The sequence below is a fragment of the Apodemus sylvaticus genome, chromosome 9 (genome assembly GCF_947179515.1).
Source record: "Apodemus sylvaticus chromosome 9, mApoSyl1.1, whole genome shotgun sequence".
In the NCBI taxonomy this organism is placed as follows: Eukaryota; Metazoa; Chordata; class Mammalia; order Rodentia; family Muridae; genus Apodemus; species Apodemus sylvaticus.
The window spans coordinates 89,569,035-90,145,750 of record NC_067480.1 but is presented as its reverse complement, the minus strand read 5'-3'; the positions used below and the strand labels follow the sequence as shown (position 1 = coordinate 90,145,750).

Sequence of the window (576,716 nt, the reverse complement as noted above, 5' to 3'; positions counted from 1 at the left end):
TCCTTCTTTAGAAATTTGAAGAATTTATCATACAGGCTTTTCACTTGCTTGGTTAGAGTTACGCCAAGATACTTTGTATTATTTGTGGCTATTTTGTAGGGTGTTGTTACCATGATTTGTTTCTTAGCCCCTTTGTCATTTGGAAATAGCAGGGCTACTGATTTTTTTGAGCTAATCTTGTATCCTTCCCTTTGCTAAAGGTGTTGATCACCTGTAGGAATTACCTGGTAGAATTTTTGAGCTTGCATATTGTATCATCTTCTGTATCACCTGCGAATAGTGATACTTTGACTTTTTCTTTTCCAATTTCAAAGAAATCTCCTTTAGTTGATCTCATTTGATGTTGGCTATAGGCTTGCTGTAACTGTCTTAATTATCTTTGGGTATGTCCATTGTATCCCTGATCTCTGAAGACTTTCATCATAACTTCTGTTAAGGTTTATTTTCGGTTCTGCAAGTGCGTTTGCTTACACACATGTGAATGCAGATACTCCTGAAGCTGGAGTCACAAGCAATTGTGAGCCATTCAAAGCAGGTGCTGAGGTCCTCTTGAGAGCAGTAAGCATGCTTCAGGGCTGAGCAACCTTTTCAACCAACCTTTATTTTGCTCTTTTAAATTGTTTGATGGAATTCCCTTGTTGGAATATAATCAGATTCACTTACTTAAACACTTGTTGAGGAACATTTGGGTTGCTTGTAATTTTTTTTCATTGTTACTAAGTGTGTGTGTGTGTGTGTGTGTGTGTGCTGGGTAAAATATCTAGGAGAAGGTCCTCTGAGATTTGTAACTGTGCACTTAACTGATAGTTTCCAAAGTGACTCGTCTAAAGTAAAAATTGCCACAAATTAGTTAGGGCGTGTCTGTCTATCTGTCTGTCTCTCTGTTCCTTCTGTGTGTCTGTCTCTGTATCTCTCTGTCTCTGTGTGTGTCTGTGTATCTGCATCTGTCTGTCTCCCTCTCTGTGTATGTCTGTTTATGTCTGTGTGTCTGACTCTCTGTGGTGTGTGTATGGTATGTGTATGTCTGGGTGTGTCTGTGTGTCTGTGTGTCTGTGTGGTGGTATGGTATGTTTTAAGATAGGGTTTTCTCTATCTGGGCTGTGTCTGTCTCTCTGTGGTGTGTGTGTGTGTGGTATGTGTATGTCTGGGTGTGTCTGTGTGTCTGTGTGTCTGTGTGGTGGTATGGTATGTTTTAAGATAGGGTTTTCTCTATCTGGGCTGTGTCTGTCTCTCTGTGGTGTGTGTGTGTGGTATGTGTATGTCTGGGTGTGTCTGTGTGTCTGTGTGTCTGTGTGGTGGTATGGTATGTTTTAAGATAGGGTTTTCTCTATCTGGGCTGGCCTCTAACATTTCTTTTGCCTCAGTCTCTTGAGTGCTGAGTTACTGCAGCTATGCACCACCATGCCCTGGTGTTTTGTGAAGAGGTTGTCACAGATTTTGATCATGCTTTTCCCACACAACTTTATGTTCTCTCTATCTCCCTCTCTCAAAAAACAAAAACAAACAAAAAGCAAGAAACTAAAATAAAAAAACCCATAAAACTAAAACAAAATAAAAGAAATGATCAGACGCCTAATACAGAAAAAAAAATCCTCCACAAAAATGCCATTGAATTTGTTTTGTGCTGGCTAAATACTATTGGGCTAAGTACTATTTTGTGCTAAGTACTATTGGGCTAAGTACTATGTTGTGCTAAGTACTATTGGGCATGGAGCCTCCATGGAAAGCAATTCATATGCCCTGTGAGACTTTATTTATTATTCTCCCTTTGCCAGAAGGGAGAATAACTTCAGATAGCTTCTTGGTTAAGGGTAGACTCCCATGTCTACCCGCCCCTCCCCTGCCTCAGTTCTGGGACACCATCTGATTTGAATCTCTGCAGGTCACAGGCATGCTTCCACAGTCTCTGTGAGTTCATATAAGCACCCGTCCTGTTGTATCTGGAAGATGCTATTTCTTTGGAGACAACCATCGCCCCTGGCTCTTACAGCCTTTCCATCTCCTCTTCTACATAGATCTCTAAGCATGGGGGAGGGGTGGATACAGACACCCCGTTTAGGACGAAGTGCTCCAAAGCTTCTCAGTCTGGGCACACTGTCCAATTGTGGGTCTTTGAGTTAATTCCCATTTATTGAAAAACGAAGAAGCATCCTTGATGTGGGTTGAGTGAGGACTGATCTATGAGAGCAGAATGTGATTAGGAGCCATTTTACTGCTATGTTCCTTTAGTGGAATAACAATAGGTTTTCTCCTAGGCCTGTGATCTATTTAGTCTCTTGTCTACCCTAGCAGTGTCAGGCATGGGCTCCATCTCGTGGAGTGGGCCTTTAATCCAACTTAAAAAGTGATTGGTTACTCACATAACATTTGCGCCATTATTGCCTCAGCATGTCTTGCAGATAGGTTACTGTTGTAGGTCAAGGGTTTGTAACTAGGTACTATTAATACTTTTCTCTTCCAGTAGCATGCAGAGTACCTTTCAATCCTATGAGTGCTAGCAAATAGAGGTGAAACTTCTCCTTAGGCACCTGAAGTAGAAATTTCTGGTTTCTTTAGAAACTCAGTTGTGTCATTTTTCTGGAAGCTGCCTTGAGAGAGGATGTTTTGCTGAAGCAGATACATGAGAGGGTGTACAATGTTTTCCTGGAACAATGCTTGAGAGAGTGGAGCGCATGATGTTTATAAAGAATATAAATATAATCCTGCAAGCCTTTGCTATCGAGCTCCTTGTGGTATTCCAGCTGATTCTTGCCTCTTCTGCTGACTTGTGCTAATTTGGTGGAGCCTTGTGGTTTCTGCTGGATGGAGCCACTGCTACTGATACATGTTTGGTGTTTGCTATTGGACTGGATTACTAATATCCTGATGACATAGACTGGAAATGCCCTTTAGAACTACTTCTAAACAGGCCCGCAAATCCCTTTTCCCCATTAACCATCTTTCTCTTCTACCTCTGGTTGGTAGGCGAGAAGGGAAGTTGAAATATTTAAGAACCCTAATTACAGTAGGTTTTGAAAAACTACAAGCAGCAGCTCAGCTCCTGTGTTCAATGAGATTAGTAAGTGTTGTCTTCAGCAATAGGGCTTTATCAAGAGCTTGTGGAAAGCAGCTAATAATTCTTGGCAGCAGCCTTGATATTTGTGTAGTTTCACTCCCCCTTGGCCTGTGACTCAGCAATATGTCACCTATTCCTGGTACTAGAGGCTTTAATTGGTGACATACGATGCCTAGTTGGGACAATGTCTCTCCTATTATTTGGTGACCCTATTTGATTCATTTCATTTTTATATAGGAAGCTTCTATACTAGTATGTTTCCATATGGTTTTTCAAGTGGCAAGTATTTTCTTTCACCACCCTCCCCTTGTCTCTCCATGACACCATACATATTTCCTCTTCCTGGGGAAAGCCCTCTTCTCCCTTGAGTCCTTACTACAATTTATGGTTATTTGGATTGTAGTGCACTCGTTAAAGCTTAAAAGCCAAGATCCACATAGAAGAGGAAACAGAATTTAACAAAGAAATAGAATCAAGCAAACTTAAAACAAGCAAAAAAAAAAAAACCAAACTGATAAAGGCTGGATGACAGCGCCCGCGCTGCCATGGTACCGAGTATCAGGCGTAGGCCTGGGGGATTAACAAAAAACACAGACACGGGTCATTCTGCAAGGAGAATGCCAAAGCATTACTGAGAGACCAGCAATATGTATACTAGAGGCCAGGGAAGGGAACAGGAAAAAACAATTATAGTCATAGGTCAGGCACCTGGGAAGTCCGTACCACACCGGGCAGGAAGGTAGGAATCAAGCTAAGCCACGGAATGTTTTGCTCTCAAGAAACCTGTGCAAAAAGCTCAGCTGGGGGTGTTGAGCCAAGCTCTCTGGTTCCCAACAGTTGGAGATAAAAAAATGTAAGATGTCAAATAAAATTCTCAGAGGTAAGTCTTACCAACAGATTATAAGACATGGAAAAGAAAATTTTAAGTCTTGAAGACAATGTAAAAGAAATGGATAGCTCAGTAAAAACAAAACCAAACATTAATAAAGAAGCCAAAAACCAGGAAAACTGAAGCACCATGGAAAGGCAAAAATCCAAACATAACAGGTATAGAAGGAGAATAAACACATGTCAAAGGCACAGAAAATAATGTTTTTAACAAAGTAATAAAAACTTCCCCAATCTAAAAAAAAGAGATACTTATTAAGGTACAAGAAGCATACAGAAGAACAAATAGGCAGGACTAGACAAGAAAACTCCGATGACGCATACTAATAAAATACTAAAGTTATTGAACAATGAAAGAATATTAAAATCTGCAAGGGAAAATGATCAAGTCACAGACAAAGGCAGACCCACTAAGTAAAGCACAACTTTTCTATAATGAAAAGGCTGTAATTAGCATTTACATGGAATTCCATTTATCATGGAATCAGGCAACACTTCATTCTATAAAATGCAGTAAATGTTCTGAGGAACTGAACAGAAGAAATTGGCTTTGTGAAGGCTGGATAAAACAAATTAGATAAAAAAGTATTAGGGTTTTTTTTGTTTTGTTTTGTTTTTTGTTTTTCGAGGCAGGGTTTCTCTGTGTAGCCCTGGCTGTCCTGGAACTCACTTTGTAGACCACACTGGCCTCGAACTCAGAAATCCACCTGCCTCTGCCTCCCAAGTGCTGGGATTAAAGGTGTGCGCCACCACTGCCTGGCTAATGTATTAGTATTTTAAGGTGATGTTCCTTGGAATGTGAAAGCAGAAGGAATGGAAAAAAAATTCAGCTACTAGGAAAATCAGTATGAAGGTTCCTGAAAACATTTATGAAGATAACCTCTATATGATCTAACCAGACTATTCTGGGTATATTCACCAAACTAAAGTTTGTTTGATATAGAGATACTTTCATAGTATATTTATTGCCTCATTATTCATAATAGCCCAATTATGATGTTGGCCTGGGTACCCATTAATGGATGACTGGATAAAGGTTAACATGGTACATATGTACAGTGGAGCCTGACTCACATAAAAAGGAAGAATTAGGAACTCTGCTGTGAGATTGTGTCTCCTAGGAATGTCAGGAGCTCCACCCATGAAGTCTCAACAACACGACTGCCTAAGCATGAGCTGAACAGGGACAACAACAATAGACACACCACAGTGGATGATGGGGAAACCCACAAGCCTCAGTACCCTGCAGAGAACTACAGGCGACTAAGAAATTAGGAGGGTGGGAGAAACAGCCTTGCCAGGGGAAGAGCACATTAATTGGTTATCCAGTGACAAATGGTCATCCTTGCAAGCATATATGCAGCAGGTTATATTTGGGAATATAAATGTATGTGTATGTGTCTGTATGTGTGTGTGCATGCATGCATGTGTGTGTGTGTGTGTGTGTGCTGTGTGTGTTTGCACACGTGTACATGCTTGAGTGTGTGAGGGCCTCTGGTATAATTCTTCAGGTGATATGATGCACCTTTTCTTCCTCTTCTTTCCCCCACTTTGCTTCTTTGCCTTCCCCCTTCCCCCCAACACCCTTCCAGCCCCCACTGGCTTGGAACTCACCAGGTAGATTGAGCTAACTGGTCAGCAAGCACCAGGGATCCACCCACTTTTGCCTCCTCAGTTCTGAAATTAGAAACCATGTACTGGTTCTTGGCTTGTTACAGTGTGGGCTCCAGGGAAACACCGATTTTCCTGAATTTGGACAAAGGCTTTACAGATGGAGCCATTTCAACACTTAAGTGTACTTTTCCTTTGCATGCCACAGTGCATTGATCTGAGCACTGGTGCCACCAAAGAGCTCCGCTCAATCTAAGTGTCACTGGTCATACCTCTCTTCTTTGTAGCGGAGCTGCTTGGGAAAGAGGGTTTTTTTTTTTTTTTTTTGTTTTGTTTTTTTTTTTTTTTTTTTTTTTTTTTTACTCCGTCACTTCTTATCTGTCCACCAAGTTTGTCACCCTTTGTAATATAGTTTTAGCACCCATCACTGCAAAGAACACTTTGCCTATCAGAACAATAAATAATTGGCTTTGTCATGGCTGACTGCTGCTCTGTGGGTGACAATCTATTGGATATTTCTAGGCGCTTGATTCTGCTGCCCTTTTCCTCCCTTAAGGTCTCTATTCTGTTGTCATCACTCTCCGACATTTCTTTGTGTGCTTCACATTGTTTTCTTTTTCTTTTGATGTTGAGGCATTAAAATTTACTGAGGTCAGATGCTTCTGTCATATGACTTCACTATAGGGTGACTGGCAAATCCTGGCTCTGAACCGTGTTCATACGTCTACGCCATGCTTTAGATACCGTCTGGTTCTGCCCAGGGAACTGTATTCTCCAAAGATCTTTTGGTTTAGAACTTTGTGAGGCTTCAGGCTTATTTCCTGGTTTTCACACTAGACTATCCCACAGGCATTTCAAACCCAGCATACTCAAAGAAAGATCACCTTAGAAGCTGCCTTAGAATCTGCTACCTCTTTTATTCTATTCAAGAAGGTTGTGACTTACTCCAGTGGCCAGATCAGAAACAGCCATGCTTCCTTCTTCCCATCACAGACTGTTGGTTTTATTTTTAATATTTCTCAAACACATCCTTTCTAGCCATTTCTACCCTCTCCATTCTTTAAGAAAAATAGTCTCACTCAACTTGTCTTCCTACATATTTAACAGCTATGAGTTGTTGAAGGTGTAATCCCAATCCAGAGTGTATTGTGTTTGGGTGCTGGGTTTATTCTCTCTTGAATACTTTCTCTTAGTGTATTTCTACCCACTGTCTAGCTGTACATTAGATGTCTAAACCTTAATGCATCTTCCTCATTACTGATGCACTGCACACTGGAGTCTTGCTAACTCCACCATCATCCAGGCTGGATCTGAGTCAGGTATATCAATTAAGAGTATGTTAAATTAATTTAGTTTCTCTGGAGTATAAGAGGGATGCAGAATTCAGTAACGACTGGCGACTGTGTGTAAAGTCTCGGGTCCCATCTCTGCATGTCTCTGGAGCCAATGCACCACCCAATGCTCTATGCTGTTTCCTTCCTTGCTCAGCTTAGATGCATGGCCAGTTGCTGGGGTCACTCTTTTGCCTATGCTCTCTATCTTTGCTTGTTTTACATGATCAAACTCAACTGGCCAAGTCCTAACCACCATTGCTTTTGAGCCTCTTTTTTTTTACTTGAATTCTTACTGCTGATTGTGACTGGAGAAAAGTCTAGAAGGATCTAATTTTTGTTGACTGATTATTATTTAAATATATGACCTCTGACCTCAGGAGGATCCAGAAAACCATCTGAGTATCCATTTGCCCACCGCCTCTCTCATATGCCTATTGAATGCTTATTCCCCAGTCTGTAAGACAGTTACTAGAGTATTATCTTTCATTTGCAGATCGATCTTGATTTATATGCTCTCCAGTGTTCCACTCCCCTCCACCAGTTCTCAAGGTCAGTGGGAGACTTTGCTTCTTAGGCAGGAAAAAAAAAAGACACTGGAACTTTTGGAGTTACCTACCCGCACTCTTGCATCAGATTACTCCCCTGTGATGATCTGATTGCACCCCTAGATAAGGCCAACTCTTCCACCCTCCCACTGGCCCCCATCCCTTCCCTTATATTCCTGTTAGTAGCTCCAGAATCCTTTCTTACAAAAAAAGTGTCTGTGTTCTTACTTAATTCGCATTACCACAGAACTTGTTGAGTACAATTTAGCCAAATAACATACCTTTGCATGGTGCTATGTGGTCACTACTGCTGTATTCCCATGTCAGATATATGCATTTTTTTCAAATTAAACTATAAAGTATATGATGTCTTCTTTGATGCCTCATTGGATCTCCCTCAAGATGACACAATGAATTTATATACACTGGACATAATCTAAGATTTCAGTTGGACATCAAGAAGGAACTTTTGCTTTGGGGGACGATGATCGTGTGAGTTCTTTAGAAATGGACTTGATGGGCTGGAGAGATGGCTCAGCCATTAAAGGCTAGGTTCACAACCAGAAATATAAGAAATAGACTTTATCATGTTGTTTGGCTTGTTAATGATATGTTATCTTTAAAAATTGTTCTCTCTCTCTCTCTCTCTCTCTCTCTCTCTCTGTGTGTGTGTGTGTACACACGTGTGTGTACTATGGCATACATATAGAAATTAGAGGATGACTTTGTGGACTTGGTTCTCTTCTTCTTCCTTTTGTGTAGGTTCCAGGAATTAAGCTCAGGTTGCCAAGTTTGTGCACCAAGTGCTTTTACTGAGTGCGCCATATTGCCGGCATTCATACCAAGGTTCTCATCTCTTTTCTTGGTAGAGGGGTGGAGTGGAAGACCATTCAAAGTCTTCCCAGCACAGTGATTTCTTAACTGTCCTTATAATCATCCAGTAATAGTTAGGGTCCTACTTCTTCAGGAAAACATTAAACAAGTAAGATAGAATGAACCAGCTTTGCCAACTCTGTCTTTCCAGTAATAAACATTGGGCCTGCAACACGAGTGTCCTTAATTCATGTTAGTTTATGCCTGTTTCTTCCTGGCCAGCATTGCCTTTGATGGCAACACATTCATATCAGGCAGACATGCGGGCATGGGCAAAGTGCAGTGCATAGCTCTTTCCAGGAACTTCTGAAAGTAACCTACCTGTGGTAACTCAGCACGAGGTGAGGGACGAGCCCCCTTTGATCTGAGCTCTTTTAAGCCTCTTTGCTTTTAACCACAGACATGTCCACTTCCCCGACATCACTAAGAATGAGGTTTATGCTTTGAGAACCAGTCATGTCACCTGTGCCCTAAATTATTCATCTGATAAGAACTTGTACTGAGAGTGTGAGGCGGCTCACACAGGATAAACAGCCACCCTTGGAGCCTCAGGGTCTCTCTTGTCAGGGGAGAGCACGATTCTTCCCAGGTGTTCCTCTGGTGACAGGCTCTGTGCTTTTAAGTCTGGCTTATAAAGGTGGGTTTGCAGTTAAACAGGAAAACAAATGCTTCTCTCTGCCTCTATCCTTTCCCTCTGTCTCTCTCTCCTCCTTTCCTGTGTAGGGACATCTTCTTCTGAAAGTCTTTGATACTTGTAATCTGCAAGAAAAAAAAAAAAACCACCTCAGTTATTTAGCTGATGAGCTTTGTCAGGGCCTCAGTTCTTTCTTTAGATAATCATTTTAATTTTAATGATGTGTCGTCTGTGTCTGTGTCTGTGTGTTTGTGCATGTGAATGTAGGTGCCCTTAGAGGCCAGAATAGGGAATTGGATACCCTAGAGAAGAAGTTACAGGCAGTGGTGAGCTACTGGATCTGGGATCTGGGAACTTAACTCTGGTTCTCCATAAGACAAGCAAGTGTTCTTAACCACTGAGCTATTTCTTCAGAAGACCTGCAATTCTTTCTTTATAGTGATATTCTATCCTATGGAATGTGATTTGTTTGAAGACAGGTATACCATTACTTATCTTTGAATTTGACCCGTTTCTATCACAGTGCACCCATATTCTGTGAGCAAATGCTCTCATAGCCGTGAAAGGACATGAATTGTATTTGCGCATTTGGGTTTGCTTCAGTGGCGAATAACACAGTGGAGTTACACAGCTTCGTGAGGGCGACTCTTCAATGGCTTCTCATTAAATCTTGCTCTGTCATGGATACTCTGTGATAAGGGCATTAGCAACCACTCTTTGTTGTCTGGGTCCACCTATGAGATTCACTAATCACTCCCTGTCTCCACAGAGCATCCCAGGAAAGGTGCACAAAACATGGGCCCTAAGGATGTGAAACCCTCATGAATATGGAAGGAAGAGTTTTGTTGGAGGGCAAAGCAAGGAGCTTGAATGCGTGGGTAAGAACAAACAAAACCAGGCGCGATGGTGTTTTGGCCAGTGTTCTCTGAAGGGCGGCGTGCTGGGAGTTTGGTTCCCAGCCTTTAGTAAAAGCGGGGGAGGTGGAACCTTTAGCAGATGAGACCTAGTAAAAGGGCAGTAAGGCTTTTGTGGGCAGGCCCTTGAAGGGGCTGCGACCTCAGTCTCTTCCGTCTGCTCATTTTGTTTCCTTTGCTACAAGCTTGCATCACAAAACAGGACCAAGGTATTGCAGGAAGGAAAGGCTATGGGTAAGAGAAAGAGCTAGGAGGGCTGGAGGGCTGACAGCAGTGGCTCTGCTTTTCCAGAGGTCGCGATTTCAACTCCCAGCAACCACGTGGTGGTTCACAGTCATGTGTAATAGGATCTGCTGCCCTCTTATGGTGGGACTGAAGACAGCAACAGTGTACTCATTCATTAGATAGATAGATAGATAGATAGATAGATAGATAGATAGATAGAAAATAAATATGTAAAAAAGGAGCGGTTAAGCCATTCAGGCAGAGGTGCCCGACAGCACAGGCTGTGAACTCCACCACAGCCGAGTGCCTCCTACAAGCCACTCATCACCCTTGTCACTCTTAGAACATGTCTGTGCAGAAAGTGTAATGAGGTTCTCGTGGGACCACTCCGCCCACCTATGCAGAAAGCACAAAGTACCAGACCGTACTTTGTGACCTTTGACTTCGTGTGTGGGTAGCATCTGTAGGTGTATGGAAACCATCCAGAGCAGTGGTCGTCAGGATAGGAGGGATAAGACCGAGTTACCAGAAGAAGGACACCCTTTGGAAGGACTCTCAACTGAGGAAGTGTCTCAGTCGGATTGGCCTGTGGGCATGTTTGTGGGAGCATTTTCTTAAGTGGTAATTGATGGAGGGCCCATCCCTCTGTGGGTGGTGCCTTCCCTGGGCAAACAGTCCCGGGGTGTATAAGAAGAATAGATGATCTTGAACCAGGTAAGCAAGCCAGTAAGCATTGCTCCTTTGTGGCCTGTTTCCGTTCCCGCATTCAGGGTTCCTTCCTACCTTGGGTTCTTGTCTTGACTTCCCACTGGGATGGATTGTGACTTGGGTGGGGTGGGGTGGGGTGGGGTTTACAAAACGAGATTAACCCTTTCCTCCCTGAGTTGGTTCTGGCCAGTGTTTCTATCACAGCAACGAGGAGGTTGCTGGGAACTTTGTAGGGGTGAGAAGAAATGGGCCCGCAAAACTGATCAGAAGCGAAAAACAGTGAGTTCTGAGGGTACATAAATGTTAAAAGATGTGAGAGGGGAGAGGAGAAAGACGAGTTTTTATCAAAGCTCTCCAGACTGCTAGCTTAGATGGCTCTGGAAGGATTGAGATCGTTGGGAAGACAAAGCTAGAATGCAAGTGATATGTATCAGGGAATGAGACATGCGCGATTCCTACTGCGCGGGTGTGGTTTGGCTTCTTTACGGTGGTTCTGTGACATGGCCCCCGTAGGTGCTTGTTTTAGTGCCTAGCTTATAACCCTGTTTGGGGGAGGTTGTGGGGTCGGGCTGGAGGAGGTAGGTCTCTGGGATGGAGGCTTTGGGGTTATAACCAAGTCCTACTTCAGCCCGAGTTCTCTGCCTCCTGGTCCGTTGAATGTGAAGAGGCGGCCTCACACTTCGGCTGCTGTGAGCTGTACGTTTTCCTCACAGCCATGGGCTAAAGGCAAAACTGTACTCCAAAGCAAGAGTTTTCCTTCTTAAATGTTTCTGCCAGGAATTCTGTCAGTGTCAAGAAAAGGAATGGCCACCCGGCAGCTGACTCGGACGGATGCAGATACCTACAGCTAAGCAGCGGATGGAGCTCAGGGACTCTTATAGAAGAACAGGAGGAAGGATTGCAGCCTGAAGGGAATAGGACCTCCACAGGAAGACCAACAGTCAGCTAACATGGACCCTTGGAGGCTCTCAGGGACTGAACCACCAACAAAAGAGCATACACCGGCTGGACTTAGGCTTCCCTGCTCATATGTAGCCGATGTGCAGCTTGGTCTTCATGTGGGTCCTGAACAACTGGAATGGGAGCTGTCCCAAAAGCTGTTGCCTGTCTGTGGGATATGTGTGTTTAGCTGGGCTGCTTTGTCTGGCCTCAAGAGGAGAGGAAGCACCTAACCCCACAGAGACTTCAAGTCTTTGGAGGGTGGGGCCCTCCACCCTTCCAGAGGACAAGGAAAGTTGGGGAAGGGGGAATTGTGAGAGGGGTTGACTTGGAGGGGGCAGCGATTGGTATGTAAAATGAATAAATCAGGTAAAATCAAATTAACCCATTGGATTCCTAGAAAAAGAGGAAAAGCATCCAGTAAAGTCTCTAAATGTCCATTGCTGGCCTCTCGGTCCCTGTCGTGGTGGTTTTGAAGTGGTGAAATCTTTAAAAGGCTGGGCCCAGTGCAAGTAATTTAGTCATGGTAGGAACCATTGGGAAGATCCATTCTGTCATTAGACAGTAGATCAGGTCTCATGGAACTGTCCTGACGGAATGGGCTGTTCTAGAAGAGCCTGGTACCTCCTCTCTATCCCACTTTAGGACATGTTCCTTTGGATGCCATTTGCCATGAAGCCTTTACCAGAAGCCACACGGATGCAGGTGCCACGGCCTTCAACTCTAGAACTGCCAGTGAAATAAATCTCTTTTTCTTTTTAAGCCATGGAGCCTCAGGATTTTTGTTACAATTATAACAACACTAAACAAAGATAGAAGGCTTTTTCCTAGCTCCCAAATGGTAGTAAAACTCATTGAAATAACCACTCAGGACTACAGGTTCATGTGTGTTCTTCCTTAGTGATGCTCCTAAAGGTCCTATGCTGTGAAGCCCAAAGAAATGAGCAGCAGGATTTTAGTGATGAATTTTAGAGCATGAAGGTACCACCTGTCAATGCTCTCTCTCTCTCTCTCTCTCTCTCCAACCTCCTCCCAACCCATGTGTGTGTATGTGTGTGTGTCTTAGGATTTTACTGTTGTAAACAGACACCATGACCAAGGCAACTCTTGTAAGGACAACATTTATTTGGGACTGGCTTGCAGGTTCAGAGGTTCAGTCCATTGTCATCAAGGAGGGAGCATGGCATAGTGCTGGAGGAGTTGCAAGTTCTACATCTTCATCTGAAGGCCGCTAGAAGACTGGCTTCCAGGCGGCTGGGATGAGGGTCTTAAAGCTCACGCCCACAGTGACACACTTCCTCTAACAAGGCACCTACTCCAACAAGGCCACACCTCCTAGTGGTGCCACTCACTGGGCCAGGCATATTCAAACCACTATAGTCTCTCTCTCTCTCTCTCTCTCTCTCTCTCTCTCTCTCTCTCTCTCTCTCTGTGTGTGTGTGTGTGTGTGTGTGTGTGTATGTGTGTGTGTGATTGTGACAGGCACCAAGCTGAAAGAGCATAAGGTGCTAGTGACAAGAGGAACTGGAGAAGTCACCCACTGGCTTTGGGTTTAGACTGAAGGACATGGAGGCTGTAGACCTTGGGGTAGTTTTGGACCTGCTGGAGAGTAAAGAGTGAAGGCTAATGAGACAGCTCAGCAGGGAAGGGTGCCTACTTTCTCTTCCCAAATAAGTTAAATTTTTTTGGTAAGTTTTTTTTCTTTCTTTTTTTTTTATTGATATATTCTTTATTTACATTTCAAGTGATTTTCCCTTTCCTGGATCCCCACTCCCTGAAAGTCCCATAAGCCCTCTTCCTTCCCCCTATTCCCCAATCCACCCCCTCCCACTTCCCTGTCCTGGTATTGCCTACACTGCTGCACTGAGCCTTTCCAAGACCAGGGGCCACTCCTTCCTTCTTCTTGGGCATCATTTGATGTGTGAATTGTGTCTTGGGTATTCCAAGCTTCTAGGCTAATATCTGCTTATCAGTGAGTGCAAACCATGAGTGTTCTTTTGAGACTGGATTACCTCATTTAGGATGATATTCTCCAGCTCCATCCATTTGTCTAAGAATTTCATGAATTCATTGTTTTTAATAGCTGAGTAGTATTCCATTGTGCATATATGCCACATTTTCTGTATCCATTCCTCTGTTGAGGGACACCTGGGTTCTTTTCAGCTTCTGGCTATTATAAGTAGGGCTGCTATGAATATAGTGGAGTATGTGTCCTTATTGCATGCCGGGGAATCCTCTGGGTACCCAAATAAGTTAATTAAATAAAAAGTAGAGAGCCTGTGGGGATAGCTGGAGAATGTCCAGAGGGTCCCTGAACTGGGCATGGTGACAGCTGGGGCATGGGGACTGGGATGGCTGTGACTCCGAGCTTGAAACTGACCTATAGGCAACTATGACTCAGTTTTTACTTTGCTTGTGTTGAACAACTTTTATTCTTGAGGCTGGCTCTTTCCTGCCACTTCCCTTCTGGGTTCTTGGGTGCACTGGATGAGAGATAGAGGGCAGGGCAAAGCTCTGAGAGGAAATCCTGTTCCTTACTGATCTCCGGTGGGCCTTGGTCATCAAAGCAAGGACTCCTAGTTTGAAAACAGTTTCCTTGAAGAATTTCTTTTGTGTCAAATATCAGGTTATAGTTTTGGGAAGTTCCATTCCCCCTCACCCCCCATCTCTAACAGTGATCTGTCTTTTCCTAGGGCCACTGCTATTTTTACTTAATTTATGGCAGAATGCTTCTGCCCATAGCATTGCCTGGTAAGGGGAGAGCCTCATCTTCACTGTCTTAAAGGCAATGTGAAATTGGAAATGTAGAGTTGGGTGGTTTCAGGGTGTTGTTACTCTGAGGAATACTTTTCTTCTTTTCCCAACAGAGGAGAGTGGACAGGCTGAAGTTCAAAAGTCCTTCAGTGTGTTTGAGATGAGTAACAGGACAGTCCCTCCCCTGTATCAAAATCTGCAGATGCTTAACTCCTTGCATAAAATAGTGCCGTTTGCATGTAACCTACCTCCATCTTTCCAATGTGCTGAAACTCATCTCTAATACTTACCATATCTCATAGAATGTGAGCCCTGTGCAAACGTCTACACTACAACATTGTTTAGGGAAGACTGACGGGGAGAGGGTTGTATGTATCCTTCTGTACTGATACCTATCAGAGACCTAGCTACGTTCTTATTTTTTTTTTCACTCTCATGGTTTTCTATTTCATGGATGAGGAGGCAAGAGGAAATACCACTCAGGGAGCAGCGAGCAGGGAAAGCCAGGCTTGAAATTCAAATTTGTGCGATTGCAAATTTCTACCTTCATGTATAATTACCACGAACTTACAATGGTGGGAAAATATTTTACGTTTCTTTTTAATTGGAATTAATTTGTATTTATTTATTTTTAAACATTTATTATCTTTAATCTTTTTTTTTTTTTTTTACAGTCCAGTCATTATCCCCCTCCTGGTCCACCTGCTGACAGACAGTTCCCATTACATCCCCCCTTGCTCCTTCCTGTCTACAAGAGGATGTCTTCCCCCACCCCACCACACCACACCATGCCTCCCCACTCCCTGGGGTCTCAACATATTACATTTTTAAAAGTGCCTGTTTGATACAAATAGAATCATATCACTTTCCACTCCCCTTTCTCCCTCCAGACCTTCCCAGCTACTCTTCCTGGAGCCCCTTCCACACAGCCCCACTCTTCAATGATAGTCTTTTTCTTTATTATTGCTACATACATACATATGCATATATATGTTTGTGTGTGTGTGCACAGACACACACAGACACACACACACAGACACACACACACACACAGACACACACACACAGACACACACACACACAGACACACACACTACCTGCCGAGTTCATTTTTGTTGTTGGTGTGCATAAGGACCGGCTATTCTGCATCAAAGAATAAGGGGTTAGTCTTTGGTAGAGGCTAATTTTCCTTCTCCCAGTAGTCAATGGTTGCCTGTAGTCCTTCGTTTAGGGGCAGGACCTGATGAAATTCCCTCTTCCATGCTAACATATCCATTGGTATTGCCATTGTTCTTGGCTTGTTCCTGTAGACATTTCTAGGAGACTTTCCCAGCAGACTTCCTGGTGTTCTGGCTCTTACAATCTTTCTGCTCCTCTGCCAGGATGTTCCCCAAGCTACAGGTACAGAAGCTGTACTGTAGACTGCAGATGGGCTTCCCATGGTCTGTCGACCTCTACATTGTTTCCAGACTTAGTTTTCTGTGACAGTCTCCTTTTGTGGTAAAGAGAGACTTTCTTGATAAGGGGTAGTAGCTACATTCACCCAGGAAAGGCACCTTGCACAGGCTAGCTGCATTCTTGATCCTCAACTTTGACTACATCCAGAGATGTGGAACCTATACCCACAAGGGGCTGATTATACTTTTTAGGAAAGATTTATTACCCCCCTCTCTGTTTGTGTGTGTGTGTGTGTTTGTGTGTGTGTGTTTGTGTGTGTGTGTTTGTGTGTGTGCAAGCACGCACCTGTGTGCCTATACATACATGCAGAATCCAGAGGAGGGTATTATGTGTTTCCTCCATCACTTGCTCTTTTAATTCTTAGGGTGGGACTCCTCCCCAAACACAGGACTCAGGCCCCAGTGATCCTCCTGCCTCAGTCCTCCTTGGAGCTGGGGTGACTGTTTGTGATGTGAGTTCTGGTACCTGAACTCATGTTCTCATGACTGCATGATTGACTTAGAGCCTGCGATCCATCTCTCCATCCCCATACCTCCATTTTTTTTTATTTTTTTAAATTTATTGATATATTTATTTACATTTCAAATGATTTCCCCTTTTCTGGACCCCCACTCCCCGAAAGTATCCATCAGTCCCCTTCCCTCCCCCTGTTTTCCCACCCAACCCTTCCCACTTCCCTGTTCTGATTTTGCTCTATACTGCTTCACTGAGTCTTTTCAGAACAAGGGGCCACTCCTCCGTTCTTCTTGAAATCAGTCTGGCAGTTCCTCCGAAAACTGGGCACCTCACTTCCAGAAGATCCTGCCATACCACTCCTGGGCATATACCCAAAAGATTCCCCAGCATGTAATAAGGATACATGTTCCACTATGTTCATTGCAGCCCTATTTATAATTGCCAGAAGTTGGAAAGAACCCAGGTATCCCTCAACAGAAGAGTGGATGCAAAAAATGTGGTATATATACACAATGGAGTACTATTCAGCCATTAGAAACAATGAATTCATGAAATTCTTAGGCAAATGGATGGAGCTAGAGAACATCATACTAAGTGAGGTAACCCAGACTCAAAAGGTGAATCATGGTATGCACTCACTAATAAGTGGTTATTAACCTAGAAAACTGGAATACCCAAAACATAATCCACACATCAAATGAGTTACATACCTCCATTTTTAATAAGTACAAAGAAAGAAATTTTCTTCCAAAAATTTATTATTACAATGATATTGTTACAAGTTTTTTTTTTTTTTTTAACAGACAGGGAGCTGAGTTGCCCAATATTTTGACGCTTCAATAATTTAAAAAGCTATTAAATATAAAACTGCTTGAATTTCACCCCATTCAAAGGAGGGAACCTTAAATACACAAATAGAAAAGCTGAAATTTCAATTAACATTTAATCTTATTTAGGATTTCCCTAGGTAGATCTGATAATCATGCCCTCAATCCTTAAAAGACTTAAGAAAAATAAATAGATCCATAAATAGCTCATATAAATATAGGTATTTACCTTTTAAATAATAAAATTTCTGAGTCTTGAATTTTGTCTTCTTCAGAAAGAAACATAATAATAATGTAGATAATTCATTAAAATAAGTTATGTATCAAAGTTATCTCGGGATATCGTAAATACATAAATAATTTAAAGCCCACGGGAAAAACAAACAAGAAGCAGTTTGGGACCCCTTTACAACTTCTTTTCAGTGTGGAGGGAAGACAATTCTGACTCTGCCTCTGAATCCATATTACTTGCTGAGAATCAATCGCAGGAACTGGTTTAAAAATACAAGTAAGTTTGCAGAGAAACGCGGCCCGGGAGTGGGGGAGGGGGCTTCTTAGGGGCCAGCCTCAGGTCTCAGTCTAGGCCACATGGCGGACAATAGAGGAAACGCAGGTGCAGCCCACACCCACCAGCATCTTCTCCAGTCTGAAAGTGAAGGGGCAGCTCTCAGGTTCCCTCTTCAGGACCAGGATCTCTTGCTGGATGAGAACAGAATTCATGTGGTGGTCCAGCTTCCCCTCAGCGTTGACACAGCGCTGGTGGCGGCACTGTGCCTCCCAGATCACAGAGGGATATCTGTCAGGGTCCTCATTGCGGCTGCACGGGAGACAAAAGCCAGGAGGAAAGTGAGTTCCTGGGTAAGTGGAAGAGAAAGCAGGAACAGGTCGAGGGAGGAAGAATGTACTATAACACATATGTGCACTGCAAAACCTTTACATGCTAGCTGCTAACTCCGGCTTGTCCGAAATTTTGGATTCTTGCCTTTCCATCTTTTCCTCCCAGAGCCCTCATTCTCTCCCTCCTCCTCTTTGGCAGTGATAAGGATCAAAACCAGTGTGTCCCACATGACGGACACCCGTCCTATCACGGAACTGGACCTGCAGCTTTGCAAACTTGGATTTTAAAGTTTACCAAGTGTTTTAGAAGAATTTTTTTTTTTTTTGAAAAATAAACAGAATAAGCTAAAGACCACAGTGAGAACTGAAACTTAACATGAAATAGATAGCATTTAATATATATATTTAAGGGTGCATTTGATTGACAGGAAACGAAAAAGGGACAGCTGACCAAGGAGTAAGGTGGCTGTTCGTCTGACTTGGTGACATCGGTCTTTGAAAGAATCGAATATCAGAATTATATCTGAGAATGCTTCATGGGACTGAGCCCAGTAATTATATGAAAAGGTAGAAGCAATGACAAAAGGCCTTTATAATCTCTTCCTTGTCCCCCTTACAATATCTGAATAATAGTTCAATTCAATTCACTTGAATTGAGTGATTGAATTATCCTTAGTATTGGAAAAAGGAGAAATCCTATAGACAGGTGGATCCACAGGTTCCTTGCCACTGAAACCTATTCATAGAACTTCAAATGATCAAAGTACCAAGCCCTTTATGGGGTCTAAAGAGTATATGCCTGAGACATGCCGAGTATAAAGTATGGGGAAGGATGGAGGTCAAGTCTATCCAACTCACAAAGGAGAAGAAACATCCAGCAGGATACTTCTCTACCAGCCATTCAAGCTTTATTTTTTTTTTTAATGCCTTCTTCAGGACAGACCCAAAAATACGTAGTTAATTATTAATTATTTTCAGCAAATCTCTTTAATTGTAGGTCTGGCAGGAAAAAAAAAACAAACCCATAACTATCCAGATTTCCAAAAAGTCAGCAATTGACGTGAGCTCTCATAGATGCTACGATCATGGTTTTCATTAATTTGGGTTGATCCTTCTCATTCGTGACAACTCTAACAGGTTAGGAGGAAGCCTTCCCTGCTCTATCCAAGAAGTCTGTAGAGGAAACCTTGAGAACCGTTGCTTACTTAGCGCAATGGTCCTTCTAGGTCTCCGGGGATTCCAAGAGGGAAAATGTAAGGAGTCAGGCTCAGGGCATGTGTGGTGCATCCGAGAAGAGGGGCACAGATTTTGGTCTGGAGTTCTTACGCACCGGAGAGTCCAGGGCGAGGTGGAACGGTTGAGGTAGTCTGAGGGCCTTCGGGAGCTCACTTTCGGGCTGAGGGAGTTAATGACGTTCAGGTTGACCTTCACATCCTGGAGGAAGTTCTTGGCCTCGGTGTTTGGGCATGCTGAACTTTGGGGGACGAGTACCGCGGCCCTCACTGCAGCCTCCAGGCTCAGTAGCAGCAGCAACAGCAGAGACTTGAAGGGAAAAATAAGGTGATGAGGGATAGGATTAGTATCTGTTTTGTTTTGTTTTGTTTTGTTTTTCCTGACAAACTCATTATGAGTATATAGCTAACTGTAGGAAACATACGCCATTCTGGAAAGATCTTTCCTATCCTACCATGTAAGACTTTTTAACGTGGCCAAAATCATGCTAAAAATGTAGAGTTTATTTTATTTTGTTTTATTTATTTATTTATTTATTTGGATTTTTTTTTTTTTTTTTTTTTTTTTTTTTTTTTTTGAGACAGGGTTTCTCTGTATAGCCCCGGCTGTCCTGGAACTCACTCTGTAGACCAGGCTGGCCTCGAACTCCTCAGAAATCCGCCTGCCTCTGCCTCCCAGAGTGCTGGGCTTACAGGTGTGCACCATCACCGCCCGGCTTTTATTTTATTTTAACTGGCTTCCTACATTCTTTCTGTGGCTGAGGACAGACATACGATGGCTAGACAGCAGTGGTCTTGGTAAAAATGTCAGCTCATGTCCTCTCATCAGCCTGTTTGTTGGCTTATGAGTCAATGGGACGCCAAATGACCTCGATTTTCTTGTCCTCGTGCACTAGTGTTCTTAGTCACCCCTTCTGCAAACCTTGTGCACAGTCAAACGTGTACCCTGGAGGAGGGGGCTGCAGAAAACCTACCTGCTGTTAGCACTCATGTTAGAATTAGCAACAGCGTTCCTACACCAGCTGTCCGCCAGACAGACACTGGGCCTCCCTTATGTTTTCTTAGGTGTATTTTCTGTTTCTAAATTTAACATGCATTGATTTTATAATGAGAACCCGATTTCAGAACATACTTTTTTAAGTTAAGTAATTAAAAAAATATATAAAGCTTTATTCATAAGGAGACTTATACATGTATCTAATTAGAATCAAATGGTTTGGATGTCCTCAGACTTTGGTATAAAACAACGGAGCAAAAGTTGCTTCTATGGCTTTCAAATCTGCAAGAATAGCAACCCACTTCATTCTGGATTAAAGAAAACTGACATGAGAGAATTATGTCAAATCTTTTAACTCAAAAGAGTAGACTTTTGACAGGCAGTTTTTCTCATTGCATAGTGTCATGTGACACTCTTTATGTGGGTTAGTTTCATCACAGCAACCTTTCAGTTTTAGCCTTATCTGACTGATGCTTATCAGTTCTTGAAAATGCAGTACAATGATTTAGGCATCTACCAAAGGTTTCATTTCCAATTCTACATATACAGACTCATGGACCCCCAAGAGATGGAGCTGAGCATTTCAAACCATGAGCAGCAACACAACCTGGTCTCAAGCAACAAGCGCCTTGTACACTAGTGCAGGACTCACCACAGATGAAGAAGTTCTCCCGGGACTCATGGTTACTGGTCCTGATTAGCTGGTGCTGGATGAGCTTGTGCCTCGGGTGAGGTGGATGAAGTGTAGCGTTCCCTTCTCTCTTTTTATAGGGCTTTATTCCCTGTGTGGTCACTTACGTGGAGAGTGGGTTGGGGTGACACCATTTGAGTAAAGGTTCCATCCTCAAATGAGGTCAGAACAGAACCACCCCTTTATGACGGGTAACATCTGTCTCTGAAGGAAGATGGGAAGGGCAGAAGTTCACTATGCAAAGAAGCAATGACTTGTCGGGAGCTGAACAGAGATGCTTTGCTATCATTCAGTATCATGTGTATATGGACACATCTGGAGCTGCTGCAGAGATAAGCTCTCTTAATGATTTGCGAGTCTCTTGACAGTCTCCTAATGACACATGCTTTGAATTTTGACTTGATCTTTCTCCCTTTTCTACCAAATTACCTGGTTAGAGAGCACCCACCAAAAGAAACCCGCTCAATGTCTTCCATGTAAACAGACAAACAAAATAAATAATTTAATACTAATGGAACACATTCTATTTAATTGAGTATAGCAACTGTTTAGCTTGAATGTCCATTCTTTGCAAGAAACAACCACAAAGTCTAATTAGTTATTAAGAAGTAGCTAGAGGTTTGCTAGTGACGACATGACTATTGCATGTTATCAAGAAACGTGTTAATATTTGCTGTTTTGAGGTTCAGAGTCAAGTCTTTCTTTTAAGGAGGAAGGAAATGGAAGTGAAAGAATAAGGGACTGATGGACAAAGCAGAGAATGAATTAGAAATTAAGATGGAGGCTGAAAGACAATGGAGACACTGAGGCACTGCTGGTGGAGGTTACTAAGGAGAGGAGATGAGGGATGAGAAGGGAAGATGGGAACAGCTCTCTTATGTTCTCTCCTCTCAGTGAGATGACTGCCTGTAAGTCCTTGAGAAGACTTTCTCTTCAGGAATAGAGGATATGAGGACAAGATGATGAGTGTGGGGGTCATTACGTGATTAGATATAGAGGTCATCTGCCTATCATTATGGTGAATATGGGGGTCATTAGATCATTAGATATAGAGGTCATCTGCCTATCATTATGGTGAATATGGGGGTCATTAGGTCATTAGCTATAGAGGTCATCTGCCTATCATTATGGTGAATATGGGGGTCATTAGATCATTAGATATAGAGGTCATCTGCCTATCATTATGGTGAATATGGGGGTCATTAGGTCATTAGATATAGAGGTCATCTGCCTATCATTATGGTGAATATGGAGGTCATTAGGTCATTAGATATAGAGGTCATCTGCATGTCATTATTCTGAATATAGGGGACATTAGGTCATTGCACATAAAGATCATTTATATGTCCTTTCTCTTTGCCTCTACCTCTAATGAGGCAGATCATGTCTCACAGCTTCAGTCCTTTCTGACCTTCATCACAAAACCATGAGGTGAACTAGCAGCTCCTATTCAGTAGACAGCACATGCGGTAGGGTTGCTGGATTCTGTTTGTGATCACCTGGTTCTCAGAAGTGGCAGCACCTCACACTCCACTCCTCTTTCCAGGCCAGGCTGGCCAGCAACTCTGACTTTCACCTGTTTGGACTGTGTTTGCTTCTCTGACACTTCTAATACCCCCTGCAGTGATGCTCATGCACACTTCTGATTGCCTGTTCTTTTCCCAATTTCTAGCTCCCTGAATGAGAAACATGAACTTCATAGCTCTTGAATTAGTATTGCAGTTTGAACAAATGTCCCGTCTAGCCTTACTCCTAATTTGCTCCATGTTAGGGTTCCCCAGGGACTGGCTTTCTACGTGTCCTTCTTCTACAAATTAAATACCTTCTATTAAAATACAGCCTAGGCAATGTCCTCTTTTGACCTGTTATTAGCATGCTGCTTGTCTTGTAGGATTCTAGTCACATAGTTATTCCAGTGGGGAATAACATCACTGGAATAAACATACCACCGCATGGGATTTGAACTCAGGACCTCTGGACAAGCAGTCAGTGCTCCTAACCACTGAGCCATCTCTCCAACCTCACGGATTACTTTTGACTCATTTTTCTCTTTGATATGTGGCTGTCTGTTTCTGTTGAACTGTATATTGTTTGCTTACTGACTTCCTATCTATATTGTAAGTTTCTTGAATGCTGGTACCTATTTTGTTAATCTTTGCACCAATAGCATAGGGTTTGGTAAATAGCAGCTGAGCTTTTCTTTTATTATTATTATTGATTGGCAATATGAAACATTATATTAGAAATTCATGACCTTGTTTCTTTTTAGAACTTAGCTGAAGTCTAAGACACTCCTGGGCTGTCTTATCCCTTGGCTCTAAATCCTCATGCCTTTGAAAAGTGTATGACCATGTTGTTGCCTATGCTGAACTCTGAGGAGGAGTAGACACTCCTTGTTGCTATATGGAAAGGATGAGTGGGAGGGGAATCTGCCAGATTTGTCGATTGGTGATGAAGAGGAAGCTCTAATAATCCCTCTGTTCCAGTGTCCTGTGGTAGTGAAACTCAGCCTATGTCTGAGCCTTTGAGAGGTGACAATCTTTGTCTTAAAATAAAGGGAAGGGGGAGAGGCAAGATCGGTTTCACAAGAGTGTGGAGATGCTTATTTAGACATGGAGCAGGTTGTGCCTGGCCTTGAGAAGAACTGATTTCCCAGCCACAGACTCCGTCTGAAAGCCTTGCACTTGGAGGAGCAGTTGCGAACACTGGGGCTGTGCACAGAAGGTCAGGTTTCCTCTGTGCTCACAGTTCCCTCAGGCTTGTGTTGTAGCCTTCAGAGGCAGATGGAAGGCTGTAGTGAGAGCTGGTGCACCGAGGGCACCAGCACAATCCGCATCTTCACTTTCGTTGTGCCTTTGCCTTGCTAGACTTCCTCCATCTTTTTGTAGCTGCGCTGTTCTGCTTTATACAATGAGGTTTTTGTCTTACCTGCTGATTGTGGTTGACTTTTTGCAGTAAGAATGAATACATAAAAGCAGTAGATTAGGAATGACGATTTTTGCTCAAGTTTATCTGACTTGCTTCTCCACAGACTCAAAACTGCTACAATACTGGGCAGCTACCAGTTTCAGGACCAGGGCGGTGTGTGGGAGGGTATGCAACAGGAGGATGCCTGTGATCAAGTGATATTTTAAGGGTGGGCTTCTTGAAATTATTAGGCCATTATACAGAATTATTTTCTAGCTATTTCTAGAAAATAACACCAAGAATAAGGGAAATTCTTACTTTTGTAAATAGGATAGAATATCTTTTGTCTCAGAGCAATAGAAAATTAAGACATTACTAAAAATATAAAAATCAGTTTTTTGGCTTTTGCTCAGATGCCAGGGCTGCCATTGAAAACCTATTATTTCACTAATTTGTATTCTATGACCATTTTCAGGAAAAAAGCAATAACAACAATGGTCTGTATAAAGGAGGGATTTCACAGTTTTAAGTGGTTAACATACATCCTAATCTAAGGAAGACGATGCCTGTTTGAATGGGTAGATGCCGTTTAGTTCAGTGCAGTGTATAGTACTACATAAGGCTCTCTCTATTGTTTTTGCTTAGTAGAGAATGGTCCCAGAGATGATGTTCTTTGGTCCTAAATGCGGGGGCTGCTGTTATGAAGATGCTCAACCTGCACTGGGAACAATCCCAAATAGACACTTAAAGGAAAGATTTGTTGTTAAGATAGAAGAGTATTTGCAATAATGACCACATGGGTGGCCTTATGGGATCTTATTCAGATCTTATGCTAGGATCTTATTCAGATCTACATTTTAACTCAGTTTTAACTATTATTTGTGCTTCTGAGGACCACTCTGAGCAATTCTGGGATGGGAAGTTCCAGGAATAGGTACCAGGTTGTTCTGGAATTTGTGGTGGAAGAAAATTCTTTCCTCTTGTCATACATCAAATTGGGCTTGATCAGTAAAGTGACTACTTTAATTGGGTAGACTGGTGCTTGGGCTGAATGTTTGAATGCTAGCATGTGGATTCATTAGAAGCGTGTGTGTGTATGTGTGTGTGTGTGTGTGTGTGTGTGTGTGTGTGTGTGTAGAAGCCAGACATGAGCATTGAGAGCCTTCCTAGATAGCTTCCTAATTTTTATGTTGAGACTGAGGAACGGGTACTTAAAGATTAGCTAGATTGGCTGATCAGGGAGTTCCAGGGATCCCTCTGACTCCTGCCTCTGTTCCCTTACTTCTTATAGCTAGGGTGGTAAAGACTGAGTTTTATTCAGATGCTATAGCTCAAAACTCAGGTACAAATATTTGCATAGCAGGTACCTCTCCAGCCCCTGAATTCCTTTCTGATCTTCAATTCTGTAGCAATTCTTCTCTGATAGAGACCAGCTGTGAGAGGAGCTTCTGCACACATACTCTTATTGCTCCTATTGGTCTTTGATAGCCACCTCACTGAATTTCGATCTGATTATTTTTATTTAATCCAATCAGGTCATATGTGACTGTATACCTCTAAAAAACAAACCTTATCCATGTGGCTAAAGATCATTAACTATCCATTACATCGTCCGTGTGAAATCAGCTCCCAGGGCAAGTTCAAAAGAGTACCACCACTTTGGCAATTCGGGTGGCTTCTCTTAGCACAACCTTTTGGCCATCCCCAAAGCCCTGAGAATAATGCCTGGAAGCTGAGTAAGAGAAGGAAGATGTGTCGTGTGATGTCATCTCAAAATGACCACAATCTATCAGTGTTTTCCCAGTCTTTACCTGAAAATTGAATCAAGCAGCTCCTCGTAGCTTGTCAGTTTCTCCTCTGAGTAATGAGTACGAACCTCATGGAAACTAAGGCTACTTTCTAGGTAAGTTCCTCACTGGTCTTTTACTGAAACATTGATTTAAAGTGGGTCAGAAAACTTTCCATTTTTTTTTTCAACCAAGTGCATTTAGAATCAGATACCTATGTGTTAGGAGGCGCATGCAAATTGTTTGACTGATGGCCCCCACTTGGATAATGCTGACTTCATCTGACACCCTTAGAATCAAGGTCAGCAACTGACTGGGTTTCAAGTCTAAACGGATGTCACTGAAAAGTATCATCTAAAATTAAATAAGTAAACCAGACCGCATGCTGTGGTTGGGCTCTCTTTATTTTCTTTTCAGCAAAATTGCAGTTAGCATGGCTTAGACAACCACAGACTGCCTTTAAAAAAAGAAAAGATACAGCCCATGAACTTGGAAAATGTTGCTAATTGGTATTCTGCTCTTTAAATGACATCAAGGCTGCTGTGATGAAGGAACAGGTCCGAGAACTGGAAAGATGGTAACATCAAGACCTTGCTATTTTGTATTTCTGTGTTTCAAAATTTTTTGGAAGATTTAAAATGCCATGTTACAAAAAATTCAAGTGATAAAAATGTTGACTATGGAGACAGAATCAGAAGTTTCAATCTGGGAAGAAACCCAAGGACACAGTCTACAAGGGCAAAGTATCTATGTCTTTGAGCTTCCAGGGATCCAAAGAGAGGATAAATGTACTCAGTGATGCTAACAGAAAGGAAGACCTTAATAGAACCTTAAAAAACGGATCTGTTATTTTCCCTAGCAATGTTTTTGGAATACAAAATGTGTCTACTATGAAAGACCTTGGAGATCATAGAATCAGAGATGCAGAGGATACAACATCTGTTCTAACACCAGGACTTACTGGGACCTTGGGCGTAAACTCTGCAGCCAGTCCTACAATACCCAGAGGATGCTCCACTCCCAGGCACTTTTCCACACCCAGGATCTCAGATACACCCAGGATCTCAGGATCACAAGATTCTAGAATCACAGAATCATAGACACAGCTTGACTTTGAGGAGTTCTGACACAACCAGGATCACAGGGAGGACAGACTCCAGTCAGATATAGTGAGGACAGGTAGCACTAGAGATAACCAGATGGCAGGAGGCAAGCGTAAGAACATAAGCCACAGAAAACAAGGTTACTTGGCATCATCAGATCCCAATTCTTCCACCATAGCAAGTCACATATACACCATTACACCAGAAAAGCAAGATTCGGATCTAAAATCACTTCTCATAATAATGATAGAGGACTTTAAGAAGGACATAAATAACTCCCTTAAAGAAATATGGGAGAACACAGGTAAACAGCTAGAAGCCCTTAAAGAGGAAACACAAAAATCCCTTAAAGAATTACAGGAAAACACAAATAGGCGAAGGAAATGAACAAAACCATCCAGGATCTAAAACTGGAAATACAAACAATAAAGAAATCACAAAGGGAGACAATACTGGAGACAGAAAACCTAGGAAAGAGATCAGGGGTCATAGAAGCAAGCATCACCAACAGAATACAAGAGATAGAGGAGAGAATCTCAGGTGTAGAAGATACCATAGAAAACACTGACACAACAGTCAAAGAAAATGCAAAATGCAAAAAGTACCTAACCCAAAACATCCATGAAATCCAGGACATAATGAGAAGATCAAACCTAAGGATAATATGTATAGAAGAGTGAGGATCACCAACTTAAAGGCCAGTAAATATCTTCAACAAAATTATAGAAGTAAACTTCCCTAACCTAAAGAAAGAGATGTCTATGAACATACAAGAAGCCTGCAGAACTCCAGATAGACTGGACCAGAAACGAAATTCCTCCCATCACATAATAATCAAAACACCAAAATGCACTAAACAAAGAAAGAATACTAAAAGCTGTAAGGGAAAAAAGTCAAATAACATATAAAGGCAGGCCTATCAAAATTACACCAGATTTCTCACCAGAGACTATTAAAGCTAGAAGATCCTGGGCAGATCTCATACAGACCCTAAGAGAACACAAATGCCAGCCCAGGCTACTATACCCAGCAAAACTCTCAATTACTTTAGGTGGAGAAATCAAGATATTCCGTGATAAAACCAAGTTTATACAATATCTTTCCACAAATCTAGCCCTACAAAGGATAATAGATGGAAAACACCAACACAAGGAGAGAAACTACACCCTAGAAAAAGCAAGAAAATAATCTTTCAACAAACCCACACAAACATAATTCCACCTCTAACAACAAAAATAACAGGAAGTAGCAATCACTTTCCTTAATATCTCTTAATATAAAAATTAATATTACCAACATATCCTAACCTATTGAAATTCAAAAATATGAGGAATTAGAAGTTTGTTGACTGTCACCCAATGGTCTCTCTAATTTGGTAATTGGAAAAATATGTCCAATATTGTACAATCCATATACACTTTCTGCTTGTTTGTATGTGACAGTGTCTTGCTGTGTACCACATAATGGTCTTGAAATCATGCTTTCCCTATCTTAGCCTCTCTATAAGTAGAATTGTTTATTTGATGTTTTTACACTATACTATGGTTTTCAGAACAGCTTACATATTTCAAAATTATTTATACAGCCAAAAGAAATGTAGACAATTTAGGAGGTGACTTGTAAGAGAACAACAAAGAATGAGACTGAATGTTTTGCTTGATATTTATAATTATTGTATCAATTTTGTAGAAGAGGACCTTATAAGTTACTTTTTTCTGAGATGAATGCTTTTCAAAATCATCACAGCCAATGAACCAGAATCTTACCCTCACCTAACAACTGTGCCACCCTCCAAGCAGAACTGTTGTTCGTTGAAACAGTTGATGAATGACTTCAAGGATAGACCATCTTAATACACACACCATTTCTTAAGTCAATGTAACTTGTTCCCTGTGGGCTGAGAATGATGATAATCACTCAAGTCAAATAGCTTTGTCCATAGCAGGAAATCTGTATCCAAATAATCGTGCCTACAATTCATTCCTTGGCGCAGCAGAAATGTCAACTCTTAGCTTAGTCTCTATGGAGGTAAAATTCTTTGGTGATGTGAGGGACATTTGGTGATGTGAGGGCCTTATCACAATGAACGCCAATTGTTCTAATAATTGTTCTTATTTTGGGTTTGAACCACAGCAAGAGCCAAAATTTTAAGTTCCACTAAAGACAAAATGTACATACACACACACACACACACACACACACACACATACACACACGCACACACTTATTTCTAGTTGTTGCTGATGTTGAGGCACAGGTGCCTTTGAATGTTGGACATTTCTCTCAATTTTGATAATCTCTGCGGTTTTGATAACTTATCTGTATAGCTCTCCATATTCCCTGCCTATCCATCTCTCTTGCCTTGTCCATTTCTGCCTCTGTCCAGGCCGTCTCTGAGCTCATCACCATCTCTGCCTCTATCTTGGCGCCATGTGCACACAGGCAAGCTCTCTATGACTTGAGCTCCACCCCAGGCCCCATTCTAGTTTTTATACCTTCTGATGATTTGGCCTGGTTGTGTTAGTTAGGATGCCCAGAACACCATTTGGTGTGTACGACAGGAGCTTTGCTCGTGTTCATTATGACAAATGAAAACTTTCCCATTTCTCCACTGAGCTTTGCTTTTGAATTTTTTGGGAATGTTCTTGATCAATCCATGGCATCTCAGACTTTTCCAATAGCTGACATTGTGGCCATACTGTGTTTTCTCACAGGGCTTTTCAATATATATTGAGTTGATCAGATGGTTTTAATTCTTTGGATTGATTTACATGGTCACTCTCTTGGCTTTTATAATATGTTTGGTTTGCTTTTTTGACAAAACAAAAATTGATTTATGAAATACACAGGAGTGTCATTGTAACTTCAAGACCTAGACTTTCCATGTCACTAAATATTTTCTAATTGTTGCTGATGTTGAAACATGGGTGCTGTTGTATGCTGAATGCTTCTCTCAATGTTGAGAGATAATTACTATTAATTGTTACTATTAATTTTAAGGTTTTACTTGAAAATTCTGTGCTTACTGTTACTTTAATTAAACTACCACTGATTCTTTGAAAAAAATAGTTGGATTAAATATTTTAAAAGGAAAAGAAAAGCAAGTTGAGCAAGCCAGGGTGGAGCAAGTCAGTCAGCAGCATTCTTCCATGGCTTCTGCATCTACTCCTGCCTCCAAGTTCCTGACCTGCTTGAGTCCCAGTCCTGACTTCCTGTGGTGATCAATAGCACTGTGGAAGTGTAAGCTGAATATAAACCCTTTCCTTCCACCCACCCACCCCCCCCCCAAAAAAAAGAAAAAAAAAAGACTCTGGATATTGCCCCAGTTAAGGGCATGTGTTTGGCTTCAGACTCTCCTAAGGTCAGGTCCTGGTTCCTCCACCTTAGCAGCTACGAGCGGATAAGATTACCAGTTTGCTTCTAAGTCCGTTTCTCTACCTGTAAAGTGAAGTTGATGGTACAGCTCACACGATGGGCCCATAAATAAGCTCATCTCTGTGCTCTGGCATAGATGAAGTGCTCAACAGGTGTGAATAAGCTATTAATGTTTATAGATACATCATGCATTAAAAAATCCTGTCCAAGGACTCTTTGAGGAAGGACGATCCACAGGTCTGAGGAATACGAGGTGTTTGTCTGTTAGTATGAATGAGTTCCCCAGGGAATTTTAAGACTTCCATTTGGCCCGCATGAACTAGACTTCCACTAAATAATTGTTTGCTTGTTTTTTTAAAGAGGCTATTTCAGGTGAAGCATGGTACTCTGTTCTGGGGCTATAGCAGGCCATAGCGATAAGCCTAAGGCTGGCTTTGGAAGAGTAGATATTCAGGGTAATGTAGGCCCCGTATTCGAGTTTGTGCTCACTATTCTGCTTGCTGATCAACTAATTAAACAGACTTTGTGTAGATGACCTAGAAAACAAGGCTCTTTTTTTCTAGATAGAGAGCAGACATAAGCACTTCTATCGACGGACAGGGACAGTACCTGCTCAAAATGATGAAACTATTCTTTTGGCTTACATATTGTTGCACTGACAAAAAAATAGAGACCACAGTTTACTTGTGCTTAACTTAATCCAGAAGTCAGTTCTGCATGCCATCTATATTTTATCTGTCTGTCTGTCTATCTGTCTATCTATCTATCTATCTATCTATCTATCTATCTATCTATCTATCTATGTTTGTATGTGTGTATGTATGTATGTATGTATGCTATCTATCTATCTATCTATCTATCTATCTATCTATCTATCTATGTTTGTATGTGTGTATGTATGTATGTATGTATGCTATCTATCTATCTATCTATCTATCTATTTATCTATCTATCTATGTATCTATCTATGTATCTATGTTTGTATGTGTGTATGTATGTTGTATGTATGTATGCTATCTGTCTGTCTATCTATTTATCTATGTATGTATCTATGTATCTATGTATGTATCTATGTTTGTATGTGTGTATGTATGTATGTATGTATGCTATCTATCTATCTATCTATCTATCTATCTATCTATCTATCTAAAGACTGGCATGTTCAGGGAGCTCTGGCTATAGACTGCCTCCCTATCTGTGTCCCAGGGTTTATCTATGTCCCGTCCATACACCTGCCAACATATATTCACATTGATACAGTCTGCAAATGAAATGTCCCTAGTGAGCTCAAGTCATGTGCTCCAGCTGGTCGTGATAGTCTAGGAAGTACCAGAGACTTTAAGCGTTCTGGGGGTGGCTTTGGGGTGTCTCTCTTGCCCCAGGCCCCGCTCATCCTCTCACGCAGTCTACTTCCTGTTCATCATGCAGCAAGAAACTAATCTACCCCACTCTTCCACTGCCATGGTGTCTTCCCAGCATCCAAGAATCATCATAGGAACTCTATGAAGCTAGGAGACAAAAGAAGCCTCACTATGAGAGAGAGAGAGAGAGAGAGAGAGAGAGAGAGAGAATGGGGAGATTATAATTACTTGAAAAGAGCTTTTGGGGTATATCTCTTGTTGGAATCATTTTAAATATTAAGAACAGCATGAATTCTGTTTTTTCTTCTCACAGTATATTTTTTTCTTTTTTTTTATTATTATTCGATATCACAGTATATTTTAACATTTCCACCTAAAACACAATGTCTGTCTTCTCCCTTTCTTTGTGAGTCTGTGACTGTTTGTCCTTTTGTCTATCTCCCTAACATTTTGAGGAATGGATGGACAGTAGGTCAGTTAACCAATTTTTACTGATTAATACCTTTACCTTATGTCATCATCCCACAGCAGAAACAATATTAATATCTGGGAATAAAGTTGAATTATTGCTATTTTACCTCTGCATAGTTACTCAGTTTGGTTGCACAATACTGTTGTGAAGACTGAAACGTAAAGAAAGATAAGGGACATTCTTGGTTGCAGAAATAGAACAGATTTTGTAATTTTTAACACTGGAAAATTGTGACTAATTTAGGTCTCGGGAGATGGCTCAGTGGCTGAGGTGCTCGCTGTGAAAGTGCCAGCCCGCACCTAGAAGTCGAGTGTGGTATGGCGTATTTGTAACCCCAGCACAGAGGGTAGATGGTACGGCAGAAGACCTGGGAGCTTGCTGGCCAGCCATTCTAGCAAAATGCTAAGCTTCAAGTTTATTAGAGATCCTGTCTGAACATGTGAGGGGGACAACGACAACAACTGAGGAGTACACCTGGACTTAGTCTGTCTTCCTGAGCGCCTTCATGGGCCCTCAGTCCCAGACACACACACACACACACACACACACACACACACACACACACACACACACGAACACACACACACACATGTGCGCGCACACGCACACATATGAACACACACACACACACACACACATACACACGAACATACACACACACACACACAGATACAGACACGGAAACAACTTAGGATATAGAGTGAAACCTGGTTCCAAAAAATGAAAAACAAGCAAACCATATTAGGTATGTGCTTAGGTAGGCCTGGGCAGATCTCTTCAAATCAAATCCATGTGATTTGTATGCTTTCATTAGGTAAAATCTGCTATGTAAGCCTTTGTAACCAGATGTGGGTAGCTTCATCCTGAAGACTGCTACACCGGGGCCCCATCTTGGCTAAATGCAGCCTCTGCTGGAGATGATGAGTAGACAGCCACTGAGGAAGTGGTTGACAAGACACTTGCCACAGGTGGGAAACTCATCTCCAGCAGGAGAGGACCTCGGCCAGGTGCTTGGTGTATACACAGAGCTTATCAGACATTTTGGCTGGGGAGGGGAACCAGGATCTCTGCAGAAATGGTTGCTTGCTGGTTGTCCCATGCATGGGACTTATTTATCTTCCTTCTTGCCTTCCTTCCTTCCTTCCTTCCTTCCTTCCTTCCTTCCTTCCTTCCTTCCTTCCTTCCTTCCTCCCTTCTTTCCCTACCTCCATTTCTCCCTCTTTTCCTCCTTCCCTCTCTCCTCTCCACATTTCTACTTTTCTTTCTTTCTTTCTTTCTTTCTTTCTTTCTTTCTTTCTTTCTTTCTTTCTTTCTTTCTTTCTTTCTTTCTTTCTTTCTTTCTTTCTGTCTTTTCTTTCTTTCTTTCTTTCTTTCTTTCTTTCTTTCTTTCTTTCTTTCTTTCTTTCTTTCTTTCTTTCTTTCCTTCCTTCCTTCTTTCTTGCTTTCTTGCTTTCTTTCTTTTCTCTCTCCTTTCTTTCTTTCTTTCTTTCTTTCTTTCTTTCTTTCTTTCTTTCTTTCTTTCTTTCTTTCTTTTTTTCTTTCTTCTTGTATCTTCTGTCTGTCTGTCTATCTGTCTGTCTGTTCCTCTTCCCACCCATCCATCCATCTGCCCACTCATTGCTATAGTTGACTAATTTCCTCTATGTTCCTGGCCATGGCAGCGTGATTCTCGAATGAAAGACACACATACACAGTCTATATTTAGCAAAAGCTCCATGCAGTTAGCACACTCTCCCATTTGATACTTCCAAACCATTGCTTACTAAAACCTATATTCCATCCTGGCTGCCTCGGCCTGCAGCCTCCTTGGGCCACAGATCCCTGACTCCTACATGTTGGCTGTCTGTGTGTCCTGTACTACTCAGGCCTGATCCTTCTGCTTCTCCCACATGATGCTACTACCTCTTTCTCCCTCCTTCATTCCTTGCTGGGAATCCTAAAAGTCCCGCCTCTGTCTCCCTACCCAACCATTGACTGCCGGCAATTTTATTTACCAATCAAAGCCAATTGGGGGCAGGGACCCTCTGCATCTTACATGTAGCCTTGAGGATCCCTGTGTAAATTTTGGGGACCAAATTAACAATGCAAGCATCAAACCAAATCCACAACACCTACCCACTAGCTTTTCCATTTCCTTTGTTGGTCTGGCCAGTATAGACCACAGGACAGGGGCCTGGAGGTCATAGTTTGCAGGGTATATTTTCAGTCATCACAATAATGAGCATTGTCTCATACTGCAAATGGTCTTGTGAGGCTCTGGGAGCCTTTCTTGGGAAGCTGCTTTCTTGTCATCCCTAATTTTATGTAGATGCAGATAAGTGAAAAATCCGTTAGGGCTTAATGCTGAGGGACTTTCTGAACATGGAGATGGGGGCTGAGAAAAACAAACTCTGTTAGTGTTTGGTTTGAGGACTTGGGCCTAACCAAAGCACAGCAACCTCTACCTCTTGAGTTCTTTAAAGGAAATGACAAGCCCCCTACCAGGGCCTATTTATGACTCTGTAAAAGACTCGCTAGGTGCCTGGATTTCAGAAGAATGGCCGGTGCTATTTCCAAAGGAGTTTACAGGCCCATGCACCAGACTCAGAGACACAGAAGGTTATAGATGGTGGTAAATCCTCCACCAGTATCCCACACCAGTATAATGGGATACCTTAACTAAATATTTCCCCCTCTCTCACAAGTTAGGGACACACATTCCCCCCTCCCCTATCCCTGCAGAATACAGAACTGCCTTCTCCTTCACTGTTACCTGGAATTACAGACAACCCAGGCTGCCCATGAACTAAGTGTCATGAAACCTCCTTACTCTGAAACCTATCTGATTGGATTCTCTCTTGGCATGAGGGCCTGAAGTCTCCTCAGATCCCCTGCCACACTGCTGCTTATCTGTTTGACTGTTCATGCCATTAGTACCTTCTCCTACATGCTCTGGTCTGCTGAGACCAGTAGCCAAGTCAGCAAAGGCCCTGGGGTAGTGGCAAGTGTGAATGAAGAGCTCACCTCTCCTGGAACACGCCTCAGCAGCTGCCTCTTTCAAACCAGACTGTTCTTCTCTGGGGTATCTTTAAGAGATCCATTCCACATTTGGGATGGAGATATATTCATTCATTCAAGTAAAAGAGTATAACTGGAGTTGCTCAAACAGAATAGAATGCTTCTAGAAGCTTATAGATGTTCAAATACAAAGCCCAGTGCCAGGTGTGGGCACCATCACCAAGTTGGCATTCAGGTGTGTCCAAGAGACCCTTAAAACAATAGAGCTTATTCCCACTGCTTTTGGCCACCAATAACAAGATAATGCTGAAGACACTACATACTTCAGTCATAGGACATGGATAAATCACGTTGATCCTGACCAGGAAGACTTCTCTCTGCTGAATAGTTTTGTGGTATGGGAAGATGCTGTGTACACTGCTGGCGAGGAGGATTCATCAGTGGTCTTACTTAGTTGTGAACCCTGTGAACTACAATAGTGACCAGTATGGCAAGATATGCCCAAACATACAATATTGGCACGGATATTATGAGGATAATCAACTGCTTTCTGATTCAAGGCCCACTCTGCAGGAAGAAACACATCCCTGTTAATGTAAATGTGTCCAAGAATACATGAGTGGGAGGTTATAGGTCTCAGGCATGAACCTACTATTAATTCTACTAATAAATCACGCAATAAACATTGTATCAAACTGCCCTCTAAGTTTGTATTTACATTCCCATAGATTAATGCAGCGCTCAGACTATTTCTTTGTACAGAGGACAGAGGCTGTCAAGGAACTCACAACTGACCAAAGTTCAGAGATCAAGGGCCACAAATGGGACATCTATATCATATCCCGTACAACTAAGGTTCGTGGACCATCAAGGAAGAGGGTCAGAGGTTGGGAAGACCAGAGCGAAACAGTTTTCCAGATAGGATAGGACCACTTCACTCATGAACACACCTGTTCTACTAGCACAAGATCAAGCCAGGCAACATTTGGGCATGGAGCACGGGGGAGGCTCATGAGCCTCTACCAGCGAGTGAGGAGCTATGGACCATTGATGGCTTCTCTGGGAAGGAAAGTCAGTTGACTTTAAGAGCATGCCTCTGGCAAGATGAGCACACTTTAATGGATGCCTCCATGTCTGTGAATGTACAGTATACATTGGACTGGGTTGGTTACATTTAAATAAGAGAGTACACAAGGTTTGGACGGGGTAGGAAGATAGATGATGGATGGATCTGGGAGGCACAGATGGTGAATTTGATAAAAATATATGAAAGTCTTAAAGCACTAATAAAATATTTAAAAACACAAGAGGGACAAGGACAGTATCCATCACAAGATGGTCATAGGACAGAGAAGAGAGAGACCAGGTCCTTTTTTCTTAAACCCCAGGGTTGCAGGCTTTCCCTTGAAATGCATGTCCACCTGGAGTTCTGGGCTCCAGAACTTTAGTTGGTTACCCGTGCTTGATAGTATTTATTTGTATAGAGGAACTGCAAAGCAAATGCCATTTCTACATGCTTTTAAAACCAGAATCTCTAGAAAAATATTCTGAGGAAAAAAAAAACAGCATTGCTGTCAAGCTGATCACTGTTACGTTAACTTGACTCAAGCTATAGTCATCTGAGAGGAAGGAGCCTCAACTGAGAAAATGCCTCCATAAGATGAGTAGCTTGGTCTTCATTGTGGGTCTCTGCACTGAAGCACAGACTGTTTTTCCCTGACTTTGTTACCTGTCTGTGGATCCTGTTCCCCTGACTAGGCTGCCTTGTCTGGTCTCAGTGGAAGAGGATGTGCCTAGTCTTGCAGTGACTTGATGTACCAGAGTGGGGGTGATACTGGAGCGAGGGCGCTTCCCCTTCTCAGAAAAGAAGGGGAGGGGGAGGGGAGACTTCCAGGAGAGGGGACCTTCAACCAGGATGCAAAGTGAAAGAATAAAAAAATTAATGAAGGAAAACGATTGGGCTGCAGGCAGAATGTTTTCTTAATTAGTGATTGATGGGGGAGGAACAAGGCCACTGTTGGTGTGGCCACCCTGCAGTGGGTGGCTGAGCTCCCTGGGGAGCAAGTCAGTAAACAGCACTCCTTCATGGCCTCTGTGCCACATTTTTTGCCTCCTGCTTCCTGCCTAGTTTGAATTCCTGCCCTGACTTGCCTCAGTGATGGACTACAACGTAGAAATGTAAGCCAAAGAAGCCCCTCTCCTGGTCCTGGTGTCTTATCACAGCAATGGAAACCTTAACTAGGATAGCCATCAATAACAAGAGATACCTTTATAATGGGCACATTGGGTATTGGTCTAGCTCCTATAATTTACTTTTCTTTGGAGTGATATAGCTGGGAACTTTTCTCATGTTTATCTGTCCTTATATTTTCTTTTGTGGGTCGCCAGCTATTTCTTTTGGGATCTGTAAATGTATAGAAATGTTTCCAAGGCTCTTATTAAGAATCTGGGAGATTCTTAATATTAATAAGGAGGTGGACCCAGAGTTAGCATCTGTCTAAGCTCCACCCTACAGTTGCCTGGCAATAGCCAGGTAGGCATAACCCACTATAAAAGGGGGTGCCCTGCTCTTGTTCTCTTGTGTCTCTCTTGCTCTTTCTCTGCTTCCCTTCCCCCCTCCCATTCCCTTCCCCCCTCTCCCATTCTCTTTCCCCCTCTCCCATTCCCTTCCCCCATCTCTCCGCGTGTTCATGGCTGGCCTCTACTCCTCTACTCTCTCTGTCTCTCTCTGTCTGTCTGTCTCTGCCTCTCTGTCTCTCTGTCTCTGCCTTTCTCTGCCTTGACTACCTTCTTAACTCCCCTCCCCATGCCCTCAAGGGGAAGGGATGCCTTGGCATGGGCCCACTGAGGCACACCCTTCTCCCATACTTCACCATACCTCCATAGAACACATCCCCCCTTCTCTTTATCTTTTTATAAATAAACACCTAGTGTGTGTGTGTGAAATGGTTCTGGCCCTAAAGGTAATCTCATAGCTGTGAGTGGAGAAAGTCTAAGTCTGGCATTGTGGCATATATCTTGAATCAAACTGGGAAGCTGAGAAAGTGTATGTCTGGGTTTGGGGCGGGGAAGCTCAGGAGAGCTCAGGAAGTACAGAGTCTGCTGCAAGTGTGCAAGGCCGTCTTTTCCTGCAGGGCAGGCAGGAGTGCAATGATGAGTCCAGAAAGCATTCCGTTTATAGACTGCATGTACTGCATGGTTAGGAATTCTTTAAACACTATGGTGACGAGCAGAGGTGGATAAAACAAGTCATAATTCTAACCCGATACCATCTTGCAGGGCAGAATTGTGCAGCTGGAAGGGGGATTCTCCTGACCTTAAGGGTTATCTCTACTCTGCTATTAGGGGCCAGTTTTATGACCCTTGCTCTGCAACCCTTGATCACCTCTCTTCTGTAATTTAAATGTGGGGGCCTTTATCTTCTTAAGGAGGTTATTTTCTTTCTCTTGAGGTTGCAAGGCAAGGCGCCCTTGGCCACACCCGGGGAAGAGTTCTCTGTTTATCAGGGAAAGTGCCAGCCTTGGCAACGAAGAGGTGAGAGGGGCTGGCACTAGTTTTTTCGAGCTAGCATCTGTGGTTCCTTGAGGTGTCTTGTTGGGGGGGTGGGCTTTTATGGGTAGTGCTATTCTAACACCAGATCAAGTCCTCTTGGAGCGGCGGGGGTGGGGGTGGGGTTGGGGGTTAGGGGGTGGGGAGGAAGGGAGTCCTGTGCTAGCTGCAGGAAGACTCAGCACAGAAGCTAGCTGTCTATGTATTCCTCCTCAAGCTTTGTCACAGGCAGGAGCTCTGGTTGGGAGAAAGGGGGAAGGCGTAGAAACCAACTCTCTATACCTACACACTGAAGTCTCTTCGATGAAGCTTCCAAGAAACAGAACGTTTGACAGCAGAAAACTACCATCAGTAAATCAGGGGCTACAACCTACAACAAAAGGAAGAAATATGAGTTCAGGGTCAGCCTGGGTTACCCAGCTAAACACATTCCCAAAAGACAGCCAAACAAAAACAATATCAAAATTTAAAAATGGAGGGCAGTGCAGGTGAGCCAGTCCCAACTGCCAGGTGAGCACTGGCCCAGCCTCTTGCTGATTTTGCTTGGGAGAGTGAGCCTCATGCTTTGAATGGGTGTCACTATAGAGCTAGCTCTAGAGTCACGGATGCAGGGGGCGGGGTTGAGAGCAGGAGAGCTGACTCTGCATCCTGCCAGTGGTGGCGCTGGAGAGCTCACCCTGGTGGTATGGAGAAGAAAGAGCAGGCAGGCTGACCAGGCCCAGATCCAGGGCTTTGAGTTGGCCCATCCCCAAATCTGCATTGTGTGTGAACAGCTGGAGCAGATGAAAGGCTGATCTTGCTGATCCAAAGCTGCAGGATCTCCATGATCCAGTGCAACGACAAGATAACCGGGATGAGTCCCGGTGAGGATCCAGTATTGATGGTGTCATAGAAGCCAGAGACCTAGAACCAGTAACTCATTGCAAGGACCATTTGCAAGTGAAGAAGTGTGGATTTGAAGATGTGTGGATAGAGGGGTATGCTGTGGGACACACTGTGACACACTACTGTTGCAGTTGTCAATTATTCCCTACTCAAATCTTCCTGCTGTGGTGATGTGTGTTTCTTGCTACCTGCCCCAATGCTCTGGGTTCCCAAATGAAAGACACACACACACACACACACACACACACACACACACATTTTAATATGCTTTAAACATGTCAATGGCGGGCCACTCCCAAACCTCCACGGTGGATAACTCTCCTCCGATATTCCTGAGTTATTACTTACTAAAATCTGTATCCCATCTTTGATGTCCTAGACCCAGTCGGGGGCTCCTCAGGCCTGGTTTTTACCCTTTTCCCTGCATGATCGTTCTATCTCTTTCTTCCTCCCTTGGTCCCTTTGCCCAGGAATCCTAAAGTCCCACCTCTGTCTCCCTGCCCAGCCATTGGCTGCCAGCAACTTTATTTACCAATCAAAACCAAGTGGGGGGTGGCAGGGACCCTCAGCGTCTTACTGGATTCTCCTGCAATTTGGGGGACCTAATTAACATAATACAAGCATTAGACTAAATCCACAACACACGACAGCTTCCATGATGGGATGTTTTCTGTGCTTGGTTTTGTTCATTATTTTCGTTTGTCTTTTATTTTCTTTTCCAGGGAGGCTGCAAGGGCAGAGGGTGGATACGAGGGGGTGGGGGATAAGTGGACTGGGGTGCATAATGTGAAACTCACAAAGAATAACTACAAAGCTTTAAAAAAGAAAAATGAACTTAAAAAATGAAATAAAATCTCTAAAGTGAATCAGCTGAAAACCAATATCCCGGAGTGACCGTCCCAGTACATGGGACTCTTCACGAGGCTACTGCGTCTTAGCGAAGCAGTGTGGGCTGTTCTCCAGTCCTCCCCCCCCCCCCCCAATCTGTTACTGTTCTGTATTAACCGACTGACTTCCTGCCAACTACCTTGGACACGATTCTTTATTCTTCTACTGTCCCTATTTTCAGGTGAGAAAAAATGAAGGTTGTTTGCCTGATGTGCCCTATGTCACATTGCCTGCAGGCTCCAAAGTTGTTTATTGAACTTAACAGTTCGTACTTGAGGAGGGAATCTCACTTCACCACTAAGCTGCTCTACCTTCCCCCACAGAGATTTCATCAAAACAGCCCTCACTACACCGAATGTTTCTTCTGCAGACTTTGTACAAAGTTAAAGGGTACTCGAGTGTCTCTTCTCTGGTTGGCGTTTAAGTTCTTGGAGGGTTAGCGGTTTTCCCGGATTATTCGCGCAATGCCCCTGGCAATTATCATAGCCTGGTGGACATCATTATGAGTGCAGAAAGGCTGCTTGAGCGAATGAATGGTTTTTACCATCATCTTCCAGTAGAACTTTGCTTCAATACAGATTCACGCCTCTGGTTGCCCACATCATGGTATGCACCAAGTTGGGGAAGAAATATGTGAACCAACAGGTAGATGGCAGGGAATGAGTCCACAGAACTTGTGTTCTTTAGGGTAAAGGTCCTGTCCTGACCTTTCCACTTTTTACCCATATTCTTGCCCTCAGTCACGAAGGGCATCTCTGAGCATCATACTAAATACGTGAGCATGGGCTGGTTCTCTTCCAACCTGGAAATGAGCAGCTTCTGATAGTTTTTGATCATGCAACTATATATTATTGCATGTTAGGAAGCATCTAGACTGCTAGTAGGTGACAAAGCATGTGCCAAAGATTAAAGTTATTGGCCACGGTTAAGTAGCTTATGATTGACAAGTTTCTTGCTGTTGGACTCTTTCCTTAGTTGTTCTTTTCAATACAACACAAGAAATGTGGTCATTTGAGCTATGAAAATTTGAGCCACTCTTTGTGAGCCCCAGTACCTCAAATACCAAAAGCTCGAGTGTCAAAACGTGTATGCAAAAGTCCAAATCCCCTATGAGTCTTTGAATGTAACCTTGAGGGTTTTTCTAGATCAGACCTGGGCAGGAGATGAAATGTGAGCTGTGTATGCCATTTAACTTTTTTTTTTTAAGTGAAAAGAGACAGGTGAAATGAATTTACATGCAGAATTTGATATGAGCTCACACTGTAGCCCAGGCTGGCCTGGAACTTATAACAATACTGGTATCTCAGCTTCCCGAGTGCTAGGATTATTAGGGTAAGTTAAATAATCTATTATTTGGCTCAGTATGATCTAAAACACTATCAACGTCAAATATGTCAAATATCACAGTAAAAGATTAGAAATGATAGCTGGCCCTAATTCATCCACTATAATGCATCTTCTAGGAAAATGTATTACTGAAATGATACCTTGCATTTAGCAAAGAGATATTTTACAAAGGCTCCAGTTTAAAGTTAAGATTTCGCTAATTAATATTAATTAAATTAGAAATCCAGCTTCTCGGTGCTATTAGTCACTTTCACAGGCACACATAGCTAGCAGCTGTTGTGCTGGCCACTTGCTTTAGACATTTCTTTGACAGACTGGCAGACACTATTGAGGATATAGAGTTTAGATAAAATTTCTTTCTAGCAAATAGAGCTAAATGGAGTTAACACTAAGGAGATAAGGTAGAACGCTTGCCTCGGAATAATGCCAAAGAGAAGGAAAAAACATAATCTCCTAAATTCTTTACAACGCTGAAGAGATAAGTCCGTGTACTACTGGATATGAGACTGTGGGCATTTATGGAACCCCACCATGCCTCAGGTTCTAATTTTTGGAATCTATGAGTGATATAGTCAGTAGCTCATGAGTAGTATCATGAAGAGTGAATCATTTATACACTTAATACTTTCAACATTCACTCAGAAGTATCACTCTGTTCTTATAACACTAGCTATATCCACTTCTGATAGCCAAGGCACAGTGTGTAATTGTCTATGGGGAATATGGTCCATATGATGCCAGATAACCCTCGTTTAGGTTTCAGTGGTCCATGGGCAGCCTTTGCTTACTTCTCGAAATGCCTTGGGACCCTCTCCCACAACCTTTTGTCAACTCCGTATTCCTTCACTCATAATACATTTCGACCCTTGTCTGTATCTGAGGTCTCTGAGATGACATCTATCTCCACTCTGGTCTCTGCTGTGTCCCCAGAACCTGGCGCATTGGCGTAGTGCTAAAAGCACTGCTAGTGATCCCGACATGTCTGAGCACTCACTCACTGGTTAAAGTCCATCTTCATTCATGTTTCTCTCAAGAAAGTCGCTATTGCTTCTATCTCCACAGAGTAAGGCTTAAGAGAGGTTAAGAAAATCTAGGCTAAAAAGTGACAAGTGGCAGAGACAGAATTTGACCCTAGCCTTTCTTCTTCCCATCTCTTACTCTCAGTGAACACGTAGTGTGGGTGATCCACAGCCCTGCAGCAGATCTCAGACATACAAGGCTGGGATGTAAGAATTTAGGAGATTATGTTTTCTCCTTCTCCTTGGCAGTATTCTGAGGCAAGCATTCTACCTCTGTTTCCATGATCCCACAACGGCTGCACCCAGCCCCCCAGCAGCACCATTTCTTGGGGTCACCTCAGGCATATGTAATCCTCTGTTCCGTATGAACCCTGCTGTTTGATTTTTGGTGCATCTCTAAAGGCTTCAGCTGAGCACATCTCTGTGTTGGCAGGAGCACAGAAATGGGAAGCTGTTGTTTAATGAGGTGGAGTTTCAGTTTTGTAAGAGAAGAGTTAGTCAGAAGGTCTGCTATAGTGTTGGACTTACCTGTACTGATAAAAATGGTTAAGAAAGGAAATGTCATGCTGCGTGTTTTCATTTATTAACAACAGATACAAAATAAAATTAATTAAACATAAGCCCAAATCTTACAAGAGCATTCTCTGGATTTTTTTGGTATTTATTTTGCAGATGTGTGGAGTCCTATTTTGTGAAGTTGCCTCTTCTGATACATACATACATACATACATACATACATACATACATACAAACACACACACACACACACACACACACACACACACACACACACACACATATATATATAAGAATATATATTCTATGGTAAAAAATCAAGTTTTGGGCCAGTCCTATAATCCTAATCTTTCACTGGAAATATTACCTCAAAGTGCCTAGTAATAATACACATATTAATAGTGTGTTCTTCTGTGTTGAAATTCTCGCAGGCAGCTCACATCTCAAAGTGGGCATTACTGGGCCTCTGGCATGACTCTTTAAAGTAGGGCGCCCAGTGCTTTGAACTGAGGGAGATCAGGAAGGCTTAGGAGCAGGGTCTGCAGATTCTTCTCTCTACCCTTTCTCCTAATCTGCTTTTTTTTTTCTCAAAATGGATTGTAGAAGTCAGAATTTCCTTTCCGGTAGACCAGAACTCCTTGCCTCTGAAAGAAGACTGAAAAACCAGAGAGGTCTATGATTTCCTCTTTTCTCTAGGAGGTCCTTAGGTGTCCTGTTCTCACAGGAAGGACCATAGTACAAAGAAACAAACAGAACAAAGGGACCTTTCTGAGTAACTATTCCTTCCATAGGCTGGTTGTTGGGCTACGGTTGAAGTCTCTCATTGTCCGGATAGCCTTCCGAGCTTGTAACAAAATGGGGCATTCTCTTTACAAGCAGAGCTTCTTCTCTGACCTTGTCTGAGGAGCCCCCAACGCATATACCCTCTACCCGAGGAATGTCAGGTAACCTTGGTGAGATTACAGGTTCAGCTTCCCTTCTCCTGATAAGAACCTGTCCAGCAAGCACCTGAGACTCCTGGAACTCTCAATGCAAATGGGGCGTTCACAGAACTCTAGCTAATTATTTTCATTTATCCTGAAAATTCCTTCCCAATGTCCAAAGTGCATATATACTCCTGGTTCACCTCGAATAAAGGTATGTGTACAAGCCCACCCCAGTAAAGAAACATGCACTAGCTAAGTCTCAGGAGCTGTTTCATTGAAGTGAGGATTTTCCTCCCACTCTGGTATAAGTGAGGAAGGCTGATGTTACTCTCTTTCCACCAAGTTTGAGAGTAAAAACTAATTGATTGGCCAGACTCCTCAAAAGTCTTACACATGCTTCATGGATACTCTGAAAAGACACCCTTGATGAAGGAAGGATTCTCTCTTGGGTCTGAGATATCTTTCCTGTTGTCAACTGCTGTCATCTGGTGGCAAATTTGAGGAATAGCAGAAACCACCAGTACAGAGACTAATTTGTTCTTTGCATATTTGTGAACATGCCACTTCCAACACATGAGCATTAAGGAGTTCTTCACAAACCTGGACTTTGTTAGCACATCTCCTCTCAGCTGCCTTCCAGTTATAACACTAATAACTAGTATTTAGTAAACACGTACAGGATCGTTGTGAGTGCTTTACATGAATTGTCTTATTTAATATTTATGAGGCCCTGTACTGGCTAGTTTTATGTCAACTTGACACAAGCTATAGTCATCTGAGAGGAGGGAACTTCAGTTGAGAAAATGCCTCTATAAGATTGGGCTGTAAGCAGACAAGCCTGAAGAGCATTTTCTAATTAATGATTGATAAGGGGGTGGGCAGTCCGTTGTGGGTGGAGACATCCCTGGGATGGCGGTCCTGGGTTCTATTGAGCAAACGGTGGTGGTGGTGGTGATGATGGTGGTGGTGGTAGTGGTCATGGTAGTGGTGATGATGGTGGTGCTGGCGGTTTGAATGAGAATGGCGCCCACAGGTTTATCTATTTTAATGCTCAGCCACCTGGGAGTAGAATTGTTTGAAAGGATTAGAAGGATTAGATTAGGTGTGACCTTGCTGACTGAAATGTATCCTTGGGGGTGTGCTTCGAGGTTTCAAAAGTCCATGCCAGGTCTAGTGTTGGTCTCTTTACCTGTTGCCCGAGGATCAGGATACAAAACTCTCGACAGTTGTGTGTAGTTTTAATCTTCTGCCTTTGCAGAGGTGACTGCGCTATCAGCACAGACCCTTGGATCTGAGGATAAAACACACACACACACACAATTTACTACTTTACAACTTGCCTTCTAGGCACAGTTGCTGGATGTTACTCTCTCTGGTCTGGAAATGCTTGTTCTTATCAATTTATTATCTCTGTCTCTTCACTTGCTCTAAACTTCAATGGCTAGCCCACCTAGCCCCTGCCAGACATCCTTGGCCACCCTCCTATAGAGGAGGCCACAAGCTCCAGCTCCCCCTAACCTCCACCCCCGAGACCTCACATGGTTATTGTGTTGTTCTTCCTCCAAAGCATGACAGAAAAACTTCTCTGCTTCCCCACATCTGCCTTTTCCTCCTGGGACCTGGAAGTCCTACCTGTTCTTCCCACTCAGCAATTGGTCCCCGGTTTTCTTTACTGACAAATCAAGAACCATTTGAGGAATAAGACTTTAGCATTGGAACTGCCCTCTTCCCTCAACTACCTCAACATGTCTGCCTGCATGTCACCATGCTCCCTGCCAGGATGATAAAGGACTAAGCCTCTGAAACTATAAGCAAGCCTCCAACTAAATTCTTTCTTTTATAAGAATTCACTGGGTCATAGTGTCTTTTTGTAGCAATGGAACACTAATTAAAAAAAAAAAGCCAAAAGGAACAAACCAGTAAGCAGCACTCATCCAGGGCCTCTGCATCAGTTCCTGCCTCTATTCCTATGTGGAATTTTGAAACAGTTATACCTATGTGTTTTAGAATATATACTTAAAATACACTTAAAGGAGCGCAGAGATCTTTGACAATGGAAAACCATTGCTTTTCTATTTAGAATAGAATGGTTCAAATTTAAAGTAACATGTTTTCATAAGACCTTTAAACCGTCTCTCTCTCTCTCTCTCTCTCTCTCTCTCTCTCTCTCTCTCTCTCTCTCTCTCTTCTCTCATTTCTCTGTGGTCAGTCTAATAGAGACAATAAAGAAAAAAGACTCTGCATAATTAATTTTGAAGTTCACAGCCACACGTTTTGTCTGCCAAAAATGCATTGATAATTTTAGACATATTTATACTTTGTTGTTTTTACCATTTTATCTCAATGATGCTGTTAAATGTTTATATTACATAAAATATTTTGAGTTTTAGTCATGCTGGTAAGTTTATTCCAAACATTGAAAACTACTCATTTCTGTCACCTACTGTACAACAAATGTCCTATAACTGCCAAGGTAACCCAGAGGGCCTTCAAGGAGGAGCATGCTAGGGGAGGAGCTACATGTGTTATTTTTGGTCCTATTGTGTATTTACTTAAGTATAAAATTGTCTTTTCATTCACTGATTTGCCCAATTTTAGTGACAGAAAATCATGGCTGGTAACTTAAATGGCTTGGGTGTATTATATGCAGTTATCTGGGGACTCAGAAGCTCTGTTGTCCTAACATCTTTATTTCAGATCTCCAAAACTCAGCATTCCAACGGCCCAGTCTACAAGTGCTCTGTGCTTTTAATTGCTCAACTTTGGGCAACTCGCTTTCCTTCACTTTCCTGGTACATATGCTGCTGTCTCCCACTCCCACTTGCACCCATGAGATGGAGAGGCTGAGGGAGGTGGAAACCAAAGAGGGTCTGGGGTGGTCAGGTAGGTTTAGTCATAGAAAAGGTTCAGAGCTTGGAAAGATGGCTCAGCAGTCTTCTGGAGGACCCAGGTTCGATTCCTAGGACCCACATGGCGGCTCTCATCCATCTGAAATGCCAGTCCTAGAGGACATGACACCTCTGTTGGCCTCTGAGTACATGTGCATGAACACACACACACACACAAACACACACACACACACACACACACACACACACTGAATCACTTATCACATAAGGTAAAAATGTTGAAAGTTCTTTCAAAGTTCTTTAAAAAATTGTGTGTGTGTGTGCATGCATGTATGTGTATGTATGTGTTCATTTATGGGTATGCACACACATGAGTATACCTGTGGAGGCCAGTGGTTGCTTTTGAGTGTCTTTATTTATCACTGTCTTCCTTAATTTTTGAGATGGGCCCTCCCACCAGCTCACCATTTTGGCTGGACTGCATGGCCAGTACATCTCAGGGATCTGTCCTTGTCCCTGCCTTCACTTTCCTGCTTCATCTGGTGTCTCAGGTGTATGACACCAGGCCAGGCTGTCACGTGTGGTATGGTGGTTCAAACTCAGGTCTTTGGTTGGCCCATCAATTACTCTACCCACTGAGCCATCCCCCCTACCCGCAGCTCCAAGAGTCTTCATGAATCTCCCTTATTTTGGATTATAGGGTTGAGGCCCCTCCCTCTTAGGCTCTCTTCCTTTCCCATTGAACCCCCATTCCTCTTCTCATCTGCCATTGCACCCCAAGAATATGTTAAAAAGAACACAATGCATCTAGTTTTGCGTATATGACTTCTTGCAACTCAAAGGGTGCTGTGCTGTAGATCTCTCTATTTTTATTTACTTCCCCAGAATGATGCTGAAAGGGAAGCCAAGTTGCTGTGTACTTTGTGCTGTGTGCTTTGTGCACTGTGATCTTTGTGTTTTACACTGTAGTATTCACCTTTCAGATACCGTTATGTTCTTCTAGTGATGGATTTCAGGCCAGTGCCAACTCCAACACACAGCACAATAAATAACAACTCAATAAATAACTGTGTGCACTCTTACAGTCCAGTCTGATAATTTCTTGAACTTATCATGTACATAAGAGTGGAATCTTGACTTATATAGTTTGGTTCTATCTATCTGTCAACATATACCAAAAATATGTCTAGTTGACAGCTTGCTAAGTCAACCTGAAAACTGAAACTTTTCTTTACTTTCTGGTAAGACATTAAGGCACCAGAAAACTGTAGCCATCAGTTAGCTTGGTGTGCTGTGGATGCTAAATTATTGGAAAATTATTGGTGAACCTAGAGATATCCCTGAATACATAAGAAAGCTTAATATATGTTTTTCTTTGAAGAGTCCCATAGGTCAATGGAGAAACATGATGTAGATAAAGTTGCTTCTTATCCAAAAAATGAAGTCAGACTTCCATCTCCCATTAAATATAGAGGTAGGCTCCATGTAGACATTCGTATGTGAGAAAGACAGTTATGCAGTCTATAGAATAACAACTCAGAATTGGTGAGGAGCTCTGTAATAAATTTTGCAGGATTCTCCTCTCTCCCATTAATCACAGAAAGAGGAGAGGGAAAGGGAAAGAAAAAGGAAGAGGGAAGAAGGAGGGGAGAAGGGAAGTATGAAGGAAGTGAGGAAGGAAGAAGAAAGGGAGGGACAAAGGGAGGGAAGGAGAAGCAGAGGGAGGGAGGGGGGACACTTCCAGGAAATGCATTACCTTTAAGTCCCCTTTCTCTTAACAAATATAAAAACAGAAACTTTCCATTGACAAAAGGAAGGGATTCAGAGACCTCTCAAAGTACGGAAATGATAATTGCAAGTTTAAGCAATGCATTGATAATGTGCGCTAAATGCAAGCACTCAGCATAAAGGAAGAAATCCCCAGCCTTAAAGAGATTTTCAAACTTAGCTACAATCACAGGGATGCTCATGAAAACAGCAGAGAGACTAACTTGGTACACACCAATGTTCATTGTTGCATCTGGGAACTGCACATCCCCTCCCATATACCAATCCCAGATTTAAATGTTTAGTGTGTGTGTGTGTGTGTGTGTGTGTGTGTGTGTCTGTGTGTATGTGTGTGTCTGTGTGACTGTGTCTGTGTGTGTCTGCTTATGTGTATGTATGTATCTGTCTGTCTGTGTCTTTGTGTGTGTCTGTCTGTGTGTCTATGTGTCTGTCTGTGTCTATGTGTGTATGTGTATGTCTGTCTGTGTGACTATGTCTGTGTGTGTCTATAGGGAGTAAAGCTCATGGGACTGACAAGGGCCCCATGATGGAGGGATGATTACAGAGATATTAAAGAATGAGGGTAACAGGATATATGTGAGTGGGAGTGGGGAGCATTGCAGATAGGAGGGGTGCAAGTAGGGAGTGGAGAAGGGAGTGAGGACAAACGGTCAATAAAAACAAAGTATTTCATAAAATGCCACCACGGAATCCATTATCTAGTATGTGAATTACAAACAAAAGAAACAACAGACAAGCACAATTTGAAGCACAATCAGTTTTCTTCTGATAAATCCCTCATAGATACTGGCAAATTTCTTAGCATTCAGTCTCCTATGCTGCCGCTTCTTGTTTGCACGTCAGTCAGCAGGCCAGGAAGCAGAGTGGAATTATTGCTAAGGCAACAAAGTTGCTTAGATTTTTCCCCGATGCCTTTTCTCTACCTATTGAAACAATTTCTGATTTTACCTTTCAATTCTATTTAACTTTGTTTGGGGGAGGTGTTAGGGATCAGATATTGGACTTTGCATAATCTTTTACTCTTTATTAATGGGGCATATCACATTGACAGGCTACCATAGCATTGAGCCATCTTTACCATTTCCGGGGGTGGGGGTGGGTGGGGGTTATCCACTGGACCAAGGCTTAGACCGTTCTATTGCCTTTTGTATTTAGTTTAAAATATTTTACCTGGGATTATCACATTTCTGTTCACAAGTGGAAATAAAAATAGAGGGGTAGAGGAATGACTCAGTGGTTAAGAGTGTTTAAACTACCCTTCTAGAGGACTTGGGTTCAATTCCCAGCACCCACATGGTGTTTCCCAACTGTTAGTACCTATAGTTCCAGGAAGTCTAATGTCTTCTTCTGGTCTTTGTAGGCATACATGTGCTGCACACATAGCACCCATATACATAAAATAAGATGATAAAATACATTATAAAAATTTCATATAAAACAACACATTTCATCATGCATTTACAAAAATGATTTATTTATTTTCTATCTATGAGCAGTACACTTTAGTTGTCCTCAGACACACCAGAAGAGGGCATCAGATCTCATTATAGATGGTTGTGAGTCACCATGTGGTTGCTGGGAATTGAACTCAGGACCTCTGGAAGAGCAGTCAGTACTCTTAACTGAGCACTGACTAACTGACTAATTTAACTGAGCCATCTCTCTAGGCCCTTCATCATGCAGTTTTACATACATATGTGATAAGTGCTGTTCATCCTACTCTACCCCCTCTTGCCCTCTTCTTCTCTGCCATTGGTTATCCCTCTTCCAAAAATGGCTTGCTAAGATAGACTTTTCTTGTTCAGATGCGCTGTTGTAAACAGTTTAAGGATCAATGGGTTATACTCTTGTATAATCTGGGCAGTATTTGTTCTTTCTCTTTTTAGGACATTCATGAAAGTAGGAATTAATTCTTCTATCCTTCACCTGCAGAAGTGTCTTGGATGTGGGTGGATTTATGCAATCATTTACAGTCTTTTAATGCTTTCTTGCTTCTTTATTTATTCATCACAAATACCTTTATAAGATGTAGTGGTTTGAATATGCTTAGTCCAGGGAGCGTGTCACTGTCCAGGTGGACAATGAGGCCCTCCTCCTGGCTGCCTGAGGATGCTGAGTCTTCTTCTATTTGTCTTCGGTACAAGAAGGCAAGACACCTTTGGTACATCTTGGCTCCTCTATGCCTGCCTGGAGGCTGCCATGATTTCTGCCTTGATGATAGTAGACTGAGCCACAGAACCTGTAAGCCAGCTCCAACAAAATGTTGTCCTTTATAGGAGTTGCCTTGGTCATGGTGTTTTTTTTTCACAGCAATGAATTTCTAACCAAACTATGCAAAAAGTTATATTACTCTAGATATATGTGGCCATTTTTTTCATGCTGGAAACTATTGGCAGCCTGTTCCTTTTCTTGGACATTCATTCATGTAAATGTTCTTCTTCACAGTTGTCATCATAAAAACAATTCTAAACACCCTTTTTTGAGGGGTTTGAAATAGGTAGTTTTGCGGATTAGAACACATTTCCTCAGCAGTGCTAATACATCAGTAGTAGGTCCATGGTGAGAGTTGTTGCTGGGCTCCAGTGTAACTGCCTGTATGTAGTTACATCGAACGGGTTACCTGGAAGGGAAGCTGGGGATATATGGGAAGGTGGCAAAAAGAGATGGAGACCAAGACAACACCTGCTATTCAAGGTCTCAAAGTTTAATAGAGGACTCCAAATATATAGGCAGAAGAAAACCCTTCCTCCAAAGGCTGGAACCTTCTCCGAAGAACCAGTTCAGTTGCTCCGCAGTTGGCTAGTTTCTCAGGAAACTGCAGGTCCTTGAAGAACAATGGGCTTCACCTTGGTTTGAGTACTCCATCCTAGGTGGAGGGGATTACGGCTAACACAGGAGTTCTGGCTCAAAGGATGGGAGAGGAACTTCACATTGGTAGATGTCAAGTTCCTGCCAGGTGGTATTGGCACCTCAGTAAGGTCCTCTACACTCCAGTGAGATGGTAGATCTAATTCTGAGGTGCTGTCTCAGCATGTTTGCATCTAATAAACAACTATGGAGGAGACACTAAGTGGTAACATAGAGACAGGAACTAAGTGCTGGCTGACCAGGTTCAATTCCTGACTTCAATGCCCAGATTTTCCTCAAATTCTTAGTTATTTCTACAAGTATTGGAAGTGTATTCTGACCTCCCATATTTAAATGCCCAAACATTGTTGAGACCCCTGCATGAAGTACCTGATTCTAGTCTGGGACTTTTGAAGTTTTACTATCTTTCAAGTGGACATAAAGATTCTGCTGGATTGTTGAGAGGATTAAGATGAAGGATAAGATGAACATCTTTCAAGTGGAGGGGTGGATGCAGGAGAGCCTTGAGTGTCCACTCACCTCAGTTCTACTTAGTAGCCTCAAGGAAAATTCCAGAAAGATTATTGTAAGGGTCCATGATTCCCTGAAGAATGACACCCTGGACTGAAATGGTATGTAAACTCAAAGAGTGTTTTATTCTGAGAAGTCCAGCATGCTGGGGTCTCCCTACTACCAAGACGGAGAGACAACCAAGTGAGCTCGCAGGCCTGATTAGGTGACGCCTATGTTGGGTCCGTTTCTACGGACATTCCATTACGTGAGGGGGGCTGGAAACTTGCTGGGTAGGTCTGGAAACTGCTGCTGACCCCATTGTCCTTACCTCGGGCGGGTGGCAGGGCAGTTTCTGAGACCCCTGGACTTGTCAGGAATTGGCCTATTCTTGGAAACAGAGATTTAGGCCTAGTCTCCTTAACTGCCAATTTGGAGACTGTCACGGAATCAGCCTAGCCTTCTCACTATAAATGACTACATCCGGTGCTTTTGGAGTGACACACAGATTTTCAAAATTGCAATCCTTTGAGGAAGGAGAGGTGTATTCTTTAAGCCAGTAAAGTGTCCTACAATGAGGGGCTTAACGGAGGCACCAGCTAATACTCAGGTCATGAATCACTCCCAAGATGCTGTTAGTTTATGCCTTCACCTGTTTCTGCTCTTTTCCCTTGAAACTGGGGTAGATGGGAGATTTGTTGGCCCAGTCCCTTTGTCATTTCAGCCACTGCTGGAAGGACTCAGTGATATTCCTGGAAACCACAGAGGGACTTAAAGCTAGGTGGGAGTCATGGGCAGTGAAGAGAGTCAAGGCTTCTACCGAGGACGAAATAAATGCACAGAGTCAGCGCCATGTATGAGCCCTCGATGAGTTGATATTCATAGAACACAGGCTGGGGCCTCTGGGTGACCCCAGTGCTGGAAGCAGGGAGGGGGTATCAGCTTACAGAGAAGTCCACTAGGCTCATCCTAGGAACATAGCAACAGCCACCTAGCAACGCTTATATCGTCACCTGCTGCCAGGTGTTGTTTCTGGCTGGCTCTTCTTTCCCCTCTCTCCCTTCCACCTTCTCTTCTCTCTTTCTGTCCTTCTCTATCCCCCAGTCCCCGCATTCTCTGTCTCTACCCCTGTGCTTCCCCCACTTTACCCAATAATAAATCTTTATACTAGGTCTGTCACATGGTTCAATTCCCTACAGGACATCTTGGCAGGGCCTGCCAAAATGCCACTGTCCCTCAGCATTATATATAATATGTATCATCTCTATCCTATCTCTGTATCTATCTACCTCTATCTCTATATCTATAGATACTGCTGTTTTATAAAACACAACAGGGAAGAGTGAAGGCAGGAGAAGAAACTCAGTAAACAGAGAAATACTAGTCACACGTACAGGATTCTACAGTTTTACTCTGCAGAGTGAGTTTCCTGTTGTCAAAATTTGCCTCTTGCTAATTCTTCAGATCAAGTATCCTTCAGGAATCCTCTCTCACTGAAAGACACTTCTGTACTTCATTGTTGCAAACAGAGAACTGGTGTTTAAGAAGCAGTTGTCTCCTGTCTAGCAATTTCCCTGCCACTTATTTGGAAAATGCGCAGTTTCAAAATATAATATTTTCTTTCCCCATTTTAAAAAATTACTTTCTGAGGCTGGAGGTGCATCAGTGGTTAAGAGCACTGGCTGCTTTTGCAGAAGAACCAAGTTCCATTCTCAGCATCCACGTGGTGGTGGCTCCAAATCATCTATCGCTTCAGTTCCAGGGAATTGAATGTCCTCTCTTTGCCTCCCTGGACACTAGGCCTGTGCTACGCAGAAACACATGCAGGCAAAACAGCCACACGTATAAGACAGAAAAAAAGAAAGAAGAAAGAAAGGAAGGAAGGAAGGAAGGAAGGAAGGAAGGAAGGAAGGAGGAATGGAAGTTTTAAAAATTCACTTCCCCTTTCCTTTCTATCTTCTGTACCGTATCCCACATACCCAACTCTGCACATGTGTGCTGTGGTGAATAAAGTCCACTGATAAGAGAGAGGGACTGACGTTGAACATACCATTTGGAAAGGCTGGAAGCCAAAGGAGTATCTTTAATACCAGGAACTTTTACCCACCCACGCCTTCCCCTCTTCTTTGGACTTCATTTTTCTATCCAGGAGAAAATGTAGGGTCGACAGTGGGAGGCGAGGGAGGGAGCGCTTCTTCCTGCTGTAGAGTATGACTGCTTCTTGTCAGCACGTGCCCATGCTTCTGCACACATTCCAGTTTGACCGAGTGGACAGAACCACGGATCACTATGCTACTGTGTTCTGTTGGCTTGGGAGCTCAGGAAATGCCTGTGGACAGGTGGTGGTGCTTCTGACGCGGCATCTCCCCATTCTCCTAGGTGCTCATCACAGTTGCTGTTCTGGAAGAAGAGATGGAAAGATTGGAGGTGGGGGGAGGCTGTGAGCGTTGGCACATGTGTTGAGCAGCTGAGTCATGCAGTTACACGGACATTATTTTGAGCTGAGGCCACTGGATAGAATTTCTCTGACTATGGGCCTGGGCACAGAGCCTAAAGGAAGAAAGTATGCATAGTTCTCCAAATGATACCATCCGCTGGAATCTGCTCTCTAGGGGATGTCTACACACGAAGATCCTTCCTTCAGTAGTTCCTGGGGTTCTGAACCACAGCCCCAGATTTCATGAAGTCCATTTGAAGGGATCTTTAAATTTACATTTTGAACACATACACACACACACACACACACACACACACACACACACACACACACACTGCATTAAGCATTTTCACTCCCTACAGGCTCCCTTGCCACAGCTTACCACCAGAGGTGTTAGTTCCCATTGTAGTTCTAGACAGTTCCCAATCATGCACACTTAGGTGATTTTATGTCTATACACCACCATCTTGGATGCTCCAATGAGAGAAAACATATGATATTTGTCTTTCTCAGACTGGCTTACTGTGCTTGATATGATGATTTCCAGTTGTATTCATTGTCCTAAAACAATAGACTTTGTTCTTTATGGCTGGAAACATTTTCGTTATGTCTATATAATCACCATGTTTTCCTGCTCCCCCAGTGCTGGGTCTCTGGGTTGGCTCTGTCACTTAGCTATTGTGAATAATACTGTCATAAATATTGATGGGCAAGTCTCTCTGGGATGTTGTGACTTGGAGTCCTTTGGGTGGATACTCAGGAGTGGGACAACTTGGCTACGTGGTAGATACTTTTTTTTGTTGTTTTTGAGAAATCTCTATATTGACATCTATAGTGGCTAGATTCGTTAACATTCCCAACAGTATATCAAGGTTCACTCTAGTCCACATCCTTGCTAAATGGATCTCTTTATCAGTCTTCTTTCTAAGTATTCATATTTTATAGGTTAATGCTGCTCTCAGCCTTGGCCAGGGAGCTTCTGTAGTGTTAGCATTCTGTCTAAGCTCTGCCCCACAGTCACCTGGCACCAGTCAGGTGTGCCTGACTCAGTCTAAAAGCGGCTGCTTGCCCCCTCCTCTCTCTCTTGCTCTCTTGCCTTCTTGATCCTGCTCGGTCCTCTGCCCGCCCCCTCCACATGCTCATGGCCAGCCTCTATTCTTCTACTCCTCTACTCTCTGTCTTTCTCTTGTCTCTACTACCCTCTCAACTCCCCCTCCCCGTGCCCTGAATAACTCTATTCCATACTCTACCATTGTGTGGCTGATCCCCAGGGGGAAGAGATGCCTTGGCATGGACCCACAGAAGCACCCCATTCCCCACACCTGACTACACATCCACCAAACATATTCCTTTGCTCTTCATCTATTTATAAAATACAACAGTAAGTGGTTAGCAGTTAGTGAAGTGACCCATATTTGGTCTTAGTGCTCTTGTGAGTGCTCAGTCCTATGGAGTGTCTCAACCAAGGCTCAGGAGGAAGAGGAGACAGAGAGGCTGGAGGAACTGGAGGAGGTAAAGGGCTGCTGTGGACTCAACATGGCTGTCAGATTGCTGAATGCACGGCAGCTCCTGTGATCTGTACAAGATCAAACGAAAAAGCTTGGTAAGCATTTTGGCAAGCAGTACCAGACAGGACTCAGTGAATTACCAGAGAGGAGGAACAGGGGCAGGGAGAGAGAGAGGGAAAGGGACAGAGACAGAGACACAGGCAGAGACACACAGAGAGACACAGTAGGAGAAAGAGAGACAGAGAGAGACACAGAGACATACAGAGAGATAGAGAGGGACACTGAGACAGACGGGCAGACACACACACACACACACACACACACACACACACACACACACACAGGAAGCACATCCTTTGTCTCTCATAAATGATGATGGTTTATTTTGGCACAGTCCAGTGACAGTGGTGAGGACAATCTTTCCAATCCTGGGTTTCCTTCCAGATTTGTGAGCTGTAAGGAAATAAACCATCATGCTGAAGGCCTATGCCTCTTGAACCTGTTCATCCTCTTGGCAGAACTAACTGAAAGAAAAATGTATTATGATGGTTAGTTTTATATGTAAATTGGTCCAGGTCATGGGGTACCCAGGTGCTTGGCCAAACATTATTCTGGATATTTCTATAACACTGAAAGAGATGAACTTTTGTCATTAATAGTGTAAATAGGCTTTATCCAATCAAAGGCTTGAATGGACTAAGAAAGGCTAACCTTCCTGTGAGAAGAAACAGTTTCTGCTACATGACTAAAAGTGGATTATATCCTCTGTCAGTAGATCTTACTCATGCAGAAATACATAGACAGACAGACACATGTGCATACACACACAGAGCCACATAGACAGAGACATAGACAATCCCACAGAGGCACACTCAGACATAACCACCCCCCACACACAAGCAAACACAGACAGACAGATACATACACATACACATGCGCATGCACAGACACACCCACATACCCTATTGGTTTTATTTCTCTGAAGAAATAGTGAATAATTAAGTTTTTTCATTAAAGGAACCCTTTGGGTAAGGTCCTTTGAGTCAAGCTCTGGACTATCCGGTAGCTTGGGAGTGAGTCCCATGTGCTTCAGTATTTTGTTAAGTTTCATACATGCACCTCTCATTTCCTTTCTGTTAAGAAAACAAGTGTTCCTGGCATTTCAGTGGACAGCTCTGAGTGTATAAAGGCCTCTTGCTAGGTATCTATGAGAGAGAGAGTTGGGAATTATTTAGAGGTGAACACAATGCAGCTAATGTAAATGTTCCTCAGAAGAAACTTTTGAGGAAATGGGTAACACCAGGAGGGTTTCACAGGAAACAGACGAATACCTTTCTGTCATATATGGAGTCTCTGCTTAGAACTTGAGACGCTCAGGATAGGGTTCATGTTGGTCTTGGATGGAGTGGGCTATTTAGTGATGTAATCCATCTATTTTTAGAATCTGCCCTTAGAGTGACACAGGAGAATTGCATGCAGGGAAGTCAGTGCTAGATCTCAGCACTGCCTGGGAGGAGCATATAGCTTGAAGGAAGGTCATATGTAGGAAAGGTGTAGATCTGGTCCAATTGTCTCCGAACTGCATTTCCAGTGAGGCCCTTTTCTCATCTTATGTATTTTCTTTTATTGGTTTAGGATGTGAATGGCAATCAACCATGGAAAAAAATAAAACAAATTTACAAAAATCTCAGATTCAGGCCTGTGGCTTAGTCCTCTAATCCCAGCACCTGGAATGTGTAGGCAGGAGGATCAGGAGCTCAAGACCATCATCGATTATGTAGTAAGTTTAAGACTAGCCTAGGCTACTGGAGTCTATGCTTAAAAAAAAACAAAAAAAAAACAAAAACCAAAAACAACCCCCCCACACACACACAAAATAAAGGGAAAAAAATAAAGAAAATCTTGAATCCTGGTATGGTGATTTATGCCTATAATCTTGATACCTGGAAGACTGAAGTAGAAACTTTTTACCCACATTCTTGCCCTCAGTCACGAAGGGCATCTCTGAGCATCGTACTAAATACGTGAGCATGGGCTGGTTCTCTCCCGACCTGGAAATGAGAGGCTTCTGATAGTTTTTGATCATGCAACTATATATTACTGTGTGTTAAGGAGCATATAGACTGCTTGTAGGTGACAAAGCACGTGCCAAAGATTAAAGTTATTGGCCACAGTTAAGTAGCTTATGATTGACAAGTTTCTTGCTGTTGGACTCCTTCCTTGGTTGTTCTTTTCAATACAACACAAGAAGTAGAAACTGCCAATTTGAAGCCTGTCATGGAGTCAGCCTAGTCTTCTCACAAGTACCATAGTTGAACTGGGCAACAGTTGGACTCTGAATCTTCTTTTAAATTATTTATACTGCTGTTTTATTTCCCTCCCTTACTGAACCCCTCGGGGGAAGGGGGGATGGTGGTGGCGGGGAGGGAGATACTGGTAGTAGTCAGGGTCTTCCATGCCTTTCCATGGTCTGAGAAATATGTCCATTATTTCTAGACACTCGCCTGTTGGTTTCTGTACAAAATGTCCTGTCTGCTCGCCGCAGGAATGCGGTAAAGACGTGGGCTGCAATGAGATACACCAGGCCAAACAGCTCCACGTGGGACTTTATTTAAGATGGGGAAGGGGTAGCGGGCAGGAAGGAAAGAGAGAAAGAGAAAAGAAAAAAGAAAAAGAGGACGGGGGAGAAGCGCTGCCTGGTTCTATACGGGTCATATACAGGTTATATACAGGTAAAGGTGGGCTATGGAATTCTGGGTAAAAGGCAGCTGTTGCCTTGGCAACAGACCTATACATTGTCTTAGTTGTCGCTTGTATGAGTCACAAGCCTCGCAGGTCTCGTTACCTACATCGTCTATTTTTAGAGACCCCCCTCCCCCAAGCCTGAACCCTTTTTCAGGGAGTGTTTCTATCAGACAGTGCCAAGAAGCCATGGAGGATGCTTGTGGAAACCTGTTTGTGGAAGACTGAAGGGCGATTTCAATAACAGTGGGTACATTGAGTTGGGGCACAATGCTAACAGAAGAAGGACTCTGTTCAGGACAATAATGCTGGGTATTGAAGTGTGATATCCAGAGCACATGTGTGACTCAGCATCACACCTTGGCTGTTTGAGAGTTGCCTGTTGATCAGCAGGTTTATCAGCATTGGGAACTACCATGTCTTGGCAAGCTAGATAACTTGGATTTGGATTGCCAGAACCCACATAAAAAAATCTGTGCAGTAACACAGGCCTGTGATCCTTGACTACTATGGGAACATGTAAGGTGCAGACAAGAGAGTTCTCAGAAGTTCAATGGCCAGCTTGTGTGGCTCATACCATGGGAAACCACAAGCTACCTTTTCTCAGACATGATAGTTTATCCCCCAACCTTCATATATGCACAGTGGCATGCATGCACCCATATTCTTTGTCTTAGTCAGGGTTTCTATTTCTGAACAAGCATTGTACCAAGAAGCAAGTTAGGAAGGAAAGGGTTTATTCAGCTTACACTTCCACACTGCTGTTCATCACCAGAGGAAGTCAAGACTGGAACTCAAGCAGGTTAGGAAGCAGGAGCTGATGCAGAGGCCATGGATGGATGTTCCTTACTGGATTGCTTCTCCTGCCTTGCTCAGCTTGCTTTTCTTATAGAACCCCAGATTACCAGCCCAGGGATGTCACCACCTACAATGGGCCTCTTGATCACTAATTAAGAAAATCCTTACAGCTGGATCTCATTCATGGAGGCATTTCCTCACCTGAAGCTCTTTTCTCTGTGATAACTCCAACTTGTGTTCAGTTGCCACAAAACCAGCTAGTACACTCTTACACAAAAACATGTATCACATCATAAATACACAATACATGCACACACAATTTTAAAAAGGAAAACAGAATTTTCAGGTGTAGTGATCCATATCTCTAACCCAATACTTGGGAGGTAGAAACAGGGGACCATGAGTTTGGAGTCTGGGCTACAAGTAAGACCTTGTAAAATTTGTATATGTATATGTATATGTATATGTATATGTATATGTATATGTATATGTATATGTATATGTATATGTAGATGTAGATGTAGATGTAGATGTATATGTAGATGTAGATGTAGATGTAGATGTAGAATGTAGATGTATATTCATAGATGCAATCTTTGATGAAATATATGTAATGGAATTTTCCTTTTCCCATGACCATCTGCAGGATAGTTAGCCTCAAACTATTCTCATCAATTCCTCTTGGGCAAAAGTCCTTTCAGCATTTTTATGCAATTATTTTCACCATTCTAGAGCTAACTCTTGCCAGCCACGGGGTTTACCCAGAGTCTCTGTTCTGCCAGAGTGACACCATGCCCTGCCAGTCAGAAGCAGCATGGGGGTGCTGCCTATGCAGGAACACACAGGAAGGGACACACTCTGACAGTAAAACCACAAGCCCCACAGGGTGGCTTAACCTAGATTTCTGCCCTAAAAATGGGTTGTGGCAAGATCAATGGTAGCAGCTTGGGACAGGATGTCTAATTATTTGATGCTGCTGGATTTCTTATTGAGGGTAGAGTTTGGTTTTTGGAGGGTAGAGTTTGGTTTTTGCGGACTTGTTAGACAAACTTATCAGAAAACGTATGTTCTTAGAAGTCCCATCTGTCACTCTGGTGGTGAGTGGGAGTCAAATTCCATTTGCTCTGTTCCTAGTCCTGTGATGATTAAACAGGAACTTGATGCGGTGATGTAACAAGGGGCCAGTATGTTACAATGGCTTTGGAGTCAGGCTGTGACTGCAAATGGTCCCATCTTGCAGCCTTCAAAGGTGTTTTGACCAAAGGTAGGGGTGGGGGTGTTGAAGATGACGTTCAGTCCATTTTCTAATACTTCCAAGAAGTCTCTGACCTATGTATCCAAACTACCTGGTAAGTAGAGGCATGGCTCTCTTCTTCAACTCTAGCTGTGTGGGGCTTGCATTCTTTCTAACTTATTTAATCTTAGCCTTAGAAGGTCCTGTCTAGATGTATCAAGCACTTTGGCCATAAAAACCCACATTTGTACATGACCTTTTTTTGACTCTTCTGATGCCTATCTCAGTCAATGCCAGGAGCCAAACTGACCTTACTTTATGTTTAGAGTTCATTTTAAAGATAGGCTTAGGTTTTGACTTCTCCTCAGCTACAGACCTTGGAGAGATCGGGTGGTCAATGGTCACTGTGCACTCCCAGAAGAAGAAAACATCTTACAGCTGCCAGAGATTCACCGTGGCTGAATGCCCGGGCCATGTGAAGAATCCCACTTGCTCACTTCTTCCCCTGCCTGTATAAGTTCCCTGAGAAAATACAGTTTTAGAGGCCTTGAGCAGTTAATTAGTCTTGGCCTCGTTCTTCCTATCTCTGTTTCTCTGCCCTTCTCTTCTAGGGTCGAAGAGAAAACCCCTGCGGCCCGGGGCAAGTCAACACACACCTGATCTTTTTGTAAAACATTTGTAGATTATATATACTCATACATATTAATTATATATACTCATATGTATATTCATTATATGTACTCATATATACTCATATATATATGAGTATTTTGCACCTGTGTATATCTATGTACCACAATATTTTTTAAAAAACTATTTATTTTATGTATATGAGTATACTGTCTTCACACACCCCAGAAGGGGGCATCGGCTCCCATTACAGATGGTTGTGAGCCACTATATGGTTGCTGCGAATTGAACTCAGGATCTCTGGAAGAACAGCTAATGCTCTTAACTGTTGAGCCGTGTCTCTAGCCCACACATCTAATCTTCAGGTACCTGATTTCTTCCCTCCTGGATGTCCCCTTCTGTTCAGTTCACCTAACATGTGATCAAGCCATGTCTCGTTGTATGGGATTGAACATTTCTGTTTTCTCAGGTGCATTTCAGATTAGAGGAGCATGGCTACCTCCAGATCTTCTGGCTTCCACTGTTGATGGGTGGTAAATATGCCTAGCTATGGATAAAGTTCCATTATACTACAAAGTTGGGGAAGGAGAGAGAGGCCTGCCACCTATTTTCTTACCACTGGTTTGAGTAGGTACTGTGTATCTAAAGAGTTAACAGAAATCTTACAATTCTATGGTTTATGTTGAGAATAAATAAATGACAAATGCAAGTATTTATTAAAGAAAAGTTTATTGAATACCAATTTGGTTTTAAAAGCATTGTCAAAGAAAAAAACCTCATTGTGCACCCAGTTAGAGTTTCAGAACTTTGTACATTATTTTCACTCCCATAAATTCTTTTTAATATATATAATATTAATGTTTCTGTTCTTTCCTTGAGGAAACAGGTACAGAGCAGAGGGGCAGGCAGCCAGCTGCAGCCATGTTCATTCTCTGCCTTTAGAAAACACACTTCAAAGCCTTAAACACCCAGGAGGCTCTATGACTATAGAGCAAGCTCAACAGCTGTCAGACACCTCTTCCCAGGCAGTAGAATCTCATGTGTAATTTTTAGCAAACCTTACTCCATACTAACAGTACACAATAGGATGAATGTATGCTTCATGCTTGTAGAAATAATAGTGGGAATATAAATATACCAAAATAAATGTAAAATTTATTTTGGAAATCTTATCTTTTAAAATTTGTTCTTCCTCCTCAAGGGACCATGCCTCTGGGCATGACACCATCAGTGTCATAATAGCCAGATACACATTTCTGAATGCTTATAGTTGGTTATTTATAGACATTGTCTTTTCAAAATCTTGGAGCAATGATGTGTCACTCTATTTACTGGTGAAGAAGCAACTAATGTTTTTACAGAGGTAACTGAGGCTATTTGACTGAGCTCATATCATAGCTAATAGACAAAGATGGGCAGGATTCAAACAGGAAGCCAGGGTTTTACCTTAATTATTGATACCAGCTACTGGGAGTGCAGTAACCTCTTTCTGTGTACTTTAATTTCAGTGTACACAAAGTTCTGGGCTTCATGGAGAATGATGTAGAATGTCACAGGCAAATCCAGTGAACTATATATACTCATCCATATCCATACATATCCATATACATGTATACATATATATCCATATCCATATATATACATGCATACATATATACACACACATATATGAATTATATCTTGGATTAAGTATGTTCTGGCCTGCAATCCCATTGAGCTGTGCTGTGTTTCCATGGTCAGTGTCCTTACTTATGATTCCGTGTCCTTGTGAGCAGAAGACCTATCTCCTATGTATCGTATTCTGGTCTGGTCTGAGACTGACCCAAGCTCCATCCTTAGCATCATCAGTGGGTGTGCCCAAAAGGTGTGCGCATGGCTCTAAATGTGGATGCAAAGGCAGAGGATTCTGTGTGTTGAGCACGAGACCTATGAACTTTTGTGAACCTGGGCTTTCTCCTTTCTTCTTCCTTCCTGGGAACATGAGGCTACGATGACAAAACCAGAATTGCTTTGCATTAGCAAGGCTGTAGCAACTCATTTCTCTTCTCTTCTCTTTCTCCAAAGATTGGGCTTTGCCAGCCCTGCTGTAGCTGGTTGAAGGGGACCAAACCTCTCAGGAAGACGGACTTGGTTCCGTTTGACCAGCCAGAGCAGGGGGCCACTCCCTTCAGAGGTGACTGCAGCCAGTAGTGTGGGAAGTCCTTGGAGTGCTCGAGCATCACCTGTCCAAGCCTGTAACAGAGAGAATCACATTAGCATGAGTCAACCCCCAAAGAGTACATTACCCTGACTAACTTCCCACACGACTTGAAAGAAATCTCACAAAGTCTGTGTGCTTTCTAGTTTTTGTTTATTTACTTTCTTTAGCTCTTATTTTTCTTTCAAATTGGAACATTAGGCATGAAAATGGAATGCAGTTATAGAATATGGAAAAAACAATAGAAACTCTTTTATATTCTAAAGTAAACAACATTGTCAAGTATATTTGTATGCATATGTAAATGTGCATTATATAACTCTCTATGAATATATCATGTTTGCGTTAAAAATGAAATATAAGTAGTTGAAGATATTACACATTAACTACGATACTGAGTTTCTTGTTTTCTTGTAATTTAGATGTTTTTCTTTATAGCCTTTCTCATTCATGCATGTTCTGAATCAATATATTTCAATGTATCATATTATAAATATTTATCTGTGGCATGTTGATTTTACCTTACATGATATCTGTAAGGTTCATACATATGAATGTGGCAACCGCCATTCACTAATTTACATTGTTTGACAGCTTTTTATTATGTAAATATATTATCTTCATTCCTTCTCCCAATAACAGATATCACAGTCCTTTGGTTTGAAAGAATGGATGGAATTAACTTTGAGAGTTTACTAAGGGTGACGGAGGCATTTTTGGTTCTTGTAGATCATGAAGAAGCCTGGATTCCAGTATGTAAGAACTTACAAGTTGACCTTGTAAATGAAAAGTAGCTTTTCATTCACAGGTTGAGGCTCTAAAACTCATGACCTACCCTGCTTTTTTGGAGATTCTGAGGCATCTAAAATTTGAGAACCATTGAACTAGAAGGGGTATCCTCTGGTTTCGACTGGTTAGTAGTGAAGTGGGATCAAGTGTGGGTAAGGAGAGACTCCCCCAAACTGTGCCTTGGCTATCTTCACAAGGTATTGATGCAGGGGAGGAAAGACATAGGCAGAAAAGATAGTTTGGGTGCTTGCAGAAAACCAAGTTTCTCCCTTGGGGCTAGTTACTGGCTAACATTTTCTTTTCTTGATAAATAGATGTCATTGAGAAGAAAGTGTGACCAGGTAATGGTGGCACACACCTATAATTCCAGCACTTGGGAAACAGAGGCAGGTCGATCACTGAGCTTGAGGGCAGCCTGGTCTATAGAGTGAGTTCCTGGACAGCCAATGCTACACAGAAAAAGCCAGTCTCTAAAACAAAACAAAATAAAACAAACAAACAAAACTCCCTAACCACCTCCCCCCCCAAAAAAAAATAAAGAGAGAAGAAAATGTGTGATCTTGGACTTACTTTTATCTGGGTTCAAATTCCACTGACATTTTCTTGACTTACTTTATGTATTTATTTATTTGATATTGAGAATTTGATACTGAAAAATACCACATAATAACCTTTGGTATTGAGATGTCAAGTAGCATCTTGACAGGTTGGCATGTTTGTTTATATGGTGGAAACCATGCCTAGTTTGCCTCTTGTAAATTTTTTTATTTTAATTAGTTAGTTTATTTTTTTATACTCCATATTTTATCCCCACCCGCACCCTGTCCACCCTCTGAGTGTTCCATATCCCATAAGCCTCTTGTGAGTTTTAATAGTAATAAAGGTCATACTGAGTCCCTAGGGTACACAGAGGAGCCTAGCAAGGCTTGTAGGAGAGTCTGAGGGGCAATTATGCCCGCTTTTGAGGCCCAAACTTGACTTTCAACTCCATCTTTCCTCGTGAGTGTGCCCCATCATTCATCAACAAGGATTTGTACTTATCCATGAATGTGTTAAGAACTACCCGACACGTCTAGAAGCGAGGTAGCCAGGCGGGTCCGCTTCTTCCAGACAGACTCTAGTTTGAGAGGCTTGTCTAGAATCAGCAAGGTACCTCATACTTCAAAGCACCCCAACAGGGCACTGCAGAAAAGGCAACAGGATAAAACCACACGTATCATGTACAAATGTTGTGATGAGAGAAATAAACATCACAAAATACAGTGTGACTCTAGGATAATACTGAAGTCCCTTCGTGTCTGGGGCGACACCTCCTTGCTGTGAATCCTCCTGGCTTGGCAGTCACAATCTTATTTTTTCCACTGTCCTTTCTCTAAGGACAGGCGTCTTGCAGCAACTACCCTCTACCTTCTCTAGTGTCTATCTTGCCCACAGCTTATGTCAGGGAGCACGGAGGCCGGCCACTGCAGGGGCAGAGACAGCCTGGCTGTCTGAGTTTATTTCTGAAAAATGTACACGCAAGAATTCTGAACACCGCACCCCAACTCTTTCCTTTTCTTTGCCCATATTTTTTGGCCCAGCCCCAGCAACATAGCCATCTATATAATATATCCCTGATTTCAGGATAACGTGTAAGCAAACACCAGGGTAGAAAAAGAAAAATCCCTGGGTAGAGCAGGTAAGGTTAGGAAGAAAAGAAAAAGACAGGCTGTCAATGGAAAGAAGCCCAATCTGAGGCATCAGATATTTTTATATAAAACAGACTGCAGTCTAAAACAGAAAGGACAGAGATTTTTTCTTGGAAAATGCCAGTGTCGGACACTATGCTATCAAATACACGTTTTCTCCCTCTTCACACAGTGAGATTTTTGGACGGGGTACTTCTTTGCTGTGGAGATGATCTGTGCACTGTGCATGCTTTGCTTCAACCCTGTCTTCACGCCCTAGATTCCAGGAATACCACAGGTGTGACAACACAGTAAGTCTGCCCAAATTACCCCGTTCCTGGGCACTGACCCACAGTGGTAAGTTCCTGTGCTCAGTCCTGTAGCTAGACCAGCACGCCTGTGAGTAATTCCCCTGCCCTTCCACATTCCCACCCATCCCCAGAAGAATAGGGCGGCATGCTCGTGGGCGCAGGTTTCTGTAAGAGGGATGAAGTGGTCCCCAGTATGGCTGCCTCTCACTTGGGAACATGAGCTGCCCAGCATGTTCAGGATGCTGATGTTTTTGAGGACCCAGGAAATTAGACATATCCTTTCTCTCTCTTCCCTTTCTCCAGTCTTGGGCTTCTGCACATGCGTCTTCAAATGCCACGGTGCTTCATTTTGTTTTGCATAGGAGCTCAGGCTGCATGTTTAATGGAGTCCTAGCCTGCTTCTGTCTGGTCACTACAGCGCCCCTTCTCGGTTTCCCTCCAGAGTCTATCTTGGCCTGAACTTAGCTACTAGAGAGTCAGAACTGGGAACACAGTGCATTGGGTTGAGAACAAAGGAACTTAGGCCATTAAATGAACACATTGCCATTTTAGGATCCCTATCTTTCCTCAGACAGTGTGGCCCAGAAGCAACACACTGACAGGAGGGTCCTGAAGTAGAAAGAACAGCGCAGCAGGGCCAGGAGGTGTGGAGCCTTCTTCCAGGGTGGTATTCTTCAGAGCCCAGTAGTTGTATACTCTCTGTTTATAACCCAAGTCACACACACAGCAACTGCCACACATCCGGCACCATGAACTATCACGGAGCTTGCTTGGTAGAAACATCCATTGCAGAAGCGATATGAGCAGGGGAAGGAGCTAGAATCCTGGGAGCTGATTCTCAGAGAGTAGGCGTGAGGAATGGCGTCAGGGAGGTTGGTATAAAGGGGCTATGATGGGGAGCGTATTCGGTGGCCTGAAACCCAGTACTGCACGAGAAGTCTGTAGAGGTGGATTGCTGGCGAAGAAAGCACCTGCAGGTAGAAAAAATCGTGACCAAGGAACGAAGAGGTCAACAGCGCGTTCTCTGGGTGAAGCCATCGGCCGTGAAGAAGCACTTGCCCAAACCACACACTTCCTTACATTCCATAGCGTAGTGATACCTATGAGGATATAAAGAAGCATGTGGCCGGGGGAAGCGGTGTCCTCCGAGGCACTCGTCACACAGAAGGCAAAGCTGCTTTCTTCCTTGCCCAGGTGAGAAAGGCTAAGGATCCCTGGGACCTGACGTCATCCGTTCCAGAAACCACCCTGGAGTAAGTCGCCATCTTGGCCTAACAGGCAGAACTTGCTGGGAACAATTTTCCCCCTATTCACTAGAGATTTCAGCGCAGTTATGGCCTGCCCATTGAATTATCACTATTAGTAACCAGGGTGCAGGTTGCAGGGTGCATTTCAAAATGGTTCTTCTTCTTTTTAATAGTATGAAACCAATAGAACATTACGACAAGGGGTGACTCCGCGCATGCGGAGAGCTGGTCAGCCTCGAGGCTGGCCCGGGCGCTACTGTGCTTCCTACTTGGAATGTGCTGACAGGCTGCAGCTGCCAGCTGAGTATTCCAAAACAATTGTTCATTGTGGACAGGATCTCTTTTGTTCAGCCTTTCCTGCCCGTGCCCCATCACCTGCCTCACAATCTGTGAGGCCCGGGCTGCAGGAGAGAATGGACACCAGCAGCTGTTGAGTCCTTCGGGGTCTGGGCTGATCACCCTGACTGGGGAAAATTAAGGGGCTGAGCTTCTTGGCATAGAATTCTCTGTCAGGAAATAGAGAAGTAAGCTAAGAGGAGAAGTAGGGTCCAGAGCCAGCTCCTAGCTCTGTGAGGGCTGATTCATACAATCAAAGAACAATAATAGTTATAATAATAACTTTTTTCAGACAAGTTTTCTGTGGCAGGATCATTTTCAATGCCTTCCCTATGTTAGCCCTTTGAATCCTCATGTCTATGTGAAGCTGTTTTTCCCTCTTCTTTCTGGTTTTACACATAAAGATAAGGCTGTGGAAATGAATCAATTTACTTATATGCAAATGGAAATTATTTAAAAAAATGAAACCTAACCAGATTGGAAGAACAACGTTGGGTCAGTACAGGTTTTCTTCATGAGAGCTTGGGAGGTAAGAGATGTTGGGAAGGAAGGGAGGAAGGAAGAAAAGAAGGAAGGAAGGCCACAAGGATTTTATAGTGTATGTGTTCCTCCATTAGGTGTGTAGGAAAATGTCCCAGGTGTGCTGGTCAAAACCTTCTGGATGACATTGGGAATAATCCAGTAATTCATTTAATCTAATCTATTAGCTGTTTAAGGTTCTCTCTGCTCTGAAAAGATATCTTTCTTCTGGGGTCAAGCACAAGCTTTATGTAAGTGAGTCTATGGTCGAGCCTTCCTGAACATCTGGTGGAGTGGTTTATCCAAAGCACAGTGTCGGGGGCAGCTGTCTCTGGAGGGGGCTGCTCAGGTCAAAGGAGATGTTGTCATCTCTCAAAGACGACATTGAGAAAAGTACAAATGTCTCATCTGTTCAGAACAGATGCTCTGTTCTGAACATCAGTGCTCAAGAACAGGGCCAGTTTCCATCCTCACTTGTGACATTTGTCACCTCAGAGCCCTCCAAGATGGTTGGCACACGTATTGTCAGGAGTGAACGTCTGCGAAGCCAAGAAAGGCCACTGTGTTCTCTGTTCCTAAGAACTGTAAGGGCTGGTTCTATGAGATATAACTAATTGGAAGCCAGGACAATGATGGTGAGTTCATGTAGGAATACAAATAAACAAGGTTTTCAGGGAAAACATTTGAGATAACTAGGGAATGTAGCCACATAATCGCATTTACCATTTGGATGTGAATCGTTTGGTCTTTGTTAAGCACAAATTCATATGGTCAACATGTCACATAAAAGTTCTCTGTAAAATCTTCTGGAAAAACATGAAAAGGTGTTAATAACTAATAACTCTGCAGTTCATGAGTTCAGGAAGCTGACATTCTTATTCATTAGAATACTCAGAGAACTTTGAGAGTCAATAGAAAGATCAAGGGAGGACTCGAAAGGCTCATCTGAATTCTTGCTGCATTTTGTTGGACATCTAACCAAGCACACAAGGAAGGACATTCATAAAATGGATTTGAAAATGTTGTGAATGGCAGACTGGAAAGAACAAAAGAGACCGCAGCAATCTGAATACCTGATGGTCAAGAAAAATGGCGAGAAAGGTGATAAGATGGAGAACATGAAGACAAACTCTTCCCTGGGGTTGGCACAGGGCAAAGAACCTTGATAAGGATACTGTGTATTAAGTGTTTCCAGATCAGCTTGAATCTCATGCCTTTGATAGGTGGTGTTGAGGAGAACTGGGAGACAGGGCATGCCATCCAGACACTTGTACTTTGTGTTGTGTTGGCAAACACCTACCTTTTTCCTCATCTATGCCCTAGATCCCAGGATATTTATCTGAAATTATCGGTTCAGGAACTCTGTCTGCCCATCAAAAGGTGGTTTGTGATTAATGAGATGACACGTGAAGGTCTTGAGTCTTAAGAGAACAGGCTAATGACAATATAAGATGTCACTCAGCATGCTACTGGAAACAGGGTTTATTCTCCCCCACCCATCTCAATCGACACAATTGACTAATTCGTAGAAGCCTCCAAATCTAGGCTGCTCTTCCCTTCGTTTCTATGAAGCAGGTGTATCAAAAAGCATCAGGTCTTAAGCAACAGGGAAAGTGGTGCCAAGATCACAATCAACAACCGTGGTTCTTGTTTTTTTCTTGCCTTTTCTTTTTTTCCTGAGCTGAACATATGAATAGTAGAACACAAATAGTGTAAACACTCTGACTTACAGGGACACGGTGATGGTCTTTGGAACATTTCTAAGATTTGGGGAGAATTGGGAAGGGTTTGAGACAGGGAGAAGAGCAGATTACAGACCCACACAGTGCTGTAATCATCAAGGTTATTGGATGTAGCATGTATAAGGATGAAGACCTTATTTGGAAAGTGGGAATAATAATGCTTATGCAACAAGAAACTCCAATGAGAGACTTTTGGAAAATGTAAAGTACTGTGAGCAAGTGTTAATTTAAAAAATGGTTTTATGGTCAATAAGAGTAGTATTTAATATCTTACTTACTAATGTAGTAACTAGGTATACACATCATGTGGGTCTTTAGGCATGACCTACTTAAAAGCCTTTCATTAACATAAAATCATTTTTATATATGGATTTACTCATAAGTATTTAGGCAAGTATAACTATTACTAAAAGATGTTCTCTTAGGAATTCTAGTCTGCCTCAAAAAAGCCCTTTAACCATTTTGACATGTCTGTAAAGATGCTGAGAGGAAGGGTCTTCGTCAGCATCAGTTCTAACAAGAATCATTCCATTGTGCTGAGTTTCTGGGGGTTTCAGTTTCAGTTCCTGGATCTTTATGAGAGACGTAGTAAGGTGTTCAGACATTCCCTTTAGTTACTACAGGACTTTTTTTCTCTGATGACAGATCTGCATTTAGACTGTCAGCTCTTTACTGAAAGAGGAGAAAAGACCCGGACCATGTTGAATGCCACCGGCAGCTCCCTCTCTGTATCTCCAGTGAAGGTGTCTTTGTGTTCCTCCCCTGTTGCATCTCTGAGCCTAGTCAAGCTTTCTGTTTGTAGCAGTGTAAGCATGGGGAGGAGTGGCCTGGCAGAGAGGCCTCTCCCCAATGCTTGAGGACTTACATTCTGACATCTACTACTGGTGATCTTGGTGGTCGTTCATGAAACACAAGCCATTCTAGAGTTTAACAGCCCTCTGGGACTGTCATCAAGCTGACAGGGTAGGAAGCATGTCAGTTCCCCCTCTGTAAGGCAAGCAAAGGGTAGTCTCTGGTGATAGGATCCTCTTTTTCCTGGGGCTCAGCCAGGAAGTTTTGCTATTTTTAAAGCACTGACCAGTCCTGAGTGTTGATTGACTTGTGGGTATCAATCCTGGTTTAACTTCTCAGAGACAGCCGGGGCATCACCAGCTCCAAAATCCTAACTTCTCTCCCTCCAGGCATTCTGCCGCCCAGCTCAGAACAGGGGCGTGTTGGTGACATCACTCTAACTTGCTCTCCTTGCTCACATCTTACCCAGGTGACTCTGAGCTGGAACTTTAGGGAGGGACAGGACCAGGGATGAGAAGACGCCAACAACACTCTACAAAAGCTTTGGTTTGGAATCTTTACACTTGTACCAATCCTGTGAGGGCTATTTGAAAAAAAAATTTTTTTTCAAGTGGAGGGGGCCTGGACACAAAGCTGCACTCCTAACCAAGAAATTCATTGCCACTGATGCCTGCTGGGAAGGGACATTAGTTTTCTCAAAAGGAGTGACATTGGGTAGATCAACCTCAACCCAGGGCAGGGCCATGCTCAAAGCAGTTGGCTAACAAAAAACTGACTTGTGTATGAGTGAGTGTGTTTTCTTTGTTTTGCTAGAGAGAGAGAGAGAGAGAGAGAGAGAGAGAGAGAGAGAGAGAGAGAGAGAGAGAGGAGAGAGAGAGAGAGAGGGAGAGAGAGAGAACATGAAGTTGGGTAGTATGGGACTTGCGGGGAGTGGGAACCCAGAAAAGGGGAAATCATTTGCAATGTAAATAAAAAAATAAAGCCATTAAGGATTAAAAAAAAAAGAATACAATTGAAATACATTACATGAAAAATTTGTTTAAAAGCCAACAAATGAAATAAAACCCCTATCTCAAACAAGTTACTGAATTTTGGGGCAGAAAGTGGTTAAGAATCGTATTGAAATCACATGCAGGTACGTTGTAGCTATCGCTTGATTTTTTTTTCCTCTCTGATTAAAAGCACATATGCGTTCTTACACATATGCGTTCTTACACATATGCATTCCTACACGCCAGCATTTCCCAGTCTTACTGGTTGTCAGTGCCACGAGGAACTAAGGATCTAGGTCCTTACATGATGACAGAGCCACACAACCAGACCATCGTTGAAGGCCCTCTGACAGCCACACCCACTTTATTTTGTTGCAAGTTGTAGGACTTTGAAAAACCACTGGTCTGAGAGTGGATAGGATAAAGGAGAGACCGGATTGTAAAGTGATGAAATAGTTGCTATTGCGAGCTATGTACTCCACAACAATGTAAGGAAACTTCAGTCTGGATTAATGAAGAATTCCTGGACTCGCTATGATGCATGGTTAGAGTCTGAAACATGATTACTTTCTTTACAAGGAGTGGTTAACATACTGCTAATAGAAAGGCTACATGGAACCCTAGTGAGTTATCTTCCCAGTATTCCCAGTACTCAGTCTTTCCTGGGAATCTCACCCTCCCACCTCCCCTTTATGCTCATGGAGTCCCCTTTTATGAGACATGGGTATCCCATGCCACTCTGTAAGCCAATCTGGTCTTGAATTTCATGCTCTTCCAAATTAGCTTCCAAACTGCCTCATTCCATAAAATACTTTAACTACGTTTTCTTCTTCAGTAATGTTTGTAATTGGTCGTATGGTATATCCCACGTGACCTTGGTGACACTCCTTATGCACTTGAGAAGCATGCCTGTCTCTCCTCTTGATTGGCTGGCATCCTCACGGTTTAAGCTTTGTGAGTTATCAACCTATGTCTTTTAACGCCCACCACACAGAAAGAATGACTCCGATTAAACTCCCCTGACCCAGTGAAGCAATATGTGTGCACATACTCTTGTAAGCACTGTACCAGGTAACCTGTGGTAGAAATACTTCAGATGAAAGAAACAACCAACTGAAATGCAAAGAGTACTGTTTGTTGAAGACTCCTTTCATACAATTGGCCCTGAAGCCATCATACCTGTGAAGAAGTCCGAATATGGTGGATCCAGGAAACAGCACCTTTACAAAGCATGACTTTCTAATTCAGTCTCCTGGCTATCCCACTTAAAATGGACGGTAAGTCCCACTTTCAAAGTTCCGGATTTGTTAAGTCTGGGGTAGGACCTGGAAGTAGCAACTGCAGCATGTTTCCGGGGAATGTTGATATTGCTGGTCTGGGAACCACACTGATAACTACTAGGTCAATATTTCTTATGCTGTACAGGGCAAGGGCAAGGAACTGACACTACATTCTGGCCTCTTACAAATGAGGTGACAGACAGGAGGAAAAACTGTTAAGAGGCCAGGACATAGTGAACTGTCTCAAAGAAATGTCTCAAAGATGTGTTTAGACGCTAAGCCTTAGACGGTGAGGACACAGACACCATGCCAAAAAGAGAGAGGAATCCCATCTGGGAAAGTTGCCAAGGGTTTTGACTCCTGTGTGTTACTTGAAATAAACCCTTTGCTCCAGTGTTTATCAGTAAGGTGTTCACTGGGGTTTGATGAAGAGTCAGTTTGAAATGATATAACAGGTTTTCCTGAAATGATAGCTCAACACGGGGGCCACTGGCTCACATACCCTCATATGTAGCATTTACAGGGAGATTATGATGATAATGGGTAGCATAACAATGTAACAATACGATACAGAATAATAGCAAATGTCATTAGTTCCAAGTCAGCTGTGCCCCACCCCTGCACTCCCTCCCGCCCAGTACAGTCACTAAATTGAAGGAGGACTAAGAGTTACTTAAAGGCCAAGGGGCAAGCCAGGAACATTGAGCTCTGGTCCAAGTCTTCTAAAGAACTACATGGTTCAGGGATTGCTTCTCAGTTTTCAAAATGTTGTAACTTTTGTCTTAGTGGACACATCTGTGGGGTCATCAAAAACTCAGCCTTCTGGGGTGATTGTTTTATACATACATATATATGTACATATATATATTGAGATATATTGAGATCTATCTATTATACACACACACACATACACACACACACACACACACACACTAAGTTTCTGTGAATTCTTCGGAAAAAAATTCAATGAGCATTTAAGACATTTTTTAAGCCATTCCAAACGCATGCTGTAAGTTCAAGGTCACATGATGCAGAGTGCTTATACCTTACACCTAACACCCTAAAGCTTTAGCTCTTCCTGAGGTAATGTGCCAGTCCCTTGGATGATCTCTCCCCACAGCTGAATTCAGGAAACAGCACCTTTCACTGTCCCTGGGTGTCCCAGGGCCCATATCCTTCCATTTTGAACTTTGCTCCAAGCTCCTGCAGGCAGAAGCCACTTCACTACCAGCCAACAAGTCAGCCTCACACGCACCACCTCTGCAGGTGGGGGCCTCTTCTCCTAAACTTCCTGCTCCTGCTTGTTTGAGATGCAGAACCCGGAGCTGCTCCTGCTCCTGCTCTGCCTAGATCTGCCTTGCTGGCTTCACATAACAGAAGCGGATCACCCACAGGGCTCCCCAAAAATTCACAAAGAAAGAAAGACAGCTGGATAAAGCAGGAACAGCCAGGGGACAACTAGAGGAGAAAGCGGCATGCAGAATCAGCTCAGTGACATACCTGGGGAAAAGTTGCAGGCGGGTCCCTCCTCCTCTGTGGGCTTTCTTGCCCCGCAGGCTTCTGCCCCCATTGAGGAGTTTGGGCCTGGGTTGTTATTTATTTATTTCCAGAGCTGGCAGGGTTGGCTTGCATGTCTATGCCTTCCTGTCAGAATCCTCTCAAGGAAACAGCAGCTGGTGAGCTCAGAAATGTCAGTCAGAATCTTGGCCTAGTTTGGGGCCTTGAAGATTCTTACAGAAAGTTAAAAAGGTTTCTGGGCCAGTGTCTCCTCTGGGTTTTCCCTCGCCTGCTTCTCGCCTTGCCATCTATTTTTTCGTTCCTTTTCCTTTTCTCCCCCCCCCCCCCCAGTAGCTAGCTGCTTAAGTCGCCCACTCCTGTCTTTCTGATGGTCCCCTCTCAGGTAAAGCTGTGGCTCTTCCTGCAGCCCAGTGAACAGCCCAGTGATTTTCTGATTTTCTGACAGTTCAACCACTGTGCCTGCACTCGTTCCTTGTTTCCTTACAGATCCCCACCTCATTCTGTTCCACTTTTACCCCCACAATCTCTATCCTTCCAGCCACTCACAGAGAAACCAAGGTCTTTCTTTTCCTCATGTGATCTGTCCTTTTTGACAGTCTATCCCCGGCGCCCCCCCAACCCCGTGCCTGTTTCTCTCTGTCTGTCTCTCTGTCTCTCTGTCTCTGTCTGTCTCTCTCTTTGTTACGACTGTCATTTGTTCTAGCTTTACCTGTGTCTGACTTTGATCTGTCCAAATGTGCTCTGGGTTCAAGTTTGCCCTCCTCTCCTCTCCTCTCCTCTCCTCTCCTTTCCTTTCTTTTCCTCTCTCCTTCCCTCCTTTCCCCTTCCCTCCCCTCATCTCCTCTCTTCTTCTCTTCCTTCTTCCCCTTTGCTGTCTCTCCTGTCTCTTCGCCATCTCCCTTCCCTGTTCACCTTCCTACTCCTCTCTCTCTGGGGCTTCTCTCTCTCTCCAGGGCTTCTCTCTTTCTCCAGTGCTTCTCTCTCTTTCCTGGCTTCTCTCTCTCTCCAGGGCTTCTCTCTCTCTCCAGGGCTTCTCTCTCTCTCCAGAGCTTCTCTCTCCCTCCTGGCTTCTCTCTCTCTCCTGGCTTCTCTCTCTCTCCTGGCTTCTCTCTATCCAGTCAGTCTCACACCCTGCTTCGCCTTGTCTCTGCTTTTTCCAGGCAAGCCTCTTCCCTTTTGTACTTTCCAGCCCTCTGCCCACCCCCCATTGCCCTCTCCCACCTGTTTGTGTCTTTTAAGGACCGTGGTCATGTCCCTGCCTTCTGTCCACCTCAATCACTTCAGTGACGGGCTTCTGAAAGCTGTTAAATTACACCTCTTCAGCTGTCCCACTGCAAAGAGAAATGTCCTTTGCTAAATCCCCCTTTTAAATAGGCAAGTCCACATTAATGTTCCTATTTATAGAGTGTACCAAAGCGATGCATGAATTGTTTTAAAGAGTCGGAATATAATTTTTAAAAAGTGAGTGGATCCTCGTTTTTTTTTTTTTTGATTTGCATCAATGTATGCTACTTGAGATGTAGCTTCTTTTAGCTCATCTGAAACTCACTTTGCATATTTGTGGGATAGGGAGATACTTATTGTGGAAAATATGAGTAGCTTGGGCAGTAGACGCTCAACAGCATGTACTTGGTGAGTGCTTGCCAGTCTGCTGTGCACCTTATTAGACACCAGAGTTAGGAAGAACTATCCATACTCATGAGAGACATTCTGATTCTTTTGGAGCTAGGACCTGAATCTAGGGAAATATTTGTAACAGAGACCATGATTTTAGACTGATGCTCCAGAGTAAGTTCTACTGGCACCCAAAGATGGGTTTGAGAGCCAGTAGTGAGAGCTTCATGGATGAGGAGGGGCAGAGCAGGCTTCCACACATGCATAGAGCCACGAAGAGCTCTCAGATGGGGGAAAACCCCGGGCAAAGGCAAAGACAAAGTGCTGACAAAGTAGCCATTCTAGGAACATAGGCTTATGGGAGGAGACATCAAGATTTAAGAGTCCCTAGAGAGCAGGCGATTCTTGGGTTAACTTTGCCTGAAAATAACACTATAGGTTGGAATGGGTCGTACAACTTAAACGAATATGAATTTGGATTTTTTTGATCAGCATTGAATGGATTTACTTGGTCTGAAGCTGGTTTGTTTATGAATAATCAGAGAGAAGTAGATATGTCTCTCCAATTATCAAAACATTATAATTAATTATATAAAGATCTGCTGTTATAAATGTAGAAACTTCTAGTCATACCCATTTCTAGCCTATTAGGAGTTCCATTTCTTTCTTAGCATATACTATAGTCAATACAGCTTACCCATTACTGATAGTTCAGATTCTGACTTGGATGGATTATGTATTTGTTATGAGTCTGTCCATAAACACTTTAACATTCTATAATACTGCCTTAAAATTCAATATATATACATATCTATATACTGCCATATATTGCCATATATCTATATAAAATACTGCCTTAAAATTATATATACTATATATAGTATATGCAAAGTATACATATAATTTTGTGTATGGTGTATGATTCATGATATATTATATATGATACATGATAGAAATAATATATTATATATATATATATATATATATATATATGTAATTGGATTTTTGAGACAGGATTTCTCTGTGTGGCTTTGTTTATGTTGAAACTTGTTCTGTATACCAAACTGTTATCCCTCAAAGATCCACCTACCTCTGCCTTTCAAGTGCTGGGATAAAAGACATGCACCACCACCACCACCTAGCCATTTTATGTTTTTAAATACGTCTAGAATTCACAATACTGAGAATTCCTAAAGGCCAAATTCCTGCTGATTTTGATTGTTCTTTCCATTTTGTTTCTAGCATGGAGCATGGTACACATCAAGCTCTCAGTCAGTGCTTAAAGGTTAAGTGAGATCAAGCTACAGCTTTACGGCTACACAACCCCCATAGGACTAAAGACTCTTCAAACACATCCACCCACTAGACCTTCTGATCTTTAGTGAGAGCCAATACATGGAGCTGATATTAACTTGACAACATGTCTTTAGGAAGGGTTCCATTTAACGCTTGAACCTAAAAGTGAGCCTGCAGGCCTGTTGGAGGCTGATATGTCAGAGAGATGTGGGTATTGAAATAGAGATGTGGGTATTGAAATTTGGGAAATGAGACGTGAAAGCCACTTCAGCAACAAGAGACGTGATCAATGCACAGAACTTACTCTAGAGTAAAAGCAAGTCTTAGGCCTCCTGATCAACTGTTGACTTTTTTTTTTAAATTTTAAATTTTTAAATTTTTATTTTTATAAACCTCAATATATTTTAGGGCAGAGATCCTGACATTTCCAGATGAAAAGCCATCATACTGTCTTATATTAATCAGGTTTTTAATCTCTTAAATTTTTTTTAATGATGGAGGATCTGGAGTGAAGGTGTGAGGTGGTTGGGTCTAGGCTCTTCCTGAGATATTCCTAAGGAGAGCTCTTTCCCTAAGGAAAGCCAGGTAATAGGGTAAAAGTAGAGCCAGTCTTAAGGACATAAAGACATTACCACTCATAAAAGAGACATTATTTCTTCAGTGTGTGAGGAAACCATGGCCAGAAGGGACTTTCTCATGGCCACAGAGCCAGTGTCTCTTGATTCCTAACTCTTGTGATTGTTGAACAAAACTGCTTTGAAGGACATTCCCCTTCTAAGGTCACCACCAAGAAGCAGTGGCCATAAAGAGAACGCTGAGGAGGATATAGTCACCTCTTCAAGCTCTTCAGTAGTAAGTGGAAACTGAACTGGGAGAAGGATCGACAGCTGTTCGGAAACCCAGAGAGCAGACTGTCACACGTCCTGCAGTCGCTTGATGGTTTGTGGCAGGCTCAGCGTTGGAATTTCATAGGAGAGACAATAATAATACTAAATGAAATCATAGGATGTAATAATACATCCTTTGAGATGCTGCCAGACCTGAGCACTGCACACTTCAGATGCCAGAGAACAGCTGCTGGGCTAAATGCAGTTCCCAGTTGTCAAGGAGAGACCCACCCCGTTATCAGAGAAACAAATCAACAAGATATGCAGGACACATGCGGGGCAGAGCCACAGGGAGGTGAGGGAGCCAAGTTAGGTATCATCTCTGTCTTAGTGGAGTTAGCCATTGCAAATGTGTTCAGAGCTTCAAATTTGACACAGGTGTGTGCAACACCATGAGTTGGTTTCAGTGAATTAGGTCTCAAAGAAAATATAATGTGCCTGAGGAGATCATCCTGTTTCTAGCCAAGTTTTTGGCAGTTGTAGAACAGGACACCTGTATAAGTAATGGTTAGCAGTAAACTTGTGGGATTTTTTTCCCTCAAAACAATTTAGTTTCCACAAATCTAGAGCAAAGGATTTCTTTGGTATCTGTTTGTTATATCATTGCCAGAAATTGTTGATCTTTTTATTTTTTTAAAATCTTAAATCCTTCTTCTAAAACTGAAAATAATAAAATAATAACATAATAACATCCCCTAATAGGGACTTGAAGAATGATGTAACATTCAAGCTAAAATTTCAATATTTACAATATACCAGCAATGGTCATTTCAATATTCATAATTTAAAAGCCCCTCTATATAAATAATCAGTTTAAAAATCAATTTAAGTAGTACACAAGTAAGATATATTCTGCATTTCTGAAATTCTAAATTAATAATTAATATAATTACTATTCTAAAAAGATTAATCTGGATACACAAAAATGTAGCAGAATATGGAAATCAAGACATCTTCAAGAAGGGTTTTTCCTCAGTTCTGGAGCCATATACTGCCTGTGTGCCAAGCATCTACATCCATGCTTCCAGCCGGCTTTCCAAATCATCATCCCCAGACCTGAACTCCTAACCTTCAGTTCTAAGACCACTCCATCCCCCGCCTTCCTAATCTTGATGCTAACAACTCCATCACTATTCTTCCATCCAAAATCTCCTGGTCTTCATTTTCACCCCTAATCCAAGTCACTGTGAGGTCCTGTGGGCTCCCCTCCAAAACGAGTCCACCTCTCATTCTGTCCACTATCTCTCCCTTATCTTCATGCATGTTGCTGTGTGCTCTTCCAGCTATGTTTCTAGGGATTGGCTCAAGGGATCACTGGGAAACGTGTGAAAAATGATACTTGTACTCTGTGCCTTGCAATGTGGTCTTTATGCAAAAAGAAAAGTTACAGTCTTTTCGATGGCTCACATGGTCCTGCATGTTCTCCACCGTGCTCCTCTGTCTCCTGAGTATGCCCCTTTGTTTTATTTTATTTTAATTTTTTAGATTATGATAAAATTACAAAATTTCCCTCTCTGCTTTGTTCCCTCTAAACCCCCATATAACCCTCCATATAACCCTTCTTGTTCTCCTTAAAAAATACATGGCCTCTTCTTTCACTAATTTTATTATATGTACCCACACAAACACACACACATATGCACACACAAATATGCATACATATGCACACACACATGCACACATGCATGCACGCACGCACACAGGTATATCCTAAATATAACCTGTTCAGGCCATATAATGGTACTTGAATGCCTGTCTTTCTTCCTCTGCTTACATTCCTCAATACACTTGACTAGACTCCTTAGGTTTTGTTGTTTTCCTTGTTTCTGTTTGCTTTGTTTCTTTTTGCTTTTCCTGGCAGAGTTTTTTCCTCTTGGTTTTTCACTTACTGTTTCCTCTGCCTGAAATGTTTCCCATAGACACTCATATGCCAGACACCTTTACTTCCTTTCCAATTCATTCATTTGCCACTTCCATGAGATGCCGTCCGAGAATGCTATTAAAAATTGTCACAAATATTCACCGGCTTATCATTATAATCCGTCGGAACAACCTTAGAGTTAGTCCCTAGTGATCTTTACTCCACATTAATCAAAGCGTGTGTGATCCTTTTACTGCATCGGACTGGTTTCCAACTAACTGAACATAGTGAAGTTGCCACCTCTGTAAATGGGTTATATAAGAATTTAATGTGTCTTGCTAGTAGCCTCTTTTGACTTTTCAGCCTTTGTACTTTGATGAAACCAGTATCCACGTGAGGGGATCTATGTGACAAGGAACCAGGGGCCTTTGGCAACAACATGGTGGTAAACAAGTTTCCCTATTCTACCAAATTGCAAGAAACTGCATACTGTAAATAGTGGCTGAGAGAATTCCCTCATGAACTCTTCAGGAGTAACTTTTGGGTTAAGACCACTAACTCAGGATCAGCAAGTTGTAGTCCTGTGAAAAACCAAAGCAGCTGAGAAGAATCCAGTCAGGCTGTGCCTGAGTTATTGATTTGACTGAAACTGAATTTAAAAAACATGGGAAAATTTTGTTATTTGTAGGTAACCAATATCTCCTTTGTATCTTTAATTAAGAGATTATAAACTTTAAGGGGAGGGGAGGAGAAGTTCTTTTCTCATTACAACTATGTCCTGGTTATCTTGAGAAGTGCTGGGAACTTATATTTGCTGGGCGAGTGAACTGTGCACTTAAGGACTGATAACCTCTTTATCTAGCAGTATTGTAGCTATTAATACACAGTAACATGTTATAGTCCACTACAACAATATGCCAGTACATCTTTTTCTATAAAGAGCATTGGTGATTTTTACGTGATTGTCTAAAGGCAAGTGTGATAACTCCATAACGCTGTCCAGTTATCCACATTTGTGTCAGGTCCCTTCATGTTCATCAATAGACACTTAATAATTTACTTTCCAAATCAGATGTAGGAAAGTGAAAAACATTACAAGATGCTTTCCTATTAATATTTGTGTTTAATCTCCAGTGACTCAGCTTAGTAACGACACCTTATTTGATAACAGGGAACAAGAGAGTTGAGATCAATAATTAAAATTGCCCTTACTCCTTGACTTTCTATCCATCTTTATATCTAAATTCAGAACAGCTAGCTCTGGCCTAAAGTCCCAGCCGAGGGCCAGATTTTGCAGTAGCAGAAATCCCTCCAGGCTGGAGAGTCAGGGCACTCCCCTGTGGCTTCATGGAGTCTTCTATGAGGCAGGCGTGTGAGCTACAGAATTGAAGCTGCCCATTTGTTGGGCATCCAACACGGGGTTCTATCTTCATTGTTAATGGTGGTTGTGGTCTCTTCTCTTACATCAGGAAATACATTACTTAGACGAACTGGAAGGGATAGTAGATTTAAACGTATGCGTGTAGACGGGAAGACACAGAAATGCGAATGGAGAGGTAGAAAAGCTAGTGATTATGTGGAAGCAAGAGGTGAATTTAAGCTAAGTGATGGGAACCGGAGACATGAGGCGTGGTCGCCCCAAAGCTTTTTATATCCTCATGCCTCTTAGAACACATTCGCTTACTCCAGTCCCCAGATATCTAGCCTAAGCAACTGAAAGAAATCCTTGCTTGGGCTTAGGCTGGGCAGAGGACGCTTGAGGAATCCAAGGGCTATGTTGGTGATAACCTCGCTGACTTCCCTTGTATTAAAAACAAAGTAACATCTGACTTCAGAGCCTAGGCTCCATTACACATAGCTGTTGTTCCCATGCACATAGACCACGTTCCTTCTACTGAGAACAGCCCTGAGGCACAAAGGCAGCAGCCCAAGTAGAACCAAACTGTGTTGAGAATCTAGGGGCCAGGGGCCAGTTTGTTATATTATTCAACTAAAAACAAACTTTATTATATGTGGCATTAGATTAGATCCCAATAATTCTTCTTATTAGTAACTGAGTGAGGGTTTCTGGTATTACTAATCCCACCCAGGAATCTTATCGTGAAAGTATATATATATATATATATATATATATATATATATATATATATTGATTGATTGATTTGACCATAGAGTATGTTAGTTATATTGTACAGAAAGTAGTTTGGCAACCATTACCCACTCAGCAGAACCCATGTCAGTAGGATGTGTGAGATGCCATTGGCAGCTGGTGCGTTTATCTGTGACAATATGAAAGCCTTCCTCAGGGCTCCTTAGAAACATCTAGTTATGTAGGAGGCATTGTGGGGGAGCTAAAGTTCTGCTGACCGTGTAGTTAGGAGCAAGTGTTAGTGACACGGGGTACTAAGATCACATTTGCCACTGCATTCCAATGTCCTGGAGGCCCTGTAGAAACTCAGGTTACATATTAAAACCTTAGCTCTTTGTGAGCGACAACTGGTGGCATTCTTTCTTTTTTTCCTATCAGCTGCCACGAGGCTTACCCCTTAGCTTCCCCTCCACAGAAGTCATGAGCTAGGGTTTCTATGTTGGCCATGACTCTGGGTGAACCAAGTATTTTTTTTAAATTGAAAGTAGATTTTCCCCTTTCATATAATAATATCCTGATTATGACTTTTCCTCCCTCTACTTTTCCCTGTTCCTTCCCATCTCTCCTTGTATCTCTTTCTGCATCTAATTAGAAAAGAACAGGATTCTAAGAGATGATAATAAAACAGGACAGATAAAACAAAAACCATCACACCAAAGTTGGACAAGAGAAACCAACAGAAGGAAAAGAACGTAAGACAAGGCATAAGAATCAGAGACCCACTTGTTCACACAGTTGGGAATCCCATAAAAACAGGAAACTGGAAGCCACAATATACATTTAGAGAGCTCAGTGCAGACTGGTGCAGGCCGTGTGCATGCTGCCTCAGTGTCTGTAAGTTCCTATGAGCTCTGTTCATGTTGATTTAGAAGGCTTTGTTTTCTTGGGGTCCTCCATTTCCCCTGACTCTTCCACTCTTTCTGCCTCCTCTTCCTCTAGGGTGAACCAAGTACTCTTAATCTTTGATTTTCTTCCCCCTCCCAAAGCAACAATCAAGTCTGTCTATTCTTAAGACCATCTGGTGGAGTAGTTGAAACAGACCCCCAGTCTGCTTCAGGATAATCCAAAGGAGGGGAAGGCTGGTCTTCACAATCATGGTAGGAAAATGGCGACTGCAAGGCAGCCTAGCCCCCCACGCCCAGCAGCAAGTGGCTCTCCCTCCCACCTGTCTCCCCCGTTTGGTCCTGACCTTTAAAAGCAAGACTGGAAAACTTTCTAGTTAATGTTTAAGACAAAAACCTGTTCATGGAGAGAAATTTCCTGCAAAGCACAGAAGGCCTTTATGCTGTGATCTGTCCTGTGTTTCTTTTGGCAGAATATGTTAGATGGGTTATCTCAAACATCCCATTTCTCCCAGTGAGAGGGCAGTTCTACTTTCAGCTTCAGGAAACAATGCCATCAGCATTTATATTCTGAAAGAAAGGGTTCAGAGAAGAACTGGGTACTTAAAGCTAGGGAACCCAGACAGTGGTGTGGTACATAGGCTTTTTTATTTTATTTATTTATTTATTTATTTTTAAAAAAAACATGAACCAGCTACAAGGCTGGCCTTGAAGTGGATCCTCAGAACCTGTGGATGTTCACAATGGACTCCATCACTGTGGTTTTGGAGGCACACTCCCTGCCTGACCGTTTGTGATAAGGCAATCATTAACTAGTAGGAACCTCACTGTGGGAATGTTTTAGAATTTTGGTTAAGTGTGGGATTAACAAGAGCACCGAGAGAGCCAAGTGAACATTAATTTTCCTGCCTATGTTCTGGGGAAGAAGCAGCGAGGAGGGGTTGGGAAAGGAGGAAAATATGTAAGGGGTGCTCCCCCCCCCTCCCCGCCCCCGACTGTTTTTCTCAGCATAGAGCTGAGCCTTCTAGTACATCTTCCTTTTCCCAGTCTGCTAGGTGTCTGGAGGGAGTCTCTTGTAGGCTAATAAATAGCAGAGCATGACAAGGCTTTACCGTATAGGTGGACAAATGAATGGTTCTAGAGGATTGTTACCTATAGGTTATGTTCTTTTATAAACACTGGAGAGTAACTGCCTAGGATCTAATTGTGTCTCAAAGATGATGGAAAAAATAGACTATTTTTTATTACTAATGTAACCTACATGATTAGAGGAGTGATTGTTTAATTAATGACTCTGCTGTCATGACAGATGTCTAACACTGAGATGCCTGGGTGCTCTGGGCAGTGGTTACATAGCCAATAGACTTTAGATCTCTCTCTTCTTCAGTGACATTTAACTTTATAAAACAAAAGGATGTTGCCTTGGTATTCAAGCTGCAGTTTATCCTCATTCTCCATTGCTGCCTCTTATCCCTGTCTGTCTGTTCCTGTTATAACTGGAGAATTCACAGCAAAAAGACCTCAAGTAAATTTGAGAAGCTCCATTTCCAATCGATACCATTACTTCTTCCTGCCTTAGGGTAGCTTTTCCTGTTCCATACATACACCCCTCCAACATATGTCGCCTCCACAGTTCTAAATCAAGAAAATGAGATATTACTTTATCATGTATCTAAATATTTGTTACTAGACACATGAACGGCCCTGCCTGTGAAGTGTCCTATGTACCCCACATTCAACTTTGAGGCTTTAGGGAGCACAGATGCTACTTGTATGTGTTTTATGGGCTAAAAGATATGATAATGCTTCATTCCACAGGCAACAATACTTGGACCAGCTTGGATAGACTGATGTGTAAGTCTCAGGATGGTATAGCACTGAGGAACAGGGAAAAAACAAGAAAAGGCTGCTTTGTTATTTTCATTTGACACAAGTTCACTGGACACTGCCCACGTCTGGCCTAGGCTGTTGCTAGAAGTTGGAGATGCAGAAGTCACTCAATGACCAGATTTCCATCTTCTGGAAGCTCACAGTTTTCCAGAGAACTTAAGACAGGTCTGTCTCGTGCCAGTTGACACTGGAGAGGACTCGCACTAGCCAGAAGGTCCATGGCAACCTGTTAATTCATCCAAAAACATTTCTAAATAGAAAGCTGGGTGTGAAATTATCCGGGTGTAATCAAGATCCTGTAAACCACTATGGAGAATTGACCTGAGCCCAGGCAAAGAATTAAGAATGAAATTGCATGAAATTTCAACCCCAACACGATAATCAGAATGCATTTAAAAAAACTCACACTTAGTGTTCCGGCCTGTAAGTTAAATAAAGGAGGGGGAAAGTTCTTTTATATTGGAGGAAAACATAAGGAGTACCTTGACAGACAAAGTAAAAGTTGGGAGAAAAGTTTTATCTGAGTGCATGTTAACAAAGAGTACCTAAGGAACTATTGACAATTAAAATCTTCTGGGAGAGAAAGAGAGTCATTTTTTAAGGGTATGTCCCCTGTGGGTTGACCAGGCTCCAGTAGAAGGCTACATATCTAAAATTATATGGGCAGTAAAATTTGGACTCTATGTGTTAGGAGACAGGGGACACAGAGCTGAGTGAGTTATGAATAGAGGATAAATATGATAAAATACATTGTATGAAATTCTCAAAGAACTCATAAAAATCAACATTTAAAACAGCAAAAGTTTCTCAGGCTCATTCATAAAGAGAGAAACTTAATTTTTACAAACCAGATAGTATTGCTTCACCATGTACTGGTAAAGCTGGGAAAAATTTATATTAGTCATACAGAGAATGAGAAGTCGAAATTCTCAGACATTAGCGGTAGCATGAATGGAGTATTCCCTAGCATTTACCACCAACTCTCTAATTAATAAACGCTTTTGGAAAACCAAGTGTTCAACCCTATATAGGACATTTATATTAACCTCATCACAACCAAGGTCCAGTGGCCATCCAAGAAGCAGATGAGGAGGTAGAAAGGATTTAAGAAGAACTGGAAGGCTGGAGAGCGTTGCTTTGAAACAGTGTCTGGACATGGCATGGCTGTCTCAATCATGAACTTACAGTAGCCATGGTTATGTGAATAAGATCTGAACAAGAGCAGGTCAGCCAGAATCCTTGTATGGAAGGGATAGATGATGCTCAGGCCCCACCCCATCCTGAGGAGACATTTTGCAGTGAATAATTGCTAGTGGGAGGGAGCACTATTTTAAGGATGTGGCTCCTAGTAGGTTTTCCATGCTTAGTAGATGGTATCATCTATGTGGATATACTGGGTTTAGTGGGTTATTAAACAACAAAAATAACATGAAGTTGGGAGAGGGGTATACTGGGAGGAATATGGGAGGAGGAAATGGGATAGATATGATGCTATTTTATTGTATGAAATTCTCAAAAATAAGGAAAAATTAAAAGCATATTTTCCAAGAGGAGATGTAGCTCACAAGTATAGTGCTTGCCTAGCACAGACAAGCTATCTTTTCAAGCTTCAGTATTGAAGTAAAAATATTCTTTGGAGCCTGGTGTGGTAGCACATGACTGTAATTCTAGGGCTTGGGAGAAAGAGACAGGCAGATTTCTGTGATTTCAAGGCTAGCCTGGTCTACATAGCAGGTTCCAGGCTAGGATAACATGATACATCCTTTTCTTCTACACACACTGTGGTTTGAATAGTAATGGCCCTCATAGACTCATGTGTTTGAATGATTGGCCTAGGGAATAGCACTATTAGGAGTTGTGGCCTTATTGGAATAGGTGTGGCCTTGTTGGAAGAAGCGTGTTGCTGGGGAGGGGTGGGCCCTGAGATCTCATATTCTCAAGCTATGCCCAGTGTGACACACAGCCTCCTGTTGCTTGCAGATCAATATGTAGAAAGAACTCTTAGCTCTTTCTCCAGCACCATGCCTGCCTGCATACTACTGCGCTTCTTTTTATGATAATGGACTATACTTCTGAATCTGTAAATGAGTCTCAACTAAATGTTTTCCCTTTTAAGAGTTGCCATAGTCATGGTGTCTCTTTACAACAATAGAAACCCTAACACACACACACACACACACACACACACAGCACACTTTGATCCAGGAATGCAGCCTGTAGAAACTTTAAAGGTGGGGACACCAGGCACATTCACAGAATGCTATCGCCTTGGGCACAGATGTCCTTAGAGAAGCTAAAATTCAAGTTGGACTTTGAGAGATAATCAAGAATTACTGCAGAAAACATGGAGGAATAGGCACTTCAAATAAAGGAGACCTTATGAACAAATCCCCAAAGCAAGAAGCAAAGGCATACTGGGGAGAAATAAAAGCCAGCTTAGTCATGAATTACTTTTGTTGAGATAGATAAACAAGAAATAGATTTATTTACTCTACTGCCTAAAACAGCAGAAAAGCACAGAGAACAGGGCAAAATGTAGTTTCAGAGACATTGGACATCAGTCAATGGGTAGTGGTCCAGAAGAGACAAAATACAGGCAGGGTTCTCAGATATTTGTACCTTACTGCATTGATACAGTCTCCAGGATAGGTGTGTGATGGCAGGGCAGGGGGCAAATGGAGTCTACTGGACACCCTATGTTGCAGGGACAGACCTAAGAGTTTTGGGTGATTAAAATATTTTCCTTCAAATTATAAATTACAAGACACTGCTGAGAGAAACTACAGATTCGAGAGTGGAGGACTATACCCTGCTTGTGATTTGAAAGAGTTATAAGCTATTATACATGCTCCCTCACGTGTGTAAGCTCATACATATGTGTGCCCACACACAGACAACACAAAGTAAAATGTAACTTAAATAGAAAGATGAAGGAACAAAATAGAGAGTATAGAAATAAACCCACACAGAGACAAAATTACTCTTTAATTTAACAAAGGTGGAAAGCAGATTTTGTGAGCAAGGGATAGTTTTTCAGTAAGTGGTATCAGAATAATGGATAATCAGATCCCTTTGATCCCAAAACCTAACCATACAAATGTGTAAGCTTTTGTATATTTACATAATTGCTATCACGACGGTAGATTAATGTGTTTGGTGGGGACCTGTTGTGATGAGATTCAGGGGGCTGTAAGACAGGTACTTGATTAAGGTCAAGATTTGAGCATTGGTGACACCTGTTCTTTTCTGAAGGCTGGTTTTCCCTTCCAGTTTGTACCATGGAATTTGTACCATGGAATGAGGAAAAGATAAGGTTCTCAGTGACTTACGTTCATTTTACTAGCCTAATTTTGGCCACATTTGCAGGATGTCAGAATGAATACTATTTTGCTGTTTGGGTGGAATAGTGAGGACGGCAGTATCAGTGCCGTGACGTATCCACTATGATGACTGCTTGGACATGAGTTCAAACCAATAAGAAGCCTTTATTAGCCAGCTGGCAAATACAGTGTGTATTCAGGTCCAGAGTGTTTTTCAGAGTGGGATTTTAAGCACAAAAATCACAATCTGGATTGATGCACTTCAGTTAGCAAGAGCAGTTAGCCAGAAGCAGAAGTACAGAAGCTAACCAGGAAGGTTAGTACATTCAGTGACTTGCCCAGACTTCGTTCTAGTGTGCCAAGCATCATGGCATCAGTTATGCTAAGGTCTGAGGTCCTACTAAGGTCCCGGTGCTTGTTATACTGTCAGGACATCCTGTCTCAGAACATCCATTATCCCCATCATAGAAGTGGCTTGTAGCATACATACTAAGTGCTGATAAATTTAAAAGTACTTTGTAGAGCAGTCAGCCATCGCCTGGTGTGTCTAGCCTTGATGATGTCACCAACACATCCTCTCTGTGGTCAGCGTCAATAGCTGACTTTCTTACTTGCTCCATTGCATTTGAATTGACATAGCCACACTTTATTGTCTGGTATCCTTGTAACAGGATAATTTTTTTCATAGCTGGAGGCACAATCTTTGGCTTTAGATTACAGGACAGTCAACTGGAAGGCAGCTCTGGGCATTTGGAATTAATTGGTGTAAAGTCTAAACAAGGCACTGGGACTATGCTTCTACCCAAGAATTAATTTCCACTCTCTTGGAATTTTCCATTGCCATATAAAGATGGTCTGAGAGTGCCACTGAGATCATCACCTGCAATCCTCCCACCTCCGCCACCACCACCACCCTGCCATCTTCATCACCGCGCTGCCGTAGCAAAAAGTCTAGAAAAAAAATCGTCTGTTATTTCTGCAACTGCGTTCCCATCTTGTATTCTCTCTTCTCTCTTTGCATAGGAATTGCTCCTGCAGTGTCACTGGTGGCTTCCACAAAGCCGTGATCATGGTTGTTGCACTCAACAGCATGCAAGCCTCTTGCTCCATCTTCTTTGTTACACTTTCTTGGCCATTTCTCTCTTGTTTGTCCTGCAGACATTAAAGAGCACCAACACCTCTAGACTGTTGGCTAGTTATGATTTCCCTATATTGTTCTGAGTCTTCAGATGAAGATCACCCTACATTAATTCTCACCTATATTTACTCTTGATTTTTCAACTTCTTGATTGGCGGTTTTGTTTAGAAGTCTAAGAAGTAACCTCAATTAACCTGGCCAAACCAAAACTCTGATGACATTTCCAATCTCTGGTCCTGCCCATCCTCCACATTTCAGAAAGGGACATTCAGTGGCTCAGGACCCAAACCTAGGCTTGGTGTGTCTTGGACTTATCTTGTGGTAGTATTCCAATACAATCTTTTAGCAATTTGTTCAAATTACACCATGTGTATGTTCTTCCAATCTGAGCTACCAGTATTTCTAGTCTGATTTAACCTTGTTGTCTTTTGCTCAATCAATTTGTACCTAATTGACCATATATTATTAAAATCATAAATCATATTTTATTTTATGGCTTTGAATCTTTCCTTTAAATCTTCTAGTCAAATCATTTTACTTAAAATAAAATCTAAAAGTTTGCCATGACTCCCTCTGTAAGTTATGACAAGTTCCTCTCATGTCAACTCTTGCTGCTTCTCGTAGTGTTCGTCATCCAAAGTGACTTCTCTTGTTTCATACAAAGTGACTTCTCTTGTATTCCATAGAGGCTGCAGCTCCTATCTGCTGTAGCCCACAGATTTTTTCATACACCCATCTTCTACCTGATATTTTTGTCTCTAAACACATTACCATTTCAAAAATTGCTATTTCTGAACATCTAAATATGACTCCCAAAGTCCAACAATTTCTCTGCCTTTCAGGCTCTTCCTCTGACAAAGTCATTGACCTAGTTCCCCCCCCCCCCACTTTTTAAAGGTTAGGTGAAAAAATAATTGTGAACAAATATTGTGACCTATAAACAAAAAGGCCTACTCATGTGTAAGAGTTTAGCATTATTTGCCATGTTTATTGAGATGTTGTTAGTACAATCACAGAATGCACGATTGAAAGAAATAGAGAAGAACAGTGCCAGAAGGAAATCTTAATGACATATGCCACACCTAACAAAAGTAAGGAAATCAAACATTCTGAAGTTATTCTTTGTTTTATTAATTTTAATAAATTAATAAAAGCATGCATATGGTCTTGATAATTCACTTCTATGATCACTTGAAATGAAGTCTAGTGGTATCTGATTCACACACAGCCTACCATTCAGCTCCCTCAAAGTCCCCTTCTATCCCAGTGCCTCAGGATTCTCGTCTGTCTCTGTCTCTGTCTCTGTCTCTGTCTCTGTCTCTCTCTCTCTCTCTTTCTCTCTCTCTCAGGGGCTTTCTAATCCCCTGCACACACTTGACAGACATCAGTGCGGCTTCTGAAGAGCCACATAAGATTCCTGAAATGTGATCCCCAGATCGAGGTCCTGCTGTCGTCCCAGGCACAGTTGTTCATGATGGAAAAAATGTCCCTATGTTATTCAGCCTGATTGGCAGTATCTGCTGAGGAAAGGGGAAATCTGCAAGGGATTTGGTGGCTCCACCTGCCCCCTCTCCTCCCGAGGGGAGACAGCTGCCCGTCCTCAGTGCATGTCATCTCCTGCCCAAGCATTAAAAGATCTGACTGTACTCCCAGGTGCCCTTGAGTCAAAGCTGCCTGGAGAAGCCACACAGAAGACCCCAGCACAAGTGACATATTCATTCAGGCAAACAGCTGTTCCTCAGAAACCCGAGTGGGACCGAAATGAATCATACTAACTTGCTGAACCCAACAAATTTAAATTTAAAATAAAACTTAATCGGATAAGCAATCGAGCCAGTTTTAACAGAATAAAAAGTGGAGGAGAGGAAAGGAATAGTTACATTTTTCCCATATACATTTTTATATTGAAGTTTTATGATAAGTACACAGTTTTTAGTACAGCTTTAAATATAAAAGGATGAAAATAAGCACACACTCTCCTACAACTGATTCCCGATAAAGAAAATCTATCAAAGTGCTCTCGGACAATTTATGATCTTTGGAGAATTCCATCCTTCTGATGCCTTGAGTCACCCAGGCATGATCCCAGGCAGCAGAGAAGAACAGAGGTCTGAGTACATATATATGCAGAGCTCTCAAGAGAAACAAAATGCTCTCATCATAGGTTGGGTTGTGTGCCTGTCTCTGTCCCCTCATCCCTTCTTCACAGCCAGTTAGTTGGTTGATGGAGCAAACTCTGTGTTAATGTGGAAAGAAAACCTGAAAGCAGAACTGAATTTAAAGCCAGGACTGAAATTGTACTCATTCCTCAGGGTTCCTTATACAATATATCTCAGGAACCCCTGAGATTACGAAGGTCTTTATGCTTCATTAAGTCTTTTATATTGAATGATAGTGTTTTCATGGACCTATAAACATTCCCCAGAATACTTTAAATCATCTCCATATTATATGTAGATAGAGATAGAGATAAAGGGAGAGGAGAGGGAGAGATAGATGCATGTGTGTAAATGTCATATTAAATATGATCTATCATTTAGAGACTAATGTCAATTTAAAAAAAGATTTGTACATTTTTGGTAGAGACCCAACTTTCTCCAAATATTTTCTCTCCAGAGTCGACTGAATTTCTGTTCATGGATATGGTGAATATGGATCTATCATGCCCAGTGTCATGGGGGAGATTCACAGGTAGGACCCGGCAAGAAGCAGAGACTAGTGATGTGACATTCAATATAACAGACAAGCCCAGTCATCTGAGAGACAAACAGCCTCTCTGGAACCCCAAGAGTTTAATGAGTCCGGGTCTCACAAGTGCAACCTAATCCTGGTTTTTGTTTGTCATCCACTTCCATGGCTTCATGTACTATATATGTGCAGATGACTCAGATATTCTGAGCTCCTGACCTGAATGGCCAACTGCTAGCACAGTATTTCCACTCAGCTGGCTCTCAGACACCCAAAACTCAGCAAGCCCAAAGACTCTGAGCCCTTGATCTTCAGCCCGCAATCTCTTACTCCTTCAGTGTTCTCTGTCTCCAGGAATAGTTCAGTCATTCCCACGGGAGCCCATATTAGAAACCTTTGGTTCAGTCCTTGACAGTTGAGCTTTCTACTTCTAATCAGTCACTGAGGCCTACAGATTTAATCTCTTAACTCTTTCAGATCCATTGCCCTTTAACAACCCCAATATCACACCCTTTGGCAAGATTCATACCCCCAAATGCCCATGAGAACTTCCTAGCTTGTCATCTCATGTCCCCCCTCCCTCTTCCAAACTATTTGCCCAAGTCTCTAAATCTGTTTTCCAAATCAATCAAAAAGTCAATTCTTTTTTCCTTAAAATAGTTGGATGAGTTTCTAATAAAGAATTTGTAATGGCTCTGTCTAACATCTCGGTCATTCAACAAATATATATCAAAGACTACCATGTGCCCCAAGCACTGTTCAATTCTAAAATTCAACAAGGAATAGAATGAATGAGAATCACAACCTCCTAGAAACTTACAGGCTCATGGTAGAGACAGAAAGCAGACAAGAGAAGTAAAATTGTAACATTTTAGACTTTGATAAGGCAAAAAATATGGAGGGAAGGAAACAACGGGATAAACAGATCTCTGAGATAGAGGTAAGACAAAGATGGAGAAAAATGCTCATAGGTGCCTCAAGTGAGAAAAGGCTCAGGTTATTCATCCTGATTGGCAGAGGAAAGCACAGAGCCCCAAGAAGGACACTGCTCAACATGGTCAATATTTAGTGGGCAGATTGGTGTGACCAGCTTCGAAAGGGTGGGAAAGAGGAAGAGGTATGGGGTAGATGTTGCAGCTCATAGAGCTCATATTTAGCTCTGTTTTCCTTTCCAATCTATTTCAAGCACCATTTCCCTCTCTGCCACCCAACTGTGTGGATTGTTCAGATAATTCTTGTCTTCTGGGAGAGGATGCCCATTAAGGATGCTTGCTTGGTGGTGGTGGTGACGTTTCTCAGTGGACTCAATTTCTCCCATAGGATGAAGAGGAACATAAAATGGAATCAATTTTATACCTTTCAGTTGAAAGGGGCGTAACGCAGTTCTGTGACAAGCAGGATTCCTGTCTGTAGGAAACATCGGGATTACTGCTTCTGAGTGTTCCATGAAGTTCTTTCATTGGTTCTGCAGTGCACACATTTATGATACAACTCCTGTGCTGGTAGACCATCTCGTTAGGTGTTTTGGAGAATAGAGAACATATTTAAAGGACAAAGAACATGACTGGTACATCAGTTATTTTTGTTGTTGTTGCTGTTGTTGTGATAACATACCCAAGAAAGTACTTGAGGGGAGAAGGGTCTATTCTGGATTGCAGTTTCAAGGCACAGTCCATTCTGGCCTGGAAGCCATGGTAGCAGGAGTCTGAGGTGGCTGGTCATATTGCATCTGCCATGAGAAAGCAGAAAAAACCCAATCATGGGACTCAACACACTTTCTTCTGTTTCTTTCAGCCCAGGACTCCAGCCCATTTGTAAATATTGCCTTCCACTTTCCAGATGACTATTCTCTCTTCTCAATATTTTTTGAAACAGCTCTAGTAGACATATCAACATGCATGTCTCCAATGTGATTCTATATCTATTCAAGTTGATAATGAGGATTCACTATTCGTAACTGGGTAGCTAACTCTCCTAGAAGTGGTTTAACACTGATAAGCTACAATTTTCACTGAGTGGAGCCAGGGATGTAGTTAAGTGGTAGAGCACTTCTCTGTCACATGAATCAGAATCTCCTACGCAATGTACAAAATGTATTAATGAACAATGAAATTAACATTTGAGAAATACTTGTTTGAAATAGTTGATCTTTTTATGGGTTATCTTTCTGAATTATTAAGTTTTACTGTATGCTTTTGAAAGCACAGCAAATGAAAGGAGTTAGTGTAATGCTTCTGTGTAAAGTTAATTGACGTAAAGATGCTTTGGACAAGGTTGGGTACTGAGATTTTGTACTTGCATGTTTACCATTTCTGCATTACTATGTGCTTATAGGAGTCTGGTTTTGTGTTCAAGATTCAGTATGGAAACTTAAGTGAATTTTCTATGTCATGTACACTTGGGAAGTGATTTTGACAGTTTCTCCTAACATTTGCTTCTTAACACAATCACCAAAGATGATAATGCTGTTGCGATGATATCGCTTCAAACCCCTTGACGCACATAGCATGTGCTGATTTTTATAAGAATAAAGGCAAAGACAATGCAGAAAAGAAAACACCACATATTCTCACTCTGTAGTGATTGTTACTACTGTGATGTACTCTTGATCTGCGCATGCACAGAATTCATGTTTCTCTGCTTTCCATGCTGAAATTAAATTAGTCTTGACATTTTGGGGGTATGTTTAATTTTATCCCTAAGTCAACCTATTTCTCAAACATTTGTGGGTTTTCCTTTTGAAGGGTGAAGGAAAAGAGAACAGGCGAATGCTGAGGACGTAACTCAAGTCACATATCTGTTATTTTATTCCGCCAGGGCTTTCTATAGAAACATCTCCATTTCCTGAGACCACACCTGGTTATACGTGCTAAGCTGCCCTTCAACTTCTGATTTCCCATCTCTGCCTCCTGAAAGCTGTAATTACAGGCAAGCATCACCACAAATGGCACATGGGTAACTAACAGTAACTGACAGTAAATGACAGTCATTTCTGGTCCTGTGAGTCTTTCTTGACTGCTGCCGTCAACTACTGCAAAGTCAAGGGGTTAAAACAGCACAGATTCATTCCCACACATTTCTGAGTGTGTAAGTCTGATGCCTTTCTGTCCAGGCTATAATGAAAGTGTTGTAAAGTCTGATTCTCTCCAAAGGAGCTGAAGGGGATCTGTTTATTTGTTCTTTCTCCCTGCATTCCATATATGTGGGTCCTCTTCTACAACGTATCAAGTTCCAATTCCATTGTCTATTTTTCCCCTGGCACTGGTCTTCCTACATCTCTCTTAGGATGACCCTTGGAATACACTGGGCCTAAATGGACAGTCCAGGACCACATCCCCATCCTAACATCTTTAAGAAATTCCCCTTACTATATAAGGTCCCACAGTCACAGGCTCTGGGGATGTTGGAGACTTCGTGGGAGGGTAGTTGTTATTCAGGTTTCTATATTACCCTCATTTGTTTTATATAATTTTATTTTTTCTTTAATTGAAAATAGATTTTTCATGTAATATATCCTGGTTATGCTTTCTTCTCCCTCTATTTCTCTCAGTTCCTCCCTACTCCATCTCCCATTCAGATCCACCAGCTTTCTGTCTCTCACTAGAAAACAAATAGGCTTCTAAGCGATGATAACAAAATAATATAAAACAAAGGTTAGCACAGCAGAGCAGGGCAAGACAAACCAACAGAAGAAAAAAGATCCCAAGAGAAGTCACAAGAAACAGAGACCCTCTCATTCACACACTCAGTAATCCCATAAAAACTAAACTGGAAATCACAATCCACACATAAAGGACCTGTAGGGTATAAATAAATAAAAAATAAAAAAATATTTTAAAAAGTAAAAACCCTGACAGGACACTATGAGATAAGAAACCTCCAAAGATGTTGTTGAGTTCATTTTCTGTTGGCCATCTACTGTTGGGCATGTGGCCTACCTCTAAGAGTAGTTTGTGTCTTTGTTCAATTTTAGTTTATTTTTGGAAGAAGTTTAATCAAAGGCAGTCATTGGCATGTAAATGAATCTGAATGCATTTATAGTATTGAATTATCAATGGACATGCAATGAGACTTGTAAATAACTTAATTTTGAATTGATACCAAGTTTCTATGGATTTCAAAGCAAACTCTTAACTTAAGGCACTTTTATTTTGCCAACCAATCATAACAAACTTTAAGGGAAAATGATTCACTACAAAGTAATAAATGGCTAACACATTTGGAATTTTGAGTAAAAAGATTTTTCTCTTATTGTCAATGGCTAACTGCTTAGTGTTCATCTTCTACCAGTGTTAAAAATGACACACAATGGTGACAATAGGAAAGGTTGTTTGCAGTCCCTGTAAATCTCAATGTACAAATATTTTGTCATTGATTTATAATCATTTTGATAAAATGTACACAAAACAAAACAAAAAGAGTAGTTTGTGTGCCCAGTAAGATTCCCTTGGAGGAAACTAAAATTTCTTTTGAAAGTGGTTATTTATTGGAATTACTTCTGGGCTAGGTGGCAGGCATATGTCCATTTTGCCTGTCAGTTCCAGGACTCCATCTGGTGCAGACCAATGCAGTTCCTGTGCATGCTGCCTTAGACTGTATGAGCTCCTATGTGTGTTGAGCATGTTGATCTAGAACGCCTTGTTTCCTTGTTGTCCTCCATTCCTTCTGGCTCTTACACTATTTCTGTAACTCCTTTGGTGGGGTTTCCTGAACCCCAAGGAGAGGGACTTGATGGAGACAGCCTGTTTAAGACTGATTGTTCCAAGACCTTTCATTCTCTGTATAATGACTGGTCTTTGATTTTGTTCCTGTTATACGAGAAGGTTCTCGGGTAATGGCTGAGCAAGACACTGATCTTTGAGCACAGCAAAATGTTATCAGGAGTCACTGTATTGCTACATTTTTCTTTTTAACAGTAGTCTTTGGTTTTATCCTAGGGACCTGTGCTATCTAGTCTCAGGTCTTTGATTACCCAAGCAGCATGAGTTATGAGTTCCATCTCTTGGAGTGGTCCTTATGTTGAATCAGATACTGACTGGTCACTCCCACAAGCTTTGTGCCATCACTGCATGCCATCCAAGCAGGACACCATTGTAAATCAAAGGGTTTGTGGCTGTGTTGATGTTTACATTTGTCTTTTAGTAGCATGCCAGTGTACTTTCCTATACCAAAGGGGTGAAGGCTCTTTGTAGGCGTAAGTTCCACTTCTCCATTCAATGAGTTGTGTAGGTCTTATCTTCAGCAATGGGCTTTGACATCAGTTTTTGGAGAGCAACATGTAGTCTTCTCAATAGCTTGGGCTGTCTGGCAATTTCCATGGAACCCTTTAGCCAATAACTTAATTAGATAGATATAACCTAATTCCCAAGCTGTAAGATTCATTTGGTGACATGTGATGTCTAGTTGGGCCCTGACTCCCCTGTTATTTGGTTATTTCATTTAGATTGCCTTCATATATGTATACATTTTAGAAAACTACTATATTAGGTTTCCATACTACCCCTCAAATGACCCTAATTTTAGCTGCCTCTCCCCATATTCCTTAGTCCCCGTCTTCCCTTCCTCTATCCACTTGATCCTCTCATTCCACCCCTGACAACTATCGATTCTATTTCCCCTTCCTAATGAGATCTATCTGCCCCACCTCATTCATTGCTCTGAACTTACCTTCTGTGGTTCTATGGATTGTAGCTTGGTTATCATTGACTCAACAACTATATTCACATAGAAGTGAAGGCAAAGCATATTCTGACTTTGCGTTATCTCACTTAAGATAATTTTTTTTCCTAGTTCCATTTACCCCACAAATTTTATTCTTTTTAAAGAGCCAAGTAATAGTCCTTTGTGTAAGTGTACCACATTTTAAAAATCTATTCATCTGCTGAGGGACACTTAGGTTGTTTCCAATTTCTGGTGGTTATGAATTGAACGAATTAATATGGCTAAGCATGCATATCTGTGGGAGGATCACACACCTTTGGGTATATGCTCGAGTGTGGTAGAGCTGGAACTTGGGGTAGATTGATTCCCATCTCTGGTAGGAACTGCCACATGATTTCCATTATGGGTGTACAAGTTTGTACCCTGACTAGTGATGTATGCGTGTTCCCCTTGCTTGACATCCTTATTAGGATGAGTTTTTAAAATTGATCTTAGCCATTCAGATAATCTCAAAGTAGTGTTGATTTGCATTTCCTGTCTGGATGACTAAGGATGCTGAAGAATTCTCAGCCATTCCTGTTTCCCCTTTAGAAAATGTTTAGTTCCATATCCCCCCTTTTTAATTGGATTGCTTATTTTGTTGATAGTTTTTGAGTTCTTTATATATTTTGGATACTAGCCCTCTATCAGATGTAGAGTTGGACAACAAGACAAAACAACATCAACAAAACACCAAGCCTTTTCCTATTCTATAGGCTTCTTCTTTGTCTGAATGATGTCCTTTGCTGTGCAGAAATTTTTCAATTTCATGAGGTCCTATTTATTAATTGTTGATCTTAGTGCCTGTGCTAATGTTACCCTGTAAGAAAGTCCTTTCCAGTGCCATTGAACTCAAAGCTTTTCCTCACTTTATCTTCTATCAGATTCAGTGCATCTGGTTTCTCCTTAAGGCCTTTGATTCATTTGAATTTGACTTTTTCTGAGTGTGGTAAGTACGGATCTATTTGCATTCATTTACATGCAGACATCCAGTCTGACCAGCACCATTTGTTGGAGATTCTGCCTTTTTTCCACTGTGTGTTTCTGGCTTCTTCATCAAAAATCAAGGGTTTATATAATTATGTGGATTTATGTTTGGCTCTTCAATTCATGTCTACTGGCTAACATGTCTGTTTTTGTGTCAGTATCATGCAGTTTTTATTACTGTAGCTCTGTAGTACAACTTGGAAACAAAGATACCTGGTGATATACCCAGCAGTTTTATTATTTTTTTTACTTCTCAAGATTGTTTTTAGCTATCCTGTGGTTTTTTATTTGTTTCCATATGAAGAAAATTAAGCGTTCCTTTTCTGAAAGACAGTGTCTGATGGCCATGCATTTGTTTGGTAAATATGAGAATTTGTCTCACTGTGGCAGAAAGTCAAGTAAAGCCCATGGTGCCACCTGCCTTGGAAGACAGCTGCACTTCTAGGAGGGACATAAAGGGTTTTGATCATCTACCACACGATGGGGACAAGTGGACATTCTTGGCACGGTTTACAGTTGGGTCTTCAGAGCTGTTGTGTACTTTTCTGAATTGAGAATTTAGCAGTTCAAAGTGCTCCCTTCACATGTTGGCCTTGGGTATGTGGCCCCTTTGAAGTTCGGTAGCAGTTGCTGTCTATAAATAAGGCATGCCCAGTGCCATCAAAGTGCTGAGCCATGCCATCAAAGGGCATGACTCATTTACTTACGGGAATCCTGCAAGTGCTGGACCATGCTAGGGAGTGGTCTTGGTTTCATGTATCTTACACAGCCTGTTCTCTGCCCATCTCACCTTCCACTTGGTGCAAAACATACATGTGGTTCCAGAGAGAACAATCAAATCTGTCACTTGGAAGACTCTTTCTTGCATCCTTTTAATGAAGAAGAAGAAAAAGGAGGAGGAGGAGAAGAAGAAGAAAGAGACAGACAGACAGACAGATAGATAATTGATAGATAGATGAATGGATGGACAGATGGATAGACAGACAGAGAGAGTGTCTTGCTCAGAGCCCAGTAGCCTACATCAGTTTAGATTTTGCCTGAGCAGAGGAGAAGTACTCCTGGGAGCAGCATTAATGATGTCACTGATAGAGCCACTCTTGGCTTCTTATCCTAAGCTTCACCTTGTTGCCTTATCTTATGGATAGAACTGAAGAACAAGGATGTCTACTTTGCATACAAAAACTGGAGTTCCGGAGAGTTTTAACCAGTGTATCCCCTGCATGTTTTGGTTCTAGGCACACTCTGAATTGATAATGTATGTATGGATTTGATCACAGAGTTGCTCAAGATGAAGGTACCTGACCTTGGACTCTAGCTGCTTCAGGTGTCATCTAGAAACAGTGTTGAGAATGTCAAGACATGGGCACTCCTGGGACCCACCCATAGCTAAGTACCTTACCTGAGACTACAGGATGAGGAAGCTGTAGACATGAAACCTTACTTATCTGATACTTGATTCCACATTAAATAAGTACCACATTACATTCTAGTGTTTCTGAAAACAGTTCAAGCTGAAATGATTCATTGCCTCAAAGAAACATTTTCCTAGATATCTTGTTCCCTATTGTAGGTTGGTTTTCTGAGCCTTTAGACAGAGCTCTATGGCAGACATTGGGCAAGGTATTTATTGCAAAAGAGGACTCAGGAGATAATTGTAGAGTCTGAGCAGGAGTGGCAGGCTGACATCTAACCTCAACCTGATTTCAAGGAGCTTCAGAGAGTGAGGGGTGCTGGAGATACTCCTCTCTGATGAGAAGGACCTTGCCTTCCACATCCTGTGTCAGCTAGTGATAGAACCTGAGCATTTGAGGGAAGTATATATATTTTTTCAATTGACTTTTTTGAGACAGAGTTTCTCTATGTAGCTCTGGCTGTCCTGCAACTCACTCTGGAGATCAGGCTGGCCTCAAATTCAGATATCCACCTGCCTCCACCTCCCAAGTGCTTGGATTAAAGGTGTGTCCCAACTCCCCAGCAGAATTACGTAATCTTGTAGGCATTTTATGACAAGATGGCTCCTATGGCTCCCTCTCCAGAGGGCTCAGCTATAAAGGAAGCACAAGCAACGGATGGGTGCTCTAGCCTGGCAATGGGGTAGAAACTGGGTGCCAACACCACATCCCATGACTTCCCTCACCACTGCCATTTTATAACTGTCCAAACTAGGAACCACGTTCATGATTCCTGTACCATTAAGCTGAGTTATGGCACTAGTGATATTCATATAGAAATTGTTCTGTCTCCTTCGAACTCTGGCTGCTGTTTGAATTGGAGCGGCTATTAGTAGTATTAGAGTAGACACAGCCATTCCTGTTATATTTATTCTTCTTTCTTATAGGATAGTTAATGAAACTTCATTGTTTATTTTTATGTACATTTCTCCACTCTACCACTCTATAGCCTTCAGTTTTCTCTCAGTGCCTTTTAATATCATTGGATGGCGTAAAAATATGGACAGCCTTCCCAACTCTACATGGTAGAACACTGTTTCTGAGACATGGCCGAAATGCTATTCATGAGATGGATGGCCTAGGCTATCAAACTTCTAGTGCTTCTTCCAGCCACACAGAGATATTCACCTCTCTCAGATACCTACTGTGATGATTAACATGGATTGCCAACCTTACCAGATCTAGACTCACTGAGGGGCACAAAGCTCTGCATGTGCCTATGGTGGAGCTTCTAAATTCAATTCATTGAGGGGGGAAGACTTTCTTTCAAAGGTGGGTAGTACCATTTTACCAACTCAAGTCTTGGGCTGTCTAAAGAGAAGAAAGTGAGTTGAGGACCAGCATTCATCCCTGCTTTCTGATTGTGAATGTAATGTGAGCTCTTGCTACTGTGCGTTTCCCCACCATGATGGATGGAACCCTCAAAGCATGAGTCCAAATAAACATGATAGGACCTTTCTGATGTGTAAGTGAAATAATGAAAAAGTTAGCAGAGAACTCCATAAAGCTAGTGATTATTAACTATTTGCATCAGACGCTTGACATACTTGACATCTGTACGTTCAACAGATGTCTCCTGAGTATCTACTATGTTGAGCTTCTGTGAGCCACATGGATACTGCTTTAAGCTGCTACAGTCTTTTCAGTTCTACCCAACTAACCCTCAGAGGCATATGACCCAATTTGACAGTGGCAGGAGTGCAGACACCTCTTTGAAATGCTGAGTATCTAAAGCCCAGCTTAGCAGTACAGATCTGTAATCCATCAACTCAGGGAAGCCAAGGCAGGGGGATTTCAAGACCTGTCCAGACTACAAAAAGGAGTTCAAGGTCAGCTTCAACAACTTAGTAAGATTTTTGACCCAAAATAAAAATTCTAAAGAGGACTTGGGATGCTTAATACGTTTGAGACCTCAAGTTCAATCCATGGTACTGGGAAAAAATGTTGAGAATCTGATACATGCTTGTCTTTGGTTTTCAGTTCCAGTGGTCAAATGTGGGATTGTTGCTGCCTTCTGGTGTTAAGTGAGCAAGTTCAAAGATCTATTCAGATTTATAAGGTAAGGAATATAGTCTCTACATTTAAAGATACAATTGACAAGGAATTTGAGACCAGTTTCTAAAACACTGCCATGCTACTTAGCTTCTTAAATAAGATATCTGAATAGTTGTTGTGCTCCTGATAATTGACCCTTGAGTGATCTGATTCGTTACTTAATGCCTTCATTATTCTAGAGGATTTTTCTCATCTGTACCACTGATATGCTATAGGACACCATGCTATTTTAACGGTGCAACGTTTTACGGAAAGGGGACAACCATTTCTTCCATTTTGAAAATTATTTAAGATACAACAACTTGACAGTATTATAACATTTGGCCCCTCAGCAAGCATTCGATAGGGCTTCAGAAATGCGCAATTCACCATTTTAAAACTAAGTGTGGGAGACATTTCTGAAAGATCAGTTGGGCTTCTAGACCTCAGCAGCAAGGTATCAAATAGAAAAAAAAATTAATTGCTTTAGTGTTGTCGCTCCCTGCTGGCTTGGTTTATTTTAAATTCTGCTGAACATGGGGAGAAAGAAATGGCTCTAATTCAGAGTGACATGCAGTGATATGATGCTCTCTCCAAATTCAAAGAAGCGAATGTCTCTCCGATTTAGGAAACACTGACTATTGCCACATCTGTCTAGTGTGACATAGCAGGAACCAAACTGCGAGAGCAGCTAAAGTCTACCCAGTCCGAGTGTCAAGTTATAGAAAGTGTCAGCCTTTGTTTCTTGGAATGAGATGAGTCTAAAAATATCACACATCCCATATTCGTTTCTTCAAATCCCTTAACGTTTATTTTTACATTTTGTGATTTCAGGGTGTTAGTCATCTTGATTAATGTGGGACGCTCTTTGCTTCAGAACTGGAACTCTTATGCACTCAGAAAACTCCAAAGCATGACATCATGGTTTTCGGATGACTGTATCAGCAGTGTGAAGTGGCTTCCTGGAGTAGCACAGGGCAATGGTGTCCACAGGATGACCGAGATAGAGAGTATCCCATGGCCCCAGATATCACGCTGTGTAGAACAGCTGGACAGCTCAGTGCATCTTCAAGTCCACAGGCTACATATGCTAGTTCTACCTTTGATACCCCATGGTCTTAGCGGACTCTGTGATTCTCATTAGGAATCTTCTGGGCAAGTAGCAGTACTGTTATTAAAATAAGCCAAAGAGCCACAAGGACTTAGGATAGAAGCAATAAGGACAAGTTATCTCTGAGTAATTTTGTTTGATGGGAAAGTGCCAATAACCAGCTTTGGCACTGGTGGGGTGGGGAAACTGAGGCAGGCAGCTAATGGGGGTTAGTGCTTATAGCCACTGATGAAGATTACTCTGCCTATAGCAGCCAGTGATTAGAGAAATTACTCAGCAGACTTTCCTCTGAGGGACCAAAGCATAATTTACTGGGGTTCTGAACTCTTCTACTCCTTGGGGTAGGTTAGAAAGAGAAGAGAGAAAATTTATATACACATAGTGAGTGGATGAAACAAAAGATAGAGTCCAATGTCCAATAACTTCATACATACAAATATTTACATGCATGCATATCTATCTATCTATCTATCTATCTATCTATCTATCTATCTATTTACACATAGAATGGATGGAGCAAAGCTCCAATAAGCAGGCTCTAAGCATTTCACACATATACATATATGCATATACACACATATCTGTTAGGTGAATGGAACAAAGTTCTAACATACTCTCACACAACCCATATATGTATATGTATGTGTATGTGTATGTGTATATATACACACAATATATACACACTCATATATATGTATATGTACAATACATACATACACACACATATATATGTATATATACAATACATACATACATACACACACATATATATGTATATATACAATACATATATACATACACACATATATATGTATATATATACATATACATACTTGGAAGGTGGACAGAATGAAATTCCAACATATTCTCACACAAACTTTACATATATACATACATACTCATAATGGAAGGGTGGAAAGAATAATGTTCCAACAACTTTATTCTTTCTCCTATGGTCTATATGCCCCATCAAAATCTTTTAAGCCCTACAAAGTTACAATGTGACTTCATTCTAGTTTCTTCTAGTGAATGACTATGAGAAACCAGTATGTTCCCAATGCCTTTTCATTGGGAACATATGCAGTATGTTGGGAACATATGCATAACATTATGCAGTAGAGGTAAAGGAAACAAGTTATTCCCAAGAACCCACATACATTCATATCTAAGCAACTTGTTATAGATTAACGAAGTGTGAGCAAGCAAGATATTTCCCCACCAGTCTCTCTTACTGGCAGGCAGCAAGAAAGAATTAATTAGTTTACTATTTATCTTTAAAAGTAATCTTATAAGAATCTTAAATAAATCACAAATCTAAACTTTTATATAAAAAAATAAGTCATAGCTCCTTTAAATACTCAGACTGCACATCTTCACATTAGAAATCCTCTTTAAATCACATCAGGAAGCTAGGGGTAAAAATGGGTATAAGAAGTCAGTCACCGCCAGTCCCGCCTCAGTGAGAGTCCCGTCAGCCAGGGCTGCCTTGTTCTTGCTCCCTGACCATAAAGGGTCTCTGGCTTAACTGATGAGAGCGTGCATTTCTGAACTTCAAATTCTTCCCTAAGATTTTCTACATCAGAATCAGTAGTACAAACATCACTACCTCACTTCACTAACAAGTTTAATTTTTCAAATGCTTTCTGAGAGTGGTGGCCATTGCCCACCATCCACGTCTCTAAGTTCTTCTCTAGGGTGGCGACTGAATCATTAATCTGCTCCAGCAGCAAGGCCTGAAAGATCAAGCACCATTACTGTGAGTGCCAGAGATGCTGCCCAGTGAGGGGCTGGAAGACCCTTCGAGTTTTCATACAGCTCTAAGATTAGGAGGGACGAGAGGGTATCAAGCAGAGCAGATCTCCATTACAGCGTGAAGTCCTTGGGACACGTGGTCCTCAGGGTCATGTCTCAACCATGGCACACCCGTGTGGCTGTGCTAACTGGTGGGCGGCATTCCATGAGTTCTAAAGCCATCTGCCATTCTTCCTGCATGGCCCTTGGCAGGAAAGAAAGTTTGTTAATGAAAGTCTGACATTACTGTTTTACTCTAAGGTTAGGGCCTGGGTGAAGAGTCATGTCGCCTTAAAAGATGAGCCTATTATTCTGGTGTATGATGATGTATGATTCTGGTGTATGATGATGTATGATTCTTGTGTATGATGATGTATGATTCTTGGTATGATGATGTATGATTCTGGGTATGATGATGTATGATTCTGGTGTATGATGATGTATGATTCTGGGTATGATGATGTATGATTCTGGTTATGATGATGTATGATTCTGAGTATGATGATGTATGATTCTTGGTATGATGATGTATGATTCTGGTGTATGATGATGTATGATTCTGGTGTATGGTGATGGATGATTCTGGGTATGGTGATGGGAAGTCATACCCAGAGGGATAGGATTTCCTCTATTTTGTATCTTTATGAAGAAAAGAGGGTTGAAGAAAAGCAAGAAAGACAAGCTGGGCCAATCCCTGAGAGGAAAAAGGGGGCTTTTTCTCCAGGGAGGCTCTGACAGTGCAATGTGAGGCGAAGCACCTCAAGAGTTGCCCATGGAAGACAAGGCGAGCTTGCTCTGAGGTTCTAACTGCCTAACCAAGTTCTTCAGTGGAAAATGGTGCTAGTGCCCCGCTTGCCTGATGACCTGTCCTCCTCCTATCAGAAATATGGATGTAAGTTGAAGACAATACAATATTTTTTTTGAAGTGAAGAAAGGGGAAAAAGTCTGAACCAAAAATGGCCTCTAGCATTCTGAGTTTCAATATGTTGCTTTCATTGCCCATATCTACTTCGGAGTGGTTTTCTTCAACTATATCCGTAATATAATCCACTTTGTGGATGAGTCTCCCCGCTGTAAAGGGTTTATAGAAGAAAAAACATAGTGTTTCCCCCTAAACGATGTACACATAGTTTTGGGAATAGCTTACATAAGTCAGCGACACTACTGAGCAGCTCAACAGTGCTGAATAATTTAGCAAGTTGCACTCAAGTTTTGATGAGTGTGAACTGTATATTGCCAACGTGGCTACTTAGTTATTTCTTAAGAGTATATATAACCTTAGTAGGAAGTAGAAGGCATATTTGAGATGAAAATTATTAAGGGGATTATTTCTAGAAGGGTAGCCAAGATTTAGAAAAGACACCTGGGGATGCTATTAAAAACCCATGAGCTAGCAATAGTATGAGGGGTTAGTAGCCTTGGCCTGAAGATGCAAACAAAGGAAATAGATCTGAACCTGCAGAAAGAAAGAGCAAGCACAGACAGCAATAGTACTCCACGGAGGAAAAGATCTACTCTGGTGAGCTTTGAACCCCAGGCTGTGCCCTGTTTTTGAAAGCAGTAAGACATCAAGTGTAATGGACCACCACGGAAAGCCCAGAGCACAAGGCACAGGATCAGGCAGAGACCACCCTGAGCATGAAATCCTCCTCCGAAGATCCTGCTGGGGTCTCCGCTCACTGGCTGTCTTCCTGGCACCTCCTTTCAATCACTGAGTGATTGGCCACACTGGCTAGACTTTTTTTTTTTTTTATTTGTTTAATTCTTGTCTGAGACACATGCAGTAAAATGTCAGCAGCCCTTTCTTTGGCTCACGTTAATTATTAAACTTGCCCTGTGGTCATTTGTGAACTTTCACTCTGGTGGATGTTTAGCCAGAACAGAAACAAGTTAGGTGAGTTACAGTCCATCATGAAGTGAGCTACCTGCATGGTGTCTGTCTGGCTAGCTACAGGCTGGCCCTGTCACCGGATAACGCCGATAGATAAGGCAGCATCATTTAGAAGGGGACACCGTTTGAGGTACAAGGCAGACACAGCGTCAGGTACTGTTGGATTCAGATTAAGACTTCCTTTTCTAGTGCTGCATCTCCAGCTGTCATTGCAGTAAGAAAAGGAAGTGGGATTGGGAGGTCCTCCATAGGAGAAAGGAAGCCATCTTTCAGGCTCCAGAGGAGGGGAAGCTGAGAGACAGGGGTGGGGGAGGGGGCAGAAGAAAGGGAAGTCTGGCAGGAAGAGGACTTAACTGGATGTAGAGTGCACGTCTCCGTGGCTTAAACACTCTCCTTAAAAGAAATAGACACCGAGTTTATCCCCAGGAAGGATGAGCAGACTTGAACAAAGCCCCACCCAGAAAAGTGACATTTATGGTTGATATGACTGTGTTGTTTTGAAGAAAAAAAATAGGTATTTCTGAACTTCGAGTTTATTGGGACTCATTGTCGGGGTGCTTATTTCTGTTGTACTAAGCATGGGACCGACCGGGGATTAAGATGAAATATTATAAAATAATGTGTCCAAATTGGGCTGCATGCTGGGCAGAGCATGCAAGCTGGATCCTGTGCCCTTGGGCTAGGTAGCAAATCCTCTCTCCTGTCATGCTTTGGTAGGAGATACATTACTGGAAGCCAAGCAGGATGTTTGTGAATTGAATTCAGTTACAAATAGTCTGAAGAAGGTGGGAAAGTTTGCAATGTAAAAGGACACCTGGTATTGTCAACACTCCTTTCAAACATCAAATGACTTCACATCTCTGCTTGCTAGGGACCAAGGAGAAGCACAAAGACTTTATTTTCCAGCCTGCTTCCATCTATTGGGTATGTAATAAACCTTCCCAGTCCTGAACTAAATGGGCGTTATTATCTCTTTTGGGCCAGCCTAAACAGGGCACACCTGTATGATAAATACACTACATTTGGATGGTCAGGGGAGGGATGCCAGACATTCTTGTTGTGAAACTATTGGGGAGGGGGGGTTCTGAAATGGTTGTAACTACCACCACAGAGTGTTTTCGTAGAAATTTACGTTAATATATATCAAAGTTTTGAAAATTTCAGAGATCCTCAGAGGCAGGGTTTTAGGAATATTTGTCTATTTACTTCTGGCTGGGGTTAGAGAGGAACTCTCAGCCTTCATAGGGCCAGGCTGTGCGAATTCTGTTTTCTTCAGCATGGGGAAAAAGCCATTTATTCTAGATCTGTACAATCAGATGTGTGATATTTAAAAATGTATGAATGAATTAAGTCTTTGGGTACTCTCTCAGGCCCTTTGCAACCCTTATGGAAAATGGATAGCTGGTCCTCTATATCAGCTGTGTTCTCTAGAGGCAAGGCCATCATGGCAGCAAACAGACAGTATCTGGCTTTGGCTCTGAGGATATGAACTGGAAATCTGAGAGAGACTACTGAGGAAAGATTTACCAGAGAACGAGGCCAGTAGCTCGTAAAGCCAGGGAAGATTAATGGCTGAGGTAGAGGTCGGAAAATGGAAGCCTTGCTTGATTGCTAACAAGAAATACAGTGTGTCTATCACATAGGGTTCAAATCTGACCATCGTAGAAGGGGAAGCAGGGTGTGTGTGTGTGTGTGTGTGAGAGAGAGAGAGAGAAAGCAGCACGGAACCCTGGCTGGTTACTAGTGATCATATAACCAGATGCTGTTTCTGTGCCTCTTCTTTTGCATAATGATGAATTAATGAATGGTTTAAATGTGTATTAAATAGCTATTGAAACAAGATGAGGCGTGTGGTAATTTTCTATAATGTTTCTTGTATGCTGACTTTCTTCTGAGCCTAGGAAGATAGTAGGCACCTCTGGAGGAGATAGAACTGTATATACTTATATATATATAATAATATATATAATATATATATAATATATAATATTATATGCATATAACATTATATATATTATATATACTTACTTATATATTTATTTAATTGTTTTAAATGTAGTTACACCTCTCTTTTCCCCCTGTTCTCTTCAGCTCATCCCCTCCCCTTTAAACTCCCCGCTTCTTATTCATGAATTATTATTGTTATATATATGTGTGTGGATAAATCTAATTATTTATTATTAATTATTATTGTTATATATATGTGTGTGGATAAATCTGGAAATACAATATGATGGGCTCAGCAGCTTTCAATGGCCAGTAGCTCTTCATCTAGAACAGGGTCCCCATATGCTTTCCCCATCCACGTTGGCAAGCCGACTGGTTGACATTCATTGGTCAGACTTGTGGCAGCAGCCATATTGCTGAGATTTCATAGGCACAGTTTTCCCGTCATATCTAGAAGATGCTACTTCGTAGCCGACTTCCTGGTCCTCTGGCCCTCACATTCTTTCTGCCCGCTCTTTCTCCTTGTTCCCAGAGGCTTATGTGTAGGAGTTCCATTGAGATGTATTGCTTTGGACTAGGCATCCCGAGGCAGTTGTTCTCTACATTTTCACCATTTGTGGCTTTCTGTAATGGCCTCCATATGTTGTGTGTGTGTGTGTGTGTGTATGTGTATGTTTGTGTGTGTGTGTATTTGTCTTAGTTAGGGGTTCTATTCCTGCACAAATATCATGACCAAGAAAAATTGAGGGTAGAAAGGCTTTATTCAGCTTACACTTTCACATTGCTGTTCATCACCAAAGGAAGTCAGGACTGGAACTCAAGCAGGTCAGGAAGCAGGAGCTGATGCAGAGGCCATGGAGGGATGTTTCTTACTGGCTTGCTTCCCCTGGTTTGCTCAGCCTTCTCTCTTATAGAACCCAAGACTACCAGCCCAGGGATGGCACCACCCACAATGGGCCTTCCCCACTTGATCACTAATTGAGAAAATGCCCCACAGCTGGATCTCATGGAAGCACTTCCTCACCTAAAGCTCCTTTCTCTGTGATCACTCCAGCCTGTGTCAAGTTGACACACAAAACCAGCCAGGATAGTGTGTGAGTGTGTGTAGTCTTTTTCAATGAGTGAGAACCACACTTGTTGGGCTAGCACTACATTTAAATCATCTCTTTAATTTTCTGCTTCAGTATAACTCATTGATAGTATACAGGCAAAACAGAATTCTTTCCACTTTATGTTTTATAAGGCACAAAATCTACATCGCGCCAAACAAGCCTAAAAATGCTTCTAATATCTGAGAAATCGCAAGAGAGCTGAGTGAACTGGACATGACGCCTGCCTGGTTGATCTCTCTGCTGAGTGTGGAAATACTACTGTTAGCAAGTAAGTAGGAAGTGTATGAACAGAGTACAGACCAGACTACCAGGCTACCTTGAGAACTACTATTAGTAAAGGAAACATTACCTTGCTTTTATACTGTAGACATACCCACGTTTCACTTGCTCACTTAAAATGTGAGTGAAACCACCATTTTAGAAGGAAGTATTGAAGTATCTGTTCTGGGATCTAAAATAATAATTGTTTTTTTTTCCCTGATGAGCGTCTGAGGTTATTTGCTAAATTGTCATAAATAGATATGTCAACTTTTAATGGCCAGTAGGGGTTACTGTTACAATTCAAGTATTTTAATAATAACTTTTTCTATAATTCCTTTTTGGGGGGCTAGTAGATATAATTCTTATTAGGTTTCATTGTTATATCCCCCCTAAGGGGTTGTGTTGTGTTGACTAATGACTGTTGGTGGCACAATGACCCTTTTCCTCTAATCACGCTTCCAGTGTCTCTCTGAGTTTGGTAATCCTCTGTATTTTCTTATAATATTTTTTGTCTTTTTTGGATAAAGTATGTAGTCATCTCTGGGGTCTGAGGATGGTGTAATGTGGCTGATACATTGATGTGAATGGGTTTCTATCAGTCTTAGTGGTGTAGTGAGCTACCTACATGGGCTCTATACATAATTGCCCCAGGCTAGTCCACAGGCAATGCCTGGTTTACCCGTGCAGTTTCTTGACATGGAAATGAAGCAAGTTTCTGCTGATAACACATAACACTTTGTTTATTGTCATATGTAGGTGCTGAGTAATTTTTGCTAGCCTCCTTGAAGTGGTTTTACCTTGACCAAGATATATCTGGGAATATCTTCAAACTGTTAAACCGAATGCTGTTAAACCGAATGTAGTCTACTATTTAAAGTTCATATTCCCTTTGTCTCCTAAAGGAAGTTCTACAGTGTTCTCACTTTAGTCTGTCTGTGATCGTTCAAGGCAAAAATTGTGAATGGCTTGGATATATTTGGGGAGTTGTTCTAATTATGTGTTCAAAAGAGCTCAAAACAGAAAATAGAGGACAATAATAATAATAATAATAAAGGACTCAGGCATATTTTAAGTTTTTCCTTGGGCTGGAGAGGTGACTCAGTGGTTAAGAGCATTGACTGTTCTTCCAGAGGTCCTGAGTTCAATTCCCAGCAACCGCATGGTGGCTCACAACCGTCTAATGGGATCCAAAGCCCTCTTCTGGTGTGTCTGAAGACAGCGACAGCATAGTCAGATAAAATAAATAAATAAATAAATCTTTAAAAACAAAAGTTGTTTATCCTCTTCCCAAGAAGTAGGAATATATGATATAAGAAGTAACCTTTACATTTAAATGTGGCCATCTGAATAGAGTGTAAAAGAGAGGCATTGTGGGTTCAACAGAACCAAGCTTGTCTTTGAGATTATTTCTAAGAGAAGCAGAAATTCAGGGCTATCCTGATGAACATTGGGGTTCTGGATTGGTAAAACGGAGAGTGATCCATTTTCCTTAAAGTGGGACTCTGAAGGTGTGTTCTCTGGACCAATCATGCCTGAGCAGAAGTGGACTCTGAACCAGAAACTCTGGTAACAGGGCCCGGTGATCCATGCTTCATCTGGTCCCTGGATGGTATACACACTAAAGTCTGCTTTAAAACGCCGGAGGTGCCAGTAGATTGTGCCTCACCTTCACAACAAGCATTTTCTCTTATTGACAGACCCTTACTTGAGTTTCCAGTTTGAACCGGCAGAAGGTAGCCTTGCAGGGGGAACGTGGATCACAGTTGTTTTTGACGGTAGGTTTGGGCTTTTCCGAATTTGAGTACTGAATTTATTGATCTGCAATCCAAAGAACTATGAATCCTCACTTCTTTGTTTAGGAACAGCTCTAAAGAAGGGACTGAGCGGGATGAAAAGAGACCTAACTCTGTCTTTGCAGATGCTAAGTAGTCAGTGTCACAGCAGAGGCCACTGTAGCATCAGCATCCTCACGGTGGGATGCTTGGGAAGACGCTATGACATGGAAGTGAACAGCATAGGACTACTACTCACTCTCTTAGCGATTGCCCTTACGAATGATTCCATGTTAGTAACCCCTAAACTATGCCTTACCACACCCGTTTCACCATAGCACAAAGCAACTTGGAAGGTTGAAAATCTCTTTCCTAGGGAGTAGGAAGACGTGAAGAGAGATAGAGAAAAGATTTATAGCCTCATAGAGCTTTTGTAAGGCAGTATAATTGCCTTTGGAAATGAACGTTAATTTTATCCTCCGGCAACCGCAATGTCTTACATTGCCCTCTTGTGGCCAATATTTGCATTGCCCTGCATGGTCTTCACAGCCTGAGATTTCTCCTTGTGTTTAGGTTTGGATAGAAGCATTCTTTACCCCAACAATGGCTCTCAGCTGGAGATAGACCTGGTGAATGTGGCAATACCTGCCTTGAGGATCCCCTGTGATGTCTCTCCAGTCTTCCTGGATTTGCCTGTGGTGACATGCCAGACGAGGTACACTTGCCTGAAATATAAAACCTGGCAGGATGAACAGGCTTAGCTTTCCTCAGTAGTTTTTGGTGATATGTTAGACAAATCCTGCAGTGACTACAATTATCAGGCGTGACTGTAAAAACATTCTCCGTGAATGTGCTTCTATGCTTAAAAAAAATTCCTTTTCCTCTAATCTCTCTCAGAGGAGAAAACAGAAAATAAAGATCTGGCTACGGCAAAAGAAGACCATCTCTCCCACTCTTGGCTTTCTTCTGGTGCCTGGAGTTCTTTGGGTAGGGCTGAGAACTCCTGGGATTTCCCCACTTTGCTTTGGAGTGGTTATTGTCTTTGTTCAGATCACATTTGGGTAGTCATGAAACTTTATGGGTGAAATGTTATGGGTTCAGCTTCTGACATCACTAGGAGATGCTCTTACAATCTTTCTTTTCTTTTTCTTTTCTTTTCCTTTTTTTCTTTCTTTAAATTTAATGGTTATTTTATTTATTTACATTTTAAATGTTATACCCCTTCCCAGTTTCCCTCCACAACCCCCCTTCCCTCTCACTCCCCCCTGACTTTATGAGGGTATTCCCCCAGTCACCCACCCTCTCCCTCCTTACTTCCCTAGCATTCCCCTACGCTGGGGCATCGAGCCTTCAAAGGATCAAGGGACATCCTCTGCTACATATGTAGCTGGAGCCATGGGTCCCTCCATGTGTACTCTTTGGTTGGTGGTTTAGTTCCCGGGAGCTCTGGGGGTACTGGCTGGTTGATAGTGTTGTTCTTCCTATGGATTTGCAAACCCCTTCAGCTCCTTCAGTCCTTGCACTGACTCCTCCATTGTGGTCCCTAAGCTCAGTCGATAAAGACCTCAGCACGAGACAAATGAGCAGTCAGTAAATGGGCAGCATCATCACTTCCCTTGTCGCTGGGGAAACAATGTATACATTTTCACCTTTCCCTTTTGTATTTGTGGTGCTGTGCAGTCAGAAACTGAACCCGATCAAAAGGGGGATGGTTGTATATGGGAGGGTCAGGGAATAGAGTCGAATCAATCAAGAGAAAGGAGGGAAAGGGATCTATTCATAAATAAATAATTGATTATTAACTCCTCTGTGACTTTAAAAAAAGATTCTATTCATTTCTTGCCATTGATTCTTTTTGGGTGTCATTTTTCCCTTTGTCCTAGAACTTTCAGGTATGCTAGTAAGTTACTAACATGAGATCTCTCCGATATTTAAATGTAAGTTCCTAGTGTGCTACGAACTTACCTCTTAGAACCTCTTTAATTGTGCCCCATAGGTTTAGGTATGTTGTGTTTTAGTTCCCAGTCAATTTAAAAAAGTTTTTAATTTCCTTCTGGGTTTCTAGCTCAACCCATTTTTCAGTATCAGTGAGTGAGTTATTCAGTTTCTGTAAGTCTGTATACATTCTGTTGCATCTGTTGTTGCTGATACCCAGCTTTAATTCCTGGTGGTCATATAGGATGCAGGATGTCTGTGGGTGAGAGTTGGGTATTGGAGTCTCCAACTACCACTGTGATTTTAGCTGTCGGAGTATTTCTTTTATGAATATGGGTGCCATTGTGTTTGGCGCATTACTATTTAGAGTTACAATATCCTCTTGGTGAATTTTCCCTTTGACAGGTATGTACTAGTCTTCCTATGTCTTCTAACTAGCTTTAGTTGAAGCCTACTTTGTCAGATATTACAGTGGCCGTACCTGCTTGCTTCTTGAGTCTATTTGCTTAGATTATCTTCTTCTATCTTTTTACTCTGAGGTGATGTTTATCTTTCACAGTAAGGTACAGTGCTTGGATACAGCAGAAACGTGGATTCTATTTTTTTAATCCGGTACATTAGTCTTGTCTTTTATTGGGGACTTGAGACCATAAATACCAAGACTTATCAATGAGCACAATTTATTGATTCCTGTTATTGTGTTGTTACATTGTAAGTTTCTTCTCATTGTTTGAAATACTGCTCTGGGATTCCTTGTATTTTCTTGAGTGGAGTGAACCTCTTCAGACTGAAAGTTTCCTTCTAGTGACCTTGTAGGGCTAGATTGAAATTTTTGTTTTAGTTTTGTGTTTTTCTTCCTGTCTTTTGTGATTGATAGTTTTGCTGGGTATAGTAGTATGGACTGGCATCTGTCATCTCTAAGAGTATGTTGAACATATGTGCAGGCCCTTCTGGCTTTCAGAGTCTCCATTGGGAAGTCAGGTATTATTCTAATGTTTCTGCTTTTATTTGCAATAAGTCTTTTCCCCTTGTCACTGTTAATATCTTTTCTCTGTTGCATACATTTAGATATTATTTTCTGGTCCAGTCTATTCATTCTTGTTTTTTGTTCTGTATGTTTCTTGTACCTTGATATGTATCTCCTTCTTTAGTTTGGGGAAATTTGCTTCTATGATTATGTTTAAAATGTTTCTATGTCTTTGATTTATGATTCTTCTCTTTCCTCTGTTCTTATTATTTAGTATTTTTAAAAAATTATTTTATGTATATATTTACACATATACATATACTTAGAAATAGATACTTACTTTTAATAAATAAATATTTATTAGATAAGATTTAGTTTTGTTATGATGTCCTAGCTTTCCTGAATGTTTTTTTCTTTTTCCTCTCTCTCTCTTTCCTTCTTTCTTTCTTTCCTTCCTTCCTTCCTTCCTTCCTTCCTTCCTTCCTTCCTTCCTTCCTTCCTTCCTTCCTTCCTTTCTTCCTTCCTTTTTCTTTCCTCCTTTCTTCCTTTTCTTGTTTTTTTTTTTTTTTTTGATTTGACATTTTTTTTGACAGAGGTATCCATTTTTTCTATCTTGCCTTTAATGCCTGAAGTTATCTTTTCCATGTCTTGGACTCTATAGATGAGGTTTACCTGTAACATTTTTTGACGTAACTTTTTCATTTCCAGGTTTGTTTCAGTTTGGGTTTTCCTTAGGGATTCTATTTATACTTTTACAACTTGAACTGTTTTCATTACTTCATTCTAGAGCTTTTTGTGTTTTCATAGGCTTCCTTAAGAGATCTGCTTATATCTTCTTTAAAGTCCTTGATTGTTTTTTTGAAGTGCTTGTCTTAGTTTCAGCCAAGTCTAAGGGCCGATTGTTTTTTGTTTGTTTGGTTGGGTTTTTTTGTTTTGTTTTTTGGAGACAGGGTTTCTCTGTATAGCCCTGGCTGTCCTGGAGCTCACTCTGTAGACCAGGCTGGCATTGAACTCAGAAACCTGCCTGCCTCTGCCTCCCAGAGTGCTGGGATTAGAAGTGCTTGTCTTATGCTCTTCAAGTCCTGCAAGTCCATAATTCTGAGAAGTAGGACATTTAAATTAAGTTCAAAGGACGTACAAGAAGAAGGAGAGGAGATGAAGACAAATATGAAGATGAAAAAGACCAAAGAGTACACATGGAGGGATCCATGGCTCCTGCCACATATGTGACAGAGGATGACCTTGTTGGACATCAGTGGGGGAAGTGGCCCTTGCACATGAGGGAGTTCAGGTTCCCAGTATAGGGGAATGCCAGAGCCAGGAAGACAGGAGTGGATGGGTGGGTGGGGGAGCACCTTCATAGAGTCAGGAGGAGGGGGATGGGATAGGGGATTTCTGAAGGGGATACCTGGAAAGGGGAAAACATTTGAAATGTAAATAAAGAAAATATCCACCCAGGTGGTGGTGGGGCACGCCTGTAATCCCAGCACTCTGGGAGGCAGAGGCAGGCAGTTTTCTAAGTTCGAGGCCAGCCTGGTCTACAGAGTGAGTTCCAGGACAGCCAGGGCTACACAGAGAAACCCTGTCTTGAAAAAAACCAAAAAAAAAAAAAAAAAAAGAAAAGATCCAATTAAAAAAAAAGATAAAAATGAAGTCAAGGGGAAAAAGATGAAGATGATGAAGAAGAAGAGGTGGTAGAAGTGATAGCAGCAGCAGTATAGTCTCTCTTGGTGAGGACTCAGCTTTATAGTGTGAAGTGGTCAAGTGGGAACTCCTGGCTTTTCATTCATAAAGATTTCCATTCTCTGTCCCCAGGTCTCTTCCCTCAGAAGCCCAAGCAGGTCTATACTCCCTGGAAATACGCTCTGGGGAGCAAGTGCTAGGCAGCCCGTGTCCCGGACCACTAGACAGCTGTACTTTCAAGGTGGGTTCTCAGCATAGAGGGACATGTGTTTAACTGGTCAGATAGTATGCTGTGTTACGAATAGCAAGTTATGAGTCAACCCATGTCTTCTTTAATAGGGAGGAAGAATTAGGGACAGAATGCTGGGGTTTCCCTCTTACCTATGAAAGATAAACACTGAGCTTTTCTTTCTTTCTTTCTTTCTTTCTTTCTTTCTTTCTTTCTTTCTTTCTTTCTTTCTTTCTTCCCTCCTTCCTTCTATCCTTCCTTCCTTTCTTTCTTTCTTTCTTTCTTTCTTTCTTTCTTTCTTTCTTTCTTTTTTTTTTTTTTTTGATTTGACTTTTTTGACAGAGGTATCCATTTTTGGTATATCAGGCTTAGTGGAGTGCCTTATGTATATCATGGTGTATAATGCTCCCAAAGCCATCTAGTCTGCTTGCCACATTACCCAGGCAGTAAGTGGTGGAGTAAGGATTTGAACCCTCATGTGATTGTGTTGAAACCACAGGGAACCTGAAGCTCATAGACGACATCACTTTTGTGGATAAGTGTTGTGTTTTCAGTAGATTCTGATTGTTTGGATACTGAAGGCGCACACGGATTCCAGGTCCTTGGGAAGTGGGGCAGGGCAATCTCCCTGCCCCCTTGCTTCATGGCACCTGTCTTAGTCAGAGTTTCTATTCCTGCACAACATCCTGACCAAGAAGCAAGTTGGGGAGGAAAGGGTTTATTGAGCTTACACTTTCATGTTGCTGTTCATCACTAAAGGAAGTCAGGACTGGAACTCAAGCAGGTCAGGAAGCAGGAGCTGATGCAGACGACATGGAGGGATGTTACTTACTGGCTTGCTTCCCCTGGCGTGCGCAGCTTGCTTTCTTATAGAACCCAAGACTACCAGCCCAGGGAAGGCACCACCCACAATGCCCCCCCCCCATCACTAAATGAGAAAATACCTTATGGCTGGATCTTATGGAGGCACTTCCTCAAAGGAGCCTCCTTCCTCGTGGTAACTCCAGCTTGTGTCACATGACATACAAGACTAACCAGAGCAGCAACTTTTGCTGCCCTTTCTGATACTTGTCTGGAAGCATGTTTGTCGCTAGAATTCTCCTTTGAGGTCAGATAGATCAAGAAGGATAGATGTCAAGACTGAGAACAGTTTCCTTGAGGCCAATGTCTGATCTTATTTAATTTAGATCCTTAACACTTAGACTGGGCTTACTTTTATGTTTGGTTCAGCCTAGGATTCATTTAGCTTTATAGTAACATGAGCTGTAGAAGAGAAATCCCTCTTACCAAGCTCTCATGAAACGTGGTGCCCCCAGCCATGATCCTGGTGGAAAAGACCTCTGAGAGCTATAGAGCATAGACCTGAGTCATTAACTAAGGCTGCTTTAGAGTTAAGACACCACCGCCCTAAACTCAACTCGAATACTGTTACATAGGCACTGGCTTTCTGAAATTGGCAATTTGTTGTCTAATCACAAGTAACATTTTGATTCTCAGCCCAAGAGAATACCATTGCCTGAAATTCTGTTTCTGTACATAGGTAGCAAAAGGAAGCAACAATTTCTTTCTTGTTAAGAGCCATATTATAGCTCTACTCTGGCTCAGGGACCATCATAAATGGAAAGTGTCTGAGCACCCTTGAATCACCAAGCTCTCTTCACTCGAGGGAGTAAGTTCCCTACTTAGTATAAAGATCAGTAAGGACGGAGGATGGGGGGGCACTTTCTGCAGTTGCACATTAAAAGAAACAAGTCCATGAATTGCTCCACTAACTTGGTGAGTTGATGAACCGTCACCAGGGGAGGCAGTTAATGAGAGGCATTTGAGTGAAAGGGATGCAGCTTGTGCCTTTCTGCTCTGCGACTGGGACTGAGGGAACCGTGGGTATTAAAAATTAATTCCATCTTGCTGGCCCGCTCCAAAGAGCCTGCTGCGGGCACTGACAAGTCTGAAGAACTCACAGAAGGTTTATCAAGCAGCTGGCAGCTGTGACTTTATCATTCTAATCTGCTGTTTTGTGCCACCCCTCTCTGGCCCACCTACCTTCCCATCTTGCTAACCCCACGGGGGTCAAGGACCTGCATGTAGGAACCCCGCTTTGGAAGCTCATTAATTTCTCACTATTCTGTCTCCAGCCTGGTGGGTGACCAGAGGCCTGTTTCTCTTGGAAAGAAAGTATCATTTTATGTTATATGAATACTGAAAAAAAAATCACAAGTAAAGACTTTCATTGTGGTTTAACCCGGAGTATACCGCAGCACTCTTTGAGGGGTGTGTTCATGTGGGAAACAATAAATAAATCTATATATCCCCACTAGCTTCTCAAAGAGCGGCAGATGGCACAATAGAGCGCATATATTTCAAGTTGGAAACCTAGAGGTGTGCTTCATTATTTGCTTTGAAGTTGATTATTCCATCTGCCTCAGATTTTAATGAGTGCGCGAGAGGGCAACACTGCATCTCTAAGATTCCAATAGAAGCCACTTTGGTAGGAAGGGCCTCCCTGTGGGAGGTGAAAAGCCGATTACAGTCATGGGTTGGAGGCTAGAGCTAGGGCTAAATGTTTGGTATCGTGTGGAACTGCATTAATCTTTATCTTCTGTGGAGATCACAGCCAATTCTTAGTCTACGAAGCCACAGTAGTCGTTTCTGGACCCCCCACCAACTGTGCATATTTTCTGTGAACTAGTTTCTAACCCTTTCCTGGAGAGAACGAGGAAAATGGCCTTGATCACAGACAGTACTGCTGTGAGCGTCAATACTTAAACTCCACACCCAACAGGCTTGGCTAAAAAGCCCATTCATTCTCAATGCCTGATTAGGGCTGTTGATTAACCATGGTTATTTTCTGGTAATAGTCTCCCTGGGAATTTGGACTCCTGGGGAGCTGGATGTAGCTCAAATGAAACAGTTTGCTGTAGTTTGTTTTGGAAAAGGGAAGCAGCATCATAGATTGGTTAGAGATGAAGGCATCTAAGCACCTAGTGAGACCAGAACTGACTAAGTCTTCTCCTGGGTAAGACATTAACTCATGGGCCAAACCTTGGTCGATTCAATCCATTTTGTATGCATTTCCATTTCCTCACATAGCCTGATAATGACGTCCCAATGGAGTAACACTGTGCCCTTAGCCTAACTGAGATGCCTGTGGGTGAGATGGGCTTTCTGAATCATCTTGTTCTCCCTCCCCTTCTCATTAGTATAACAGTTGTCTTAGTTAGAGTTTTACTGCTGTGAACAGACACCATGATCAAGGCAACTCTTAAAAGGACAACATTTAATTGGGGCTGACTCACAGGTTCAGAGGTTCAGTCCATTATCATCAAGGTGGGCATATGGCAGCATCCAGGCAGCCATGGTACAGGAGGAGCTGAGAGTTCTACATCTTCATCTGCTAGCAGAATACTCACTTCCAGGCAACTAGAATGAGGGTATTGAAGACCATACCCACAGTGACACACCTACTCCAACAAGGCCACACCTCCAAATAGTGTCACTCGCTGGGTCGAGCATGACATCAGTTAACCAAGCATGGGTTATTAGCTGTATAGACAGGAATTCCAGTGTCTCCAACCTTTCAGGCTAGGCGGAGGAAAGCACGTGCACTGGCAGTAGGCAATGTTTCTTCTTTGCGAAGCCTGAAGCTAACTTGTGCTATGCTTTAAGAAGGCCATAGTGCTGCCCTCCTAGAGGCCAAACAAGCAGCTGACCAAGACAGACAAATACTTACACACATCATGTGCACAAGCGCGCGCGCGCACACACACACACACACACACACACATGCATAGCCTTGGTGAACATGTGGAGGTCAAAGGAGAATATTGAGTTTCTCTCCTTCTTTGGCTTCTGTCTCATTTGAGTCAGGGTCTCTTTGTTGTTTGTCTAGGAACTTTCAGAGATTCTCATGTCTACACCTCCCATCTCACCGTAGGAACACTGGGATGACAACAGATGCGTCTGACTTTATGTGGGTTGTGGGGATTCAAACTCAGATCCTCAGGCTTGCATGGCAAGTGCTTTACTTACTGAGCCATGGTCATAGCCATGACCTCCTTCTTGAAGAAGAGTATTCCTTCCTATTTTTTGGAAAGTTTTCCCACAAAGCAGGCACCTTCTGTTTTTTTATTTTTCCAGTTGTACTCTGTATATCCAATTTCTTTTTCTTTTTTTTCTCTATATTCTTTGTTTACATTCCAAATGATTTTCCCTTTCCCGGTTCTCCCCTCCCCATAAGTCCCATAAGCCCTCTTCCCTCTGCCCATTCTCCAATCAACCTCGTCCCACTCCTCTGTCCTGGTAATCCCCTACAATGCTGCATCAAGCCTTTCCAGGACCAGGGACCTCTCCTTCCTTCTTCTTGGGAATGATCTGATATGTTAGTTGTGTCTTGGGTATTCAGAGATTCTGGGCTAGTATCCACTTATCAATAACTGCATTTCATGTGTGTTCTTTTGTGAATGAGTTACCTCACTTAGCATGATATTTTCCAGTTCCAACCATATCAATTTCTTATTTTATATAGTTGCTAGCTGACAGTAATTTAAACTAAGCTCTTTCTAGCTTAAAAATATGAATTTATTTCTAGGTAAATGGGAAACTTTAAGATTCAAAGACATTAAATTTTAACAGTGGAATCATTGTTAAAATGTTTTAGATGGTGCCTTCTCTACTTTTGTTTCTGGTAAAATATGTTCCTTGGCATGGCAAACAGGTAGGAACAGCCTTGCAAGACTTGAACAATATGTTACAGAGAGCTGTGTGCCCTCTATCATGTCCCTTTAGTTCACCCACAGGGGAATACAATAATGCCTGTCCCTCCAATTTCATGGAAACAGGACAAGGATAGGAAGTAGTAGATGTCCAGTTTTTAGGGACACACCTCCTGCTTTCTACTAATGCTTTATGGGAATAGTTAATGGCTCTTGTGGTCATGTATAATCTGATGAAATGCTCACATGTGATAATACTTTCTAAACAGTTTTCCAAGGAGCAGACACCTCTTTTATATCAAGTTAACCCAGCAAGTGGAGTTCCAGGTAAGAAATCTATTAAACATGAGTAATTGTGGATCTATTTGCCAACCCCATTGCAGATTCTTCTACCTGTGCATGCTTTCTATAAGCAGTCCGACTTAACTTCTTATCTGATATTGATTTGAAAATAAGTTTCAGCTTCTGGTTTCTTTTTAAATTGGTTTCTTTTCCCCTTTAGGCACTTTTGTTCTTTGACTTTACTGGTAACAACAACAAAAAAATTAAAACATTGTAGTATGTTTTTTTTTTTTTTTACCTCCCTGTTTTAAGCTCTGGGTGTACAAGGCTACCAGCCACCACATGATTCCCTTAGACCTATGGATGGAACACACACACAGGTACACATAGCTCATTTTTAACCTGCCTTATGGCTAGGTGACTGGGCTCTTCTAAGCCCTCCATGGCTAGCATGTCCTTTGCCTTTACTACTTGCTCAATACCCTGCATCTTCCTTCAGCTTAGTTGCGCTTCTAATCTTCCACATGGGTAAGCGGCCAATGGCCACTCCATCTGAGATCTCACATGGCTGGTGACCCTCTCTCCCTCTGAAGCACAGCAGATTCCTTTTCCTCGTCCTGTGACTCCTAGCCTCTCTTCAGAAACCTGGAAGTCCTGCCTCTTCTGTTCAGCCATTAGCTGCTGGCATCCTTATTGATTGATCAAGAACCAATTGGGGGGCACCAGGGAGCTAGGAGACTCCACAGCCTTCTGTGCACAGCTCTCCAGGAAAGAGTGATCTCCCAGCAGCAATTTCACTTCTGAGCGTAGAGGTGAGATCTCTACCTTTTCTCTGGAGGGGACCCAGTTAGGAGCACACAGGGCCTAATATGAGTGGAGCAGCTGGGGCAGAAGTCTTTCCACCTGCAGCCATTTGCACTGGGGAGCTGGGAAACTCCACAGTCTTCTGTGCCTAGCCTGCCAGGAGAGAGATATCTCCTAGCAGTGCTTTCACTTCTGATCCCAGAGGTGAGATCTCCACCTTCTCTCTGGAGGGGAACAGCTAGGAGCACACAGGGCCTAAGATCAGTGGAGCAGATGGGACAGAAGTCTTCCGGCCACCATTGGCACCAGGGAGCCGGGAGACTCCACAGCCTTCTGTGCACAGCCCACCAGGAGAGAGTGATCTCCTAGCAGTGCTTTCACTTCTGAGCTCAGAGGAGTAAGGACACAGGCTTACAGGCCCATCAACAACAGAATACAAGAGATAGAAGAAAGAACCTCAGGTGCTGAAGATACAAAAACATTGACTCAACAGTCAAAGAAAATGCAAAATGCATAAAGCTGGTAACCCAAAACATACAGGAACTCCAGGACACAATGAGAAGACCAAACTTAAGGATTATAGGTATAGATGAGAGCAGAGATTTCCAACTTAAAGGGCCAGTGAATATCTTCAACAAAATTATAGAAGAAAACTTCCCTAACCTAGAGAAAGAGATGCCCATGAGCATACAAGAAGCCTTCAGAACTCCAAACAGACTGGATCAGAACAGAAAATCCTCCCAGCACATAAGAATCAAAACACCAAATTCACTAAACAAAGAAAGAATATTAAAAGCAGTAAGGGAAAAGGGACAAGTAACTTATAAAAGCAGACCTACCAGAATCACAACAGACTTCTCACCAGAGACGATGAACACTAGAAGATTCTGGGCAGACCTCATACAGACCCTAAGAGAACCAGTCCAGTTCTACTATACCCAGTATAGTAGCCCAGTATGCCAGCCCAGGCTACTATACCCAGCAAAACTCTCAATCATCATAGATGGAGAAACCAAGATATTCCATGATAAAACCAAATTTACACAATATCTGTCCACAAATATAGCCCTACAAAGGATAATTGATGGAAAATTCCAACACAAGAAGGGAAACTGCACTCTAGGAAAAGCAAAAAAAACATAGACTAACAGAAATATTTCTCATGTAAATCTTCAATTTTATCAGAAAATGTTTGTAATTCCCTTTTTAATTAATTTAGTAATATTTTTAGGTCTATCATTTTATCTGCATTATTTTTCATGATAATCTTTAATTTTAATATGTCTTTCTATATATTTCCTCTATTTTATCAGAAATGTTTTCAATGTAAATTTTTTATCACAAATGTTTCTAATTCCACCTTAAATTAATTTAGAAAGAGTTTTTATATCTACCATCTTATATGTAAAATTTTCCATGAAATAGTGAATTTTAATGTCTTTTACTATATATTTCTTGAATTGTACCAGAAATATTTTTCATGTAAATCTTCAATTTTATCTGAAAATGTTTATAATCCCACCTTCAATCAACTTAGAATTATCTTTATGCCTATCGCTATATCTGTATAATTTCCATGTTAATCTTTAATTTTAATATGTTTTTCTATGTATTCTTCAATTTTATTATTTTATTATATTCTGAATATTAAAATATTCAGAAATATTTTCTATGTAAATCTTCAAGTTTATCAGAAAATATTTATAATTCTACTTTCAATCAACTCAGGAATACTTTTATGCCTACAATCTATATAAAATTTTCCATGATAATCTTTAATGCTAATATGTTTAACATTTTTAACACCTAAATTTTTTCTACAATTTTATCAGAAATACTTTCCATGTAAATCTTCAATTCTATCATAAAATATTTCTATTTCATATTTCAATTAATTTAGCAATGTTTTACATGTCTACTACTTTACTCTTTCATTTTCCATGAAAATTGTCAATTTTAACATGTTTTTCTATGTATCTCTTCTATTTTATCTGAAATATTTTCCATGTAAATCTTTAAAAAAAAAAGAACCAGTTGGGGAACAGGACCTTCAGCATTCACACTCAGATTCCTGATCAAAGCATCAGAACCACCGCTTACAGAACATGATTTAAAAAAAAAAATTCCAACAAAATCTAAAGGAGTTGATACAGGAGACTGGCAGAGATAGAAATCACCACCACTTGGCTTTATTATCACCTATCTTAGTCCACTCATACCAGGAAGTCTTTACTGAGCCCCTTCTGTGTGTCTACTTATATTCTTAACTCTTCATATGTGTTATTATCTGAGGATCACAAAAACCATGACGCTACAGGATCTATTCTTATTATTTTCATTCTGAGGAGAAAAGAAATGAAGTATTGGAGGTTAAAGTATTTGCTTAAAGCAGTGGTCCTCAACTTCCTAAAGCCCCAACCCTTTATTACAGTTCCTCATATTGTGGTGACCCCCAACCATAAAATTATGCCTTTGCTACCTCATAACTGTAATTCTGCTACTTTTTGAATTGTAATGTAACTGTAAGGTATACAGGATATCTGATGTGAATCTCCCAAAGGAGTCGCTACCCACAGGTTGAGCAGCACTGCTCTCAAGTCATATCAATAAAAAGTAGTGTGGCTGAGATCTGAACTCAGATAACCCTGTATGTGTAACTATTTTGTGGCATGTAAACTGGTACTAGATACAGCGTGGAATGCTGTTAGCCCTGATGCTTATGGAGAGGATTTGTACATGAGTTAAATACATGGGCATGTGTACTCGCTCTTAGTCAAAAGGCTCAGAAAGGACAAAACATGGGAAGATTAGAGCCAGGAAGGTGGAAGACAAGGTGGCTGGGTAAGGTTATGAGATTTCCATAGAAGAAGAGGATGCTTTGTCCACCTTCGTTAGAACAAATAATAAACACAGCTTTTAAAAGATGTATTTTGCTATCTTTTTATTGGCAAATTCCTGCATGTGTATATGTCTGTCTGTATGTCTTTATACACACATACACATATCAGATATTTCATTTGTTCTATATTTCATGCTTGGTAGATGTATATGAACATAGTTACTAATATAAAACTATTGCATTTACCTTTTTACTATTATTAGTGTGTGTATGTGTGTGTGCATGTGCCGTGTAGTATGTATACTATGTACATGATGTGCACATGTGCCCCAGCTTGTGTGTAATGGTCAGGGGACAACTTTCAGGATTCAGTCCTCTCTTGTACTGTGTGGGCTCAGGTCATCATGCAAATGGAGAGCAGTTCTTTGTTTTTTTTTTTTTTTGTTTGTTTTGCTTTTTTTTTATTCGATATAATTTATTTACATTTCAAATGATTTCCCCTTTTCTAGCCCCCCCCCACTCCCCGAAAGTCCCGTAAGCCCCCTTCTCTTCCCCTGTCCTCCCATCCACCCCTTCCCACTTCCCCGTTCTGGTTTTGCTGAATACTGTTTCACTGAGTCTTTCCAGAACCAGGGGCCACTCCTCCTTTCTTCTTGTACCTCATTTGATGTGTGGATTATGTTTTGGGTATTCCAGTTTTCTAAGTTAATATCCACTTATTAGTGAGTGCATACCATGATTCACCTTTTGAGTCTGGGTTACCTCACTTAGTATGATATTCTCTAGCTCCATCCATTTGCCTAAGAATTTCATGAATTCATTGTTTCTAATGGCTGAATAGTACTCCATTGTGTAGATATACCACATTTTTTGCATCCACTCTTCTGTTGAGGGATACCTGGGTTCTTTCCAGCATCTGGCAATTATAAATAGGGCTGCTATGAACATAGTAGAACATGTATCCTTATTACATGGTGGAGAGTCTTCTGGGTATATGCCCAGGAGTGGTATAGCAGGATCTTCTGGAAGTGAGGTGCCCAGTTTTCGGAGGAACCGCCAGACTGATTTCCAGAGTGGTTGTACCAATTTGCAACCCCACCAGCAGTGGAGGAGTGTTCCTCTTTCTCCACACCCTCTCCAACACCTGCTGTCTCCTGAATTTTTAATCTTAGCCATTCTGACTGGTGTAAGATGAAATCTTAGGGTTGTTTTGATTTGCATTTCCCTAATGACTAATGAAGTTGAGCATTTTTTAAGATGCTTCTCCGCCATCCGAAGTTCTTCAGGTGAGAATTCTTTTTTTAACTCTGTACCCCATTTTTTAATAGGGTTGTTTGGTTTTCTGGAGTCTAACTTCTTGAGTTCTTTATATATATTGGATATTAGCCCTCTATCTGATGTAGGATTGGTGAAGATCTTTTCCCAATTTGTTGGTTGCCGATTTGTCCTCTTGATGGTGTCCTTTGCCTTACAGAAATTTTGTAATTTTATGAGGTCCCATTTGTCAATTCTTGCTCTTAGAGCATACGCTATTGGTGTTCTGTTCAGAAACTTTCTCCTTGTACCGATGTCCTCAAGGGTCTTCCCCAGTTTCTTTTCTATTAGCTTCAGAGTGTCTGGCTTTATGTGGAGGTCCTTGATCCATTTGGATTTGAGCTTAGTACAAGGAGACAAGGATGGATCAATTCGCATTCTTCTGCATGCTGCCCTCCAGTTGAACCAGCACCATTTGTTGAAAAGGCTATCTTTTTTCCATTGGATGTTTTCAGCCTCTTTGTCAAGGATCAAGTGGCCATAGGTGTGTGGGTTCATTTCTGGATCTTCAATCCTGTTCCATTGATCCTCCTGTCTGTCACTGTACCAATACCATGCAGTTTTTAACACTATTGCTCTGTAGTATTGCTTGAGGTCAGGGATACTGATTCCCCAAGATTTTCTTTTGTTGCTGAGAATAGTTTTAGCTATCCTGGGTTTTTTGTTGTTCCAGATGAATTTGATAATTGCTCTTCCTAACTCTGTGAAGAATTGAGTTGGGATTTTGATGGGTATTGCATTGAATCTGTATAGTGCTTTAGGCAGAATGGCCATTTTAACTATATTGATTCTACCAATCCATGAGCATGGGAGGTTTTCCCATTTTTTGAGGTCTTCTTCCATTTCCTTCTTCAGAGTCTTGAAGTTTTTGTCATACAGATCTTTCACATGTTTGGTAAGAGTCACCCCAAGATACTTTATACTGTTTTAGGCTATTGTGAAGGGGGTCATTTCCCCAATTTCTTTCTCAGCCTGCTTATCCTTTGAGTATAGGAAGGCCACTGATTTGCTTGAGTTGATTTTATAACCTGCCACTTTGCTGAAGTTGTTTATCAGCTGTAGGAGCTCTCTAGTGGAGTTCTTTGGGTCACTTAGGTAGACGATCATGTCGTCTGCAAATAATGATAGTTTGACTTCTTCCTTTCCAATTTGTATCCCTTTGACCTCCTTATGTTGTCGAATTGCCCGAGCTAGTACCTCAAGTACAATATTGAAAAGATAAGGAGAAAGGGGGCAACCTTGTCTGGTCCCTGATTTCAGTGGGATTGCTTCAAGTTTCTCTCCATTTAGTTTGATGCTGGCTACCGGTTTGCTGTATATTGCTTTTACTATGTTTAGGTATGGGCCTTGAATTCCTGTTCTCTCCAAGACTTTAAGCATGAAGGGATGCTGAATTTTGTCAAATGCTTTTTCAGTATCCAATGAAATGACCATGTGGTTTTGTTCTTTGAGTTTGTTTATGTAGTGGATTGTATTGATGGATTTCCGTATATTGAACCAACCCTGCATTCCCAGGATAAAGCCTACTTGATCATGGTGGATGATCGTTTTGATGTGTTCTTGGATTCGGTTGGCAAGAATTTTATTGAGTATTTTTGCATCGATGTTCATAAGGGAAATTGGTCTGAAGTTCTCTTTCTTTGTTGGATCTTTTTGTGGCTTTGGTATCAGCGTAATTGTGGCTTCGTAGAAGGAATTGGGTAGTGTTCCTTCTGTTTCTATTTTGTGGAATAGTTTGAAGAGTATTGGTGTTAACTCTTCTTTGAAGGTCTGGTAGAATTCTGCACTGAAGCCATCTGGTCCTGTGCTTTTTTTGGTTGGAAGACTTTCTATGACTCCTTTTATTTCTTTAGGCATTATGGGACTGTTTAGATGGTCTAGTTGGTCCTGATTTAATTTTGGTATTTGGTATCTGTCAAGGAAATTGTCCATTTCCTCCAGACTCTCCAGTTGTGTTGAGTACAGGCTCTTGTAGTAGGATCTGATGATTTTTTGGATTTCCTCAGTTTCCGTTGTTATATCTCCCTTTTCATTTCTAAGTTTGTTAATTTGGATACTTTCTCTGTGCCCTTTGGTCAGTCTGGCTAAGGGTTTATCTATCTTGTTGATTTTCTCAAAGAACCAGCTCCTGGTTTTGTTGATTTTTTGTATGGTTCTCTTTGTTTCTACTTGATTGATTTCGGCCCTGAGTTTGATGATTTCCTGCCTTCTCCTCCTCCTGGGCGAAATAGCTTCTTTTTGTTCTAGGGCTTTCAGGTGTGTCATTAAGCTGGTAATGTATGCTCTCTCCATTTTCTTTTTGGAGGCACTCAGGGCTATGAGTTTTCCTCTTAGCACTGCTTTCATTGTGTCCCATAGATTTGGGTATGTTGTGTTTTCATTTTCATTGTGTTCTAAAAAGTCTTTAATTTCTTTCTTTATTTCTTCCTTGACCAAGGTATCATTGAGTAGAGTATTGTTCAGTTTCCACGTGTATGTGGGTTTTCTGTTGTTTCTGTTGCTATTGACGACCACTTTTACTCCATAGTGATCAGATAGGAGGCATGGGATTAGTTCTATCTTCTTATATTTGTTGAGGTCTGTCTTGTGACCAATTATATGGTCGATTTTGGAGAAGGTACCATGAGGTGCTGAGAAAAAGGTATATTCTTTTGTTTTAGGATAGAATGTTCTATATATATCTGTTAAATCTAATTGGTCCAAAGCTTCAATTAGTTTCATTGTGTCCCTGTTTAGTTTCTGTTTTCCTGATCGGTCCATTGAGGAAAGTGCAGTGTTGAAGTCACCCACAATTATTGTGTTAGGTGCAATGTGTGCTTTGAGTTTTAATAAAGTTTCTTTTACGAAAGAGGGTGCCCTTGCATTTGGGGCATAGATGTTCAGGATTGACAGTTCTTCTTTTTGTATTTTTCCTTTGACCAGCAAGAAGTGTCCCTCAGGGTCTCTTTTGATGACTTTGGGTTGAAAGTCAATTTTTATCTGATATTAAAATGGCTACTCCAGCTTGTTTCCTGAGACCATTTGCTTGTAAAATTGTCTTCCAGCCTTTTACTCTAAGGTAGTGTTTGTCTTTGACCCTGAGGTGTGTTTCCTGTAAGCAGCAAAATGTAGGGTCCTGTTTACGTATCCATTCAGTTAGTCTGTGTCTTTTTATTGGGGCATTAAGTCCATTGATGTTAAGAGATATTAAGGAATAGTGATTGTTACTTCCTATCATTTTTTGACGTTATTTTTTAAATTTGAATGCTTAACTTCTTTTGGGTTTGATGAAAGGTTACTATCTTGCTTTTTCCAGGGTGAAGTTTCCCTCCTTTATTGGTGTTGTCCTCCTATTATCCTTTTTAGGGCCGGGTTTGTGGATAGATATTGGGTAAACTTGGTTTTGTCATGAAATATCTTAGTTTCTCCATCTATGGTGATTGAGAGTTTTGCTGGATATAGTAGTTTTGGTTGGCATTTGTGTTCTCTTAGAGTCTGCATGAGATCTGCCCATGACCTTCTAGCCTTCATAGTCTCCGGTGAAAAGTCTGCTGTGATTCTGATAGGTCTTCCTTTATATGTTACTTGGCCTTTTTCTCTTACTGCCTTTAGTATTCTTTCTTTGTTTAGAACATTTGGTGTTTTGATTATTATGTGACGGGAAGTATTTCTGTTCTGGTCCAGTCTGTTTGGAGTTCTGTAGGCTTCTTGTATATTCATGGGCATCTCTCTCTTTAGGTTAGGGAAGTTTTCTTCCATAATTTTATTGAAGATATTTGCTGGCCCTTTAAGTTGTAAATCTTCACTCTCATCTATGCCTATAATCCTTAGGTTTGGTCTTCTCATTGTGTCCTGGATTTCCTGGATATTTTGGGTTACAAGCTTTTTGCATTTTGCATTTTCTTTAACTGTTGAGTCCATGGTTTCTATGGAATCTTCAGCATCTGAGATTCTTTCTTCTATCTCTTGTATTCTGTTGTTGATATTTGCATCTCTGTCCCCTGATTTCTTCCCAAGGCTTTCTATCTCCAAAGTTGTCTCCCTTTGAGTTTTCTTAGTTGTTTCTACTTCTGATTTTAGATCCTGGATGGTTTTGCTTAGCTCCTTCACTTGCATGTTTGTGTTTTCCTGTAATTCTTTAAGAGATTTTTGTGTTTCCTCTTTCATGAGCTCAGCCTGTTGACCAAAGTTCACCTGTATTTCTTTAAGAGATTTTTGTGTTTCGTCTTTCATGACCTCAGCCTGTTGACCAAAGTTCTCCTGTATTTCTTTAAGTGTTTTTTGCATTTCCTCCTTGTTGGCTTTTGTATTCTCCTGGATTTCTTTCAATGATTTTTGTGTTTCCCTTGCAAGGGCTTCTAACTTTTGATCCATTTTCTCCTGAATTTCTTTAAGTATGTCCTTCATGTGTTCCTGTACCAGCATCATGACCAGTGATTTTAAATCCAAATCTTGTTTTACTGGTGTGATGGGGTATCCAGGACATGTTGGTAGAGGAGAATTGGGTTCAGTTGTTGCCATATTGCCTTGATTTCTGTTAGTGACGTTCCTGCGTTTGCCTTTTGCCATCTAGTTCTCACTGGTGTTAGTTTGTCTTGTCAGTGCTGGACTCACCAGTGCAAGCTGCCCCTTCCCAGTTGGCCTCTGGTGCACAGCTTACCTCCTGCACTGTTTGTAGACAGGGTGCTGCTGCCCAGGCTGTTCAGATCCCAAAGCAGGCACCCGAAGGCTCCTGCTGGGGCCCGCTGGATTCACTGGAGCACACTGACTTCTCCCAGCTGGCTGCCCGGAAACCCAGCTAGCCACTTGCAGACTTGGAGATGTGGTGCTGCCGCCCAGGCTGATCTGGGCAGCAGCACTCCCAACCGGGTTGGTGCACACAAGGCTAGCCTAGCTGCTCAGGCCCTGAGTCTAGGCAAAAGCCTGGCAGGCCAATGTCGGTGCAAAGTTCCCCTCAGCTGTGGGTGTTAATTGGGTGTGTCAGGTGGCTAGGATGGTGGCATGTGCGAATTCCCTGAGAGTGCTGGGAGAGTCTGCTGGGCTAAGAACCTCCTGGCTGGGTCAGCACACAGATGGCCCAACGAGCAGCCCAGGGCCTGGGGGCAGTCCAGGGCCTGACCGTCTGAGACCCCTGCTATGTCCGCCTCGGGCTATGCCTGTTAGCTGGTTTGGTTTTGCCTGCTAGGTCTCTCTGGCTTCCCGTAGGCAAAATGGCGATGGTGCGCAAACTGGCCCGGATAAACAACCTCCTGGCCGGGTCAGCACACAGATGGCCCACCGAGCAGCCCAGGGCCTGGGGGCAGTCCAGGGCCTGAACGTCTGAGACCCCTGGTATGTCCGCCTCGGGCTATGCCTGTTAGCCGGTTTGGTTTTGCCTGCTAGGTCTCTCTGGCTTCCCGTAGGCAAAATGGCGGTGGTGCGCAAACGGCCCCGATAAACAACCTCCTGGCCGGGTCGGCACACAGATGGCCCACCGAGCAGTCCTGGGCCTGGGGGCAGTCCAGGGCCTGACCCTCTGAGACCCCTGGTATGTCCGCCTTGGGCTATGCCTGTTAGCTGGTTTGGTTTTGCCTGCTAGGTCTCTCTGGCTTCCCGTAGGCAAAATGGCGGTGGTGCGCGCCGGCCCAGGCAAACAAGCTCCTGGCTGGGTCAGCACACAGATGGCCTGCCGAGCAGCCCAGGACCTGGGGGCAGTCCGGGGCCTGACCGTCTGAGACCCCTGCTATGTCTGCCTCGGGCTATGCCTGTTAGCTGGTTTGGTTTTGCCTGCTAGGTCTCCCTGGCTTCCCTTAGGCAAAATGGTGGTGGTGCGCGCGCCGGCCCGGGAGGAAAAAAACCTCCTGGCCGGGTTTGCACCCGGGTGGACCCCCGATCAGCCCAGGGCCTGGGTGCAGGCCAACGCCCGTCGGGCTTAGACCCCCACGATGTTGGTCTCAGGTTATATTTGCGTACCTCAGTCTGATTTCTCTGGCGACCGAGAACCAATATTGAGCCCTCGTAACTGACTGGCGGGAGGCCAGTTCTTTGTTTTTTATCCACCCAATCTTTGCCAAGCCAAGGTGCTATGTTTTTAGGTATGATTCTGTCAGAATGCGTAATCTGATTTAATTGTTTTGATGGGGTTGACTAGTTAATGTAATCAGAAGGAATATCTGGGTTATAGACAGTGTTTGTATGTCGAGGTATGTGTGTGTAGACAGAATGTGTATATTTCACGTGTATGTGTGCATTTCAATTGTCCTCTAAAGAACAAGAATTTGGCACTGTCTTATTGGCACGAAGCTCTCACAAATGCAACCCATTTCATTAGTTTGAGTAACGGAGACAGGATCATGTTTTATGAGAAGGGATGCACACTGTGGGAATTCCGCGCAGACATCTGGGTTCCTGCTGCTGAGTGCAGAAAGCTCCGGTTTAGGTGGCAGAGACCTTATTGTGATGAAGGATGAATGAGGAGCGATGGGAGATGAGAGTGGGATGTCAGATGCTCTGCAGCTCTGTCAAGCCAGTTTGTCTCGCTGAGGCGGAGTTCTGCACTGTCTCTTCTACCTCGGGGAGGTGGGGAGGCGATTGGTGGCTGGCCCTGTCAGATTGGTCCCTCGAGGCACGATGCACATGGCTGCACCTCCACAATCACTTTCTGGACAATTACTCTCATTTCATTTGGGAAGCTTGCCCAGAGTAGCAGCTAGGGACATGCGGGAGGAGGTGGCTACAGAAGAGATGGCGTGCTATTTTATGGGTAGTTGGATTCCTGTATGTGCTTAACAGCCCTTCTCTGTGACGCAGAATCCCCTGGCACTGTGTTCTACTTCACCCATTTGTCAGCCTCTGTTTGGCTTCTTTGTCTGGGAACAGACAACCAAAGAGCCCACAGGACCTTCTCATGTCTGTGATCTGCTAATCGTTTTCAAGTGGCACATAACAAAACTTGAGTATCTGGGGCTGGGAAACCAGTGATGTGGCATTGTCAACACCTGATAGATATTTTTAGCAGCAGCAGAGAATTTGAGGTTCCAGCCTTCTGAAAACTCTGTGACCTTTGTCTCAGTCCTTAAGTATCTCACTATTCACCTGACAGGGTCACTGCTAGGCATGCAATTACTGCAGATGAAAGTTCCCTCTTACTAATGACATGCAGAACAGCATGCAAAGAACACACAGTTGTTGTTGTTGTTGCTGCTGCTGCTGCTGCTGGTGGTGGTTAGCATCTTTAACTGCTCATGGAGTAACTCAAAAGTTTTCTGGATGCAGTGACCACAAGTATCTTAGAGACATCCTTTTTTTCAGGTTTTGAGGTTTTTTCTCCTTTTTTTTTCTTTTCTTTACTTTACTTTTCTTTTCTTTTCTTCTCTCTCTCTCTCTTTTTTTGGTATAGAATAGAGTTTATTCAGGGCATAGGGAAGGGAAGTTAAGAGGGTAATAGAGGCAGAGAAAGGCAGAGAAAAGGAGAGAGTAGAGGAGTAGAGGCCAGTCATGACCATGTGGAGAGAGGGGGAGGGGAAGAAGAAAGGGGAAAGGGGGGGAGGGAAGAGCCCAATAGGGCAAGAAAGAAGCTAAAAGAGTACGAGAGGCAATAGCTGAGGTCTTACTAGATCAACAAATAGCTCTCTCATCTGTAAAGCTAGTTTATAATATTGCTAAGCCTGAACATTGTGAGTAGCTGGGGCTATAGGTGTATGACATTGTACATGGCTTGCCCTGTCTCTGCTCAGTGAGCAACATATGCCCACTATACAGACTTTAGCCCTAACTCTCTCACTTGTTTTGTGCTTGGTTTTAGTTCCTGTCCATTTGGCTCGTGAGGGACTTTTATCTTTTGTACTTAGAGTTACGGAAACTACGTAGGATACCAGAAGACCAATCAGAATGTGTGACATGACCTCTTCATATGGCTTTTTATTTTGTTTTCTTGTCTTTCTTGTCTTTCTTGTCTTTCTTTCTTTCTTTCTTGTCTTTCTTGTCTTTCTTGTCTTTCTTTCTTTCTTTCTTTCTTTCTTTCTTTCTTTCTTTCTTTCTTTCTTTCTTTCTTTCTTTCTTTCTTTCTTCCTTCCTTCCTTCCTTCCTTCTTTCCTTCCTTCCTTCCTTCCTTCCTTCCTTCCTTCCTTTCTTTTTCTTTCTCGTTGTTTTTTCGAGACAGGGTTTCTCTGTATAGCCCTGGCTGTCCTGGAACTCACTCTGTAGACCAGGCTGGCCTTGAATTCAGAAATCCACCTGCCTCTGCCTCCCAAGTGCTGGGATTACAGGCATGCGCCACCACACCTGGCTTGTTTTCTCATTTTTATAGTTCTTTGAGATTCTCATGTAATATATTTTGGTCACACCCGCTCTTTCCAGATCTGCTTCCTCCTTCCCTACCTACCCAATTTTGTGTTCTTTTTTATTTCCTTACACACACACACACACACACACACACACACCCCAAGTCCAATTTGTGCTGCCCATATACGCTTGGGTGTGTGGCCTTCCGTTGGTGCATGATTGACTTCCCAGGGGCCATGCTTTTTTCTTTCCTTTCCCCTTCCCTTCCCTTCCCTTCCCTTCCCTTTCCCTTTCCGTTTTCCTTTCCTTTCTTTTTCCCTTCTCTTTCCCTTCCCTTCCCTTCCCTTTTCCCTTCCCTTCCCTTCCCTTCCCTTTCCTTTCCCTTTCCCTTTCCCTTTCCCTTTCCCTTTCCCTTCCCTTTCCCCTTCCCTTTTCCCTTCCCTTTCCCTTTCCTTTTCCCTTCCCTTTCCGTTTCCCTTTCCGTTTCCGTTTCCGTTTCCGTTTCCCTTTCCCTTTTCCTTTCCCTTTCCCTTTTCCTTTTCCTTTTCCTTTCCTTTATTATTTAATATATTCTTCATTTACATTTCAAATGTTATTCCCTTTCCCGGGGTTTTCCCTTTCCCGGTTTTCCCCTTCCCAGAAAATCCCCAACCCCTCCTCCCACCCCTGCCTCCATGAGGATGCCCTTCTGCCCAACCCACTCCCACCTACCCCCTTTCGATTTCCCACACTGGGGCATCTATTGAGCCTTCAGAGGACCAAGGACCTCTCCTCCTACCAATGCCTGACAAGGCAGTCCTCTGCCACAAATGCAGCTGGAGTCATGCGTACTCCCTTGATTGATGGCTTAGTCCCTGGGAGTCCTGGGGCATCTGGTTGGCTGACATCAGAGTTCTTCCCATGGGGCTGCAAACCCCTTCAGCTCCTCCAGTCCTCCCTCTAACTCCTCCATTGGGGACCCTGCGCTCAGTCTAATGGTTGGCTGCTAGCATCTGCCTCTGTATGTGTAAGGCTCTGGCAGGGCAGGGACATCACTCTTAAAGAAAATTTACTCCCCGCTCCCAGCAGCTATCAATTGCCAATAGCTCTGTGTCTAGGGATAGAGTTTCATGCTGAACTGCCTTACTCCATGCTGGCATTTTGTCTGCTTTGAGCTTGCACAGGTTTTCTGCATGGCGCCTCCACAAGCACCATGAGTTTGCTTGTGCAGCTGCCTCGGTTTGTCTGGAAAACAGTGTTTCCTGCTCATCATCCTGTCTCTCCCTCTTACACAATGACTCTTGAGTCTTGGGAGAGGGGTGTGAGATGGGCATCCCCCCAAAGAGCTAAGCACTCTGAAACTCCTACCCTTTGCAAGTTGTTCAGTTGTAAATCTCTGTGCTAATCCCTGTCTACTACCAAAGGAAGCTTCTCTGATGAGGACTGGGGTATGACACCTAAAACACACATGCATCACGTTGCATATAGGATGCCACATGGTATTTAATGTGTGCATACATTGTATAACATTCTTACTGAAAAAAAAAGATGCATATCTGTCTCCTTGAACATATCCTTTTTTTTTTCTGGTATATAACCCTGGCCACTGGGTTCTAGCACTCATTTTACATTAATATCATTTATTAAACTTTATATACCTGTGCTTTGTTGGATATATGTAACAAAACAAACACAAACAGAATTTATGCTATACATTTGGAGTTTGATCTAACTCTTCTTAAAACAGGAGAAGTAGTGCACGTGTACGGCCGGGTCATCGCTGGCCGGTTGGAGACCTTTGATCCTGATGTGGACTACATGGAGGGGTAAGCATATGTTTGTTCCTGTGTTACATATGTGCTAGATGGCATCCTGGGGCCAGCTTTCTCTACTGCAGCAAATTGTAAGCACTTGACACAGAACTGCTGTTTTTTTTTCTCTGCAGTTTGGCCACCAGATTTCAGTTCTTACTTTGTGAATGTGATTGCAGCTGGCAGATTAAGTTGCTTGCTTCCTTCCTTCCTTCCTTCCTTCCTTCCTTCCTTCCTTCCTTCCTTCCTTCCTTCCTTCCTTCCTTCCTTCCTTCTTTTGTTTCTTTGTTCCTTCTTTGTTTCCTCTTTCATCTTTCCTTGCTTCCTTTCTCCCTTCCTTCCTTCCTTCCTTCCTTCCTTCCTTCCTTCCTTCCTTCCTTCCTTCCTTCCTTCCTTCCTTCCTTCCTTTCTCTGACAAATAAAGACTAGACCCTGTGTGAATTGTACTGTAACTATCTATATCCATGGGTTTTTCCTTTTGATTCTTACCCTTCCCTCTCTCCACCCTGGGGGTAAATTCTTTCTAAAGTGATACATAAACACAAAAGTCCATTTACCTCTCATTTTAGTTGGTTATTTTCCACTTGTTCATTCAGACGTCCTACTGGTGGGATGAGAGGGAACTATGGGCTCAGTTACCAAACAGGGAAGGATTCATGAATTCAGGTATTAAAAGTTGTGCAGTTTGTAATGTTTTTTGGAATGATTAGTTGTGAACATGATTTTTTTCAATGGACACATTGGAAGTATAAAATGTTACTATAAAATCATCCATGCTGGGGAGAAGAAGACCAGAGTTCATGGGAAGTCATAAGCAACTGCTATCCCTCAACAAATCCAGTAACTATAGTGAGGATTTTTAAGGCAGAAGAAACATTATTTCTCTATTTAACCAACTGCATAGTGTCTATACACAGTGTTTAAAATTTTCTTCACCCCGGAGTGAATGTCTTAGAGGCATTTCCTATAGCTTCTCCATCTTTTTAATTCTTCTCTCTATTTCTACTATTAAGAAGTTATCAACCTCTTTTTCTTCTTAAATTAAAAAATGGGTTTCTACAATAGACAGAATGTCCAAGTACATCCTTAGCCAATATGCCATCTCCACGGTGCAGACCTATCTCAGCCTCCATCTGGGATCCAACTTCTAAAAGGGGCAGTGAAGATGCAAAGTCTACAATAACTGTTCAGACCAAGCATGGCCAATATGGGGAAGGGTTTGTAAAAGTTCTGTGTGCAGTGCAGAAGCATGGGCCATGAGGGTGCCTCTGTTCTCTGGGGGAAAAGTTATGGTCTTCACTGTCCCCTGCAATGGTACCTACCTGGTAGGGCCAAAGGAGAAAGTTCATAACATTCTGCCTCTTGGCAGCCATGTTTACTGGAAACACTGCACTACTGTTTCTGTCTTTGTTTCTGTTTTCCCCCCTCCAATCCAGCCCATTGATCCTGGAAGCTGGAGAAGACAAATGGATTACTCCTTGTTCTCTTATAAACCGGCAGACAGGAAGCTGGTGAGTACTTCTGTTGTTGCTGTTGTTACTGTTTTCTTGTGAATGTGTGTGCTTTCACTTTCTTCCATATGACAACTGCATACACATACATTAATCATTTCAAAAAAACAAGAATCACATGTAGTAGTTTTCTCTCTTTAGGCTTACTGGAAAAGATGAAATGTTTGGTTATCAATAGAAAATAAAAAGTAAAGGAGAATCTACAACCTTTTGTGGAAATGGGAAGGTACTGCTTACTAAAGGCAACCCCCACACCAAGGCTACATTGAAGTTAGTCAGTAATAGTGATATATATATGGTTATCAGTCTTTCTTTGAAGATGAGGCAGAGTTTCTTGAAGAGCAAGGGGAGGACTTGGGCCTGTAACCCTGTATGATTATGAAATCTTCAGAACTCATGTAGTAACCACTGTTACTATAATGACCAGGAAAACAAACATTGCCTGAAACGTGTTTATTTTTCTTTCCCTTTTTAATATGCTACTGGTGTTCATGTTTATGTGTGCATGCTTATAAGTGTGTATGCATGTGTGAGGTTTTACATGTATGTGCAGGTATGCTTAAATTGGATGTGTTGGAATCATAATAGATCTCCTTCCAACCCTAGTCAAAGAGACAGGCCCTCTTAATCAAACTCAGAGCTAGCTATGAGTAGTCTTGCCCACATAAAGTCCCATTCTGAAACGTTTTAAAATGAGTGTATATGTGCTTTAGGTCATACAGCCAAAATTAGGCTAGATTCTTGTTTCACTTTCAACTAGGTGGATTAACTTTGCTCTGAGGCTATTAGAAGAATTCTGTGCTATGGCCTAGCTCTTGGGACAAGTTTTTAGGGGAGCCAAATTCTATGTTATAGTTTCTTTCTAGTGTCTTCTATTCATGTGCCTGAGATTGTCAGTTTTTAGGTCATGCCTCTTGATACATTTTATTATATTTGTCATAAAATAGAGTTTTGGGAAGAGAAAACTAAATAGAAACTAGGAGTAAGTTAAATTTTGTTTGTTGCACTGTATATTTACCATGGGTAATATGTATTGGCAGCTCCAGTTAGTGTTATCCTGTTAACCTTACTATCGATACCTCCAGTATGTATCGGTTTCCTCTGGCTAATTTGACTTTTATCCATTATTTTCTTTAAAGAGCTGGGAACTCTAAGCATCTGCTTGGTTATTCTTACTTCAGTATGTTTTTTCCACAGTTTTCCCATCCAGGAGGAGCGTGGCCTGGGGACCGTGCAGTGTCGTGTGGAAGGCGATTACATTGGTCTGTTTTAGGATTATCATTTTAAAGGAAATAATTTATTTCTTGGTATCTAGAAAGGAACAAAACCCCCATATTTCTTATTCGGTATTATGTGAATAATAATTGCTACCAAAATAACTTCTGAAAACACTGCACAAAGCAACTTCTGTGTAAACTAATTTCATTGTCACAATCAGTAATTTTACTTTCCAAGTGATCATGCTGATAATATCAATCAGTGTGTTAGGATTCATCTAAATCTAAGCCCAACATTTTACTTGCCATACATGTGTTCATTTCTTCATGAAAGTCATGGGTATTGATTCTCTGAAAGATTTACCTGGGTAAGATGAAAGAAATTCCAGGCTTGTACAGTAATGATGGTACTGGAGTTTTGGGCCAAGGGTGTCCTGGCTCAGGAGAGTCCTGTACAGTCTTTGCACACATATTACTGTGTGTTTCTTTGTGTTTCAGGTTCCCAGAATGTTAGTTTCTCAGTATTTAACAAAGGGAGGTGAGTAACTGGGGTAGACAAATCTGCCTGAGTCTTGTATTGTCTGTAATATCCAGTGTATGTCATGTCCTTTAACCTTTATAATTTCAACCACACCCCAGTAGGATATAGCAAACTTCTCTTGGATTTCTTTCATTTGAGAGAGCATTGTGTTCTGACTGACCTATGGGTATCACAGACGGTTCTGTGATGCTGGGATGATACAGAATTTTAAGAACTAGCCCTTCAGTCAAAGTGCAACGACTGCAGTTAGTGTGTGTGTGTGTGTGTGTGAGTGTGTGTTGTGGGTAACAGTTTCCAGAGACATGTTGTGTCATTATAAGAATTGCCTTCTTCAAGAGGGAAAGAATTCATATTTCGCCATTTTTTGGAGGCACAGATAAATTAAGATTCTGGATTTCTCTGTGTGTCTTACTTCTTGTTCCTGCAGATGTTTTGTCCTTCAAAGTACATTCACTGTTTAATATTAGTTTCATTGTGATTATATCAACATATTAAATATGAGTATATAGCTCAAAGTACGTATTTGTTTTCTCTTTCTCTATTCTCAAGAACCAAATTAATCTATTCTATTGTAGTAATCTATTGTATCTAATAGCTATTGTAGGAATCTACTGTGTCCATTTATCTATTGTACGAATCTAGCTTATCCATCTAGTGAACATTCCCCAGTATTAGGCCTTATGCCCATTCATATTTCCTGTTGCATTTAACCCTTCTGACAAAATAGAGATTATTCCAATACATTCAGTAATTTTCTATGAGAAAACAATCTTATATTCATTGATATTGCTTTGTGGTTATCAAAAGGATCTGGTGTCAAAATTTAGAGGTTATTTTATGAACCCCCTTTTGAGAAGCTGGTTTATACAAAAATGCAATTGTAGGTGACATTTTATCAAAAGCCTTTGCTTTCCTTTGGAGGTCGATGGTGCATAAGGAAGCCTGGCTGATCAGTGCTAAACAGGAGCTGTTCCTGTACCAGACACACCCAGGTAATCTTCCCCTTCATCCTGTCTTCTTCATTCCTTCCCTCACAGTGCACTCAAACTTAGACTCTGCTCTTCTTCTGGAAGTCTTTCTGTGACTATTAACACGACCCCTTCGTTCTGGTTAAAGGTAAACTGCTTGTATCTGAATCAGTTCTGGTGCTTAAAATCCTGCACTGATTGCTGATGTCCTGAGACATCATGCTACAGTTCTTATACTTTCTCCCCAGCTTGCATGCACACAAATGCAGATGCTGCATGGTGGACTCGTGCTGCAAGCAAGGGATGATGTAAACCCAGCACACATGAGGCTGGCATCAGTGTAGCACAGCAAACTGTTTTTACAGTGAACTTTTTTTTTTATAAACAAGAGTAAACATTGTAGAATAACAGAAAAAGCATAGGAATAATATAAAAAGCAGACAAAGGCAAATAAATTAAATGTTATTATTAAATATAGATTGTACATATTTGTGTTATACTTTTAATGAATTTTAATACTTTATTGTTGTTTGGCAGTTTCATAATTGTAGTTATTCTGTTTCCCATTCTCTTCTTTCTCCAATGGAGTATAGTGGATTTATATGCACTGGCATCACCATAAATATATGTGTTGTGTGTTGTATATGCCCTTACAGTAGCCTTGCCGATCTCACTAACATGACAAGGTTTCAGCACCAGTATATTCTATGGCACTAACTGATACAGATATGATCTGTTGTTTATAGATACACTGTCAAGTGTCTTTTGACTACATCCAAGGAGGCTCAATTGTAGACACAAAGATATAACTATAGACTAAATGAAACAAAGAGGACTTGTGCCTTCCTGTATGTTCTGAAAAGTAACAGAAGGAAAGTGGTACTTAAAAATATAATTGGACTTCTTTCTGGTTATTCTCACAGCCATAAGTCATAAGTTTGGTTTATGACTTGCCTGTTCTGATGCTAAGCTATGGTGCTACTCTCTGATGGGCAAACTCTGATACCAAAGGGCGAACAATGAAAACTGGAAACTCACATGAAATCGGGGACTTGCAGTTCACTAGTAGGCAGTTGGCTGTTTAAAGAGAGCACCCAGTGTCTGGGTTGGGATACAATCACAGATATGCTGAAAACGTGTCTGTGAGGTAGGTTCAGATCTTAGAAGCAGAAAAAAAAAAAAAAAAAAAAAACCTCCCTTTCCAAAAGAGAAAGCAATCATCTTCTAGAAGGTGGGACAAAGACTGTTCGTACTCTAGACAGCTCATCCTGCTAGAGCTGAATTCTGACCCTTGCCTTTCTTATCTTAAGTAGTTAGTTACCTGGTGTGTTTGAGAATAGTTGTAAAGAAGCATCCATACTGATGGATACAGCTACAGACAGCAACAAGACAGTTACATATGTTGAGTCTTTGGCATATAATCCCAATATTCACCTCCTTGAGCTAAAGAATAGGAAATACTGCCCTTGTGTTACTATTGAGAAAAGCAGGTCAAGAGTGGGCGCAACTTATCTAAAGATCCCTGCAAATGGAAAACCTCACGCACTTAGCCAACGCCGTTCAGGGAGCATACTGTCTCTGGTACCCTGACTCAGGCTTCTATGATTCTGCTGTGATTTGGAGCTCTGATGGGCTGGATGAGTAGGTTGACCTTATCTGTGGTCCTACATTTCTTGGGATGAAGACTCAGAGGCATGAACATTTTCATAGTGGAGGGATCCTTGGAGATATGGAGAATCCGTAAGGGTCTGGGACTTAGTCTCTTAGGGCTGGCACTCAGCAAGTACTCCGGTGTGGTTAAGCCTCTAAGCTTTTCTGAGCCTGAATTCAACCTATAAGAAACGAATAAGGTGGTGCTTGTCCTTTTACTTCCAAAGATTGGCTAAAGTAGTTAACGAGGAAGAATATTTGAATTTACCCAACATTTCTTTGTCCTTTTTATTATCATGGTCATGGAATAACAAGTTTCTTCATTCTATTCCCACATATTTATTAAATAAGACACTTATTTTATTTTATTATTGGTTTTTGGAAACAAGGTTTCTCTTTGCAGCCCTGGCTATCCTGGAGCATGCCTGGTAGACCAGGCTGGCCTCGAACTCAGAGATCTGTCTGCCTTTGCCTCCTACTTTCTGGAATTAAAGGATTGTACCACTACATCCAGTTGACACATCTATTTTATCTTTATAACCTCTGTGCAATTGGGAGTCCATAATCTCCAGTATAGCTTGCTCTCGTGACTTGTCAGGGGATCTGACAATGTTGATCCCCTGCAGATCCGTGTTCTACACAGTTACAAGCAATGTCTATATCAAGCACACACCCGGCACTTCTTCACTGTGCACAGTCTTTAGAGCAGTGGTTGCTGTGACCCTTTAATACAGTTCCTCACGTTGAGCTGACCCTCCATCCATAAGATTATGTTCACTGCCACTTTGTAACTATAATTTTGCTACTGCCATGAATCATAAATGCAAACATTGGATATTCAGGACAGTCTTAGGAGACCCCTGTGAAAGGGTCATTGGACCCCCAAATGGGTTGCAACGCACAGGTTGAGAACTGCTCTACGGGAGTCACATCTTCAGTGAGACAGCCTAAATGTCTATCTCCTTATTATGTGCTTCCGTGCTCACTGGTTCTCCTCCCCATTCTTCCTACCTCTCCTCTCTCCCTGACTCTCATCCCCACCTCTGCATATTCTAGCAACACCAATAAGCATTTTGTAACCTTTCCCTACTCTACCTATTATTTGCTTTCGATGTCCCCTCTCCCTTTTATGTGGTCAACTATTATTATTTTTTAATTTTCTTCCTGAAACAGTCTTGCTCTATAGCCCAAGCTAGCCTGAGTTTGTTGTTTCATTGCTGTAGCCTTCCCAGTGCTAGGACTACACTAGGTGTACATCTTCATGTTCCACTTTCCTTAGTCAGTTTAAACCCACCCTTTAAGATTCAGTTCAGATATTATATCCAGAAACCATTTTTCTCTACTCTGTCTTAATTAGGGTTTTACTGCTATGAACAGACACCATGACCAATGTAAGTCTTATAAAGGACAACATTTAATTGGGGCTGGCTTACAGGTTCAGAGGTTCAGTCCATTAACATCAAGGCTGGAATATGGCAGCATCCAGGCAGGCATGGTGCAGGAGGACCTGAGAGTTCTATATCTTCATCTGAAGGCTGCTAGCAGAGGTCCACACCCACAGTGACACACCTACTCCAACCTTCTAATAGTACCACTCCCTGGGCACTAGCCATCACATACTCTGTATCCCAATCTACTCCTAAGCCTCTCTCTACTTCATAGCCTCTTTAATTTTGCTGACCTGTATGTAATTATCTACTGTAATTATATTCCCACATACATACACTTCCTTACCATCGTCATGTGCTTGAAGGAAGAGACTACTCTGAATTCCTCGTTATATTCCTAATGTAATGGAGTAGGCCCTATGTGGATGCTGGAAAAAGATTGTGCTACCTACAGCTGTTCTAAAAGGCCAGGAAGCCTCTCTTCCTAGTGAACAATAGTGAATGCGAAGATTCACGGCTGCTCCAGATGCTGCCAATAAGTGTTGGCTGAACACTTGGCTCTAAATAAGACACTTAAACTACTTCCTCCAAGGCTCAGGAAACACCGTGGAAGAGAGCCCAGCAGGAATGTAAGACCCAGAGATAGGAAGGAGGGGTATATAATGCCAACTTCCAGCCATGGTAAAGTCACCACCATCTTAAATTCACACTGGACCTGCCCGAGACTTGCCTGCAATCATGGAGTATAATTATTGGATTCTGAAAAGTTCTGGAAGCCTGTGGGGGCATTGTCTTCATTTCTAGACCCATCGATGAATGTGCCAAGTGCTAGTGGACAGTATTAAATGTCTGGTCAAACAGATGACCTTGGTTAAGATCAGTGGGTCACTAAACAAAGCAAGAAGATTAGACTGTGGGCAAAGGATTTGTAGGGAGGGAAGGGTGTTGAGAGGGTGGGAGGTGAGAGTAATTCAAATGCATTTTATTCATTTACGATGTCTAGTAGCAAAGCAGGTTAGAAAAATGATTCCTACTTTGAAGTTATAATTATTCATGACCAACCCCTGTGCAAATACATTTAGTTTATGTCATGTCTGAATACATGTCCACTATACATTATACTATGAATACATATATGTTTATACTTAGTTTATCAAAGAGAACAACTCTTCTTTCCCCTGGAAGGAATCAGATTTTAAACTAATATCTAAGGAAAGGTTGAAGGGCTGGAGGGATGTCTTGGTGGTTAAGAGCACATCCTGATCTTGTAGAAGACCTGAGTTTAATTGTTAGCACCCATGGGAGGGAGCTCAGAATGACCTATAACTTCAGCTCCAAGATAATCTGATGTCATCTCCTGGCCTCTGTAAGCACAACACCTCCCTACCCCCATACACACACGATTAAAAAACTAAGGAAAGGATAGCATGAAATCCTTGAGGGTGTGCTTCACATTGCTATAGGGGATTCAGCTTGAAGGAAGAGTGGGTAGGACATTGCATGCACCTTGGGTAGAACAAAGGACTGGGTAAGGAAAGTCCCAGCTCTCCCTGCGGTGTAACCTGCTCTTCTCCCAATGTTAAATTAAATCTTTGATGTGAAGAGACATACTTCATAATAAAGCATAAGAGATGCAGGGACCTTTGCTGATACTGAGTGGCCTTCCTTATAACTACTGATCCTGTCTGTACAATATATATTTATAGTCTTTTTGTTATTATTTGCATTGAAAACGACTATTAGAAAAACTTCAGCTGTTGTTTAACTTGCAGTGTAAGAATTAAGCGGTGGTGGTTTCTCTGGGTCACATCACGTTATATATTTAGAAACTTACATTTTTATAAATGCTTGCAGAAATCCTATCTGTGTTTCCAAATGTTGGGAGCCTTGGGGGAAGAACAGATATCATCATTACAGGAGATTTTTTTGACCCTTCTGCCCGGGTTACCATTGCAGGTAATTATGCTGAAATGGCTGAAAATGATTCAGTTTTAAATGCTGTAGGGTTTTTTGTTTTTTTTTTTTTTTTATCTCTTATAGCTTATGGCTGAGAGGAGAGGCTGTCTCACACTTGAAACATACATTTATGTATGTATGTATGTATTTAGTGTGTGTATAGATGTGGATGAGTATATTTTTATGTTAAGTGTCTGTAGTATGTGTGGTGTGTATGTGTATGTGTGTGGTGTGTATGTATGTGTATGAGTCTAAGTGTATGGTGTCTATGCATATGAATGAGTATATGTGTGTGCAGTGTGTGTGGGTGTATGAGTGTGTGTGTGTGTGTGTGTGAATGTGTGCCACAGCACTCCTGTGGAGTTCAGAGGAAGCTTTTCAGAGTGAATTCTCTCCTTATCCTGGGGATCAAACTCAGGCTGTCAGACTTGCTGGAAGGTGTCTGCCCGCCATACCAAGCCCTGTCATTGGTTCTGGATTTGTCCTTTGTCCTTTCTTTCTTTCTTTTTTTAATTTGCTATATAGTTTTTATTTACATTTCAAATGATTTCCTCTTTTCTGGTCCCCCACTCCCTGAAAGTCACATAAGCCCCCCTTTGTCCTTTCTGATATCTGATCTTCTAAGGTCTTTGCCTGTATGTGTTGGCAACCAGGTGGGATTTTGTCCCATCATCTTGCTCATGTGCCACATTGACAGGGTGGCCTTCAGGAAGATTCAGCATATGTGCATATCTATCTGTCCTATGGATAAAGTGAAGAGAAAACATATCTGCCTTACCCCAAAGGGTGCCCTTCCCTTCATCTTTGGCAGGAGCAGGTGGGCATTTCCTATGCAGTCTCCTCTGGAGAGTTCCCTTGGGAAACCGTGTGGTGGCCTTAACAGGGCTGCTGCTGACACACTCACACTGCACTTACCCTCCCCACAGAGCAAGAGGGTCAACACCTCCCCAGGAATGGAGTTGCTTTGTGTGACTTGCTTGCTCACAGCCGGCCACGCACTGCTCCACACGCATCCCCTGCTCACTGCACAGTCCCTTTCCTGACCTCCTTCGGTCAGAGTGACAACTTTTGCTACTATCTAAACCCCACCCTTTACATCAGCAGGACCCTTTTCAGCTTTTTTTTCCACGTGCGCATGTGTGAGTGCATGCATGGTGCGGGTGGCGTGCATTGCGTGTATACATGTGTGCATGCGTGGCGTGTGTGGGTTCATGGTGTGGTGTGGCATGGTGGTGTGTGTGTGTGTTTATTTACAGGTGTATTTATGAGATTTAAAAATTCTCCTTAGGCATCCCATGTGATATTAGACATGTGTCTCCCCGGAAGATTGAGTGCACCACCAGGGCTCCAGGAAACCAGGCAAGGCTCACTGCTCCTCAGGCAGGTAAGAAAATCACTCAGGCTGCTCAGCAAACTCTGTCCACTGTCATGCTTTGTCTTACGGATCCAAGAAGTAGAAGAAAACATGCTTGAATTCTGTCTCAGCAGTGTGACTAATTGGATCCTCAATGCCATGGTCAAACCTATCATATAAGAGAATCTCTTAGCTGTATTCTGTTCCTGAGTGGCACTACATTCCGGCCCCAGCCATATGTCTAAGCAATGGACTTCAGGAAGAACATAACTGCCACCACGACACCGTGGCTACTGAATGGAATCCCCGAACTGCCTCTCTTCATTTGGTCAGGCCGTTGTCTGTTTATTGGCCGGGGAGACAGGAGCAGTGGAGCATGCCCTTCTGTGCTCATAGCAGTGGCAGTAGGTAGGTCAGAGAGAGGCACAGTGGAGTATATTTAAATGCTGTCTATTTCCCCTGTGGGCATTTTTCTGTTGATATCACAAATGGGAATGTGCGGTGACATGGCCACCAGCATCTGCCTCCAGTAGACAGCAACAGAGAAGGCAAAGCAGCAGGTTCCACCTGTCCTCGTTTGTTTGAAGTTCCCACATTTTCTGCTAGGCATCAGCACTAGGGACTCCAGTGCAGTTAAGGATAAGGAAGGTTGGCATGTTGCGCTGTCAACACAGGTTGCTGGTCTGTGTGTGAGGCACTGACCTAATGCTCACAGATGTAGCCAGTCAATTCGAAAAGCTCAGCACCTATAGGCAAAATTGCCCTGCAGGCGTGAAACCTTCCTAAAGGTTTGCTGTGTAGAGAGAGATGCAAAAGGTCTGTCTTGAGAATTCTGGAGCTCCCAGATTGCCAGTGTTTACTTGAGGAGAGCTCCCATCCAAGGAGACCAAAGTACTGAAACAAGTAATGTAGAGAAAGTGTGTTTCCTGCGTCAGGAAGCAGAAGGTGGTTCCCCTGTTGAGTGTTTCATGCTTTAGATGCTCTATTCATGGTAGGATCATTTCCGGAAAGCAGCTATTTGAGTAAGTGATACCCTTTTTGAAAAGCTATTGACGTTTGTCCTGTGGAAGTAGGGCAAAATACCACTCCAAGCAGGGCTTATCCAACATGACTGATTCTTGGCCTCAGGGGACAAGATGATATTAGCATCTAGTGAGTTCAAACCAGGGATGCAGTTCATCCTGTAGTGTACAGCACAGCCCGACAACAGAGCTGCCCAGACTAAAACAGCAACAGGGCAGAGGTTGGGAATCTCAGAGTTAAATATTTGAATTCTCTGCTTATCCTGTCTTTACAATCCATTTTAGGGGCTAATGAACAACAGTACTAGTTTATAATAATAATTATAATAGGCAACAATTATTGAATAATTATTCTACTTCCAGATATTATACTCTTTGACTACTGTTTCTAGTTCTTACCACCCCTATTTTGATGTATGAGTGAATGGAGACTCAGGGTATTGAGGAATCCAAACTTCACACCTTGTAAATGATAGACCACAAATCTGAATACACAGTTAAGTACATCTAGAGTATTAATGCTCATCCAGGATGACTGTCCAATATTGATCAAGGTAGGTATCCAATATCAGTGCCTTTTGCCTCAAGGTTTGCTTAACATAAATATATAAGTATAACATCAGTTAAAATACCACATAATCAAACTATGCCACCAATTGGCCTTGAGTGTGGGTCTATACATTGAGGTCATGATACTTGAAAACCCGGAGGACTGGCAATTTTTCTGAAAAAGGGAATTTTATGAAATAGAACCTGCAGGCTGAATCAGGCCTTCAAGTTCAGCTTTAGAAGGCACAAAGTCAGACAATGTCACACATTACCGGCACACAGGCCACCTTTCTGAACAGCAGTGTTTGTTCCTTCATGCCCTCTCCAAGATGTGTCCTTCTTCTGTAGCATGGCAGCTGAAAGTCTTCCTTCTCTCTTCTTTCCTCTCTCTGAGAAAAGCTCTCCTTAATGTTTCTCATTAGGTTGCTCTTTCCAATATTCTACCTTCTACCCAGGGATTTTTTTTCTTTCTTTCTAGACAGTTCCTAGTCCCTACAGAGTCTCTCACAGGACTACCTCATCTTGGTCTCTGGTGACATACCATCCCAGAAAGCATCTGTAACCCCATAATTTGAGTGGGGTCTTTGTTGTGAGGAGGAACACTGTCTGGTGGTTATGGGATATATATGTCTTACAGGCAATCGAGGACTCCTTTTTGAAGTTGGAGATGCTGTTAAGGATATGGAGCTGACTGAAGCCACCCCAGGGTACAGGTGGCAGATAGTTCCTAATGCCAGTTCTCCATCTGGCTTTTGGTCAAAGGAAGGGAGACCTTTCAGGTATGCTATAGACTGGGAATCCATAGCAAGGGTATATTGACTATTTCAGGACAGCTAGGATACAGGGAAGAAAGCAATGATATTTCTAGAGGGTCATTTGTTGTATGGGCCAGTTCAACACAAGGAGTCTTTGACAACATTCTCAGCCAGTATCTGTCATTTTGATGATCACATGACCTTTTGTAGCTATACAACCCAATAGAGAGCAAAGCCCATATTTCCTGTAACTCCAAATCTGCTTTGGAGATAGGTGCTCTTCTCAGCCAAACCTCCACATTGTCGTCTGGTGCTATGGTCATGGTTGTCTGAGAGATGATACAACTGCCAAGAGCTATGTGCCAACTGCAAAGCAGGTGTGTGGAGACAAAGCCATGCTGAGATCAGACAGGTGTGCTTGCTTTTTATAGAATCTTCAGAATAATCCTGTGGTATAAGAGTCAGTTTTTTTTTTCTTGTCATTTCCATAATGAAGACTCCAGTGCAAAAGCTGCTACATGCCGGCTCAGGGATCTGGGCCTTGTTTAGTCTCAACTGATTCTGTGTTCTGTGTTACAGAGCACGGCTCAGTGGGTTCTTCGTGGCTCCAGAGACGAACAATTACACGTTCTGGATTGAGGCAGACAGTCAAGCTTCCTTGCGCTTCAGTTCTTCAGAGGAGCCCAGGACTAAGGTATTCACCGTCTCTGGGTTGCCTTCCCTTGGCTCATCGTCCTTCACCCTTGAAAGAAGAAAGGATCAAAGATCAAGCTTTCCTGTCCTGTGGTTGTAAAGCACACTCTGTGGTTGAGAAGCAAACATAGCCACAGAGCCAAAGTGAATGGACTGAGTTGTTGGGAAAAAAAATGATAGCTTAAAAATGTCTGATTGGTAGCTTTCAAATGCTCATTATTTGAGAACAAATTGCATGGTTGACCATGGATATTAATTGCTGCAAAGCAATTTGGATTACTATAATGGTAGTGTGAGCCCAGTGTCATGCTACATTTTTACAGTTTGCTAGTAATATGTATCTCTGTGAAATATGCATATCTCCACTTTCTAGATGAGAAAATGAGCTTTTGGAGAATTGTATGGCCTGTTCAGGACCACTTGATAATAAGAGAAGAGTTCACAGTAGAAAATCAGATTGGTTTGACTCTAAAACTTGTGCTTTTCCCACCCTTTGGGTTAGTATTGTGTAGGGAAATTCTATGAGCCTTGTGCCTTTAGAGACCCACAATATCCTTAGTCTGCTCTCTGAGATCAGCTTACTGGAGAATGTCATGGGTTTTGATGAGCTAGTACCATTCTATGTCTTTCAAAGGCTTAATACTATCTTTTTACAGCCTCACACAGACATAGGGTATCAGGACAGGGGCTGTTCCTAAATATAACTTATACATTCTAACTCAAGTACAATGCACTTGAGAGAGAGGAAGGAAGTGGAGTGGAGAAGCAAACAGCCACAGAGCCAAAGTGAATGGACTGAGTTGTTGGAAAAAAAATGATAGCTTAAAAATGTCTGATTGGTAGCTTTCAAATGCTCATTATTTGAGAACAAACTGCATGGAAGATTCATACTGTTGATCCTGATTGGCTTATTTGGGCACAGGTAGAAGTGGCCTCTGTAGGGGCTGGCACTGCTGACTGGTTTGACTCTTGGGAGCTGAATGGGAATGAAGGGAACTGGCAACAGAAGACAAATAAGCTAGAACTACGGGGCGGAGCCAAGTACTACTTGGAAGCAGAGCATCATGGGATAGCGCCCAGCAAGGGGATGAGAATTGCTGTCCAGATCCACAACACCTGGCTGAATCCAGATGTTGTCAACACTTACCTTCTGGAGAAGCACCAGATCCGAGCCCGAGCCCAGAGACTTCCAGAAATACAGGTTTGTGTGTCTTTCCAGTCCTGGAAAAGTGAGTCACGGGAAGAGAGGAACCTTCCTCAGTAGGACATCTGGCAGAGAATAAGGAAACCCGAGGCACAATTGCAATTCCTCTGCCATAGATACGGGATACAGGGCTGTAAAGTCTACAACTCCTTTTCTTTATTTTTAAACATTATTTATTTATGTGTTCATGTGCGGGTTCCAGGGCTTCTGTGTGGAGGCCAGAGGACAGCTTGAAAGGGTTGGTTCTCTCCTTCAACCATGTGGGTCCCTGATTTCCAACCCAGCATGTTGTCTGGCTCAGCAGCATATACTTTAACACACTGAACCATCGCGCTGGCCAGATGAATACAGTTCTTACATGTATTTTTAATAATAAGATTATCTTTCTTGCTGACTTATTTTTGAAATATTTGAATTCTAGGTAAGTTTTTAAATTTTTTTTAGATTTGTTTTATGTGTGATTATTTTGCCTGAATATATATCTGTGGACTGTGTGTATGACTGGTGCCTATGGAGACCAGAAGATGGTATGGGATTCCCTAGAGCTGGAGACTAGAGTTATGATAGTTGTGAACCACCCTGTGGCCACTGGGAATTGAACCCAGGTCTTCGTTGAGCAATATAACTTCTGTTGTCATTCCCTTTTTCTATACAGAGGTGAATGAGTGTGGACTCCACTTTCTGCTGCTTCTGGTTAAGTAGTAACAGGAGCATAAAGAACTACTGAGAAAAGCAAAACAGGGCAAATGATTCATAAGTCCTACATCAGGGTGAAAGCAAAAATGTGGCCAGGAGAGCACACCTGTCAGGAGCACAGTAGAGATGGGATGAGCCCCTGTGAGGGAGGGGCATGGGATGTGCTGTCTTCTGCCTCAGGCCACTCCTTCAAGGAAGCGTTTGCTGAGAAGGTTAAAAAGAGAGGTGGGCAGTGGCCACCTTTGTGTCACATCCTTTCATAAGTGTGACTTGCAGTTGTCCACTTTTATGTCAAAATACTCTTGAAAAAGCAGCACAGATGAACACGGACCCTATCATTTATGTCATTCCAAGAAAAGTCTCGATCGATGGTGGTGCTGTTTTCCGGAGATTTCTAGAGCATCTGTATTTAGAAAATTGAAACCATAGTAATATGGAAACAGCCCTCTGAGGAGCTCTTTCCCTAGACAGACTCTCTGACTGGAGTCCCTGCACGGCAGTGAACATTGTCTCTTGACGTTTTAGGTGTTGAACGTGTCAGGTAAAGGAGACTTTTTCCTTACTTGGGGCAATGTCTCCAGCCAGCCAGTTCCTGCAAATGCCACAGCCCAGCAGGTGAGTTTTTTTTCCAATAATGAAGGGAAGTGAGGGGATTTTAGGGGTGGCCTTTAGGCCTGATGTTTGAGCGACTGCATTTTTATTCATCTCGATAGATCCAAACCGCCATCGAGGAGTTGCTTGTGGTGAGATGCAGCCTGATGCCCCTTTCAGCTCATGTTCTACTGCGGCTTGGATTTGAGCAAGGTGGCCCCTGCGTTGACCAGCTCTGGTCCTTCCTTCTATCGCCGTCCTCCTTTTCTTTCTTATAACACAGGAGCAAGCTCTATTTCTTGACTAAAGTGCAAATAGAGCCCAATGAGAACGTGCTCACTGTCTCTGGGTGGAATGGCCAGGAGAGTAACTTTGCATGAGGGAGGGAGATGCTTGGGGTGCGTTCTTCCTGGTAGATCAGTGGTGAGAAACACCATCTAGAGAGTTTACTCTAATTGGGGAGAAGAAATGGGGTATGTATGGCAAAAATATGTATTAATTTTTTTTTAAAAAAAATCTTGTTTAGTTCAAAATTGAAATGCATATCAGTGATTTTTGTTGGTGTGCTGATGGAGATTAAACTCCATGGCCTTGAAGATGCTCCTATATCAACACCCTGTTAATTAAAAAAATAATGTTTTGATACAAGACCTCACTGACTTGTTTAGATTAGTCTTGAACTTGTGATCCTCCTCCCTCAGCTTCCCAAGGTGCTGGGACTACAAGTGTGCACCACCATTTCTAGCTGATACAAAAGAATCATTATATAAGAATACGGACAAAAATTCTTAAAATGTGCTAATGTGCTTTATTACCCATCATCGGCCAATGCATTCTAAAAACGATTCTGAAAGTGAACTAAAGTTTTATTGAGGGGCTAGGGAAATGGATCAGTGGTTAAGAACATTGACCCCTCTTGCAGAGGGCACAGGTTCTATTCCCAGCAGGAACTCCAGTTCCAGGTCATCTGATACCTTCTTTTTACTGACATCTATTGGTTCCTACACATACACGATACACTTATATATACTCAGGCACACATACATATAAAATAAATAAATAAATAAATAAATAAATAAATAAATAAATAAATAAATAAATAGAATATTTTCCCATTGCTATTACCCTTTCTCTTGCTTCTCAATAGTTTTTCATATCTTGGCACACAGAGAAAATGGTATTAGTAATCTATATTCTGTGGCAGCCAGAAAGGGTAGGGAGGGAGATGCTTGGGGTGCGTTCTTTGCAACCTCCCAGTTGGGGGTTGCAAAGCCTGTGAATTCTTCCCATCTCACTCTAGGCTTGAGTTCATTTCCTGTGCAGACACTGTTGTATTTCATGGCTTTGCCTGTGTTCTTATGCATTTGAATTTTATACAGGCTTAGAAGGCTCCAGGTCTGATGGGGTCCTCACCAGTTCGACTGAACCCTTCTGTGGCAGATTCAGCCTTGGTCAACTTCGACATCTTATCTTAAGTCCCGAGGCTGCCAGCAAGGGCTATCAGCTGGATCGATACCCGTATGTGAGTGTCCATCCTCATGTCTCTGGGCTTGGCAGGTTGGGACTTTTCCTTGGGATTGAACCAAAATAACGGAAGCACAAGGGAATGACTTTAGTGATTTGTACAGTACATTTTGAGCTGATGTTTTAAATTTCGTAGCTACATCTCCAGGATCCTACTTTCGTATTGATACCTGGAAGGTTACTGTTAGCTAGAAGGCCTATGGACGTTTTTATTTGGTCAGATGTTTTCTTTGCTATCTAAGCTTGAGAAACAGTGCAAGTGTTATAAATGAACTCTGATTTGGAAGCCTAACTCTACAGCCTATGGCTCTTAATGTCTTACTGGAGTATAACATTACTGGAGTATAACATTACTGGAGTATAATGTCTTAACTTACTCATCTCTAAAATGGTTGTTATGGTCCAGCTCTCAAGAATGTGGTGAAGATCAGTACAATAATATAGTAAAATATTTTGCAGTAGAGAGGACTCAGTCAAGGGTAGTTATCATTTTTGTTATTGTAATTAATGTAACTAGTGGATTGATGGATATGCCCACCCCCTTTTCTATTTATTTAATTGAAAAATTCATACTGTCTTCTATGCATTTCACTCTACCATCTCCACATTCCAACTCTTCTTGTGTTCCCTTACTCCGTCCCAAATTTATAACCTGTTCTGTTAATTACTGCAGACACATGCACATGCACACATTTCCTTCAGAGTCCATTTAGTATTTCCTATGTGTATATGTGTTTGGAGCTGACTACCTGGGATTGGATAACCTATCAGTGGGCTGGTCCCTGAGGAAGACAGATTTTCCCCCTCCCAGCAGCCCTTAATCGCCTGTGCGGTCTCCATTGCCCACATTTGGAAGGGGACCTAGTCTTGTCACCATGCAGGCCTTTTTTAGGCAACTGTATTGGGATTGCATGGGTGCAGCAACCCAGTCATATATAAAAGATACCATCTTGTGTCTGGTTAGCATCTTTCTGCCCCCCTTTCCAAAATGTTTCTTGAGCCTTAGGTGTACGGGTTGGGTCATGTTGTAGATCCCAGGCTGGGTACTCTGTGGTCAGTTTTCTGCATTTTTGACTAGTTTTAGATTTCTGTGACAGTCTCTGTCTGCAGCAGGAAGATGCTTCTTTGATTAGGGATGGGAGCTATCAGTGGTATAAGGATAATTATTTAGAATGCATAATTATTACTAAATGATAATTTTTTGTAATTATTAGATTATAATTTTACTGGTTTAGGAAAGTTAGCCCAATTCTTGAAAACCTTTTTTAAAAAAAATTATTAGATGTGTATAGGTAATTTTTGTGTATGTATTTGCATATGTGTTCTGGTAACTGCGGAAGCCAGAAAAGGGTGTCAGCTTCCTTAGAACTGGATTTACAGATGATTGAGAGCCACCATGAGGACGTTGGGAATTGGAGCCATGTCCTCTGGGAGAGCGACCATTGCTCTTAACTGCTAAGCCGTCTCTCTAGTCCCTCTTGAGGACTTCTTGCATTCTTGGTTTGGCACCTCTTCCATCTTCATAAATAGGTGTGGCTCATTGGTTCTGGAAACCAAAGTCACTGTATGCGATAGCAGAATACGGGACAGCAGAGTTCATGATAACCTACATCCTTCCTAGTCGAGCAGTAATGGGAGGTGGGCTCACCGGCTCAGGCAGGGACCCGTCCATCTTCACCCTCTTCTTTGTTGTGGGGGCATGCCGATGGGGACATTTGCCCTTTAGGGGAGAGTCGGAAATGCAGAGAAATACTTTTACTTGTCATAACGAGAGACTTGTTATTGACGTTTAGTAAGCAGAGTCTAGGGATGCTGTTAAATGTTCCAATCCTGTAAAAGACAGCTTTCCCAATGGTTACCCTGCTCTCTCAAAGGCAAGAAGGCAGAGGTTAGAAATCCCTTTTTCAAAGCCCCTTCATGCCAGATCCTTTTGGTTTTGTATTGAGTCTAGAAGTCAGGCGTGCTGGGAATGAAAGCAGAAGGAAGAACAGTGACTTGCTGAAGGCCCACACGTGCCTGGGTTAAAGCAGGGCGCTTATAATTGATGCACTTTAAAGTCCTTATCACCGAGCACCGTACTGAACTTCGAAAAAAGCTCTCCATCGATTATCATTTTCTTTTTGTCGTCAGAGAAAGTAGTTAGTCTAGTATTTTCTGGCTTCGTGGAGGAAGTCAAGAACAATGCTTGACGCTTCCTGCTAGACTGGAAGCCGGAGGAATGCAGCACCTAGACTCTTGCATAGCACGCAGTAAGCTCTCCTCATGTAGTGTCTGTATTGAAGCTTCCCGCAGTGTACACTGAAGGGCATGTTTGGTATCCACAGCTATGCTTTGCATACCGAGGCCATATGAACAGGACCCTGGACGTGACTGTTTCTTTCCTATTTGGCTTTCAAAATATCATGAAGAATATCACCTGTGACTGGAGTGTTACAGAACCCCACCCTGAGAGGTAACCATGGTGGGAAGGTGTGGGTGGGTCCTGGATCAGCTGTCACCATGTGAGGTACTGAGTATTCCATTTGGTCCTTAGATACTAATGTGGGGTTTTGAAATTATTCTACCTGACAAAGCACTTTCACTTAAGAGAAACTGTCATGGATATAGAAGGAATCTAAGAGAATCCTAGCATCACATTTGGGACAGAATGTTCAAGACATCCTTTGACGTGAGAGACGAGGAGAACTGAGGCCTCGAGAATCTGCACATCCTGCTAGCGGGTCTATAATAAAATTACAGCACCCTGCTCTGTTTTCTATCCAGAAGTTTCTTGTGGGTCTTGAAATTGTTTTAATCTTCAATGAGACAGTAATAGCTGGATGGTCCTGTGGTTAGAGCCTGGCATGGAGTCTGTTTAAGATGCATCATTACATTGTTACTTGAGAGTGTTGCTGATGCCTAGTGTCTGTCCTGACTGACTGACTGACTGAGTGATTGAGTGACTGAGGGACTGACTGAGTGACGGACTGACTGAGTGACGGACTGACTGACTGACTGAGTGACGGACTGACTGACTGACTGACTGACTGACGACTGACTGACTGACTTTGTATCCCCTGATTTTGTAGATGAAGGTGGGCTGAGACCGGGGTATAGGGCCTGTCAGGCTCTTAAGGAGGAGGTCTGAAGGCCTTGCCCATTGGCCCTTCTCGTTGCTTTGGCAGGTGGCAGTTCACTTGCATTAACCTCTGGGACACATGTGTATGCCACTCTGAGGGTCTCCAGGCTTCTCTGGCAAACAGCCCATTGCTGGTTCATCGGATTGACATCCTCCCCATGGTTCCAGAGGCAGGCCTGCTGTATGTGGATGAAATTATTCTTGCAGATACCAACATAACAGGTGATCACCGCATCTGCTGTTCTCTTGGGTCTGCCTGTCCAATGCCTTTCTCAAACTTTCACACTTGTAATTGCTTTCCCTCCCTCCCCCAAAGGAGAGAATGGGTGACTCTTCAACTCACCTGCCTTGGTTTGAAGGCAGATGGGGTTGGGAGTATGTGTCCTTACACACTAGCTAGTTTTTCTGTCTCTGTCTGTCTCTGTCTTCTGCTTATCTCATAATTTCATCCTTTTTTTGTGCTTGGACTCCTTCTCCCCATGTTACTACTTTCTGGCTTGGAAAATTTATTCTCCCCATCTGTAAAATGGGTACAATAAAGATTATACCAATAAAGGAATCAAGATTAACTAATGATTAATATAAAGTTACCCTTCATGTCTCCTGGCCAAAGAAGTACTTACAAAATATAAACGTTGTGGTTATTGCTATGTTAGGCTAGCAGGGTCTTTCCTTCTCCTTTGGCCATAGCATCTGTCATATACAGTGCTAGAAGCGATATTCAATATTTGCTCTTGTACATGGGCTAAAGATGTGATCTGTGTCTTTCTCGATTGGCAGCTGGTGCTGCAGGGACCAGCTCATCCCTTCTGTCCTCCCAGACTCCTGCCACACAGTCTGAGTTCAGTTCTGAGTCCTTCCTCACAGAGTGTCCTCCAGCCTCTCTCTGGGATTGTGTTCTTCCCCTGTCAATGCTGCCTGCTGCTCCTCAGAACATAGAGCTCACCCCATGAGTCTCACTGAGGTTGGCCATGCATGAGCACTGATGGCCAAGGCTGCTGGTCCAGGTTCTCTCAGGGCCTCCAGCCTTCCAACCTTTGCTCCCTTTTCTATTCTGTCAATTTTGTTTCCTAGGCCTTTGGGCTCAGTTCTTCCCCATTTCCTAGCTCCTCAGTCTATGGAGAGAAGATGACACTGTCTTTTGGAATTCTATACTTTTGAGCCTTTCTCCTAGAAGTTGCAGACCTAAGGGTGAGAGACATTGCAGATGGCGCATGAGAGCACGATCAACTTTGAAACCATATCGTCTTTTTAAATTTAAATTTTATTTTTATTTATTATTTATGTGTGCGTGCTAGCATGTGCACACATGTACATGTGCACACATGTGTGCATGCCATGGTGTACTCGTGGAGGCCAGAGGACACCTTTGAGTGCTGTTTCTCTCTATCCACCTTTGAGTTGTTTCTGGGGTTTGAACTTGGGACCCCAGGCTCGTGTGGCAGTTGCCTCTAATGCTAAGTCATCTTGTGATCCCCCTGAAGACTTTTAATATCATCTTCAGTGTGCATGAAAACTCCGTTTTTTTTTTTGTTTGTTTGTTTGTTTGCTCTGTTGGTTTAAGTGTTCTTTGAATATTTGGGGGCACACCGAGTCACTGCAAGCCGTTCAAGCCTTGCTTTGACACACTGAAAATGATGCTATTTAGATGCAGGTTGAGGTGACGAGCCATGCTTGCTGGTGTCTTAAAACAACTGGCTGGCACAATGGAGTACTATTCAGCCATTAGAAACAATGAATTCATGAAATTCTTAGGCAAATGGATGGAGCTAGAGAACATCATACTAAGTGAGGTAACCCAGACTCAAAAGGTGAATCATGGTATGCACTCACTAATAAGTGGTTATTAACCTAGAAAGCTGGAATACCCAAAACATAATCTACACATCAAATGAGATACAAGAAGAAAGCAGGAGTGGTCCCTGGTTCTGGAAAGACTCAGTGAAACAGTATTTGGCAAAACCAGAACGGGGAACTGGGAAGGGGTGGGAGGGAGGACAGGGGAAGAGAAGGGGGCTTACGGGACTTTCGGGGAGTGGGGGGACTAGAAAAGGGGAAATCATTTGAAATGTAAATAAATTATATCGAATAAAAAAAAAAAGGAAAAAAAAAAGAAGAAAAAAAAAAAAAACAACTGGCTGGAGGGCTTTTGCCATCCCCAGTACTGTGCAGAGTTTTCAGAGGGCCAGGCCGGTCAGTGTTTCACACTTTAAACATGATTGGGAAGCTCTAGACTAGATAGCAGGTGGCATCTTGCTCCCTCTCCTCTCCACTGCATGTCACTTTGTCACTTAAAACCAGTGGTTCTCAACCTGTGGATAGTGACTGCATCAGGGCCGCATATCAGATATCCTCCCTATCGGATATCTACAGTACGGGTCATAACAGAAGCAAAATTACAGTTATGGAGTAGCAAGGAAATAATCTTATGATTGGGGCTCACCGTAACATAAGGCACTGTATTGAAGGGGTGCAGTATTCAGAAGGTTGAGAGCCATTGTTTGATGTCAAGGACCCAGTCCTCTTTCTCACTGCTGTCACCTTTTTACCTCAAGAAGACATAGAATCATCCAGGGGCAGAAAGATAATGAGGATAGGGAGGGGGCGGAGTAGGGACAAGAAAGAAGCTGGGATTGGTGGAGCAGCTTGCAGCATTCCTTGTCAGATCTCTCTGCTGGTGTCCTGAGAGTTTTAGTTAATAGCAATATACACTACATAACTGATCTCAGTTGTCATGACTGACTGCTTGTCTGATCAGTACAATATATGCTCATAATATTCCACTTAACAGCCTCTATGGAAGTTCTCTGTATCCTCAGTGGTAGCTTCCTTCATCATCACCACCACCATCCCCATCATCATCATTGCATGTAGTTCTCTCAAAAGCACCTGAGGCTGTCCTTTCCCCTCTATCTCTGTATGAGGAAATCAGACTAAGAGAGGTTATTCTCAAAGCCCTTCCTCTCTGCCAGTGCACATGGATGTGGGGGAAAGAATGGAACCCAGAGTTTCCTGACACTGTCTCCTCAGCAGGGCTTGTAATTGCATTGAGCACCTACTGTGTGCCAGTGTTGCAGCAAGAATTGGGCATGCGGTATCAGGCATGGTGGCATATGCCTTTGACATGGGCAGACCTCTGTGAATTCAAGGCTGGCCCGGTCTTGCACAATAAGTTCCAGGATATCCTAGGCTACGTAGAGAGACCCCATCTCAAACAAACTCAAGCAGACAAGAAACAAAGTGGGCATGAAGGAAATGAATAAGACAAACATGTTATTGAGCTTGAACTCTTTGTAATCTAAACCGTGAAAGCTGTCTTTTACCCAGTGCCCAGTGGGAAGGCAAAGGATATTGCGATAATCTGTGGTCACTGAGGTCTTGCAGTCTTTCTGAATTACCTGCTATGAAGATTTTTCTTCGTCACACATGCCATGGTCCTTAATTTATAATTCCGAGCACTGGAGAGCCTGTGTTGACTAGCAGAGTGGGAAAACCAGGAATTGAATTTGTGTGTTTCTGCATACATATCACCTCACGCTGTGAACCAGCACTTGGGTAGCTCCCTTAGCACATCCTGCAGGGTTATGGCATTCCTAGGGAGGATCATCTGTGTGTCACTAAAGTTTCCCAGGCTGTGGGAAGGAAGGGGTAGCTGTCACCTGCACAATAGAATGTAGTGGTGTCCTAGGAGGTGTTTGGCTGGCGGGAGCTTATTTTTATTTTACTTCTTGCTATGGAGTTGATCTTCATCTTCCTATGTAAAATCGTTGCATTTCCTTCATGGTAATAAGCTGAATGCAGTCCAGAGAAGACACCCACGTGCTTCTCTGATGGTAATAGGTGGGGAGAAATCTAGGCTTTAAGTGTGCTTGGAGATCTGAGCGACTCAACCATTTCCAGCCAGAATTCCCCACTTCCCAGAGTCTCTATCTTGAGTTATAAGGTACTAATTGGATCCCTGGTTTTTAGTTTCTCAGGCCGATTCTGGAGTAGCCCGCCCAGGTGGGAATGTGGTGGAGTCAGTGTCTGTGGTGGGAGTCCCTCCAGTCTACAGCATAGCCTCCTGGTTGGCAGGATGTGGCTCAGAGCTTCCTCTCATCACTGCATGGTAAGGAGTGGTTTTCCCTCATGGATCCCCCTCCTCAGTAGTCACAGCTGGCTCTGTGCACACGGGTACAGCTAGGGTGGGAGAACTCCCTAGCTCACTGTTTAAAGCACTGATCTCAACTGGAGGAGTATGACATATCAGACTCTGATGGAGATTTTGTTTATAGACAAATTGCTGGGACCTGGTAGGTTTGGGGTAGGGTCTTCTGAAAAATTTGCATTTTTAGTGACCTAGCCGGGATGATTTATCTTGCCCAGAGCTAAATACACGAACCTATTTCTATTGAATTTGTTTTATGATAGTTTAGTTATTATGCTGATCAGAGCAAACACCGTTTCCCATGGACACCCCTAACTGTAGTCCCTCTGTATTTGAGCTTGTTAGAATTCTTTCAAGCAGCTTAAGGAACAACAAAAAAAGGCACTTCTGAGCACGCACCAGCAGATGGCAGTAGAGTATCACAGCCCTGGCTTCCCTGGCTGCTGGAGCCTCTAAGGATCCTTGAAGTTTCAGGACTACATTTGTGTTATTCTTTTAACTTTCACTTAAAACTCAGCAGGATCATCAGAATCCAGATGCCATGCCTTGGATGTGTACTGTACATACATGTGTGTGTGTGTGTGTGTATAAATTTACATACACACATGCACACACATAGTTATTAACTATGAAATGGTAAGAACCGATTTGTGTTACTGCTCACAGGTTCACGCTCAGAGTGTTTCTGATGAACTTCCACTCCAAGTTTCCCTCAAGTCTCTGGGTTCCTCTGGAAGCCTGTGACCATGGTGGAAAAGGGGACAGTTTGTCTGGGACCTACCTTACAAAGAACACCAGTCTCATTCACCATCTAAAAGCCTGCTCAGAAGTCTACCATTCTCATGTCATGTCCCCGGGGACTAGGCTTCAACATGTGACTTTTGGGTTTGAGGGGGACACAACTAGTCAGCTCAGGGCAGTGGCTGGGCAGACCCCATCTCAGGTCACGCTGCAGTTATTTGGATACATTTCCTTGTCAAAAGCAGAGCTGTGCCCAACAGTGTGTTTGCATATAGGAAGTAAGTGAGGTGGAGTAGATGCTTCAGCAGTGGGTACTGGGGGGAACATTGATGGACCAGGGCACATTGACTCTGGTATGCAAATGAGGCTCTAGAAAGCCATGTCCTTTTTGAACCAGAGGTGGAGTGGCAGGTGCTTGTTTTCTGGATCCCTGTGCTCATAAGATCGATGTCGGTGGTATATTCTTAAAGGGCCAGATATCTATAGCATACAGTTCCTGCTATGGTGGGAAAGGAACATCCAGTGTCTGGGAGCTGGAACTCCTAGCCTAGAATCATGGGTACGGAACCATCTTTGTAAAGAGCTGGGTTTGGTCTGCATTCCACACCCTGAGGCTGATGTGGCTAATGCTTAGCTTTTGATATGTCACAGCTATGTGCCGGCCGAGGCAACAGGAGAAGGATCTGAACTGCTTGAGGTGACAGCACAGAGACTCCAGAGGACAAGCCCGCCTTTGGGAGGATACTTCTTCCTCCACCTCTCCGATACAGTGATACCTGGTAAAGGGGTGATCAGGGTACATGTTCGTCACAATAGCCTGTGAGTTGGGCAGCTAGGATGCAGGATCTGAAGAGGCTGTCTTAACATTAAAGATCTGGGAAGAAGCAGTCTCTTCTGTACGGTCCTGACCTTTTAATTTTGTAGAATGGGAAAGGGGGTAAGTTGACTGTCTGAGGCCATTATAATAAATTACCACAGCCTTGGAGACTCAGAGACACAGAAGTTTATTCTTAGTTCTGGAGTCGGAAGCCCCCATGTGAAGGTGTGCATAGGGCCCCACCTGCCCCTGCTCTAGGGGACGGTGTGCTGGCCGGCCCTTTCAACCCTGGTGGATGCTACCACTGCTTAGACGAAGCTGCTTTAATCTCTGCCTGCTTCCTTTGTCTCTGCCTGGGTCTTGAAGGACATACAAGATTTTGTTACACAATTGGGGTGAGGGATGGGGTGGAGTGGAATTTAGCCAGCCACACTGAGGCTTCCATGATGTGTCACCTTCTCTCTAGAATGTCCCAGGCTAACGCCCATTGCATCCAGTTCTTCAGAGCCAAATATAGTTAAACGCACTGCCTTGTGCTATTGAGAATTTTAGGGCCACTCTTCACAAGGCATAGGATAGCAGAACTGATTCCAATATTGTTTAATAATGTTATCGATACATTTGATAGAAATATGAGTCTTCGGAAGGGAAGCTAAGGTCTTATGCATAGCTGGTGCATGTCCCCATATCCTATTTCCTGAGAAAAGGTCTCCCTGAATGTCTTTACTATAATGAGACAACATAGGAAAAGCTGAAGGTACCTTGCTTTTCAGAGTCTGATAAACGGGTCAATGTCCACAATGTTCTTTGTCTCTGTGGTATGAACCATTAGGGTATCTGTACCTTGTACAAATAAAAGATTATCTGTAGAGGTACTTTTCTGGTGTCACATTGACACTTGTAAAGCCATGGAGGAAAGCCAGCCTTAACCCAACATTCTGGAATGAGGACAGACCCAAAATTATGTGCAAATGTAGAGAAACACTTTTTAACGGTGGGTCTTATAGAAACAGAGTGGAATGTTATTAACCCTTCAGGGTACTGTGGCATTCAAGAGGAAGGCTCTTGAGCAGGTGAAAAGCAGCCTGCATTTTAATTTAAACCTGCCTCACCGGGCTTGGCAAGCTTTTGAATCATTAGGGTTTATTTTCTTCATCCCTCAGGTAGGCGCTAAGGTGCCCACAGGGCCTCACAGGGCTGTCGGGGCTGGCTAATGAAATGGAAACTTTTGGTAAAGCATGGAGCACAGAGATTTGTTATTTCTCTGTGGGGATGCAGAACAGGAAAGCAGGTGGTCAGGGTTAGAGGAGCTTCTAATAGAGAGAGCAAAGCGAAATGCTAGCATTCCTCAGCTGGGGTGGCTACATTTTATGGGTGTCAGCTGCTGAATGCCTTCCCGACTTTCTGTGAAAAGTGGCCAAGTTTTCTCTGTTCACAGGACCAGCTAAATTTTTCCAAGGAAAAGCCAAGGTTTAATTAGACTCCCAGCATTACAAAGGTGTGTGGAACTTGTATTTCAAGTTGATAGTTGAGACAGTTTTTCTTTTTTCTTTTTTCTTTTTTTTTTCCTGACACAGCCTGTTCACTGTTTGTGGTATAGTTCTGTTGGAAGTATGTCACTGCAAAACATGGGCATCTACTTCTGGAGACAGACGTGAATTTTTAACTAGGGTAGAGGTTCTCTTGTGTGATATTTTGACTCTGAAGGTCTCCTGCACATTTAGCGTGCATCCTGGTATTTATTTTCTTTTATCCTTGACGCTGACACCTGCAATGCACACTCATTAGCATCCCGCTTTCTGCATCAAAACACTTGCCTCACAGATGTTCCAGTGCACATATCTGCCAGACAACTTCGTAAGCTACTGCAGGACAATGCTGATGTGTCCACATCTGGATATCTCAATGTCAGTGACTTCACTGTGACAGAGGACCTAAATTCCTGCTATGAACATGTGTGGACTCTTTCTTGGGCCACTCAGATTGGGGATCTGCCCAATTTTATCAGGGTAGGTATACCCAGCCTTCGATTGTTTGTGGTATGGATTCGGTACCCTGGAGAAATTTTGTAAAAAGAAGAAATTGAGGACTGCATGAATGAAAACAGTCAAAGGTTATTCTTGTCATTTGTTGGCGTATTCGAGGGAGGAGAATCCCTATCTGTCTTCGATGGTTTCAGCATACATTTTACATCTTAGAGCTCATTGCATTAAAGCCAGCGTTGACTTTTCTAACAGCATGGGAGGAGAAGCTGTTGGTCAGTGTCCGCCACACAGAGTTCCACAGCTGTTATTGGATAATTTAAGCAGATGTGGTCGACTTGGAACATCATGAGGCAGATGGCCTGGCAGAGGGAGTTGAGGAAAGCATTTGCTGTCCTTGGGTAATGACAAAGGCAGACGCTCTTGCATATTTAACATTTTACAAAACAATCTAATGGTCATCTAGTACTTGCTTATTTTAAAAGTGAAGCCCAAGATGAAATTTTACCTGAGCTATATGGCGCTATGAGATATATGGCTTTTCAGTCAGAATCCTGGAGGGAAATGGAAGAAGAAAAGTAATCCTGGCTCAGATCTCAAAGCACCATCTTCTTATGTTTTGTTTTAATATATTAAATTATAAACTAATAAGACAGAGAGGCACAGAGGAGCAGCATATCTCAGTACTTAACATACTGGTTTTTTGGGCCTCTTTTAAAAAATTATTTATTTATTTTTTATTCAGTTTACATTCTGCTCACAGCCCTCCTCCCTCCTCTCCTCCCAGTCCCACCCACACAAATCCCTCCCTCCTTCATCCCCTCTCCTCCTCAGAGAAGGGGAGCCCCACTTGGGTATCACACCACCCTTTTGACAACTCTTCTTGCAAATGAACATCCGCATGTTTTATTGTGGCTTCCATGAGCCACTTTTGCTTAATTTTTTAGTTATTAAAAAAATGAGCTAAAATTCCTTATCAATGTAAACCATGGGATTATTTCAAATGTAATGTGAAATAAAAACTCAACCTTTTGTTCTCATCAAGATGAGATTTCTTTTCCATGGCAGAATTGATCAGAAATGTAACTATCTCAGGTCTCTGATCAAAATCTAACTGGGGTGAATCCTGCTGTGACTGCGCGTGTGGTATACGACGGTGGAGTTTTCCTTGGACCCATCTTCGGAGACATGTTGGCTACTGCTAACCAGCAAACTCAGGTGAGTGTGGCAGCTAGCTCCAAATGTATTTCAAGGTCTTTACTTGCATTCAGTGTGAGCCAATTGGTTCAACTACTGTGACTCCTTTTCTAATTTTTTCTAAAGAGTGGTTTGTTTCACAGCATTTGCAAAGTGCTATGAAAAACATAATTTCTTTAAAAGCACCATAAGTTTTATAAATATGGGTGCTATCATCATGGTACAAAAGATAGAGTATCTGTGTAGCTCAATATATATAAGCAATTATTAAGCATCCAAACTGAGTGGATAATTATAATTATCTTTCTAGGTGTATTAATTATCATCATAGTTATTATTATTATTATTATTATTAATTATTGTGTGTGTGTGTGTGTTGGGTGGGGAGGGAGAGCACACGTGTTGGTGTGTATGTGGGAGTTCAGAGGAGATCTTTGGGGAACTTCTTTCCTTTCGTCTTTACATGGGTCACAGGGAATAAACTCAAGCCCTTAGGATCTGGTGGCGAGAGCTGTCTTGCTCATGCTGACTGCCCTTATCTTTTATCTTTTGAAAATAAAGCATTGCAAATAAAGTTGAAGGGCTTTTTGTTGTCCATGTCACTCAAGAATGCCTTTCCTTCTTACAGAAGTGTTATAGAATGTGACCTGCCTTTAGCCCATTTAAAAAACCATACAGAATCAGTCAAGTCATATCTTGTCACTGTCTCCATTTCTAAACATTCTTTGAGTTGGCATCAGATGCACTGAAAAGGAGAGTCTTTACTTAAGGGCTCACCACGTTCTAGGACAAAACCAACTTTCAGCCAAATACGTGAATATGTTGGTCTGCCATGCTTGCGGAAGGACAGTGCTTATCTTAATAGTCTGTGCTCCTCAAAGAGAAAAACGTAGTTCTCATGAAGTGATAAAATGTTCTTGTGCATTCTCCGTTTATGAAATTATTGCCAGATGACAGAGGACACTTTTGAAAGAGAATTTATCACACGCCTATACTGTACATGACTGAATATGGTAGGGCAAGGTCAGACTGGGAAACACAAAAAGAACCCTATTTCGGAAAGACATATATTTACCATATTTATTTGCTCAACTGGATCTCAGCACTTCCACTACTTTGAGATTTACTACGTTTTGAATGATTCATTTTCATATAAGAACTTTTCACTGAGAAAATAGAAAAAAAAAGGAAATGAGTCTATGAATCATAGAGACATTTTAATTTAGGAAACGGTCACAAATACGTCATGAGTGCCCTTGCAGACTGATGCTTTTCATCCTCTTACCTCGGTTCCCCAGGTGGCTGTACAAGTGAATGACATACCAGCCCACTGTTCAGGCTCCTGTTCCTTCCAGTACCAGCAAGAGTCGACTCCCAGCGTGGATCAAGTGTGGTACTCCCTTGGTATGATTTAGATTATGAAACTTAGACTCACTGATTTTTGCTAGAGGCCATGGAGTGAGTACAGTCCGCATCTTCAGTAGAGAGACGGGATGGGGTTGCATTTTAGTTCATGTGAGGGGAAGGGTATTGTTTGTTTCCGCTCCTTTCTTTTATGTGCATCAGTGTTTTGCATGACTGTGTGAGGGAGTCAGATACCATGGAACAGAAGTTATAGACAGCTGTGAGCTGCCTTGTGGGTCCCTGGGTCCTCTGGAGGAGCAGTCAGTGCTCTTAACTGCTGAGCCATCTCCCCAGCCCAGACATTGTTTCTTCCTTGAAATATGTGTGTGGTTATTATTTTTCCTTCATTTTAAACTTCCTTTACATTATTATTGACTGATTTATTCTTATAAGGTTATGACATTCCATTGCTTTTTTGAAGAAACTGAAGGTGGGGACTGTGTATCAGAATAATAAATGCAGATGTCAGAGTCAGCAGGAGGTTTCTTCAGTTTTGGGAGAGGAAGCAGAAAGGGAGTGAGCATTTGATGGTGGAGTGAGATCTCCCCCCCTCTTAAAATTATTTTCTATATTCTTTGTTTACATTCCAAATGATTTTCCCTTTCCCAGTTTCCCCCTCCCCATAAGTCCCATAAGCCCTCTTCCCTCTGCCTATTCTACAATCACCCCTCCCACTCCCCGGTCCTGGTAATTCCCTACAATGCTGCATCAAGCCTTTCCAGGACCCGGACCCTCTCCTTCCTTCTTCTTGGGAATGATTTGATATGTGAGTTGTGTCTTGGGTGTTCAGAGCTTCTGGGCTAATATCCACTTATCAGTGACTGCATTCCATGTGTGTTCTTTTGTGAATGAGTTACCTCACTTAGGATGATATTTTCCAGTTTCAACCATTGCCTAAGAATGCCATGGATTCATTGTTTAAATGGAGTGTTAGCACCAATTGATTTGGCGTTTGACACTTTCTCTCCCCCTCCCCTTTTAGGTAGTGACTTCAACCTGCTGATTCATTTTACTGGAGCTGGTTTCCCTAGAGATGCCCAGTTCTTGCAGGTCACGGTGAACAAAGCTAGTTGTGAAGTTATTTCCTCAAGCGAAACTGATGTGGCCTGTGAGCTGGCCCCGCTACCAGTTGGAGTGCACCCGATTTTTATGCTGGTGAGACCCTCAGGCCTTGCTGTTAATGCCAGTGGAGAAGGCCTCTTCCTGCATGTAGAACCCAGGCTGGATGCTGTGGAGCCTTCTACAACTGCAGAGATTGGTAATGTGGGCGGGGCTACACTGCATTCCTGCCCTCCAAAGGTATAGTTCTTGTTGACAGGCAGAAATCCCCACTAAGCCCCCAAACCCCCTGCCGTGCACATCAAGCTGCTCTGGGTCTAGGTAAAACCTCTACCACAGAGGCCAGACACATAGGTCCACTTAGGGATGCAGGATAGACTTATTGTCTTTAAGTCCAAGTATTTTATTTGAAATTTGCTTTGGATGAAAGATAGGAGTACCAAATTCAAGTTTTATCTTTTATCATGCTATTCTTTTATTTTATTTATGCAATAAATCATTTGCTTATTAAGTAAATGTGGCTGTGGTGGAGCCACATGCTCATCACGTCCTGTGGACTTGCATGTCGGAGCTGCCCTTGGCATTGCCTGTTCTGCCTGCTCTGCCTGCTCTGTCTGAGCACGTGCTACCACCACATTTGCATTATTACTTGATACCTTTTTGTTCTTATTTATGAATTTTGTTTTCTTGCTGATCACATTTCACTGAACTTTAGAATCCTCTCACCTAATTTACATTAAAGTCCCACCATGTTTTATTGGAATCATATATATGCTTTTTATATTCAATTTGGAGAAATTACAATATTTACTCTTTTTACCTACTTATGTTCATTTTTTCTAGTTTTACAATTACAATCTTCATCAGCATTTTAAAATTTCCTCCAATGTTTTTTTCTATCAAGTTTGCTTATAGATGGCACGCCCTTATTGAAAGGAAAATAGAAGAACAATCATGTTCTCTTTTCTGCCTTTCCTCCTCCTGTTTCCCCAGGTGGGAACACTTTTAATTCCTTGGATTCATTAATGAGCTTGGGGACAGTGCTAAACACGAGCTGCCTCAGGTAGCTGCACTGCCAAGGCCCAGGCTGTGGCTACATTGCTCTTAAGAAACATCATGCTGTCACACATTGTTTCTTGGGAAAGAGTATGTTTTCTACAACTGGCAAGCATGATATTTAGAATCTAGGACAGAAAATGTTTTCAGAAACTACCCGCTTCTTTGACTCTTGTCTGTATCCTTATATTTTATTCATAAATGTCTCTAGAAAGGTTCACTACTCTTTCTGCCCTCGATCTACTGCTTTTTCCTTTATGTGAGGTAATAATGTCTACATTTCAATTCAGTTTTCCCCCCACAGTTTGAACATTGCCTTGCATTTTTGACTTAAGGTTTTTTTCTATTTCAACTTCATTTTAATTTTTCATGTAATTAACTTTGTGTCTACATACGTGTGAAAATACTTTTCTGTTTTTTTTTTTTTGTTGTTGTTGTTGTTGTTGTTGTTACAGGAGGACAGTGGATTACCCTCCGAGGCTCTAGTTTGGAAGGTGTTAGCCTGGTGTTATTTGGAACTCAGTCGTGTGTAATTGATGTCATTAGAAGCAATTCGCAACAAATTCAATGCAAAGTCCCACCTAAGGTAAGAAGACTCTTTGCTATTGTAACACCCAATATTAATCTGTAAGCCCCACCCAAGGACCAGGTAACTTCCTGGGATTCTGGGAGTTGTAGTTCTGGGAATATTACAGAAGCCCCATAGGGTAGTATGGTGGCCCATGGGTTTGTCTTTATAAATCCCTATAAATGAGTGTTTCAGGGCTGGGATATTTCAGAAAGTGGTCTATCTCTTGGTCAGTGTTTAATACTTAGTAAAGCTTGCTTCAAATTTGGCCCAAAATGATGAAATTGGTTTTTCTCTGGTGAATCTCAGGATTAAAACTAGCTCCTTGCATCTGGTTGGTGACCATAATTAATTAGCAGATGGATTTTAAACATATCCCTTCTGAGAACTAAACTTACTAATCCAAACTTGTCATCACAACAATGCCCCTGTTTTATATTTCAATTCTTTGTTTTGCTATGAAAAGACTGAGCCCTATATTATAATTAATTTCAGTTAGTTTTTTTAAAGAACAAGGCAATTCAGACATCCTACTCTGTCCTTTTAATGAATCTCAATACTATAGAATAAGCAAAATTAGCAACACATATATTATCTTGTCTTTTTGTTTATTGAGCAAACAAGTTGCATACTTTAGTGGTTTTATTTTCTGGTATACTTGTGGAACATAGAAAATTCTAGAATGCTTGATTCTTACAAACTATCCCCTAGTTACTCCGTACTATTTTATTTATACTGGGAAAGCATATCCCCATGGGCTGAAGAGATAGCTCTGTTTTTAAAGTACTTGCCTTACAAGTACAAGGACTTAATTTTGACCCCCAGCACAGAAGATCAAAGTGCTGTCATATGCCCATATTCCAGAGCTAGGAAGGCAGAGTCAGGCAGATCCTTGGGGGCTCTCTTACCAACCAGAATTCTAATCAGAAAGTTCCAAGTCACAGTGGGACACCCTGTCTCAAAGAATAGTTCATGAGGAATGGCACCCATTCCTGATCTCTGGCCTCCACATGGACATATACATGTTTTCATATACAACCTTTCTCTCTATATATGAATATATACACAACCTTACACACAAGCCCTTGCTCACACAAATACCCTCATATACAAAACAAACAATAGGAATAAGATACCAAGTTCCAATTTCCTTCTTATTACTTCTGTCTAGTGTCCATTTTCTAGGATCTTGCTCTTCCTTTCCCTGGAGGGATGGGCAAAGGTCACATCCACTATCACACTCAGACTAATTAGGGCTGCCTTGGTGCCCTCATCATTGTTAGCAGCTCCATGCCCCAGAGGATGACTAGTAACTGAACAAACATGCAGAGAGAGAGAGAGAGAGAGAGAGAGAGAGAGAGAGAGAGAGAGAGAGAGAGAGAGAGAGAAGGGGAGTGGGAGAGAGAAGGAAAGGGAGAGGCAGAGGGATAGGGAGAGAGTGAGGAGGAGGGAGAGGGAGAGGGAGAGAGTTCAGAATACCAACCAACCACAGGCTCTACAACTTTAGATCATCTAGTTCCTCAAATACCATGAAAAGTTAACTTTTATGTGAAATAACATAAGATTATAGTATATAGGTATACTGTAGTCATTAGATTGGTCCCTCTTATCAGGTGTTTAGGTAATTTTTAAATCTGTCTTATTATAAGCAAAGGCTTTAGACCATCCTAATAATTATATTTTGAAGATATTTATATTTTCCTGGACCCGTTAATCTAAGTTTTATTAAAGTTGTGTTGTCTACAGTTCTTTTCTAGTTTTTGTGCTCAGTATCATTGTGGGTTTGATTTCTGGCACTTTGGTCAACTGTGGGTGTTATTTTTTTTTTTTTTTTTTTGGTGTATTCCCCATTATATGGGTGAAATTTGAACTCTTTGGGTTTCTTTTACTACAGATAATAACCATTAAGGAAGAAACTTTAAATTTTGAACAGAGTTAATGTATGGAAAGGTACAATGGAAGGCAGAAGGACATCCATGTTCTCTTTTCTGTTTTTCTTCCTCTGTCTCTCTGTTGGAAATACTTTTAATTCTTTGAATTCAAATTGCAATAAATTTTTTTGTTAAATCAACAAAATGTGTTTACATTATTATAATTTTTAAGTATTGCTGGTAGAAACAAAGGGTTTAGTTTTTCTTTTAAAAAATCTTTTTTTTTCTTTTAGAGTTCTTTGATTCTCCCTCTCTAGTTTCTTCTTTCCTTATGGTCTTTCTTATAATAGAAGCCCACCATGTTTTAAATGAATCTCCCGCATTGTCCTCACTCTGTTTACTGAAGCTCTGTGTCTTCCTTTGATCTAGGTTGGATGTATCCAGGCTTTTATTTTGTAGATTTTATTTTGTTCATTCCTTGTTTCCTCTTTCTAGTAGATTTAGTGTTTCCCAGAGTTTATCTTTTCTCTCTAGACTTTTAAAAACTCTTTCACAGTTCCATCCATGGGTGTAATGTATTTTAATGACATTCACCCACTACTACTTTCCCTTGGCTCAATTCCATTTCCTCTGGATTTCTTCTTTTCAAGTTCCCTCCCTTTCTTTTATGATCCACTGAGTTTAATAGGGTTTCTTGAATGAGCATAGGGTAGGGAGTTATTTAGTAGAACATGAGAAACTTACCAGTAACTGCACCACAGAAGAAAATGACTACCATATTCCCCAGCAGCCATTAAATGCCAGTATCTCCTCAGCTGGGACAGAGCCCTTCTGAATCAGTTTTCCCATCTCTGCTGGAGTATTGGTACCCTCTGTCCTATGTATGTCTTGTGAAGGTAACTGAAGCTTCTGTGAATTTTCATAAATGCAATGATCATTTCATGTCTAGACAGCAGCATTTCATAGCACACCTCTTCATCCTTTGTTCTTACATTATTTCCACAGCATGTTCCTCCATATTTCTAGAGTCTTGAGGGGGTAAAAAATAGTGTCTCCTTATTTTGATTATTATTTATCTGTGAGACAAAAGCCTTACAAAATACAACAGAGGAGGAAATTTTCTGAATATTTCCACTTCTGAAACTACTCTGACATATAATGGATAGTTTAGCTAGGTATAAATACTACTGAAAACACCTTTGTGCCCAGAAACAATTACTGTGTGAAGGTTGCATCACTCTTTCTTTCTTTTAGAGCTCAGGTAATAGTCTTTAATACTGAATTTTTCTAAGTTCTTGCCTTCCTGCAGGAGCTGAGGAAGTAGATTCAAAAATATATTCTATGATAAGTAACTATTTTTTTGGCTGATTATTCTGAGACTTTTCCTTTCCTTTCAAATCCAACTAAGATTTGAATTCTAAAATTGTTTTTCAGGGGAAAGATGGATACAATGTGAATGTGACTGTGATCAGTGGGGACCACTCCATAGTTCTTGCCAGAGCATTTACTTATGACTCCTCTTTAAATCCGGTGATTGTGTCTTTGAGCAGAAACAGAAGCAGTATAGCAGGTAAGATACATGTTACTTCAAGCCCGTTTTCACTTTAGAGCTTTGATCCTATTAAAAATCAATTAATGAACTATGGATTTTGATTTACTATTTTATTTATTTATTAAAAACAGCATTTCACTGTTAAGCTCAGCAAGCCTGAAGTTCTATTTGATAGCGATCTTGAACTCACAACACTTATTTCACTCCTCTGTAAGTGAGGGTTTTAGGCATGCAAACTGAATTCAGCTATTTGTATTATAGATAAAAAATATTTTCAGGTTACCTGTCAAAAATTAATCTTATATCTGATTTCATTTCTGTGAAAATGGGAGTATTTCCTCATGAAAAATGATATGAATATTGAATTAGTATTCAATAAATATTTATTGAATACCTAATTTGTATTGCTACTGCCAATTGTATAAATAATAGATTTCAATTCTTAGCAGTGATTTATGGTTTTAGTTTACAGACAAGGAAATTAAGGAATAGAGTCTATGTAACCTATGCATACCTTTAGCAAATAATGAAGCTGAGCTTTAAACACGAACAGTCTAAAGATACCAAGCATTCAGCTACTTAGAGTTGAATACAGTTTTTGGTAGTAGATTTAATTGTGGCAGCTTAATAGTTATAGAATAGGTATCCTGAGTACCAAATATTCTTTTTTTTTAACCATGTATAAAAAGGATTTTAAAAGCACTGTGCACATGAAATAGTTTAACCTTTATTTGAAACTCATGTGATATGATGGAATAGAATTATAATGATTTCTTGTTATGTTTTTAAATGTAGACTAGGTATAGTATCTGACAACATTTCTTTCTGGTTAATTGATTGACAGATGGCAGAGTTTTTGGTTTATTATAAAAAGATCATCATGTTTCCTGATGAAAAAGCTTGAACTAAGTTTTCTTGTACTTTTCTCATTTTCCAAAGCTCAAGAATACACAGAGAATGATCTACCCTTTAACTTATCAATATTATTCAGCTCAGGTAACACTGAAGAATTATCTGACTCTAGTGACCCACGTGTCTAAAATGGTGCAGATTATTTCCAATGAGGTAGAAAATGGGCTCACAGAGACTGCACTATCCATCAGAGAACATGCATGGGATGGAACTAGACCCTGTACATATATGTAACAGATGTTCACTTGGTCTTCATCTGAGTCCTCTAAAAACAGGAACAGGGGCTGTCTCTGACTACATTGCCTGCCTTTGAATCCCTTACCCTAACTCAGTTCCCTTGTGTAGCCTCAATAGAAGTCTGCCTAATCCTACTGCAACTTGATAGGCTAAGGAGGTTGAATCCATGGGAGGCCTCTCCTTCTTTGAGAAGAAAGAGAGTGGGATTGAGAAGAAGAGAGATGGGAGAGAGGAACTTCAAGGAGAGGAGGGAAGGAAAGCTGTGATTGGGGTATAAAGTAAATAAATTAATTAGTTAAAAAATCAATACATGTGCATGCATGCATGCGTGTGTATGTGAGGGTCAGAGAACAACTTCTGGGAGTCAGTTCTCTCCTTCTATCATGCGGCTCTCAAGGATCACACTCAAGTTGTCTGGTTGGGTAGCAAGTGCGTTTATCCCTTGAGCCATCACACCTTCCCCTACTGGCATGATTTTATCAGCTCTTTGACTACTTTTGACAATTCTTTGAGGGTAAAGGCTGTTTATGTGTCCCTTAAACGCTAGTGGCTTTGTCATGAACTTAATACATATTTTAAAGATAGAAAAAGTTGAAAGTTAGAAAGAGTTGAGGTTAAAGTATTTATGATATGCACACATGAACTGGCTGGTTTTGTGTGTCAACTTGACATAAGCTGGAGTTATCACAGAGAAAGAAGCTTCAGTTGAGGAAAAGCCTTCATGAGATCCAGTTGTAAGGCATTTTCTTAATTAGTGATCAAGGGGGGAGTGCCCTTGTGGGTGGTGCCATCTCTGGGCTGGTAGTCTTGGGTTCTATAAGAAAGCAAGTTGAGCAAGCCAGGGAAAGCAAGCCCCAGTAAGGAACATCCCTCTATGGCCTCTGCATCAGCTCCTGCTTCCTAATCTGCTTGAGTTCCAGTCCTGACTTCCTTTGGAGATGAACAGCACTGTGGAAGTGTAAACTGAATGAACCCATTCCTCCCCAACTTGCTTCTTGGTTATGATGTTTGTGCAGGAATAGAAACCCTGGCTAAGACAAATTGGTACCAGCATAGTGGGGTATTCCTGTGACAACCTGACCATGTTTTGGGGAGGACCGTGGAAGGACTTTAGAACCTTGAGCTAGGCAAGCCATTGGGATGTTAAGAGCTCTGTGGTACATTCTGAAGGAGCTTGGAAGATAATGTTGAGACCAGTGTGGAAGATGGAGGCCTGGCTTGTGAAATTTCAGAGAGAAGATTAAAGACTCTTATCAGGACTGGCTATTTTGATTGTGAAGATTTTGTGGTTTTGGTTAGCTGGGGTGAGGAATCAGCTGTGATTAACAAGATACCAGAACTACTAAAGTGAAACCTTTGCATTACTGGGACTATTGATGCTAGCTAGCTGGAGCTAAGAAATTAGCAATGATTAAGAAGAGACCAGCATCATGGAGGTAAAATCTTCTGGGAAGTGTTTTCTGAGAGCACACAGGGACTGTGTTCCAGAGATAGCCAAGGTTGTGCCTTGTGCTGTGGCTGGACTTGCTAGTGTGTAAGAGTCACCCGGGTAGTACTGGTTTTTAAGGCCATTGGTGAAGGTGCAGCCTCAGTTGAAATCGATGACCCAGGACTGAATGGGTCATGCAAAGGAGGTGGGGCTTGGCACCATGAAGAGAGCCTATGAGAGGCTATTGGTGAAGCCTAGTTACAGCAGAATACAGTAGTGTTTTGGAGATGCCAATACTGTGAATGGCCACCAAGCAGAGCAGCAGCAGTGGAGTACAGGCAGCTGGAGCCTAGAAGACAGGTGTGTGCTACAAAGGGCAGAGCTGGAGAAGTGACCCAAGCTCTTGGAGGAGCCCAGAAGATCATGAGTTAGATCCCAGACATTGGATGGTTGGAGTCTGATTTTGCTTTTGATTGTGACTGTACCCTGATATTTTTCCCTCTTGAAGGAAGAAAGTATTTTAGAGGATCCCACAGTTAATAGACTTTAATTGTAAAAAGACTTTGGATTTTAAAAGAGATTAGATATTTTAAAGGGATTGAAATTTTAATATGTAAGAATTTGCAAAGACTGTGGGAAATTTAAAGTTATTTAGATCTTGGGGATGAATAAGAAAATAAGGTTTGAGGCTTAATAGTGATATATTTGTGTGTCAAGTTCACAAGGGGTCAATTGTATTGGCTGGTTTTATGTCAACTTGACACAGGCTGGAGTTATCACAGAGAACGGAGCTGCAGTTGAGGAAGTGCCTCCATGAGATCCAGCTGTAAGGCATTTTCTCAATTAGGGATCAAGGGGGTGTGTGGCCCATTGTGGGTGGTGCCATCCCTGGGCTGGTGCTCTTGGGTTCTATAAGAGAGCAGGATGACCTCATAAAATTACAAAGTTTCTGTAAGGCAAAGGACACCATCAAAAGGACAAATCAGCAACCAACAAATTGGGAAAAGATCTTCACCAATCCTACATCAGATAGAGGGCTAATATCCAATATATATAAAGAACTCAAGAAGTTAGACTCCAGAAAACCAAACAACCCTATTAAAAAATGGGGTACAGAGTTAAACAAAGAATTCTCACCTGAAGAACTTCGGATGGCGGAGAAGCATCTTAAAAAATGCTCAACTTCATTAGTCATTAGGGAAATGCAAATCAAAACAACCCTAAGATTTCACCTTACACCAGTCAGAATGGCTAAGATTAAAAACTCAGGAGACAGCAGGTGTTGGAGAGGGTGTGAAGAAAGAGGAAAACTCCTTCACTGCTGGTGGGGTTGCAAATTGGTACAACCACTCTGGAAATCAGTCTGGTGGTTCCTCTGAAAACTGGGCACCTCACTTCCAGAAGATCCTGCTATACCACTCCTGGGCATATACCCAGAGGATTCCCCACCATGTAATAAGGATACATGCTCTACTATGTTCATAGCAGCCCTATTTATAATTGCCAGATGCTGGAAAGAACCCAGGTATCCCTCAACAGAAGAGTGGATGCAAAATATGTGGTATATCTACACAATGGAGTACTATTCAGCCATTAGAAACAATTCATGAAATTCTTAGGCAAATGGATGGAGCTAGAGAACATCATACTAAGTGAGGTAACCCAGACTCAAAAGGTGAATCATGGTATGCACTCACTAATAAGTGGATACTAACCTAGAAAACTGGAATACCCAAAACATAATCCACACATCAAATGAGGTACAAGAAGAAAGGAGGAGTGGCCCCTTGTTCTGGAAAGACTCAGTGAAGCAGTATTCGGCAAAACCAGAATGGGGAAGTGGGAAGGGGTGGGTGGGAGGACAGGGGGAGAGAAGGGGGCTTATGGGACTTTCGGGGAGTGGGGGGCTAGAAAAGGGGAAATCATTTGAAATGTAAATAAAAAATATATTGAATAAAAAAAAAGAAAAAAAAAGAGAACAGGATGAGCAAGCCAGGGGAAGCAAGCCAGTAAGAAACACCCCTCCATTGTCCCTGCATCAGTTCCTACTTCCTGATCTGCTTGAGTTCCAGCCCTGACTTCTTTTGGTGATGAACAGCGGTGTGGAAATGTAAGCTGAATAAACCCATTCCTCCCCAACTTGCTTCTTGGTCATGATGTTTGTGCAGGAATAGAAACCCTGACTAAGACCTTTCAGCAGAGTTGCTGGTTCTACCAAAAGGCCATTGAAGTACAAAGCAGAGTGGGGAGCATGGGCTTGTTTTTTTCTAGTTCTTAGTTATGATGCCTTGATGGCTGAGGTTTCCTTGACTTCAAAGTGCCCATTGTATTTCATCAGGGCAGCAGGTGACAAGTAGCTTCATCTACATACTTGACACAAACCTAAAATCACCTGAAATATGGAACTTCCAGTGAAGTATTGCCAAGATCAGATTGCCCTGTGGGCATGAGTGTGAGATATTATATTTTCTTTAAAATTTTTATTTTCTATTTTGCCTGCGTGTATTTATGGGTGCTGCCTATGTACTTCTTACCCATGGAGGTAAGGAACAGGTATCAGATTTCCTGGAACTGGAGTGACAGATGGTTCTAAACCACCATGGAGGTGCTCAGGACCAAATTCAGGTCCTCTGTAAGAGCAGCAAGTGCTCTTAACCACTGAACCCTCTCTCTAGACTCCTGTGAGACATTTTCTTGATAGATAATTGATATATTAAGGCTCAGCTTAGTTGTGGGTGGTGGTATCCGTAGGGTGGGCCTAGGTTAAATGGAAAAGAAATAAGACAGGGAGGGCAAATAAATCAGCAGTGTTCCATGGTCTCTGCTTCAGTTTCTGTTCTGGGTTCCTGTCTTAAGAGCTCCTGCCTCAGCTTCCCTTAATGATTGTCTGTAAACAATAAGCCCAAGAAACCCTTTCCTCCCAAAGTTGGTTTTGGTCAGTATTTTATAGGAACATAGAGCAAACCAGGACCCAGTCGGAAGATCAAATGGGGTAATGGTATAAAGCTACTCTGTAGGTGAGGAACTGTTGGAATCCTGCAGTACATTCTGGAGATAATAGATTTTTGCTTTTATCAGCACTAAAGTAGAGGCTGAAGAAAAGAACACAGGACACTGTTTGCAGGTTAGGAAGACAGTTAAACCTTCAAACTACTTAATTTGCCTTTACAGGACTAAAAGTCAGCAAAATTGTCTCAGTAATTTTGCATTGTTGATGCCCTTGAAGATTTAGGCTGTACCTCTGTTAAAAGAATTGTTAGAAACTTCATGAAAAGATAGATTGCTGTTAAAATTCTTAGAGAATTATGCACAGGGATGACTTTATTTAATCATAAAAGATGTAGTCTTTGAGGCCAGAAGTCCAGAAGTAAATATATTCTTCTTGATGCAGGAGGTGAGATTCTGTTCCTTGGGATGGCACACCTAGTGAACTACACAGATCTGGATGTGCAAATCTATATCCAGGACACTTCTGCTCAGGTCCTTGCACAGACAGCATTGGGACTGGAGGTGGCGTTGCCTCCACTGCTGCCTGGCATCCATAGGATTTCACTGCTCATCAATGGGGTCAGCATTCGCTCACAAGGGTAAGGTCGCCACTGTGGTTGAATTTGGGTCTATCTGATGGACTAGCAGCTCCATCTGGTAAATTCCACTTTTATTTAAGTGTCTTCTTTATTCCATGTAAATTGGAATTGATAAAGATATGAGAATTGCAAACATATGAGTGAGTCTTGAAGCCTTGTGGACAATTCACTCCTTAGACCAATGGAAGGGGAAATAATGGGTTACTTGCTGGAGAAAAGGGAAATATCTGGAAGCTGTTTCAGGTGGGAATGGGGTGGGCGTCTGTGTCTAAAGAAGGTAGGTAAGGCTTTAGTGGAACACTTTAATAAGATTGTGTCTGAGGCTGTTGTGCCTAGATTGCAAAATCTCCAAAGAGACCCCCAGGAACCACAATTCCCAATGCAAGCTCATGGGAGTCTGTATTCAAGCTCTAACTTGGGCCACAAACCTTCCTGATGGGATAGGAAGGAGAGAATGACCCCAGCTCTAGGTGAAGGGCGTTTATAAAGGAAAACACACACACACACACACACACACACACACACACACACACACAGGCAAGGGTTTCCAAGGCATGGCATTGCAAGAGAGTGTAAAGGAATGTTGGTCTCTTTCCCAAGAGCCCATGGGTTGTGGGCCATATCACTGCAAGGACAGCAGACTACTAAGAGCTGTCTCCAAGTACAGAAGCTTAAAATAGAGTTTAGAGGACAAGATGGAATCTTTCCTGTTGCGTTTTGGCTCTTCAAGACTTTGAATAAATGGGTTACAGTAGCCGCAGAAGCCATGTCTTCTGCCTCACCTTCACCTCTGTACCTTGAAATTCCTCTAGGTTTTCTCAAGAAATTTTCTCTCCCTAATCTAGGAAGTATCTAACCTGTGTGAGACTGAGATTGATGAAGCCACATGAGGCTGGTCCAGGACAACGCCCTGCCCTTCTCTCCAGTGTTTCTTCCCTATGAGGAAGACCACTGATACTTGCTCTCCCTCATTGCTCCTCCCTTTACACACATCTCTCCATCTGGTCTAACACCACCCGTCTTCTCTAGGGTTGATCTCCACATCCAGTACCTCACTGAAGTTTTCAGCATGGAACCTGGCTCTGGGTCTCTCTTGGGTGAGTGATTCTGACATCTCACATAATTTATCAGGATAGTAGTTGTTGTTTGGCCAAAGCTTCAGGGAACAGGGAAAGAAATTTCCATTGGTTTTCAGATGAATAATATTTCAAGTGTGAAGAGTTGTGCGACTTCAGCTCTGTGAGTTCCAGAAATTAGAGTATAAAAAGGAGAGGTGGCTAACTTTTGTTTTCTACTGGAAATGTTGAAACATCCAGTGGACAGCATATTCTAGCACCTAATGGACAGCACACTCAAGCATCCAGTGGACAGCACACTCAAGCATCCAGTGGACACCACACTCAAGCATCCAGCAAACGCCAAACTCAAGCATCCAGGGGATACCATACTCAAGCAGGTATTAGGAAGAGAAGGGCATGCCTCCTGCAACAATTGTCTTTGACATTATATGCGCAAGGAGATGAGGGAGGAGTCTCCAGTGTCTCCACTTTCCTCTAAGGATTAAAGACAAAGGAAGAAACATAGAAACAGAAATGCAGTGTGGGAAATGTAAGAACTATGTAGAATGTTATATCAGATAATGTAACAGATGGAAAGAAAAAGAAAGAATTTAATTTTTCACTCACATATAAGTTGATAGTAGTATAGCAGTATAGCAGTCTAAGACATACAAATGTATTCTGAAATTTTATCTTAAATATTAAAAAAAATTACCAGTTTTTGGGTTCGAAGATATGGCCAGTGATTACAATCACTTGTCACTCTTATAGAGGATGGAGTTCAGTTCCTAGCACCCACATGGTAGCTCACATTTGTTTGTAACTCCAGTTTCAGAGAATCTGTCATATCCTCTTCTGGCCTCCATGGGCACAGTATAGAGTAGTCCATAGATATACATGCAGGCAAAATGTCTATACATATAAAATTTAAAAATCTTAAAAAGTATTTTTATAAAACAAATGGAATCACTGAACTGCTATATAAAGTACTGGCCAAATGCCCACACATTTAGCCATGATGAGGATGAAATTTGTGCACCCTATTTTTGGCTTAATTGTAGCAGACCTGTACAAGTGGTATAGTTCTTATTTGGACTATTAGCTTTTACATTTATTTGTGTGTGTGTGTGTGTGTATCTGTCTGTCTGTCCGTCTGTCTGTGCATAAGCACATCTCCAGTAAGCACATAGAGGTCAGAGGTCAGCTTTCTCTTTTCATCATGTGGTCCTCAGGTATTAAGCCCTGGTTGGCCACACCACAGAGGACTTTAGCTGCTGAACCTTTCAACTAGCCAGAATATTAGCTTTTAATTTGTGTCTTTCATGTTTACATGTTAGGTGGAACTCTCATCTGTCTCTCAGGAACGGGACTGGGCAGAGACCCAGCTCTGATTCGGGTGCTTGTGGACAATCGTCCTTGTGATATTGTGAACTTAACGGAAGTGAACATTTGGTGTGAGACTCCCCCAGCCGTACTACCACCCAAGGCAGATGTTCTCACTGTCCCAGCCTCTGTGGAGATCTGGGCTGGCAACACTTCCCTCTTCCATGGACCAAACTTGGTGGGAAAGGGCTTTACCTTCACATACGAAGCAGCAGCAACACCAGTGGTCACTGCTATGTGGGGAGAACTCATGAACAACAGTCTGAAGTTTTACGTGGAAGGAAATAACCTCTCTGACTCAGTCATTCTTTTGGGATCCTTGAAATGTGACCTCAAGTTGCATTTTCTTGGTGATAGCACAGACCTGTCTGAGTGTTCCCTTCCTCTCCACAGTTTGGAGGCCGGGATTTATCCTCTCCAAGTTCATCACAAGAGGATGGGGTTTGCCAATACGTCTGCAGTGCCTCAGAAATTTGAGTTGTCACCTCAGATTATCGATGTCTTCCCAGCACATGGTTCTAAATGCGGTGGCACGGTACTTACTGTGAAGGGCATGGCCTTCACTTCCAGACAGAGGTCAGTTCATGTTGACCTTTCAGGCCCTTTTGCTTGCATGATTTTGAGTTTGGAAGACCACACCATCCTATGCCAGACCAGCCTTGTGGGTGACCAGTTTTCTGAAGCATCAATGGCTCTAAACATCACAGTTCTGGTCAATGGTCTGACCAGCAAGTGTGAGGGGAACTGCACACTCTTCATGGACGAAGCGACAACTCCTGTTGTGGATGCTTTGACTGTAAGCATCAGTGGGTCTCTAACCACGGTGCTGATGAGAGGCCAGAGGTTAGGTAACACTGCCAATGAGCCACTAGCATTTGTGGATGATCAACTTCCCTGCCACACAACTTTCTTCAATACCAGCCATGTGGCATGCCAGATGAGAGATTTGGCCCCAGGACCCCACTACCTGTCAGCTGTTCATACAAGTGCTGGATATGCTTGCCTCAGTAGTGTTTCTAGAAACTTCTTCATTATGCCTCAGGTGTTTGATTATTTTCCTAAGGATTTCAGCATCCATGGTGGAAGTCTCTTGACTATAAAAGGCACAGCCCTGCGAGGGTGGAAAGCTACATTTGTGTACATTGGCCATCAGGCTTGTCTAACAGTGAACATTAGTTCTCAATCCATCCAGTGCATTGTTCCTGCAGGAAATGGCTCTGTTGCTTTGGAAATAGAGGTGGATGGCGTTTTATACCACATGGGATTTGTTGATTACAGCAGCATCTTTACCCCAGAATTGCTTTCTGTTTCACAGAATCATGATGTCTTAACCCTTACAGTGGCCCGGATCTCAGGGGCTGCAAATGTTGACATTCTTATCGGGACATCACCCTGTCTAGGTGTTGCCGGGAACCATACGGTTCTCCGATGCATGGTCCCTTTGCTTCCTGCTGGGGAGTATCTTGTCACAGGTTATGATCACAGCCGAGGATGGGCCTCATCTGCTCACATTCTCGTGCTGAGAGCCACTGTGACCTCAGTGACTGGGAACTATGGTAAGTAGATAATATAAGACATAATATTTTCTCTATAAAGTAAATTAATTGTTACTCTCAGTTTTGGGAAGAAGGGTACCAATGTCACTATAGGATATAGCAAAAAAGGGGTGGGTGGGTGCTGGGTGACCTCTTGACCCCTTATAGTCACAGTATCTTTCTCAGGCCCATCTTATGAGGTTTCATATACTTATCTTCATTTTTCATCATAGAAATTCTACACTTTCCCAAAGTATTAGATTTTATTTTAATTTCAGGCAACCACTTCACTGAACGAGTGTTTTAAATTTTTCATATCAGTTACTAAAGTTGCTCATTATTTGATTGTATAAGGTTATAAATGCATTCACCTATTTTAGACATATGCTAATTTGTCTTATTTAAAACATGTCCCCGTAGCATTAATTTCTGCCGTTTTGTAATGGTTCACAGGTGAATTCATACTCCACCAGTAATATGCCAGTGCCATAGTACAAGTGTGGGAGTTAAACTTAAACAAATATTTATTTTCCATTTTTTGTGTATGTATGTGTGCTTGGGTGTATATATGTGTATCCCATGCACTCAGGGTGCCCATGGAGGCTGCAAAAGGGCATCAGATCTCTAGGCACTGGCATTATAGGTAGTTGTGAGCTTCCCATGGTGGGCGCTGTAACCCAACTCCAGTCTTCTGGAAGGGGACTGAGTGCTCTTAACCCCTGAGTCATCCCTGTAACCTCCAACTTAATTATTTTTCTTTTAGATACACTGACATTTGTTTAGCTTTTTTTTTCTTTAAACAGACTCTGTTCCTTTACTTTGCGGAACGAGCTCAAGTATGATTGTGATTTAAAGACTTGGAGGAAACCATTCAATCCATATTGTTGGGGTAATAGCCATAATATTTCTTAGACACTTGGCTTTTGTGAAGTGGGATTCTGTTGGGATCAGGATTTGCATTTGGAGGCCATGGTTAATGGAGCTAATGTAGACTTGCTTTTTCTAAGATTTGGCTTCCTCGTTTAATAAAGGACTTGGGCTAGATAAGTCCACAATTGTTTTCTCGCTATTCCTCAAGAAACCATCATTTTTATGTTGAAAGAGCACCATAGAATGCACCTACAGCAGGAGACATCACCCTTGAGTAGTCGAGCACCTGTGGAAGGAAGGAGCACCATTTCTCTAATGCAGTGGTTCCCAACTTTCCTAAAGTTGTGACTGACGCGTTAATACAGTTCCTCATGTTATGGTGACCCCCAACCATAAAGTTATTTTTGTTGTTACTTCTTTTTTTTTAATATTTTTATTTTCTATATTCTTTGTTTACATTTCAAATGATTTCCCCTTTCCCGGATCCCCCCTCCCCATATGTCCCATAAACCTTCTCTCCATCCCTTCTCCAATCAACTCCCTCCTTTTTCTCTGTCCTTATATTCCCTTCCAATGCTAGATCAATCCTTTCCAGGATCAGGATCCTCTCCATACTTCTACATGGGAGTCATTTGTTATGCAATTTGTGCCTTGGGTATTCAGGGCTTCTGGGCTAATTAATATCCACTTATCAGAGATTGCATTCCATGTGTATTCTTTTGTGATTGGGTACCTCACTTAGGATGATATTTTCCAGATCAAACCATTTGCCTAAAAATTTTGTGAATTCATTGTTTCTAATTGCTGCGTAGTATTCCATTGTGTAAATATACCACATTTTCTGTATCCATTCCTCCTTTGAGGGGCATCTGGGTTCTTTCCAGCTTCTGGCTATTATAAATAAGGCTGCTATGAACATAATGGAGCATGTGTCTTTATTGCATGCCAGGGAATCCTTTGGGTATATGCCCAGGAGAGGTATAGCAGGATCCTATGGAAGTCTCATGTCCAGTTTTCTGAGGAACCTCCAGACTGATTTCCACAGTAGTTGTACCATCTGACAGCCCCACCAGCAGTGGAGGAGTGTTTCTCTTTCTCCACATCCTCGCCAACACCTGCTGTCTTCTGAGTTTTTGACCTTAGCCATTCTGACTGGTGTTACTTCTTAACTGTAGTTTTGCTACTGTTATAAATTGTGATGCAAATATCCGATAGGCAGGACAGTCTTAGGCATCCCCTGTGAAAGGGTCCTTTGACCCCCAAAAGGAATTGCAGCTCATGGGCTGCGAATCACTGCTCTAGTGGAGATTGAAGCTCTGCATCTCCGAGTGACCCAGCAGTATGGACTAGCTGTGCTTGCCAAAGAACCTTAAAACATGTCTTTACTGTGACAGTTACTGATAGTGGCAGAAGTGGAGCAATAATTGGAGGTATTAGATGTTAAACTCTTGAGTCAATTTGTATAATGAGATTCTAGTTATCTATCAAAATAAAATAGAATCTATGAAGGTCTGGAAAAATATCTGTGCAGTAATTTTAAGTAAAGAAAAGAGCTTCAGGATAGTATGTGCATAATGATCCCTTCGTATATATATAAAATGTGTATATACATATACATACATATAAATACATGTTATATATACATACATATATAAAGCATGTATATATATGCATTTGGAGGCAGTGGTTAATATAGCTAATACAGACTTGCTTGCATATATATGCTATATATAAGTGTATGATTGTGATTTAAAAACACGGGGGAAATCATTTAATCCATATATCCATATATATCCATATGTATACATGTATAACATGCATACATATATACATACACACATATAATGTTTGCTAAAGAGTTATAGGTGGTTAGGAGGACTTAAACTTTCATTTCCATTTTATACTTTTTTGTATAGAAATAAGTTTGTGTACAAAAAACTCAAAGTTGTAAATCAGCTATTTATATATCATGACTGCAGATTTTAAACATTGCCCAACACACAGAAAACGATGCAGGTCAGAGCCAGGCAGAGGGGAGCATGGAGATGCCGGGATCAGCTGGACACATTCTGTGGGTGTTGAGAAGGCTGCACAGTGAGAGAGTGATGGTTGAGCTTTGTGTGCAATAAGCCAAGATTTGCCTCATAAGTGATGAGCTTGGGATTTGTCTCTGAAGGCTGCCTGGGTGGAAGGCTTCTGCATGTGCTCGGAGCAGGATTTTCTCCAGGGAACATCTCAGCTGCTGTATGTGGTGCTCCGTGCCAAGTCTTGGCTAATGCAACAGTGTCTGCCTTCAGCTGCTTGGTTCTGCCCCTGGATGGTAAGAAAAAAAATCACATGTAGACATGTATGTAAAGATAGTATCCTATAGCCCTTTCTGTCTCTGTTTTGCTACTGTACTGACTACTACTCAGAGTAGAATTTCCTCTTTTTTCTCAAAGGTGATAGACCCTGGGGCCCGAGGAGGTGGCTCAGTGGGGAAATTGCTGGCTTTATAAGAATGATGATTTGAGTCGAGAAACTCTACACCAATGTTAAACCTTACTGTAAGGCTACATGACTATAACTCAGAAGTGGTTAGAGGTATAGAGACAGGGGAATGTCCAGAACTTTGCTGGGTAGGCACTCTAGCTGAAAGGTGAACTCTGGGTTCAATTAATCTGTCTCAAAAATAAGGTGACGAGAGATGAAGACACTTGAAGCCAACTTCTGGACTCCACATGCACACAACTAGACAAGAGTATTACACAACACACATATGCACACCCTCCCATACTCACTCATATATACCTTACACATGCATATAACACATACACACAGACAAAAAGAAAATCATTAGGAATCATTTCGTTGATTTTCTTGTTTTCTTTTAGCCAGTCATGTTTGGTTCTACCCTAGGTCTCTGGGCTAGCCAGTCTCTGGTTCCTGGCCATACAAGAAGTGTTGGGTATAGGCTGCCTCTCTCTTGGGCTTCAAGTTAAACCTGACATTGGTTGGCCACTCACATATTTTCTACAAACACTACCTGCACACGCTGCAGTCAGGACAGAGTATATAGGTCAAGGATTTTGTTGCTGGACTGGTGTCCAGTTTAATCCTTCCATAGCCTACTGAGCACTTTCCAATATCAAAGAGACTAGAATGTAGTGGTGAAGTTTTTCTGTTTTGCTACTATGCTGACTACACTTGGAGTAGAATTTCCTCTTTTCTCTCAAAGGTGGTAGACCCTGGGGCCTTACCTGGAGGTGGCTTGGTGGGTAAATTTCTGGCTTTGTAAGAATGATGATTTGAGGGCTGGAGAGATGGCTCAGTGGTTAAGAGCACTGACTGTTCTTCTGGAGGTCCTAAGTTCAAATCCCAGCAACCACATGATAGCTCACAACCATTTGTAATGGGGTCTAGTGCCCTCTTCTGGGGTGTCTGAAGACAGCTACAGTGTACTCATATAAGAATGATGATTTGAGTTGAGAAACTCTACACCAAGATTAAACCTTGTGTGTTTAACCTTGCATGCTCCATGCAGGGACTAGCTTGACCTCTCTATGTTTAGTGAGCTGTGTGGATGTTGTCCTTGTCAATGGGACTCCACTGCAGCATTTTGTCCTAGCATCAGCCTGGGTTATTTGAGGATCTCTACAGGACACTTGCCCAGCAACTTAAGTGAATGAAGCCCTGACCCACCACCGGAAGCCTTGCTTGACTGCAAAAGATGGCTAGTTCAGACTCCCTCTCCTCCGTTACTAGAAGTCCTCACTAGGGTCACCCTCATAGATTCCAAGAAGTTTCCACTGCACTAGGTTCCCGCACCACCCCCAAATACACCTGGCATTGTAGCTGTGTCTTTCCACACTCTCTCCCTCCATCCCTTCCCCCAACCTGATCCCTCCTGATTCTGTCTTCTCTTTTCTTTTGCTACTCAAAATATATCCTATTTCCCCTTTCCTGGGAGAGCCATGTGTCCTGTCTAGCACTTCCTCTTTGCCCAATCACTCAGGGTCTTTGGATTGTAGCTTGATTATCATTTACTTAACAACTAATATTCACTTATAAGTTAATACATACTACATTTCTATTTCTGGGTCTGGGTTACCCACTCAGGATACTTTTTTTTGTAGGTGCATCCATTTGCTTTCAAGTTTTGTGATGTCATATTTTTTTAACAGCTGAGTTGTGTACTCCATTGTGTAATTGCATCACATTTTCTTATCTATTCTTTGGTTGAGTGATATCTAGATTGTTTTCATTTTCTGGCTGTTATGAATAAAGCCCCAGTGAACATAGCTGATCAAGTGTCCCTGTGTTAGGATAGAGCATCCTGTGGGTGTATATCCAGGAGTGGTATAGCTGGGTCTTGAGGTTCCCATTTGTCTGAAGAACCTCCATATTCATTTCCGTAGTGGCTATACAAGTTTCTACTGCTACCAGCAATGGAGGAGTGTTCCCCTGTTCCACATCCTCACCAGCAGGAGCTGTCACTTTTGTTTCTGATCATAGCTATTTGACAGGTGTGAGATGGAATATCACAGTGGTTTAGGTTTGTATTTCCTTGGTGGCTAAGGATGTTGAACATTTCTTTAAGTGTTTTTAACCATCAAAGATTCCTCTATTGAGAATTCTCTGTTTACAGTTTATATATATTTGATCCTAGCCCTTTATCAGACACAGAGTTGGTAAAAAACAAAACAAAACCCGCCATCTTTTCCTATTCTGTAGGTTGCTACTTTGTCCTTCTTTTCAGTTTCACTAGGTCCTGTTTATTAATTTTTGTTTCTAGTGCCCGAGCTATCAATATTTTGTTCACAAAGCCATCTTCTGTGCCAATGTGTTCAAGGCTACTCCCTACTTTCTATTCTATCAAGTTCAGTGTGTCAGGTTTTATGTTGAGGTTTTTGATCATTTGGACTTTGATGTTGTTCAGGGTGGTAGATATGGATCTATTTACATTCTTCAACATGCAGCCATCCAGTTTGACCAGCACCATATGCTGAATATGCTGTCTTTTTTTGGCGGTGTGTATTTCTGGCTTCTACACACACACACACACACACACACACACACACACACACACACACACACACACACCAAAAAAATACCAAACTGGTGTGTCTGTGTGTCTATAGGTGTGTGAAGTTATGTCTAGGTCATCAATTTCATTCCGTTAATCAATGTGTCTGTTTTTATGCCACCACCATGCAGTTTTTATTATTATAGCTCTGCATTAAAACTTGAAATCAGGGTGATGGTATATCCAGAGGTTCTTTTAATATTCAGGATTATTTTAGCTATCTTGGAAATTTTGTTTTCCTTGCGAAGTAGAGAATTGTACTTTTAAGGTCTGTAAAGAATTGTGTTGGGGTTTGGATGGGTATTGTGTCAAATCTGTAGATGACTTTGGTAGGATTATTTTATTAATTCTTTTGATCCATGAGTACGGGAGATCTTTCCATCTTCTTCAATTTCTTTCTTCAAAGGCTTGAAGTTTTTATTATACAAGTCTTTGAACTGCTTGGTTAGAGTTAGCCCAAGATATTTTTTTCTTTTTTTTTATTCAATATAATTTATTTACATTTCAAATGATTTCCCCTTTTCTAGCCCCCCCACTCCCCGAAAGTCCCGTAAGCCCCCTTCTCTTCCCCTGTCCTCCCACCCAACCCTTCCCACTTCCCCGTTCTGGTTTTGCTGAATACTGTTTCACTGAGTCTTTCCAGAACCAGGGGCCACTCCTCCTTTCTTCTTGTACCTCATTTGATGTGTGGATTATGTTTTGGGTATTCCAGTTTTCTAGGTTAATATCCACTTATTAGTGAGTGCATACCATGATTCACCTTTTGAGTCTGGGTTACCTCACTTAGTATGATATTCTCTAGCTCCATCCATTTGCCTAAGAATTTCATGAATTCATTGTTTCTAATGGCTGAATAGTACTCCATTGTGTATATATATCACATTTTTTGCATCCACTCTTCTGTTGAGGGATACCAGCCCAAGTTATTTTTATATTATTTGGACCTATTGTGAAGGGTGTTGTTTCCCGGATTTTGTTCTTGTCCATTTGTTGTTTGTATATAGAAAGGATATTGGTTTTGAGTTAATATTGTATCCAGTTTGTTGAAGTGTTTTTCAGCTATAGGAATTTCTTGGTAGAATTAGGGGTCACTTATGTATATTGTCATATCAATACTTTGGCTTTTTCCTTCCTAATTTGTATCGCCTGATCTCCTTTAGCTGCCTTATTGCTCTAGCTGAAACTTGAAGTACTAAATTAAATAGATTTGAAGAGAGTGAACAATCTTACATTATTTCTGATCTTAGCGGAATTGCTTCAAGTCTCTTTCCATTTATTGATATTGGCTATAGGTTTGCGGTAAATTGCTTTTATGTTTAGGTATATTCCTTGAGTCCCTAATCTCTCCAGGACTTTTATCATGAAAGGATGTTGGATTTTGTCAAAGTTTTTTTTGTTTTTTTTTGTCTTTTTCTGCCAAAGGATCATCTATTGAGACGATCATGCAATCATGTGATTTTTATCCTTTCAGTTTTGTTTGTGGTGGATTACAATGACTGATTTTCATCTTTACATCTCTGGGCTGAAACCTTCTAGACCACTGTGGGTGATTTTTTTGATGTTTTCTTAGACTGGGTTTGTAAGTACTTTATCACATAGTTTTCCATGGGAAAATTAGTGTGTAAATTCTCTTTCAGTCTTGAATCTGTATGCAGTTTGGGTATCAGGGAACATTCGCCTCATCAAATACATTTGGCAGTATTCCTTCTGTTTCCATTTTGTGAACAAATTTGAGTAGGATTGGCATTAACTCTTTGAAAGTCCAGTAGAATGCTACTCTAAAATCGTCTGGCCCTGGGCTTTTCCAGTGGCTGAGGGGAGGGGACTTTTAATGACTGCGTCTACATCCGGAGGGGTTATAGGTATATTTAACTTGTTTATTTCATCTTGATTTAATTTTGGTAGGTGGTATCTATCAAGAAAATTATCCATTTCTTTTACATTTTTCAATTTGATAGAGTACAGGTTGTTAAAATATGTCCCTGTGACTCTCTGTCACCTCAGAGCTTATTGCTTTTGTCCCTCTTTGCGTATCTTGATTTGTTAATTTGATGTTCTCTTCGTGCTCTCTTAGTTTGGATAAGGGTCTATCTTGTTGATTTTCCTCAAAGAATCAGCTCATTGATTCATTGATGTTTTTTATATTCTCCTTGTTTCTATTTTATTGATTTCAGCCCTGAGTTTGATGATCTCCTGCCAACTCCTCTTGCATGTGTTTGCTTCTTTTTATCCTAAAGCTTTCAGATACGGTTACACTGCGAGCGTGAGCTCTCTCCAGTTTCTTTGTGAAGGCACTTAGTGTTGTGAGCTTCCTTCTTATCACACCTTCACTGTGCCCCATAAGTGAGGGTGTGTTGTGTATTACTTTCTATTGACTTCTAGGAAGTCTTTAATTTCTTTACTCTTGCCTTTACTTTTTTTCCACTCAGAGAGTTGTTTAGTTTCTAAGAGGTTGTAAGCATTATGTTGTTTCTCTTGTTGTTGATATCCAACTTTAATCAATGGTGGTTGGACAGAATGTACAGCATTATTTCAATTTTTTTGTATCTGTTAAGACACTATATCTGAACATGTGGTCAGTATTGGAGAAATTCTCATGAGGTGTTGAGAAGAAGACATATTCTTTTGTTTTAGGCTGAATTGTTTTGTAAATATCTGTTAGATCTATTTGGTTTATGATGTCTGTTAGTTCCAGTATATATTTTTTGTTTAGTTTTTGCTTCAGTGACAATTGGTGAGAATGGGCTAGTGAATTCTTCCATTATTAGTATGTGAGGGCAAGTTTGCTCATTTGTTTGTTTGTTTTTTACAAACTTGGGTGCCCTTGTGTTTGAGGAATAGATGTTAAGAATTGGAATGCCATTTTGGTGGATGTAGTGTTTTCCCCCATCTCTTTTGACTAATTTGGAATGAAGTTTATTTTGTTAAATATTAAAATTAAAATGGCTACACCAGCTTGCTTCTTGTGTCCATTTGCTTGGAATAATATTTTCCAACTATTTTTCCTCTAGGTAATGTCTGTCCTTAATGTTGAGGCATGTTTCTTGTATGCAGTAGAAGGATGGATCCTGTTTTCACATCCATTCTGTTAGTCTGCTTTTTTTTAAATGGCAGAATCAAGGCCAATGATATTAAGATATATCAGTACCAGTGACTGTTACTTCCTATTATTTTGGCAGTGATGGCAATGGTGGTGGTGATGGTGATGGTGTATATATGTGTACATGCCTGCAAGTATACTTCCCTTCTTCTGGTTTTGCTGGTGTAAAATTATTTATTTCCCATGGTTTTTATGTGTATAGTTAACCTCCTTGGGTTGGATTTTTTCTTTTAGTACCTTCTGTTGCAGTGGATTTGTAGATAGTTTAATTTTGACTTTATTGTGAAACTTTCTCAGTGTATGGTGATTGAAAGTTTTGCTGGGTATAGTCATCTGGGCTGGCATCTGGGGTCTCTTAGAGTCTGCAGCACTTCTGTCTGGCCTGTTCTGGCTTTTAGTATCTCTATTGAGAAGTCATGTATAATTGAAATAGTTTTGTCTTTATATGTTACATGGTATTTTTCCCTTGCAGCTTTAAATATTCTTTCTTTATTCTGTATGTTTAGTGTTTTGATCATTATGTGGTGAGAGGACTTTTTTTTCCTGTTCTAATCTATTTGATGTGCTGTAATCTTTTTCTACCTTTATAAGCAGGTTGTTTAGGAGGTTAGGAAAATTTTCTTCTCTGATTTTGTTGAAAATATTTTCTGGGCCTTTGAAGTGGGAATCTTCTATTTCTATTTCCATTAATCTTAGGTTTGATCTCTTCATAGTGTCCCAGATTTCCTGGATGTTTTGTGTTAGGACTTTTCTAGATTTAATGATTTCTTTTATCAATGTATCCATTTCTTCAGTTGTATCTTTGACACCTGAGATACTCTCTTTCATTACCTGTATTTTGTTGCTGATGCTTGCATCTGTAGGTGAGTATAAGATGTCTATCTGAGTTGGAGGTAAAAGGGAAACCAGGGCAGTGAGAGGCAGATGGTCTGTGGTGTCTACAGGAGGCATGGAATGCGGGGAGGCAGGCACAGCAGGTGTTCTGTGGCAGTACTAGATATGACCCTAAGGATCAGGTCTAGGCAAACAGAGGTTTGTAAATACTTTCTCATATATATCACACGAATTAATAAACTTTAAACAACTTAGTATTATTTTAAAACATTAAATTTTAACTAGGAGTACAAAAGGAAAAATATGAAGTGTTCAGATCCAGGTAAATTTTGGTACTGTAAGTTTGAAAACTCATATAGGAAAAATAAAATTAACATATTATAAAGGATTTGGTTAAATATTAGAAACTGAGAATTAGCTATTCCAGTTTTGAGAGGAGCAACACCGGAATTACAGACTGTAACTCTTACTCTGGCCACAAGGTGTCACCAAATACTCATCAATCACACAAACACATTTGCTTTCATTAAAACAGAAAAAGAAAAGCTTGCAAGCTACTCCATGCTCCTTATGTGAGAAACAGGTGGAGGGTTGGGGATTATTTGAACCTTTTGAAACTGAAATAAATGTTCCACGTCTGATTGTGTTTTCATTTCTTCCTGTGAAAGTACGTGTGTAATAGACGTTAAGAGGTTGGTTAAAAAATGGTTAAGAGGTTGCCCATGAGAAACTGTTAGAAATCACTAGTAATTCTCCTGTTGCATAGGATTGCATATGACTGGCAGCATGGGGAATCTGTGTAGTCCAGAGGCATTGTTGGAGGAAAATCAGCAGTGACCCTCACACCTGTATTCCAGTTACCATTTGCAGAGGATTCATCCATCTTTGTATATTGCTAGGACCACCCTCCTGAACTGTCTCAGTGTTAATCAGCCTTTGGAAAGTTGAAGCACGTTCCTCTGTTACGGCAGTGTAGTGTGCCTGTGCCCCGGAGCTACTTTTGCAGCATTGCCTGGGAATCTGTTAGAAATGATTCTCAGGATTCACGTTAGCTGAAACTTTCTGCACAATTGTTTTGATGCGTCTTCTCTGGTTTCCTACATTGTTACCTAATTTAAAGCTCAAAACCAGGTAGTTTATTAAGCAAGTTCTAGACATGTTTGGTAGCATCACAGATGTTTGCCTATAATTTGGTCCTAGTTTTGTTATTAACAATAGTGCTGTTTTCTGGTTTATGATCTTTCTGTTAAATACTATCCCTCCTTTCACTTTCTCTTTCTCCCTCTCTGTGCAAACATGTGGTATGCATGCATGCTTGTGGTACGTGTGCATGTGGTGTGTGGCAGTATTCCTAGGGAGACATGAACAAATATCTCCTCACCCCAGATATGGAGTTTATGTACACCAAAGTAAGGATATTGTCAAAGTTCAGTTTGGTGAACCAAACAGTTTTATTGGGGTTACTCACAGTAGTATGGGTGAGGGGTTACTTCAGGCAGCTGAGCTGGTCTCCTCTGCTTCTCCCACGAAGCTTAGCTGATATGTCTCTTTCAGGCAGCTCAGCTTATTTGGAAGTGTGTTATACACCACTTATGTATGTTCAGGGAAAGAGGAACCGAGTAAATCTGGCCAGTTTCAGGGACTTCCTTAGATTTTTGAATTGTTTATTTCCTGAGTTAATGAACCTCCCTTCAGGATGGAATATTTTATCTCAGAGAAAATTTCTACCCAACATCAATAATGTGCTCATGTATGTAAAATGTGCACCTATGTGTGTATGCACATAAGTGGACACATGCAGTATATGTGTATGCATTACTGTGCTTGCATTGTCTTTATTTTGTTTGTTTTTTGAGACAGGGTTTCTCTGGGTAGCTTTGTCTTTCTTAGAACTGCTGTGTAGACCGGGCTGGCCTCGAACTTGTAGAGCTTTTCCTGTCTCTGCCTCTCAAGTGCTGGAATTAAAGGTGTGCACTACCACAGCCCGGTAAATTGCTTGTTTGTATACAGGCATGTGCCATGTGTATGCATTTGGTGTGCATGTCCACGAATGTGCCAAGTATGCGTCTGTGTTTCTAAAATGACTGCACAGCCAGATCCTCTTCCTGTTCAGATGGCTTCTTTTTCCTTCCACAGTTCACTGCTCTCCTCTTCTCCTTTGGTCTTTTGTTTGTACTTCTCAAATTTAACAAGGTCACTTTGAATTCTGACCCCTGGTTTGAAATATTTTCAGTTTGATTTTACACGATAGAGGGATGGTTCCTATCCCAGATCGTAGATAAATGTCTTAAGAGGCGAGTTTTCCTAATTACAGTTTGCTTGTTCTGATGCCATGTACTGATGTGTTTCCCTTTTAGAGAAGAATGGGGAATTAAAGAGGGAGATGAGAAAAGTTCCCCGGCTGTTTTGGGGGTCAACTATCTTTAATGCCCCCTTCAGATTACACTTCTAGCAAAAGAATATTTTTCTATACAATGGGTGCTGAAACATCCGGTTAGATGAAATTCATAGTTCACTTTTGTTTAAAAATGCTCAAGATCTTTGATCTTCAGTTTTTTTTTTTTTTTTTTTTTTTTTTGCATTTCCTCGGATAATACCAAATGACTTTTTCATGGAAACTTTAACTTTTCCATAAGGCATGAAGAGCTAAAGCGATTAAGGTCACAGAGCTATTTAGTGGTGGAACTTTGAATAAAACCCATGGATTCTGATCCCCAGCCTTGGGTGCTTTTCATAATCCACCCTGTCAATTTGCATCCACTTAATCACCTACAATGAATTCATTATTTTATAGGTGCTGAGCCTGTTTTTATTTGCCTTGGGGCTCAGGATCTAGAAAGGTCTCATGTTTTTGTCTATCCACAGGAGAGTCCTACCATCAGACATTTTTTTTTCTGCAATTATTCATTCAAAACATTCCCAGAGAATGTCCTAGGTATCAGGTGCTCTGGAATGCAAGAGCAGCCATGATAGCATTTGGGTGTGGTCATATACTACAAACCCTGCTGTATGTGCTTACCTTGTAAGGTCCTTGCTGTCAATGCTGGGTTGAGATAGCAATCATGGATTCATGCAGAAAGGTGAGGACGGGCTAGCTGGAACAGGCTAGAGCTCCTTTTCTTCTCCTGTTCACGTTAAGATTTTCAGACAGTTCCTGTTATAATGCCCCACCAGATATCTGTTATTCTTCCTATTAAAAGTTACTGACCCTTTGCATTATTTTTGTTCTGTTGTTGGAGCTACAGTTTGACTATGTGACTCTGGTTGGCTTGCGACCAGCTTACGATGGAGACCAGGCTGGCTTCATACTCACAGATCTGCTGGGGGCCTCTCTCTCCTGGACGCTGGGATCATGCTTGCCTTATTGTTGATTTTACGTCTCTTCCTTGTCCAGAGAGAACGGGACAAATACATGTTTTTCTACTTTATGAAATATTACTGGTCATTATAATACACAGAGAAGTTCTGTTAGCCAAGGAGTTTCATAAAGAGTAAGAAGCTTAGCTAGCAACATGGAAGAAGTAATAGTAACTTCCAGAGGACCTCAGTGTAACAGATAAATAAGAAAAAGATTAATAAATATTCCACATAAAAAAGAGCCACAAGGCAAGAGCAGAGACTTCACAGTCATGAATTATAATTAAACATAAAATTTCTCAACTTAATATGTAATAGTAAAAATGGAAATTCAATCTAAAAAGTCAAGATTAAAAAAAAAAATGTCAGTTAAAGCCACAGTGTGACACTGTGTTCTTCACCACAAGGCAAAGTCAGGGTCTGATAATTCCAAGTGCCAACAACTCGATGGAGCTGTTGAGTAAGAACACAATGTAGGAATACAAACATTTCTATAGAAAGCAAGGCAGTAGTTTCTCTTAAAGTTGACCTTACACCTGCAAGCCTTTTTCTTCATAGACACTCATCCTAGAGCAACCCTGTTCACATCTGGAGCAGCAAATATTTGGAAATATCCAAAAGTCTACTGGTGAAGCAAAGAACTCATTACAGTTATGGCAGGAAGTGCACAGAGGGCACATAACACGGCGGCTGCACGCACAAACATTAGGAATCGTACATTACAGGGGCATGGATATTTTGTCATGTATTATGTTTATTAATGTTCAAAAATAAAAGTTGGTAGCTTCTCATTTAGAAATATGAAACTGTTTAATAAATTTAAGAATAGTTTTATTTTAGATGTATGTGAGTCTTCCCTGCATGTTTGTCTATGCACTATGCATGTGCCTGGTAAAGGCCAGGAGAGGGTGTCTATAGTTATAGGTGGTCATGAGCCTTCATGCTGTCTCTGGGAACCAATCCCAGGTCCTCTGAGAGAACTGCTAGTGCCCTCTCTCCAGCCTCTCGCCTTGCATGGTTTTCTTTTTTTTAAAATGCCAAGTGGTCATGTCTGAGAATGAGGAAGGAAATGAGTCTAGAGCAGCAAATAAGTCCAGAAGTATTGTAACTGCTTCAGTCTCTTGCTGTCTGAATAGTCACATGTACTTTATTTATGAGGATTATATATGTTTCTAAAACCATTTCTTATATTCATCTGCCTTATAATGTACATGTATAAAATACTTTAATAATTATTTCTATATATTTATATGGGTGTGTGTGGAAATAAATGTTTCCATATATGTGAAGGACAGGAGATAACTTAAGGTGTCATTCATAAAGAGTACCCTCTACTTTATTTTGAGATAGTGTTCCACATTGTCTGATAATGTTTTTTTTGGGGGGGGGGGGTTGGTGAACTGATAATTTCATTTTTCTTGGCCAAAGAAAACATGATTCCTGAAATGACACAAGACTTTGAGTTCTTTCCACAGGTTTACCTAAACTCGTGGTGACTTTTCCAGTGTCCTTGGCTTTCCTATGTGACCTGAGGCCTGCTGAAGACAGCTGTGACGTCAGCAGCCCTACCTACTTGCAATGTGATTTGACTGTCTCCGTGGGGACAGAGAGACTGCCTGGATCCTGGCCGTACATCTACCTTTGTGAAGAACGTTCTCCATGCCTCTTCATACCAGATCACTGGTCAGAGTCAGTCTTCCCGTCATTCTCAGGCCTCTTCCTCAGGTAGCTCCATCTCTCCTGTCCTCTCTGACTTTCCTATCAGCCATGGCCACTGGGCTCCACAGAGCTGTCAGCATGCACAGGCAGGGTGGTTATGGCCTACGGGCCTCCAACTCTTTCAGAGGGGCTGTTCCATCATGGATTCCAGCCAGCCTACATATCAAAGCATCGCTGTCTTTTTCAAGTGTTCAAGAGAACATCTGAAAAATATGCCCAGTAAACAGCTCACTTTGTTCTTGCTTGGATTTTAATATTTATCTTCCGATCCAAAGCGACATCTGGTGAATGCCAGTGGGGAGAGAGATTAGACATTATGAAAAACAGAAGCCTTCCCCCCCCCACTTCCTTTTTTTCTTTTCTTTCCAAACAGATTCACAAGTACGGAAAGAAAAAAAAAATCACAGAGAAATCTGGCAGATTGCACAATGTTTATTCAAAAGAAGGGGGAGTTATGCCCTAGAATTATTGTAGATCTGGGGTTTAGATGCCATAAACTCATAGGGACTCCTTGAGTTTTTAAAGAAAAAAAATCTAACAAGTAATACCATGACTTTCTAGATCCAACCTGTTTTATAAGACAGTTTCTGAAAGGCATGCATGTTGGTGACCTTAATTCTTGTCGGCAGTTCAGTTTCTACGTGGTCTGATATCATAGCACTGACCACAGCCTTCTGTCTTTAATGCTTGTCTAGATAGAATGGCCACAACTGACTTGTTTATGAAGACCCAACTTCCTCATTAAGATATAAAACCAAACAAGACCAGTCACCTGTGGTAGAGGGAATAACTAGTTCTTTCCATGTCTTTCTGACTCTGTGATGGCCTGAGCAATCTGTCTAGGCAGGAAGTTGCCATCAGAGATTTGTGGTCAACCAGAAGAAAAGAAGCATTTCCTTGGTATACTATGCCTTGGAAAGGTATTGTGGGAAATGAGGGCCTTCAGGGTGTACTGGGGTGAAACAGGGTCTCAGAACTCACAACCATGTCAACAGATCATGTTCCATTGATTCTGAGAGGCTTATTTAGACATCTTAAGTGGGGTCTTCCTCCTCACTGTCAGAGGTGGCTGAAGCAGTTGTGTCTCAGACCCCATTACAAGATGTCCCCTAACCAATCAGTATGTTTTCAGCAAACTGAGCATCTTACCATCCTGGCTATTTCAGCATGCCAAGTGGACGTGAGTTACTGAGCTAGGATTTGGAGTTTCTAGACTTAAACACAGTTTACATTTCATGTTGAGGATGAAGGCAGAACACAGGACTCTCGTGGCTAGCAGGATGCAGGTGCAGTGTTTGGAATATAGTTTGGCAAATTGTTATTCAAAGCTGTAGAATTCTACCTACTCTATGTCCCAGAGGTTTCACATCTAGGACTTCATTTTAAGAAAGCTGATAGCAGTGTGTGATGGGTGCAAACAGTGATATTCTTTGAAGCTAATATTGAAATAAGTTTAGTAATACATTCAAATGGCATGGCACCAAAAGACTTAAAAATCATGCTATAGAGTGCTTTATAGGAAATGCTTAAAATGCTTCATAATCACAGACCCCAAAGCAGGGCTGCAGTTGACTCCCTCTGTTGTGTGCATTGTGTTTGTACTCAAATGACTGGGAAAGCAAAGACTAGGTGGTTGATGGTATTTCTCTTCCTCATTTGGTTTTATGCATTTTTCTGAGGAACATGTGTTAATCTCACAACTAGAAGACACACACAATGAATTCCGCAAAGGGCATTAAGGAAATCTTGCAGGATACAGCTTGTCCACTTCTTGAAAGGTTCTGTTTGTGAATCTAGAGTTCTATTTCCCAAGGTCTTTTTACAGAACCCACTTCCATTAGATGCTGTATCTCCTTGATAGAACTAATATTGGGCGTTGTGTCATTTGGCACAGTCAGGCAGATGTATGTGACAAAATTGTGCCCTGTGCATCCATCCATCTACCCATCCTCTCCCCTTCCCAACCATCACCTGCCATTCATCTTTTAGCGAGTACAACTATGGTTGGTGTTGTGTTGGACCAGGTGTTGTGGGTGATTCAGTGGTTAGAACACAAAAGTCAACAACCTTAAGAGGGTAAAATAAAAAACAGATGAAGTAGTCATGGGTGAAGAGTGCTATAGACCTACACATTTAGATGAGAATTTCTAAAAAGAGAAGGCATCACTGTGTAAATCCAGGTACTGAAGGCAGCAAGAACAAAGTTACCATAGATTTTTATGACCGTTTATGACTGGAAAAGCAAAGACTTAATTGTATTTCTTTTATAGGCCAGCTAAGTGGGAGCAGAGTGAAAAGAAAAGACAGTGACCCCAGGAAGGGAAGGAAAGCTCTCTAGGAAGTCTGGGCTGTTCTTGAAGGACTCTGGATTCTTTATTAAGTGAAGATGAAGTTGCTTTTCAAAGTCTACAGTGAATTCAGGGCCGTATTGGGAGTGGAACCTGAGGCTCTCGACTCACAGTGCACTTCACACAATGTTGTCTGTCAGCGTCTGTGATGAAAGCCTTGGTGGAGATGTATGTGGGAAGGAAGCCAGGGCTATAACGAAATAAGTCCTGCTGAAGTGGGACAAGAGAATTCCTGAGGAGCTTTTATGACTGATGTTAAAGAACACAGAACCTTATTACCTGTTTTTGTCAGAATCTGATGACTTCCACTGAAAGCAATAGATTGAGAGTCTAGAATCCTAGGTCCTAGAACTATTATCACTATTTGAATGAAATATTTTCACCACATTCTCTTAAATATTTATGCATTTGCTTCTTTCTTTGTAGTTATAGCACTATGTATGCATTTGTTGATGTCTCAGTTTATTTAGATATTTCAATTTCTTTTCAAATCTGATCAACTCTATCTCCTCATTCATAAAATTCCTGTAAAAGAAAACAGAATATTAGTGTTTTTCAATCTTTGAAACTTTTGTAACCATAAAACTAGATTTGTTTTGTTTCTTTGATACGGGGGCTCATTTTGCAGCACTGGGTGGCCTTCTGATCTGCCTGCCTTGAAAGTCTATTTCAGATACCGTGACTTCCCTGCCAATTTTAGTAACGGCATTTAAAAGACAAACATTTCTACTGAGGCAATCAGAGACAGGATAAAAAAAAGTATGACCCACCAGGAAGGGGTGAGCCTTCCAGCCTTCAAGAACCTAGCTAGAGAAGGCCATGTGTTGAAAGCAGGCAAACCCGAAGAGGGCTGGGCGCCTAGTATCACTTACTCAAATTTTTGCTGTAGAAGCCAATGACAGAGAGGGATGGTGGGCAAATATTTTCCCAGTTAACTACGGGAAAGGTGGAGAATTATGGGAGTTTAGACAACTCAGCTTGACATTATCCCTGACAAAATAGTGGGAGGAGTTATTAATCAGATGGTCTGTGAGCCTTCAGAATTAAAAGTAGCTGTCTGGGAGCCAACCAACGTGGAATGTCATTGTGCAGTGGACCAACCTCAGTTCTTTCACATAGGCTCATAAGTGATTTATGATGTAAACCCAGAGGGAGCTCCTCACAAACTAGGCTAAGAATCTCCTCCAATCCAGCGTTTGGAAAAGGAGAAAACAACGTTGGTAGCTGAGCCCCACAGTGGTTGCCCCACTCAAATTGCTCTCAAGTCCGGTATCTGGAGAACCCATCTGGGCTTTGCGTTTGTTTTTTATTTTCATACTTTCAAATATCATATAGCATTTTCGTTTTCTCTATTTTGTTTTTTTACGATTGAAAGTGTATTCTTCCGAAAGTTCATAAACATGTACAGTTTATTCTGGTCAAATCTACCCCAACTAATTTCATCCAGCTCCCCCAGGAACACTCTTAATGCATCTCTGCTCCAAATTCATGTACTCTTTTTCTTTTTAAAATAAACAAATCACCTAAGCGCAGTTGGTGAGGCCCATATATGCAGAGGTGTGGGGCCTCCCATAGAAATGCAGGCAGTTTACCTACAGCCATGCCTTCTGCAGTGAGCCTTTGCCCATAACTGCTCAGCTGAGGGCGGGGCCCCAGGAGCCCTTCCCCTAACCCTGCTGGAATTTGGACTGGATTTATCTTGTGTGCATAAGCACATTTTCCATAAGCTCTTATGTGCAGTGTCCATGTCAAGTCCAGAAAAGTATTCCACAGCTTCCTTCCTTATCCTCTGGTTCTTAAACTTTCTCCCCATCCCCCTCTTTTGAGATGTTCCCTGAACCTTGGGTGGAGCGTTGTTGGTATAAATGACCTACCTATACCAGAGTATATAGACCCATTCAATCTCAGTGCTTTGAATCTCTGAACTAACCACTCACTACCCTCTGCAAAAAGAAGCTTCTCTGGCCACTCTTGAGAGTAGCGTAAACCAGTCTACAAATAAATATTTAGACGGCAGTTTGACAACTCAATCTTGTTCGAAATGACGGTATGTTCTCCACTAAGACCTTTGGCCTCCTCAGACATAGGCTTTTGATGAGGTTTACTTCTTCTTATTTTAGAACTGAAGCTACTCTACTGGTCTCGGACTCTTGCAGCGTGATTGGCATTTCAGGAGCGAAGGCAATATATTTCAGGATTATGGTTTAACTAGGTAGACGATGGCACCTGATTTAAAATGTATTTGAACTATGGGCTCAAATTAAGGGAGGCGATGTATTTAGAGCTGAACGTGGATTCTGACATCTCTGCAGTAACACGACTAACAGCACTGCTACCTGAGCTGGAACAAGCATTGCGTTTATTGGGCGCTTGTTGTATACTAGGTTCTGTTCTATTCATTTTATATGCATTATTATATTCAATTCTTTACCACCTCTACAAAGACAGGTGCTAGGTTATTAGCAACTCTTTTATAACGGGGAAATGAAAACAAAGTTTGGCGAGTGCGATCTTAAGTGTCACATGGATGCCAAGGATTTATACTCGCATCCCATTATTACTCACAGGCTTCCACACCTGCCTGATCTTTGTATTCTGATGCTGCTCAAGCTTCTATTGAATATATACAGCAGAGGGAAGCCTCCACACTTTGGAGTGCTGAGCCTTTGAGAGTTTTGGCATTCATCAAGTAAATACCACGCAAGCAACGGAATAGGGTGCTAGGTGCCGTGGCCAGTAGGCTTCTAATTGAAGGAGAACTGAGTCTCAACATTCAGCTTCAGCTCTGGGTTGGCTCTGGGTAGTGTGATGTTAGAACACTGCTGCTTCTTCTTTGGCCTAAAACATGGTGGTTTTGAAGTCGTGTCTTTCCTGGATACAACTGAAGACATTTTCACAAGAGGAAACGAAGATTAAGTGCTGAGACGGGATAGTAAATAAAGTCATTATTTCTAGCAAATAGTCTGAGAAGCCGTTTTGACATTGATTTCAGGAAAGATGCTACAGCTTGACATGATTTATAGTCTCTGGGTCGGTGACCTTTGTCCTTCCTGCTGCCCCTCCGTCTGTGCTTCCCGTGGGATCTGCTACCTTCTTGGCTGATGCTCCGTTAGACCTGCAAATCTGAGGGCCCTGCTCAGGAGGCACGCCACCCACCCAAGTTCCGATCTTGACACTGAATAAATTTGTGTTTGGCTGCTTTATGCAAATCTCCCTGATCTCTTTGGGTTACCTACTTCATACTTCCACCTAATTTACAGGCTGAGTCGAGACCTTGCATATAAAATCGTAGGAACGTGTGAAACAGCATGCATTATTATTACTAATAATCTTTGAGTTAGTTGCAACAATGCCTAAAGCCAGGATTATTTCTGAATAAATATCACACCTGTTGGGGACACGACTCTTTAATATCCAGACTTTCGCCTCCTCTGACTGCATATTTTTAGATTCTCTGTAATGGGGTGCCGCTGTTTTTCATCTGAAACCCAGTCTGCCTTCTCTCCTTAAAGCAAAAGGACTTTTAAAAGTGAAGGTCTGGGATATAACTGGTACATATATCGAATCTCCTTAGTCTGGGCTGTTAAGTAAGTTTAATTAATTTACTAACTTAATGTTCTACTGCTAGCAACAGAGCCTCATTGTCATCAGCCGGGGAGAGGGAATTGAAAGCCTAAATGAGCTCATTTTTTCACAGTTGGAATTAGGGACCAGTTAGCCAATTGTGAGGCTTTTCCAATTTCTCCATCTGCCCTGGGGGGGAATTCAGGCAATTCAGTTCCCCCCAACACAAGTGTGAATAAGATCAGGAAGAGGTAGAGGGGTAAGGAAAAACAACCCAACTCCAAACAAAATAAAGTAAGCTAAGGTTCTTCTTCCAGTTTTGGAACTGAAGGTACTGTGTGGGAGCGAGTTCTTGGGTGGGGCTTGAGGAGCGACTGCTCCTCTGCCTAATTTGGAAACAGAAAAGGCCCGAGCGAAGGATATTTAACTGTGTACGTTTCCACTGAGTGAAGCAGATAAAGGAAAAACAAATAAACAATAAAAGAATGGAAACAAAATTACAGAAATTTGCAAAATTTGACAAATGGTGGCCTGTAGTTGCCACAAGCTAATGGCTCGCAATGATTAATAAGAGTAAAAATAATTGCATTTCATTAAGATTGATGACACCCCATTTAACCTCCCCTCTTGTTTCAGCCCTAAAGTGGAAAGAGATGAAGTTCTCATCTATAATAGCTCCTGTAACATTACCATGGAAACTGAGGCAGAGATGGAGTGTGAGACGCCTAATCAGCCAATTACCGCCAAGATTACTGAAATACAGAAAAGCTGGGGCCAGAACACTCAGGTATAATCAAATCTTTTTTACAGACTGATCCAAACAGCTCAAATTAAATTTGTAATATTGTGTACATTAAAAAAAAAACAATTTAGTACAAATGGCAGCAATACATAATATTAAATGCTCTCAATCTTTGAGGGGCAAAGCCAGTACTCAGCATCTGAATACATTGTTAACTATGGTTAATCATATATTTCCTCAAAAAATAAATGAGTGCTGCCTGACTTTTGTGAGGGTGAATTCTGAAAAGATAACCTCTGTATTTTTGTCCTGATTTCTGCATGCATGTTAGAAAGGAGGTTCCTGGAGCTTTATTTCTTGAGCAAATAAATAGCCTGCAATGTAACCGAGCCCTTCTGGAAGGTTTTCAGATCTCTCAGCCATCTTCATGTTGCAGGATAGCAATGTCGCTGCTGGTCTATCCAGTTCAGTTCTGTTCTGAGGGTGGGGGTGGGGGTGGGGGTGGGGGTGGGGGGAGTGTGAGTGTCAACCTTAGAGGAGATTCCTGGGAAGTTAGAAATGAGAAGGACCAGAGGCCCTTTGGTCCAGCCTGGCATTCTCCGTGCATCCCATTTTAACCACTCTCCCCAAGTGACTCCTCTAATAATACTTTGTTCTTTAAGTCCCCAGTGAGAGATTCCACAGCCTCCCTGGGGAGTCTGTGAGAATTGAAATCAGAGGCTAAGAGTTCTTTGGAAATCTATCGGATAATCTCTTACAACTCCCCAGGCTGCTCACTGTACACAGACCAAAAAAAAAATAATATTTATTGAGCACCTACTCCCCTAGGTGCCTTTCTTTTTTTCATGAAAGCAATCCTTAGGTCATCTTGTCTCTTTGTCTCTTTGACTTAGTACAAACATTTATTAAGTGCCTATGATATGCCACAGCATTCCAGGTCCTTTTGTGCATGCTGTTTGATTCAGTCCACCCTGATCAAAAGCCACACGCCTTTCGTGTGTGATAACTCTTTCTTTGTGTTTTATCTTTCTGCTGAAAAATGCGTGTGGTTTAGAAAAGTCTGTCTTTCTGTCCTCCCAAAACTGTTCCCTGTCTGTCTTCACGCCAAGGGCTCTCTGAGATCACTTTGTCGTGTCCCCAGAACTTTCCCTCCAGGTGACTGACAGGTGGGTGTCCTCACTTCCTGTCTCCTCCTGGCTCCCACAGGCTCCTCACTTCCAGGTCCACTGTCCTGTAGTCGCAGGTGGCACCTCACTCTTTGCTTCTTACCTAGCTGTCAGTTGGAACTATGTGGAACACTGTGAATTTTTTTTTTTTTTTTTTTTTTTTTTTTTTTTTTTTTTTTGTTCTTTCGAGACAGGGTTTCTCTGTATAGCCCTGGCTGTCCTGGATCTCACTCTGTAGACCAGGCTGGCCTTGAACTCAGAAATCCGCCTGCTTTTGCCTCCCAAGTGCTGGGATTAAAGGAGTGCACCACCACCGCCCGGCATGACACTGTGAAATCTGAAGACTCTCAATCTTGCCATTTTAAATTTTTTTTCTGACAGTCTCATATGTGTACACACGCATGTAAGTTGTTTTCATGCCTTTGCCCTCTCTCATGTTCCCTCCTCTCCTGATGAAAACCTTTCTCTTTCCGACAGAGTTCTCCCTCCTTTTTCATGCTGTCTCTTTGGCATGTGATCATTGAGTTTAGCCAACTGACCACGGACAGGATTCCCTTTACAAGAACAATTGGTGAGTGGCTATGCCACCGAAGAATATGACATTCCCCACCCCAAGCCATTAGCTATCAACAGTCCTTTATGGAGGGAAAGGACTCCATGAGATGTCCCTCACCCATCATGAAATGCTGAGGGGTTCCATCTTATGCAGGTAGCCATAGCTTCAATGAGTCTGCGATTACAAGAGCCATTTTGTGATGCCACCCTGTCCTCTGCCTCTTAAATTCATCCCTGCCTCTGCAAATGTCCCTGAAGTCCTTGATACAGAGGTCTTTAGTGCCATCCACCTCACCAACTCTTACTGTCAGCTCCAGTAATACGTCTCCAATTTAAGCCCCCGTGTACCACTCTTTCTGAATGGGTACCAGTCCAGGGTTCCTGGAATGGTAGCATAAGCAAATTCTGGGCAAAGGGTCCCAGAGGAAGGTTATCACATTGGTTAAGTGTCTGTGCTTTGGAGCTCTACTACCAGATTTGAATATACTACTCACCTCAAGGCAATTAGTAGACCTACCTGGGCCTCCATTTTCTCATTTGTGTAGTGAGGACAATGATACTAACAGTAGCTACGCAGACAGGTTCCTCTGAGCTTCACTGGTGTGTAAGACACTGAAAACTGCATTACACACAAAGCAAACGTCCAGTGTTAGCCAGCGTGAAAATGCTATCAATTGTTTATTATGGTGCTTGCTGCTTTGACCAGATAACTTTATTTCTTAGATTTCATTAATTCTTTTCACAATTCAGAGTCTAATTTTGAGACTTGAAGGATCTTTACATGCTTCCCTTATTTTAAAATCCTTAAACAATGCATATGTATTGAGTTCTAAACATGTTCAAATTTTTCTGCTGTATTCTTTTTTCTTGATTTTATTCATTTACACTTCAAATGATATATCCCTTCCCCTCCACAATCTCCCATCCCATTCCCCCTTTCCTTTGCCTCTATGAGGGTGCTCCTCCACCCACCCACCCACCCACTCCCACCTTACCGTAGCTCTAGCATCCCCCTACACTGGGACATCTAAACCAATATGGAATGATGTCTTCACTGTTAAGAGATACCTGAATAGTGAGGTAAGAGAGAAAGGGTTTGCAACCTAGAGTCATTTCGATGGATCTTTGGGTATCACCCAGACTAGTGTTTCAGTATAAATAAGAGTCATAAGGACAGATGAGGTGGTAAAGGTCATATAGCATTCATTGTATTTGATACCACAGCTACATAGCCATAAGTCCCTGGGGAGAAAGTAAGCCTTTTGCTCTTTAGGAACTGGACTAGGGGAGAATGAGGGCATGTCTCAAAAACCTACTGGGCTAAAGCAATGCATAGGAGACTCTATTCCTTAATGATGAGGGTGATATGCACCACAGTTGTGGCTGCAGCATGCCTTAGTGGTGACGATGACGTCACAGTTTTAAGCAGTCAATTAACAGAGCCCTTTTGAGAAGAGAGGAGCACAGGGGAGCAGTGGAAGAGAGAGCAGAGTCATCTGAATTTGAGATCTGTGTTAGCCTTAGCAGGTTCCCGACTGCTCAAACAAGGGTCTGGGGTGAGATATTAACATATCAACTATATTACTGATTGTATTTAGATACAGAGAGCTGGGGATCTCTGTGTGGCTTAAATGGGCTCACAGTTGTCCAGGGCTCAGTTCTTGGCAATGGGAAATTTGTTAATTCTCAATTCTGTTTGCTGGTCTCGGAGTGGTTTGTTTTGTTTTAGGAAATGGATATCGTGAAGTCCATAATTAGCTAAGTGGATATAGAGTTGTTTTATAACCCAGTCCAGTGTGATCTGAGAGTAATAAGTCCCTGGTGATTATTCTGTCCATGTTTGAATGTGTGCTTTCTCCACATCAGTCTTGGGAATCCTCCTTAGTATGCAAACTAACTTTGTTTCAGCCCAGATCGAGAGAAGTAACCACTTAACTGAGCCAAGTAGAATAGACGGTTGGCAGTAGAAGGTCCCCACGTCAGGGGAATTTGTGAATGTCGGTTCTCTCTCTCTGGCTGTGTGTGTGTGTGTGCGTGTGTGTGTGTGTGTGTAGGTATGACCATATTTATATGTTTGTGAATATATCTCTTTATCAAGGATGTTTAGGGTCCTTTGATACATGATTCATAATGTAAATTTTACAAAGACCCGTAGTATTGGCAGAACTCGTCTTTGGAACATTTTAATCCCACAGTTTCTCAAGGGACTGACACCTTTCCTCATGGCCTCCTCCTAGGAAAGTGTTGTCTATACGTGTCACTCAGTGTGCTTAGCTCTGTGGTTGTCAAGATGAGGTCTTAAGAGGAGAACATAAACCAGAGCGGGAGTGCTTGTCTGGGGCTGTAGATGGATTTGGTTCCTTGGATACAGCAGGGCTGATGTTCAACTTGAGCATGCCTGAGGCAACTGCAGAACTCCATGACAAGCGTGGAGCAGGGAAGGCTGAGGAGAGCAGCTCTCTCCTCATTTCCGCTCCAGGAAGTTCCGCCAAGTTGATGCAGCTTGTTTACTTGTTTGTCCCAGTACTTTTAGGAGCGGCTACTTGAAATGACCTTTCTAAGAGAAGTTGTTTTTAATATTGAATCTAGAAACTTGTCTCTACTGAAATATTACTTGGTGTGAGAATAAAATAAAAATATGTAATTTGGTATAACAAGGAGAGAAAACGATATGAAATTCAGAAAGTTTGCCCCACCCTGTGCATACCCTGAATGGTGATTTGAGAAACTGTAAAATGTGACACGGGATTCAGAAAACAACAGTGAAAAGAAAACCAGAAACACAGCAGGAGCAGCATGAGTCATTCACAGTATGTCTCTGAACTTAGTATAGTTTAGTGTGTGTGTGTGTATGTGTGTGTGTGCCCGCCCGTGTCCTTGTATGTTTGAATGTGTGCATGCACATGTGAAGGCCAGAGTTCAAATTCAAGTTCTTTTCCATCAGGCACTGTGTACCTTGCTTTTTCAAACATGGTCTCTCTCGCTGGCCTGAAGCTTACTGAGAAGGCCCTGCTGTCCTGCAAGAAAGCTCAGAAGATCAGTTGAGGTTCGATTCCAAACCTTTGCTATTTTTGGGTTTGACTTTTGTTTATTGTTTTGTGTTTTTTGAGGCAGGGTTTGTCTGTGTAGCTCTGGCCGTCCTGGAACTTAGTCTGTAGACAAGGCTGGCTTCCAGCTCAGTGATCTGCCTGCCTTTGCCTCTTGCATGGAGTAAAAGTGTGTGCCACCATTGCCCGGTATCCCGCCCTTGTTTATAAACGTGGGTTTTGGTGATCAAACCTAGATCCTCCTGCTTGTATGTCAAGAACTTTATTCACTAAACCATTTCTCCAGTGTCCCTTGTCATAGTTTCCAAGAATGCATTTTTATCCCAAAGAAACAGTGGCTTCTTTCAAGTAGATATAATGACAACAAATGAAAAAGAAGGAGGAAGAGGAAGAAGCAGCAGAAGCAGCGTGAGTTCCTTCTTTGAAACAATGAAGAAATGCAGAGACGAACCTTAGTACACGGATGTGGAAAGCAAGTGGGAGAAGCATGTGACGTAACAAAGTGGGAAAAATAGTCTCAGTGCAGAACTGAGATAAAGAAGGAAAAGGCCGATCTGCCTTTGGAACCCTAAAACATTGAATTTAGAGACAGTTAGATACCGGGAATTGAGCACAAGATAGCCCATTGTTAAATACATCGCTCCATGCTGTGGCCAAATACCTGAAGTAGCTTAAATCAGTGAGTATTTATTCTCAGCTCGCAGTCTGAGGGGATACAGTCCATCATGGCGGGTAGTGCTGGCGGGAAGAGTGTGAAGCAGCCTGTGAACAGTGTGTAAGAAAGCAGAGTGGACAGAATAGCCAGGCTATAAGACCTCCAAGCCTACCCTATGGATCAGTTTCCTATAATCCAATTTCTAGAGGTTTCCCAAGTTTCCAAACAGCATCTCTATTCCTGGAACAAGTGTTTGAACCACAGGTCTGTGGGGTCATACCACATTCTCACCATAGTGGTCATATAAGGGCGTTGCCTGATGTCTACAGAGGGAAGTCATAGTCCTGAGAAGTACCATCCCTATTCCTACTTAACTAATCCCTGTTGTTGCTTATCTTATCCCTAATTCCCATTTAAATGGCATAACAACCACTCAGATCTCACCTTCCAGGAAGCAGGCACACGATTTCAGGGGAAAATACACTAGCCAGGCATCGTGTTTCTGGACATAATTGAAATGTGGGCGGATAAGTCATCTGCTTTCTCTTTCAGAAAAAGTCAGTATAGCCATTCTCTACTAAATTCAGTCCTACTGCCAACCCTGGAGATTTAGATCTTTTGCAAATCCAGTTTTACTTCGCCCAGAAAAGACATTGAGTGATGTGTCTTTGGAGAGATTAAAACAGAGTCAAGACCCCCCTACCCCCAGGTACCACATTGAAAGTCTCATGACATGTACTTAACACTAATTGTTCTCAGGGTTTTATTTTTTTTAATTTTAGATTTATTTTTATTATTTTAGATGTATGAGTGTTTTGCCTGCATGCTCATCTGTGCACCGCAGATGCTGTATCACTGGGCAGAACATTAGGAAATTGAAGTCCAGGGCTGCTGAGGGTGGCGGAGACTCCAGGGAGGGGATCAGAGTGGAGGGGCAGTGCTGTAATGGAGCTCCAAAAATCTGTGTGGGACTTTGTATCTTCCTCCCTCATAGCATGAGGTCTGGCTAACAACAGCCACTGAGATGTCTGGAGTGAGCTGAGGGCCCAAAGACCCAGAGCAGCAAAATGCTGGGTGATTTCAAATGGCGACCAGGAAGACTGGAGAGATGTCATTCACCTCTCTCTCAGTGACTACAAAATGTCTCATAGACCAATTAATGTTTGAGGCTTGGCTGGATAAATCACTATCATCCCCCTCAGCTCTGTGTGTATATATATGTGCTTGTGTGTATGTGTGTGTGTGTATGTGTGTATATGTGTATGTCGATGTGTATATGTGTGTATGTTGATGTGTATATGTATGTATGTATATTTGTATATGTGTGCATATTTGTGTAGTGTGTATATCTGTGTATGTACATGGGTATATGTGTGCATGTGTGTAATGTATACATATATATGTATGTGTTGTGTGTATATATGTGTGTATATGTATGTATGTGTGTATGTGTATTGTGTATATATGTGTGTGTATATGTATGTGTGTATGTAGTGTGTATATATATGTGTATATGTATGTGTGTATGTAGGTGTGTTAGTTGTTTGGGTGTATGTTTGCTTGTGTGTCCATATATGGATGTGTGGATGTGATTGCAGGTGGAAATGAGTGTGTGTGCATGTGGAGACCTGAAATAGATGTCAGGGTCTATCTTAGGCACTTTCCGTGTTACTTCATTTGAGCATCTGTCTCTCCTTGACTCTGGAGCTCACCAGTTCCAGCCAGCTGACCTAGCCAGCTTGCCTTCCTTTGGGTTCCCTGTCTTTGTCTCCTGAGTGCTGGGACTACAGGTGGCCGCCATGCCTGCCCAGCTTTCCAGGCTGTTCTGGGGTCGGAGTTCTCATCCTCACACAGGGCTCTTCCCACCAAGCCATGCCCCAGTCCTGAGCTGTTGACATTTTTTAAGTTTATTTGGGCTTCTCAGTACATTTCTACCTCAGGATATTTATTTCCTTAAAACTGGAGGACTTCTTTTTCCTCATGTGATATCCCATAGCACTTTATAATACTTCTTTCATGGAATTTATCTCTTTTGTATATTTAACTAAATGTATTGATTTCAATGTTCTATCTCCCAGCTAGACAGTGAATCTCACTGAAGGCAAGGTCCATTTAAGATTCCTCATTGAGGAATAAATAAAGGGGAATACCCAGTTTGGACCATGGGTCACAAAACAACCACGCTACTTGTTTAAGGAGAACGTCCTAGAAAATTCCCACAGTTCAAGAGTGACAGCATTACATGTTTCCATTATAATATGTACAGGTACCCCCGGAAGCAGATTTGAAAAGTCTCTAGTCGATGTTTCTCCTATCACAGAAATCCAAAACCAGCTTTCCCTTTTATTTTGTTTTATGGTCTTATTTTTATTTTATTTCTTGTGTGTCCCCTTCTGTATTTTCCTTCCTTCTCTTCCCTCTTTTCCTCTCTCCCCTCTCCTCCCCCTCTCCTACTCTTCCATGTCTTCCCTCTCCCATTTTTGCCTCCCTCTCCTCTCCTCTCCTCTCCTCTCCTCTCCTCTCCTCTCCTCTCCTCTCCTCTCCTCTCCTCTCTCCCTTCCCCTCCCTTATCTCTGGCTTCTCTCTGCCATTTGGATCTACCTCTCTTACTTGGTGTGACGGTGATGCCTGCAGACAGAAAGTGTGCCATGCAGGGCTGAAGTCGTGCTTAGAAGAGGGACATAGGTGGTAGGAGCTGGAAGCTTCCTTAGATGACCTGCAGGAAAGCCAGGTCCCTTGTGTCTGCATTTTCTCTGTGAAATGAGGGTCCTAATGCTTTAACAACTGTCTACTGCCAGGAGAGAAGGATCTGCAGAGCAGACATCTCCCCTCAGAAGGGGCTTATCTCTTTAGGATAATTAGGCAGGCAGCAGAGTCAAGTGAGCTGCATAGCGAACAGGACTCTTGGGGCCTGACTTCTAATTCTAGAGCTGTCTGTCTGTGACTGGGAGGCAGCTCACTTAACCTTTCAATCAATTAGCACTTCCTGACACTCAGGTTTGGAGGAAGACAGTACGTACAAAATGGAATAGTCAGAGAATCCTAAGAGTTCAGTCGTGAAACAGTGCCTGTGACCTTGGGCTCCAGGAGGAAGCTAGATTATATAGATTTGGGTATAGTTCCTTAACTTCACCAAGCTTCTTGTTTTCTGTTTCCCAAGGTTGTCAGGATATAGTAACAGGCACAAAGCACTTAGCCACCCCTCATTCACAGGTAGCTTCCAAATATGCTGTTTTTTATTTTCCATAACACACATAATGAGACATGCAACTGAAAAGGAATAGATTTTGGGCATGCCTTTTTGCAAATTGTTGTGCAGGGTCAGGGTCAGAATGGCTTTTTGTTTTTTGTTTTTTTTTGTTTTTGCTTATTATGATGATAGCACACCCATAACCTGTGGTACTAAAGACACTTTGTTTTTGTCATTGATTCAAATGACAAATAAGTTCTTGTATGCTTCTTTCATTACACCCTTCTATTTGAAGAAACAAATCTGGAACTATGTAGCCTGATTTTAGTGTTTAAACAATCTCTATAAGCATATTGCACCCCTCTCCTTTCTCAGAGAACTTTTGCATTGATGGAGTTTGTGACATCAGCCTGCTCCAAAGGTTAGGGTTGCATTACATGTTAGGACTACATTACAAATTAGGGTTCCATATAACATTCATTACCAGTGAATGAGATGGCAGTTTTAATGGCTAGGTGCTATGTCGCAGACACAAATGTCCTTATTATTTCCAGTTATGCTATACCACTGGCTATATATCACTATATGGGAGTTTGAATCATCCTAGGACAACTGTTCTTAGTTCTTACCTTAAAATCAAGTTTCTGCACTTAGTGGAAAACAAAGCTCAATTTGTTTTCCCTGTGAATAACAGGCATGGGCAGTCCCCCTGTGGGAGAAGGAGCAGTAGAATTAGGAATATTGAACTAGTTTCTAGAAAACTTGTTAAACAGAGGTTACCAGAAAGATAGCATCATTCACAGTGTTGACTATGAATTTGTTTCTGTATGATTTGGAGACTTTCTAATTCTTTGGGATAATCCAGTCTCACAGGGATGGGACTAATCTAAGTTAAGGTCCTATCTCACTGTAGTCTGCAGCAGGCTCCTTTAGTCACTGTCTTTGTGATGGCATCTCAGACTGTGTTGATCCACACAGGATCTCTTCTGGCCCCTCCGATGCACTCAGCTACACTTGGCTAATAGAATTAACCATTTAATAAGGAAAGAAAGTGTACAGTTTATGTATTAAAACATAGAAAGAACAGAACCAAGAATAATAGGCAATGAGGTGTGAATGGCGTGACTCAGTCCGATTGGTTTTCTAAGGGCACGTCTGGCATTTCTGAGGTGTGGTGATCACTCAGCGGGTATCCTGAGGTTCTTTTCTTGATGGAAGATACAGTAAACAATGACATTCCCTTGGCTCCATTTGATGCTGGAAGTTTTCTCAAACCACTGGATGCGTCCCTGACTTTCTTGGCTCTTCTCTTTAAGGTATTGTTCCTTAACCTGTGAGACTTGACCTCTTTGGAGGTCCAATGACCCCTTTCACAGCGGTCACCTAAGGCCGTCAGAAAGTATAGATATAATATAGTGTAAACAGCATGATTCATAACAGTAGCAAAATCACAGGTATGAAGTAGCAACAAAAATAATGTTATGGTTTGGGGTCACCATAACATGGGGTTATGTGAATTAAAGGGTTGCAGTGTTAGGAAGGTTGAGAATCACTGACTTAAGAGAATAGCAGGAAGGGGTGGGAGGTGAGAAGTGGGAGGGGAAGGGAAGGGAGGAGAGAGAGAGGGAGGAGGGGAAGAGAGAGAGAGAGGGGGGAGAGAAAATACATAACAATTTCCAGTTATTTCCTCTGTGATAGTTTCTCCAAATCCCATTTCTATTTTAAGAGCTAGGGAGCATTGTATTTGCCTAGCCCTTTGAGCTTTGATGGCTACATCTGATTTGAATAGAATGTGGATAGCAGCTTTGCAGGTAAGGATCCTCCTGTCCTTCATTTTCAATGTTGGGTCATTATAGGAACTATTATTAATGTTATTATTTTTGCGTGCACATGTGTGTGTGTGTGTGTGTGTGTGTGTATTTATGTATGTGTGCTGGTTTTTAAATGTGGGAACATCCGTGTGGAGGTAAATGGGAGGATCTCAAGGGCTGGTGCTCACCTTGAGCTCCAGCTGCTGGGTATATAGGATAGCCTGTCCCCAAGCATTGGGGATTTCCACTTCAGTATCCATCTCCCATCTCCTGTAGGTATGCCAGGGTTCTAGACACACACTGTTGTGTCCAGCTCCATGTGGGTCCTGAGGATTAGAAGTCAGCTCCTCATGCTTGCATGACAAATACTTTACCTCCTTAGCCATCTCCTCAGCCTCCCACATTTGCTGTTTAAATGAGAGAAACGGCTTAATATATATCAGTGTATTGATTTTTCTGACTCAGAGAGTTGGTGTGGACATAGAAAAATAATGTTGTTAACTGTGTGTGAACAAAGTTGGGAGTGGCAAGAGGGCTTATCAGGTAAGTGTGCTTACTGCTCTTGTAGAGGACCAGGAATTTGTTCTTAGCACCCACACAGCAATTCATAACTGACTGTAGCTCCCCTTCCATGGGATCCAATGACCTTCTCCAATGCTCTGAAGTGCAGTCTCCGGCACTTTCATTGTACATACACATGATTACTTACTCAAGAATGTGTGTGTGTGTGTGTATACATTTACATACATACAAATAAAAAAACAGCAGATAAATTAATCTTTAAGAAATACAAAGATTGGGGCAGCGGTGGCAGCAGCAGCAGCTGGTCTAGCTGAAGGGCCATCAGCAGTGGAAACAAGGTGACAGGGTCCAGGCAGGCATTGCACCCACTACCACTGACCTTCGCTGGCCAGCCGGGCTACAAGCAGCAGCGGATTTACAGCGCCTTTCACCGCACAGAAGCTACATCAGAACTCTGCCTCCTGCCAGTCAGTTACGAGAGACTCACCTCCATGTTGGATCTCCGGAGCCAGAGAAATCAGACAGACTGAGGTACACAAATATAGCCCAAGGCCAACATCATGGAGGGTCTAAGCCCGACGGCCGTTGGCCTGCACCCAGGCCCTGGGCTGTTGGGGGGGTGCATCGGTGTGCCAACCCGGCCAGGAGGTTGTTTGCTCAGCCCAGTGCATGTGCCACCATTTTGACTACAAGACTCCAGAGTAGTCTTCAATAGCAACAAAAACAACAGAAAGCCCACATACACATGGAGGCTGAACAATGCTCTACTCAATGACACCTTGGCCAAAGAAGAAATAAAGAAAGAAATCAGAGACTTTTTAGAATTTAATGAAAATGAAGGCACAGCATACCCAATCTTTGGGACACAATGAAAGCAGTGCTAAAAGGAAAACTCATAGCCCTGAGTGCCTCCAAAAAGAAAATGGAGCGTGCGTACACTAGCACCTTAATGACACACCTGAAAGCCCTGGAACAAAAAGAAGCCAATTCACCCAGGAGGAGTAGAAGATAGGAAATCATCAAACTCAGGGCTGAAATCAGTCAAGTGGAAACAAAGAGAACCATACAAAGAATCAATGAATCCAGGAGCTAGTTCTTTGAGAAAATCAACAAGATAGATAAACCCTTAGCCAGACTGACCAAAGGGCACAGAGAAAGTATCCAAATTAACAAAATTAGAAATGAAAATATATAACAACAGAAACTGAGGAAATTAAAAAAATCATCAGATCCTACTACAAAAGCCTATACTCAACACAACTGGAGAATCTGGAGGAAATGGACAATTTCCTAGACAGATACCAAATACCAAAATTAAACCAGGACTAAATAGATCATCTAAACAGTCCCATAACCCCTAAAGAAATAGAAGGGGTCATAGAAAGCCTTCCAACCAGAAAAAGCTCAGGACCAGATGGCTTCAGTGCAGAATTCTATCAGAGCTTCAAAGAAGACCTAGCACCAATACTCTTCAAACTATTCCACAAAATAGCAACAGAAGGAACACTACCCAATTCCTTCTATGAAGCCACAATTACGCTGATACCAAAACCACACAAAGATCCACAAAGAAAGAGAACTTCAGGCCTGTTTCCCTTATGAATATCCATGCAAACATACGCAAAAAATTCTTGCCTACCGAATCCAAGAACACATAAGATCATCCACCATGATCAAGTAGGCTTTATTCCAGGGATGCAGGGTTGGTTCAATATACAGAAATCCATCAATGCAATCCACTACATAAACAAACTTAAAAGAAAAATACCATATGGTCATTTCATTGGATGCTGAAAAAGCATTTGACAAAATCCAGCATCCTTTCATGCTTAAAGTCTTGGAAAGAACAGAAATTCAAGGCCCATATCTAAACATAGTAAAAGCAATATATAGCAAACCGGTAGCCAGCATCAAACTAAATGGAGAGAAACTTGAAGCAATCCCACTAAAATCAGGGACTAGACAGGGCTGTCCCCTTTCTCCTTATCTTTTCAATATTGTACTTGAGGTACTAGCTCAGGCAATTCGACAACATAAGGAGGTCAAAGGGATACAAATTGGAAAGGAAGAAGTCAAACTATCATTATTTGCAGACGACATGATAGTCTACCTAAGTGACCCAAAAAACTCCACTAGAGAGCTCCTACAGCTGATAAACAACTTCAGCAAAATGGCAGGTTATAAAATCAAGTCAAGCAAATCAGTAGCCTTCCTATACTCAAAGGATAAGCAGGCTGAGAAAGAAATTAGGGAAATGACCCCCTTTACAATAGCCACAAACAGTATAAAGTACCTTGGGGTGACTCTTACCAAACATGTGAAAGATCTATATGACAAGAACTTTAAGACTATGAAGAAGGAAATGGAAGAAGATCTCAAAAAATGGTAAAACCTCCCATGCTCATGGATCGGCAGGATTAATATAGTTAAAATGACCATTTTGCCAAAAGCAATATACAGATTCAACGCAATACCCATCAAAATCCCACCTCAATTCTTCATAGAGTTAGGAAGAGCAATCCTCAAATTCATCTGGAATAACAAAAAACCCAGGACAGCTAAAACTATTCTCAACAACAAAAGAAATTCTGGGGGAATCAGTATCCCTGACCTCAAGCAATACTACAGAGCAATAGTGTTAAAAACTGCATGGTATTGGTACAGTGACAGGCAGGCAGATCAATGGAACAGGATTGAAGATCCAGAAATGAACCCACACACCTATGGCCACTTGATCCTCGACAAAGGGGCTGAAAACATCCAATGGAAAAAAGATAGCCTTTTCAACAAATGGTGCTGGTTCAACTGGAGGTCAGCATGCAGAAGAATGCAAATTGATCCATCCTTGTCTCCTTGTACTAAGCTCAACTCCAAATGGATTAAGGACCTCCACATAAAGCCAGACACTCTGAAGCTAATAGAAAAGAAACTGGCGAAGACCCTGGAGGACATCCGTACAGGGGGAAAAGTTTCTGAACAGAACACCAATAGCGTATGCTCTAAGATTAAGAATTGACAAATGGGACCTCATAAAATTACAAAGTTTCTGTAAAACAAAGGACACCATCAAAAGGACAAATTGGCAACCAACAAATTGGGAAAAGATCTTCACCAACCCTACATCTGATAGAGGGCTAATATCCAATATATACAAAGAACTCAAGAAGTTAGACTCCAGAAAACCAAATAACCATATTAAAAAATGGGGTACAGATTTAAACAACGAGTTCTCACAAGAAGAACTTCAGATGGCAGAGAAACATCTTTAAAAAAGGCTCAGCTTCATTAGTCATCAGGGAAATGCAAATCAAATCAACCCTGAGATTTCACCTTACACCAGTCAGAATGGCTAAGATTAAAAACTCAGGAGACAGCAGGTGTTGGCGAGGATGTAGAGAAAGAGGAACACTCCTCCACTGCTGGGGTTGCAAATTGGTACAACCACTCTGGAAATCACTCTGGCAGTTCCTCAGAAAACTGGGCACGTCACTTCCAACAGATCCTGCTATATCACTCCTGGGCATATACTCAGTGGATTCCCCAGCATGTAATAAGGATATATGCTCCACTCTGTTCATAGCAGCCCTATTTATAATAGCCAGAAGCTGGAAAGAACCCAGGTATCCCTCAACAGAAGAATGGATGCAAAAAATGTGGTATATCTACACAATGGAGTACTATTCAGCCATTAGAAACAATAAATTCATGAAATTCTTAGGCAAATGGATGGAGCTGGAGAACATCATACTAAGTGACGTAACACAGTCTCAAAAGATCAATCATGGTATGCACTCACTAATAAGTGGATATTAGCCTGGAAAACTGGAATACCCAAAATCTAATCCACACATCAAATGAGGTACAAGAAGAATGGAGGAGTGGCCCCTGGTTCTGGAAAGACTCACTGTAGCAGTATAAGGCAAAACCAGAACAGGGAAGTGGGAAGGGGTGGGTGGGAAAACCGGGGGAGGGAAGGGGGCTTATGTGACTTTCTGGGAGTGGGGGGCCAGAAAAGTGGAAATCATTTGAAATGTAAATAAAAAGTATATATCGAATAAAAAAATAAACTACTAAAAAAAAAATACAAAGTTTATGCCACTGAAAATGTGGGGTCATTTCTTACTGTACATGTCCTACTGAATGTGTCGTATTTCACAAGTGGTTTTTGTAGCCTAACAGCCCCCTAGGTTCTATACGCTACCTCTGATTTCTCTCTTGGAGTCCACACTGAGTCTCAAAACCTAATGACTCTTGGTGGCAAATATGACAGGTGATACCATAAGAAGGGAGTATGGTGGGCTGATGTGCTTTGAGGGAGTGAGCCGGAGTATCCTTCCCTTCATGGGTTCTGTGTTTCTGCAGTCTTCATCTCCTGAAGATGCTCAGTAGATTTCCCCAGTACTGAGACTTATTCATAGTATTGTCACAAACCATAGGGATGAGTGGGGGTTTGTGACTCTCCTGGCATCTCAGTCTTAGGTCTCTCTTTTTTTTCCCCTCAGAATATTAAGCATTAAGAAAGTTTATGCAAATGTAGTATATGTCTATATCTGCAATTTATACTATATTCATATCAATACCCACAGATCATTATAACCCATAGACATTTTCTGTATGCTTTTGCTTTCTATTTTTTTCTCATTGAATTTTACATTAAAAATATTAATGGAAAAAGAGACCATGAATTTCAAAGAGGGAAGGGAGGGGTATATGGGAAATTTGGAGAGAGGAAAGAGAAGGGAGGAATGATAATCTCAAACATTAATGTTATACTGTGAAAAGCTGGGGAGATGGTAAAGTAAAGTGCTCGTCTTTCAGACGCTAGTGTTAAGTGCCATGTGAGAACCCGTGTAAAAATGTTGAGTATGGTAGTGAGCACTTGCAATCGCAGTCCTAAGGATTGGGGGAGCAGTAGAACCCTGAGGAAATCACTGGCTAGCCAGCCTCTCCTATTTGTTGAGCTGTGTGTCAGTGAAAGTCTCTGTCTCAAAATAACAAGGTGGAGGGTATTCTGAAGACTAACAATGTAGCTGTCCTCTGCCCCCTGTGAGCATGTGCATGCCATGAGTGTGTGCTTACCTGTGTGCTGCACACATGAACATGCACACACATAAGAATACTATTATTAAGACTTCAAAAACAAATAGAAGAAACTCAAATGGACTTAACTGGCAGGGAGATGATATCGACTCACTGAACGGGATTGCTTGGAGTCCTAGGAGCAGGAATGGCATGATTCAGCAGCTTGGGTCTGCAGTATTCAATCTAAACCTGAGTCTGTCCCTTGTGGCCACAGACAGCTTTTATGGTTTGCAGGACTACTTGCTTTCCTATTCACATGACCTGGGAACTAGGGTCTTTTTTGGCACAGTTAGAAAAGAGAGGATATTCTTTGCCATATCTACTATTACATCTATTCAAGTTTGCTCTACACGAAGTTACTGGATCATAGTACTCTGTGCTCAGAGTTTGGCTTTGTTGTTTGGTTTTAGCCAGTGTGCAGTCACTGCAAACCTTGACCTAGGCCTAATCTCATTTCAAATGTCTGAGCAGGAAAATGTGATCACTGATGCCTTGGGGGAGGGGGGAAGCTTGGACTGGATGTTGAGTGGTCCAAACATGCTTGTCCACAGCTTGTCCATGTATCTCTTGTAAGTCCTTGTCCTCTGGTCCTTCTTACTGAAAGCTTTTGATAACCAGGGCATTGGGGATATGTGGACTTTAACGGGGTGGGACCAGAAATCTGTTCTATATAATTGGAAGAGTTTGGTAAACCTCCCTTAGCATTTAATAGGGGTGTTTACTTTCAGCAAACAAACTGAGAAATCATAATGATATGTAGAACATGTCGATCTCAGTAGCCTGCAGGACCTCAGAATCAGCTGTGTGTTTCTTTGATGATATACACCTTCCTAATTCAAAATGACAGTGGGTTGTTTGTTTGGTTGTTTGTTTTTATGATACACCAACTCCCAATGAGAGGGCTCATTATTCAGTTCTGTGCAAGGCAACTTCGCTTTAACAAAGACAAGATCAATAATCTTTGGGATGGAAGAGCCCCATTCTAAGGTTTTGCTTCCAAATGACGCCTTTTCAGGCATATCACAAATACTAATTAAATTTCCCAGCCCTTCTATGTAATAAGCAAAGAGAAGTAGACCCTGGGCCCTCCACAGTTTAATGTCAATCACAATGGCCTCTACTGTTGTCACCCACAGCAACAGTATCAGCTGCCTGAAGCATTGCCTCGTTCCCTTCCCAGAGAAGATAGTATGCACAGCCAAGCAGAAGCAAATGTATTTTGTTTGGTTTCTGCCTGGCATTGGATCTTAGGAGTCTGGAGGACAGTACCTGATAGCTTTGTTAGCACGTGGGTCATGCAGACACAATGACGTGGGACACTATGACCAGTAGGTGGATGTCTGGCATCCCTGCACTGGGACTTTGAAATTGTTAAACTTTTAACACTCAAACAACAGAGGACACAGATGATTCCAATCTCTGGTTAGCCATACTATGGGGCCTTTTAGGATTAACTTGAAAAGATGAGCAAAGACTTTGAAATGGTGTTAAGTGTTTGGGAAGAAATGGCTGACCCAATTACTGGACTTTGAAAAGGTTTTAGTCACTTTACAGAGGAAAACAGACAATCTTGCTCAATAACTGAGTCATAAGCACAGTCTTAACAATGAGAGGAAACTATGTATCTTAAATTTAAAAATAAATGAAGGCAAAGAAGTCTTCTGGCTAAAAAGAGTCACCTGGAAATTCCCTAGAGGGTATGACATTTAAGCTTAGGCTTTTAAGAATGACCTGGGTTTGGCTGAGGGGACAAGATATGACAATGACTAGTCTTCCTGAGTCTGCATTGTGGGAGGAAGAGATATATAAGTAATTAGAGTGGGAGATGAGGTTTGAAAGAATATAACTGGGGTGAGAGTACCAGGGAGGAGCCTGGGGGGGTACCATGTCTTGAACATCACTTGAGGAGTGTGTTTTTAATCCAGGAGGAAATGTAAGACTCTCAGGAAATTAATCTTACAGCTATGGGTCTATTTATCATAAGAAAATATCCTTTAGAGTTTATATCAGAGGCAGAGAACTAGAATTGTTGAGGAGGGCTGGGTTACAGGTTAGCTCTGACTGGCACAGCTGCTGTTCCTCTGGTCAGCAGTCAGGTATCTTATAGCTACAGCCCAGAGAGAAGGACATCTTACATAAAGTCATGTTGAGGAGCCTGGGATGGCTCTTTTAATAGCAGCAGAACTGGTCATTGTCAACTGGCTTTAGACTTCTGGTGAGTCAGAATGACAGTGTGGTTTTAGCACTCTAGTAGTGACCCAGGTCCTGCCTCTTAGGCTAGCATTATACCAGACTGTAGGCGAGTTTAGAAAGTCGAGCTCCTCATCTGTAATGAAGCATTGGACTGAACAGCAGTTTCTAGTGTGAAGCCTTCGTGCAGTGAGTGATACAGGATTTTCCATGGGAAAATAAGCCCTTTGTGGTCAAACAGGGTCAGGAGGCAGGGCTCTACTCTGAGTGCCACGTCCAGGAGCAAAGTAAACTCTTGAAAACGAGTACAGGAAGGAAATGAGCTTGATTCTGTTGAAGCTGGCCTTCTCCAGCATTGCTGGCTTAGACTCATTTGTCTTCCCCGAATGGGACACTTTTTGGCTTTCTGTGAGACATTTTGAGAAGTTTGGGACCAGATCCCCTGCAGGTCCTTTTCTATGTTACCTCCAAAGACACTTAACCACAGATTTTTTTAAAAAAATTTTTTAATACAAAAACTTTTTATTATTTTTTATTGTCCCCATATTGTTATTTCTCACACTCTTTCCTCACACTTCCCCACCTTCTTAGCTTCGTGTTCTTTGTCTCTGTCTCTCAAAAATGAAACAAAGAAAATCAAACAAACAAAAAACTTGATTACCAGACCAAAGCAAACCAAACCAAATTATGCAGAACCAACCCCCCAGAGCTTGAAACAGGTGAGGTAAGCAAGACAGAGCAGCAAGAGGCAAGCAACTCACATCTGGGATCCTCAGCACCATGGTTTTACCTGGGAACAGCGCTAGGTGCTGAAGAAGCACTTCAAGGTGGCTCCCACCCTAATCAGGAGTTTGGGAGGTCTTGACAGTCAGACTCAACCTGAAGGTGGTGTGAGTTGAGACTTGGTTGGGTTGACCCTCCTCCTCCTCCTCCTCCTCCTCCTCCTCCTTCTCCTCCTCATTCTCCTCCTCCTCCTTATTCTCCTCCTCCTCCTCCTCCTTATTCTCCTCCTCCTCCTTATCTCCTCCTCCTCTTCCTCCTTATTCTCTTCTTCCTCCTCCTCCTCCTCCTCCTCCTCCTCCTCCTCCTCCTCCTCATCATCATCATCATTGAAAAGCCTAGGTACAAAGAGTTAAAGTGCCCACAGGGTCACATCTGACCCCTTAAACTGAAGGTACATGGTTGTCACCTTCACTCCTCTTTTCTGAGCAGTCTCATGGGACTCAGGATGGCCTTCTGAGGCATGAGGACCATTCCTCTGCCTCCACCATGCCCATGCTGGGTTATTGTTTTATTTTGTGGTTGTTTTGTTCTCAGCCTGGATTTGGAGCCTCCTAACCTCCTAAGGGATGGGCTGCCCAACTAGTGTTGTAAGACATCATTTAATGTCATATTTTTGGGATTTTGCTAGTCCCCCATTTTGAGACAGTTTCAGTACCAGCTTAACCTATAGTCAGCTGCTTCTGTTAAAACCTTTCAACTTCCTTGTCAGGGACCTGCTGGGTTTTCATTTCAATCAGTGGCAGATTGATAATAAAATTATTCACAGAAACTAAAAATCCAAACACACACACACACATACACACACACACACACACACACACACACACACAGAGAGAGAGAGAGAGAGAGAGAGAGAGAGAGAGAGAGAGGGAGGGAGGGAGGGAGGGAGAGAGGGAGAGAGAGAAAACCTATGGAATTTGTTTTATTGGCCAACTACTACTGATGGGGGGGGGGCTGTCCTGCAGTGTGGCTAATATACTGGGTGACTCTTCATTGGAGAAACCTGATTTTCTGTTTCCTAGCAGCTATCGATTGCAAATGGCTTTTTGACTAGGTTCTTTGAGACTTCTTTGTGACAAGTTCCCTGTTTCCCTCTGGGATGGTTTGAACCTGTATGAATACAAAAGGAGTTTGCTTCTCCAGCATCTTTGAAGGAACTTTCCCATTAATAAAGTGGAACTGATCATTGCTCCGCCCCACTCCCAATCACTGTTGTCTCAGAGTGGTTTTTTTTCTTTTTGCTTGGAGATTCTCTGAGGTCGGCTGTCCCTGGTGGAATTGTCATATGACTTCATTAGACACCTTTGTATGCTCAGGAGCCATCAGCTTCACCTTCCGGTTTAGAGTCGTCATTTTTCTAACTTGCTCTATTAACTGGGGAAAGAGCTAGAGATTCCGCCCCACCCCCATTCTTTGCATCTGTATATAATGTAATTTAACCTAGCCAAAAAAGACACTCATTGTCCCACAGGACTTAATTAACTCCCAGCTTCGCTGCGCTCCGTGAAAATAATATGAAAAGTAAAAGTTCTGGTGTTCTGTACCTGTCCACTTCCACCTCTGCTGCATAATGAGATGCCGGCAAGGGTGACACTGATGAGGTGTGTAAGAGATACTGATTACAGCAGGCGGAGAGCTGCCTGCTCAGCTCCCTTGAAATCGGGCTGGGCTACAAGATCTGCAGACCCAGGGAACAGCTTTTGCCTTCACATTCCAATTCTGAACCACTTCCTCACTTCCTCGATCACCTTGCTGCCACCCACCCGCCCGAGAGAGCCGAGCAGTGCCTTTGTTAACCTTTAGCTCTACCTTCTGCACGGGGTGGATGTGATGTCAGCTGTCACAGGGCAGGTGCCGTGTTTATCGCTCTGCCAGTAGCAAATCTGGGCCTGGAGGAGCAGGATTCTCCCAGCTAGCCCTCAGGGGAGCCCATTAAGAAATTGCAAGGCTAATAAAAATCACGGCCGATGAAATTGCAATCCTCTGGTGCCGCTCCGTGATGGGGTTGACTCTGGTTTTACATTTTAGTGGGGGCAGGGATTGAAAGTTTGAAAGAGAACTCTTGTTCTGGTGGTATGGGAGTCACACCTTCCGGACTCAGAGATGGAAGGGGCAGCTAGAAGACAGGCGTCCTTCCTTCTTTGTGTGAGGCTTTAGCCTATTTGAGATAGGGATTTATTAATGCGACTGATATGCTAACAACCCCCTGCTCCTTAAGGAAAGCCTCGCCCTGCCATAGGACATGAAATGTGGGGCACAGTTAGAGATTTCCAGCCTTTCAGTGAAACCCAATGTCCATTCTTCTGGGAGTCTGGAGAATTCATGATGTCTACTTCTGTGTCTCAGCAGAATTGTTTAAAACATTTTTAATCCCAATGGCCTCTCGAAAAGGAAACTGCATAGAATAGAGCCATTCTGGCGGTTTAAAACAGTGTCTTGCCCAGGAACCACTCAGTCAGGAGGTGATTCTGCATTTCCTGGCTTGTCCCATCTCTTCAAGGAATTTATAACTTTGTTTGAATAGACTGATAGTTTCAATTGTTAAAATGAGACAGGCAGCAGCTGATGAGATGGCTCAGTGAATAAAGGCTCTTGCCCATAGGCCCCAAACCCTCAGGACGGACCCTCATGGTGCCTAGAAAAAAATTAAACTCTCCAAGTCATTTTCTGACCTCCATATGAGGGTTATGGAATACGTACTTCTCTCTCTCTCTCTCTCTCTCTCTCTCTCTCTTTCTCTCTCACAAACACACACACCCAAAAATCAGGAAAGACAGAGACAAGTAGAGATAGAGACAGAGACAAAGCAAGTCAGAGAGTTGGTGGGGTCTGTTTTTATTTTATATATTATCTGCAACCACTTTAATAACGCAAATAATTTTGTTGAGTGAGTGCCTCAACAAACACGATTAAAATGAATGTGCCTTCTATGTATGCGTAGTTTACTCACTCCAAAGGCGAAGGCAGCATGGTCATTTGAACGAAAGCCTGGATGATATAAAGTGATGCTGTCTCATAAAACCAAAACAGACTCATGTTCCCCAGACGGAAGTAATTTCTTAAAACATTTGTGGTGAAATTTAGAAACCTTTGTGGAGACTTTGGATGGCAAGAAATAAACAGGAATCCCACGTTGACCAGTGAGAGGCCTTACACACCCCGTGTGTGGCTTCCCCCTGACACACTTGCCCACTTGAGAGGAAGGTGTCTGGCCTCTGAAGCCCTAATGCTTCTGCTGTCTGCTGCCCTGAGGAGCTCTGCATAGGTCTCAGACACAGATATCTACTGCATGCTTTTGAACTATTTTAATCTCAATATTGCAAATAATGTTCAGCAGAAAATTTCTTATAAGAAGAATCTCATCTTTATTTTTTTTTTTTATTTTTGCTATATGCTTTTTGTATAGGAATGGGTGATCAAAATCTGTAATTCCAGGATGTTTGTTTCATTTCGTCTTCTTCGGTTTTCTGGTTGGTTAGATAGTACATCTCAGAAGGGAGGGATGAGGGATGCTTGTGATGAAAAGAGAAGTTTCATCATTTTTAAAGGCGTATGGCAATGATCATAATTAAGGCATAATAACAAAGAAGATTTTAACCATGTTGACTTCTCCAGAATACCACTTCAATATACAATGAAATAAAACACAGTTTTATCTTATTTTAAAAGATACATGTTTAGTAAAATCTTGAAAGGTAATCATGGGATTAGAAAAAAAACAATTTACTGTAGTTTTTAGCATTCAGTTGCTTTGAAAATGGCTAGGAAAATGTCAACGACTGTGTTGTGTTCTTTGTCCCCAAAGGCTGGTCCTCCAAGTTACAAGGTTCAGTATAAAGTGCGAAAGTCTTGACTTCATTTCCTGTAAGCACCATTAAGAGATTTTTCTCTGTGCAGTCAGTGAATTGGGGGCAAGCATCCAGTTGCTTGTTGGTGCTGGCATACCATGTGTGTGTTTGTGATTGTGTGTCTATCCATGAAATGCACTGGCAGGACAACTTTTAAGATTTCCCTTATTTAATCTTTAAAAACCATTCTTTTCTGTTTCATGGGAAATTGACCATCTTCTTTACCAGACTACTTATACAGTATAATTGTATGGTACAAATAAAAAGTCTTCACAATTGGTCTACTTAAGGCAATATGTGTTTATAACTTCAAATATGAAAATTAAAAATACTATTATGAGCAACTTTAAACACCCATTACAGCTATCAACTTATTTGCATTTTTTTTAAAAAAAGGTTTATTTGTGTACTGTTTTCTAGACTGTCCTTTAAAGGGTGGGAAATAGCTCAGTCACACTGTTTGTCTTGTAAATAGGAAGACCTAAGTGCCTCCTTAGAACTCATGTGCAAAAAGCTGGGCACAGAGGGGCTCTGTCACCCAGAGCTGGGAAGTGCAGACAGGTAGCTCCTTGGGGCTCATTGTGAGCTAACCTAGTTGAATCATCACGTTCCAGGCTCCTTGAGGCTTACCTTGAGCTAACCTAGAGTAATCATCCAGTTCCAGGCCAGTGATTGGGGCTCACTCTGAACTAACTTAGCCTAACCAATTATGCATTTAAATTTATCAAATCACAAATCTCCTGGCATTTAGATTAAAAAATTAGGGCAAAAATCATGCAGACACAAGATTTTTCAGGAGCCTTTTTTTGCTTTCTCTTTTCTTAAATTTTCTTTTTTGTTACACTGTTTCTTTCTCCTATTCAGATCCTAGTTAGAGTTTAAATTCAGAAAGCCTAAAATTTGCCCGGTACATTTGCATTTTAAACAAATGTCTTGAGGATTCAAATCAGTGAAGTTAAAGCAAAAGAAAAATTTGTACTGAAGATGCCCTTTACCTCAAGTTCCATTGTCCACACAGCAAACTCTTCCTTAACTTTGTGGGAATAAACCACGATGGTGATGCTCAGCCTGCCTGTGTATCTGTAACACCCACATGGCACAGAAAAGCATTCTTTCTCTGTTAATTTCACAGCACTATAGAGGAGATATTGTTGGTTCTGTTTTACAGGCACAGAGCTGAATACTTCCAAACGTTGAGACTTGCCTAAGGCCCCAGGGCTGACTTTACTGTGCCAGAGTTGAGACTTCGTAGTCTGCTTAACATTAAACCTTCTTTTAAGCATAGCATTATCTGCTGACTAAATGGCAGGGTTAGGGCAGAGGGATGTCACAGGAAAAGGATGGTATAGGACGCAACATGAATTTGTGACAATAAAAAGAGGACTTTTCGATAGAAATGTCCTATCTAGTGAAAAGAGAAGGATGCTGCAACTGGACGTGAGGCATGTCATCATGTTTACTAAGTGGGAACAGAATTTCAACGTTATTTTGGAAAGTTTGGCCCATAGGACAAGATTATCTTTAGAGCCTGTAGTGGTATTCATGGCATTAGAATATGGAGGTCTATGAAAGATGGGAGTGACTTCACCATCTTCCCGTCTTCAGCTAGTAAGAAAATGATGTCTCCAAAACAGAAACAAAGAAATATACCAAACAAGGAAAGTAAAAGGAAAGAGGCGGCTGATTTTATCCGGGCTGGGACAAGCCACCTCTGCACAAGGTTGTCGAGCTGTCGAGAGCAAAGGCAAGGAGGTCTCGCAGTAACCACAGGCTATGCAAAGAGATAAATGGTTGACCCTGGCCCGTGTCAGCCTACGATTGATGCCACTATCAGCTCTAGTGCCTTCCTAGTGATTTTTTTTTTAAATCTTTGATAGAGTGTGTTATCTAGTTACTGGCATGAGGGCAATAGCCTGGAGGGGTGAAGGAAAAAGAAAGAATAAAAGGTCACTCCAGGAGGACATTCTCTGTCCCACTAAATGAGAAAAAAAAGATCTAGTTCAAAAGGGAGGAAATACATAAATAACCATAAAAGCGACTCCTGGATGCATGGATAGGGTAAGCAACCGCCCCTCCTCTCTCTGGGAAACCTTCTCTTTCTCTGTCCCTCTTTTCTCTCCTTCCTGCCTTCTTTTCTCCTTCTCTTCACACTTCTTCTTTCTAAAAAGACAAACTGAGACAGACCTGGAGCTGCTGAGCTGTGGGGCAGGGCAGTACTGAGAGAGTGGGGAGTTGGGTGAGGGGCTGTGTTAGCCGATATGGTAATAGTCTTCATTCTCTATTGAACTTTTATAATGGCATTTGGAGGAACTGAAAGCTTCTGAAAGAATAAGCTTTGCTTTCGTAGAACTTCCCTTTTTCATATCAGCCTCAAAATGTAGGGTCTCCCCAATGGGTCTTTTTGCATAAGGTAAAATTGTGGATCACAGTACAGATGCTCCCTCTGGTGAAGAACCACACTGGATCCAACCCCCAGGTCTCCAAAACCAGTTCTGTAATGAGTAGAGTTTAGTGGGTGAAGTTCATCATTTCAAAAGCCACAGCCTTGGCTGTGTGTATTTTTTACCTTATACCATTGGTTCTTGCCAGCAGATGTTGTACAAGACACCCTTGGCACATGTTCAGCTGTCTACCTTATAATCATCTAACAGAGACATCCTAACAGTAGATAAAGAGAAGCCTTGCTGCTGGAAGACGTGTGTTCGAGTCCCATATGCTAAGATTGCTGGGTCCTTGACCAGGAGCCATACTTCACCTTAACGAAGGAGTAGTATTCTTGCCAATGTCCCCCTGTGCAGTTTCTCAAACTTAAATTGATTGATGGGTATAAGAAGCTTCAGAAAGTGCTAAAAAACTCTTCAACTCGGGATTCTGTACTAGTAGCATGTGGCCGTGGTGACTGACAGTACTATGGTCAAAATATCTGCAGAGAAAGCTTCAAAGGCTACATTGAGCAGAACCACGAAGCAGTGGCTCTTGGAGATTTACTTAGGAGTATTTAAATTGAGCACAAAGTAGGGGAGTGATGCTAGGACTAGATGAAGAATACATTGGATAAGCTTTCTTGTTCCTTTTGCAGTTTCTTAGTTCACAACATAAAATATATGCTTCATAATTTAATTTCCTAATACAGTTAAACTATGTGATATACTAAGTTTCAAATGAGAGTGCATTTTGTAAAGGAGTTATCTCCTGGCTGGGGATTTAGCTTAGTCAGAAATGTGTGTACCTGCAAACATATCCATTCTATCCAGAGGCCATAGGGTCCTGATTCTGTAATTCCAGCAATGGGGAAGGGGAGATAGATAGATGACTGATAGATAAATTGATACATAATAAATAGGTAGATGATAGGTTAGATGATAGATAGATAGATAGATAGATAGATAGATAGATAGATAGACAGAATATCACTGAGTTTCACTGACTAGTCAGCTTAACCTAAAAACAGCAAGCTCAAGGTCCAAGCAAGAGCTTCTATATTAGACTATACATGAATGGTTCCTGAGGAGTCCCACCTGAGGTTGATTGCTGGCTTTCATAGAAGTGCATGCACACAGGTGCACCTGCTCCATGGGAATAAACACACACACACACACACACACACACACACACACACACACACACACAAACATTAAAATAAATCTTTTTATTTTATCAAGCATAAATTAGATATAGCAGATTATCCTGACCTGAAGTGCTCAATTCATTAATGTGTGTGTGGTGTGAAGCCCAGTTCATTAATGTGTGTGTGGTGTGAAGCCCAGTTCATTAATGTGTGTGTGGTATGAAGCCCAGTTCATTAATGTGTGTGTGGTGTGAAGCCCAGTTCATTAATGTGTGTGTGGTGTGAAGCCCAGTTTAACGTGAAGACATAAGGCATTTCATTTAACCAAAGAAGATGATTTTACTTGGTTTTATTTTTCCATAAATGGTGATGCTAACAACTGAATCTTCATAAAGTATATTTTCCTTGATTTTGGTTTTGTAAAGCACACTGAAGGAGGCGAATGACCACTAATATTAAGTACCTGTTACATGCTGGGTAATCATCACATACATTAATTAACTCAATGAGAGAGAGAGCCTTGGGAAAACCTATGTATTTCTTATATGAAGAGTTGAGTGTCGAAGAGCATCCAGAGGTTCTCAACCCATGGGTCACAAGTCCTCTGTGAGTCACATATTAAGAATTTACATTATGATCCATAATACTAGCAAAATCACAGTTATGATATAGCAATGCAATAATTTTATGGTTGGGGTCACAACAACATGAAGAATTATATTAAAGGGTCATAGTATTGGGAAGGATGAGAACCACTGATGCCTCCTGGCTAGCCAGCCAGTATAGGAAGGGATTTGAACTTCCATTACCACCTCTAGAGCCCGATTTCTACAATTCAGTTAAATGGTTATTGTGATTTGGAGACTTCCATGAGAACAGTCACATACCCAGAATCCACATTTTCAGCTCAAAACACCTCAGGGAAAAGAACTTCTTTTCCACAAGAGGAGAAAACTGGCTGTATTCAGATCAATACTCAGGCTGGTTTGATCAGCTTCCCATCTGGAAGCCAGATTCTTTGGTGCTGTTTTAGAGTCATCGGAGCTTTAACGTCCTTGATGTGTCTCCTCAGTGCTCAGGGCCATGGCTTCACAAGCCTGTCTTCACTGCCAGTCAGAGTTTTGCCAGGAAACATGCTACTTGGCTTCTGTGTGTGTCAGACTTATTATGTGTAAATAAGGCTAGCAGTGGATGACCTCAGAGTATTGTGGGATCTCAGTGGGCTATGGAAGTGCAATGGCTGAAGTCTACTGAATTCTCCATGAGAGTGAATTATTATGAACCATTATTACCTCTCTGTTCGTCGGCCTCTACCCTCAGCCTTGAGTAGTTCTATAATGTTTCTCTGATTTTCTTTTTAAATAGTTTCTCAGGCCAGGCATGTCTGCTTTATATGCTAATGAAAATGGGATCGACTGGCTATTCTCAGCCTGGGTCATGTGCATATATATCTGGCCTCAAAGTAGAATGCTTACCGAGAGCTGCTGTCCATTGGTCAATGTCGGTGACCTCATTTCTTCTCATGAGTTATACGAATATATTTCCAAATTTCATTACAGGGCCAACCTTCGGATGGCATCCTCTGTTTTGACATTTTAAACCTTGTGATGTCTTATATTTTTCTTAAGGATTGAGGAAATGTGAATTGTAGAAATTTCCTTCAGAGACATAAATTTTTTAAGTGAAACTTTCCCTTAAATTGCCAAATGCTGTTTATTTTGAATACTATTTTCTAAAACATATTGACGATCTTTGTGTCCTTCTTTCCTGATTAAAGGCAAATATTCTCTTGATATTTCTGCATCATCGTCATCATCAAAACTTTTTTTTTAAATTCCAAAATAAGACCCCAGGATGGGGACTTATTCAGTAGTGGAGCATTTATTTGGTGTGTACAAGGCCCTTGGGTCACACCTAATACTAAAAATATAAGGATAAAGTAATATGTTTATATTAGTCTACTAGAGACTTTTCTCATGCACTGATGAAGTATCTGACTGAAGGAAGATAAGGGAGGATTTTATTTCGGCAGTCCATCATAGTGCAGAAGGCAAGGTAGCTAGAGCCATTTACTTGACATCTGCCTTCAAGAATGGAAGCTCAGCTCAGGTTCCTCCTTTCCGCCAGCCTAGGACCCCCTCCCCCACCCCCAGCTACAGCATCATGAAACACATGTGTTGGGTTGGGCTTCCTACCTTAATTAACTTAATCTAATGAGATCTCTCAGGAATGCTCAAGGGCTTGGCCAATTCTAGATCCGGTCAAGTTGGCGATTGATTGCTATTCACTACCACATTCAGGGGTAGGACTCAAGTTTCCTGAGGGTCCTGCTTGTCATATACCAACAGATGCTAGTCCTCGCTTTGCTCCAAGACTGTAAAGTTCACTGCTGGGCACTTTTCTCAGCCCCTGTTTCCTCCAGGTGACACCTTGGTTACATAAACCATTTGACAAAATCCCCCAGAGACCTGTAAGCAAAATCACAACAAAAAGGACTGAGGGGGTTTGAAGGAGTCCACATGTTTGGTCTGAGATCCCGAGACGTGGCTCACTGTCCTTATTTCCCACCATCATGACTAGGATCGCAAGACATCAGCTTTGCGTCTGTCTACCCTCAAGACCCCATGAAGCAGTGTGTCCATGGTATCAACTATTTCCATTTCTGCACTGTCTCCTTAATAGTTATAAATATACAGATTTCCATTTCCATTTACTTATTTATTAAGATTCATTTATTTTTATGTGCATTGATGTTTTGCCTGCATCTATGTATGTTCGAGGCTAACCAATCCTCTAGAACCGGAGTTACAGACAGTTATGAGCTGCCATGTGGGTGCTAGGAATTGAATCCTGGTCCTCTGGAACGGCAGTCAGTGCTCATTAACCACTGAGCCATCTCTCCAGCCCCTCCTTTGTAATTATTATATTAAGTTTTTATTTTTCCTTTTGGTTTTTATATCTCAAGTATGCCAATTAAAAAAAGAATGGTTAGCATAATCCATGGTGCTAGCTGCTTAAAAACTTCAAAGAAGTTGCATGAGTTCATATTGGCTAAAAAATTAAATATCAAAAGCATACTATGACTTATTAATGAATACTGTCAATTGTATTAAAATACTACTTATACCTTTTAGAAATAATATAGAAGTCACATAGCATGTGGAAATACAAGAACATATAAAGATCTTATTGGATACTTTAAAAGAGATTCTTGATTTTTCTATGGGATAAATATCTATTAATAACAATATTTTTGGACAGAGTTCAACTTCCTGGCTCTCTCCTCTAGGTATTTTCCTAAGTCATTGCCTCTGACTTGTCCCAGCTCTGGTGCAGGGACTTGGTCCTTATCATTGTTTAGTGTAGCCCATCCTTGGTCTGGTGAATGCAAACTTGAAATGCTATGTTATTTTGGAGTTCGCAGATTGTGAATTTCCTTTTCTTTGTAACTGAGATTTCCTCTCCATTCCTCAGAGGCATTCTTGATTAGGTTATAATTTCTGCTTTTCCTTTACTCCAGTCCAAATTTGCCTCTGGCCAAGGAGACGCCTACATTCCCCAGTGCAACTCTGGCTTCAGGGAAAGGGTAGAGGTTACAGAATTTCTTACTGATAGCGGCGTGCTGAGAAGTTCAAGGCTGAGAGTCCGCCCAAGGTCATGACACTTAGGGCACTGCCCTCGGATCCTCCCATGAGCGAGAGTGATGCTCCCGGGGTAGAGGACCAACGGGCACTGTGCAGTTCTGCGCAAGCTGGGTGCTCGTGGCCAGGCTTCCATTTCAAGCTCATTCCCTTCTTTCTCATTTTATTCCGTCTTCAAGTCCGAAAGCCTTAAGCCTTCCTTCTTCAGGAGAGAAGTAAGGAGCTTCCTCCGAGGCTTCCCTCCTGAGAAATCAACTTAATTGATAATGGATTCTCCTTCATTTCGTGGACTTGAATTTTAGCCCACGAGAATCCACAACATCTTCACAACTTCATCGATCTGTTTAGTCCTTACAATCTGGGACAGAATCATTTTAATGGCATTACTAATAAAGCTTAAGTATTTTCATGTCTTCTTAATGAGTAATGACGTATCTAAAGTCCCCACAGACTTGTTCCTTTTTTTTTTTTTTAACCTTCTGGTTTCCTGTTATGGTTATATGACACAAGGTTGGCAAATTTGCCCTTTTAATCCAGGTTGCTACAGAGCAATAAACTTCATTAACGTTTTCCAGCTAGACTTGAAAAGAATTAGAGCAGAGACTAGAAGGGGTTAACCACCCCCCCAGCATGCTGACTGAACAGTGCCCTGCATGCCAATTGAACAGCACAGGGATAGCAGCCAAAGTGGACTCTGTAAACACTTTCTCTTGAAAGCTGTGTCCTTTCAATAAACACACTGTTAGGTGCTAGCAAAAAATATTTCCAGTTGTCTTCATGGGTGGCGCGGTGCTGGAAGCTGTTAGCTCACGTTCAGTTAAATTTCAAATGTCAAAGCTCATTAATAGTGAGTTTAGCCAAAGACAGCTCGTAAGGAGCTGTGCAAACTTAACTTCCTCAAATAAAAAAGAGAAGAAAGATGACCATTTAACATTGCCGTTCCTCCCCCTGCTTTCTTCACCTCCCCTTCAAGTTGGTTTTGAGTTTTATTGACAGTAGGTTTCAAGTTTATATTCAACATTTCCCTTAATTTGCCTGGTCCCTTTATCCTCTCCTTCCCCCTCCCCCGGGACACAGTTCTATTACAAAGGTGTTGGGATGTCTCTTTGAGTTTTAGAGGAGTGTTTTGTGTGTTTGAAGCAGGCCTGGAGGAGTCTGTGAAAGTCTTAAAGCAGAAGGTTCAGCTTTTGAGCGAGAAACATACTGTGATACGATGTTCCTCTCAGATGCTGCTTCTAGCCTGGGCTGAATACAAATAAATGTACAGGGAGATTCTGTTTATATAGTAATGAAGCTTCAAGCTAGAATATTGGCGTATCAGGTACTTCCACTATTTGTAATGTGTCCAGTTCCTATCACTATAGTAACTGAATATAAACAACAATAACAAAGATGACGATGACAACAACAACAACAACAGATTCAGTTTTGTTCTGTCTAATTTAAGTTTACTTGAACAGTTACCACTATGACCTCCATGGTTGATCAACTACTGTGTTGAATCCTATGACAAGCTAAGAAAAAGAAAATAAATTACTAATCATAAACTCCATGTCAGCCTGGTCTTCCTTGTAATTCTGACTTTTCATCAGCAGTGACTCTTAATTTTCAAAGACTTCCTGTGCACAGAAGGGGTAATGAGCATCTTCTGCATTTGGTGTGGGAGGCTCAAGGAGCCAGGACAAAGCCTTCATTGTGCTTTCTTCCCCCCCCCCCCAACCCCCAGACAGGGTTTCTCTGTGTAGCCCTGGCAGTCCTGGAACTCACTCTGTAGACCAGGCTGGCCTCGAACTCAGAAATCCGCCTGCCTCTGCCTCCCAGTGTGCACCGTCACCGCCTGGCTTCAGTGTGCTTTCTTGAGGGGCTGTCTTGGAGTCTCTCTAAAACTGCCTTTTGGAGACAAACTGGGGTAGGTTTTGAGTCTAAGAGGAGAAGAGGGTAGAGTATAATAGGAACAGGTTGAGGGTGAATGTGTGGTCCAGGTTTATCATAGGTCTCTTCTGGGAATTTACCACAAGTCTCTCTTGGGAGCACACAGAGGTCCCAATAGAGGTTTGAATTCTGGCTTTCTTAGCCTTTTTGATTCAAATAAGGTAATCTTGCTCTATTCCCAATAGTTTGTATAGACTTCAGAAGTTGGCCAATCTGATTCTGTCTGTCTATCTATCTATCTATCTATCTATCTATCTATCTATCTATCTATCTATCTATCTATCTATCTATCTACCCACCCACCCACCCACCCACCCACCCACCCATCCATCCATCCATCCATCCATCCATCCATCCATCTATCTATCTATCTATCTATCTATCTATCTATCTATCTATCTATCTATCTATCTATCAATCATCTATCTATCTATATCTCTGAAAGTCATTTGTTGTGAACACTTCTGTACCTCAAAACCTAAAGGAATTAAGTTATTGGACCATATTTAGGTATTGTCTATTGTCTCTGGATTTTTATGGTGTTTGATTCATCCATAAAGGTTTTGATCTTTTTTGTTTGTTTGTTTGTTTGTTTTGAGACAGGGTTTCTCTGTGTAGCCCTGGCTATTCTGGGACTCACTCTGGAGACCAGACTGTCTTCAAACTCAGAAATCTGCCTGCCTCTGCCTCTCAAGCACTAGGATAGATTTTGATCTTACAAGCTTAATGTTGAGTGGGCTGTAAATGTTCAGGGATGTTTGTGTGGTTTCTTTTAAAAGCCTTGCATGTCACTGAGATATTTCTACAGGTGAGAGTATAGTCTGGGAGGTTTTCTTAAAAACCACTAGCCTTCAGTTGTTTTTCTTCTCTCTCTCTTCCACCAGCACCCTGGTTTTGCTCTTCAAGGGGAGAAAGCAAACCTCCCCTACTACCATGATGTGCTTTCTGATAGCTTTTTTTGACAATGAGCTTCTTGAGAGCAGGGTGTTAGAATCATCATCTTGTCCTCAGGGTCTCCATGGGAACTGACTCAGCAAATGTTTATTAGCTAGACTTAGTAAAACTTCACTATTTGATACCCTAACAACATTGTACTTGAAATATTTAACTTAAGAGGTAAAAATGATTCTATGGATGCTTACCCATTAATTATCTGCATGCAAATAGGAGCTGAAAATGACAAATCAGCGCCATCAAGTGACTGAGGTGGATCTAGAAGTGTTCTAGTGGAAGACACAGGCCAGCAATTGGAGTTGTACCTGGATATGTGTGTGTGTGTGTATGTGTGTGTATGTATGTGTGTATGTGTATATGTATGTATATGCATATATGTATGTGTGTATGTGTATATATATATATATTACAATCTTAAAAATAATAATTTTAAGAGAGGACATAGCAATTGTAAAATTTCTGGTCACTATAATTCACTGTGTCATTTTTGGTCACTTGTTTTATAAGTCCCTAGGCTTATATAGTTATAAATTTAGTCAAACTTTCTGGTGAGTGCATCTGTGTGTCGAGTATGCGCTATTGATGTGGAAAGCACAGGGTCCAAACCTGGCAGAACTCAGAGTCTAGCAAGATAAACCATTGCGATATAACACAGTGCGAGCATAAATACAGTGCGAGCAGAGTACAGGCAAGCACGGGGAGGGGGGTTGGCGGGAGGGAGACTTTAAAGGACCCCAGAAATCATCACAGGCAAATCAAAACTGGAACCAGGCCTTGAGAGATACTCTCAGGAGAGGCGTGGCCCAGTCACACATGCATGTAGTCATGGTACATTAGGAAGCTATGTATGTCGTGATACAGTCTGAGCAGTAGCAGGATTTAGTGGAAGCTGAGAAAATGGGGAGGAGCCAGCGATAAGGTTGGAGGTTCAGAATTACATTATTTGAATTTGGATTTTTTTCTTTAGGTAATGGGACTCAGTTCTCATGTGCACTCCATATCAACAGGATCTTAATGTTGAGGATGGAGGATGTAGGCCACCGGTATGACACACACTGTCTGTGTATGTGTGCGTGTGCATGTGTTTGTGTGTATGAACATAAATGCATGCTTTAGAACTGGGACTATTTCATTGTTGAGATATAGAAAGTCTTTATATATTTTGGATATACATCGTGTATCAGAGATACCATTCACAAATATCCCCCCTTCTATGGGCTGCCTTTTTATAGTATTGGAAGTTTATTCCCATGGACAAAGGTTTTTAGTTTTGATAAAGTCTGATTTAGCTATGTCTTGTTTGTTGCTCTGTTTTTGGTGTCATATTAAACAAACTATCATTAAATACAATGTCATAAAAATTACTCTTATTTGAACAAGGCTAAAAATTTTCTGTATAAATTGTAGTAGCCCAATGTCTATTTTTGAAACTCAATCTGCTTATGTAATGAAGCTACGTTTGTTTTCCCAGTTTTACCCTATATTTTGTAAATTTTTCTGGGTGCCTTATCATTTTTTAAAAGGAAAATTATTATTATCATAAATATTTTAATAGGATTTTTCTTCTCTCACATATTAAATCTGGATTGCAGTCTTTCCTTCCTCCATTCCTCTGAGCCCGCTCCCCCAGATCCATTCCTCCTCCTTTCCATTTATCAAAGAGCTTACTTTCCAGGGATATCAACTGAACATGGCCTGGCAAGTTATAATAAAACTAGGCACAAATGCTCATCTCAAGGCTGGATGAGACAGCCCAGTAGGAGGAACAGTGTCCCAGTGCAGGAAGAAAGATAAGAGACAGCCTTAGTTCCCACTGCTGGGAGTCCTCAAGAACATCAAGGTACACAACCAAGGCAAACATTCCATGGTGCCTTCTTTACCTTGTCTTCAAAGGTTTTCATGTCAGACAAGAATTTGAAAATGCTATTCGAAACTAAGGGAGGTTTGATTTTGATTTGATCCTTTCAGACAGCAAATTTAAAGACTTGACAGTTGAATGTCACAGGAAGGAGAATAGGGAGAAAGTTTGGGGTTTATGTGATTAATGGTGTAACAAAGTCTTCCGCTTTCCACCTGGTCATCCATTTTCTGAAGCAAGCCCAAGGAGTATTTTGTGTAAAGGCGAGTCAAGGGAAACTTTATCTTGAGGGGAGATACCAGAGAGTGTCAATCATTTAGAACTGGGGAACATGGGGACTGGTAGAATGTTTTTCATGGAATCTGTTGAAATAAGGTTTATCTGCAGGACATAATGATGCGCCACCAAGAAAAAAATTTCAAAAAGCAACATCTATTTTGAATTGGCTTTTTTCCTGGCTCTACCCCTACTCAGTTCATTGGGTAACCCTGTAGCGGGTGATTTAGCTCCGCATTTATAAAAACGAGGTATTGATACAGATAGCTAAACTTTCCTTAAGCCCTGCAGTGATACAGGAAGGCACTGAAAGCATTGTTTCTTCTCACTGGGGAAACAGAGAAAGAAGTTTCTGTTTTCTACAGCCTGGGATGGAGCCACATGAATAATTAATTCCCAACAAGTTGAGCAATTGATTTTCAGCAAAGGGGCAATTCCCTAAAGTTGGGAGGATTCTGGGCAAAGGCAATTTGTAGTGATTTCTGAGAGGTGTTGCGGCTGCTGATAGCACTCTGATAAGGTTTATCGAGCAAGCCTCTGGATCTCCTTCAATCCCTAGTTAGTTGCTTTAAGGCCTGTTTTGTGGGGGCCTCTGGCTTTTGAACTTGTTTAGTGTTGGCAGAGGGTTCCTTTGAAAGATGAACCATAAGCACAGGTTTTCAAGTGTTGGTCTGAATTTACTGTGGGTATGTCCTACACTCATGTTTATCCATTATGTGAATTGTAAACAATGAATTCCAGGTGACTAACACAAACGATTAAAGTGCATATCTATCTGGAAATGATACTGAGCTTTGCAAATGTTTGGAAGAACTGTAGAAATGATGTTTTCCTATGAGTTTATTAAAAGAAAAATACACATATTGCATTCATCTTGTTTATCTGTAGCCTGAGAAATAAATCAGAAATACCCACATAAAACCAATGTTAAATGCATACATTTTGATATAGTATATATATGGCCATTGAATTTTGGCATATTTTCGTCACTGGAATATTTAGCTCCTGTCACCACCTGATTCGTTTGACGTTGAACTCTTGCATATGAAAACTTTAAAAATGTAAAAAGCAGATTATTTTTCCACCATGTCAAACGGCATGTGGTTTTAATCCCCGAGAGTGGAGCGTTTCCATCAGACCTCTCTATCTGAAATCTCTAGGTCTATTTCCTCCTTTGCCTGGGCTGCTGTTACTGGTAGCTGGTGTTATTTAATTATCTCTACATTTTAACTGTGGTGTTTACCTTTAATATCGCTGCAGTCAGTAAGTGATTCATTGCATCTGGAGCTAAACAACAAGGTTTGGCAGAAAAGGGACAATGTGTGGCAGATGCATTTGGGCCCAGGAGGACAATGGCTTTGAAAGTGGGCTTTAAGAGCTTAGAAATGCAATTATGCATTTATGACTGAAGAAGTAGGTACCACAAATGCTGGTTCATGGTGAATTTCACAAAAAGATGCTGGGGATTTTGAACAACATGGCCTAACGGTCATGTACTAGAAAGGCATCCACCCTCTAGGGGACAGGTAAGCTCTTCAAAATCCAGGCACTTGAAAAATTGTCGCAGGTAGAGAACTCAGGTGTCTCAGATTACTCATTCCTGAAATAAGGATAGTGTTTTGGAGTCAGCATTGATAGCAAAACCCACAGACCTTCTGCCTGATCAGAAATCCAGCAATGTCCATACTGATGCTTAATAAAGCACAATGCTACTTTCAAGCAATCTATTCGCCTTAAGTGATATTTCTTTTGTCCTCCTTATATAAGCAACTGAATTTAATCATGGCCTGTGAAGAAGGAGGTACAAGATTGGTATCTTTGTTTGGTTTCCCCCGGTGATATACTGCCTTTCTTTTTATTGAATTTTAAAATCTTATTTCTTTCAAGACATCCATGTGCCCCACACCTACAGGACTCTTACCCTGCTCTTTCCTCCCCTCCATTTCCTGTGTTTACCCTTCCTTCCAAGTTAGTGATCTCTTCTGTAGGTATTATTGTTACATGCACACGTATTTGGATATGCACATATGCATATACAACCTGTTGATTCAATTTATTGTTGTTCATTTGTACATATGTCCTGGACTCACCCCTCCTGGGATTGGATAATGTATGTGGTAGCTCATCCCTGGAGGAAATCAATTCTTCCTCCCTCAGAAGTCATTGACTGTAGCGCTTCATCTATGGGTGGGGCCGTGTGGAATTCCACCTTTCGATTTGGTATGCCAACTGATATCATTATGTAGATCTGGTTCAGACAACCACAGTCTTGAGCTTTCATGACGACATTTCCCATGTCATTACTAAGGGATATTATCTAGCATAAGGATTCCTAGGCTTCTGACCCTTACAAACCTTCTTTCCTTTCAGCCCTTGCTTCCATGTTTCCTGAGTCGTGGGTATAAGGGTTGTGTTTCAGACTTATCAGATTTATGTGGGTAAGCTGCCCATGGTCATTTAATCTCCACATTTTATCCAATTTATTTTCGAAGCGAGGAAATACAAGTTCAATCCTTTGCTCCGTTCAGGAAGCAATGCCCAGAAACAGCAGTGCTATTAATATCATCTTTATTCAAGTCCTTCCACAAATAATATCCTATGTGAACTTTGAGAAATTCTGATTTTCTTGAAGGGCACCTTTATGGCTGTGTTTGGCATCAGGAGTATTTTGCCTTTTTCAACAGCTAGAGAGAAGTTGTGATAACTTTGGGTCCTTGTGACATTTACTTCGTAGCTTGAATAGTCATAACTCTCCCTTGGCAAACTAAAGGTCTGTTGCACTTCTTCATTTATACTTCTTGGTATCATAACTATAGCAGATTTAGGCTGCCTGTTTTGTGTATGTGGAGTCATTTATGCCTTAAGAACAGGTTGGCTTGCCGCCTCAAACTGATTTTCAGCATGATCCTTTTCAGCAGTAGCTTCAGAGAGGAGGCAGAAAAGCAAAAGTCTTTGTTTTTGAATATTGTTTTCCAATGGAGTCCTTCATACATAGTAGGTTTCAATTGATTCTTAGTGTATGACTGATCACCTTCTCAGAAACTTCAATGTTGCCTTATTATGTCCCATTTTGAAACATGGTTGAGTTGACTACTTGAGGTCTCCTAAGGGTGCGACCAACTAGGTACCTCCCCATCTGGAGCTCACTCAATCTTCTAGGCCCATGTAGTTTGTCTGCTGAGGCCAGCTTGAGTCTGTACAGGTTAGGGCCTCATTTTCTTGCTCACTTATGGCCAGGGACTCTGCACAGGTCCTAGGGGCTGCTCCTGGGTCGCAGCCCCATGGTCCTATCTAGCCACACGACAGTGTAGCCTGCAGGGAAAATCACTCTTAAGGACTTACCTGATTATATCAAATCTGTCTCACTACTTAAAAATAACTTTCTGGTTAGTGTACATGATATTGGCTTACATTATAACACCTCAATTCATGTAAGCTTTTGCATGTTAATATCCATGGATAGCAAGTCATTGTCTCTTTATCTCTATTGTACTCTTCTACACACATGCTAGTTTTTTCTGTTCCCCTAAAGAGTTTCCTGTCTCCTTAGTGTAATATATATATGTATATGTATACATATATATATACATATGTGTGTGTATATATATATATATAAAATACATATTCCGCTTATGAAAAAAACATGCCTGTGTTTCCCCTTCATTATCCTCTCATTTTCCTTCACTCATCTTGAATCCCCTTCATAACACACACACACACACACACACACACACACACACACACACACACACACATACCTGACCCTGTTTGTGGGGTCATAAATATCTATAAATAAAAGCATACATCATATAGATTCATGCATGAGGGAAAAATGAATTATTTATCTTTCTGAGGTTGACTTCTTTTACTTGGCAAGTTGATCTTTGCTTTCATCCATTTTCCCAAAATGAAATGAGTTTTTCTCCCCACACATTTTACACTGTACATGCCTGAATTTTCTCTGTTTACATGTTAATTGGCATCTAGGCTCACTCTGTAACTTGGCTGTAACGTGGCTATAAACATGGGTGTGTAGGTGTCTCTGATGGATACTAACTTAGGTATCTTGTTTTTACATACTCAGGAATGGTATCATTGTGTCATATGGAAATTCTGTTTCTAGTTTCTAGACAACCCCTCCACACTGATTTCCATAATTGTTGAATGCATTGGCATTCTTGCTAGTAGTATACAAGTGTTCCTCTTTCCCAGTATTTTTACCACTATGTATTGCCATAGTTTGTGTTCTTGATGAAGCTATTCTGATTGAGATGAAATGGAATGTCAGTGTAGTCAAATTTGTGTGTGTGTGTGTGTGTGTGTGTGTGGTATCTATGGGCTCTCCTCTATTGCTATCTACCTTTTTTTTTTTTTTTAATCAGAGTCCGTTTCTGGACCTGGAGCTTGCCAATACAATTAAACTGGCTGGCCAATAAGCCCCTGAGATTCTTCTGACTTTGCCTTCACAGCAGTGGAATTTTAGATGCAAGAGATCAGATTTTGATTTGTATATTCATGCTAGGGACCAAACTCAGGTCTTCATGTTTCTATAGCAGGCATTTTACTAATTTACCTTTCTCCCCAATGTGGTTCTAATTTGCATCATCTCTGATAGCATATATATATATATGTGTATGTGTGTATATGTGTAGGGGTGTCCTGGATCATGTTGAATTTCTGATGATACAGGTGGTATGTTTTATTTTGAGAGATCACCAGACTCACACTTTGTGAGATCATCTGTCTTCTGCTGATGTTACTGGCATCTGTTAATGTTTTCTTGTTTGTATACATTTTGGTGTGTCCAAGGAGTGGACCTAGTCCTGTAGACTTTCTGAGACTCAGTTGGTTCTATTTTCCTTTAAGAGACTCAGGACAGGGGTGGACCTACCTGGTTATGAGATCATTATTTTCTACAGCTGGGACATTCTAGAAGACTTAGCTATGCCTGCTTCTGATCTGAATGTAAAGAATTGTCCTATAGTACCTTTAGACCCAGAGGTGTGTCCTCTCAGTTCCGTGTCCTCTGTGAGCTATGGACAGATTTTATCCAAAGAGGTGAGAAGAGAAACAGAGGAATCACTGCCAAGGGGGGGTCTCAATTTGGGTTAATCAGAGCCTTGCCCATTCTCCTGAGTGACTGCTCACTGTGGCCATCCCTTTAGCCTAGGAGGCATATGTAATCAACTTTGTTTATTTCTGTTTTTTTTTTCTTTTGCCATTGAGGAGATCATTATTTGTAGTGTATAAAAATGGTAGCCCAGACATTGGAAGCAATTAGAGCAGATGGTAGTGAATACTTTTGTGGTAAGAGACACCGATGCTTATAAACTGGATTTCATTCTTTGGGCATCGTGCTGCTTCTCTTTGCCATGACACATTCATTTGCTTCCCTTCAGGTACAAAGGGGACGCAAAAATGAAAAGGAGGAAAGAAATGCTTCCCCTGGTGTGTGGAACTGAGAAGCTGTCAAAGGCTCATAGCAGGGAAAGTGTGCTCTTGTGTATTCAATCACCGAAATTAAGTGTTTTTGAAGGCAGCGCAGCCACGGGTCTATTGCATGGGGAAATAACATGTTGTAGTCCATCACTTAAAATGTTAACCTTGTCTCTTACTAGTGACTGCAAGCAGGAACATGTGCTGCATGCTCGCTGGTTAAATGGCAGCATGTCAGCTCCGCGAAAACGGCTAGCATGTATCTGTCAATCTTCAGATTTGACTCTGGGTGTGAGAATGTGAACATACACATGCATACACACGTTCATACATAGCTACCTTTCTTCCACTTACCGTTATGTGACTTTCCAAGACCTGGCTTATTATGTACTTATTAGGAAATAGGGAGTAAATTAATATCTAGTATTTAAGGATGTATTCTTTGCTATGCTATTTTTATTTCCAATCCTCAGATTCTTTATTAGCTGATTACAATCACTTATATTTATCTATAGAAAGTTCTATTTGATTATACTTTAGTGCAATTGGAACATGCATATGCCAGAATGAGTTCCTTATAAGTGCCATCTCATTAGTATGAATTACACTATACTAATAACCCACCAACCCTAAAAGATGTACATGACAAATATTTTAGATTTTGTTATATTGTCCCTATTGTGACCTGGGAAGATCCACAAATTACACACAAGTGAATTGCTAATGCTGTAAACCAATATCAAACAGAATAGGCCATGTTTGGACTTTAGACTGTAGTTTGTACACTGTTATGTACTACTGAATCATTTCGTATAATTCTTTTATGGCATACAAGATTCTGATGCTCCCTAGGTCTGTCCTCAGTGTTTCTTGCTGCATCAGCAGGAACTGCTCAGTAGCAGCAAGTGCTGAACACATTCCCTCTTCGCCCTTGAGGTCCTGACATCCTTGTTGTCCTTGCTGCACTTTAGGTAAGCCCATTCTTCAGGATCACCCCCCCCCCCATTCCATTAGCCTGTGGCTCATAGTCAGTGTTTCTACTTCAGTCTCTTATCAGAACTATGTAGCCAGTCACTCAATGTCAATAGTTCCTGCCACCACCCTGACATTTCTGATCCACTTTACCCAGTTCTTTTTTTCTGTTTCTTTCAGGGCAAACTATTTATTTTATATGTTTATCTCTGATCCTACTAGAAAGTAAGCTCCACACCATCAGGGGTTTGGCATTCTTTGTGCTCAGACCAGTGCCTGAGGTGTAGTGTGTGCTCAATAAATATTTGTTGGATGTAGGGATCTATCACTCTGGAGTGGTAGACAAGGAGTCTAAAGGGAGCCTATGATTATTAAGCAAGGTAACACCTGCTGAGTGAGTTCAGTAAATCTTAGCTCTATTATTGCTATTTTTTTTTTAATGATTGAAGATAATACCTTCTTGAATTTTGTTGTTGGGAAGATTAACGACCCTAAGAATAAAATGTATAGTGCCATGCCCGGGGCATTAGAGGCATTCGGTTATCAACAAGTGAAATGGTCTTCAGAAGTAGAATTCAGAAGAGGCATCTTTACAATAGATAAGAAGATGGAGGAGAAGATGAGGTTCTGTGAATTGATTTTTCCTGTAGACTGGGATAGTCCCAGACATGTCAGTGACTCATATATGTGAAGCAGTGCCCTGGTAGTACTCATTTTTGAGAAGTCAGGAAGGCAGTACTCAGTTTGAACAACCAAAAGAGAAGGCAAAATAAATTAATCCTTTTTAGCCATGAAAGAGACAGACTAGATTGGACAGAGGCAGGAGTCTTTGGCATGAGATTCTGCTGATATTTCTTTGAGTGGCTGAAGTACTCTGTGTGTGGAAGGGCTTTCTTCTGCCATTCTTTTATCCAGGAGGATTGATAAATAGTAAGTAAAGAAAGAGATCAAGGACCAGAAGGACTCCAGGAAGAATAAAGTACGTTAAACAAATTGAATTTGCTTTGCAGTCTCCAAAGAGTTAATAGATTACAGGTCAGGATGCCATTGGTAATGCTCAGGTGACTTCCTTTGTCCTTTCCTCTCCTTTCCTTTCCTTTCCTTTCCTTTCCTTTCCTTTCCTTTCCTTTCCTTTCCTTTCCTTTCCTTTCCTTTCCTTTCCTTTCCTTTCCTTTCCTCTCCTCTCCTCTCCTCTCCTCTCCTCTCCTCTCCTCTCCTCTCCTCTCCTCCCCCTTTCCTTTTCTTTCCTTCTTTTACTCCTCCCTCCCTTCCTCTCCATCCCTCCCTCCTTCTCTTTCCTTCCTTCCTTCCTTCCTTCCTTCCTTCCTTCCTTCCTTCCTTCCTTCCTTCCTTCCTTCCTTCCTTCCTTCCTTCCTTCCTTCCTTTCTGTTTCATGGTCACTTGACAGAATATTAGACTGCTCCAATTCATTGGCTGGTCAAGGTTTAAAAAAGAAGACGCAATTAATTTACTAAATTTCTCCTATAAGGCTGCCTCTTCCAGCTCTTTTGAGCCCCTCACACATTTGTCTGTAGTTTTAAGTACTCAATCAGTCATACTGTAGTTACCTTGATATTTATTTCTTTCTCCTTGATCATATAAGCACTTGAAGAACAGGAAGCATTCACAATTTTTAAAGAATTATCTTCCCATAAACTCACACAAATGTTTGGAGTTTTAATTTGCCAAGAGTTTTAATATCACTTAATAATATAATCCTACTATTGGTATAGTCAAATGGTAAGAGAACTATATTATCTAATAAGTGGCATGAAGATAAGAATTTAGGTAGAAAAAGCAAGAACAAAATATTGGAAAATATTGTATAATACAAACGCTAACTTAATTAGGAAATGTGTAGATATACAACCCACTAATAAAGATTCTGTTGAGTAGCGTTTATTCTAGCAGCAAAGAATGATTTCTGTGTAGAATGGTGAATGATATATCAGGTGAAAAGGCAAATAAATGTAGCTTCACAACAATTAAAAATACTTCTTTGTAAAGAAACCCTAGACAGAACTTAAGCTTTGTATCTTTGTGATTATTAAAAAAATTTAAATTGCAGTATAGTGATTACAAACCTAAAAGATAATTGGCCATTCATTTCTTTTAATCCTGTTTGATGGTATGCCAGGCATTGTAGGTAGTGTAGATATAAAAAAAAAACTAAAAAGCTCTCACGAACCTCTTCAGAGTCTGATCGGGCTGGGCATGAGTACGAATACAAGCACAGTGTACTGTATAGTAATAGGGGCTTTGGAGAGACTAAGGGACTTTGAAGGTTAGAGAAAGCCACAGAGACTTGTCTTTTCCATTTGCAAGACTTGCATGCTGTGTAGGAAGGCCTTATGGTGAGGTGTCAAGAACTTTCCTCCTTGCCTTTGTGGGTCAGCTGTGACCACAGAGACCCGGTGCCCCACCTCTTCTGCAGCACTAGCTCAGTTCATGCTCTCAAATCGGTCCTTCCTCTGCCTGATGTTCCATCTTGCTGATCAATGACTTCTTTCAAGATAGCTCTCGCGGAGTGAGTCCATTTAAGGTGACAGGGAAGATTTGCAGGCATTGCACATTCCCCGAAGTTCAGAGAAGTGCTGATGCGAACTGAGAAGAGTGAAAATTGCATACACTCCCTGGCTGAGGCAGGAAACTTGTAGTTTTTTTTTTTTTTTACTCTTATTTTACTTATTCATTTGGAATTTTTTTGTTGTTGTTTATTTGGGGGCTGGATATATGGGGTTGGCATTTCTTGTTCTGTTTAAGTCTCTCTCCTGTATGCTGGTAAGGAAATGATTTACCTCATCTGCAGAGTAGAAGTGACTGATTCATCTATCTCCAAGAAGAAAATTATAGTTGAAGGCTGAGCATCTGGGAAGCCATTGAGGAAAGAGCTTGTGTTAGGTGGAAGTGAAGTCTCCATTGACCTATGAGCTGTGTATGTGCTAGTGAGCATCTTCTGAACCAGGGATGTCCTACTCTAACCAACAGAAGAGTTTCATCTGTATTGACAAAGATCCCTGTGTTAATGCTTTCAGCATTGTTTTTTTTTAAATTGTCCTAAGAAGTGGTGGGGTAGAAGGTGAATACATTGATAGGTGAGCCATCTCCATTTGTCCGTGGGACATTACCCTGAGAGTCTTGTATGGGGAATGATCTGAACAACACTGTCACCTCTGAAATGGAAAACTATAATTCTTTTTTATTTTTATTAGATATTTTCTTTATTTACATTTTTGAATGTTATCTCCTTTCCTGGTTTCCCCTCCGAAAACTCCCTAATTCATCCTCCATGCTCAACCCTGCTCACCAACCTACCCACTCCTGCTTCCCTGACCTGGAATTTCCCTGCACTGGGGCATCAAGCCTTCAAAGGACTAATGGCCTCTTCTCCCTTTGATGTCCAACAAGACCATCCTTGGCTATATATGCAGCTGGAGCCATGGGTCCCTCCACGTGTACTTTTTGGTTGGTGGTTTAGTCCCTGGTAGCTCTGAGCGTACTGGTTGCTTCATATTATATGGGGCTGCAAACCCCTTCAACTCATTGGGTCCTTTTCTAGCTCCTCCATTGGGGACCCTGTGCTCAGTTCAATGGTTGGCTGAGAGCGCCTCCCTCTGTACTCTTAGGGCAGGAGGCTTGCCTACATTGATCACATTGAAATTTTATAATCATGGGCATATATTGTTCTTCTCCAAGTGCCTATTGAAGAATTAAGGCTACATCCACATTGTTTTGACCTTTGTCCTTGTTTTATATAAAAGCATGAATTGTCAATACGAATATATATAATTCACTCTGCCTTTACTATACTAAGGGGAAATTTGCGCTCCAAGTCACCCGAGACTTTGAATAATTAATACCGATGCCCATTTATACACCACACTGAATAGGAAAATGTAACGGGAAAGAAGTAAAGTTGGAGCAGAATATTACAAGGAGAATGGTGGATCCAAATCTCTCTGTGTCTGTCTGTCTGTCTGTCTGTCTGTCTGTCTGTCTGTCTGTCTCTTTTTCTCTGTCTCTACCTCTTTGTCTCTCTATCTGTCTCTGTCTCATCATTCCTCTTCTCCCTCTCCCTCTTTCTTGGTATAGAACTAGACAACATGAATGGGAATGTGAAAGGGTACAGATCAAACTCAGTAGAGTTGAGAGAATGCAGCTTTTTTTTTTTGACAAAACCTATAGGTTGAGAAATGAAGCATTTTTTGATAGTTTAGGTTTGGTCACCCATTTGTTCATATATTGTATTAGAAGAATGTGTGTGTGTGTATGTGTGTAGTATGTGTGTGTTTGTGTATTTTGTATGTTTGTAGTATAGAGGGTACAGTATGCGCAGTGTATGTTCAGTTAATGATTTCTATTGAAGCTGTTCCTTCTTTTTTTTTAGTAGAATGAAGAAGCATAAGCTCAGGAAATGACAAATGTTGAAGGAGTTCTATGATGTCCTGTCAGAATGATAAGGAGAGGGATTGACTAAAGTTAAGCTTTGAAACAAACATATAGTTGTAGGGAAGAAGAACATACTTGAGCAAAGATATGGATGTGATAATGTGTGAGCCATGCAATATTTTAGGAAGAGCTTCCCAGGAGAGGATACAGGAGTAAAAGACCTCAGGTGGGAATTTGCTACACGTGATTGAGCGCCTCTATTTGATTCTCTATTTGTTCAGCCTCACAATGGAGATAGCAGCACTTGATCTTCTTATCCCCTGGCCTGGGACTGACTGGGAACAGTTTCAGAAAGGCTGCGGGGCCAACCAGGCTCACTCCAAACGGGATAACAGATATCAGAGCTAATTGTAGCAATTTAAAAATGTTCTCAAATCGATGAAAGACACCATGGAATTGTTTTCCTTTGATGCCCTTAAGTACCTAATTAATGTCTGGTTGATCCAGATATTTTTTACTGAGTGTCACGAGCCTTCACGCCTTTTGTAGTTCTGAGGCTGGGGTATGGGCCTGCTCAACAGACTGTTCAATATATAAGATTGTGCCGCTGAAGTCTTCATATGCCTTTAAGTCTACTCCACACCACCCTGCCAAACTTGCTTCTGTCAGGTCCCAGATCCAGAGCTGGAGTGTTGTTTAGGAGGAAATTCCTTGGTTCTTCTCTTTGAGATTTATGTCTCTCCCTCTAGTCCTTGCCTTGATTAGCCCTCAGACTCTGAAGCTAGACTGTCATTTGTGATCTCCACAGTGGTAAGTGCCTCTGCTCTGCCTCTTGAACTGCTGATTCTCCTGCTCTGTGGTGACACCGAGGGGTTGGGGGTGTCTGCATTTTATTAAGTGCAGAGCCGGGAAACACCAGAACATTATCTGCAAAGTGAAAGGGAGTTGACCATGATTGTTCTGTGTCTGGCCCAGAAACCCAAGCCTTTCCAGTTCTTCTAGTGAGGACTCTTATGAGTGTGGTAACCTGGTTTACCCCGTTCTGTAGCTATGATATAGTCGTGTCAGTCTTTATAGCTCTTCACCATTGCATTCACCTCTCCATTCTCCTCCTTGACTTCCTTTCCTTCTTCTAAATTAGCATGAGTGAAAGGAAGGAATACAGGCTGGGTGGCGCAGGCTTGGATGCCCAGCCTCATTTAGGAGACAGGATCAGAGTTCCTTCCATAAGTTCCAAGCTAGCCTAGGTAACTGGGTAAGACCATGGTTCACAGTAAAACATCAAGACAGGGCTGCAGATACAGCTCATTGATGGAGGACTTACCCAGCATACAGAAGGCTCTAAGTTCAGACCCAAGTACCATAAACTTATACTGCATATTTTTTTAATAAGAAGTTGCTTCTACTTTGGTTTTACTTCACTAGAACTAGCTCTATGGTAAGATCAATTGGAGTGGCCAACTGAGCTCTCCTTCCAGACTGTGGACCATCACCATGGTGATGCAGCTCTTGTGGCTTCCAGCAATACTCATGCACCCTCCCTATATAACTCCTCCATTTTTATTGATATACCTTATATATCTACATTTCTTGAATTGTGAAAAACCTGAGACTTTTATTTCTCCTTCATAGATATAGAAAACAAAATGCTATCCAATTTCAAAGTACCATGGTGATTAGGTTAGGTCTGCATCATGGAAACCTAGGGGGTCAGCATTTTCTTTTAGAGAATTTACTACCTGTTCTAGAATACTGTTTTCTATAACATCTTTCAGAAATACTCCAGTGCGCAATTATACATGGGTAGAATTATTAGCATGACGAACATGTATTCCCTTCTTAATGATTGCCTGTAACCCATCATGAGAGGATGTCTTAGGCGCATACATGTACAGAGCCCAGGGTTTCCATTTGGTTGGAGTCTGGTATGACAGTAACTGTACAGAGGCATGCACCTGCCAATGCTTTACCTTGAAGAATCACCTTGTTTTGTTCTGTTCTGCGTTTTAGATATTTATCATCCTAGTAGCTCTAGAACTACAGAAGGAAGGCACATGCTAAGCCTCTTGGATTACTGGATGTGCTGAATTCTGTCATTGGCCCATGTGCCCCTCTCCCTCTGTTCTGAGAGGAGAACTGGAGAGGAACCGATGAGAGGATGGTTCTCCTCAGCCCTGCCCTCCGACCTGCACTCTAACTATGGGGCCATTCGCATTCACTTGTCTAAATTCAGTCTGCCGCTCAATGTGCAGACGTCCGCTTTGTTCAGCCCAAAGCACTGAGCAGAGAGGAGAGGAGCAGGGCTATCAAACAGGAGCCATGTTGGAGGGCAGATCTGACATCCCAGGAAGAGGAATGTCCCTATAAAATAGGGACACTTGGTGTCAGAGTCAGTGAAAAAGTGATACTGATTACATAAGGCAGGACGCCACCCAAGGCGAATATTTTAACTCTCTCTAGCCCGGGCTATTTGTGATCTGTTCTTGTTTGTGCAAGATTCAACACTTGTGTGTAAAACTAAAATAGGACAAGGAGTCAACTCCACCTGTTAGGTTCAAGCGAGCCTGCGCTGAGGAACAAACAAAAGGAAGAATTCTAGGAGCTGAGCAGAGCGATGTAGCCTACCCTGTTTCATGGTTTTCTTCTTTTTGGATTAGTTGTCCAAGGAAAACTGGATGACTGACCTTTACTGAAGTGTTAAACATTTCCCATTGTCATCCCTGCTATCTAGTTTAAGTCACAAGCCAGATCCTTTCTGTTTTCCAGGGCAATTTTTCCTTCCAGCTCTGCCGAAGATGGTCCAGGCCTCACAGTTGGTTTCCTCAGAGAGTGCCACAAGATGGCGACAGTGTCACAGTGGAGACCAGTCACCTGCTACTGCTTGATGTGAACACCAGTTTCCTGAACTCCCTGCACATTAAAGGTCTGTGGCATTTGAACAGCAAGTAACAGCACCCTCTGAGATCCTGTCACCCACAAGGCATGGGAAGAGGGGAGGGAGGGCCCTGAGAAGTTTCAACATTTGATTGATAATTTGTTTCAAAACCAAATTGGGACTATTTTTTTTTTTTTTAACCAAAGGGAAAAAATAGAGAGGTTCAAAGTAAAAGGGCATTCTTTTCGGCTTTTTTAAAACTCAGAGCTTAATTATTTTAATTCTTTTTCAAAAACAAGTTAGCAGTGTTTTCCAGGAGCAGCTGCTGCCTTGCCCAAACCCTTTGTAGTCACGCTTATCCAGGGCAGCCCCCACAGTACAGCAAACGCCTTGAAATTGGTTAATGCTGCTGCCTTTGAAATCCCCTGCCAAGAAAGCAATGTCTTCCTGCTTTCCCCCTGTTGTGGTTTTGACTTCTTGGTCCCATGGAAAGTCGTATAAATAGGCTTCCTTACACATAGCTCCAGGGTGTAGGAACTTGGGGAAGCCTGAGAATTCAAACTTTGACTCATCTACCATGTGGCTAAGTCAGTCATTTCACTCTTTGTATATTTATTTCCGGGTCTGTTCGATGATAATGGAACACACTGCCTACTTCAGGGGGTGACAGTAAGAAATGGTGACTGAAGGGCCCTTTCTCATTGTCAAGTGAAAATCATATTGGAGAAATACTTAATTTTGGATGCCTGTGACACTTGAGGCTAAAACACCAGGTTTTACTATACATACCTTGATCACCAGTGTGTGTACATACTCTAGTTAGAGCAAGAGTGTCTACACTCCAGTGTATGTGCATACTCTAGAGTTAGAGTATATATATACACCAGTGTGTGCATATGCTCTAGTTAGAGTAAAAGTATACACACACAACCAAACATTTGGGAAAAGATTATCTAAAGCACTTTTGATATTTGTTTCCAACAGACTGAATCAAGTGCTTTTTTTTCCTGATCAGTTATTGTGATATTCTATATTCTGGAAACTGCTTTTAGTTTTCTTTTGGTCCCAGGAGAGAAAAGTTCTTTCTAACTAGTCAGTTAACTAGTATCCTTTAAGAGGGAAATTGTCTGCCACATTGGACTTTTGACTTGTCTTTGTGCTTTTTGTATGTATGTATGTATGTATGTATGTATGTATGTATGTATGTATGTAGTATGTATGCATGCATGTATGCAGTTCAGAGTCTATGGGGATATGCGTGTGTGGCTTAGTGACTATGGGGAATTTGTAGGTATGTGTGAAGCTTAGTGGCTATTAGAATTATTAGATATGTATGAATGAATATATGCATGTGTATATGTGTCTTTGTGGCTATGGGGAGTAGTATGCATGCATGTATGTATGTATGTCTGTTTGTCTGTGTATGAGTCTTAGTGGCTATGGGGAGTAGTATGTATGTATGTATGTATGTATGTATATATGTATATATGTATGTATGCATGTGTCACTATGGGGAGTATATATATATATGTCTTAGTGGCTATGGCTTTATGTATGTGTGTATGTATGTGTCTAAATGGTTATGGGGAGTATGCATGTATATAGATTAGTAGCTATGGCACTATTATGTGTGTATTTATGTGACTTAATGGCTATGGGGAGTAGTAGATACATATATATATATATACATATATACATACATATGTGTGTGTGTTTTCATGGCTATGGGGAGTAGTATGTATTCATATATGTATGTATGTACATATCTTAGTGGCTATGGGGAGTATGTATGTATGTATATGTCTTAGGGACTATGGGGAGTATGTATGTATGTGTTTTAGTGACAATGGGGAGTGTGTATGTATGTGTCTTTGTGGCTATGGGGAGTAGTATGTAGATATGTATGTATGTATGTGTTTTAGTGGCTATGGGGAGCATGTGTGTATGTGGCTTAGGGACTATGAGAATATGTAATGTATGTATATATGTGGCTTAGTGGCTATGAAATGGATGTATATATGTACATATGAGTGGTTATAGGGACTATAAGCCTATCAGCCGCTTTGAATATTCTGAAGACTAGCAATGACAAAGTAAAACTAGAGTCTTAGGATCATATCTCAAAGCTTGCTTTGAACTGGGACCATTCCACAGCCATTTTCCCTCTGGTTCCCTCAGAACCCAAATTCTGGCAGAGGATGATCTACCCTGCAGCTACCCAAGGGCCTTGAATTATGTTGATACCACTGTTTGGAAGAAGCTTTCTGACTCAAAGTCCTTGATTTCTAAGTCTAGTCTCTGGATATATGCTTATTTCCTCATAATGTTGAATCAAGAAACAGTGTTGAAAGAACAAGATTTGAAAGAGGAGACCTCAGATGGGCATCAAAGGACAGGAGAAAGGAAGGATCATGTGCACCAAGTGTGCAGTTTCTTTCTACAGATTCACAGATGCACATAACCCACATGCTTTACCCCCTCTCATGATGTCCCATGCTCGTCATAAGCTGGACAACATTTCAGTGTTGTATAGAGTCAATGGAAGAACAGACTCTCATTCTGGGGAAGAGAAAGGCTAAATGGGATAGAAGAGGAAGGAGCGGATATTTGCTTTCTCATACACGGTGTACATGAGTTCTTGGCAGGAGGAGAGTTACCTCCGGGGAAACAGATTTTTATCATAGAGACACGAGCTGTGCATCTAGAAATAATGAGAACAATGAAAAGACACAGATCAAATTTTGTTCAGCAGATAATTTGTGAATGCTTATTAAGTGGCCTGAGAATTCTCTGTGATACAAGAAAAAAGTGAAGAAAATTATTAATACTTAATGTCAGTAACAAGCAATATTACCAGAGGGAAAATGACTCGGGGAATAAATATGACAGGCTAAAGTTTCTAGTTCTAAGGCAGTTGTTAGATAGGGGCAGCGATGTATAGTGCAGAATGGGTAATTAGGTCAGGCTGGGGGTGTGATTAGAGTTGAATTGTGGAGAGGATTCAGAGCATGCCATTTTTTGAGTGGGATAAATAGCTTGAGTTAGTAAAAAATGCTTGCTGAGCAGACATGGGAATCCAAGTTCTGTTTTCAGAACTTGCAGGAAAGTGCCAGGTGTGGTGACTTGCATTTGTGACCCCAGTGCCAGGGACACACACACACACAGGTAGATCCCTGGAGCTCTCTGGTCAGCCAGTTTAACCTCCTCTGTGAACTCCAGGGCATGAGCCATCCTATCTCAGGGAAGGTATACAGTACTTCTGAGAACCATAGCCAAGGCTGACCTATGTGCACATGAACACACCCACCTGTTCTCATACACGCATGAAAGGGAGCAGGCTATTTATTTCAGACTTGTGTTTTAGTCACATGGAAAATCAGAGTGAGAAAAACTTCCCCACCTCACTTATTTAGATTTCAGGGTTCTACTGGCCAGCCAAATGACAGACATAATTCTTTGTTTCACATATTATAACCCAGCCATTCCTGCTGCTTCAAGCCTCACACATCTGCTCTTACATCGGTGCTATTGTAGTTCTGATTGCTGTAATTCTTGGCCTGAGTTGCTACAAATTGCCTCTAAGTTCTTCCTAGTGCTCCTAGTCTGTTCTGTTATATATTAGCCGAATCTCAATTCCACTTGTCATAGCAAGACAGCTAAAATGCTGCAGTGTCCCGGCTCCATTAGGAGCTGTGATTAGGCTTGTGCTGACATCTGGCCAGGAAGATCCAAGAGGAAAGGTATATGGGATCTATGGGATGTTTCTTAAGGTAGAGCGGATGCAGTAGGAACCCTTCTTATACTTAATGTCTTTCATCATTTCCTGTTATGTAAATTAGACAGCTGAATCAGCCACTTTGTTAGCTTATTAGGTGATTTAGTAAAGATGAAAGAAAGAACATGGAAGGAACTTAACCTAGAATACTCCAGAGTTGCTGTAATATTATTGTGCTGGCCATTTACTATTATTGTTGTTGTTGTTATTAATTAATTTATTTACTTTATATACCAATCATGGTTTCCCCTCCATCCTCTTTCCTCTCATCCCCCCTCATCCATGTCTCCTCCCTTTCTGATCAGAAAAGGGGAGGCCGTTCACGATCAAGGATATCAACTAGCCTTGGGAAATCAAGTTTCAGTAAGACTAGGCGCATCATCTATACAAGGCAGCCCAGTTAGGGGAAAATCATCCAGAGGCAGGCAGTGTAGTCAGACGGCCCCTGCTCCTGGTTTAGGAGTCCCACACGAACACCAAGTTGCACAACTGTCCCATCTGTGCAGAGGCCTAGATCTGTTTCTTGTGTGCTCTCTGGTTGGCAGTTGAGTCTCTGTGGGCCCCTATAGGCCCAGTTTAGTTGATTCTCTATGTTTTCTTGTGGTGTCCTTGACCTCTCTGGCTCCTTTAATTCTTCCTCCTCCTTATCTGCAGGATTCCCCGAGCTCTGCCTAATGTTTGGTTGTGGGTTTCTACATCTGTTTTCATCAATGGCTGGGTGAAGTCTCTCAGATGACAGCTGTGCCAGGCCACTTTTAAAAATTATAACACTTACTTATTCTTTGATAATTTTTTTATACAAATGCTATTGTGATCATACTCCTCCCCAGTTCTTTGCTCTAACTCCTTCCAGATCTACTACCCAAGCCAGAGATCCTCCCAACGTCCTGTTTTAATAAGTGTCTGAATCTCCGTAGACAACTCCTATGGACATGGGTATGTGACCACCCACTGGAGTGTGGTTGACCTACGCGGGGCTATAAGCCTGAAGAAAGCTGACAGTCCCCCCTCCCAGCAGCTAGCAGCTCTCTATATCTCCTGAGCTTGTGGTGGGGGCTCATAAGCCCCTCCGTACTCTAAAAAAGTATGGAATGATTTCTTGCATTGAAATCATCGCAATTCTCCGTACTCTAAAAAAGTATGGAATGATTTCTTGTGTTGAAATCATCGCAATTCACCTTTTGTGCTATATGCTAAGGCTAACTCCATCAGTGTTAACTCATACATTCGAAACGTGTCATTTCTTATTGTTGCTTCATTCTTCAAAATCCTCTAATGACGTCATGTCTTTCCAAGAGTAAAACCCAATGCCCTTACATTTTTTTAACCTCAGATTTCTTCTTTGATTTTGTCATCTATAATCAATCTAAATAGGCACACTGTGAATACACCTGTCCTAGACCTTCACCCTAATTGCCCTTTGTCCCCTGGATGCATGCAGCTAACTCATTGTGTTTTTGTGTTCTCTGAGAAACTATTAATGTATTAGAAGAAGTTCGAAGGGCATCTTTTCTGAAATTGCAACTCTTCCTTTGATTATTTTCTATATAGTTCTGGTTTTTGTTCTTCATATATTTTTTCAATCACATGTCATGTTTTACATTTATTGTTGGTACAAAGTGCCCCCTCGTAGAATAATAAAACTAAAGAAACCCATTATTCATTTGTTGTTTACTAGTCAAGATTTAGAACAGTATGGGACAAACGATGGGGGCCCAAAAGCTCCTAGGTGACATGGATGAATGGAAGAACAAATAGTATACAGTTCAAGTTCTGGGTGAAGTCTATCTCATATATTAAAATACTTCCTGATTTCTTGACTGCAATCTTTCCCAATTAATTTATTTTCAGTCTCCTCAATTGTTTCAGTCATACCTATGGATATTCACACATACACACATGTATATTTATACACACATGTAAACTATATGTTCACATATACACACATAGTATATACAGACATACTCACATATGTGTACACACATATAATTATGGGTTCTCAACAGCATAACATCCTTTACTAAGTTATCTTTCTGCTTTCAAAATATGTAGAGGAATGTCTTTTCTGGTAAAGAATTCCAGCCCTCAATACATAATTTATATTCTATATAACTCAGTTTTAATCCATAGTATGTATGGAAGCACTTGAAGGACAATAAAGAGCTACTCAATAAGAGATCAAGGCGTTGTCACACTCACCAGGAGCAACTCAGTCTCTGGGCTTCTCTTACGGCCTTTATTGTTCACAAGCGGGAATCGAACCTGAAAAGAGCTGAGAAAAAATTTTCTTTTAATTTTGTCATTCCACCGAGAGGTTGAGATAAATTAGGAAAAATGTCAAGGCTGGAACAGTTTCTTCAAAAGACTTTAGGCAACCAAATCTGAACTATCGTAGTGTACACATGTGTACACACTTGTGTGGGGTGGGGGTGGGGCAGAGTGCTCCTGCCACCTTTGTGCCTCAGTTGCTCTCTGCATCATTTTTGGGAGACTCTAACCAAGTCTGGATCTCACTGATCGGGCTAGGCTGGCTGGCCAGTGCCTGCCTGGATTCTGTGGTCTCTGCCTTCTCAATGGTGGGATGACGGAGCTACCCTATAATGCTCGCTTTCTTTGTGGGTGCTGAGAACTGAGCTATCTCCCCATACCCCTCCTTTCAATTATTCTTAAATTTTATTGAAATAAGTCACATTTTTATGATCATGGTAAATAAATTCTGATCTATCTACTTTTGTTTTATTTTGTTTTGGAGTGCCAAAACTTTTACCTGCCCATCTATTTTGCTGTCCCTCTTCAGTATTATTTTACTCTAATTAGAAAAAGACACAAAATTTGCATTTATTACTTTATTCCTCTCCAATTCTCCCTCTTCCATTTTTGTATTTTGAGGCAGGGTCCATAGGCAAAACTGGGTTCTAAATCCCACTGCAGAAGAGGGCTTTGAACTTGTGATCCTTCTGCCTCTAGTTCCTATTGTTGGACTTATAGGCTTGCATCCCAGTGAAGTGCTGGGGATGGAACTCTGAGCTCTACATGTGCCCGGCAAGTCCACCATTGACTGAGCACATGCCCAACCCCCATCTTTTTTTGTTATTAGGGATACTGTTAAACACAAAAGAGAATTAGCCAGTTATTACTAATGAGTTGGGGTGGAAGTAGGCGTATTGCCTTTCTTTCATTAATTATACTTTTTGTTCTTTTATGTGAAGATGCTCAATAGCTATAGGCGTTTCTGAATTAAAACTTATCATTTTTATTCCAAGTAATTATGAGGAGCAATAAAAACAAAGAAGAAAAGTTATTCTCTTTCAGAGCACAATGCATTCCAGGCAAAGAGTTTCTGCAGTTGAGGAAATATTTATATTTTCTGAGTGAGGTAATGAATCTCTTTCTCATCTGGTGGTCAACTATCTCAGTGTTAAGTGGTTGAGAGATAATAATTAACTCAGAGTTAATTAAGGGAAATTAGACTATCTTATGATGTATAGCCTTTATATTTTAGATATTTCTGTATCTTTCCCTCATACATATATACATACACACACACACACACACACAAAACTATGATAAATTTGAGTTGGTGGATACATTAATTTGTTTGGTTATCCAATGAGTATATGTGTATATAAATGTGTGTATGTATGCATATGTACACATGTAATTATGTAATGAAAATATCCTATTTTTTTACTCTAAATCCATACAATATAAATGATGACATTTTGTAGTTTCTTATTTCTCACAATGCCATTTTCTTTAAAATGCTTTGACCAGAGGCTTGCTTCCAATTTCCATTGCTGCTTAGTAATACACTTCGTGTTCTTAATGCGATTTTCTATTTCTTGGTCTACTGGTGTATACCAGGACAGTTAAATGCTTGGCAGGCTTTCAAGCCAGAAGGAACTGAGTTAGATCCAGGCCTCACCATCCACCATCTCGGTGACCTTGGTTAAACTAAGAACCTTCATAAGCCTCAGGATTCTCCCTTCTGGGGAAGTACCAAATTATAGTGACTTCAGATGTCACAGAAATAATAACAGCAAGCACTTGTGACCATTGTGAGGTGGTGTTCCTACACACTCTCCAGGTCATGAGGGATGTTTGGGGCTAAATGAGGAAATATTTTTAAAGCCATTAGTTTTTGACAGGGCCTGGTCCAGAATAAGAACTCAATTAACTTGAGTTGTTTCTTTTGGACTTAGATAACAGCGGAGATGGCTGAGAATCGGACCCAAGCTAAAATGTCATTTACAGATAGCAGCTGCATCTATATATAAAGCAAACTGGATTACTGAAAGAATTAGTTAGATAATAAAGACCTTGGATCCCTTTTGCCCCTGTCATCTTCAGGATGTACACTGAAGTGTTTTTCTCTGCTTTGCAAGAGAAGAAAGAAGAGGAGGTGGAGACGGTAGAATTGTCATCTGGCTGCCTCCTTTCTCCTTGTTACTCAGACTCCACCAGTCCTATGGCTTCTCTGATGCAACTGGGCATGGGGATCTCATTCCCTCTAAAGTTGTTTTCAGTTCACAGCTTTAAGGATCTTTCAGAGCTATTATATTCACAACTTTGTGTATTATTAAAATGATTACTGCTGACTTATTGAGATGAAGCTTCATTTCTTTAAATAATCTACTATGTATGAGTTATTTGAGGAATTTCATACATGCACATAGAGCATTTTCATTGTATTCAGTAACCATTACTCCCTACAATTCCTTCCCGATCCAACTTCTACTCCATCTCTTCTTCCCGTACTTCTTTTCCCTCTCTAAACATAATGCTGAGTCCAGTTAGTGGCACCTATATGGTCTGGAGCTAGGAGCATGCCTGGTTAAAAAAAGAAAAAAAAATGACTTTGTTTCTCCTAGCAGCCATTGGTGTTCAATAGCTGCTCAGCTGGAGCAGGGATGTGGGTGCCCCTCCCTCTGCCATGCTGGGCTTTTGACTGGCTTCTTTTGTACAGACCATGTGCCAGCATCCACATGATGAGTGTTGTGCCATTTCTTGATCCACTGTCCAGCCCATTGTCAAATTTCCTCATCTTTGGGGAATCTTAGAGCACACTGTCACGTGATGAATTAGAGCATGCCTTACTGCCCCAGATGAGTCAGTAAGCTCCTCATAGTGCCTGAAAGAGCAATATAAATAGAGGACTATCCAGCTTCTGGCTATCATAAATAAGGCTACTATGAACATAGTGGAGCATGTGTCCTTATTGCATGCCGGGGAATCCTTTGGGTATATGCTCAGGAGTGGTATCACAGGATCCTCCAGAAGTGTCATGCCCAGTTTTCTGAGGAACCACCAGACTGATTTCCAGAGTGGTTGTACCAATTTGCAACCCCACCAGCAGTGGAGGAGTGTTCCTCTTTCTCCACACCCTCTCCAACACCTGCTGTCTCCTGAATTTTTAATCTTAGCCATTCTGACTGGTGTAAGATGAAATCTTAGGGTTGTTTTGATTTGCATTTCCCTAATGACTAATGATGTTAAACATTTCTTAAGGTGCTTCTCAGCCATTTGAAATTCTTCAGGTGAAAATTCTTTGTTTAGCTCTGTACCCCATTCCCAAGAAGAAGGAAGGAGAGGTCCCTGGTCTTGGAATGTCTTGATCCAGCATTGTAGGCGAGTACCAGGACAGAGAAATGGGAGGGGGTGATTGGGGAATGGGCAAAGGGAAGAAGGCTTATGGGAGTTATGGGGAGGGGGAAACCGGGAAAAGGGAAATCGTTTGGAATGTAAAAAAAGAATATAGAAAATAAAAAAATAAATAGAGGACTAGTTTTGTCTCACAGTTTGAAGTGTTTGCCTATTGTGCTAAGAATGGTATAGCGGCAGAGCATCTCTCCAGTGAAACATGAGGCCGAGGAAGGGGAAGAGGCCAGGGCATGATATAGCCTCCAATATATTTGCCTAGAGACCTAAGGCCTTCTACAAGGACCTACATTTTATGTTTCATCGGTTCCCAGTAATGTTGAGTTCATCAGGGGACGAGTCGATTGCTCAGGCCAGAGTCCTCAGTATCTGATTGCCTAGGTAATGGACTCACACGCTCACTCTGAAGTCGGCTTTCATATTCTTGGCTCAATTAAGTTTACAGTCTAGACTGAGCTTTTCTCCAGGGAACTGTATTTGTCCTTGCTCCTTATTCACACTGATCTAACCTCAGATTCCTTTGGTGCATCAGGTCTATGTTACAAGAGAGTGGCCTGGAAATGCTGCAAACAGGACTTCCCCGATACACCACTCATCTTTCTAGTTATCAGGTTTCTCAGTCATTTGGCAGATGGCTCAATGCCTGCAGAAGTTATAGACACCAGCTTGGGTTGAAAGGAAATGGTTCTGATGAGCATGGGGTTTTGCTCATATTGAAATACTCTGTACTAGTGTTCCTTTCTGGAATAGGAACATGTCTTGGTCAATGTTAGATCTTCGGAAGCTGGCCAAATACGTTCAAAGTTGGTAAACTCAAAATTTTTTATCTATAAATTACCCATGAAAGAAGACATCATTACTCCCTTTCTTGGTCAATATATGGCTACCCTTGCTGCGGGTCGGGTGATAAGTTGACTCACCAGAGTTTGGTCAGCAAGGTGGACCCTGGGTGGAATTGAGGCAGTCCCAGATTTTTCAGTGGGTTTGAGTAAATCCGTTTGGCCTGACTAATGGCAGGTCTCTTCCCTCTGACAGAACGAGAAGTGGACTGTAATATGTGTAGTCCTATGGATGAGGGCAGTGAAGGAGAAGGCAGTTGTACTCCTACATTTGCAAGCAGGTATTCTATAAGGTCCCAAGAAGAAGCTTGATTAAGTCTGCACCAGAAAGTATTAACAAGTCGTGTTGGAAAATCACCTGCCACTTCCTTTGCCTTGGATGTCTTTGGACTTCCAGCCTTTTCCCGGTGACAGGTTAATGTAACTTTCATCATGAGAAGATACTTTGTTAGTCTAGGTGAACCATTGACAGAATTTGTGATCTAACTAGAACTTGATTTTTGTTTGTGTCAGAGCATGTGTGTTGGAGTATGTGTGGAGATCATGTGTCTCTATGTTCTCTCTCTCTCTCTCTCTCTCTCTCTCTCTCTCTCTGTATGTGTGTGTGTGTGTGTGTGTGTGTGAGTCTGTGTGTTCTCTCTTTGTGTGTGTGTGTCTGTGTCTGTGTGTGTGAAGGGTATAAGTCAATGTTGAGTGTTGTTCCTTAGGCTTTGCACACTCTTATTTTGTTGTTTTTCTTTGAGACAGGGTCTCTTACTGGGTCAGAGTTCACCAGCCCTTAGAGATTTGCCTGTATCTGCTTCCCCTGTCTCTGTAAGATGGGTTTGTTAAATTTACCATGGTGTTTTGTTCTATTGTATTTTTATATGGGTTCTAGAGATTCACTCCAGATACTCATACTTGTTAGGCAAGCATTTTATCAACTGAGGTATCTCCAGTCCTTGGCTTTTTCTACCTGTGTGTACAAGGGCAGGCACGTGGCTTCAGAGCATACTAGGTATCTATCCTTACTTTCTATCTTGTTTGAAACAGGTCCCTCATAGTTTGATGCTGCATATGACGAGTAATGGTCCACAAGGTTCTAAGATTCTCTTGTCTGTCTCTTATCTCATCATAAGAATACCAGGTTGCAGACAGACACTTCCATGTCTGGCTTAATGTGGGTTCTGGGAATTTGACCTCAAATACTCATGATAATTTTACCCACTGAAGCATCCTTGCAGTCTCAATTATTTACAAACATGACATCAGATTTTTTTTTCATTCTTTGACCATTGTGGAAGATTATAAAGATCTAGGTCATGGATAGCAAGAGCCTGACTGAAAGCACCTGTGGACTTCTGGGAAGGAATTAGATGTCCCAATAATTGTTCAATGAGCGAACTAAGAATTGAGTTTCTCACTTGAAAAGAACATTAATGTTAGTTGCGAATTTTCTATAGCCAACATCCTTCCTGGTACTCTCACATGTTACTGGATTCATCCAGACAGTGACCAATTTCATTTGCTATTTATATATCAGGAGATCAGAGACAAAGACTTTTTTATGTGAGGGACACTTCCCTCTGAAGCCCGTTATTTTTTTCCCAACCAGGGAATGGCTTATATTACTTACTTCCAGACACACTTGATTAGCCATAAATGAAAGATAATCCGTGGCTGTGAGAAAGGACATGCTTTCAATAGATGGGCAGACAGACAGATAGATTGATTCTTAACAATTTACAGTTTATGTCTTGACAACTTGAATATTATAATATGAAAAATGCTACTGAAAAGGGCCAGTCCATTCCTAGCACAGCATTTTCAGTAATGAAAGATAAATGTCTCAAACTCCCTTACTTAAAACCCTTCATTGGCTTTCCATTAGCCAATTCAGTTCAAATCCAAACTGAATATGGCTTTCAGGGTCCTTCAGGACATGGCCTCTCCTTACCTTTCTATCTCATTTGTTGATTAATGATCCCTAGATCCTATTCATCCCAGATAGGAAGGGAGATGGAGGTTTGGACTCCTTACATAACCAGGATTCTTGGGCAGATGAAACTATGAGACCAAACATTTTATTCTGCTGTTTCTTATGTACTGTGAAATATTCACAGGGCCATAGCTTATAGCCTAGATCTTTATCATGTTCCACAATGGTCAAAGAATGAAAAATCTGATATATTTGTAAATAATTGGGACTGGGACAATGCTTCAGTCTGTAAAATAAGAGAGGTTCTCATAGTTTCAAAATTACTATTCAACATAACTTATCCTTGATTTCTAATAGAGCAATGCTATAGCCAAATCAGAGAATTCTAGTTGGAAGTCATTGAAAGACCATCTGGCTCAGAGAGATGTAGCCACTGAAATGTGAATCGGGTGGTTTCTTAAGGAATATTGATAAGGAAAAGAAAGAAGGCAATACATTGGCAGGTAGGGAGGCTTCTGTCATCTTGAGGCAGAGTTTTTCTATTTTTTTTTTTTTGGTGGGGGAGGATGGATAGATTTTGTTTCTGTCTTTCTTTCCTTTTGCAGACATTTTCATTGTGAGAACTTCAGTGACATTAGGAAGCCATGGAGTAATCAAGAGCTTTGAGCACATAGACATGAGAAGCACTGTGAATGAAGCACATGATGGTTTTCTGTAACTCCCAACAGAAAGAATTTAGTTAGGAAGTGATTAATGGTAGCTTCACGGATAACACACACTTATTTCTGTCTGCATTTCAGCTCCTTTAAAGATTTACATGCAGTTCCACACATATGGATATCCTTATAATTAGTATAGAATTGATTCAGAAAGGTTATCCTAATGTGTTTTATATCATGGAGAACAAATAAAACTTTAAGTGCATTGTAACCTTCCTTCTCAGCTATGTGTAAAACAGGCCAGTTCACTATACTAGGATGTTTTCATTTGCCTGCAGCAGTTCAACTGCACTGTAGGTCCTAGATGGGTAAAAACTATTATGTTTTTACATTTGAAATAAATACCTTAGAGAAAGACTGGGGAATCACAGTGATTATTTATTAGATGAGAAAGGGAATTAGTCTATAATTCCGAGTTTGTATTTATTTCTCAGCGTCTTCAGATGAGAGCAAGCATGACAAGATTCTGCACACCCAAAGCTACCACGTAACTTACCCATAATCGTAAGAAACACCTACAGTTCCCAGTATCTGGTGCCCACAGCATTTAGGTGTAGAATGAATCCCCGCTCCCCTAATCTATGTTTTAAGATATTCATTCAGGCAACTCTGATGCATGATCAGGTTTCTGAATGAGCCTAGAACACTGAAGCGAACCCCATCAAGTTGTCAGGGCTGAAACATTACTAATGCAGTGCCTCTGAGTAGTGGGCATACTGAATGGGCTTCTCCTGAGCGTAGTGTTTTAGGCTGGCAGAAGTTCTTTATCCTGCCATGGGAATCTAAACTGATAAAGACCATTTCTTTCATCTGCTATTGTTTTGTGGCTGTGAGTCAATGACTTTATTTTAGATACGTGTTTCCCCCCCCCCCCCCCCTCTGTGTAGTCCATGTCACTGCAACACAAGACTAATGAAAGAATTGGTATGTGGTATCCATTCCTAGGACATGTATAATTCTCTTCCTGCATTTCAAGACCACTTTTGCAAACACGTTCAGTTCATATTTTCTTTTTTTAATCAGGCAGAGACATTACAATTAAAATACCGTTAAAGCGATTCTGGCAAGTATTGCAATAAGCATGTTTTTTAATTAAAGGGAGAATGGGGCTGCAGCGGGGTGGGGGTGGGATGTGTAAGCTGCATCAGCTAAAGGGGAAAATTTTCAGCCGATATCTGTTTTAATTGAAAGGAAACAGAGACGGGAAAGAGCAGCAGTAGCCCTTGCTTGCTTGCTGGTGTGTAAGTGGCTTCATCCCAGGATGCTATGTTTAGGTGTTCTGGGCTTGATTAATTAGTAGCCAGCCAGAGAGTCCATTCCCTTTGCCCCTGATCCTTAAAGCCTGATTTATGCCTCACATCCTCCATGAATATGTGAGGACTCAGGCTTCTATTTTCCTGAGCTGCTAGTAGATAGGATTATGAGCTCTTGGGGGCTCTCGTTTGCCAGCCAAATTGATTTTCCGCCTCTCTGGCCGGGGACAAGCCCACCTCGAAGGCTTCCCAGGCTCTGCTTCAGTGGATCAGGCACAAGTCTAATCTGGATCTTGCCAACAAAGGAAATAGCGTGGTGTGCAGCCCATCACAATGCAGGCTTCAGGCTGTGGCTGCCTTGCCCAAAATCTACTCTCCTCTGCCTCTCCTCACCCCCCTCATGGCTCCCACCCTCCAAACAGCACAGTGCAGCAGAGTGTAGCTTCGCACCCCACTGCTGCTCACATCACAGCTAGTACCCCTTATCAAGGCAGAGTATGATCTGTACATCCTGAATATACAGTCCCCTGTCAGTCTCCAGGGGTGCTAATCCGCAGGTTCCCCTGACTACTTATTTGACTGCTTAACAGTTGAAAAGTTGAGATACATATGCTGCTAAATTATTTAAGAAAAAATATAAATGAAGGTTAGTCGCTGTGAGCAAATAAATCACACAACTTGCTTCTTCCAGTCCAGATAGTTCAGGGTTTGAGTAGACAGATGATCTAAGTAATTGGGGACCTTGGATCCTTTTTTGAGTCTTGCATCAGTCTTGGTCTCTCTGTGCCTCTCTTTGCATACCGAATCTTGACTTCATTGTTCATTTCTTGTCTCCCTAATACTCACCTCCTCACCAAAGATACCATCACTCCAAATCTTTACTCTCCTAATCCTCCTAAAAGTGGCGCAAAGCATTTGACACCTCATTACCCCTTTCACAGCTTTTAAAACTTTTTCTACTGGCTGCTCTTCCAGAGGTTCTGAGTTCAATTCTCAGCAATCACATCCTGGTTCATAATCATCTATAATGAGATCTGGTGCCCTCTTCTGACTTGCAGGCATACATGCATGTAGAACACTGCATACATAATAAATAAAGAACTCTAAAAAATTTTCCTGAGAGTCCCTACATTTGCAACCTGCTGATTATTCCAATCTATTTAATTTTTATTATGCTAGGCTTTGCATGTAGACAGTTGATTGTCCCTTCTCCCATTTTCTGTCGTCTTATCTCTTCATTCTACTTCCACAGATTAAAGTTGTATTTATTCACCAATACTTCACTATTTCCCATAGCCCAGGCACTGCTGAAGGCACAGGGACCATACCTATGGAGGAATATGGTTTAACTCTTTCTCCTACAGAGTTTTCTTTTATAAGGAAAATAACTAAACATAAGCAGGTGAATTATGTTTCTATTAGATTTCTTACTCCCATAAGCACTATGCAGCAGTGGGTTGAGATGGACAGGGAACCCATACTGAGGAAGGGTGTCTAGGGAACTTTGCATATATTAAGGGTAAATGCTACCAGATGGGAGGAGCAGGCAAGATGATCAATTCAACATTGATCATTAGGAGCATTAGGAGCATTAGGTCAAGAAGGGAGTAGAGGAAGATGGAGCCAGAGACCAGCCCTGGAGGGTGTAGTAGGCTTTGTCTTTGAGAGTAATGGGGATAACTACAGGATTTTAAGCAAAGAAATGGATAACAAGGTTTCCATAAAAAACAAAACAAAACAGACAAACCACGTTAAGCTCTTTCTATAATGCACAACTGAGATAAAAATGACTTAGACCCTAGGGGTGTATTCTCAGGTGGAAAGACATAATTGGGCCATGAGAATAACTTGAATACAGGATGTATAAAGTTGCCTGTGGGACTGGTTTTTGGGTCTGAGTGAAAGTTGAGTCTAGAGTTGTGAAACTAAGCAACTGGATAGGGTTAATCAGATTTCTGATAGGAGGAGTTTAGGTTTTAAACTGTTGGATTGAAAATTATGATTGAACACTGAATAGGAGGTTGGGGGTATCAATTGCGTTCAGGGGTGAGAATTGGAATTGGAGCTAAAAGTTTGGGAGCTATCAATGACTAGATGCATTGATTTTTTTTTTTTTACCCTTGAGATAATATGAAGGTAGTGAAGGTGATGTAATGCACTGATAAGAAAATTCACTGGAGTGATGAGTCCTTGGACACATGAAGTGTCATTGGTTGGGATAATCAGAGAGATCAGCTACCAGTGGGATGGCTGCCTAGGAAGTAGGAGGAAGCTGGGAAAAGGTTGGAGTGATGCATACTTTTAAGCCCAGTAATTTCAAGGACAGCCAGAGCTCTCCTGAAGGTAATTTTAAATAAATTGTCCAATGAGTTTGGTCCATGGTAAGTATTTAATAAATATCTGCTCCTTTTCTTAAAATTTTATTTTATTTTTTTACTTATGTACTTTACATCCTGCGCACTGCCCCCCTCCCAGTCAACTCCTCCCATCATCTCTCCCTCATCTTCCTCCTCTTCTCTGAGTGGGTTGGGGGCCCCTGGGTATTTCCTCCACCCTGGAACATCAAGTCTCTGGCAGGCTAGGCTCTTCTTCTCCCACTGAGGCCAGACAAGGCAGCCAGCTGGTAGAACACATCCCACATACCGGAAACAACGTTTCAGATAGCTTCCACTCTGTTGTTCAGGACCCACATACCACTTTTTGAGTAAGTATGTTGTATTACAGTACATTTTTGCTATTTGGGAGGAAGAATCAGGTGGATCTCTGTGAGCTTGAGGACAGCCTGGTAAACATAGTAAGTTGTTGCAGGACAGCCAGAGCTACATGAGACTTTGTTGAGAGAGAGAGAGAGAGAGAGAGAGAGAGAGAGAGAGAGAGAGAGAAAGAAAGAAGGAAGAGGAAGGAGAGGAGAGAAGGAAGGAAAGAAAAGAAAGAAGGAAATAAGGAAGGAAGGAAGGAAAGAAAGAAAGAAAGAAAGAAAGAAAGAAAGAAAGAAAGAAAGAAAGAAAGAAAGAAAACTAGGGGCTTACAGTAGTGGAGAGGTGGAGTGAAGGAATTCTAGGAGAGGGTGAATTACCGGGTACATCAAAGGTTGAGACCAATATGAATAAAATGTATGACCCTGCCAGAAATGGTTATGGTAGAGAAGTGGGACAAAGGCCCAGTTGGGAGTGGAAATTACAAGAGAAAGGAATTAAAGAATTAAAGACAAGGAAAAATGAGCTCTTCCAGAGATTATTGGTATATAGTAAAGATGAAACAAATTTTCTTTTCTTGTAAGGAAGTTATCTTTTAAACGATGTATCTGTTTTCTTTATAAAACACAACAGATTATGTTGTGGTCATTGCAGATGATGGTTAATTTTACAACTAGCCAAAAGTTTGTTTTCATGTTGCTTTTCTTTTTCCTTCAAACCTTAGCTAGCTGCTAAAAGTCTCTTTTACTTCCTTTCCAGAGAAATAAGAGACGTTTGATGGAAACGAGTAATTGCATGTAAAAGATGTGTTCGTTTATGTATTTTAGAGGGGGGGAGCAACTGCAATGATGGTTGATTGACTTTTATAAAATTACCCAAGGCCACTTGTGAAGATGCAGTTGGCTCTTATGCAAGTCATAACAAGCAATTTTAGAGTCTCATGGAAAGGCCGATTTCGGCCCTGCTCTTCACTTTAGTTTTAACAAATGTGGTAAGACTCCTCGACGTGGAGAAATAACGGCCTCCTTCTTCTCTCCCATGGTCAAGGCTCCATCTTCTAAAGCATCTCACTCTGGACTGATTTCAAGCTGACTTTGTGAGGACGGAAATCCCAAGGCTTTTACACAGACCTTGAGAAGCATCACTTCCGGTTCCTTCCACAGCAAGGCTCTCTCTCTGCTTTGGGTGCCACGGGATTATTTTATATGCAAAGAACTGAGTTCCTCAGCAAACTTCCTTCATTCTGTACCTTTCTGTATTTTGCTACAGAAAAAGCACGGGGGCGCTTTTTAGCTGGGTTTATGATCTTCATAGTCATAAATTCATCCTGTTTTAGCAGCACTCCCACCACAGAGTACTCGTTCTCTTTGGACTGAGCTCTTCGTTCATTACCATCCTTACTACATCCTCACCATCAACAGGGTTTCAAAAATTTCTACCAATTTGTTTCAGTGTGTTTAAAATTTGCTTAATGGTACAAGGGACAGAGCCTAAGTTTATCCATTTAGCCACTGATCTTCGTAATCTGTTATATATCCTTTTGGAAGGATATATCTCCATTAACAGAATGAAGATAAGCCTTATACAAGGAAGCCATAGGCAAACATATTTAGGTTACCATGTTTCCACACAAATGCAGCTATGAAAACAACCTCACTTAATGAAGAGATTGCCAGGCAATGTTTATGGAAATAGGTAAAACATTGGACTTTTGTGAAGTGGTCCTGGGTTCTAATGCTGAGGAATTATTATTATTATTATTATTATTATTATTATTATTATTACTTTTAATTTTTTACAGTCCAGTCATTACCAACTCCTGGTCTGCCCTCTCAGTTCCACATGCCATTCCTCCTTCCCTTGTCTCCAAGAGGATGTCCCCATTTTGACAGGCCTCCCCACTCCCAGGGGCCTCACATCTCTGGAGGGTTAGGCACATCTTCTCTCACTGAAGCCAGACCAGGCAGTCCTCTGCTGTATATGTGTCGGGGCCCCATACCAACTACTGTATGCTGCCTGGTTGGCGGCTCCGTATCTGAGAGATCTCGGGGGTCCAGGTTAGTTGAGACTGCTGGTCTTCTTGTGGGGTCACCCTTCTCAGCTTCTTCTAGCCTTTCCCTAATTTTTGTGTAGTTAATAAATACAAGTTTCTCTAAGCCCATTTTTTTTTTTTTTTTTTTTTTTTTTTTTTTTTTACTATGTGACACAGAGAAAGGGGTGTTTATTTCACAAGGTAATGTTTGAAGGTTATTTTAAATAAGATGCCCCACAAATTTGGGCCATGGTAAGTATTTAATAAATATCTGCTCCCTTTTTAATCCTTTGCTTTTTGAGTATTTATGTAGTGTTATAGTACATTTTTGTTAGACAGTAAGTGGGAGAAAACAATAAAACCTAACCCAAAGGGTAATCAAAGCCTAAAATGATCTCTGCAGTGTTATCGGAAGAGAGATTCCAGTTGCACTACAGCAGTTGATCTCAGAACAACCTGGGCTTCACATCATTATTGCTATCAAATGAACATCCAAATGCATTCTTTTTAAATATTATTTTTGAACATCATTATCATTCTTCAACATTATCTCTGCATTAAAGTGGAGGTGAACAAAAATACCTCCAGACATCTAGGGTCTTTCCTTCTCTCCTTTTGTTCATTATTAACTATTTCCAGTTGTTTCTAGGGGAATAACACTTCTGAGACATGAATTAGTATACTGAATTCAAGACAAAGTTCAGCTAGTTAAAGAGCCTTTGCTCTGTATAGTCCCTCACTAATATCTTCTTTGTATAAGTAGCATCTGTCCCTGGAGACATTTCTGACAGCTTTCTCTGTCTTGGAATACTGTCTCACCTTTCATATAGAAATATATTACTATATTTTCTGGGAAAATAGAAGTGAAAATATGATTATATTTGAATCAAATTCTCTGAAATGTTATAACATTTTATACTTATTTATTCATCAATTATATACTAAGTGCTAGTCCCCTCTCAATGGCTGCACTAGCCACCAGATATTGAAAATGAACAAAATTTGTAATTGCCCCATGAAGAGTACCTTCTGACACAGAGAGATCAGAAAATAAATATGCAAATATGTGATACACCTTTCAGATGTTACAAAGAAAAAGCATGTAATGGGGGCAGGGTTAAGGCAAGCTATTTCATATAAGCCAGATAAATTTGTAAGTAAAGGAGCAGAATTTATCATGGTTATAGGGCTTATTTGAGAACTTATAGTCAAGGGTTAGCAATGAGTACTTTCCTAGAATGTATATCCTAGAATTGATATCTGCAGCACCAAAAAAAAAAAAAAATGAACAAAGAAACAAAAACATCATCAACAAAAAACCACAAACCCCAAACTAGATCATAAAGTCTAGCAGATAGGTCAATATGCTTGAAACATGTATTAGCTAGCTTTTGTTAGTGTAATGAAATACTTGAGATAGGATACTTTGCAATGAAAATAGATTTATTTCAGCTGATATGGTCATATAGCATGGAAAATGCTTTTTCAAATATTCCTCCCCTGCTTGTACGTTATTCTACTGTAGGAATATTTGTGTACATCTCTGTAGGCACGCTCTGTCTCCTTCCCCCTATAAAGCAACCAGGATTCAATCAAGGCTCTTCATTCCCTGACCTAATCTCACCACTTCCAAAAGTCTCCACCTCCAAACACAATGGTTGGCTTAAATCTCTATCTTCTTAATTCCATTAACCAGGGCTATTTGGAATGAACTCATTCATGAGTTGGCAAGCCCTTTTCAAACCCCTAGCAGAACAAACGTAGGTTAAATTTTGTAAGATGACTTTGGAGAAGCATTGGAGATTGCCAGCAAACTATGATGGGGTTGTTCTTAGCCTAATATAAAGACTATGAAATATATTTTGTGTGAGGTGGGGAACTATCACAGAGTTTGAAAGAGGGGACATTTAGTGGTTGGGGAACACTTGCCAAAACAGTGTTTTCTGGGAATGACAGGACCATGGCACTCCTGAGATCACTGCCGCTGTGGATGCCTGCAGAAGACCTGTACAAGATCAAGACAGAGATCATTCTATGGCATGGCTGTGGAAGCAGCCTGTAAGCACCTACTCCTATCTGAGAAACAACTGTGTGCTGATGGCTACTGGAGGAGGGCAGTCACTTTTCTTTAGTGGGATGACCCCAGTAGGTCAACTGCATTCCAGTGATTAGCCCCACAGCTAGGAATATTTGGTCAGTATGAATTTAACTCAGTTATGAAAAAATAAAGACATACATTTAGGAGAGAGGGCAGGTAAGTGTGTAGTGGATCTTGGGAGGAACTAAAGGGAGGAACAAGGGTGAAAATATTTTATATGTGTATATGAAATTATCAAGGAATTAATAAAAATATTTTATAAAGCAGAAAAAAGTTATAAACAAGAACAAAGAAAACAGCAATATAGAGTTACAGCTCTGACCACTATACTGTAGAGAAGAGCATTGTTTAGTATTTTTGCAGTATGTTTACACCAAGGAGGACACTTGTTCTAGTTAGGTGTTTATCTTAGATACTACATATACTTATCATAAAGTTATTAATGATCCTGATTATAACAGTACATTATATGAAACAAACAGCAATTATGTATCAAGAAGAAAACAGTTTCCTTAAAAGGATTTAATTACTTATTCTCACAATAATTTTACTTTAGATTTATTTTCATGTTACCAAGATTGATATATCTGAAGAGACTGATGTTAAATTAGTTACTTTTTCTCTAGAAAGCAAATTTTTAGGAAGGTTTTGCATAGCTTCCTAATCAGTGCAAGTCAGAAACAAATCCAAATCAAGGCGTTTGGGGCAAAGGCTGAAGGCTGAGGAGGAGGAACCATCTTTGGGATTTTTAAAATGCTACCCCTGGAATGAATGACATCTCAGGAGTTTCCCTTCCTCTTCCCCCTTTGTTCTACATTCCTCTCAAAACTCTAGTCTGAGACCAAGAGTTCTGGATGACTAGAAGTCTTAGTTGATAGACTGGTCATTTCCACTCAGTGAGGAAACGCTCCTATAGCAAGGTTTCTGGGGAATGCAAGCGTGGAGGATCCTGGCTAGCTAGCCTTCCACAAAACCCATGATGACAGTCCACTGCGTCCTTGGATGGAAATGCTCTTGCTTTTATCACATTTTCTTCTGTCTTTATCTCTTGTGTATCTGCTTCTTCATATGCCTAGTTTCCTGACCAAGTTTAATCTGTTGCAACTGGTAAAGTTCAGGACTTCCTCACTGTTTACTTAGACAACTCTAAATTGCTAGACATTTGGATTATTGCACAAAACGTTTCATTATCAAAGCTTCAACAAATAGTAATATCTTGTGAAAACTGCCTTAAAGATATGTTCCCATCCCCAGGTGTCTAAGCTAGTTTACAGTGCTTCTAGAACAGAATTCACTATATATTAAGTCCAACTTCCACAAGAAGCACATACACAAAAGCAATTTCATCACATTGGATTTGTCAAAATGGACTGACAGCTTGTATTTTTGTTTGTCAGGTGGCAAGCTGATTTTCATGGAGCCAGGACCCATTGAGCTCAGAGCCCACTCCATCCTTATTACAGATGGAGGAGAGCTCCGGATTGGATCTGAGCATAAGCCTTTCCAAGGCAAAGCTCAGATCAAACTCTATGGAAGTGCCCACTCCATTCCCGTCTTTCCTTATGGAGTCAAGTTCCTGGCTGTGAGGAATGGAACTCTTTCCCTGCATGGTAAGTAGACAACTCCTCTCTCTCTCTCTCTCTCTCTCTCTCTCTCTCTCTCTCTCACACACACACACACACACACACACCCTGAACTGGGTCTATTTCTAGCAAGTATGTGGGCAATGACCACTGACCACTGGTAAATCACTGAAAATGTTTCTGAGACAGTAGATCAATCATTCTTTAACACATTAAAAAAGTATTACACATCTAATTATTACTTTTTGATTTTTAAAACATGATTTATTTTTATTTTATGCACATTAGTGTTTTGCCTGTATTTGTGTTGTTGCCTATGTTGTCTTTGTGTTGGATCTCCTGCAATTGGAATTACAGACAGTTGTAAATTGCCTTGTGGATGCTAGGAATTGAACCCAGGTCCTTTGGAAGAGCAGCCAGTGCTCTTAACTCATAAGCCATCTCCCCAGCCCACATCTAATTCTTATTATTGGTGGGAGACTGTACTATGACTCCTGTAAAGGGACTGGATATCCTTGCTCACCATCAGAATGCTTTCAATGCTTCCCTGAATGTGAACCATATTCCCTGTCCCACTAAGGGTGAGCTCAGCCATAGACATCACTGGTTTGTTGAATGTGAGCAGAAATAATGTACTTCATGGGAAAGTAGAAGTTTTAAAAGCTATTGTGATTCTTTATCCATTTGGCACTTGACTTCCACTTAAGAATACCCTGTCCTATGTAGGGGCAATTCTTTTCTTTTTATTGGCTATTTGATTTATTTACATTTCAAATGTTGCCCCCCTTCCTGGTCTTATCTCTGCAAAGCTCTCATCCAATCCTCCCTCCCCTTTGCCTCTAAGAGGGTGCTCCCCCCCACTCCCACCTCACCCCTCTGGCATCTCCCTACATTGGGATATCAATTCTCCACAGAACCAGGGGCCTCCCCTCCCAGTGATGCCAGATAAGGTCACCCTCTGTTACATATGAGTCTGGAGCTTGGTTTCCTCCATGTGTACTCCTTGGTTGGTGGTTTAGTCCATCGGGCTCTGGGGGTCCGGTTCATTTATATTGTTGTTCTCCCCATGGGGTTGCAATCCCCTTCAGATCATTCAGGCCTTCCCCTAACGCTTCCACTAGGGTCTCCCGGCTCAGTCCAATGGCTGACTGTGAGTATCTGTATCTGTATTAGTAAGGTGCTGGCAGAGCCTCTCAGAGGGCAATTCTTTCAGATTGGGAGTCTGTATGCTGAAAACATGGGTTTGAGTTGATGCCTACACTGTATATGTCAGTGAAAAGTGAACCTTAACTGAAGCAAGCCATTGCGATTGGCATTTATAATCATTACTCCACTCAGTGAAAAATGACTGAAAATTATTTAGAGGATACCTATATTTCCCAACAATTAATATTCTAGCATCACAAGCCAAGTAAAGACAATTCCATTTTTTTTTATTCTTTCCCTCATCAGAACCTGTGCAGAGTTCAATTAACAGTTGCACTTAAGATCTCCTGGCAGATGGGCCTGGTGTTCATGGCTTCCTAGGAGAAAACAGGGATTAGGCAGCAAAGTATTTCCGCTTGAAGCTTTTTGGCTTTCTGATCACCTAATTCTACTTTGCAAATTGATTGCTTTTTTCCCCTTTAAAATATAAGCAATTACTAAGTGTGTAGAATATTGTTATCAACTGGAAAACATAAGAATTAATTGAGTGTTTCAGCAGATGATTACATACATTGGTTATCTAGCTTTAGTCAAATACAGACTAAAAGTGTGTGCTCCAAGACTGGGAGGCTCAGTGGTCCAGCATCTGCATAACATGGGTAAGACCTCCAATTCCAGCATCCCCAAATAAAACTAAACAGAATGAAACCACCCTATATTGTAGACCCAGACTAGGGGACTGGTCTTAGGAGGCCAATGTCATCAACATCGGCATTTTCATATTGGCATGACAAAGTGGAACCCTACTTGTAATAGAAAAATTGTTTTAGATATGAGTTGGTGGCTATACTGAAGACTCTGGTATTTTCTCTGTCTAGGTTTTGTTAAAAACTGTGTAATAATCATTGTCTACAAAAAATACTCCCTAGATTCTTTTTTATCTCATTCTAAGAGGAAGCCAAAGCTTCTCTTAAGCACTACTGACACTGGGACAGTGAGCATTCTAGAAACCAAGTATCAAAATTTATAATGCTAAATACCAGTAACTTATCTGACTTGGAACTCAGAATTCCAGTCCTACTGATTTTTATCCTTTTCCTCCTGTCTTTGTGGATCTGTCACCTAGGCTCCATCTTCTGCTTTTTCCCACGTTAGCTGTGGACTCCAAGTGTTTAGTCTGCTGGCTTAGGTCACCCGCAGTGCTCATGGATTCACTCCTCTAAAGACGGAATTCAAGTGAGGACAATGAAGACTTGTTCCATTTATTTTCCCTCTTTGATTTGAACATGCATGTTCAAGTATGAATGAATGTGAACATATTCATAAATATACCCTATGTACCTGTGTTTTAAATACTTTATGGACTCAGAAGATTTTATAAGTAAGCAAAAGTCAAGCTAAAGAAAATCCATAGTGGCACTGACTATGTTCAATATCATACAATTAAAGCCAACTAAATAGCACTATTAATACATTTTAGACTTGGAAATGAAAGGAAAGTGTTTTAGTGTTTCTATGTGTTCTTTTCCTCTTTTCCTTTTTATTTCCTTGTCTTTTTTGTGCTTCTTCTCCTTTATGCCTTTACTCTCATCCCTCTTGTATTTTCAGACCTGTTGTTAACATTTTACATGTCCCAAAAGACCTTCCTACAAAATACAACCAGGTTCTCACTCAAACTACAGAGCCAGAACATGGAACATAGAACACACACACACACACACACACACACACACACACACACAAACACACACACAAACCCAACAATCTATGCCCTAAAGGATATGGAAATTCTATATCGTGTTCACCTGGAATAAATAGTCCATGGAAAAAAAGCTTGCCCAGCTGAGTGAAAAAAAGAAGTGTTTCCTTACCTATCTGCTAGAGCGTCACAGTCTAGAGTGTCCATTATCAATCCCCTCTCTACTCTTTTCTTGCTACCTGAGGTCTGGAGTCGATGCTCCTCTGGGCACAGTGGTGTATTCTGGTTAAATTCATTATACAATTTCACTGGCCTATTTTTTCCCCCAAGGCAAAGGTGGGCCTGGTGACATTGGGCATTAGAAAAAACTAAAAATATTCCAAAGTGCGAGCATCTTCACTCACTGCCTTCTACGCAGTGTCCCTAACAAGGTCTATCCACTTACTATTCCAGGAAAGATGTAGCGATGAGATCCACCAGCCTTGCTGAATCTCAAAGGATTAATCCAGGGAGTACTTATAAATCTACATTTCTGAATGTCATCCTCAAAGCCTGATTCAGTGGTCACGGGGTTGAGGGGGATTGTGCATGTAAGAGGGAACTTCCTGTGGATTGATTTTGAATCAGTGACTGAACTAGGTGATTCACTGATACATTGAATAGTGTGTACTCAGAAATCGACATCTGTCTGTTGGTTTTCAATTAGGATTTTGAACAAGTTAATTTCTATAAAACCAGTAAACCTACAATTTACTTACAAGGTGGTTTAGTCCTACACAGTTCATTTTTATTGTTTTGCTTGTATTCTGTTTATCTTCTTTTACCATAACTGTAGTGGGTGGAGTGCTGAGTGGCTTTTATTTTCTTTCAGGAGTTAGGACATTTTGAAGGAACTATGATTTTGAATTGAAAATGTGGCCCACAGCCTGCTCTGGCTACCACTCTCATTTACTAATGAATATATCTTTTTATCAGTCAGAGAGGATCTAGCTTTCGAACTCATGAGGCAACCGCATTCCGAGGCACCTTCTGTTCTGTTCCTACCACCTGGTGGACACCTTTAGATTTTAATCTCTTACAGGTACAGCTGCTTCCTGGCACAGGACAACCACCACTCCTGGGTGTGGTCACCATGCCATCTTCTCAGAAAACAATTGCATGGCTCCTGCAGAGCCAGGAGGTAGACACTGTTCAGCAACCAGGTTCCTTTGCAGACTTGATTCCTAGCGTCTAAGAGTGAGGGGATTGATGGATGCTAATTTAACTCCGGCATGGGTCAGATAGAAATCATACAACTGGGTCAGCGTGTCAGTCATATCCCACTCCCCACTGCCTCCTTTCCAGCTCATTCTTCACCACTGCCCTTTGTAACCCTTCTGCTCTAGCTGATTTTTATTATAGATTAAAACTGCTAGGCAAACGGGCTTTACGGCTCATCTGTCACCAGAGAGCTGGTGTTGGAAGCACATTTATTGGCTTTGCCTTAATGCAGGACACACTAACACTCACATACCCATACACATACACACACACACACCCACACACACACACACACACACACACACACACACAGTCTTTCTTTGGTGTATTTGGGAATGAATCAAGACACGGCATGTTTTCCATGGAGTAGTGTTGACGGTTTAGTAACTATTATGTGTCCACAGCAATAAGTTAATATGACCTGGGGGTCCAGGGCTGGAAGTCTGCGGCTTGAGCCTTTTGGAGTCAGTAAAGAAAATTCGCACTGGCTTTCTGCCATGGCCACACTCTTGCCTTCGCATCTGCCAGTCTCATTCTGCCACCCAAGCTGAGTGCCAATCACTTGTCACTTTCCAAAGAGGTCGTGTCAGCCTGGGCAGCTTGAATTTTTGACAATGTAATAATGGCTCTTGCCTCCGCAGTGGGGGGCTGAGCAGGCTGGAGAGGGTTTTATTGATTGTTCAGCGGGGAAATTTATCAATGTCTCTCATTTCATTTTGGCCTCCTCCCTGAGAAATTTGGCTGACAGTTTCTTACAAGAAAACTAGTTTTATGGCCTTCAGTGGACTTCTGCCTTTGTCCTTCTCAAGGAATTACAAGGCAGAGGTGTTAAATATGGAAATTTCTCAGAAAACTGCTCTATGGGACATAGCTGAAGAAAGTACTAGTGTAAGTGTTCTGAGTGTAATACTACAGGAGAAAAGGATAAAAATGGAAGGAACATTTCACATATGCGAGTGGCTTGTGTTTCTTATAGTGCTTCTAGAAATCCATACTTTAGTTGCACGTTGCTGGTCACTGATTTTCATACAGTGCTGCGCAAACTCCACATTTCCTAAGAGCGCCCCCAGGGGCTCCATAAACAGGGGGACATTTGAGGTCAAGTAACAAAAAACTTAAGCCGTTCAGTGAATCAATTCGGGGCCTTTGTCTCTACCACCTGGTTAAAGTAATGTTTCATTTGAAAGAGAAAATTAGTGTCACTGTAAAAATTAGGATTAAAAGCTCTATTAAGGGGCCAGTGAAAGGCTTCCACTCAAGCCTGCCAACCCTAGTTCTGTCTCTGGAATGCTGTGACAGACTGTGGTTACTCAGTTAAAGTAGTGAATGTACTTTAAGTCCTACCTAGCCTGGGAAACTGGGTAAATGATTAATCTCCTTTCAGGGTAGATAGATACTGCATTCTTGGTCATATGACTTTGAAAACACAATCAATATCACTAGCAAAAATAAGACACAAATTTCTCATTGCTCTGTCTAATAATGCTTTTAAAAGGCCCCTCACATACAACTATATTGTGTACAGTGGCAAAACACACTTTCTGTAGTTTCTTGAGTAGATGAGAGTAGCCTTGGGCCAATGCATACGAAAGGCTTCCCTAATTGGATAGTAGAGATCAAACTGAAGGAACTTGTTTAAGTAAACATGTTTTTTTAAGGTCTTTTGATTTTAAGCATTTGTGTGTAAATGTATATTGCTAATTGGAAACTAGAGTGAGCTTTTCAATAACCCAAGTACAGCAGGAACCCCACTTAGAAACACATTGTAAGGCACTTCAGGTTTCTATATATACTTGAAAGTGTTGGCATTAGTCACGTCTTTTCCAGTAGGAAGTGACAGAAATCCCAATTCAAACAAAAAATAAGGGCATTTACTCCCTCATCTAACCGAGAAAACTTGAAACACAGCTGCGTCCAGGTGCTCCTAATGCTGTCATTAAGGCTGCTTCTCTTCAGTTCTGGGTTGGGCTTTTCCCTAAACTGGCTTCATTTTCAGTCATACCCTACCCCCACAGAGGCAGAAGTGGGGGTCCCAATGGGGAAGACAGAAGAAAATATAGTTATATTGGACAGAATTCATGAGAATGGCTTCTCTGACAAAGCATCTAATAACATAAAAAGTTTATTGCATATCATCATACAAATTAGCTGAATTTGCTCTTCCTACACAAACATTGTTTACTAACTATTCTGGTTTATCATAATTCATTCGTTTCCTAATGGCTCTTCAACTCTTGAGCAAATCCTCATTTTCCTATCATTACCATTGCACATCACTGTGTCGCCCACCCTTGGTTCTTAACCTTGCCTAATAAATATATTGCATAGGGCTTATTTTTCTTAGTTGTCTTATTTATTCCATTGTCTCTATCAGTAATATGTACAGGTGTCTCTCATTGTCTTTGCTATTGTTTCTGTTCATGATAAATCTCTTGTTGCCAAGAGTACGGCCAACACTCATATCCATTGAAAGTGGACTTTGATAAGTTGTTTCATGAGTAACTTATCAGGAAGCTTGAGTAGAAGGATTAGAATAACTTTGGCTGCATTTGTGTCATGGACTGCTTGGATTACTGTCAGTGACAAAGTAAGGGTTACTACTCTTACTTCTCCAGTGGATCCTTGTTGGAGCAATGTGATGGAGAGTCTTCCAGAGCTACATGGCCTGAGATTGAAGAAGGGTTTTCTCAAAATCAGAGCTGTCTTTTCTACTATTGAAGACAATGTGCAGCTTGAAGATGATAAAATACCTTGACCACTTTTTAAGTTTTGAAATTTCTTTTTACTTTTGAAGTATTTTTTTTTTTTACTAATTTTGAACTGCCAAAAAGATTTAGCTAGGGTCTTTATATTAATATATTGAAAACATGTTTAATTTAGCTAGGAAAACCTATCATCAAATCTACTAGGAAAACCCAAAAACCCTCAACACAAAGAAAAGGGAATTTAGACTTAGAATTGAAGTATACACTGAAGTCATGTTTAAGAGATTTTTTTTTTAAAGACAGTAAAAGGAAGAAGTTGATTTTTCAATAATTTTAGGGAGAAGGTTTCAGAGCACTGGAGTCTTGACCTGACTTGCCATTCTTCTGTGTAAATATTTACATATGAGGTAAATGCCGACAAAGCACCAATCAGTCCTGAGCATTAAGATTTGATTATAATTATATACATTTTAAATTAAGATGTAATTATATAATTTTGTCCTTTCCTTTCTGCCCTTGGACTCCTCCTATATACCCCTTCCTTACTCTTTCTACAATTTCTGGCCTCTTTTTAAAAAAAAATGTTGTAAGTGCAGAGATCTAAATATAGAAGTAGACCAGCTCAGTTGCTATGTTTTCAAGGGCTGAGCACTTGGTATTGTTTTACCCCATTGGTGTGTTCTTCCCTGGAAAAGACTATTTCTCCCACTCTTAGCATTTCAGTTGTCATAGGTAGGGACCCATGAGATTTTCCCCTTCCAGGTTAACAGGTTTGTTTTTGTTGTTCCATACTTAGGTCCTGTTTAGGTAGCTATATTGGTGAGAATTCAAGGGAATTTCTTCTCTGTCAAAGCATTTAATAATATAAAAAGTGCATTGCATGTCAGCATACTAATTTAGATGAACTTACTTTTACTATGCAAACATTGTTCAGTAATTACTCTCGTTTATCATGATTCATTCTTGAGTTTTAAATATGACGTAGAAGTTATGGTGAAAAGAGATAAGCCAAGTAAACTGTATTAAACAATTATTAAAAATAAAACAAAATGCAAAATAATTTTAAAAAAGATTTGGTTCTAATCCAAGAATTGTCATAGAGCAATGAAGCGCCATGTTCTTAATTGCTTGTATCTAAGCTGTGAGGAGGACACAAGGAGTTTCTTTTCTTCCTTACCTTTAAGGTTGTGTGCTAAGTTGGAAACATCACAGCTTACAGGCCAGTCCAGCCAAGAATGGAATAGAGGAAGCCTACCCTTGGGCTTAGGGAAATGCTTGTCTGGGTGTCTTTCTGTTTTGGAAGGAAGATTCTAGGAAACTACTTGCTGGTCCCCTCCATGTCCTTGTAAGAGTGAAAGCATAGAAAAAGAATACTTTATTTAGTCTCATGAATGTTTCTTTACTTGGGACTGTGCCAAGAATTTCCTAGTCTATGGCAGTATTATACTTTTGTGTAATTGAGGGATGGAAAAGGGGAGAATATCCATGACTATCACTCAGCTAATGACAAAGAGATCCTTATCTTATACAACAAGCTGAACTATTGTTATGTTAAAAATATCAGTAAGGTAGGATAATATTCGGTCTCCAGGGAAGGCAAACTGGGAAGGTAGTTCTTAAATTATATCTCTATCTATTTCTGTCTGTCTGTTTGTCTATTTGTCTATCTATCTATTTCTATATCTGTGAGCTACTTCATTCTGACTGTTTATTGATATACTAAAGTAGTAAAACAAGCACTTGTGCCTTCCCTGAATTTTTAAATTTATTCTTTTTACAACATCAGTCATTAATTTTTCATTGTTTGCTTTGGTTGTGGTAAGTTTCCACTGAATATTGTCCTTTAAATTGTCATTGTTATCAATCCATGTAAAAAGTATGGCAGATAAGCTTGGCCGTCTGTCTGGAAGAATGGGAAACAAAGAGTGGGAAATTACATAAAATATTTAAGTGGGCACTTCTGAATAGAGGGCATCCAAACTGGCAACAAATGTGAAAAAATATGTGATCTCAGTAGTCCTTGGAAAAATTAAAATTGACTCCAATAATGTCATCAATACACACATTTTTGAAAGATCAAAATTTGTAATCACTAAGAACGTAAAGTATTGACAAAATCTTAAGAGTATGTAACTATCCCATAGTGTGGAATCTATAGTATGAATTTTCTGGAAAATTAATGCTTATTATCTACTAAGTTTAAATGCATATATTTCTAGGATCTAGAAATTCCACTTCTGGGAGCATGCTCAGAAGAAAGCAGTGCACAGGTACAATGATAAACAACAAGCGCATTGGATCACATTGTATTTCAAAATTGTGTTGTTTGTATAATAAAATATGGTAACAAGAAAAAAATAATTCACTGTGTTAATCAATTTTCTTGGAAACTGAGTCATTTCATCACAGAGATTGCAAAGGGACATGGTGGCCATCAGCAAGCTGGAGAGCAAGAAGAAGCTATGTGTGTAATTCCTAATTTGAGTTCAAGAGCATGAGAATCAGGAGACCTGGTAGTATACATCACAGTTGAAAAGATGTCAGCCTAGAGCACCAGACTCTGAGACACCATCCTAAGACTGAATTCAAGATAATTCATTATGTTGAATTGCTGAGTTTCAGTTTTAAACTATCCTAAAAATTACCTTCACAGACACACCTAGAATAATATTTGGTCGATGTTTGGGTACTCTGTAGTCTAACAATTAAAATGTAAAGTTTAACATTATAGTCACCAACCGTTACTGCACTTTTTACAAATGGCTTTAGATATGCAATCCAGGAGGATAGCCAGCTTTTTCCTCTAATATATGGCAGAATACTTTTCTTGGTCCTGCAGTGAGCTTGACCATGAGAAGACATTGAGTAGTTAGACATCTTCAGTGGTCATGTTTGAACTCTACAAGACTTAATGGGTTCAAATTCCAGCTCTATCCATAAGTAGATGATGGACCACAAAAAAGTCACCTCCTGAGTGTTGCAGTTTCCATGTGTAGAACTGATGCTAAAATAGTTTTCATAAGGCTATTATGTGAGAGAAGGCCAATAAGACATATAAAATACTTCTGAAGTCGGCAACTAGCTATTCGATGCATGCTTATATTCTTATTCATGTCATGCAGCTACAATTTGATTTGGTGAAATTGCTTCGTTATTAATCTGAGATGGATACAGTGTTGCTAATATTTTCTGTCAGTCAGAATTCTGGCTGCCATTATTAATACCTCGTTCTTTACCATTTTGCCAGCACTAAGTCTTGTTTATTGTTGAACAACTTGTGAATTTGTATTCTGTCCACTTCAATTATTGTCATTGTAGTTTATTTTCATGCTAATGTATCTTTTAGTTGCTATTGTTATAACCTCTGTAGTTCATTCTGTACCCCGGAGCCAAGGCAATCTTTTTTTTTTTTTTTGTTAACAATCTCCAAAGATAATTTATTCAAACTTCACGTTAAAACATAGGTGAGCCTGAGCCTAAATCGGCTCATGGCTGCACACCCTGTCTATTACTAGTTGGCAATTTATAGCATTAAAGTCACAAAATTCTGTAACTACACCTAGTAGTTGCCACACCTAGATATTACAAATATTCAATTCAGATTGTCTGGCATGTGTCCTTGTAATTTGAAAAACTACAAAATAGTGACAAGTCAAGGCGATCTTTTAAAAATACAATTTGTTCACCATCATGCCGATGTTTGAAACTCTTTATGGCTTCTTATTGTTCGCATGAAAAAATTCTACAGGTATACTCTAGCTTTCATGCACTGTCTGACTTAGAGTCTGTCCATGGCTGCTGTCATTTTCTCCAGGAGAATTTTCTTTTAGTTTATTGGCTGGTTAATATTGGTACACTCTTACCTTTTTAAGTATCAAAAGGGACTCGGGTTAATTAAGGGAATGGGTGTCTACGAAGGCAGAATCATCCTTTAAACAGCATTCTTCCACTTGCATCATCAAAGCTCAACTCTTAATAGCCTGTTCTTAAGGAAGGAAGGAATGGGTATATTATTCAGCATCTTTTGGAATTTTATTTTCCCTATAGGTTGGCACTTTGTAGTTATTAGAGCTGTTTATCACCCTTTCCTCTCATTTATCTCTCACAGCTCTGGGAAGCAGGAAGGTTTGGATTAGGACTATTACTTTTGTTTTTTAGAAACGGTGAAACTTGAGCCTGGAAGGAGAGGTAACTAAAGTTTATTCTGTCTTCTTCATGGGCATTCAAACCACAGGAGGCGCTTTCTGGTTTCTTCACATACAGCTCTGGTACTAAAAACAGAGGATAAGCCTTCTGAGTTCTGAAACAGTCTCCTCAATTTAATCCTTTCGAGGTCTTTGGGGATCCCAAGTGGGACATTATTCTTATATCTCCCTGTGTAATACTCTTGACAGAGACATAAAGAACCAATTGTTTTTTTTTCCCATATTGTTATTTACTCCAGCATTTTTATGGAATTTTGTGATATTTATAATAACAAGCCTATGAATATTTTTCCGTATGATTTCTGTCATTGATATTGTATTTAGAAAATCTTTTTTGTAGAAGAAACAGTACACATTTATCTATTAGATTCTCATATTGTTTACTGTTTTGAATTCTTTTCTTTTCCCATTGCATCTCAAAAGAACTGCAAGCCTCAAAAGTTTTCTGTGACAATACTAATGTAGTTATCATTAGACAGCTTTAATATTGATTATCCTTTCAGATAAGTATTGAATGTTGGAGAAAATAGATTACAAGTTTGACTTTGATGTCTTGTAGGGCATGTGTGACCTGAAATATTTGTCAAATGAGAGTTTGGCACGTTGGACCACACTTCAGATTTTTTGCTTCCATGCCATATCTCTTCACTTTGATAAGGAGCCTTCTTCCTCAGACCAGGAATCCAGTCATCCATCTTTTAGAATTCTTAACAGAAACCAACCAGATTTCACCATTTCTTCCTAAACCCTTTTTCTCCAGGTCTGGCCCTCTAAACAAGATTATTCTTTTTTTAAATAGGCAATAAAGAGAATATAACTGAAGAAATTGGAGAACCTTATTCTTCTAAGTTTATCTACTAAAAGATGTCCCATCAGAAAACAGTCTCAGTAGGAGTTCCAAATCCTGCCCAGACTCTGCCCAGCACAGTTCTTCTAACTCTAGGTGCTTTCCCTTCTTGTCTTTTTAATGCCTCAACTTAGAACTGTTTTGAAGATGGTAGATGCAGAAGTAAAATGCAAGGAACTGGTCAAGAAGCTGAAGAATAAGGAACAGAACAGAGTATCAGTCATCAGGTTGTCTAGGAGACGAGCTTGCAGGGAAGGGGCTCTTCACAGGTTAATGAACAGAGTTAGAAACAGAAAACAGGATGTTAAAGAGAAGGCAGTCTGCAGGTGGCCCAATCCTAACACATGTGCATATGCAGGAGAAGGCATATTCCTTAATCAAAAAAGATCAATAATGATCTGATTGGATAGATGAGGCCGTGAAACACAGAAGAAAAGAATCAGGGTGGAGTTCACCACTATGTAGCAGTCCACACTAAAGTCATACTCTGATAAATCATTTTCTAGTGAAAAATACAAGATTTTAAAGGACAGATATGTACAAAATCAGAGTACAAGTACAGGGTTGAGAAAGATAATGGAATAACTTATAACCTTTTATGACATATTAATACATGTCTTTCTTGCTCTTTTTTATATTCATAGGTTAACAAGATTGTGTGTTTTTTCATAACTCTCATTGATATTCATCTGTGTATTTCTTATACTGGGACTTAGTATTAGGGAAATGAAACTGTTGGCTTTAAGTTTGTCTTCTCAGTGGCAGACCAACAAGGGAAAAACAGAAGCATCACTACTTTACTATGGAGAAGATGCATATAGAAATTAGGAGAAGCAGCTTGTGAATAATTGAGAACAACATTTCTAGATGATCATTTTTGTCTATTTCTGTTATGATAGGAATATTATTCTATTAAGTGATTATCTATCTTCTATGTATGTATCTATCATCTATTATCTACATCTATCATCTATGTATTATCTAGATATCCATCATCTATTGCCTAGTTTTCCTTTCTTCATTTCCTTTTCCCTTGCTCCCTCCCTCCCTCCCTTCTTTCCTCCCTCCCTTCCTTGTTTCCTTCCTTTCTTTGTTCTTTCCTTTTTTCCTTCCTTCCCTCCCTCCCTCCTACCCTCCTTCCTTCCCTCTTTCCTTTCTTTCCTACCCTTCCTTTCTTCCTTCTTTCATTCTTTTCTCTCCCTCTTTTCCATCTCTTTTTGAAAAGTCTTGTGAGTTTTGCACTTGGAATAAAAATTTAAGTCCTATAAAACAAACGGGACAATTAGTGAGTTTTAAGTGTGTCAACCCATGAAGATTGTTTCCTTTCTTCCCATGCCCATTTGGTAAAAGTGGTTCTCTGTGGCTGCATAATTACAGATGAATAGCAGTAGATTGTCGATTGTTTGGACAATAATTGGTAGGAAGTACAATTATGAGAGGCCATCAGTGGGGGTAAATGAATAGTTGGTTGCTTAACAGGTCCAGGTTGAAAGCCCAGTGTGGTTAAACATTGTATTGGATTACAGGCTTTGCCATTTAAGCATATTTATAAATCACTAATCTTTCTAAGCTGTATTTTTACATAATCTTTGATTTGTGGCACAGCACAGGAGCAACTCAGTGTAGGGTTTAAAGGTTCAGTGAAGAAAACCATGCATGTTTGAAGTGTGGAGTACCAGTCAGCCAGTAATCTTGCACAAATAACTTCTGTAAAGTAATGTACACAGCGTTTTGAGAACTAAAGCTAATTTTACCCAGTTGGTGTATGGCTCCAGTAGGAGGTGGAGAATTGTGTTACCTCTCTAAATCTTTGGTCTTGCATTTAGAAGTTCCATGTTCAGAATTCACAGCTGATTATCTCATTACTATGTAAATCAAGTCGTGGGAGAATTTTGGCTTTCTATCTGTATATGATGTTAATACACACAAACATGGCAAAATGAAAATCACAACATTCATGCATCCATGATATGACAAGGGGAGGTAAGGTTTACCTGTTGAATAACTACAGAAATTATTTAATGCTGACACACGTGGTACTTGTCATAGGTTTCCAACTGTATCTGCTACCCTAGGCCTTCTTGAATCTGCTCAGTTTGTAGTTACTTCAGTAGTAATAACTAAAATTGTATTGCCTGACCCCTTTGGCTCTTAGAACATACCAGCTTTCCCCACACTCCCATCTGCTATATGGGTGTACTCATGCTGGACTGTACGTCATCTGGCAAATTTGTGTACTGCATTCAGCACAAGACATCTTTCATGCCAGTTTTTACTTGCTTGACTTTCCTTGCCTTTGTTTTCCATTCAGAAAGGTAGGATGTACCATTTCCTCCCTACCTCTTCTGTTTTTAGTTACCCTGAGATTACTGACCATAAGTGTACAAAGGTATCAGCTTCCATTCCCCGCCCTCCCCCCCCCCCCCCCCCGTCAAACCCAAAGGTATTTAATACATAATACTCTAATGCATAATAAAGTTTAGATACTCCATTGCCATGATACCAAATACAATCTAATTGAATAGACATTCAATGTTTGAGATACTTGCTTCCCCATGTGTTATTATATAACACATTATATATATATATATAAATGAGCATCTATTATGTCCCAGACACTGTGATTGGCTTTGGTGTTGTTACAGTGAACAAAATAGGTATTGCTTTTGCTGCCATGCTTAGTAGGTGATACAGACAAGTAATTGCAGGACCAAAGGCCAAGTTGTGGTTGTATCAAATGTGAGACAGAAGAGAGGTAGGGTGCTGTGACAAATTACAACACAGATTTTGAGTATCCAGGCAATCCTGGAGGCTTGCTTTATGGCCAAAAATAGTCACTAAAGTATACAGCATTCTGTCTTAGGAGAATCCTAGATAGAAGAACATCAGATATAAAATGCTTCTGAGAGCCTCTAAATCTGAAACTATAGAGTAGTAGGGTGTACTTGGAGAGAATTGGAGAGTTAAACAAGTAATTTGGGCCTTTGTTACTGGGGTCTGAAGAGATAAATTACAGGTGAACTAACAAAGATGAGAGTGGGTTAAAATGATTCACCAAAATCTCTTTTTAAAAGCATGCTACAAGACGTGGTTAGCATAAGAGCCCTATGCAGAATGTCTAGCTTAGTTGTTTCTTAGAATTCTCTTGACATCTTGAGTCAGAGTGATTGTAGCTCATGCAAAGTTCAATATCTCCTCTATATCGAAGTAGGAGGGTGGAACTCAAGAGTCTCTTCAGGTTTCATATCTTCATCATATACAGAAAGAATGATACTTTTGCAAAGAAAATAAATAAGGTACGAAATAATTTTGCTTCATTGAAAGACCATCAGTATTTGGAAGGACATGAGCTTATGCTAACAGTTAAATATATACTTTAAAAGTCCCTGAGTTTCTTTGTTCATTTTGACTTGGCTATTATTTACAAGAAGGATTAGCTGACAATTATGCTTCTTGTCTTCATTTTTGATTCTTTTTGATACATGGTAACAATCATCTTTAATATACAGGCAACTATCATTTATACACAGTCTTCAATAGTTCATAGCATATATGTATTTTTTATGTAGCTAATCAAGAACAGGTTAGAGAAATTCACACATATGTATATACAAATAAATAAACTTTATTTCATTTTATTATTCCCAAGGGTTAAGATGTACAAACAAGGAATAAAATTAAAATTATTTTCTTTGGGGATGATTTATGTCTTAATTTCCACCTGCCCTATAATTAGAAATTTTGAACTCTGTAAATGTTTCTTAAGATAAAATTATTGCCTTGGTAAACTTCAGAAATTACATCATTAACCCAAAGACCTTTCTCAGCCTAGAACAACATGGTTGGTACAAGTGTCTGTGCACACACAGACAAATAAATAAAGAGGAAAGTTTAAAATAATTTGAAAATGATTTATTGTCGGCTACCCCTGCAGTTAGGAATTCAAGTATTATTACTTTACTTCAGTGCAGCAGGGGAGGACAGCAACTTGCTGTGGGCTAAAGGTAAATTATGATCTATTGCAAAGGAGGAAGGAGATGTACAGAGGAGACGGGGAAGGAGTCGGGAGTAAGCAATGTGTTTTCTGAACTATTGCTTCACATAATGCCTTTAAAAATTTGCCTTGACCTCTGCTGAAAAATACCAGTGCAAATGGTGAATCGAATGGCATTCTTAAATCTTTGATAGTTAAGGGCGTAAGTGCTTGGGGTCCAGAGTGTGATGAGGTTATGCCAGAGTACAGTGCCCACTAAGATATGAAGAGTCACAAGTTTCCCTTCTTCAATAGTTTGATAATCTCATCTCATATGTACCCAACTTTAGTTAGAATGATCAATTAACACACAAAGTCCTAGGGTGACTATTGTAAAGTAATCTTTTAGTCTGCTTACAGTATGTGGGGATTAAACTTTTCATGTTGTCAGTGAATGATGGACTTCTTTCTATATTGGGATAAAATACCTACTTTTTCATATTGGAAACAAGAGTGAAATAAAAGCTCATTTTGCAAACACAAAGTGATACAGAGAAAGAAAAAGTAAAACTTGACATAATTCAATATTCTTTTCTTTTTTAAAAATTTTATTTAATTAATTTATTTTTGTATTTATTCACTTTATATCTCTCTCACTGACCACTTCCTGATTACTCCCTCCCACAATCTTTCTCCCATCTTCCCTCCCCTTCTCCTCTGAGCATGTGGGCCCCCTGGGTATTTCTGCATCACTGTACTTCAAGTCTCTATGAGGCTAAATGCATCGTCTCTCACTGAGGCAAGACAAGGCAGTATAGCTAAAAGAACATATTCCACATACCAGTAACAGCTTTTAGCATAGATCTTGCTCTAGTTATTGGGACCCATATGAGGCATGGAGGATAAAGCAGAGACTGAGAGAATGGCCAACCAGTAACAGGCTCAGCTTGGGAGACCCAACCCCTGGACAGCACCAGACCCTGACATTTATTAATGATACTCTGTTATGCTTGCAGACAGGAGCGTGTTGTCCTCTGAGAGGCTCCAACTAGTAGCTGACTCAGACAGATAAAAACACACACTGCTAAATAGTGGATGGAGCTGGGGACTCTTATGGAAAAATAGAAGGAAGGATATCTGGTCCTGAAGGTGATAGGAATTCCACAGGAATTCCACAGTTCACTAACCTGGACCCTTGGGGCTCTCAGAGACAGAACCACTAACCATAGGACAGATGTGTAGCTAGTGCCTTTTTTTGCAGTGAGATCTGAGCTAGATACTTCATTAACTAACATCTCATAAGTTGCCCTAAGCACTATGCTGGAAGTTTATGTACTGCTACTCTCCATGGAACAGAAACCTGAAGCTCAGCTTTGCATATTGCCTCTATGTCAATTGCCTTGCATGTAAATTTTGTCTGGTGGCAGTGCCTATGTTTTTCATGGCACTTTTCTGTCCTTGGTTGGTTTTTCAAGCACCTTTCATAAAATAATATCCTTACTAACAATCAAAGTATGTGAACAAGTTTTCTCTTGGGCACTTTAGGTTCAGTTCCGGAAGTTACTGTCACCTATCTTCGAGCAGCTGCACGTGCCGGAGACACAGTGTTGGCTCTGGAGGAAGCTGTGGACTGGCACCCTGGGGATGAAGCTGTCATTATCAGTGGGATGATTGTAGAAGGTGCTGAAGCAACAGAAGAAGTTGTCATTATAGAAACTGTCCACAATGCAGATCTCCATCTCAGGAACCCACTGAGGTACTCAGATTTCAGCGTGGATAGGCTTACCCGGAGAAGGATGAGATTTTTAGTGAATTGTACTCTGGGCATTCATCTCTTGATGAGATACATTAGAATTAAACAATGCTGGGCATTAATCTGGAAAAGAAAATAATAAAATAAAGCATGAATGCTATGAAGATGAGGATTTCTTAAATGCTTTCTCTAGTGGAACCTTAGAATTTCTGTCTTAGCAAGTGGCGAGTGAGTAGTTTCCACTGCTATGCATGGTGCGTTTTACAGATGTATATATGGATCATTTTTGGGTATTTGAGTTCCTAAAAACATAGATAATCCCAAAGAAGAACCTGTTTACTATTTATAATAAGATGTATAGTGATGTTCTCAAGTGCATCTTATTCTTTTTTTTTTCAGATATTCCTACAACTTCACAGAGAACTGGGTAGCTGGAGAGAATCATATTTTGAAGGCGACAGTGGCTCTCCTCAGCAGGAACATTATCATCCAAGGAAATCTCACTCTTGAGAGGGTAAAGTTCCTCGATTCATGCCAGGAGGCCAGTGCTGCTGAAGGTAGAAATACAAAGAGTGAATACATGTTCTCCCTGACTGTCAATATGTCATAGGGCTGTGGTTGGCCTTCTTCATTAAAATTCAAGAGTGTCTGTCTTTTTCTGTAGTTTTCAGACTCCTCTTGGCAGCTTGTCACTTCATCCTTTCTCCAACTTCCAAGAAGTAAAAGAAACAGACAAAGCCAAGGAAATAATTCTTTGTTCTGGGAAAAACTTGTGTTAATGAATTAAACCTAGAGAGTTGGAATACTATAATGTTTTCTTTAATCCCAGGCTTCTCTTAAAATTCTCCCCAAACCCCCATAATTCCAGAATCCTAAGCTTGGGCAGTTCATTTTTATTGATTAGATTTGGGGGGAGGATTGTTTTCTGAGCGACCTACCGCATACTCTAGGTAAAGGAGTGTAAGAGCCAATTCATCTTCTGGTAGAATAGCAGGCACTGAATCATACTGATGTGCCTATTAAACATCTATTTCAGGGATGGTTAGTTTGGGAGGTTATGTTTTGGTTTCCCAGGCTGTAGATTATGAGGGCTTTCACGTGCTGGGAAGATATCATTTGTCAACTTTGGTCCAGGATGGTGTGGTGTCAAGGATGACTTCCAGGCATGAGTTCTGGATGGATGATGGGGCGTTTACAGTGATGGGAAGATGGGAAGGTTTTGGGGGTAGGAGGGTGATGGCTAACAGGAGTTTAATTTTGTACATGTTGAAACTGAGAAGGCAGACCAGCGATGTAGTGGAAATGTCTGGCAGTGTCTGGATCCTGATAGAAATATCAAGGCTAGAGTTAAAGATTTCAGAGATATATGCATTGAGGTGTGTTTATACATAGTGTTGTGACATAAGGGGTTGTTTTTAGTAAAGAATGATCATGACCTCAATTGTTTTCACTCAAAGTCATCAACTGACAAATATGTAATTTGCTAAAAGAAAAAAAGAATTGGGATAAAAGTGAGCTAGAGTTGACATCTACCTTCACATTTCAGCCAAACTGAGATCATACTTTCACCAAATGATATAAATACACAGCATTTCACTTACAATTTCCATCTTCAACCCAGAACTGGCCCTGTGGCAAGCTCTCTATACCCAAATCCCTACAGGAGAGAGCTGGTCTCCCAAGAGTGCTGACATACCTGAGAGCATCGGTAAGACTACCACTTCTGTTCCAAAGGACTTCCCTAGAGCCCTCAGGACATAGGAACCAAGGAGCATAGGTGAGCCCACCAACTCTGCTCAAATTCCTGGCCCAAGAGGGACCCGCCCAGAGCCATCCGGACACAGGAACCAAGGAACAGCTGGGGACAGGATCCTTCTGGTTTCCATCTGCACCCTGGAGCTGACACTGTGCCACAGCTCTCCATAACCAAATTCCTCCAGGCGAGAGCTGCTCTTCCAGGAGTGCTAACACACAAGCTTACAGGAGGGAAAAGCCACAGTTAGAGACAGAAAGACCAGCTACTACCATAGATAACCAGAAGGCAAGAGGCAAGTGCAAGAACATAAGCAACAGAAACCAAGGCTACTTGGCATCATCAGAAACCAGTTCTATCACAGCAAGCCCTGGATAGCCCAAGGAAAAGCAAGACTTTGATTTAAAATCACATCTCATGATGATGATAGAGGATGTTAAGAAGGACATACATAACACCCTTAAAAAAATACAGGGAAACACAGGTAGACAGCTAGAAGTCCTGAAAGAGGCAACTCAAAAATCCCTTAAAGAATTACAGGAAAACACAGCCAAACAGGTGAAGGAATTGACCAAAACCATCCAGGATCTAAAAATCCAAATAGAAACAATAAAGAACAAAGGGAGATAATCCTGGACATACAAAACCTAGGAAAGAGATCAGGAGTCATAGATGCAAGCATCACCAACAGAATACAAGAGATAGAAGAGAGAATCTCAGGTGCAGAAGATACCATAGATAACATTGACACAATAGTCAAAGAAAATGCAAAATGCAAAAAGCTCCTACCCCAAAACATCCAGAAAATCCAGCACACAATGAGAAGACCAAACCTAAGAATAATAGGTATAGAAGAGAGTGAAGATTCCCAACTTAAAGTGCCAGTAAACATTTTCAACAGAATTATAGAAGAAAGCTTCCCTAACCTAAAGAAAAGATGCCCATGAACATACAAGAAGCCTATGGAATGCCATATAGATTTGAACAGAAAGGAAATTTCTCCCATCATATAATAGTCAAAACACCAAATGCACAAAACAAAAGGAATATTAAAAGTAGTAGGGGAAAAAGGTCAAGAAAAATATAAAGGCAGACTATCAGAATTATACCAGACTTCTCACCAGAGACCATGAAAGCTAGAAGATCCTGGGCAGATGACATATAGACCCTAAGAGAAAACAAATGCCAACCCAGGCTACTGTACCCAGAAAAAGTCTCAATTACCATAGATGAAGAAACCAAAACATTCCATGACAAAACCAAATTTACACAATATCTTTCCACAAATCCAGCCCTACAAAGAGTAATAGATGGAAAATTCCAACACAAGGAAGGAAACTACACCTTAGAAAAAGCAAGAAATTAATCTTCTTTCAATAAACCTAAAAGAAGATAGCCACAAAAACATAATTCCACTTGTAACAACAAAAATAACAGGAAGCAACAATTACTATTACATCCTTAGTCATCAGGGAAATGCAAGTCAAAATGACCCTGAGATTCTATCTCATACCAGTCAGAATGGCTAAGATCAAAAACTCAGGTGGCAGCAGATGCTGGTGAGGATGTGGAGAAGGAGGAGTACTCCTGCATTGCTGGTGGGATTACAAGATGGTGCAACCACTGTGGAAATTAGTATGGTGGTTCCTCAGAACCAGTGGACATAGTGCTGCTATCTGAGGACCCAGCTATACTACTCCTGGAGATATATCCAGAAGGTGCTCCAACATGTAATAGGGATTTGTACTCCACTATGTTCATAGTAGCCATATTTATAATACCCAGAGGCTGGAGGCAACCCAGATGTCCCTCAGCAGAGGAATGCATACAGGAAATGTGGTACATTTAGACAGTGGAATACTACTCAGCTAATAAAAACAATGATTTCAGCTGGGTGGTGGTGGTGCATGTCTGTAATCCCAGCACTCTGGGAGGCAGAGGCAGGCGGATTTCTGAGTTCGAGGCCAGCCTGGTCTACAGAGTGAGTTCCAGGACAGTCAGGGCTACACAGAGAAATCCTGTCTTGAAAACAACAACAACAACAACAACAAAAACAAAAAACAAACAAAAAGACTTCACAAAATTCACAGGCAGATGGATGGATCTAGAAAATGTCATCCTGAGTGAGGTAACTCAGTCACAAAAAAAGTACACATGGTATGTACTCACTGATAAGTGGGTATTAGGCAAAGAGCATGGAACACCCACGATACAATTCATGGACCACATGAAGCTCAAGAGGAAGGAAGACCAAAGAGGGGATGTTTCAGTCCTATTAGAAGAAGGAGCAGCACAATCAAGGGAAGTGGAGGGTGGGCGGGATTTGGGAGGAAGAGAGAAGGGGAGGGGGAAAAGAGGGGAAGAATCAGGTATGGGAGGAGATGGAGGAGATGTACTGTACAGAGGGTCAGAAAATTGAACAGAGGTGTGTAGCAATGGGGGATGAGAACTGGGGGTAGCAACCAGAATGTCCTAGGTGCCAGGAAAGCAAGAGCCTTCCCAGACCCCACAGGGATGGTATTAGCTGAAATACCCCACAATGGGAAGGGGCAACCTGTTGAGACAGTATCCAGGGTTAGGTATGGCTCTCCGGTTGAGGGATGGGACCACCACCCAGAATTGCTCCAGTCTAAAGGAAATGCAGGGACAAAGAGTGGAACAGAGACTGAAGGAAAGGCTATCCAGAGACTGTCCCACCTGGGGATCCATCCCACATGCTGACACCAAATACAGACACTGTTGCTGATGCCAAGCAGTGCTTGCTGACAGGAGCCTGATACAGTTGTCTCCTCAGAGGCTCTGCCAGATCCTGACCAACACAGATGCAGAGGCTCGCAGCCAACCATTGGACTGAGCACAGGGACCCCAATAGAGGAGTCAGGGGAAGGACTGAAGGAGCTGAAGGGGACTTATGTGGCATCAATGGGAGGGGAGACCCTTAGTCCTGTGAAGGCTTGCTGCCCCACTATAGAGGAATGCTAGGGTGGTGAGGTGGGAGGGCATAGGTTGGTGGGGGAGCACCCTCACTGGAGCAGGGTAAGGGAGGATGGGATATGGGGTTCCCAGAGGGGAAACCGGAAAGGAGATAATATATGAAATGTAAACAAATAAAATATCTGGTTAAAAAAAGAAAAAAAATAAATGTACAAACAATCAAAATACACAGCATTTCTTCATTTACTGCCTATAGATCAATTCTTTGAAGGATTAGACTTTGTAATTCATCAGAGAGTGACACATTGCTTTGATTGATTGCTACCTCTTTTGTTCATTGCTGTGCTGTTGAATTTAACCCGAGTCTATCAATACTGATGAGCATGTAGGTGTGCTGGTTAGTGTTGTCAATGTGATAAAACCTTCAGTCTCCTGGGAAGACTTTTGAAGGATTGCCAGTATTATTAGATCGACCATTGGTCATGCCTTTGAGAAACTTTCTTGACTGAAAATTGATGTGGGAATGCTTAGCCCACTGTGGACAGAACCATCCCTGGGTAGATGAGTATGGGCTGTATAAGAAGGGTGAATATAAGCGGCCTTTTGAGTATGGGTCTGTGTTGGAGTACCTACCCTGACTTTCCTTAGTGGTGGTCTGTATCCAGGAAAGGTAAAATGAAACAATCTTATGGCTCTTTTACATCGCTTTTATCACAGCAAACAAAAGAATGCAAATTAGAACAATAAGTATATCCAAATTAGGTCACCTTTGATTATTCTGAGTGTGGACTCAGAAGTAACATGGCTGATACTGACTCAATTCTGAAGAAAATGTCTCCATTTTGGGACTATTTTTCCCATTTTTAAGTTTCACATGACAGCACAAAATAGTTGGAGGGCTGTTCTCTTAGCAGTGTAGCAATGACAATTATACATTAGGGACAGGTGGTTTTGTTGTTGTTGTTTCCTTAGTAGGAAGTTAGCTAAGTAAGCAGCTTGGCAAAGATTCTCAATAACTTGTCTGGAGTCCTCTGCCATTTCACTGGAAACACTCTTACTAAATCCCCAAACACACAACAGTGCAGTCAAGGGGAAAACACCATGGGGCACTTCAAGACTAGAAGGTACTATGATAGCGTTCAGTGCTTAAATATCCACCAAAATATCTAATAGGAAAGAACCATTTTATTACACCTTTCCTATAGGTTATCTTTTATATTGAGCTCTCCACCAGTTTACCTGGCCTTGTGGGCTGTAATCTGCCCCCTTTTGATAGTAATGAAGGTGAGAGTTTGGGTGGGGGGCATTTCTGGAAATAATAGAGCAATGGCCAGTATCATGTCCTGGAATTTGATCTGTTTAAACAATCTGAAGACAGAAATCCATAGTGTAACAAGATGGTTGGATGGTTTGTCCTTTATATAGATAGAGCCTTATAAACAGTGATTTGTCTAGAAGTATGTTCTCTTTCCCACCGGGGCATCGTTATGTGTTTCAGGTAACCTGAAGCACTGTTTGTATTCTAAGAGTGAGAAGATGCTGGGAGCCATGGATCTGGGGGCCAGAGTCATCATTCAGTCCTTCCCAGAAGAGCCAAGCTTGGTCAAGCTGAAGGGCGTGCAGTTCCAAGACCTGGGACAGGCCTTCCATAAGCATCTGAGCTCACTCACACTGGTGGGAGCTATGAGAGGTAGGCGGAGCAGCATTGGCCGCGCCAGTTTTTCTCGTCTATGTCAATGATACCATGTGATGGTAACCTGTGGGGCTGAAAAGATGGATAGGATGCATGTTTTCAGATTAGATTCCCAAGTAAATCTCACATGGAGCATATTAAAGTCAATGCTACGTTTACTTGCAAAAACAACTTGGGCGCATGAGGACTTAGGAGCCATTCAGGCACACAGTGTGTTCTGATGGGGAGATGTTTTGATAGAGTTTCAGGGTTGGGACCCCCCCCCCAGTAGACAGTGTTTCTGAAAGAAGCAATTATTAAAGGGTTAATTTATTGGTGTTCTTTAAAAAAAAATCTTATCAGAAATGGAAGATTTTGCTCTATAGTCAACATAAAGCTTTGTGTAAACAGATTTTACAGTAGTGTCAAACAGATACAATACTTACATCTTTAAATGAAGACTCAGTATACTAGATATGAATATTAATGAAACCAAAGCCACCCTCCTCCATTCTGCTGTGAAAAGAGCTCCCATGATTTTGTTCCCAAGAGAATACATACAAGGGAAGGTTTTATTTTATTTTATTTTTTTAAGAGCTTTTAACCTGGGTCACCACACTCAGACAAAACTCTCCCTAAAATGTGACTCTAAAAATCAGAATTCTAACATAAGCACTGATTTTAGTTTTACTGTAGTTGTTCTCTTTTAGCTTTACAAATTTTCAAGTTAACATGAATGCTGACTTGATTTTAAGGTTAATTTCTTGTCATTTTTAAAAGATAGATAAAGATATCAATGGAGTGTGCACATAGCTATAGCACAGTTACCACATGTAAACTACAGGCACACAAACACACATACTACACATAAACAAACACGCATACTACATGTAAACAAACACACATACTACATGTAAACAAACACACATACTACACATAACATTCATGCATGCTCTGAATTATTTATTAGAATAAAATTGGTAGTATACTGATATGTATTTTTTATATTATTTTTTAATTCTCAAATTAGGTACATATTCTAAAAAGCTTTTCTTGCCCAATAGCAAGAAAGTTTAGGAATAGTTATTTTCAAGAATAGATATAAAGATTTAAACCTATCCAATAGTATATTGAATATTCAAAAGTCCAAAAGGGTCAGACATAAAATATATGAAACAGAAACCTTATTTAAGGTTCTGCTTTAAAATTTTTCAGGAGTGTTTTATTGTTCTTTATTTTTTGAGAAACACTCAAAATTTCTAACAGTTACTGAGAAGAAAAATGGTACACAACTTGAACTGATAGTTAAAAAAGAAATGACTTGTCTTTGATATTTTTTACAGTATTTATAAAACATATTTGGTGTTAACTATCAGCCAGCATTTTAACTTTGGTTTTCTGTTTTAATTATACATGATTTAAGACCTGGTTATTTCTGTGATTTATCTTAGGAAGATACTGTACCAATTACATAGTTCTCATATGATAAATGTCATAATAGGATTATAAAGTTAACTAATATGTCTTGACTGACATGGACTAACTTTCAGTTTTATTCAAATTTATTAATTAATTAATGGATTTCATTATGGCATCTCATTCATGCATATAATATACTTTGACCCTTTCCCATCTCCTATCATCATATTCTATCATATGCTCTTCTTCCTCCTATTTTCATGTATTATCTTGATACAGACTATACAACAGTTTATGTTAAAACAGGCAAAAGCATGTATGTTTGTATAAACTTAAAAGAGGAACACTGTCCACAGCAAAAGTAGGTTTATTTTTTATGCTTTGGATAATTTTAAAATTTGGTTTGTTTAAAAATAAGAAAGAAAACAAGATTGTAAACTCAGTTTGGAACTTAGTTCATACAAATGCCCTATTTCTATGCATACGGCAGAACATATTTTTGTTTCAGTTTCAACGTTACATGTAAGAATGAGGTTTTGTTATATATATGTACACATACACACATACACATACACATACATATACGCATGCATCATATACATTTACATTACATGTTCTTCTGAAGAAGTGTGAGAGTGGGTAACAAATATACCATTTGCCTCAGTAAATGGTAGCATTCACTGTAGAATAGTCAGAAGCAATTAAGCCAGTGCATTGCAAATAAATCCACAGGGTCTAATGGAGGCAATGCTTTCTTTGCAGTTCCTTTTTTGCCAAGTGTAACCATCAAGATCAGTCCTGATCATCAGCCAATGAGAGTCTGGTTCCATGCTGGCCTGATATTCCTAATTCAAAGTATTGTCAGTGCCTAACATTGTTCTAAGAACTAGTTCATAACAATAGAGGGGAAGGCTGAAATGAACTGATGTTTAAGAAAGTGACAACTCTGCCTCAATACCTCATCTTTGTATTTACCCCAAGTAATGACACATATCCTGGGCTCATCAAGAAATAAATGTTGGTGATCAGCTATATTTGTGTAGCATTTCTGTTAACTATGACCCATCCCACTGTGGGTCGTACTGTGTCTGGGCAGGTGGGCATGGGCTGTATGAAAAACTAGCCAAGCATGAACTGATGGGAGAGTGAGTGAACAGCTTTCCTCAGTGGCTTCTGCTTCAGAGTTTTGCCTTGGATTGCTCAGTGCTGGACTGTAAACCATAAGATGAATAAATCCTTCTACCGCCAATTTGCTTTTGGCCATGGTGTTTACCACAGCAACAGAAACTAAACTAGAACAGCTGAAAGTCATAAATATTGATCTACAGCCCAAGAAATAACAGCCACAACTTTGCATATAGGTGTAGTTTTTAAAAATCCAGGTTAAATCATATGAGGCCTTTGGCCTCGGCTTTACCATATTGTGACACAGGGCAATGAACAGGTAGAGTTCTTGACAACTCTGTGGCTTTGTCCCTTGGCATTTGTGTCTTAGATTTCAATGAGTTTAATTTTTACAATTTATTGGCTTTAGTTGCCTAATTTCTTGATTTGTTTGCTTCTTTTTTTCCAAATGACTGTTTCACTTTTCTGTGGAAAAATATATTCTCGTGATGGTAGATCTTATTTGAATGTGGTCAACAGAATCAGAGGAGACTCTGAGGTGTGAATAAAATGTTCACAATACTCTTTCCTATTCAGGTTCTTATCTCCAAAGCTGTTCAGTGAGGGGTTCCTTCAGTAGAGGACTTAGCATGCACAGGACCTGGGGCCTGAAGGTGGACAGTAATATATTCTATAAGATTGTAGGTCATGCTCTGCTGGTGGGTAAGTACATTTGCTTGGTTAATGTATATATTCTTGAGTAGGATGGGCAGTCTCTCATAAATCATCTCCCAAATTGCTGAATTTTAAATGTATAAAATCATTTTTTTTCTGAGTATTGTCTAATAGGACCTAGCTTAAAATCCCAAATTTACATTTACTCACGACCAAGTGACTTCCTAAACTTTATCTACAGGAAATGAATCATTTAAAAATTGAAGTCAGGTTAATAAATGTCAAATGGGAGGATTTAGAATTTACTGCCATAATTTCCCATAATTCTTAGTCCATGCATGGTCTCAGATGCTTGGGCTTGGACTATGTTGGCTAAAGATTTGAAAATTGAATTTGCATGTAAGTGCTTCGGTGGTGGGCTGAGGCTGGAGCTTCAGAACTAACCATTGCTCACTGGTTTCTACTTTTGTTCCTTTACGTTCATGACCAGATACTTGAATTAGCCTTAGATAATTAGAAGTCTCACTTGGCATCATGTCACTCCTAGAAAACATGCTGAAAGTTTTAGCTGGGCTAAAGCTAGATCGTCTGTCAGTGATTTTCACCCTGACTGATTTCTGCAAACTCATCTTGATCTTTTTCATCTCTTCCTCTGAACTGTCATGATACAGGAGATACTTTAGTTCATTCTTTTCAAAGCTCCTACTTTCATGGGCCACATGGATTTTGCACAAGTCTCTGTCTGTTCAAGGCAGTTATGCATCTGGAACATTCTCTCTCCCTCACACCTCCAGGTTAGCATTTCTCAACCTAAAGTTACGTGTCACACTTTTGACCCTCAGTTTCATGTTGTTTCACCACCAGGATGTCGGGAGACACTGTCATTTTTGCATTTGTATTGATAGCTCCTTGCAGGCCAGTTTGCTAAAAGAAAGGAATCAATAAGCTATCTCTGGTTATGTCAGAATATACAAAGCAAACCAGAGATTTCTGCTAAAACTAAGGATGGAACTATACTTATTAGTGTTTTATTTTAAGTGAGCCCGGTGATGTGATGGAGGTGGAGAGCCTATATTACATTTAAGAACAAATTTTGAGATAAAAACCTGTAAATGCTATAATCCCAAATGAGATGGTGTTTAGTGAGGGAACAGTGATCCTGTGAACTTACTTAAAACAAACTTCATCTTGAAGGCAAAGAGTAGATCCATGAGATTATTAGGTATACAAAAATATTTTTACTAGAGAATGGTGGCCACAGGGAAGCCATGCCAACAGATGTAGTCTTGACTGTTGCTATGCCTTTTTCTATAAAAGTGAGTCTATGACTATAAACATTTATGATGTCATCCTAACAACATGATCTGAGCAGAAAATGATACCAAATATGCAATTAGAAAAAACCTTGTAGCAGAATTTAGCTTTGGTTATAGTGGATTATTGGCTTGATTGACTTTTATTGTAGTCAAGGTGAGTAAAATAGTTAATTCACTATAAAGTTCTTAATCATGCCTAAAAACAATCATAAGCTTGGAACCGTTAAATGGCAATCTTAGATAAAATAAAATAAAATAAAATAAAATAAAAAAAATAAAATAAAATAAAATTCTAGCAATGAAGGGTTTTGTATCACTGTCCATATGCTATTGATCCCACTTGATGAATAATACTTTTTTGTGTCACATGGTTGGGGCATTTCCTGATCTTCTAATCCATTCTCATTATTTGAGTGCCTCATTGTATTTAGCTGGTTGCCAATTTGAGAACCAGGCTGGGTTGGACAGAAGCAGTGTGTTCATTATTATATTTGGATTAAATTTATTCTTTGACAATTCTATGTATGTATTAAACGCTATCTGGTGTTTCCACTTACTACTACCTCCCTCCTCTCCTCCCTTTTAAATACTCCAAATCTCTTACTCGCATTCATGCCTTTTGGGTTTTGGGGCTCACTGAGTTTAACCAGGGCCATCTCTCAAGTTTGGACAATGAAGTTGTGCACTTAGACTCCATCTCAGAATTAAAATAGAAGATCTATTCCTATGATTTTTTTAAAGGAAACTTGAGATCCACAAGATGCTAAGACTTATAATCCATACAAAAGGTACCTTTTTTGCCTCATAGATAAAAATAAAATAAAAACGATTCAAACAAGGAATAACATTGTTGTCTTTTCTCTTGCTTTCCTGAGTGACATCAAATATTCAAAAGCAATATGGTCTTCTATTCTCAGGGTCCTACATGGACAGGTTTACCACTAGTGAGAATGTTACTGGAAGGACAAATGGTAAATATGTAAACTTATTTTGAGTCTATTGTAGTTCATCTATGACTGTCATAATTTATAGGCAGAAATCATGACATACTGTTAATTGTTGTAAATAATTAATCATGCTAAATTTTCTAATATATGTAAATATTTTATTAATTCTTTGAGAATTTCATGCAATATATTTGAAGCCTATTCATGTCCCAATTCCTTTCTATTCTCAACTATCCTATTCCATCCCACTCAACTTTGAGAAGACTTGTGTGTTTTCCTTCTTTACTTGTTTAGCTAAATTGATATAGCACTAAAATGGTTCCTAATGACCTATTGCTGTACCCACAGATCAGAGCATCTCTCAACCCTCATCAAAGATATATATTTTTAAAAACAATTTTTAATTGTATGAATGTATGTGCATCGTGTTGTACACATGAGTGTAGGTGCCTCTGAGGCCAGAAGAGGGAGCTAGATACTATCAAAGCTGGAGTTTCAAGAAGATTATGGGAGGTTGTGAGCTGTCCAATATGAGTACTAGGAACTGAACATTAGTCTTTCTCCAGAATAGTATATTTCTTTTAGACATTGAGTCATCTTCAGTGCCATATTTGTAGTATATGATAATATTTAAGATGTAATATATGTATATGAAATATAGTTTATATAAACAGTCGAAAAGTATTGAGCTATATACAGTTTAATTGTTTGTGAATCACTTGCATTTGATTTATCTTTTATTAAAATTAGGTTGGTGGGAACAGAGAAGTACAATTAGAAACAATGTGATCATCAGTGTTTCTGGGGCTGAGGGACTGTCCAATTCTGAAATGTTGGCACCAGCTGGCATCTACACTTTCAGTCCTACCAATGTGATCGAGGTAAGAGCTTTGATTCCACTGGGAGAATCTAAGCTGATAGTGCACGAGGAACCCTTTCAGCATTTCACAGTAGCATACAATATTTGGTTTCAATTGTTCAATTTGATATGTATCCAACCTCTTTATGATTTTGTGTCAAGTGGGCAATTTAAGAATTGTTCTCAGGATTCCTATAAAAGATCCCCTATAGGGATCTTAATGAGTTGTACATTGATCCCTTTCTGTTAAGGAGACTGAAATATCTTGTTTTGGATCTCTTGGTTCTGATGCAAATTACTATTTAAATCACCTCTAGACTATCATTTATCTGCCCATATTTTTAATAAAAGAGGGTCTTACAATGAGTCATACTAGACATTAGGTTTCAGAAGCATGATCTTAATTTAATTCCATTATTCAGGGCAACTTAATGCTATGAAATTTTAGCTACCTGGTGATTTTTTCGTTTTCTTTTTGAATAATCACAAATTTGTGAATGGGGAGTTGTAATACAATACCAGGAGGCCATTTTATTTTCCTCTTATTCATTATTTTATACCTTAGTTTATTTCCAGCAGGTTCCACACTTTCCCAGTGTGTTGCCCTGAGCATCTTGCAGGCATGCCCCACAGATCCTTTTGCTGCTACAGTGTCACAACATTTATGCCCAGTTTCTGAGGAGCACACAGGACAAGCTGCTCTTAATTACCCTTGGTTGAATAACCCGTAATAAAAGTTGTGGTTCTTTGCTCAAGACTCCTTCCACTCTTAATTGTGTCTTTCCGAAGCACAGCACTTACACACCATTTTAGGTGCCTAATAGGGCTGGCTAATAGGCCAGTGATAAAGGAGGCAAAATTTCATGGACTGTCAGAAACCAAACTCGAGAAGAGTTGTGCTTAACTTTTTGGCCACTACTGGGCTTGTTGCACAGCCAGGAAGCCAGCTCTGTGGCCTAGAGAGTTTTTTAAAGACTTCCCTGGGTAATGCAATCTCATCTACATAGAAGCATGTAGACAAAGTTTCTACAGCTTATCCTTTGTGAGGCTGGAATAATTTTGCCTCCCTGAGTAGGTATATTTTATGGCCATAGAATAGCTGACCCATGTTCCATGCAGGGTACCAGAAGACCCGTCTGGAAAGTGAAGGTCACAAAGACTATATTGCCTATATTGGAAGAAGCTGGGTGAAAGGCTTCTCCATGAACATGGAGGCTGTGCAATGATATCCATCTGGGTACAATACATGGATGTAATAATATTGATTGAGCAAAAACTCCTCACATGAACGTGTAGAAGGTAGTCTAATCTTCTTGGAGGGGCATTCAACCTAGAAAGATCACCTAGTTGGCTGGTGAACAAAAGAAAAACGAAGCTGAAATCACACACTTGCTCTGCTTTCAGATGCCTTTTATTTTTATATATTTGGGGTTTTTTTCCTTGTTGGATTCATTTTTAGAACAACTATGTGTATTTATATTAAACCCAAATATTGTATTTGTAATATATGTATGTGTTTATATATAAAATATATTTAAATATATTCACAAGTATATGTTTACATATATATTATGTGTATATGTACAAATATACAAATATACATATATACATGTATATGAAAACAGGATAGAAAATGGGTTATATGTTCCCCTCATCTTTTGAGGAGGGGTGAGTGATCAGCTCCTTTATCCTTCCGTCTCTGGCAGCACATAGATGATGTTGGACCCCTGTGGATGTGCAGTTCCATAAAGCTCATCCCAACGTTTCAGCTGTGCCATAGATTTCATCTTATGTTATGCCTTTCATATTTTTTATCTAGAATGTTTCCTTTTAAGCACATAGATGATAGCCAAGGATAGGTTACCAAGTGGAAACACTGCAAATTCTTTTTGTTCTTCGGGCCAAGGAAGCTCATTTGAGCTGTTGAGCAAATGGCAGATTTGTATTTATGGCCACATTTCCAGTACGGAGGTGGGAGGAGACACAAAGTGCTTTGGAGAATGAAGTCTAGAATTATGCTTTTAGTTCAACAAGAACAAAAGAGCAACAGTCAGTACAACAGAAAGTTCTCTTGTACAGGAGAGAGTCATTTTGAAATTTCTTCCCTGTGAAGGAGGGTCCAGTCCCATGATGGTGGCTTTCATGTGCCACTGTGTGACTGTGTCAGGAATTGTCTCTCAAGGGGATGTACTCTATCTAGCTTTATCTGCCCTTATCTTACAGTGATTAATTAGGGCTGACCCTCTTATTTTAAACTTTGTGGTCCTATATACTTGTGGTTTGTTCTTTGCATACATGAGCACATGTGCACATGTACATATGCACAAACATATGTGTGCATTTGCGTGCTCATGCCTCGGGATGCCAGAGGTTCAACATCTACTTTCTTCCTCTCTTCTTCTCTGCCTTATTTTATTCATGTAGTTTCTGATGTGGAGTCTCTCACTGAACTCAAAGTTAACTGATTTAGTGTGAATGCTGGCCAGTGAGCTCAGCACCTGTCTGTCTGTCTCTGACCCCTGGGATTGCAGTTGCAGATGTACACTGCCACACTCTATATGGGTGCCAGAAATCTGATTGCAGGACCTCATGCTTGCAAAACAAACACTCAACTCACTGATCTATAGCCTGATCCTTGAAATTTTTAATTTGGAGATAATTTCAGACTCACAAGAAGTTCCAGAATCTTCCTTCATTCCTTTTACCTGGCTTCCCTCAATAACCTATCTGTGGTCAATGAAGCAAATAAAAATAGGAACATATCATTGGTATAATCATAATAAATGAGGTAAATCCCTCACAGAGACTTGAAGAACACTGTCTAATTTTCCAGTGTGGGTGTTCAATCTAGAAACACACACACACACACACACACACACACACACACACACACATACACACACTCCTCCATATAGGAGTTAGCCTTTGAAATCATTGACTTGGTTGTTGAGGAAGGTATTTTAAAGTTTAAACAATAGTCTGTGATTTTTTGGTCATTCCTCCCTTGTTCTAACCCAGAATCTTCAATCACATTCTTAGCCACAGTGTAGAGAGTTCATCTTCATTTCCAGTTGGACACCTTTGGAACTCACCTTCAATTCTGCATGTACAGAGTAATTTCCTTTTCTTTTTCCTATCTTTAAGTTGTCTGCTCTTTCCCTACTCAGGCAGCAGCCAAGTCTAATAAAAGTCCATTTCTCTGAAAATGAAAGTCCACACTGTACCCTCATTAGTGAGTGCTTTTGTAGCATCTTGTTGGAGTCTGCAGGTACTTGGCCATCTTCCTACACTCCCATGCGAAACATTGCCTTGATTTCTAAGAACACATTGGTCGCCATGACTCCATGCATCGTTGTAGCTTCTGCTGTCTGTGCTACGTCTGTCTTCTCTCAACAGCTCTGGAATTGGTAATCTGACTTCCATTCCTTTTATCAGACACATTATTCATGAACCCACTCTCCCCATTCCCTCCTGTTGAGGAAACTACACACAGGTAACAGGAGACAGTTCCCTCCCAGTGCTCCAGACTGTCCCATATTTACATAGGTGTTGGAGTCTTCCTGTGAGCACAGAGTTACTTAAGAGAGTCCATAGGAAAAGGAACCTGATGGTGACACTCATCTGATTTGAGAGAATTTGTTCTGGTTTGTTAATCAATTTTGTAAGGAATTCTGTTTTAAAGGATCCAACCTCAGTTCTCTGGCCCTGCACACTCAATAGGTAAAACATATTTAACAGCTGCCTGAAGGGTTAAGTCACTCTCCTGCCCCCTTTTCTTCTCATCACTACAGATGCATACACCCCAAGGAGCTGGCTTTACTTGGGTAGTTAATTTCTCTCTGGGATTTCTCTTGCTTGAATGTCCATAACACATTGACTCCTGCAAAGAATTGATTTCCACACAAAATTCCCTGCTTGCCTTAAACCGTTCCCTGCAAGCCTCTGGCTGCTTGCATAAGTATATGGTTTCTTCATGAATTCTTTGTAGAGTAACCAATTGGACATGAGAGAAAGGGCTGGGTAGTAACGTGACCTGGCTGCTGATGTAGCTCTTTTATAAGAAAAGTGAGTCTTACTGGTTAACATAGGATCAAAGATGCAATATCCCTTCCAACTTTCAATGGACTTGGTGAGTGTTTGTATGTGATCACTCACATGTTCCATAAATATTAATGGCATGGAGGAAGATTGATTCAATAAATATTCTCATTTGTTCAAAATGTATGCTTTCTGAACACTGGTGCTGACAGTGATGATGAAGGGGGATATATGGAATGTCTTTCTCGACTTTCAAAACATTCCTCCTTCTCAGGAAGTCTTAGTGATGAGCTGGCATTCATTGGTAATAAAACTGATGTATGTGGTCAACTGAGAGTGGCATTGTTACCCTCTGGTGTGCATTCTTATTATTTGTGTACTTGCAGGAAAGGTAGGTATTTAAGAGAGATCAGCATGTATGTATGTGTGTGTATGTGTGTGTGTATGTGTGTGTGTGTACTATATGAAAAGGGATGGAGAGAATGACACCTTGTCTCATTCCTAATCTTAGAGGAAATGCTTTCAGTTTTTCCTCATTTAATATAACATTTATGTAATACATACATTTGTATAGGCATATGTGTGCATGTGTGTATGTGTGCATGTGTGTCTGTGTGTGTATAAACCAAACCTTGATGTCATATGTCTTCCTTAGTAGATAGATATCCAACTATTTTTTGAAATATTACAATGTATTTATTGTGTGAGTTTGTGCATGCACATGCATACATGTGTGCACACCTGCATGTGCTATGACCCATAAGTAAAATTGAGAAGACAACCTATAGAAATTGTTTATATTTCTTCTACCATGTGTGCTCCAGAGGTGAAACTCAAGTCAACTTTCTGGCTCTATGTGTTACTTACCATTGTAGGGTATATCACTGATTTTGGACACCCATTCAGTTGATACTTGGCCGACAAACCAAAATGAACCTCTTGACTCTGCTTTCAGCACTAGGAATACAAACAGTATGAAGGTCCATGTAAAGCTTTTTGCATTGAATCTGGGCATCTGAACTCCTGTCCTCATGCTTGCATGGAAGAACTCTACTAATCATACCATCTTCCTGCCCTAGAGCTTTTTTGTATGACCCTCAGTTATTAGATACTTGTGGATCATGGCTTGGGTTGGAGGTTTGGTCTTACATGTGTAGAGGTAGTCACTAGATGGTCTGGAAGATGGGCATCTATCTATATGCTATTTGCTGACAAAAGTTTCCTTTTATATTCCCAATTTGGAATAAACACTATGGTGTGTCACTGTTTTGGACAGATATATTGAGCATTCATTTTCACCTACTGAGAGATAAGGATCCTTTCTGAGGTTGAGAATTATCAGTGTTTCCTTTTTTAAAAGCACAGGACTGAAATAGCTAGGTAATATTTTCTCTTTGAGTGCTTAGTGCCAGAGTTGATTGTTTTGAAAAGACAAATATATTCCATGTAAAGACTGCTAAAGCAGTCCTCATTATAATTAGTTGCATTTTCATATTTAGGATAAAAATATGGGATTCCACCAATAAAGGATAGTTGGAAGCAGATGTGAATTACTTTGATAAGACCTGGTAGGCTATTAAGTAGGCTTTCTCCACTATCGTCTTTTGGGGTGGATAGTTGTAGGTTTCCTCTACATATCATTCATTCATATATTAATGACACTTTCCTCTGCCCAGTGAAGTACAATAAAAACTGTTTCCAGATATTTCCACACATTTCACAAAATTATCCTTGGTCTGTATTCTCTAGATTGTGATACCCTAAAATCAATGATCTGAGAGAAGGCTCAAAGTTCCTGAACTCCTGTGGCCTCTTGAACAGCAATTCAACTTCATAAACCACAAAAAATAGATACTCATAAGTGGCATTTTCTGAATACTGTGTGGTAAGAGAAATGAGACTAGAATTGTAAATGACCTCAGGAAATAGAACCACTATTTGGAATCTCAAATAATGAACCTTAGCAAAGAGAGAACAGGCCAACAAGTTCACTTGGGAAGAAAACGTTCTGTAACTGTGGAAAACCAGGGAAAGACTATTTACAAATAGTCAGGTTAAAGAGGTTTTGGGGCCTATGATAAATACCAAATTAAGCTAAGTAAACAGCAAGATGACTGTGTCAGCATGTGTTAGCTCCCTGACCATGGCCTGTGGTCAGCCTTTCAGACTCAGGGAAAATCGGGCCCTGATTGGCACTTCAACAGACTGACGCCCTCTGAGGAAGGAGAATTCTTTCACTCCCATGGGCTTTGTGTGTATGTTTTGTGGAACATGGGACATATCCAAAGAATAGGATCTTGAAGCTCCACCTTTTGCATAAAATGCTGATACACGTCAGGTATCAGTGTGTCACCCTGGCTCAATGCTTAATAAGACCTCAAATTATGCTTTAATTTCATAATAAGCGTCAATAGAAATGTTGCTGTAGAGTGACTTGAAGCCATCAGATAAATCAGTCTTATTCAACCTAAAGAAAATAAGGAATACCTACCAGTGACATGGGTTGAGTACCACAGGGGCTCTGAAGAGAGCTCCGAAATCTCAGAAGGAAAGTGTTTATAAAGATAGAACTTATTCTATTATGGTAGATTTAATTAAAGCATACAGCAAAGCAGCTTGGTTGGATTCATAGAGCTGAAGAACCATCTTCATAGCAAATCAGAACATTTTCATCATCCCCCTATAGAGCTCATACTTGTCACCCCCTCCCGCTGCCTTCTTACCTCCAGGCAACCACTAATCTGCTTAGAGATTTTTGTTATAGGACACCTCAACATATGAAAATGTACAGTCTGTGCCAGGCTATGATAGACTGGTGGTTCCACCCCACATTCTTACCAACAGTATGTTTTGATCCACATTTTATCTTCGTAATAGTGGAGAAAGGATTGCTGCTGCTATGAGATGTACCACTGGGAGGACGCAGGTACAGTTTAGGACAGAACAAATAGAAACACTCACTAAACAGCCAGTATTCCATTTATTTTGCTTCCTACAGTGAGAATTTGATTGCAATTTCAGAGTTCAACAATGAACAGTCATTTATAGGAATGAGTGAAGCAGGAAGTGAGTGTACTATGGCAAGAAAATCCATGGGTCAAGAAGATAGGCTCCCTCACACCCCCATCTCTAAATGTTCCTTGGTTCTGCCACATAGGAGTGAGGATTCCCAAGACTATCTTAGTTACTGTTCTATTGCTGTGAAGACACACAATGCCCAAGACAGTTCATAAGAGAAAACATTTGATTGGGCCTTCACTACAACGTCAGAGGCTTAGTTCATGATTGTGATAGCAGGAAACATGCCAGCAGACAGTTAGGCAGGGTAATGGAGTAGTAGCTGAGAGATTACATTCTGATTTGAAGGGAGGAGCCAGAAAGAGGGGGCAAAACCAGGTCTGACCTGAGATTTTGAAGCCTCAAAATCCTTCCAAAACTGTCCACCCACTGGGAACTAAACATCCGAATATATGATCCTATGGAGGCTGTTCTTACTCAAACCACCACAGTTAAACTTTAAATCTTTATATTGTCCCTTCTCATTTTAAGTTCTTGGTAATAAGTAGAAGTCTTTGCAAATATTTAGTAGGCCAAGTTAAATATATATGAACATACATATATAAACACACACACACAAACACATATGACACATAACACACACACATATACAGAAACACACACAGGATTAGACTTTTCAGAAAATCATTATTTTTTAGCTCTGTCTTAGTGTGCATTACACAGCAATGAAAATCTTGTAAATACTTCATAGAGTTTTTTTTTTAAGATAAGTTAATTATACTTCTGTTTGATAAGAATTGAATTTCTAATTCAATTGGAAATTGCAATACATGGAGAAGATAGCTTTCATAAAAACACATAAGAAAATTAAATTATTTAGTGTACCCTATAAAGAAATATTGAGGTAATTTAGTAATTTGAGAAGAACAAAAGTGTATTGAAGAGATCTAGCTTGGAATTGAACTCAGCCAACAGATGTTAGAACTAATGATAAACAAGCGAGAAGACTACAGACTTGGCTATTACCTTGGAAAGCTACTGCATCTCATGGTATGAACCAATAAGGACTACCCAACTGACTAACCTCTTATGAGGTGTCTCAGTAAACCTTCTGTCTTAGTTAGGGTTTCTCTTGCTGGGATAAAATGCCATGACCAAAAGGCACCTGGGGGCAAAAAGTTTATTTCAGCTTACACTTCTAGGCAATAGTCCATCACTGAGGAAATTCAGGGCAGGAATATGAGCAGGGTAGGAACCTAGAGGAAGCAACTGAAACAGAGGCCATGGAAGAATGCTGCTTACTGGTTTGCTTCTCACAGCTTGCTCGGCTTCCTTTCTTACACCATCTAGGACAACCTTCCAGAGGAGGTACCACACCATGGAAACTGGGCTCACCCATGTCAATCATTAACCAAGAAAGTGCACTACTGACTTGCCTACAGGCAAATCTCATTGCACCATTTTCTCAAATGAGAGTACTCCCCTCTAAAATGACTCTAATTTGTTGACATAAAACTAACCAGGGCACCTTTTCACCATGATTCAAGAAGGATTTAAAGTGGGTTGCTAGTTATTGAGATGGGCAATTTCTAGTGTAGCCAGGTTGTCTGGACTTTGGGAGGTAGTGGAAGAGGGTGAGCCTGTGGTGGGATCTGGAACAACCGCGTCCACCGTACATGAAAAGAATAGAGCAAGAAAGTAGAAAGGTCTAATGAAATTCCTTTATTAAATAACAACCTTAGCATGCATAATATAACTATTTTTCAAATCTCCCCTAAATTCTGTAGGGCAACAGAGTTTGTGCAGCTGGCTATGGATATGTTTTCCACCTTGGGACCAGCCAATCATTACAAACTCCACTCCTCTCATTCAATTGGAATACTGCTCATTCTTGTACAAGGTAATGCTGGGAAAATTCACCTACATTTTGTGTGCAGTGCTTGTGATTTAGAGATTGTGGCTTTTATGCACAAAGGGTGTATGATTCTTAGAATTGGTCTGAGATCTGGAAATACTACAATATATTGTTTATAGCCACAATATTGGAGTGTTCTTGCCATGAACCTTGTATACCTAACATAGAAAACTTGATAAGCTTGGAGATAAGTATATATCCTTGAAGCCCACTCTACGGTTTGTTCCAACACTCATCACCTCAAAAATTTTCCTCCTAAACTCTTCATTAATACACTAATTATTGTAAAAATGTGAAATAATTAGGTATACAATGCAATATTAATTATAGGTGTTATGCTGCACAGTGTATTTGAAACTTTATTTCTTTGTACTTACTTGGCACAGTTGCCGTCCAGATAGTCCCTCGTACCACCTTATACTCTCTGCTCCTGAAATTTAGATCCATTAGATTTCTGATATTAGTTTTATTCCTGGCTCTAATATCACTCAGTACAATATCTTATGAATTTATCAACATTTCCACCAGAAACAAGGGTTTATCATTTTCAAGACTAAATTATATTTCATCATAAGCATATATGACATTTCCCTACTTATTCATCTACTGATGGTCACCAAGGAATGCTTTGTTGTCTACATATTTTGAGTTATGTTAAACATGTTGATTACACTTTTTAATGGGATATAAAGGAGAAAGGAGCCACTTCAGAAGCCAGAGAGACAGAGTATACCTTCTGTAGCTAAAGAAAATTCAAGGAAAATATAAGTTGAATTTCCAAGGCGTTGGTAGCATCTTGCAATGGTGAACCTGAGGGAGGCTTGTGGACCTAGACCAGGAGGTGAGTGGAGAGATCAGTCTTGGGGGAGGAACTCTCTGTGTCTTGTGCTGAGCGATAAGAGACTTGTCTCAAGTCCCTAAAACAGAGGGTATCTGACAAGGTATAAAAATATAGTCTATAGAAGACATTCAAACAATTTGAGACAATCCCCTTCTGAATAACCAAACTTTAAACTGGAAAATAGACATAAAACTAGAAAGGATGTTATCTATTCTTACTATAATTATACTATTTGAAAAGATAATTGTAAACATTTGAGAAGATAAGCATGCATATCCTAATTTGAACACCATACAATGTGGTTATGCATTGAAATGCCACACATATATTTGTAAAGATGTTCCATGCCTATGTGTCAGTTTTTAAAAATTTCCTCATTTAATTCCAATAGTGAAAATGTTGATTAATTTACTTTCATTCTTGGCTTTGATTTTTAGATATGGTCTCTTTGTATATCCTAAATTTCAACCATCTTCGAATAATGATACTGACTTCACCCTGTTTCAAAACTTCATGGTTTGGGGGAGTGCTGGTGGTGCCCAGGTATGTTTTTTATTATATATATATATATATATATATATATATATAATATATGTTAAAATATAACATATGTCTTTGGTTTCCAGAGGTAGATTAATTTATCACTCTAGCCAAAGGGTATCAGTTTGTTGAGGAAGAGAATGCTGTAATTAGTTATCACAATTAGTTTCAATGGCATTATAAGTATCATAGGTAGGTGAGTGAATGTGTGTGTGTGTGTGTGTGTGTGTGTGCGTGTGTAGTGTTGAATGAATAAATCCTATATCAGAGGTCATTTTCTCCGTGGGTTCCTCTAAGAGTCCTTATAGAGAACAGGGTTTTAGGGACATATGCAGCCAGGAGGTGTCAGTTATTGAGGCTTATACATACCTCCCTTCCTGTTACTACTTATGACCAATAAATGAAGAATCAGAAAGTAAAGGACTTGTCAGTCCATATACATGGATTAGGAACACAACCAACTGCAGTGTACAGACACAAACATGTATTTGGTAGTATAATAGACTGAATAGTGAATGCTTCAGTCTTAAGGAAAACATGGCTCCCCAGTAGAACACAATTTCAATTCTAGATGTCATTTATTTTAATCAATATATTTGATTTTCTGTGTGTTTTTTTTTTTAAATAGATCCATGTTTGCTCATTTAGTTTTTATCACAGTGACTTTTTAAAAAGGGAGCTTTGCCTGTGTGCTCTTTGTTAGGAAAAACTAAAATTACCCAGGATCACCAATACTACAAAAAGAAACTTGCATACATTCAATCTCAGCTATTTAGAAATCTGCAGCCTAGAATGCCCAAATGCAGGAATATGTTTATAGAGCATTTAAAGACTAAAACAAAATAAAAAAAAAATCACAGCTAAGAATTCATTCAAGTTTTCAGGAAAAGGAAGACATTTTTTTGAATGAAGAAAGTCTAAAATTCATGATTAAGATAGCTAGCAAAACTGACTGTGTTTAATATTTTGTTTAATTCAGTGTTTTTAAACTTTTATATACTGGGGAATATTTTCTCAAGTCCCATAGATAAGAATTATTGATTTGAACCAAACTCTATTCGATTTCTGCATTTAATAACAGTTTAAAAACATTATTTCCATCAAGTCTCATAAATACAGGATTTCTCCCTATAATAAAAATGAATGTTGTACTCATACATCACATAGGTATACCTTGTTAGTGTATAACTTAAAACCAGAGATTTGCTAGCTAGGGCTTGGTGTTACTATTTTTGAAGATGTTTGCAAACAAGGTGTTTGCGTGTCCCTGTAACTAGATTGTAGTCATTGTCAAGTCAGTTCAGGTCTTACCTGTTTCACACTAATAGATCTGTCTTTAAAAATGTGTTATTTTACAAACTGTTTACATGCAGGCGCATTACGAAGTCTATGCATTAGAACCTCCTTAGAACATTTGTGAATGCAAATGTGATATGATTTAATGAACGAGGGATGACCATTAGGTCAGCTGTTGGTCCTCATTTTAAAGACGATGAGCCTCAAGCCTAGGGAAGTTCATGATCACCTCGCTCAAGATCACCTTGTTAATATGAGAGGAAGGTGAATAGTAAGACCATTCCACAAAAGTCGGATGCTTTTTAACCCAACTAAACTTTGCTACTCCTTCATCCCTCTGTAGAGGTGCTAGCCCAAGTTCTCATAAATATGTATGCACATGTTGAATCACACACAAGGACTCTATAGGCATTTTGAATTATGGATGTTTATATTTGCAGTCTTCTGACTAGCTCTGCTAATGCCATTTTAAAATGTGAAACACATCTTAATGTTATGCTTTTGTGAATGAATCGTGTAGTTTTGGGGACTGTAAGATTGTTTGAAATATGTGGACAGTTCACAGTGATCTTTTAATGTAATGCCTGTTATAGGAGGAATGTAATTTCCAAAAGGATTTGTTTACTACTTTGTCTGTAGTAATATTGATAGACAAAACCTGTGTAAATATGCCAGTGTGCATATTTACTAATTTATACTTAATGAATAATTAAAAAGGTCTTTATTTAAGAAGTCTATGAAAAAAAACAATCCTTAGATATTTGGCATAACTTAGGATGTTATTTTATAGATTTTTAGAAGTAACAATCTACACCTGAAAAACTTCCAAATTTATGCATGCAGAGAGTTTGGAATTGACATTTTGGAAAGTGATGCGAACACTCTGATTACTGACAGCTTTTTACTTGGTCATTTCACCCACAAGGTAGGTTACTGAGGTGTTTTGGGGCTTTCCATCAAGAGTTCATCATGTATACTGGCCTCCTGATGACCTAGTGAGTAATTAAAATAGAAATTTGTAGAAAAAGGAGAGCATTTTATTTGTTATAGTGATGATACTAATCATACAATTCAAGTACGTGGAGTTGCAGTATTGAATCCATGTAAATAATACATTATTAATAATCTGAAGAATTATTTGTTTCAGATGCAGGTTTTTTTATTCGATATATTTTTTATTTACATTTCAAATGATTTCCCCTTTTCTAGCCCCCCACTCCCCGAAAGTCCCATAAGCCCCCTTCTCTCCCCCTGTCCTCCCACCCACCCCTTCCCACTTCCCCATTCTGGTTTTGCCGAATACTGCTTCACTGAGTCTTTCCAGAACAAGGGGCCACTCCTCCTTTCTTCTTATACCTCATTTGATGTGTGGATTATGTTTTGGGTATTCCAGTTTTCTAGGTTAATATCCACTTATTAGTGAGTGCACACCATGATTCATCTTTTGAGCCTGGGTTACCTCACTTAGTATGATGTTCTCTAGCTCCATCCATTTGCCTAAGAATTTCATGAATTCATTGTTTCTAATGGCTGAATAGTACTCCATTGTGTAGATATACCACATTTTTTGCATCCACTCTTCTGTTGAGGGATACCTGGGTCCTTTCCAGCTTCTGGCAATTATAAACAGGGCTTCTATGAACATAGTAGAACATGTATCCTTATCACATGCTGGGGAATCCTCTGGGTATATGCCCAGGAGTGGTATAGCAGGATCTTCTGGAAGTGAGGTGCCCAGTTTTTGGAGGAACCGCCAAACTGATTTCCAGAGTGGTTGTACCAATTTGCAACCCCACCAGCAGTGGAGGAGTGTTCCTCTTTCTCCACATCCTTGCCAACACCTGCTGTCTCCTGAATTTTTAATCTTAGCCATTCTGACTGGTGTAAGGTGAAATCTCAGGGCTGTTTTGATTTGCATTTCCCTAATGACTAATGAAGTTGAGCATTTTTTAAGATGCTTCTCCGCCATCAGAAGTTCTTCAGGTGAGAATTCTTTGTTTAACTCTGTACCCCATTTTTAATAGGGTTATTTGGTTTTCTGGAGTCTAACTTCTTGAGTTCTTTATATATATTGGATATCAGCCCTCTATCTGATGTAGGATTGGTGAAGATCTTTTCCCAATTTGTTGGTTGACGATTAGTCCTTTTGATGGTGTCCTTTGCCTTATAGAAACTTTGTAATTTTATGAGGTCCCGTTTGTCAATTCTTGATCTTAGAGCATATGCTATTGGTGTTCTGTTCAGAAACTTTCTCCCTGTACCGATGTCCTCAAGGGTCTTCCCAAGTTTCTCTTCTATTAGCTTCAGAGTGTCTGGCTTTATGTGAAGGTCCTTGATCCATTTGGATTTGAGCTTAGTACAAGGAGACAAGGATGGATCAATTCACATTCTTCTGCATGCTGACCTCCAATTGAAGCAGCACCATTTGTTGAAAAGGCTATCTTTTTTCCATTGGATGTTTTCAGCCTCTTTGTCGAGGGTCAAGTGGCCATAGGTGTGTGGGTTCATTTCTGGATCTTCAATCGTGTTCCATTGATCTGCCTGCCTGTCACTGTACCAATACCATGCAGTTTTTAACACTATTGCTCTGTTGTATTGCTTGAGGTCAGGCATACTGATTCCCCCAGAATTTCTTTTGTTGTTGAGAATAGTTTTAGCTATCCTGTTCTTTTTGTTATTCCAGATGAATTTGAGAATTGCTCTTTCTAACTCTGTGAAGAATTGAGTTGGGATTTTGATGGCTATTGCATTGAATCTGTATATTGCTTTTGGCAAAATGGCCATTTTAACTATATTGATCCTGCCGATCCATGAGCATGGGAGGTTTTCCCATTTTTTGAGGTCTTCTTCCATTTCCTTCTTCACAGTCTTGAAGTTCTTGTCATACAGATCTTTCACATGTTTGATAAGATTCACCCCAAGGTACTTTATACTGTTTGTGGCTATTGTGAAGGGGGTCATTTCCCTAATTTCTTTCTCAGCCTGCTTATCCTTTGAGTATAGGAAGGCCACTGATTTGCTTGAGTTGATTTTATAACCCGCCACTTTGCTGAAGTTGTTTATCAGCTGTAGGAGTTCTCTAGTGGAGTTTCTTGGGTCACTTAGGTAGACTATCATGTCATCTGCAAATAATGATAGTTTGACTTCTTCCTTTCCAATTTGTATCCCTTTGACCTCCTTATGTTGTTGAATTGCCTGAGCTAGTACCTCAAGTACAATATTGAAAAGATAAGGAGAAAGGGGGCAGCCCTGTCTAGTCCCTGATTTTAGTGGGATTGCTTCAAGTTTCTCTCCATTTAGCTTGATCCTTATCCAGTCTGTTAGTCTATGTCTTTTTATTGGGGTATTGAGACAATTGATGTTAAGAGATATTAAGGAATAGTGATTATTACTTCCTGTCATTTTTGATGTTCTTTTTATATTTGAGTGGTTATCTTCTTTTGGGTTTAATAAAGGAAGGTAACTATCTTGCTTTTTCCAGGGTGTAGTTTCCCTCCTTGTATTGGAGTTTTCCTCCTATTATTCTTTGCAGAGCTGGGTTTGTGGAAAGATATTGTGTAAATTTGGTTTTGTCATGGAATATCTTGGTTTCTCCATCTATGGTGAATGAGAGTTTTGCTGGGTATAGTAGTCTTGGCTGACATTTGTGTTCTCTTAGAGTCTGCATGAGATCGGCCCAGGATCTTCTAGCTTTCATGGTCTGTGGTGAGAAGTCTGGTGTGATTATGATAGGTCTTCCTTTATATGTTACTTGGCCTTTTTCTCTTACTGCCTTTAATATTCTTTCTTTGTTTAGTGCATTTGGGGTTTTGATTATCATGTGACAGGAGGTATTTCTGCTCAGGTCCAGTCTGTTTGGAGTTCTGTAGGCTTCTTGTATATTCATAGGCATCTCTCTCTATAAGTTGGGAAAGTTTTCTTCCATAATTTTGCTGAAGATATTTGCTGGTCCTTTTAGTTGTAAATCTTCACTCTCATCTATACCTATAATCCTTAGGTTTGGTCTTCTCATTGTATCCTGGATTTCCTGGATGTTTTGGTATACAAGCTTTTTGCATTTTGCATTTCCTTTGACAATTGAGTCAATGGTTTCTATGGTATCTTCAGCATCTGAGATTCTTTCTTCCATCTCTTGTATTCTGTTGTTTATATTTGCATCTATGGCCCCTGATTTCTTCTCAAGGTTTTCTATCTCCAAAGTTGTCTCCCTTTGTGATTTCTTAGTTGTTTCTACTTCTGTTTTTAGATCCTGGATGGTTTTGCTCAGTTCCATCATTTGTTTGTTTGTGTTTTCCTGAAATTCTTTAAGAGATTTTTTTTGCGTTTCCTCTTTCATGACTTCTGCCTGTTGCCTCAAGTTCTCCTGCATTTCTTTAAGTTTTTTTTTTTTTTTTGCCTTTCTTCTTTATTGGCTTCTATTTCTTGGGCCTTATTCTCCTGCATTTCTTTAAGTGATTTTTGTGTTTCCATGATTCGGGTTTCTAGCTTATTCATGTTCCCCTGTATTTCTTTAAGAGATTCATTTATGTCCTTTTTGTGTTCTTCTAGCAGCAGCATGACCAGTGATTTTAAATCCAAATCTTGTTTCTCTGGTGTGTTGGCATAACTAGGACTTGCTGATGTTGGAGAGTTTGGTTCAGATGCTGCCATATTGCCTAGATTTCTGCTACTAGCATTCCTGCGTTTGCCCTTTGCCATCTCATTCTCTGGAGCTCGTTGGTCTTGTTTCTGGCTGGTGTTTCAGCCTCCTGAGAGGCTCTAGGGCTATTTCTGCAACACTGGATGGCAGGGTTTCACTTGTTGCAGATTGCTGATGTGCTGTCCTCCTCTTGGGTGCCCTTGCAGCCCTAGTGTGCTTTGCCCCAGATTGTGTCTGAACCAGATGGTGTCCGTTTGCTCCTTCAGGAAGTGCTGAGGGTGTATGCTGCAAGGACCTTTTCTGAGTGCTGATCACTCTGCTGGGCAGTGGAACTCTCAACCGGGTTGGTGCACACAAGGCTAGCCTAGCTGCTCAGGCCCTGAGTCTAGGCAAAAGCCTGGCAGGTCAATGTCTGAGCAAAGTTCCCCTCAGCTGTGAGTGTTAATTGGGTCTGTCAGGTGGCCAGGATCTGCTGGGCTAACAACCTCCTGGCCGGGTTGGCACACAGATGGCCCACTGAGCAGCCCAGGGCCTGGGGGCAGACCAGGGCCTGACCATCTTAGACTCCTGCTATGTCAGCCTCGGGGTCTGTCTGTCTCTGGCTATGCCTGTTAGCCGGTTTTGCCTGCTAGGATGCTCTGGCTTCCCATAGGCAAAATGGCGGAGGTGTGTGCACCGGCTGGGCAAACAACCTCCTGGCTGGGTTTGCACACTGTTGCCCTCCCCCCCCCCCCTCACCAGCCCAGTGCCTGGGTGCAGGCCAATGCCCGTCGGGCTTAGACCCCTGCGGTCTCAGGTTATATTTGCATACCTCAGTCTGTCTTATCTCTCTGGCGTCCTAGAACCAAGATGGAGGCCAATCTCTCGTAACTGACTGGCGGGAGGCAGAGTTCTGATGTGGCTTCTGTGCATTGAAAGGCGCCGTAAATCCTCTGCTGCTTGCAGCCTGGCTGGCCAGCAATGGCCAGTGGTCCTGGGTGCAGGGTCTACCTGGACCCTGTCAGCTTGGTTCCACTGCTGATGGCCCTTCCTCTGGACCAGCCGCTGCTGCTGTTGCTGCTGCCTCCACCACTCCCCAGATGCAGGATTTTTATGTATGCAAATTCATTATTATACCTAATAATTCAAGTTGACTGCCACACCTATAATCCCAGCAATATGGAAGTTGACACAGGAGATTTGACACAAAGTTGGAGTACAAAATGAGATTACCTTCAAACCGAAAGCAAACAAATGGTTTTCCACCTTAATGATTTAGTTTCATTTTCTAGTTTACATTTCTCCAAGATTGTAAACAGTATAAGCCATGCTGTCCCTCTTCTATGATGTTCTAAGCTTTGTTATCAGATTCATTAATCATTTAATTACCCCATCTAGCATGTCACCATAAAGAGGGTGGATCAAGCTATATAGATTTGTATAGTTTGATATTTTTTGATGAGATTTTGTTTGGTGTGTTTTCTGGTTGCCTGTCTGAAATTTAGGAAATGGTGGTGGCTGTGTGTTGCCTGGTAGTGAGTGCTTCTATGTCCCAGCTAGGTGTGTATACTGGGGGTATTGTGGGGGTCCCAGATAGAATGTGTTTCTAGGTATGGGGACCTTACAGAAAGGAATGAGGATGGGCTAGAAGGTCAGGGTTGAGAGGATCCACAGGAGGGAGAAAGCTATGTTTGCCTTGAGGATCTGTGAACTCTCCAGGAAGTGGAGGAAGAGAGGGGAGACAGGCTCTTGCAGATGGTCTGCTAGGGCTGGGGATGAGACTATGAGTTAGAAATGGAAGTCAGATGGAAGACAGAAAGAAGCGTTAATGCCTACCTCATTCTCTGGCTAGCTTGCCCCATGGGTTTCCAGGAAGAGAGTGCCTCTAGTGTTGGTGGCTGAGACAAAGGAATGTGTGTGATAAGATTTCAGATATGCCTGTATAGCCCTTCAGTAAATATGGGTTTCTATATTATAAATCATAGACTATAGATATTTTCTCCTGCATTGTACACTCCATGGAACCTTGTTGAGTTTTCTTTACATTGCCATGGCCAAAATATATGACACGAATGACTTAGGGAAGAAAGATATATTTTGGCTCACAGTTTGATGGACTTCTGTCCTTCATGGTAGGGAAGAAACAGTGGCTGGAAATTATGATGGATGTTTCTCCTCTTATAACAGACGAGGAAGTGTGTGATAGGAACCAGGGTTGGGTACGTATTCAGAGTCCTTTCTCTAATGACCTACTTCTACCAAGCTAGTCTCCTTCAGCTCCTCAAGGTTGCATAGCCTCGGAAAATGCTGCCACTCACTATAGAACAAGTATCAGAATGCAAGCCCATGAAGAACACTTCATATTCAAGGCATCACACATCCAAGTATAATTAAAAGGTACTTCCATGGTTTAGCAGGACCATTTTCCCTTAAGATTCCAAGCACCACCCCTGGCCTCTGAGGCTTCAGACTTTCAGTTAACTTTCCATCTTCTTTTCCCTGAATAAGAATATTAGCAATAACATTTATATTACTCACCTTTCTTGTGGCTGTGACTAATACGTGAGTGGGTCTATTTTGGCCTAGATTTGAAAGGCTTGCTTATCAAGAGAAATCACAGAAGCAGGAACAGGAGTCTGTTGCTCACATGTCATGTAAGGTCAGGAAGCAGGGCCATGGAAAATTGCCTGTTCTCGGCTTGCTTTCTCGGTTCTCCCCAAGTTCGGGACTCTGTCCCCTATTCAGAGTGGAACTTTCCAGCCCAGGTAACCTAATCTAACTAGTCCCTACCAGCCATCCTCAGAGCCGTGTCTGCTAGGTGACTGTAGATCATTTCAGCCTGACAATGCACTGTTAACAATCTGGAGATTGTTAGATGGCTCGAAGGATTCTTGGGGTCCATAGGGAGAATATTCACTCCAGTTTGTTCTTGAATATATTTAGAAGAGATACGCATGATAATTGACTCTTTTACTTGCATTGGAGATTACTCACAGATATATCATAAATTAAAAAATTTTAAGCAGGGGAACTGGAGAGATGGCTCAGTGGTTAAGAACACTGACTGCTCTTCCAAAGGTTCTGAGTTCAAATCCCAGCAACAACATGGTGGCTCACAACCAGACGTAACGAGATCTGACACCTTTTTCTGGAGTGTCTGAAGACAGCTACAGAATACTTCATATAATCAATCAATCAATCAATCAATCAATCAATCAATGCATCTTAAAAAACTTTTAAACCATATTTAAATTATTTTTTTACTGAGTTATACTTTCCTTTATTTAGCACTCAGCTTTTTAATTGAGTCTCCTTTGAACCATCTTTTTATTCTGCAGTTTTTTCTTTCCCATGAGAGTTCTGATGATTTGGAACAGGACTTGTCTCCCCAGCCTTCAACATTTCCAGAGGGGATGCTGCCAGGTCAATGGACCCTAAGTCCAGAAATGACCTTAAAAAATATATACTAATGCAAGATGTCCACTAAGCCGAGTAACTGTCTTGGCAAATGAATGTTTTACTCTCTTAATTGATGTTAACTAGACATCGTAATTAGTGGAAGAGTGACATAAGTTAAGATGTAAATTATGACCAAAGGATACTTACCATGAGACAATAAAAAATAATCACACCCTTGAGGTTATTTACTAGAATTACAGTCTAGCTGGCAGCCTTTGAGACTCTTTAACGAAGGCAGCCCAAGAGCTTACTAATAAAAACACTCCTGAGCAGGTTTGTTCTAGAGAATTCTAGATAATGATCAGTCATCCAAATAATAAAACCATTCAATTTTATATCTAACTGCTACCTAGATGATGATATTGTTCTGACAGAATTAACAAGTAAAATCAAGTGGAAAGATCCACTGACTTTAGAAATGTTGGCTCTGCATTCATGCTGGGTGTGAGAGATAGGGCAGGCTTGCGATTCTCCATGCTCATGATCAAGTTCTATTGATTACATATGGGAAGAGGCTTCAGTAGGAAACATGTATTCATCGGTGTGCCATTTTCTATGAAGACCTTGTCCTAGGGGAGTGGTTAATGTCATTTACCCTATGCTGTTGTGGTAAAACCATTGGACCTGTAATCTCAAATAAGTCTAAAGATGTACTAAGCACTATGATGATTACAGTTGATCAAACTGGGCCATATTACCCAATTTCTGTTAAATAGGTAAATCTTAGCTGCTGTTTTTCCAAATAAATAAATAAATAAAATAAAATAAAATAAATAAATAAATGTGGGATGACAGATAAGTTAATTGTCTTCATTACAATAGTTATTTTACTGTCTACCTGGGCACTGTGTTCCTGTAATTTTTGAGAATACATAATAAAATAGATATGCAAAAAACAGGATTGAGTGTTCTGAGAAATCCTTTGATTGACACAATAAAAAAAATGACAATCTTCAATTCATAAAATTTTAAAGTTCATTTTGGAACCATAGTTATCTTTATTATTAATTATTACTATTACTATCATTATTACTATTATTGTTGTTGTTATTATTATTATTAGATGGAAAGAGGATGATGGGATGGCTGTGGAATAAGATTTTAGCCTCTGTCTTTCGTTCTTGGCTGGTTGTGTTGAATTAAGTTTTTTGTTTGTTTTATTTTGTTTTGCTTTTTGTTTTGTTTTGTTTTGTTTTTTAGAGAATTTGGCCTTCTCAGTTACATTTAATTGATGGTATACAACTATTGGGAGGTAGTCATATACTCAGACAGATACGAGCTTATGTTGTTTTGTTAGTAGAGTAGAATTAAGTGTATTTGTGCTTTTGTTTGTATTCTTATCCTCTGTATTACCTGTGTGTTCACATGCATAGAATACTTGTAATCTTCAGGAGGAAAGGCTTGGGCATGCACCATCTTAGTTTGGTTAGGCAGTTTCTCATGCTTGCTGCTCAGTGTCCCATGTAATCGTCACCCTCTTTCATGTTGAGAAACATCTCGGTTTGGATGTAAATTATGATCTCCCTTGCCTTCTGAGTATCTGCAGGGTGGCTGCCTTTTGCCTGCTGTTGGGAATAGCCTGGTGTTTGTTTAAAGCAGCCAGCCATTTTTACAGGTGAGAAAATGGCATCATGGTTATCTCAGACATGTGCTGAAACAAAACATGCTCCTATGTGTATAGGTGTAGGATAATGTATGCAAATATATTCCACACGATTTAGCAGGAAAGAAGTCGACGACAAGAATAATATGGCAAAGTGTGAATTGTTGATTCTGGATCTTTGCTAAGCAGAAAATTCTCTATAATTTCAACTTTTCATTCATTTGAAAATGTTTATAATAAAAATGTGAGTTAAACTTCCTAGCATCTGCCAGTGGGCCTGCTTCATTCTTCCTCCATTGTCCCAAGGGGTTTTTTCTCATTTTCATTGGGGATTTGTCTCCCCCAGTTTAGACCTTTCATCTTTCTCGTGTCTCTAAATTCTGTTTCAGGGCCCCTATTTTTTCAATATACTTGCTCCCGCTGGGAGAAATCCCATTTTCTCTCGTGGTTTCAATTACCATCCATGCTGATATCTCCCACATATTTGCATTTTCTACCGCCTAATTCTCTGCTTTCGGTTTTAATCATTATTTTTGTTTTCCTCCCCCCAACCCCACCTTTCTCACTTGATTCCTATTGTCCTGTGTTGCATCTTTTCAAAGATATTTTTCTCATTTCTCACGTACTCATTATGCTTTGACAGTCTAGCTATTGGGATTAAATTTTTAACATGCCTGCTGGTTGTGATGATGTTGTAATTATATTAGCGATGTTAAGCCATACCTCAGCAATTCCAGACTTCAAGTAGGAAACTTCTTTTTTTTTTCTTCCTTTCTTAATGCTCAAGGTCTTCGTGGTGCACACATATAATATGTTTTGATCTACTACACTTCTGACACTCCAACTCTCCCTTTATCTCCCACACTAGTCTCTCCTAACTTCATGTGATCTTTATTTTTGAATCCATTGAGTCCACTTAGTGATTCCTGTATGTACCAAGAGGTAGGGTCATCTACTGGGATGTGGGTAGTTTCTCAGGGACCACACCCTTGAAGAAAACCGTCTCCCTATGTCCCATCAGCCATCAAGGGTCAGAAGCTTTTCCTCGTGGGATTTCTCCTCTGTTTACTGTCTTTCTTTACTCAGACTCTCACCCTCTGCTGTTCTCACTTTCTATTGGCCCTACATTGGAAAGTAAACGTTATATGGAAATATTTACCAAGGAAAGCATGCAGTAAGGACATTTTTAATTAAAATAGAAGTAGATCACTTTGCCCCTTTCCTTTTTCCCTTCAAACTTTTCCCATAGTCTGTTCAGCTCTCAAATTGATAGTTGTTTTTACTCTGGACAAAGGACTATAGACAGCTACTTACTGCTAGAAGAGAGAAAATTTGCTTTTCCCATGCATAAGCCCTCTTATATTTTTATACAATACACAATGGTCAGCCCTGAAACCAAAAATACATACAAACAAACAATAAAAAAGAATCTAGCAGGCTGTATTTATATATTTGTGCATAATGCACACATATGTATATGTATGTATGTGACAATAATGATCATGATTTTTTAAATATAAAGCAAATCAACTGTGTATCACCCAGATAAGAAACACTACCAGTTTCCCTTACCCTGATTCCTTTCTATTCTCAGATTTAAACCCAAGTCTCCTTAGCTAAAGGGTGAACATGATTCAGACTCCTGGTAATATGAATTGATTTTTTTCTACTTTTCGTTATTTGCTATAACCCAGTCACAGAGCACATAACTCTATTGTTCTGGGGCTTCTTTGGCACAACAATATGTCCATGATCTTTGTTTGTGTCTTCTTGTGCTGTAGTAATTTATTCTAGTCATTGTGTGTTATCCCATTTTATGACTGTACCAAATATTTTCTCATGATCAAATTCTGTTTATTGAGTTTGCAACAAGAATTGTTGGTGTTGGAGTTTTTCCCTTAGTTTTCTCATTAAGAAAAATCCGTATAGTCTCTTGGAACTTTAAAACTTATACTCAGAGCTCATGTAACTCAAGTTACTCATTTTGTGTGTTGTGTGTGTGTGTGTGTGTGTGTGTGGAGGGGGGAGATTCAGGTTTAAAGCACGTTTCCCTAGAGCCATTCACCAGAGATGAGAGTGCTCTGCAGTTGTTCTTCCTGATTCAGAGCTCCAGGAAGTACCAGCTTGTCTGCCCCCCTGTGCTTCACAATAGTCTCGAATCCGCTAATAGATTATTCACTTCACGTGTCCATGAAGACGTTTTCCTCAGCAGACATTTTCCTTTATAAATTAGCTGTTTAAGTTAAGGTATAAAGCAGAATTTCATCATAGCATCTCTGTGGATGTTTCAATCCACTTTCTGATTACTCATCTGTCTCCCTCTTGTCTTCCCCACATCCATCCTTCTTTGCTACCAAGCTGCACTTTTCTTTTTGCTTTCATCTGACATGCGTTCTCATCATCCTGTCTTTTCGTTCCCTCACTTCTTTAAGGTTTCTTCTTCCCAGATCCTGATTGTATCTATCTCTACAGCTTGCTCAATTGCTAGCTTGCTATTTTTGTGTTGTGCGTGCCCGGGATGGGACGATACTTTCCCTGGGCGCAGACAGTGGGATATATCCAGAAACCAGGGGGCAGCCATTCCTGTCTGAAGAACCTTTGGTTGCTTCCCTGCCTTCAGTTCTACTGCCTCTTTGTGTATTTGTGGTGTGTTCAATTCTTTATTAGGAATAGAATCTTATTGATAATAAACATTTTCATTTTCCTTTGATTTTTTTTTTATACTGACCACATATACTGAGTGCTTCTTTCTGTTGTTTGTTTGCCTCTGTTGTTTTCTTATTGTAGATTTTTGAGAAAACTTCAATGGTTTTCAACTGTCCCAGTATTTTTATTGATGGAAAACTTCAGAGCCAACAGCTTAGTTGAATGAGCTTTGCTGTCGAGGTTTTTGTGGGAAAATCTTCGAAAGAGCTGTTTCATTTTAGACATTTTAAAAAGATTCTTTTGCTGTATAGTCTTTAGAGAAGCTAACCTTTATGATGTGCTCTCCTGCATTTCAACACATGTGTAAATTTGCATCACCAAAACTACCATAATCAATATACAGAAGAATTGTCTCAACTACTGCTCCCCCAGGCTTCATCTCTGTAACCACATCCTCTACTCGCTACTAACTCTGAGCCATCACTAACCTACGCTGTCTGGATGCCTTCTTGCTCAATAATTGCATGAGTGGGATCATATGGTATGCATCCTTTGGGGATTGGTTATTTCATTGCCAAATGCATTTGGGGATTCATGCAACTTGTTACATTTAGTATTTTATTCCTTATTATTAATGAATTATATGCTACTACACAGATTTAACATAGTTCTTTTGTTCATTTCTTTGTTGAAAACATTTGATCTGTTTTCTAGATCTGGTGATAATAAGCAGTTTGGCATAGAAATTTATGTAATATCTTATACCAATGTCACTTCTGATTTCTATAAGGTCCATCAATTAAATGGCTGTGTCATGTGAGAAATGATGAGAAGATGCCAATATAGCTCCCATCATAGATATTCTATTGTGTATTCCATGTTCAGCCTATGAACTTTAGTGGACAGACATCTTCATAGGTCCTTGATACTGTCATTAAAAAAAAAAACAAACAAAAAACCAAAATTCTAATAGATATAACTTATTTGCATTTTTCTACTTTATATGATGTTAAACATTTTTAAATGTGACACATTGTCATGGATACATTTCACTTTTAGAGATATGTCTTAACTTTTTCCTTGATTGCAAGTTGTCTGTATTTTAATTTTTGAGACTTATAGTTTCTTCCTGTTTTCTAGACATAAGTTCCTTTTCATAAACATAAATAGCAAGCGTTCTCTTGTCTTATTAATTTCAGTGTGTAGCTTGCAATTTTCTTGTTTTAATCATTTTTACTTGTGCATTCCGACTACATTTCATATTACTAGTAGTCTTACTTTGTTTTGTTTTGTTTTTGTGTTTTTTTTTTTTTTAAATTCAAAGGGAAGTCTGTGTATGTCAGCTGGGATCAAAACCCCCAAAAGATGGGAACTGACAATTTCTAACACGACTTTTGTTAATTTTGATCTCCACTGTGTGGCCATCAGAACCTGTTCTGGCTGTTCCCAGGGACAGGGTAAGTTTGAACAGACAGGACTGATGGTAAACAAGATGAGAGGTCAGGTGAGTATGACAAATAGCGACCGAGGCTTTCTGGGTCAACATTTCTTTCAGTTTTAAGATTATATCAATAAAAAAACTGTTCAAGTTTCACAGAGGAATTCAGGAGGCTGGGACATGCCTTCTGGAGGCCCCATCCTCTGTGTGCTTCAGTGACCATCCCCTTTTGTGATTATCTTTCTGTGGCTCAGCCAGACCCTTCACTTCATAAAGTGGCGGCATCTCTCCTGAGGTGTGTCCGTTTTTAAACTTGTCCATGGAAGAAAGGCTGCTGCCTAGTGGGACCTTGACCTGTATGATGAATATATGAAATCATATGGCTAATGGAGGCTTAAACATAAACTGACTTGTGTACACCTCTGCTGAAAGATTCAGAGTACTTAATGCTTTCAGCAACTTAGACTGTGATGTGCATGGAAAGAAAACAAGGGTGGTTCTTGATGACTTGTTAACTGCAGTACAAGGTGGTGAGAAATAACCCCTTGGAGAACTCACGGGCCAAGGTGAAAAGAGGCACGGGACTATTTAGTTGATCTGATCCTTGTAAACAGCCAAATCAAGTAATCCAAGTAAATATGCTCTTGTGGTTTGAATCACCAATTTAGATAATTGTTTGTTTTTTTTAATTAAATGAATAATCAGCAAGTTCCCACTTTACTATTTTACCCCTATGTAGGCAGAACAGCAGATTGGGGGATTTGAGTTTAAGATTCTGAAACAGTCATACGAATATTAAAACACCCTATGGAAAATACTTCAGTTCATAGTTCTCCAGTTCTACGATGATTTCATCATCAGATACTGGGGAAAAAACCCTCATCATTGGATACTGTTGGGTGAATAAGCTTTTCATTTGTTTAAAAATTGTCTATTACAGGTTCCACATAAGGAACTAGAGGGTACAAACAAAGAAAAAACCACACAGTTCTTTAGAAACAAATATCTGAGAATATAATTTCAGAAGAGTGATGAAGGCAGTCTTGGTGAAGTAACCACAGTCAGTGAGGGGCCAGGGATAGCTTTGGGATGACCAGGGATGGATGAGATTTGGAGGGACCAGGAACAGCTTTGGAGGGAAGATGGGTGGGTGTATTTTAGAGGGTAGATTCTCCTACAGGGTTACAAAGGGTAAAGAAAAGCTATAAAAGAAAAGGACATCTTCTCAGTGTTACAAATAACATCAGCAAAATCTTAAGAGATTTCATAGATCAGGTTTTGCTTGAGAAATGAAACATATGTCCAGCATAAGGAAATTATAGAGGCAAGGATACCATGGTATTGGCAAGTTTTATATATATTTCAAACTATATCTTACACATTTTCTATGCATGGCTTGTTTCACTGCATGTAACCCACTGATAAGCAGAGTGAAAATGCTGCATCTTTGCACATCTTGTTCTTATTTTTTTTGTCTTTATTTTCTGTACTTTACAATATACTTAACAGTGGTATGGCAATGTATGTATATTACATACAATGTATGTATATAATGAGGTGCTGTGTACTTTCTCCTTCAGTGATAGGGAGTGTATGAATCGAAACATTTTCCTAGACACAGCTATGTAGGCTGGCAGTGGTGGTGATATTAGAGAATGCTCCAGGAAGTATGTCCCGGAGCTAACTAATACTTATAAAGTGTGCTCCTCATACTACTTATTCTAATGGAAATAGAATGTTGGTTTCAAAAGTAAGCAATCGAAGTATCAGCCTCACAGTCTGAGGTATTACTGAAGAGGTCAGGCTTATCACAAAAGAATGGAAGTGGAAAGATTAAGAGACTAGAGTGTAACACCTTCTGTGTTTAGAGAACCAGTGCTTGCTGTTTCTGTTTAATAGAGGAGTGTCCCTCCCACTTGGTATGCTTGTTCCATTATTTAGAAAACATTCTATTCATTGTAGAAAAATTAACATCATTGCTTGGTCATATTCTCCCTTTGTCAGTAGCACCAGCAAGATGACAGTTGTGACAACCCATAAGGACTCAAATGAATGTCAAATGTCTCTTGTGGAATAAAATAACCAAAATAACCCCTGCTACAAAATCACTGCTCTACAAAATGAACTGAACTGGGTCTGGCCATGCTCTTCTTGGACCTCAATATCTGTACCACACATATATCCTGACATAAGGGAACACTTGTGCTCCTTTTTTTTTTTTTTTTTTTTTTTTTTGAGTGGATAGCTGAATAAGCTATACAATTATAAAATGTTCTAGAGAAAGTACTGAACAGAATCTTGTGATTTTTGGTTGCCTTTTGTAATAACAGACTCACGCCATGTGTAACAATCTGTCTTCTAATTTGCAGGTGGATTTACTGTGAAGACCAGGCAATTAAAGTTTATAAACTCTTCAAATTTAGTAGCATTTCCATTTCCTCATGCCGCAGTTTTGGAAGACTTAGATGGGTCCCTGTCTGGGAAGGAGGGATCTCATGTTCTTGCTTCTATGGAAACCCTCTCAGACACGTGCTTGGCCAATGCAAGCTTCAGCCAGACTGTCTCCGGCAGCGTCTGTGGGGATGCTGTTCTCTTCCATCGAATGTCTATTGGTTTGTAAGTAGAATCAGCTACATTTCATAGCTTATCCACGTGCATGCCATGCAGACAGGCCCAAGCTTGTAGAAGGAAAACTGTTTTCTGTTACTTTGGAACATCTACTTCTTTAAAAGGGAAGTGAGACTAATGTGGGCCACTGTGATGTCATGAACTTATGGTGGTTTTTAGGCTGACGCAAATGACAGCTGTCAATATCTTCGGCTCAGATGTCACAGCCCATGACCCCTTCTTGACATTTCAAGTTAACAGCTTCTTCTTTAAGAGACTCATGACCAACAAAATATTTGAAATGTATGCAAATGAAGAGTATTATTTAAAAAAATCCAATAATGCCATTCTCATTTATATACATGTGCTTTCCCAAGCTCTTTTAAGTGCTCAGTGTGCTTCGGGGGAGCAATTGCTGATGCCTTCTCTTACGTGCCAGGTTGCCTGACTCTAGCTCATTTTCCTTGTTAATTTCATGAACTATTGGATCCGTACAATACCTTTCCTATTAATATTGGAGCAAGCACTCCTTGGTTGTGCTACTCAAGGTACCATTAAGTCAGCAGCTGGGCTGTTTATAATGCATAATAGGATTGCTTCTGCCCTCTTTAATTTCCAGGTAATGATTGCTGAGTGTCTGGGGTTCTCTCCTTTACCTATTTCAAATGCATTGTATATATTTAGACACACTTATTTCCTCCCTTTAAGTGTCCTGACTCCATGAATATTAAGCCAAGTAATTCCGTCAGACCACATTGGCAACTTGTTTGAGCCAGTAAACTCTGGATGGGGGAGACTCTCAGAGGCCAGGGCTGCACTAGCTGCTTACCAAGTGTGCAGAGAACTGCATCTTCTTGACTTAAAAATTGAGTGATCTTTGAATAGTCCAAATATTTTCTCTCTCCGCTTTTCAAAGTACTCATTATTTTCTTACTAGTAAAGAGCCCAAAACCCAAGAGTAATGTAAGAGTTACAGAGGAAGAGATTTTCCTTTCTGATTCTGGTTGTGCGGAGGGTAACTTTTGTCTTCATACTCAGGAATGTAGCCTGATTTTCATTATCACCGTTGTGCTTCTAACAAAGGCCTCTTTTAAGGCAGGTTCGCGGAATCTATGAAAGTTACTGCTTTCTTTCTAATATGATTTTCCCCCTACATGATGACAATAAGAGATTTGTACAGTTAAGGGGAACATCATGCACATTTATGATATTTGTCTTTGGGCATTGTCAAACTCCTTTTAAATGGTTTGCTTTAAGGCTTGCTTAGGTGGTTTCTTGTGTGTGTGTGTGTGTGTGTCTGTTTGGAGCACTCTGGTAGTGAAAGCTCTGTGAAAAATCTTCATCCTTGTCACCTTATCTGTTTCTGGAGATCTCCCAGACTGTGCAGCTCTTTGCTGCAGAAACAGGCCATGATCTTTCTAGTCTGGTTCTGATGAGGTAGAAGACAGTGCTAATGTAATTTTCTAAGTAGACCCCAAAGACTCCTAGTAGGGTGGAGTAGACACCTTGCTTTATTTTAATGCACCCCCACAATTTTAAAATATAAAACCCCATGTCCTGGAAATCTCTTTAGTACCACAAAAGCCAAGATTTTTTGCCCTTCTCTTTCAAAATTTCAAGTCAACTGCCAGGTCTACACACAAATGCTCAGCTGTCACAAAAATCACAGTAGTCCTCAGAGGGCCCCCTGCATGCTCCTGGAGGTGGTTTAGCTCTTGTGCTCTAACTAGAAGAGGGTTGTTGGGCTATGTGAGCTGTGAGACCCAGCAGTTCAGGGCAGTGTATAGGCTAGCACACAGGAATAGCATCAGGTTACTTGAAATGTAGACTTTCTACAAAACTTGAAATGCAGACTTTCCGCCTGCGTGGACCTCAGATGTCCTGAATGGGAGAGCCCAGGTGATACAAAGGAACCTTTGGGCAGCCTTGCTCCCAGGTCCTTCTAATTATACACTCTGCGTTTCTACCCCTCCCTCTTTGTGTTTGGTGGCTTGATCTTTGTCCCAGAGCATTATAACCTCATTAGGAACATGTCAGTGCTAATGAGCAATTTGAATTCAGCTTAGATACAAACTTTGTTGTGTTTCATGGAGAAAGGATTAATTTGTTGTGCTATTTACCCCGGGGCAAGCTCTGCTGTCTCTACTTTGTCTGTTACTCCCTTCTCTCAGCAAGCGGTCCCCAGAGGGCACAGAGCGAGGCTCTCTCTATCCGCACAAACAAAGCCCCCTCTTGCCTCCTCCCATTTGCTAACATCCAATACTTGCAATGTGGTGTCTTTTCTGTTAGGCCCCATCTCTGACTCCCTTCCACTAACATAAGTTCCTTGTTTGACATTAGTGACCTAAGGATCTTGTCTCTCGCTGTTTTATTTGTACTTGACTGGAAGCCCACATCTGTGGCAGAGGTTTCTCAGGCGCTCTGTGACTCAACAGTAGCAGTTCGCTTTATAGAAGTGAGTGAAGTTGGCCGTAATACCCAATATCTAAGGAAAGAACAAACGCTGCAGCCCGCGAGGCAGAGCCAAGTTCAGCGTTGGTTAAGTGGCACTAAGGTTCATTTTCCTGGCTGTGCCATGGAAAAGTGTGCAGTCCCAAGCTCCTGCTTCTAGCCAAGTTCTTCAAGGAAGCCCCGCCATGATGACCTTAAGTCATGACCTTCTCGTAGACTCTTGAAGTCAGTACCATTCCTTTCCCGTGGTCCTATAGTGATAAAAGGACTCACAGAGTTGTGGGAGTTTTCTTTTTAAACCTTTCAGCCACATTTTGACTTATTCATTGTGTGTGGCAGGGCACACATGTGCATGCCATGGTATCTGTATAGAGGTCAGAGGAGAATTTCCTACCATGAAAGTTCCTAGAATTGGACTTAGATGTTCTTAGGGGGATTGTTAGGAGGCACCATTACCTGCTGAGGCATCTTGGCTCCTATACCCTGCTTTCTCCCCCTGTGCTTAGATTTATATAAATAATTTTCTGTCTCTATATAATTACACAGAATACATATAATGCTGTCTATAGTATGTGTTTGTGTGTGAGTGTGCATCTAGGTCTATTTTTAATTTTTTATTTATTCTTTGAGAATTTCATTCAATATGTTTTGATTATCTTTACCCCTCCTCTCCCATCATTTCCATCCCCCTCCCCCATTGAGTTCAGTTTGTGCTGGCTTTCTCCTCCTGGGGATGGAGGTGTCTTAGAGACATAACAGGAGTCGCTCCATTGAATAAACTTGCTTTCCCTTGCTAAATATTAACCCACTGCTAATAGCTCCTCAGCTAGGAGTGAAATTAATGCCCACTGCCCCTATTTCATGATGCCATTTTGTCTGGCTTGAACTTACACAAATCTCATGCATGCTGACATAGTCTCTGTGAGTTCTTCTGCACCTGCCTTGCTGTGTCTGGAAAACACTGTTTCCTTGGTGTCATCCATCACACCATTTTCTCTGTTAAGTGCTGGTGTCTCTGGAGGATCTGTGAACCTTCCTTCTCCTACAAACACACAGATGCTTCCCAAGCCGCTCATGGCATTTTCACATTCAGTGATGATTCCCAAGCTTTTCCTGTAGTTCAACTGTACTACTGTGCTTCATTGTGCATTGGTTGATACAGTAGCTGCTAGGCAAATGTATCAACTGGACACATGGAATGCAGCTAGTATAAGTTGGGATGTGCTGTAAGGACAAATTATATGCCATATTTCTGTAGATACTATGAAAAAAATCATATGACATGGCTTAACAATTTGCTATTACTGGTGAAGCTGAAAAGCTGTGGGTATATATTGACTTACTCTGGTTGAAATAAAGTCCAGTGATTCTTTCATTTTATTTTTTTAAGTGTAGCTACTGTAAAATTTTAAATGAGAGAGAAATCTGTGATAGGTGTTTGTGGGCTGCTTATATTTTTACTAAGCAACATTCAGTATATCCAGTAGTATTTTTCACATCCATTTCAAACACTGTGACTATGGATTAATGCCTTTGCTCTATAGACCTGGTCCTCCCCAGGTGTTTAGAACCTCACCAAGGCAAGTGCTTATCTTAACCAACCCCCCACCCCTGGAGACCCCCCCCACACACACCTTTTTTATATTTCTTTTAAACATTTTCTTTTACAGTACAGTTGTTATCCACCCTTCTGGTCTGCATTCTAACATTTCCTCCTCCCCTGTCTCCAAGAGGATGTGCCCACTCCACTCCCTACAAGACCTCCTCACTCCCTGGGGCCCCAAGTTTCTCAAGGGTTAAGTGCATCTTCTTTGACTGAGGCCAGACCAAGCATTCCTCTGTTGTATATATGTTGGGGACCTCATGTTAGCTGGTGTACACTTCCTGTTTGGTGGGTCAGTGTTTGAGAGATCTCGGGTTAATTGAGACTGCTGGTCTTCCTACGGGGTCGCCTTCCTCCTCAGCTTCCTCCTCAGCTTCTTCCACATTATCTTTTTATTTATTTTGTCCTCTTAATTGATTACCGGTTCCTTCCTGCTCTGCTTCCTTTCTTCATATCATCTGTCTTCCTCCTTCCCCTCCTTCCCTCCATCCCTCCACCTACCCTCTCCATCCTCCCTCTTTCTCTCTATTCCTTCCTTCTCTCTGTTAACTTCTTTAGATCTCTCTTCCTCCTCTGTCCTTTGTTTCCTCCCCCACTTCCTGCTTCCTTCTTTATCCTCCTTGTATTTAAAATTAAGTATAATATAAAATAATGGTTTGCTATGACTTTCCATGTATGTATGTACTTATAATTTGCATTTATTCATCCCCCATACCCACTGTCAACTCTAATACCCTCCCACCCTGGTGTTGGTCCCTTTCTTTATTCCAGATAGCCAAGCTGTCTTAGTTACTCTTCTATTGCTTTGCTTAGACGCCATGACCAAAGCAAATGTATAAAAAAAGAAGGAATTCATTTGTGGCCTATGGCTTCATAGGGCTAGAGTCTGGGACCATCCTGGCAGGAAGCATGGCAGCAGGCAAGCAGGCATGGCATTCAAGTGGTAGCTTAGAGTTTATACCTTGACCCACAAGCACAAGGTAGGAAAATACACCCAGGAACCTACCAGGGCTTTTGAAACTCCAAAGCCCACCCTTAGTGACACTCTTTCTGTAGCAAGACCATACCTACTAATCCTTTCCAAACCATTCCACCAACTGAGGACCAGGTGTTACAATATATGTTTGTTCCCTTGGTGGTCATTCTCAGTCAAGCTGCCATATACCCTTTGGTTTTCAAGTCACAAGAATATAATTATGTTCTCTTTTTTTCCTCTCACCCTCCTGCCCATTTTATCTTTGATTTTATTCTTTTCTAGTTTTATAAGACAGATGCGCTCACCCTCCTATACATGTATACATGCAAACATACTGTTTTTTCTCTCTCTCTGTCTCTGTCTCTGTCTCTGTCTCTGTCTCTCTCTCTCTCTCTCTCTCTCTCTCTCTCTCTCTCTCTTTCACACACACACACACACACACACACACACACACACACACACACACATACTCACACACATACACACACATTTAGATTCTGCATGTGGAATAAATCTGTGGGGCTTGTCCTAAGTCAATCTTATTTTACTTAAATGATCCGTAGTTTCATTCATTTCCTGAAACTATTATGATTTTATTTTTTCTTACAGCTGAGTAAAATCCCATTATATGTAGTACCTTTTATTTACTCATTCATCTTTAGATAGGAATCTAGGTTGATTCAGTTTCTCAGCTAATGGGACTATTATATCCATAAACATGGGCACTCAAGTGTCTCTGGAATTAAGGTTTATAGTCCCTTGTATGTAAATCCTGGAGTGATATAGTTAGATCACATATATGGTAGCCGTGTTTTTGTTTGTGTAAGGAACTTCCACAGTGACTTCCATAGCTAAATACCAGTTTAACGTTCCCACCAGCAGTGATAAAGTTTTTCTTCCCAACTCACTTATACTTACTCTTGTTTGTTGTATGGATGACAGCTATTCTGATTTTTGTAAGATGAGATCTCAGAGTGCTTTTAATTTGTGTTAGCCTCGTGACTGAGGCTATTAAATGCTTTTTTCACATTTTTATTGGACATTGGTATTTCTTTTTCTGAGAACAGTGTTTTTAGTTATTTGGTCTACTTTTCTGTTAAATGTTTTGTTTTCATTTCTATTCCTAGTATTAAAAATTCTTTGTATAATCTAAATATCAATGCCTTGCCTACACTTTATCTAGCAAGCTCCCTGACTGATTACAGGCTATATCTTTACTCTGATAATTTTTCTTTTGCCCTTCTTCCCTTCCTTCCTTCCTTCCTTCTTTCCTTCCTTCCTTCTTTCCTTCCTTCCTTCCTTCCTTCCTTCCTTCCTTCCTTCCTTCCTTCCTTCCTTCCTTCCTCCCTTCCTCCCTTCCTTCCTCCCTCCTTCCCTCTTTCCTCCTTCTTTCCTTTCTTCTTTCCTTGTGTAATCTATTTTGACTTACTTTTTTTGCTGGACTAGACATATGGATCTAGTTTTGCTTTCCTACATGTGAATATCCAGAATGAGTAGCACCACTTGATGAAGAAATGAAGTGTGTACAGAAGTCACATGCTCATCATATTCCATGCAGATGATGTCTTTGTCAGAGTTCAGTATTTTTTATAATGAAAAATTTGAAAAATTTATTAAACAGAAGAAGCATGTTTTAACATAATTCACATGACAGACTTGTAGCCAACATTATCCTAAATGGTAATGCCTAAATCAATATTTCTGAAATTAGAAGTGAAATGATGTGGTTTTGTTCCCTCAGTATCTTGATGAAAATCATAGCCAGAGAACTTGGACAAGAGAAAATAAAGAAAGAAAAGTTATACAAACAGGAATAAAAAACTTGAAACGACCTCTATTTGCAAATGGCATGAGTTTCTACTTAAAGGTCTCTACAGACTCTGGCAGAAAAAAACATAGACCTCATAAAAAATTTACTTTTAATAATAATAATAATAATAATAATATAATCTTTCTTTACAGTCTAGTCTTTATCCCTCTCCCAGTCTGCCCTCGAACTGTTCCTCATCTCATACCTCCTCCTCCCTCCTCAGTCTCTAAGAGGATGTCCCCATACCCTCACCCCATCAGTCTTCCCCATTCCCTGGTGCCTCAAGTTGAGGGTTAGGCGCAACTTCTTTCACTGAGTCCAAACCAGGTAGTCCTCTGCTGTATATGTGTTGGGGGCCTCATATCAGCTGGTGTATACTATCTGGTTGGTGGCTCAGTGACTGAGAGATCTCAGGGCTCCAGGTCAGTTGAGATTGCTGGTCTTCCTATGGGCTTGCGCTCCTCCTCAGCTTCTTCCAGTTCTTCTCTAATTCAAACACTTGATTTTGGTCCATTGGTTGGGTGTAAATATCTGCATCTGGATCTTTTGGATGCTTGTTGGACCTCTCAGAGGGCAATGGTGCTAGGCTTCTGTTTGTAAGCACACCAAAGCATCAGTAACAGTGTCAGGCCTTGGATTCTCCCCTTGAGAGCTGGATCCCAATTTGGACCAGTCATTGGACCTTCTTTCCTTCAGTCTCTTCTCCATTTTTGTTCCTGTAGTTCTTTCAGACAGGAACAATTGTGGGCCAGAGTTTTGACTGTGGGATGGCAACCCCATCCCTCCACTTGATGGCCTTTCTACTGAAGGCGGACTCTACAAGGTCCCTCTCTTTCCTGTAGGACATTTCAGCAAACTTTTTTTTTTTGCTTATTTTTTTTTTATTCAATGTATTTTTTATTTACATTTCAAATGATTTCCCCTTTTCTGGTCCCCCATTCAGTGAAAGTCTCATGGGCCCTCTTCCTCACCACTGTTCTCCCATCCACCCCTTCCCACTTCCCTGTTCTGGTATTCCCCTATACTGCCTCACTGAGTCTTTCCAGAACCGGGGACCCCTCCTCCATTCTTCTTGGACATCATTTGATATGTAGATTTTGTTTTGGGCATTTCAATTTTCTAGGTTAATATCCACTTATCAGTGAGTGCATACCATGATTCACCTTTTGAGTCTGGGTTACCTCACTTAGTATGATGTTCTCCAGCTCCATCCATTTGTCTAAGAATTTCATGAATTCATTGTTTCTAATGGCTGAATAGTACTCCATTGTGTATATATACCACATTTTTTTGCATCCATTCTTCCGTTGAGGGATACTTGGGTTCTTTCCAGGTTCTGGCTATTATAAATAGGGCTGCTATGAACATAGTGGAGCATGTGTCCTTATTACCTGCTGGGGAATCCTCTGGGTATATGCCCAAGAATGGTATAGCAGGATCCTCCAGAAGTGATGTGCCCAGTTTTCTGAGGAACCACCAGACTGATTTCCAGAGTGGTTGTACCAATTTGCAACCCCACCAGCAGTGGAGGAGTGTTCCTCTTTCTCTACGTCCTTGCCAACACCGGCTATCTCCTGAATTTTTAATCTTAGCCATTCTGACTGGTGTAAGGTGAAATCTCAGGGTTATTTTCAGCAAATGTTTAAAGAAAGAAATCAAGAAAAACAAGTGTCATTCCTAGAACTATATCTAACAAAAAAAGTAAAAGATCTTGACAGTAAAAAGTGTAAGACACTGAAGAAAGACCTGAAGAACCTAGGAGAGGAAAATAACTTCCATGCCTATGTAGTGACAGAATTAATATTGTCTAAGTGGTGATATTACGAAAAGTGAAGTACAGATTCGACATAATCGCCATTTAAATTTATTCTCTGTTTATTTTTCTCTCATACATTCCATTCCCACCACAGTTTCCCCTCTGTCCATTTATGCCAGTCCCTCCTTCACCTCCCTTCTGTCCCAGATGTACCCCTTCCTCCACATCCCTTCAGAAAACATCATCCTCTCAGGGATATCAATCAAACATGGAATAACAAGATACACTAAGACTACACACAAACCCTCATATCAAGGCTGGATCCATTTTTCCTCTGTTTCCCTTCAGAAAAGAGCAGGCCTCCCAGGGACACCAATGGAACACAACATAACAAGTTACAGTAAGACTCAGCATATATCTCAAATCAAGGCTGTGTGAGGCAACCCAGTAGGAGGAAACTGACCCCAAGTTCAGGCAAAAAGAGTCAGAAACAGTCTTCACTCCCACTGTTAGAAGTATCACAAGAACATTAAGCTACACAACCATAATGAATATGCAGAGGACCTGTATAGACCCATACAGGGTTTATGATTATCTCTTCGGTCTCCATGAGATCCTATGAGTGCTGCTTAGTTAATTCTGTTTGCTGTGTTCTTGTGTTCTTGACCCCCTCTGGTTCCTACAATACTTCCTTTAAGTCTTCTATGGAGTTTCCCTGGTTCCACCTAGTATTTGACTATCATCTCAGCATCTGCTTGCATCAGTTGCTGAGCTTGGGATATGACTTTTCTGATGATGATTGGGCTAGACACCAATCTGTGAGTATATCAGAATATCATTAGGAATCATTTTGTTAACTTTTTAAATTGCTAGTTGTGTTGGGTTCTATCCTGGATCTTTGGTTGTCCTACTTGTGCTTCTTGGCCATTCAGGCAGTGTTGGGCATGGGTTCCCTCTACTGGCATGGGTCACAAGTTGGGCCAGTCATTGGTTGGCCATTCTCAAGAGTTGTGTGCCATCACTACTACAGTGAACTTTGCCTGTGGGACAGATTGTAGGCAGAAGGTTTTATGGCTGGTTTGATATCCCAGTCCTACTGCTAGGAGACTTGCCTGGTTATAGCAGATGTCCAGTTCAGACTCTATATCCCCCATTACTAGGAGACTTTACTAGGGTGATTCTCATAGATTCCATATAGTTTCCATTGCACTAGGGTTCCACATTGCCTGCCCCAAATTTCTCCTCCCAATTCTCTCCCTCCATCTCTCCCCCCACAATGTCTGATTCTGCCCATTTAACATTCACCCATCTTCTTAGTGGAAGTAGAAAAAGATACTAAAATTCATATACAAACACTGGGAGGAGAGAGATAGAGACAGAGAAACAAGCAGAGACAGAGTGACACACAGAAACAGACACACACATGAGCGAGACAGACAGAGAGAGAGAGAGAGAGAGAGAGAGAGAGAGAGAGAGAGAGAGAACCCAGAAAGCCAAAGCAATCCTAGCAATCCTAAGCAGAAAGAGTAAAACAAGTAATCAATACATGATCTGAAATTACACAGGCAACACAAACTACATCATATTATTATGAACACATTTAGGATGATGGAATAGACACCTAATTTTCAAAACATTTATTGGTATAAACACTGACTCTCCTCTCCTCTCCTCCCCTCCCTTCCTGTCCTCTCCCTTCCCCTCCTCTCCCTTCTTTCCCCTCCCCTCTGACCTTTTCTTCTCCCCTTCTCTCCCTACCCTTCACCTCCCCGGCCCTCCCCTCCCCTCCTCTTCCCTTTCTCTCCCCTCCTCTTCCCCTTCTCTCTCCTCCCTTCCTTTCTTCTCCCCTCCCCTCCCTTCCTTTCTTCTTCCCTCCCCTCCCCTCCTCTCCCCTCCTCTCCCCTCCTCTCCCCTCCTATCTCCTCCTCTCCCCTCCTGTCCCCTCCTCTCTCCTCCTCTGCCCTCCTCTCCCCTCCCCTCCCCTCCTCTCCTCTCCTCTCCTCTCCCCTCCTCTCCCCTCCCTTCCCCTCCCCTCCTTTCTCTTCACTTTATTCCACTCACCTCCCAGCACCGCCCCCCCCCCCATTTTGTCTTGTGTTTGTTGCATTTCATTGTTTCATTCTCCAGTCTCCTCTGTCCTGGAACTCGCTTGCCTACCCCAGGTTGCCTTCAAGCTGTTAGCCATTGCCCTGCCTTCTGAATACTTAGATTTCAAATCTGACTGGTTTGCAGAGGTTTGTTTCTAAAAGAAATCCATCTTGAGTCTTTCCCTTGGCTAACCCATCCTCCAGGCTGGCTTTAAGCTATCTTTTACCAGTGTGATCACACACGTATCTTGGCTTGCCACTTGCTGATGCTCTAACCAGCATAGACCTAGCCTTTCCCTTCTTGCCCTTTCTTAAAATGTACTTCATGGGGCAATCCCCCTCCATCCCTTTAAGGCCTGCCACTTGCATAAGGTCCTGGCACCGCCGTATTCCCCCAGCCCTCCATCCCACAGTTCCTCCTTTGCCTGTTTCTGCTCATAAGGTTCAGCTTCTGTGAGCTCAGCATGGAGGTGATGTTCTTTGATGAGCTTCCCTGAGCATCTTGCGCACTTTGTTATCCCTGCTGTGTGCTGGCTCTTTAGACTTCCTCTGATCAATACTCATAACTCCTGCACAGTTTTATAAGCTGCTTTCCTTTGCAGATGTTAAGGAGGGTAACAGGGTGGTTTTGTTTGCTGTTTTGTCTTATGGTGCTAATATAACAACGAGCACACATTGACTTGAATTGGTTTTATATAAATTAAAAAAACAAAACAAAACAAAACTTGTCACCTCCAAATGCTCCTCTCACACTATTATTTTCCATTCTTTATGTCCATGACGTTTTGGTGACATTTACTTTTTCTTCAGAAGATCTAGGGATTAACATGTTATCCTCTGTCCTTATTTTCAAAATTTCTAAAATCATATAAAACTTAATATCCTTTCATAGTTTCTTGTAGTATTTTGCTATCCTGGGGCTATGAGTTAATTAGAGTATATATTTTAACATTTAATTTTTTTCTTCACTGCACCTCCACTCCAATATGTTGCTAACATTTGCCAATGCGTCCTTTCTCTGATCATACACAGACTTTATTGTGGTAGGGAAGAATGTGACGAGGGACGAGGAGAATTTAACCCTCATTGCTATCATCTAGGAATTACATCTGTGTTTAGTTTTTGGCCTAACGTAGCATACAGACTTTTCAGTTGTCTTAGGTTTATTTAGATATTCAACAAACCAGGCCTTGAGTCTGTCTTCTAGTTAGCAAATGGATGGGAGGTGGGGTGATATAAAAGGTTGAAAAATATAGGCTGGCCAACCCATCTGCCTAGGTTTTTTAGGCTGCACATGAAGTGTGTCCAGGATAGATGCCTGTATTCCACATCCACTGGCGTGTGCAGGGGCAGCTGGGAATCAATCAGTGGGCAAAGACTTCTCTGTTTCCTATGTCGGTTCTTTTCAGCAAGACTTACTTCATTTCTTACATCAGTACAATGAGCGTAATGGTATTTACGTCACAAGGTCACTGCCAGCCATATAGCAAGTATTCAATAAGTCCCACTTTAAACATGTCTGTGCAGTGTCTGTTATTTTGCAAACAACATGTAGGCATTCTGTAATCGAAGTGAGCACTGTAGGTTTCTACATTCATGAAAAAAATATGCCACATCACATGTGCTCAGATGTAACAATCTAATTCCTGAAGAAAGGGGGATAATTTCCAATAATCATATGGCATTATGCTAATCCAGTAGAATCCCCCAGAGGCCACAGAATCTGGAGCCATTTGTAACCTTATCTTTGATTCAGCATGCCCTTGTGTCCTCTGATTCTCCCCTTTCCCTTCTGGGAAACGAAAGGTTAATGTTCTTGTTGATCACCTTGATTCTTAGATCTTGCTTAATACCCTCTCCTGTCGTGCTTGCGTTCAGTTTTTACCTATGCAACTGCTCTTAATGTGTTAGCGTTCAAAGTATGAGGCACCCCCTGCCTATGTGAATGCAAAAGTAAAGAAGAGTTCAAATGGAAATTCTGGCCTAGCTTTTCGTCTAATAATCACCTAACTCTCCTTCCCAGGGATAAATAGGCATAGCATCACTAATAGTATCATTTGGTCCTTTAACAAAACACCCTGTGAGACAGGATGATTTCAAGATGTATTATCCTCTTTTGCTACTGAGGTTACAGAAGCAAAACAGAAAATCATCTAAAAATCCCAGTGAACTCCCAACTGCCGAACACCAATAGCGACACTATTTGATCATTGAGTTTAATGAGTAATAAAAGAGTATATCAATATGTGTTTGTGCATCAGTAAATGTTCAACTAACATTCTGGAATAAAAAGCCTTGATGGGTAGCATTTGCATGCCACCAAGATTTGTTGGCTCTGCTGAAAAATTTGATGAACACAGAGTGTTATTTGATTTATTTGAAGTCATAAAAAGATGTTGAACTTACAGTTCATAAGACCAATAGGTTCTTATGAGCTGCTGTCAGTGAGTTGTATCCAGTATCAGGTGTCTAGACATAAGAGAGAAGACAGATCTTATCCTGTCTTCTTATCTAGTAAATGCACAATTATTTTTCAATAATCTTGCTAAGTAGTTGCATCGTTCTAAGAATGCATTCTTTCTAGAGGAGGCTTTCTAGCTAGGTTAATAAGGTCTGCAGAAGGGATAACATGGTGTAAAAAGTACAACCCCAGTAGCATGATGGGTAAAGATCATCATTCTTCACAGACTAAAACAGAATATGCAACAAGTAGTATTTTATCTCAAGTTAGGTTTGTTGCACAGCAGTAGATGGCCCCTTTGGGGGAACTGAGAAGTTGTTACTCTCATTCCTCTACAATGAGTTTGCACCTTAGCTAAGTCTACATATAGACAGAAACAGGCATTTGAAAAGGCGTGGAGGACAGTTAGCAAGCTGTGCTCTTCAGAAACCCAGAGCGATTCTATCAAATGTTCTGACTCTCTACAGTCCCTTAATATTGTAATGTTTATGAAAGACTGAACGTTATCTTTCTTCCTTTCTTTAGGTTTCTTGTTGCCTTGCTCAGAAGGTAGAATATGTAAATGTTTCTGAGGCACTTTCTGCTTCTTAACCTCTCCCTTTCCAGTGGAAAAATGAATAACTGAATAAAATAGCATCATATAGGGGATGGTGCCAGGTCTGCAGATAAGCTAACAATGTGGAGCGTTTTGAGTTCAGGACAACTTTGAAGAATGCTCATGGAAAGGCATGCCACCAAGATTTGTTGGCTCTACTCAAAAATTTGATTTTGTCCTGTTTTGTTCAGTTAAAAATATGTGCAAGTATAAATATCCAGGAGTGGCTTGGAGCAACATTTGTGGCTGACTATTATATATCTGGCTTAGGAAATGGGTAATTATAGAGGTTTTATTTCTCAGTTGTTCAGATTTGATAATATTTGGAGTTTAATGCAGTGTTTTTGTTAATATGTAGAGATATGGACCCTCAGGAAATTCAAGCTAATGATAAACAGGAGCCAGGGAATTAGTGCTTCTTCTCACTGGTTGTTTGATGGTTGAACAAATCCTTTGTGGACACTGTACATCCAACTGTTCTATACAGTATTTTGCCATTATTAAGCAACTAGGATGGTAAATTGCTATGCCTATTTGGAAGTTTTAGCAAAAAGTACATTATTATTCTAATGAATAATATCATTTAATTAATAATCATTCCTGTAGTTATAAAGTTGTCTCATGATTAAGAGCAGTGGTTGTTCTTCCAAAGGAACTGGATTCAGTCCTCTGCACATATACGGTAGCTTACAACTATGAGTTTCTCTAGTCCCAGGGGATCCAATGCCTTTTTTGTGCCTCCAAGGGCAGGATACTGATATTGTTCACATGTATACATGAAGGGAGACCTCTATACACACAAATACCACACATTAGATAGATAGATAGATAGATAGATAGATAGATAGATAGATAGATAGATAGATAGATAGAATTATTTTAAAAGAGTCATTCTTTTTGGAGGATAGAGCTGTTGGTAGTATTCTCATGCTGTAGTGGATGGCTTTATACCTATGCACTCATGTGCAAAACTAACTGAGCCCAATTAGTCGGTGACCACTATCCCAATAAAAATACGTGTAGTTGGGAAAGGAAAATGTTGAGGGAGGTATGGGAGAAATTGGACAGGAAGTGGGAGGAGCTATAACTACGTTTCATTGTGTATCATTCATTTCTTTAACAGAGCACCCCATGAGACAAGACAATTTCATGATGAAAGAAAATGCGCCGCCATTTGAGGCTCAGAGTCCTTTTGTGTTTCTGAGAGTATGTAGGAACGGTTGCCCATGGGAATGTAAGGGTTAACATTTAAAATTGACTGGTTGCCTCCTGATTTCTTGCACATAAAGCCATACGAAGTTCAGGGAGAGACTTCTTCCCCTAGTAATGAAGCTCTCTGCTGCTAATGGCCCATGCAGACTCCCTTGGCTCCTCCAAATTAGAAATACTTTTGTGCTCCTTTGCTTCATTAACAGTAAAGAGAGGGAGATTGGTGGCTATTTAGGGCACAGGGAAATTGGTGGCTATTTAGGGCAAGCAAAGATTGTAGTAATTATGGTTGGTAAATTCCCTTCATGGTGTTCTTTGACTCTTGATGTTCTCTTGGTGCCTTTCGGAGAAGCCCACCACTGTTAGTGCTGGTGTCTGGCCTAGAAGGATAAGACTTATTCTGCCTTCTAAGTTTTAGCTGCTTGCAGTGGTCAATCTTACCTGCAGGGAGATGAGCCTTTTACATTTTGATTTGCTTTTTTAGAATGTGCACTATGACTCTGCCACCAGCTGTGATGAAGCCAGGCTTAGTATCTGTTTCCTTATTTACACTCCAGAAAGTTGGCTTTCATGGCTGCCTAGGAAACTACCTCCTGAATGGTTGAGATGGATGAGAGAGGTTTGATAGACTCAGGGCTCCACAGCAAGAGCCCACTTGGCAGAAAGTGGTAAGAAGACAGTCAGTTTAGAATTATACCATGAGCTATTGAGGGTCTCTAGTTGACTGAGTGGCTACTACAATGTCATTGTGTGCTGATGGAAGAGAAAAATATCTAGCTAGTGGCACAAAGGACCCTAAGACAAGTAGAATTTCACTAAAGCTATCAGAGTTTTGGCAACATTTAGAAGGGAGAAATATTTATAAAAGTCTTAGAAACTGGGGACATATCCTGTTTTTGGTTTTTGTTTGTTTGTTTGTTTTGTTGTTGTTGTTTTGAAGCAAATTGCCACCCATAGGAACCTAATCTAGAAATCAACATCCCAGTTGGCTAATAGAAAAGATAATGAAAGAAACTTGAAAAATAACTAGTTCTAGTCAAAATGACTGGGAAGGGGGGTGGAACATATTCCTGATCTGGAGAATTAAAAATAATTTTTCTGATTATATTGACACACACACACATATATATATGATTATATTGACATATATTAAGATGAGATTTAAATAACTTTTTTATTTTTTATTGGTTATTTTATGTATTCACATTTCAAATGTTATCCCCCTTTCCAGTTTCCCCTCTGCAAATCCCCTAACCCATCTCCCCCCCCCACTTCTATGAGGGGGTTTGCCTACCTGCCCATTCACTCCCACCTCACCACCTCTTGCATTCCCCTAAGCTGGGGCATCAAGACTTCACAGAACCAAGGGCCTTCCTTCCCATTGATACCAGAGGCCATCCTCTGCTACATATGCGGCTGTTGCCATGGGCCCCTCCACGTGTATTCTTTGGTTGGTGGTTTAGTCCCTGGGAACTCTGGAGTAAGGTGGTATAAATGCTAACTAAGAAGGTAATGAGACATGTACATTTATTTTTTCATTTATTAGTTTATACTAATTTTAGTGGCCAAACCTGAGTCCTAAATTTCTGACCATTGTCCCTGGATAGCTTGAGCTTCATTCATGTTCCACCTTTCTCTCTATCAACTATTTCCTTTCATGATACAATTCTGAGTCTGCCTGGCCAGCAATATGGTCTGTGTATATGCAGGATCTGGAGGGCCTAAGATGACCAAATGATCATTTCTTATTCTGTCAGCTCCAGGGACTCGGCTGTGGTAATGCTAGGGGAGAGGTGGGGGATGGCAACATCTAGAGTCTGGAAACCAGGAGAAAAGTTAATGAGCATTTGGCCTTCTCCAGGAAACTGGAGACTGGTCATTGAAAGTAAAGAACAAAATTCAGGAATGGTTGGAGGGAAGGGAGCTTCAGGTCAGAGAGAGGGGGTTATGTTCAATACTACCGAAGAACTGAGTGCTCAGATCTTTGAAAATCCTGTGCGTAATGTGATATATCCTTCTGGAGACCAGCTATGCTTGTATTGTTTCTAATGATCATAGAATCAGGTATAAGAACGAGCTGGTGGGATGCTATCATAGCTTGAATGAAGAATGCTTCTTAGTGGTATTTGAAGTTTGCTTTTGAAGATGGAAGAATTTAGCTTCTGTTCATCCCAGCACGCCTGATACTTGCTACCAGGCCTCCTTATCCCTATGGACTCTCATCATTCTAGATCCAAAAGCAAATATAACCCCTTCTCCTTCTTATATAAACTGCCTTGATCATGATATTTTATCATAGTAAGAGAAAAGTAACCACTGTGTATTCTGATCTATGGAGAGAAGCTATTGGCACTGCAAGATCACCGATGATACCAGTATTACTTAGTCCTATAGAAAAGGAAGTTGAGGCTCTCAAAGACATGTCACTATCATAAGGAAGAATCATGAGGAGGAAGTTGATAGATAATAATACAAGATTTCCAGCTTTGGCTTGACTATGAAGGTATGTGTCCCCAAACATCAACATCTCATCAAGATCATGGTAGAGCTCTAGGGCAATATGATGAGTTTGCTCAGGACAAAGAATGAGAGATGGAAAGGTACTTGTTGTAGCATATTGAGGACACCACCATAGTGGTTTCTTTTATAGTTTTTAGGGAGTTGTAGCTGCTGCAGTGACTTATGGAACTTAGGTGATACTTATGAAGCCAAGAGGCAGAGCCTACTGCTTGGAGATTAATGGTGAACTTGACTTCAGCAAGATTTATAAACACAGCCTGGTATCTTTACTGTGCTCTGTATATGGAGCTCCTCAGCAAGTTTTGCTACACATTGGTGGAACTTAAAGGGACCTAGGCAAGTAGTGTCATGAGTCTGAGAAGGCTCCAGGGAATATCACAGGCTGTCTGGATGCCAAGCACCACTCAAGACTGCCTTCTGGAAGATAAGGAGGGCTTAAATTCCCATGATAGCCTAGGTGGTGGCAGCAATCACATGGATTTCACAAAAGATCACAGATTATAGGATCTGGCCACGATGGTGTCTTAGTGAATAAGTTCTGAAGTACTAAGTTAGCAGAAGTAGGAAACCCTTCCAGGAGCAAAGACCAGTAAATGTTCGGAGGTCATTGAACATTTACAGAAGAAAATTAAGCTGTTTTTATAAGTGGTGCAAGTGATAAAGCATGGGTAGAATAGAAATGGTAGCAGTCCATATGAAGATCTCAGCAGCTTTAGAATTCATAACTTACTTCAAGCACATTGTTCATGCTATGAAGAGCATTTCCAACCACCACATATAAGTGTATGAGCCACTTTGGTAAATGTTAGATAGCTTTGAGTGGAGTCAACAAATTCCAATAATTTAGAATCAACTGCTAATCTTTGACTAACAAGCTTAGAAGTCTCCCCCAACTTGTATGATTTTCTGTATAGATGCCTTCATTGCCTAAAAATATCACAGTCAACACATTTTAACACACTTAGTACTTGGTCATTCACTCAAAAGATATCTTTTGAATTGTTATTGTGTGAAAGAAAATTTCATTTAGTGCATCAAATCAGTGATTAGAGGTTCAGTCATTTCATTTATTCTCTTCTGCGTTAGGTCCTATAGTTCATCATTCAACGTCTTTCTGTCCCTGTAGAAGCCAAATGATTTGGTGTTAAAGATGTGTGTGGAAAAGAGCTGTGGAGAATAATATCCCAAGTGGACTATGGTTTTCATTAGAGCCAATACATCAATCTCCTTGATGTTTCATATTAAAAACTAATCTCTCCTATCACTTTCATTCTACATCCATTTCTTAGATGCATGTTTTTATTTTTCAATGTATTAGTTGGAAAAATTATGCTGTACCCTCTTAGGACTCATAGCTCCATTCTAAAGGTTTTTCTAAATACTACCATTTTATCTGGGTATGGTCACACATACCTGCAGTCCTAGATGTAGAAAGGCTGAGATTGAAATTTTAAAGCTGGCCTGAAAAGTACATTTGATGTCAGTCTTAGCTATGTGATGAGACCCTATCTCAAGCACTAATAATACTAAAGATTGTACCTATAAAATCTACAAATGGAGCATGAATGCATTATTAAGTGGGAACAGGGACAGGATGAAATGCTATGGGAGATACTAGGTATTGGATTTGAAGTTGGAACAAACCTCCTTCAGGTTCATTCTGAATCTAAAAAGTTAAGCTAAGACATCTCCAGCAGTTGTCACACAAATCCCAAGAGAAATTGATGAGATAAACCCTACATATCTAAAACCCAAAACAGAAAATCCCTTCCTTCGAGTTTATAATGATCTAGGTAACACTATATAGGTAAATCCTGGGACAGAATAGTTCTTTTATTTCAAACGGCAAATGATTTTTTGATCCTTTTTATTTCACTAATGGGGAAAGAAAATAGGTTTAAAAACACAAGAAATTTCTATGTCAATGCTCTGTAACACCAAAGCTTATAGCCATGTTTGCAAAGGTCAGAATATCACAAATAGCCTTCCCAGATATTCTGAATAGCTTGTAACTACACACACATCACAGCTACCCAGGACAGACCATCAGAAAATCCCAAACTTACTGAAACCTTATGAAACATGTTTGTGCTTTTATTTTGTAACTGGATTGTGAGATTCTCAAGTGTGTACTTTATAGATAACAATTCTGTCTCTATGCCAAAAGGCTGATTCATTTGACAGTCTAGGCATTCACATAAGTGGTAAGGAATCAATGATATATTGTCTCCATGCTGGAAGAAAGGAAGCCAAGATTTAAAGTGCTAGTTAGTAAGATCCAAGCTTACACATACACTAATGTATATAGGTCACATTTATATTTTGCATCTAGTATTTTACATTTTAATCTAACTTGCAAAAGCACTTTCTTCTATTTGTTTATTTGAAAAATATAACAGTCTACTTCTTGTTGCTGTGCTAAAAAAGCATGATCAAAAATATGTTGGGGAATAAAGGGTTTGTTTGGTTTACATGGCCTTATCATAGTCTGTCACAAAGGGAAGTCAAGGTAGGAACCTGGAAGCAGGAACTGAAGCAGAAGCCATGGAGAAGTGCTCTTGCTGGTTTGCTCTCAGGTCTCGATAAGTTTGCTTTCTCAAACACCTCAAGACCACTTTCTCAGAGGTGATACTACCCATCATGAGCTGGGCCCTCCACATCAATCATTAATCAAGAAATTGTCCTGCAGACTTCCCTACAAAGCAATCTTAAGTAGGTGTCATTACAAGCATGCACAATGTCCATCTTTCCAGATGGCTCTAGCTCATATCAAGATGACGAAACTATCTGTGCAGCATAAACAGAATCTCTCTGTGTGGCCCAGGGGATCCTCTGCCTCAGTATCCTGGTTGCCCAGATATTGAATATTCCCCATTGCTTATAGGTGTGGGGGAAGTTCCCCATCATTTCAAACACTTAGGAGGCAAAGGTTTGGATTCACTTAAAGTTAGGAGATCATGGCAAGTTTGTTGGTGTAGTGAGAACTATCTCTCTCACACGGATTTTTCATACTTATCTTACACCACAGGGCTATAAAGTTGGTTTAAATACATCCGAGTACCATTTTACTGTGGGAACTCTACACCCACCTTGTCTCATTTTTCTTTACTTTCAAAACTGAATTATCTGCTTGTACCTAAATGTTGTGAAAACTTCTCATTCAGTCTAAATAAAGGGAAAAAACCAGCCATCTATTTATTGATCATCTAAAAATCTTTCCTTATTTTTTAGTTTTTCCCCTTATTTTTGAGTCTTAGCGTTCAACTAAATATATTCATGTTCTTTTTTTTAAAATTATTTATGTATTTTATGTGTATAAGTACACTGTGGCTGTTTTCAGACATACCAGAGGAAGTAATCATATCCTGTTACAGATGGTTGCAAGCCACCATGTGGTTGCTGGGAATTGAACTCAGGGCCCCTGAAAGAACAGTCAATGCTCTTAACTGCTGAGCCATCTCTCTAGCCTATATATGTTATGTTCTAATAAAATCTTCAAAATCACTTTCTGGGATGAGCTATACCGAATGAATCAGGTAATCTAGGTGCTACCATGATCTGCCTCAGTTTCTTCACTTGGTGAAATGCAGTTCTGCCAACAACCCCTTTTAAACGATAGCACGATGTCACAGACTGCTTTTGGGAGGCCCTATTCAACCAGTGTGCATTTGTAAAGACTACAAAAAGCACCAATGTATATAGAACCCTGGGCTGACATGGAACCCACCAAGGGAAAGAAAGAAGCATGTCTGACTCAAGGTTAGTACAATCTGTGACTTTAAAGAAGCAAACCCAGGAACATCAAGGTGCAGCAATGGCAGTGCATTCTGTGCAGTTGGCCAGACCCTGGAAGAGAAGCCATGCTCTTCTCTCCAGGTAACACCACGGAAGCTGTTTGTCCTAGGCAGTTGGACAAGGGTACTGAAGAGTTGCGACACATCAAGGTTCTAGGCTCCTGAAAGCTCCTATGGGAATATCAAACTACTCATAATGACTGTTTTTGTTGTTAACAAGCTTGCCACATGACTAAATTTTTACTGTGGACATTTGTTAAATTATGTTTTTTTCCGGCCCACATGGATTCATTAAAGTGACATTTCTTAGTAGTTTCAGATACGACTGTTGCTTACCTAGCTCTATCACAGCCATGTAATATACACAAGCCTTGTGGTGACAATCTTCTAGTGGGCTGCTTTGACCTACATAGATAGTGAACACTTCCGTACCACTTGGCATCACCAGCAGGGACTCACTCAGAGAACGGAAGGGGGAAGCCTTTAGATGTCGAACGGGGAAATTACCGTGGAATTAATTGTGTTTAGATTTTATTCATTCATTGATTTTAAAGATATGTACATTCTGCCTGCGTGTATATCTGTGCAGTGTGTATGGTCTCTGCAAGACGGAGTCCAGGCCCCTGAAACCGGAGTTACGTGCAGCCGTTAGCAGCCCTCTGGGTCCTGATTTTCAAACCCAGGTCCTATAGAAGAGCAGGGAGCCCTCTTAACTGCTGAGCTATTTCCCGGGCCCACCTTGGAAACTCACTTAGCTTTCTTTTCTTTTCCTTTTATTGTAGAGCTAATAGCCTTGATACTCCTAAGAATTTAACCATTACTGACATCAGAAATAAGACAATCACTGTCAATTATGTGGCTGACACGCTGTCTAACTACTATGGCTGGATGGCTCTGCTCTTGGATCAAGAGACCTACGCCCTGCAGGTCGAGGACCTTTGGATGGACAGATCTTTGCAGGTAACCACGCCCATCGGTATTTCTTTACACAGGTATTTCTGTACTTTGGTGAAGGAACGGGCTGTAAGTTAAGCTCATGCAGGAAACTGCCGCAACGTTTTGAAACGTGGTTTGTTTGTTCACTTGAAAATGTTGGTATTTAAATCCCATCTTGAATACAAAACTAGTTCTTCTAGAAATGTTAAATTAAGTAATCCAATGAAAAGTAAGCTCTAAGTGTTTCCTATAGTTTCTTTTATTAAAAAATTAATCGGCAAAAACTGGACTTGCCAGTGTTTTTAAGGGTTAGAAGGCAGAGGAAATTTCTTAACTAAACATTTACATGTTTCATACTGCCACCTTGTGGCTAAAGATGAATTTGCAAATCTATGCTTCTCCAAGCTAGACTGGGTGGAAAGAATCAAATTACTAGGCATAATAGCTAGGTAGGAAGTGGGCACGTATTAAAAAAATGATAACAGCAACAACAACAATGAATAAGACATGAAATAAAATTTAAAAGGGAGACGGTAATTCAATGTGTTTCCTTAAGTTTATTTCCCAGTCACATGTGGGGTCTTCCCCCCTCTGGGTCACGTGCAACAAGGTCCACATAGTTGTAAATGTGTATCTTGTCCCATCGCACCATGACCCTCAGGAAGGGTATCCTGACCTCTGCTTCTTTATGTGGTCCTTGGGTTTACTATGAAAACCCTCGAGGAGATTTCCCCAACGCTAAGGGGGATAAGGCTGTGACACAGAAGGGTTCATGTCCTGGCTCGGCTCGCTCCTGTCTCGAGGTAGCTGCCACCCACTCTAGACTGGCACGGTGAGATCAACACTAGCTGGGTTCTTGGAGCTGAATGAATCAGAGGTGCCCCACGCGATGGAATGTGCCCCAGGAGTGTCAGCTATTGCTGTGACTCACATACAGTCCGTACCACTGCTTGCCTCTGCGTGTCCTGAGGGTAGGTGGGAAGGGACTGTAGACTTTTCCCTTTCCCTTACAGCTGCTTGACCCGAGAGACATCAACTCACTTGTCTGGGCCGTGGTCTGCCCCTCTGTTCACTGTGGTTACAAACAAGTGCAACCCCGTGGCTTTTTGTCAGTCTTTCCAGTTATTGAGCTTATAGCCCCACTGTGAATTTCGTATGAAGTAGATTCAAGTGGGCCTGTTTCTCACACCGAATGTGTGGCCTGGCTGTTGATCTGTTCCATTGCTAAAATGACTCCTTTTGAGGGGAGTGTGTCTCCTCCATCATCAATGTGGTTCCCCCCACCCCTTTTCTCTCTCCAGTACTCAGCAACATTTGACAGCTTTGCCCCTGGAAATCACCTCCTGCTAATGCACGGGGACCTGCCACCTTATCCCGACATCCTCCTCAGATGTGGGAGTCGGCTGGGCCGGTCACTTCCATCTCATCCTTTGCCCAGTCGAGACAGAGCCTGTGATTGGTTCTTCAACAGGCAGCTGAGGCAGCTCACCTACCTGGGTAAGTGTCCACCTGCAGAGGTATCTTTGTGGGCACATGGTCAGAAGTTTTCATCATTCTTGAATTTCAGCATTTGTGCTATGATAAAAACACAAAGGTGACAGCTGCACCATGTGCTTTAATAAAATGGACAGGTTCTAAATTCAGATCGAGTAGGTTTAAATCTCAGGCCCAAGATTCAGCATTCATCATCCACTACATCCAAACATCCTCCCCTGAATGTCATAATTCAATTTTTCTTTAGAGACAAATAAAATTGAGTATATTTTATTAGTAGGTGGTGGGTGATAAATAGGTATTCTACATCATAAACTCCTTATTTATAAAATAATAATAGGACCTACATCAAAGGGTGTGTGATTAAATTAAGGATGGTAGGTAAAATTCTTTATTCAAGTGCTTAATCTATATGTGTTTATAATATCAATTTTTATTGATTTTAAGATAGCATTCTACTTGTAGCAAGACAATTGCAGATTAAAACTGTTTTGAGATGGGGCTGGAGGGATGGTTCAGCAGTTAAATGTGTTTACCGCTCTTACAGAGGACGCGTGTTATCTAGCACTGCTGCCTGTAACTCCAGTTCCAGGGGATCCAAGGGAACTTGACACATATGTGCACAAACCATCATTAGACATATATGCATATATATATATATATGTGTGTGTGTGTGTGTGTGTGTGTGTGTGTATGTATGTGTATATATATGTGTGTGTGTATATATATATACATATATATGTATATATATACATATATATGTATATATATATATATATATATATATATATATATACTTCTTAAATTACTTGCTTGGAGATTCTATTTCACTCCATTCAGAATGTCTGTCATCGAGAACACCACAACAAATGCTGGCAAGGATGTAATGGAAACAGAAATCCTTATTCATCTTTGTCACAGATGCAAAGCAGGGAAGGCGTTATGGAAATCAATATGAAAGTTTGTCTCAAAACTAAACACAGACTTACTATGTGACCAAGGTATATATATATCCATGAAAAGATTATAAATCATCATACCAGAGATGCTTTCTTATCTGTGTTTATTGATATACCCTTCACAAATAGCTAGGAAATGGAATCAGCCTAGCTTTCCATTAATGGAGGAGTTTAGGGAGAAAATATGATACATACACACAATTTTATTTATATCTAAAGAAGAATTCAATTATGACATTCAGAGGGAAGATGGTTGGAACCAGAGATCATTATGGTAAGCCTAATATGTCAGATTCTGAATGATAAATATTGTATGTTTTCTCTCATATGTGAAGTCTAGATGTATGTGTGTTTGTATGTGACAGATAGACAGACAGATAGATAGATAGATAGATAGATAGATAGATAGATAGATAGATAGATAGATGATAGGTAGAGGTAGAAAAGAGGACTATGAGAATGAGAGAGGAGGATACATGTTTGACATGGAGGGGATGTAGGAGCAAGAGAGTGTGATGGAATATGTATGTCATGAAAGTAGAAGAGGAGGTTATTGTAGAGGGGGAAGAGGTGAGGAGTTAATAACACAGAGTCTAATAATGTTCCGGTATGGAATAGAAAGTCACACTTTCCATAAATCCCACTTCTTTCTATGCTGAACCCAACTGAGCACGAACTACCTGGGACAATGACGATGACTGTCTGGTTGTGTCCACAGACACAGGGAACAGCACAGAATAGCTGCTGGTGCCAATGAATGACAGCCTTGATATGACATTTGAGAAGAGAAACTCTGGAGAGCTGCTGAGGTTAGGGAATCAAGATGGCGTGAGATCCATGGACTCAGGACAGGAGGGTAGGCAGTGACTGTCCTGAGTCAGGATTAGTAGCAGGAAGAAGGAACCTGGCAGCCTCTGTCCTTGCAGTCTGAAGGCAGGAAGATTTCTTTACCCTTTCATGTGTGTGCTTCATAGCATCCCAGTGTTAGGGTCAGGACTTTCCACTTTTGAACTCCTGGAGTTTTATCTGGTTTTATTTTTTCTATTCCAATGTTCTTTTTTGTCATTAGAACCATGGTGTCCACTTATATCAGCCGACACAGTTTAATATGATCTAATAAAATGATAGTCATCATCTAGATGGCTATTTCAATATACGTCATTTCCTTAGATAGATCCCCAATTTTATTCAATTGTTTAGGTTTCGTGACCTTTTAGGGTTTAGTGACTGCACCACTTTTTGTGGTGGTGTGCAAGAAAGAGGATCTGATAAAAAGCTGGTTTCTGCAATGATGGTTTTGTTATAAATTGTTCTTAGTAGATTCTGACAAATTCGGGGAGCCTGATCACCACAGCAAGTCTTATCCACTACCACAAGCCAGATCTGGCCCCTAAGGATACGGAATAGGAAGCAACTGTTCTGGGGCACTCCTCTCTCCCAGTTGTGCACAACCATAAGGAAACTGGGTCTGACCTACACAAAAGCCTACCACTACTGAGTCTTAGTAGCAATGAAGGGAGAGTTGGTGCTTTCCTCCTATAAAAAGAAAACTTCTTGACAAAGGCATTGAAATATAAATTCCGTAGACTGGATTTACCTATGGATACTTTATTTTCTGATATGCCCTAATCAAATGATATTCATTGTGAGATGACTATTTTGATAGAAGCCATGTTATTAGGTAGGTAGATTTTCACTGATAAGTAACTTTTTTGTATCAGAATATCCTTATAGTCCTTCCTTTGCTTATGATTTGGAAAAGAAGAAGAGAGGCCACTGAGGTTGCATAAATGTCTAATGCACTCAGAGACTCTTGATCCTTGAAGAGGATGCACAGTGGGACTTTGGGCAGTATCACCTTTTCATGCTTAAATCAGTGTGACAAATGAGTGACTACAGCCACGTCTGCCCCCACTTCTGGTCTGGAATGAAGATGTGTACTGCTGCATAGTTTAGCTCCCCATGCAGCTGCATTGGTTGTGTGCATTTGCCCATAATAATTTTTTTTACTGGTTATTTTATTTATTTACATTTCAAATGTTATCCTCCTTCCAGGTTTCTTCTTTGCAAACCCCCATCCTATCCCCCTCCCCCTGCTTCTATGAGGGTGCTTCCCCACCCCCCAATCCTGCCTCACCGCCCTTCCCTACGCTGGGGCATTTATCCTCCAGAGGGCCAAGGGCATTTGAGCATAATTACAGATATACTTTGTGGAAAGTATACAACTTCTGTAGGAATGTAATGGATATTCCTATCCTGTACCCCATAGATATAGATCTATGCACATTTCCCAATATCCTAATTGTTGGCATCAAAAGCGAGTCTCAGAATCCAGTGATGATGTCACCCATAGGCAACAGGGACCCACATACCTGTTGCCATGGCAACTGCCATAGGTCCACCTGCCCACCCTCACTGATAATAGTGTAGTTATTGTAGCTGGCACCCCAATATAACCCATAGAAAGTATAGTGATGGATTTGTATTGTATACTTGATAAATTAGGTCCTAACATTCATTTTTGTTTAGTTTTTCTGTTACTGTTAGAATTAACATTAGGATAATTTACACAAAAGATGCAGATCAAGATTTCACAGGCATAGACTAGAATGCAAAACAGCAGAAGAGTTTTATACATAGAAGTCTGGCTCTACTGTATGGAAACTGCTTGATGTCCTAAGGGGGACCCTGTCTCAGGTCAGGTTTTTCTGTGTTGTTCTTTTATCCCTTATCTGCTGTTTCCTTCTGAGGCAATGTCTCTGACAACTGGATGGATTTCAATCATTAACGGCTTCTCTTTTATTACTATTATTTTTTCACACAATATACATTGACCACAGTCTTTTCCTTCCTCTAACTCCTCCCAGATTCCCCCATCTCCTTACCAACTGAGTTTCACTGCCTTTCTCAAGCTCTTCCCCACCCAAATAACAAGAAGAAAACCAAACAAAAATCTAATAAAAATAATAATAACAAAACCAAAAACAAAACATACAGAAAATCATGGTTTCTTAATTACTCCTGGGCATGGGGCCTACGCAGGAGTGTGGCTGAGACACCCAGTGATATTCCATTGGAGAAAACTGATTTTCCCTTAGCAAGTGGGTATCAATTGCAAATAGGTTCTTGGTTAGAGGTGGAACGTTGTGCTAAGGTCTTTTTCTCTGTGCTGCGATTTTGTCTGAGTTGAACATCAACTGCTTCTAAGGGGATGATCTTCTGCACTTTCTGCTTACAGTCTTTCCACATCCTCCAGTAGAAGTTTATATATATCACAGTTAATTACATCTCTCCTGTTTGACTTCATCTCAGGACACTTAAAGTATTTGTCTAACCTCTGGCACAAGCAAGAATAAGAAAGAACAGGACCCAGGCAGTCTGGCTCCTGGCTCTGGTTCCCTCCACTAGAGTGTGCTACCCACTAAATAATCTTTGATCACCAACCAGAAAGGATGGAGAAGGGCTTCTGGGCAGGCTGTGGAGGAAGAAAACTTCTCACTGGTCCACAGTGACAGTGAAAAATATGCCACACACACATTGTGACCCTTCCATTTCTCTTTTCCAGTGAGGCCAGTTTAGTCTTTGTTCAGCAAAACGCCTTTATGGAGTGCTGGGTTTCTGAAAGCTCATGACCGGTACTTCCGGCTTAGGGTTTTAATCACTGGCTGGCCAGCTCTTTTACCTAGGGCACGGTGTAATCATACATGCCTCACTACTTTGACTTCTACAAGGAGGTTAAGAATATTTACTCGTCTCTTGGAAATGTAGCACAAGGCATTTAAATACATCCCAGCTTGCATAGAATAATCTGATACTCTGGGAAAAAAACTTTCTCAATGGGCTATTTCTCTTTTCTCTCCATTAATGTCATACTACTCACTCTAACTTCTATTTTGTGTGCTCATGTATGTGTAGGTGCACATACCTATGGATGCAGATGTGTGCACATATGCGGAGGCCAGAGGCCAACATTAGGCATCATTCCTTAGGTGCCATCTACCTTGGTTTCTGAGACCGGGACTCTCAGTGGCCAGGAACTAAACAATTTGAGTAGACTGGCTGGCCAGTGAGAATCAGGGATTCAGTTCACCGGACTCTGCGTCTCCAGAGCTGAGATGACAAGTGCATGTTCCTGTTCTTGCCATGTTTTTTTATACATGGGTACCAGAGACCAATTTTAGGTCCCCATCCTTGCAAGGCAAACAAACAAACACTTTACCAATTGAGGCATCTCCCCAGTCCCTTACGGTCTCCTTTTATTTTTAAACTGGACTTTATGTTACTTGAAGTCTACCGTCATATGCTATACATTGCACGTTACTGCGATCGGGAATTTAAACAACTGTTACATATAAACTTATCTTTTGAGGAGAACGGTTCAGGTTGCCTTTCCAAAGCAACGGAAAATATCCCACAGGGAGCTGCTTAGAGAAGAGGGCACAGGAGAGTGGGGTTGCAGACGTGCGGGCTAGGACCCAGCAGAAGCCGTATTTGATGAAGTGGCGAGCTATGAAGAGTGGAGCCCCCAGCTGTCATGTCCAGGCCATCATGCTTGGGAACACACACAACTTGGGAAAACAAGCATTCCTTCCTGTTTGCGAACCAGGAGTCTAATTCAGCAAGCCCACTCCTCTGCTCACGGAGTTTGACTTGACAGCTTGAGTCTCTGCCTTACCAAGCTACTTTCTTACCACTCTTGTTCTGCCGGCTCCCTCCCACCCCCAGGAATGTTTCCGTTCATGGTGAACTATTTTTATTTTTTAGTTACATTAACGCTATGAAATAATTAGTCAGCTAATTAATCTGGTTTACAAGCTTTGTAGGATTCTTCAGCTGTCAGTCAGGCCCAGGCCTGAGGCCGCCATCTCCTCTCTTCTCTCCTTGCCCATGTGATTCTCGTTGCCATGGCTACTGGCTACATCTGCTGACACCCCACTCTCTATTTATTGCTTAATTAAGAATTTCACGCTCAGCCCTTATCTGCCTCCAAGAACAAGTACACACTGTTAAGAAATTCCAAATTTAGGCCCAGACACAAGGAGAGCCTTTCTTACGGACTTGGCTGTGTGGAGCCTCTCTAACGATCCTCTCAGCATCCCAGCCGCCACCCTTCAATCAAAAATCATTAAATGGGGCAGAGATAATGGGCATGCAGCATATCAAAAGGAGGATGTTTGCTTGGTCCAAAGGAGGGAAAGCTGCTAGGCCCCATGCTCAGCTCCACTTCAAAGGGCGGTGAGACCCCTCATCACTCGGGCCGATAAAGCCTCATTTGTTCTGGGCTTGACTTATGCAGAAGGTCTCCTATGTCAGACCGTCTCACAGACCGGGTTTCCCCCACGCCTTTCCTCCACCTCTACTGGTCCCCCTCCCTGACCGTCCCCCATGCTCGTGTGTCAGCACTTAGGCAGCTGGGTCCCCCCAAAGCATCAGGCCAAGCGTATAATCACTGACTCCGAACTCACAATGGCCACTTGTAGGGGGGTGGCCAGGAGGTGGTCTTCATCACAATAGGAACACAATTATTGCAGCTGCTAGGGAGGGCTATGCTTCTTCCTGTAGAACTATAATAGGACTTGCCTAAACCAGGAGGTGAAGGCTGTCGGAGGTAGCGAGGGGGTAAGGGGAGTGGAGAAAACAATCTGACTTGATTATTCATATTCTGACTCTTGGAAGCCCCGATGTGGAGCCAGTGGGGTTCCGGCAGCTGCTCCTACACAGACTCTTCTAATAATTGTACATTCTGTCAAGGGTCAACTTACTTTTGACCCTGTCCTTTCATATCGGTAAAAGGCTCTTGAGGGCAAACTGTTGGGTTGTGGCGGGGTGCATTAAATACTCTGAGCACCCTCACCCCTTTCCTTGCTTTAACCCCCCTCCCCCCAACCAGCAGTCTGTGATAAATTCATATCAGATGCTTTGCCATTCACAGTTGTCCTCCTGAATTCACACAGCCCTCCCTCTCAACCCCGGAGCAGAGCAGACAGGGCTCCCACACTGCGCTCTGGGACATTGTGGGAGGCAGCAGCTGAGGGTACACCTGCAAGGCTCAGAGGCTCCTCTGCCACCACCTTCTGATCAGAGAGACAACAAAACCAAAACATATCTTGGCAGCACAACCGGTGTATGTGTCCAAATGGTCCCTTCACCTAGATAAAGGCTGCCTATGTGTTGAGCATCTGGGGGTTGTGGTCTGTGAAAGCAAGCATGGCGTGGGTAGAAGGACAGATGGATTTTGTTGTGTGTGCCGGGTTTCTTTGGGGGACTCAAGTTGCACTGCACAGATGCCCCAGAAATCTGGCCACTGGCACGAAAGATTCCAAAAATAATGATGCTTTCTTGAGTTAGAGGCTAGGTTCATGACAACGATTGCTTTCTAGCTCTCCTATTTTCAAAGCGGTTGGGGAACCCGCTGCTATATGGACTTCTCTCTGCTTCTGTGGGTCTGAAGACACCATGTATCATGGAGAAGGACTCCTGTGAGGATATAAAGTGACAGGATTGAACAGCTCTCCAGAGCTCTTGGGAACATCTCTAGGAGGAGCAGAATCATAAGCACAGTGCTGACACATACCCCACACGGAAGACCTCTAAGGCAATCTATAGCATTCTAGTTAATAAATTCATTTACATTCTTATAGAAAACTCATTCCCCAAAGATCCCAAAGGACTTTACCATTAATCTACTTGACTGACTTGGAAATGTACTAACTTTCATGGTTTAAAAAAAAAAAAAAAAAAAAAAAAAAAACCTCTAGTGAAATGGGAGCTTGGACAGGAAAAGAAATTCGTTGCTTCTTGCTTAGAAGCCTCGGTTCCAAAAGGAAAAAAATCAGAGAGAGGAGGGGAGGGGAGGGGGGAGGGAAAGAGGGGGAGGGGGAGGGAGAGGGACTGAAGTGGTGAGGAAGAAAGGGAGAGAGAAATTTAGATGGATTATTATCATGGACATTTTAGAAGGGACTGGGTTAGAAAGATAATTCTTCCTAATGCTAAGTGGTGGACCATAAGTGACACAGGTCACAGGTAGGCGGTCCCTATTCCAGTACAGCTCTTCTGACTTAGGCTCAGTACCTTCTGTTTCCCAGCCCCCTGCTTTCGATTTAAAATCTAAGGTTGAGTACTTATGTTGGTAAACCAGTTCTTCTCTATCTGTAAGGACACCCTGTACAGTTTAGCTGACATCACAATTTTTAAATTTTAGATATGTGGCCACTTCCCCTTGGTCTCCTGTTATATTCCCTTGTCCTTTTGTTGATGGCTCAGCTGCCCTAGCCTCCTGAAACTAGGATCACAGGTGTGAGTTGTCACACGCAGCTTTGTCAGTATGCTTTCTTATGGCTTCTCTATTGTCTGTGTAATATTTAAAATCAACTCCTAAGCTGTTGTATTCTATAAACAGAACTTTTTCATATGCAACGCTATTCCTAAAACCATGGAAATAAATGGGATACTTTTTCTCTGTAAAAACATTTTGAAAGTCAATAGCCATTGAAAGAAGACAAGTTAATAAAATCATTGTTACAAAGTTCTGTCTGGTTTCCTCTCATGACTGCTCTGAACTCATGTTTCTTTTTTCCCACCAGAGTTTCTCTCCTTAGTTGACAAGAAAACCTTTTCTCAAATATAGTCTGTTGTTGGTAGAGTCCAAGAGAAATTATATAATTTTGTAAATAGTATTTTTTTAATTTACCTCATGAGTAAACAGAATACTCATTCCTAGGTCCCTCTAGATTTTTTTTTGTCAGCAAGAGGGCCCTAGATATTGCAAATGTCTCCATACAAGTGTTGTATACATTTTTCCAAGTCAGATCCATAATTGTTATTGTTCTCTATGTTAATTAAGAAGGTTTAATGAGCTAACTCTCAGGACTATGATTAATTCAGACATATCTGTCAGTCTTGATTAAGTTATTAAAAAAATATAATAGCAGCTGCCCATGAGTGAATATTACTAGGGTTAGGAGAAAGCTCTAACCTAGGATTTTCCTCTATTTCCTTAAAAACCCTTAAAGGTTCATGTGTCATGAGGGCAAATGTGACTTCCATAGCTTCTTAGTGATGTTGAAATCAGGGAAAAGAATCATGCCCTTTGATAAGCAAGCGCTTGCTGCAGCTAAGTCAGAAGACATCAGCTTCTTGGGCGTGGGGTCAAGTTCAGGGCTCAGGGAAGGAATGTGAAGCAGATCCTAAGAGAAAAGATGGATACAGAAGGTGTGGCAGCCAAAATGGGAACATGGAGAAAGAACCAAATACAACAACCCTCGTAGGGGTACCGGTGGAAGACACTGCCACACTGATTCTTTTAGAATAGTTAGATGTCTGCTTTCCCTTCCAAAACATTAAAAGTTGCTTAAGGGCAGAATGGAGAGTCCTTACTTTTTGTTTTAGAACCCCAGACAGGACAACAGTCACCAGGCACAGCACACTAACTTATTGGGTACTTCTGTATAGTTGTATAAATGCCTTCTTTTTCTCTTTCCAGGAGGAATTTTCTTATTAAAAAAAAAAACCCACACCTTTATTTCTCTTAGATGCTTCTGTTTATAGCAGTCTTACCTCATATAGCATTTTACCAGGATAACTTGGTATCCAGTGACCCTAAGACTGTCTTTGCAGGCCAATTCCTACAAACTGGGAAGTATCAACAATGGTGCTTAACTTATAAACAAAGATGATTAGCCACACACATATTACAAATACAAAGTTGGAAGATACAAACAGGGAGGAAGCATATGCACAATATCACAGCTTGGATAAAGCCTTTAAACTCTTCCCAAGTCAATACCTGTACTATTTAATGGTTTTTATCCCTTCTTCTCTTTACTCAAATTGCAAATGACACTTCACATTCTACAGTCTGTTAGAGTTAAAACACTTAGTAAAATTAAGCAACTCTCTTTAGGTTGTGTGATACTTTTGTTCCTCTTGACGAGGTGCAGCTGTGGAAAGAGCAACTCAAGTGAAAGCAATGTCTGGAGCCTCTTAAGGTGAGGCCAGGAACAGTGGGGATGCTGTGGTAATGATACCAGCAGGAACAGTGTGGATGCGATAGTGATACCAGTAGCAGCTAATATTTGCTTCCTATGTACCATGTACTGTTAGCTCACATTTCTTTACAGATCAATTCCCTGTCCACCCCACCCCCCATTTTCTGGTGACGTGAACGAAGGTCAGAAATGGTGACTAACTTGTCAGTTGTCCCTATGTAGGGATGGGATGAGTCAGGATTCAGATCTCTGCTGTTGAGAGTCTAGTTTCCACGCATTCTGCACTGCCCTGCTTTGCCTCTTTTGTCTTAGAAATGTTTGGGAAGGTTTTGTCATCTGACTCACGCACACACTCGGAGCCAGCTCCAGATGGTGATGCAAGGCAGAAGTTTGGGAAGCTAGACTCCTGTGATTTTTTTCCCTACTGCTGAAAGCTTTTCTCTGCTTTCTCTGATCCTCTGAATATTGCCCTCCTATCTGAGGACATTCTCGTACTCAATAATGTGGGCAAGAGGTGTTCAGTGCTCCTTCAGCTCTGCAGTGTGGCGCTAGATGTGAAAGGCTGTGCAGTATCAGCAGCTGCTCAGTCCAGGCACCGTCCCATAAGTGCAGTGGAATGAGAGGCTGACAGAATAGAATATGGAATCAGAAAGCCTTGGTCTGCTGAGAATGGTCCCTGGATGAGAGCTAAAGGCAAAGAAGGGACAAACTGAACAGCTTGGGGGTTGATGTGTCTGTCAAGGGCACATCCTTCTGCCCCAGGTCATTCCATGGTAGTCATTCTGTGGTGCTCACATTGCATGGACATGTGTGCTGGCTGTTTTCATTCAAGGTCTTTGGGTTGCCTTTCCTCTGATTGGTTTGGTCTATCTAATGTGGAGAATTTCAATTATTTTTATTCTTCCAATTATTTCTCTTATGCTATTGTTTTTATTGAGGGGTTGATATTATAAAGTGTCTGTAAAGCTTTATAAGTCTTCTGACAAGTACCTACTCTTTCTTTCCTTACCCCTGGTTGTTTCATGAGAAGTAGATCATGTATGCGCTGAACATACATGTATAATGTTCATGAAGTCAATGCTGTTTGGGAAACATGAACTAACAATGACTTCCATAATACATTTACATGACCTTCATTTCTCATTTCAGATGTTTCCTGGAATTTTTTTTTCTAGTTTGTCTTTCTTAGAGATTGATTGGGTGACCGTATTTAATACCCAGCTCTTACAGAAAGGCACTGTATGTACCTTCATGATATTTTGTCCATATTTTTCGTTTCATCCCAGTGAAAACTAACAGTAATATCATTAATACCATTACTACTATGGCTTGCTATTTTTTTGCATCTATGGGAGTAAGAAGAAAAAACTTTCTGTGGTCTAGTCTGTGTAGCAATTTTATAAATGGCCCATGAGAAAAAACAATCTACATTTCTGGAAGTATCAAACTTCAGGAGTACATGAGAAAAATCTCTCTTTTAAAAGAAAGTATCTATCGCTTCTTGGCCTTTTGGCTAAGATCATGTGTAAAAGAAACTGTCTCCTGTGAATCTGAGCATATTTCAGTGGTATTATGCCTGTTTGGCATTCAGGAGACTTTGGTTGGCCCCCCAACACTGTAAAACAAAACAAAACAAAACAAAAATGTAGAGATAATGTTAGTTACTGTTACTATCCTAAATTAGCAATTGATACATAATTATTAGATATTGAATTGAAAATAAACAGGATTAATATCATGATCTGGAGCTGGCAGTGGTTTTCATATCAGGGAGACATCGAAAATGTGAACGGAAGTGAATGATGTGTTAGACGTTATAGAAAAAGGAAAGGTGAGATGGTAACTTAATTTTTTAAAATTATGTTTTATTTTACTAGTACTTCCTTGTATATGTGTGTAGGTTTATGCATCAAGTGCAGGGCTTATGAAGACCAGAAGAGGGCATTAGATCCTTTGGAGCTGGTGTTAACAGGCAACTGCTCAACATGGGTGTCAGGATTGGAACTGGGGTCCTTTGGAAAAGAAGTTAGTGCTTTTAACCAATGAGGTACTCTCCAGTAATGAGAGTGGGGCTTGTAGGATAAGATGGGAGAGGTGATAGGTGGTTGAATATACAACAGGAAGTAAATTATAATTTAAGGAAGGACTTAGAAATGATCATTCAAAGGAACACCTTAGTCTAGGGAGACAGCTCAGTGGATATAGCTCTGGCCATACAAGCTTAAAGACCAAGTTATCCAAATCCGTAGAAGCAGTGTGAAAACCAGACTGATAACACATGTGTATGTGTCATATCTCCCAGGGTTCCTGTGGTAAGAGGCAGAATTTCCTAAAAGCTCATGGGTTAGTTAGCATGACCTATGCAGCTTGATTCAAGAGTCCTTGTATTAAGCAATGCATAGTCTGTCTTCCACACATGCATTGATATACTCATGAATGTATTGCCCCCTCCGTATACATGCATACATGCACATATGTATATTCACACAGAAGAAACATATCAAGAGTATGCTGGCCACTGTACGTGGTCTTAGATGTGATGATACAAAGGAAAAGCCAATGTGTTCTATATTTGAATATCACTAGAAAACATGAATAGAAGAATCGGAGAGCTCTCATCTTAGGTCTCTTTGGCAATTTTCTTTCTAATGTTCTGAAGTGTTTGCTTTATAATGAAAAAGAATGACATTTGTTCTGTCCCATCTGTGATGGAAGAAGTTTAGGGTCCTAGTGAAACTAAAACAGAGAGTGTGAATTTGACCAAGACCCTGAGGCTGCAGCCCACATCTGCATAAGGTCTTCCAGTGGTGGGAGGGGCTGGTTCGCATGACATCCTATAAGGCAGAAAGGTAATTAACCAATAAGATACAAGGTGTTACCAGAAAGATAGAGTTCGTGCACCTGATTACTAATTAATCAGGCATGAGAGCACCTTGTAGATGCATTCACTATTTAATTATAGCAACCTCTCTTGGCAAAGGAGCATATGTTCCCAGCTTAATCTACTGGTTTATACTGACATCAAATTGTCATTATCAGAAAGAATCAGGCCTTTTGATTATTTCCACTAATTTATTGAACACTTAAAATTAATGAACCCCAGGCCTTTTAAATGTGCTTAGTTGGTTTAGAAGGGAGGAGAAAGGGGGAGTAGGGTGAGGGAGGAAAAAAAAACCTTCATTAAAAGGACAATTTGTTTGGAAAGAAGGTAAAGCAAACACATTTCATGGGTGATCTCAACTCTGTTGGTGAGAAAGACACGAGTGAGACCACCGAGCCCGCAGAGTTGTGGTCTGCCTGCTGGACACCAGTGCCTCCACAGAGCACACGGATGGAGTACCTTCCTCCCACGATGCTTATGTGAAGCTCTCTGCAATTACATGCAATCAAACCAAATCAAACTAAATAAAATGGTAGAAATCAAGTGTTCTGTTAATTAGCAAGAACTCCTTTTTGTTTCATTTCTGTTCTTTCGGGGTGTGTGTATGAAGAATAAAATTCAGTACCAGCATTCTCGCCTATATGTGGTGTCTTATGTCAGACTCATTTTTATTAATTTTTTTTTAATGTTAAGTTTCAGGTGAAGGTCAAATTCGGGTATTTCTCCAAGTGAAGCATGGTGCACCTCCAACTCTTTCAGGTGAGTATAACCACTAAAGAAAATGTCCCGTAGAGTAGAATGCTCTCAGTTGGTTCTTTATAGCCCTCCTCCTCTTTGTTTATAACCAGGCAAGCATCAGCTCTCCTGCTTTTGCACCTGACAGCTCTCTGCTGTGTTGTCCTCCAATTAAATATATGTCTGCATGTCAAGGGAAGATATAGGGATGCATTTGTTTTTCCAAACAATAGAAAGTAAGAATTGTAACATGTAAATAAGCACATCACATAAATTATGAGCCATATGTGAACACAGGACTCCAGATCTGCAGATGGGCCATTAGGCCTCCTCCACATGGAGAGGAAAATCCAGGGTATCTCTAAACTTTAATTGTTCCTGGTAATTTCAGGAAATCAGGATAAACAAACCCTCCCCAAAAGTCAGATGGTTCTGTGAGATCCTGCTAACTCAAAAGGAGCCGAATTCTCCAAGACTAAACATCTCATAACCACCTTTTAATGTATGTCTTAGTTTGTTTTTGTTTACTGTGAGTCAGTTTAACTGTACATTTGCAGGAGGAATAAAGCCTTTCAAAGGCTGGGCTTCCCTTTGATTTTCAGGGGAATATTTGTGTTATGTCAGACAAGAATCACACTCATCAAAAACATTCAAATTCTTCCATTTCAATTAAAAAGTAGATGAGGTAAAATTACTGCACTAAACTAAGAGAAGGACTTTGGGTTTCTGCTCCATGCTTTATGTGCTATGACCAGTGCAGCTAAGACTGATTTCACAGTAGTTTCCATGCCGTGAATGCATTTAATTCTTTACACTTTCTACCTTTTTCCATTAGGTGCTTCAAAATTTCTGGTTGAGTGATTTCCCCTCTATAAGGCACATGCGCTTGCGTGTGTGTGTATGTGTGTGTGTGTTTAATAACGGTGAGCAAGAAAGAATGGTTTTTACCTTTATGATGCCTTATTGTCCCCAGAGGATGTCAAATTGTCAAACAAATGAAGACAAATGATTGATTTGCTTTCCTTTTAAATACCTATTACCAAGAAAAAAAGTGTCACCAAATTCTTTCTGAAAATACTGTCACCAAATTCCACAAAGGTACACAGGTCCTTATCTGATAGGTTCATATCAGTTGGAAAGGCTATCTTGTCATCTACAGTATCTGGGACTATATAGTATGCTAAGAGATTAAACAGTTCACACAGTCATATCAGCTGTCAAAGGCTGAGCCTAGGTAAGACCTCATATATCTGAACTCAGTCCTGTATTCCTTTTGCAATACCATGTTGCCCCTAATATGCTTATATTATTTAGCTGGATATAGGTTAATTTACACATGAAATTAAATGATAGCCAGTTTTCGTCTCTTACACAATTTAGGACAGAAAAGCATTACAATGTATAAGAAAGCCCAGAATCAGTATATCAGTAATATATTTCATTTAAGAGGATTGCTGGGAGTGCCTTGACTTCCGTGATATAGAATATAAAGTCTGATAGTAAATTTAAGATATGAAAGTACATTTTATTTAATAAACTATTCTGTGGAAAACAATACAATTATTGTACTATCAACACTAGTTTTCCATAAACAAAGGTATATGATTAAGGAAGTTCTATATGTGTTGACTCATTACAAGGTTCAATATAAGTATGCAATGCAGTTGAAACTTTTATTAATATGCTGTGAAGAGTCCCTCCATTGACACACTAATATAGTCTGCTGAGTGCACAGAATTGTGGTGGTTATTGTGAGAATATTATGGACAAGAAATTTCTAGGCTTGTGCCAAGAAACCAATTTAAATCTCATTTCCACTGTTATCAGACATTGAAGCTTCTCAAAAGACCAGCTTCCTCCATGCAGAGCTACAGAAATTGGGATGAAGTTAATGAAGAATTAAGTAGATGCAACATTTGCCTGCTTTTATATATATATATATATATATATATATATATATAGTGAGACCATGACAAATTTGAGCTGCTGCTGTTGGATACATCTTTATAGGGAAGTAAGATGAGGATTCATTACAAATGATGATCCTCATCAAATGCCATCTAAAGGTTTGGGAGAAGACCAAAGACAGTCTCCAGTGCTAAATGCAATGAGCTTTGGGATGTAGCATCCTGACCTCCACCTTTCCTTACCTCCAGTGTGTCCCCCAATCCCCTGTTACATGTTCTACTTTAACAACTGCACTGGGACCACTCTCTTTTGTATTTAACATTTTTTTCATGCTATATATTTTGATTATATTCTTTTCCCCCATCAATTTCTCCCACATCCCCCCATCCATCCAACTTATTTCCCCTCCCTCACTTTTGTATCCTCTCTTTCTTTCTGCCTTTCTCCCTTAAGAAGGCTAAAATGTCCCAAGACAAAACCAAACTAAAAGTATACATTGAAATCAGACAGGGAGTAAGAGAAGGGGAGGGAGAGAAAGAAGGAAGGAGGGAGAGGGAAGGAGGGACAGAGAGGGAGAGGGAGAGAGAGATGGAAAGGGAGAGAAGTGAAGGGAAAGGAAAGAGGGAGAAATGAAGTTTTTATTGTGTTTATTTAATTACTTCTGGTCATGGGACTTGCATTGACATGTTGTTGATATACCTTTGGAAAAAGTGAATTTTTCTTTTTTTCAGTGGGCATGGATCACAAATAGATTCTTGCTAAGGGGTTGGACTTTGTGTCCACTTCCTTTTATTACTGCTGAGAGTCTATTTGGTCCAAACTTGTGTAGTTCTTGTGTGCACTGTCACAGTCTGTGAGTTCTTATGTAGGTCAGTCTTAGAGCACCTGGAAGGTGCTCCATCCTTGGAGTTGTCTGCTGCCTCTGGCTCTTACAATCTTTCTTCCTCCTCTTCCGCATAGATCCCTGATCCTTGAGCAGAGGGATTTGATAAAGTCATCTCAGTTAGGCTGAGTGCTTCAAAGTCTTCTGGTCTCTGCACCTTGTGCACTTTTCAGTTTCTGTGTGTGCCATCTACCTTAAGAGGAAACTTCTCTGATGAGGGTCTTACCTTGATAATCCATTCCCTGATAGCCAAATTCCATAGTTGGCTTCCAATACTCTCTCTTACAGAATTTTATGGTTAACAAGATCTCATCTTGAACTCATTCTGTTGCACAAGATTCCAAGAAAATAAAAGCAGTGTGTTTCTGACTGAAAAAAACAACCCTCAGAATTTTGGTGCAATATTAGCCACATAGAGATTTAATAAGTAACAAGAAATTGAAACTTGTTCTTAAGGCAGTGTATTAGTCAGGGTTCTCTAGAGTCACAGAGACTCTAGAGATTCTCTATGGGTAGTTTCTATATAATAAGGGATTTTGTTGATGACTCACAGTCTGAAGTCGAACTCCCCAATAAAGACCAGCAGGTGAATGGAAGTCCAAGGATCTAGCAGTTGCTCAGTCCCACAAGGCAAGCAGGCAAAGAAAAAAGAGTGAATCTTCCTTCTTCCAATGTCCTTATGTAGGTCTCCCACAGAAGGTATGGCACAGATTAAAGGTGTGTGCCATCATGCTTCGATCTGGAATTTTCTTTGTCCCAGATGACCTTGAACTCAGGGATCTCCCTGTCTTAATCTTCTGGAATTCATAGTCACTATGCTTCAAGATCTCCATGCCAAGATCCAGGTCAGAAACTTGTATCTCCTAGCCTTCAGATTAGGATCACAGGTGAGCCTTCCAATTCTGGATTGTAGTTCATTCCAGATATAGTCAAGTTGGCCACCAGGAATAGCCACTATAGACAGGATGGGAAACAATGGTGGATTTGTGTATGATAGTCACCAGAAGGTCTGGATTGCTAGATTAAATAAAATAATCTAGCCCTTCTATAAACTAAAGGGTAGTGGCAGCAGTGAATGTTGATTGTTTCTACCATCTGTCATAGAAATTTGAAGCAACAGTTTTTCTGTTCTCTTTTGTTTGTTATGAGACTTTGTAACATTTTAAATAGCCTCATCATTGCCCATTGGATATATTCCTATATATAGAACATAAAAAAACATGCCTGGCCTCTGTGTACTAACTATTGGGTATACCAACAAATGCTCTTTGGCCTGTTCTTTTGGAGTATTTAGGGCATAAAGAGAAGGAGGTATAAGACAGAAAGCATTATTCTGAAGGTATTACAGTGTTAGCATTTATAAACGATTCTAAAGCCTCTTTTGGAGATAGGCGTGTTGTAAGAAGCACCTTATTCCTGTGCTGTGTGCTGTATCTATGTGCCTATGTATTTATGTGCCTATGATTTCTGTATGACCACACTGTTTGCTTTGGAGTTATTTCCAAGCTCAAATTAGATCATCGCTGCTGTAGATTTGGGTGCCCATAGAAAAACCAGGAGGTTATTCCCATGCATGTGATATCAGGCATTTTGTTAATTCTCGGTGACATGTTTGGTGATACCATATTCATCCTCAAGGACTCAAATATGACCTTATGGCAGATGATGACCAAAGCCACCCTTCTTGCTCAGAGCTTTAGAATCACATCCATCCACTGCTTGGTGTACATCTCGGTCTGGATAGCTCAGCATTACCCAAAATACCATCTTCTCAATTCATTAGAAGTTGATAGAACTTATCAAGTGCTACCCTAATGGTCTTGTAATCTTTGACCTCTCTGTCCCCATAGTGTTTTCCTCCATGACTACTTAAGAAAGTCTTTCCAGACTCATCATTTGCCTCCTAGTTCTGTTCGATCAAACTTTATTTGATTCCCCCACTTGACGTTGACATGTCTCAACTTTGTATATCCACATGCACATTTCAACTTCTGGAACCAGGGCCTTCACTTTGCCCCACGTTTACCTGCAGAACCTTTGAAATGCTGGCCTTCAAATGCAAATCCTTCCTTCAAACTCTGCGTCCTTCTTGGCTGGGAATTCTTTTTTCTTTTTCTAGCTCTATTATTTTCTGTTTTTTTTAATATATATTTTTATTTTCTATATTCTTTGTTTACAATCCAAAAGCTTTCCTCTTTCCCAGTTCCCCTCTCCCCATATGTCCCATAAGTCCTGTTCTCTCCATCCATTCTCCTGTCTTTCCCCCTCCCTTTTCTCTGTCCTGGTGCTCCCTTACAATGCTGGATCAAGCCTTTCCAGGATTAGGGCCCTCTTCTTCCTTCTTCATGGGACTCATTTGATATACTAATTGTATCTTCAGTATTCAGAGCTTCAGGGCTAATTAATATCCACTTATCAATGATTGCATTCCATGTGTATTCTTTTGTGATTGTGTTACCTCCATTAGGATGATATTTTCCAGTTCCATCCATTTGCCTAAAAAAATTCATGAATTCATTGTTTTTAATTGCTGAAGAGTACTCCATTGTGTATATATACCACATTTTCTGTATCCATTCCTCCATTGAGGGATATCTGGGTTCTTTCCAGCTTCTGGCTATTATAAATAAGGCTGCTGTGAACATAGTGGAGCATGTGTCCTTATTGTATGCTGGGGAATCCTCTGGGTATATGCCCAGGAGAGGTATAGCAGGGTCCTCTGGAAGTGTCATGTCCAGTTATCTTAGGAACCGCCAGACTGATTTCCATAGTGGTTGTACCATCTTATAATCCCACCAGCAGTGAAGGAGTGTTCCTCTTTCTCCACATCCTCACCAACACCTGCTGTCTCCTGAATTTCTATTATCAATCTGGATGAATGATTTTATTTCTTCAGTATTTACTGACCATCTTATCAGCTTGGAAGTTTTTGTTTGTTTATTTGTTTTGTTTTGTTTCATTTGTTTTTATTATTCATTTGGGACTCCTACCAAATCAGGAACTTCTTTTTTTTTTAAAAAAAATCGTTATTTATGGTTGTGAAATTAACCACTAATGGAAGAGATTCTCTTCACCCTGTCAAGAGGCAACCTTTTTTCTTGCCATTTTGAGGCAATCTCCCTGGCCCCTAGTTGTACTACTCATATCATAGGGAAAAACAACAAGCGCAATACAAACAAAGCAGAAAGCGGCAAATAGATGTAGCTCAGAATGGTAGGGTCCACAGTGTGTTTCTAGAAATCTCTTTAGGAAGTGGTTAGTGATTATCAGTTCCAAGATAGAGGTACCAGTAGAATACAGTTGGTCAGGAACAGAATTATTAAGGAAACATGGTCTGTGCATACATTATCATCACCATAGGTGTCCAGTCCATGTCCTGCCATTCATATACACAAGAAGCTGTGAGAACGACGTTCTCTGACTCAGCCATTCCAAGAGAGTCCACTTTAAGAACATCATCAGGGCTATCTTTAGATTTGCACAGAGATTGTTCAAATCACATTGTTTACTCTTAGAAAGACTCTACATGTTAAATGTTATGGAGTAAGAGAATAATGGATTTCTGGTATGATAGAATATTGTGTAATCACTAAAACTGAGTTTATAGAGTTTTAGTGTCATTAGAAAATTCATAAGAAAAATAACTAAGCTAACTAAATAGAACTGAATCTGATATAGCTTCAATTATATAATAACACGGAGATATTATGGGAGGAAATACAAATAAAAGGTTGATTGTTGTAATCATTATGTGTTGAGGTTCTGGGCAATTATTGTCTTTTCTATTTATTAGAATATTCAAAATAATACATAATAAGCATATATAATATTGTAATGAAGCAGAATGCAAATGTTTAATAAGCTTGGCGTATATTTTCTCAGAAGTGTTAGGGTTGGGTAGTAACTTTCTTCCTTTCTATAAAATACTTTCTAGAAACTTCTACTATTCAAGCCAGCTAATTTGAGAGGTGAGGATACAATTCTTAAAATAACAAGAGAATCTTGAACTTGTCACACACAATGTCTTGGGTTTTCATAGTTTTAACTCTGTATCTCTCCTGTGCATTCCAGCTTCTACATCAGTACCAGAATCAGCTTTAAAATGGTCCCTTCCTGAAACATGGCAAGATGCTGAAAAAGGCTGGGGAGGATACAACCACAGCATCCCAGGACCTGGTGACGACGTCTTCATCTTACCCAGTGAGTGAAACCAGCCAGGAAGGGAAACTGATGGACTGAGATGACTCAAGTCTGACGGGGGATAAGATTGCATGATGGAATGCAAGACAGGAAAGCAGATAGGGATAAGTAGCTACTTCTTTTTATGACCCGTTCAGGGAGGGTAGTCTGGGAGCGGAAGCATTCTGAGTCTCCTGAGGAACCTCTATATCACATATCTCGTGGCTGGATCAGTTTCCGTTCCCACTAATAGTTAAATGAGCTTTCTCTCCCTCTAATATCCTTGCCAGGATCTATTCCCCTTTGTCTTCTTATTGGTAGCCATTCTGCTTGGATGTGATGGAATCTTCAATGTAGTTTTAATTCTTATTTCCTTTATAGCTGAGGATATTGAGTACTTTTCGTGCATGTGTTGGATTTATACTTTCTTCTTTGAGAACTGTCAATTAAATTTATTTGTTTGTTGATTAGATTATTTGTTCTTCTGGCATTGAATTAAATTATTTATTTTGGTTCTAGGGATTGGATTGAGGATATACTAGGCAAGCCCTCAACCATGAAGATACATCTCCAACTCTTGAGCTTGAGCTCTGTGTATATTCTAGATATTAATCCCTCATCATGTGAATGCTTGATGCATACTTTCTCCTGCTCTATTGATTGTCTTCACTTTGTTTCCTTTGTATATAACCTACACCTACTATTATTAGTTTTAAAAGACTTTAAGCAATGGAAAAGAACAGATGCAGGAAAAAAGATAATTCTAGAAACATAGCAAAGCACACTCATATTTAAAACATTCATTTTCCCTAGAGTCCATCAAAGTCCCAGGTAACTCCTTAGACCTAAAATAAAGTATTCTTCATAGATTAATTTTATTGAACACCACAAAACCAAATTCCATTTGTGGTCAATATGACTATCTTCTGGTTACTATAAACAAAAGATGGAGAAAGAACATTTGCCTACCTGTGAATCAATAATAGTGTTAGACATTTACTGAACACTAATAATATACCAGGAGCTGTTCTTTATGTACTTGGTTAAGCCTCCCAAGGACCTTGTAAATAGAGTAATGCTACTGTCCTGCATTTTTACAGACAGACAGACATTCAGAGGTTCATGGCAGCTTAGTAATGTGCTCAGAATCGTACAACTTGCAATTCATATGAGTAGGGATTTGAACCCAAGCAATTAGATTTTAAGACTTTATTTCTAAGCAGTAGCGAACATTTCCTTTCCAAAAGGACTAAGGGTAAACAAGAACAGAGTGGATACATTGTTCACTCTATGTTAGCAGAGCCAACCTCGACCAAAACAAAACAAAACAAAAACAAAAAGCAAAGCAAAACAACAACAAACAACAAAAAACCCATATGGACAGGTTTCTTTGCAGCCCTTGGTGGTGTCTTTGTGACTGCATAGAAAGATGAATGACGGGACATGAGATGTCTCATGCAAACTTGAAATGCTATCATCCAGTTTCTCTATTATCCACCTCTCTCTTCAATGAAGAATGTAACTTTTTTTTATTCGATGTATTCTTTATTTACATTTCAAATGATTTCCCCATTTCTGGGTCCCCACTCCCCGCAAGTGCAAGTCCCATACGCCCTCTTCCCTCCCCCTGTTCCTCCATCTACTCCTTCCCACTTCCCTGTTCTGGTATACCCCTATACTGAGTCTTTCCAGACTTTCAAGTATTGCATTCAGTCTTTCCAGAACCAGGGGCCACTCTTCCATTCTTTTTGGACATCATTTAATATGTGGATTATTTCTTGAGTATTCCAAGTTTCTAGATTAATACCCACTTATCAGTGAGTGCATACCATGATCGATCTTTTGAGACTGGGTTACCTCACTTAGTATGATGTTCTCCCGCTCCATCCATTTGTCTATGAATTTCATGAATTCATTGTTTCTAATAGTCTTGTGAATCATTCCTATACTCCAAAGGGGGGAAATCTGTTCTCCCCCAGTCACATCTTTGATGAATCTAGCCAGCGGATTTGCCCCAGGCTCTTGTTTCCCTATGAAGCTAGAGATTTCCCTATCTCCACGCAGGAAGCCAGGGAAGCTTTTGAAAGTAGCCAAGCTTTTAGAATCTTTTGGGGGCTTTGATGCTGAACAAGTAGTCCTCTCAACCATCTTGCTTAGCATTGCAAGCTGTGTCTAAGGATGTACTTTGGTGCCTGGGAGTCCAGGGTTCTCCCTTATCCTTCAGTCCTGTGATCACCATTAGTACAGGATGGTGGACCTGGATTGTCAAGGACGCTGCTTAGACATGCAATATCAATGCTGTGGGGAAGGGAGGGCTGGGAAAAGAATGCAGCTGTCAGTAAAGGATACGTATAAGGCATCTTTTAATACACCCAGTGGTGTTGCTAGGAGAACGAAAGGAGGGGGGCATTGTTGAAACACACTCAGTGTTTGTTGTATTTAGCATTCAATTGAAAAAGAGGTGGAAAAGAGAACCTATAGACCATGTGACAAAGCCCTTGTTCTCTACCCGGACTGTTTTACCACTCCTGGGCAAACCTCTTTTGATGGCAGCACATGGTCTCATAGTGGCCAGCATTTAAATCCGTTTGTGCCACTCATTGTTAGACATGAGATAGAAGCTTCTTTGTTGTTTTGTTTGTCAAATATTTCTTGATATTCTCACCTCAGATGGTTCTTCATGTCGAATCTACCTCCTGTGTCTCCCTGTAGATTTGCCTCTACACTGTTTTGTGACTGGTTTTATTCTCTTAGTTTCCAACCTTCTTTGATTCAAGTGTGCTCACCAAGTCTGGCACAACTCTGATACTAAGTGGTGCTTGGATGAAGAACTTGGGTGAGCTTAATTTGGCTGTCGGAAACTTAACAGCCAAAGCAAATCTTTGAGCTTAAAAGGTTTGACCCAGTACAACTTTGAGGTTGCAAGGCAGTGAGAACCAGTTTCTTCTCTTTTGAACAGATTCCTAAGAAATGTGAATTATCATTGTTTTTTTTTCTGATGATAGTACTTGGTGTGTGTTACCTAATAGGCTGCCATATGGGAACTTTTTCACGTGTTCTCAAAACTGCTTTGTAAGTAGATCTTGTTTTTATCCATCACTTCACAAATGAGGAATCTGGGACATAGATATGGGAAGTAATCTACTCAGATTCTATCAAGGCAGTGATAGAATCTCTCCCTCTCCCCTCCCTCTCCCCCTCCCCCTCCTTCTCCCCCTCTCTCTCCCTTCCCCCCTCTCCTTCTCCCTCTCCCCTCCCTCTACCCCTCCCTCTCCCCTACCTCTCCTCCTCCCTCTCCCCTCCCTCTCCCTTTCTCTCTCTCCCCTCATACACACATGTACATATGCATTGTTATACATATGAATGTACATACAGCACACACACAGGCACATTCACTCATACATACACACATACATACACATTATATATATATATATATATATATATATATATATATATATATATATATATAAAATCACCCACTGGAACTCAAACCCAGAGCCTTGTGCATTCAAGGCAACTGCTTTACCACCAAGGCCTATACATAGCTTTCTTTATTGTATTTCCCTTACTTTTTAAGTTACCCTACCTATCTGCTTTGGTTCATTAAAATCAGCCTACTTCATAAAAATATATCTTATTATATTCCATTGTTTACTATTCACATTCTCCCTTTAACTTGAAGTGAAAACAAATACAAAGCAATTTGGATGCTCTTAACCTTATGCCACATTCACCCTTAGAAAAACCAGAGACGCTGCTTAGATAGGCACCTAACACGCTATACCATCAGTAAGATCATTGCCTTGTGCATGAGGCTATGCTGCATCATGTATTTAGGACCTAGCTGCCAAAATTGTGGAAGCTAGGCTCATCCTCTCAGACTGCCAGTCACTTCACTGTGTTAATAAAGCATATAGTGAATAATAATAATCCCAAACTATGCATACAGAAGCAAACCATCTTTGGCGAGTAGTGGAGAATATCTTGCAGGAAAAGGTACGTGAAATGGGCTGTGAAGGATGGGGCATGAATTTAAAGCTTGATTATGAGACACTAGGAAAAGGGAAAATTCATCAGCAGATACAGAGTAAGCCATCACATTGGACAAACCTGGGTTCACCATTGGATTCTGGACATTTAGCAACTGTCTATAAATGACCCTCACTTATAGAACACAAGGGCTAAGTAAGATGAATACATCATGGTACTGAGAAAGTAAATAGCATCAGTCAATGTGGCCTCTGCTTCAGTGCTTGTAGGAACAGGTTTGGAGGTGAAGGCTGTGATTTGTGGTGTATTTGGGGTGCTCTTGCCCTGATTTGTGGTGTATTTGGGGTGCTCTTGCCCTTTCTTCCTGCCATCTGGCTTCCACTCTTGCCCCCTGATATTAGCGACATTTTGTATTTGCTTTCCAATGGCTTATTATTTAATTTTCACAACATCCTTGGGAGCTAAATAGGTAATAACTATTATTACAGTAAAAACCCATTTTTACATAATACGATTTTAATGGAACTGCTGATTTTACAAAATGAAAGTGACTGGTAAGGAAGATTTAAGTGATACTTTTGAACCTCTAATATAATTTTATGGTGTTTTGTGTATTTTAATTCATTAATAAAGGAAATGTGTAGAACATTCCCATCATTATTCAAATAGAATAGCATAATTTTTCAATAAAATTCTTAGAGTAAATTGCCTATTTCCATTTTCTGGGAAATCAATTTTATGGAATGACCTCAGACCCATCCTCTTCCATAAAAATGGCTTTACTACCCCAGTGCAAGGCATCACTATCTACCAGTGCAAGGCATCACTATCTAGCAGTGCAAAGCATCACTATCCGCCAATCCAAGGCAACACTATACGCTAGTCTATTTTAAGCATGATGCCATTTTTCTTCAAGGTGGTCTGTCTTCAGAGACATTGGATTTTGAGAAAGTTATAAGTGTTTCTCTGCGGTATCAAAAGCAGTAAGAGGGGGGAAATCATGACGAATTTGACTTGTGGTTTAATGTATTTTTTTATGCAAACAAACATACATTCGTTGCCTCATCTGTACTAGAAGAGCTGGTTCAATGCCTTCTAGACATCCTAAAAAGTGAGAACAGGTTCTATCAAACCTAAGCTAGGAATCTTGAACCTTCCTAAAGAATAGTTGGCTACTTGGCAGAACAATCCACCTAACTTTTACTTTCATGTCTTGGTCTGAACTTGCCTGGGAGGATTTATATAAGATGCTTCCAGAACATCTTCTAGAAGAACTCTTAGTCTTGCTAAAGACAGACAGACAGACAGACACTCCCCCACAGAGTACAGTGAAGATTTAGTAGGAGGAGAATATGTTATGATCACAAAAGATAGGATTCTGCTTTGAAGGACATGGACACAGTGTCCTGCTGTCATTGGAATCTTTCTTGGTGTGTATGCTTGAGTTACCAGAGTCCATAATGTGCCGCATAACATTAGAATGTTTTTAATTGTGGATGTTCTGTAATTCTAGCATTATCTTCTAAGCTCTCCAACTCCAAACCTAACAATTTAAAAGACATTTTTATTTTGCTCACAATTTGGTGGAGGAGTTCCCGACTTAAAGTGTTCCTATTTATATTCTTCTACATATCATTGACTCTCATCAGATGATATCGTGGCTGGTCATCCAAAATCTCAACTTGAAGAATGCTCATGTGACTAGCAGTCTACGGCTTCACTGTCTAGCAGTGCAGGGCTCTGATACTTACCTCTTAGGGTTTCTATGTGAAGCTGCTTGCCTTTCCTTGCAGCATTGTAGTGCATCCACGAAAGAGTACCTAAGACCGTGCTGTCAGAGTAAGTGAGCCAAAAAAAAATAGATGGGACTTGTGTTCCTTCTGAGCCAGTCCTCACAGCCACAGAGCATCTCAGCTCTCACATTCTACTAGGAACAGCACAAAGTTCAGCTCAGATTCACACCGAGAAGACGAGCTAAGCACCCCCAGCTGTCTTTAATCTACCCCTGCATGTGTGCTTACATGTGTGCATGTGTACGCACATAATTAAGAGCAGATGTATCTGACTTAATTCAAAAGGTGTTTAGAGCTAGCTAACTGTGTGTTGTCTTTCTTCTGTAGGCAGACTGTGTTTAGTCTCTGTTAGCTTGTACAGATCAGACATTCAGAATGCTAGGAGACAGGTTGGTCAGAGGATTCTTCATTTTTCGCATTATCTATGATGCCTTGCCTCCCATTACTGTCAAAATCTTCAGCAGTTCAGGTTGTAACATCAGTTACTCTGGCACTGGGTGGAACAGCAGTGTTTTGGCTTCAGTCTGTGCCCACTATTCCTCATCCACATCAGGAACCTCTCTTTGGAAGAGAGGACCATGGCAGCATAAGCAGATAAATAAAAGAAAAATAGAGCCATTCATTTCAATGCAGAAAATAAAGGCCAGATGAGACCACAGTTACACTTCTCTTTGGCCTTATTTTGAACATGAAGATAAAAGGTATACTCAAAGTTTCTAAGGGAGAATAGACAAACATGTTTTTCAAAGTAACACTTTTAGCACACGATCCTTTTTTTTTTTTTGCAGCTTTATTATCAAATAGAAATAACCAAATAGAAAATCTGAAGCAAAAGATGAAACAGTGTTTGGAAAATAAAACTTAGAAAATCTTCTGTGACCTTTGTGTATGTCCCAGAAAACAGAAACGCACCGTTTAACTTGTATAGTAGCTATTTCCACTATTTTTTCTATGCAATTTGTTTTTGAAAAGTGAATATTAGTGGAATTTTTATATATCGAATCACTAAAAATGTGTTGTCTAAATTTACTACCTTAAGTAACTTTAGTGCAAAAAATCTATTAGACAAGGAGAATGGTTAGTAATTTATTTATTTTGATTGTTTTTATTTGTATTAGTAATAAATATTTGTATGTGTAAAGCCATTTGAAGCAGTTGTATTTATAAAATATATGAGACTGTTAAACTGGCAGAAAACTCAGTGGTTATCAAGATGGTGCAAGCTTATGATAAATTATGAAATGCTACTGAACAGGCTAATATTATCATTCCAAATTTTTATACCAAGGTGAAGAATAGACTTTCAGTCTCAAGGCTGGAGAGATGACTCAATGGTTAAGAACACTGGTTGTTTTTTCAGAGGTCCTGAGTTCAAGTCCCAGCAACCACGTGATGGCTCACGACCACCTATAATGGGATTTGATGTTCACTTCTCGAATGCAGGTATACATGCAGAGAGAGCAGTCATACATAAAAAATAAAATAAAATAAATCTTAAAAAAGGAAATTCAGTCTCCTTTTTCAGAGCTTTGTCTGTTGTATTTTAGACCTATGACCCTAACATAGGATTGAGTTTGTGAGATGAAACACTTGAAGACAAGGAATTCCCATGGCTTTCCCAAGGGAAGACTACCAGTGGCCCAGTTACCATGCCCTATAACTCAGTGTCCTTGCTAGAGTGGCCAACCCAGGGATAGATTTCCCTTTTTATTTGAGCTATGTTTTATTTTTCTCCATAAAAAATGAAATTTCAGTTAATATGAGAGAGGCTACTTATCTTTCTCACAAGTTACAAAATGAGGGAAAGATCATAAATAGTGACGGTATAATGCTGAGATAGATTTTCTCCCTCTTTCTAATTTCAACTTGTCAATGTGTTGGACTCAATGACTGGGCTAATTACGGCTCACTTAGACTCTTCTCTTGGGATCCAAACTCCTGTAGGCCCTGACACTCTTTATGGCTTGCTAACTTGCTGGAACTAATGAGGGTGTTCTCTAATCGAGTAGTTTTTCAAACCTTTTATAGTCTCCCTCACCTGAGAAACATCTTCACTGTGAAGTCCATCAATATCAGTATCATAAACTCGAGAGTTTTAGGGGCTATATAATTTCCCCAGGGTAGATGGGTCTTAATTTGGGTGGAATGGGGTTAGATTTGATGAGTATGGGCTAAGAAACCCTGTTTATTTGATATTTAACCTCATGTAGAAAAATCACAGCCTTTCCAACTTTCCTTTATTCTGTCTCAGTCTCCCAGAAGTTTGGAACTACTGAACACCTTGTGGATAAGAGTGAGTGGAACAGGATAAATATATCTTGATGTGTCTCATGACATGTTTCATTCTTAGATGAATGTGATTTTTGTTGTTGCCAAGACAACGCCTTCCTCCTGTACAACCTCCATAAACTTTTCACGTGATGTTTACACTTACTTCTTTTGTCATTGTTGCCTGGTGTATGTGCTTGATGTTTGCATGTAGACAGATGTGTACAAGCTCTAGGGTACAGGCATGGAGGTGAGAGGTCACCCTTAGGTGTTGAGCCTTCTGCGTAATGTGAGACAGTTTTTTTTTTTGTTTGTTTGGATATGCCAGACTAGATGACCTGAGAGTTTCTAGTGATTCTCTTGTCTGTTTCCCATCTTATTGTAGGAGTACAAATATGTGTTTCCACATCCTGTGTTCTAGGGATTGAAACTCTGGGCCAAACATGGGTCCAATAAGCTATTTAATCATGTCCCCTGACTCTAAATCTACTTCTGAAAGGAATTATGCATTAAAATTTTAAAGTAAACAGTGGCCCTAGGATTTCAAATTATAAACATTTATGGTAGCAGTAAATGCTGTAATTACTATGGAAAATACACTTATTATAAGGGAAATTGGAATTGTTTGGACTTGGGAATTTATCAATTATGCTGGGGAAAGGAAGTTGAGGCAGGGATGACCAAAATATTTCCACATAGGCTGGCACAGACTAGGGGTGTTTTCGTCATAGAAATAGGGGATACATGTTAGGTGGTTTAAATCAATTATCATCTTAATAAGATCTAGAATAACCTGAGTTTGCAAGCCTCCAGGTATCTATGATAATTTATTTGAGTTCCAATAGCCTTTGGGCAAATCTATGAGTGATTATCTAGATTAGATTTGCCCATTGGCATACCCGTGGGTGAATTTTTTCCATTAGATTAATTAAGGCAGGTAATTCACCTTAAGTGTGTGTGGTACTGCACCATGGATTGGGGTTCTGGACTGAAAACAAGGAGAATGTGAGCAAGCCCTAGTATTCACTGAGATTTCTTTCCTCACTGCAAATACAATGTAATCAAATGGCCTCCTCCCTCAGTGACCACACATGCCTTCCTTGTCTGTTGCTATGTCATTCCTGTCAAGAGAAAATGATTCCTTTGAGCCATAAGCCGGAATAAACTTGGTCTGTGTCCTCCTTGCACTGGTATTTTGTCACAAAGATGAGAAAACGTAACTAGCACACAGGGGCAAGGATAGAGTTATCAAGGAATTTGATCACTTTCATTGCTTAGCTCTGCTAAATTTCATGTGTAGATTCACAGATGGTAACAGGAACCTTGGAGCTGGGGACCGGGAGGAAAGGTTACTAGGAATGTAAATTTAGATTTTGCAATCCTTAAAGAAGCGACTAAGAAAGCCTGGAGAATACAATAAGGGTTGGAACCAACTCATCTCAGGAGAAAAAGAGGGCATCTTGGAGGAAGTTATTGTTCATGTAGCCAGAAAAGATATCAGAAAGAACAGTTGTGGAATGAGAGGTTCTAAGACAGCAAACAGCAGGTAGTGGGCATCCGATGTTGTTAGCAATAAACCAAGATATTCTCGGCCCTGGGAATGAGCCATGTTATGCTTCGGTGGTTCCTATAAAGCACTCAATGTCAGCAATAAACCAAGGTGTTCTATGACCATGAGAATAATCCAAGTTACTCTTGATTAGCGCCTACAAATTAAGCACAACTGATTGGGACTATCTGGCTTGGGTCAGCATCTTTGAGGGGCCATATGCAGTTTAGTTAGAATGGCAGGCAATTGCCCCCGTGTGAAACTGTGGGCTTTAAGTATGGCAAGTTGCTATGGCTTTGCCTTCTGGTTATAATGCCAGTGTAGACTCCATATTAAGTGTCTCCACTGAGAGATACATACTTATTGAATGGCCAGTGTGAGCAGTTAGTCAGTTTACTGGGAAAACAGGGTTAGCAATGTCCTGGAAGTCACCATGGCCATTTCCTAAAGGGCTGCAGTCTTACAAAACTATAAAACCACATGGTAAATATCTTTAAAGGATTTAGAGATTATGTTTACCTCTATGAGTATACTCTCAGAATTAAGACTTGAAGTTCATATTATTTAAAATGGTCAGCCTTGGTCATTCAGAGAGTGTGTAGGTATTTTTAGCCATGAACATTGATAGCATCATCTGTTGAAATTGAGATTAATTTGAAGATATATTATGAATCAATCTCTTTATCATTAATAAGTAGAATGTCTATCTACCCTAGTTTTTCCAGAACTGAGGGCTTTCTTAGGGTTTAGGACTTTAAAGATAAAACCTAGAAAATGTGAAGCCAAGGAGTATATATCTGCTTGTCCTAACAAGAAACCACCTTTAGCTTGGCCCACCCTGTGTTCTATGCATTACAACCCTTTTGGTAAGGATTAATGAGAGGCTTTTTTTTTCTTGATGTAAACCTATACTTATTTTACCTGGTATTATTCATCCAAGACCTCGGTTTCAGGGAATTAATATTCTTTAAGGACATGCTGGCATTTCTTGCAAAAGAAGGGGCCTGAGTGATTACATATGTACTTCCCTGCTGGCCAGCACAGGAAGTGTGAGCCAAGCAGAGAACACTGCCGTGGAGGTTTGTAATGTAGAGCAGGGCTCTATTTGCTTGCTCTAATCAAATTACTCCTTTGCTCTTTTCTTTATGGTCTGTTTTCCATGCAGATATTTTTGGAATGCAGATTAAATAATTCATGATTTCCTTATTATTGGCTTAGGTATAGTTGCCATTTCTTGAGTTGATTATACTCCCTTGAGGGAATTTCTGGACTCTCTTCATATGTAGCATTTAACAATAAGAATTTGGCTAAGTAACTAGGCATCTCAGGTGGAGAGGCCGGCAGGGACAGAAATGTAGGTGGGTCTATGTTGAATCTTGGATGGCTACTCTACTACTCCTCTGTCCAGGGTTTCCTAATGTCTTATGTGGCTTCAACTCCTTCAGCAGTCTACTGAAATAGGATCTTTCTCAGGGTAATCATTATAGTTCATAAATTAATGTTTGGATTACAGAAGAAACCAGTTTTATTGGTACAGGTATCAAACTATTAAAAACAAACTTTGTGATGTAATCATCCTATTTTTAGAATGTATCTCATGTAGGGTCTAATAACTGTCACCACCTCAATGTTGTTATTGCTAATATTTTTCATAAAAGGCTGTCATCAATTCTGTCTCTTCATTTAGGGACATATTGTTCCTCCCTCAGTGGGGACTCGTTCCTCTCCTCTTGAATCTGCACTGCTTTGGTGACGTGCTAGACAGAATGTACAATTATGTTCTTGAAGCTAACTGGCTAGGTAATAAAAATTCTTGCTTTAGAAAAAACTTGCCCTACTTGCTATTGGGATTTTCCCTTATGAAACTCAGTCCTTACTCCCAAACTATGGGAATCCCAATCCACGTAGCCGTGTGCTTGTCACACTGGCTTAAAGTTCCATATAAACTCCAGTCAGTAGCCATTGTCAATACCCAGGACAAAATGCTAGACAGAACTAGGAGGCTTCTGTAATCCTAGCACTCAGAGGAAAGGGTTTCCTTAATTCCAGGTTCAGCAGAGATCTTGCCTCAGATACATAGAAGTGGAGAGTGATTGATTGAGGAATAAACTCACCATCAGCTTCAGGCCTCCACATATATGCATACATGTGTACACAAGTCCCTGCAAATACCCATGCACTCAGACACATGTGAACAGGACCACACTAGCACATACCAACACACACACACACACACACACATACATACACACACATGAAAGGGTAATAATATACAGGGTAAATTACATAATGAATGGATGGACATGACATAATAAAACATCTTTGTAAAAATAATCCTAATAAAAGAAAAGGTAGGAATACATGTTTCTTGCAGTTGTATTCCTGGATTTAGACAGGGAGAATACTCAACTAAAAAAAAATATACTTGGAGGAGCTAGCGAAATTGCTCAGTGGTTAGGAGCAGTTCTTTTTGCAGACGACCTGGGTTTGATTCCACGTTACAGCTCACAGCTATCTGAGGCTTCAGTTCCAGGGGATTTGACACCCTCTTCTGACCTTAATAGGCAATAGACATGGAAGCTTTAAAGAGAAAGGCTACTTATTGGCCTTCTCTGTGGCTTGTGCTGCTAGCTTCTTTGTATACCTGCCTACCTGTGCAGGGATCACACTGCCACAGTGGGCTGGTTTTTTACATATCAGTCGTCTCTCAAGGCAGTCTCTCACAGCTATGGCTACAGACCAACCTGATGGAGCCAGTTAAGTCTCTCTTCTCATTTGACCCCAGGTTGTTTCAAACTGACAATAAAAACCAATAAGTATATATGTATGTGTGCATGTGCATATGTGCATATATGTGTATATGTATATATCAATATATGAATATGTGTGTTTGTTTATATATGTATATATGCATATGTGTAAATGTGTATACATGCATATGTGCATATATTATATATGTATATATTGATATAAATATATTCAGATAGATAGATAGTGTTTTTACATTAGTATTGTGAAATGTATGTGTAATTATCACTACAACTTATCACTGCATGAACAAACAAAATAATATTGAGAACATATGCCTTTAAGTTTTATTTTTCTAGGGAAGGTGTATTTAATATTTATTCGAGTTTTACAAAATATACTAGTATTTCTTATAGTGTGTGTATGCTACATGTGGGTGTTAAAATGTGTTGTATATGATAAATATAACTTTGGTTTTGATTTATTGAGCAGTCTATGGAGCTCTGAGTTGCATGGAAATCACTTTACAGTCCACACTTGCCACAACCTTGAGGCTCTCTTCCTGCTCCATCCCAGTGTTGGGACTCTAGACATCCCCACTAGCTTAATCCTGTCTCCCTCTCTTTCTCCACTCTCTTTTCTTTCATTTCTTTTCCTGATGTGCCTACTTTTATTCTTTAACATGGAACCATTTAAAGACACTTTTGAATTTTCATTTGAATTTGTGTTCCTATAATACCCTGGCTGTCTTTCTACCACAAACTGTTAATCTGTAATTATTATTATTATTATTATTATTATTATTATTATTATTTGCTTTTAAATTACCCTGAGATCAGAGGAATATTCGTCCCTTTTTGTTTGTTTGTTTGTTTGTTTATGGCTATCAGATACAATCTAGGCTTTGACATGCTGTAGACTGTCAGGAAATGTTAGAACAAGAAAAGGGGAAAGAGGAGATGAGGAGCAGGGAGCTTTTCACCAGTCATTCTTAATGTGTTTTCAGTGAGTTGGGAAACCTTAAAAAGGAATTACATCACATGGAGACCCTTGGTGAACAGGGATGGGTTGTGACTCTCCTGAGACCTTAGCACACAGTGTGTGCTGATGTTGGGAAACTATTCCTGCCAGAACTGATCTGGAACTCATTCAGCACAGTGTGGTTTTAGAATTCCTAGGCCAGAAGCCCACTCTTTGTGAGATGTGCTTTCCTATGGGGAGAAGATGCACCATGGGAGAGAGCAGGGCTTCCTTCCTTTCTTAATTGAGTTCTCCTTCAGGTATTGCCTATAGGCGCCTCTCATTTTTTCCTCAGCCTAGGCAGGTCTGTGGCCTCTCATTCACACTCCTTCACTCGGTTTGTCTGCTTCCTTCTCCTTCCCCTTTATCTTCCACCTGAGCTCTTGATGGGCCTCCTGTGGCTCAGCACCTGAGGGCCTCTTGGGTCTGGTGTACTTTGCCAGTCAGGAGTTTAGAGCTCACTGGGGAATCACAGCCTCTTCAGCCTGCAGGCCTCCTGTGGCTCAGCATCCAGTATTTGATGCCCCTCCTGTGGTTTTAGTTAGAGAGCAGCTTGTGCATCTTCTGTTGCCTGTGAAATAGTTTCAGAGGTTACCTTCTCTCATTTGCATACCTCGGAAGCACCTGTTTCTGTTTGCTTTCCTTTTCTTAGTGAAAGTATAAAGGAAGCTTGTGAAGAGCCAACCTCCATGCCAACTGACCTCAATGGCCTTAGTTCCCAAGAAGGGGCTCAGGTTGTGTGGTTATGAAATGCAGTGAGAGTTTATACTAGTACTGTTGAAATTAGCTGTGACTTAGGGACCGGAGGAGCTTGCCATTCTCTGGGTCTTCCTAGTATGTATACTTGGGGTGTGCTAAAGGAGATCTTGCCAGCTTGAATGACTCAAATACCTCCCCCTTTTTAAACTGATCTTATGCATCAGAAAGTCTTACTCAAGGGCAGGCTGTAGGCAGAGGAAGCTAAAAGGTGTTTCCAGAAGATCAGAAGGAAAGGAAATAGTTAAAAGACTTTAAATTGCTAACGAGGGCTTTTGCTTTTTTTTTTTTTTTTTTTTTTTTTTTTTAAATCCGAGGAAAGCAGCCATTTGCATGGAAATCACAGGTTTTATACATTAAGTATGGTTATGAGTGTTTTCCCTAAAGCTGTATAAGAAATGTGGGCAGCTCCTCCAGTGCCCACCCCCGGCCCCCAGGAAAAGGACCAGCACTAAAGACCCACGTGGCTCCCTGCCAAGAATTTTCAGGTAACAAAGAGAAGGCAGAGACTAATTGTTTCCCAGAAAACACAGGGTTTGATTGATAACATATTTCTTGCTACATCACGTTTAGTTCAAGCCTCATCAAGAAAATAAAACCGACCATCTTTATAGACTGTATAATACCAGCATTTTCTCTCCTCCACCTTTAACATCACCGCCTCCCATCCTAGGCAAACTCAAACTCAAACTCAAACATCACCGTTTTCATTAATGGAGACTGTGGTTGTTGACTGTCCATCGGGGCAGGGGAAATCTCAAGAAAGGAAGAAACACTTATTTTGGCTCATGATTCCAGAGGCTGTAGTCCATGGTTCGACTGGCTCAGTCAATCTGTGAACCTGAACCACAGAAACTGAAGCGGTGACTTAACATTCCAGGAGGAGGGAGTGATGGGAAAATCCCAGAAGCAGTGATGCTGGCCCAGATGCAGAGACAATGGAAGGGGTAGAGACGAGGTCTTCCTTTTAAGGCCTTCCTCCAGCCAGGTCCTATCTCTCAATAGTCCTTTCAGTTGTAAGCTCATCATAGGAGATATTAATCTTTAAGGTGCAACTGAATCAAATTTGATGCTCTTAAGACACATGTAGTCGGAATAGTAAACCAGTTCAGAAAGTGGTACTGGAGCAGCGAGTACTTTGTTGAAATACATTAATACAAAGTGCTCAGACACTCCGGAAGTTTGCTTGGCTACTACCAAAGGAGAACGGCTGGTTAGGATTTAAGTCCAGGTCGGTACTCATTGTTACATTCCATTGACGTGACCAGCTGCTGTTCTTCATGGTTTGGTGTGGCATAATGGAAAACCAGTATGCTCTGTGGACATGTCATTAATTAAATTCTCTATTCTTATCAAAGCTTCTGTAAACTTACTAAAAAGTAATTCATGAAGAATTTCCTGTAAAAATACAGATCAACACAAAGAAATAAAAGTATCCAATAATACTTCAATCTCATTTAAAAAATTCTTTCTTCTAGTTATTTAGTTTGTGTGTATGCATATTGTGTGTATGTGTGCATATGCACACCACTGTGGAGGTCAGAAGACATCAAGCAGTCATTGGTTCTTTTCTTTTACCATATGGGCTCTGGGGATGGTACTCACATCACCAAGCTTGGCAACAAATACTTTTACCTACTGAGCCACCTCATCATCTCCTTTGAACTATTTTTCACTATATGCTCAAGGATGATCACATAATATTCCTTGAAGGAATACAAACGTAATTCCTTATGCACACTTTATGTTGATTTATGCATATCAGTAAGTATATAAACCACAGCAACAGTGTAAATGACGATAGGTGCAGAAAGGATGTGTCATAAAGTAGAAACCTTTTTGTGAGGAAAAACTCTCTGAATAAATTGATTTAAAGAGTAGCATACTTCAATATACTAATGGAGGTTTATGATGAACAGCAGCTAACATTATCGTGGATAGGGGAAAATTAAGTTGGAACTAACATAGGTGACTAGTTCTACTGTTATTTAACAAGCTGTTGCATATCTTAGCCAGAACAGATAAGAGAAAATGATGTCGGACACCCGAACAGAAGACAGTGAAGTCAAATTATCACTGTTTGTAGATGGCATGATCTTACAAGTAAAAATTGCATATGGCTAGTAAAGCTAATAACAATGTAACAAAATTCTAGGATTTAAAGTGATTACACGTGCACACATACATCTAATAATTATATAAAAAAGAGGCCAAGAATTTGAATGACAGAAAGAGGGGGTATGAGTATTTGAGAAAGTTTCAAGGGAGGAAAGAGAAGGGGTCAATTATGTAATTATATTATGCAATGGAAATTAAATATTTATGAAAGAGGGCATTAAAGAAAACATGTCCTATATTCATGGACCAATGCAAGTAATAAGAAAATGTCCACAACAACCAATGTGTTCAACAGACTCAATATAATTCACATAAAATAATAATAATATTACTAAGAACATTAAGAAGAGAATCCTACATTTTGTATAGGAATGCAAAACCAAGCAAGAAAACAAGTTAGAACAATCTTTCACATAATCATGCCAGAAAAATAATAGTGCTACTTGATTTTATTCTGTAAAGCTGTAATAATCTAAACAGCATAGCATTGCCACACAGGCAGGTATGTCCACTAGTGGGATAGACAGCAATGTGGCATGAGCTTTTGTAAGACCAAAGTATAATTATATTGCTTCTCTCCATTCCCCTTTCTTCTTTCAATTTCTCCTATGTCATAGTGCACCTTATTCCCTCTCAAATCCTGGCCTTTTAAAAATTGTGTAAATGTGTGTATATATATGCATATATATACATATATGTGCATATATGTATCTATTATTTCTCACTTTCTCTATATATCAAAGAGAGAGTGTGTTATCTTGCCATTACTGCTCATTGTTGTAATCCATATCCATGTATATATACATATATAGATGTATATGTATATTTATGTATATATATATAGTCCTACTCAGCTGTTTGTATATTTATGTGTATGTACAAATATATGTATTTATATATACATGTGCATATATATGCATATGTCTATGCATATAGATGTATATGTGTATACATATATAGCTGTATAGGACTATTGATTTCTTTTCATCCTTGGCAGACTGTATAGAACATTCTGGTATATGAACATTAGCCCTCAGGGAGGAGGTTTTCAGGTCAAGTCCAGTTTACATGATCCAGTTCCTGTGTTCAAAGTACATGATATCTTCCATTACAGGGACTTACCTCTCACCTCTGGAAGGCAACCAAAGCAGCAGTAATAGCTTGTATTGTTTTGAGAGTTGTTTGGTTTTAACTGGCCAAAGACTGGAAAGTGTATTTGTCTTGCTTGGCTACTGGGGTTTTGTTAGATAGTCTACAGCTCATAGGGGATATATTATCAGCCTAAGCAACTCATCTTCATTTAAACCCCAGTTCAAGCCATCCCATAGTTTCCCATTTTCCTCTTTATATCACTCCTACCCTGATACTCACCTCTCCTGTGCTCCTCCCATATGTGATTTTTTACTGTTGGGACTTCTCTAGTTATTCTAGACTAAATATTCAATTTAAATGAGTGGAGCCAGGAACCACAAATAAGAGAGAACATTTGTTTGTCCCTCTCTATCTGGCTTATGTCACTTAATATAATATTTCTAATCCCATCAGTTTTCCTGCAGATGTCATGGTTTTGTTTTTCTTTGTCTCTAAATAGTATCCCATAGCATATATGTACCACATTTATATTTTTCCATTAGTCAGTAGAAGGACATTGATATTGTTCCTAAATGCTTAGGATTCTTCTGGCTGTCTGGGATATTTTAAGGTAGTGTTTTCTATCTCTGTGAAGAAAGATATGGGGATTTTAAATTGGGGTTACCTTGAATCTTTTAAAGAGCTTTATTTTTGTAGAATGGTAATTTTCAGAAGAATAATTCTTTCATGCTACGAGCATGGGAAAGATAAGTGTTTAAAATGCATTTATGAATTATACAGGATTAGAAACCTGACTTCTCTCAGTTTTTTCTTATCTCCTTTCCTTTCCTTTCTCTCTTCCTTATTTTCCTTCCTCTTTCTTTCTTCTTATTTATTTTGTGTGTATATATACCTGTATACCCATCTATATCTATTTTTGTGTATGTGCATTCATTCACATGCATGCAGATACCATGTTGTGCATGTGGAAGTCAGAAGACAACTTGCAGGCGTGTGTTCTTTCCTTCTACCATGTGAGCATGGGAAAGGACTCAGCTCATCATGTTCGGTGGCAAGTGGTTCTGCATGATGAGCCTTCTCACTTGAATCTCTTTTCTTTTCCAGTAACCCGAGTTGAAATTGTATATGAATGAAAAACAATATCCAAATGTGACAAGTTGGTTATAAAAATGAATGAAAGCAAATGGATAGCAATCTGCAAGGGTTTGTAGGGAGCTTAATGTGGGGAGCCTAGCAAATCTTGAAGAACTTTAATATCCCAAGTACTATGGTGCCAACATATGAAGAGACAGAATTGTATACAAGAAATATAATACAAAAACGTAAGAAAGATGACTTCAGGAGGAAGCTGGCATTTAAAACCAGCAGGACAATGCCAATATCAATGTCCCATCATATCAGAAGAGTTGCCTATGCATAAGTTAAGTATTCCTATTGTATTGTCTAATCATACTGAGACAGATGAGTTAAAAGTCCCAATTAAAAATTAAGGAAGTGAAAAATAAGAGAGAAGCCTATTTTAAAATGGTACAGAGACAGGTAGGTTGATCAATGGAATAGAATTGATCCCACACACCTATGGTCACTTGATCTTTGACAAAGGAAATAAAGCCACCCAGTAGAAAAAAGACAGCATCTTCAACAAATAATGCTGATTCAACTGGTGATCAGCATGTAGAAGAATACATATTGATCCATTCTTATCTTCTTGTACAAAGTTCAAGTTCAAGTGGATCAGGAACCTCCACATAAAACCAGGCATACTGAAACCAGTAGAAGAGAAAATGGGAGGAAGAGCCTCAAACATATATGTACAGGGGAAAAGTTCCTGAACAGAATACCAATAGCTTACACTCTAAGATCAACAACAGACAAATGGGACCTTATAAAATTGCAAAACTTCTGTAAGGCAAAGGACACTGTCAATAGGACAAAATGGCATCCAGCAGATTGGGAAAAGATCTTTACCAATCCTACATCTGATAGAGGGCTAATATCCAATATATACAAAGAACTCAAAAGTTACACCCCAGAGAATCAAATAACCCTATTAAAAATGGGGTATAGAGCTAAACAATTCTCAACTGAGGAATATCGAATGGCTGAGAAGCACCTAAAGAAATGATCAACAATCTTAATCATCAGGGAAATGCAAATCAAAACAACCATGAGGGTCCATCTCACACCAGTCAGAATGGCTAAGATCAAAAACTCAGGTGACAGCAGATACTGGTAAGGATGTGGAGAACGAGGAACACTCTTCCATTGTTAGTGGGATTACAAGCTGGCACAACAACTCTGGAAATCAGTATGGTGGCTCCTCAGAAAATTGGACATAGTACTACCCAAGGACCCAGCTATACCACTCCTGGGCATATACCCAGAAGATGCTCCAAGATATAACAAGGACATATTCTCCACTATGTTCATAGCAGTCTTATTTATAATATCCAGAAGCTGAAAAGACTCTAGATGTTCTTCAACAGAGGAATGGATACAGAAATTGTGGTACATTTACATGATGGACTATACTGAGCTGTTGAAAACAATGACTTCATGAAAATTTTAGGGAAATGGGTGGAACTAGAAAATATCCTGAGTGAGGTAACATAATCACAAAAGAACACTCATGGTATGCACTCACTGATAGAATATTAGCCCAAAAGCTCAGAATACCTAAGATACAATTCACAGACCATATGAAGCTCAAGAAGGACAACCAAAGTGTGGATGCTTTCATCCTTCTTAGAAGGGAGAACAAAATATTCATGGGAGGAAATATGGAGACAAAGTGTGGAACAGAGAATGAAGGAAAGGCCATCCGGAGACTGCCCCACCTGAGGATCCACCCGATATACAGTTACCAAAGCCAGATACTATTAAGGACACCAACAAGTGCTTGCTGACAGGAGCCTGATAGAGCTGTCTCCTGACAAATATAGAGGCAGATGCTTGCAACCAACTATTGAACTGAGCATGTTGTCTCCAATGGAGTAGTTAGAGAAAGGACTGAAGGAGCTGAAGGGGCTTGTAACCCCATAGGAAGAGCAACAATATCAACCAACCAGACCCCCCCAGAGCTCCCAGGGACTAAATCACTAACCAGAGTACACATGGAGGGACCGCAAATGTCGCAGAGAATGTCGGGCATCAGTGTTGGAGAGGCCCTTGGTCCTGTGAAGGCTTGATGATTGCCCCACTGTAGGTGAATTCCAGGGCAAGGAGATAGGAGTGGGTAGGTGGGTGGGGCAACACCCTCATAGAAGCTGGGGGAGGGGGATAGGGTAGGGGGTTTTGTGCAGAGCAGGGGAAACCAGAAAACGAGATAACATTTGAAATGTCAATAAAAAGAATATCCAATAAAAAATTTTAAATTTTTTCATGTTGCTAAAATGTGTTCAGATCATGTGTAAACTTTCCTCCCATGCCTTTTCTACTATGCATGCATTTTATGTGTTTTTTTTTAATTCACCTTTGGGATAGTAATTGATTGTTGATGATTCAGTATTGTTCTTAGTTTTTCTGGCTTTGTATCCACAATCCTGTTTTTGCCTGACTGTGAATTTTGACTTTGAGGAATTGTCACCCATAATTATTGATGAGCAAAAGGACAGTGAAGATAATGTATCAGAGCCCAGTGTGATCAGAGCCCAGATAAGGTGGCCACATTTGTTCTGCCACCATTCTAATATAGCAAGCCAGTATGAAAGCCAGAACAAATGAAACAGTGAGATAAAAATCAAATGGCCAACTTACTCCTGAATTCCTAGATGTCTAACTGTGTGAAACATTGTTCACAAATGCAAATCTACAAATCGCAACTATGGAAAGAAAAAAGGAAAACAAGGGACTTTAGAAACAACATTCAGTTGAGGCTCCCAGCAGTCTCAATTAACCTGTACCCCCTCCTCCAGATCTTTTCAACACCGGACCACAAAACAGGCAGCATACATCAGCTGATATGAGGCCCCTAGCACACATTCAGTAGAGAACTGCTGGATCAGTGTTCATTCAGAGATGAAGCACCTAACCCTCAAGAGACTGGAGGCCCCCAGGAAGTTTAGAGGTCAGGTGGGGTGGGGGTGGGGACATCCAGGTGGAGACAGGGGGAGGGGAGGAGGTATGGGATGTGGTACAGTTGGAGGATGGACAGGAGTTGGCAGGTGGGAAATAAAATATGGAGTGTATAAAAATAATTAATAAAAAAAGAAATTAAAAATAACCCAGCATTCAAAAGGATGACAAGTGATAGAAGGATTGATGGAATGTTGTCTTTTTCAAGGAATGCAGGCTGTGGAAGATTACTGCAAGTGTAGCTAGGACACAGAGAAAACTAAGGAAATGAATCAGGTTCGTGTGTACCTTCATGTGCAGTGGATACATAGACAGGCTCATGCACACTTTTATGTACAGTGGATACACAAACAGGTTGATGTATACCTTTATGTACAGCATACATAAAGATAGGTTCATGGGCAACTTCACTTGCAGTGTACACATAGACAGGTTCATGCACACTTTCAAGTGCAGTGTACACACAGGCAGGTTTGTGTGCACCTTCACATGCAGTGTATACACAAACAGGCTCATGTGCCCCTTCATGTGAAATGTATACACAGATAGGTTCATGTGCAACTTCAGATGTAGTGTATATACAGACAGGCTCATGTATACTTCCATACTTAGTGCATACACAGGCAGGATTCATGTTTGCCTTCACACACAGTGCATACACAGGCAGATACACATACATTTTCAGACAAAACACATACTCAGGCATGTTCATGTACACTTTCACACACACTGCACACATAGGACTGAAATCCTTGCTTGTAACAAGTGGAAATGTAACCAGTCTCAACTTTCAGTTTCATTTTCAGAAAATGTTAATTAAAATAATAAATAAAGATTTATTGTTATTATTCATATTAAATATAAATACATATTATATTAATTTATTAAATTTATATAAATTAATTCATTATATTATTAATTTACATTAAATATAAATAAATGATTAAAATATTAAATAAATAAGTAATTTAAATGCAAATTAAATCATTAATTCATCAGTTTTTTTGTGGTACGTGTGTAAGTGCATGCACATGACACAGTGTATGGAGGTCCTGGAACAAGTTGTAGAAGTTGTCTCTCTTCGTCTTCCTTATGTATCTTGGAAATGGAGGTTAAGTAACTGCTCAGGAGTAAGAACCTTTCCCCTGCTCAGTCACCCCACTAGTTCTAAAGCTTTAAAAGCCAGGCAGCACATTTTTCTTCTTCTAAGGAACAATGAATATTTTTTGTATTTTTTCCCACTATTTTTTTTTATCCTCTACCTTCTTTCATTTCTTGCGGGTGACAAAGCTGCTTGCTCTTTGGGTGTCTTAACAGAGAGTCTATTCCACGTGCACAAATCATTTCAAACTAATTATCTATTCATAATGTTATTATTTCCTACCTTTCCAGGAATAGCATGTTTCAGACTGTTACCCTTGATTGAAAAGATATAACATTTTATGATTTTTTTTTTACATAGTACCTCTCTTTGAAAGAGACTTAATAAAGTTGAATTTGTACACCATACAATCCATCTGTTTAAGGCTTTCAAATTTATGGTTTTTAATGTATTTTCAGAATCATGTAACCAACATCATAGTCAATTTTTGGATGTTTCATTACTTGTAGGGAACCCCCTCACTTAACCATACTCTATCTATAACTCCTTAATATTCCATCTTTTCTAGCCCTGAGCAACTACAATTTCCACATTTTCCTCCCTTCCCTCTCCCTCTTCCTTCTTTGGTCTGTTCTATACATTTTGTATAAATGAAATAAGTACTTACTGCTTTCACTTTGCATGTTACATCATGCAAATTCTTTATTTGAGAGTGGATGACTAGAAAGCTTCCATATTCAAAATGTGCTTGGTTTGCAAATGGATAGATGAGCACACATTCGCTAATGCCCATATGGTGCTCTTACACCTCAGTCACTGATTTTTACATACTAATTCTTAAGTACAGTAAGTAAAATAACCAGGTTATAGACTTCACACAAAGAAGGTTCCTTTTGGAAGTCATTCTTAATTGTCTATTGACAGGTCTAGTGTAACGTTGAAATGGAATCTATTTGAGGTGAATCGGAGCTGCTCACATCTGAGTGCCAGTGGTGTATGATTTACTCTTTGCTTTGTGTGCTCAGGCTCTTTCCTAAAGGAGAGAAATGCTCAGGGCTTACTGTGCTCCCACATCCTTTCCTTTCTCCCTGATGTCCTAGAGAAAATTGTCGATCTTCCTCCAAAGACATTCTCATCTCTGGCTCTTTCTTACGCTCTTCCTTTTTTAGTCCCTCATTCCATTAGCCAATGTCTCTTTTCAATTCCTACTTCATCTTCTCTTCCTCCCTCTACATGGGTTCTTCTGTTAGCGCGCACACGCGCACACACACACACATTTTAAAGATTAAAAAGTTTCCTGGATCTCTCACCCAGTTCCAAAACCCGATTCCTCTCTCTTCATTCTGCCTCTTTGCCATTGGTGATTTCCAAGAAAATAAATTTGCCAGTTGTGTGGCCATCAACAGATGGCACAATCAGTAGAACCCATGAAAGTTTTCTTCTTTTACTCACTTAACTTGAAGTCTTTTCTGGGGTGACTTCAAGAAATCTGATGCTAAACCCAAAGAAACTCTCCTGCGGTCTGTCACTCCACTTGCCTTTCTTTGTCCAGTTGTCTTATCTTAACATAAGGGAGTCATATTCCAATAATAACCCTAAAAATACAGATTTTAGGAACATTCAGTAGTCCGAGTAACCAAGATGGGTTGAAGCATCAAGAGCCAGTCAGAGCAAGGCATAGCATGTACACCATCACCTCCCGAGTGCACCACTAGACTGACTCTCAACTGCTGCATTATCCCTACCATTCTTCCCCCTACTCTCGACTTTCTGTTCATGATTTCAGATCACAGCTTGACTGTGGGATTAGGAACTCATCAGTGGTTTAGCATCATCCTCCAGATGAAGTTCATCATTGCTCTATGGTTCTGCTTGTCCTGCTTCTTGCCTACGTTTCTCATTGACTTCTCACTGTCCTGCATCACAGTCAGTCACCTTTGTGGGTATTCCTTTGCAGTATTTCCAATGCATGCACCTCTCTCCTACTTTTCGCTTAAAGATGGCTTCCTCTGTATTTGATCGGTTTCTTCCTGCAGTCTTTACTATTGCTCTTACAGCATGATGCCCCATTCTGCTTACTGAGTTCTACAGTTTCTTTAGCTGCTGTAACTAGTTATGTTTTAATATCCATTCCCACCGCCGATTCTTAGTTTTCAATCTCTTGGCCAGTGTAGCTTTGGTTCACACAACAGAGGTTTGGTGAGCATCCAGACCTGCATGTTTGAAGTGTGAAAGAGATGACTGCAATGAAGTCCTATTCCATGCCCGGCGCTGGGATGCTCTTGCATGTGTTATTTCTCATAATATTTATCATCACCCCTGTGATGTCTTTCTCTGTGTAGTCTTTGTCAGGGAACAGACCCTGCAGGGAGGAAATGCAGACACATTTGAGAAGTGGCAGTAACTGCAGAACTACTTTTATTTTATTTGACTTGCGGTAGGATTTCACCACGTTTCCTTTATTGTTATGGTTATTCTGATGATTTAATCAGAGGTAAATACTAAACACTCTTCAAATCTACTTCCTCCTTTCAGCAAGCATTTAGTTGCATTAAAAGTTTCTTCTCAATGCGGTTACATACCCATAATCCCTGTGGGCCAGAGCTGGACGGATAAGACAACATGTTCAAGGTCAGACAGAGCTACACAATAAAAGCCCATCCCCAAAATAAGAAGAAAGCTACTCTTCATGAAGTAGGAGCATTTGAGCAGCATCTGTCATTGTTTAAGATTTAACAGAATTACCATTAATGAATAGGTATGTGAGCCAATTTATTCATCAGGAATAATGCCATCCTTTATATTCCTGTCTTGGAGAGTACCATATGCCCTGCCTCAAAAAGAGGGATTTTACTAAGGGAAAATTTCAGTATCTGTGACAGTCATGCAGAAATACTTTAGAGTGTTGTGATTTTGGCTGAAGTTGTAGAATCTGAATATTATTGGAATTATGAATATACTTGAAATTATGAATAATGATTCTATTTCACTGATAAAACATTTGAATTTAAAAATGGGAATTTGTTTTGAAAACCCAAGTAAAACTCTTTAGATCAGATTTACATAATTTATTGATATCCACAGCCAGAGAGATGGACACAGACCTTACAGGCTCTGGAACACTCTAAATCTATAGAAAAGTTCAGAGCAATGATAATCACCACAGAAATAATTTGCAGACTTTCATATAATACAATTTTATACATTTAGGATTATTACAAATTGGTTTGTTTTACCAACTGAGATCACATGTTGAAATATCTGAGTTTTTGTTAGGATGATATTTTAAGCCTTTCCTAGCAATAAATCTATATTTACAAAACAGTGTATATAAAATATAAGAGCAAAAATAGAATACAAATGCCAACATTTTTTAAGGAATATAGTAATATTTTGAGATTTTCTTCCAGTTAGAAAAATATATTAAAACCTTAAGAACAAATAATAAATAGTAGTGAAGAAAAATGAAGAATCTTATAAATTTTGGAATATATTGTGCTCTCTGAAGTGGAAACTAACATGGGCTTGTCTCTGAGGAGGGACTCATGGGGAAATAACTCGGACTAGGATGTTTGCTGCACAGATCTTTGCCTAAGGAGCTTCATTCAGGAGCACATAATTTTGTCGGGCCCCACTCTCTTTTCTTCAGCATTAAACTGTGAACATACATGGATTCATTAGAAGTTGGTCACATTGTTTTTCTAGGGGAAAAAAGTCAACACAAACCACACATCAGAATGCATTTTAAACTTAGTCTGGTTTCAACAAATTGTACCGTGTAAAAATATATTAATCGGACCCCCTGAGAGCTACCAGCTTTTTCCTTCCCACATAATATGTTTGCCAATCCACATATGCACTATTAGGATTTTAGCAATTTATTTCCAGTCTTCATGTCAACCTATACTCATTTATAATGAGCTAAAGTAGAAGAATTATGTGGCCATAGCTTAACACCTAAGCTCAAATTTATAAAAATGCATAATTATTCTTTCGATTTCAAGGTTTGATTTTTTTTTTTCCTGCTTTATTGTACTTGACCTGTTAGTGTAAGCAGAGGACCATGCTCTATGTTTGAAATTGCAACTTTATGTCAGCCTGTCTGAAGTTTTTGAGGTCTTATGGAGAATAGTAGCTATGCCAGCTGTGATAATACAACAGTACCAAAAGCAACTTGGAAAGGAAAGGGTTTATTATTCTTACAGCTTGTTGTCTTATCAGCCGTGGAAGTCAAGGCAGGAACTCAAAACAGGAACTGATGTAGAGACCTCGGAGGAACACTAATTACTACCTTGGTCCTCATGCCTTGCTTAGCTTACTTGCTTAGAGTGCCCAGGACCACCAGCCCAGGTGTGACGTCACCTACCACTGGGAGCTGAGCCCTCCCATATCAATCATTGATCAAGAAAAAGCACCGGAGCCCAATCTTGTGGGAATGTTTATCAATTGATGTTCCTCTTTCCAAAATGATTCCAGTTTATGTCAGGGTGACATAAAAGTAGCCAACACAGTAGCATGGCACTATCCCTGGATGAAAAATAGTCAAATCAGAGAGAAGATAAAAGCCTTTAATTTTCCATCATCATTATGAAGATAGTAGCACTTTCTGGCATTTTCCTTTCAGAATTTGGTGTTCAGAGAATTGATCTGCCACTGTTGGTAATTTTACTTAAAAAAACCTTCCTGTTACCCAGATTTGCCATTTTTTTGTTTGTTTATGTAGAACAGATGGTATAGACTAGAGGAAGAGGCAAATATTGTATGTTAAACATTTTATTGATCAATTAAAATATCATAATTTAAAGTGTTGATTCTGCTGTGGCAATTATGCATGTCTGCACAGGACTGGAAAAGGCATTTGGAGTGTATGTGGGGGTGGGAGGGGGATGGTAGTGTGTAGTTTAAATGAGGGGGGCTATTTTCTCCTCTTTTCTAATCTCCCTCTTCAATGTCTGAATCTCTGTTGAAGTCTGTCTCTGTCTCTGCCTCTATCTCACATATACATATAAGTACACACACACACACACACATACACACACACACACACACACCAGGGAGGCAGATGGGTTTCCATCAAGGTGTGAGGAACCTGCCTTTCTTTCTTGAATTGTGCCTCCAGGCCCTGTGCAAATTGTTTGTTTCTTTTGCCTATTTTTAAGACCAATTTGAAAAAAAATAAAAGAGAGACGATAGTCAGGATAGAATAAAGAAACCACCTGTGTGGAGTTGACTTTTTTTTTTTAAGAAAAAAAAAAAAAAAGCATGCACTGAAGCTCGCAGCTCATTGAGGAGGGTGCAGTTACAGAGAAAATCTCTCCTTATTGTCAAGCAGAATCCTCTTTAGTTTTTCTATGTGGGAGGGATCTCTTCAAAACCTGTGCCATTGTTTCAGTAACATGTCTCCTGGACACTAATTTTCAGTCACGTTAATCTTTCATCCCTGTGAATTAATTATGCATAGAATCTTACACTATCTTTGGACTATTGTTCTTGGTCATATTTATAAATTATGATTGTCTGTTCCCTTAAAGTTAAACAAGGCTACAAAAGATGGGAGGTGCAACCAATAACTTTGCATTCTGGGCTAAAACTATTCTCCTCTTTTATTTAAGGAAGGGTTATCTCATTTATTAGAGATCCGATGACATTATCGTGAATTTACAGAAAAATGTTGCAGGAGAGTCTGGATGCAGAAACAAACCCATTACTTATGGAAGGTGCAGGAAAATGACATCCTGCAAATTAATGGTCCTTGTGTGTCCTGCTGTGCCGTGATCGCTCTTGCTCTTCCTCAGAAGCCTCATTTATGTCCACTGTTGGGGCTGGCTGCCTACTCTCTACAATGGAGAGCTGTAGTGGAAAATGTCCTGGTCACCTACGCTATGGGGCCTGATCAAGTACCTACAATACAAACAGTGTTTTTGTCTCTTCTAATTCATGCCTGTGCATATGCCCCATCATTGTTCCCAAGATCGGTGCCCTTTGCCCTTGGCCTCATTTCTGCAGGATTAAGGCAAGTGTCAGACCCTTGGAATGCTACCCCAGAGTGACCTTGGTTCTTGGACTTTTCTGGGCGAAAACCGAGTTTAATTCTAAGGTTGAAGTTATATGAAATATCTCATGATTATGTTAGTTAAGTGTCCACTGGTACAAGAAGAAGTGGTAGTCCACCTCAGAAACATCTGCCTTTACACTTTGGTTAGGTTTTCACTTTTCTGTTCTTGAGGATAGTGATAGATTTGTATAAAATTATGTTTCCTTTTGTTTTTTATTATTATGTCCAGTATACAGGGAGATACTAAAGATATTACTTAGAGTTAAGTTTCCAGAGAATTCTTTTAAAGCTTTTTCAAAAATTTTAAAGCTGATTGTCAAAATAGAACATGTTCAGAGATCAAACCAAAGAGAACAGTTGCTTGGCAAGAGAATAACTATGGTGTTTAGCACTTGATGGATGAGCAAGTGCTAAAAAGTGTGACTCGGTACCCAGAGACACCACCCCATGGTTGGTCCTAAGCCCCTTTGGGGGAAAGGCAGTCTTTAATTACATCTGGAACTCATTATTTCTTTTTGGAGGTTCTTTCCAGATCAGCTCCCCCATCAGCCTCCCATTGAGCAACAGAAATTCCAGATGGTTCCCTCCATATGCCAGAGCTCACTTTCTCAAGTAGGATAGATTGGTCATTGATAGAATTGGATGGAGGAGCAGGCATCCATCTAGGAATAGGTGGAAGGGTATTGGGGAACAGTGAAATAGAGGTGACTCATCATTTGTATTCATTAAGTGGGTCATGTAACTTTTTATGAGTGACCTCTAGAAATGCTTTGAGGAATTTTACAGAGATGATGCCAGTTGGAGAGAGTGGCATACGGTTCAAACTCACACCAGGACAAACACATACAAGATGTCCATATATCTGAGGACAGTTTGACCTGGCATCTTGTCTGCTCTGGGGACAGTTTCAGCATGAAGTATATATTTCCTGGTTCATGTCAGTGTCGTCTCTACAATTGCGACACAAGGAGAACCCCCTTTAACAGAGAAGGTTAAATGAGAGGTTATTTCATTATAGCACAATAGGTACCTTAGTATATTTTCCAATCAGAAGTATCTGGAAAATAAATAAAATCAGACCATATCCATTTAATCAAAGTATAGCATCACTTCAAGTCTACATAGCATTATTTTATTAATATATCTGTGTCATATAATGGTAAGAAACACCTCTCACTCATCTTTCATTTCCAACTTCTTGAAAGGGTTAACATATTGTAAGAAAGGAAAGGAACAACAAAATTGGAGAGTTGAATCTAAGAAACTTGAAAGTGCAAAATATAACACCCGAAGAAACAATATTAATACTTCTCTTCCCTGCGGCCTATTTTCCCCCCGGGATGCTGCTAGATTGTACGCATTGTGCGCTCTTTGGAATGGTTCTGAAGACCTAATGTGCACTAGATTTTGTTTTAGATCTTGATAAAATAAAGGGAAGGAGTCATATACTAGTCCCATGCAGTGTGATTCCTAGGAAATTGGTTGGGTCATTTGAAGTAGGAAGGACAATTTAAAGGGAGCTTTCCTTTAGATGGGTATATTATAAAAGGAAAACCCCAAGTACTATGTATTTTTCATATTTTTACACAAGAGTTACCTTCAAAGAGTCTAGTGTCCTGTGTGTGTGTGTGTGTATGTGTGTGCATGCTCATGTGCCTGTGCACATTAGTGTGTGCCTGCATGTGTGTGTTCTGTACACATCCTTTGAATAAATGAATCATTTATTTTTTCATGTTTAATGTTTTGTGTAATCAAATTTTATATGCAAACATTGACTGTAGTTTAGGACACATGATGACCATTTGCACAAAACTTTAAACCTCTAAAGGTCTATGCTTGAAATAACTTTTTACTTCAAAATTGTGATCTTGTTTAATATGTAAAATTATAGCACTGTCTTGATAGTTCACTCTTTTGTTTGAATGTTTTGAAAGGAGGCTGAGACAAGACTGAGATCTACATCTTTATCTGTCTAGTGAGTTCTTGTATACCTGTTAGTAATGTGATGGACTCTTGAATTGATGGTGTGTATGGACTAATCTCTTTGGAGCTGGAAACATTTGGTTAATGTCTTTATTTTCTACATTATAATAAGCACAACTTCTTTATTTTATCAGTGATTAGTGTCCTCCTCTAAAAAGAGGGCAGAAAGGATGGGACTTAGTGATCATGACTATCTAATATGCAATCATGTGTGGATGTAACTCAAATGATACATGTTAATGTTCTGACTTAAATATGTAGATGATGCCTTGGGAGTGTGAAGAGTCTGGGTGTCTCCAGAGGAAGTAGTGATGGAGATCGCTAAGCAGGAAGTGAGGAGTCCTTTACTTTCAGCTAAAACCCAGCACTGTTCCTCCTGGACTGGGTGGTGCTGATGATGTTGGTCCATGCAGCTCCTCTGCAATCCACTACTTATGCTCAGTTGAGAGAAGTGAGATGGGACAGAGTATGGGCTAGGCTGAAGGTGTTATGCTGGAAGTATGCCTGCTTGTTATTGGCTACAACTCTGTCACATGACTTTATTTAACTGTGAAGACAGCTGGGATCTAAAACTGCAATCCCAGGAGGAAAAAGGAACCAGTCAGTGTGTAGCCTCCTAGTCTTTGCCACAGGAGGGCATGTCTGATCTTCTAAGTTGGGAACCATGCAATCCCTAAGAAGACACTTGCTCATGACAAGTTAATGTGCCTGGTCAGGTTCCTATGAGTGGCAGAGTACATTGTTTCCTGGCATGTGAGATGAGATTATACTAGCAAAAGAACTCTATTTTTTTTATTTTTTAAAAATCTGTACACCTGTCAGTGATTGTGGTACTTGAAATTTAAGCAGAAACATTTATTGGACATCTTTAATTCATGTTTAAGAGAGCAACACTTAATACTTCAGCCTACATGAAATATTTACTGTTTTAAGTGAAAATGTTTTATTTATACACTATTTTATTGTTAAGTTCAGGCAAAATCTGTGATTATTTCTCTTGAAGTTATACAGAAAGGGCTTTTTTTGAGACGGATGAAGGGAGGAGGGATGAAGGGAGGAGGGGTGAGGGGAGGAGGGGTGAAGGGAGGAGAGGTGAGGGGAGGAGGGGTGAAGGGAGGAGAGGTGAGGGGAGGAGGGGTGAGGGGGAGGAGGGGTGAAGGGAGGAGGGGTGAAGGGAGGAGAGGTGAGGGGAGGAGGGGTGAAGGGAGGAGAGGTGAGGGGAGGACGGGTGAGGGGAGGAGGGATGAAGGGAGGAGGGGTGAGGGGAGGAGGGGTGAAGGGAGGAGAGGTGAGGGGAGGAGGGGGTGAAGGGAGGAGGGGTGGAGGGGAGGAGGGGTGAAGGGAGGAGGGGTGAGGGGAGGAGGGGTGAAGGGAGGAGGGGTGAGGGGAGGAGGGGTGAAGGGAGGAGGGGTGAAGGGAGGAGAATAATGGTTTGAAATCACCTGTAATCCCTATAAGCAAGCCATGTATAGTTGCATACAACTTCTCCATGGTTCTCTTCAGCACTTAATGAGTGTATACTGGGGACTTTGTATCACATTGTGGAAATTAGGGAGTTACCATGCTGTGTAAGCACCCTAATCTATTAAATATTTTAATACTCACAAAAGACTTGTGAGGAAGTAGATACTATTTTCATTCCCATTTCACAGACAAGATAATCATGACAGAGAAGGAGAAAATTGGTCTCCCACCTCACAGGTAGCAGATCTAAGATTTAGAACCAAATTGTCTTGTCTTTTCAAGGCTTTGTTATGGATGACCTGCGTCGAAATCGAGGACACACATATGAAGCATATGTACTAAACGTGTACTAAATTGGGGTTGTATTTGGGATATTTGAGGATATAAGCAAGATTTTTCTTTGCCAAAAAATTTGTTGTATTAAGGAGTGACAAAATTTGCTACACATGACGGACATTCTTTCCTATTGGTTAATAAGACTGCCTCATGGAGAATATTTGTCCTGGTTGATGTACCTGGTCTGACTCTGGTAGCAACATGAGCCGCTCCTGAGTTGTCAGAAGTATGAAATCTCTCCCTGAGGGAGAGAAAGGAGCTCATGTCTTAGGCGAATCTTAGAGTGACCTTTTTTGTCTCCCACAGACAAGACTATTCTTGTGGATACAGATCTCCCAGTGCTTAGACGCCTCTATGTGATGGGTACCTTAGAGTTCCCTGTGCACAGAAGCAATGTCCTGAGTGTGGCGTGCTTACTCATTGCAGGAGGAGAGCTGAAAGTAGGTGAGTAAATGCTGGGGGTTGGATTGGGAATATAATGATAGTCACGCTCTGGGAGAAAACCTTCTTGGAAAAGGGATGGTAGCAGGAATCTGCTGCTTGACATAGGCCGGGATTGCGGGGAAGCTAAGGCTAGGGATGGATTTCCCAGGACATGTTTAGATGTGGACAGTGGGGACTTCTGGCTCTTCTTTTTTATTCTCTGTCCTCAATTCCCTTTTGTTGCCCTATAGAGGGACTCTTAAGTCAGATAGCATAGGATAACCCACCACAGCCTCACACTGGCTGTTTGACCTTAAGCAAAATCCCCAGGGGTATTTTGCCTCCATCTCCTCATCTGTAATATGTACAATGATGGAATCTACCACAGGGACATGAGATGTCTAATAATCAGAGGCAGCTACTCACATGGTCTTAGGTGTTTAATATAAGACACCTTATGTTACTTTATCAGTCAGGGTCTTTATACACAAATCAATAACATGAATTGAACATTTTATTTTTTTTTATATTTAAGCAAGTCAACTATTTATACAATTACATGTTTGGAATGGTACTTACCTTAGGGCTGGTAAAGCCAGATATTTTTCCTATGCTTTGATGTAAAGGGTGGAGAGAAACAGCTCTTCCTGGAATCCAGACATGTAAGTATGGAGATGGTTATGGAAGAGACTCATGAGTGTTTGCATGGCAGGGACGCACCTGGCTGATGAGAGTGTCTTGCAGGAATAAGTACTCTAACCTGTGTCTTCTCAGCAGGGTTGGAAGTCAGAGCGCACTCACCAGCTCTGTGTTGATAGGCCAGTACCACCTGGGGCACGGCCCAGATTAGAGATGGCATCTTAGGAACGTGGGTATCAGCAGAAGTTGTTCAGCACAGTTGGCTTCCAGCCTTCAGAACAGACACAGTGCTCCTACCAGTAGAGCCAACAAGTCAACTGACTTTTCCAGCCACCCCATGCTGTCGGTCCTGGCAATGATCCTGTCAGTTGTAATTCCTGCTCTTTCTCCATGCATTGCCTGAAATACCATTTTTCCCACCATACATTTGTTCAAGGCTTCTTTACCGTGGGTATTGGGGCACTTAAGTCTCCTGCCTTTTCAGCTGTTCCTTCATTACATTATCTTCATTCATCTTTCTGCCTTGGTAAACATCTGTATTCTGATATTTTCATTTCTGATTAAGATCATTCTCTCATTTGTTCATCAGTCTCTAAAACACTGATCTAATCACGGATGGAAATATTTAATGAAATGAACTCTGCTTGTATCATTAGAAGCCATCATCTTATGACCAGAGTTCTTCTCTCCAGGCTTCTGGGATCACTTATAACCTGTAACTTGTGGACTGAAATTTGCACCTTTGAAAGAAAGCGGCATTGTGCCAGCCTCCAGTTTTGCTTTTGATACTTCGGATATTTTTAAATTCTATCTATTCCTAACTTGATTTTTACCCATCACTAGATAATGGTGTGTCTTTTTTTCTCTCATTTTCATCCATGTGTTCCAGGCCTAAAGGTTGCTTTTTGGAACCCATCTGCCCAATCCTATGTGCATTATGCCTGAAGGAAGACTTTCAACCCATCTGTCCACACCTTCAAAAATCACAACATGAGAGAAATAATATGTCTAGTTAGTAAACAAACTTAATAGATGTGGACACTGACACAGCATATTGCCAGAGCCTATCTGCTCATGATGCCATTTGATCCAAATCCTAACCGTGTAGAATTCTAGTTCTTGGTGGTTACCATTCTGAGGCAGTGGATGCTGGCCAAAGATGTCATAAGACTTTCAGCATCATAGAATGCTACACTTGGAAGCATGAGCAGAAAGCATAGCAGATAGAGAAAACAGACCATTATGCTCTAGCCATTGTTATTATAGTGATAAATAACAGTGTTATTATAGATAAATGCACTATGAACATAAATATGTAACAGTAACAATAAACACTCTACAATACAAATTTCTTTGAAAAATATTTAGTTTTGATTTTGCATAGAAGTATGTGACTTTGTGTAGGTATGTGCTTTTGGAGCCCAGAAGAAGGTCTCAGACACCTCTTGTCTCTATACTAGACCTGGACTCATGGAAAGTTGTGAGCTTTCTGATTAGGAGGGATGGGAAACTAACTCAGGTCCTCTGTACAAGTCATTTGGATTCTTAACTGCAGAATCATCTGTCCAGCCAGCATGTATAGATTAAGAGATGGTAACATTTTATAACCTCAACACCTTTTATCTATTCTTTAGCAGCTTAACTTTTGGCTTTAGCTCTTCTTTTATAAAGTTTTTATTACATTTTTATTCATTGCATGTGTATATGTGTTATATGTTTGCTTATGTGTGTGTGCATGTACATGTGTGTGTATGAGAGAGACAGAGACACACACACACACACAGAGAAAGAGAGACAGAGACAGAGACAGAGTATATTTAGTTTTGTGCATGCCACACTGCACCTGTGGCGGTTTGTGAACAACTTGTAGAAACTGGTTCACTCTGCCCACCATGTGGGTTGTGGGTCCTGGGAATTGAACTGACTCAGGAGGCTATCAAGCTCAGTGTCACAGGCTCCACTTCAACATGTTCCCAAGTGTCATTAAATACACCGCATACTAGAAGTGCATATCTATCAACCCTGAATAACATATAAAATTACTTTCATGAATAACATTCCTGGATGAAGAAATGAAGATATTAAGCAAAAAAAAAAAAGAAGGATGCAAATCCTCTGTTGTGATAATTTTCTAGTTCTGTTTTTACATTTATTGTTTCCTCCCTTCCCACTTCCCCCTTTTCTCTTTATATATATATATATATATATATATATATATATATATATATATATATATATATATATATATATATAATTTATTATTTTTATATTTTCTATACTTTTTATTATATTTAATTTATTTATATATATTTTATTGAATGATCACCTCAGTGCCAGCCCATTGAGTATTTCTCAGGGATAAGGAGAGAGATAGCATCCTTGTGTTTTTTTATTTGTGTATTTGGGAAAACAGGTGATAAGACTAGCAGAAACTATACATTTGGATGACAGAGTTCTGTTCTAAAGGAAACTAAGGAAATCCTGTGGAGAGGTCCAGGTTGGCTGTTGGCCATTAGAGGTTAGGTGGTTGATAAAGAGTGTTCTTAAATGTTTTAAATTCTACTCTAGAAATTTGTTGTACCACTCGCATAAAATTCTCCACAAATAACTGTTAGCTGGGAGTCTCTGCAACTGTAGGAAGCATCCCTTCATAGCTTTCACGAGGAAATTGAGATTGGCAGATTTTTCTTATATGTTTCAAAATCTGTATTTGGTAAAGGACAGAGCCATAACCAGCCTCTTCCCAGCTTCTAGCAACTCTATTAGGAACCCTTTCCTGTGTCTATTAATAGAGTGCATTTGGTGTCTTATTCCTGTTATGTTCTGCTTGTTGTTCTTCTCCTTTCTTTATTAATATAATGTATTAGTTTTCAAGTATCCTCTTCATTAAACTGCAGTGCTTAATTTTTTTTGGAAAACTTGTTATTGGCAGCTTCTGATAATGTGTGTAATTGGTATATAGATAAATATATATGAATAGACCGAGGTCTACCTTTTCTGTTAGTGCGTTTTTACCCTTTAGAACACATCATGTTTACCTGTCTATATCTGTGAGGCAGGAATTATAGTGTCAGTTTTGAAATGACCACGATGCATTTATCTACTGAAAGAAAGGAACCGAACGAGTATGAGAAGGCAGTAAAAAACATTGGTGATCCAATTTCAGTTTTGATAATCTGTCTTGAACCCATTAAAATGCCAACACCATCTCAAAATAAACTTTGGTTTGTTGGATCCATTAACTAATTTCTGTGTGTTTGCACAGGAGCACCTGTCTCCTTCATTTATGTACTCACTTAAATGAGTACTTGCACCAATTCATTTACAGGTATTCCTTGTGGCATAGTTATCATTGATTTTAGCATGTCATTGACACAGATGTTCAACTCACTAGGGACTTTACGCTTTTAAAACAGCACGTGAATAATTTTTTTTTGTAGTAATTTGTAGGATGACTTCAGAGGTGGATAACCTGGAATTACATACCTACTCAAACTACTGTCAAAATACTAAAAAAAAAGTATAAAAATATTTTATAATTATATAAGTGAAATGGAATATTGTTTTTTGTATGAATAGAAACTTTATATAAATATCTATATATACTTTGTTTTATCCAAATAAATTGACTAATGTATATTCTAATAACTTGAGATTGGCATATTTTTTTATATGTTTCAAAATCTTGTATTTAGTAAATTACCAAATTTGGTTGTATTCTAATAACTTTTGAATATTAACATATTCAAATGAGCAAGGTACATTTGCACACATTTGTGAACTAGGGACACAGAATTTTTTTGTTTCTTTGGCTTGTCACAGCCAAGTCATGTAATGAATGGCCTAGTTGCCCAGTAGATTATGCTAAGAACTGAGACTTTTATCCTGAAACTGGTCACACATTTTTCAGGACCACTGATGGACATTTGTTAAGTGCTAAGTCACTGTTGCAGCCAGAAGGACCTGGCTTTGATTGTCAGGAATTGAAGAACTCGGTGAATAGAAGCATCTTTCATTGCTTCCAGGACTGGAGCTTTCTCAATCCCAAGGAAGCAAATCTTTATATTTTATTGCCCTCGAAACTGGCAGTTCGGCAAGACTCACTGGGTGATTAAGCAATAAGAAATAAACAAACATGAGAAAACTATAGATTGCAACCTTCAGCCTAAAGCCGTAATACCATTGAACAGAGAATCATGTGTTTTATTGTTAAACATAATATATTAGAGATTAGAGAGACCTCAGTGGTTAAGAGCAGGTGTTGCTCTTGCAGACGACCTGGGTTCAATTCCCAGCACCCACATGGTGGCTCACAACCATCTGTATTTCTAGATCCTGACCAGGAATACCATATCTACTCAAACTATTATAAAATTACTACAAAAGTATATAAATATTTTATTACTGCATAAGTAATATTGAATTTTGGTATTTGTATGAATAGAAGATTTATATACGTGTAATATACTTTGTTTCACCCAAATAAATTGAGTAATACATGTTCTAAGATGCATTGTTGGGCACCAGAATGCAGCAGCTCATGAACATATGCAAATGAGGGCAAAGCACTCATTCTCATAAAATAATAAAATAATATATCAAGTTAAAATAAATACTAATGTCTTCTTTCAAGCACGTATACTTTTAATGGGTAGACATGCCACAAATATTTCCACAAAGACATGGTTTATGAAAGCTAGAGTAGGTCTGTCACCAGCCAACTAATAACACTAACAGATTTCTAATCCAGGTAATGGTTGGCTAAAGAATTTTAAAGTAATATTGAAGATATGTGCTTTCTAAATACTATATTTAAAGCTTTGTGTTTTATAAATATAAGAAGCATGAATTCCCATTTTTGTTCTGGGAAAGTCCTAATTTAATGTCTAACATTAAATAATAAAGTGTTTTGGGGCTGGAGAGATGGCTCAGCATTTAAGAGTATTGACTGCTCTTCCAGAGGTCTTGAGTTCAATTCATAGCAACCGCATGGTGGCTTACAACCATCTGTAATGGGATCTGATGTCCTATTGTGGTGTGTCTGAAGAGAGCTACAGTGTAGTCACATACATAAAATAAATAATAAATAATACAGGTTTTGAAAGACCAGTTTTATTTATGCATTATTAATCAGAACTCTAAGAAACCTGAAAAATCTTCTAATCTATTAAATATCTTGAATATAGAAAGAGTTCAAAAATCAGTATTTTAGAATTTATGCTTTTCTGGCAGTACACTATTTCTTAGCCCACAGGAGAAGAAAACAGGCAAAAGGCACTTATATCACAGTCTTAAAAATTTTTGAGATAAAATATGTTATGTTGTTAGAGCCAAGAAAGGCCACTTAACCCCAAAGTAACTGACAAAGGAAGAGCTGCATAAAGCCAAGCGACTCTGAGGAGTTCATCCCAGCAGGGTAGGAAGGAGTGGTATTCCAGGCAGAGGCAGGGGAGCATGTGTTTTGGGTCTTACCTTGGCTCAGCTAAGGAGCATGTTAACACAGGAGAGAAGAGGGCAGTTGTTCTTCACAAACACAAAGCACAGACAAGGCTTCTCCCTTGTTTACCATTTCAGAGCATTTAAAGACCATTTGCCATTATTTATAAATAACAAGCTAAAGACCTCTGAGGATTTATTCCTCTTTGTTCATACCGAATGCTCGATCTTTAGTTCAAGCTTCTGAAAATGCAAGAGGTATGGCCATTTTCACAGACTGGGATTCAGGGGCCCAGGAAATTCTCAGAAATCAGTAAGAGTGATGCCAGGTGTGGGTGGGAAATGAAGGATTTGGAAGAATGGAATACACTGTGAACAGCAAGATCTGAAAGAATAGTGAATAACCTGGAATGCGTTTCTCAATCCCAAGGTGTGAGCAGTCATGTCGCTGGGGTATGCTTACGTGTAAACTAGGCTGATACTTGATTCTATCAAAGATAGTTAATAAAATAATAAAAAGTCCCTTCCTCCTTTTTTTTTACGTTTTGAAATTCATGGAATCCATTTGTACCATATCCCCCAAATCAATAATGGTTATCTTTGGTATACCAGAACTTATGTTCTTCCGGCTCCTCAGGTGATTTTGACATCTGGAATCAATTCTCTCTCTCCTCCATTGCCCACCATCATGCTAAACAACAGCAACTATTCCTTGCTTCTTCCTTAGTTCTACAAGCATACATACACACACACACACACACACACACACACACACACACACACACACACACACTTCCTAGAATGGCATTTATTTTATCTAAGCCCAATGCTACTACATAATAGCGATGTGATTTCTGATCAGTTGCTTTTGCCTCAGTTTTCTCCTACAGTTTTCACTGAAGACCTGTGACGATGCCGTGAAATCATTCATGCATGTGAAAATATCAGCAACATCTCCCAGTTATAAAATTCAGGTTTTAAAGCAGCTTTTACAGATCCAGGAGGCACCTTATTGTAATGTTAGAATATCATGCCTTCCCTTCTCCTGTCCCTGCCTGGTTGCTAGGCTCTTCTCCACCTTTTCCCTCTCCCATCTTAACAAAAAGAATCCAAACTCTGGTCGCTTCATATTCTCAGGGACCACAGCAGGCTGACTAATTTTGCCCAGATTTTCTGTGAAGGCTTCCCATGTGCTGCAGTTTGGGGTTGCATAATTGATTTAATCTCTGATTTTAGAGAAATGCACACAACTCTTTGTGGGGCTCCGCATACATTTCTCTAGGGCAAAAAGTGTCCTACTTTTCTTCTCTGGGTATCTGTTTACTGCTAAGCCTTCCCTCCCCCCACCCCCAAGACTTTACCCTCTGAAATAAATGAAGTCACAGTTGGAGAACAGCTTACTGGACAGACTTAGAACAGCAAGACAAGAGCCACACCAGACACATTTGCTTAACTGTCCTCTGTCCTTTGTTTCCTTTCTTCTTGAGCTTGTGTCTCTGGGCTAAGAGAATAATCTTCTTTCAAGGCTAAGGCACTGCGGCATCTATACAGAACAGAAGCTTGTCTTAGTGTTGTAGCAGAAACACCTAAGTCACGGGTTCCAATGATTGTTCTTGAGTTGTGTGCTGTCCAGATTGATTTGTCTCTCATCATCTTGTTGTCAACACAATAATGGCTGGACAGCACCATCTAAGAAGATATGAATACAGCAAACCCCAGATTTATTCCAGGTGCATAGAAAGTGCCAGAAGGGTGTGGGAGGAATGATTTTATGCTGTCCGAGGGAGAAAGTTAACCAAAACAACAAGTAGGTAACTTTAACCTTACCAATTATACCATAACTGTCAGTCCCTCCAAGACCCCCTTTTTTATTATTATTTTCAGGAAACTGGTAAACTGGGAAGTCTAATTTGATAGTAGGTAATTCTGGTGAAGCCACTTCCATAGAATGTATAATTTGAGGAGGACTTTTCTGCTGATTATTTCTTCAACAATTGATTCTTTGAGAATAGCATAACTTTCCTAGGTCATATTCACTAATAAATAATGTTAGCATGTCCCTCAGCATCTGTTGAACTGTAAAGAACACAGTGGAAGAGAATGTCAGACGCAAGACCCATCCGCTGAGTGTCATAGGTTTATGCTTTCTGTATCCCAATGATGCTAACAGAACTTATGCAAAACAATTTATTACTGGTTTACTAAACCACAAGCTGTTTAAAGTCTGATACATATGGCTAGTTGGATAGATGTAGGTAAGTTATATATGGATATTTACACTGAAGCAAGAATCATACTTCTTAGGTGTATAGGGAACATTACATGTCAAAACCATGTGAAGTAGACAATAATTCACACAACCTCTGTCACTGAATTATCCAGGATTTGCTGTAATAGTGGTCTTTAATAAATAACCTCCAAGTCCCAGTGGTTTGTAAATTGAGTATTCATATTAGGCAGGGTTGAACCTGGCTTCAGCCTGCATGATATTGTCAGAGGTTTTTGAAATGTATCTTCGCTTAGGTACCTAAAGATGTGAGGCATTCTATGATAGAGAAGAGATGCATGGAATACTTGGCAAGGATTGACACAGCCAGCTCACACCTGCCATTTCTAGCCTGTTTTATCAAAAGTTTGCTAATCCAAAGCACTTTACCAAATCTGCCTGGATACTAGGAGACTGAAGTGTGTTCGGAGTCTATGATGAGAATAGCAGACAACTGATGAAGATTGACCCAGCCTTCTTCAGAGAGCCATGTGCAACGCCATGCTTTCTGTTGTCACTTTGTTTATGTGACCAGTGACCTTCCCCATACAGTGTCACAGCACTTACTCCGGAATCTCAGCATTTCAAATTATCTTGGATGGTTTTTGCTTTCAGGTACTTTTGAAAACCCCTTAGAAAAAGACCAAAGACTTCTGATACTCCTTAGAGCCTCAGAAGAAATCTTCTGTGACCATTTTGATGGAATTCATGTTGACCCAGGAACAATTGGTAAGAGTTAAGTATGATGTATGTTACTAATAAAACCAATGTATAATGGGTGTGTCTATGTTTTTGTGTGAGATACTGATGGAAAGATGGAGACAGAGAGGCAGAGGACTTCCATTTATCAGATAACTGCTGAGTTCTAGATGGATTATATTTACTCTTTGATGTATCAGTTATTCAAAGTCCATTTACAGATATCATAACCACGACTCAGAACTGATAAACTATATATGTTTGATGGCTATAAAAACATTCACCATTGACAGTATTTTTCATCTGATACTGTCATAGTATTGTATCAAATCCTAAAGTGTTATGTGTGAGAATACTAAGGCTAGGGTGTCTTATACAGATACATGTGAATGTTTGCAAATTAAAGAGTGGTGCTATACAGGAATTACTTTGTAAAAGGGAAAATTCTTTGTAGGAAGTAGTTTCACCCATTTCAAAACTAGGTTCCCTTTACCTTATTTATTTCTTGTCTTTGTAGGAGGAGTATTGAAATGAGTCAGGTCAGAGTCATTTACTACGTTTTGTAGTACGGTGTTGTTATATAGCCTAGATGTGTATGTCACTCTCAAAAGCCAGGATAATAATTTTATTGAATTTTCCTTTAGATGAACAGCCATGTTGGGTATTTTAAAGGCAGATGCAACATCTATCTATCTATCTATCTATCTATCTATCATCTATCTACCTATATATCTGTCATGTATGCATACATATGAGAATTATGAACATTATGGGATATCTATTTAGATAGTGTAGGGTTTGTTGACTTAGTTCCAAAATACCTAATAATTGCTATATAATATATTGAAATGCTTTAATAACTTTAATTTTTCTATGAATTCTGTTTATTTTATCATCATGACACAGGTAGATGAATTTTAATTTTTCACAATAGACAGAAAAAGGACTATACTAGGAACACCTGATTTGATCGCTTTTTTCAGTGTGTGCAGTAATCACACTGGTTGAAATTTTCAGGTGGGAGTCCACACTACTGGGTGTGCTGATCCTGGCCTCATGCTTCAGTGAATGCTTTTACAATTCTTACTGATAGCAGTTAAAGTAAAGATTTCTCAATTCACAGCATACGTATCTTCCATGACATACTAGGCAAATGGCAGGTTTTACTCACTGTAAGTAGTTTATTACCTTCTTGAACCAACTAAGAAACAGAATCACTTTACAGTTAACCTTTAAGAATGGAAATAACATCAAGAAATCTGGTTTTCTAGTTAATTGAATTTTCTGGATAATTTAGATTTTCAAGATTTGATTTTTTTTTTTTGTAACAAACATTGTTGTTGGAAATTTCTCTAAATCACCCCAGAATCTTTTTCTGCCTATGTACTTAACTCATGATGAATAAAGGATAATTTTAGTTTTGTTGTTTGTTATTTTGTGGCATGTGTTTATGAAAGTATATTATGAGGATCTGATTCTAGGGCATGTTCTGAAAATAAAGTTCATCTGTATCTATTTAACCTTATCTTAGTTTATCTTCTAGTAAATCCTTCTGAATTAGAGTTTAGAAGAAATTATATACACTGGCACAAACAATTAAGGTTTCACTAATTATTATTTTATTGTTTTGGGCCACACTGGGTGCAAATCCAAGGTACATTGTTGATATCTCAATGATATTGTTACACTTTTTCCTTCTATGTATTGTTTTTATAAAATATTATGAATATTTAGCTTGATAAATTAGTGGCTTGCAACAAAATGTTTCTATATGTGCAGGAACTATTCACATAATCCATTTGAGTGTAAAACTTGCAGTCAGATATATGTGTTTATAGACATATCTTATTTATCTATCTGTATATTATCTAAGTGAAATAATATACATCGAAATGCATGATTACTTTTTTTCTACTGCTGGAATGCATGGTCACACTTTTTGGCAAACTATAGACTATGAGAGTTTATACTTAATATAGTTGAAAATGGCCATGAAATATTTTTTGAGGAAATTACAAAAACCCTGAAGGGATACCTGCTGTGTGACTGTCTCTGGTAAGACTATAACTTGTGAGTCCAAAATAAATCAGAGAATCTGTTCATGTTTCCCCTGATTATCTATAGTTAATACAAAATATTAAGTTGTACCACTGAGAACAAAACTAATATCACTGAGATCCCATCCTCAGAAAAAAAGAACAAGTCTTGCCACTTGGAAAATCCAGTATAAATCATAAAATACCAAAACTGATCCAGGAGATCACAAAAGTTCTGAAGTCACCTTAATGGCAGAAGGACACGCCTCTTTATCTAATGGCTGGTTGGCCATTAGATAGTAGTGTTTTTCTCAGTTTTTAGGTTGCCATTATCTGATATAGCTTTAATTTCTCTGTAGGTTTTTGAGGTATATTTTATGTTATAATAGAAATATTATTTTTACAAGATAAGATAGACACCTTAGATATGAATTATATGTTGCATAGTTTGTGTAGAAAGCTTTGAAACTTAAGATGGAAGTGTTTTCTGAGTGATTTGTGGATTCTTTAATTTTTCAGGAGTTTATGGGAAACTTCGCCTTTACAGTGCTTATCCTAAGAAATCCTGGGTACACCTTGGAGCTGACATTGCACCGGGAAATGAGAGGTAAAGAGTTGGGGATCGTTATTTGTTGTTATTGTTTCATTTGGCTCTCTGTAGTGTTGGATTGTGAAACGAAATGCTAAATATCATTCAACTAAACATCATTGAAAGTTAAGTTCAAAAGCAGGGGCACTAGGGGAAAAAGTATAACACATAATAAAATGGCAAAATCTGTACAAAATCTGGGGAAAGAAAACTATGTACCAAGAGTGGCTTTAGGTAATGCGTGCTTTTATTTTATTTTTTTAAATAAACTGTAGAACTATGGGTTATGGGAGTTAGGACAAGGAGTAAGTGTTAAAAATGTAACAGTGAGACTTGACCAGGCACCGTGTAGAGACACTGGCAGAGATAAGCATGAAATGGAGCAAATGAAGATGATGAATGGAACCACCAGTGCCTTGAACTAAACAGATCATATGGAACAAACACTAACAGTGACCTACTAGGATTTGGAAGATGAGATCAATACATGAAAACAACAGGAGATGTGATCCTGGAAGCAAACATCAGAAAATGGAAGCTCTTATAGGTAACAGCCCTGACTAATGAGAAGCCAGGGTGTCTCCAACAGAAAGGATAAGAAAAACTCTAACTTTAGCTATGTACTCCCTGCAGGGATTTTTTTTTGGCAGTTCTCCTTTTAGTTTTTAAGGTTCCTCCATAATTTTCATATATAATCATATGTGACATTATTATATATTTTTATATATGTATATGTGAATGTATATTGCATATACAAGTCCAAATATGTATTTAGTTTGAGCATAGTGCCCAGAGGAGGTTGTTAGAGGTTTTTGTAGATAAATGAATATTAAGAAGATGAGTAGAGGGTTGGGTGGGGAGCATTCTCTGTAAGAGAGGTGGGATGGTGTGAAGAACCCTTGGAAAGGGACTAGGAAAGGGGGCAACATTTGGAATGTAAATAAATAAAACAATTAATAAAAAATTGATTGTAACATTATATGGTCCTGATGGTACAGAAAGAAAATTGAGTTAATAAACAAAAATAGGAGCCCAGAAGCTTGTTAGAATCTGAAATTCAAGGAACATGGAGTTCTGATGACCAAGGGAAGAAGGATGCCTCAACTCAGAAAAAAAGAAAAATGGCATATATATATATACATATACATATATATGTGTATAACATATATACATACACACACATATATATACATATATTTCACATATATGAGTATAGAGATTAATTCTATGTGATTATTTATAATATATTTATTCCTACTTAAATCTCTCAGAAATATATGATTTGGGTTATTATCAACATTTTATTTAACTGGAGTCACAAAAGTTAAAGAAGTATTATAAAGCTAGAAGTTCTTATGGCTGAATGTCTCCCAGTGTGTCTGATTTCACTGGTTATATTCTAAAAATTAGAAATATTAAAAGTTAGGATTTCACAGAATCATTCTCACAGAGGAATATTTTAATGAAATAGTAATTTAGAAGTGTGAGAATCATAGCATACTGGTTTTCTGCATTGTATAGCTGTTTTCTCCAAATTGAAACATTCCCTCCTGGAGGGAGGAGGAAGGTTCATAGCATTCAGGAAGTTTGCCAGGCAGGGAATCTCAGACCTGTTATTGTAGTAAGCCACCAGTGAGGCAGGATCATCATGAATTCAAGGCCAACCTTGGTTATGTAGTGAGTTCTTGGCCAGCTGCAGAAGCTGTCCTAAATCATTCTTTAGAAAGCTCATGAGTCTCAGGGTACTTCTGAGACTTTCAAGAGTCACAGGGCCATTTGCAGGGTTACTTTATTGGAATTAGTTAAGAAAAGCTCCTTAGCTGAAGCTTCCTGGTTTCCCCAGGAAATGCTAGTATCTGGGTGTTTGCTTTTATTAGTTGTCAGTCCATGCTGGGAAGGCTTTTCAGTGATGCAGCCCACTTGCAGTAACCCTTGTTGCTGTCCTACCTATGTGACCATAATAACTGCCTTGTGTGATATAGCTAGATGCACGTTGACTCTTATTGGGTCTATCACTGGAACCCTGAGTGGGGTGCATGGACACTTGCTCATGTATTTCTAGAAAAATATACAATATATGGATGTCCTTTCTTTTCAAACTTATCAAGAGAACTTGACACATAAAATTTGTCTCTACATGCCTGATTTATTTTATTAGGGCAATCAATGAGGAAACCTCCAGGAAGAACCTTCTCATTCATTTGTTGAATTTATTCTGAGTTCTTGCTCACACAGCCAATGTAGACCCAGTGAGATGCTTTGAAGAAACCTGACTTTCTCTTTGCTATACGCCATTTGTAAACTTACCTTCTTATTTCTCCTCACTGTACTTGGTTATATTTGAAACTTTTGGAGAGAAAGATAAGCCAAATGGTCATTTTGTAATTAGAATAAATCAAAGCAGACTATATAAAGTCAAGAGTTTATCCTTACACAATTCTGCTCATTATAAGCACACACTCCCCGTGTAGACTTAGGCAGCCACATGCATGTGTTCTCTGAAATTGAGTGGTTACTCTTTTGAGTGGCTAATCTTTTTTTTTTATTCGATATATTTTTTATTTACATTTCAAATGATTTCCCCTTTTCTAGCCCCCCACTCCCCGAAAGTCCCATAAGCCCCCTTTTCTCCCCCTGTCCTCCCACCCACCCCTTCCCACTTCCCCATTCTGGTTTTGCCCTATACTTCTTCACTGAGTCTTTCTAGAACAAGGGGCCACTCCTCCTTTCTTCTTGTACCTCATTTGATGTATGGATTATGTTTGGAGTATTCCAGTTTTCTAGGTTAATATCCACTTATTAGTGAGTGCATACCATGATTCACCTTTTGAGTCTGGGTTACTTCACTTAGTATGATGTTCTCTAGCTCCATCCATTTGCCTAAGAATTTCATGAATTCATTGTTTCTAATGGCTGAATAGTACTCCATTGTGTAGATATACCACATTTTTTGCATCCACTCTTCTGTTGAGGGATACCTGGGTTCTTTCCAGCATCTGGCAATTATAAATAGGGCTGCTATGAACATAGTAGAGCATGTATCCTTATTACATGGTGGGGAATCCTCTGGGTATATGCCCAGGAGTGGTATAGCAGGATCTTCTGGAAGTGAGGTGCCCAGTTTTCGGGGGAACCGCCAGACTGATTTCCAGAGTGGTTGTACCAATTTGCAACCCCACCAGCAGTGGAGGAGTGTTCCTCTTTCTCCACATCCTCTCCAACACCTGCTGTCTCCTGAATTTTTAATCTTAGCCATTCTGACTGGTGTAGGGTGAAATCTCAGGGTTGTTTTGATTTGCATTTCCCTAATGACTAATGAAGTTGAGCATTTTTTAAGATGCTTCTCTGCCATCCGAAGCTCTTCAGGTGAGAATTCCCTGTTTAACTCTGTACCCCATTTTTTAATAGGGTTGTTTGGTTTTCTGGAGTCTAACTTCTTGAGTTCTTTATATATATTGGATATTAGCCCTCTATCTGATGTAGGATTGGTGAAGGTCTTTTCCCAATTTGTTGGTTGCCGATTTGTCCTTTTGATGGTATCCTTTGCTGTACAGAAACTTTGTAATTTTATGAGGTCCCATTTGTCAATTCTTGATCTTAGAGCATACGCTATTGGTGTTCTGTTCAGAAATTTTCTCCCTGTACCAATGTCCTCAAGGGTCTTCCCCAGTTTCTTTTCTATTAGCTTCAGAGTGTCTGGCTTTATGTGGAGGTCCTTGATCCATTTGGATTTGAGTTTAGTACAAGGCGATAAAGATGGATCAATTCGCATTCTTCTGCATGCTGACCTCCAGTTGAACCAGCACCATTTGTTGAAAAGGCTATCTTTTTTCCATTGGATGTTTTCAGCCCCTTTGTCGAGGATCAAGTGGCCATAGGTGTGTGGGTTCATTTCTGGATCTTCAATCCTGTTCCATTGATCTGCCTGCCTGTCACTGTACCAATACCATGCAGTTTTTAACACTATTGCTCTGTAGTATTGCTTGAGGTCAGGGATACTGATTCCCCCAGAATTTCTTTTGTTGCTGAGAATAGTTTTAGCTATCCTGGGTTTTTTGTTATTCCAGATGAATTTGTTAATTGCTTTTTCTAACTCTGTGAAGAACTGAGTTGGGATTTTGATGGGTATTGCATTGAATCTGTATATTGCTTTTGGCAAAATGGCCATTTTAACTATATTGATTTTGGCGATCCATGAGCATGGGAGGTTTTCCCATTTTTTGAGGTCTTCTTCCATTTCCTTCTTCAGAGTCTTGAAGTTCTTGTCGTAAAGATCTTTCACATGTTTGGTAAGTGTCACCCCAAGATACTTTATACTGTTTGTGGCTATTGTGAAGGGGGTCATTTCCCTAATTTCTTTCTCAGCCTGCTTATCCTTTGAGTATAGGAAGGCCACTGATTTGCTTGAGTTGATTTTATAACCTGCCACTTTGCTGAAGTTGTTTATCAGCTGTAGGAGTTCTCTAGTGGAATTTATTGGGTCACTTAGGTAGACTATCATGTCATCTGCAAATAATGATAGTTTGACTTCTTCCTTTCCAATTTGTATCCCTTTGACCTCCTTATGTTGTCGAATTGCCCGAGCTAGTACCTCAAGTACAATATTGAAAAGATAAGGAGAGAGGGGGCAGCCCTGTCTAGTCCCTGATTTTAGTGGGATTGCTTCAAGTTTCTCTCCATTTAGTTTGATGCTGGCTACCAGTTTGCTGTATATTGCTTTTACTATGTTTAGGTATGGGCCTTGAATTCCCGTTCTTTCCAAGACTTTAAGCATGAAAGGATGCTGAATTTTGTCAAATGCTTTTTCAGCATCCAATGAAATTTGAGTGGCTAATCTTAAGGTATTTGTATTTCATTCTATGATAGGATGACTGCTGTTGCCAAGCAGGAGGCCAGAGAAGATGGCAAAGATCCTTAACAGATGATAGCAACTTTTCAGTTTTTCAGGAGACACCTGATGGTGTCCTAGATTAGGTGGTGTATGTGTAAGTATGTATCTGTGTGTGTGTGTGTGTGTGTGTGTGTGTGTGTTTGTGTGTGTGTTCGTGTATGTGTGTGAGAGAGAGAGAGGGAGGAGGGAGAGAGGGGAAAAGGGAAGGGAGAAAGGAAAGAAGAGAGAGGAGATGGAGGAAGGAGGGAGGAAGAGAGAGGTCATGTAATGAGACAGGAAGCATGTTAATAACATTTGTCCATAACCAACTAAGTGGGAAAGGTACCAGGAAGCAGAGAGAATATTATCTAGAATCTTTTGCAAATTTTTATTTGTTTGGTTTTGGTTAATTGCCCCCCAACCCCTCACACCCCATCTCTCTCTCTCTCAAGGAAAGAAGCTACGTAAGGCTTCAGATTCAGTCTCTTTGTCTTACTACCTTGTTCAAATGTTTTATTTTTAACTGACAAGTAAAACCATTGACTGCTTGATGTGTTTGGAATCATGTTTTGAAAGGTCTGGATCAAGCAGTGACTAGAGTAAATCAGCATATGTGGTATGCCATATCTCACATGCCTATGCTGTTGCTGCTCTTGGTGCTGGTGAGAAAAAAGTGAAGTCTGTGTTCTCAGCAGTTTTTGAATAAGATGCTTTCCCAAATCAGCATGACCTAACATGTGTTCCCTGAACTTTTTAATCCTCTCTGCCATGCACACTTTAGGTTTCATACATAAATGAGATCAGATGGCATGTTTCTGGCTGTTTTACTCTTTTACGTAGCATAACGTTAATCTGTGCTCTTCAGATGGCAGCACTTGCTTCTGTTTGAGAGCTTGACCCTGTTCTACTGTGTGTATGTGCCTTGGTTCTTATCCTTTTAAAAAATAATTATTTATTTATTTACATTCCAAATGCTGAAGCTCTCCATGTCTCCCTCACAAACTTCTTCCTCCATCCCTCTTCTCCTTCACCTCTGAGAGAGAGCCCCACCCTGTATTCCACTCACCATCTAGCTCACTCATCAAGTCTCTACAGGGTAGGTACATCCTCTCCCACTGAGGCTAGACAAGGCAGCCCTTTGCTACACACACACACACACACACACACACACATATATATATATATAATCACATATAACATTATATATTTCTATATATGTGAAGTACATATATATGTGATACACTTGTGATATATATGGCTATATATATATATATATATACACATACAGTATATATGAACACATACATGTATGAATATATATATATACACACAAACACACACATATATATAATCACATATAACATTATATATTTCTATGTATGTGAAGTACATATATATGTGATACATATGTGATATATATGGCTATACATATATACACACACACACAAACACACACATATATACATATGCAGGTTCATACACACACACACACACACAGACACACACACACACACACACATATATATAAATGCAGGTGCCAGGAGCCATCCTCACTTATAACTCAATGCCCAGAACTCTCCATACCAGAAGCCATCCCACCTGGCTCTCAATGCCAGGAGACCTCGATACCAGGAGTCATTCTCACTTAGATCTCCATGCCAGGAACTCTTCCTACATAAATCTCAAACCCCCCCTCCTTTTGAAGTTCATCTGTAGATGGGTTACTATAGCAACCCCTTTCCACTTCACCTCCTCCTGACCCCCCTTTTATCATGCCAAAATTCCAGCAGCAATAACTAGCCTTACCCAGAAATTATGAGAAACTGTTTCTTAGAAATGATGTCAGCCCCTTGAGCTTGTCCCCCCCTTTACCCCTCCCAATCCTTGTATGCTTCCCTTTATATTGACTTGTGTAAAAATTATTTGACAGCTTGATCAGGATTAGACTTGCTGTCCGTCCCTCTTTTATCTTGTTGCCCCATCACCTTTCTTCTAGGTAGCTCCGGGACCCTGTTGACTGTCCTGCGGGTTGGGACATGCAGGTCCACATATCTATTTAATTGGAGCCCAGTGCTCAGAAGAGAGTAGTAGAGGTCCTACTTTGTCGCTCTCCATCTATTCCTTTAAGTCAGTGTCACTTTATGAACCTGAAGCTCTAAGAGCCATCAAGTTCCAGCTATACTGCTATCTCAACCTCTCTTGGAATTGGAGATAACAGGCATGTATGAGACACCTGGCTTGTTATGTGGGCTCTGAACTCTGTTCTTAGTGAAAGAGTCATAACTCTAACCCCTCTATCCTGTTTTCTACAACAGCTACACCAATTTGAATTTCTACCAGCAGTGCACAATGCCTTCCTCTTCCTTCATATCCTTGTGTGAACTAGCATCTTTTTTATAACAGCTGCTTTAGCAGGCTTAGATTGTTTATGGAGTAGTTTATGATTACAGTCTGTAATATACAAAGAAATCACTTAATAAAGAGCAAATAACCATTTCTTTACTCTGTCTCCAGGACCTAGACATTTAATTTGAACAGCATCATTGATAGTATTTGTTCTGTTGGTTCCTGTGCTTTTGAGATATATGAGTGGAATATCTCTTTTTCTTTCTTCCAATCACTATGCACAAGACCTTCTGTGGCAATTTTAGTATTTTCAATCTCAGACCAAAGGGTATCAAATATATATCATTACAAACCTTTCTACTTGTCCTTGGAGATTTAACCATTACCTCTTTTGCTCTCTCTCTCTCTCTCTCTCTCTCTCTCTCTCTCTCTCTCTCTCTTTATTAATTTTTTTTAAAAAATTCTCTCTATATATTTTTTTTACATTCCAAATGCTTTCTCCTTTCTTGGTTCCCCCCTCCCCATAAGTCCCATAAGCCCTCTTCCATCTGCCCATTCCCCAGTCACCCTCCCCTCTCATTTCTTTGTCCTGGTACTCCCCTACAATGCTGGATCAAGCCTTTCTAGGAGCAGGGACCTCTCATTCCTTCTTATTGGGAATCATTTGATATGTTAATTGTGTCTTGAGTATTCAGAGCTTCTGGGCTAATTAATATCCACTTATTAGTGACTGCATTCCATGTGTATTCTTTTGTGATTGGGTTACCTCACTTAGGATGCTATTTTCCAGTTCCAATCATTTACCTAAAAATTTTATGAATTCATTGTTTTTAATTGCTGAGTAGTATTCCATTGTGTAAATATACCACATTTTCTGTATCCATTCCTCCACTGAGGGACATCTGGGTTCTTTCTGGCTTCTGGCTATTATAAATAAGGCTGCTATGAACATAATGGAGCATGTGTCCTTATTGAATGCCGGGGAATCCTCTGGGTATATGCCCAAGAGTAGTACAGCAGGGTCCTCTGGAAGTGTCATGCCCAGTTTTTTGAGGAACGATCAGACTGATTTCCAGAGTGGTTGTACCAGCTTGCAATCCCACCAGCAGTGGAGAAGTGTTCCTCTCTCTCCACAGCCTCATCAACACCTGCTGCCTTCTGAGTTCTTAATCTTAGTCATTCTAACTGGTGTGAGGTGAAATCTCAGAGTTGTTTTGATTTGCATTTCCCTAATGATTAATGATGTTGAACATTTTGTGAGGTGCTTCTCAACCATTCGAAATTCTTGAGGTGAATTCTTTGTTTAGCTCTGTGCCCCATTTTTAATAGGGTTATTTGGCTCTCTGGAGTCTACCTTGTTGAGTTCTTTGTATATATTGGATATTAGCCCTCTGTCGGATGTAGGGTTGTTGAAGATCTTTTCTCAATTTGTTGGTTGCAGTTTTGTCCTTTTGACAGTGTCCTTTGCCTTACAGAAACTTTGTAATTTTATGGGGTCCCATTTGTCAATTCTTGATCTTAGAGCATAAGCTATTGGTGTTCTGTTCAGGAATTTTTCCTCTGTGCCCATGTCCTCAAGGGTTTTCCCAAGTTTCTTTTCTATTAGTTTCAGTGTGTCTGGTTTTAGGTGGCCGTCTTTGATTCACTTGGAGTTGAGCTTAGTACAAGGAGATAAGAATGGATTTTGTTAATTTGGATACTATCACCTTGCCCTCTGATTAGTCTGGCTAAGGGTTTATCTATCTTGTTGATTTTCTCAAAGAACCAGTTCCTGGTTTTGTTGATTCTTTGTATGGTTCTCTTTGTTTCTACTTGATTGATTTCAGCCCTGAGTTTGATGATTTCCTGTCTTCTACTCCTCCTGGGTGAATTAGCTTCTTTTTGTTCCAGGGCATTAAGATGAACCATTAAGCTTCTAGTGTATGCTCTCTCCAATTTCATTTTGGAGGTACTCAGAGCTATGAATTTTACTCTTAGCACCGCTTTCATTGTGTCCCATAAATTTGGGTATGTTGTGCCTTCATTTCTAGTAAATTCTAGAAAGTCTTTGATTTCTTTCTTTATTTCTTCCTTGACCAAGGTATCATGTCATATAAATGGTAATGTTTCTGTATACTTTTGCTTGGCATTTGCTGATGGTCACATCCAGTATGTTCACAAAATGTTGAAGTGGTTCTCAATTCATGGCATTTGTCTATGTTAGAGAGAGGAAATATTATTATTGGTTTGGTATAATCTGTAGCATCTAATGAAAGCACAGCAAAGGCATCTAATTCATATCTGTTCCATGAATTTATATGTCTTTTCTAGAAGTTAGAACATGATGTTAGCCTAACTGTATATTTTCTAATATATCAGAATTTTGCCTCAAGTTAAATTTCAGTTAATTTACATATCATTCAAAATGTATTTTTATTTATTTATTTATTTTGTTTTTTTCTGAGGCAGGGTTTCTCTGTGTAGCCCTGACTTTCCTGGAACTCACTCTATAGACCAGGCTAGCCTTGAACTCAGAAATCCGCCTGCCTCTGCCTTCTAAGTGCTGGGACTAACGGCGTGCACCACCACTGCCTGGCCAAAATTTATTCTTAATCACAATTGTGTTTGCGTATCTGAGTAAAGTTGGTGGCTCTTTTTCCACTTTCTAACAGTTATTGATTTTATTGCAACCTCTTACAAGCATCGCGAAGCACTGTGGTTTTTTTTTTTTTTTTTGGAACAGGGTTTCTCTGTATAGCCCTGGCTGTCCTGGAACTCATTCTGTACTCATTCTATAGACCAGGCTGGCCTCTAACTCAGAAATCCACCGGCCTCTGTCTCCCAAGTGCTGGGATTAAAGGCATGCACCAGCACTGCCCAGGGAAGCATTATGTCTTAAACTCATATAGACAACTCTTCCATGGAGGTTAAGGACTTGACTTTCGGAGAAAGGGGGAAAAGTACTCTGCAAAGAGACAGGCTTGAGATAAGCTTATGATTTACTAAATGTATGACACTGGTAAATTACCCTCCTGAGTCATAGTTTCTTCTTCTGTAATTATGAGAGTAATAGTGCCTAGCTAATATAATAATTATACAAATTAAGTGAATTAATGAATGTGAATTTTTTAAGCTCGATTTCTGGCACAAAGTCAACCCTGAGACAGGGAATCTGATAGGCAATCAAGCTCCTGTTAGAGATGTAAAATGAATATTTCTTGATGCATTTTGGACTGGTGCCAATCCAGACCCTCTCTTCTGTCCCCACATTTTGCAGTTCTCTATTTTTGACCTCATTTATTTTATACTGAAGACTAATTTCTCCAAAATGCTATAGGTTGTACATAATCTCAGAGTGGTTGTGCTTTCTTCAGGACCCAGCAGCCTATATAGCTCTGAAAATTCCCATTGCATTCCAATGGCATTGATGGAGAGTATTAATATAGGAATTAGGAATGGAATAGTCAGTGTTTATAGAGTTCAGAATCTGTAGCTACTCCTGATTCTTGAGGCAATTCATCTATTTTGAGACTGGTCAAACACAGCTGCTTTCGTCATGATCGTCCATTAGTGTCTAGCTTCAGTCACTGAAATTATATGTATATACATAAGAATATTTTATGCATAGTTGAAAACTATTAAGTAAATTTGTAAAACACTTGTTCTTTATCACCTGATTGGTGTTCTCCGGACAGGCAAGCATTTTATTTTCCCTAATTTTATTTTCCCTAATATTTGACCTTTGCAAGGTCAAATATTATTGCAGAAATAAAGGGACTGGTCCAGATTTTTTTTTCAGATATTAAAAACATTGTTTCTCAGGAGCCTTCTACTGTTATTTAAATTTCATCCTTTTTTATTTCAAACTAGTTTATTGGTATATTTTTCTCAGAAGACAGGAAAGTTTACCCTCTTTTCTATAATAAGAGTTTCATTAGTGATGTACAGAAGACTAGAATACAGTTAATACTTCTCATTCTTAAGTCACTAAATTATGTTTTTTGTTTGTTCGTTTGTTTTGAGATGGTTGTAAGTTAGCGATAGTGGTGGCAAACTGGAGCTGGAATAAGGAGACGACCAACTGAATCTCAAGCCCAGTCCTTCATTTCCTTTTAAAAACAACATTTGTTCTATTCTGCTATTGTGCTTTCTTATTATTATTGTGTGAATCTCCTATGATATCATTGCAAATGAAGGCACAGCTAAGACTCCATGAGGATCTATAATACCTGACATTTATTAGTGGCCCTGTCAATATATGCTGCATACCTGATGTCTTATCCAGCCCCTGCTGCATACCTGATGTCTTATCCAGCCCCTGTTGCCGAGAGGAAGTAGAGAGTGTGTCGTCAGTGAGTTTGGGGAGTTGACTAAAGTGACATAGTTAAATTGTTGTTAGGTAAAAGGCCCCAGAGTGAACTTGCAGTGTAGAAATAAGCAAGGATTGTGAACAGAGGGGAAAAAAAACCAGTCATATTCACTAGGAAAAAGTTACAGAGCAATGATGGTTTGAAGAGAAAATTAATTTACTGTGACTCTAAGGAAATGTTCACGGCTTCCATTGATTCATTGAGAGATAAAAAGCACAGTGCTGGGGACAGTGCACTGGAGTAATATATCCCCATTACTCCACAATATGCAGTTTGGCTAACAGGGGGCCAATCGAAATGCTCTTCACTGAGGATACAAAAAGAAAAACGAAGTTGCTTTCAGATGGAACTAGAATTCTAAAGACTCACAATCGTATCTGACCAAGATATTAGCCACTGTCCAAAATTAGCATATATTGTCCATAAAAATGTAATTTCATCTTCAGAAAACATGAAAAAAGATCCCTTTGGAAATACCTTTGTTATTCAAATTGTTTCTCAGTGAAGAAAGGAGACTGCTCTTAGCAAAAGCACATGAAGATACCATTATTAAACTCTGCCAAATTACTGAGATTACAAGCATCCACCTGCCTGTGCCTCCCTGGGGCTGGGATTAAAGGTGTGTACCATCCCACTTAGCATATTGTTTACTTTCAAAATAAAAATGTAGTTTCTAGCAATCAAATTAATGTTTTTCATGCTTGCAAAGCAAAAAACATTGTGAACTCCATATTTCTTCAGTAGACAATGGTCAATGCACAACAACAACTTTTTTTTCTTGTGTTTGTTGTGTTCCCTTTTTGTTTCCATGGTGATATATGCTGGTGCTGATGTGGGCTGTGCTTTCCCTTGGGTCACTTGATGATCTCTGTTGTATTATGTGCATATCTGACATCTGCTTTCTAAATTTACAGGATTATAGTACATGATACAGTGGATTGGCAGCCCCATGACACAGTCGTCCTCAGCTCTTCCTCTTATGAGCCTCACGAGGCAGAGGTCCTCACTGTGAAGGAAGTCAAGGGCCACCACATCAGGATCTATGAGCGTCTACAGCACAGGCACATTGGTATGGCTTTGATTCAATGCACACTTTGTGGATACACCCTAAGCAGCCTGCTTGGTAGTCTGCCCAGGCACATTGTACTTGATTGACATTAGGAGCTGAAGGAGACCACCTGATTGCTGTCCCACACTTGTCTTAGAAACCCTTCTCAAATTTTCTTCTTTTCATCTCCACTCTGCTCACTTCCTTTTCCCCCACTTCCCTCCCTCTCTTCTTCCTTCTCTTCTCTTCCTTCCTTCCTTCCTTCCTTCTTTCTTTCCATCCTCCCTCCCTTCCTCACTTCATTCCATTTCCTTTTCCTCCCTCTTTCCCTCCCTTCCTTCCTCCCTCTCATCCTTTCTTTTTCCTTTTTCCTTCCTTTCCTTTTTCCTTCCTTCTTTTCTTTCTTTCTTCCTTCTTTCCTTTCTCTTTTTTCTTCCTTCTGCCTTTTATTGTTTGCTTGAGACAGGGTCTGACTAGGCACTCCAAGCTTGCAACTCAGATTAATTCTCCTATCTTAGATCTCCAGCGCTGAAATTACAGGCATAGATGCCCCATGCCTTTATGCCTGGCTTACTTTTAATTTGTATTTTATTTATTTATTGAGACAGGATCTCATTATATAGTTCCAGCTGCCATAGACCTTGCTATGTATACCAGGCTGACCTCAAGCTGAAGAGATCCACCTGCCTCTGCCACCCTGGTGCTGGGATTAAAGGTGTGTGCCATTGCACTTAGCATTTTGTTAACTATAAAATAATATTTAGATATTGTATGTGGCAAACTATCATTCATGCTGGCTAGTCTAAAAAGAGCGTTAAAAATCTTTTAAAAACCAGGAGATTGTGGCTACAAACAAAACCTTTTGACAATAATCATCTAGTTTATTTTGTGGCACATTGAATCCTACAGTACCTTGGAATACAATGGATATTGTAAATAATAGCTTCACTTAATGTATAAATGTATTCTTCCTCATACAAAATATAGTTTACATGTATGTTGTCTACTAAGAGGACCAAGAAAACACAAAAGTAACAAGATTTCAGATAAGTTTTTATAAAGACAGACAGTGATTGGGCTAGAGAGATGGCTCAGAGGTTAAGAGCACTGGCTGCTCTTCCAGAAGTCCTGAGCCCAGCAACCACATGTTGGCTCACAACCATCTATAATGGGATCTGATGCTTTCTTTCTGTCATGCAGATATTCATGCAGATAGAACGCTCATATACATAAAATAAATTTATTAATTAAAGAAAGCCAGGTAGGTAGTGTATAGAAATAACCCACTAAGAAATAACCCCTGTAAGAAATAAGTTTAGCTCAGGAGCTAAAACTAATGAAATATGAAAAATAGATGGGCCAGAAAATTGATTTTTTTTATCTGATATGTGAGAGGGAAGTATAAATGTTTACCAAGGCTGTCTAAAATTATTTCTAAGTTATAGTTTTAGGACTAATGCCTTCTCTTCCTCTCTCTATTATTGTTGAGATGAGATTTTTCTGTTGAGTTTCTAGGAGCCATTCATTCTCCTGCTGCATCCTCTAACTAGCAGACTGTAGGCATTGGTCACAATGTCCAGCTTGGTTTTTCAGTTTAAAAAAGTATTGCATATAAAAGAGAAATCTTTAGTAACCCTGTCCAGTTAAAGTCATCCTGAAGTATTAGAGGAAATAGGGATACAAGATTCCTCTTCCCTGCCCCCGATCCAGGCAGAGGCATGAAGTCTCATCAAGAAAGGGTGTTCCTGTGCTTAGCATCACCCTTTTCTATCTCCCTTACCCTCTAACATTGCTTTTTATGCTCTCCCACTGCTTCTGGGATTCCTTACTTCCATGATGGAGGTATATGGACAATGTACAGCCAAATGCCACAGCCAGACACTGATGCACGGAAGAAACAAGATTGGGTCCCTACTAACTGGACAAATCTCTGAACCCTTGGCCCATGCTGGTACCCAGAGTTATTGAAATGAAATGAATTATCACTCACACATTCTCTTTGATCCCAAGGAGAAACAAGTGAACAGGTTTTTCATTTCTTGGCTGACATCTAGAGGAAAAATTAGCTTTCATCTTGGGAGGACTTCTATCAGGATGGGAAAATACACTGTGTCCCCAGCTGGCAATTTCCAAGACAGACAGTTAAAGGTTGTTTCCCCCCAACTCCTGTTTGTCTAGGAAGTGCCCATGTCATGGAGGATGGTCAACAGATTCCTTTGGCTGCTGAGGTTGGGCTGTTGACCAGAAACATTAGAATTCAACCTGACTCATCCTGTAGAGGGAGACTCCTTGTGGGGTCCTTCAGGAACTCTAGCGGAGAAGACTTTTCTGGTAAGTGAAAAATGAAACCTACAGTTACTTACCATTCAGCTACTAAGTGATTCTGGACGACTTGTCTAGGACACTCAGAAATTTCAGCTGTGACAGTTCTCACTTATAATGCAAAATGATCAAATTAAGTGGCTTCTTTGCTACAGGAAGCTATGAATTTTCAGCCTTAATCTTTGCTATGTTATTGCATGAAGTTAAATAATATACTAGATATCAATGCATATGTACATTTTACCTCAAAGAAAACACCTTCAGCAGATACCAGTTCTCCTCTGCTTTGAAATGACAGATGATTTAATAGCCATTTAAATTTCATCACCTTCCTGATTTTCTCTTACTTTTTACACAGTAGTATGCAGTATCTAATCATAGACAGGAGCTCATGCTACAAATTAGTGGCTGAAATTTAAATACAAATTATTTCCATATTTTAGAGTGCTTTAAAGATGAGTCTTTTAAAAAGATCAATGCAATCATTTTCTTTGAAATGTATACTTCAGCTCTTTTGGAATCTTGTGAAATTATCTGATGACCTTATTTATTAAACTTATGTTCTGAAGATAGTCTTACAAAGCTCCTCATGATCAAATAGTTTAGGAAATTCTATAAGGATAGCTTCATTTTTGAAAGTTGACGTGTAGCCATCCTTAAGGAACTGAGTTTATTTATGCAATTATCTCCCTTGATTCTTAGAAATTGCCCTTAATCCTTTTTGAAGCACACATCAACTGCTGATTAATTCTCTTTTCTTTTATCAAAACTGCTATGTTTTCTTCTACTATTTCTTGAAGGAATTTTTTAAAATAAACATTGTCCATTAGAAAACGTTTGAATAAATGTAGCTGAACAAGTGTCTTTGTGGTATAGTAAGTCATTGGATATATGCCCAGAAGTGGTATAGCTGGGTATTAGGGTGAAAGTATTCTCAAATTTCTGAGAAGCCACCAAATTGATTTCCAAAGTGGGTGTACAAGTTTGCACTTCCTCCAGCATCCTCACCAGCATGTGCTGTCACATGCGTTTTTGATCTTAGTCATCCTGACCAGTGTAAAATGTAATCTCAGAGTTTATTTCCAAGATGTCTAAGGGCATTGAACATTTCTCTACGTGCTTCTCAGTCATGAGAATCCCCTGTTGACAATTCCTTGTTTAGCTCTGTACCCCATTTTTAAATGGGATTATTTGATATGTTGATGTATAATTTCTTGAGTTCGTTACATAGTTTAGATATTAGTCCTCTGTTGGATGTAGGGTTGGTGAAGATCTTTTCTCATTCTGCACGACACTGTTTTGTCCTATTGATGGTGTACTTATCAAAAGCTTTTCAATTTCATGATGTCACATGTATTAATTATTGATCTTAGTGCCTGAGCAATTGGTGTTCTGTTCAGGAATTTGTTTCCTGTGCAAAGGCAGTTTGAGGCAGTTTCCAACTTTATCTTCTATTAAATCTACGTGAATGCCAAGCCACATAACTATTACATATGTGTAGAGGGCCTAGGTACGTCTCATGTATGCTGACAAGACCACCACACTCATAAACTCACAACAGCTGTGATTACCTGTATAAGACCAATACACAATCAAGCCAGTCAACAGTCCAGTGCGAGCCTCTTCTCCCTAGCTGAGCAGCCATTAATGTATGATCATTTCTTGGAAAGAGAGAGCTCCTTTTGTTTAATGGTGTATCTGGTAGGTTGACTGCATTTCAGTGTACAGCCCCACACTCGGACTATGTGAGTAACCCTTATTAGACTGATTGGGCTAAGCATACATTGTGTGTATTTATGAAATTCTCAAGGAATTAATAAAATAATACCTATATTTTTCTTAAAGAAAAGAAAGTCACTCTGCACTTGAATACAATGAACACTCAGGAATGGTCTGACAAAGGTGTCCTAACCACTACCTAATATGATCAGCATGGGGTGTTTTTTGGCCTCATTTGTTCACTCTTTTAGAATCTTCAGATATTAAATCAGAAGTTCAAGATTTCTAGTGAATAGAAAATAAAACTCTATCTTTATATGTACTTGCCAGAGGTGAAATCCCCCCCCCACACACACACACAGGACAATTGTTGATATTTGGTGACACTTTTACTTCATAGACATTTTCTGGTGTTAAGTGAATGGCTGCCAAAACTTTCTGAGAAAGTTTCTGGTATTCAGTGAATGGTTGCCAAATGTACAGTACAACAACATCCAGGAAAGGAATGTCTGCCTTAAAATATCATGAGGATGAGGTCAATGTCATGGACAGGGGCAAAAGCTGGACTCTGGTCTTACAGAAATGAATGTAAAGTTGGGACATCATTAAGACCCAGCTAATGAAAACTAGGTCAAGCAGGAAAATGGTCATGGAATAGGACAAAAGGCAAAATCTTACAGTTGAGGACAAAGCATGAGCCAGTATCAACCCTGTGCAAATCATAAGACTCTGTAGCTGATAACCTATGTCTTTTAAAATAACTTCCTAGAAAAGGAAGAGAAACCACATTAAATGCTTCTGTGGGCTGGAGCTGTTCTGGTTTTCCACGGAGGATTTTTTTCCTTTAATGACCCCTTTCTGACCAGGATACAATCCATGTTCTCATGCTACATTAAGAACCCTTGTTCTTTAAATTAATCCATGCCATTACAGAAAAGAACATGGAAATATTGTCATAAACAGTGGGCCAGGGAGTTTGCTGTGAGACTATGTCTCTGAACATGAGTTGACCAAGAATGACAATATAAAACATTCCAACGTGAACCAGAGGAGGATCTCAAGGCCTCAACTCTACACAAAGAACTATAGGCAGTTAGGAAATGCTGAAACCCAGAGAAAGTTTTTTCCTAGGGAAGAGCACACCAATTGGTTGTCCAATACCAAATGCTCAGCCCTGAAAATCTACATACAAGAAACAATATCCAGACAGAGCAGATTATATTAAAAAAAAAAAAAACAGAAAAGAAAAGATGGAATGGGAATTTGAAAGAGAGAAAGGAAAGGTATCTGGGAGAATCTAGAGGGAGGAAAGGGAAGGGGAAATTATGTAACATTTTAGAATATAAAAATAAAAGAAATATCATGAATGCTGATGAACGGTTAAAGGAATGAGAACCAGGTAATTAAGGACTGCAAGGATTGGTTTGGTTTTGTTTTTTTGACGAAATCTAGCTAGAAAGTTCTATGATTATTATTTCAAAAGGAAAAGGTGAAAAGAACTTAACTACCAAATTTGAATCTGAATTCTTCATTTAAATATTCAAGATACTTCAAGTAATTTGCTTACCGTTTATTGATTTTCATTTGTTGTTTCAATGTGCATGTGGGTGAAATGAAACTGTGAATTGCAACCCACATAGATAGGAGATCTTGAAATATTACTCAAGGATATGTTAATGAGAGGCTAAAACCACTAGCTATAACAAGAAAAAAAACTGTTTATATGTCAACTTTTCCATATGTATACATTTCCATTTGGAAATGTTCCTGTCAAAATCCTATGTATGGGGTAGGTATAACAAACCTTTCGGCAGTGTGCTATTGGCAAAGGAAAACAAGAGACCAATACTATTTTAATGTTTGGGGCTAAAATCCCTTCCTTGGGAGAGATGTAAAGAGCACCTTTCTCTCTCCTCCTGTTGTTCCCAAGGCAACCAATGTGTGGCTACACCAAAACTCACTCTAGTGAACTTGTGAATTTGTTAGGTTTACTTACAGAAATTGGGTAAAGGATATGGGCAGGAATATAGGTGACCTTAAAGTAGCCCCACTGGAAGGTCATTCCCAGGAGGAATGATGGCTTTTCCATGTCTGTGCAGACAGAATACCTTCCGTTACCCAACCCCCACAAATATCTTCTAGCCCCTTCCCCAAGCCATATGCAGTTAGGCAGAACTATAGACAACTTGTTAGGAGTGGTGACTGTATGAAGCCCAACCAACTCTATTTTTGAAGAAACTCCATTTTGTGTATGACCAGGGCCTAAACTTCAATTCCCAGAGGAAAATCAGAGTCCTCCTGAGCAAGCATCCTATGGCAACACACCCCAATTAGCAACAGCCAGTCAGGCCACAATGGCAGGTTAAAGGTGCATACAGGTAAAGGAAGACATCCTACAGAGAATAGATAACTTAGCCATCCTCTTTGTCAGGTGGTTTTGTCCCTGTGTTTGGTTCCTCCCGATTACACCAGAAATGCAGTTTTTAAAATATTGCTGAGCTGTACAGAAATCCCTCAAGCTTGCTGTAATTATAGTAAATACCCCGCTTTCCTAGACTCAGGACTCTGACACACTGCAATGGGGGCAATGAGAGACCTTCTTCATAAGCTCATAAGAAAGACCCTTATTATGTTTACATCAGAATTACCTCCTCAGTGGTCTTTGTGGTACCTGCAACTTGGGCATAAGAGCTGGATGGTCAGGTAAGGCTTCTATACTCCCCCACCCCCACCCCACCCCAATTCCCTCTTTTTATAAGGGAAAGTAAATAGACGGCAGACCTACCTGTGATATCTAGCCAGAGAGCTGAATGGAACCAGCAGATCTCCTGAAGAGGGTGGCAGTATTGCTCAGTGATTAGTGCTATATCACAATGTTTAGCACACAGCATTTCTCTACCATCTACCAGAAGCTTCTCCATCATCGCCCACTGAGAGATTTATTATTGAGTTTCTTTTTTCTCATCCCGAGAGAGGCATGCAGTCTTTCACCTTCTCCCTCTCACAGGTTTCAACTTCTTCACAGCAACTGAATGCAAGGGTTTGGGTTTCCTATCTCTGAAAAGGCAGTGGGGAACTTGGGGATTTAGGCTTGCCTGTATAAAACACAGTAAGACTGAAATGTCGCAGGTGTAGCTTCTTCTGGCTTTATCAAAGAAGGAATGCCGTGATTTACCTTAGCCATTGCCTCAAAACACAAAACCTCAAAAATCCCAGCAACACCAATTAAGAACAAAAGAAGTGAGGGACCCTGCGGTCAAGCTGTAATCTTCCTAGCAAAGGATGCATGAACAATGATGGGCATACAGCTGTTGCCTGGTTACCTGACCCTGTGTGAAGGTCCTCCCTCTACAGTGTTGGATAGCTCACCCACACTGTATACTCGCCATGAAGTTCATTGTGCTTGCTCATATGTCTTGGTTAAAATAAAATAATTTGTCAACCATTTTATGTCTGTTTCTTTGTCAGCAACATGGAGGTAATAAGTTTACTTAACTCATAGGATCTTTGTGATGAATAAGATTGTGTGTGTGTGTGTGTGTGTGTGTGTGTTACAGCAGAGCTTAGCACATGATCAGTATTATATGGGAATTAGATGCTTCTTTTTTTTACTTTATTATTAATTAATAACTTATAAACATACAGTACAGTAGATATTTTATCAGATGTATACATACTGATTATGAATACTCAGATTTAAAACCAATGTGTAGGCTGGATTCTGTATTGCTGTTACTCTCTCTGTTTGATGCAGCACAGCTAAGCATGTGGTATCCACTTATGAACCTAGCACTTGGGAGCAATAACCTGGACATGGTTACTCAAGCCTGTGAGCTGAGCTACTCAGGAAGCTAAGGTACAGGCTGTAGGCCTGACTTGGCCACTTACTGAGACTGTGCCTCAAGAAATAATTAATTGCAAAGGCTACACTAGAGGTGTAGTTAGTGATTGAACTCTGGCCTAGTAGTGGGTCTAGGGTTGAAGGTACAGCAAAATAATCCATAATAAAAGGACACCATTTAAAGAAGCTGAAAGTCTTCCTGGAAATTACATAGTTAATAATTTTTATCAACAATGTAGGACATCTCATTGTTACCAAAATCCTTTGGGAAACAGTGTCACTAAGATTAAAATCTAGAAAAGGTTTCATGGGGAGTTTTCTTTATGTTTACACCTGAGAAATGATCCTAAAGTGTCACCCATGCTAGGCCAGTCCTGTGCCACTTAGGTCTGTCCCAAGTCTTTGCTTTCAGATTGTATTTAGGTTGGTGAGTTGCCCAGGTCAGCGTTGACGTCACTGTATAGCACAGGCAGGCTTTGGACATCCTACTCTTCGGCCTCAGTTTCCTGATTACGGCCTCGTGCCTTCAGATCAAGTTTCTCAAACAATATTAAATGTGAATTATGGTTCTTTTTTATTTTTACCATGTCTTTGTCAAGAAGCTCATATTTCTGGATATTAATTGGACTGTAATAAGCTTTGTACCTTTACTCTTCTTGAAAATGCTAGAAGTGTTTTTAGGTTGCCTATTTGGTTCCTTCATTCACCACCTCCATAGGTAATTATAGCTCACTTGAACAGGATCCTTGAGACAGACAGGAAGACATGCCTTTGAGGCAAGTTGGCAGCAATCTACACATCCTTTGTGCTTAACCATGTCCTTTCATTCATTCTCCTAACAAATGCAAGAAATCAGTGAACCAGTTGGATACCTGCCCAATGTCATCCCCTGTCTTATTTCTTTTCTTACTTTTTATATCAGAGATATCAGATCCCAGATAGCATATTAGTGTTTGTAGACAACTGTGTCATATTTTCAGTGATTCATCTTCTGTTAGTGAAATTTTACAGTATGAAATACAGTTCCAGTATGATTACATTCCATTTAAATATATGCATATTCCGATGCCCCAAAGCAGAGGCCTTTGGTATTTTGTGAGAAATATGAAAAAACCTGACCTGAATATGTCCATTTTCCTTTGCAGGAGTTCTTCAACTTCTCAATGTAGAAATTCAGAACCTGGGGTCGCCATTGCATTCATCTGTTGAATTCACCGGGGTGTCAGATGGATCCTGGGTACTATCTTCTACTGTACATCAAAGCTGCAGTGTGGGCATCCGTGCCTCTTCTACTCATGGGGTGACTTTAAAGGACAACATAGTGTTTGTCACAAATGGCCATGGCATCGATGTGGAGGGTCAGAACTATTCTCTCATCAATAACCTCGTCGTTCTGACAATTCAGCCAGCCAACTCATCTCCCTGGGTGGCAGGAATCAAAGTGAACTATGCAGAGGAGATCATTCTCCGTGGCAATGTGGTGGCAGGATCCGAGAGACTCGGCTTTCATGTCGGTGGCCACCCGTGCTCCTCTGAAGTGCTTTGGTCCGACAACGTGGTTCACTCAAGCCTCCATGGTCTTCACCTCTACAAGAAACATGAAACCAACAACTGTACTGGTGTCTCTGGATTTCTAGCTTTTAAGAACTTTGACTATGGTGTCATGGTTCAGACGGAGAATAGTGTGGACATACAGAATATCACTCTGGTAGACAATACTGTTGGTCTGTTGGCTATCACTTACGTATCTTCTGCTCCAATGAGCTCTGTCAGCACTGTACAGATAATGCTTAGAAATTCAGTCATTGTGGCCACTAGCTCCTCTTTTGACTGCATCCATGACAGAAAGGCTCCTCAGTCAGCCAACTGGACATCAACAGACAGAGCACCTTCCAATCCCAGAGGAGGCCGAATCGGTATTCTGTGGCCTGTTTCTGCCTCGGAACCAAATGGATGGCCCCGGGAACCATGGCATAAAGTAAGGAGTGGTCGTTCAGTTCCAGGAATGATGAAACTTCAAGGTAGGATTCTTGACTCTGCCCTAGAAATGCGGCTCCACCTACCCAAGCACACAACGTTTAGTAGTGTTCTGAAACCACAGAGCAAGAAGGTCCAGCCTGGCCTAGTGCTTGCTTTTCTAGCTGGTATCCTACTATCGATGAATCACAACTGTGTATTAAAGACAGTGTGTGATTCCTTACAGAAGTTACTAGTTTCTGCTTGCTGGACTCTCTTCATTGTAACTATTTAACTCAATAATTACTTGTGGATAGCAATTGCTTTTCCAACTGTCCACTACAGTAACTGAGATGTAGAAATTATATCGCAGCTGCAAGTTGCTTTGTAGTCGGGTGCTATAAGGATTGCGAGGTTTAAAGTCAGCATTTGACCAAAGGGGGAAGTTTATCTTTTACCAAACCATTTTGGCAATTTTGTGCTTATTCCATCCCTATTTAGTCTATCACACAGTTGGTTTGAATGTTACATAAAATGGGTAGATTCTCACCAACATTTTAATTAATTTTTTTGTAAAGATTATAGTGTATCTTGAAGAGTTTTTAAAAATTATTTTACAAGTGTGAGTGTTTGCCAGTATATATGTCTGTGAACCATATACATGAAGTAGCCACAGAGGCTAGAATAGGGAATTAGATCCCAGAACTGGTATTACAGAGTGTTATAAGCTTTGATATAGCTGCTAGGAATTGAGTCTGCATTCCCCAGAATAACAATCAGTGTTCTAACAACTAAACCAGCTTTCCAGCTTGGAATTGCTGGTTTTTTTTTTTTTTTAATCTTCTTGTTTGGTAGAGACATTTTGTATCTAAAATCCATGTAAACTCACCTGGGTTGTCCTGGATAGTTCAAATTAGCTCCTAAAATATATATTATGAAAAGAATATTTAGTTCAATAATCTCTATGGTGGGCAGTTCACATGATACAATCTTGTGATATATTGCTTAAAATTCCAGATGTCACCTTTTCTAGTTTTGTGAAGAGTTGCTATAGCGACGACCTCGATGTCTGCATCCTGCCTAATGAGTATAGCGCTGGAGTCATGTACCCAATAACAGCAGAGAGGACCAGGATGCTGAGGATGAAGGACAAAAACAAGTTCTACTTTCCTCCATTACAGCCCAGGTACCACTTTCAGTATTGATGATACAGTGTATTTCTGAAGCAATTTTCAACTGTTTAAATCCCCAAACACATGAAAAATATAACACCATTACACAAATTGGAATAAATCCCTGTAGGAAAGGCTGGTGTCGTGATTTAGTGGTCCCAACATTTTATCCCTCCCATATTCTGGCCCTTTCATATATGACTTTAAGAATTTGCACACAAACAGACAGGTGCTAGTTACTGGTTCCTTCCTTTTTGAGTCTTTTTAAAAGAAGGGTCAGATGTGATTTGAAGACAGTTTTATTGCTATTTTCTATTGTTTCTTCTCCTTAGACATAGTTTTAAAATATATGGAATCAAATCAATATTTGACTTGCATTCGTTCCTCTATCATAGAGCATACTATACACAGCTTGAGGTAGGGGTTCAGGGAACCTTTGAGCAGGATGAGGAGACAGGTCATTGTACCGATTGCTAGGAATTTCTAAGCTAAACAAAAATGCATAGGCCAGGTGTAAAAAATGCATAGGCTGGACTCTTGGACACATGATCTGAAAATTTTATTCAAGTATCTAAAAAATAAATATGGAATCTCTTGGCCTTAAAAAGACATTGAAAAAAATGAAAAAAAATGTGTCATTGCTTTCTCACACTACAAAAGCTGCTTTAGAGGGAAGGGGAAAGTCTAAACAAACCATCCTATATGGAAAGTCTGTGTGCTTGACCCAACCAACATTGCTTCCTATCTCTGAGTCATTGTTGGTCCTTCACTACACCTAGGTACACTTTGTGCTGTATCATCTTTAGACATCCTTTTCCTGTCAAAACGTCCTTCTGTTTATACCTTACCTATAGGCTGGAAGGTGCATCTCTTGATCCATTTGTGCCAGTAACAAAACTCCATAAACCAGAAGGTTTATAATGACTGAAGATTTATTTTTATACTTTTGGAGTCTGGAAGAAAAAATGTCTGTTGAGGGATCCTGTACAGCTCTTCCGTATGAGGTGAAGAATATTAGCCCCATGTGGCAGAAGGCTCAGGAAGACAAGAGGAATCTGTAACCAGATCAGCACTGCCCGTGTGCTTTCTTTTTGCTGCCTGTCAAGAGATGATGGTGTTACTCTTTCCCTTTCTTGACAGGAAAGACTTAGTGGGAACTGTCTGTCCTGAATACGACTGTGAATATCCACGAAAATACCTCTTTACAGATCTTGATGGGAGAACCCTGGGTCTGCCCCCACCAGTTTCTGTGTTTCCAAGGACAGAGGCAGATTGGACTGAATCCTTCTTCAACACAGGTGGGTTATATCTGACCAGGATTGTGTAGGAAAGGCAGCTGGCATGTGAAAAAGCTGGTGGCCCTGTTGTTCTATGAGAACAAAATATACATTAGACAGGAACCGACATCTTGGTCTGGAGCTTATGCTGATATGCTACCAAATCACATGTATAGAAGGTATACTGAGTCATTGAGATTCTGTGACATTGCTGCTGTGACCGTGTCTATGTCATATGGACCCATTATCACTGAGCAATGAGATTTATCCTCATACACTCCTTAGCCTTGTGCAACATTCATGTCACATTGAAATAATCCATGGAACTATGAGTCCATCTTTCTTTTCTTATAGGACTTGAAAGCTCACATTAGAAAGTGTAGTATAGGCGGTTCTGTGAGATTCATCTCCCTGGTCTCAAAATGTCTCTTAAACTGTGCTGTGTTTAGGACTTCTGTCTCCTTTCATAGTTGTTGTTGTTGCTTTGTTTTGTTTTGTTTTGTTGTTGTTGCTCATAAAACCATGGCATCTTTTTGGTCTGCATCTTTCTTTGTAGATTCTCTATGCTGTTCTGTGCTTTTATTTTATTTTTTAACCAATTAAATTTGTTCTTTTATAATTCCTTACATTTGTATAATGCAATCTTATTACTCTCACCCCTGACTCTTATTTTCTCTCTCCCCTTTCTTCTGTGCCTTTGTAAGGTCTGAAGGTGTGACTCTCCCAGGGCTATGTACTCAGACCATTTCCCATATTCCAGGAGGACCAAGGTCAAATTACCACACAATACTACCTATGAGTTGCGATTCCTATCACAAACTCATACCTGACCCTGAAATTTGGTCGAAAATACCCAACTGATTCTGTTAAGTAGTACAGGCGTCCGAGATTCACAAGCCCACTGTTGGACTCCAATCCCTGCCCCAGTATGTGGCCTGTTCCTCAGCTTTTGCCTCCATCAGTAAGAACATAGAACACATGCTCTTTTTTCCTAACTCTCAGCTTCTCATCTTCCATGTCTGTAGCCTCTGTAATGTAGGCATTGCATCTTCCACTTGGTGAAAGAATCACCAGTAGCCAGGACAATCATTTAAGCTTTCTAGTGGCTTTTCACCCATTGAGAAAGACATACACACCATAAGCTTACCAGACTTGTATTTTTGGGTCACGGTTGCCTTTTCCTACCTCCTGTGACGTCCCTGCCCCCACTTACCTTAAATATCATAGCCTCATTTTTATTTTAATATAGCTCTCTTGCACAGACTGTCCCCTCTGAATGGATATTTTACTAGGATCTCTGTTAGGGATAAACTTATTATCCCTAAGTGTCCTTGGAGAAGCCGTCTCTGATCCCTCATCTAACAAGCATACGAGCTAGTGCTGGGGTGCTTGCTTCCCATGTAAGAATCCCCGAGTTCAATCCCAAGGCCAATTGTGGACCAGGTAAACTGTGGGTGATGTTGTATATCAGTAATCCAAATCTTCAAGGTTATCCTCACAGTGTGTTCAAGGCTAGCTTGGGATAAATGAGACCTTGTCTCCAAAACAATTGGACAAACAAAATGAAACAATATATTTATTATATTTATTATTTTACAACGTCGTTACACCTCAGTAATTGTATCTCTTATTCTCCTGTTGTAATTGTCATCTCAGAGGCTAACTTTCTTTGTTTGATAACCAAGGCCTAGTCCATACTATCTAATCTAGGCCTAGAATGTTTTCAGCCTTGAAGACTTGCTACTGAGGAAGCTCAACCCCTTCCTAGTTCTTTCTGATCTCTGGCTAGCTTATTCAGCTCAGCTCTTCTGTCTCAAACTCCTTTACAAGCTGACTGATTCAATCTGGCTTCTCTCAGCTTCTCCCACATTGCTCTGCTTAGCCTCAAATAATGTTGGCAATTTGTTCTAATCTTCTGGTTCCTTCTGATTCTCTGGATCAGTCTGCCTTCACCTGTGTCTAGCTTGCTGTCTTTCAGTAACTAGTGTCTCTATAAGTGTCCCAGTAATACTATCACCTTCCCTCTGAACTGCTCCCTCTGGTGGCTTCCCTTTCCGCTCTCTTCTCAATTAGATATCACTTTGAAATATGGACACATTTGTCTACAAACTAAACATTTTTTAAACTTTTACCTTCATTGTTTTAGATTAAAAGTGTGAACTAAAGGTATGTCTGCATTCCAGATAGAGGGATTAAAGGCGTGTGCTAATGCTGAGCCACATCACAACCAGAAACAGGCCTTTCCGGTAAAGAACACAATCTCTAGGCTCAAATATTCTGCCCCACATCTGCTTTATTGTTCTTAGACATTCACCACAGGGGATTATGCTATAAATATAACTACTTAGTTGTTTATTTACCATTCAAGTATTTAGAACACAAACTCAGTGAGGTCTAGTGGGTATATTGTGGAAAACTAGAAAGAATACTAATGAGTTTGTCCCAAACTATTAAATAACATCATGCTATTGATTTAATGGTATATATGTCATAAGGAAGCCTTCTATATAGTTAATAGCTTTGGCTTGTTTGTTTTTCTTTGTACTTTTTGTAGTGATTGGATTTTGTTTAGTATCTTGGCAGCTAGCCTGGAATCTGCTGTGTAGTCCAAGATGGCCTTATTTTTGTGTGTTCTTCTTACTTGCCTTAAGTTCCCAGTCCTCCTGTCTCAGCTTCCTGTGTCCTGGTGTAAGCAAACATCATCATGAAAACCTGGGTATATTTTTATTTGTTTATAATTTTTTTCCATCAGAGCTATTGTTGAAGAGCTATTTGGAATTATTTCTCTAGATGAATGTTTAAATTATCATAATATTCCATATTTGAAAATATATTTTATACTCATCTTATACTTTTCCATATGTTGAAGTCTTATTGTTATAATTGAATAACAAGATACTGGGTCTAGAGGATAGGTTTTAAATATATATATATGCTGAGTACATAAAATGCAGAGCCAATACTCACTTGGTTCTATCATTTACATTTCTTGAATATAACAGTAAATTCATTTTTTTCTACAGTGGAATGAAATCCATAATGTGATAGTGTGTGTGTGTGTGTGTGTGTGTGTGTGTGTGTGTGTGTGTGTGTATGTGTGTAGAAGAGAAAGGGGAGTATTGATATATGATTAGTAAAGATAAAAAATAAAAAGGCTAATTTTTATTTTTATCCTTAGTGTCACTTGTCACCCTGATAAGATCTAGAATCATCTGAAGACAGGCCTTTAGGAATGCCTTTGAAGGATTATCTTAATTACATGAATCGATGTGAGAGATACTTCTTAACAGGAAGGGGTTGGGACCCTTCCCTGGACATGACAGAATGGAAGAAGGACACTTATCAGTTGCACAGGAGCGTGTGTTCATTTCCCTCTGCTTCTTGACTGATGTAAGTGACCAGCTGCTTCAAGTCCCTCCATCCTTGACTTCCGTGCCAGGATGGACTGTACCTCAAACTGTGCTCTGAAGTCATCCTCTGTTCCCTAGTTTGCTTCTCTCAGGGTGTGTTACCACAGCAACTGGTCAAGCAGCTAAGGGAGATGTGCAGTTCTGTTTCCAGCTATCTCTAGACATACTCAAAATTTCCTACAGTAAGATTTTCTATTGGTTAAAAAAAAAATCAAAACTTATACCACTACCATAGTCAGTTCTATCATGGCTCATACTTTAAAACTAGCCTGTGGGTAATTGTGGAACTTTTATGGACTTGTGCATTGGCCAAAATTATATTTCTTTTTAATTAATAAGATGGTTGGTGGTCCACAGAGCTAGATAAAAATTAAAATTTTTATCCTAATATATAAGGAAAAAGCTTGAACATAATGTCTTTGTTTGGGTTGACTTAGAAATACACTTGATATGAAGCTTACGCTCAAGTTTTTGATACATCAGTAGACTGCCAAAACAAACCAGTAGGGAAGTGAGATTAGAAAGAAATAATGACAGTAAAGATGGACTATAAAACTGTCACCACTGTGGAATTTGGAGCCCAACTCTAATAGGACTCTTAAACCCAAACGACCGCAACCGTGCTGGAGGAGCTAATGTAAATGTTATATTCCTGCTTACCCATGGACTGAGAGATGATTCAGGGTGATCTCTCTGAAGCCTGTTGACTTTCCCTGTACACAGGTTGTATGGGCTTTTGCATATGGTCAGAAAATATTTCTCAGATGGCCATCATAGGGCTTGTCAACAGTTCTCTGCTGTTGGAGAAGATGATTGCCAGCAACAAATGTCGTTATGAGCACTCTTACCAGTAGTCACACCAATGTCAATCAAACGCTTCATGTTTAAATTAGAAGAGCATCCTCTTGATGAGCTTTTAGGAGGTTGCTTACCATGTGGTGTAATGCATTATTCAGGTGTTAATATGTCCTTGCAACTGGTTGCTCTTCTGTTCTGTTTTCTTTTGTTCAGGTTGTTGCCCAGTATGAAACATGATTCCATAGTATATAACAAACAATACACAGCATTTGCTTTCCGTGTCTGAAAGCAAGTCTTTGTCAATGACTGATCATGTCCACAGAGGTGTATAAGAGGGACTGACAGAACCCTCATGTTCTAAAGCTGCATAAAATATTCAGTGAAGGTGTTAAAGGTGAGAAGAGTCTCACAGTGGTTTAGTGCTGTTTACTGCACTAAAAAATACATTCTGTGCCCCTTTGCAGAGAAGATAACATATAGTAAATGGTATTTATTTGGGGTGTAACTAGAATTGTAGTGTTTTGTTCCTTGAATTTCAGATACCTCCTTCTATGATGGAAGACTTGTATTTTAAAAATCAGTGTTTTAAACCACTTTCTAATTCCTGTCACCAAGCCAGTTGACAGGAAAAGCACAGATTTATTCCTAAGAGAGTGAATCTTTTCCATATGTACCCATGGGAACCCAAAAAGACGACACAGAGAAGCTGCAAGCAGAGAACACTAGAACCAAGTCTTGTGTTTGTTGCTGACGTCACCATGTTTGAAACACCCTCATGTCTTTTCTGAGTTTTATTTGCAAATCTCTCCAAACCACTTCAGTTCCATTGCCTCTCAGGTTTATTTTTAATTTGCAAAATAACGGATCTTGTTTGTACCTGTAAGTTCACATGCAGAAAACAAACAAACACAAAACCCCCTCATCTCTCAATCATATAGCCACACGTAGTTCTCTGCATATTGTCAAGTACTTTGGCATGAAGAGCAAAATGCATCCATGTGGATCACTGAGTGAGAGCACGGTGCCGGTAGGCTTCGCTATCTGTGCAGTGCAGGGTGTGCACCCAGGGACAAAGTGAGCTGGCAATTTTGTTTTATACTTATCTGTAACTTTCCATTTGCTGCCAAATTTGAAAATTACATGGCAATAAGAGAAGGCAGCTAATCCCAAACCAGTGATATTTACATTTTATTTTACGAAGGATTTCTGGGGTTATGGAACCATCTAAGGATCCAAAAATCCAAAACCATTCAATGAAACAAAATCTTGAAATTAATATCCCTCCTTAGGTAGGAGGTCTTTTCATTTGGGTCCCTATTCATTTTCTGTCTATCTCCAGAGACCTGGTATTATTATAAGAGGACTGAAGACCTCAGAGCCATAGGTCTGTGGCAGTTTATAATTCCTCAGCTAAATAAAGTAGGAGGAAAGTAAAGCAGAAATTAGCATTATGTGACTACCCTTTGCAAGGGAGACACAGTAGCTGTCATTTTTCTTTACTCAGTAAATATGTTTTATCAACACTCTGTCTCTTAGTATCTTACTAAGTTACAGATAAGTATAAAACAAAAGTGAGCAGAGGGAGGAAACTTGTAAGGGGGTTCACCAGCCAGTACAGGAGCTCTGGTAAAAGAAATTCCTCAATACATAGGAGGGGTGGGTGGAGCAGAGACTGTGTGTGGCATGCAGAAAGAAAGGAGCCAACCCTTTGAAGGCCAAGGCAAGAGGTTAGGATTTTGTTCAGTTGTATTTGTGTTATGGACACTTAAGGTATACAGCATGATGTTCTGACATACATGGTTAAAGAACTGCTTTAGTAGAACAGATTAGTGCAAACATCTATCTTTTGAACTACATCTCTCATTTCCACCCACTCAGCTTCCTGCTTCTGACACCTATTTGATTGAGTTGGAGTATCTAAGAAGGTCAGTTAGGGGACTTTTCATCAGTCTTTTGAGAAAGCTACAAGCTGTGGTGATTCATTGTACACGTGTGGGAACAGGCAGTGTAGCCTGGAAGATACTCATGATGAGAAGATAGGGCCTTCTGGAAGGCCTGGTATTCAGTAGCTTCTGCTAGTCACAAACTCTTCCTGTCCATGATACAAATAGTCACATGATTTTCTAATAGGTGAACCTGTCAACTTGACCAAATCATTTGTATCTGTGGTATCTAATAATGGTTTATGGGTTTCTCTTTTGTGTCTCATTACATCCTATTTTTCTAAAAGTGGGAGCTTTCAGAGGGCAGAACAATTTATTCATACACACACAGGGAGATTTTGGTGTGTGTGTGTGTGTGTGTGTGTGTGTACTGCTAGAATTGAACTTGAGGCCTTTCACATGGTAGGGTAAGAACACATTCACTGAGCTCTATCCCCAGCTTCTTTTCTTAATTTTATTTTTTCGTTTTGCATGTAGGAAGAGTTTCACTAGATATGTTTATGTGAACCCAGCCTTTGGGATTAACACAGACACATAAAGACACACACACACATAGTCACACACACTGACATACACATATACAGACACATACACATAAACACACACACAGACACACATGCACACACACACACAGAGACAGAGACAGAGAGACAGAGAGTCAGGAAAAGGAGAGTCAGACAGAGAAACAATGACATACACAGAAGGAGTTGATAAGAAATTAGACATCTATAAGGAATCTGCTGTGTTAAGTTTGGATATTATTGCTATATACTATATACTCCTTTTGAGTTAACAATCCGTTAAGAAGACAATTGGCCTTTAGTGTATGCTATTACTTTTTTGTTTTTTAATCAATAATCAAGAACAGTTTTTGATTCTAGGGTAGTAGCCTGAGTCTGAAATCTCAGTCTCTGAGGGGTTTCTGTATCAGAATTATCCTGAGCTCAAGGCTAGCCAGACTACAGAGTGAGACCTTGTCTCAAAGGGGAAAAGAAAATAATGACTGTATGCCAAATTTGAGAGACATGGTCATACGTGCCTGGACACATATCTGAAGGAGAAAGGACATTAGAAAGGCATAGAAGTGTTTATATCTAAAGTCCTTGACTAAAATAAGTTGTTAGTCCTTTACTTCAATGTGTATTGTCTTATGTTAAAATCAGTTGAATGATCTCACAAATGCCATTTTCATAATTCACTACTGGGTGAATATGGGTTTGTTATTATTTGGTACATTCTACATTGAATCATTATATTTAAAACCTATTTCATGATAAACTTTTCCCATACTTAATTTGACATTGTTCCCAGCAAGTAACTGTGGTCTGAGCAGGACTTCTGACTGAATCTATCTTCTGGGGGGGAAAAGGTTGGTTCCCTATTCTCTACTGTGAGTAGCTAAGAAACATTTTTCAAATTTGTTGCTTCTGGGACACTTCCCAAGAAAGAAAGTTATAAACCATTGTGGAGACCTTAAAAGTGATTTGCCTTGAATCAAAAATAAAATACGAGGTTGATAAAAAAAGAAAATAAAGTTGGCATTTGACTGTCAGTTCACAGAATGATGGAGTGTTTTCGCAGTGAATGATGGGAAATGTACTGAAGCCGCATGTGTTCCCGGCTTTACAGGCAGGGAGGGTGGCCAGCCCTTCCCTGCTCTTTGTTGCTGGGTCTTGAAATGTGTCTTTCTTTAAGGTTTCTAGGCCTCTTGTTCTTCCCATTTGTTCAGAGAGTGACAGCAAGACGGTATTATAAAATGAGAGCCTGCAGAGGGAGGGAGGGAACGAGAGGAGAGAATGGAGAGGGGAAACGGTTGTTAGAAGATTTGTCTGCCAATATCCGTGCTTGCCGAGGTCTTTTTCTTCTAGCTAGAGGGGGAAATGCCATTCTCTTTTCCCAAGCAATTATAGGCCCCAAAGATTGAAACTTGGTATATAGCTCTTTAATCTCAGCAGATATTTATGGTTAAACATTAGACTTTTAGGATTCCAGATGTCAGGGTATTAAAATATAAAGGCACAGTGGAGTCTCAGAAAATATTAGGCTGTGGGATATGTGGCTGCAAGGGACTTTTATCCCAAGCAGAGGAAGATAGGCTTCCAGTGGTACTTTGTGACACCCAAAGAGCAACTTTGATCCACCTCATTTTCTCAGTCTCCCTGGTCTCCAGGCTGTTCAGCATAACACTATTTGATTGCTTTCCCGCGTTGCCCATGCTGTGGGTTGCAGCGATTTTCATGTGTGATTTCTACAGGATGATATGAAAAGGAAGGCATACCCTGGGGATTATTTTGTTACCTTTCCACCTTCCAGAGTTGATTGTTTCTTTCTCTCCAAACCTTTCATTTATGACGATGACGACCACTGTCTCTAACCCCTAGCGGAGACCATTAGATTAATTATCTATTTAATGACATGGTTGTGATGTACCCTAAGAGATATATATTCTTACTGACTCTCTTTTATAGGAGCAGCAGCTAATATGGAGATATTGGCTCATTGTCCAAGTCATGCAGCTTATTAATGAAAGATTCAGCACTGAACTATTCTTAAGTCAAAGCTATTTTGTTCCTAGTAGTACTCTAAGGGTTTCTCAATGCTACCCCATGCCCCTGTGTGGTCTATTTTAGATCTACCAGTCTTCCCACAGACATAGCTTAAAATAAAGCAAACAGATAACCTGGTTATTATAGCAACTGTCTACTCAGCCCAATAAGAATCACAGTTACCATTTGTTCAGTGCACTTCTTAGAAGCACTCTGTATTTGTGACAAGTTATAAACACTACCCATTTACCCTTACTTACCATGTTGTCAGGGTTAATGTGAACTGCAAACATTTGCGAATATAGGGTTTTAGAGAAATTAGCTATGTTTTTCATGGTTTCACAGAATTTTCAGATCCCAGATTTAAATCAGTACTTGCCAGACTCAAAAGCTTAGGCTCACAACTCCTTCTAGGTAATTAGGGTGTGGTCTTTATCACTTCTAGAAACTGCACAGAGCTGCGTTCAACTGCACTTTATGTAGGAGTAAGTCAAGTTTTAGATTTTTAAAATGTAACCATCAGTTATTGTTGCAATATAATAACAACCATGAAAGTCTCCATTTGTTTCTCCTTTTAGTCTCTCTATAATATAAATATATTTATAAATATATTTACATATTGCTATTAACTCCTGTACAAAATGGCTTATATCATAACCAAGAAACCAAATGTTTGTATTGCTAATCAGGGAGGCTACATGCCAACAGAGGAGTAGTTACTAAATTGGCGCTTTGGCCTGGATTAGAATTTCATCTTGGACATTTTCAGTAGCTTCCCCCTTTTGTTTAGTGGGTTGACATAGGTATGTATAATTTTCAGTTGCCTGTTTATTTTGTTGAGCTCTCAGTGACATCAAGGTGCATGTACTGATAGAACATTCAAAGGGAGGTGTTAAGATAGAATGTGAAAGTTCCTGCCCTCATACAGTGGAATCAACAGGCTAGACCCTGACATGACCAGCAGGAATGAACTAGGATAAAATCCAGAGGTCGCATGGCACGGGTCTTTCTTCCTCTGAGCATTTCTGAGGGAAAAGGAGAGAGAGTTTATTTTATTTTGTTGTTGTAGCTACCAGTAAGACTTTCATGCTCCAGTAAAGAGTCACTTGCCCATGAACCTGAAACTTCCCTAAAGACAACACTGGGTCATCCTGGAAAAGCATATATGAAAGCAGAGGGGGGTGGTGGTTGAGAAGAGGAAGGGAGGCAGCAGCAGACAATAGAGAGTAGTGGGCGAGTATCATTGAAATACTTCCTGCAAATGCATGAAATGCCACAATGGAGCATATTATGTGTAATTAATATATACCAATACAAATAACATATAAAAGTGAATAAATGAATAAGTGTCGTGCATAAGGAGTTATGTATATGCATTGCACTTACACAGCCACTTACGTGGCCCTGCCTTCTGTAATGGAGATTTCTGACTTCCCTATGGAGCAGTTGCTGGCTTTCCCATGCAGGGTGGGTCTGTTTCTATGTGATCTTCCTTTATCACTCACTCACTGCCTTGGGTCCATCTGTCATGGTTTCCTTCCATTATGGTGCAAATCTTGTGCAGGCTCACCAGGCTGCAAGACTGTGAGGAAGTTGTGACTTTTTTAGTGTATTTCCTATGCCTTAGTTCCTTTTCCTGTTTCTATGATCAAATGCCCTGACAAAATCAAATTAAGAAGAAAGTGTTTATTTGAGTCATAATTCTATCACTGTAGGGAAATAAGTTTCCTTCCTTTTGTACAGACCAGAATCCTCTACCTAGGGAATGGTGCTACCCACAGTGGGTGAGTCTTCCCACCTTAATACAATCAATGTAATTCCCCCATAGACCTGCATGAAGGCTCTTTCCCCAAGTTATTCTAGTTTTGTCAAGTTGACAATTAACACTATCACATTCTAGAATATATGTCCAGTATACACCAAAAGTGACTAATAAATAAATGAATGAAAGGTCAGTGAAAAATTCAAGACAACTATTCTTTTTTTTAAAAAAGATTTATTTATTGTTATATCTAACTACACTGTAGCTGTCTCCAGACACACCAAAAGAGGGTGTCAGATTTTATTACATAAGGCTGTGAGCCACCACGTGGTTGCTGGGATTTGAACTCAGGGCCTTTGGAAGAGCAGTCAGTGCTCTTAACGACTGAGCCATTTCTTCAGCCCTCAAGACAACTATTCTACAAAGTTTGTTGCATTGGTATGATTGATGTATAATATTTTGTACTATTTTTAAGGCTGTTCCCAGGGTCAGTGACTCAGGAGACTGAAAAATATGTTCCACCATCAAATCAATTCTGAAACCTCTATTCATACTGTAGAAATTTAATATATAACCCTAAAGCATTAAAGATTATAAGTTATGTAACTAAATTTAAAACTACTGTTTAATTTTGTATTTTGATTGGTAAATAATTTTACATGTGTTTAAGTAGTATTCTTAAAATGAATTTGGAAAAAATATTGTCTCATAGCAAGCTGTTCATCTTCACAAATTTGACTAGGAAAACATGATAAGATTAGAATGTCTTGTGTTTATGTCTGGATGACTCCTTGAAGTTCAATCTTTTTCTTTCTTCCTTTACCACATAGGGGTTTCTTCCTTCAGTTTTCTACTATTTCAGTCTTAATGTCCAGGGTCTTCCTTCTGTAATTTCAACATAATGATCCAATTTGTTTTCTAGCATATTAGAGCACATGTTGAATTCTTTACCATATAATACCATTTTAGATATTAAAAAAGAGTATGACATGGAACTTATAGGTTAACTAATAATCTTTTAAGAGTAGACAGTTAGGAACCTGAGAAATAACACAGCCATTAAGAAAGCTTGTGGGCCTAGCAGACGACTTGAGTTTGGTTCCTAGCAACCACATAAGACAGACAGATACCTGTAATGCCTGTTCCAAGGGAATTCAGAGGAATTTACATAAACTCAGGCAGGTGCATGTGTGCGCACACACATGCACACACATAAATAACACACACACACACACACACACACACACACACATATATATGTATGTATATATATACAAAGGTACAAAATACAAATCCTTCTGTTGTAACAAACAATGGGTTGGGCTTAGTGCTTCTCTTTTTAGACAATTATATTTTCAAAAATATACATTGCATGAAATTTACAACCTAACCACTTTAAGCATTTAGTTCAGTGGTATTAAATGCATTCCTCATGCCATGAAAGCATCACTACCATCCATATTTATAAGCCTTTTCATCTCATAAAACACAAATTCTATAGCCATTAAACAGTAACTTAGTATCCCACTTCCCCCTCCATCCCCAGCAGACATTGCTGTATTTAATGTTTATATGATTTTGTCTACTCTAAGTGACTTAGATAAATAGAACCACACGTGCCTCCTTATGACTGATGCATTCACTTAGAATAATGTTCACAAGGCTCATAAAAATTGTAGCAAATTGTAGAATTTCAAATATTCCACTCATCTGCCCCATGACATAGGATTCTTCTTATATTATAGCTCCTGTGAATTATGAATTACATACATGGCCTCTTACAAACTTTGTATTGAGTTTATTTGGACCTCTATGTAAAGGTTACACAATAACTCTATTTTTAGGGATTTTTGAGTAAACAGTGTATACATAGTGGCCATATTATTTTATGTTCCTATTCTCAGTACATATTTTTGTACTACATTTCTTTTTGTCTACATTTTCACTGACATTATTTTTCTCCTGTATTAAGATGCTACTTCATTGTGGTATGGATTTGTGTGTCCTTATTGACTAGTAATGTTCAGCATATTTTCATATTATTATTGGTCATTTCTATCTCTTCTTTGGGGGATGTTCTTGCTTATAAGATATAATTAGTTATTTGCTTAAAGTGATTCCTTTTTGTACTTCCAATCTACACATACTGGATGATTTCCAATTTGGGGTGACTTTCAGGCTGTTGACAAGGTCTTTTGATGAACATTTAATTTTTCTTGCAGAGTTGGTTTATTTTGATTCATTAATTCATTTCAGAGTGTAATACTTGAGTGTCCTTTAAAACAGTCTCATAATACATTAATAGATAGAATAGTTTCTCAAATGAAGATCAGTTCATCAAGGTTTCTGATATCACATAAAAATTAATGCTGAAAATGACCCAGGTAGTGCTGTGTTTAAAATTTCTCACATGTTGGTTTTAAAACTATTTAAAACATGATCAAAATAATGTAAAACCAATATAAAACCAGGATGGTTTGATTTCCACTTTTCATATAATACAACCTGTTATCTGTTTATAATTGTGGCTGATCTCAATTCACAAAATATTTCTTTTAGAAATTTTAACATGACTTATAAATAAAAAACACACACAAAAATTAACAAGAACCAAAACTTTATGTCTTAGAAAATTTTTATAAAATTAGTGTAGTACTTTTGAGATGCAATCTGTGGAGATTCACATTGACATTTTTTACTTTAACTATTAAATGTAATTTTATATACTTATTATCAAAAATGAAAAATCTGTGTCAGAGTTAAAACTCAAAAAACAATTAGCTTTATATCTTCCTCCATATTTCATATCCATTGCCCACATTCAGTCTTCCCTCATCTTCCAATATTTAACTTTCCTTGTTCTCTTTTTCCACACATTAAACTACATTCATGCTATATGTTTTATTTGCATACATAGAATATTATCTAAATTTCACATATGAGGGAGAACATGTGAATTTTTTCTTTCTGAGATTATGTGACCTCGCCTAAAATTATACATTCTAAGTTTGTCCATTTTATGTAAATTTTATAATATTCCTTTAAAGCTGAATTGTATTCTATAATGTATGCATATATAATTTTCATTATTCCCCTCTTGATGGAAAATTGGGTTGATTGTAGTTCTTTGTTATATTGAATATATCAGTAATAAGCATGAACATGCAAGTATCCCTATGGTAGGGTATGGAGTTCTTTGAGTATAAGCTCAGGTTCATTTTCATAAGAAATACTTGACATGCATCTAGAGTTCGTAAACTTTACCATGAAACTCTCTGGTATAATACATAGAATTACATATAAGTTGTTTCAAATGTACTTAAATATTTTATAATAGATAAATTGTGTTTTATATTTAAATAGTTAAATTTATGTCCAATTCAAATTTTGTCATATTCTACCAGTCATGAGATGCCATATAACTGTTGCTGATATATATATATATATATATATATATATATATATATATATATATATATATATATATATATCCTTCTTACTTGTATGGAGGGATATATGTTAAATACCTGATTTATTTTTCAAACTCTGAGCTAGTCTGTTAATCTCCATTCATCTATGTCAAACTATGTTTTTAGAAACAAATTAGCATTACATACAGATTGTACTGCTATCATTAGAAATGACTTAAATTAGATGATTCAAGACAGCACCTGATTGACATAGGCATCCAAATTAGTTAAACCTACGAGCTTTGGATTGTTTGTTGTTCTAGTGAACTAGCATGGAAACACACCATCTTCCAATGAAAGAATGAAATTTTCTGAACCTGGGAATTTCCTTACCCAAATAAGTTCACAATCATTTATGAGAAAAATATGCTTATTTTCTCAAACCATGCAGATGAGAAGCACTAGTATTAATATTCCACAGGAGGGGCATGTGTACACCATATATATATATATGTATGTATGTATGTATACATGTATGTGAGTATGAACATATATAGAAATTGATGATATAGGTCTAGGTCTAGGTCTAGATCTAAAGGTAAAGGTATAGGTTTAGGTATAGGTATACTTGCACATATTTTAATGGGTGGTAACACTTGGGCAGTCATAAGTAAAACACTTGTTTCTTGCTAATGTAATAAGAAGAAACAAGTTAATGAATGGCACAATGACATGTTGTTTCAATATGACCCTGAGAGATGCTTTGATCTGGTTTCCACTGTTGTGTACTTTTGTCTTTACCTTTCCAGCAGATGTAAGTGTCAGTAGTCTGTGGCAAACCTAATGCAATCATCGACAGCATCCCACAGACTGAGGGCAGGGGGATGGTTCAGCAGTGAGGACGACTTGCTACTCTCCCAGAAGACTTCACTTAATTTCTCAGCACACTATCTCAAGGCTCACAAGCACTATAATTTGCAGCTGTAGGGGATCCAGTTCTCTCCTCTGGAGACGCCTGAGCCCACTTGAACATACATATAATATTTTTTAAATCTGTGGAAACATATATTGATAAAAATCTATTTATTATTCATTTAATATATATGAGTACACTGTAGCTGTCTTCAGAGACACCAGAAGAGCAAGCACATCAGATCCCTTTACAGATGGTTGTGATCTGCCATGTAGTTGCTGGGATTTGAACTCAGAACCTCTGGAAGAGAATCCATGCTCTTAATAACTGAACTGCCTCTCTAACTTGATAAATGTTTTCTTTTTTTTTTTTGTTTTTTTTTCCTGAGACAGGGTTTCTCTGGTCTATAGAGTAGGTTCCCGGACTGTCCTGGAACCTAGTCTATAGACCAGGCTGGCCTTGAACACAGAAATCTGCCTGCCTCTGCCTCCCAAGTGCTGGGATTACAGGCATGTGCCACCACTGACCAGCTGATAAAATTTCTTAAAGTCAGAAATATATGTAAGTGAATTTGACAGTCTTGTCTGTACCAAAGGTGGCATTTTAAATTATGAAAAAGTAGAGATTATGCAAAAAATGTTATAGTGTCATTTTACCAAGCATATAAAGGGAAAGAAAACCTTTTAGTTATTCACATATTTCTCCCTGTGAAGAAATATTTCTATGATGATTAAAGACAAAACATTAATATAAACAAATATATGAATATAATATATTAATATAATATATTAAGTTATATAATATAATATATTAAGTTGATAAAACCATAAATTCATGATAACTCTTTTCATGAATCAAAATTTAGAAAATTTTTGATAGTAAAAATTTCTGCAAAAATTTTTAGATGCAACTAGAATAAGAAAAAATTTAATGACAAAGCACTAATTCCTTGAGTATATATATATATATATATATATATATATGTGTGTGTGTGTGTGTGTGTGTGTGTGTGTGTATGTGTGTGTGTGTGTTTTCTTGCAACTTCAAGAGCAAATATAGTAAAAAATTGATATTATTACCCAGTAGAGAGCATACCATTCAGTTATCCAATACCACATGGGCAGTCCTGAAATTAAGTATTTAATTACCCTATAGTCTGAGGAGGTTACATTTAGGCATAGTGATGTATACACATATACAGATATGTATGTAATAATAATGAAAGAAGACCGAGTGAATTTAAATGTGGACAAGGAGGGGTTAAAGGAAGGGTGAGGGAGGAAAAAATAAAAGTAACAATAAAAGTTTTAAAATGCACATGATTCTAAGAAGCAGTTATAGAGAAGTCAGCAGCTGAGCAGATGGTGGTAGCACATGCCTTTAATTCTAGCACTCAGGAGGCACAGGCAGGTGGATCTCCGAGTCTGAGGGCAGCCTGGCCCACAGAGAGAGTTCTAGAACAGCCAGGGCTACACAGAGAAACGAGAGAGACAGAGACAGAGACAGAGACAGAGACAGAGAGAGATGATGATGATGATGATGATGTAAAATTCAGAGCCAGGGCTAAATGGTGCTACACAGAGCCCAGGCACCTATTAATTGCTGAGGATTATTGGTTGTCATATAAATCTGTTTTATTGTTATTCTCATCAAAGTATTAAATAACATGATTTTTAAATTGTCAACTTCTGCTGCTACACAGAACCCCAACAGTCCTTTCAATATATGTGGGCCTCCAGTAAAAGGCTTATCTTCTGGTAGCTTCAGTTTTGACACTTAGGAAATAGTGATGTTAATGCTGCATATACATATATTTCTTGTTAAGTTTAAATGAGGGAATTTAATCAGGTGTCAAGTAGTAACATGGCCTCTGTGTCTTCAGTTACTGATATTATAGGTTGGTGACAGTTACAAAAGTAAAGTATGGATCTCGGAGTGTGTGGAGAAATATGAACAAACAATGTTTTTGTTAACTTATTTATTCTCTTTACATCCTGATCACAGTTCACCCCTCCTCTCCTCCCAGTTTCACCCTCAGAAACCCCTCCTCTCATTATGAATGAAAAATGAACATTTATAGAGAGATAGAAAATAGCCCATTTCCCTTCCTAGACTTGAGGAAGATGGAGAAGTTGCCGTATTAAAAGTCACGTGTCTATGTTACTTAATATTTTAACTAGGATAAAATCTGTAAGACACATTTATATTACCACTGAGACTCCTCAAAAACAAACTTTTTTTTTTAAACAAAAGCATTGCGAAAGAAAGGAATGATGAAGAAACATCTCTTCCTAGATCTGTCAGCCAATCTCTGTGCTCTGGAATTAAGGAGTAGAGCCAATGCATTCACTTTACCTCCCTCAGAAGAGACATATTGGGAAAAACTGAACCGAAGTTTCTGAGAGTAATTTCAATGAAAAAAGGAAGCGGAAACTAATTTTTATGCTGCTATGGATAAAATATTTCTATTTGGCGTAATGCTGAGGACACAGCTTTGGAGCTATTTGGATGGCTTAGAAGCTAGCATATACACACATCAAGCTATATTCTCTTTCTACTAGAACCCCACTGTTAGGGGCAAAGGAGGAGCCCACAGGGGTAGACAGATACATACAAAAGCCTTAGCCCCATGCCACAACCACTCCAAGCACTATATGAATCATTGTGACTACACAGTGGCTGCCATCCCCAGTACCTTGTCATGGCTCTGCTTGGGGTGAGGACTGCAGAATTTGTATGTGTTTTCTGTTGATGCTACAGAATACTGATACACCAGTGCCCAGAAACCGCATCAGTATTCAGGAGGTAAGACATATGGTGAACTTAGGTTCTCCTTAGGTAAGTCTGACATTACATTCTGCTGCCTGGCACTGTGAATCTACAACCAGTCCATTCAGTTTCTGGAACTGATTCAGTTGTGTGCGTGCAGCTGACAGGGCCATTTCCTAGGTACACTTAAGCGGAGGTCCATGGTCACCTTTTAGGGCGTTCCTAGCCTGGAGCTTCTGCTAGCTGTAATGCTTCCTGCATGCTAGTCCTTTTCCTTACTTTCTTGTCTACAGCTCTGGTTTCAGCCAGGAAGTTCCCTCCTTCTAAATATTTTCCTTTGCCCTGCAAAATCCTCTTCACTGTGAGATCTCTAGCCTTAAGCTGTACACAAAAGAAACATAAGTCCCAGAGATCAGGAGGATGAGGTAGAAGAATTGTGAGTTTTAGTTTTACTGGGTTATATAGTGAAATCCTATCTCAAACAAAAAAAGCAAACATACAGACAGGCAAAGCCATACCCATAGTCATGTGCATTGTGTCTCCTTGCCAGGGTCACATATTCAGTCTATGAATTTAAACACCTTAATAGCAAGGACATGCATCCCATCGTTCTTCACAAGGCTTTAATTCTAGTAACACAAACAAGAACTGAGGAATAGAGATGCTGGAGTTGTCTGTTTCTATTTTAGGAAAGAAGTTAGGGTCTCTTCACCTTGTTTCAGACATACCGTGGAAGCATGAGGCATCTATAGCCCTTTTGCAGGATAAACAGCTGCAGTGCAACTTGATTCACTTTGACATGATGATGAAATGCCGTGAACATGAACTTGACTTACGCCCCATTTTTTTCTTGCCACAGATAAAGTGTCTTAATTTGACACGCCTTTGACATGTGCACTTAGCTATTTGTACTTTAAGCGCATTTGTTTACTTTACGCTGCCTTTGGTATATTTACTGTCCCACTGATGCAAAATCCAGTCAGCATTTGCCTACCCACCAATTGCCCCTGTGTTAATGGAAATCGAATTCGGGCGTTAGAAACTTCTAGATGTCCGGCGCCTGATGATGCTTGGTGACACAGATGTGAACTCCTGTAATAAAGGAGAGAAGCTCATTTTCCCTGGATCTCTCAAATATGTCTATAGCCTGCCCAAATAGCTGAGTGTGAGCTTGCAGAAGCTTAGATGAGGGAGCGCTGCATTTTGCAGCAATTAATTTTGCAGAGGAAGCAGCCCGTTTAAAGATGCCTGCAGCACACACTAAAATGGAGGTTGTTTTTCAAGGCCACTAGAGCTGCATTTGGCTAAGGCTGGCTCATCAACAAAACAACAATGCTAAAATATGGCCTTCTGGGTTTATTTTCCTTTTTCTTTTCTTTCTTTCTTTCTTTTTTCTTTTTTTCTTTTTTATTTTATTTTTATTTTTTTTTGCAAAAGGAGGGACTAGAGGGGCATTGAATTATGCTCACCTGCTAGAACCAGGCAAAGTCATAATTGTTTAGCCCCATAGCACAACCCTGCAAGGGTTAAAATGACAGAGATATTAGTTTGTGAGGGCTAAAATTGTTGGCTTGAAGCTCTCGGCAATACGCAGACTGTTATTTACCGGACTTGGTCGATTTACTTCTTAATGCAATAATGACCTGGGAAATGAAACGTGAGCCAGACAATTGTTCCTCATTGTGTCTTCTGCAGCCTCCCTTCATACCCCATTAAACCACCATTAATTCCATATGAAAGAGAGTCACGCGCAAGCACCAATGGCCCCTTCCTTTTCCTTCTTGGTCTTCCTTGCCCCCCATAATTATGATTTTATCCCTTCTTTGTATTTTCCCCTCCCTTCCTTCTTCCCCTCGAATCCAGAAATAATGGGGCACATAGAGAAAAAATTCCTCTAAATCAACACTTCTGAAAGAGAGCAACGCGTATCACTTGCAAGGCGTGTGCTGAGTGTGGCTTTGCCGTTTCCGTGGACACAAAAATGGTGACAGAAAAGTTTTAAAAAAAACAGGGAGCATTCAGTTAGACCTGCCAAAGATGGCCCACAGATGTGCAGAATATTCAGCGAAAAGGCAAGCCTGTGCACTGGCTAAGCTGGGGTGGGGTTTCCTACAGAAGGATTACATGGCTATCCCGAGACATCCCTCCCCCATTTTTTTGAGCAGCCTGACTAGTTTTGAACTATTATTTTGTATTCCTTGATCTACTTTAACTTTTCCACGATGATCCCAAGGAAGAAAAGGAAGGCTTGAGAGATGGCTCCTTTCCCTGACCCTGTTCTATGTATAGTGCTATAGCTAGGGATTATCATAGTTTCCTCTTCAATCACCATGGTGGCTGCTATTGTCATGACAGCTGCCACATCCTCATTTCTGTCCCTGTGGCCGCATTGCTTTGCAACAGACAAATATCCTTTAGCCTCTTTTGTCAGGACGCTCGTGCTACACTCACAGCTTAACCAGATCGTGGAAGTTTTTCCCCTGGATTCAGAATCCTTAACTTGATCATTATCAGATTTTCCCCTCTGGTGAGACATAAATGTTCTCCTGCAGTCATTATATAAATTCATATATGCAGTATTCTCAGCACACCAAAACATATTTTAGTCTTATATTAAACACACACACACACACACACATACACACACACACACACACACACACACACACACACACACAAATTAAGTAGTTAATCTCAGTGGGTCACAAAACAGAATGGTTAGATGTGAATGCAAGAGAGATTTGCAGAAAGGTGGGAAGGTGGCAGAGGCAGAATGGAGTCGGGGTAGGAGTGGTCAGTATACGTGGTATACATGTGTGAGATTATAAAATAAATAGCATTTCAATACCCTACAGTAAATTGTGATAAGCATGTAAAGAACACTCAAACCTCAATGATAGATTGATTATAGGGCATATATCGCCACCAATTTGGCTTTCAGTACTAAAGAATGAACCTTGCATATACTAAGCAAGTGCTTTTCCCTCAAGCTAGAGTCTCAGCAATTACTGTTTTCTCTATAAACACTTTTCTTTTAACTTCCAGCTTTAGAGGTAAGTATGCTGTCTTGGCTTGAAGTTATCTTCAGTGGTCAATAGTTTCAGGAGTATTAAAGGTGGTTGTTGTTTGTAAGTTTTAACCTACAATTAGAATTAGAAAATCCATATCTCTCATTTTCTACCTCTGAAAGAAGACAGTTTGTGTGGGGGAATGAATGGGGCATGGAGGTGCACAGTGATAAAACTTGCTCTGTTCATTACAATGGCATAAAACTGCTTAGACCTGCTGTTGGAATTCCATTGAATTTGTTATTATACAGAACTCACTACCTAATTCTTTCCTGGATGCTTCTTGTATAAAATATATCTACATTTTTATTATAGCTCATATTAGGCACATATGAAGTACACAGTGACTTCTAAAATCCTAAAGCCTGCTGTTCCATACTTTTACCCTTCATCTTAACTAGAAAGATGTGATGACTCAGAACACATTTCTATCTGCTTTTTCTAGCTAACACCCTGATGTTAAGATGCATTTAAGAAGGATAATTAAAAAGGAAACAAAGTTATTAGTGCAGTAAGAAATGATGAATGATTAGTTTTTAATGAGTTTTATTTGGTTTCCTTAAAAACCAACCAACTAACCAAAAGTAGTGAATAACTTTACAGCTCAGATGGCCCTCATCTGTATTTTATGTTGTAAGAAAGTTTTGCCAGGTGTTTCAGTTTTTTCCTTCTCTGTTCCAACAGTTAAGGGACTGCTCCGTACATTCAATCTTAGCATATACTTGGTGATGTCATTCATTCACAGTCCATTTTGCTTAGAATAGTTAGTGATATCAGTCGCGACTCCTTTCCCTGACCACATTAGAATCTCTTAAGAGGTCAGGAAAGGTTAATTATGATAATTTTAGTTGAATTTAGCAAAAACTTATCAATTCTGTATCACAATGCAGTTAAAATTTCTACTAGTTCCATATTTCCCATTAGCTGTGGGTCTCTTACATTCCGGAAACTGTTAGATTATATATATAATGTATCAAGCGAAAAAGTCAGGTTGCTAAGATTTGTGCTCAGGGTATTCTGTGTGTGTGTGTGTGTGTGTGTGTGTGTGTGTGTGATGTGTGTATATGTGCACATAGGTGTATGTGCACCCATGTATCCACATATGTGTATGTGCATGCATGCGTATGTCTGTGTGTATGCATGTGTGTGATGTGTGTCTGCACATAGGTCTGTGCAAGTGTGTGTATATTTGTGTGTGGATATGTGTCTGTGTACATATCTGCATGTGGTATATATGTATATGTGTTTGTGGTATGTATGTGTGTCTAGGTGTTAAGTATGTGCATATGTGTGTGCATTGTGTGTTTGTGTGTCTCTGTGTGTACATGTGTGTGTACATGTATATGTGTATGCTACTTGAAGTTTAACTCAGAATCTCATGCATAATAGTTACTACTCTAATTCTTAGCTATACCCCAAGTAATTTTAAGACATAAATATTTTTAATGCGTTTTGCAATAGAGTCTATAATATGACTTTATACACTGAGCAGGTTGTCTCATGCCTCAGTTTTTTAAGCAGATGACATTAAAACTATGCAACATTGTCAAGCCATGTCTAAGACTTTCAAAATTTATTGACTGTGATTCTTTCTTTGTAGTTTTTAAAATATGTGTTTCCTTTCCTGTGTCTACATTCTCTAAAGAATTTCCATGCCGTTAGGACTCTGATTTGGACTTCAAGGAGATATTTTAGAAGGAGGGATAATTGAAACAGTTGACTCTACTGTGGTATGAAGTATGCACCTCTATCTCTGACCACAACGCTCTGAGAGTGGCTGTTGGCATTGACTGGCTATTCTTTGGAGAAACAGAGAAAGAGTTTTCCGACTTGAATAGAAACAAGAATAAAGCAATCAGATATTACAAGATTTGGATGTAGTATGGAAAAGATTTGAAAGCAGCCAGGGTGTGGCCCTCTGGAATGTCTTCAATGCAGACTAAAATCCTATTACTACTTCTCTAGACTTCAATAACCTTTTAGAAGGCTTTGAAAAAGCCAGACTAGAGGAGGAGTCTGTAGGATCCTAGGTCTCAGAGAGATTAATCAGGCTGCAGGAAACAGGGTGAAGAATGGATTGGAGTAAGGACCAAATTCTAAAACTTGTAAGGACAGTGTTCCAATTGTTGAGATTTGAAAGAGATGCATTGACCTGGAAGAGATTAATGACAACCAGGATGGACAGGATGGCATGGCCAAAGAAATAAATGGCCAGAAATAGAATGGGCTTCCTTACTCTGACTTTTTGGGTTCTCTGGAAATTGAAGCCAACAATGATTTTATTGTGCGAAGACAAAGAGTACCTCAGAGAATTAAGGTTCTCGTGGCAGATATAGGGAAATAAGAAAGGAAAGTGTAGCTGCCTCTCCTTTGCCTTTAGTGAGTGAGGGAAGGCTGGTGTCTGGGGGAGAAGATATCCAAAATTCAACTGTAAATGAAGCCTCTGAGATTATATCTTAAGTGAGAAAGTAAAACTAGACTCAGTCAGAAGCTGTCTGGAGTAAAATATCAGGTACAATACAGTATATGTAATTGATAAAGAAAAGGAAATGGAGACAAACCATAGTGAGAGCACTGGGGAGTGCACAGTTTGAAATACTGCCACATAATTGAGCAATGCATGGAGTTCTTTTCTGTTTGTCAGAGATGCAAAAGAACGGTAGGATGACTGACTGTGGCAGCAGAAGCTGTCCATTTCTGTGTGGACACCTACTTGGTTCTGAGGTGCTTCAAAAACCAAAACCCCAAATACAATAAGCTCTGGCAGACAGATGTATATATGGGCTATATGAAAAGATATTTCCATTCATACATGAATGGAAAACTAGTTTTGAAACAACATGACTTGAGAGGTTGGCCCCTTCTTGGTCTTGCTGCCTGTCACATACTTCCTTGTTCCATGCTAACATTTATGTATTTGTCCATTTGTGGAGTTACTTATTCAACAGGTATTGAAATTGGGCATTTATTGTATGTCAAAGAAGTGTTAAACAAAAAAGACATTATCAATATCCTTACAATTTTTTAAAGTTAATGAGAAGATTAGATATGATTCATCTATATCTCTATCATCTCTTTGTCTGTATATCTCTACCAATCTCTATCATCTCTCTCTCTCTCTATCTATCTATCTATCTATCTATCTATCTATCTATCTATCTATCTATCTATCTATCTATCTCTATATCTATCTCCATATTGGGAATGCCAAGTCTGTATTACTCCCAAGGCCTCTTAATGATGTCATTTTAAAGATACACATTGTAAAATCCATTTCATTTGTGTATAGGTCTATGGGTGTTTTGTTGTTTGTGTATCTATGTACCAAGTGCATGCCTGGAATTTACATAGTCAGAAGAAGGCATTGGTTCACTAGAATTGAAGTTAGAGAATGTGTGCCATTACATGAGTACTCAGATTCGAAACTGGGTCCTTGGATAAACATTCAGTTCTCTGAACTGTTGAGTCTGCTGGCTTGCTCCTTAAACTACTTCACTTCATTCAAAAGGTTTATGGAGGCAATTCAAAGATATCACCTGAAGAACTAAGCCTTTGAGGTTTAAAACTGGCCACATCCTCCAAGTCTTTGCTTTGTTGTTGGATTTTGTCAAAAGCAGAATATGGATTACTTTTTACTCAAAGAATACAATACCATTTTCTCAACTTATTTTCTCCAATTAAAAGATTAGAAAATTAGTTCTATAATTTTACAGAGATGTGGTAACTGCTATCCACTCTTATACATAGCTTCTCTGAAGAGACGTGAACTAACCCATAGGTATAAGGATGAAATATTAAACAGCAGCTTTATGTTAAGTCTATTTAGTACAACAATAATAGTGAGTTCTCTCCTAGGGCAATGACCTCCCTAGCCTTGGGTTCTAGGCCTGGTTCACAGCACCAGGCCTGAGGTTCCTCCTGCAGAAAAGAGTTCTTTCTAACTTTCATCTAACATTATAATTCTGTTTTAATTTTTATTATCTTATGTCTCAAAAGAATCTTCTAAATCAGTGCTTCTCATCAGCTTTGATGATAAATTTTGTCATTACCCCCCTCCCCCACCCCCATGGCCACCCTCCAGACAACCTTCAGTGGTATTTGAAGACCTGTCTGTGACTCTGAAGACAATGGCACTAGCACCTGGGACAGTTAAGTCTCATTCCATAGTGGAACATATGCTGTCCCCCACCGAAAAATTATGCAACGCCAAAGGGCAATATTTCTGAGGATTGAAGACCCTATTGGCTCTAAGTGATTTAATTTTAGATCTGTAGGAAAAACTGTACAGTATATGACCTAGCCTTTATTTTGACATTCTCTTCCTATGAAGTCACATTGCATGTTTCAGAAGCTTCATGTTCTGACTGACATTCAAAGTGATCTCTGTGTTGTGTAAGTACTTGGAAATGGCTGTTCCCTATAGATGGTTATCATACTGTCAGGAAAATTGATTAGTACGTGGTCAGTGCAGTACTAGAGTTCTCAGAAGCCTTTGTGAGCTTCATGATGAATTACATGAAGTGACTGGATATCAGAGCATTTTAGCTCCAAAAGTACAACTCCTTGATATATTGTATATACCTGAATAATAATTTCTCTGAGCATCAATAGGAAATGAGCTGGAGACACAGGACTGGTGAATTTGTATTTCCTCTCATCTTGATACAGCACATGCATGAAGCATCACGTTCATCTGCATTATCAACCTGAAAGTTCCATTTTCATATTTTTATTTGATTATATCTCCATTTATAGCTGCTCCCATTTTATGCAACAGTAGCTAGAAATAGCATAAATCACTTTCACTGAAAACACCTCTATTTATATGCAGATCAGATAGCAGATAGTAAATGTTATTTAATGACTGTGACACAGTATCACAGCGAACTCCTCACTCTGTCCTCAATGTCGAATCCTACCAGAAACAGTCATAGTACCTAAGCTTCAGGTAGATAATTTTTTAAAAGAATTTTTTACTGCTTCTATGTATTCACTAGAAAATGTAACTTCTGAGATACAGGGACAAGACCCACATTTATAGTCTGTAAACTTTGGTAGCAACATGTTATCATTTATTTGTTGGCACTTCCCAGCTTCTGGTTTTAGAGAAAGTAAACATGATAGAATCCGTGTGCTGATTGTTCCTAGGACACAGAAATTGTCCACAGTGGAAAAGCAATCATACACAGAGAGAGAATGTATGTGTAAGACTTGCTTGAGGCTGGGAATGTAGTCGTTCACATGTCTTTAATGGCAGCAGGGGAGGCAAAGCATTGAACTTCCTCCTACAGTGCCTACCCAGGTCCTTGTGCCCTTAGTTCCAAAAATCCATGTGGAGTAATTGGGATATTGTTGTGTTTTGACTACGAAAGGTCTCCAGAAGCTCTTATATCTGAATACTTCATCATTGAGGAGTGGCTCTACTTGACAGGGATGAGGTGGTGTGGCCTTGTTGGAGGAAGTATGTCATGAGGTTTGGACTTCGGGGTTTCAAATACTCAAGCTAGGACCAATGTCTCTCTTTTCCTGCGGCCTGCCAATCCAGATATAGAACTCTCAGTTACTTTACCAGCATCGTGCTATCAATCATGATGCTAAAGAACTAAATTTCTGAATGTAAGTATACCCCAATAAAATGTTGTGATCCTGGCATCAATCATCTCTTCACAGCAATAGAACTTCTACACACACACACACACACACACACACACACACACACACTCTCACACACACACACACACACATACACACACACATACACACACATACACACACACACACACACTCTCTCTCTCTCTCTCTCTCTCTCTCTCTCACACACACACACACACACACACACACACACACACACACATATAACCTTTTGCCATGCACAGACTACTACTAAATCTCTTAATACATTTGGATGTAGCACATTTCTTTAACCACAAGAAAATAGCCACTTAGTCAGTTCTTATTTCTCTAGAGATTTCTATTCTGGAGTAGCTTTCTGAGAGAAGCTCTTAGTAGTGAGACACATATGTTAGGTACTTATAGTGGGGATAAGTAAAGTATAGTGGGGATAAAGTAAAGTATTGTAAAATATATTTCAGATAAATAAAGGACATTGTTGCCTGAAGTCTCCCATACTGCTTTTTTTCAGAGTCCTATCTTGTTAAGACTAATCTCTTATGTGATTGGTTTCTCCTCTGCTCAGGCCCCTGCTCCTTCAACTCTTTCCAGAATGACTTCCTTGTTCTTCCTGGTATGTGGCTACTTACACAGAACATTACCAACCAGGGTAAAGAAGAGAACCATAACTATAAGAATCTTATCCAACACATCAGTACCTGTATCATACCTTTAGAAGGTCCTGCAATCCTTCCCAGACCATATGAAGATTTATAAGTGAAGAGTCCTGAGATCTAACAAGATTTTAGTGCTTCTGTCTCATCCCGGTGTATCTATGCTCCTTGTGACCAATGGCTTCTTTTTATTTTTTTCTGCAAGAGGTCTTTTTGAGTTTGTAATGATGGACAAGGGAGTAATTTGCGTTTAGTCACTCCTTGTGATTTTCTTCTACACAGGTGTGTTATACCTGAGGGAACACTAGTAATTCTTGAGGTTTTAAAATGTTTTATTAAGTCTACTGATTTTTCTTCCTCTTCAATTCCTTCCTTACTCTCCCTCTCATTTTTCCCTCTCATATTCTTGGGCTCTTTTGAAAATCCACTGAGTTCTCTTGGTGTTACCAGAGGGTATAGGAGCCCTATTGGAGATGAGCCTTCATCCATGAAGAGAATAGATTGTTCTCAGGACACTGACATGGGAGGATGAGTGTGAGTTCTAGGCCAGCTTGACATACATAGCAAGATTTTATATCTGTAAAATTAAAAGGATAGGAAATACAGAAAAGGAAAAAATACTAAAAAGATGGTGCTTTTTCTTGTCTAATTTTGATGATAAATTCTATATTTATCAATTTAGAACTCAAGCCCAGTCAACACATAGGACTGCAGATGTAGTAAAAACAAATCCCAGGGAGTTCTTCCTTTATAACACCCATGAGTACCCCCTGAGCTTCTCAAATCTTCTTCCTCTCCATGTTTTCTCTTTGTTGTTCTTAAAACAGATTTTGAAACCCAAGAGACATGAGACTCTTAGAGACAAGTAAAGGAAGAAGCTGTGGCTGTTACGGTTCAGTGTATTTTGAACTCTTAAAATTGGGGGCCTATTTATACTTCAAGACAAATAGATATCACGTTAACAATAGCAGATGTTACGAGGAGGGATAGAGTTTGTTGCTGGTGAGTCTATGTGGACTCAGAAGCAACAGGGGCTTCCTGTGATGGAAGTCAACTGGGCAGCTGCAGCTCGACAAGACAGAGCTCATTGTATTATGGTGGAGACTTGGAGCAAACTCTAGTGCGATGTCTGCTGGGTAGAGAGAGGCAGGCTCATGTTCAATACTTCCAGCATGGCTTTTCTTATGGGTCTTAGTTATTCCTCCCAAATCAGAGAAAGTTGATTAGATGCAAGGAACACATTTATCCATCTTAAAGAGCACTGAAGAAGCCTCATATTCACAAGTATGATCGGAATATTTATCTTTCCCTCCTCCTCCCACATCTTCTAAATATTAGCATTTAATAAAATACACATTTCTTTCATTTATTTTGAACTCCTTCCAAAGCTAGCAAATACCAGAACCTCAAATGTTATGATAGGATAAGTTCTTTATTGGTTTGTTTTCTTTTCATTCTTTCTGTTTTTACTGTGTGATTCTTTTTCATTATAAATCCTTATGTTTCTAAGTCAAGGAGCCTGACTAATCAGAAGGGCTTCCAGCAGAGGTAGACAAATATTCTCAACATGGTCCTCAGTCCCTCCAGATGCAGATAGCTCTGCTATTCAAAGGAAATGAAGAAGTCAGGTCCATCCGAGACAGGGGATTTCCTATTCTGATAAAATGCGATAGTGGTTTCATGTTAGTTCTAGAAAGCTGAGGGATAGAGACAAGATGATGGCAGATGGTAGAGGAAATGGGTTCCTCTTATCCTGAATGGTGCTAACAGGAGAGTCTGACACACAGGTTATACGCTTGGGGGTTGCTTCCCAGACAGAGAACTAGAGAATAGCAATAATGATAGGAAGTAGTGACAGTTAAACAGCTTACAAGAGAGGCTCAGTTGAGAAGTGTTGTTGTTGCTTATAACTCTTGAATGTAATTTTTTCTTTCATTCTTTCTTTTGTATGTATTATGTATGTGTGTATATATGTATGTATGATATATGTATATGTATGTATATATGTATGTCCCAAATGCTGCCTCCTTCCCAGTACCTCCATTACTGAGTCCCTCCCTCCATCTTTTCTCCCCTTCTTCTCTGAGATGGTCAGGCCCCCAGGAAATCCCAATCCTGGGACATCAAGTTTCTGCAGTGTTAGGCAGAACATCCTCTTCCACTGAGGCCAATCAAGGCAGCCCTGTTGAGGAGTGGATTCCAGTCAGTCTATAGCTTTGTGTACAGTCCCTACTCCAGGTGTTGGTGGAGATCCACATGGAGACTGTACAAAGGGGGAGGGCTGGTCTAAACCATGAATGCTTTTTAGGTGGTGGGTAAGTCTCTAAGAGCTCCTAAGGGATCCAGGTTAATTGACTCTGTTGATCTCCCTGTGGAGTTCCTATCCCCTTCAGGGCCTTCAATCCTTCCTCCAACTCTTCCATAGAAGTTCCTTATATCAACCCAATGTTTGCCGTATGGATATCTGCATCTCTTTCAATCAGCTGCTGGGAAGAGCCTCTCAGAGGACAGTCTCCTGTCTGCAAACAAAACATAGAATCATTCCTAGTGTCAGGGGTTGAGGAATCTCAAAATTACTCATGGACAGAAAAGGAACATATGGATTTATTTCTCCAAGTAGCCAAAAGTAACTTAGCTACAAATACATGAATACTAAGTCTGTGTGGTACCCATTAGAGGGCTTTAAACGTGAAGGGTAGTCATGATTAGCCTCCTCTGTCTGCCACTGGGAGGCACATCAGTGAGTTGTTTCTGAGGTGAGACAGAAATATTCAGAAGCAGCACATGGAAGGTATCAAACACAACATCCGAAGAAAATGGATGACCACTGATAGATTTTTCACACTGGGAGTTGGCTGATTAACCATGGTGAGCTCAGCAGTTTCCAGTGGAGAATTATAAACTCACTGTCATACCTATAACCTGGTCAAGCTCATGGAGTCTCAAAACCAAGCAGAAACACATGGACATAGATAAAGGACATGCATAAAAAGAGAGGTTGATGGGAATGGGAAGGAGACAGAGACGAGTGAAGAATAAGGAGCAAGAAAAATGGAGATGTGCTGTAACAAGCATGAAACTTAAGGATATATTAGTGCTTAGAACATGTGAGCTCAAAGCTGGCACAACAGCTAGTAAAAGTGGTAGCTGTATGCATTATGATTTTGATAATCAGAACAGTGGTGGCAAGATACATAGGAATTTTACTTTTTATTAGATAGGTAAAATTTACATAGATATAAAATTTAATGTAGGTTCTTGTTAAGTACCTCTGAAACATGAAGATTCCAAAGTGATACAATTCACCAAAAGGATAAAAGAAAATAAGGTATTTGGTAAGTACAATTAAGATTTTCAGATTAAAAAAATTTTGAATGGGTCTTCTTTTGATTTTACTAAGCCTTGTACAAGCAAAATGTGTGTGTGTGTGTGTGTGTGTGTTGTGTGTGCATGTGTGCCATAATATGTGTGCGGATATCAGAGAGTCACTTGTGGGAGTCAGTTATATCCTTACACCAAGTAAGTTTCAAGGCTTAAACTCAGGTTACTGAACTTTCTCCCTAATGCCTTTCCATAATGGAATGTCTTATCAACTGATGAACATATCTTAATAGTCACCATGCAATTTAATAATCATGTAAGAATCTATGTTCCAAAACTATTTTCTAGCCTACATTTTTAGTTAGCATATGAATATTCAGATCATTTGCAATAATATTCAACTATTATTGCAACTATTGTGACTATGCAGTATTTCAAACAAACTTTTACAGATATATGAAACTGACTGGTTGTTACAAATAGCTGAGGTAAATTCCTTTTATATTTTGGAGCCAGTAATATTCATACCTTCCTACAAATCCCAGAGTTTGGTCTGGAGTTGTATTACAGAAAATCGATCAATCAGTCCAACAAACAAACAAACAAGCAAAAATGACACACCAAAGGTTGATAATAAAATGGGACAGTTAGGTGACTACATAAAGATGATTATTATTGGGTAGATAGAACGCTCCAGGTGTGGAAGGGCCTGCACTTCCCTACACTCTCTTCCTTCACACTTTCTCATTCATCTTTCACTAGTCATGGTACCCATTGTTTTCTTTCTTTCTTTCCTTGTCTTGTGATGCCTTGTCTTTACATTTTACCAGGGAATGATTCTTAACTGACATTAGAATTAGAGGCAGTGTCTATGGCTTCTAGGAACTTGTACTTGGATGCTAGAAAAGAATAGGACATTCAAATAAGGACCTCCTTGGGAGTTAAGTATCTGCCATGTTTGTTGATAAAGGTTGCCAATGTAAATCAATAGCCTATCTTCACTATCTGAGAGAACAATACTCATATTGTTCCCTGGCAGTCAGAAGGACAAAATGGTGAGGGTGAGAGGTAAGGCACTGATTTCTCTACATTCTTCCATGGTTATAAAGTGTAGGAAAAATTAAAATTGATTTTCAGAAGTGTGCAATATGAAAAGATTTCCAGAAGTATGGTCTTTAACATGTACGTGCCTTGTGTATCAGCTTAATGGGTTTAAGCATGATTCAAATTATTAATAAGTTTAAGTTCATTTTTTTGTTATTAGAAAATGGTATTTTATGGAAGATGCCTTACAGCAGAACGATACAACCTCAGCTGGGTCTGGTATAATAGTTCAATAAATAAATGCTTGCTGTATGAGCGTGAGGACCTAAGTTTGGATTCCCATCAACGTGTAAGAAACCAAGCGCGGTTTGCACGTGTCTATACCCTCAATGCTAGGATGTGGAGACGAGAGGAATCCGGATTGCCGAGGGCCGGGCAGTCTAGCCTATCATTAAGTTCCAGGAGCAGTGAGAGACTCTGTGTCAACAGATCATGTGGAGGTTGATAGAAGATTGATAAAGATCAACATGCTAAGTTGATCTCTGACCACCAAAGGTACATGCATAGATACACGTACCTACACATGCACACTTACACAAGTAAAAAGCTAGAATAATAACTAAAACATGAACGAACAAATGCTTCCTCTTTCCTGTCCCATATGCCAGAATTTTCTGTTCTTCCCAGAATACAGCTCAGGCAAAAATAAAAACCAGGCCAAATTTTCTTTTTCTTCTTCTTGTGTTTTTTCTCTCCTTTTCTTTTTCACTTCAAGCACCTTCTAGAACACCTTTAAGGTCCAATTAAATGAACATCTCCTAGTTGACTTTTAGATAGAAATGCAGCCCTATGGCAGGGACATTTTCTAGAGAAGGGTAACCATCAATTTGTGCTCCACTGCAGGTGAATTGCACCAGGGTCCTCAGGAGTAAGCTCTAGATGGAATTGCTATCTCGTCTTGTCAAACTGTTTTTGAGATCCTTTGACTCAGCATCCCCTAGGGCTCCTGTCATCTCTGTTGGTATTGGGACCTCTTACACTTGTGACATGACATAGGCGACAGTATGACCTATAGGCCTGTTGCCAAGGCAACAGCCACCATGTAACCAGAGTTCACTGGGCTCACCTTTACCTGCAACCAAGTCACCATCCATGTATATATAGGCGTAGCGAGTCCCTCTCACTCTTTCTCTCTTCCCCTCTTTCTTTCTACTGTCACCTTTGTCCCTTCTCTCCCCAACAAACCCCACATGGATCTGTTTGGCCTGGTGTGGTCTCTCTGCCACCACCATGGCAGTCACCTGCCAGTCATAACAATCTCCTCATTCATTTTTTTATCTGTAAGTATTTTTAAGAAAGTATGCGCCCCGATATTACTTCCTTATTTTTCTTTCAATCTCTGTCCACTGCAATGTGGCTTCCTATTACAATTTCACTGAAATTATACTAGAACACATTAGCTTTAGCAAATTGATTAGGTTACTCTGCCTAAGTTTTATCAAGGATAATATATGACTTCTATATGTCCTTTATATTCTATGTGACACTGAATCTGATTTGGTTATTAAAATACCAACTTCATTTCATCTCCAGAGCCAAATTCACATTCTCTCTTTTCTCCTACCTACCATTAACAGATTAACAGAGAGGTCGACTCAATCTCCATTTTTTGATATGTGCAATTGATTTTTTTTATCTTAGATCAAATATTATGCAAATTAGTTAAAAAAACCCCTCTCTCACTTGGTCCTTTGTTTAAGATCTTTGGGTTGAGAATGCAGCTACATTCTGGAATGCTTACCTATAGAATATGCTCAGGATTTGATCTCTAGTACATGTGCATTCATGTGATCATGTGTGTGTGGGGGGAGAAGGCACCACTATACCCATCATTTCCTATTTTCTCATATTTACTATTTGGTCTACTCTTTCTATATTCCTCAAACATTTTTTGTTAACCATCTTCTTCTTTACTACCCCTTCTTCACATCTGGAACTCATCAGTACCTTAAACTTTCATCACTGGGTCTGTGTTAATGACACTTAGACCTCTGTTTTATTGTGGACTTACAACTACGCTACATCCACAAAACGTCTGGCCACTCATCCATCATTGCCATTTTCTTGCCTGAGAGCTTTATAAACTCACCCTCCACCCTCCACCCAATCTCCCAGGTAAGCATTCAGTCACTCTTAGCTGCTGCTTCCTCAAGCTCCCTCCTTCATAGGGCCAGAAAGCCTTACTAGGTTCACTTTCTTAGTGTCTGTTAACACCGTCTTCTCTTTTCCATTTCTTGTCTCTGTCATGGAGTGAATTTTCTTCCAGAGCAATTACAGTAACTGCTTTTTTCCATTTTAACACACTGAATCTCTAACAATCCTGCAGTCTGTACAAAGAAATCTCCTCTTTCAGATGGAAATGTAATCCTTTGACTGTCCACATAAAATTCCTCTGGTCTCCCTATGCATTTTTATTTGCTAACATGACATGTGATATACTTCAAAGTCTGAACTCCTTCATAAGACAGGTACCACACCCCTTCCCATGTAACTACAGAATTAGTCTTGGGCTGTTTGTATTTTCATGTTCTGTTATTTTGGATTATTATCTCTGTTTCCTGAGTATCTATGCCTCATCTACCTACTGAGAAAGAACCCCCCTTAAAAAGATTATGGGATAATAGACTGTTTCATACTAACTCTTCATGCTGTTGTCTGAAATGACTGTCACAGGAAAGCTAAAATAGGGAAAGGGTGTGCATCTCATTTAGTTACTGTCTCATTGTACTCTTGGCATGACTGGTGTGACACTGAGGTAGGAATAATCCTTTGAAAATCTACCAGGTACCCTTTTGATAACAATTATTATACATGAGATGCAAGTAAATAATTTACACCTCCCCGCCCCCCGCAAAATAGTGGGACATCCTAACTTAAGCAATTTTGACTTGAGAACCTCTTTAGGTTTATTGTTTTATTGTGTATGGGTGGTTTGCGTGTATGTGCATTCGTACATGGTATCCATGGAGGTCAGAAGAAGGTGCCTTATTCCCTGACCCTGGAGTTACAGAGTGATGTGAGCTGCCAAATGGGTGCTGGGATTTGAAAATGAGTCTTCTTCAAGAACAGCAAGTGGTTTTGACTGAAGAACAAACTCTGCAACCCCTCACCCCAGAATCTTGATTTGAGCATCATGAGTTTACCCTCTTGAATTGAGGTCTTTACCTGGCTGTCTTGAATGGAACATCACATCCCCAATTTTCTTGAGCTTTGTGTGAGAACCATGGCGTGTATGTGTGTTTATTGCTAGTTGAACTTTCCTGGAATTAAAACACAAAGCATGATTCACAGCATACCTTCAGTCTAGAAGTGGCGGATACTCAAGTCATATCCTGATTAATAATGGAAGAAACTTTTTCAGTCAGGCTTTGACTGACATTCAATCTTGGTATTCAAGCTTCTCTATTTACAGTATGAATAAAAAGCTTTGGCATTTAACTCTCCACCATATGGTATATTAGTTTGAAAAATAATAAAATAATATTTGTATTTTTATTTTATCTGGTTTAGAATTATATTGACTAATCAGAATTTTTATTTATCTGTTTATTCTCATTTTAATTCTCAACATTGCTTGGAGCAATTTATCCATTAACTAGTGCTATCAAGTACTAAAGATCTTACTTGTCAGGAGAAACAGAAATTTATTGTGACATAATAAAGCAAATAGAAAGATAAGACACAAATAAGATGTAACAAAACAAGAAATAGTGCTTTTTTGCATTATGCCCTTACCAATCTAGACATACCTAGTTGGAACAACCAATGCTAAAAAATCTATGAAATGGAAATAGTCATTTAGAAATATGACAGTATTTTTTTTCTTCATTCTTTTTTTTTATTCGATATAATTTATTTACATTTCAAATGATTTCCCCTTTTCTAGCCCCCCCCCCCACTCCCCGAAAGTCCCGTAAGCCCCCTTCTCTTCCCCTGTCCTCTCTCCCACCTCTTCCCAGTTCCCCGTTCTGGTTTTGCCAAATACTGTTTCACTGAGTCTTTCCAGAACCAGGGACCACTCCTGCTTTCTTCTTGTATCTCATTTGATGTGTGGATTATGTTTTGGGTATTCCAGTTTTCTAGGTTAATAACCACTTATTAGTGAGTGCATACCATGATTCACCTTTTGAGTCTGGGTTACCTCACTTAGTATGATGTTCTCTAGCTCCATCCATTTGCCTAAGAATTTCATGAATTCATTGTTTCTAATGGCTGAATAGTACTCCATTGTGTAGATATACCACATTTTTTGTATCCACTCTTCTGTTGAGGGATACCTGGGTTCTTTCCAGCATCTGGCAATTATAAATAGGGCTGCTATGAACATAGTAGAGCATGTATCCTTATTACATGGTGGGGAATCCTCTGGGTATATGCCCAGGAGTGGTATAGCAGGATCTTCTGGAAGTGAGGTGCCCAGTTTTCGGAGGAACCGCCAGACTGATTTCCAGAGTGGTTGTACCAATTTGCAACCCCACCAGCAGTGGAGGAGTGTTCCTCTTTCTCCGCACCCTCTCCAACACCTGCTGTCTCCTGAATTTTTAATCTTAGCCATTCTGACTGGTGTAAGATGAAATCTTAGGGTTGTTTTGATTTGCATTTCCCTAATGACTAATGAAGTTGAGCATTTTTTAAGATGCTTCTCCGCCATCCGAAGTTCTTCAGGTGAGAATTCTTTGTTTAACTCTGTACCCCATTTTTTAATAGGGTTGTTCGGTTTTCTGGAGTCTAACTTCTTGAGTTCTTTATATATATTGGATATTAGCCCTCTATCTGATGTAGGATTGGTGAAGATCTTTTCCCAATTTGTTGGTTGCCGATCTGTCCTCTTGATGGTGTCCTTTGCCTTACAGAAACTCTGTAACCTTATGAGGTCCCATTTGTCAATTCTTGCTCTTAGAGCATACGCTATTGGTGTTCTGTTCAGAAACTTTCTCCCTGTACCGATGTCCTCAAGGGTCTTCCCCAGTTTCTTTTCTATTAGCTTCAGAGTGTCTGGCTTTATGTGGAGGTCCTTGATCCATTTGGATTTGAGCTTAGTACAAGGGGACAAGGATGGATCAATTCGCATTCTTCTGCATGCTGACCTCCAGTTGAACCAGCACCATTTGTTGAAAAGGCTATCTTTTTTCCATTGGATGTTTTCAGCCTCTTTGTCGAGGATCAAGTGGCCATAGGTGTGTGGGTTCATTTCTGGATCTTCAATCCTGTTCCATTGATCCTCCTGCCTGTCACTGTACCAATACCATGCAGTTTTTAACACTATTGCTCTGTAGTATTGCTTGAGGTCAGGGATACTGATTCCCCCAGATTTTCTTTTGTTGCTGAGAAGTGGCAGGTTACAAAATCAACTCAAGCAAATCAGTGGCCTTCCTATACTCAAAGGATAAGCAGGCTGAGAAAGAAATTAGGGAAATGACCCCCTTCACAATAGCCACAAACAGTATAAAGTATCTTGGGGTGACTCTTACCAAACATGCGAAAGATCTGTATGACAAGAACTTCAAGACTTTGAAGAAGGAAATGGAAGAAGACCTCAAAAAATGGGAAAACCTCCCATGCTCATGGATCGGTAGAATCAATATAGTTAAAATGGCCATTTTGCCTAAAGCACTATACAGATTCAATGCAATACCCATCAAAATCCCAACTCAATTCTTCACAGAGTTAGAAAGAGCAATTATCAAATTCATCTGGAACAACAAAAAACCCAGGATAATATGACAGTATTTTAATCATTTAATTATCCCCCACATCTGGTGTACTTCTTATTAATGTTGCAAAGTGAGAAATACAGATAACTACAAAGGCTTCTTTGGTATTTACCTGAGTTTTTAATATATATTTTTTCTCATTTAAAAAATATTTAGTTCTGCTGTTTAAAGAATATCTCTATATGTATATGTCTCTGTTTAGACATGATTATGTGAGTACAGTTGTGAGTATGGATGGCCATGGAGTCTTGAAATGGGGTTAGATTCCCTGGTGCTAGAATTATATATGGGTGCTTGTAAGCTCTATGGAAGAGCATTTTGTGCTAAAACTGCTAAGCTATCTCTCTCATCCTACATATCTTTTCATAGTACTTCCTATGACTGTGTACAAGTGCTATATACACAATAATCCAAGCACATATTCTATGTCATTATTGTGATTTGTCTTTTTCAAAGTTCAGTGCTATGAGAATAGAGGGCTATTTGTTTCTATTTTTAAATTACTAGTACAAACTCTAGAAAAACTCTATAGTGTTTTTGAAAGCAAGTACCCCTGACACACACACACACACACACACACACACACACACACAGGGAGAGGGAGAGAGAGAGAGAGAGAGAGAGAGAGAGAGAGAGAGAGAGAGAGAGAGAGAGAGAGGATTTCTTTTAATTTTATGTCCCAGAGAAAAATGTGATAATTTAAGTTCTATATACTAATGATTGCATCCCCACAAAAATTACACATGCATACTACAATATGTACAACAATATTTAGTTGTCAGAGGACAATTTACAGGAGTTGGTTCTCTTCTTCATCATTTGGGTTCTGGAGAATCAAAAACTAAATTCGCTGGGATTGACAGCAAGTACCTGCACCTGCCAAGCTATTATGACTATCCTGAATTCGATATTCTTTCTTGGGGTTCTGAAAGACAAACAGATATGCAAATTATCTTTGAAAATTGTATTGAAGTGTGATAGATCATAATTATTTATATAGACTTGTTGGTTACAATAAAGCTATAAAACTGAAAAATATTGTGTTTCCCCACAAAAACAATTTTTGACTCCTTATCTATAAAATACTCATACATTTATATAAAGTTGATGAAATAATTAATCTGTAAAGGTTCCCTAGCACTATAGTTTAGCACTAACTCCCACATTAAAATCACAGGTTCTGTTTCTATTTCTGTGTCTTGTTTTGCTATTTTATCTCCCTGGACATGGACCTGAGTGTATGAGAAGGAGGTAAAAGCTACGCCACTGATTTCTCGAGCTGGTTGGTCACAGGAGAAAACTATGACTGTGTACGAGTGCTATATACACAGTAATCCAAGCACATGTTCTATGTCATTATTGTGATTTGTCTTTCTCAAAGTTCTGTGCTATGAGAATAGAGGGCTATTTGTTTCTATTTTTAAAAGCAAACTCTAGAAAAACTCTATAGTGTTTTTTGGAAGGCAAGTACTCCTGACACACACACACACACACACACACACACACACAGAGAGAGAGAGAGAGAGAGAGAGAGAGAGAGAGAGAGAGAGAGAGAAACTAGCCTACCAGAATTGTGATTTAAAAGCCTTAAAACACATCATGGACATGATATTTCTAATGAGACTGATTTACAATGGCAAGGTGGCGTAGAGAAATATACCCAAGTATAAGTAGCTGACTCTTATGATTTAGTCTCTGCTGACCTGTAGCAGTTGCTGGAAGACAGCTGAAGTTTAGTGAGTTTAGGCGAGGCTAGTATAGAGGGTAAGCTTGCTGATTTTTTTCCCTAGTTCTCGTTTACCAGCTTAGACACAGTATCACCAGTGACACCAGACCAAATCTTTTCAAGCCTTCACAAGTAGATAACTGAACAGGATAGTGCACTGGATGAAATATAATCCAGTGTTACTGTCATGGTTATCAGGACCTGCATCTTCATAGAGTTTCTTTATTTTCTGGTTATGGAGAAGTCTGTACTAATTTCTCTTCTAACGAGATTACATATGTTCAGTGGCTGGGATAAAGTGTTGTAAATCCTGCCTAAATTTAGCTTGAATAAACCAGTCAAGAATTTAACCTCTGTTTGGAAAACTAATTGGTTTGAGTTTTAAAGCCATCAGTTATGTAATAAAACTGTATGAAGTCAATTAGGGTGAACTGATTATGTCCAGGCAGTTTTATGTGTGAGAAAGGTTGTTAGCTGTTGAGTTCTGAGTTACTTGCCAGACCCCTAAGGATGACTCAGCCTTTAGTATAAGTGTGAGCTTTTCAGTTCCTTACAAATTTTATAGGATTTGCAGGTAATGGGTTGTATTTTGCCAAAGGAGACAAAATTACAGTTGTGTATGGGACAGAAGGATAATTTATTAAGGCCAGTTCTTCCCTCTGAATGATCTCTGGTGGTTTGAATAAGAATGGCCCCCAAAGGCTCACTTGTTTAAATGGTTAATCATCACAAGGGTTGTACTACCTGGAAGGGATTAGGAGGTGTGGCCTTGTGGAAGTAGGTGTGGTCTTGCTGGCATAAGTGTGTCCCTAGAGGTGGGCTTTGAGGTTTCAAAGATCCAAGCCAGGGCCAGAGGCTTTCTGTCTCTTCTTGCTACCCACTGAGACCTGTGTAGCACTCTTATCCGTTTGCATGGCAGGATAATAACAGACTAAACCTTTGAAATTGTAAGCAAGCCCCAATGAAATGTTTTCCTTTAGAAAAGTAGACATACTCTTGTCTCTTGTAGCAATAGAACACTGAGTAGGACATGGTGCCAAGGTAGAGCTGAACTAGGATTCTGAGATGTGGACCCAACTAATTTCCCATGTGTTCCTGTCTTCTGTTTGAAAGTGATAAGAAAAGTCAAAGCCTTGTCTATTCACGAGGCAGAGAAAGGGAACTCCTGGGCAAGAGACAAGGAGGGCACAACTGGGCAAGAGAGCTCTTTAAGGGCGAGGATGCATAGGGCATGGAATAAATGGAATTCCTCACACCTGTAATTACCCAATCCAGCAAGTGTAAGGAGGTAGGTAGTTCGGTTAGCAAAGTGACTGCCATTCAAGCCCAGAAACTGGACCTCCGATATCTATGCAGATCTAATAGCTAGGCATGGTTGTTTGCATCTATAATTCTAGCTCTAGGGAGATACAATTCAAGTATTGGGACGCGAGTTTGAACCTTCAACATCCATGAAGATCTAATAGCAAGGCATGGTTATTTATATCCATAACTCTAGGTCTAAGGAGACGGGGACAGGAAGATCACTGCAATTCCCTTTATTCCCTGAGTACTCAGTCAATGAGTTCCTTGTTCAGAGGGAGACTTCAAAATATAAGGTGCAAATTGAAGGTGGAGGAAGATAAGGGATGTTGACACCTTCATGTGCACACAGACACATGCAAAAACATTTCTAGGTTAAATCTATATCTATTTTTGTTAATAAGTCCCAAGCCACAGAATATTCATCATAAGTAGAATAGATATGGAAAGTCATCAATGACACAGTTCATGGCTTTAATGTGACATGGTAACTCTCAGAATCCAGTATGAAAGCATCTTACAGTCTTGAACAAAATATATATGGCTTTAAACATTTAATTTTCCAGACATTTTCCTTAAAATGCCTCACTGGAAAATAAAATAGTGATGAATCTCTAATAGGCGTATAGTTCCCTCATAATGAACATGTGCTGATTGTAGCAGTGCACAGAGACTGATTTGAATGCTGTCCTCATCATTGTAGCCTTTTTAGATATTGTGAGACTAAGCTGAGTGTTGTGTAAAATGCCTGCAAGTCCAGTACACAAGGCCCTGTGCCAAAAAGGGTCAGGAGTTTGAGAGCAGCCTGGGTAACAGAATGAGTTCCAGGCTACTCTGATCTATCTCATAAACAATTTTAAAATATTATTTAAAAAGGAACATAATAGACTTAAAACAAAACTCTGACCATTGACTGTCAGATTCTACCACTACGTGTTGATATGGAAGGTCAGATAGTAACTGCATTTCACATGTAAGTGTGGTATGAATGAAAAATTGTATTAAGACAGAGTCTGACATTTGATTATTGAGAAACATAAAGTTAAAGAGATACTTAACCTATGTGTTAACAATCCCAGCCCATGGAATCTCTACTGCAGAAATAAAGATTTGGTTTTATGCTTCTTAACAGAAGCCTTGTTATAGCTTGAGATACCTTGTTATAGCTTGTTATACCTTGTTGTAGCTGAGATCTAGAAACAAAATGAATGTCCTTCATTAGGAGTATGGATAAACAAAAGTTGTTTCCATGTATGAAGCTAGTGTTTCTAATTGTGAAAGAATATATGAGTGATGTTTGTCATTAATGAGATTATTCTAAACATTTTCAGAAGCTAGGGTATTAAGGGTACATGCTGTATGGTTCCAACTATGTGCCATTTTGAAAAATGAAAAACTATATAGCCAGCGAAAAGATTCCTTAATTCAGAGATATGACTATGGTGAAGGTATTTGTATGTAGGAAGGCTAGGAGGCATTAGGAATGATTGGTTTTACATCCTGACTATGATTAGCAGTTTTACAACTCTATATACATTTGTTAAACTCAATAGACTGGATGGTAAATGAAAATTTTTTCCCACATAATATCTTTCAAAAATGAACAGAAAATTCCTCAACATATGATATTTGAAAAATCATATAAATATCTGAGATCTAAACTTGTTAGAATACTATTGGGTGCAAATTATGGCTTTTGGATCCTATGGTACAGAACTCTTGTATGGTAGAGTAGAAAATTCAATAATAATAACACTTTCAAAACCATAAAATAATCATCAACATGGAAAGTTACCTATAATTACTTAAAAATATAGGTAATACAATCTTGTCTGAACCCATTATTTTATTGTCCAGCTATGCATCCCTCCCCAGTATATGTTCTGCCCATTAATTAATGTACAACAGCATTTTAAAAAAGAAAACATTAGGGACTTGTAATTAGAGAAAGCATTGCTTAGGGATGAGCATATCGAAAAACCAGGGGAGCACTTGCGATTTTCTTACAGCTGAGCCATTTTCCCTACTCATCTGGAGTCCAAAGAAAACCATATATTTATAAAAGGATTGATGTCTGTGTTGCTTGGGAACCACTGGAATTTACTTCCTAGATCACTTCATTAGCTGGCCTTGTCTGAACATCTCATTTTTGGCTTAGGCCATTACCAGGTGATGTGCTTTAGAGGGCACTAGCTCTTTCCCACAGAATGTCTGGTCAGTGTTTCTCTAATGATGATTGTTGTGGTAATCCTATTTCTTAAAATTTTTATTGTAAACTTAATATTTTAAAAGCAAAGTTATCAAATCCACTTTCCATCCCTCATTCTCTTCCTTCTCATTCTTCCCCTCCACCCCTCCACTATCCACCCCCACACGAATGATTTTTTTTGTTTGTTTTCTTTTAAACCCACTGACTTAGTGCTGCCTGTGGATGGATGGTATACAACCATTTAGTGGAGCATGTGTGACCTCTCAGAAACCATCTGTGGTGAAAACTAACTCTTTCTCCCCTAGCAGCAGCAGCCATTTGTCAGTAACTCCTTCCCTGAGGGTCAGTGATCCCCATGCCATCATCCATGTTTGAATATTGTCTGGCTTGACCTGGTGCCAGTCACATGCACACAACAGCTATGACTGTATAGATGCATACAGTCATAGCTATTGTGTGTTCATATGCATAAGTCCCTAATGGCCAGAAAATATGGTTTTTCTTCAATTATCCATGGCCTCTGCTTCTTACAGTTCTTTTGTTCTCTCTTCATCATGACCCTTGAGCTTCGAAAGGAAGGGATATGAAATTAATATTTAAGGACAACCATACAATAAGAGCAGTAAATAACCTTCTACAGCCGTGTTTTCTCAATAACTTTTTCTTCATTAGGGCATTTGGCAATATTTGTATGTATTCTAGGTTGCCACACTTGGCCTTGGGTATATTTACTGGCAGTTAGTGGGCAGATGCTAGAGGTTTTTTTTTCTAAATATCCTACTGTGGCTAGAACTGCTCTTTACATAAAGAAGGTACTCAGGCTACTAGGTCAGTAGGGCTAAGATCAGTGCAGAAAGGCCTATTCTTTAGTGAGTAAGATGTGATTTCAACACTGTGTAAAGGTCTAAGCAGGTCAGTGCAGAACATAAATCTACTGTATTTTCTCCAGGGATTTCACAGTTCAGATTCAGGGCATGAAGGGAATGTATTTATTATTGTAATCAAGCAAATTGCAAGGCATGTTAATGTAACACAAATTCTAAGTCATTCATTGGCAATGATTTCACAGCATGTTAGATTAGACCCACATGCAAAGTAGCTCATTAGTAGAATATTACAAGTATCATTTTTAACCGGTGAGACTGCTGCCTTCTTTTCTCTATGGCTGCATTTTTCAAAAGTAGTCATCAGGTTTCCCTCTTCTGCAACCCCTCAAGATATGTGAAGTTGCTGAAATGTATGTTCCAACAGCTGAGTTCTCTTTCTCTTGCTTTGATGCTCTTCAGGTATATTTACTAGTGTTTGGCTTCCAGACTGTCCTGTCTTTAGCTGGTTAACCATTATGTGGAGGGTTTTGGAATCACCTCTCTACATTGTCAGTCTTTAAAATGAACTCATAACACTGAAAGAAGAAATGGAATCAAAGAGTTCTGACCGGGAGAAGATGAGAAAGTGTTGGCAGATAGATACAAGGAGAAATTATGGGCATGCCTAAGTCCCTGGTGTAGAACCCCTCCCAACATGTGGCCCTCTGTGTATCTTTGGGCAGCTTTTGTTATGGGCTGACCCACACAAATCTCTGAGACTAAACTTCTAGAAGTACCAGCTCTATTTCTATTTGTCAGGATATACAAGGTGTCTATAATGACTGTAGAAGAAACTATTATTCACTAGACATTTTGTCTGTCTGTCTCTGCCAAATCCTATAAGGTAAAGTGCCTTCAAAGTAACATTTCCAGTACTAAAGACTCACAGAGCAAGGGGGGACACTCCATGCTTGAAATCACAGCATGACCTGGAAGCCAGTGCCTGTTACTCCCTTTAAACCCATAAAGATTTTTTTCTTTCAAAAATCAAGTATCTATAGTTGAAGCTGGGAGTGTATTTTATAACATGTTTTTACATGAATTCAAATCAAGGCAACAGATTCTGGTTTCTTGAAGAGGGCAATAGTTTATTTCCAGCTCTAAAGTAGGAGAAGTCCAATGTTACCATCCAAAGCAATCTTCCTTTACTTTGAGCTTGTGCTGCTTATCGTCTGCTCTTTACATGTGAAGGTACATAGGCAAACAGCAGTAAAGCAAGCAAGAAGAAAAGATTAAAATCCTCATGCTAGAATTTACTATAATGAAGAATTTGGTTCACCTATAATTACTATGGTGTATTATGCTCCCAGAGGTATTCATAAGGCTCAAATAGAATTACTTTAAGCCAGAGATTTGAAGCTGCTGCTATCCATCAGTCTTTACTTTCTGAACCTGTAAAGGAAGTATGTTCAAGATGTCAGGAGTGTTATTTGCAAACCTGAGGTGCAGCCCATCCTGCTACAAGCAGAGCCTTGTTAGGAATCATGCCAGGAACACATGCATGAGTACAAGCCATCTCTGCACAGCCTTATGGATTTATAGACGTCAAGATCTCTCTCTTCTCACTTTCCCATTTTCCCCTCCTTCCTTTCTCCTCCTACACTACTGTCCCTTTCTCCTAGTCTCTCCTCCTTGGAAAAGCTAATTGTACATTCCAGAAATCATAGTGTTCAGTCCTGCAGAGAAAGGTTATAGGGTTGAGTTTGAGGTTGCATTATAAAGACAAGTTAAAAGCTTTAATTTATATTTGAGAATAATAAGATCTGAAAGGATTTTTGCGAAAATCCTTTGTTCATTAGATAATGTTTATCTTGCAAGATCAGAGTTTTTAATAAGATTAAACTGTGGGTTTCATTGGAAAGATCTAAGAAGTGAGGTCTCTGTTCCTTAAATCCTGCTGATTTAAAGAAATATCACTAAATACTTTAAGTCCAGTTTTATTCAGCATTGTCAGCTTTCCATTGGTAGTGATAGAATTAGAAACCTTAAACCTTATTCTTTCATTCTTCAGTTTCTTATTTTAAAATATTGGCACGATTTCTTGCTTGGGCATGCTGTTATTTGAAGGACCCCAATGGAATTCCAATCCTGTAGACAGTGCCTCTGGAGGAAGCTACAGTCTTCCTGCTTCTGGGGAGCCTGCAAGCATTTTAGTGAAACTGTGGCCATTCAGCTGAGCCTTGTCCCTTAGGTCAGAAGTAGTAAGACTATATCACCTATTCTTTCCAGGGAAGTTCAGTTTTACCTAAACTCCCTCTACTCCTTAAAGTACATTGACTTAAATAAATTGGTCACTCTGGATTTAGAAGGCTGAGAGGAAAGAGAGGTAATGATCACCAAGTTATTCCTTTGTTTTGCTCATATGGTGATGTGGCTTATTGAAATCATCAGTAAAACGTGAATATTCAGATGGTTGGAATATGGTGGGACTTATGTTTGGAAGCAAGCAAAGAAAAGACCTGTAGAAATTGCTATAAAGAAAAGCACACAAATAAACAAACAAATAAAACAAAAATATCCAAAAGAAAGCAGAAAGAAACAAAGCAACAGTGGGCCTAATACTTATTGGGATGAAGCTAGGTGGAGAGGTAGCAGTGAGACCGTGAGTGAGTACACATTCCACAGGATTTCCTTCCTTTCAAAACACAATAAAGGCTTTATAAAGCAAAAGAAGATAACATGCTGGATAAAGACATTTTAAAAATCAAAATGCTTGGAGTTTTCTTTCTTTTAAGGCACTGGAAATGAAATAGAAGCTTGAGGACTATAGGCCCCATTGCCCACTTCAATGATGTGGGTGTGACTGTAGAGCATAGGCTCTAGTGTCATTGCTAGGACTAAATGAATCAATGCTGTGATGCACTTGAGATGGGTTGTCTCTCAGTGCTTGTACCAGATTGTCACATCTACTAGGATTTCAGTGGGCTACCTCACTGCCACCTGTGACTGGAATGAAGTTGAACGTGTTGTTGTGGACTGAATAATTCTTTAACCAGATGGGCTGGAAGGATTCCTATCTTGTTTGTTCAGCTAATTCCTCGCTTCTCTTCAGTCTATCTCTGTATCTTTAGATAAGGAGGAAACCATCAGGGGTGTTTTCAGTTCATTGTGATGACTAGATTTGATATAAGCTTTGTAAACCATATCCAACAGAACCAGACACACAAACTGTGTTAAAGGAATGTTGGGAGCTATTCTAAAAGAATGTCTAAACAAGCTCACATGTTTTTAAAAAGGAGATCAATAAGGTGGTTGATTTGGGAGCCTCTTAAATCTAATTCTTCAGAAATAGGAGTTAATGATATGTGGTTCATCTTGAATCACTGAGAGATTACAGGGAAATGATGTTGGAGGTGTGTGTGAGATGCCACTATTGAGAAGGATAGATGACATTCAGCTAGGGCAGATCTGTTGTTTAGTATACATGGAGTCTGTCTGTCTGTCTGTCTCTCTCTCTCTCTCTCTCTCTTTCTCTCTCTCTTTCTCTCTCTCCTCTTTTTCTGTGTGTGTGTATGTGTGTGTGTGTGTGTGTGTGAGAGAGAGAGAGAGAGAGAGAGAGAGAGAGAGAGAGAGAGAGAGAGGAGAGAGAGAGAGAGGCAGGCAGGCAGGCAGAGTATCCCCAAGAATATCTTCTGTCTTGGATGAGGTCCAACAATTTCAACCACAGTGGGCAAGAGAGTGTAATGTGGGATAATCATCAATGAATCACTATCCCATTATGTGTGGGAGAATGGGCTTCCCATCACGTTAGTGAGGAGCGCTGTTGGAAAGGTGGAATGGAGACAGAACCGAAGTTTCTGTGAATTGTGACATGGAAAAGATAAGGCAAGCTCAATGATAAAAATTATGGTGTGAAACAAAAGCACTAGAAAGCTGGTCTTTCTGAAGTTTAGGTGATTCGAAGGATTACACTGGGCACAAGAATCTGAGGAGTGATGAGGAGAAATGCAGAAGAGAGTAACCACCAGGAAAGGGCGGGGGAGACTGAATACTAGGCTGAAGCCACTGAGGCAAAGAACTGAGAACCCAATTGAAGTTTTGGTTGAAGATGCAGATTTCCTAGAATGCTTACAGCATTTTTAGAATACTGTAAACAAGAATTAGTGAGAAGTGAAATAGCCCACGATTTGCTATTAGAAAAAAACTTAACTGGCTGTAGGGTTTCTAAGTCACAAATCCCACTGATGGTAAAAGTTAAAAGAAATTATTATTTGATAGGGGTAGGTCTGAATCCCTGAAAACTAAGGCAAATTTTTAAACTCTTAAGGCATATTGTTTAAGAGCTCTGAGTTTTGACAAACATTTGAGTTGTTTGAACAGGTTCTCTTGATTTTGGGGTAGGTCTTTGCTTACAAAACCATATCATCATATACTTGAAGTTAAGTCTTCAGGGATGTCAGAAACACAGTAGTATAATATACTGAAGAATGTGTTTATTTTTTGTTTGTTTTTTTGAGACAGGGTTTCTCTGTGGTCCTGGCTGTCGTGAACTCACTCGGTAGACCAGGCTAGCCCTCGAACTCAAAAATCTGCCTGCCTCTGCCTCCCAAATGCTGGGATTACAGGTATGCGTCACCATGTCTGGCCAGAAGACTATGTTTACAGATTAACAAACTTACTGTTTTGACATACTTCATCAAATAAATTTATAGTGTCAAGTACTGGCTGGCAGCCTACAGTGACCAAAGATATGTACATCAGAGACAACATATAATCCAGGTGACACATGACTTTAAAAGGTCACATTGCCTAACACCAGCCCTTGCTTAAGTCTAGTTAATTAATGGTAATTTTTGGTTAATTCAAGTGGATGGACCCCATGGCAATACTATTTGTGGAATACAGTTTGAAAATTAAGTTGCTTTCTATGTTCTGTTTTAGAATGCTTTCTGAATTTGCACAGTTCGACTATGAAAACAATTTTTAAAATACTTTGGAGATGATCACATCAGATTTTAACTGACAAACTCATCCATCCAGTCTTTGAGGCATTGCTTTTCTAGGCAACACATAGAGCATCATGCCCTGGCAAGAATACTGGATAAAGATGTTAGGAGATAAACACTTTAAATTGTTGTCTTCTGGTTGTTTTTTTTATGAGACCTAAATGAACTATACAAAACTAGGTTTGTTACTTTAAGCCAGGGGAAATGGCACTTCTTGTAACTTGTCTTTCACAGGTGTTGGGAAAGGCAGTTTATGACAAGAGTTCTAAACGTCCCAGGTTCTAAACGTCCCAGGACTGATGGCTCCCGTATAGTTTCAGATCTTGACATGTCATAGTTTTATCACCTAAAAAGTAGGAATGTAAGTTATTACCGTTCCCAATTTTACTAGCATGTTAATCACACAATATATCAGTCAGATTGAAAGATTTGCATTAGCACATTATAACAAGGCTTTAAAAAGTACAGTATTTAAGTATGTGAAAGATTTTATGTATACATATGAATGTGTGTGTGTGGGATGTGTGTGTGTATTCGTGTGTGTAATTTTCTTTTTCTTGATTCATCTTCCAATCTTGTGTGAGTGTGTATGTAAGTGCTCTTGGATGGTAGAAGAGAGCCCCTGGAATGGGAGTTACAAGTGTTTGTGAGATGCCCAAATAGGTGCTAAGAACTGAACACAGGATCTCTGTAAGAGCAGACAACACTGACTGCCTAGCTATCTCTCCAGCCCCTAACTTCTATTTGTTGTAGAAATCTTTGGTCTTGATCTTTATATTATCTTGCTTCAGAAAATACAATTAAATTCACACACCCAATTCAGTGAGGTTCTTGTCTCATATTTAATTCACTACTCTCTGTTGATGAAGGGCTATATCCTAAAAGTGTATTCATTTCCACACACCAGCAAAGTTTATCTACAGGTAGCTACAAAACAAATTTGTCTTCAATTTGCTATTGTTACCAGTGAGTGTAAGACAGAACTTTAGAGTTAATAATACAAAGAAACTGATGTGTTGACTCTTCATTTTAATGTTTTCCCTGTGTATGCTGTATGTCCCATACCTCTTGCAGTGGTAATTGGGGTACAGAAATCCAAAAGCTCAGTTAAATGATTCTTGCAACAATGAAGCTCAACTTATAGAAGAAAAGAAAATAAATACCCCATACAAGAAACAGGTAAGCTATCTAGTTTGTTTGAAAGTTATAACTGCTACGGCTCAGAGGTGAGGGGGTGTGAGATGCAGAGTATCTTGGAGTACCATGAAGCTGTGTGTAGAGACAGTCATTATGGGTCTTACTTGGGCAAGTAAGGGAAGGGGTAGGAATGAGCCTGGAACAGAGCCGATCTGCCTTGGCTGAGGCCTCAAATTGAATGTGAGCCTGAAGCATTTGAAGATCAGCCAAGGGATGAGAGAGTGGACAAGGCAGAGACTAATGAGAAAAGGTTAAAAAAAAAAGACAGAAGTAAAGTGCCCAGTGTTTTGCCAAGCTCTTTGCATAGTTTTAAAGACCATCATATCTAATTTCTTGGACTTTTATAGCAGAAGGGCCTTTATAAGGAAACAGGAGTCAGTGGTACCCAAGGCTTCTCTGCCTGAACCAAGAGTGCCATGCTGTATTTGGGCTTGGTAAGATTTATGTGCTGTTGGCCAAATCTGCCATGCATGCATGGTAACATTTAACTTGAGAGTAATTTATTCATGAATCCTGTCAGCTAGTAATCAGTACCAGAAGACTTTGAGAAATATGGTCTTGAAGATCTTGCAACTACCTGATATGGGTTGACAGCATAGAGGTTAAGGCACTTCATATAAGTGCTACTGAACAGGACATTTCTATAGGAAGGATAACTAGATATGATTGACAGAAGGTGTTGTTGGAGCTCTGCCTCAAGCAATACTACAGAGCAATAGTGTTAAAAACTGCATGGTATTGGTACAGTGACAGGCAGGTAGATCAATGGAACAGGATTGAAGATCCAGAAATGAACCCACACACCCATGGCCACTTGATCCTCGACAAAGGGGCTGAAAACATCCAATGGAAAAAAGATAGCCTTTTCAACAAATGGTGCTGGTTCAACTGGAGGTCAGCATGCAGAAGAATGCGAATTGATCCATCCTTGTCTCCTTGTACTAAGCTCAAATCCAAATGGATCAAGGACCTCCACATAAAGCCAGACACTCTGAAGCTAATAGAAAAGAAACTGGGGAAGACCCTTGAGGACATCGGTATAGGGAGAAAGTTTCTGAACAGATCAAGAATTGACAAATGGGACCTCATAAAATTACAAAGTTTCTGTACGGCAAAGGACACCATCAAAAGGACAAATCAGCAACCAACAAATTGGGAAAAGATCTTCATAGTGGCTGCCATCTCTCTCTCTCTCTCTCTCTCTCTCTGTGTGTGTGTATGTGTGTGTGTGTGTGTGTTTGTGTGTGTGCCATTTGTTAAGAATACCACAGCCAAGGTCCTGTGCATGCTAAACAAGTACTGTTCCCTTGATCTACATTCTCAGCTTTGCACTGATTGGTTGCTTTGTTAACTTGACAGAATGTGAAATTATTTGGGAAGAGGAAGTATCAGTTGAGAAATTGCCTCTACCAGGTTGATCGATAGGCAAGTCTATGATGGATGATTGAGGTAGCGGTGTCCATCCTACCCTGGGTGGTTCCAACCTGGGCGAGGGGTCCGACATGTATAAGAAAGAAGATTGAGCAACCCATGAGGAATGAGACAGTAAGCAGTGTTCTTCCATGGTCTCTGTTTCTGTTCCTGCCTCCATGTTTCTGCTTTGAGTTCCTGCCCTGAGTTTATGATGGACTCTAATCTGGAAGTGTAAGCTCAATATACCTTTCCTTCCCCAAGTTGCATTTTCTTGTGGTATTTATTGAAGTAATAGAAAACTAGGCCATAAATAATCAGGGCGGCGGCGGCGGCGGCGGCGGTAGCAGTGGCTGCTCCAGCTGAAGGGCCATCAGCGGTGGAACCAAGGCGACACAGGGTCCAGTTAGGCCCTGCGCCCACGACCACTGACCTTCGCTGACCAGCCGGGCGGCAAGCAACTGCGGTTCTGCGGAGCCTTTCGCTGCACGGAAGCCACTTCAGAACTCGGCTGCCCGCCAGTCAGGAGAGACTCACCGCCATCTTGATCCCGGGCTCCAGAGATCGGTCAGACTGAGGTACACAAACATAATCCTAGGCCCAACACCGCAGGGGTCTGAGCCAGACGGGCGTTGGCCTGCACCCAGGCCCTGGGCTGTTCGAGTGGCCAGTGGGGCGCCAACCCAGCCAGGAGTTTTTCTTTTTGCCCTGGCCGGTGCACGCGCCGCCATTTTGCCTACAGGAGCCAGAGTGCTCGGGAGGGCAGAGACTGCTAACAAGCGTAGCCTGAGGCTAACAAAACGGGGGTCTAGGCCCCAAAAGGCACAGGACTGACCCCAAGAACTGGGCGGCTTGGTGGGCCATCTGTGTGTCAACCCGCCCAGGAGGTTATTAGCACAACAGACTCTCCCGGTGCTTTCGGGGAGCGCGGACGCGCACGCCCGCCATCCGGGTCACCTGGCGGACCCAAATAACAGACATAGCCCTAGGGGAACTTTGCTCGGACCTTGGCCTCCCAGGCGTTTGCCTGGACTCAGGGCCCAGGCGACAAGGCTAACCTAGTGTGCGCCAGCCCGGTTGGGGAAATCGGCTGCCCAGCGGAGTGAGCGGAGCACAGGGGAGGTCACAGCAACATTCACCTTCGGAGCTCCCTGGGGGTGCACACGGGTTCCACCTGGTCCACAGACACAATCTGGGGCAAGGCCTCAGGCAGAAGCCCCCAGCTCAACTCTCTCCGCTTCAGATCAGCCTGGGTGGCCGCCACATCTCCAGGTCCCTCAAGAGGCTAGTGGGGGCTTCCGGGCGGCCAGCTGGGAGAAGTCGGTGTGCTCCAATAAATCCTGCGGGCCCCAGCGGGAGCCTTCAGGTGCCTGCTTCGGGATCTGAACAGCCTGGACAACAGCACCCTGTCTATAGGCAGTGCAGAGTGTAAGCTGTGCACCAGAGGCCAACGGGGAAGGGGCAGCTTGCACTGGTGAGTCCAGCACTGACAAGACCAAGTAACACCAGTGAGAGCTAGATGGCAAAAGGCAAACGCAGGAACGTCACTAACAGAAATCAAGGCAATATGGCAACATCTGAACCAAATTCTCCTCTACCAGCAAGTCCTGGATACCCCATCACACCAGTAAAACAAGATTTGGATTTAAAATCACTGGTCATGATTCTGGTACAGGAACACATGAAGGACATTCAGGAGAAAATGGATCAAAAGTTAGAAGCCCTTGCAAGGGAAACACAAAAATCATTGAAAGAAATCCAGGAGAATACAAAAGCCAGCAAGGAGGAAATACAAAAAACACTTAAAGAAATACAGGAGAACTTTGCTCAACAGGCTGAGGTCATGAAAGACGAAACACAAAAATCTCTTAAAGAAATACAGGAGAACTTTGGTCAACAGGCTGAGCTCATGAAAGAGGAAACACAAAAATCTCTTAAAGAATTACAGGAAAACACAAACATGCAAGGGAAGGAGCTAAGCAAAACCATCCAGGATCTAAAATCAGAAGTAGAAACAACTAAGAAAACTCAAAGGGAGACAACTTTGGAGATAGAAAGCCTTGGGAAGAAATCAGGGGACAGAGATGCAAATATCAACAACAGAATACAAGAGATAGAAGAAAGAATCTCAGATGCTGAAGATTCCATAGAAACCATGGACTCAACAGTTAAAGAAAATGCAAAATGCAAAAAGCTTGTAACCCAAAATGTCCAGGAAATCCAGGACACAATGAGAAGACCAAACCTAAGGATTATAGGCATAGATGAGAGTGAAGATTTACAACTTAAAGGGCCAGCAAATATCTTCAATAAAATTATGGAAGAAAACTTCCCTAACCTAAAGAGAGAGATGCCCATGAATATACAAGAAGCCTACAGAACTCCAAACAGACTGGACCAGAACAGAAATACTTCCCTTCACATAATAATCAAAACACCAAATGTTCTAAACAAAGAAAGAATATTAAAGGCAGTAAGAGAAAAAGGCCAAGTAACATATAAAGGAAGACCTATCAGAATCACAGCAGACTTTTCACCTGAGACTATGAAGGCTAGAAGGTCCTGGGCAGATCTCATGCAGACTCTAAGAGAACACAAATGCCAACCAAAACTACTATATCCAGCAAAACTCTCAATCACCATAGATGGAGAAACTAAGATATTTCACGACAAAACCAAGTTTACCCAATATCTATCCACAAACCCAGCCCTAAAAAGGATAATAGGAGGACAACACCAATACAAGGAGGGAAACTCCACCCTGAAAAAAGCAAGATAGTAACCTTTCATCAAACCCAAAAGAAGTTAAGCAATCAAATTTAAAAAATAACGTCAAAAATGATAGGAAGTAACAATCACTATTCCTTAATATCTCTTAACATCAATGGACTCAATGCCCCAATAAAAAGACACAGACTAACTGACTGGATACGTAAACAGGACCCTACATTTTGCTGCTTACAGGAAACACACCTCAGGGTCAAAGACAAACACTACCTTAGAGTAAAAGGCTGGAAGACAATTTTACAAGCAAATGGTCTCAGGAAACAAGCTGGAGTAGCCATTTTAATATCAGATAAAATTGACTTTCAACCCAAAGTCATCAAAAGAGACTCTGAGGGACACTTCTTGCTGGTCAAAGGAAAAATACAACAAGAAGAACTCTCAATCCTGAACATCTATGCTCCAAATGCAAGGGCACCCTCTTTCATAAAAGAAACTTTATTAAAACTCAAAGCACACATTGCACCTAACACAATAATTGTGGGTGACTTCAACACTGCACTTTCCTCAATGGACCGATCAGGAAAACAGAAACTAAACAAGGACACAATGAAACTAATTGAAGCTTTGGACCAATTAGATTTAACTGATATATATAGAACATTCTATCCTAAAACAAAAGAATATACCTTTTTTTCAGCACCTCATGGTACCTTCTCCAAAATCGACCATATAATTGGTCACAAGACAGACCTCAACAAATATAAAAAGATAGAACTAATCCCATGCCTCCTATCTGATCACTATGGAATAAAAGTGGTCTTCAATAGCAACAGAAACAACAGAAAACCCACATACACGTGGAAATTGAACAATACTCTACTCAATGACACCTTGGTCAAGGAAGAAATAAAGAAAGAAATTAAAGACTTTTTAGAACACAATGAAAATGAAAACACAACATACCCAAATCTATGGGACACAATGAAAGCAGTGCTAAGAGGAAAACTCATAGCCCTGAGTGCCTCCAAAAAAAATGGAGAGAGCATACATTACCAACTTAATGACACACCTGAAAGCCCTAGAACAAAAAGAAGCTATTTCACCCAGGAGGAGTAGAAGGCAGGAAATCATCAAACTCAGGGCCGAAATCAATCAAGTAGAAACAAAGAGAACCATACAAAAAATCAACAAAACTAGGAGCTGGTTCTTTGAGAAAATCAACAAGATAGATAAACCCTTAGCCAGACTGACCAAAGGGCACAGAGAAAGTATCCAAATTAACAAACTTAGAAATGAAAAGGGAGACATAACAACGGAAACTGAGGAAATCCAAAAAATCATCAGATCCTACTACAAGAGCCTGTACTCAACACAACTGGAGAATCTGGAGGAAATGGACAATTTCCTTGACAGATACCAAATACCAAAATTAAATCAGGACCAACTAGACCATCTAAACAGTCCCATAAAGCCTAAAGAAATAGAAGGAGTCATAGAAAGTCTTCCAACCAAAAAAAGCACAGGACCAGATGGTTTCAGTGCAGAATTCTACCAGACCTTCAAAGAAGAGTTAACACCAATACTCTTCAAACTATTCCACAAAATAGAAACAGAAGGAACACTACCCAATTCCTTCTACGAAGCCACAATTACGCTGATACCAAAGCCACACAAAGATCCAACAAAGAAAGAGAACTTCAGACCAATTTCCCTTATGAACATCGATGCAAAAATACTCAATAAAATTCTTGCCAACCGAATCCAAGAACACATCAAAACGATCATCCACCATGATCAAGTAGGCTTTATCCCGGGAATGCAGGGTTGGTTCAATATACGGAAATCCATCAATACAATCCACTACATAAACAAACTCAAATAACAAAACCACATGGTCATTTCATTGGATGCTGAAAAAGCATTTGACAAAATTCAGCATCCCTTCATGCTTAAAGTCTTGGAGAGAACAGGAATTCAAGGCCCATACCTAAACATAGTAAAAGCAATATACAGCAAACCGGTAGCCAGCATCAAACTAAACGGAGAGAAACTTGAAGCAATCCCACTGAAATCAGGGACCAGACAAGGCTGCCCCCTTTCTCCTTATCTTTTCAATATTGTACTTGAGGTACTAGCTCGGGCAATTCGACAACATAAGGAGGTCAAAGGGATACAAATTGGAAAGGAGGAAGTCAAACTATCATTATTTGCAGACGACATGATCGTCTACCTAAGTGACCCAAAGAACTCCACTAGAGAGCTCCTACAGCTGATAAACAACTTCAGCAAAGTGGCAGGTTACAAAATCAACTCAAGCAAATCAGTGGCCTTCCTATACTCAAAGGATAAGCAGGCTGAGAAAGAAATTAGGGAAATGACCCCCTTCACAATAGCCACAAACAGTATAAAGTATCTTGGGGTGACTCTTACCAAACATGCGAAAGATCTGTATGGCAAGAACTTCAAGACTCTGAAGAAGGAAATGGAAGAAGACCTCAAAAAATGGGAAAACCTCCCATGCTCATGGATCGGTAGAATCAATATAGTTAAAATGGCCACTCTGCCTAAAGCACTATACAGATTCAATGCAATACCCATCAAAATCCCAACTCAATTCTTCACAGAGTTAGAAAGAGCAATTATCAAATTCATCTGGAACAACAAAAAACCCAGGATAGCTAAAACTATTCTCAGCAACAAAAGAAAATCTGGGGGAATCAGTATCCCTGACCTCAAGCAATACTACAGAGCAATAGTGTTAAAAACTGCATGGTATTGGTACAGTGACAGGCAGGAGGATCAATGGAACAGGATTGAAGATCCAGAAATGAACCCACACACCTATGGCCACTTGATCCTCGACAAAGAGGCTGAAAACATCCAATGGAAAAAAGATAGCCTTTTCAACAAATGGTGCTGGTTCAACTGGAGGTCAGCATGCAGAAGAATGCGAATTGATCCATCCTTGTCTCCTTGTACTAAGCTCAAATCCAAATGGATCAAGGACCTCCACATAAAGCCAGACACTCTGAAGCTAATAGAAAAGAAACTGGGGAAGACCCTTGAGGACATCGGTACAGGGAGAAAGTTTCTGAACAGAACACCAATAGCGTATGCTCTAAGAGCAAGAATTGACAAATGGGACCTCATAAGGTTACAGAGTTTCTGTAAGGCAAAGGACACCATCAAGAGGACAGATCAGCAACCAACAAATTGGGAAAAGATCTTCACCAATCCTACATCAGATAGAGGGCTAATATCCAATATATATAAAGAACTCAAGAAGTTAGACTCCAGAAAATCGAACAACCCTATTAAAAAATGGGGTACAGAGTTAAACAAAGAATTCTCACCTGAAGAACTTCGGATGGCGGAGAAGCATCTTAAAAAATGCTCCACTTCATTAGTCATTAGGGAAATGCAAATCAAAACAACCCTAAGATTTCATCTTACACCAGTCAGAATGGCTAAGATTAAAAATTCAGGAGACAGCAGGTGTTGGAGAGGGTGCGGAGAAAGAGGAACACTCCTCCACTGCTGGTGGGGTTGCAAATTGGTACAACCACTCTGGAAAGCAGTCTGGCGGTTCCTCCGAAAACTGGGCACCTCACTTCCAGACGATCCTGCTATACCACTCCTGGGCATATACCCAGAGGATTCCCCACCATGTAATAAGGATACATGCTCTACTATGTTCATAGCAGCCCTATTTATAATTGCCAGATGCTGGAAAGAACCCAGGTATCCCTCAACAGAAGAGTGGATACAAAAAATGTGGTATATCTACACAATGGAGTACTATTCAGCCATTAGAAACAATGAATTCATGAAATTCTTAGGCAAATGGATGGAGCTAGAGAACATCATACTAAGTGAGGTAACCCAGACTCAAAAGGTGAATCATGGTATGCACTCACTAATAAGTGGTTATTAACCTAGAAAACTGGAATACCCAAAACATAATCCACACATCAAATGAGATACAAGAAGAAAGCAGGAGTGGTCCCTGGTTCTGGAAAGACTCAGTGAAACAGTATTTGGCAAAACCAGAACGGGGAACTGGGAAGGGGTGGGAGGGAGGACAGGGGAAGAGAAGGGGGCTTACGGGACTTTCGGGGAGTGGGGGGGGGGCTAGAAAAGGGGAAATCATTTGAAATGTAAATAAATTATATCAAATAAAAAAAAAAGAAAAAAAAAAAAAAAAAAAAAAAAGAAAACTAGGCCATAGCCCTAATAACTTAAACACTAATTTTAGCTCCTGATATGATCTGATAGCAATAATCTGGAACATATAATCTTTATTTTATTTTATAGATAAGTACTACAAAGTTCACAGTAGTTGAACAATGGCATGGCCGACTGGAAGCCACAAATTAGTGTCATTGTATATATATATATATATATATATATATATATATATATATATATCACCACCTTCTCATGTGCCACGGTTCACCTTCATTGTTTTCTTTCCTTTTTTTCTTTTTTAAGTTAGATATATTCTTTATTTACATTTCAATGATTTCCCTTTTTCTACTTCTCCCCTCCCTGAAAGCCCCATAAGCCCTCTTCCTTCCCCCTGTTCCCCAATCAACCCCCTCCCGCTTCCCTGTCCTGGTATTCCCCTACACTGCCTGCTCCATTGAGCCTTTCCAGGATCAGGGTCCTCTCCTTCCTTCTTCTTGGACATCATTTGATATGTGAATTGTGTCTTGGGTATTCCGAGCTTCTGGGCTAATATCGACTTCTCTTTGTTTTCTTTCCATGTTTGGTCGTAGCCTGTTAATGGCTCCTGAGCTAAAACTTTCTCAGCCAGTGGCATGGAAAACCATAAGCACTAGATAACATGATCCGCAAAGTTGCTTTGGGAAAAAGAACAGTGAAGTCCAGGTAGTAAGTGGGTAGTTACCTGATCTACAGGCCACTGAGAGCTTCTGACAAGGAAGGTAAGGAAAGCAGGTGAAGTGAGAGACATTAGGGGTTGTCAGACTTATTTTCTTTACTCCAATCCAAGGTATGAAAATGAGTATGCTCTCAATGAAATTAAGGGTGAGAAAATTAAAGAAAATAGAAGGAAATACATCTACACATAGTATGTAATCAGCCTGTAGACTTTTCAGTTGAGGGAGGTCACGGAGGCAGATGCTAAGGAGGAGGAGAAGAGAGGAATATCTGGTTAGTTTTATGACAATCATAATGTTGTAATTATGCTCAGTTAAGAATAATGAGTCTGATGCTTTGGGGTATAAAATGATCTCACCCCAGAGGACAAGAAGGAATTCTCCTCCTAACAAATTGATGGCACCAAGGGCTTGTCCAGATGCATTACAGACTGTAGGATCCTCCCAGGGGGTGACTTACTAACATAGCAAACATGCTGAAAAGATCAGTGGCTAACCTTATCTGGAGAACGATTCATCTGGGGTAGGGGGAGTCAGCCTTGAATCTCGGCAAAGAGAATTCTTTAGTTGGAATAAACTCCTCACTGAATGATGAGGTCCAATTTCGCTTTTGACCCAGTGTGTGACTTTCTCTTAACGTAATATTCACATTACTGACCTAGTCTTGTACAAAGGGGAAAAATGGATACAAGGAAGGTTCTGTGGAAACACATGAGCTTGCTTTTAAGAGTGATTATTGCCTTTTTGCCAAACTACTTTTAACCTTCAAGCCAGCAGCCTCCGGCTTCTAACTTTATTTTGGTATGAAGGATTCTGCTTTAGTACTTATATCCCAGATCTGAGTATGGCTCTGGGTCTTTAATAGTCCCTAGGGCTCCCAAATTAGTTTTGAGCTGGCCACCAAGTGGGTAATGCCTAGAAGGGCAAAGCTCATCAGCAGTCACTTTAAATAAACTCATAAGAGCACAGGCCAAGCAAAGAAATGCCCCATTATTCCTCCACATGAAAATCCTTAAGAGTATATGTAGCCTTGGCCAGAAAGTCAGGATATGTGGCTTTTTATCATATTGTGACTCCTAAGTACGGGTGTGCTGGCATTATTTATTCATTGCCATTATTTATGTACCCATTTTAAACATTTTTGCTCATTTACCTACATAGTGAGTGCTATTGATCTCCCATGTTTCAGGTGTTTAACAAGCAAAAGACTGCTACACCAATTCTCTCAGCCTGAAGAAGACTGAAGAGTTGTGAGGTGCCTCCCTATAGATGTGACACTTGGGGTTCTTGGATGCTGCTTGCATCTGGCTCGCACACCTTTGGGTCCTTCAAATCCCGTTTTCTCATTTGGTAAAAGGGAGCAATAGTACTATTCCTCTTAGACTACTGTGAAGAAGAAACACAGTGGCAGGTATATTTGGATGATTTGCACAGCAATCTTTACATTGTAGATGCTCAGGAAGTCTTGATGTTTCTTCCCTCTTTGTGTGCATGAGAGGCCATGGAGCACACACACTGGAGGTATCAGTGAGTGCCAAGGTGATTTGCCAAGGTGAGTGAGGATGATGCCTACCTTCAGTGTCTCATGAGCCAAATGTTTCCTTAAGAGAAGGTAGCTTCTTTATTTTTAGAGATGTGGCTATAAGCTTAAGGGTAAACATTCTGTCTTGTATTATATATGACCTTTGTATTCCCAAGGTTTGGTGTTCTATAAGAATAATGACAAATGCACAGTCATGTACAGCCTTGCTTAAATGTTAGAACTAGACAATGGGGAGGAGATCAGTAAACATTATTCCCTGTTTTTTTTCCCAGTCTCCCACCCTGCTGCACAGAGTTTATAATACACTGAAATGATGCACTCCATCCCAGGTGACTTTTGGTTTCCTACTTCTACACCAGGTTTCATTCCAAGTTTAAGACCTTACCTTCAGTTTTCCTTGTAAGCAGACCTTGCTATGTGCCTACATTCTGAGTATTCACATAAAGCCAGCTAAGCATGGCAGCCATGTTTTATTTGTAGTTGAACTCACTTCTATAGACACTGTGGTGGTTTGAATATGCTTGGCCCATAGTAAGTAGCACTATTAGGAGGCCTCGCCTCATTGGAATAGGTGTGGCTTTGCTGGAGGAAGTGTGTCTCTGTGTAAGCAGACTTTGAGGGCTCCTAATGCTCAGGCTTACCCAGTGTGGAAGACTGTACTGCTGACTCCCTGAGGAGTCAGTTCCCTTCTGCTCCATCGTTCTGCCAGCACCATGTCTGCCTGCATGCTACCATGTTTACAGCCATGATGATAATGCACTGAACCTCTCAAATGGTAAGCCAATCTCAATTAACTGTTTTCTTTTAAAAGAGTTACCTCGGTCATGTTGTCCCTTCACAGCCATGGAAACCCTAAGACAGGCACATTTTGAATACTTGCTTTTATAGCGTCAGCCCCTATTTTGTTTCATCATTTATTGAAAACTTCTGTCAGAAATAAGATTTTGTCTCTTTTTTCCCCACATGGATATGGCTGCTATATATGCATGTGTGTGTGTGCATGTTCAGATATAAGTATGTGTACACAGATGTACACACATAAAGATGTGTTCATGTGCACATAGGGACCCAGGGCTGACACACAAAGGCTTCCTCAATTGCTCTGGATCTTATTGATTAAGGTTGGTTCTCCATGGAACTCCAAACTCAATGACACAGTGACTTTAGCTAGCTAGGTTGCCTGAGGGATTCTCTCTCTCTGCCTTCTGGAATAACTGGTCGGCTGCGATGCTCAGCTGGCTTTATGTGGGTCTTAGGAAGGTGAGATACACCAATAACGCGTCTCAGGCTTTGTTGCCCCAAATTGAATTCCCCCATGATCTTCAGCATCTGTGCACCTTGTTCAGTGATGAGAACACAGCCTCCAGGAGTTACTGAAGTGGAGGATGAAGTGGGTACAATGTCCCTGGAACCTTGTGTCCCAAAATTCCATTCCCTAAGGAACAGTACAGCTGACTTGGTTCACCGCCTAAGCAGTATCTGGTTGGTGTCATTGTACTCTCCATCCTGACTTCCATTTCTCACCTTTAGATGCTCATTTTTCCTTCAGTTCAACCCATCCTATATGTCTCCTGGACCTTGCTGTCTTATATATATATATATAAGACATATATAACACAGGGAAAGGTATATGTGTTAGGTAAATGCCATGGTGTACACCTTTGCATCTATAATAAACTGAGTGCATTGTAGCCTGTAAACCCTCAAGTATCATAAACTGGGGAAAATTAGATGGGAATTCATACTTGAAACATGCTTCTGTTCGTTAAACCAAAGCAGTTCCCTTGTCGAGGTTCTCCCTTGCTCTGATGCTAGAAGCTGAGCCCAGGCACACAGATTTTGAGACCCCAGTGCTCTCTACCATTCTGGGTTTCCAAAGAGCAGCAGAGGAAGCTCATTAGCTCAACTTGCCCATTCGAGAAGTTGAAAGTCCACTGTGGGTTCTTCTAAGAAACAAACCTATTTCTTTCACTTCCAAAGGTGAACGACCTGTGTATTTAAAAGTTGAGAATGTACAACAGCTATATGCGGGGTTCACCCACTTTAAATGCTCAGATCCCAACCCTAAGGACTTATTTTCAACTATTTTAGCACACCAAACCCAGGCTTATGTACATATCTCCCTTTACTCATGCCAGGAACTGTGTGTTACCACACTAAGGGCATCCCTTCTGTGTAACTCCATACAAAAAAATGAGATATTTGCAGAGGTGCATAGAAAGTGTTCTTCCATCGTACTTTACCAGAGAAGCTTGTCCCCAGACAATAGACGAAGCTGCCGTTCTATAAAGCAAATTAGTGCCTATTTAAGGGAAAGTTCTAGACCATGTGTTTGAGAACACACTTATAGTCTGAGGTCAAGCTAGATGTTTAGAAGACCAAGGGTCCCCTATGGTTTTTGTCCTGTTTCTTGAATCGGGATGCAGTGAGTACATTCAGAGAAAAGGATATGTCTGAGCTTAGTGAATCTGTGTGCTACTTCCATCCAGGGAGGCTAGGTTTAGATGCCTATCGACCCACACATCTCAATACCTCTGAACAACAAAGATTTATTTTTGGCTCCTACTTCTGATCAACATATTCTTGGCAGGGACTCAGGCAGGGATTAGCTTCTATCTTATACCTAAGCTATTCCCTGTCTCAGAAACAAAGTTAGAACTCAGAACACATGTTGGCAAACACTTAACGCCAAGCATCCTGTACTAAACGTTTCAGTGCTTCCGACCAACCACATCGTTCCTTTTGAAATCATCCAGTTGTGCTGTTAAGGTGCAAAGCAGCCACAGACAAGACACCAGCAAATGACTGTGGCTATGTTTAGAGGAATGTCCTTTATAACATTAGTCAATGAGCCAGATCTGTTTTGTAGCCTGTGGTTTGCCAACTCCTTCAATTAAATTATATGGCCCCAAAGAAACATTCATTCCTTCTGTGCTATGGTTAAGGACTAATTAATGACTCTGCCCACCCTTAAGAAGAGATGTCCAAGCTTCTCACTTCCTGAGGTATGAACAGGCTCATATTTCTCACAGTTGCCCAGAAAATACTGCAATAACTTGAGTAGTTTTTTTTTTCATGAATCCACAATACTTGGTTGAGGATACAGATCTTGTAAAGTTTCTCTGTCATTTTATGTTTTCCCTTTAATTGAGAAAAGCAGACTTTACAAGGTGACAGTGTGTATTTGCTGATTAAAAGGCAGAAGCCATGACTTCCCAATCAAGGGGCTTCTGCTCAAACTTGTGTTTATTCAGTGTTGGTGGCCCTGTGGCTGAAGTCTTTGGAGTCATTCATAAATCTTCACATGTAGGAACCCTAAGGTGGGTCAGCACAGGAGTCCTGAAACAGATCTTGGGAAAGGATCTGGACATGGCTAGCCAGTGGGGCATTTATCAGATGCCATTCTGCAACAGATGGAAAAAGTCATTTTCTCACAGATCAGCTCCTGAGAAGTCTCCTGGCTGTAGCATTTCTGTCTGTACAAGAAGAACAGTGATAAGTTCAGGCTTTCAGTTGATTAGGTCATAACTGGGGTCATACTTAAGCCTGCTTTACCTAGAAGGATACCATGTACGTCCCAAGTCACAACCAGCCCATTTCATGCCGTGCGTTTGTTTGTCTCCTTCATGTTTGTAATTTTTATGAAGCCACAGGGTTCATTACTTTCAGTTAGCTCTTTCCCATTTTATTGCCACTGCCTTGTGAAGAAAACTTTAATAGTCCATTTACTTTTATGCAGTCCAATCCATTACTACTTCTGACTTTTCTCCATAGTTTGCCTAGACGTGAAGAAATCACAAATGAGTAGATCTATCGGGAGGTTAAAATAAAGACACTAAAGTCGATTGTGCAGGTAGTAGGAACTCTATAAATGGAAATACCTGCTTGCATTGATCCTTATCCATACCTAATAACTCAAATTATATATGTATTCCACTTATTGATGTACACGTAGGGGCAATGGCTACACACAGTGCACACTTGAAGTTCAGAGGACAATTTGAAATTTCTTGTGCGATATGAGTTCCTGGGATCAAATCCAGGTCGTTGGTCTTAGCTGCAAACCTCCCCAACTTTGAACCCTTCTCATTGTTCTCTATCACTGGGCTACATTTTCTAGCCTTTGGATTTTTTTAATGGTTTCAATTTTATTTTATATTATTCACTTTACTTCCCACTCACTGTCCACCTTCCAGTCACCCCTTCCCTTCCCATAATCCTTCTGCTGCCAATCCCTCATCCCCTTGTCCTCTGAGCAGTTAAGGTCCTCCTAAGTAAACTCCGACTCTGGCATATCAAGCGTCTTCAAGGCTAGGTGCTTCCACTCCCACTGAGGCCAGATGAGACAGTCCAGCTAGAAGAACATATCCCTCATATAGGCAGCAACTTTTGCGATAGTTCCTGCTCCAGTTGTTTGGGACCCACATGAAGGCCAAACTGTACATCTGCTGTGTGTGTGTGTGTGTGTGTGTGTGTGTGTGTGTGTAGGGGGTGTAGATCCAGCCTATGTATGCACTTTGATTGGTGGTTCAGTCTCTGAAAACCCCAAGGGTCCAGTTTAGTTGACTCTGTTGGTCTTCCTGTGGCGTTCCTATCCCAGTCAGGGCCTGCCATCCTTCCCTCTATTATTCCATAAAAATCCCAAATTCTATCCACTGTTACACTGTGGGTGTCTGTATCTGAGTCACCTGCTGGATGGAGCTTCTCAGGAACTGCCACGATAGATACCTGTCTACAAGCATAACAGAGTACCATTAATAATGTCAGGGATTGGTTCTTGACCACGGGATGGATCTCAAGTTGGGCCAGTCATTGGTCCTCTATACCTTCATCTCTGTTCCATCACCCATCCCTGCCTTTTTTTGTAGACAGGATAAATTTGGGGTGGAAAATTTTGTGGGTGTCTTGGTGTCCTTATTGCTCCACTGGGGTTCCTGCCTTGCTAGAGGAAGTGACTTCCTTAGGTTCTATATCATGCTGTGAGTCACAGCTAAGGTTACCCCCATTGATTCTTGGGCACCTCCCTTACCCCAGGTCTCTGTCACATCCTGGAGATGCCTCCACCTCCCCATCCCCGTAAGTTTCAGATTTCCATTCATTCTCATGGCCATCTGTCCTTTCTCTTTTCCTTTCTCCTGTCCTTTCTTGTACCTGATCCTGAAACCCCCTTCCTCTTTCTCTCCCCTCTCCCTCCCAGTTCCCTCTCTCCATCTGCCTCTCATGACTATTTTATTCCCCCTTCAAGTTTTTTTTTATTCGATATAATTTATTTACATTTCAAATGATTTCCCCTTTTCTAGCCCCCCACTCCCCGAAAGTCCCATAAGCCCCCTTCTCTTCCCCTGTCCTCCCTCCCACCCCTTCCCACTTCCCCGTTCTGGTTTTGCCGAATACTGTTTCACTGAGTCTTTCCAGAACCAGGGGCCACTCCTCCTTTCTTCTTGTATCTCATTTGATGTGTGGATTATGTTTTGGGTATTCCAGTTTTCTAGGTTAATAACCACTTATTAGTGAGTGCATACCATGATTCACCTTTTGAGTCTGGGTTACCTCACTTAGTATGATGTTCTCTAGCTCCATCCATTTGCCTAAGAATTTCATGAATTCATTGTTTCTAATGGCTGAATAGTACTCCATTGTGTAGATATACCACATTTTTTGCATCCACTCTTCTGTTGAGGGATACCTGGGTTCTTTCCAGCATCTGGAAATTATAAATAGGGCTGCTATGAACATAGTAGAGCATGTATCCTTATTACATGGTGGGGAATCCTCTGGATATATGCCCAGGAATGGTATAGCAGGATCTTCTGGAAGTGAGGTGCCCAGTTTTTGGAGGAACCGCCAGACTGATTTCCAGAGTGGTTGTACCAATTTGCAACCCCACCAGCAGTGGAGGAGTGTTCCTCTTTCTCCACATCCTCTCCAACACCTGCTGTCTCCTGAATTTTTAATCTTAGCCATTCTGACTGGTGTAAGATGAAATCTTAGGGTTGTTTTGATTTGCATTTCCCTAATGACTAATGAAGTTGAGCATTTTTTAAGATGCTTCTCTGCCATCCGAAGTTCTTCAGGTGAGAATTCTTTGTTTAACTCTGTACCCCATTTTTTAATAGGGTTGTTCGGTTTTCTGGAGTCTAACTTCTTGAGTTCTTTATATATATTGGATATTAGCCCTCTATCTGATGTAGGATTGGTGAAGATCTTTTCCCAATTTGTTGGTTGCTGATCTGTCCTCTTGATGGTGTCCTTTGCCTTACAGAAACTCTGTAACCTATTCTCAGCAACAAAAGAAAATCTGGGGGAATCAGTATCCCTGACCTCAAGCAATACTACAGAGCAATAGTGTTAAAAACTGCATGGTATTGGTACAGTGACAGGCAGGAGGATCAATGGAACAGGATTGAAGATCCAGAAATGAACCCACACACCTATGGCCACTTGATCCTCGACAAAGAGGCTGAAAACATCCAATGGAAAAAAGATAGCCTTTTCAACAAATGGTGCTGGTTCAACTGGAGGTCAGCATGCAGAAGAATGCGAATTGATCCATCCTTGTCTCCTTGTACTAAGCTCAAATCCAAATGGATCAAGGACCTCCACATAAAGCCAGACACTCTGAAGCTAATAGAAAAGAAACTGGGGAAGACCCTTGAGGACATCGGTACAGGGAGAAAGTTTCTGAACAGAACACCAATAGCGTATGCTCTAAGAGCAAGAATTGACAAATGGGACCTCATAAGGTTACAGAGTTTCTGTAAGGCAAAGGACACCATCAAGAGATTCAAGTTTTAAGGTCACTTGTGCCCTCCTTCTTGTTTCGCTTCTTTGAAGCATTTGGGTTTTTGAGATAGAACTTGCTGCACAGTCCAGGCTGATCTTGAACCCACTAGGTAGCCCATGATGGTTCCAAACTCCTAATCTCCCTCTTTTGTTTCCTGAGTGCTTAGATTACAGGTCTACACCAAGACATTGCGTTTAGTCAGTGACATTTATGTTCACTATTAGGGTGTCTCTATAGACAATGATTAATTCACCATCACAAAGTGTGCCTCCTTTACAGAGTAAAAATAAGTTTTACATAAAAATGCCATTGGGGTCTACATGATATTTGTTTTGGAAGTAAATGTTCATTGAATTTAATAGCCATTGACTTGAATAAATTGTACTATTACAATTTTCAACCAGAACTTTCTACTTTTATTTCCAAAAGGTTTCTGCCAGTGTTAAGCTGTCACAGAAAAGGGCTATATTGTTGCTAAGGAGACTCTCGGGTTTCTTTGTTTGGCCTAACAATAACAGATATTAGATTAGATTACATTTCTGTGGTTTAAAAATACGTTGACTGGTATAGTCACAGTACGAGCTTTGCGAGTCTGCTTTGGTTTAGCATGGTCTGTGAAGTTTCAGTACTGATTTTGATATTTAACTTCTGATGTAATAGTATGGTGATTAAGAGGTGCTTGCATCATGGGGATTCTGTCCACATGAAGAAGGAAATTCATGCCCCTGTAACAGTGTGTCAGCTCTCCTGAACACATATAGCCCCTGCCTCTCCACTCTTTGTATGAGCCTGACTGCTCTTCTATTTTTCCACTCTACATCCGAGCAGCAGCAGATCCTAAGAACGAGCACATGTGGCTGTCCACTCTTGCATGTCTTGCCTGGAGCACTGTGAGCTAAATAAAACTCTTCTTTATAAAGCACCCCGTTCGTGATGTCATTATACATAACCCACAGCAATGGAGACCAGACCAGGATCACACCGTACCAGTAAACTTCCTGGTTTCAAAACCAGGAAAAAGGAGGGAAGCAAGATACATGGAGGACAGTTTAGTTAAGTGTGGCCACAGAGAATGTGAGTTAACTGTGTCCGGACCTGAACACATTTGCTCACTCTATAGGAAAGAGTGTAATAACTGCTGTGCAATTGCTCCCAACATGGAGATACTGTAAGGGATTGTGCAGATAGGAAGCCCTTTCGGACCAGTCCTTTGAACTGAAAAGCAAGGCCACTATTATCTTTTTTACTAGGACTATGGAAATATAGGGAAAAGTGTAGCTGTTTAAAAAGCAACTATTGGGTTTGGATGCTTTGTGGTTGTTCTTGAATAAAGACCCAACTGGGAAAAAAGGAGGGAAGGGGAACTACGCAGAGGCTTCCTTTATTATCCAAGGTCGCACGTTAACTGTGTCATGATAGCCACCTCTCAATATTTTCATGCCAGTGATCACACGTGTTTTTTCTGCCATGGCTGGCTAAGAAACCTTTTGCTGTACCTAAGACCCCATCTCCATACAGGCTGGATTTACACCTAAGATTAACAGGTACCACTCAAAGGCTTTGCATTTCTAGCCTGAATTTTTATGTCCCAATAAGAGGGAATTTCTCTCCTATGAGTCATAGGCACTGAGTTGCTGGGAAAGTTTCTCTAACAGGGCAGAGTTGGCAAAATAGTCCCATTGGGTTTCAAGTTAATTTGACTAATTCTTTCACCACTTGTCAAATGAAACTACTTTTGTTTAGGTAACAAAACAAGCTGTTTCCTCTGCCATTTCTCCAGTGGGTAGTATAGGCACTTCTGGCGAACACACATTACTGCTAACTGTTATGATGTTTGCTGTCAAATTCATTTATTTATACAACTGCTATAAAGAGCCCGAGGCCCATAAGCAGCCATGAAAGATTTCAGAGTCATGGTGTGGGGTCAGGAGAGGGGGAAAAAAAAGTCTCCGCTGGTTATGAGAAAGGAATTGACACAGGAAATGGTCACATATGGTGCAGATTTATTGTGTCCGGGCCTTCCCATTCAAATCTCATTATAGCCACAGCTCTGAGCAGGCCACGGCAGCACCCCATTCATTTCAGCTTTGGCACCCAGCAGAATTACTGTGGCTGCTTCAAAACAGGGTCTGGCGAGGTGATGACTTTATCATTTTGAGGAAAGAGTGTGCCAGGAATTGCACTTGTAAAGAATGATGGTGGCGGCCATCGTCCTTCTCTTTAAGTCGCACAACGAACACTGCTTTGTTTAAAGCCGGAAGACAAGGCTTGCCAGCGGAAGAGGGGATGAGAGGAGGGATGGGATGAGGGGTGTGTGTGGAGGGGTGGGGGTGGGGGTGGGGACAAAAGAGATGAATGGAGATTGGACAAAAGTGAAAATTATCCTGGATTTTCAGGGTCGGGTTGTTTTCTTCAGTGGTGAATAATAGATGTTCTACTGAACTTTCTGTGTACGCATGCGTGCCCAGACGCACATTCCTATGGACGTTTGGGTATTTCCCTTATCTACATTCTAAAAACTTGCGTTATGGGGTCAATGTTCAAGCGATTCTTTTTCCTGTAACTTGTCTCTCTCAACTCTATACCTGGGATGAAGAGTTTCAACATTTATCACCAGGTATTCAAGGCGTGAGAAAAACCATGAGAATGCCTTGAAGTTTTAAAAGATTTTTTTTTTTTTTGTCGTGTTGGAGAATCTAACGGCATATATTTTTCAACGGGTCTTCACTCCGAGTGTATAATATCTTATGTACAAGAGTGCATCAGCCCATGAGTTGTGTGCAGCTGCTCAGCCCTTTTTGTGTGAGAAAAGGGAGTCAGGGAGGATGAGAAACCTACCACTGCTTCAAAGAGGAGGAGGCAGGATGCAAGAGAGCTAAACCTGATCTCTCGGTGAGCCTACTTCCTGAGCCTGCAGTTGCCTGGGATGGTTTCAATGTAGTATTCAAATAATAAGTTTCGTAATTGGGACCATATCCATTGATGCTTGTAGGTCAAATTTTATTCCCCAAATCCTCCCACAAAAGTACTTGTTGTTTCAAGTACTATATAATAATGAAACTTCACCATCGTTAGAAAATAGAACATGAGATAGTTCTTGGGTTTGGTTTGAATGTTCTCCTCATAGCAGTAGAGGTACAGAAAAAGTTAAAATGGCTGAGTCAGAAGGAAGAGCACTTGGGTCCATATGTCACCCCACCTGGCACCTCCCCGTTATAATGTCATTCCCCTCACCTCTTCTACCTCCTATCCTTACCTTTCTCAAAATAATACTCTCATTAAAGAGCATTTTAACTTATGAAAGATAAAAAAATACTCTGAAACACCCACTAAATAACATGGTGCAGGCAGCCATCCTGCCAAGCAGGCTTGCTTTGTGCATTTACCCAGAGTGTGACATTACCTTCACAGAGCACCTTCCGGCTCCCTTGGTTATCTTCTTCTCAGGGTAGTCTTCATGCTTGCATACCTCATGTACCACAGCCATCCAAAGCCACAGCACTGCACCTGTCACTAGAATGACACTGCATTGGAATGACAGCTGAGTGTCCAGTGAGCATTGGCTTGTTGAAAATGATGTCAAAGGTATCTATGCTCCCAAGTGACACCCTAGGTAATTGTGAAAGCTAATCTAGAAATGTATATGTGTGTATGTGTGTGTGGTGTATTTTTGTGCTACATATATATGTGATGCACACACACACACACACATACACACATATTACATTCCAGGAATAAAAACTGAATATATATATACAGTGACTCCTTTTAATCCAATGACACAGTTTCTCAAATTTTACAATGATAAATATTTTGCATGTCAAAAATAACACTGTTACTCTTAGCTCACTTATAAAATCATAGTATGCATATATATGAACAAACATATGTGTTCCCTTTATAATAATAATGACTAACTTATTATGGTCACACAGCAGACCTTACAAACTCCAAGTTCTAGACTTTATGTCAGCATAGTCATATTTTGTTTAGATATTGAATATACTATATGTAAGAACACTCTCAACTTGTCTTAACAAATGATTCTAACACATATGCTTCTTACTTTTGAAGTTTAAAAAAGTAATTATATTTAGCATTTCTCCAGTTTGAAGTCAAAAGCCCTTCTGTTCATTGTATCTGAAATAAGCAAAACACATTTTCTCTAACAACTCCTGCAAATATCTCTGTGACTTTCTTTGGGTGTTATGAAACAGAGCTTTGAGGTTTTGGGGGTGTCACTCCTGATTGCCTGAGGATTTGACATATGTAAATGGGGAGACATGCAACATGTGGATGCTGATTCGATCTGTGCCCATTCTTATTTGTTAAATTGGAAATAATGAGGTATAGATATTGTTTGGCAGAAGCAAATTGTAAATTACTTATTTTCATTTCTTGAAAACAAGTGAGTGATTATCTATTTTGGTTATGTCCAAATCCCCTATAGTTTATGATACTTGGTGAAATATATCAAAGATGGCTAGAAAATATTGTTGAGGGAAATGGTGGCATTAACCTCGAGGAGAAAAATCATTAATGTTGATGTATCTCATTCTATTTTAAACATATAAATTTTTCTCTTTTGTTGAAATGGGAAGATGGAAGGATTCTATGTGCCTTTAAGTCAAAGCATTTATTTAGAGATACTTTTTTTCTTTCCTTCTGATCCATTTTTCTAAATAAAAGATAGAAGTTATTTCTCTTTTTTTGTTGTTGTTGTTTTCTGTTAATTTTTTTTTCCGTAGCAGAGATGACCCCTTTGGCATATTTCCTTTTCAAACGTGAAATGAGGTGGAAAATCCTCATTTCACGACAGGAAGGACAAATATTGACACAAAGTTAATATTTGTTAGAACCCTGCAAGCAAACACACACACACACACACACACACACACACACACATACACACACAGAGTTCTCTCTCCTTTTAAACCAGACACAATTACCTCTCCCCCTTTCCTGGGCTTGGGTTTATGCCCTCTAGTCTAGAGAAAGGATGAGAGAGTAAGCTTTATTTCCAGGATATTTTAGGGAGGTGAAAGACTCACAGAGCAAGTGCTTTTGTGCCCATGTGCATACACAAATACAACCTGCTTAATCAAATTTCCCGCACTTAAAGCGGAGCTTCTGGACCTTGTCACTGTGCACGTCTACCCTGAATGTAATAGCATACGCCAAGCCAATGCTCACTGGTCACTCAGCCATCATTATGACCTGTCCATTCTTGCCTTTTTGAGAAGAATGCCCTGGGGTGACTGGGTGGTTGCCCTGACAGGCTGTATCAGTTATCTGTTCACATTGATTATCAAAGTCAGCTGTGGCCAGGCCTTGCCTTCCCTCTGTCTTCTCTCAAGCCCCTCTTACAAGCACCCCTGCCTGGATTTTCATGAGGAAATAATCAGATTAGGCCTTTCACGGTGAGTTCATATGGAGTTCTCTTTCTCCCGTGTGCTACTAACTGAATAAACGTGTTTAGTGGTAAATTGTAAATGACATTATGATTACCAAAGCCAGCGTGGGTTTCATTTAAAAGTGATCAAAATTGTGGACCACAAAAAATTGTGACTGGCAGATGAGGCCATTTGGCAAAGTGGGGAAGGAAAAGACAAAAACAAGTGCGAAAGAAAATCATTACTCAGAACTAAACCTTCTCCAACTGAGCAAGGCAGGAGATGAAAACATTTATAGGAGAGAACAATGGAAGGCTATTCAGACACAATTCTAGACTTATCTTAAGCCACTGGGGGTTGAACCAGGAGGCTAGCTCTGTGTAGACTTTTCTTAAACAGTGACCATATAGCCTAAGAACCATGCCTGTTTAGTAGCTCTTCAGCCCTATAATTTTGCATATTTGTGCTTTAAAAATTATCTCCCCACTATTATTTGGCTTTTCTTGGCCAATTGAAAACACTAGCATTGATTAACTGTACAGATTTCATAAGAAACTAGCTGGTGGGACACTAGCAAACCAACACATCTCTTAGCCACTGTGGCGGCTAAATTCTGAAGACATTAAGGTAGAATTTCCAGTTTAGAAAAAAAACAAGAGTTCACATTTGGCTACAAAGGTGGATCCTTAATATGACTTACTGGTCGAATTTGGGCAATTGCCTTTGGTAAGATTGTGGCGATAATCTTCTCCTCCTGGTACACCATGATAAAAATGTTGGTTTGAAGGGGGAAAATACTAGTACTCAGAATCAAGAAGCACTTGCCAAATATGTGATTTGTCAACTATCAGGAATCTTTCCATATGTGCCTGTTCAGAAAACAAGGCACAGGGAGCTTTGAAAAATTTGGCCCTTCTTCTCGCAGTGGCACCTATCGCATCGGAACCTTATGTCCCAAAACTGTCACTTTATTTTACCAGGTGTAAAATGCAAAAAAAAAAGAAGTATGTAGTTGCACTGCTTCTTTCTTGCCCCTCCTCCTTCTCTTTTTCCACTTCCTGATCCTCTTCCTCCGCCCTTTTCTTCCTCATCCTTTTCCTCCTCCTCACTTCGAAATAATATTGTTGAGTTCATATGACTGTGATTCAGCTAGTTGTGGTAGCACAGCTGGTAGAATTTGCTGAAGGAGGCAGAGGCAGGAGGATCATGAGTGTGATTCAAATTTCTGTCTATGATATGGCAATAATTAAACATGCTATCTAAAGGTGAATAAAGATAGAAATATAACTGGGTGCTGGTGGCGCATGCCTTTAATCCCAGCCCTTGGGAGGCAGAGGCAGGAGGATTTCTGAGTTCAAGGCCAGCCTGGTCTATAGAGTGAGTTCCAGGACAGCCAGGGCTATACAGGGAAACCCTGTCTCAAAAAAATAAATAAATAAAATAAAGGATAGAACTATAAAGGTAGGCATAGAGGCTAAAGGAGAAAGGTGAGGAAAGAGGAGAGAAAGAAGGAAGGGAGAGAGGGAGCGAGGGAAGGTCGGTCTGTTAGCCTTAAGGTATGAAGACTTCTTTAAGGTCAAGCCAACTTCTTTTTTTTAATTCGATATATTTTTTATTTACATTTCAAATGATTTTCCCCTTTCTGGCTCCCTACTCCCCAAAAGTCCCATAAACCCTCTTCCCTCTCCCTGTCCCCCCATCCACCTCTTCCCACATCCCTGTTCTGGTATTGCCCACTGAGTCTTTCCATAACCAGGGTCCACTCCTCCATTCTTCTTGGACATCATTTAATATGTGGATTATGTTTTGGGTATTCCAATTTTCTAGGCTAATACCCACTTATTAGTGAGTGCATACCATGACTGATCTTTTGAGACTGGGTTACCTCACTTAGAATGATGTTCTCCAGCTCCATCCATTTGTCTAAGAATTTCATGAATTCATTGTTTTTAATGGCTTAATAGTACTCCATTGTGTATACATACCACATTTTTTGTATCCATTCCTCCATTGAGGGATACCTAGGTTCTTTCCAGCTTCTGGCTATTATAAATAGGGCTGCTATGAACATAGTGGAGCATGTATCCTTATTACATGCTGGGGAATCCTCTGGGTATATGCCCAAGAGTGATATAGCAGGATCCTCCGGAAGTGATGTACCCAGTTTTCTGAGGAACTGCCAGACTGATTTCCAGAGTCGTTTTACCAGTTTACAACCCCACCAGCAGTGGAGGAATGTTCCTCTTTCTCCACATCCTCGCCGACACCTGCTGTCTCCTGAGTTTTTTTTTTCTATTTTTTTATTCGATATAATTTTTTATTTACATTTCAAATGATTTCCCTTTTTCTAGCCCCCCACTCCCTGAAAGTCCCATAAGCCCCTTTCTCTTCCCCTGTCCTCCCACCCACCCCTTCCCACTTCCCCATTCTGGTTTTGCTGAATACTGCTTCACTGAGTCTTTCCAGAACAAGGGGCCACTCTTCTTTTCTTCTTGTACCTCATTTGATGTGTGGATTATGTTTTGGGTATTCCAGTTTTCTAGGTTAATATCCACTTATTAGTGAGTGTATACCATGATTCACCTTTTGAGTCTGGGTTACCTCACTTAGTATGATGTTCTCTAGCTCCATCCATTTGCCTAAGAATTTCATGAATTCATTGTTTCTAATGGCTGAATAGTACTCCATTATGTAGATATACCACATTTTTTGCATCCACTCTTCTGTTGAGGGATACCTGGGTTCTTTCCAGCATCTGGCAATTATAAATAGGGCTGCTATGAACATAGTAGAGCATGTATCCTTATTACATGGTGGGGAATCCTCTGGTTATATGCCCAGGAGTGGTATAGCAGGATCTTCTGGAAGTGAGGTGCCCAGTTTTCGGAGGAACCGCCAAACTGATTTCCAGAGTGGTTGTAACAGTTTGCAACCCCACCAGCAGTGAAGGAGTGTTCCTCTTTCTCCACACCCTCTCCAACACCTGCTGTCTCCTGAATTTTTAATCTTAGCCATTCTGACTGGTGTAAGATGAAATCTCAGGGTTGTTTTGATTTGCATTTCCCCAATGACTAATGAAGTTGAGCATTTTTTAAGATGCTTCTCCGCCATCCGAAGTTCTTCAGGTGAGAATTCTTTGTTTAACTCTGTACCCCATTTTTTAATAGGGTTGTTTGGTTTTCTGGAGTCTAACTTCAAGAAGTTAGTCTCCTGAGTTTTTAATCTTAGCCATTCTGACTAGGTGAAATCTCAGGGTTGTTTTGATTTGCATTTCCCTAGTGACTAATAATGTTGAGTATTTTTAAAGATGCTTCTCATCTATCCGAAGTTCTTCAGGTGAAAATTCTTTGTATAGCTCTGTACCCCATTTTTAAATAGGGTTATTTGGTTTTCTGGGGTCTAACTTCTTGATTTCTTTGTATATATTGGATATTAGCCCTCTGTCAGATGTAGGGTTGGTGAAGATCTTTTTCCAATTTGTTGGTTGCTGATTTGTCCTTTTGATGGTGTCCTTTGCCTTACAGAAACTTTGTAATTTTATGAGGTCCCATTTGTCAATTCTTGATCTTAGAGCATCCGCTATTGGTGTTCTGCTCAGGAACTTTCCCCCTAAAGCCAACTTCTTAGCCATTCAAATTCTTATCCTTCTTTGTCCCCTTCCTGCTGCCACTCTATGGGCTTTCTGTCATATATTTCTATATCTAAAGGTCTCCTCAGCCACAATGTTATTATGGTGGCTGAAATAACCGTAAAGTGACCACTTTGTTACCATATAAAATCAATTGACTAACAAAAATATGTAAATCACCAATACTTGTGATTTTTAATATGAGAATAAAATGTCCTTTGATTAACACACCTTGCCATGATCACAGGCCAGCATTATCTCCGATCTCAAAAGTAACATATCTCTCCCTGAGATGCTCAGGAGCTCATTAACTGTTTATTTCACTTGTCTAAAATTTGTTCCCGGAGCTGAATGAATCCTTGAAACTGGAACTGGTGCAGTCATTATTTCCAAGGAACATGATTTGTCCCCCTTTTACTCCACTAGGCTTCCATCGTGTTGTAGAGAAATAGGTATCTTTAGGTCACACCGCAAACCTTGTTTCCTTTCCTGATCTATGCCGTTCCTACACAGTGTGTAATATCCCTCGGTATAACCACTGCTCTTCAAAGACTAATAGATTTTGGCTTACTTCTTGATATTATGCATGTCTTAGTTGCATATACTAGGCAATGTTCTCCAGTCATAGGAGGTCATGGAAAGTGGCCCACTATTCCCTCTCCATCCTAATGTCCTTACAATTTTTATCAAAGTAGGTAGCTAGCATCAAACCTTGACAGGTTTGGGAATAAACAAAGAGCTTCCAAAGGGCAGCAAGCAAATGCTAGTTGTTCTGACCTTGGTACAAAGGAACTATCCAGTACCTTTTGCTATTTGATAAAGAGTTGAATGTAGATAGTAGGGTGGAAGGGCTTTTAGAAGGAAACAGAAGGAAAGTTCAAGGAGAATTACAGGTATCATTAGAGTTTCTGAAATAAGCCAAAACAAAATGAGTTACAGCAAAATCTGAAGCATCCTATTGGAACCTCATCCAAATTAGTAACAATGAAGAGAGGAGGACAATGAAGATGAAGATGAAGAGATGATGATGATCATGATGATGATGATGGGGAGATTTTAAGGAAATGGGCATAAGAACCTATTAATCACATATGAATGCATGCTTTCAGAATTGTTTTTATGATTTTCTATGACTGATTGGTGCATATAGAAATTTAGCTGCCTGGACTGGTTTGTGTAGATTATGTGTTTGTGGTTTAGTTTTCTATGCAATCTATCCATTGTACTTCTATATCCAGACCTGTATGCAGGTCATCTTTAGACACATTCTAGAAGCCTAAATGACCAAGAAAAGGCTTTTCAATAAAAATGTTGTAATTGGGTATGCTTTCCTCTCCAATGCACTTTAGAGTTCACCCACACAATTATTGTACTGAAAATTTCACCACTAATAACCTTAAAAAAATCAAGGAATGCAGAGTCCTATAACTCCTGAAATCCTAGATCACCCATTCAAAAGCTCTTTCCTTCTGACACCAAATTCTCTGTGGCATTTGACTTTCCTTGTTAAGCAGCTAAAATAAGCTATGCTTCTGTTTAATTAGTTCTTTGTAAATACTCCTGTTACTGGCCACTCAGTCTCTTCCCTCTTAACCCAGCACAAACAGAGCCTTACATCATCCCATTCACCTTGTTTGTCTACATCTTTTTATTGGACCTACCCAAGGCATTTCCCATAATACAGATAGACTTTCTGTGAAGACTATGATCATGTGTCAGGCCCATCATTGATACAAGTCCCTTCCATGTATCACTACAGGAGCTATAGCAGTGTGATTACATGAATTATGTTTTTGTAAAATATTTTGAAGTATGATGATTTAACTCAGACTAATAAAGATGGTACCTTTTCCATTCTAAATTTTCCTTTATTTTGAGATCTGTGGTGCTGCATCACAGTGGACTGGCCACAGTGTTTGGGATAGCATAATACTTTAAATATGAAATTAATATGAGAGGGTAAGACTTTTGTATTTCACTAAATACTTTTTTATAAAAATTCTACTCTTCATAAATGTTGGCTTACCCAATGCTATGAAGCACAGGGACCAGATCCTAGTCCTCTGTGATATGAACCTGTACTGATTTACAGGAGAAAATGAAAGGCAGAAGAGATATAGATTTCAAAATGACTCTTCCTTAAGTACTGATTTGCCAAACTGCGTCTGATATCATACCTTATCTATATGTAAAAATTTTAAATATCACTTTTAACAATGATTCTAAACATTATAAAAATCATTAAAATATGAGTGAATTCCTTCTAAACAGCTAATGCTGGAAAATAAATATCAATCATAAGGCTGAAAAAAAGGCTGTATTTTCTTTCTAATCCTTAATGGGAAATTTAAAAATCCATCTCATACAAGGAAGGAATACAAAAGCATGTAATTAAATATAGGGAAATTAATCAAGACTAAATAAGTTAATAAATTATTACTCTTTGGATTTTGTAATTATGTTATTTATGACATTGATACAGTTTGTCCTTGTTTTGCTCTCCTGTGCCTCATCTACTCCTGGTCCTGATTCTCTCTTCTGCCCAATACTTTTGACTTCTGTTGGCATGACATTTGTATTCCATTATTCTTTATGATGATATCTTTAGAACTTTATGTGGATTATTAACAGCTAACAATGTAGTAGTGATTTCTCTCATGTTTATTAATATTCAGGCCATGAGAAGGTTCAAATGTGAACAACCAACCGCTGTATATGTGTATGAAAATCATAATAAAGCCCATTGGAACTTTTTATGGTACTTAAAGGTACTCTGCATGCCTCTAGAGAAAAAAATCATCATTAGTATTACCCAGACACCAACCCTCTGACCTACAGTTGTGACATTCCTGTAAGACATATTGGTGTGACAGTGGCACAAATGTTATGAGAGTAACCAACCACCTATTTATTTATTTATTTATTTATTTATTTATTTATTTATTTATTTATTTATTACTGGCTTTAAGGCCAACTGTATCCGATCCTGTTGGCATGGCTAAGCACCCAAGGCTAGATAGGCATTATCTCAGGTGAAAGCATCTTACTGAGGGACATGGCAAAAATATATCTGCTAACAGGACATGGCTACAAAGTAACCCCTAATGACATACTGCTTTGTGTACAAATCAGTACCTTGCTCAACACTCATCAGAGAGGTTTCTTCTTTCAGTTTATAGGAATTAACACAGAGACTCAGTTGAACACTGGACAGAGTAAGAGACTTTGGAATATGCAGTTGTAAATGGAGTGTTCATTTCAACCCCCCCCTCAAATCTCAGGGTCAATGAAGAAGAAGAGGGAGAAATGTTCTAAGAATGACTCCAAAGAAGTCATAATAAAACCCATTGAATTATTGAATTACATCTTTTAGAAACAACAGTACTGATACACAAATGACCTCACAGTGATTCTGTCAGCCCACACATAAACTGTACAGTTCCAAAGAGACAGAGCTCAAGCACTGAGAAGCCTAAGTAGACACAAAGTTGTACCAAGAAGCTATTGGCAGTCAACGTGTTCTGGGAAAAGGACAATTAGTTTTCTCTAATGGAGTATCACTGGATATATAGACCACATTCCAAGACCCTGCAAAATTGATTTGTTTCTTTTGTAGCCTTGCCATCCTCATTTTGTTGTTGTTATTTTGTTTTGGAACTTTTTGTTTGTTTGATTTTTTTTAAAGAGAAAAAAAGAAAAATCACAAAACTGGGTGGGAAAACTTGGGTAGGAAAGTAAGGAGGACCAGGCCAAACTTTTGAACCAGGAAGAATATAATTAAAACATATTGTACGAAAAAATATATTAAATAAAACTAACCTTAAAAAGACTTAATAATTAAAATAATTATAGCTTTTTAGTATATAGCCATAATCTGTATGCCTCCATAATTTACTTGTTTATCATTAGAATGTCTCTGGGAGTTTACTACACAAACTTCATTAAACATACTTATTTTTTTCAGTTCAGAAAAGAAAATCACTGCAAAAAGAATCTATTACATTAAAATAAATAATATTCCTAATTTAGAATTAACAACTTTGAGCCAAGTTCTTGGGGAATGGTTTACTCGGGTAAGCACTAAAATCCAAATAAGCTGCTTACTCTTCTGCTTGACATCATTTTCTGTCTTAGCACTGTGCCCCCAAGCCCATCCCCAACTCCAGCCTCACAGGTGACTCTGAGATGCTGCTGCCTCACAGCTCCTGGAAGATGGGAATGCCTTCAATCTTCTGTGACCTCTGCCATGCACCTCATTTTTCCTCCAGCCTTAGAGATTGAGTCTTTAAATTTTCTACTGCCATTTGGTCGACAGGGATACTGTACTAATTCTTAAACTCTCAGGAAATTTGCTCTAAGTAATTGACTTCATCCAACTCTACTGTAATCCTTTTATATGGTTTCTGTATTTAACTTGGGTCTCAACACAGTCATGTTTCCCTTTCATTTTGTCCATTGTGAGAAGCTGTAGATAATCCTAGCATCATGAATTAGCTTTTTTCTATGTTTCATCTTGAGTTAAAGACTACACATACATACATACATACATACATACACACACACACACACACACACACACACACACACACACACATGCACACACACCTACCTAGCTCAAAGCCCTGGCTGCATTGTAAGTCGGGGTTATTTTTCTTCCCACAGAATTAGTGTGTGTGTGTGTGTGTGTGTGTGTGTGTGTGTGTGTGTGTATTCTTCCATAAGTGTCCCCAAGTTCAAACCACTGTGTGACTAGGCCCTTTCAGAGGACAGCATGCTCCTGTCTGCAAGCATAACAGAGTATCATTAATAGTGATAGGGATTGGTGCATGCCCATGTGATGGGTCTCAACTTGAGACCGTTATTTGCTGGCCATTTTCTGGTTCCTTTACCTAGCTGTTGTAAACAGAATACCAATAATACAGAGACATATCAATAGTAAGACTTAAAGTTCTCAGTGTATTTAGAATGGTGCAGTTGGGCCATAGGGTAGTACTATTTTTAGATTTTGTTTTTAAAGAAATTGTGCTCCATGCCCCATGCCTGCATTTCTTGTACATAGGATAAATTTTGAGTTAAAAGTTTTGTGGGTGTGTTGGTATGTCTATTGCTCTACTGGGTACCCTGCCTGGATACAATAGGTGGCCTCTTGAGGTTCCATATCCCAATGTTGTGAGTCATATCTAAGGTCACATTATTGACTCTTGGGTGCCTCCCTTATCCCAGGTCTCTGCCTTGTTCTGCAGATGCTCCCTACCTCCTTACCCCTATCAGTTGCAATTTCCACTCATTTATTGATCAACTATTTGCCCTTTTAATGGTAGCCACTCTAAGGTGGGATGGAATCTTTAATCAGTTTTAGTTGTTATTTCTCCAATATTCTTGGGTTTCTATTAGTTACAGGATATACACATGTATGTACATATATCCTGTTTTTATGTTAATATATAAAAGTGCATGCCATGCTAGAAGAAGTTGACGAGAAGGGCGACCCCATAGGAAGACCAACAGTCTCAACAAATCTGGACCTCCAAGATCTCTCAGACACTAAGCCGCCAACCAGGGAGCATACACTAGCTGATCCAAGGCCCCAATACACATACAGCAGAGGATGGCTTGGCGTGGCCCCAATGAGAGAAGACACACCTAACTCTTAATAGACTTGAAACCCCAGGGAGGTCAAGTGGGGTAAGGTATGGGGACATCCTCTTGTAGATGGGGAAGGAAGAATCGGGTGAGGAACTGTTGGAAGGCAAAATAGAAGGAGGATAATGACTGGACTGTATAAAAAGATTAAAGATAAAAAAAAGGAGATGCCATGTACATATATCATTAGACTATATCAAATGGGTATTTTAATGCATATATCTTTTCATACTTTGCTCAAGTTTGCTTTGTGTTCCCAATATGTAATATACTTAAATGGTCAATAGACATTTTACAACATAACACATGGTGTTGAGAATAGTGGATTAAAATTCTTCATTAGTTCTAGCTCAGATGTTACTCATTTGTTTCCTTTGTTTCACAGGTATATTCAGAGAAGAACAGAAATGTACATTCCGAGCAATGATCCCAGGCTTCTTCTGTAAGCAGACTGAGCATGCAGTCCTAATTCTTGATAATGTTGATGCAACGTGGACAATCCCCACATCGTACCCACTTGTATCTGTTACTAATGGCTTTGTGGACACGTTTAGCATTGTGAAGGACAGTAGTTTATGCTCTCCCACAACCTATCTGTCTATGTTTTATTCCATCTTTCCAACCAGACAAATGACCAAAGTATGCTTTCCAGAACGAACGCCTCCATTCCTGCGCTTTCTTCTACGGGGAAACAGAAGAGCCTCCAAGCTCATCTTGGCTGTATTCTACAATGAGATTCAGAGCCCTCACGTTTTCTTAGACAAGAGCTTTATTCCACCTACTCCAGTAGAGTCAGCATTTTCATTGTTGGATGAGGCCGCTGGTGCCAACTATTTCGACATCATGAATAACCTCTTGTATGTTGTCCTGCAAGAAGCAGAGCCTGTTGAAATACGTTCAAGTGTTTCCATTCAGTTGGCTTTAATGGTGACATTTTCAGTCCTAGAAAAGGACTGGGAGAGAAAAATGCTTGAAAGCCTGACATACTTCTTCCAGATTGACTCAAACCAAATCAGACTCACTCTTGAGATGCCTGGCAACAAAGAGACCTTAGAGGCTATTGCGAACAGTAAAGGAAAACGAAAGCGCAATTGCCCAACTGTAATTTGTGGTGGCCCTTCTAGCAGATATGGTCAACGCAGACCTCTCATGGCAGAAATGACATCATTTAGGATTACACCAGCAACCACTCTGGAAACTTCCTCAAAGGTGGTGGTTGTTGAAATCGGTGATCTGCCAAATGTAAGGAACAGTGAACTCATTCAGTCCTTACCAAGTAACAGATTACAGAAATTGGCCCACCAGGTTATCACTGCTCAACAGACTGGAGCTCTGGAAAATGTCCTTGGTATGACTGTTGGGGCCCTACTAGTAACTCAGTCCGAGGGAGTCTCAGGATATAGGTAAGCTCTATTAAAATATCTGGATTAAACATGATTTCTTGAATCCATGTTGACATGTATTAAAATTTTGCTTATTCTTTACTATTAACTGCAAAGGATTCACTAGAATTGAAAAATTTAAAAAGCCAACATATACCTAATTGGAGACATATTTATCTGATACATTTATGGATACTTAAAAAATATCATTATATCACCTTCCATCCTTTCTGCTCCTCCAAGGTACTTTTCCTCCAACCCCTCCCATTCTGACCTCTCCAAAAAACTTTCTTTTTCTTTGATTTTTTATTGTTTTACACACACACACACACACACACACACCACTCACATTTGTGTTCATAAATGTATAAATAAAATATGCTGAGCCTATTTTTGTTGATGGTATGTATATGGTTTCAGGGGTTGGCCACATATATTAGATAGCCAGTAAGAAGGCTCATCCTTTGGAGATGTCTTAGTCAGGGTTTCTATTCCTGCACAAATATCATGACCAAGAAGCAAGTTGGAGAGGAAAGGGTTTATTGAGCTTACACTTCCACGTTGCAGTTCATCACTAAAGGAAGTCAGGACTGAAACTCAAGCAGGTCAGGAAGAAGGAGCTGATGCAGAGGCTATGGAGGGATGTTTCTTACTGGCTTGCTTCCCCTGGCTTGCTCAGCTTGCTCTCTTATAGAACCCAAGAGCACCAGCCCAAAGGTGCTACCACCCACAAGGGGCCCTCCCACTTGATCACTAATTGAGAAAATGCCCTACAACTGGATCTCATGGAGGCACTTCCCCAAATGAAACTCCTTTCTATGTGATAACTCCAGCCTGTGTCAACTTGACACATGAAACTAGCCAGTACAGGAGAGGACAATTAACATTTTTTTTTAAGAAAAATGTTCTCTTAACCCCTGGGCTATCTTTCACACTTTCTTGTGTTACTATTATATTTTGTATGATAACAAGAGTGTCAGTGATGTTGACGCATTTTGATTTTGCCCTTTTTCCTAGTATAATTTCATTTAGGCTTCACTGAGTTCTTATAACATATATATTTTTTAATTTTTTTATTCGATATATTTTTTAGTTACATTTCAAATGATTTCCCCTTTTCTAGTCCCCCACTCCCCGAAAGTCCCATAAGCCCCCTTCTCTCTTATAACATTTATATGAATACTTAGAGATCAAAATTTTAGCCTGTTATGTTACTTTGTTCACCATTCCAAAATCTTGAACAATGTAGAGAGAATATCTTGTGTGTTATTCAGATACATCACCTGTCAATTTAAAAGCCTATGACCTATGGCTTAGGCAGGAAATAGGAGGTGGAACATTTCGGAGGCAGAAAGGATTATGGGAATAGAGCTAGGCCTAGGTAGAGTTGCCTGGGAAGATGTGACAAGACAGACGCATGGTGCCTGAACACAGGAAAGCAGCCATGTGACAGAATGTAGGTTAAAATAAATGGATTGTTTTAGTTATGATTCTAGTCAGAGATGAACCTAGCTAAGCGGTCAAAATATTTGTAAATATTATTTGGGTCTGAGTCTTATTTCTAGAAGCATGGAGCTGGGAGGAAGAACCAGCCCAAACTTCTACAGAACATTGTTGTGTGTGTTCTTCTTGAAGCAAGAGATGATAACGAGCAGAAGTAATCAAGAACCACAGGGGAAAAACCTGCAGAGTAGACTGAGAACATGTACGGAATGTAACAGGTATTTGTGGTGCAAATCATCCGATCATGAAGACAAGAGATAGGCTCAGCACAAAGGTCATCTCCCTCACCCGAGCATCACACTCCCTCTTTACTTCTGACTCAGATATGTCTAATCTAATAATAATAAAAAACCTAGAAACATAATTAATATGGCATTGATTTTCTGTTTGAATTTATTATATCTACCATTGCTTTGTTTCTCTGGTATCCTAAAAGCTATTTTTTTCCCAGATCTAAAGCGACAAATCATGTGGAGATAAAGAAAAGCCTGCCTATAAAGCATACCTGACAAAAATCTCTGAGGAGTGAGAAACAGCATGCTCCCCATAGAATTGACAAACATTTAGCAAGATTGCCTATGCCCCTGAACATTGCACTGTACGCTTAACAGCCTTCAAGGCAAACACAGGCCCCAAGGCCAGCTCCGTGTCTTTCAGCTCTTACCAGTATCAGCTAGGACCTCTGCTGAACTCCTTGGAGAGCCATCAGCACACTAATGAATTGACCTTGGTGAAGCAGAGATGAGTCTAAGGATGAAGCCTTTTGGGGGGAGCACTAATGAAGTCCTCCAGAAGGTTGCTTTTGTTATATCAGGGTCACAGAATGAGGCTGTGCTGGAAACTTGTATTTCCAGAAAACCACTACTTATTGTAAAGTGGGGGAAATGAAGCTTCTGCCTTCTTTTTAGGTGTGTAGTCAATTTGGTCGTTCATGCTTTATCTTCCCTCCGGGAATTCAGGATTCAAGTTTCCTCTGTCCGCTTAGGTCAGTTGCATGAACTTGTTCTCCAGTTTTTCCAACTTCTGTTGACACATGAAATCAGTTAGCTATTCACCCATCTTCTTCATTTTTGTATTTATTCGGGATGTTTACCCAGTTTTCTGCTTCATGTGGTTTCAGTGGAGTTTTTATTGGGAAGAGATGAACACACATCCTGTATGTCTCTCTTCAAGGTAGAGGATCCCCACTAGGATCGGATTTACTTTGAATTCAGGAATCTTGACAGAACAGTTAGTAATGCCTGCCTTCCTTTCACTAGAAGCTGGACCTTCATTCACCCTGCATGTCTTTCATCTCTTCCTCATTTCTCTCCTGTATCTTGCTTCACTCATATTCCTACTAGAATATGAATTTAAGGACTACTATGTACCTTTGTCCCTGGAGGTCAAAAACTTGAGTTTGATATATTCTTAAATTGCTGACTACTTTATATATTGATTCAGGGTATTCTGGTACACACACACACACACACACACACACACACACACACACAGGCCTACTCACACACAAATATGCACAGGCATGTAAAAATATTCCAGCTTTTTCCGAAAACTGGGCACCTCACTTCCAGAAGATCCTGCTATACCACTCCTGGGCATATACCCAGAAGACTCCCCACCATGTAATAAGGATACATGTTCTACTATGTTCATAGCAGCCCTATTTATAATTGCCAGATGCTGGAAAGAACCCAGGTATCCCTCAACAGAAGAGTGGATGCAAAAAATGTGGTATATCTACACAATGGAGTACTATTCAGCCATTAGAAACAACGAATTCATGAAATTCTTAGGCAAATGGATGGAGCTAGAGAAAATCATACTCAGTGAGGTAACTCAGACTCAAAAGGTGAATCATGGTATGCACTCACTAATAAGTGGATATTAACCTAGAAAACTGGAATACCCAAAACATAATCACACATCAAATGAGGTACAAGAAGAAAGGAGGAGTGGCCCCTGGTTCTGGAAAGACTCAGTGAAACAGTATTCAGCAAAACCAGAACGGGGAAGTGGGAAGGGGTGGGTGGGAGGACAATGGAAGAGAAGGGGGCTTACGGGACTTTCGGGGAGTGGGGGGGCTAGAAAAGGGGAAATCATTTGAAATGTAAATAAATTATATCGAATAAAAAAAATTAAAAAAAAAAGAAAAGAAATAAAGAATTTCAGTGAAAGTTAAATCCCTAGCTTTATTAAATGGGGAATGTTGGGGCATTCACAGCTCATTCACAATACACAGTCCCTTTTATTGATGATACTTCATGGTCATCAGAAAGACTGTCATGTATTTCAGAGCACGATGCCTCTAATAATGGCTTTAGGCTTTATTGTCCTTATACCAAATGCTCTGAGACCACTGTATCTTTGATTGTTGTTTTGAAGATTATATGGTTTTTCCTTTGCTTTTTGTTATGAACAAGTTGTTATCTATAATCTGTTACTATTACTGACATCCCTACACCTAGCTGATCTCTGTCCTCAGGCACATTAGTGTTCAGTTCCAAAAATTAGTCAAAACTACTTTGAAAATACAGTAAAATGTATATGAACATATAGTGAGTATTTTGATAAGTAAGAAACATTATGAAAACTCCTATTTCAACAAATTTTTATTCCCAAACATTATTGGAATGGCTACCATGTCCAACATATTATATATACTTAAACATTATTGTATATATGCATGCATATTAAAATATTTTATTATATTACCACTCTGAAAATATAGATTTTCAAGTATGATAATGAAAACTATTTTCTCAATTTGTTAATGAAAATATGTTATATTATACTTCACACACATGTACATATAAATGATACTACATGGATTTAGCATTAAACAGGGTGTATATGTATGTGTGTGTGTGTGTGTGTGTGTGTGTGTGTGTGTGTAATCCTAGAGGGAGTAGGGGAGAATGGGAGGAGTTGGAGAGGAGAAAGAGGAAGTAGAAATGATACAAATACAGTGTATTTATGTAAGAAATTTTCAAACTTTAAACAAAAAGTTGATATAGCAAAAAAGGAATTAATTAACCAATTCGACATGAACCAGCCCATTAGTGTTATTTTTCTAATGAAACAAGTATGCTTTCATATATAAAATGAAACATATATATATATTTCCTAGTATAATGTTTACTAGGAAGTCACAGTTTCAGTTTACTTTTACATTCACAAGAGACGCTAATCAGATTTTATTCATAACAAGGAATCATTCAGCATCTTTCATAGACAGTGACATGTTATCAGAAGCTTTCCTATCAGTGTTTCTAGCTCTACAAACACAATACCTAACAAATAACTTAAGGGTGTAAAGGCTTGTTTTGTTTCAAGTTCTAAGGATAGTCAATAGACAAATGGGGAGGGCAAGGTGGAGAGTGAAATCAAGTCACATGACGTAAGCCAGAACACAGACAAACAAATGCTAGTGCTCCAAATGTGGTCTCCTCTTCCCATTTTATTGTGTCTTGGCCCGCAAATCATAGGCACCCCCAACCCCCACCATATTCAGGCTGGGTAGTTCGTCCTGAGTTTACCCTCTCTGGAGGATCCTCACAGGCACACTGAGATACTTGTCTCATCACCTCCTGTGTAATTCTAAGTCCAGTTGAATTGACAATGCAAATCAACCATCACAATTGCCATTTAGCTTCCCAAGTCTGATAGTCCCCTGTAACCTTCTGCAGGAGGCCAGCAGAGATGATCTGCCGAAGGCAAGGTGTTTCAATTCAGTAAAACCAAGCAGCTGGTATTGGTTCAAACTTCTGGAGTCTGACCCTGAGTAGTTTATTTTAGACATATTGAAACATAGCACAACTTGGTATAAACTTATTGTGGTGATTAACTCATTCTAACATGCATAATGAAGAATATATATCTTGTGGTGATTAACTCATTCTAACATGCATAATGAAGAATATATATCTTTGATATATATCTTTGTATATATATAAATAATATAATTAATAATATATAACATATGCTATTGTATATGTATATGTATGTGTATGATGTATATGTATATGTAATCTTTGAAAGACAAAGTAAGCTAAATACAGATAAGATGCAGCCACATCAAAACTCTTTGTTATATCTAGAAAGATAGATTCTATAGATGGACTACAAAAACAAATTACAATAAGGGTCTGTGGGAGAATACAGTACTGGAAAAGTCTCTAGCTACACAGATAGAGTATAGGTCACTGGACTAGTAAACACATCTGTTCCCAGCCTTCTGGGTGGATAGCAAGTACAATATCCCTTCCCTTGAGGGAACAACTGTGTGTGCTTAACCCACCAGATTCCCCTTGTGGTTATTGGTAAGCACAGAGACCTACACACCCCAAACCTCATTACTTTGTATTAATCTCTTCTATTAGAAAGGCCCTGAGTGGTTTCTAGCAAGACCTACTGCTACAGTACCTCCAAATAGAAAACTTCTAATATTTGTATAGATCATAATTGTTATTTTCTATTTTTTTCTGGGCAACTGTAATACATAATTTTATTCAGGCTAGATTTCTCATAAAATTCCTTAGGTAACTTACCAATTACAGCATTTTTGGTATGTTTCCTGAATATTTGCATCTCATTGAAATTGTTATAAGATACACCATGTTTATTCTTGGCATACTGCTTTTTGAAATGGATACTTTCAGGCCACTGCAAGAGTTTAATCATAAATGGATTATCCCAGAAGTAAGCTTCCTGTATGGACAAGGTGCCCAATGTTGAAATTGGTTAAGCAAAGAAGTGTAATGCCCTTCCTGAGACAATTTATGGCCTACGTGCAAAGAAAGGACAGGACAGGAACTGAGATGCTGAAGGGTTATGGGGAGATGGAGTGGGGACTTGCAGTGTGTCAGGCTTGAAATGACAGGACCCATAGCACCAGTAGGAAACTGTCAAATCATAAGACATTTCTTCCCAACTGGGGAGGGCAGCTGCTAAGGGAGCCAGCCTGGGTTTAATAGGGATCATGAGGATCATTAAGTGTGAATAAAATGGTTTGTATCAATTCAGAAGGATAACTAGGAAAGTCATTCCTGTCTTCCAGACATATAGAAGAGTCTTCCCCAGGGGCAGAGTCATAGTGTTTTATTTATCTTTGCATATCTCACGTTGCCTCAAGCAATTTTTGTATGTACTGGGAGGTCTAACATTGATTCTCAAATGGAATTGAATGGAAAACTTTTTCTTCCAGGGCACAGAATTTCCCCATTGCCCCTTTTCAAGTCCTCTCTATGGTACATATGGATTACGCCATCTGTCTAGTATGTTGAGAAAAAGAGAGACCATAAATGCTCAGGATACCTTAGACATTTAATTAAAAACAAAAAAGGGGAAGATTTCGTTAGTTTTGTTCCTTTGCTTGCTTGCTTTTTATTTTGTTTGGCTTCATGGAAAACTAGTTAACAATCCTGGGGGTGGGGGGAAGGCTCAATGAAGAGGAAGTGCCAGACATCACCCACACCAACCCTGTCATCCCAGGTCTTGTTGAAAAACAGGGTTCACCACTAGGATTGATTGATTTCCATTTGCACTGTTTATGCAAGTCTTACCTTGTTCTTTCTTTGCACCTTGACCAGGTCTAGAAGGTAAGTATGCTGTGGCTCCTAGATTTAGAAGCCCATGTTGGAAAGAATACTGGTGGTTTCTGAGCTGGAAAGTTTTTGCATTGTCATGCTCTTCCTGCTTCAGCTTGCACTTAAGCATCACAGGGAGAAATATATTTCACATACTTAACTGGGTATTGCAAGCTCTTAAATAGTGTTTGAAACTGGGGGAGATAGAGGGAACTTTCCTCCCCCATTTTTTAAAGTTTGGCTGTAGGTCCTTCTGCCTGCAGGCTACAGTCACATTAGCAGTTGGAAATTGGATAACGACAGCACAATGACAAATCCAGGTTGCTTGCAATAAGTTGCTAATCCCTTTGCTTTAATATTGGAGCAGCGTGTAATGATGTTTGGACATCACTCCAGTTTACTGACGACCCCACTGGGGCCAGCAATAGAACCTTACAACTGTCTAACAAGGCGTCAGGTGACTCCCGTCGTCACAGCAACGGACACTGGAATCTAATCTTCCCTCCATCCCTTCTAGCACCCAATAACGCCTAGATTATATAAGTGGCCCATCATTGCTTGGTAACTTGAATCAATTAACGTTAATTCGCACAATGCTATGATGTATTGTGATCACTTTCATTTCAGGGAAGGGGGAGAAATTGCTATAAGTCACCTAAAATGAGGTTGTCTGTGGTACTGAGGTATTAATTGGGTGTCCATATTAAATGCAAAAGGAGCCCCATCGTGAAAGGAAAGTGGATGAGTGACTCTCTTGGCTGCTATTGACCTATCAGAAGAAGACAGTGCCCTTTTCCTTTGCTTTTATCTATTACAGTTTTCCCTATTGCGTGTCAAGTTGATGTATTATAAAAAATTCATTTGGTGACCTTTCACCCCCTTAGCAGATTAAACAATTTCACTTCAATGGCATCATTAACAGGACCCAGCATTTAATGATGATTTCTCCAAAAGGCCATGGAGATTCGATTTTAAGCTAACAGATTTATTGCACTATTATAACATATCGTAAAAAATTGTACCACCTACGGTCAGGTTTTAGGATAGAAACTGCTTAGGAGTTTATGTGGGGCTTAAAGTGGTATTACCTTGGGATATGCTGCAGTCACAAGTCTCTGACCTCTGGTGAGACGCTGTTTACATTTAATAAGAGATGTTTGCTCACAATAAACTTTAAAGTGTGTCAGGGACAGGCCTTTTTGTAAGTGTTCAGGCCATTGCTTCCCAACTTAGAGTCTCCAGATACCAATGAACTTATGTCAGAATCTCTAATGGGTTTTTCAGTTTCCTTGACACGAGCTGCTTGCCCATACCCATTTCTCATCAGAAAACATTTGAAGGTAAGTGTTGCAGAGGTATACAGTATAGTAACAGTGTTAAAACTTTCCAGCAATCTGCAGCAGCCCAACCTGGGGTAGGGGGAAATACTGGCATAGATTTTAAAAACAACTCTAGTGTGCTTCATTCCTTTTTTTTTTTTAAACAAAGAAAGGAACCTTAGCTACTCAGGCTAAGCCAACTAATGGAAGATAATTGGGCACAGAGCTTCCAGGGAGATATTTCAGCAGGCAGCACCTTAGCTTGGTGGATAAACCAAGGTTTATCCTAGGACCATAAGCTCCCACTCTCCCTGTCCCTTTCTGTGCTCCATAGGGCACAAGGAAATTGTTCCCTGTATAGGGAAAACTTCATATTATTTTTTTAACACATTGTAATCATCCCTCCATTATTACCTCTTTCAGGACTAATGTCTACCTTTACCTGTTGTAAGCTGCCTCTGATAAGTAATACTTTTCCTTTCTTATGCCCACAAGTGGACAGTTGAAGACAGAAAATAGAATACGTGACTTAAAAATATTTAATTGATATTAGAGTTTAAAAGCCAATGGAAACCTTATTAGACCAGGTAGGGCTAACTACTCTGAAAGCAGTTTGTCTAATAATACTATATGTTAGTATAGAATGAATAGTAAATGCTATCTGTAGATCTCCAAGCTCTCTACTTACTTTGTTGTTGTTGTTGTTGTATTGTTTGTTTTTGAAGGCCTATCCAGGAATCTTTTTTTTCTATATTCTTTGTTTACATTTCAAATGATTTCCCCTTTCCCGGTTCCCTCCTCCCCACAAGTCCCATAAGCCCTCTTCCCTCTGCCCATTCCCCAATCACTCCCTCCCATTTCTCTGTCTTGGTACTCCCCTACAATACTGGATCAAGCATTTCCAGGACCAGGGCCCTCTCCTTTCTTCTTCTTGGAAATCATTTGATATGTTAATTGTGTCTTGAGTATTCAGAGCTTCTGGGCTAATTAATATCCAATTGTCAGTAACTGCATTCCATGTGTATTCTTTTGTGATTGGGTTACCTCACTTAGGATGATATCTTCCAGTTCCAACCATTTGCCTAAACATTTCATGAATTCATTGTTTTTAGTTCCTGAGTAGTATTCCATTGTGTAAATATACCACATTTTCTGTATCCATTCCTCCATTGAGGGACATCAGAGTTCTTTCCAGCTTCTGGCTATTAAAAAATAAAGCTGCTATGAACATAGTGGAGCATGAGTCCTTATTGCATGCTGGGGAATCCACTGGGTATATGCCCAGGAGTGGTATAACAGGGTCCTCCAGAATTGTCATACCCAGGTTTCTGAGGAACCACCAGACTGATTTCCCGAGTGGTTGTACCAGCTTGCAATTCCACCAGAAGTGGAGAAGTGTTCCTCTTTCTCCACATCCTCGCCAATACCTGCTGTCTCCTAAGTTTTTAATCTTAGCCATTCTGACTGGTGTGAGGTGAAATCTCAGGGTTGTTTTGATTTGCATTTCCCTAATGACTAATGATGTTGAACATTTCATAAGGTGCTTCTGAGCCATCCGACGTAATTCAAGTGAAAATTCTTTGCTTAAATCTGCACCCCATTTTTTGATTGGGTTTTTTTTTTTGGTTTTCTGGGGTCTACCTTCTTGAGTTCTTTGTATATATTGGATATTGGCCCTCTGTCAGATGTAAGGTTGGTGAAGATCGTTTCCCAATTTGTTGGTTGTCGTTTTGTCCTTTTTACAGTGTCCTTTGCCTTATAGAAACTTTGTAATTTTATGAGGTCCCATTTGTCAATTCTTGATCTTAGAGCATAAGCTATTGGTGTTCTGTTCAGGAACTTTTCTCCTGTGCCCATGTCCTCAAGGATCTTCCCCAGTTTCTTTTCTATTAGTTTCAGTGCGTCAGGTTTTATGTGGAGGTCCTTGATCCACTTGGAGTTGAGCTTAGTACAAGGATATAAGAATGGATCAATTTGCATTCTTCTGCATGCTGACCTCCAATTGAACCAGCACCATTTGTTGAAAAGTCTATCTTTTTTCCACTGGATGGTTTCAGCTCCTTTGTCGAAGATCAAATGACCATAGGTGTGGGTTCATTTCTGATTCTTCAATCCTATTCCATTGATCTACCTGCCTGTCACTGTACTAATACTATGCAGTTTTTAACACTATTGCTTTGTAGTATTGAGGTCTGGGATACTGATTCCCCCAGAAGTTATTTTATTGTTGAGAATAGTTTTAGCTATCTTGGGGTTTTTGCTATTCCAGATGAATTTGAGAATTGCTCTTTCTAACTCCATAAAGAACTGAGTTGGATTTTGATGGGGATTGCATTGAATCTGTATATTGCTTTTGGCAAGATAGCCATTTTTGCTATATTAATAATGCCAATCCACGAGCATAGAAGATTTTTCCATTTTCTGACATATTCTTCAATTTCTTTTTTCAGAGACCTGAAGTTCTTGTCATACAGATCTTTCACTTGTTTGGTTAGAGTCACACCAAGATACTTTATATTGTTTGTGGCTATTGTAAAAGGTGTCATTTCTCTAATTTCTTTCTCACCCTGCTTATCCTTTGAGTATAGGAAGGCTAATGATTTGCTTGAGTTGATTTTATAGCCAGCCACTTTGCTGAAATTGTTTATCAGCTGTGTGAGTTCTCTGGTGGAGTTGTTTGGGGCACTTAAGTACACTATCATATCATTTGCAGATAGTGATAGTTTGACTTTTTTCCAATTTGTATTCTTTGACTTCCTTATGTTGTCTAATTTCTCTAGCTAGGACTTCAAGTACTATATTGAAAAGATATGGAGAGAGGGGGCAGCTTGTCTAGTCCCTGATTTTAGTGGGATTGCTTCAAGCTTCTCTCCATTTAGTGTGATGTTGGTTATTGGTTTGCTGTGTATTGCTTTTACTATGATCTCCATTTATTTGTGAAGCATCTGTTGAATGCCTATGATATGTAATGCATAAGATAAAGGGAATAATGAGTTTTTAATGTCCTCATAAGTTACATATTTCATCATACCAAAGCACTTGAGTCAATGTTGCTTCGAGGTATCAGAAGTTATATAGTTATTTCATGCTAGGTCTTACCGGCAATTAGAATGCATGTTTGAACAACAAGAGAGGCAGTATAGCTCACTGGATCTGTGGCAAAAATAGTTACCATTTAGAAGACCTCTACTACATCCTTCTTTTTGAACCTTGGACTCCTCAAACCTACATAAAAGCATCTAGTTCACAGTGTCCTTTTAAAGATACAACATCTTTATACAGGAAAGGTTAATAGCACATTGTACACAGTGTCAGTGAATATCCACTACCACCTTTATTTGCACCATATGATTCTAGAAACTGCAGTTAATGTGAAGTTATGGGACCTATTTAATGCAAGTATGTTGGGAGATTGTGAATACAAAATGACAGCATGCTGAAGTTGGGGTCATCTCCTCTCTGTTTGATTGATTGACTTTTGTGCCATCTGGGTATTTTGGTCTCAGCCATCAGCCATGTTGAGAAAGTATTTGTACTATAGACATTGGGGTATGGTACAAATCAGAGAATTTCCCAGAAGAGTTGGTTCAACAACCTATGGCTTAGCATACTCTTGCCTTGTAAATATCTTAGTTCATCACATTGTTCACTGAAGTTTGTTAGGGCCTAACTTAATATATGCTAATGGAAACTATAATCTCACTTTCCCAGTACTTTACACGCATTTTAAGCATAACTAATCCATAATATGTCAGACACATAATTGGTATGCAAATATAGAATTACCAACTACAGTATATTTATGGAGTTTGTAGAAATAAAGGCAACTCAAATATTCTCATCAGTTCAACTTTGCTCTATGGGAAACAGCGACTGCAATGATCTCTGCGATCCTATGGATGTTTTGATCCCATTCTTTTTTTTTTAATTTTCTAGAAATGCAAGTAGTTTAATAACTGGGAACCTGATATACACCAGGCCCTTTGTGCTTTCCATCCTGGTGCAGCCTTCGGATGGGGAAGTGGGAATAGAATTGCCGGTTCAGCCGCGGCTTGTCTTCCTGGATGAGAAGGTAGCTCCTCAGGCCTGACAAGCTCTTCACAGAATATGCTTTATTTCTAAATACCCCCATCTGCATTTGCAAATCAACTGCCACATGAACATAGTTATTTTCACTGCTTTGGTCATTCTTGCAAATCACACCACATTTCCTATGTAGGTTTGAGATTTATCAAAGGCAAACAGAGACCTATGATGCTTTTCCTCCCTGTGCTGGTTCTATTCTTGAAGCAAAGACTATGCCTTTGATGAAATCTTGCCTTCAGACTCTGTAACTTTGGTTCTGCTTCTTGTTTTTCCTTTTGAGGGCATGGAAGATTGAACCCAGAGTGGTACCTATGTGAGGCAAGTGCTCTACCATAGAGCTGGTTCCCTAGACTCCTTTTCCCCATTCCCTTTCTTTCTTACCAGCCTCCCTAGGATAGTTGTTGTAACCTTCTCTTCTGTAACTCCATTCCACTTTCTCCTCTTGCACACCCTGCTATAAATTTCTATAAATAAGTTCCATTTTCTTTTACTAATTCAATTATATTTACATGAGAAGAAATGAATTACTCCATTTCCTTCCTTCCATGGAGTACATGTGCGATTGATAACATATATGTATGAACATATATGTTATATATAATGTATATATTTTTTCAGAAACCAAATAATGATATTATTAATCCAGTATTTTCTCTTTCCTCTCATATTTCCAGAATGAGAGAGTGGAGTCTTTGGGTCTCCCTTCCAAACCTTGGATTATTTCAGTTTCCCTGGAAGGGGCACCTGAATCAATGTTAAAAGGTAGGTGCCAGTGACTCTCAAGCATCTGTAAGTACCTTGCACAAGAAAAGTTTATATTGTCTTGGTTGTTTCATTATAACGAAACACCTGAAGTTGGAAATTTGCGGGTGCATTTATGTCGTATATATGTGTATGTGTATGGTGTATGTGATATATGTCTGTGGATATGCATTTGTGTATGTTCACAGTCAGTGTGTGTGTGTGTGTGTGTTTTAATGTGTCTCTTAAAAATTCATTAGTAATCATGGGGGCTCCACTTGATGGCTCTACAAATTCAAATAGCATTTTCTTCCTCAACTTCAATTGAATATATGATTCATATAATTTTCTATGTGAATACTCTTACTGTTTAGAAAACGTGACAGAATATGCACAGGAATCCCAACATTTCCTCTCATTAGCACATATTCAAAGAATATTAAATTTCAACACATGAATGAATAGGTGGCATCCTCCAGCCTTATCTAAACAATTGGGTCTCCATTTGGAATTTATAACAAATGTGGGCAGGCTCAAGTTCTCAAAGGTTTTTTCATTCCAGCTACTGTCCTGATGTTCATCAAAAGTAAGACTAAGCTAGCAATAAATACTTACAACCTTACTTTTTGGCTAAGTCTCAAGCCCTAGTTCCTCTGTACACTACTCAATTATCCTCTGATACACACTTTTTGATAGAGGGTCATAGATTTACCCAGGATTTCCTTTGCCTGGTACTTGTGTCTTCTATTATGGAACCAGAAATATGTACTCTCAGTTCTAGGAAGAATAAATTGTTTAATTGTGCAAATATGTGACCAAGAGTAAACTTTTGCAGTTAGGTTTTGCTTATGTTATTTCCATGCCCTCCTTCACTGTCTTCTTCAATCCTGGAAGCAAATGCGGTACTATCTCATTTCCTTGGGGATTGTATATATGAAAAGGCGTATATAAGTAATTTAATTTGAAGAGCTTTTAGCTGGGAAAAAGAGAATTGGGATTTTGCATTCTCCCCCCAGTTTACATTTGTTCATGAACCAAGGAGAAATAAACATGTATGGCATGATTTTACACAAAAAGTAGTTATTATACTTCAAATTCAGATCATCTGATATGTCAAACTAACATTTTTTTGAAATGTAACCAACTCATCGAGATATAAAGTTACCTACAGGTGTATCCCAGGGGTCTATGATGCACTGGGATCTCAATTTCCCTAAGTATTAGCTTGGTTGTCAATATTTAGTTTTGCTAGGAGGCTTACAAAAATGTATATTCTGCTATGTTAGAATAGTTCTATCATTGCAATTTTATATTTAAAATCTGAAGTGTGTTCTATAGACATTATTTTAAGGAGAATAAGTCATACATACAGACAAAGGAAAGAGGCCTATTAACTAGGAGAAACAAGGAGAGAAGGTGAAATCAGGGACTGGGGGGTTGAAGGCAGAAGTCAGTGAATTCTTGAATTGGAGAAAGGGAGCCTGGACTACTTCTTCTGGGAAAGGCACATCCATTGGGAGACCTTTAGGCAGGCCAGTGTGCCAAGGACTGACATTTATGTTAGATAACTTTTCTGGAGTATAGTTGGTGAGACACAATAGACACTGCATTGCTGGACAGTAGGGGTGGTGTAAGAGTGTTTACTCAGATTGGCTTTTAGAAGTAGAATCAAGTGATACATGTCAAATAAAATAAGCAAAGCATGCCTTTGAGGTCTGACCCTAATACAGTGACTGTAGTTCAATGTTACTTACTGAGATGGGGAACTACAGAGTGGAAACACAGAAAAGTAAATACCTGAATGCTAGACCAAATGAAGAGAGATGGTGAGGCATGCGCAAAGGGAGACTTTTGTATGAGTAGTATTTTAAAGCAAAGGAGAAAGAGATTTTTGGGTCACAGTTGTTCTTTTTGTGACAAAGAGAGTCAATGATGAATGCAAGCTGACAGCTCCCTATTCTGCTCCAGATAGCTCTCCACTCAAGATAGCTTTCTGCTCACAATACCTCTGTTTCCAGATAGCTCTCTCTTGCAGAACAAAGCTCAGTGTTTTATTTTTGCATAACCTACTTCTTTAGGAATTATACATCAATTCCATTTACCCCAGTTTCCTTTGGATTTTTCCACAAATCATGATTTTTAGGATTTAGTCCCTTGACTCTAAAGACAGAAAGGCACAAAATCAAAGCTTTCAAATTTTGCTGTTTGTTGGAGCTAGAACATAGCCCATTGTTCTGTTAAATTACCACCAGCTTTCTGTTTTCTAACTCCTTCGCTGACTAAGCTTGGCTGTCCTAGAACTTGCTCTGTAGACAGATCTTGAGCTCAGAGGTCTGCACAGCTCTGTTGCTGGAAGTCTGGGCTTAAAGCACACCAGCTGGACCTAAGCTTCTCATGGCCACTGTTCCTGAAGGTATGGATCAAGAGCTTCTATCTTCCAGCCTCAAGATCTGGATCACAAGTGTTCCCCCCCCCATTTCTGGATTTTAGTTCATCCCAGATCAAAAATCCAAACTATTCTTTCATCAACTGCACAACAAGCAATAAGCATATCTGCGTGGGATCTTGCTCTGAGGTTTCCCACTTCCTAAATCTTTTTATCTCCTTGCTTAATATCTTTCTGACAAAGCTGGCTCATTTACGCAGCTGCCTCTGTTCTTTTCAGGTCTGTAAATCCCCTCATACAATTCATATTGCACCCTCATATTTTGAATAGTTGAGAAATCCTGTAACGAATATGTCTCACACTAATTTTTGTATTTTTGAGCTCATATTTTCAGAGTTCTTTCCCACAGCCTTGAAGGATGTTCATAGCCACCGTTTTTCTGAAGGAATACCAGACACATTCATACTTCCTGGAATCATGCTGTTTCTGATTATCATGGAGTCACTAATCTTGGCAGGGAGAACATTCCCCAAAGGAAGAACTTAAGGAAAACTCATACATTATTATATAAACAAGCCTTGTATCTACAGCAGACATCAGCACTCCAGAAGACCTACTCCAGTGTTGGGAACCATGTCACACTATCCCTTCATAGGTCATCCTGGACATGACAAACTGACATCTATGTTAGCCTCTCTGGAGTATAGAGGGTGAGACACAACAATTGACCCTGTATAGGGAGGACAGTAGAGGAAATGTAAAGAGTGTTGATTCGGATTGCCTTTTAGAAGTAGAATCAAGAGATTTATTTAAAGTAAAAGGAACAGAAAGTGTAGGATACCTTTGAGGTCTGATCCTAATATAGTGACAGAAGTTTGGTGTTACTTACTGAAATGGAGAGCATTAGAATGGAAACACAAAAAAGTAAGTGCCTGAATGTTGGACCAAATTAAGGAAGAGGATGAGAGGCAGGAGGAAAGAGAGACTTCTGTATGGGCAGTTTAAACTTTAAAGCAATGGATAAAGAGATTTTGAGGTCAATTTTTATGTTTTTGTTTATTTTTTGTTTTGTTGTGACAAAGTGGCTTTTACTTGCTTTCTTCCTTAAATTCATTCCCAAATTCAGGATGTGTCTTCCTGTTGCAGTTAAGCTTCTCTGGAAACATTCTTTTCTTAATTTTAATTTTTTTGTTAGATATATTCTTTATTTACATTTCAAATTATTTCCCCTTTCCTAGTCCCTTCCCTTCCCCTCCCTCAGAAGGTCTCATAAGCCCTCTCCCTTTCCCCTGTTCCCCCAATAAGCCCCTCCCACTTCACTGTCTTGGTATTCCCCTATATTGCTGCATGGAGCCTTTCCAGGACCAGGGGCCTCTCTTCCCTTTGATGTCCACCAAGGCCATCATCTGCTGCCTATGCGTCTGGAGCCATGGGTAACCCACTGTGGAAACATTTATACAGAAACAGCCAGAGCTGTGTCTACTTGGTGATTCCAAATCCTGTCAAGTTGATAGCCAATACCAACCACCATTTCATAGTGTAACGGTTCATATTAAAGTATTCATAAAATAATACTTTCAGAATGTCTATACTTATAACCATCAACCTTTATTCCAGATAGACCCTCTCAAAAAAGCCTGAGACATTCGAGTTGATAAATTTATATCTGTTGAATTTGCATCCCTGAATCACTTTTTATCAAGACCTAAATAATCAACCAAGTCTCCAAACTAAGAATGTGTATTGTCACTTTTGCATCAGAAAGACTTTCCAAATATTATCTTCATTGTTGCTAAAAAGTAATAGCGTTTCCATTGCTGTGAAGAGACAAGACATACCATTACCATGACAACTCAATAAAAGGACTGGCTTACAGTTTCAGAGGTTCAGTCTATATCATCATATGGGGAAGCCTGGAATCATGCAAGTAGTCACGGAGAGTTAGAGGAGCCAAGCCTACATCTTGATCTGAAGGGACCAGAAGTATACTGAATTCCTTTCACTCTGGGCATAGCTTTAGCATTTAAGACCTCAAAGCCTCACATCCACAGTGACATGCTGACAAGGCCATACCCCCTCCATCTTCCATGAATTACCTTCTTTTGCCCTCATTTTCCATTATGATCCTTTAGCTTTAGTGGAGGTTTAATATAGATGTCTCTATTAGGGATGAGCACTTACAGTCCCTTTGTACTCTGCCCAGAATGAGTCTGCATTCAGTCCTATTCACTGTAAAAGGGAGTCTTCTCTGACTGAAGATGAGAACAGTCTAAACTATGACTATAATTATAAACATTTAGACGGCTGTTGATAACAAGAACACTTAGCAGAATAGTTAAAGTTTTCTCTCATAGTGCACATGACCTCCACAACCATGACTAGGTTTGTGCCAGGCAGAAAGTACTTCCTGTGCAATACGCCTCAAAGCCAACCAGAAAGTGGTTGGTTGTCCTCTTCACAGTTAAACCACTGTTGCACCGGTCACTACTTCTTGCCTGGTAGGTGATTCTTTTAGCAAGGGTCTAAGACCATGGGTGACTATTACTGAGCAGCAGAAATCAATCTTTAATCAATCAAAAACGTCTTTCTTAATGGCTAATTTACATTAGTGCCAGAAGACTGTATGTTGTACATTGTCATAACTGGTCATATAACCTATTCTCAACACAATTTGAAGATACTTCTTTTAACAAATTGACATCCCAAGTGTTTCGTCTACTTTATGGATAACTCTAGGGTGTTTCTGTTGACTTTATATTATCTGAACCATTATTCTACAAACATAGATATGTATTCTCTACCAACACAAATGTCAACCTGTCCATATTTACCCATTTCTCCAATGAGGACATTTCTTGGCCTATTCTATCTATATGTCTACAATACATCACATGGTTCTTCTAAGTATGTAAAATGCTTAAATGCATGGAAGAAGTTTCTTGTAGTTATGCTCACTACCAATAGAAAACACCCATTATTCCTGTATATATTGGGGGTTTTGTTGTTCTTGTTTCTTTTTTCACTTTTTGTCATTCATCCTTCAATAAAGCAAAGTGTAATGTTGTTAGAATTCAGTGATGCAGTCTCATTTACATGGTTTCATGGTTTTTATTTGTTTGTTTGTTTTTTTATAATTTAATGTCATAGCCCATAGCATACCTATCTCATTTCATTTATATCTCTTGTTTTCTGGGTACACATCACCAACTCCAGAGAAGAGAAGTAAAATCTCTTGAGGAAGCAATCAACATTGCGTGATTACACCTTCCATGGCTTCAAAGCCTTAGTGTTTAATACTTATTTTCTTTTTAGAACCATGTATTTTCTCACTGTCTCCTTTTAAGTTGTCCTTCGATGAGTTTTTCCTACAAACATCATTTATTCATAAGCCTTATATTTTTAGGCTGTCCTCAAAATATAATCTTTAAAGTTAATTTTTTTCTTAGTTTACACGGATGTTGTGCATGCATGTATATTTGTGTAACACTTGTGTGGCTGGTGCTTGTTGGCCAGAAGAGAGTCTGGGAACCCTTGGAACAGGAGTTACAGGCAGGAGATGACATGTAGGTGCCCATTATTGAACCTGGAGCCAATGGAAAGCCTGCCAGTTCTCCTAACTGCTGTGTAGCTCTTAAGTCCCAACAGAATGGATTTTTTTTTGTCAAAATGCTTAAAGTCTCTGTGTTCCCAAAAACATATTCACTATTGTATTTGATGAGTCTAAGAAACTGCATGAATTTTTGTGAGAGTCTCCTTATACTACTCTAATGAGAAAAATGATATACAGTTGTTTTCCTTCAATGTTCAATGTTATCTATAAAAGATAACTCACATAGTGCATGACTAGCAGAACTTTCCTGCCCCTTTCTTCTCTAGCACTTACTTATTTCTAGCTTTTCCTCATATTTTATTCTATGTTCATTCTTCAGTCTCTTAAAAATGCTTCATACCTTTCTCATACTGCACAACTTAGTAGCCATACCCTGTTCATACTTTCTATCTTGCCTATACTCACTACCTTGCTTATACCCAATACCTCCTCTAGGATTATTCACCCTTTAGACTTCACACATTTAAAAAAAATTCTTTCAAATCATCCTTCTTTTATGTTTCTTTATTTATCCTAAGGATGACACACTAACTAGTCTAAAATAATATTATGGTCATAAAATGTGAATGAAAAAGAGAAGACTTTGTTGTTTTGTTCAATTAAACATTTAAGCCATGCTCAATCCAAGTACCTCACTTGGATTGATTTTACCACTACTGACTGTTCCAATAATAGAAAGGTAGATGGAATTACTCACTTGTGTGTATACACATGTGGTATGTGTGTGTGTGTATGTGTGTGATTAATCTGGAGACAAATTATATATTTTATGTTTTTATACATCTCTTACTCACATGCACTGACACATATACACAATATACCTTTATTTCATATTATTGAAATATTTCTTCTTAACTTCATAAAAAATCAAAACTAAGCCATTTAGAATGGATTAATTAACTTACTACAGGTAATTACCAGAGGTGGGGAAAGTAGAAACTGAAAAATATTCTCTGTGTATAGTCTAAGCATTTAATGGTCTTTATTTTCTATTCTTAGGCCCTACTCAATGAAAAAGTGAATTCACCAAGTGAATTCATACCCAAAGGCAATTTTTAGGAAGTCTCTCTGGATCCCCTGAAATTCAATTAGAGGTCATAATTGCAGAAAATATTATATATATATATATATATATGTAAAATTTCCCAGCATTGTTAACATAGCAGGTTGCTAGCATGTATACCAAATAACTAATTTGTTTTGGGTGTGTCTTAGTAGTCAGGTTTTTATTCCTGCACAAACATCATGACCAAGAAACAAGTTGGGGAGGAAACGGTTTATTCAGCTTATATTTCCACATTGCTGTTGATCACCAAAGGAAGTCAGGACTGGAACTCAAGCAGGTCAGGAAGCAGGAGCTGATGCAGAGGCCATGGAGGGATGTTTCCTACTGGCTTGTTCAGCCTGCTCTCTTATAGAACCCAAGAATACCATCCCAGAGGTGGTACCACCCACAGGGGCCCTCCCTCCTTGATCACTGCCCCACAGCTGGATCTCATGGAGGCACTTCCCCAATGGAAGCTCCTTTCTCTGTGATAACTCCAGCCTGTGTCAAGTTGACACACAAAAGCAGCCAGTCCAAGGTGCGAGGGAATTTTAGAGACCATATACTCTGCACACCCAGGTATGCTTCCTTGGTGGCTGTATAACCCGATTTCAAGGCTGATTTCAACTTGCCTCCCCACTCCATCCCACATTCTCTCAGCCAGTATCATGTCTATAGCAGCTTGATCGGGGAGTCTGTCAACCACATTTGTATATTTTATAATAGCCATTCCAAAGATATGATGGACCCTGGAGTAATGTACTGTACTTGGCAGCAAGTGCTTCAGCTTTCGGGCACATATGCTTCAAATCTGAAAATATCATAGATATATATGGGTATCTTTGTGGAGATCTGTAAGGCAAGCTGGTATTTAACGCAAAAGCAAGCCCATTTGGAGCTAAAGCACTTCCCATTAGGCAGTTTGGCGGCTGTTCTATGAGGCAAACTCACAGTGCTCGACGGACACATTTCGATTAAGTGCTACTTTGCATTCTTCCAAAGATGGGAACAATAAGGACGTTTGTCAAAGGAAAAACTGCAGCAAACGATTTCATGTTGAACATCTGTACTCTGCAGTTCATTGTTTGCAAGAGTTTATTGACCATAATTTTGATGCATATAGGTTTTAGAGAGTATAAACTACATTTATCTTGGGCGCCTATCATTTACTTGAGTCTTGGTTTATTTATTTCCATTTTTTTCTGGGCATTTTATTTATCTTGGGACTCCGTAGAGATGGAAGAAAATATGGCTTGTGTAAAGAAACTTTTAGTTAGTACTGCAAAATTGATGAGGAAAGGCATTGTTTCCACAGAAAGGACTGAGCAATTGAATTGAAAAATGTTAACATTAAATGTCCTAAATCTTTATGATTCTTTCCTGCCTTAGACATCACAAACAAATTCGTAAACTTTAAGATCAGTCTTTTAACTCTTTGTCCTCCATGGTGACATGTTCAGAGTGATGTGTAACAGCAATTAATTCACAAAGTAATATAGGTGTAGTAGTGTCCAAAGGCAATTCATGGTGTAGGAATGGGAGCTCGAGTGAAGTTGCCCTCTTTAACTTTATGAATGGGTCGTTCATTAGAAAATGTAAGCTTTGTGTCTGTTAAACAGTTCTTTTTAATTCAGAGAAACCAAGGCCCAACCAGTCCATTTTACTAATGCCTTGAGCTCTTCCAGTCATGATTTGACGACAGACTGTTGTTATCCCGACTAGCTTGACCACACTATTGCCTCAATACAGATTCCCTAAATAGAGAGATTGACCTGCTAGACCAATTAGAAGATTTATTTCTTGATATACATTCTTTTGACAGTGTTACTCTTTGAACCCAGGATGTTTCATATGCTAAAAGAGCACTACACTACTCCTCCACAGACATGTATCAAAACAGTAGCCAAACACATAGTTGTAGTTAGGAATATAAGCTCATAATGAGGTATATCTGTGATTACAGGTTCAGCATAAATTTTATAATTTAACTCTAGAATATAACATAGTTTATAGCACTGTTATACAGGTTCAGCAGATATTTATATTTTGTTTTGAGTTATTTGGTTCTAGTGTTTAAGGCAAAATGGATAGATTCAATGGTCTTTATTAATTCCTTTGAGATATTCAATTCCTTTTCTTCAGAGAAGACTTAAAAGACATGGTTCTAGTTGAGGTACCTAACACCTACCTTTGGTTTTCTTCTTGTTTACAGGGTGTACCCAGGCAGAAACATGGGATGGCTATGTGACCTTCTCCAGATTGGCTGTCTTGATCTCTGGGTCAAACTGGCACTTGGTTTTTACTGTTACGTCCCCTCCAGGTAATTTCAGCATAGTATTCTTTTATATATGTGTTTTTTCAAAAAGTCGCCCCTTTTCTTTGAGACTCAGATAACTCCTTTCATGAATAAGAGGCCATGATAGTTTCTAGAAGAAGTTGACTTGGCTGTTCTATAGAGTATAACATTACAGAGCTGCTGTGGATATTCAGGCTCAGAATCTATTTGATGAACAAGACTGTAAATACACATTTTCTCATAGGTGTTACCATTAGTTTGATATTCCCTCCTCTTCTTTCTCTAATTCCTTGACTTCCCTTTTCTCTTTCTTTTACATATATGACTTATTAAAAATCCATGAGACAATTGAGCTGTTGAATATTTTGGACACAAATCTTTGTATCCCATTCCCCTTGTGCTTTCTACATGGTAAAATTGAAACAAGACCTGTTAGCATTCCAGTAACTGAAAACATTGGTAAAAGGCATGGGTAAATTGTAAACCAGTTCAGTTTTCCTCCATAAGCCATTTGAAGATATCTGTTTTCTGATCCATCTAATATGTTTCAGATGAAAACATATAATAAATACTTGTCTAAAATTAGTTTAAATTTTTTTGAGGGCTCCAGGATAAGAGCAATGGTATTCTAGAAAATTTTTGAGCTAAAGTATCATGTAGAGGTATTCTGAAAGGCCCTTGTCAAGGAATATAGAAAAATAAAGCCACAGTGTTTGAATTACATGTCCACAGATATCACTTACATCACTTCTTAACAAAAATCATTTGTAAATTATTAGTCTTCTCCAAATTAACAAATCAGGATGCTAAAATTATAAATATTTCCCTGTCTTTGGTAGACACAAAAACTGCAGAGACTGACACAGGAAGATTGCTGAAGTCCAGGAGCTTGAGGGACAAACTTTGGACAGTATAGTGAAATCTCAATTTGTAAAGTGAAATCTACTGTAGAGAATTTGATAAATCTTGCTTGACAATGCTTCAGCATAGTGTGAGGAAGAACGTCAATGAATATGCCTTAAGTTCAAATTTAAAAACATTTTTCTTAACAAAAGATCTATCTTCTGAAATATAAATAGTTGTCTAGTAGTTTTGTGAGTCAGATATTCTTCGCATACCTATGAATCTGTCTAAAGATGGATACCAATTCATGGAGAAACATGCTCTTTCTCCAACTGCAGAAATTTTTGCCTTAAGCTCAACTTTTTGAATGTATGTTTTTAAAGGATCAGACTTGTTGCTTGAAACCCTGACCAAGACCCTTGGAAGCAGCGGTAAGAAGGAACAATATCAGTGGCACAAACTCCAGGGGTTAGGCAAGTGGCAAAAGCAGACTTGTTTATAGCAGGAACTGGGCAAATCTTTACCCATCCCTACCAGTATCTCATTGTCTCTCAGCCAGATATGGCCCTGTCTCTTTCTCATTGGTTTGTTCAACCACCTGATCCAGCATCAGCAGTCTCTAGCCACAGCGCAGTCAATTCTATGTTGGTTTGGGGAGGAAATATCAGTGGTGCATGCGTCAACTTTGTGGTTGGGTCTCGCTGGCTAAATTTCTCCTACACAGACTCACAGGGCCCTGAGTAGTTTGTCCCAGATTGTCTGACATTTTTGATACCTTTGCCCTTTAGATTTCTCAATGGTTAACTAAGACTCTCTACAAGATTCATCAATGGTATTCTAAGGAATAGACTATAAAAACAAATGTAAGAAAAATTGCTGACAAAAAGCTTCTGGAACCACATATGGTCTTGGCATTTTATTTGTGGATTACTGTTTGGTTTTCTGCCTTCTGAAAACTTGCAGATTTGAAATGTCCTTGAATATTTTCCCTAAACTATTCTTAAATACTCTTACTAAATAGCTGTCAAAGCTAAGGTTTGCGAGGCAAGGCTTGCATAAGGAGAATTTTTTTTAAGGTTTAAATTAGAATAGATAGAAGCTTAAACAAGACAAATCATTAAATACTCTGTTTTTCTAATCACTACTGACATCATGCTGGTAAAGACACTGATTCTAAGAGCAACACGCTTCAAATATTCAGTTTACTAGTGTCCAAAGACAGTGCTACAAAGCGTCCTTCTTGTGTAATCCACATTGGTATTTCACATTGCAGTGTTTTTTGCTACACTGCCTTTGGCTCCTGGCGGGTCACATGCGTCACACCCACCTAGGAGCTATTTTGGGATTTATGAGTGAAAGACACACACACACACACACACACACACACACACACACATTAGCTTATTTTTTAACATGCCTTACTAGCTTGGTGGCTGGGCATGTCCAATCCTCTGCGGCTAGCATGCCCTTCCCTCCCAAACTCCTGGGTCAATTCCTTCTAAATTTACTTTTGCTATCTTCTGTGTAGCCCAGTGGTCTTTGCTGCCCACAACACTTCTGGGCAATCTTTTCAGGGGCTGTTTTCCCTTTACTACTACGTTTCAGATGATCTCTCCCCTGCAGCTCTAAACATGTTCTGTCTCTCCAGGCTATGGTGATTCTCCTTTCCTCCTGCTGCTTCTTTGCCCGTGCAACTCTAAGGGCCCCTGTCTCCCTTTGCCCAGCCATTGGCTGTATGGCAATTCTTTATTGGCAATCAAATCCAGCTGGGGGTAGACTTCCTTTAGCCTGTGTGCTGGACACTGCAAACAGGTTTTTGGGGTAACACAATTAGCTGGTGAAATTCACCAGCCGCTGTATTTCATTTTGTATGTAAATCAAGGAAAGAACACACAATGATTTTTCCTGTTTCTCTCTAATTTCTCATACAAGGGAAAAATGATCATGTTTATTTTTGAAGTGTAGTCACTGAGGAGTTTGAGAAGTTAAAGAGATTTGGTGTGAATGTGAATGTATCGGATCCTCTTGAATCCTTCCTGTGTATTAACAAATCCAACTTTATCATATACACCCTTCCTGAGATACTATTAGCTGATGATCGTGGCCTCAGGTTAGTGAGTCTGACATTTTAGTTGGCCCTTCTGCATTTGTCCCTATGGTCTTGGCTGTGGCTCCTCTTACTTCTATCTGAAACCATGAAATTCTTAAATGAATAATCACAGGGGAGTCAGAATCTTTACCCTTACCCTAAAAAGATTTAAAGAAAATTTGCCTGTAATTGGCATTTCTTCAGAAGACTTTGCAGAAATCCACATAATTTACTCATCAAGTTTTCATTCCAAAATTTTATCTACCTTTTCCTAACAACCCACTGCTAATAATTTGATCTTCTACCTTTGCTTTCGTCTCCCCTCAACCCTCCTACACAACTTTGACCATTATAGTTGATATGCATTTTTCACCTTTATCTATAACTTGTGTGCTACGTCCCCTACTGGAACATGAGTTTCTAAGGGAAAGGAATTCTGCTTAGGTGACTATATTTGAGCAGCATATCCCCAAGTTATAGAAATGTCTAGCACAAACAACTATTTGATTATGGAAGATCAAATGCATGGAGATTACATTTAGGATTATATTGTTAAAATGGTTTCTTTTTTTTTTTTAATATTTGAAAGCCAGGGTTTTTTCCCCATGGATTTCTGTTACCTCACAGTTTCTACTTGTACCTCTCTGACTTTAACTACTCAGCCATTGTTGTTGTTGTTGTTGTTGTTGTGGTGGTGGTGGTGGTGGTGGTGGTGGTGTGTGTGTGTGTGTGTGTGCTTTCCATACTTTACAGAGTAGTCTGTATTCCTATGACTCACATCACTTCCCAGCTTAGAATCTCCTCTTTATTACAATCTACTAGTGTCAGATCTAGAATGTTTTCCCTAACATTTAATGCCCATCAAAAGTTCCCTGTTTTCTAATATTTCACATGAAATGTTGCCTTCTTCTCTTCTTGTTTATGACTGCACTGGGCCTTTCAACTCTCCTCCAGACTGTTTCTTCTTCAGAGTTCTTTCCCTGGTCATTTTTGTGTTATTTTTTCTAGAATGTATTGCTTTCTGATTTTTGTAAATATTTGTCATATGTATGTATTGATTCATTTACTAGCTCCTAATAAATAAGAATGGGAGAGTTAGCTTCATGGTTATTAATAAAAATGGGGGCAATGGATAAAAAAATCAAGAATTTTATTTAACTCTATGAGGACCTGGTAAAATCCATTCCTCTCCTTGGGATAATTGACCTTATGCAGATGCTCATAACAAGCAGGCATTTGAGGATAATTTATAACAGCTCAGGCCTATATTACATGCTTGCAAATTAGAGCCACAGTATAAGATGCTCTGGGAGCCCTGAGGTGAGTTCAGCCCCGAGTCAAGAACATATCTAATTGTGGTTTCCAAACAAATTGTCAAATTCACCCAAGGAAACCATAGCATGACAATACATGATGTGTCTTTGAGTAGAGAAAAAATAAAAGTCAACTCTGTTTCTTATGAAAGATTTGTTTTGAATTAGCTACTTGGAAAAAAGGCCAGCTATAAGTCATGATCAGAACCAAATAACCATTCTGATTTTTATTTTTAATATTTAAAGTAATTGAATATGGTAAAGTATAAATATAAAGCATATTATATGACAAATTCTAATAGATGTCCTCTCATATAACTGTCTCCATAATTAACATATTCTTCAGATTTTATTTTTCAAATTTCTTATAGCTAAATAGGCCATGTCTGGGTTTTATAACTTAAAAAAACACGTTCAGATTCTTGTAAGTATAAATCAAACAAGATGCAGATAATTATCATTACTCCAGAAAATTCCATTCTGCTAGGGCAAAAATCTCATCCTCTTACCTACTGGCAAACACCGACGTGTTTTCTGTCTCTAATGTTTTGTTCTTTCTAGAATGTCATGTTAGTGGAATCTACAGAGTCTCCCCTGTGGTCATAAGCATCTCTCAGCACACTGTATTTGGTTTTAATTTCAGACATTAGAGGTTACTGACCACCCACTCCTTACCCATCTTTTTATCATTTTTTCTTTGTTATTGAGTAGGCAGGCTATTGATTGTTTAGATTAACCATTTTATTTACTTATTCTCCTTCTGAAGGATATTTGGTTGCATTCTGAGTTTGGACAGTTAGGAATAGAACTACCATAAACATTTATATCTAGTTCTTTTAAGTGTTTCTAAACAAATTCTTTTACACCTTTTTTCATACACAATAATGGGATAAGAAGCAAATTTTTAATTTGCAAAAAAAATGTGGTTTCAGATGATTCTCAGAGATACTCTCTCTCAGTAAGAAGTCCTCATCTTGCTCAAGCCCCACTCCTCCCCCACTGAGCCCAAGCAGCAGTGTCTGCAGCTACTCCATAGTTTTTCTGATAGCATTTTACTTAACTTTGGGAAATCTGTTAGCACCATATGACCCTGGTGTGATGAACACTTTAAGTAAGTCCAACAAACTTCAATTTTTTAAATTTGTACATTTGTTTGGTTGTATATAGAACTATCAGATTTAGGCTGGATAGATAGCTCAGCCATTAAGACTACTTGCTATTCATTTAGTTGTGTTCACAGCACCAGTGTCTCTGGAAACTTATAGTAATTCCTGGTACAGGGGATCTGGTGCCTTAATCTTGTCTTCTGCTAGCACCCCCACAGAAATGCTCATACACACAAGTACACATACATATGTACATGATATACATGCATACACATACACACATGCACGTGTACACACACACACACACACACACACACACACAGTAAATCTTTTAATGTACTATCTATACTCTGTGAGCGTGGAGTAGAACGTGTTACCTGACTACATCTCTGTGTAAGTAGTTCACACATTTTGAAGTGAAGATCATGTTTTCTCATAAGTAGATAATGAGAGAAGATTAAGTTATAATTTTGAAGTGATGGAAAAAGTTAGTCTGAGCATCAAATAAAGGATTTAGGAGGATTTCTCATCATGATAGACAGAAAGCTAAAACAAAGTATTGACTTTGTACTGTCATCCTACTTCTTCTAGAATGTGACAATTGAATTCATTATGATTTATTTGCTTAGTAATTTCAAAGAAATACATTACACATGTCTTCTCTGGGCTAGATATTGATATCTTAAAATATTATTGAAATTTGGATTTCCCTCCCAAACAGGTACTAATTTTACAGCTCGATCCAAGACCTTTGCTGTCTTGCCTGTGGCCAGCAAGGAGAGATCAACTATCATCCTGGCCTTGTCCCTGTGCTCAGTGGCATCCTGGGTATCTCTGAGTTGTTTCGTTTGCTGCTGGTTTAAGAAAAGCAAAACCAGAAGTAGGTGCCTTGGGGGAGGACATTGACAAAAATGTCTGAAATAGTGATGTATAATAGATATATTCATGATTTTCATGTCTTCAAAGAGAAATGTTATGACTGCAATTTATATAACTCTACACAACCCATCATTCCAATAAATACAATATAGGCAGGAATTACCTAATCTTTAATATTAACAAAAGTAATAAATGATCACATTGGTTGCACATTAAGTATTGATAGGGTTCTAAATGCATTAGATAAATACATTTATTTCTTTCTTAAACAAGGATGAAGATGTAGTGATAATTTTTCTACAGTGTAGGTGTTGCATGGTGAGGTACAATAAGGGTAAGTAATTTGAGTACTGTCACCCAACCATTGGAAATCCATGCAGTGTGTCTCCACAGCCTACTCTTTGATGGGTCCCATCGATTATCCTACTTCTCACACATCTAAGGTTGAGAAAGGATGATCAGATGTTGAAGATTGTACTTGGTAATATCCTTGAGAGTCTGTTTTGGGTACTTAACTGTGAGATAAAAAGGAAGTAAAACACGGATACAAACTCCCTAGAGGGAGAAACTCAAGTTTTCCTTAGCAGTGAATAGTTCCAAGTGATCATGAACCTCCTTGATCCTGTCCCCAGAGGCAAAAGGTCATGTCTTTAGGCAATATCATGCACTTTGAAGGGGTGTCTCTAATAGAAATTCTGGAACTTCATATCCTCCTTTGCTTTTGGAGATGAGATGAGAAAGAAGCTGCAGATATCCATTTAAAAATCTTCTCCTTATACTCAACCCTCACACCACGGACTTTACGTGTACTAAAGAACCCCCCATGATGGGAGGAGCCTGCATGAAACTACAGCCTTAAGCAATGACTACCTAAAAGTGCCAGAGTGAGTAAATGGATACGATTCACGTACAGGAACTCCATACAGTGATGCAGCCTTGCCTAAGCACTAGGGTGCTCACTGTGTTTGGACTTTCAAGGGCTATTTGAGGAAAAAGACAGCCCTAATTAATGAACACTCCTATGAACAGCATTCAGCCTGGAGATCTTGTCTCTTGCCCTATTATGGTGACCAGGACTGAATAAGCTACTAGTAAAACCTTTATCTTTCTTAACAAAAATCAAAAACAAAAAAAAACAAACAAAAAACAAGTATATAGTCTTGAAGGGGTTCTGAACTGTATTGTCTATAATGTGTTGAACTTCAGTTTCTATATTGTTTACATGTTTAAATATGGAGTTCTGTCTATATTCTGTTTATATGTCTGTGTGTACATGTGTATATGTGTGTTTGTGTGTACATGAGTGTGTATAAGTGTGTGTGTGTGGGTTTGCACCTGTGTTTTTGTGATGTATGTGTATGTTTGTGTGTGTGTATATGTTTGTATGTGCATGTCTTCTTTTATGTGTTTATGTATCTGTGTTTGTACATGTAGGTGCGTTTATGTATATCTGTGTATATGTTGTAAGTATGTATTTGTGTATGGTACTTTCTGATTCCTAAGTAGATTATCAAAATCCTTTAGGTCATATGATCCTCTGGATTAAGTTATATATTTCCCACTCTTAATTTAATACCTAATTCCACTAGCAATTTGCAGTCCACATGCTGAACCTTATAAATCTCATCTCTTTTGGAAGTGACCTCAGTTCTAGAAGTAGATTCTTTCAACACTCATCACCATGCATGTTGACCATCTTGGTCCCTATCTGTTACTTAAAGATTCCACTATCTGTAGATTCATTTCTCTGACTTTTCAATGACATATCAGAATTTTTACCCCTTGTTAATCTGTTTGGACATTGGTTAAGACACTCCAAGAGGCCCGTAATTGACGTGCTGCTACACAAGATGACACTGTTAGGAGGGTAGATCCTTGTAGTTTACCCAACTCCATGATGGTAAACTACAACATTGACGTCTGCAATGTTCAGTTTTGAGGGTCATATAACCGTTTTTTTTTTAATATCAGAAAAGTTAGCTCATAGTATCTTAAGTGAATTTATGACTTTGTGTTGGGTTGTGTCCATAACTGTCTTTAGCTATATGTGGTCACATTCTCATTCTATGAAATTTTATAGTTTATTTCAAATTAAAAGCTTTAATAGCTTTTGTTGTATTAACTGGTCTTGTCCAATTGAAATATAACATAAGCAATACTATAAGACACACAATAAGTATAATGATTTTCTAATTGGTCTCTATCCTAAATATCCAACATATTATTTTGTTGTGTAGTGAATACAAAATAAGTGGATATCTTGCTTTTCCCCAAATCTGGTGTGTATTTTCTATTTACCATACATTTCAACTAAAGCTAGGTATATGTAAAGCATTCCAAATCAACATGTGACTGCTAATGTTTCAGACAAACAAAATTCATATCAAAAAGTTAGTGACCAGTGTGTGAGTGTTTCTATACCATTTTTTATTCTCTAGACATACTACACACATTCCATTAAATATCACAATCATGACTGAAGGAGATATGAATGACAGAAATGCCTTCACATTTAGGTCACCCCTGTAATTAAAAAAAAAAAAAAGACTTTTAATCTGACGAAACAATTGGGGGAAAAGGCACTTGGTTTTTTTTCTTTTTTTTTTCATCAATACAGAAATAAAACCAGAAGACATATCTGAATCCCAGACTAAGGAACAAAAGATGACTGCTCAGATCTCCTCCAAACCCAGAAGACTACAAGTAAAGACAGCAAAAGAAGACACTTTGGTGGGAGAAGGTACGGGTTAAGCAGAGAAGACCTTTGTGGGTTAATGGTTACATGGTGGTTTAGTTCCAGCCCCTTCTTTGTTTGTTGTTTGTTTGTTGTTTGTTTGCTCTTTGTTTGTTTGTTGTTTTCTTTTTCATTATTTTTTCTTAATTAAATAAAACCCCAGAGCAGGAAGACACAGGACTATCTGATTCACCCAGCTAGTAGCCAGTTATTTGAACTGACATTTATATATCTTTTCTTAGAAAAAGATTATTGGTTTCACATTTGAGTTTGTTTAACAGAGAATAAAGGGAGAGCCAGCGGAGAGAGGATAGGCATATAATCTTTCCCTTAGCTGTTGCAAAGCTGCCAATTTGGCAACATTATTGAGTTTGGAAAAGCAGAGGCTGTAGTTGCCAAATGCCTGCTGTGCAAATTAGATTTTAGTGTAGAACCCTCAAGATCTGAGTCAGTATTGCTCAACCCTGCCGTGTTGTTTCCTGGGACTGTTAGCAGCATGTATACTTTGCTGTGCTGTGGCATGCATGCACCCCTGCTTCCTGTAATGCACAGTTACATTATCAGTAGAATTGATGCAAAGCAAGAGAGCTAAGGCCTTGCCTCAAATGAGTGTCTGGCTTTTCACCTACTTAAGGGTGCACAGTAGGAGTGCAATGACCAGAGCATATGGACTTGCCAAGCATGGATGGTGTAATGGATATGGATATGGATAAAAAATACTCACATATTTCCCATGACTCTGAAACACTGTAAAATATATCTTCTAAATAAAATAACAGTTCTAGTTTTTCCTAATATGCATCAAATAGCATATTTTCTAGTAGAAAAGGAGTAATAGCTTTAGTGGTTCTGAGTTCAGGTTTAAATGAAATCTATCAGTTGGAGATTATGGTTGAATGATCTTTTCAGTTGTGTGCCTTTGTGTGTGTGACCATGTGTGTCCTTACACATATATATAGCAGTACCATTTCCCATAGAAGAAATACAAATTTTATTTTTTTTAAAAAAATAACCCAGCCATATAGTACAGTCCCTCAATCTATGCTAAATAATAATAAAAGTGATGATGATGATAATAATAATGGTAAGGGTAAATAATAATAATAATAATAATAATAATGAATAATAGGAGTAGGAGTGAAGTGGGGATATGCTAATATGAAAAAATGGAGTGAGAAAAGGGACCCAAGATTTCTTTGGAGATTTCACATCAAGCCATTTGGCTCTTAGGAACTTATTTACCTCTTAAAGAGGAATGCTTCTTGTGCTCTATTGCATGCAGATTCCGGCTGTATTTGAAATTGCCTTCTGAGCCCAGCAGTTCATCTTCAGCTACATTCTTCAGCCACTGGCTGGGGGGAAGCAGTGCTTGCACCTAACCTAATATGGTTATCTACACAGCGCGGTCTTGCTTAAATTAATGTTATTAAGTGCTCCACAATGGCTGGGTTTTATGGGGTAGTTTATTAATAAATTATCAGGAATGAGACAAGAAATAGGGCTTCTGGGGATCAGTTTAGACTGGAGATATGGGAACATCAAAGAGGCCATTTTATTAGGACATCCATGTTAAAAATAGATGTGCTATCTGAACCCTCCCTGAGGATCATGCTAGATTTGTTTCCTTATCTTCCAAGCTTTGTCTGGATCTTAAAAACATCATTTCCAAAAACGCCTAATTATTAAAATGCTTTAAATAAGTTTGGTTTTGTTCCACTATTTACATGACATTTTAGTTTTCCGTTTCCGTCTGTGCTTTCGAACTTTTGGCATTTATTACTAACAGAGTTGGCTCTCCTGCTTGCCAGTGTCTTCCTTCCCTATGGATTCCCTCAGAGATGGAGATGATTTAGAAATATGGGCTGAGTCTTTCTCCTAAATTTAGATACTAAGCTCATTATGTCATGGATGCAAGAGTGGAAGAAAGGAGGGAAGGGTAGAGAAAGGGCCCTTAGAACGCACTGCCGCCAAGGGTTTCGACACGCTGACGCCATCTTTCCAGTTCCTATATAATGCTTCTCTTCTGTGCCACAGATTTAACAAATCCTCCTTGTCAGACGGAGGAGCAGGGGGATGTGACAATCGTGGCCATGGAACCATGGAGTCAGACAGACTGGGTTTACTTCTGAATGCCTCCTTTGACAGAATTTCTTTCCTCCAGCTTCGCTACTAACCTCCCCAAGCCTCTCGGTTTCCAAACTGGTGGAACTGACATAGTAATGCCGCTCACTCAAAGTTAGGGTTGTTGTACAAATTGTGCATCAATTAAGAAAATTAATATCAGCAAAGGTCGCAGGGCAGATCATAGTGTCTAATGAATTAACCATGTGCTAGGTATTGTTGAATTTTCATATGACTGTGACATTCATTCAATTTGGGATAGCCTAACTCCTTGTTAGTTTGCTAGCATACTCTAGCAATTGAGGCACTAGATACTAAGCATTTATTTTTCATACAGTTTTCCCTAGTCTTTCTGTAAGGAGTTTCACTCCGTCCCTTTCGGTACAGGACATACCCAGGCACCGAATTCCCAGCACAAAGGAGATTTATTTCCCTGGTGGGAAAAGCAGGAGCAAGGGGTTGTAGTGGAGCGAGGGTGGGCTGCCTCTGAATCAGGCAAAGGCACACAGCTAGCAGTAGCTGATTTTGTTTGTTTGTGTGTTTGGGTTATTTTCTGTTTGCTTGTTTGTTTTTGCAGATGTAGGATTTTAAGGAGAAAAGGGGACGTCTCTGGTAGGGTGAGTTGGTAAGCCCTGATTGGACAGGTTTGCCAGTGTAGTCAAATATTGAATTTTGATTACTGGATCTTGGTGGTGTTATTTCAGGAATGAGCCGGAGGTCACGTAGGGAACAGAGCATGGGGCTAGCTTTTGCAATGCCATCTAACAGTTCAGCAAGGCCAGGAAAAGGGGAAGTGGAAGGGGCAAGACCTGTCTGCAAGCTTGGGCCTGGTCGAGAGCCTTTCCCCTCCGTATCTAAATAAAAAGGAAATGTTTTTCTTTTTGGATTAAGAACTATTGCACATGTGCCTGCAGAGTAGTAGCTATGGCCTTGAGAATTCCTCTTCACCCCTTCATTAATTTCTTTATTCACTTTATAGCCTGACTGCAGCCCCTTCCTTCTCTCCCACCAGTCTCATCCTTACACCCTGTCCTCCTGACTCCTCCCTCTGCTACTCCTTAGAGAAGGGGAGGTCCCTCCTATTGGTACCCAGACACTCTGGAACTAAGTACATCCTCTCTCACTGAGGGGAGAGGCAGCCAGACAAGACAGTACAGCTATGGGAAAGGGATCCAAAGGTCCACTACCACAGAGTCAGAGATGGCCCTGTTGCAGTGGTTAGGGGACCCACATGAAGATTAGTATACATGTCTGCTACACATGTACAGGGGTGAGGGTTCCATAGGTCCACTTTAGTTAGTGGTTCACTCTCTGTGATTCTCCCAAGGACCCAAGATAGTTGACTCTGTAGGCCTTCTTGAACTCTTTGTGCATGTGATAGTTTCTTTCTCGGGAATAGTAACTCTCTGTCACAGCAATTTTGTCCCCTCTATAAGGCAACTGGCTTAACAATGGTCTTGCAGAGAAGGGTCTCCGTTGTAAAACTAAAAAGCAGTAACACTTGGTCATTCACTTATTGCCAGAATTCTGGGAACAATTAATTACATTTTCTTTGAAGGATATTTGCAGTGCATGGAGAAAATAGTTTCTGGCCCAGGACTTGGTAAAGGCAGTTCACTGTTGGCAGTGTATGGAGACCAAGGATTCTGGAATATTACCTGATGCCTGGTGTCAAGCACATAACAGAAATTATTTGGTTCCAAATGGCAAGAGTATCAAGAATTAGAAACCCCACCTGCAGCTCCTCCCTATCATTGCTACACTTGGGTGAGAACCTAGGAGAATGAGTGGCTAGTGAAGTTTAGGGCTCCTCTCTATATCATAGTGACCATTAATTGACTGTATCATAGCGTCCTGTTGAGTAGTTTCCAGGAGACGTTATTAGCTTCCCTGTCTCACATCAAATTTTAACATATGAAAACTCAATTTTAGGGGCAATTAGAGAATAGTGTTGGCCAATGAAGAATAAAGAAATCACAACAGACAAGTATCCAATTAACGACTCTAGATAAGTAACTAGGGGCAAAAGGAAAAAGAATAATATTTTCAATGACATATTTAGCCCTTCTAGATCTTCCTGAATCATTTTATACTGTTTCGAATTTCATTTGTTAAGGACTTGGCTGCCATTTTGCAGAAACTCTGGTTCCAAGCGATGCAAGGGAAGGGGTCTGGCATTGCTACCAGAACTCAGAACCATATTGTGTTTTCTCTGTTTCCTTGTTCCCTTCAACTGGTCATAGCACCATTGTCTCCCAGGCTAGAAAGCTCCAAGTTCTATTTCTTTTCTAGTTCAGTCTTTCTCATACTTCCCTCTTTCTTTTTTGCTGAATTTTATGAAGTCAGCCTTCCTTTTGTGGTTCTTAATGAACTTTTCTTTTTGCTTCATTTCACAGTATCTTCAGTACAGCCACAAAGGCCTGTGTCTTCCCTCCTCTCCAGCCGCTTGACCCTCAGTGACAGTATTCCCTATGCATAGCATAGCATCTCCCCTTCAAAATGTTCTCAGATGTGTTCACATGTTTAGCTTCTCCCATTTCTCCCAACTCAAGATGAACCATTTTTTTCAGATTCCTTTATCTAAGAATTTATAATAGCCCCCTCTTGTCATCTTAATGCAAGGTTAACTTATGTCTACCTTATCATTTGATATAAATTTACATCTTATCTAAGCCTAACCTATTTTACCATAGTGATTATTATATTTAAAACCACAGGGAAAGACAGGGAGAAATGTTTCTCCAAAGCACTAAGAAAGGGTAAGTATATTTGGAAACTACTAATTAATAGCATCTCTAAAACTCATTAATGGGAAGTAAATATTTCCTATTTTAACAGGATGAATAAAATCTAGCACTTATCTTCTTAAAATAACTTCAAAATAAGCACTGAAAATTCTGTTGTAACAAAATATTTTATTAACCATAAAGTTTTAGATTTCCTATTTAAATATGTGCAAAACAAATAATTTAATCATATCACATTGCAACACAGATTTGACACTATGAAATGTAATCAGATATAAAACAAAATTAAAAATGTATTGGAAACCAATTGTAGATGATATTAGCATTTAAAGATGACCCCTTTCTCTGTAAAGTTATCGTGGCTTAGGAATTTCATCATAGCAACACAAAGTGAATTAACACAATACGTGCATTGGATGTGGTTAGGTAGTATCATGAAAGTGGCTTAAATATGTGGCCAGCTCTGAAGAATATTACTGAAAGATATGATGAACCAATTAAAAACTATATTTTGCCAAACAGTTTAAAGAAACACTGAATATGGTAGAGGATGATCATATGTTTATGATATATGTTTCATGATGTTAAAGACCTATTAACTTATATTAATGTCATTTCAATCACTTTATGCAATGTAATGTCAAATGATATAAAATGATTCTAAATTTCATCATAAAATATTAACCAGTGAGATGGAGCCAATCTTCTAAAATAAATTAAGTCAATTGATGCCATGGCTGTGAGAATATTAAGATCAAGCAGAGAAGTAAAATTTATGTTACCACTCTTCATATTCTGTGATTATGTGTATATATATATATATATATATATATATATATAGTATTAAAATGTTGTATTGGAACATTTAGACACACACATACTAGAACATTATAGAACATTGTAGTGTGCCTATAATAATGAAAATAACTATCTATCTATTACATTTTAGGTAATTTAGGTTTAGAAAAATAACCTATGCTAAAATTAAATCAAAACATTGGTGTAGAGAATGCCAGTGGTAAAGAAGAATAGAAGAAAGAAAAGTATAGTAACACGTGTGTATGAAAATTACATAGCAACACACATTACTCTGTATGTTAACATAAAAACATTCAGTCTTCACATGGAACTAGTCAATTTGACTACTTAGAATATTTACTGAGATCTATATTTAAAAAAAATATAATTCACGGACCACATGAAACTCAAGAAGAAGGAAGACCAAAGTGTGGATGCTTTGATCCTTCTTAGAAGGGGAACAAAATACTCATGGGAGGAAGTACAGAGACAAAGTGTAGAGAGTGAAGGAAAGGCCATCCAGAGACTGCTTCACCTGGGGTTCCATACCCTGTACAGCCACCAAACCCAGACACTACAGCACATACCAAGAAGTAAGTGCTTGCTGCCAGGAGCCCCATAGAACTGCCTCCTGAGAGGCTCTGGACAAATACAGAGGCGGATGCTTACAGACAACCATTCTACTGAGCATGGGGTCCCCAATGGAGTCCCCAGTGAAGGAATTAGAGAACAGACTAAAGGAGCTGAAGGAGTTTGTAACCCTATAAGAAGAACAACACTATCAACCAACCATAAACCCAACCCTAGAGCTCCCAGGGACTAAACCACCAACCAAAGAGTACACATGGAGGGACCCATGGCTCCAGCCCCATATGTAGCAGGGGATGGCCTTGTTGGGCATCCATGGGAGAAGAGGCCCTTGGTCCTGTGAAGGCTAGATACCCCAGTGTAGAGGAATGCCTGGGCAGGGAGGCAGGAGTGGGTGGGTTGGTAGGGGATCACACTCATTGAAGCAAGGGGAGGCGAGTGGGATAGGAGGTTTGGGGGAGGGACTGGGAAAGGGGTTAACATTTGAAATGTAAATAAAGAAAATGTCTAATATAAATAAATAAATAAAACAAGAAAGTAAATGTCACAGACATAAATTAGCTGAATAAATTGACCAAACACAACCAGAGGTAGAGTACCCTCCAAACCAATAAAGTGGAAGGTGCTATGGACATTATGTAAGAAACTAGATAACTTTTCCTTCTCTGTTTTATTTTCTCTAAATTTCTCTGCTTTCTGAAGAACAATGTATTGCTTATTAAGATAAACCCTACCTTCCACACAAAGGAATACAGAGTCTAATTAAAACACAAGCAACAGTGTTTATTAACTGTATACATTCTCTAACACATGGGCAGGATTCCCAGTCCTTATGACAAGCAGTGGAGTATATCCCTTCTCCTAACTGACTGCCACCTCAGACTGCATGAGTCTCATAGAAAGCAACTGTATTGAGGACTTACTTGGTTCAACACTGAGCAACAATACATAGAGCTTGGTTAAGAAAAAATAGGAACATTTCAGATGAGGGTTGGGAAGGAAGGAAGGAAGGAAGGAGGGAAGGAAGGAAGGAAGGAAGGAAGGAAGGAAGGAAGGAAGGAAGGAAGGAAGGAAGGAAGGAAGGAAGGAAGGAAGAAAGGGGAAGAGGAAGGGAAGAGAAGTAGGGAAGAGAAGGGAAGAGAAGAAAAGACAAGGCAGAAAGGGAAAAAGGAAATAAAAATTATGGAAAGATACTCAGAGCAAACTGTGTGTGTGTGTGTGTGTGAGAGAGAGAGAGAGAGAGAGAGAGCACATTTGCTTGCTGTTTGAGAATGTTCTCAAAGTCAAAAGAGATTAAGGAGCTGGAGAAGTTACAGGTTCATGTACTCATAAGGCCCTCAACACAATGAGCCCTTACTTGGGAAGAGCAGGGATATGTTTTGCCCATGTTTTATAATGTTCTCCCTGAAGCTTCATCACACCTGATAGTAAATAGTAAGAAACACAGTTGGGTCATCTGAAGTCATGCTTCCATTTCAGTGGAGACCCATCAACAAGAATGATGTTGGGCAGGAGGCATGTGATTCACATGTTTTGATACACACTGTCCTTCCTCCCCTGAAACCCAAGCGTTCAGCTGAGTGCCTTAGGATACATATCTGCTGTAAATTCATTTTTATATCTAATTTGTCTGAGATCTAAGCTTCCTGTGGAGGTCTAAGATCAAAGGAGCTGATTCTTTCTGATGTTGGCAGTGACACATAATGTGTACTGACTTAGTTCTGTCTATAAGCTCACAGTGGGAGGTGGCTGGCCTCCCTGGGCACCTTTACTCTGGGACCTTTCATTTCAGCTGGGGAGTCTGTCAGGTGTATTGCTGATTGGAGCTGCCATGTAAATAATTCATGGGAGATTTTTTTTTTAAATGTTTAAGGGTCTGTAAAAGGAAGCGAGGCTTGCATTAGTCTTTTATGAATAGATGCAGACTTGAAAAAAACAGAAGGACAGGGAGATTTCCAAGAAAGTTCTCTCAAACCCAGGCTGAGAACATCTTCAATGGGTTCAGAAAAAGGTGACATGTAGTGGTTGATTCCTCAGGTCTGTAGTTGTATTGGTTTTGTCTAGGGATTAAAATTTAAAACCCATTTTTTTTTCTTTTAAAGTTGGCTTCTATATGACCATCGAGTATTCTTGTTTCTGGTTATTTGCTGTTGCTGAAAAACCTTCTTTTACTCCTGGTGAGAATAGTCATTATGGAGGTGATACCAAGACCAGTACAGGTTACAGGAGGGGGCATGGTGACCATACAAAGCTCAAGAACAGGAAACAGTTCCTCTCTTGAAAGCATTCAAAACCCTGTGAGGAAGAAAGGGCCAACACTTAAATGAAGGTGGCCATTAGAGGCAGCTGCTTAGGCCAAGAGAGACTCCCCAGTCAGTGTATATTGAAATATAAATCCACATAGTTGAGCTTTCAAGAAACTTTTGCAGAAGAAGTTGCAGACCCCATAGGAGAATTAACATAACTGGGAAGTTCTATAGCTCTCAGCAAGATCTTTCCAGTTTGATTACCATGGCAGATATATAACAGCCAACAAGGGTCTGGAAACGGATACTGTTGATATGAAGAACATGGTGCTTCTCCAATATTAATCCATGCACTGTGAAAATGATATGCACAATATGATTTCTTCTTATTATTCCACTGTGAATACAAAATACCACTAATGTTCACAGTTGCAATTGCCTTCATATATCTTCCCATCCTTTTTCAGGCCACTGTTGGAAGGAACTGAAGTTGAAACTGGTACTTTGTACCCTGTTTCTTACGATAAAACAAAGATGTGCTGACTGTCTTCTAAAACAGTAAAGAAGGCAGTTCTCAGTGAATTGGAACTGTATAATGTACCAGTTTATAAACTGCCATCTTCAGTGTGTACCAAAGACTAAAGGATTAGAGGGAAAATGCAAGATAAAGGGGCATGGTGAACATAGAGGATGACGGTATTACTACTTCCCAAGAATTTGGACAGATCTCTCATATTTGTAAACAGTAAGGTACATGAAAGGCATCCTTTCACATACATGACATTATTGCTTGCATTGGAGAATAGTGTAGAGTAGAGGGATGATCATCACACAACCAGCTTCCAGAAGAGGATAGTCAGTACACACCATGACTTCTTTCACTGTTTCACTGGTTTCTTAAGTCTCTGTGCTTGTTCTGATCTTTCCACAGTATTGGTATGGTCTTGGCTTCACCGACTCTGTAGAGCCAAATACTGTAATTCTTTCAGAAGGTCTGTTCCTGCCTTGTTTGTGGTCTTAGAAAGTTACTTAACTTGTATCTTAACTCCTTTACACCTAAAGCAGTGCTAATAACACTCCATACATCACAAAGTTATTTTGAGAGCAAAATTGCATGTGGAACTAGTATGGAACATGTGTTGACTTTTGTAATTGTGACATGTGCTTATTAAGACTATTAAAGCAAATTTTAGGAAAAATTACTATTTTTTTTAAAATTCAGCTTTCTGAATCAACACTTTGGTTGGCCTTTTGCTTTGCCCTGACTGTGATCATGGATTTCAAATTTGACCTATATTTACAATTAAAACTATTTGTTTAATTATTTTTAACCATGTAATACCATGTAAGTGTTTTTTCTTCTTCTTGGAATGATATAATCACATTTTGGTTACATGGTTAGTGTTAATTACAGATTGAGGAGGTGAACAGTACTTCATAAGGAAAATATTCTAAATTTATTTTGAAATTTTGCTGAATAGATGTCATTTAATATTTTATTCTTTGAGTATGCTGCTATGGTGGCCAAATAAAAAGCTCAAATATAGAATATAGTAATCAACTGACTGAAAACAAAGTCCATCCTTCCCTTATGTCTTTTTATAGATATAAGAATGCAGGTCATGCAGAGAATACAGAGCCAGTTTTCCCAACACTCAATGGATGGAGTGTCCAAGAGGAAAGTTAGCCGCCGTGCTGTCCCAGAGGAAAGAACAGCTACACCTGCCCCGAAGATTCCCAGAATCACCTGTGTTCCAGGATCTCCTACTCAGCAGCTGACCCTGCAGGAGCCTGGGAACTGGCAGGAGGCCCAACAGCAGTTGCTCAGATACCAGCTGGCAGGCCGTGATCAGCTGCTCCTGTTATGCCCAGACCTCAGGCAAGAGAGGCAGGAGGGTCAGGAGCCTAGCCAGCTGAACAAAGGGAGTGGCTGCATGGAGCTGTCTCAAGGGAAAGCCACTTGCGTTCCCACTGAGACCTTCTGCCTCCACACCACTCCACCAGAAACTATCCAGTAACAGCTGTGGGCTTGGAGCACTGTGGGTATTTGTATGAAAAGAGAAAAAATGTTCAAAATTATCTCTACAGGATAAATGGGGGAAGAGAAGTCTGATCTGTTTAGACAACTAAAAGAGAATGTGGACTCTAAATCTTTTGATTTAAATATGGAAGACAGTCAGGCAACCGCTTGTAGACTGAGATTGTGACTTTGTGAGATTGTGAGATTTGTGAGATTGTGATCATGTTTCTTGTACCTCTCATTGATTCTACCCAATTCCAGCAAATAATAGGCTCTCAAAAATTTCCTGCTATTATCCAGGTTTCAAACTAGTTGTGATGCATCCAACTTAATACCTGTGCTATATATACTGAATTTCACTAGTAGGAACTTGATTAACCATTCTCTTACAGTCAATACTCATGATGTTTCAGGATTGTCTTATGGAAAATCCCTGATAGCTTTAATTAGCTAACATTGTATCTCAAGTGCTATAGAAATACGCAGGAGATATCTTACACCAAAGCTTACTGTCCAAACAGTTAACATAATAAAAGTTACTTGAATATTTTATTTTGTGATTTAAATTCAGTCATCATTAGGAGTTTTCTGCATTGCAAATATTATTATTTGTACCTCATGAGTATTTGTACATGAAAGATGATGGTCACATGGCCTTTTTGGGATTTCAGTAAAAAAAAAGAAGTGAAAATACAAAATTTAGGTAAAAATTTTTATTGTATTATAGTTACATTTTAGACTATGGGTATTTGTATAAAAAGGGGAAATATTCAAAATTATTTCTACATGGTAAATGGGGGAGAAGAGGTCTGATCTGTAAGGACATTGAAGGGAGAATGTGGACTCTCAATATTTTGACTTATTAGTGCTAATAATTTCTTTTAGTTGGGTCAAATTTACAATGGTAATGAAATTTACTAGAAGACTAAACATAGCCTCATGGTAAAGTGGACTAATAGCCCACAGATTCATAATAGAACTGATTTTTGTTTTCCAGAAAAAGCCCGTGTAAGAACTGCTCAAGAGACTAGAAAAGAAATGTTAGATGTGGTCTTTTGAAGCTATGTTAAGGGAGGCAAAGCAAAAGGGGAGCCGATGCTTTGAGAAAGGAAGTGCAAGCCATTTCAACCCATTCATTTGTTTGCACAGCATCCATCTCTATTCAAACTGAAGAATACTTTAAGTGCACTGACTTTTCTGCTTCACAAAAAGCCTTACGACATAAGAATATGAAGCAAAGATATGGATGACAGTCAGGCCGTAAAGAGAATTTCCACAATTTTCAGTGGAAAAGTCAGATTTTCCCAGAGTGTAAACCAGAATTTTCCAATCTCCTCACTGCGAAGGAGCTATTCTGTGGTTGAGACAGGACACGGGCAAGCAACAGTGTCTTCTATTGCTAACTCTCAAACAATTTCAGCTCAGAAATTGAATCCATAGGAAGTATTGGTATAAAGTAGTCAACTGGAAAGCATATCTCTTCCCACTGTGAGTTGGCCATAGTTATCTCAGCCTCTTTCCTCTTTAAACAATCTTGAAGTATCTCATAAAATTCCCAGTTTCTAAGATTACTTTGTTTGGAGGTGGGGACCCTTTCCTGTGGCTCTGTACTGACTACTGAGGGAGCAACAATGGTACTGAGTCAGATGCTCCCTGGGATACATAAATCCAGTCTATATGCATGCTGAGATACCATAAGACAATCAAAACTATATCATACTAAGTGAGGTAACCCAGACTCAAAAGGTGAATCATGGTATGCACTCACTAATAAGTGGATATTAACCTAGAAAACTGGAACACCCAAAACATAATCCACACATCAAATGAGGTACAAGAAGAAAGGAGGAGTGGCCCCTGGTTCTGGAAAGACTCAGTGAAACAGTATTCAGCAAAACCAGAATGGGGAAGTGGGAAGGGGTGGGTGGGAGGACAGGGGGAGAGAAGGGGGCTTACGGGACTTTCGGGGAGTGGGGGGGCTAGAAAAGGGAAATCATTTGAAATGTAAATAAATTATATCGAATAAAAAAAATTTACCATTAAGGTAAAAACTAGCTTCCTCAGGATAAGTATCTATAGATGTGTGTTTTGTTTTGTTTTTACAGACAACACAGGTATTTAAGAAATAGTTTCCACAAGCCAACTATTTCTGCATAGCATTGCGTCTCCCACTGAATTAGGCCTTGCAATAGTAAGTTTATTATATTTCATTTGGTAACTTTTTGATTGTCAAAACCATTGGCCTTTGCAAACTCTAGTGTAGAATCTGAATTCTCAAGAACTGTGATCTTCATGGACCAAACCCTCTCAGAAATTTAGGAGATTGAAGACTATAGGAGAGTAGCTCTCAGTGCCTCCTGTTTGTCTTTGCATTACATCTGCACTCAGGTAACTGCCTTGAACACTTCCAATTTATGCCCAGGCTTCTGCTAAACTCTATTCCATGTACCTACTGAGAATTTCCAGGATGTTGTTTCATAGCCACTGTGAAGTCAGTGCAAAGCTCAACCCTGCTCCAGCTAATTATTTTCCCCTCCTCA

At 40.3% G+C, this 576,716-nt stretch overlaps 2 protein-coding genes across 2 annotated transcripts; one reads left to right on the top strand and one right to left on the bottom strand.

Moving 5' to 3' along the window:
• Positions 1–17,800: 17,800 nt before the first annotated feature.
• Positions 17,801–20,969, bottom strand: Il17a (interleukin 17A). The gene is made up of 3 exons (XM_052191790.1): positions 20,943–20,969; positions 19,389–19,600; positions 17,801–18,038 (listed from the first exon to the last, which is right to left on the bottom strand). The coding sequence occupies exons 1-3, from the start codon at positions 20,967–20,969 to the stop codon at positions 17,801–17,803; spliced, it is 477 nt and encodes a 158-aa protein (XP_052047750.1).
• Positions 20,970–110,765: 89,796 nt separating this feature from the next.
• Positions 110,766–574,174, top strand: Pkhd1 (PKHD1 ciliary IPT domain containing fibrocystin/polyductin). Its single transcript, XM_052192751.1, has 66 exons — positions 110,766–110,820; positions 112,511–112,588; positions 113,159–113,300; positions 117,303–117,411; positions 122,381–122,438; positions 137,318–137,396; positions 138,818–138,892; positions 140,090–140,154; positions 140,608–140,647; positions 141,572–141,642; positions 146,511–146,612; positions 147,901–147,996; positions 150,175–150,316; positions 150,872–150,986; positions 151,908–152,186; positions 153,411–153,500; positions 153,599–153,689; positions 154,856–154,998; positions 157,325–157,452; positions 158,165–158,340; positions 162,088–162,226; positions 163,658–163,785; positions 165,648–165,832; positions 166,901–167,023; positions 168,301–168,406; positions 169,389–169,664; positions 170,977–171,107; positions 174,395–174,530; positions 180,482–180,677; positions 181,707–181,774; positions 183,073–184,674; positions 187,700–187,843; positions 199,385–199,604; positions 206,147–206,297; positions 254,894–255,050; positions 277,388–277,600; positions 294,954–295,164; positions 295,561–295,718; positions 301,347–301,538; positions 304,641–304,766; positions 306,952–307,005; positions 307,732–307,862; positions 316,684–316,796; positions 318,090–318,195; positions 320,279–320,413; positions 333,139–333,271; positions 335,622–335,868; positions 357,904–358,081; positions 359,359–359,554; positions 373,072–373,137; positions 379,976–380,104; positions 412,741–412,878; positions 421,814–421,927; positions 424,453–424,540; positions 437,002–437,156; positions 439,314–439,466; positions 446,163–447,038; positions 447,991–448,159; positions 449,286–449,443; positions 531,125–532,142; positions 544,465–544,600; positions 545,289–545,376; positions 554,609–554,716; positions 560,765–560,923; positions 563,540–563,662; positions 573,762–574,174. Exons 1-66 carry the CDS (start codon positions 110,766–110,768, stop codon positions 574,172–574,174), a joined length of 12,180 nt encoding a protein of 4,059 aa, XP_052048711.1.
• The last annotated feature ends 2,542 nt before the right edge of the window (positions 574,175–576,716 follow it).

Coding starts and splice junctions, on each gene's coding strand:
- Pkhd1 (XM_052192751.1), top strand. CDS start 110,766: ATGACGCCTGCCTGGTTGATCTCTCTGCTGAGTGTGGAAATACTACTG. Junction 163,786..165,647: donor CTCCGATACAGTGATACCTG/GTAAAGGGGTGA, acceptor CTTGCCTCACAG/ATGTTCCAGTGCACATATCT. Junction 167,024..168,300: donor CTGCTAACCAGCAAACTCAG/GTGAGTGTGGCA, acceptor TCGGTTCCCCAG/GTGGCTGTACAAGTGAATGA.
- Il17a (XM_052191790.1), bottom strand. CDS start 20,969: ATGAGTCCCGGGAGAACTTCTTCATCT. Junction 19,601..20,942: donor CCGGGAGAACTTCTTCATCT/GTGGTGAGTCCT, acceptor TTTCCCTTCAAG/TCTCTGCTGTTGCTGCTGCT. Junction 18,039..19,388: donor ACCTCGCCCTGGACTCTCCG/GTGCGTAAGAAC, acceptor TCTCCCGTGCAG/CCGCAATGAGGACCCTGACA.